Source organism: Lepisosteus oculatus, chromosome 1, assembly GCF_040954835.1.
Source record: "Lepisosteus oculatus isolate fLepOcu1 chromosome 1, fLepOcu1.hap2, whole genome shotgun sequence".
Taxonomy (NCBI): Eukaryota; Metazoa; Chordata; class Actinopteri; order Semionotiformes; family Lepisosteidae; genus Lepisosteus; species Lepisosteus oculatus.
The window spans coordinates 5,211,366-5,777,710 of record NC_090696.1 but is presented as its reverse complement, the minus strand read 5'-3'; the positions used below and the strand labels follow the sequence as shown (position 1 = coordinate 5,777,710).

Genomic DNA, 566,345 nt, shown 5'->3' with positions numbered 1-566,345 from the left:
CGTTTCTTGGAGGCTGTCATCGTTGTCAGTGTTCTTATTTGAAAACATTATTCACGACAGGGAGCTATTTTGTTGATTAATTCGCTTTGTAATATTAACCACAGCCTCACATGTTTTATTCCTGTTTAAGGGAGAAGAGATAGAAAGGCAAATTAAAGCCTCACGAACACTACCCTGGTAATTAGCTGTCTTCTGCTCTAATACTTGTTTTTGAGGTTGCTGAATCTGGGGAACAAAGGTCTGGTTCCACTGGTACTGTGGGTGATGTTTATAAACACTATGACCACGTCTGTAATGCAGCATCTCAGACATCATCTCCTGGGGACACAATTCAGTATTGAGTGGTGTCAGTTCAAGGGCACTAGATATAAATGGTAGGAATGTGGAACACGTTACTCAGTTCTCCTGATCTTGTAGATTTATTAAAATCCCTCTGACTTAAGAGGCTCTGGGATCAATTACTGTGTATAAACTTGACAGTCATTGATGGTAGGAACACAAAAAGGTCATTTATCCATGTTCTAATGATTAACTGTTTTCTTTCCTTAGTAAAATTGCTAATAATAAATATGTTTAATTTTGACATGTTTATATCAATATAAATTTGTTAACTGTGGTAGTAAATGTAGCATTATTTTAGTAGCAGCAGTTTTATTAATAATGTGAACAGTGAATTAATAATGTTAGTATCAGTATTAGTAGTTATTTCACACATTCTAATTGACCGAATGCCCAGGGAGACATTTACAGTACACATTCTCTCCTCAAACAAAACTATAATTGTCCCTTCAGGTAATGTTGCAGGCAGCTGTGGTGGTGTCTTGTGAAATCCCCTAGCAAAGTTAAAGGTAAATGAAATAGCTAAGGACATGGTGGTGGTAAGCTTTAAATCATTATTAAGATTTTAAATTAAAGATTTAATTTTTTGCATGTCACTTGTAATCTTAATACAATCAATGATCTTTGATTTTATTCTCTGCTTTACAGTGATTATTATTAAGAAGCTTTAAAAAATGGGTGCTTTACCAAATCAAAGAATGAATTGAATGAAATAAGGTTCATTAAAGTGATTTAATTTAAGAAATTCAGTAGTTCAGCTCTTGAACTCATTTCTGTTTTCAGAAATAAGCCTGTTTCTTAGACCTCCAAGTGCAAGGAAAACCATTGCCATTAATGAGGTTTCATATTGCTTCACCCCTGTGCACATAACCAGGGAAAATAATGCAATTGATCACTGAAAGAATTAAAAAGAAAAAAAACACTTTATAAACTTCTATTTAGGAGACAGATCCATTGCAAAAGAGTATAAAACAGACAGGACATGCTGTAAAATGTTAATGTTGTCTGATGACAGCCATGCTCCATGATAGAACAGGCAGATGCCCCTGACTTCGCTGTGGCTGCTGTCTAACTTTATAAGGCTTGAGGTAAGTCAGTAACAGCTCCTCGCAGTCTATTTTTGGTGTCTTCTGCACAGCGTAAAGCTGGCTGTTGAATTTGTTTGGTCTAAAACGTGTAAAAAATTGCTTGTGCAGCCAAGCCGGTCTCTTGTCAAACTGGGAAGCTCACCCCAGTGGGTTTAATGCTGTATAAATATGTTTGAACAATATGGTTTCCAAAACAGGGATTTCCCTTCTTCCCCTTCCCAAAGAATTCTAGTGGGCCCGCAGGGGTTGCCATTGGAGACCGGCCTACACTGCTTGAGACTGCAGCACCACAGTCTTCTCCCTCCAGATGAGCTGTTTCAATCAGAGCAGTTTTCCAGTACGGTTTCAATCAGGCTTCCACCCTACGAGTGTACAGGATTTCCGCTTCACGAAAGGGATGAAGAATACTTCCAGGTCAGCTGTTTCAGCTCGAAGGGCAGATTTGGGTCAGTTGCAGGATCACGCAGAGGTAGACTGGTTGATTTATTTTTCACTTAAAGGTTAAGTGTGAGTGCGTGAATAACGATAAAATAAATTCTCGTCTAATGCGTCTTGAACCAGATTTTGAAGCACACAAAATGTTACAGTACCTTGAAAAGGGCAGTAGGCTTTCTATGGGCACTGCAAATGACAGTGGCCTAAACTTACAGCCATCGGGATGAATCAAAACAGGCTCAAGGAAGTCAACCTGGATGACACTGACACTAGGAAGATTATATGAAATTGCGACTTTTGTGACTGCGCTATTTACTCCATGAGCCGAAGACGGGAAAGTGAGCACCGCAGGGATACCCTCATGTAGCCACAGCTAGCAAGAGGAACAGATGAAATGTTGGCCTCCTGCAGTTTTGTCTATAAAACCTCTTGTTTGCCTCTTTTTTTTTACCTGCAGCACATCAGAAAACTGTTAAAGACGGTATTTCTATCCATCAAGAAACATTTGTTATTTTCCACTACTGTTCAGGTCAGCCACAAGCTGCTGGGCCATCTATAATGTTTGTGTTCATATATACATTTCTTTGCATCTGTTTTAAACTGCTTTATCCCAGTCCTCATCACTCACACTTCAGGGGGTTATTTTCCAGCTGAGTGCACGATTACACGATCAAACCCTTCGTTGACTTGAGATTTATTTGAATTTTTTGTTCCCAGCTGTTAAACACGTTGGAGCTGTACACTGTAGTTTTTCGTAAGGGAATTAAAATCCCAATCTTGAAACGTCTTACATCTATGTTACCGAGGTAATTACGGTAAGGCCTGATTATTATGAAGGTGGCATGGAATGAAAGCCAGCAGGTGTGAGGGTAACTAGGACCAGGATTGGAAACCACTGCACTAAGGGGCTGTTGGGGTGCTGGAGCCTATCCAGACAAGCAACAAACATAAAGTGGGTACACCCTGGGCAGGACTTGGAACACACACTTGCATCAGGGTGGGTTTTCCAATTAACCTAGTTGCATGTCTTTGGACTGTGGGGAAGGCACCGCAGGAATTGAACCCAGGGCCCCAACACTACGAGGCAGTAATGCTAATTACTGCATCACCATGCCACACCATACACTTCTATTTGTATTCAAAAACGTATCAAATTGCTCGTCATCAGCTGACTACAGCATTCTCCAGCAGGAGAACAGCAATAGCTACTGAACAAGAGGTGTAAGGTGCAAACCTTTCTGCTTGTAAGAAAACTCAGTACCTGATAGTTACCAGCACTCTGCTCTAGATTGTCAGAGCCTCCTCCTCTCTCACACACCCGCAGCTGCCTGGGAATCTGTGACAGTTAAACTAAAGAAAACAGATCTAAAGCTCCCAATAGGTAATGCTCAGCGTGGTTAGTTTTCCTACATCACTCTGGATCTTCGCAGTTGACGTGTGTGAGACGCATATCCTGGCAGTGGAGGAAAACGCGCAGAAATCTCTGGAGCGGGAAAGTGGCAGGAGAGCCGTGTACTGTATCTAAACCGTCTGGCATTTAGAACCGTTTTAGATCTCCTGCCAGGTTTTTTTCCCTCTCTGTATGGGAAGAATGCAGCAATTATGTCAATGTTTCATTAGCTGTTGTTTAAATTCCTTTTCTGAGTTTTCAGTCCATCCTCCACAAAGACGTTCCTTTCCCTCTCTCGTCTCTCTCATCACTCATTTCTCTTTTTCTTCCCAAAAAGTCAGCTGTGGGTTCTTGTCTAAATGCACATATGCAGTCACTGGCGCGCTCCGAGGCATCTGTTGGAGTCGGACACTAACCCTCAATTCGTTGGCAGTAAAAATCCGTAAGTGTGTATGGCATTGCCACTCCTCCAGGGCAAAAGGTGTCAGTGTTTTTTGGTGTTTTTTTTCTTTGAGAGTTTGTGGCTTTTTGTACATTTCAATTGAAGCCTTTTTTCTCCAGTGCACAGCTCTGACTCTAGTGAAATGCCAGCCGGACACCTGCTGGAACAGGTGGCCCCTTCACTACCCCTGCAGCTGAGCAGCACAACTGCTCTGTCTTTGTGACTCCGCCCCTTCTGCCTGTCTCCGATCCTGCTGGCACAGGGTCTTCCTCCTCCTCCTTTCCCTCACAAGCTCCAGCTGGGCTTTGCTGGATGGTAGGAAGTTTTGCTGGAAACGTCTGGTGCCCTCACCTGAATTTTTACTGAACTCACGCAGCACAGAGCTCTGGACAGGGAGCTCTGGGCCAAGAGCACCACGAGCTCTATGCAGACAACACGACATAGGCAACACAGGCAATGCAGAATGATGTACTTAAAAAATCTTACAGCCACCCTTCCAACAAAACCTCAGACATCACGCTCTTCTTCTTTCGTCTCAATTTTTTTCATTTGCACGCTTGTTCCTTGTCACTTTATCAAAATGTGATCACTCTAGCAGTTTTAGAAATACGCAAAAGCCTGGTGGAACAGTGACAATGTAATGAAATGTCACAGCATGGACCTGCTGACAGTAAGCGTCACTGACTTGCAGTTTAATTAATTTGAAATTAAAAAGATGAACATAAAGCCCCCCTCTTCCTCTTTTATAATAATGCAAGCTTAATATGCAGTGTTAGGAACTTCATGTCTTGTGTGTTGTACTGTTGTATAGCCTACCTATTCAGTGGTAAATGAAAAAGAAAGAAAAAATTTCTTTATTACTGCTTGTCTTGTTATTTGTACAGTGCACTGCTTTATAACTGGTTGTTTTCTGGTTTTAAACTGCTTCACCCCCTGAAAAGCCCCCTTGAAAGCCAGTGCTGAGGGTCAAGGTCCGTGTCATTAGCAGAAATGTTTCAGTAAGCTGCCTTGCAGTGTAGCTATGGAGACATACTGTGCATATTCGCATATTGCTACTTCATACTAAAGCACTAAAGTGTGTTTCAGAATGAGAAAAAAGCAGGCAGGCAATATTTAAACAAATCACAAGCCTTTAACATAAGCAATTGAATTTAATATTTTAATTGAGGACTTCAAAATTCCTACAGTTAACCAAAAAAAGGCATAATTGGAAAAATTACCATTTGCAAAAGCCTATTGCATTTTTGAGGCCTCATTTAAACATAGAATGTTTGCACTATTGAGGGCAAATCTGGGTTTTCAAAATGAAAACCGTCTTTTCCCAGTATTTAGGGCTAAATGGATGCAATATGACCAGGTTTTGCATTGCCCAATTTCTTTACCTGTTTGTGTGGCACCCAGCAAGGAGCCCTGTTAGGGAGCTCTGGGCCACGAGCACAGAGTTCTACATAGGCAATACTGGATCAAAGATGTATCGTACACTGTGCGATTATGGCTCGTGTTAGGGCCATTTCCCTTGCAAATCAGCGTTTTCTGAGACCTGAGACATTGTTTCCCTGACAGCAGCATTGAAAGACAGATTTCAGGCTTTTGGAACAGTTGGTATCTCAATAGCACCAGGATATGTGCCTTGGCTGCTTGTTTCTCTTTGTGTAAAATGCATATTCACCTGGATGTGTGAATGATTTATTCCTGGCAGAGCCCTGCAGAGCAGATCTGTTTGACTGCCCAGCTCTCCCTGAGTATGATTTTAAAGTTATGTCTGTTATTTATTAATGCACAATGTAAATTGCACAAGAGAAATGGTTTGGGGAAAAAAAACCTTGACGTTGATGATCGAATGTATAAATCGTTTATTTAGGCTACTGCTGAGCATTTCCAATAACTATCGCAGCTGGTGCACATTCTGCTATTGTTCAAAATTTGTTTGACAACCTTGGAAATTATTGTTAAGAGTTTAAAAGCAACAAAAGGAGATAGTAAGAGCTGTAGTGGGCATGGCAACAGGCAGCACTGACGACAGCTAGAAACACAGCTAGAGATCTTTGTCAAAGTCCTGTCAAACCATGACCACTCAACCCAGGTTATGCAGGACTTGTGCTTTCATCTCTAGCTCCTCCAGTATAATGGCAAAATGGCACACGAGAATTAGGAGTGACGTAACATTGATCTGGTCCTGCTTTAATAACTGCTTCACCTGTGGGCACATTCATTTTCTCCCATGAGCCACCTGCAGTCGAGCCATTGTCTACCTATGTGTCTGGAGCAGGACCTGTAAAAATGAATTCTAATCTTAATAAATGAATGCTACTTTACTCTTGCAACTCAGGCAAAGTTCTTTGTATCTTACCTGGGATTCAAACCCACAGGCTTTTAGTTGCAATCCCTGAACTTCTCGTGACTGCTCCAAACATCACAGCTCTGTCCAAACAGGGTACTTACTGTACAGTAAATAGGGAAATTGACAGGCAAGTGTGGATGTGCCTTTTTAAGGGTATAAAAGCATCATCCGTTCACAATCAAATACAGTACCTGTGTATGTATTGTATGTACAATATCAAAACATGCATTTGTGCTGCAGAAGATTGGGGGTTAGTGCTGCTACTTCACAGCTCTTAGGGTCCTGGGTATGATTCCATAATCTGACTTTTAAATATTCTCATTATGTTTGTGTGGATTTTTCTAGGTGCTTTTATATCTTCCCACTTCCCAAAAACATGTTGACTTGTTGACCAGTGTCTAATTTGCCATGTGTACAGTATGTGCCTTGTCTTGCACTGTAAGCTCCTGGGATAGGCTCTGGGTTTTTGTGACCCATACTGGAACTGTACCAGGCTTTTTGATAATGGATTGTTGTTTAGATAATTAGCAATTAGCAATTCTGAAAGCAATCAACAGGGATCAGGTTTCAGTTTGTTCGTGAAATTACTGCTTGGACCACAGAGGGTAGAGGTTATGTGTATTAAACATTTTGTCATTTGTTTCTGATTTGGGAGAAAACCATTTTGAGACGTTTGTGTGTTATTTTAAAAAATGTTCTGTGTTTATTTCAGTCTGCCTCATTCAGGTGTGCCCATTTGTAGGAACACTGTTTAAATGGGGTTTCCTGAAACGTATGTCTGGACACTATCACAATCACATCCAACATATAAAAAGAGAACACGTACAGCAAGCAATTCTGGACAATGTCACCCAGCTTATATATAATTTCAAGGTGACCTTCTATATGTGCTATCTTTACATTCTTCAAGAATCGTTTGATCATCATTAGCTTTCCATACAGTATGATAAAAACTAACTCTTAACCATCCAGAAAAAAATATGTCCTAATATTAAACAGATGCAGCCAAAAGAGAGACCGCATAGGCAGCCCATAAATTGTGTTTTATGGTGCTTCCAGCAGAGTCTTTCGAAACAGCTAATAACAAACATTGAAAAGTGTTTATGTGTTTGTTAGCTCAACAGACACGAACTCTTTCACTGACATTTCATGGGCAGTTTCCTCATAATTCCACACACAGGAGTCAAGACAAAAAACATATTTTGAATGTCTGACTCATTGAGTAAAAATGACATTGAACTGGGGAGTCTTGTTATAAGCATGCTGAGGAAATTACCATTATTAGGAAAATACCATAATTAACATTAGGAAGTGCTCTTCCTAATTAATATCGGTGATCTAGATTCCGGTATTGTCAGTAAATTAGTCTTGTTTACAGACAGTACTAAAATACAGTAGGAGGATGTGCACACAGTGTAGAATTAGCAAATGAAATTCCAAATGTTTTGAGTAAAATTCAACACTTGGCTGATGACAGTTACATTAATGTAGAATATTAGATTTAAGTAGCAAACACATATTGTAAGTTACAGATACAAAATCAGAAACACTTAGGTGTTTAATACTTAGGAGTTTGCCTAGGCACATCACTTACATCTTCTAGACAATGTGTAACACAAGAACTGTGAGGCAATATCATTAAAAGTGGAACATTTCAACCTCAGGATCCTATGTTAAAACACTCACAATGCTCTATTAAGGCCTCTTTTAGAATATTGTATACAATTTAGGTCATGTTAAAATATGTCGATTGTAACCAAATACATTAATGAGGTTCACAGGAATGCCTTACACTGGAAAGCTAAAATAACTGAATCTTGTAAGTCTTGTTTGGAAAAGACTATGAGGAGACCTTATTCAAGGATATTTGAATAAGGTCAAAATTTTCTTTCTTTTTTTACCAGCTGCCATGTCACTCTACAACTCATTGAATACGGTGAAATGTTCAAGTCTTAACCTTTACTTTAATGTAAGTCCAACAGACTACAGAACAGCTTCTACCTCCAGGCAAGAAGACTGCTAAACAGCCAACCTGCAGCTCCATTAGCAAATCACCAGTAATGGCTTCATGGACACACAGGTTTCACTTTATTCAGCATACTGACCTACTTGGACATAATATATTGCATACACCCTGGACACATAGCAGCTCTATTCATATTGAGTTTTGTCTGAGTTAATTTTATTCAATTTCTATTGTACTATTATCTATTATTATGTAACCTTCTTGTGTAACTTTAATTTTGTGATTTTTACCCCCCGGTGAGCTCGTAGAAAAGACATTTCATTGCCAGCAACTACTGCTGCACACTGTAGTGTTGTGCATTTGATAAATGAACTTTGATTTGATTTGATTTGATTCAAGTGTATATGCTATTATATTCTCAATGGGCATGGATAAAAATGCCCCTAACATGAATTGGGCAGTATCTGATGGTTTATGGCAATGATTTGAAATTATTCTTACTGTTAAACAAAATAAATAAATGCAAACAGCTGACAGAAGGGTTCCAGGTTGGACTGGCTGTAGGTTTGGTATCAACTAATTTTGTCATTGTCAGTCACGATGGAGTTTTATTTTGAGCTATACTGAAATAAATATTGATTTATTTTTTTAAAGTAGTGTTTCTAATATTTGCAAAAAATATCAAAGGTGAAAAAAATATTGTTGCAAATCTTAAGAATTACAGTTTTGGCAATGCAAATTTTATACCATAAAAATACTATTTTATCATTCAAATATGTTAATTAACACTAATTGACAATGTGTGTATCATAGTTTTCTGGCAAGATTTGGTATAATGACATTAAGCCTTTATAAAGTTTTTTTGTCTCTGGAATGATGATGCACACCTAACATAAACTCTTTTCAGGACCGTTCTGTAATGGTTGTGTAACATGATGGTATCTGTTGTCGAGCCTGTTCCTGCTCATTTCTTTCATTCTGGGATTAAAAAGTTTTTACACGCTTATGAGCAGTGTGCAGTTTTCCATAAAAACATCTCTGCTTGTTTTTTTAAACAACAAAAAACTTAAATTGCCCCCCCTTGAGGATGAAAAGGGTATTTTGAATTGAATTGTATAAAGTGTACGATCTGTTACAAATTAAGTCTTGAAAAATATTTTGGCGTTTTTCGAGTTCTGTCTTTATGCGACTTCATGATTTGTCCATGGAAGGATATTCTTGAGATAAGTTGATAAATGAGTTAATAAGCAGTTAATGAAAAGCTGGGACTAATTCCTTGTGACATTATGTCAGGTTTATTATACACTATACCACATTCTCTAGGATTGCTGTTCCCATAAAGAGTTTTTCCCATACAAGCCCTTGGTGTTGAATGACATTGATGAGAGAATGAGAGGGTATAGATCTTTAGGTAGCAATTTTGTCTGGCCTCTCTTTTTATATTTTTGGGTCTCCAATGATCATATTAATCTATGAAATTCTACTTGAGGTTTTCAGAACATCTGCTTTTCACAAACCGAAAGACAGGAAAGTAACATTGATAAAAGATTTTCATTTCTCTTTTTCTCTGCCTGCGTCCTCATTAGAACCCAAACATGACTCAAAAGAAGCTCAGATACTGCAGTTGTTTCCCACAAGATTGAAGCAGTATGTTGTTGTTTCTTATTCTCAGACTTGTTTTTCTTTGAAATCTCAGACACTCAAACCTTGGCTTATTAAGGCTTATACATTTTAAACTCTGTCAAAGGAGGGCTGGTATGATATCTTTGTTTCTTACCTTTTCATTAAAATTGTGCTATACAGTATCAGAGCCAGAAACCTTGCTTTCAACTTTACAAAGCAGTGTTTGTAGCAATTTATATTCAATTAGCCATAGAAGTTTAAACTGATAGGTACTCTTCTGTTTGTGCCTTTTAATAAACACTGGGAATGTTTTATTCAGGGACAGTGGGCGTAGGAGTTTCAGTCAGTCTTATCATAGGGTACAAAACTGTATGCACCCAAGCGACACTTACTAAGTGCACTGCTCACCGATGAGATATAAAGAGTCAAAACAGAGCTTCATTGTAACGGACCTGAAAAGGCAAACTCCTTCTTGAAAGAAAAAGAAGCAATTAATCTCCACTGACTGTTTTGTGCAGCAATTCCTCCCTTTTCTGATAAGACACTTTGTGCAGCGCTGACAAGAGCATTGAGCAGCGTTGCAGCTTGACAGGAGGCCTCAGACAACTCTACGGCAGTGCTTGGCCAAAAAAGTCACTTCTCCTTTTCCACGAAGGGTAGCAGAAGCCAAATGGTGTTTACATTTTTGTTATGTGGGAATAATGGAGCCCATACAGATATGATCTGTTTCTGGGGGCTGTTGAAATTACGGCTTGGTAGCTCTGCAGCTGTCTTCACTGGCAGACCCGGGCCCTGGCAGGCAGTGGGGCTTGTCAAATCTAGTCAGTAACGACTTCTGGACTGCATTCAAGTCCTGAACCATCGCTCACTGCGATAAAGCCACCGGAGCACATGTTTAGGTTAACAATCAGTGTTTTATTGTGAAGTGGGGAAAATACATCCAACATTTTAATTGACAATTGAAATTGTAACAGTATCCTGTCCAATTAAGTGGATCCTGTGCCAGGCTGAGATAAGTGGTTTTCAATCAGTTGTCATTCAGTATTAACCGTACAAAGCGCTGTTCTGTTAATGCCATCCTCAGTGTTCTCCCAGCTGCCAAGCCAGAAAAACTTCCTGGGGGTATTCTAGTTTTCCCACCAAAGGCTAACAGGACTACTCCATTGTTGTTCAACAGCCCTGGGGCTGAATGAAGTAAATATTTGGAGCATTGTGCAAACCATTAGCCACAAAATAAAAAAGTAAGCTTACCCTTGTCAGGTATTGCACAAGAGTTACAATAAAGGTGCTTCTGTTTTCACAGGAAAGTTTACTTCATACCACTAGATGTATGAAATTCACACCACAATATGTATTGGCAAGCCATGAAATTGAATACTCCTGGCCCCAGGTAATTTTACATGCTACCTCAATAAGAAGTGATAAGCTTTGCACAAGGCAAAAGAACAAAGTGCTGCCTCAGCAGTAGGTGGGTGGCAGTTCGGTCTCGATGATGCTCAGTGGCAGAGAATCGCAGGAATTATTCCTTTATTACTCCCTTACCTTACTAAGCTCTGCACATGCTAAAGCACTATATCTCTTACCTACTTAAACGTGGTTTCAGCCACATTAGGAAGATCTGTTATCACAGAAGTTCTGAAACACCACCCCTGTTGTTGAATTAGTCCCCAAACAATCTTCCAGCATCATAATGTTAAAATATTAATGAGGGTATTTGGGTTCTAATACTGAGAATTCTATGTTCCATTATTCTAAATTCCCATATACTAAATGTTCCATTTTTTAAAAGCAGTGATCCAGGTTAATTCACAATTAACAGCTGGCTATTCCAAACTCAAAGTTTGCTTGAAAGTAATTATTGATTCTGAAATCTAATAAATATAGTGATGGTCAATAACAGTCACAATCTGTAGTGCACTACTATAGATGATAAATCAACAAAACAGTGTTCACCAATTACAAAGAGTGCATTGTTGTTTGAACAGATGCCATACCTTCTGTGAGGATTTTTGTGGGATATTCGATATGCTAGTCGAGTTGAAGTTCAAATCTATAACACAGCAAGCTAGATGAAACTAGATTGGTTTTCATGGCATTTAGCAAACTGGGGACCATCTGACTCCCCCCACCCTTCATGGGACACCAGTCAATCGCAGGGATTTATAAGACAGTTCATTACAGATATACAGAAACTAATTTCCTTCACTAATGTAAACAAAACAAGGAGAAAGTTACAAAATGTGCTGTTTTGATGTTACATTCTGTTGTCCTTTAAAATATTGAGATAATTAGGAATATACATTATGCTTTACTCTTCACAAATGCTGAACAGAGAATTGATCAAAATGTTTTTTTTATTGCTTTGCCATGCTCCATCAGAAGATCTAATGTTCAAATGTTCAGTGAAAAACACTAAGTCAAAAAAAGCATCCTGGAAATTGTTAGGTTCAGCAATTCAGCTGACTTTCAGTACTTTCTAGACATGTTTAATTTTCCATTTGCCTGAAGGTTTTGGAAAGACAGTGCACGTTCTGCTGATAAAATGAGAGTGCCCTTGATTATCAGGATACTGTCCATGATATCTGGGGTGGCAGACTTAGTGAACTGCAGAAAGTCCTCGCTGGAACCAAACACATCAAAGACAAGCCCTGTAAAATGATTTTCTCCCACAAACTCCCTGCCCCACCAATGACCTGGCTCCGTACAGACAGACACAAACTCATTATGTTGAAATCTAGAAAATGCTTTACATGTGAACAATTTTATTTTTGACTTACTTCATTCTTACAGCAGTTTGAAAGCTTCTTTCATAGTTTGCCAAGATGTCTGCCAGCCTCTGCCTCAGTAAAAATATGAGTGGCACTGCCTATTCTCTCACAGAGTAAACATGACCAGCCTTAGATTGGGGTCCTAGAGAGAGGCTCTTTGTTAATGTGAATGGGTATTGAGTGTCAGACAGGGTAAAAAATGTTTTGTTTTTATTAAAAAAGCTATTTCAAAACTATATACTTAAAAAGACAGAGCAAATCAATCTCATATGTACAGCCAAGTAAAACACGTCTTTCTGTATTTTCTGAAAGAATGGTTCTGTTGTGTAGCTTGGTTATGTGGTGGTTAGCAAGCCGGCTTCCCAGCTCGTATGCTCTGGCGTCTGTGCCTTCTGTGTGGAATTTGCATGTTCCCCCATGATCACATGGGCTTTCACTTGGGTGCTCCTAATTCCTCCAACTTTCCAGAGATGGGCCGGTCGGCACCGGTATCTTTAAATTGTGAGAACCTGGTGTTCGGTGTTCCGGAGAGTGGTCCTGCCTAGGGCCCTGTGCTTCCAGGATAGGAAGTTCAGGGAGTCAAATCCTCCACCAGGAATAAGATGCTTTCTTCTAATGGAGGGGTGGTTCTCTTCTTCTTCCCCCCACAGACAAATTCCAAACCCACATTTTGTTCCACATGTCATATGAACTTGAATTGCAACCTCTAGATACTGGGGGTTCATGTATCTTATTGCACTTCATAATGTCCCATGACATTTAGATATCATTTTTAAGAGATACACGAGGTACATTATAAACAGGTTATAGTGGGATAACAATTTTAAAAGCACTTTTCTGTAGTTTCCACTTGTGTTCTCTGGTTCTTCTTTTTAAAGACTTCCATAGGACTGTTTTTGTCAATCTGAAAAAAAGACAACCACAGCACAGTGATCTCTCTCTCCATAGTGTCTCATGGATTTGGTCTGTCCTGTTCAGAGTGCCCCCTACTGGTCCACCAGGTTTTCCTATCAAAATTGAGACACTAGGCTTCAGCTTAGTGTCTGTGATACGACTATATTTAGCTTCATAATGACTTTTGGAGATGTTGGCTAATCCACTGATTAATAAAGCAAATTAAAGGTACCAGCAGGTTAGAGCCCAGCTGGGGCAATTACTATGTGCTCTCTCAGGGCACTGCTCAGGAGGTATGACTGCAGATCAGCAACAAGATGATCTTCCATCTTTGGCCTTGGACAGACCTAAAGTAAGAGTCTCCTGGAACTGTCTGCCATGTAGAGCCAAGAGGAGCAGACAACCTTTTAAAGATTTGCAAATGAGAATGTGTACTCAGTAGACAGATCTAGCTAAACAAATATATTCAAATATTAAAAGTGTTCAAACTAAATATATATCTTGCTCTTTACACAGTGGACTTTTGTGGTCCAGATTACAGAGAAGGCCGGTCACAGGTGATCCCTGAGGAAAAGATTTATGTGATTTAATCAGGAGGGGGAGGAGGGCTGGAGGATTTGAGGGGGTTTATTGTCTCTGATTTTGATTAACACAAGAAATGACTTTCCTACTGACTTGCCAGGGGCTACAAGAGGCGAAAAGCAAACAAGGGGAATAAAGGATACGTACACTGCTCTGAAGCCAGAATGCAAGAGTACAGCAATCATATTTGCCATTAATGGCATTCTTATTGTTGTCATGTGAAGCTCGTGATATAAGGAAGGCAGAAAGCCTTTAAAAGAAAGCCTCCTGCATTTAATCTCATATTAGATATACAGTACTGCTGCTTTATGAGAGTCTCAATTTTCATTTTCTTTATACATCTGACACGGCTGAGTTTTCTTCAGTAATATAGTTTCAACACATGGTGTAGCAAAGGAGCTTATCCATGTTGAAGGGCAAACTTATCCTGTGTTTTTTTAAAAAACAATAACTCCACGTGTGTATTAATTTTCCTGGGGCATGTTATGGAAGAAATGTGGTGAGAGCCTTTGTGAGCTCAAAGTCAGGATTGGCACTTTTCTACTAAAAGACTAGAATTTTTGTCTTGTACATTCAAGCTCCTGGAGCTAGTTTGTTGTAATTGATTTAAATCTAATTTTCAAGCCATCGAATTTTTAAATTTATTTTCTCATATACTTTTATCCATGGTGACATACAGTAAGGCTGCAGAACAAAAGGATGGTATTTCAAGACAATTTTGAAAATTATTGCAGTTAAGAAATAAAGAAAATTATTTCTGTAAATGCTTGCTTTGTAGGCTTAAAAAACACATTCATAATAATAATAAAATAATTCCTTACACTTATTTAGTGTTTTTCTGGACACTCCACTCAAATCACTTCACAGGTAATGGGGATCCCCTCCACCACCAATGTGCAGACCCATCTGGATGATGCAACAACAGCCATAGTGCACCAGTACACTCACCACACATCAGCTATCAGTGGGGAGGAGAGCAGAGTAATGAAGCCAATTCATGACGGATGGGGACTATAAGGAGGCCATGATTGGTAAGGGCCAATGGGAAATTTTGGCCAGGACACCGGGGTTACACCCCTACTCTTTTCGAGAAACGCCCTGGGATTTTTAATGACCACAGAGAGTCAGGACCTCGGTTTTACGTCTCATCCGAAGGACGGAGCCTTTTTACAGTATAGTGTCCCCGACACTATACTGGGGCATTAGGACCCACACGGACTGCAGGGTGAGCGCCCCCTACTGGCCCCACTAACACCTCTTCCAGCAGCAACCTTAGTGTTTCCCAGGAGGTCTCCCATCCTGGTTCGACCAGGCTCACACCTGCTGACTTCAGTGGCTTGCCAGTTGTGAGTGGCAGGGTGAGGCAGCTGCTGGCTGGCCAAAACGCACAAGAATATCCTAGTAGCATGTAGTCAGCTGTCAGACATACTAAGAAATGGATACTGTTAGGGTTTGGACCTGGGTTACTGTTAGAGATAACATTAAGGTAAAGGTTAAGACTTGAACACTTGACCATATTCAGTTACATCCAATGAATAGAGATAGAATAGAGCTTCACCAATCAGCGTCATCAATGTCAGTAAGGAAAAACAGTCAGGTCTGAGGCCGGGCCCAAGAGCTCAGTAAGTACAATAAACGGGAGGCGGGGTGGTTCAGTGCAGAGGTGGCCTGCAATGATGATGAGTGACAGGAGGTCCTGTAAGCCAGCCAGCTAGTCGGAAGTGATTCACTTGATGCAGAGTTGCCTGTCGTAACCTCAGCACATTAAAGGATTAGAGAGTGTCCGAGCTGTGTAAAAGGAGCCACAGCGAAGAGTTTTTAGGCCCCTCTGACAGGGCTCGTTGAGAGCTAGACCGGTAATAAATCAGGTGCATGTGCCAGGCTGAGACTCCCATGAAATAATATCCCACAATGAATGATTCTCTCGGCTGGAGCCATGTGGATGCTCGTGAAACCAAAACTGCTGCATCATCGCTGAGGAAATCGGCAGATCCAGCCTAAGCTCGGCGGTCGTAAACAACAACTGTCACGATTATTGACTTAAGGCTGCGGCATGTGTGCAGTTCCTGTGCGGCTTCCCTCGGCAAAGCCTCTGAGCCCGCAGGCAGGCTGGGCGCCGCAATCCCTGCACCAGGGGTTCGAGCCGCCGGGTCCGTCACTGGGCCGACTGCTGGGGGTAGGGCTTAGGGAATAGCGCGCCGGGGCTCCCAGGGAGCAGGCGAACCCCTGACACCCCCCAGGTGCCTGCCACGCGCGTGGTGACGTCACGCTGGCGACAGCCCTCCTCCAGTGGGAGCTGAGCCCCCCGTGTGGTGCTGCACTCCTGGAGCTGGCCGGATGGGTCTCATCCACAGTCTCACCCACCCAGTACAGCCGCTGCTGCTGTGCACTTTGGCTTATAGCAAGATGCAGGAGCATCGCAGGCTATCATCACTGCCTCGTCCCTGCGCTAGATCCTGAGTAGCTCTGCACCTCCTGTCCAGGGCGTGATGCAGGCCACGTGATGCATGCCTAGATGTGGAGATGGTTCAGCAGAAAATCTCTTTCATGCTTACATCCGAGCCGTGAGCGCATACCACACAGCACATGCTGGTAGCACTCAGAGGGGGAAAAAATACATTAGAGTTATGCAGAGAGGAAGACAAAAGCAGATAATTTCAGGTAAATAAATCACTCCGTTTGCACATGGAGTATTGTTCATGTTCAGAGTGTTTTCAGAGTGTTCAGTTCAGAGTGTTTTCGGGAATGACATGAAGCAATGTTATGTAACGTATCATTCACTAAAATATCTGTGTTGTTTGTCTTGTTGTACATAACGCAAACTTTGGGTGCATAAATGTCTGACACAAATATCGTGTTTTTCCATTCTGACATAAAATGACACAAAGGCAGCCTGTGTTCCTCTGTTTTCTTCATTTTTACCTGCTCAATCTCCTTAAACTCTCATTTCTGTAACGTTTTATGCGGAAGCTAGTTTCTGTGGTGTAACGGAGCATATTTTCTATTTTTACTAGCAATAAGTACAACTGGAGAGGTTTCCTGTGTAAATCCCATGGGCAACTTCCTTCTTAGCTCTTAGTCCCTCTTTGGGAATGAAAGTCTCTTCTTTGAAAGAAAAACAAAGTAACTATATAATATAGTTTGTATTGAAAATAATTTTATTTGCAGTGCTTCCTTTACTGAATACTTGCACCACAACTCTTTTTGTCAACTTTTGTTTTTTTTGTCTCGCAACAAAAGTATGAAATTAACTTGAAGATTATACATAAATTCCCTATAATGCTGTTTTCATCATGACTGTGGACAATTAATTATTGCACAATTCTGTCCCCGTAATGACAAAATCATTCAAAGATGTGCCCCTGCCTCTGAGATGAAAAAATGCTCACTTTCTGTGCCACTGAACCTTCCAACTTCTGACATACTGCAAAGGGCTAGATAGAGTAAGTAAGTAATATAGACAGAAAACAAAAACTAAAAGCGCCCAGATGCTGTTCATGAGATTGATAACAGGAATTCTTAAAATGTATCACATTCAAAAGTGCTGTTTCCTTAATTCTTTCATGAGGCTAAGGTTTCATTAAGCTAGCAGAGCCAGCTAAACCCCCTGAGAAGACATGTGAGGCCATCACAGTATCATCACAGGCAATTCTACTACTAACACAAGGTACAGCATCGTTTTACTCCAAGGCAAGAATTTGCCCATTTGGGACAATCCTCTCCAACCAGGTGACAGAGTAAGATGAATTATCCAAATTATGCAGCTGGCTGCACCAGAGGTTTTAAGAAATGGGGTTGAACAGAGCTAAGAGAATTGTTTTTTTTTTTTTAGAAAAAAAGAAACTCTTGGCTGAGAACTAATGGTCAAATAATCTGTCACAGCTGTGTTTAATAAAACATGCAGCTGAAACCCTGCACTGATGATACATGACTAGGAATTTTTACAAACATCCTGCAGTTGGAGAAGGAGACATAATCCCACCAGAACTGATTGAATGCTTCCTGTTTTCAGTCCTCTGTAGAGGTGTAATGCAGGATTTCCTTATTCATAAATGATTTGCAAAGAATTCAAAGTAGGAGAGGAGTAATGCACTTTAGTGCTGTTTTCTAAAATGCAAATATATGTATAGCTTATCATACACTCATACACTGACCACATGCAACAGCAATTCAGTTACACTTTTGGCTTTTTTGCAGCAGTTGGTAGCATTACTGTTTGGAATATTTAAAACAATTGATACAGTATTTTGTAATCGATTCACTTGCTTAGAGATGATTTTACTTGCAGACCTGTGGTGCCCACAGCTTTGTGACCAATTGCATGTTCAGATCTGTACATGAGCAAACAGCTACATGTTTTCATGCCATGGCTTTGTTAATCTGGAAGTCAGCCACAGGATAGTAAGGCACAATAATGAAAAGATCAGTAGGAATTGTTCAAATAGGGGCTACTGGCATTTGTGTAAGAACATTACAAAAGTGTGTCACCAACAGACAATCTCCATGAGGCACAGGTCCTCAGTCGGGTCAGCATGGTCATCTTCCATCTCTCCACAGGAGTACCGCTGACCTGAAGATCACACCCAAGACTGAATTTGTATCGTGGCAAACAGAGATCCCACCTTCTTTACTATTGCATTCACAAACAGGATTCAGGCCTACCTGATATTTTGAGCAGGGCTGTAGTACAGTTCTTCCGGCTTCGTCAATACCTGCACTCCTTCCAAATTTACCATTTACTGAACAGGCTAAACGGACCAGACGGCCTCCTGACCATTCAGAACCAGAACCATTCCTCTATTCTGAGTGAGCAAAGCCACAGGCGATGAAGCAGCAGAGATCCCATTGCATTCCTGACCACTTGGTCATCTGATCTGACACTGATTGAACAACTTGAAAACAACACTGTCAGCCAGCACACTGCCTCCCACCTCAAGAAGAATCTGTTCTTGTCCTGGAGTGGAAATTCAATTTTCTTTTATCCAACACTCACTCAGTCACAGAAGTCACAGTCACAGAACCTGTATTGATGCATCACACATCAGTGATTTTTGCTGCCACCTGTGAACTAATGGCTGGCTTAAGCTGATCTGAGATGTCAAGAGGCTTTTGTTAGCACCCTAGTCTAAAGTTTCCCACAGTGAGAATCTTGATCTCTCAGTCATTTTCAGGAAGGCGCTTATCCCAGTGAGAGTTGTGGCCAGCCTGTGCCCACATGGATAAGGCCCAGGGTGAGAGCTTGTGAGTTTTTCCCCTGGAACAAGATGTCAAACCATCGCTGGCCCACAGAGGCTGATAAACTTCAGAGTCACCAGGCAAACGTAGGCAGCATGTCTTTGAGAAATGGGAAGGAAACCTGAGTACCTGAAGAAAATCCAAGCCAGCGTGAAACATTCAAACTTCACACAGACAGATACCCAAGGCCTGAATTCAGCCGCCAACCCTAGAGCTGAGAGGCTAACCACCACAATGCCCAAGAGGTTTAAGAATACACTATCATGTGTGAAACTTGTTTTCTGAAATGCAGATATACGTATAGTATAATATATTGTGTTGAACACTACTGGCATGAAATTAACAACAAATCATAATGCTGAATGAAATGTGTAATTGACCCTTTTTTCCAGTTTTCCAGTAGTTACAAAACATTATCTGAACCTATGTTAACTCTTCACAAGTTTTATGTGAAACCACTATGTGTGAAACAGAATGATAAAATCGGTGAAGTCTGTACTGGGATTTTCACTATGGACTCTATAAAAATAATCATGTCTAGGAAAAAACATGACAGACAAAGACATAAAAGAAAATCAGTTCAGTTCCACCCTCTTGGGGCATACAACCTCTTTATTGAGGAAGATCAAATTATTGGGGCAACTAGCTGACAGCTGTCTCTTGTTGGTCAGGAGTTTGTTATTGGTTAATGAGACACAAAAAAGAGATGTGAATGTCGTATCAGCCTGTCTCAATTTGACTTCAGTGTTTTAACTCCATATTTGAACTTCAAAATTACAATAAGAACTGTCTGTTAATAGAAACCTGGCCATTTTGAAGCTGAAAAAAGTAAAACTCAATCAGAACCATGACACAGAAACTGGGCAAAGATATCACAGATATGATTATCATCCACTAAGAAAAGAAGCAATAAATGACAGAAAAATTACAAGAGCTGTAAAGGAAGACCCTAAAACAACTGTCAGTGAAATCACCAACATCTTCCAGAGTACAGAGGTGAATATTTGAAAATCCACAGCAGAAGTATCAATGCTAGATGATCAACTAATCAACTAATCTCTCATAAGTACCAAGAGCAAAAAGGGTTAGAATTTGTGCTGAGGTGAGTCCAGGGTATTTTACAGAAAGTAAATGATGGAAAGGCTAATGTGTGGAGAAAGAAAGGAACATCAGATGCTCCAAACACCACCATATCATCTGGAAAGCCTAATGGAGGTAGAGTCATGGACTGGGCATGAATGACTGCCTCTGGAACTGGCTCACGCATCTGTATTGGTGATGTGACTAATGATGGTAGCAGCTGAATGACTTTATGAGTTTACAGAAACATTTTGTCTGATTGTATAAGAGAAAATGCTCCCATGCTTTTTGGGCAGTGCTTCACCATGCAACATAACAATGACTCAAAACATCAGGCCAGTTCAAGCAAGGAGATCATCGGGAGAAAAACCTCACTCAGATCACTAGGTTGAGCACAAATTCGGTTTTTTAACATGAGCACATGTTCTAACATGATACTATGGATGAATGTAATTATCCAAAAATAAAATTTACATTTTATTGTACTTATACGTATTCATCTCAGGAGCCCAAAAACAAATTACTCGACTTTAAACAAAGATAACAGCTTAACTTTGCTGTCCCAGTACGTTCTGAGTGCTCTGTAAATATTGTAAAGGAACAAGTAATGGGTTTATTCCATGCTGAAAAAAAGGGAGAAAGAAAACACAACATTTCGGCCATGGAGCCTTCTTCAGGTGTGAGAAAGACAAGGCAGTAAGCAAAGGTAATGGGGACATGCTGACGCAGCTACCCACCTGTAAATTGTTATAAGAAGAAGCCAAGCCAGAGATAAATTAAATCAATGAGGTCAAGGAAAATTAAATCGAGGTGCATAACGTTCGTAGAATGCACCAGAGTGCTTGTGCAATGATTAAAATGGTGGATTCTGTAATAAATCTGATAAACCTGTCTAAAAAGACAACGCTGTGGGTGTTGATGCAGTGCTATCATGCGAAAAGGATTATAGCTGAGCTATACTACGCTGTCCCTGATTAAAGTCACCAGCGCTGGACAGACACATCTGTTTCCAGTTACACCTTACCATAGGGGAGATGTCGTAAATGTTGTTAATTTATTATTTAATTGTCCAGCCAGCCAGTGTAGATGTGTGAATGTGTTGTGTGTAGGTATTTTTATGGCCTGTGGGGGAGGGTAACAATTCTAAGAGGTATAAAGTAATGAAGAGGGATACTGCAATTGTCAAGGGATGGATTTGGAATAATAGTGTGACAAGCTGCGAATACAAGGCTTGTGATGAAGTGTTACCTCTCATTGAACATTCCCCTGAAGACCTAGAGACACAGTACTTTAGGAAAACGATTACATTTTACTGCTAAAAGGTTGATTACTTAACTAAATCTACTATGTGCAAACATGCAATAATATTTAACATATTCCATATTACTATATAAACCCTCCCAAATTAACACACTTTTAAGATAAGTCCATTTTATTAGCCCTATACAATTTTTTGCATTAGGAATTTTTCTTTTCTCATACCCCAACTTGCTCTCCATGAGGCACACAGACAAGGAGAGAGAAGCTGGGGGTCAGAGTGGAGGGTCAGCCATTTAAATAGCACCCCTGGAGCAGTTGGGGTGAAGGGCCTTGCTCAGGGGCCCAACGGAGTAGGATTCCGCTGCCAGCTGCAGGATTTGAACCGGCAACCATCCAACGCCAGGCACAGATCCTGAGCCACAGAGCCACCACTCCACCCTAGCAAAGAGACTTAGACTTGTACTCCAGGTCACAGGGTAACCCTCACAATTTCATTATGTGAGGCTGGTTATTCTTCAGGTATCAGCCCACTTTTGCTCCACTGTAAATTAATCCCCACTTAAACATTTTGATCATGACCTCGACCCATCTGTCCTGAATTGTTCTTGTTCTTTAAAGGGATTTAGCCTTCATAAAATCCAGCTGCTGTGTTTACTTAGGAATTCAATGCATGAAAAAGACGCACTGTCCATTTTTTAGGGAACAGGGGGAGTCCAAGGGATAAAATCTGAATGAGTTGCTTGTTATTTGTTTCCTTGCATCTGTATTTTTTTTTTACTTATGTCTCATCTGCCTATCATTTTTCAGAATATTCAAGAAGGCCCAAAGTGCAAATGCACAGACAAAGCAAAAAATACTATATTGATTTTTGGTTAAATGCATTTTTCTACTGGTAGCTGGTATAATCACCAGACTTGCACAGAGAAGGCTGTCTGTACAACCAGGTATTATTGTGGAGGACATACTACAGTTGGTTTTGTATTACAAGGATATGGACTTTTTTTGGTGGAGGGAGTTAAAGGTGAATTTGATGGAAGTGTTGGTTGCTATGTCAACCTTGATCTTTATATCCAGTTTTCTGCCTCTACAACCCCTTTTCCAGATGTTTATTGTCATGAGCTGACAACTGAAGAATAACCAGCCTCACCTAATGAAATCGTGAGGGTTACCTTGTGACCGGGACTTTTTGTTGCCTCAATCTTCACCTTTTTCGTGTAACAGTTAGAAACGAACCCAGTGGTTTTCATTCGGCATTGTTTATCATTGCTCTATCTGGTTTGGCTATACGACTTCCTCCCTGGTGAAGGTATAAAATAAAGTATTTCCCCTAGCAAAGGTGAGCCTTATTGATAAGAACAAAAAATCTATTTTTCTTTATGATGCCAGTACATCTGAAAGAAGGAAAAGATCAGCGACAAGTCCAAAAACCAAAAACATGAATTGAGGAATATTGCTTCATCAGGAATAATATCAGGAATTTCTTCTTCAGTTATAAGAAAAATATTACTTATTACTTCCTCAGGTGTAGGAAGAATATTTTTTTCTCAACAGGATGTCCCTTGAGGCCTGAGGCATGATACTTAAAACCTTTCGTAACTTTAATGAAGATTTAAGACATAGCTGACAATTAGGCCCAGTGAAAACCAGCTGTAACTACCAGCAAGCAAAAATGGCCAACAGCATAAAAGGCAGGATCCCATAGTCTCATACGTATTTCAGCTTGTTAGCTCTAAGAATGTACAACTCCAGGCATCCTCTGGGGGTTTATGTCTCCAAATTGGCAAAGGAGACCAAGACAAACAATTGAAAATTTGGTTTTAGCTTTTTAGAAAACATTAGATCAGGGAAAATCTCTATCGCCATCTCCTAAGTTCTGTGACTGAAATCAACAATTAAAGACAGATAATTAACTAATACCAGTGACATGATTTATAATATACAATAACTATGTCTATGCAAAGCTCATGCCTGATATTCAGAGATGACACAAGTGAGAAATCATTTTGCCTGGAAGATGTAGCTCATGTCATGATGTTAATGAAGACTTCACAATAACATCTTCAAATGCAGTGCTACACACTGAACAATTCCTCGCTATTGTTCTCGTGAACATGTGGCATGAACATACACTCCCCATGGGAGCTGGGAGGTCTCAGCTCAATGAAGGACCCAATAGACAAGCAGCCAAACTGACAGCAGCTGACTAAAGCCAAGAGCAGCTGGTGAATTACAGCTCACAGTGGCGTCACAGCCCTGCGCATTGTTTTTCAGGGTCATATCCCAATCTCCATGAAATCAGGGGAAAGAGCTGAACTTCTGCTCCACGGTTCAGGCCAGACCTGCCGAGAAACAGGTTTTTCAGTTTCATCCATGCCCGTTTTTGAGACGTTTATATACTTCCTGACGTTTCTAAGTCAAGAGCTCTGCGCTGTTTTTCTTTAACATACAAATGTCTTAACGCCATATTTGTATACTGCGGATTTTTGCATCATTATCTTCAAATATTAAAACAGCCAGCTGACCTCTTTCTTCGACTCCAAACACACTTTGAATGGAATATCTATAACAGGGCGCAGAATCCACTGTTTCTTCTTCACTTGAATGCTTATGCCAACTAAACTGGAGCAGCCATTGCAACAGCGTCACTCCAAACAGGGCAAATTAACGACGAAAAGGACTTGGGCTGTTCATGGAATGACTGATCAACCTGCGTTTACCTGTCTGTTACACAAATGACAGGCTGCCGAAAATGACAACCATGATCCTACAGCTGTCAAGCAGCAGGGCTAATCGCCATGTCACCATACTGCCTCCATAGAATCAAAAAGTATTTTTTCACATGCCACTGCTTTAAATTAAGAATCCCCAACTGTTTTGTATTAGGTACACCCCAACTCGAAGCAAACAGCTGTGATCCCACCTGCCCTAACATTGTACTACCAGAAACATGGCTTCCTCAAAGACTTTTGACACCAGGCTGGACTCTGCTTTGTCATTTTAAACCTGGATTGAGACAAAAAAAATAGGTTACAAATCACAGCAGGCCATTCAGTCCCTCTTGCTTTTTGTACCCAATGGAGGTGACCTTATACAGATGTGTCTTGAAGTCTCCAACTGCATCAGCTTTGTGAATCACTCTTCTGTCATAATTCAAAACTATTCTGCATGTCTCAGCTTTCAGGCAATCCTCTTGATCAAGATTCATTGTTAAAACTCTACAAAGATTGATTTCTTGGTGGTCACCCATGATCTAGAACAGGAATATACCATAGAATATGACCATAGAATAATAAATGACACATTGCTGAGTTCATCCAAAGTCAGGTCACAAGCTACATAGAACCCACATGTAAAAAAGGAACAGAATATTTTTTAAGTTTTTTTTTCAATGTTTCTCAGCATGCAGGCTACAACGGAACAAGTAGAGATTAATTCCATGATGAAAAGCACCGCAAAAAAAAGTTTTGACAGTAGAACCGAAGTGCATTTTTTTCCTTCTTCTTTTTAGCATTGAATTAATCCCTACATAGTGGACTTTTGTTAAATTGTGGGGTGGACGGGCCAGTGCAGAAGTAAACTAATTCTATTACTTCATGAAGCCACACTAGGAAATTAAATGTGTCAATATGTTGTGTAAGAGGAAATGTGAACTCAAAGTTTACGATTGTTAGGACTGTACTGAGCAGCTGTGGGTTTTCGAGAATCTTGAAGGGCATTATTACAAGACATGAGGGAAATGTCTGCTCAACAAGTCTATAACAAACTCAGGCTTATAGAACTTAAAGTTTCCAACTTGTAAACTCCTGATGCTATTACTGACCATTTGCTCCTGGCCTGTGCAACTCCACTCATTTAAAGTAAAGTGTCACATCCAAGTTTCTCCAAAAGAAAAGACAAAGAAGGGCTTGCGAGACTAAGAAAATTAACGAGGCTACAGTTATGCTTAATTCTGCACCTGCCTGGGTCTAATGGTAGGGCTGTATTTTGTAAATGATGGCAGTCTCTCTTCCTGTGGCCTGACATAGTGGCAATAGCAATGAGGGATCAACGCAAAACAAAACCCTGTCTCCTAAATCAGTTGCCTGTTTCTTAGAAAGTGGTCACAATAGGTTCACAATGACCGCCATCACAACCTTGCACTTAACGTCCTGCGTGGAGCTTTTGTGAACGAACTTAAACTTAGACAAAGAGCCGAGCCAACGACATAAAACACTGGCTTCCAAACTGCAGAGTCTGTCCTTTGAGGCCAGGCAGTGACCACAGTCAGGTGGCAGCATTTAAACCACCCAGAATAATGGAGAATTGTTTCAAAATGCCGATCTGCTTCCAGCTCCCCTGACAGACAGATTAGAATCACAATGGAGTGGTTAATGATGTTTGTATCACGAAAGAATCAAACTCATTACAAAGCCATTACACTGGAAGGGAGAGACAGTTTGTAAAGTGATGACACATGAAGACTGCTCTTCATAATAGCTCCTGGCTGTCTAATTACTCGCCCACCCCCACCTCCAACACACACACACAGATTCTGCTACTCTGCTTTGGCGGAAAGACCGAGGAAGCTGATAAGGTATTCCATTGGCCTGTGCCTGGCGGATGGGTGTGTGTTTGTAGAAAAATAAGGGAACAGAACCCTAATTGTTAGAAAATAAACACTCTACCCCTCCACTTTGCAGTGAGTGACACCTCTGAAATAGACACTGAGCAGTAATGACCTTTCATCGTTTCCTTGATATACATGCAGCGGTAGGGCTCTTTGGTGGTTGAGGCTAACTGTGCTGCATCTGATAGACTTGCTCCTTTCAGCTGTCCATATTCAAGTTGGTATTATTACACATTTTTACGTCTCTGTTTTAGAGTTTAAGTGTTCCCCATGTTTTCAGTTTCATACCTCTCTGTAGTTAGTTTGGTACTTTATACATTTTACATATTGATATCAAAATGGTACCCTGTCCAGAGTATACCCTGCCTTGTACCCGTTGCTTGCCAGGATAGACTCTGGCTCTCCTGCAACCTCGAATTGGATAAAGCAGTTATAAATGTATGACAGTCTTTAAAACAGCTGCAGCTTGTTTGAAACAAGGGGAAAGTATCCAACAGTGATGAGAAGGCTACATGTTCCTGACGAGGACTGCTCTAACCCAGACCCCTCTCAGAAACCACAGGGCACTAGACAGAAACGCAACCCATGAGCTCTGAGACAGCAGCACTAACTTCACTGCTACCATAATGCCTGAGCAGAACATAATCACCCCTGTTTCGAATTTCAGATACAACTTGTGTACATTATAAAAACTGCATCACCCCATTTGTCAAGCACGAAACTCTCCTGAATATGAATATGTGAACATTTCTCCTACTTTAGCAGATTTTTGCTGTATAAACACACCAATTTCTATTTTTCATATAGCAGTCATCTTTCAAGTGATTTCATGGAGTTAGAATACTTGAAACGTCGGGTGATGTCAATGTTTATCAGTAATTTTCAGTCACAAGAGGAAGAGAAATCCTGCAGTCAAACAAAATGTACTTCATTTTAAGTGCAAATGCTTGGACGCATTTTTGTTATTAATACAGATAACTGTGCTGTATGAAATCTCTAAAATCAAAGCATTATATTAATAAATTATTAATAAGATGGTAAAAAAAGCAACCATACTAAATGACATATAGGTGGCCTAGATTTATTTTTTAATTGGGACATTCCAGCAGAAAATTTTAGGTTAGTCTGTTTTCTATTCATTAGTTAGTTCTTAATCCAAATACTTGATTACTTTAACTGACTACAGCCTACCGACTACAAGTTTAGAATATTTTAATATAAAACTTTATCAAAAGACCTGAAGAAGGTTGCATATCGCTACATGAAAGAACAAAACAAGACACTTCTATATTTAGATCATTTATGACTGTATGATAAAACAATATACAGGAGAGATACTGAGCATTCAGAAAACCTCAGACACTATAAAGAAACTATAAGCTCATTGTCTTAAATGAAAACCCAGAAATACTAAACGTTCTCGAGCCCCCTCTGTCTGCTACTGCCCAGGCCCATGTTTTGAGGTTTGTAGGTTGTAGGTTGTGTACTCATTCCAAGTGATCTTGGCCCACTTTTCCACTGACCATAGAAAACAAATTTGGGGATTTCCTTATACTCCATATTTATGTCATGAGCAGGAACAGGGACTGCTGGAGGAGCTGCAAGAGCTGCCTGAGCTATAGTGCTCAGGACACGTATCTGCAGAGCAGTGAATAACCCATCTTCACACCTTTGCTATGTAGATAAGATCACTTTATTGGCCATATACAATTTCTTGTATTAGGAATTTGTCTTTTTGCATACCCCAGTTGCTCTCCATGTGACACACAGACAGGGAGAGAAGCTGGGGGTCAGAGCTCAGGGTCACCTATTGTACAGCCCCCCTGGAGCAGTTGGGGTGAAGGGCCTTGCTCAGGGGCCCAAAGGAGTAGGATTCCTCTGCTGGCCGCGGGATACGAACCAGCAACCTCCCAGCCACAGACACCACACCGCCCCCTTAAATGTGTAAATTATACGGAAAGAATGCTGATGCAAATTGTTCAAGCAGGGAGGTGCGTCAGCATGCGTAGGCTGCAAAGGAACAAGGAAAGGTTTATTCCATGCTAAAAAGAGAAGAAAAGAAACATAAAAAATTGGCTGTGGAGCCTTCTTCGGTTTATGATGACGTAAATACCTGGCAAATCCCACTGATCTAGGAAACAGAACTATTTTAAGTAGATAATAAATAAATTCCCAATCGAGTTTAACTTTAAAAAATTATGATCTGTATAAAATACTCACAAGCACCAATAAAATCTCTCTAAAAAAGTATGACATGTTGAAATGGGGACCATCTACTGTACCTGTACCTGTACCTGTTCTGCAGCAGAGTAGTTATCAAATTGACAGGGACATCTAGGGGTTAGTTCTGGAATTACAGACAAGAGTATAAAAGAATTCTAACTTCCAGACCTCGTCAGAGTCTCTGTGTTCCCAGTTTCTTTGTATATAGATACCAATACGAATGCATATTAGTATTGGGTTTAGAGGTTTAGTGGTCACAAAATAATAATTTTCTGATTTAATGCATGCTGGAAGAATAGAAGAGTGGGAGCATTTCATTTCTAAAATCAAAAGATGTAGCATTTTTTCTTTAGACAGTTGCATTTTTTGGATAGTGTTAAGCGAATGAGTGAGGTATACTGTACAGAACAGTCCTGGTTAATTTGCATGAACTCTTTCTATTCCTCAGCTTTCCATTATTGTCAAATTAAGTTCTGAATCCAGGTCTAGACCACATGAAATGTGTAGAATGAACTGAAAAACTTTTAGAAGCAACAAGATGTGTTTGATCTTGGCAATGCGTTTTACTTCTTTTTACAGAAGTAAATATAAACTGCTCTGATGAAAAACGTTAAAAGCTGTCAAACAAAAGGAGTATAAACAAAATTAAAATAAATTCCTCAATTTCAGCTTAACAGAGTTTGGCAAGACGTCTGGAGGAGCACTACATTATAGAAATACTCCCGCCTGCTCTGTCAAAATGTTTGTTTAATTTATTAAATTGTTAGGGTCTATTTGGACCAGAACATTGTCTGAAATCTTTCATTTTGCCTAGTCTGGGTGATTTAAATCCTGATAATAAACTATAAGATTACATCAGTAAACATTTTGGCATCTTCTTTCGTTGGTGAGACAGAACATTTGTTGAACCAATTCAGCTTTCATTGGTTGTTTATTGAGATTATGGGACTGGTCTGGTAGCTTTTACCTCTTCAAACAAAGGTTACATCTTTCATTGGAATCTTGTGGATTGATAGTTTTACTGACATTAAATTATCTAAACACAGTGTGGCAGCCACACCACCTGGTGGTACTGCGAGGTACATAGATTTCGACTGAGTTTTGAGTCAGGATGGCACCGGGCTCTTCACTAGGGTGAAAGATAAGCAGGACACTGCTGTCAGTGGGGCTAGTCAATGTTACCACTTCTGGTGCAAGAGCCCCAATTTGTCCTTGGTGTCAGGGACCTGGAAGGCATTTAACACTGAACCCTCCCCTGAAATTGTGGAAATTTGCTACGCTGTTCCCTGCTTGTGCCTTCTTTTCTGGTGTAATAAGGAGCACACACCATGGTAGTGAATTCAGTGCTGAGGTCTTCATCACTCAGAGCCTCTCACTAGTGCTATTCAGCACTACAGGATAAAGCAAAATACTGCACTGTTGTGAACAGAACGTGCAATGACTTGGTGGCCAGCAGCCATATCACTCTGCAACTCACAACTAGCAGCCCACTGAAGCTCAGCAGGTGTGAGCCTGGTCAGTACCTGGATGGGAAACCTCCTAGGAAAAACTAAGGTTGCTGCTGGAAGATGTGTTAGTGGGGCCAGCAGGGGGCGCTCACCCTGCGGTCTGTGTGGGTCCCCTTTGCCTGTAAAGTGCTTAGAGTGGAGTGTTCAGAAAAGAGCTATATAAGTGTAAGCAATTATTATTCATAGTTATGGGTTTTTGGCGGGATGGCAGTGCAGTGGTCAACATGGCTGCCTTGCAGTGCTGGGTCTCTGGGGTCAGTTCCTGGGGTGCTATCTGTGTGGAGTTTGTACTTTCTCCCCAGGTTCATATGGGTTTCCTCGTGTGTGTGTTTCCCTCCACAGTCCAAGGACACACTGGTAGGTTCATCAGCTTCTGGAGACACTGGGCCTGCTGTGTCCGTGTGTGCCCTGCAATGAACTGGTGTCCCATCTAGTGTATCCTGTCTCCAGCTCCCCCTCGACCCTGTAGTGGATAAAGCAGTTAGAAAATGAACGGACGAATACTTCTGTGTTTTCATTTGATCTCGGGGCTTGATTGTAAACATCTCAGATGCCTTGGTTTAGCAGCATATCCTTAGGCTGTTAGGACAGATCTTGAATGTCAAAGGCAGCATAGAAAATCCACTCTGGGACGACATCTTTCCTAAGAGCACTTCAGATATTTCACACAGTCAAACAACGCGCCAGAAGAAAAGAAACAGACATAGTTGCAAGCCAACTTTGTTTATATCTCGAACCTTAAAAAAATATGTTTAGAAAGTGTGTGAGAGATCTGTGTTGACAGACGTGGAGTACAGATGGGAACTGTTTGCTTAAACACTGTGAGTTTGTCAAAGTCTGTCACACACAGCGCTGTGTGCTTTCAAGATCCACGTGGAGTGAAACTCGGCACTGAGATCGAAGGGAGTACATACAGGCCTTGGTTCTTAATTTAAGAGTAAAATGCAAACCACAAGTTAGTTTGTAAAGGATTGCATGACCATGTTTAGACTGGGCAGAGTCTGTGCACACACTAGTTTTAACTCGAAAATGAAATAAACGGATTGGAGATGTAGCATTTTTTAGCATTTTGTTTTTTCCAGAGAAAATCTTTTTCTATTAACAGAATATTGCCCATGAAAGCTCAGTATTTTCCCTCATCCAAAGGATGGCACCTTTTTTACAGTATAGGGTCCCTGTGTCTATACTACAGCATTGGGACACCCACAGACCACAGGGTAAGCGCCCCCTATTGGCCCCACTAACACCTCTTCCAGCAGCAGCCTTAGTTTTTCTTGGGAGGTCTCACTTCCACATACTGACCAAGCTCACACCTGCTGAGCTTCAGTGGGTTTTCAGTTGTGAGTTGCAGGTGAAATGGCTGCTGTCCATTATCAAAATATACAATAGACCTCTCTACATCAGCATTCAGCTCTTCCGAGGCATTCAGAATTTATTCCACCAGAGTTCAAAGTGAGAATGTGAACAAAATTAAATTATATAATATTATATAATAATATATATATTTCTCAGTAATCAGGGCTGGGAAACAACCTGCCATAGATTGTTTTTTCTCAATTTGGAAAAATGCATTATGACTGAATCTAATGTTCCTGAAATATGTCCAGTACCAAAATCAAACCTTTTACTGAAGTTGTAAGAAAGAAGGTAAATAAACCCTGAAATACAATTATTAACGCACACCACAGGTAAGAGGCAGAGCAAGAATATTTCATGCTGGATGAGATCCATACCATATATAAACTGAAGGTCTTGCCAAGCTGCGGAAGTGAATTGTAGGTATTGACTCCACTTGTTTCACTCTTACCCAGACTTGAGTGGTGTGAGTTTGATGTGAAATTAACACAGAAAATCAGTTAACCTTTCCATTTAATACTTTGTATTCAAAAGCCACTGATTTGTAGCTTCCTGGTGGAGGTGCACACAGATGTGAATTTATGGGTGGGCCTTTGGGTATTATATTTTTATGTTTATTATATTTTGTAATTTTTACTTTCTGCGTCTTATTTAAGAACATAAAAGAGGTGAAAAACAAGAGGAAGCCATTCAGCTCATCTAGCCCGTTTGGTCGTTAGTAGTTCATTAATATGAGGAACTCATCCAGCTGTTTCTTGAAAGAAACCACGGTGACAGATTCAACAACATGTTTGGGTAGCTTGTTCCAGTCTCCCATAATCCTTCGGGTAAAGAAGTGCCTCCTGTGCTCAGTGTTAAATTCTCTTCCATGTAGTTTCTTCTTGTGTCCTCTGGTTCATGTGTCTCTGTTCATTCTGAAGAGATCTGCTGGGTTGACTTTATCACCATCTTTGAGATGTGTCATACTTGGAACAGCCCTCCTGCACTCTTCTCTGTTCAAGACTAAAGAGGTTCAGTTCCTTCAGCCTGTCAGTGAAGGAGGGTCCCTGAAATCCCAGTATTCATCTGCTTTTCTCTTGACAAGTTCCAGAGCTCTTATAACTTCTCTAGAACATGGTAACCAAAACTGAACACAATATTCTAAATAAAACCCTCCTGGATCATTTAAACATACCAACTCTTGATTTAATGTCTGCTCTTTTAACTGCTGTAGTTATCCTCAAATTGTCTTTTTAATTGTTTCAGCACAGTGTCTACAAGATGTAAATGATGTGTAACATAAACACCTAAAAAGCTTTAGGCTCTTTGAAATATTTTTGTATTTTTTTACAAAATGTTTAATTGTTAATGTCCAGGTCCTGTGAAACACAAACTGCCAGATTATACAAACCAAGTTCAAACAAGTGAAACAGAAGAACTGTAGACAGAAACTCTAAACTCTTCCAGCCCACTTTACTGTACACTCTGGTCCTCCTTTTGTGGTACCGTCTTAATAACGTCTTAATTGTTCCAACAGCCCTAATTGCTCACACAAAGCATATTTACATTCAGTGTCTGAGTGGATATTGGCACACTTCCTGTAGCATAAGCCTGTTTGTGTCAAAAAGAAAAGTCTAAACAGGTTGTTTGTTTTGAAACTGAGCAATCTTTCCGTCCCACAGGAAGCAGGAACAGAGCCTGCAGGATGTGGGGTCTCATAAACATGTCATTCAATGTGCCTGGCATTTCTCCATATTGACAGCATATTACTTATTTCAAATATTCAAAGCACTAAATGTCTGTGTGATGGACGCATCATTCCACACTCTCCACAGACACAGCCCCCTCAGCCTTGCTGTTGTAAATGTTTGTGTATTTTGTTTTACACTGAAGTGTCACGGGATCTTTCATAGCCAACTAGTTAGGACTCAGTTTAGCTCCCGAACCGAAGGACGACAACACCCACAGCACAGTTTCCCTGGTCTCCACACATGGACATTGTATAAGGGATTCTGGTGCAGACGGACGAGCGCCACCTACTGGCCCACACACTCCACTCACAGCAGCAGCTGCTTTTCCTGGCGGTCTCTGCAGTAACTGACTCAGTTCACTGTACAGTTGTGGTGTAGTATTATCCAGTGGACTGGTTTAGTCCAGTACTGACCTGGCCAAGCTTTGACTAGCTCCTGAGATCGGACATGCTGCAAGGGCTCCCCTCATTATATCACACCCGGCAAGACCTCATCAAATTCAGTTTCGACATGAATAATGAAGCAGCATGTCAAAATCATGAAAAATTGCTGTTGTGTGTACTATATATTCACCATTCACCCATTTTCTAACCACTTTATCTAACACAGGCTTGCGGGGGAGCTGGACTATTCCGGCAAGCAACAGGTGGAAGGCAGGATACACCCTGGACAAAACAACAGTCCATGGCAGGGCACACAGAGACAGACATAGACTCACACCAGGGCCAATTTTAGACGAGCAAATTAAGTGTTTGTGGACTGAGGGAGGACACTGGAGCACCTGGAGAAAACCCACACGAACACGGAGAGAACATACAAACTCCACGAAGACAGAACCCCTGGAACTGAACCCAGGGCCCCAGACTGGCAGGGTAGCAATGCTGACCACTGTGTCCCTGTACCTCCCCTGTTCCCCACTAATTTTGTGGCATGGATGCTAGTTACAAATCTGGTATTTAATTAGAATACCTTAGGTGTTGTTTTCCCTCCCTTTCTGCTTGTGTAAGGGCTCAACAACTTTCTTGGGGTCATTTAACAGAGAGTAGATTCTGAGTAGTTGCATTAAAGGACTAAATAAAGTCACATATAGTGATTGACTGGGGCTTCATGGCTTTAAGGTACTGTACATACAGTAAAACAATGAACTTCGGCGCTTTTACCAGAATGCAGAATTTCATGTAGGACTTGATTAGCTTGAACTCCCATGGATCTGATTTCAATTAACGTGTCAAAGTCCTGAGCTGAAAAGAAAAGTTCTTTTTTTCCTCATCTGCTTCACCCCACAGTCCTCTTGGACCGAAAAGAACAGAAGGACGTCTTTTTTGCCTCTCTTTAGAAGTCAGCCTGAGATACACTCAGATACTTCACCGCTTTTGCATCCTGTCATCTTCAAACATTATCCCTCACAGCAGCCCGCAACCCTACAGCGAACCTTCAAAAAAGTTCAAAATCTGTCGATAATCCTTCTTACACTAAAATTGAGCACAGAGGAAAGGACCTGCACTGCCTTGATCTGTGAGCCTTTGTCGGCTCAATGACACTGACTGGCAGCGTAAGAGCCTGGAAAGGGGTTTAATGAAGACCGAGCTTCACCGCGTTGAACACAACCACAGCACCTTGGCAATAAATACATGGGTTTTGGAGCACAAGGCTGTAATTTACTACACGTCTGAAAGTACTTTATTGCTTATATTAGTAGTTTTACAGTATGGAAGTATAAAGCAATGCTTTTTTTTTCAAATTTTCTAAATGAGCTTGCGGGTGAACCCCACCCAGTGTACTTTGTTCATCTCCAGGTGTGGGTAAATGGGTTCATTGATACTTTTTGTACAATTGGAAAAACGCACCCTACTGTAGGCACAGAGACAATACAAATGGGGTGAAGCAAAAACAGAGAGGATAAAAAAATCATCTACAGTTGTCAGCTTGGCCTGGAGCACCAGGAGGTGGTTATTCATAAAAAGGGAAAATAAAAGTAAAGCTCTGAGAAAAGAGGAATGTTCAGTTATAAGAGGCGCGCTTGACTGAATATAGCCACGTTCTGCTGGTGACCTATTTTGCTTACAGTAGGTACTGTAGACGCATCAGCATGCGTAGGCTACAAAGGAACAGGTAAAGGTATATTAGGTGTATCCGGTGTCTCTTTTATTTTTGCTCTTCTTGACACCTTGGCTCCACTGCTGAAATGCGTCTCTTCTTTTCTTTTCAGCATGGAATAAACCTTTACCTCGGTCCTATTTTTCCCATGGAGATAAACTTCCTTCCTTCTACCAAAGACAAGTGAGCAGAAGTGCCTCTGAACAGCAGGTGTTTTCTTTACATAAGATAAGATCACTTTCTTGGCCCTGTACAAGTTCTTGGATTCGGCATTTGTCTTTTCACATACCCCAGCTTGCTCTCCATGAGACACAGACAGGGAGAGAAGCTGGGGGTCAGAGCACAGGGTCAGCCATTTAAAAGGTGCCCCTGGAGCAGTTGGGGTGAAGGGCCTTGCTCAGGGCCCAAGGGAGTAGGATTCCTCGGCCGGCCGCAAGATACGAACCGGCAACCTTCCAGCCAGAGATCCTTAGCCACAGAGCCACCACACCACCCCTGTTGGTTTGACATGAATTGATCCCCCACTTAAGCTCGAGTTGAGTAATTAGTGGACCATCACTTTCTAGCTGGTCATCATAATTATAAAACTGTAGCTGGAGCCAGTTTGAAGTGTCATTTAACAAGCTGTGTGGTTCAAAAGGAAAGTGTTCCCAGTAGGGAAAAGCAGACCCCAAACATTTGTTTAAAATTGATCTGGGAAATCCCCAGATTTTGTTCTTGTAATTCCAACCTTGAGCATTATGCCAATTATATTTAATGACCAGAGAAAATGGGGATATGTCATTCACATATGCCAATCATTTGCTGATCAATTCATTGATTATTTTCCCAAAGGGATTCTCTGCTATCCATGCATCTTCTAACTGCTGGAGCTTATCCAGGCAAGTGCCGGGCATGAGGCAGGATACAGCCGGGACAGGGTGCCAGTCCATTACAGGGCTCACACAGACAAACACACTCATACCTAGAGCCTGTAGCTGACAGCTTTTCCCTTTGATCTGTAGCTTGGCTCTCTGTCACTTCTCCCACTCAGTGCCTCGGAATCCATCTGCTACCTTATAGGCACAGCAAAGCTCGCTGAACGACCCAGGAACGTTGCTGAAGGCTGTTGCCAGAGTAGCATGGAGGGGCATCCAATACTGAATGAAAGACGTTTTTTTTTTTCATTTACATTAAGATTGAAATTAACTGTTTCCTGCAATAGCTGCACATCACTTCAAATGTGATAGCTATTTCAGGAGGCAAGGGGGTAGGGGGTAACTAATCTGTAGACTCATGTTCACTGAGCAATGAAACTGAATTCAGAATTTTGCACAGGATGAAGGTACTAGCCAACCCCTGCATTATAGAATTACAGTCAGACAGCAAGACTCCTTGTGCTCGGCGGACAATTACAGTTTAGACTTAAGTCCGTGGAAAAGTTCAATAAAATGAAACCACCAAATTAATTTGGTTAAACTGAATTTGAAGTGTTGTGGAAAGTTTTTCAGCACTGTGAGGAGATACTGATGCCAGTTCCCCCAGACTAAATTAAGCCCGCAATCCCATTGTATAGGTACAGATTTAAAGCTTGTCCGCACTGAAAATGCCAGGTCTTGTTTGGTTTCAATCCAGTATTCATCTGGTCACAGAAGGCTGTTCACATCAAACAATCAGCACCTCATCCATTATGTCTGTGACAGCTCTTTCTATGGGAAATAGGAAGTGTGGAGTGTACAGTTCAATTATTTCTTCATTCTCACACTGCACACATGGGATTTACCAAGTTTTACTACCACACACACAGTAACAGTTGTTGCTTGATTTTGAACTAGGAAACAACCCTTTTTGTCACGATAGTTCTGTATGCAGAAAATGAGCTTCAAATCCACAGGACTTTCCTATATATTGTTGTTGTTCTTAATACGCAACAGATAAAAAAATGCACTTAAGGCACTGTGACTGGCCCTTGCTAAGCACCTGTGTGCTCAGAAACTCCTAATGGTCACAAGACCTTGAACTCCCTGAAGATGAGTTACAGGTCACACACACCAAAAACAAAACCAGCCACCACCAGCCACTTGCACGCCCTGTACTTAATCAAACTGCTCCCATGTGAGAAGGTTCTACACCCTTTACCATGTATCAGAATTAAGTCAACCACCCGTAGTGATGCTATGCATGAGTAATTAGAGGTCGTATAGCGTACTCTAGTGGCAGAGCGGAAGCCCCCTCTTAAACTGGCAAGGGGGTTTTAGGAAATCTAAAAGTTTGGTCTCATTTCGGTTGCATTTCAAGGCATATCTGAAACTATGACGGAAAAACAAAATCACAATCACATAATATACCGGAACTTGTCATTGATCAACTTAAAACATTTAAATACGGACTCTTGTCAGGTCTACTTTATATATAATAAAACGGAGAAGAAAGTTAGGTGAACTTTTACTTTCACCACCTACCCACTTGATTTCATTTTCAGCTATTGTATTTACAATTGCAAAGAGCTTGTTTTTTGTTTTAAAAATGCTTAGTTCCACCGCTTCTCAGAAAGGACGCCGTGCTGTCTCGACAGGTAAGTCGTATGGCAGGTGGATAAAGACTGGTTTTAAATGTCAGAACCGGCCAGGCAGTGGAAATTGTGATTCTACCTTCATACCAGTACAAATACCAGGTTAATAATTTGGTCTTGCCTTCCTTTCTGTCCCGTATGAGCACATTTCTGAACTCTTATTTCTAAACAATTTTAACAGAAGTTGCACCCTCTGTCATGTCAATGACAATAAACCCTCTGTTTAACCTAACGTAGGGAACCAAAAACCTTTTCGTTCAAGGAGTGACAGGACGATATGTACATCTGAAGAACAAAGGAAGAAGCCTTTTTTCTACCTGAAAGGTATTTTGTGTAACACCTTTGCATTTTGAACAAGATAGCTGGTTGTGATGACTTGTCATCTACTGCCACCATGTGGCAAAAAAAATGTGCTTTCAGAATTCAAATCATATTATATATTATATATATATAATTACACCAGTAAACTACTTAACTTTGCACATGATACTAAATCAGATGGAGTCACACCCCCTCCATGGTAAAAGCAATGGGACTGTAAACATTTGACTGAAACATTGCTGTATTTCAACAAATCCTATTCTGATCAGTAGCCATTTATTCCTGTAAAGGTTGAATGTTGTGACTTATGAGTCCAGGATTGAAAGCATAAAGCACAAGCAAGACTACAACCAGCAGGAAACAACAGTCCATCACAAGACACACACAACCTATAATTTAATATAGTGCCCTAATTTGTTTTAGGTGACTCTAGAAACATTGTACACTAAACAACCAATGTCCCCTCACTCCTATGCAAATGACACTAAAGGAATATGCAAATATATATGGATAAACCCGGAGGGTACTACATATTGCCATTGACATCCCAAAGGCGGCAGGACAGAAGAGGACCCACTTCCTCCAACACCAAGGTGCAGCACCAGGGCCTACCTGAGCAACACAGCAGCTAATCTGCGCCAGCAGCCCTACCACACGGCTGTTGGAAAAGAGTAAACGCTTTGCCCGTGAAACCGAGGTGGGAAATTAGCCAGGAAAAGGGGTTTAGCTAGTAACCCTTGGATTCATCTGCTTCCAAAAAGTGTCATGGGATTTTTAATGACTATCAAGTCAAACCTTGATTTAACACAGGCTGCTGAACAGCAGGTCTCTTCCAATTTCCACCTTAGCAAGAATCATCTAACTGAATTTAGACAACCAAACAGAGTTCAATTAGGTAATGGGATGCTTAAGTTGCCCCACACAGTCCAAAAACATACTGGCAGATTAATTGGCTAAAACAGGGAAAATTGGCCCTGGATGTGGGCGTTTGTCTGCCCTGCGGAGGATGGGCATCCCGCCCAGGGCCTGCCCTGGCTTGAGCCTGTTGCTTGCCAGGGCTCCAGCTCCCCCACGCCCCTGAATTGGAAGAAGGGAACAGAAGACGGTAATACGACTGGACCTACACCCTCATGGTTTTATATTTAATCCACAGTAAGGCCTACAGGACAGCCCCCGCAGTCACTATACTGCAGCAGACATCTGCAAAATCTGGAAGAATATCACCTCACGGCCCTCCAGCACCTGCCTGCTTTTCCCTGGAGGTCTTCCACCCCTGTTCTGACCATAACCAGCCCTGCGTGGCTTCAGAGACGCAACAAGTTCAGGCTATAGAGGTGAAAAGCTGCAGCCTTTTTGGAAGTGTTCAAAATGGAAATGTCTAGTCTACATTGCAAAGGTTTTTCATAAGTCTCACAATTTTTTTTTTTCATTTAAGTGTTTCGATACAGAGGGTATCCGGCTGTCACCATTCTTCAGGTTGGCCAATATTAGCCTATTTTATATTGGGTCAAATGCCTACAACAGCCACTCAACTTTGAACCTTTTACTCTTTATTTTTAAGTTTGATGTGTGAAGCTCTGGACAGCATGTCTGCATCTACACAATGTTTAGTTATGGTACAATGCCTGAACACTTCAATGCACTTAATTTTACAAATATTTTGAGGGCTAGGGGGCTAAACCAGGTGCACATCACAATAGTACTATTACTTTCCTGGATAATATGACTAAGGATCTCTATTCAACGCCATACAGTATGTATTCCCTGCTTCAGAATAAAATGCAGTTTTTGACCCAAACCATCTGCCTCATATGGCTTGTCATTTATATACAGTGGAAATTCTTAAAGACAGCTCAAGTGTAAAAACACTTATTTCTCAGCATAGAAATTAACAGAATGGTCCTTTATTCTTTATCATTACTAATATTAACACAAGAAAGTCATTAGGCTCCAGAAAGACCACTGCAAAGTACATACTCAAGCCTCACCATATTGCACTGAAAACTTGTATAACACCCAACATTGCAGGGATAGTTTAGCTAGCCAAAGGTAAAAGCACAGGTGATAGACTGAGTGAATCTTATGTATACTAAGAACACATGGAAAAAAATTAAAAAGCAATCTGTTCATTGAAAACTGGTAGATGGGTGAGCACCAGCTGCCATTTGAAAATAAATTGACTATGAGCAAACTCATTCAGTCAGAGATAAAACAAGCCAATTACAAAAACAATTACTTAGGCCTGGAGTGTGGACAAAGGCTTCATTTTAGAATATTGGTAACAAAAAAAACAAATGTCAACGGGCCATATTAATCCTTTGCAAACATATGGAGAAGTGGAGGTAGTGACAGATTTTATTTTCTTGGGCTCAAGAACCTCGGCAGATGGCGATTGTAGTCATTAAATCAAAAGACGCTTGCTTCTAGGGAGGAAAGCTATGGCAAATCTGAATAACATACAGTATTAAAGTGCAAAGATATTACATTGTCAACAAAGTAAAACTAAATAGTGAAAGCTGTGGTCTTCCCTGTAGTAACTTTTGGATGTGAGAGTTGGACTATAAGGAAGGATGTGCGTCATAAAATCAATGCTTTTGAACTGTTGGAGAAATTTGAGAGATCCTTAGTCTAATCTAATCAAATCAGTCAATACTCAAGGAAATAAACAGACCGTTCATTGGAAGGATTGACAGTAAAACGAACTCATATACTTTGGCCATATAATGCAAAGACAGGATTCACTGGAGACGGTTGATGTTAGGAAAGACTGAAGGGAAAAGAAGGGACAGCAGAGGTTAAGAGGAAAGACAGTACTACTGGAGTAATGAATTTGAGTTTGCAAGAGCTCAGAGAAGCAGGTGTTGACAGACAGGCCTGGCACACTAAAGTCACAAAGAGTTGGACTCGAATGAACACAAACTTAAATGCACACAGAAAGCAAGAGAAAGTATTTCAAACCAAGAACAGAAGGCACTTCTTTAAACAAAGCGCAAATATGGAATAAGCAACTGTGCTGTCAAAACCTGTAACTGGCTTTCTTCAGGAAATGGCAAGATTAGATCTTTGGATCAAGTGCTTACTAGTAACCAAACTAGCTAGATGAATAACATTCTCTTGAATCTTTATGTTCTTACATGCAAAACGAAAGTAATTAGATGCAGGAAGAAAATGGAGGTTTAAAAAATTGCTTTAAATTACAGAGACCCACAGGTTTAATATCTGAGTAACACAACACTCATTAGCAGTAAGTCAGCGGATCCTGCATTGTTGCTTTATTTCTATGAACAAAGAATTATCTACAACATTTATAAAAACCAATAGATCAGACAAAGAAAACAGAACAAATAAATCATGTTAATAATCTCAGGTTTTTTGCACATTCACTATGAGTTCATCACAAAGCTTGGTGAGTTCCTCATTCTCTTTTTCCTGTGAAAGAAAAAATATACAATTGTAAATATTTTTAAAAGCAAACATGACTATTAATGCACACATGGGATATCCAGCACTAACTGGAGAATTCATTGGGAAGGATAGATTTATTAAGAGATAATATAAAGATTAATAAAACATTTAATATTGATATTTTTATTGGCACTAATCAGTTGCAAATTCTCAGATTGTCAAAGTGATTCTTCAAGCAAAAAGTCCTCATCTTTCCAGAAATGTCTAGTTCTTTATCTTACATTTTCCTAAGCTTCAAAAAGTCTTATAGAGGCGGTGACCACAGATACATCAAGCAACATTAGATCAGGGTCATAACATGTAATGCTAAAAGGTTTAAAACCGTGCATGAAGGTGAATGTGGCACTACTGCTTGTCAACCCATAGTGTGACAGACTTGGGAGGATAGGGATGAGTCCTACTACACAATCGGCGTCAAATCTAAATGATGTCTCATCAACCATGGCATTAAGGTACTATGTGGAGTGGGCAGGACAACACTGAGGCAGTTTGAGATCAAAAGCAGCTCCTGAAGCCAAGTGCACTTGGTTTCTGTTTACTCACATACTGGAACAAGTGATTGACCAGACAGTACACATTTCCATTTAGACAATACAACCTCTAATCTACACAACTGTCAACTAAATCAGTACCAAAACTCTCTCTGGGGCTATTTTGACAAGATATTGCTCTATAAATTTGGAAAAATGTTAAGTTTTTAGCAATTTAGCCAAGAAGGTCAGAGTATCCACTAAAACAACATGTACATCACACTCCTGCATCTCTGGTGAGAGACTGCCGGCATTGTCGCATCTTGGGTTCTGTCAACCTTTATGACACTAATCAATGTCAAGAAGTACTAGGAGATAACATTCAGATTAATTGGCATTCTCATTTTTGACAGATGTATAATAATCTCAATTCTTGCTAATTTTAAACACTGCAAATCAATATTTTTAAAGTACCCATGAAAAGAACTGAATGCCTTCAGCTGTTTAAAAAAAAAAGGTGTGGCTCATTGACTAGACATTAGGTTATAGAAAGTTTCTACTGCCCTCTCAATTAACAGCCCACTGAGACTCTTACAGTCCAAATAAGTCATGCACATCAAAACTCATTTGCCTCAATTAAGACTGAAGGTTTAACGCTAGTACAGGGATAAAAGATGATATCCACTTTCCCATGTTCCTGGTAACCTTGCTCTGAGCAGGTAGAAGTTCCAGACTAGTCAACTTCGATCGATGTACCTTTTGTTCGAGGCTTCTCTCCAACGACTGGATTTTCACCTGTTCCCGGCGCAGCTGTGCCTGCAAAGCTGCCGTTTCCGCCTTCAGCTTTAATCTCACTTGGGCAATCTCTTCATTGGCACTAAAACCAAGCAGAAACATCTGTTCGGGATACTTCTTCATTGAGCACATAAAACATTTATGGTGCATTACTACTTCATGAAATGTTTCATTTGGTTTCTAACCCCAGTGGTCTTTCTGCTGAACAGAAGGGTGGTGTTAGTTACTTTTGTCACAAAACTGCTAAATGAATGTCAAATTAAGACCACTCAACTCAAGGCTGATTAAGAGGGCCAGAATACCTATGAAGTGAGGAAGTTTACTGCAGTTTTGAAGCAATTTGTGTAAGAATCCCCATAGAATTAGAACCTAGGAACACTTACAGGCCTATCTTCTCCTCAGCATGTGCCTTGAGTGTCTGATATCTTTGCTCTTCCTTTTTGATTCTTGCCAAGTAGTCCTGAGCACATTTCTTCAGCGTTTCTTCATTCTGAAAGCATCAAGACATTTCAGATGTCATTAAATCCTTTTGTTCCATTTCCATTACTCATCAAAGACTATATTAAGAACAACCGTTGTGTATGCCGACTTGTATGCGGCAAATATTACATAAAAGCTGTCATTTTCTTGTGAGGAAGAACTGATACAAAACAAAATGGTCAGCACATACCAAATCAATCACAATCCGTAAATTACTAAAGTGATATTTAGGATGACTTCACAAGAAAATCCTTACGAGTTAAACACCAAGATTTCATAATACCTTAAACCACGAAGAACTGTTTATGAAGAAACCCCTCTTGTTTTTCCCCACTTATTTTATCAAGAAGGTTTCCAACTCACTTTTCTGTAGCCTTCAATCACTACTTTCTGCTTCTCAAACCTCTTAAAGAGGTCGGAGAAAGACTTTTCCATTGAGTTCAAGTCCAGAAGGACCTGCTGTTTCTCCTGAAGGGCCTTCTCGATTTCTAAACTAGCAGCTTCCTTCTGCTTCTGGCCTTCATCTGGAAACAAAACACAGAAATCAACACAGGTTATTCTTTGAAGTTACTCTTCAAATTAAGAAACATGTTCAACTGTTTCAAACAGTTGTTGGTAAAAGGTGTCTAAGCCTTGAACAGTTTATAGTGAACGCAAATTTCCAGTAGAGGGCAGTGTAGTACAGTTTATTCAATATATTCTAAAAACCCTTCAGCTGGTGGATCTTAATCAGCTTTTCACAAAAAACCACAGGCCAAATTAAATTCACTGAAGGGCCATGTTATGCACTCCTGCTTTAGAGTGTTAACTTTAAATAGTAAATAAAAAAACTGAACTTACCCATAATTTGAGCTACTGTTGCTTCAAAACCAGACACGATTTTCCTAAACAAAAACAAAAGACTTCAGTTTATGGAGGTTTTAAAATATTTACAACATTTAGTAATATTACAGAACATACATACCCCATTTCTTGGTAATCTATACGTAATTTTTCATATTTGTCCTGCCATTCTGCAATTTCACACTCTTTGTCCTTCACCTTAAAGAGAAAGTGGATATCCTTACTTTCATCCTTCTATGTAGCAGTCTATGTGGTTTCACTAAATTCATCCAAAACCAAACAAATGATGCTGGATTGGCAAGCTGGGTGCTGGTAAAGTAAATGAGACTTATCTGTGCAATACTCTAATGGCATAAAATTAAGCTTTGATACATTTCTTTACTTTAGGTAGAAATAAGAAAATAAAACAAGTGTCTGTATACAGAGTATATAAAATGCAAGAATTTTAGCTTGTGAATCAACTAAAAGGAAAAAACTAAAAGGTTAACTTCACACTAAAAAGTAAAAAAACAGCTTCACTAACATGTATTTTCAGCATGGAATTAACCTTTATCAATCCAGTATCTACAGATTCTAATTTATTCAAAAGACTTACTGAATAAGCCAGGCACAAACGCCCAGAAAACAAAAACACCTTTCAAAAAGGCACATGCTGATCGCAAGACTTTGTTGTGAAGCCAGCCTTATCACTACACGTAACTTGAAGAGAGATGAAAGGGCTTAAGTCCTGAACCAGAAAGATACAAAACCCACAAGCTACACCCATGTTAAAGTACTACATAAAATTAAATAAAAATATTGAATTTATAAATTCTGATGTATAAAAATTAGGTTACATTTTAAGGTGGGAGGGGAGTGGTGTTGTACTTGAGCTATTGCACAACAGCCCACTCAGGATTGAGTTACTTGGTTTAGTTGTGTCCATTTGGAGGAAGGCTCATTCTCCATTAGAAGAAATCTGCCGAGATGGGGCGTGACTTTTACATTTCAATGCGACCAAAAGACTTCTACCTCCAGGCGGACTCTCTCAATGGCAGCATCCATGTCTTTCTGGCTGTATTTCAGAACATCAAAAATGGCATCTTCACCAGCTCCTGGAAGAGGGAAATCGGGAACTAAAGAACCTAAGGCACTGGGGCCTGTGGGTGCCAGCAGATCTGCTTCCTAGAAAGAAAAACCATAGAACTAAATAAAAATCACCTTTATAACCAACACTGGTCAACTGCCAGAAAAGTTTCAAATCAAACAGAAGTGCCAACTGTCTGAAAACCATGACTAAAACGATCACATTGGTACAAAGGAACAAGTTTATTCCATGCTGAAAAGAGAAGGAAGAAAACACAATATTTTGGCCTTGGAGCCTTCTTCAGCAGGGAATAAACCTATTGCTTGTTCCTTTGCAGCCTACACATGCCGACGCAGCTCCCCACCTGAACTACATTGGTACAATTACCTTTCTTTCTAATGCACTCACTTTGCAGCATTGTTCAAGCTAAAAAAAAAAAAAATACATTTACAATCTACAACCTAAACTTCTACACTGAAGAACTAGGGCTTGCCATACCCATTGTCTTTAGACTTTAGACATTAAAAAAAAAACTTGTTACTGGCAGTTTAAGACCTCTAGTTACAGACATAACAGCAAGAACATGACTGTGTAGTAAGACTGAGTGCATTTTGTAAACCAGATACTTCAGACAGTTCAGTTACTGCAACTTTACTATGAGCACTTGCAGAAACATTTAGATTGCACAAGGCTGCTAGAGAGTCAGCCTTAGTGGGAGAAAACATTCACAACCTGAAGAGATCAGATAGTGTAAGATTCGTTCACAAGCTTGCCACTGACAAAGCTAAACTTTCACCAGATACTTGAAGCAGATGAGTTCTTACAGGTCTACACTCTGTCAAAAAAGTACTTTATGAGATCAGAACTCCCAAATTAAATAATGCAGATCACGAGCCAAGGAAACGATGTAACTGTGCTTCACACATGAATACACAGCCATACTGCAACATCACTGCTGTTCTTTTGCCAGAAAGGGTATTTAAGTACCCTACTGAAGCAGAAAAAAAACATGCAAGAAGCCACAAGTCAAGGCAGCCAAAATGTAATCACACTTTACGTTATCCACTAACTCAGGTTTTCCTGCAGCTTATTTCCCATAGCTCATTCTGGGACAGAACTAAATTTGTCCTAAGAAAGATGAGCATCTGAATGTTCAAGAACACTTACTGCTGTTGGGAAGCTTTCAAGAAAGCTGAGTCCTCCGTGCTTGTCTTCAGTCTTCTGCATGCTCTCAGCTCCAGCCTTAAGTGCCTCCATCCTGCAATCCAAACACTGCTTTAATCCACTGAGTAGGTGTAAAAGAATGCAAAGAATTCCTCAACAGCCTTGTTTTGGATCTTGACATTGAAGACATTTGAATAGAGACGAAAAGACTTTTGCTTGCTTATTGAGCACAGATCACCCATTTAAGCTGTTTGTGCTTCAAACAGGAAGATCCGTACCGAGACGCAAGAGGAAGTGGGAGTTGAACTCCGCTCATTTCTGCATATCGGGGAGCAGATTTCTGGGGGCTCTCTCTGAGCAAAGGGTCAAACTTCATGTACAGCGACTGCTTCCTCAAGGCTGATTCTTTGAACTGAATGGGGAAAAAAAAAATCACAATAAAATATTGATGCATATCACCACAGTCATTAACTAGTGTTTCAATTTTCAAACTTTTACCATTTCAGCACCTGAATTACCAGTGTAATGCAAGGCAAAAACCACAAAAGGTTTGTGCATTTAAAATATCCTGTCACTAGCGTATTAGAAAAAGCAAACAAAATTTGTTTTCAACACATTCCGATTCTGAGATTTTAGACCCGAGATGGAAAAAAACAAAAGTGGACTCTACAAAAAATAATAAGTTAATTGCACCCACTTTTCTGCATGTTCAAGTATTATAACTCGGCTAATTTGGGCACACCAAAAGGTTAATTCATGTAAAGTCCAATGTTGAAGTCTTTCCTTGATATGAACTTCAGTTTTGCAAGTAATGAAGGCAAGCCTTATAAACACTAATTGTGAGCACACTAAGAACAGTCTACCCACAATTTAAAATCTGTTCTCCAGTGAACATACTTACTGTAGATGACCCAAATTGCTCCAGATAATCAATTGGGTCATCAAATCCTCCAGAAAGAACTGGAAAAGAAAATGTTTTAATTAAGTATGGACCTTATAATATCCATGCAACGCCTGCATCATATTTCTATTATCTATATTAACAATATATTAGGCTGAAAATACAGCAAAACTGGGGTTTAAGCTTAACACATCACTAAATATTCAACTGCATCTTAATATAAAAATTAAAGTAAACAAATTATGGAACTAAATTATTTGCTAAATTCTGCAACTGTAGTTGGAATAGTCTTACAAATCCAATAAGAGTTATCTAAAAAAGTCTTACATTCTGTCCCCGACATAAATATCTCATTGCATGCCAACTCCGAATTTGACGTGATGGTATTTGTTGCATTCTGCGCCGATTCCGTCAGGCTTCTAGGACACTCTTCGGCCAGATTCTCAGAAATGGCTATAGGCTCTCTCTCTTTGGCACTGCCACCATTATCGCACAGTTCAAAAGTCTCGGTCTGGAAATAAAAAATATCCCTAAGAATCTAATCTTTCCACAACAAAATTCATTTTTGCAAGTTCTATAGGGTCCCCATTGTCTTCACTGCAGATACAACATTACATCAATAATACCTCTTTTACAACAGAACAAGCAACTAATTTAGTTTTGTGCAATGAATTACTAATAACTAAGAATTTCACACATGTTGGAACTGAAACTTAGGCATTTAAACTGAAACGGGCTTTAAAAATTGATCACGAGGGACCACTGCAAGGTCAAACACTTGAATTCAAGCAGTACACAATACACGGCTCATTCTGCAGCTCTCTGATCCCAAGAGCCAAGGAAGGTAGCAGAAAGTGTCGACGATTTGGTAGCATCAGGTCTTGAGCCTTATGTAGGCTATAATTTAAAGCAATGTACAGTCAATTTGCTAAGCACAGTAAGTTACAAAATACCCAATTCTTACTTTGTTTGTTGAAGAGTCCTGAATAACAGTAGATTTCACCTCAGTCCTAGGGGGGGAAAAATAAGGATAAAAAAACTGAAACTTTTCAATTCAAATCGGCTAGTTTCTATGTGAAATAATTACATTTATTCCATTGTTGGAATCTAGATAACATGCTTACCTGCCGATTTTTAAAACTAAATTGAGAACAATTCAATCCAAGCGATCACAACATAAGATGAGCATGTTTTGTATTGTTCTAAACAATTTAAGAACCTCAAATTAAAAAAAAACTCAAGTCAGTGTACTGTAATACTCCTGGCAGGAGTGACTTTTGTACTCTCAAGACAAATGACTGCTTTTACAAGATGAATCATCATGCACCACTGCTTTTCAACACTTAAATATAGGCATGCTAAAAAAAGGGTCTCAAAAATCGATATTTCTGCTCTGGAATTAGTTCAGAGAAGTACATATACTTAAATCTTTTAAGACAAGAAAAATGTGCTAAATGATCATGCATCAGATTTTTAAAGACCTCGACCTAATGACAAATTCAAATGCATTAACTGTTTAAACTAGGAATCACAAATGTCTGAATAGCAGTGTTAAGTTTGTTAAACAAGCCTGTACTACTGGACATATGGAAGCTAGATGCAAAGAGACTAACTTGTGTCCCAAATTAAAATACATAGCTTAATATTCATAACCCAAGGTTAAAGGGTCCAATCCAGTATAAGAGCTTAGGAAACGGATACATACAATGATAGAGTCCCTCTGGAACCACCAACTTCGTCTTCTCCAGGCTTTTCCTCCGGCACGGTCGGCTGGGAAACTGCAGCCTCGGAAGCAGTCTCTTGCACCATGCCAACCTCACAACTACTGTCCAACTTGGATGGACGTTCTGGAGAATTACCGATTTTTGAACCCATCCCAAAGGGGTTAAAACTGGGATCATCGAACGTATCGAAATCAAAGTTGTAGGATGCTTTAGGAATGGGAATGTCAGCTTCAGCAGGCTTGGTGTCTTCTGGTAAGGGTTTGGTCTGGGTGCGTTTTCCATCTGCTGCAACTGCGTTTTTCAGCACGGCCTTGGCACCAGCTGGCCTCTTCCCCAACTTCTTCGGAGGCGGCTTACACTTGGCCTGTCCGTCGTCAAAGTTAAACTCCAGCTTCACTGGTCCATCCTTCAGCTGTGGAGGAGCGTTAGCAGTTGGCTTGTCAGCATCACTTCTAGGAGGGTCATCCTTTATTAAAGAGGTTGTGGGGACGGTGGTGCTGACCTCAGGCCCAGGGGTTTCTTGCAATGGTGGCTTGGCACCTTCTTTACTGAACGAGTCTGGGATCAAACCCAACTCCAAGAGATCCTCAGCCAGTCCACACTTCAGAGGTTCTGCAGCAGACTGGTTCAAATCCAGCCTCTGAGGCACCTCTGTAGTAAGTGCGGAAGTGGTACTGGGCTGGCTCAATCCACAGACAGGAGAGTTTTGGAGCTTTGAGCCTCCAGTCTTGAAAGGATTGATGGAATCCAGACTATCGAAATCAACAGCATAGGAGCCTTTAGCTGGGAGTGGGGAGTTCTGTAGAGTCAGTGAAGATGAAAGAGGGGCAGTGCGGTCCAAGTTGTCCAGAATGTCATCTGCCTTGAGTACAATATCATCCGACTCATTTTTGGCATCTTCTGGTATATCAAAACTGGACGCATCCCTTGCTTTAATTACAACAGGGCTGTTAACCACTTCGGTCTTCAGTCCAGCATCCGAATTATCCATTGATAGAGAAATTGGAAGTGTGGTTGACATGGAGTCATCCGCAGAGGTGATCTCTGAAACACCCCTCTCTGGACTGACTGCCATCTGAGCTGGGGTTTCCACTGTATTCATAGCCTTAACTGGGGAATTCCCAACCTGACTTGAGCTTTTAAAAGGATTAATTGCATCAAGATGGTCAAAATCAATACTGTATTCTCCTTTGCTTTCAATTCTTATCCCATCATCGGGAAAATGAACATCAGTCATGTTGAATCCATTTCCATCTACATTGAAAAAGAAAAAAAAGGCAGAGAGATTAGAATTTAGAAGCATATTAAAAGGTGCTATATGAAATAAAGTTCATTGATGGCCAAAACAAAATGAGAAATTAAGGAAAACACAGTCTTTCCATAAAACTGTGATGTTTTCATATTACCTGACATGGGTTCATCAAATGAAGCCACTTCTTTGGATTCCAAACATGAAGCACTGTAAGCAAAAGAAATTGGGGGAAAAAATGCCATCAGCTGTTTGAAAAACCCTTGGTCATTTGCATTGCACATGGACAGCATTCAAGATCCAGCTGCTCAGTCTCCATGTGCTGATTCACTTATTAATTTGCTATTACTCTATTATTTTATATGATAACATTTTGCTTAGTGTTCTATTACAGTGGTTCTCAAAGTGTCTGTGGACCACTGGTGGTGGTCTGGGAACAGAATTAAGGATGCATGGCTCAACAAGGAAGGACAAAATTTCTCAAGACTGCCTCCAATAACCAATCTGAAGTTGTCCTGAAGGAAACAAAACTGATCTGAAAAAAAACTCAAGCAAGCCTCATATTACTTAACAATGGCTAATTTTACTCAGATTCAATTTCTATATGGAGATACTCACCGCCAGTAAACAGTGAAAAATACTCACTATCCAGAGCTCACACAACAAAGTATGTAGAAAACATTAAAAATGCCTGCTCATGAGATATCAGATGCGAATTTTAGACTAATTTTACCACCTCCAACAAAGGCCTCACTCCATAAAGCCCATGTCACACACCAAAACAGCAATTATTCTTATAACCAAGTTTACACAGGTCTCAACCTCTTGGAAAAATGTTTCATTTACTTCTAAACACACACTGTTGCTTCCTCAAGCAAAATGCTCACAACAAATCCTGGCCTTTCCTCAGCTCCTCCTCTGCCACAATCATCAGTTCTCCTTTTGTTACAGCCAGATGGATAAGCCTAGCAACTGGTCTTAAAAAATCATTAAAATGCTAATAGGTCAAATTCACCACTTCTGGTATATAAAGGTATTAAGGTATTGACATTCAAGAACACTGACCTAAATGTCATGCAGTTAAATAGGCATATCCAAACATGTAAAGTCTTAACCTTGAAAGACCTTGAAATTAAAGTGGTTTAAAACATACAACATTACAATTTTACCCAAGAAGTAAGATGCAATGCTGACTTTGTAATTTTTCTGCAAAATATTTCAGACTTCAAAACAAGCAGGAGACTCCTGCAAAGTAAGGCAAAAGGGAAAGGACTCCTGGTCCCAAAATCTTTGCTCAGAAAATAAACCTAAAAAGCACAGTAAAATGAAGAATTAAGACTGTAGAAGTTGTAGTCACTCTAAAATAAGTATTGAGAGCTCAAAAGAGTGTCCTATTTCAGTAGGCTTGGTCACAAAAAGTCCAGGTAAACTCAACATTTGCCAGACTCTTCCTTTGTGACCTCTCATACACAGTACTCTAGGGCACAGCTCTTGGGCAAGAACACCTTTGCCTATCCCTTCCTCTCCCCTCAGGAAGCACAGAAAAAAGAACAGTGGCAGCAGGTATAAAGAGTAAGAATACTGGTGGATTCCTGTTCTACCAAACGCAAACCCACATCAGCAGCTCACCCTGTGATGGCAGCAGGGTGGTTTTCCAGGGAAAGAGTTTCCATAGCCTTGGTGCAGTCATCCAGACCATCAGCACGCTCCACCTGGCTTCCCTTGTTTGACGAGACAATCTTGCGCGTCACGGGGTCTCGCAAGGGCGTCTGAAAACAGACCTGAAACAAAAGGGAGACGTGGCAACTGTACCCATCTTCTCCAACACAGGTGTTCAAGGGCTTAATTAAAAAGATCCAACGGAGCTCATTTGGAAAGAGGATTGCGTTTTACACAGTTCAGAAGTTCTATACCTTCACTCCCTTTGCCAAGCTTTTAGGAGGCATGTTTTCCTTTTGGGACTGGCGCAAGATGGAGGGTCTTCCTGTGGGCTGCAGGATATCGCAAGTCTCCAAACTGATGCAGCTTCGTGCAGGATCCACGCCAAAGTTTTCATCGTTCACGGCAACCACACTCATCCTGCGAGCAGACAGCCAGTGTGAGTGACAGGCCACGCCCAGAGTGCCAGCTCCACAGCTGGGCTGGCAGATAACAGTGGAGACCAATTTGGAAAAGCACACTCAGCATGACTCCACTGTCAATACCACTTCATATCCACTATATCACTCACCTTCAGCACAAATTCACTGTACCTTTAGTTACTACACAGTGGACATGATTCGGTCCACTCATTGCTTTCAGCCCTCATTAACTGGATTATGTACAGTATATGTTTGAATTTTAAAACAAAAACTACATACAAGTCAGGAGTAGAGTGCCGGGTGTCATTTTCCATACTGAATTAAGAATTTGGGATTTTTTAAAAAAGAATCACATGCAGTTTGACCTCACTAAATGTGTGACAGAGCAAAAAACAGTTTCCCAGATTTCTTGTGAAAAGATATAAATCCTTAAACCTCTTTGAAGGCAACCACTGCAGAACTAATCTAGTATGTACTAAACATTGTGTAAATGCTCAACTTATTTACTGATGTTTAGGAAACAGTGCATTCCATGACTATAAAACCACTGGCCACACACAGCAACACAGGCTGAAACACAGCAGCTTCCAGTCCTGTAGTCCAACCAAAACAATGAATTTCATTATGGCAGTGTCATCACAAGACCAGAACAAAAAACAAGACTCCCAAGCAGGGGCGGAATGACATGTTCCAGAAACCTTGAGATACAGCCCATGTGACCATACTGGAAAGCACTGATTTTTCACTTGGCTCTTTTATTGTAGGTGACAAAGAACGTGTCCCTATCGTGTCTGAAGATTTACCATTTTAAACACAAAGATGTTATCTTGCGGGAGGGGCTATCAGAAGCCAGAAACGATAAAAGTCCAACTCTAGGACCTGTGGTTGAATTCAAATAGCACAGGCATAAAACCCATTCACGACATAAAAAGAAAGACGAATTATCTCTCTCTCACCGACAGTCTGTACTTCGCAAGATTACGTCACCGCATAGAGAGGACCTCCCAGCCCCGTTTAAACATGTGAGGACAAGAAAGCAAGTTCCATGCACGTTTCCCGGAACTGAGCCGAAAGGATGCAGCGATCATCTGATTTTATTACATCCTCATCGATCATTAGCAAAGATGAGCAACAAAGACGTTATCGCCTGTACTGTGGGTTCAGGCGATAGACCGCGTCTTAAACTTGAAAAACGGGCTTCGACAGACTAAAGAGAGATTCACACGTAACTGGCAATTTCTAAAAACTCACCCAGGTGACAGCTTTCCTCCAAGAAGTCTGATTGTCACAAACAGGCCTGCAGTTCGGCGTTGCGTTCAGTGATTTAGCAACACTTAATGACACGATCATGACTTATCCAGCCATTGAAGCAGGCAGCCGCGAGTGAACACGGCCTCACACCCGCACACATGAACTGTCTTTCGGCTGACCCGCATCACAGCAACGCCGCAATTCATCCGTCCCATCACGAATAAAGCAGCTCGAAAGTGAAGACGTACTGCGGCTTACCCGGTGAAACCTGGCCGACAGATAATTTTCCGTTTTCCCTTACAGGCGCAAAATCCAAAACACAACTACCAAGAAAGCTGCGATTCTCCCCGTAACCCCGCTGTCTGCCCAGAGACGATTTCCATCAAAAATAAAAAGCGCCGAAACATGCAACAATTACTTCTAAAGCCCGGCACAAACTCATACGTACCTCGAACGACGAGTAAAACAGCATCAAACGCGAACAGCTTTCTTCACACTCAAGTCCGTACCTGACGTTCAAGCGCTGCAAACCGCCCAGTACATTTTAAATTTAAACCGAGGCCAGCAGCCAATCGGGAAAGGGAGCACGTCAGCAAATGGGTGTTTTTTTAAGACAAACCAGCCAATGGCGACTGAGGACAGACGGAGCTGCGAGATAAGGGTACGTCACCATGATTGATTGCCGAATAACCCAATAGGATGGAGAAACGACGAGCTCGAGCGCTGCGTTACTAGTTAAAGAGGAGGATTGTGTCAGCGGAAGCTGTGTTTTTCTGAGCTTGTTGATGACATATAATCAGTCTCTGAATTCGTTGTGCCATTGATTGACAGAAGTGTATATATGTCGACAGTGCAAATGTACGATGCACGTGTCCTGAGCAGCGCTAAAAGTTTTTTTTTTCCGTGAATGTGTGGTCAGCATTAGTGTTACTGCCACCAAACCGAGTTTCATCCCGGGAAAAGTGAAGCCGAATTATAAAACGAGGGCTGGTTTCATCTGATACATCTCCATGTCTCTGTGATCAGTAACACTTTTACACTGGCAGTGGTAGTTTCCTCTCCTCCGGCAAAAAAAAAAAAACAGAGGGTGTCTGGTCTACTGTAATGATACCAGCAGAACCTAAAACAAAACGGGAAAACGTGATTAGAACCACATCAAACAAAATTGTGGGCAAAGGATTTTGTGGTCACTCTCGTTTCAGTTTTAGTGCCTTTTGTGAATTTTTTTTAAACGATATTCTGTTAAACAGGACATATTAAAAATGGAAATCATAATAATTCCTTATACTTATATAGCGCTTTTCTGGACACTCCACTCAAAGTGCTTTACAGGTAATGGGGACTCTCCTCCACCACCAGTGTGCAGCCCCACCTGGATGATAGATAGATAATACTTTATTAATCCCGTAGGGAAATTGATGTGTTACAGCAGTCCAGCCTAAGACAAGCAAAAACAGACTTAAGAATAGTTATAAAACAAAAGACAACAAAATAAAAAATAAATACATAGGTGTGTGCAAAATGTGATGATCATAGTCACTGTAAAAGCAATAAAATATGTGCAAAATGTGCATAGGTTTATACAGACTGATTGATGGGATGATGCGACAGCAGCCCATACTGCACTCACAGTACACTCACCACACAGGAGCTCTTGTGGAAGAGAACAGAGATGAAGCCAGTTCATAGATGGGGGTTATTAGGAGGCCATGATTGGTACAGGCACTGGTTCATTTAACTTGGAACAATGCCATACATTAGAATTCACAGGTGAAGATTGCTGATCCGTGTGCCTAAGGAAGTATCCAAATATCCACAGAGCTCGGACTGTCTGTGTCCAACAAACCAACTAAGTTGGACTAAGTTAGGACTAGGCTTAGAGAAAAAATAAGCAATTTATATCACTTCTAGTTAAGATCACTACTGGAAAGGGATTTGATCACAGGGAGATGTAACTCTGGGCTTTACTCTCAGACATACTCTCAAAACTGTTTTTTTTTTTAAGTGGGATGATGAATTCGGAACTTAATTCTCAGGTGTAATCACTGAATTTCACACATGTAAAGCCGCCCTTGGCCTGTTGCAATACATTTCTTCAGCAGAAGCATTTAAACACAAAATAAAGTACAGAGGGGAGCTCAGGAGATCTCCATTAAATTTAACGTGAAAGAAAAGCACAAAGAGTGGTAGCAGCATGGAACAAACTAAAAGGACAGGTGGAACACTGCTGGATGAGATCCACTGATTAATGAGTTATACCAAGCCAGCACACAAGTGCCCTTTCATCTTCTACTAAAAACATCATTGTTAAATTCAGTGTGCTCATCTACTCATCAGGCATCGTTTTAGATCATCTTTGAGATAGTGTTACAAGACAGAGTATGAATAAATAAAATAGAAGTATATAAAAAGAACACCAGGACCTGACAACACCTTGCCTTGCAAACAGATTGTCAAAGGTAATGATTGTACACTGAGAGGGTCGATACCATGATCACATAGCTGATGGAGAAGTGCCTTTCTCTGTGGTGCTGTTGGCAACAAGCCGTAGTATTTTTCCCCAGAGCTTTAGAAAATGAAAGGTGTTGGAAGTCATAGGAATGCACTGTGCTTTGAGCTCCTGGATTGTCTTATTATGGACAACATGCAGTTCAGCAGACAAATACAGCAAAGAGAGCCGGGGTATGAACCACAGTTTCCAAAATGTATCCGTGCTCTCCCAGTCTAGGAGTGATAGATGAGAGTGGTAGATGGCCTCAATAATGCTCCATATATTTGTATGTAAATGTATTATGATGTCTCTATATTGTAAATGTCTGTAGATCTTATGTTGATTATATATGATGTGGCAACAGTGATTTTTTTATTGGTCATGCCAACAAAACTTCTTGAATTGAGTGGTGACATTGTGGCTAAGGATCTGCACCTGTGGCTGGAAGGTAAAATCCAGGGGCTGGCAGAGGAATCCTACCCCATTGGGCCCCAGCTGCTCCAGGGGTGCTGTACAATGGCTGACCCTGCTATCTAACCCCAAGCTTCTCCTCATGTCTGTGTCTCATGGAGAGCAAGCTGAGGTATGCAAAAAAGTTTTGGCAGGTGACTGTGTGTTGATTGGGGAACCATTAACCAGCATCTAATCAACGTCTAATCAATTGTCCTACTGAGATGGCAGGGGAGATACCTTGATCAGCCTGTAGGTGGAGTAGTTGGATTGTTTTCTTGTTTTGTGGGAGCAGTGTTTGTTTTGCAGTTTTTGAAATGGCAACCTTTGGATCCCGCAAGAATGCTGTACGTTTTGAGCTTTTGGATGACCTCTTCATGGATCGTGTGCAGTTCAGCAGAAAAGTGTTACAGAAGGAGCTCGGCTTTGAACCTCGGAACTTGGATTTCATCTTCGCTCTCCCAGGTCAGAAAGCATTTGAGGTTCTATTTGCTACCTATCCTCTGTTTGAACAATGCGTGGATGTGTTTGAGGCAAAAAGAGGGAAAGTTCCTGCACTTGAGAAGATCAACTTGCAGCCTCTGACACAGAGAGAGAGGAAAACGGTGCATGTTGTTATGTTCTCGGAACTGGCAAAGACGGAGGACATTCACACCTGGCTTAACCAGTACTGCACCGTCCACCATGGAACTGAGGTTAGAGATGTTGACGGTATAAAAACAGGAGCAGGGAAATTCGAAGTTCGCTTGCTACCGGACAGCGTAAATGGACGCTTAAGGCACCTGCCCTCTACAATCCGGCTGGGCGCCTGCAATGGCTATGTGTTTTATGTGGGACAACCAAAGGTGTGTCGGCGCTGTGGTGCTGTGGGACATCTGGCATCGTCCTGCACTGTGAAATGCTGCAAGACCTGTGGCAAACAGGGACATTTAGCCTCTGACTGTTCAATGCTGCCAAAGTGCAATTTATGTGGCTCGGAAGGACACGTTTTTAAGAACTGCCCTCACGCCTACGCCAATAAACTCAAAATGAGAAAGGATGAGGCAGTGCTTGTTTCAGCCAAACCGGCCCGAAAAGCCAAAGCAAACAACAAGTCAAACAAAGAACCCTTGTTGGACAAAGACTCTCAGCCTCCAGCCAGGATCAGTCCTGCTGTGGCTCCGGGGCTGGTGGAAGAGAAATCCACTACGCCCCCACAACCGCAGACTGCACCAGACAAGCACGAGGGTTTGAAAACCCCCGAGAACAGCGAGGACCCCTCCCCCACTCCTGCTCCTCAGAACGAGGGCCAGTGTGGGGCCCCCCGGTGGAGCGGGTCCAGCGAGGATACCCAGGATTCAGCGGAGCTGCTTTTCTCAGACTCTGCAAGTGCTACAGATGCCCTCCTCTCCTCCATCCAGTCCATCACGAAGGATCTGCGGCAGCTGGTGGGTGAGGGGGAAGAGGAGACCATCCTAATGAAGGCTCATTCAGAGGATGGCTGGCAGGAAATTGGTAAGAAGAAAAAGAAGAAGGTAACAGGTGAGACAGAAGAGAAATGTGTTTTGTAAAGACTGGTTCCACTTTCTTATGTAATATGGCTCTAAACATAATTTCTCTTAACACCAGAGGTATCAATGACAGAGTTAAATGCCAGTCTGTCTTTGATTACCTCCAGCAGAGAGAGGGAGATGTGTTGATGTTGCAGGAGTGTGCTTTAGCCTATCAAGAGAGGTATAAAAGCTTTGAAGATAGGTGGGATAAAGGGCCTTCTGTTTGGTCAGGGGACAATAACAACAGAGCCTCTGGCGTGGCCATTCTTTTCAAAGGATGGGCATTCAAATTGAAAAGTATTCAGAGGGTAATAGCTGGCAGGTTGCTGTGTGTGGATGTGGAATGGGGGACCGTTAACCTGCGGCTAATCAATGTGTATTGTCCTACTGAGGTGGGAGGAAGGGTGGAGCTACTCAAGGCACTCTCCCCTATTGTTATGTAGCACAGACGTGATAGTGGGAGGGGATTTTAATTGTATCTTAGAGCACACAGACAGGCAGTCTAGCTCTCCGATAAAATTGGATTCCAGCTCACTGGCCCTGCAAAACTTAGTTCAAGACTTTAAACTCTCAGACACATATAGATGTCTATATCCCACAACAGCAGGATATACATGGTCAGGGAGGAATAGCAGGTCCAGAATTGACTCTTGCTTTGTCTCAGAGAGAGTGAAAGTTGTTGGGGTCACTCTTCAGCCTGTCTTCTTCTCAGATCATCAGGCTTTAGGGTGTAGAGTGGAACTCCAGGGCGGGACTGTCTTTGGCCCAGGCCTCTGGAAACTCAACACAAAGCTGCTAGAGAACGAGGGGGTAGTATCCCGCTACAAGGAGAAACTATCACAGTGGCTGTCCTTGCAGTGTCTGTACGGGTCAGTAGGAGAGTGGTGGGAGGAGGTGAAGGTGAGGACAAAGGCCTTTTTCATGGCTGAGGGAAGGAAGGCTGCTGCCAGACGGCGAGGAGTGCTAGCCAGGAAACAGAGGCAGCTGCAGCGTCTCTACACGATGCTGCACAGTGGCTCCGATGTGCTCGAGGATATCACCCTTTTAAAAAAGGACCTACCCGATATTGCTACGAAGCTGCTGTGCATTTTCCTGGCCTCTGTGCTGAGAGGCTTTGCAACAGCGCCTGCAGCGCGTACCTGGACTTATTTTTCCAGGCTCTGGGTAGGTTTTACATAATATTCGATATTCGTTTTACAGCCGTTTTTTTTCATATGAGTCACACGCATGCCATTCAAAGGGCCACTTTAGCGATGAGCAGATTGATCCATGTTTCTTGTGCATCTGAAGGGATGTGAGGGAGCTTCTCTTTCTGAACTGGCATGCCTTAAAAATGGACGACCGTCGCGATACCGTTTGCCAGTCAGTGTTGCTGGATGAAACAAAAGTGGGAAGATTGTAATGTTTGGTCTTTTCGTGAGCACCCCGGGAAATAAATGTCCATAGTCGAGGGTTTTTCCTCCCAAAGCCTACGGCACCAGCGGCGACCCCTGCTGGCCGGGAGAGCAAAAGCTTACAGCACCTGGTATTCCCAGGCGGTCTCCCATCCAAGTACTAACCAGGCCCGACCCTGCTTAGCTTCCGAGATCAGACGAGATCGGGCGTGTTCAGGGTGGTGTGGCCGTAAGCGAAAGCAACGGCGCCTGACTCGCTACTTGAAGCTGTGTGTGGCGGGGGCTCCGGGCCCCCCGGGCGGGACTCAAGGATCGTTCGTGTGCAACTCTTTGGAAAGGAGCTGCTTTCCAAATCGCATTGCGTGCCTGGATGTTGGCGACTGTGCGACTGTGCTCCCGTGCTCCCTTCAGTTGCCTGGCCCTGCTCTTGCCCCGCACTGGAGCAGGACAAAGAAACTGCACGGAGGAGCACCAGGCAAGTCTTTTCCAGACAAAAACCTCCGGTGCACAGCACACTGCAAACATTTCGGGGCTGTCGCGTGTTTATTTCAGCACATCCATCAAGCGCCGCGGCTGAACGCGCGGCGCCTCCGCCCTCTTGTGGCCTTGCGGCGTCAGAGCAAGAGGCTCCTTCTCGCTGCCCTTCCGCTGTGTTGCAGGGCCCCGAGAGGGAACCCGGAGCGCGCACTGATGGGTGACACCGCCGTGACTCCTTCTCGAGAGAGACGCCCTGGGATTTGGAACGGCCAAGGAGGGTCAGGACACCTCGGTTTGACGCCTCCCCCCGAAGGACGGCGCCTGTTTGTGCAGCAGAGTGTCGCCATCAGGAGGCTGGGGCATAAGAGGGCCACACAGCCCGCAGGGTGAGCGCTCCCTACTGGTCCCAGTCACACCTCTTGCAGGAGCAGCAGCAACCGGAGCTTTCCCGGGGGCCGGCCAGGCTCACACCTGCTGGGCTGCCGGGGGTGAGCCCAGTCGAGAGTCGCAGGGCGAGACCTAGTCACCGGGGAGAAACGATACAAGTGAAGGATTGCTCGGCTCTCGGCACTTGAAAAGACCGACAAATGACTCGTTCCCGCCGGAGCTGATTGTACCCGCATGTGTGGTGTCGTCCTCTCCCCCCGCCCCGCTGTGTTTGCTGTATTGTCTCTGAAGCCGGCCCCCCCGAGACGAGACGGGCTGTTCCTGTGCCCCAATTAACACTTTACAGGTGCCATTCCCCGGCATTGTGGCCATTGTCGGTGCTCACACGCGATAAGATAAGGCGGAGGAGAGCGGGGCATGCCCAGCGCCAGACATTCAAGGAGGGGGCAGTGCGAGGTGAGGTGAGGTGAGGTGCGACACGACACGCCGGAGCCCCGACGCTGCTAACGCGGAGCACTTGTTGGACCGGCATCGAAAGGACGTGTGCGCACGGAGCGAGCCTTCCCTGCGGCGGAGCGCGGGAACTTTCTCCCCCCCGCCCCCGCTGCAGGAGTTGTGTGCGCTGCAGCGGTGCCGAGAGAAAAGCACAGAAGGCAGCAGGCTCTGGAGAGCAGGTAAGAGACGGAGCCTTGTGGGCAGGCGAGCAGGCTCGTTTTTTTGGAAATTGCTGAAAAGGTTTGTTCGGTGTGTGGCAGGCGCACGTCGCGAGCTTGCGTGGCGATCTGCCGGCCTGGTGATATGTAAATGAGGCCGAATTGCATCCCGGGACATGCTGCGGATGCGAAATGGCGACTGCAGATGTGTAGGAAACGACGCGCTCGTTTTCTCGCTTTGCCCTCGCTTTTGAGTGTTAGTGTGGCGTGTGAGTGTGCGAAAGAGTGGGCCCAGCAGGAGGCGGTGGCGTGCGGGGCGAGGAGCTGGCCTAGGCTGCGAGTACTGTGCTGTGAGTGCGGGCCGCTTGCAGGGGCCTGTCCAACTCATACTTACCTGGCAGGGGAGATACCTTGATCAAGAAGGAGGTTCACCCAGGGCGAGGCTCGGCCATTGCACTCCGGCTGTGCTGACCCCTGCGAATTCCCCAAATGTGGGAATCTCGACTGCATAATTTCTGGTAGTGGGGGACTGCGTTCGCGCTCTCCCCTGATGTGCTTGGTCCAAAATCAGATGCAACAGTGCGGGCGGCTTTGCCTTCTGCTGGGGAGCTGTGCCGGGTGCCCCTGAAGCGGCTTTCAGAGATGGGGGGTCACTGCAGAAACGCCCCGGGGTTTTTCGCGAGCACCGCCTGACAACGTGGTCCTCCTTTTCATGCCCGCTACAGCCATAACGCTATTTGTATAACCACAAAAAACAATCTTGTGCTTATACACGTTAAATGTTCACCTCGTGACAAGGTACTTCAATTGTGATCTTTCAGCTTGTCTGACCCTGGTGGTCTGGCTGACTTTTGCTTCTTCCGCTCTCTGTCCGGGGACAGTAATCCTTTATTGTTTCTCTCACACTCCATCAGTTTGACTTTGTAGTTCAGTCTGTTGCCCGTGTGTGTGTACCAGTTTGTAGTGCCATGTAACCTGACGTCCTGCACTCATAATATAGAGAGAGAGAGAGAGATAAATACTGTATATCTTAAGAACAAAATCCAACACCAAAAGCTCTTCATGAGTCGTTATACCCCAGCATTGAAACCGAGTTCTTACCGGCATGCAACACATTGCTAATCCAACCAGAAGATCAAGGTGTGATGGTCAACTTGAAGTGCATGAAGTAAGAGTAAAACGATGTACCCCGAAGCAGGACCACAATTCGAAAGGAGTGGATGCCACTATTTCTCGTATTTTCTTAGTTATAGGTCCATGGAAGCATTTCAAGCTAATTACACTACTCCTCCTGGACATGAATTCCCTTTTCAAAGCGAGTCTTTTTGCTGTAGTTTGCATGGTTTAGGATGCAGATCGAGGTTAGCCTTGATTTGGTCATGGGGGCCTCGGTACTGTATGCTAATGCTAAAGACAGTTCACCAGTTTTCTGATTGTTGGGTTCTGTATCAGTGCAGGAATGTCAAATAGTGAATGGCTGTACCTCTGTTGTATCCGTGCTCAATGAACGAAATCGGTTATAAATGAATGTATGTATATTTGTACGCAAAACGAGTTGTTTATTGACTGACCTTCAATTGCAGATTTAGAGGCAGCTTCGATATTCGTTTTACAGCCGTTTTTTTTCATATGAGTCACACGCATGCCATTCAAAGGGCCACTTTAGCGATGAGCAGATTGATCCATGTTTCTTGTGCATCTGAAGGGATGTGAGGGAGCTTCTCTTTCTGAACTGGCATGCCTTAAAAATGGACGACCGTCGCGATACCGTTTGCCAGTCAGTGTTGCTGGATGAAACAAAAGTGGGAAGATTGAAATGTTTGGTCTTTTCGTGAGCACCCCGGGAAATAAATGTCCATAGTCGAGGGTTTTTCCTCCCAAAGCCTACGGCACCAGCGGCGACCCCTGCTGGCCGGGAGAGCAAAAGCTTACAGCACCTGGTATTCCCAGGCGGTCTCCCATCCAAGTACTAACCAGGCCCGACCCTGCTTAGCTTCCGAGATCAGACGAGATCGGGCGTGTTCAGGGTGGTGTGGCCGTAAGCGAAAGCAACGGCGCCTGACTCGCTACTTGAAGCTGTGTGTGGCGGGGGCTCCGGGCCCCCCGGGCGGGACTCAAGGATCGTTCGTGTGCAACTCTTTGGAAAGGAGCTGCTTTCCAAATCGCATTGCGTGCCTGGATGTTGGCGACTGTGCGACTGTGCTCCCGTGCTCCCTTCAGTTGCCTGGCCCTGCTCTTGCCCCGCACTGGAGCAGGACAAAGAAACTGCACGGAGGAGCACCAGGCAAGTCTTTTCCAGACAAAAACCTCCGGTGCACAGCACACTGCAAACATTTCGGGGCTGTCGCGTGTTTATTTCAGCACATCCATCAAGCGCCGCGGCTGAACGCGCGGCGCCTCCGCCCTCTTGTGGCCTTGCGGCGTCAGAGCAAGAGGCTCCTTCTCGCTGCCCTTCCGCTGTGTTGCAGGGCCCCGAGAGGGAACCCGGAGCGCGCACTGATGGGTGACACCGCCGTGACTCCTTCTCGAGAGAGACGCCCTGGGATTTGGAACGGCCAAGGAGGGTCAGGACACCTCGGTTTGACGCCTCCCCCCGAAGGACGGCGCCTGTTTGTGCAGCAGAGTGTCGCCATCAGGAGGCTGGGGCATAAGAGGGCCACACAGCCCGCAGGGTGAGCGCTCCCTACTGGTCCCAGTCACACCTCTTGCAGGAGCAGCAGCAACCGGAGCTTTCCCGGGGGCCGGCCAGGCTCACACCTGCTGGGCTGCCGGGGGTGAGCCCAGTCGAGAGTCGCAGGGCGAGACCTAGTCACCGGGGAGAAACGATACAAGTGAAGGATTGCTCGGCTCTCGGCACTTGAAAAGACCGACAAATGACTCGTTCCCGCCGGAGCTGATTGTACCCGCATGTGTGGTGTCGTCCTCTCCCCCCGCCCCGCTGTGTTTGCTGTATTGTCTCTGAAGCCGGCCCCCCCGAGACGAGACGGGCTGTTCCTGTGCCCCAATTAACACTTTACAGGTGCCATTCCCCGGCATTGTGGCCATTGTCGGTGCTCACACGCGATAAGATAAGGCGGAGGAGAGCGGGGCATGCCCAGCGCCAGACATTCAAGGAGGGGGCAGTGCGAGGTGAGGTGAGGTGAGGTGCGACACGACACGCCGGAGCCCCGACGCTGCTAACGCGGAGCACTTGTTGGACCGGCATCGAAAGGACGTGTGCGCACGGAGCGAGCCTTCCCTGCGGCGGAGCGCGGGAACTTTCTCCCCCCCGCCCCCGCTGCAGGAGTTGTGTGCGCTGCAGCGGTGCCGAGAGAAAAGCACAGAAGGCAGCAGGCTCTGGAGAGCAGGTAAGAGACGGAGCCTTGTGGGCAGGCGAGCAGGCTCGTTTTTTTGGAAATTGCTGAAAAGGTTTGTTCGGTGTGTGGCAGGCGCACGTCGCGAGCTTGCGTGGCGATCTGCCGGCCTGGTGATATGTAAATGAGGCCGAATTGCATCCCGGGACATGCTGCGGATGCGAAATGGCGACTGCAGATGTGTAGGAAACGACGCGCTCGTTTTCTCGCTTTGCCCTCGCTTTTGAGTGTTAGTGTGGCGTGTGAGTGTGCGAAAGAGTGGGCCCAGCAGGAGGCGGTGGCGTGCGGGGCGAGGAGCTGGCCTAGGCTGCGAGTACTGTGCTGTGAGTGCGGGCCGCTTGCAGGGGCCTGTCCAACTCATACTTACCTGGCAGGGGAGATACCTTGATCAAGAAGGAGGTTCACCCAGGGCGAGGCTCGGCCATTGCACTCCGGCTGTGCTGACCCCTGCGAATTCCCCAAATGTGGGAATCTCGACTGCATAATTTCTGGTAGTGGGGGACTGCGTTCGCGCTCTCCCCTGATGTGCTTGGTCCAAAATCAGATGCAACAGTGCGGGCGGCTTTGCCTTCTGCTGGGGAGCTGTGCCGGGTGCCCCTGAAGCGGCTTTCAGAGATGGGGGGTCACTGCAGAAACGCCCCGGGGTTTTTCGCGAGCACCGCCTGACAACGTGGTCCTCCTTTTCATGCCCGCTACAGCCATAACGCTATTTGTATAACCACAAAAAACAATCTTGTGCTTATACACGTTAAATGTTCACCTCGTGACAAGGTACTTCAATTGTGATCTTTCAGCTTGTCTGACCCTGGTGGTCTGGCTGACTTTTGCTTCTTCCGCTCTCTGTCCGGGGACAGTAATCCTTTATTGTTTCTCTCACACTCCATCAGTTTGACTTTGTAGTTCAGTCTGTTGCCCGTGTGTGTGTACCAGTTTGTAGTGCCATGTAACCTGACGTCCTGCACTCATAATATAGAGAGAGAGAGAGAGAGATAAATACTGTATATCTTAAGAACAAAATCCAACACCAAAAGCTCTTCATGAGTCGTTATACCCCAGCATTGAAACCGAGTTCTTACCGGCATGCAACACATTGCTAATCCAACCAGAAGATCAAGGTGTGATGGTCAACTTGAAGTGCATGAAGTAAGAGTAAAACGATGTACCCCGAAGCAGGACCACAATTCGAAAGGAGTGGATGCCACTATTTCTCGTATTTTCTTAGTTATAGGTCCATGGAAGCATTTCAAGCTAATTACACTACTCCTCCTGGACATGAATTCCCTTTTCAAAGCGAGTCTTTTTGCTGTAGTTTGCATGGTTTAGGATGCAGATCGAGGTTAGCCTTGATTTGGTCATGGGGGCCTCGGTACTGTATGCTAATGCTAAAGACAGTTCACCAGTTTTCTGATTGTTGGGTTCTGTATCAGTGCAGGAATGTCAAATAGTGAATGGCTGTACCTCTGTTGTATCCGTGCTCAATGAACGAAATCGGTTATAAATGAATGTATGTATATTTGTACGCAAAACGAGTTGTTTATTGACTGACCTTCAATTGCAGATTTAGAGGCAGCTTCGATATTCGTTTTACAGCCGTTTTTTTTCATATGAGTCACACGCATGCCATTCAAAGGGCCACTTTAGCGATGAGCAGATTGATCCATGTTTCTTGTGCATCTGAAGGGATGTGAGGGAGCTTCTCTTTCTGAACTGGCATGCCTTAAAAATGGACGACCGTCGCGATACCGTTTGCCAGTCAGTGTTGCTGGATGAAACAAAAGTGGGAAGATTGTAATGTTTGGTCTTTTCGTGAGCACCCCGGGAAATAAATGTCCATAGTCGAGGGTTTTTCCTCCCAAAGCCTACGGCACCAGCGGCGACCCCTGCTGGCCGGGAGAGCAAAAGCTTACAGCACCTGGTATTCCCAGGCGGTCTCCCATCCAAGTACTAACCAGGCCCGACCCTGCTTAGCTTCCGAGATCAGACGAGATCGGGCGTGTTCAGGGTGGTGTGGCCGTAAGCGAAAGCAACGGCGCCTGACTCGCTACTTGAAGCTGTGTGTGGCGGGGGCTCCGGGCCCCCCGGGCGGGACTCAAGGATCGTTCGTGTGCAACTCTTTGGAAAGGAGCTGCTTTCCAAATCGCATTGCGTGCCTGGATGTTGGCGACTGTGCGACTGTGCTCCCGTGCTCCCTTCAGTTGCCTGGCCCTGCTCTTGCCCCGCACTGGAGCAGGACAAAGAAACTGCACGGAGGAGCACCAGGCAAGTCTTTTCCAGACAAAAACCTCCGGTGCACAGCACACTGCAAACATTTCGGGGCTGTCGCGTGTTTATTTCAGCACATCCATCAAGCGCCGCGGCTGAACGCGCGGCGCCTCCGCCCTCTTGTGGCCTTGCGGCGTCAGAGCAAGAGGCTCCTTCTCGCTGCCCTTCCGCTGTGTTGCAGGGCCCCGAGAGGGAACCCGGAGCGCGCACTGATGGGTGACACCGCCGTGACTCCTTCTCGAGAGAGACGCCCTGGGATTTGGAACGGCCAAGGAGGGTCAGGACACCTCGGTTTGACGCCTCCCCCCGAAGGACGGCGCCTGTTTGTGCAGCAGAGTGTCGCCATCAGGAGGCTGGGGCATAAGAGGGCCACACAGCCCGCAGGGTGAGCGCTCCCTACTGGTCCCAGTCACACCTCTTGCAGGAGCAGCAGCAACCGGAGCTTTCCCGGGGGCCGGCCAGGCTCACACCTGCTGGGCTGCCGGGGGTGAGCCCAGTCGAGAGTCGCAGGGCGAGACCTAGTCACCGGGGAGAAACGATACAAGTGAAGGATTGCTCGGCTCTCGGCACTTGAAAAGACCGACAAATGACTCGTTCCCGCCGGAGCTGATTGTACCCGCATGTGTGGTGTCGTCCTCTCCCCCCGCCCCGCTGTGTTTGCTGTATTGTCTCTGAAGCCGGCCCCCCCGAGACGAGACGGGCTGTTCCTGTGCCCCAATTAACACTTTACAGGTGCCATTCCCCGGCATTGTGGCCATTGTCGGTGCTCACACGCGATAAGATAAGGCGGAGGAGAGCGGGGCATGCCCAGCGCCAGACATTCAAGGAGGGGGCAGTGCGAGGTGAGGTGAGGTGAGGTGCGACACGACACGCCGGAGCCCCGACGCTGCTAACGCGGAGCACTTGTTGGACCGGCATCGAAAGGACGTGTGCGCACGGAGCGAGCCTTCCCTGCGGCGGAGCGCGGGAACTTTCTCCCCCCCGCCCCCGCTGCAGGAGTTGTGTGCGCTGCAGCGGTGCCGAGAGAAAAGCACAGAAGGCAGCAGGCTCTGGAGAGCAGGTAAGAGACGGAGCCTTGTGGGCAGGCGAGCAGGCTCGTTTTTTTGGAAATTGCTGAAAAGGTTTGTTCGGTGTGTGGCAGGCGCACGTCGCGAGCTTGCGTGGCGATCTGCCGGCCTGGTGATATGTAAATGAGGCCGAATTGCATCCCGGGACATGCTGCGGATGCGAAATGGCGACTGCAGATGTGTAGGAAACGACGCGCTCGTTTTCTCGCTTTGCCCTCGCTTTTGAGTGTTAGTGTGGCGTGTGAGTGTGCGAAAGAGTGGGCCCAGCAGGAGGCGGTGGCGTGCGGGGCGAGGAGCTGGCCTAGGCTGCGAGTACTGTGCTGTGAGTGCGGGCCGCTTGCAGGGGCCTGTCCAACTCATACTTACCTGGCAGGGGAGATACCTTGATCAAGAAGGAGGTTCACCCAGGGCGAGGCTCGGCCATTGCACTCCGGCTGTGCTGACCCCTGCGAATTCCCCAAATGTGGGAATCTCGACTGCATAATTTCTGGTAGTGGGGGACTGCGTTCGCGCTCTCCCCTGATGTGCTTGGTCCAAAATCAGATGCAACAGTGCGGGCGGCTTTGCCTTCTGCTGGGGAGCTGTGCCGGGTGCCCCTGAAGCGGCTTTCAGAGATGGGGGGTCACTGCAGAAACGCCCCGGGGTTTTTCGCGAGCACCGCCTGACAACGTGGTCCTCCTTTTCATGCCTGCTACAGCCATAACGCTATTTGTATAACCACAAAAAACAATCTTGTGCTTATACACGTTAAATGTTCACCTCGTGACAAGGTACTTCAATTGTGATCTTTCAGCTTGTCTGACCCTGGTGGTCTGGCTGACTTTTGCTTCTTCCGCTCTCTGTCCGGGGACAGTAATCCTTTATTGTTTCTCTCACACTCCATCAGTTTGACTTTGTAGTTCAGTCTGTTGCCCGTGTGTGTGTACCAGTTTGTAGTGCCATGTAACCTGACTACCTTACGTCCTGCACTCATAATATAGAGAGAGAGAGAGAGAGATAAATACTGTATATCTTAAGAACAAAATCCAACACCAAAAGCTCTTCATGAGTCGTTATACCCCAGCATTGAAACCGAGTTCTTACCGGCATGCAACACATTGCTAATCCAACCAGAAGATCAAGGTGTGATGGTCAACTTGAAGTGCATGAAGTAAGAGTAAAACGATGTACCCCGAAGCAGGACCACAATTCGAAAGGAGTGGATGCCACTATTTCTCGTATTTTCTTAGTTATAGGTCCATGGAAGCATTTCAAGCTAATTACACTACTCCTCCTGGACATGAATTCCCTTTTCAAAGCGAGTCTTTTTGCTGTAGTTTGCATGGTTTAGGATGCAGATCGAGGTTAGCCTTGATTTGGTCATGGGGGCCTCGGTACTGTATGCTAATGCTAAAGACAGTTCACCAGTTTTCTGATTGTTGGGTTCTGTATCAGTGCAGGAATGTCAAATAGTGAATGGCTGTACCTCTGTTGTATCCGTGCTCAATGAACGAAATCGGTTATAAATGAATGTATGTATATTTGTACGCAAAACGAGTTGTTTATTGACTGACCTTCAATTGCAGATTTAGAGGCAGCTTCGATATTCGTTTTACAGCCGTTTTTTTTCATATGAGTCACACGCATGCCATTCAAAGGGCCACTTTAGCGATGAGCAGATTGATCCATGTTTCTTGTGCATCTGAAGGGATGTGAGGGAGCTTCTCTTTCTGAACTGGCATGCCTTAAAAATGGACGACCGTCGCGATACCGTTTGCCAGTCAGTGTTGCTGGATGAAACAAAAGTGGGAAGATTGAAATGTTTGGTCTTTTCGTGAGCACCCCGGGAAATAAATGTCCATAGTCGAGGGTTTTTCCTCCCAAAGCCTACGGCACCAGCGGCGACCCCTGCTGGCCGGGAGAGCAAAAGCTTACAGCACCTGGTATTCCCAGGCGGTCTCCCATCCAAGTACTAACCAGGCCCGACCCTGCTTAGCTTCCGAGATCAGACGAGATCGGGCGTGTTCAGGGTGGTGTGGCCGTAAGCGAAAGCAACGGCGCCTGACTCGCTACTTGAAGCTGTGTGTGGCGGGGGCTCCGGGCCCCCCGGGCGGGACTCAAGGATCGTTCGTGTGCAACTCTTTGGAAAGGAGCTGCTTTCCAAATCGCATTGCGTGCCTGGATGTTGGCGACTGTGCGACTGTGCTCCCGTGCTCCCTTCAGTTGCCTGGCCCTGCTCTTGCCCCGCACTGGAGCAGGACAAAGAAACTGCACGGAGGAGCACCAGGCAAGTCTTTTCCAGACAAAAACCTCCGGTGCACAGCACACTGCAAACATTTCGGGGCTGTCGCGTGTTTATTTCAGCACATCCATCAAGCGCCGCGGCTGAACGCGCGGCGCCTCCGCCCTCTTGTGGCCTTGCGGCGTCAGAGCAAGAGGCTCCTTCTCGCTGCCCTTCCGCTGTGTTGCAGGGCCCCGAGAGGGAACCCGGAGCGCGCACTGATGGGTGACACCGCCGTGACTCCTTCTCGAGAGAGACGCCCTGGGATTTGGAACGGCCAAGGAGGGTCAGGACACCTCGGTTTGACGCCTCCCCCCGAAGGACGGCGCCTGTTTGTGCAGCAGAGTGTCGCCATCAGGAGGCTGGGGCATAAGAGGGCCACACAGCCCGCAGGGTGAGCGCTCCCTACTGGTCCCAGTCACACCTCTTGCAGGAGCAGCAGCAACCGGAGCTTTCCCGGGGGCCGGCCAGGCTCACACCTGCTGGGCTGCCGGGGGTGAGCCCAGTCGAGAGTCGCAGGGCGAGACCTAGTCACCGGGGAGAAACGATACAAGTGAAGGATTGCTCGGCTCTCGGCACTTGAAAAGACCGACAAATGACTCGTTCCCGCCGGAGCTGATTGTACCCGCATGTGTGGTGTCGTCCTCTCCCCCCGCCCCGCTGTGTTTGCTGTATTGTCTCTGAAGCCGGCCCCCCCGAGACGAGACGGGCTGTTCCTGTGCCCCAATTAACACTTTACAGGTGCCATTCCCCGGCATTGTGGCCATTGTCGGTGCTCACACGCGATAAGATAAGGCGGAGGAGAGCGGGGCATGCCCAGCGCCAGACATTCAAGGAGGGGGCAGTGCGAGGTGAGGTGAGGTGAGGTGCGACACGACACGCCGGAGCCCCGACGCTGCTAACGCGGAGCACTTGTTGGACCGGCATCGAAAGGACGTGTGCGCACGGAGCGAGCCTTCCCTGCGGCGGAGCGCGGGAACTTTCTCCCCCCCGCCCCCGCTGCAGGAGTTGTGTGCGCTGCAGCGGTGCCGAGAGAAAAGCACAGAAGGCAGCAGGCTCTGGAGAGCAGGTAAGAGACGGAGCCTTGTGGGCAGGCGAGCAGGCTCGTTTTTTTGGAAATTGCTGAAAAGGTTTGTTCGGTGTGTGGCAGGCGCACGTCGCGAGCTTGCGTGGCGATCTGCCGGCCTGGTGATATGTAAATGAGGCCGAATTGCATCCCGGGACATGCTGCGGATGCGAAATGGCGACTGCAGATGTGTAGGAAACGACGCGCTCGTTTTCTCGCTTTGCCCTCGCTTTTGAGTGTTAGTGTGGCGTGTGAGTGTGCGAAAGAGTGGGCCCAGCAGGAGGCGGTGGCGTGCGGGGCGAGGAGCTGGCCTAGGCTGCGAGTACTGTGCTGTGAGTGCGGGCCGCTTGCAGGGGCCTGTCCAACTCATACTTACCTGGCAGGGGAGATACCTTGATCAAGAAGGAGGTTCACCCAGGGCGAGGCTCGGCCATTGCACTCCGGCTGTGCTGACCCCTGCGAATTCCCCAAATGTGGGAATCTCGACTGCATAATTTCTGGTAGTGGGGGACTGCGTTCGCGCTCTCCCCTGATGTGCTTGGTCCAAAATCAGATGCAACAGTGCGGGCGGCTTTGCCTTCTGCTGGGGAGCTGTGCCGGGTGCCCCTGAAGCGGCTTTCAGAGATGGGGGGTCACTGCAGAAACGCCCCGGGGTTTTTCGCGAGCACCGCCTGACAACGTGGTCCTCCTTTTCATGCCCGCTACAGCCATAACGCTATTTGTATAACCACAAAAAACAATCTTGTGCTTATACACGTTAAATGTTCACCTCGTGACAAGGTACTTCAATTGTGATCTTTCAGCTTGTCTGACCCTGGTGGTCTGGCTGACTTTTGCTTCTTCCGCTCTCTGTCCGGGGACAGTAATCCTTTATTGTTTCTCTCACACTCCATCAGTTTGACTTTGTAGTTCAGTCTGTTGCCCGTGTGTGTGTACCAGTTTGTAGTGCCATGTAACCTGACGTCCTGCACTCATAATATAGAGAGAGAGAGAGAGAGATAAATACTGTATATCTTAAGAACAAAATCCAACACCAAAAGCTCTTCATGAGTCGTTATACCCCAGCATTGAAACCGAGTTCTTACCGGCATGCAACACATTGCTAATCCAACCAGAAGATCAAGGTGTGATGGTCAACTTGAAGTGCATGAAGTAAGAGTAAAACGATGTACCCCGAAGCAGGACCACAATTCGAAAGGAGTGGATGCCACTATTTCTCGTATTTTCTTAGTTATAGGTCCATGGAAGCATTTCAAGCTAATTACACTACTCCTCCTGGACATGAATTCCCTTTTCAAAGCGAGTCTTTTTGCTGTAGTTTGCATGGTTTAGGATGCAGATCGAGGTTAGCCTTGATTTGGTCATGGGGGCCTCGGTACTGTATGCTAATGCTAAAGACAGTTCACCAGTTTTCTGATTGTTGGGTTCTGTATCAGTGCAGGAATGTCAAATAGTGAATGGCTGTACCTCTGTTGTATCCGTGCTCAATGAACGAAATCGGTTATAAATGAATGTATGTATATTTGTACGCAAAACGAGTTGTTTATTGACTGACCTTCAATTGCAGATTTAGAGGCAGCTTCGATATTCGTTTTACAGCCGTTTTTTTTCATATGAGTCACACGCATGCCATTCAAAGGGCCACTTTAGCGATGAGCAGATTGATCCATGTTTCTTGTGCATCTGAAGGGATGTGAGGGAGCTTCTCTTTCTGAACTGGCATGCCTTAAAAATGGACGACCGTCGCGATACCGTTTGCCAGTCAGTGTTGCTGGATGAAACAAAAGTGGGAAGATTGTAATGTTTGGTCTTTTCGTGAGCACCCCGGGAAATAAATGTCCATAGTCGAGGGTTTTTCCTCCCAAAGCCTACGGCACCAGCGGCGACCCCTGCTGGCCGGGAGAGCAAAAGCTTACAGCACCTGGTATTCCCAGGCGGTCTCCCATCCAAGTACTAACCAGGCCCGACCCTGCTTAGCTTCCGAGATCAGACGAGATCGGGCGTGTTCAGGGTGGTGTGGCCGTAAGCGAAAGCAACGGCGCCTGACTCGCTACTTGAAGCTGTGTGTGGCGGGGGCTCCGGGCCCCCCGGGCGGGACTCAAGGATCGTTCGTGTGCAACTCTTTGGAAAGGAGCTGCTTTCCAAATCGCATTGCGTGCCTGGATGTTGGCGACTGTGCGACTGTGCTCCCGTGCTCCCTTCAGTTGCCTGGCCCTGCTCTTGCCCCGCACTGGAGCAGGACAAAGAAACTGCACGGAGGAGCACCAGGCAAGTCTTTTCCAGACAAAAACCTCCGGTGCACAGCACACTGCAAACATTTCGGGGCTGTCGCGTGTTTATTTCAGCACATCCATCAAGCGCCGCGGCTGAACGCGCGGCGCCTCCGCCCTCTTGTGGCCTTGCGGCGTCAGAGCAAGAGGCTCCTTCTCGCTGCCCTTCCGCTGTGTTGCAGGGCCCCGAGAGGGAACCCGGAGCGCGCACTGATGGGTGACACCGCCGTGACTCCTTCTCGAGAGAGACGCCCTGGGATTTGGAACGGCCAAGGAGGGTCAGGACACCTCGGTTTGACGCCTCCCCCCGAAGGACGGCGCCTGTTTGTGCAGCAGAGTGTCGCCATCAGGAGGCTGGGGCATAAGAGGGCCACACAGCCCGCAGGGTGAGCGCTCCCTACTGGTCCCAGTCACACCTCTTGCAGGAGCAGCAGCAACCGGAGCTTTCCCGGGGGCCGGCCAGGCTCACACCTGCTGGGCTGCCGGGGGTGAGCCCAGTCGAGAGTCGCAGGGCGAGACCTAGTCACCGGGGAGAAACGATACAAGTGAAGGATTGCTCGGCTCTCGGCACTTGAAAAGACCGACAAATGACTCGTTCCCGCCGGAGCTGATTGTACCCGCATGTGTGGTGTCGTCCTCTCCCCCCGCCCCGCTGTGTTTGCTGTATTGTCTCTGAAGCCGGCCCCCCCGAGACGAGACGGGCTGTTCCTGTGCCCCAATTAACACTTTACAGGTGCCATTCCCCGGCATTGTGGCCATTGTCGGTGCTCACACGCGATAAGATAAGGCGGAGGAGAGCGGGGCATGCCCAGCGCCAGACATTCAAGGAGGGGGCAGTGCGAGGTGAGGTGAGGTGAGGTGCGACACGACACGCCGGAGCCCCGACGCTGCTAACGCGGAGCACTTGTTGGACCGGCATCGAAAGGACGTGTGCGCACGGAGCGAGCCTTCCCTGCGGCGGAGCGCGGGAACTTTCTCCCCCCCGCCCCCGCTGCAGGAGTTGTGTGCGCTGCAGCGGTGCCGAGAGAAAAGCACAGAAGGCAGCAGGCTCTGGAGAGCAGGTAAGAGACGGAGCCTTGTGGGCAGGCGAGCAGGCTCGTTTTTTTGGAAATTGCTGAAAAGGTTTGTTCGGTGTGTGGCAGGCGCACGTCGCGAGCTTGCGTGGCGATCTGCCGGCCTGGTGATATGTAAATGAGGCCGAATTGCATCCCGGGACATGCTGCGGATGCGAAATGGCGACTGCAGATGTGTAGGAAACGACGCGCTCGTTTTCTCGCTTTGCCCTCGCTTTTGAGTGTTAGTGTGGCGTGTGAGTGTGCGAAAGAGTGGGCCCAGCAGGAGGCGGTGGCGTGCGGGGCGAGGAGCTGGCCTAGGCTGCGAGTACTGTGCTGTGAGTGCGGGCCGCTTGCAGGGGCCTGTCCAACTCATACTTACCTGGCAGGGGAGATACCTTGATCAAGAAGGAGGTTCACCCAGGGCGAGGCTCGGCCATTGCACTCCGGCTGTGCTGACCCCTGCGAATTCCCCAAATGTGGGAATCTCGACTGCATAATTTCTGGTAGTGGGGGACTGCGTTCGCGCTCTCCCCTGATGTGCTTGGTCCAAAATCAGATGCAACAGTGCGGGCGGCTTTGCCTTCTGCTGGGGAGCTGTGCCGGGTGCCCCTGAAGCGGCTTTCAGAGATGGGGGGTCACTGCAGAAACGCCCCGGGGTTTTTCGCGAGCACCGCCTGACAACGTGGTCCTCCTTTTCATGCCTGCTACAGCCATAACGCTATTTGTATAACCACAAAAAACAATCTTGTGCTTATACACGTTAAATGTTCACCTCGTGACAAGGTACTTCAATTGTGATCTTTCAGCTTGTCTGACCCTGGTGGTCTGGCTGACTTTTGCTTCTTCCGCTCTCTGTCCGGGGACAGTAATCCTTTATTGTTTCTCTCACACTCCATCAGTTTGACTTTGTAGTTCAGTCTGTTGCCCGTGTGTGTGTACCAGTTTGTAGTGCCATGTAACCTGACTACCTTACGTCCTGCACTCATAATATAGAGAGAGAGAGAGAGAGATAAATACTGTATATCTTAAGAACAAAATCCAACACCAAAAGCTCTTCATGAGTCGTTATACCCCAGCATTGAAACCGAGTTCTTACCGGCATGCAACACATTGCTAATCCAACCAGAAGATCAAGGTGTGATGGTCAACTTGAAGTGCATGAAGTAAGAGTAAAACGATGTACCCCGAAGCAGGACCACAATTCGAAAGGAGTGGATGCCACTATTTCTCGTATTTTCTTAGTTATAGGTCCATGGAAGCATTTCAAGCTAATTACACTACTCCTCCTGGACATGAATTCCCTTTTCAAAGCGAGTCTTTTTGCTGTAGTTTGCATGGTTTAGGATGCAGATCGAGGTTAGCCTTGATTTGGTCATGGGGGCCTCGGTACTGTATGCTAATGCTAAAGACAGTTCACCAGTTTTCTGATTGTTGGGTTCTGTATCAGTGCAGGAATGTCAAATAGTGAATGGCTGTACCTCTGTTGTATCCGTGCTCAATGAACGAAATCGGTTATAAATGAATGTATGTATATTTGTACGCAAAACGAGTTGTTTATTGACTGACCTTCAATTGCAGATTTAGAGGCAGCTTCGATATTCGTTTTACAGCCGTTTTTTTTCATATGAGTCACACGCATGCCATTCAAAGGGCCACTTTAGCGATGAGCAGATTGATCCATGTTTCTTGTGCATCTGAAGGGATGTGAGGGAGCTTCTCTTTCTGAACTGGCATGCCTTAAAAATGGACGACCGTCGCGATACCGTTTGCCAGTCAGTGTTGCTGGATGAAACAAAAGTGGGAAGATTGAAATGTTTGGTCTTTTCGTGAGCACCCCGGGAAATAAATGTCCATAGTCGAGGGTTTTTCCTCCCAAAGCCTACGGCACCAGCGGCGACCCCTGCTGGCCGGGAGAGCAAAAGCTTACAGCACCTGGTATTCCCAGGCGGTCTCCCATCCAAGTACTAACCAGGCCCGACCCTGCTTAGCTTCCGAGATCAGACGAGATCGGGCGTGTTCAGGGTGGTGTGGCCGTAAGCGAAAGCAACGGCGCCTGACTCGCTACTTGAAGCTGTGTGTGGCGGGGGCTCCGGGCCCCCCGGGCGGGACTCAAGGATCGTTCGTGTGCAACTCTTTGGAAAGGAGCTGCTTTCCAAATCGCATTGCGTGCCTGGATGTTGGCGACTGTGCGACTGTGCTCCCGTGCTCCCTTCAGTTGCCTGGCCCTGCTCTTGCCCCGCACTGGAGCAGGACAAAGAAACTGCACGGAGGAGCACCAGGCAAGTCTTTTCCAGACAAAAACCTCCGGTGCACAGCACACTGCAAACATTTCGGGGCTGTCGCGTGTTTATTTCAGCACATCCATCAAGCGCCGCGGCTGAACGCGCGGCGCCTCCGCCCTCTTGTGGCCTTGCGGCGTCAGAGCAAGAGGCTCCTTCTCGCTGCCCTTCCGCTGTGTTGCAGGGCCCCGAGAGGGAACCCGGAGCGCGCACTGATGGGTGACACCGCCGTGACTCCTTCTCGAGAGAGACGCCCTGGGATTTGGAACGGCCAAGGAGGGTCAGGACACCTCGGTTTGACGCCTCCCCCCGAAGGACGGCGCCTGTTTGTGCAGCAGAGTGTCGCCATCAGGAGGCTGGGGCATAAGAGGGCCACACAGCCCGCAGGGTGAGCGCTCCCTACTGGTCCCAGTCACACCTCTTGCAGGAGCAGCAGCAACCGGAGCTTTCCCGGGGGCCGGCCAGGCTCACACCTGCTGGGCTGCCGGGGGTGAGCCCAGTCGAGAGTCGCAGGGCGAGACCTAGTCACCGGGGAGAAACGATACAAGTGAAGGATTGCTCGGCTCTCGGCACTTGAAAAGACCGACAAATGACTCGTTCCCGCCGGAGCTGATTGTACCCGCATGTGTGGTGTCGTCCTCTCCCCCCGCCCCGCTGTGTTTGCTGTATTGTCTCTGAAGCCGGCCCCCCCGAGACGAGACGGGCTGTTCCTGTGCCCCAATTAACACTTTACAGGTGCCATTCCCCGGCATTGTGGCCATTGTCGGTGCTCACACGCGATAAGATAAGGCGGAGGAGAGCGGGGCATGCCCAGCGCCAGACATTCAAGGAGGGGGCAGTGCGAGGTGAGGTGAGGTGAGGTGCGACACGACACGCCGGAGCCCCGACGCTGCTAACGCGGAGCACTTGTTGGACCGGCATCGAAAGGACGTGTGCGCACGGAGCGAGCCTTCCCTGCGGCGGAGCGCGGGAACTTTCTCCCCCCCGCCCCCGCTGCAGGAGTTGTGTGCGCTGCAGCGGTGCCGAGAGAAAAGCACAGAAGGCAGCAGGCTCTGGAGAGCAGGTAAGAGACGGAGCCTTGTGGGCAGGCGAGCAGGCTCGTTTTTTTGGAAATTGCTGAAAAGGTTTGTTCGGTGTGTGGCAGGCGCACGTCGCGAGCTTGCGTGGCGATCTGCCGGCCTGGTGATATGTAAATGAGGCCGAATTGCATCCCGGGACATGCTGCGGATGCGAAATGGCGACTGCAGATGTGTAGGAAACGACGCGCTCGTTTTCTCGCTTTGCCCTCGCTTTTGAGTGTTAGTGTGGCGTGTGAGTGTGCGAAAGAGTGGGCCCAGCAGGAGGCGGTGGCGTGCGGGGCGAGGAGCTGGCCTAGGCTGCGAGTACTGTGCTGTGAGTGCGGGCCGCTTGCAGGGGCCTGTCCAACTCATACTTACCTGGCAGGGGAGATACCTTGATCAAGAAGGAGGTTCACCCAGGGCGAGGCTCGGCCATTGCACTCCGGCTGTGCTGACCCCTGCGAATTCCCCAAATGTGGGAATCTCGACTGCATAATTTCTGGTAGTGGGGGACTGCGTTCGCGCTCTCCCCTGATGTGCTTGGTCCAAAATCAGATGCAACAGTGCGGGCGGCTTTGCCTTCTGCTGGGGAGCTGTGCCGGGTGCCCCTGAAGCGGCTTTCAGAGATGGGGGGTCACTGCAGAAACGCCCCGGGGTTTTTCGCGAGCACCGCCTGACAACGTGGTCCTCCTTTTCATGCCTGCTACAGCCATAACGCTATTTGTATAACCACAAAAAACAATCTTGTGCTTATACACGTTAAATGTTCACCTCGTGACAAGGTACTTCAATTGTGATCTTTCAGCTTGTCTGACCCTGGTGGTCTGGCTGACTTTTGCTTCTTCCGCTCTCTGTCCGGGGACAGTAATCCTTTATTGTTTCTCTCACACTCCATCAGTTTGACTTTGTAGTTCAGTCTGTTGCCCGTGTGTGTGTACCAGTTTGTAGTGCCATGTAACCTGACTACCTTACGTCCTGCACTCATAATATAGAGAGAGAGAGAGAGATAAATACTGTATATCTTAAGAACAAAATCCAACACCAAAAGCTCTTCATGAGTCGTTATACCCCAGCATTGAAACCGAGTTCTTACCGGCATGCAACACATTGCTAATCCAACCAGAAGATCAAGGTGTGATGGTCAACTTGAAGTGCATGAAGTAAGAGTAAAACGATGTACCCCGAAGCAGGACCACAATTCGAAAGGAGTGGATGCCACTATTTCTCGTATTTTCTTAGTTATAGGTCCATGGAAGCATTTCAAGCTAATTACACTACTCCTCCTGGACATGAATTCCCTTTTCAAAGCGAGTCTTTTTGCTGTAGTTTGCATGGTTTAGGATGCAGATCGAGGTTAGCCTTGATTTGGTCATGGGGGCCTCGGTACTGTATGCTAATGCTAAAGACAGTTCACCAGTTTTCTGATTGTTGGGTTCTGTATCAGTGCAGGAATGTCAAATAGTGAATGGCTGTACCTCTGTTGTATCCGTGCTCAATGAACGAAATCGGTTATAAATGAATGTATGTATATTTGTACGCAAAACGAGTTGTTTATTGACTGACCTTCAATTGCAGATTTAGAGGCAGCTTCGATATTCGTTTTACAGCCGTTTTTTTTCATATGAGTCACACGCATGCCATTCAAAGGGCCACTTTAGCGATGAGCAGATTGATCCATGTTTCTTGTGCATCTGAAGGGATGTGAGGGAGCTTCTCTTTCTGAACTGGCATGCCTTAAAAATGGACGACCGTCGCGATACCGTTTGCCAGTCAGTGTTGCTGGATGAAACAAAAGTGGGAAGATTGAAATGTTTGGTCTTTTCGTGAGCACCCCGGGAAATAAATGTCCATAGTCGAGGGTTTTTCCTCCCAAAGCCTACGGCACCAGCGGCGACCCCTGCTGGCCGGGAGAGCAAAAGCTTACAGCACCTGGTATTCCCAGGCGGTCTCCCATCCAAGTACTAACCAGGCCCGACCCTGCTTAGCTTCCGAGATCAGACGAGATCGGGCGTGTTCAGGGTGGTGTGGCCGTAAGCGAAAGCAACGGCGCCTGACTCGCTACTTGAAGCTGTGTGTGGCGGGGGCTCCGGGCCCCCCGGGCGGGACTCAAGGATCGTTCGTGTGCAACTCTTTGGAAAGGAGCTGCTTTCCAAATCGCATTGCGTGCCTGGATGTTGGCGACTGTGCGACTGTGCTCCCGTGCTCCCTTCAGTTGCCTGGCCCTGCTCTTGCCCCGCACTGGAGCAGGACAAAGAAACTGCACGGAGGAGCACCAGGCAAGTCTTTTCCAGACAAAAACCTCCGGTGCACAGCACACTGCAAACATTTCGGGGCTGTCGCGTGTTTATTTCAGCACATCCATCAAGCGCCGCGGCTGAACGCGCGGCGCCTCCGCCCTCTTGTGGCCTTGCGGCGTCAGAGCAAGAGGCTCCTTCTCGCTGCCCTTCCGCTGTGTTGCAGGGCCCCGAGAGGGAACCCGGAGCGCGCACTGATGGGTGACACCGCCGTGACTCCTTCTCGAGAGAGACGCCCTGGGATTTGGAACGGCCAAGGAGGGTCAGGACACCTCGGTTTGACGCCTCCCCCCGAAGGACGGCGCCTGTTTGTGCAGCAGAGTGTCGCCATCAGGAGGCTGGGGCATAAGAGGGCCACACAGCCCGCAGGGTGAGCGCTCCCTACTGGTCCCAGTCACACCTCTTGCAGGAGCAGCAGCAACCGGAGCTTTCCCGGGGGCCGGCCAGGCTCACACCTGCTGGGCTGCCGGGGGTGAGCCCAGTCGAGAGTCGCAGGGCGAGACCTAGTCACCGGGGAGAAACGATACAAGTGAAGGATTGCTCGGCTCTCGGCACTTGAAAAGACCGACAAATGACTCGTTCCCGCCGGAGCTGATTGTACCCGCATGTGTGGTGTCGTCCTCTCCCCCCGCCCCGCTGTGTTTGCTGTATTGTCTCTGAAGCCGGCCCCCCCGAGACGAGACGGGCTGTTCCTGTGCCCCAATTAACACTTTACAGGTGCCATTCCCCGGCATTGTGGCCATTGTCGGTGCTCACACGCGATAAGATAAGGCGGAGGAGAGCGGGGCATGCCCAGCGCCAGACATTCAAGGAGGGGGCAGTGCGAGGTGAGGTGAGGTGAGGTGCGACACGACACGCCGGAGCCCCGACGCTGCTAACGCGGAGCACTTGTTGGACCGGCATCGAAAGGACGTGTGCGCACGGAGCGAGCCTTCCCTGCGGCGGAGCGCGGGAACTTTCTCCCCCCCGCCCCCGCTGCAGGAGTTGTGTGCGCTGCAGCGGTGCCGAGAGAAAAGCACAGAAGGCAGCAGGCTCTGGAGAGCAGGTAAGAGACGGAGCCTTGTGGGCAGGCGAGCAGGCTCGTTTTTTTGGAAATTGCTGAAAAGGTTTGTTCGGTGTGTGGCAGGCGCACGTCGCGAGCTTGCGTGGCGATCTGCCGGCCTGGTGATATGTAAATGAGGCCGAATTGCATCCCGGGACATGCTGCGGATGCGAAATGGCGACTGCAGATGTGTAGGAAACGACGCGCTCGTTTTCTCGCTTTGCCCTCGCTTTTGAGTGTTAGTGTGGCGTGTGAGTGTGCGAAAGAGTGGGCCCAGCAGGAGGCGGTGGCGTGCGGGGCGAGGAGCTGGCCTAGGCTGCGAGTACTGTGCTGTGAGTGCGGGCCGCTTGCAGGGGCCTGTCCAACTCATACTTACCTGGCAGGGGAGATACCTTGATCAGCCTGTAGGTGGAGTAGTTGGATTGTTTTTCTTTTGTTGGAAGCAGTGTTTTTGGAAGCGGTTTTTGAAATGGCAACCTTTGGATCCCGTAAGAATGCTGTACGTTTTGAGCTCTTGGATGACCTCTTCATGGATCGTATGCAGTTCAGCAGAAAAGTGTTACAGAAGGAACTTGGCTTTGAACCTCGGCACTTGGATTTCATCTTCGCTCTCCCAGGTCAGAAAGCATTTGAGGTTGTATTTGCTACTTATCCTCTGTTTGAACAATGCGTGGATGTGTTTGAGGCAAAAAGAGGCAAAGTTCCTGCACTTGAGAAGATCAACTTGCAGCCTCTGACACAGAGAGAGAGGAAAACGGTGCATGTTGTTATGTTCTCGGAACTGGCAAAGACGGAGGACATTCACACCTGGCTTAACCAGTACTGCACCGTCCACCATGGAACTGAGGTTAGAGATGTTGATGGTATAAAAACAGGAGCAAGGAAATTCGAGGTTCGCTTGCTACCGGACAGCGTAAATGGAGGCTTAAGGCACCTGCCCTCTACAATCCGGCTGGGCGCCTGCAATGGCTATGTGTTTTATGTGGGACAACCAAAGGTGTGTCGGCGCTGTGGTGCTGTGGGACACCTGGCATCGTCCTGCACTGTGAAATGCTGCAAGACCTGTGGCAAACAGGGACATTTAGCCTCTGACTGTTCAATGCTGCCAAAGTGCAATTTATGTGGCTCGGAAGGACACGTTTTTAAGAACTGCCCTCACGCCTACGCCAATAAACTCAAAATGAGAAAGGATGAGGCAGTGCTTGTTTCAGCCAAACCGGCCCGAAAATCCAAAGCAAACAACAAGTCAAACAAAGAACCCTTGTTGGACAAAGACTCTCAGCCTCCAGCCAGGATCAGTCCTGCTGTGGCTCCGGGGCTGGTGGAAGAGAAATCCACTACGCCCCCACAACCGCAGACTGCACCAGACAAGCACGAGGGTTTGAAAACCCCCGAGAACAGCGAGGACCCCTCCCCCACTCCTGCTCCTCAGAACGAGGGCCAGTGTGGGGCTCCCCGGTGGAGCGGGTCCAGCGAGGATACCCAGGATTCAGCGGAGCTGCTTTTCTCAGACTCTGCAAGTGCTACAGATGCCCTCCTCTCCTCCATCCAGTCCATCACGGAGGATCTGCAGCAGCTGGTGGGTGAGGGGGAAGAGGAGACTGGTGCATCGGCTGCACCCCTTTCCCCTCAGTGCTCCCAGGAGCTGGACTTGAGGAAAAGAAAAAATGACTCTGTTTTCTCCCCGAGCGAGGAGGAAGGAGAGCATGGCGATGGGGACAGCTGGAACCTCTCCACCCCTCCCTCTACCCCCTTCCTTGAAATGGACTCTGTGAACGCTTTTACTGCTGCCACCCTGATGAAGGCTCATTCAGAGGATGGCTGGCAGGAAATTGGTAAGAAGAAAAAGAAAAAGAAAAAGGTAACAGGTGAGACCGAAGAGAAATGTGTTTTGTAAAGACTGGTTCCACTTTCTTATGTAATATGGCTCTTAACATAATTTCTCTTAACACAAGAGGTATCAATGACAGAGTTAAATGCCAGTCTGTCTTTGATTACCTCCAGCAGAGAGAGGGAGATGTGTTGATGTTGCAGGAGTGTGCTTTAGCCTATCAAGAGAGGTATAAAAGTTTTGAAGATAGGTGGGATAAAGGGCCTTCTGTTTGGTCAGGGGACAATAACAACAGAGCCTCTGGCGTGGCCATTCTTTTCAAAGGATGGGCATTCAAATTGAAAAGTATTCAGAGGGTCATAGATGGCAGGTTGCTGTGTGTGGATGTGGAATGGGGGACCGTTAACCTGCGGCTAATCAATGTGTATTGCCCTACTGACGTAGGAGGAAGGGTGGAGCTACTCAAGGCACTCTCCCCCCTATTGTTATGCAGCACAGACGTGATAGTGGGAGGGGATTTTAATTGTATCTTAGAGCACACAGACAGGCAGTCTAGCTCGCCGATAAAATTGGATTCCAGCTCACTGGCCCTGCAAAACTTAGTTCAAGACTTTAAACTCTCAGACACATATAGATGTATATATCCCACAACAGCAGGATATACATGGTCAGGGAGGAATAGCAGCTCCAGAATTGACTATTGCTTTGTCTCAGAGAGAGTGAAAGTTGTTGGGGTCACTCTTCAGCCTGTCTTCTTCTCAGATCATCAGGCTTTAGGGTGTAGAGTGGAACTCCAGGGCGGGACTGTCTTTGGCCCAGGCCTCTGGAAACTCAACACAAAGCTGCTAGAGAACGAGGGGGTAGTTTCCCGCTACAAGGAGAAACTATCACAGTGGCTGTTCTTGCAGTGTCTGTACGGGTCAGTAGGAGAGTGGTGGGAGGAGGTGAAGGTGAGGACAAAGGCCTTTTTCATGGCTGAGGGAAGGAAGGCTGCTGCCAGACGGAGAGGGGTGCTAGCCAGGAAACAGAGGCAGCTGCAGCGTCTCTACACGATGCTGCACAGTGGCTTCGATGTGCTCGAGGATATCGCCCTTTTAAAAAAGGACATCCGGAGCATAGCCGAAGAAAGTAGTCGAGGAGTGCTGTTAAGAAGCAGAGTGCAGTTCTTGGAAGAAAATGAGAAGTGTACTCGCTTCTTTTTCAGGAAAGTGGTAGGCTCCAAGACTGTCATGGAAAGTGTAGTTGATGAGGAGGGACGAGAGAGAACAGAGCCGAGTGCTATCCTCTCCTGCACCGAGGCCTTCTACTCAAGACTGTACAGCTCTACAGAGGTAAAGGATGAAGATATTCATTTTTTTACCTCAAAGCTAGAAAACATTTTGAGTGAAGAAGATAGGGAAGTACTTGAGAGGGATTTGACAGTAGAAGAGCTGAGACAGGCTATGGAGAGCTTACAGAAGGGGAAAACTCCGGGTGCTGACGGGCTCCCTAAAGAATTTTATTGCACCTTTTGGGATCTGCTTCAGGATCCGCTACTGCTCCTATTCGAGGAAAGCTACAAGACAGAATTGCTGCCTGACTCCTTAAGAGAAGGCACTATCTCTCTCTTGTTTAAGAAAGGAGCAAAAAATGACATAAAGAACTGGAGACCCCTCAGCCTGTTAGGCGTGGACACTAAGATCCTGTCCAAAGCCCTTTTCCTGCGCCTACAAAATGTAGTGGCCTCACTGGTAGGGAAAGAACAGACTTGTGGGATAGCAGGACGCCTGATGAGCGACAACCTGGCCTTGTTGAGGGATGTCTGTCTGTACTCTGAGGATCGCTCCCTCCCTCTGTGCATTTTAGGTGTAGACCTAGAAAAGGCCTTTGACCGCCTAAACCGGCAGTACTTAACATCGGTACTTGAGCACATGAAGTTTGGCCCCATCATGAGAAAGTGGATTAACCTGCTGTACACAGGTAGCAACAGCAGAGTCATGGTTAATGGCAATAGATCACGCACCTTTGAAGTCTGTTCAGGGGTGAGGCAGGGCTGCCCATTATCCCCCTTGTTATTCGTTTTGGCTATGGAGCCCTTAGCCTGTGCCTTGCGCCAGGATCAGGCCATTAATGGGATACCAGTGCCTGGAAGTGGGGGAGGAGAGGTAAAGACATCTCTATACATGGATGACGTCACCCTGCTCCTCTCTGACAATGCCTCAATTAGCAGAGCTCTGCAGTGCTGTGATCGGTTCTCTTTGGCTTCCTCCGCAAAAATTAACACATCTAAGAGTGAGATTTTTTATCAGAACTGGAGGGAGCCAAAAGAAGGACATGATCTCAGGCTGCAAGAGAAGAGAATTAAGGTCCTGGGGGTGTATTTTGGAGAAGAGATGGGAACAGTAAATTGGCTGAACAAATTGCCAATCTTAAACAAAAAACTGATGCAATGGAAGGACCGAGACCTCACCATGACAGGGAAGGTGCTGGTCATCAAAGCCGAGCTCTTGCCTGTCTTGAATTTTCTGGCTTCTACCTTCCCAATCCCACACCGTGTTGCGGCGGTGCTGAGGAGATTGATGTTTCAATTTCTATGGGGTGGGAAGCAGGAAAGACTCAGAAGGGAAATAATGTACAGGCCGCTACCCTCAGGGGGGAAGTCTGTCCCAGATATTGCTACGAAGCTGCTGTGCATTTTCCTGGCCTCTGTGCTGAGAGGCTTTGCAACAGCACCTGCAGCGCGTACCTGGACTTATTTCTCCAGGCTCTGGGTAGGTAGGGAGGTGTTCAGAGTGTGGGGTGTCAGACCCAAGCTGGACGTCCCACTCTCTGACACATGCCCTGCAATTTATGGGACAGTTAAAAGTTTTCTAAGATCTCACCCAATTGGCCATATTCCCCTCCGAGATGTCAGCGTCCAAAAACTGGAAGATTTCGTAGCACCCCAGAACAATAGGCAGACCCCTGTGGGCATTTTAACATCAGCCCAAACAAGGAAGGTGTGGAAACACACATCCTCTAAATTTCTGTGCAACATTCACAGAGATTTAGCCTGGAGTGTCGTCCACCAGTGCTTACCGGTACGAACTTTCTTGTACCGTAGGGGCCTCACCCCCAGCCCTCGCTGCGTTAGGGTGGGCTGCGGCGAGGAGGAGACTGTGACCCATCTCCTGTGGTCCTGCTTTTTTGCTAAGGCCTTCTGGGCCCAGTTTGAAGATTGGTTGCAGGCTCTCTCGCCCCAATTTACCCTGACCGCTGCTTTCGTTAGATACGGCATCTCTCCTGTCAAGCTTCCTCCTGACGTGTTTGACAGGATCTGGGCCGTGGTGAACAGTGGGAAAGACGCCCTGTGGAGAGTGAGGAACATGGGGCTGTTCAAAGGCATCGAGGTCCCAGTCAAGGCAGCAGGTAGCCTGGCCCTGTTCATCACCCGAGAGAACTATTACCTCAGAGATCTGTGGAGAGAAGGGAGGGAGGAAGCAGAAAATCTGTGGGAAATAGAGAGCATAGGTCAACATCTCAAGAAACTGTGAAAAACATTATCATGTTTAAATAAAGAATGTGATTTGCACCAGAAAAAAAGAAAATTGTTGCCATGTAACTGTTACCGTGTCAAAATGTAATGAGATGTGATCATATATACTGTTTTAAGTATGTATATTAATGTAAAGCTTTCTGATTTGTGATTTCCTGTATTTTTTTGTGAAAAGAAAATAAAGTTCTTAAAAATCGAAATCGGTTCACCCAGGGCGAGGCTCGGCCATTGCACTCCGGCTGTGCTGACCCCTGCGAATTCCCCAAATGTGGGAATCTCGACTGCATAATTTCTGGTAGTGGGGGACTGCGTTCGCGCTCTCCCCTGATGTGCTTGGTCCAAAATCAGATGCAACAGTGCGGGCGGCTTTGCCTTCTGCTGGGGAGCTGTGCCGGGTGCCCCTGAAGCGGCTTTCAGAGATGGGGGGTCACTGCAGAAACGCCCCGGGGTTTTTCGCGAGCACCGCCTGACAACGTGGTCCTCCTTTTCATGCCCGCTACAGCCATAACGCTATTTGTATAACCACAAAAAACAATCTTGTGCTTATACACGTTAAATGTTCACCTCGTGACAAGGTACTTCAATTGTGATCTTTCAGCTTGTCTGACCCTGGTGGTCTGGCTGACTTTTGCTTCTTCCGCTCTCTGTCCGGGGACAGTAATCCTTTATTGTTTCTCTCACACTCCATCAGTTTGACTTTGTAGTTCAGTCTGTTGCCCGTGTGTGTGTACCAGTTTGTAGTGCCATGTAACCTGACGTCCTGCACTCATAATATAGAGAGAGAGAGAGAGAGAGAGATAAATACTGTATATCTTAAGAACAAAATCCAACACCAAAAGCTCTTCATGAGTCGTTATACCCCAGCATTGAAACCGAGTTCTTACCGGCATGCAACACATTGCTAATCCAACCAGAAGATCAAGGTGTGATGGTCAACTTGAAGTGCATGAAGTAAGAGTAAAACGATGTACCCCGAAGCAGGACCACAATTCGAAAGGAGTGGATGCCACTATTTCTCGTATTTTCTTAGTTATAGGTCCATGGAAGCATTTCAAGCTAATTACACTACTCCTCCTGGACATGAATTCCCTTTTCAAAGCGAGTCTTTTTGCTGTAGTTTGCATGGTTTAGGATGCAGATCGAGGTTAGCCTTGATTTGGTCATGGGGGCCTCGGTACTGTATGCTAATGCTAAAGACAGTTCACCAGTTTTCTGATTGTTGGGTTCTGTATCAGTGCAGGAATGTCAAATAGTGAATGGCTGTACCTCTGTTGTATCCGTGCTCAATGAACGAAATCGGTTATAAATGAATGTATGTATATTTGTACGCAAAACGAGTTGTTTATTGACTGACCTTCAATTGCAGATTTAGAGGCAGCTTCGATATTCGTTTTACAGCCGTTTTTTTTCATATGAGTCACACGCATGCCATTCAAAGGGCCACTTTAGCGATGAGCAGATTGATCCATGTTTCTTGTGCATCTGAAGGGATGTGAGGGAGCTTCTCTTTCTGAACTGGCATGCCTTAAAAATGGACGACCGTCGCGATACCGTTTGCCAGTCAGTGTTGCTGGATGAAACAAAAGTGGGAAGATTGTAATGTTTGGTCTTTTCGTGAGCACCCCGGGAAATAAATGTCCATAGTCGAGGGTTTTTCCTCCCAAAGCCTACGGCACCAGCGGCGACCCCTGCTGGCCGGGAGAGCAAAAGCTTACAGCACCTGGTATTCCCAGGCGGTCTCCCATCCAAGTACTAACCAGGCCCGACCCTGCTTAGCTTCCGAGATCAGACGAGATCGGGCGTGTTCAGGGTGGTGTGGCCGTAAGCGAAAGCAACGGCGCCTGACTCGCTACTTGAAGCTGTGTGTGGCGGGGGCTCCGGGCCCCCCGGGCGGGACTCAAGGATCGTTCGTGTGCAACTCTTTGGAAAGGAGCTGCTTTCCAAATCGCATTGCGTGCCTGGATGTTGGCGACTGTGCGACTGTGCTCCCGTGCTCCCTTCAGTTGCCTGGCCCTGCTCTTGCCCCGCACTGGAGCAGGACAAAGAAACTGCACGGAGGAGCACCAGGCAAGTCTTTTCCAGACAAAAACCTCCGGTGCACAGCACACTGCAAACATTTCGGGGCTGTCGCGTGTTTATTTCAGCACATCCATCAAGCGCCGCGGCTGAACGCGCGGCGCCTCCGCCCTCTTGTGGCCTTGCGGCGTCAGAGCAAGAGGCTCCTTCTCGCTGCCCTTCCGCTGTGTTGCAGGGCCCCGAGAGGGAACCCGGAGCGCGCACTGATGGGTGACACCGCCGTGACTCCTTCTCGAGAGAGACGCCCTGGGATTTGGAACGGCCAAGGAGGGTCAGGACACCTCGGTTTGACGCCTCCCCCCGAAGGACGGCGCCTGTTTGTGCAGCAGAGTGTCGCCATCAGGAGGCTGGGGCATAAGAGGGCCACACAGCCCGCAGGGTGAGCGCTCCCTACTGGTCCCAGTCACACCTCTTGCAGGAGCAGCAGCAACCGGAGCTTTCCCGGGGGCCGGCCAGGCTCACACCTGCTGGGCTGCCGGGGGTGAGCCCAGTCGAGAGTCGCAGGGCGAGACCTAGTCACCGGGGAGAAACGATACAAGTGAAGGATTGCTCGGCTCTCGGCACTTGAAAAGACCGACAAATGACTCGTTCCCGCCGGAGCTGATTGTACCCGCATGTGTGGTGTCGTCCTCTCCCCCCGCCCCGCTGTGTTTGCTGTATTGTCTCTGAAGCCGGCCCCCCCGAGACGAGACGGGCTGTTCCTGTGCCCCAATTAACACTTTACAGGTGCCATTCCCCGGCATTGTGGCCATTGTCGGTGCTCACACGCGATAAGATAAGGCGGAGGAGAGCGGGGCATGCCCAGCGCCAGACATTCAAGGAGGGGGCAGTGCGAGGTGAGGTGAGGTGAGGTGCGACACGACACGCCGGAGCCCCGACGCTGCTAACGCGGAGCACTTGTTGGACCGGCATCGAAAGGACGTGTGCGCACGGAGCGAGCCTTCCCTGCGGCGGAGCGCGGGAACTTTCTCCCCCCCGCCCCCGCTGCAGGAGTTGTGTGCGCTGCAGCGGTGCCGAGAGAAAAGCACAGAAGGCAGCAGGCTCTGGAGAGCAGGTAAGAGACGGAGCCTTGTGGGCAGGCGAGCAGGCTCGTTTTTTTGGAAATTGCTGAAAAGGTTTGTTCGGTGTGTGGCAGGCGCACGTCGCGAGCTTGCGTGGCGATCTGCCGGCCTGGTGATATGTAAATGAGGCCGAATTGCATCCCGGGACATGCTGCGGATGCGAAATGGCGACTGCAGATGTGTAGGAAACGACGCGCTCGTTTTCTCGCTTTGCCCTCGCTTTTGAGTGTTAGTGTGGCGTGTGAGTGTGCGAAAGAGTGGGCCCAGCAGGAGGCGGTGGCGTGCGGGGCGAGGAGCTGGCCTAGGCTGCGAGTACTGTGCTGTGAGTGCGGGCCGCTTGCAGGGGCCTGTCCAACTCATACTTACCTGGCAGGGGAGATACCTTGATCAAGAAGGAGGTTCACCCAGGGCGAGGCTCGGCCATTGCACTCCGGCTGTGCTGACCCCTGCGAATTCCCCAAATGTGGGAATCTCGACTGCATAATTTCTGGTAGTGGGGGACTGCGTTCGCGCTCTCCCCTGATGTGCTTGGTCCAAAATCAGATGCAACAGTGCGGGCGGCTTTGCCTTCTGCTGGGGAGCTGTGCCGGGTGCCCCTGAAGCGGCTTTCAGAGATGGGGGGTCACTGCAGAAACGCCCCGGGGTTTTTCGCGAGCACCGCCTGACAACGTGGTCCTCCTTTTCATGCCTGCTACAGCCATAACGCTATTTGTATAACCACAAAAAACAATCTTGTGCTTATACACGTTAAATGTTCACCTCGTGACAAGGTACTTCAATTGTGATCTTTCAGCTTGTCTGACCCTGGTGGTCTGGCTGACTTTTGCTTCTTCCGCTCTCTGTCCGGGGACAGTAATCCTTTATTGTTTCTCTCACACTCCATCAGTTTGACTTTGTAGTTCAGTCTGTTGCCCGTGTGTGTGTACCAGTTTGTAGTGCCATGTAACCTGACTACCTTACGTCCTGCACTCATAATATAGAGAGAGAGAGAGAGATAAATACTGTATATCTTAAGAACAAAATCCAACACCAAAAGCTCTTCATGAGTCGTTATACCCCAGCATTGAAACCGAGTTCTTACCGGCATGCAACACATTGCTAATCCAACCAGAAGATCAAGGTGTGATGGTCAACTTGAAGTGCATGAAGTAAGAGTAAAACGATGTACCCCGAAGCAGGACCACAATTCGAAAGGAGTGGATGCCACTATTTCTCGTATTTTCTTAGTTATAGGTCCATGGAAGCATTTCAAGCTAATTACACTACTCCTCCTGGACATGAATTCCCTTTTCAAAGCGAGTCTTTTTGCTGTAGTTTGCATGGTTTAGGATGCAGATCGAGGTTAGCCTTGATTTGGTCATGGGGGCCTCGGTACTGTATGCTAATGCTAAAGACAGTTCACCAGTTTTCTGATTGTTGGGTTCTGTATCAGTGCAGGAATGTCAAATAGTGAATGGCTGTACCTCTGTTGTATCCGTGCTCAATGAACGAAATCGGTTATAAATGAATGTATGTATATTTGTACGCAAAACGAGTTGTTTATTGACTGACCTTCAATTGCAGATTTAGAGGCAGCTTCGATATTCGTTTTACAGCCGTTTTTTTTCATATGAGTCACACGCATGCCATTCAAAGGGCCACTTTAGCGATGAGCAGATTGATCCATGTTTCTTGTGCATCTGAAGGGATGTGAGGGAGCTTCTCTTTCTGAACTGGCATGCCTTAAAAATGGACGACCGTCGCGATACCGTTTGCCAGTCAGTGTTGCTGGATGAAACAAAAGTGGGAAGATTGAAATGTTTGGTCTTTTCGTGAGCACCCCGGGAAATAAATGTCCATAGTCGAGGGTTTTTCCTCCCAAAGCCTACGGCACCAGCGGCGACCCCTGCTGGCCGGGAGAGCAAAAGCTTACAGCACCTGGTATTCCCAGGCGGTCTCCCATCCAAGTACTAACCAGGCCCGACCCTGCTTAGCTTCCGAGATCAGACGAGATCGGGCGTGTTCAGGGTGGTGTGGCCGTAAGCGAAAGCAACGGCGCCTGACTCGCTACTTGAAGCTGTGTGTGGCGGGGGCTCCGGGCCCCCCGGGCGGGACTCAAGGATCGTTCGTGTGCAACTCTTTGGAAAGGAGCTGCTTTCCAAATCGCATTGCGTGCCTGGATGTTGGCGACTGTGCGACTGTGCTCCCGTGCTCCCTTCAGTTGCCTGGCCCTGCTCTTGCCCCGCACTGGAGCAGGACAAAGAAACTGCACGGAGGAGCACCAGGCAAGTCTTTTCCAGACAAAAACCTCCGGTGCACAGCACACTGCAAACATTTCGGGGCTGTCGCGTGTTTATTTCAGCACATCCATCAAGCGCCGCGGCTGAACGCGCGGCGCCTCCGCCCTCTTGTGGCCTTGCGGCGTCAGAGCAAGAGGCTCCTTCTCGCTGCCCTTCCGCTGTGTTGCAGGGCCCCGAGAGGGAACCCGGAGCGCGCACTGATGGGTGACACCGCCGTGACTCCTTCTCGAGAGAGACGCCCTGGGATTTGGAACGGCCAAGGAGGGTCAGGACACCTCGGTTTGACGCCTCCCCCCGAAGGACGGCGCCTGTTTGTGCAGCAGAGTGTCGCCATCAGGAGGCTGGGGCATAAGAGGGCCACACAGCCCGCAGGGTGAGCGCTCCCTACTGGTCCCAGTCACACCTCTTGCAGGAGCAGCAGCAACCGGAGCTTTCCCGGGGGCCGGCCAGGCTCACACCTGCTGGGCTGCCGGGGGTGAGCCCAGTCGAGAGTCGCAGGGCGAGACCTAGTCACCGGGGAGAAACGATACAAGTGAAGGATTGCTCGGCTCTCGGCACTTGAAAAGACCGACAAATGACTCGTTCCCGCCGGAGCTGATTGTACCCGCATGTGTGGTGTCGTCCTCTCCCCCCGCCCCGCTGTGTTTGCTGTATTGTCTCTGAAGCCGGCCCCCCCGAGACGAGACGGGCTGTTCCTGTGCCCCAATTAACACTTTACAGGTGCCATTCCCCGGCATTGTGGCCATTGTCGGTGCTCACACGCGATAAGATAAGGCGGAGGAGAGCGGGGCATGCCCAGCGCCAGACATTCAAGGAGGGGGCAGTGCGAGGTGAGGTGAGGTGAGGTGCGACACGACACGCCGGAGCCCCGACGCTGCTAACGCGGAGCACTTGTTGGACCGGCATCGAAAGGACGTGTGCGCACGGAGCGAGCCTTCCCTGCGGCGGAGCGCGGGAACTTTCTCCCCCCCGCCCCCGCTGCAGGAGTTGTGTGCGCTGCAGCGGTGCCGAGAGAAAAGCACAGAAGGCAGCAGGCTCTGGAGAGCAGGTAAGAGACGGAGCCTTGTGGGCAGGCGAGCAGGCTCGTTTTTTTGGAAATTGCTGAAAAGGTTTGTTCGGTGTGTGGCAGGCGCACGTCGCGAGCTTGCGTGGCGATCTGCCGGCCTGGTGATATGTAAATGAGGCCGAATTGCATCCCGGGACATGCTGCGGATGCGAAATGGCGACTGCAGATGTGTAGGAAACGACGCGCTCGTTTTCTCGCTTTGCCCTCGCTTTTGAGTGTTAGTGTGGCGTGTGAGTGTGCGAAAGAGTGGGCCCAGCAGGAGGCGGTGGCGTGCGGGGCGAGGAGCTGGCCTAGGCTGCGAGTACTGTGCTGTGAGTGCGGGCCGCTTGCAGGGGCCTGTCCAACTCATACTTACCTGGCAGGGGAGATACCTTGATCAGCCTGTAGGTGGAGTAGTTGGATTGTTTTTCTTTTGTTGGAAGCAGTGTTTTTGGAAGCGGTTTTTGAAATGGCAACCTTTGGATCCCGTAAGAATGCTGTACGTTTTGAGCTCTTGGATGACCTCTTCATGGATCGTATGCAGTTCAGCAGAAAAGTGTTACAGAAGGAACTTGGCTTTGAACCTCGGCACTTGGATTTCATCTTCGCTCTCCCAGGTCAGAAAGCATTTGAGGTTGTATTTGCTACTTATCCTCTGTTTGAACAATGCGTGGATGTGTTTGAGGCAAAAAGAGGCAAAGTTCCTGCACTTGAGAAGATCAACTTGCAGCCTCTGACACAGAGAGAGAGGAAAACGGTGCATGTTGTTATGTTCTCGGAACTGGCAAAGACGGAGGACATTCACACCTGGCTTAACCAGTACTGCACCGTCCACCATGGAACTGAGGTTAGAGATGTTGATGGTATAAAAACAGGAGCAAGGAAATTCGAGGTTCGCTTGCTACCGGACAGCGTAAATGGAGGCTTAAGGCACCTGCCCTCTACAATCCGGCTGGGCGCCTGCAATGGCTATGTGTTTTATGTGGGACAACCAAAGGTGTGTCGGCGCTGTGGTGCTGTGGGACACCTGGCATCGTCCTGCACTGTGAAATGCTGCAAGACCTGTGGCAAACAGGGACATTTAGCCTCTGACTGTTCAATGCTGCCAAAGTGCAATTTATGTGGCTCGGAAGGACACGTTTTTAAGAACTGCCCTCACGCCTACGCCAATAAACTCAAAATGAGAAAGGATGAGGCAGTGCTTGTTTCAGCCAAACCGGCCCGAAAATCCAAAGCAAACAACAAGTCAAACAAAGAACCCTTGTTGGACAAAGACTCTCAGCCTCCAGCCAGGATCAGTCCTGCTGTGGCTCCGGGGCTGGTGGAAGAGAAATCCACTACGCCCCCACAACCGCAGACTGCACCAGACAAGCACGAGGGTTTGAAAACCCCCGAGAACAGCGAGGACCCCTCCCCCACTCCTGCTCCTCAGAACGAGGGCCAGTGTGGGGCTCCCCGGTGGAGCGGGTCCAGCGAGGATACCCAGGATTCAGCGGAGCTGCTTTTCTCAGACTCTGCAAGTGCTACAGATGCCCTCCTCTCCTCCATCCAGTCCATCACGGAGGATCTGCAGCAGCTGGTGGGTGAGGGGGAAGAGGAGACTGGTGCATCGGCTGCACCCCTTTCCCCTCAGTGCTCCCAGGAGCTGGACTTGAGGAAAAGAAAAAATGACTCTGTTTTCTCCCCGAGCGAGGAGGAAGGAGAGCATGGCGATGGGGACAGCTGGAACCTCTCCACCCCTCCCTCTACCCCCTTCCTTGAAATGGACTCTGTGAACGCTTTTACTGCTGCCACCCTGATGAAGGCTCATTCAGAGGATGGCTGGCAGGAAATTGGTAAGAAGAAAAAGAAAAAGAAAAAGGTAACAGGTGAGACCGAAGAGAAATGTGTTTTGTAAAGACTGGTTCCACTTTCTTATGTAATATGGCTCTTAACATAATTTCTCTTAACACAAGAGGTATCAATGACAGAGTTAAATGCCAGTCTGTCTTTGATTACCTCCAGCAGAGAGAGGGAGATGTGTTGATGTTGCAGGAGTGTGCTTTAGCCTATCAAGAGAGGTATAAAAGTTTTGAAGATAGGTGGGATAAAGGGCCTTCTGTTTGGTCAGGGGACAATAACAACAGAGCCTCTGGCGTGGCCATTCTTTTCAAAGGATGGGCATTCAAATTGAAAAGTATTCAGAGGGTCATAGATGGCAGGTTGCTGTGTGTGGATGTGGAATGGGGGACCGTTAACCTGCGGCTAATCAATGTGTATTGCCCTACTGACGTAGGAGGAAGGGTGGAGCTACTCAAGGCACTCTCCCCCCTATTGTTATGCAGCACAGACGTGATAGTGGGAGGGGATTTTAATTGTATCTTAGAGCACACAGACAGGCAGTCTAGCTCGCCGATAAAATTGGATTCCAGCTCACTGGCCCTGCAAAACTTAGTTCAAGACTTTAAACTCTCAGACACATATAGATGTATATATCCCACAACAGCAGGATATACATGGTCAGGGAGGAATAGCAGCTCCAGAATTGACTATTGCTTTGTCTCAGAGAGAGTGAAAGTTGTTGGGGTCACTCTTCAGCCTGTCTTCTTCTCAGATCATCAGGCTTTAGGGTGTAGAGTGGAACTCCAGGGCGGGACTGTCTTTGGCCCAGGCCTCTGGAAACTCAACACAAAGCTGCTAGAGAACGAGGGGGTAGTTTCCCGCTACAAGGAGAAACTATCACAGTGGCTGTTCTTGCAGTGTCTGTACGGGTCAGTAGGAGAGTGGTGGGAGGAGGTGAAGGTGAGGACAAAGGCCTTTTTCATGGCTGAGGGAAGGAAGGCTGCTGCCAGACGGAGAGGGGTGCTAGCCAGGAAACAGAGGCAGCTGCAGCGTCTCTACACGATGCTGCACAGTGGCTTCGATGTGCTCGAGGATATCGCCCTTTTAAAAAAGGACATCCGGAGCATAGCCGAAGAAAGTAGTCGAGGAGTGCTGTTAAGAAGCAGAGTGCAGTTCTTGGAAGAAAATGAGAAGTGTACTCGCTTCTTTTTCAGGAAAGTGGTAGGCTCCAAGACTGTCATGGAAAGTGTAGTTGATGAGGAGGGACGAGAGAGAACAGAGCCGAGTGCTATCCTCTCCTGCACCGAGGCCTTCTACTCAAGACTGTACAGCTCTACAGAGGTAAAGGATGAAGATATTCATTTTTTTACCTCAAAGCTAGAAAACATTTTGAGTGAAGAAGATAGGGAAGTACTTGAGAGGGATTTGACAGTAGAAGAGCTGAGACAGGCTATGGAGAGCTTACAGAAGGGGAAAACTCCGGGTGCTGACGGGCTCCCTAAAGAATTTTATTGCACCTTTTGGGATCTGCTTCAGGATCCGCTACTGCTCCTATTCGAGGAAAGCTACAAGACAGAATTGCTGCCTGACTCCTTAAGAGAAGGCACTATCTCTCTCTTGTTTAAGAAAGGAGCAAAAAATGACATAAAGAACTGGAGACCCCTCAGCCTGTTAGGCGTGGACACTAAGATCCTGTCCAAAGCCCTTTTCCTGCGCCTACAAAATGTAGTGGCCTCACTGGTAGGGAAAGAACAGACTTGTGGGATAGCAGGACGCCTGATGAGCGACAACCTGGCCTTGTTGAGGGATGTCTGTCTGTACTCTGAGGATCGCTCCCTCCCTCTGTGCATTTTAGGTGTAGACCTAGAAAAGGCCTTTGACCGCCTAAACCGGCAGTACTTAACATCGGTACTTGAGCACATGAAGTTTGGCCCCATCATGAGAAAGTGGATTAACCTGCTGTACACAGGTAGCAACAGCAGAGTCATGGTTAATGGCAATAGATCACGCACCTTTGAAGTCTGTTCAGGGGTGAGGCAGGGCTGCCCATTATCCCCCTTGTTATTCGTTTTGGCTATGGAGCCCTTAGCCTGTGCCTTGCGCCAGGATCAGGCCATTAATGGGATACCAGTGCCTGGAAGTGGGGGAGGAGAGGTAAAGACATCTCTATACATGGATGACGTCACCCTGCTCCTCTCTGACAATGCCTCAATTAGCAGAGCTCTGCAGTGCTGTGATCGGTTCTCTTTGGCTTCCTCCGCAAAAATTAACACATCTAAGAGTGAGATTTTTTATCAGAACTGGAGGGAGCCAAAAGAAGGACATGATCTCAGGCTGCAAGAGAAGAGAATTAAGGTCCTGGGGGTGTATTTTGGAGAAGAGATGGGAACAGTAAATTGGCTGAACAAATTGCCAATCTTAAACAAAAAACTGATGCAATGGAAGGACCGAGACCTCACCATGACAGGGAAGGTGCTGGTCATCAAAGCCGAGCTCTTGCCTGTCTTGAATTTTCTGGCTTCTACCTTCCCAATCCCACACCGTGTTGCGGCGGTGCTGAGGAGATTGATGTTTCAATTTCTATGGGGTGGGAAGCAGGAAAGACTCAGAAGGGAAATAATGTACAGGCCGCTACCCTCAGGGGGGAAGTCTGTCCCAGATATTGCTACGAAGCTGCTGTGCATTTTCCTGGCCTCTGTGCTGAGAGGCTTTGCAACAGCACCTGCAGCGCGTACCTGGACTTATTTCTCCAGGCTCTGGGTAGGTAGGGAGGTGTTCAGAGTGTGGGGTGTCAGACCCAAGCTGGACGTCCCACTCTCTGACACATGCCCTGCAATTTATGGGACAGTTAAAAGTTTTCTAAGATCTCACCCAATTGGCCATATTCCCCTCCGAGATGTCAGCGTCCAAAAACTGGAAGATTTCGTAGCACCCCAGAACAATAGGCAGACCCCTGTGGGCATTTTAACATCAGCCCAAACAAGGAAGGTGTGGAAACACACATCCTCTAAATTTCTGTGCAACATTCACAGAGATTTAGCCTGGAGTGTCGTCCACCAGTGCTTACCGGTACGAACTTTCTTGTACCGTAGGGGCCTCACCCCCAGCCCTCGCTGCGTTAGGGTGGGCTGCGGCGAGGAGGAGACTGTGACCCATCTCCTGTGGTCCTGCTTTTTTGCTAAGGCCTTCTGGGCCCAGTTTGAAGATTGGTTGCAGGCTCTCTCGCCCCAATTTACCCTGACCGCTGCTTTCGTTAGATACGGCATCTCTCCTGTCAAGCTTCCTCCTGACGTGTTTGACAGGATCTGGGCCGTGGTGAACAGTGGGAAAGACGCCCTGTGGAGAGTGAGGAACATGGGGCTGTTCAAAGGCATCGAGGTCCCAGTCAAGGCAGCAGGTAGCCTGGCCCTGTTCATCACCCGAGAGAACTATTACCTCAGAGATCTGTGGAGAGAAGGGAGGGAGGAAGCAGAAAATCTGTGGGAAATAGAGAGCATAGGTCAACATCTCAAGAAACTGTGAAAAACATTATCATGTTTAAATAAAGAATGTGATTTGCACCAGAAAAAAAGAAAATTGTTGCCATGTAACTGTTACCGTGTCAAAATGTAATGAGATGTGATCATATATACTGTTTTAAGTATGTATATTAATGTAAAGCTTTCTGATTTGTGATTTCCTGTATTTTTTTGTGAAAAGAAAATAAAGTTCTTAAAAATCGAAATCGGTTCACCCAGGGCGAGGCTCGGCCATTGCACTCCGGCTGTGCTGACCCCTGCGAATTCCCCAAATGTGGGAATCTCGACTGCATAATTTCTGGTAGTGGGGGACTGCGTTCGCGCTCTCCCCTGATGTGCTTGGTCCAAAATCAGATGCAACAGTGCGGGCGGCTTTGCCTTCTGCTGGGGAGCTGTGCCGGGTGCCCCTGAAGCGGCTTTCAGAGATGGGGGGTCACTGCAGAAACGCCCCGGGGTTTTTCGCGAGCACCGCCTGACAACGTGGTCCTCCTTTTCATGCCCGCTACAGCCATAACGCTATTTGTATAACCACAAAAAACAATCTTGTGCTTATACACGTTAAATGTTCACCTCGTGACAAGGTACTTCAATTGTGATCTTTCAGCTTGTCTGACCCTGGTGGTCTGGCTGACTTTTGCTTCTTCCGCTCTCTGTCCGGGGACAGTAATCCTTTATTGTTTCTCTCACACTCCATCAGTTTGACTTTGTAGTTCAGTCTGTTGCCCGTGTGTGTGTACCAGTTTGTAGTGCCATGTAACCTGACGTCCTGCACTCATAATATAGAGAGAGAGAGAGAGAGAGAGATAAATACTGTATATCTTAAGAACAAAATCCAACACCAAAAGCTCTTCATGAGTCGTTATACCCCAGCATTGAAACCGAGTTCTTACCGGCATGCAACACATTGCTAATCCAACCAGAAGATCAAGGTGTGATGGTCAACTTGAAGTGCATGAAGTAAGAGTAAAACGATGTACCCCGAAGCAGGACCACAATTCGAAAGGAGTGGATGCCACTATTTCTCGTATTTTCTTAGTTATAGGTCCATGGAAGCATTTCAAGCTAATTACACTACTCCTCCTGGACATGAATTCCCTTTTCAAAGCGAGTCTTTTTGCTGTAGTTTGCATGGTTTAGGATGCAGATCGAGGTTAGCCTTGATTTGGTCATGGGGGCCTCGGTACTGTATGCTAATGCTAAAGACAGTTCACCAGTTTTCTGATTGTTGGGTTCTGTATCAGTGCAGGAATGTCAAATAGTGAATGGCTGTACCTCTGTTGTATCCGTGCTCAATGAACGAAATCGGTTATAAATGAATGTATGTATATTTGTACGCAAAACGAGTTGTTTATTGACTGACCTTCAATTGCAGATTTAGAGGCAGCTTCGATATTCGTTTTACAGCCGTTTTTTTTCATATGAGTCACACGCATGCCATTCAAAGGGCCACTTTAGCGATGAGCAGATTGATCCATGTTTCTTGTGCATCTGAAGGGATGTGAGGGAGCTTCTCTTTCTGAACTGGCATGCCTTAAAAATGGACGACCGTCGCGATACCGTTTGCCAGTCAGTGTTGCTGGATGAAACAAAAGTGGGAAGATTGTAATGTTTGGTCTTTTCGTGAGCACCCCGGGAAATAAATGTCCATAGTCGAGGGTTTTTCCTCCCAAAGCCTACGGCACCAGCGGCGACCCCTGCTGGCCGGGAGAGCAAAAGCTTACAGCACCTGGTATTCCCAGGCGGTCTCCCATCCAAGTACTAACCAGGCCCGACCCTGCTTAGCTTCCGAGATCAGACGAGATCGGGCGTGTTCAGGGTGGTGTGGCCGTAAGCGAAAGCAACGGCGCCTGACTCGCTACTTGAAGCTGTGTGTGGCGGGGGCTCCGGGCCCCCCGGGCGGGACTCAAGGATCGTTCGTGTGCAACTCTTTGGAAAGGAGCTGCTTTCCAAATCGCATTGCGTGCCTGGATGTTGGCGACTGTGCGACTGTGCTCCCGTGCTCCCTTCAGTTGCCTGGCCCTGCTCTTGCCCCGCACTGGAGCAGGACAAAGAAACTGCACGGAGGAGCACCAGGCAAGTCTTTTCCAGACAAAAACCTCCGGTGCACAGCACACTGCAAACATTTCGGGGCTGTCGCGTGTTTATTTCAGCACATCCATCAAGCGCCGCGGCTGAACGCGCGGCGCCTCCGCCCTCTTGTGGCCTTGCGGCGTCAGAGCAAGAGGCTCCTTCTCGCTGCCCTTCCGCTGTGTTGCAGGGCCCCGAGAGGGAACCCGGAGCGCGCACTGATGGGTGACACCGCCGTGACTCCTTCTCGAGAGAGACGCCCTGGGATTTGGAACGGCCAAGGAGGGTCAGGACACCTCGGTTTGACGCCTCCCCCCGAAGGACGGCGCCTGTTTGTGCAGCAGAGTGTCGCCATCAGGAGGCTGGGGCATAAGAGGGCCACACAGCCCGCAGGGTGAGCGCTCCCTACTGGTCCCAGTCACACCTCTTGCAGGAGCAGCAGCAACCGGAGCTTTCCCGGGGGCCGGCCAGGCTCACACCTGCTGGGCTGCCGGGGGTGAGCCCAGTCGAGAGTCGCAGGGCGAGACCTAGTCACCGGGGAGAAACGATACAAGTGAAGGATTGCTCGGCTCTCGGCACTTGAAAAGACCGACAAATGACTCGTTCCCGCCGGAGCTGATTGTACCCGCATGTGTGGTGTCGTCCTCTCCCCCCGCCCCGCTGTGTTTGCTGTATTGTCTCTGAAGCCGGCCCCCCCGAGACGAGACGGGCTGTTCCTGTGCCCCAATTAACACTTTACAGGTGCCATTCCCCGGCATTGTGGCCATTGTCGGTGCTCACACGCGATAAGATAAGGCGGAGGAGAGCGGGGCATGCCCAGCGCCAGACATTCAAGGAGGGGGCAGTGCGAGGTGAGGTGAGGTGAGGTGCGACACGACACGCCGGAGCCCCGACGCTGCTAACGCGGAGCACTTGTTGGACCGGCATCGAAAGGACGTGTGCGCACGGAGCGAGCCTTCCCTGCGGCGGAGCGCGGGAACTTTCTCCCCCCCGCCCCCGCTGCAGGAGTTGTGTGCGCTGCAGCGGTGCCGAGAGAAAAGCACAGAAGGCAGCAGGCTCTGGAGAGCAGGTAAGAGACGGAGCCTTGTGGGCAGGCGAGCAGGCTCGTTTTTTTGGAAATTGCTGAAAAGGTTTGTTCGGTGTGTGGCAGGCGCACGTCGCGAGCTTGCGTGGCGATCTGCCGGCCTGGTGATATGTAAATGAGGCCGAATTGCATCCCGGGACATGCTGCGGATGCGAAATGGCGACTGCAGATGTGTAGGAAACGACGCGCTCGTTTTCTCGCTTTGCCCTCGCTTTTGAGTGTTAGTGTGGCGTGTGAGTGTGCGAAAGAGTGGGCCCAGCAGGAGGCGGTGGCGTGCGGGGCGAGGAGCTGGCCTAGGCTGCGAGTACTGTGCTGTGAGTGCGGGCCGCTTGCAGGGGCCTGTCCAACTCATACTTACCTGGCAGGGGAGATACCTTGATCAAGAAGGAGGTTCACCCAGGGCGAGGCTCGGCCATTGCACTCCGGCTGTGCTGACCCCTGCGAATTCCCCAAATGTGGGAATCTCGACTGCATAATTTCTGGTAGTGGGGGACTGCGTTCGCGCTCTCCCCTGATGTGCTTGGTCCAAAATCAGATGCAACAGTGCGGGCGGCTTTGCCTTCTGCTGGGGAGCTGTGCCGGGTGCCCCTGAAGCGGCTTTCAGAGATGGGGGGTCACTGCAGAAACGCCCCGGGGTTTTTCGCGAGCACCGCCTGACAACGTGGTCCTCCTTTTCATGCCTGCTACAGCCATAACGCTATTTGTATAACCACAAAAAACAATCTTGTGCTTATACACGTTAAATGTTCACCTCGTGACAAGGTACTTCAATTGTGATCTTTCAGCTTGTCTGACCCTGGTGGTCTGGCTGACTTTTGCTTCTTCCGCTCTCTGTCCGGGGACAGTAATCCTTTATTGTTTCTCTCACACTCCATCAGTTTGACTTTGTAGTTCAGTCTGTTGCCCGTGTGTGTGTACCAGTTTGTAGTGCCATGTAACCTGACTACCTTACGTCCTGCACTCATAATATAGAGAGAGAGAGAGAGATAAATACTGTATATCTTAAGAACAAAATCCAACACCAAAAGCTCTTCATGAGTCGTTATACCCCAGCATTGAAACCGAGTTCTTACCGGCATGCAACACATTGCTAATCCAACCAGAAGATCAAGGTGTGATGGTCAACTTGAAGTGCATGAAGTAAGAGTAAAACGATGTACCCCGAAGCAGGACCACAATTCGAAAGGAGTGGATGCCACTATTTCTCGTATTTTCTTAGTTATAGGTCCATGGAAGCATTTCAAGCTAATTACACTACTCCTCCTGGACATGAATTCCCTTTTCAAAGCGAGTCTTTTTGCTGTAGTTTGCATGGTTTAGGATGCAGATCGAGGTTAGCCTTGATTTGGTCATGGGGGCCTCGGTACTGTATGCTAATGCTAAAGACAGTTCACCAGTTTTCTGATTGTTGGGTTCTGTATCAGTGCAGGAATGTCAAATAGTGAATGGCTGTACCTCTGTTGTATCCGTGCTCAATGAACGAAATCGGTTATAAATGAATGTATGTATATTTGTACGCAAAACGAGTTGTTTATTGACTGACCTTCAATTGCAGATTTAGAGGCAGCTTCGATATTCGTTTTACAGCCGTTTTTTTTCATATGAGTCACACGCATGCCATTCAAAGGGCCACTTTAGCGATGAGCAGATTGATCCATGTTTCTTGTGCATCTGAAGGGATGTGAGGGAGCTTCTCTTTCTGAACTGGCATGCCTTAAAAATGGACGACCGTCGCGATACCGTTTGCCAGTCAGTGTTGCTGGATGAAACAAAAGTGGGAAGATTGAAATGTTTGGTCTTTTCGTGAGCACCCCGGGAAATAAATGTCCATAGTCGAGGGTTTTTCCTCCCAAAGCCTACGGCACCAGCGGCGACCCCTGCTGGCCGGGAGAGCAAAAGCTTACAGCACCTGGTATTCCCAGGCGGTCTCCCATCCAAGTACTAACCAGGCCCGACCCTGCTTAGCTTCCGAGATCAGACGAGATCGGGCGTGTTCAGGGTGGTGTGGCCGTAAGCGAAAGCAACGGCGCCTGACTCGCTACTTGAAGCTGTGTGTGGCGGGGGCTCCGGGCCCCCCGGGCGGGACTCAAGGATCGTTCGTGTGCAACTCTTTGGAAAGGAGCTGCTTTCCAAATCGCATTGCGTGCCTGGATGTTGGCGACTGTGCGACTGTGCTCCCGTGCTCCCTTCAGTTGCCTGGCCCTGCTCTTGCCCCGCACTGGAGCAGGACAAAGAAACTGCACGGAGGAGCACCAGGCAAGTCTTTTCCAGACAAAAACCTCCGGTGCACAGCACACTGCAAACATTTCGGGGCTGTCGCGTGTTTATTTCAGCACATCCATCAAGCGCCGCGGCTGAACGCGCGGCGCCTCCGCCCTCTTGTGGCCTTGCGGCGTCAGAGCAAGAGGCTCCTTCTCGCTGCCCTTCCGCTGTGTTGCAGGGCCCCGAGAGGGAACCCGGAGCGCGCACTGATGGGTGACACCGCCGTGACTCCTTCTCGAGAGAGACGCCCTGGGATTTGGAACGGCCAAGGAGGGTCAGGACACCTCGGTTTGACGCCTCCCCCCGAAGGACGGCGCCTGTTTGTGCAGCAGAGTGTCGCCATCAGGAGGCTGGGGCATAAGAGGGCCACACAGCCCGCAGGGTGAGCGCTCCCTACTGGTCCCAGTCACACCTCTTGCAGGAGCAGCAGCAACCGGAGCTTTCCCGGGGGCCGGCCAGGCTCACACCTGCTGGGCTGCCGGGGGTGAGCCCAGTCGAGAGTCGCAGGGCGAGACCTAGTCACCGGGGAGAAACGATACAAGTGAAGGATTGCTCGGCTCTCGGCACTTGAAAAGACCGACAAATGACTCGTTCCCGCCGGAGCTGATTGTACCCGCATGTGTGGTGTCGTCCTCTCCCCCCGCCCCGCTGTGTTTGCTGTATTGTCTCTGAAGCCGGCCCCCCCGAGACGAGACGGGCTGTTCCTGTGCCCCAATTAACACTTTACAGGTGCCATTCCCCGGCATTGTGGCCATTGTCGGTGCTCACACGCGATAAGATAAGGCGGAGGAGAGCGGGGCATGCCCAGCGCCAGACATTCAAGGAGGGGGCAGTGCGAGGTGAGGTGAGGTGAGGTGCGACACGACACGCCGGAGCCCCGACGCTGCTAACGCGGAGCACTTGTTGGACCGGCATCGAAAGGACGTGTGCGCACGGAGCGAGCCTTCCCTGCGGCGGAGCGCGGGAACTTTCTCCCCCCCGCCCCCGCTGCAGGAGTTGTGTGCGCTGCAGCGGTGCCGAGAGAAAAGCACAGAAGGCAGCAGGCTCTGGAGAGCAGGTAAGAGACGGAGCCTTGTGGGCAGGCGAGCAGGCTCGTTTTTTTGGAAATTGCTGAAAAGGTTTGTTCGGTGTGTGGCAGGCGCACGTCGCGAGCTTGCGTGGCGATCTGCCGGCCTGGTGATATGTAAATGAGGCCGAATTGCATCCCGGGACATGCTGCGGATGCGAAATGGCGACTGCAGATGTGTAGGAAACGACGCGCTCGTTTTCTCGCTTTGCCCTCGCTTTTGAGTGTTAGTGTGGCGTGTGAGTGTGCGAAAGAGTGGGCCCAGCAGGAGGCGGTGGCGTGCGGGGCGAGGAGCTGGCCTAGGCTGCGAGTACTGTGCTGTGAGTGCGGGCCGCTTGCAGGGGCCTGTCCAACTCATACTTACCTGGCAGGGGAGATACCTTGATCAAGAAGGAGGTTCACCCAGGGCGAGGCTCGGCCATTGCACTCCGGCTGTGCTGACCCCTGCGAATTCCCCAAATGTGGGAATCTCGACTGCATAATTTCTGGTAGTGGGGGACTGCGTTCGCGCTCTCCCCTGATGTGCTTGGTCCAAAATCAGATGCAACAGTGCGGGCGGCTTTGCCTTCTGCTGGGGAGCTGTGCCGGGTGCCCCTGAAGCGGCTTTCAGAGATGGGGGGTCACTGCAGAAACGCCCCGGGGTTTTTCGCGAGCACCGCCTGACAACGTGGTCCTCCTTTTCATGCCTGCTACAGCCATAACGCTATTTGTATAACCACAAAAAACAATCTTGTGCTTATACACGTTAAATGTTCACCTCGTGACAAGGTACTTCAATTGTGATCTTTCAGCTTGTCTGACCCTGGTGGTCTGGCTGACTTTTGCTTCTTCCGCTCTCTGTCCGGGGACAGTAATCCTTTATTGTTTCTCTCACACTCCATCAGTTTGACTTTGTAGTTCAGTCTGTTGCCCGTGTGTGTGTACCAGTTTGTAGTGCCATGTAACCTGACTACCTTACGTCCTGCACTCATAATATAGAGAGAGAGAGAGAGAGATAAATACTGTATATCTTAAGAACAAAATCCAACACCAAAAGCTCTTCATGAGTCGTTATACCCCAGCATTGAAACCGAGTTCTTACCGGCATGCAACACATTGCTAATCCAACCAGAAGATCAAGGTGTGATGGTCAACTTGAAGTGCATGAAGTAAGAGTAAAACGATGTACCCCGAAGCAGGACCACAATTCGAAAGGAGTGGATGCCACTATTTCTCGTATTTTCTTAGTTATAGGTCCATGGAAGCATTTCAAGCTAATTACACTACTCCTCCTGGACATGAATTCCCTTTTCAAAGCGAGTCTTTTTGCTGTAGTTTGCATGGTTTAGGATGCAGATCGAGGTTAGCCTTGATTTGGTCATGGGGGCCTCGGTACTGTATGCTAATGCTAAAGACAGTTCACCAGTTTTCTGATTGTTGGGTTCTGTATCAGTGCAGGAATGTCAAATAGTGAATGGCTGTACCTCTGTTGTATCCGTGCTCAATGAACGAAATCGGTTATAAATGAATGTATGTATATTTGTACGCAAAACGAGTTGTTTATTGACTGACCTTCAATTGCAGATTTAGAGGCAGCTTCGATATTCGTTTTACAGCCGTTTTTTTTCATATGAGTCACACGCATGCCATTCAAAGGGCCACTTTAGCGATGAGCAGATTGATCCATGTTTCTTGTGCATCTGAAGGGATGTGAGGGAGCTTCTCTTTCTGAACTGGCATGCCTTAAAAATGGACGACCGTCGCGATACCGTTTGCCAGTCAGTGTTGCTGGATGAAACAAAAGTGGGAAGATTGTAATGTTTGGTCTTTTCGTGAGCACCCCGGGAAATAAATGTCCATAGTCGAGGGTTTTTCCTCCCAAAGCCTACGGCACCAGCGGCGACCCCTGCTGGCCGGGAGAGCAAAAGCTTACAGCACCTGGTATTCCCAGGCGGTCTCCCATCCAAGTACTAACCAGGCCCGACCCTGCTTAGCTTCCGAGATCAGACGAGATCGGGCGTGTTCAGGGTGGTGTGGCCGTAAGCGAAAGCAACGGCGCCTGACTCGCTACTTGAAGCTGTGTGTGGCGGGGGCTCCGGGCCCCCCGGGCGGGACTCAAGGATCGTTCGTGTGCAACTCTTTGGAAAGGAGCTGCTTTCCAAATCGCATTGCGTGCCTGGATGTTGGCGACTGTGCGACTGTGCTCCCGTGCTCCCTTCAGTTGCCTGGCCCTGCTCTTGCCCCGCACTGGAGCAGGACAAAGAAACTGCACGGAGGAGCACCAGGCAAGTCTTTTCCAGACAAAAACCTCCGGTGCACAGCACACTGCAAACATTTCGGGGCTGTCGCGTGTTTATTTCAGCACATCCATCAAGCGCCGCGGCTGAACGCGCGGCGCCTCCGCCCTCTTGTGGCCTTGCGGCGTCAGAGCAAGAGGCTCCTTCTCGCTGCCCTTCCGCTGTGTTGCAGGGCCCCGAGAGGGAACCCGGAGCGCGCACTGATGGGTGACACCGCCGTGACTCCTTCTCGAGAGAGACGCCCTGGGATTTGGAACGGCCAAGGAGGGTCAGGACACCTCGGTTTGACGCCTCCCCCCGAAGGACGGCGCCTGTTTGTGCAGCAGAGTGTCGCCATCAGGAGGCTGGGGCATAAGAGGGCCACACAGCCCGCAGGGTGAGCGCTCCCTACTGGTCCCAGTCACACCTCTTGCAGGAGCAGCAGCAACCGGAGCTTTCCCGGGGGCCGGCCAGGCTCACACCTGCTGGGCTGCCGGGGGTGAGCCCAGTCGAGAGTCGCAGGGCGAGACCTAGTCACCGGGGAGAAACGATACAAGTGAAGGATTGCTCGGCTCTCGGCACTTGAAAAGACCGACAAATGACTCGTTCCCGCCGGAGCTGATTGTACCCGCATGTGTGGTGTCGTCCTCTCCCCCCGCCCCGCTGTGTTTGCTGTATTGTCTCTGAAGCCGGCCCCCCCGAGACGAGACGGGCTGTTCCTGTGCCCCAATTAACACTTTACAGGTGCCATTCCCCGGCATTGTGGCCATTGTCGGTGCTCACACGCGATAAGATAAGGCGGAGGAGAGCGGGGCATGCCCAGCGCCAGACATTCAAGGAGGGGGCAGTGCGAGGTGAGGTGAGGTGAGGTGCGACACGACACGCCGGAGCCCCGACGCTGCTAACGCGGAGCACTTGTTGGACCGGCATCGAAAGGACGTGTGCGCACGGAGCGAGCCTTCCCTGCGGCGGAGCGCGGGAACTTTCTCCCCCCCGCCCCCGCTGCAGGAGTTGTGTGCGCTGCAGCGGTGCCGAGAGAAAAGCACAGAAGGCAGCAGGCTCTGGAGAGCAGGTAAGAGACGGAGCCTTGTGGGCAGGCGAGCAGGCTCGTTTTTTTGGAAATTGCTGAAAAGGTTTGTTCGGTGTGTGGCAGGCGCACGTCGCGAGCTTGCGTGGCGATCTGCCGGCCTGGTGATATGTAAATGAGGCCGAATTGCATCCCGGGACATGCTGCGGATGCGAAATGGCGACTGCAGATGTGTAGGAAACGACGCGCTCGTTTTCTCGCTTTGCCCTCGCTTTTGAGTGTTAGTGTGGCGTGTGAGTGTGCGAAAGAGTGGGCCCAGCAGGAGGCGGTGGCGTGCGGGGCGAGGAGCTGGCCTAGGCTGCGAGTACTGTGCTGTGAGTGCGGGCCGCTTGCAGGGGCCTGTCCAACTCATACTTACCTGGCAGGGGAGATACCTTGATCAAGAAGGAGGTTCACCTTGATCAGCCTGTAGGTGGAGTAGTTGGATTGTTTTTCTTTTGTTGGAAGCAGTGTTCGATTTGCGGTTTTTGAAATGGCAACCTTTGGATCCCGTAAGAATGCTGTACGTTTTGAGCTCTTGGATGACCTCTTCATGGATCGTATGCAGTTCAGCAGAAAAGTGTTACAGAAGGAACTTGGCTTTGAACCTCGGCACTTGGATTTCATCTTCGCTCTCCCAGGTCAGAAAGCATTTGAGGTTGTATTTGCTACCTATCCTCTGTTTGAACAATGCGTGGATGTGTTTGAGGCAAAAAGAGGCAAAGTTCCTGCACTTGAGAAGATCAACTTGCAGCCTCTGACACAGAGAGAGAGGAAAACGGTGCATGTTGTTATGTTCTCGGAACTGGCAAAGACGGAGGACATTCACACCTGGCTTAACCAGTACTGCACCGTCCACCATGGAACTGAGGTTAGAGATGTTGATGGTATAAAAACAGGAGCAAGGAAATTCGAGGTTCGCTTGCTACCGGACAGCGTAAATGGAGGCTTAAGGCACCTGCCCTCTACAATCCGGCTGGGCGCCTGCAATGGCTATGTGTTTTATGTGGGACAACCAAAGGTGTGTCGGCGCTGTGGTGCTGTGGGACACCTGGCATCGTCCTGCACTGTGAAATGCTGCAAGACCTGTGGCAAACAGGGACATTTAGCCTCTGACTGTTCAATGCTGCCAAAGTGCAATTTATGTGGCTCGGAAGGACACGTTTTTAAGAACTGCCCTCACGCCTACGCCAATAAACTCAAAATGAGAAAGGATGAGGCAGTGCTTGTTTCAGCCAAACCGGCCCGAAAATCCAAAGCAAACAACAAGTCAAACAAAGTACCCTTGTTGGACAAAGACTCTCAGCCTCCAGCCAGGATCAGTCCTGCTGTGGCTCCGGGGCTGGTGGAAGAGAAATCCACTACGCCCCCACAACCGCAGACTGCACCAGACAAGCACGAGGGTTTGAAAACCCCCGAGAACAGCGAGGACCCCTCCCCCACTCCTGCTCCTGCTCCTCAGAACGAGGGCCAGTGTGGGGCCCCCCGGTGGAGCGGGTCCAGCGAGGATACCCAGGATTCAGCGGAGCTGCTTTTCTCAGACTCTGCAAGTGCTACAGATGCCCTCCTCTCCTCCATCCAGTCCATCACGGAGGATCTGCAGCAGCTGGTGGGTGAGGGGGAAGAGGAGACTGGTGCATCGGCTGCACCCCTTTCCCCTCAGTGCTCCCAGGAGCTGGACTTGAGGAAAAGAAAAAATGACTCTGTTTTCTCCCCGAGCGAGGAGGAAGGAGAGCATGGCGATGGGGACAGCTGGAACCTCTCCACCCCTCCCTCTACCCCCTTCCTTGAAATGGACTCTGTGAACGCTTTTACTGCTGCCACCCTGATGAAGGCTCATTCAGAGGATGGCTGGCAGGAAATTGGTAAGAAGAAAAAGAAAAAGAAAAAGGTAACAGGTGAGACCGAAGAGAAATGTGTTTTGTAAAGACCGGTTCCACTTTCTTATGTAATATGGCTCTTAACATAATTTCTCTTAACACAAGAGGTATCAATGACAGAGTTAAATGCCAGTCTGTCTTTGATTACCTCCAGCAGAGAGAGGGAGATGTGTTGATGTTGCAGGAGTGTGCTTTAGCCTATCAAGAGAGGTATAAAAGTTTTGAAGATAGGTGGGATAAAGGGCCTTCTGTTTGGTCAGGGGACAATAACAACAGAGCCTCTGGCGTGGCCATTCTTTTCAAAGGATGGGCATTCAAATTGAAAAGTATTCAGCGGGTCATAGATGGCAGGTTGCTGTGTGTGGATGTGGAATGGGGGACCGTTAACCTGCGGCTAATCAATGTGTATTGCCCTACTGACGTAGGAGGAAGGGTGGAGCTACTCAAGGCACTCTCCCCCCTATTGTTATGCAGCACAGACGTGATAGTGGGAGGGGATTTTAATTGTATCTTAGAGCACACAGACAGGCAGTCTAGCTCGCCGATAAAATTGGATTCCAGCTCACTGGCCCTGCAAAACTTAGTTCAAGACTTTAAACTCTCAGACACATATAGATGTATATATCCCACAACAGCAGGATATACATGGTCAGGGAGGAATAGCAGCTCCAGAATTGACTATTGCTTTGTCTCAGAGAGAGTGAAAGTTGTTGGGGTCACTCTTCAGCCTGTCTTCTTCTCAGATCATCAGGCTTTAGGGTGTAGAGTGGAACTCCAGGGCGGGACTGTCTTTGGCCCAGGCCTCTGGAAACTCAACACAAAGCTGCTAGAGAACGAGGGGGTAGTATCCCGCTACAAGGAGAAACTATCACAGTGGCTGTCCTTGCAGTGTCTGTACGGGTCAGTAGGAGAGTGGTGGGAGGAGGTGAAGGTGAGGACAAAGGCCTTTTTCATGGCTGAGGGAAGGAAGGCTGCTGCCAGACGGAGAGGAGTGCTAGCCAGGAAACAGAGGCAGCTGCAGCGTCTCTACACGATGCTGCACAGTGGCTTCGATGTGCTCGAGGATATCGCCCTTTTAAAAAAGGACATCCGGAGCATAGCCGAAGAAAGTAGTCGAGGAGTGCTGTTAAGAAGCAGAGTGCAGTTCTTGGAAGAAAATGAGAAGTGTACTCGCTTCTTTTTCAGGAAAGTGGTAGGCTCCAAGACTGTCATGGAAAGTGTAGTTGATGAGGAGGGACGAGAGAGAACAGAGCCGAGTGCTATCCTCTCCTGCACCGAGGCCTTCTACTCAAGACTGTACAGCTCTACAGAGGTAAAGGATGAAGATATTCATTTTTTTACCTCAAAGCTAGAAAACATTTTGAGTGAAGAAGATAGGGAAGTACTTGAGAGGGATTTGACAGTAGAAGAGCTGAGACAGGCTATGGAGAGCTTACAGAAGGGGAAAACTCCGGGTGCTGACGGGCTCCCTAAAGAATTTTATTGCACCTTTTGGGATCTGCTTCAGGATCCGCTACTGCTCCTATTCGAGGAAAGCTACAAGACAGAATTGCTGCCTGACTCCTTAAGAGAAGGCACTATCTCTCTCTTGTTTAAGAAAGGAGCAAAAAATGACATAAAGAACTGGAGACCCCTCAGCCTGTTAGGCGTGGACACTAAGATCCTGTCCAAAGCCCTTTTCCTGCGCCTACAAAATGTAGTGGCCTCACTGGTAGGGAAAGAACAGACATGTGGGATAGCAGGACGCCTGATGAGCGACAACCTGGCCTTGTTGAGGGATGTCTGTCTGTACTCTGAGGATCGCTCCCTCCCTCTGTGCATTTTAGGTGTAGACCTAGAAAAGGCCTTTGACCGCCTAAACCGGCAGTACTTAACATCGGTACTTGAGCACATGAAGTTTGGCCCCATCATGAGAAAGTGGATTAACCTGCTGTACACAGGTAGCAACAGCAGAGTCATGGTTAATGGCAATAGATCACGCACCTTTGAAGTCTGTTCAGGGGTGAGGCAGGGCTGCCCATTATCCCCCTTGTTATTCGTTTTGGCTATGGAGCCCTTAGCCTGTGCCTTGCGCCAGGATCAGGCCATTAATGGGATACCAGTGCCTGGAAGTGGGGGAGGAGAGGTAAAGACATCTCTATACATGGATGACGTCACCCTGCTCCTCTCTGACAATGCCTCAATTAGCAGAGCTCTGCAGTGCTGTGATCGGTTCTCTTTGGCTTCCTCCGCAAAAATTAACACATCTAAGAGTGAGATTTTTTATCAGAACTGGAGGGAGCCAAAAGAAGGACATGATCTCAGGCTGCAAGAGAAGAGAATTAAGGTCCTGGGGGTGTATTTTGGAGAAGAGATGGGAACAGTAAATTGGCAGAACAAATTGCCAATCTTAAACAAAAAACTGATGCAATGGAAGGACCGAGACCTCACCATGACAGGGAAGGTGCTGGTCATCAAAGCCGAGCTCTTGCCTGTCTTGAATTTTCTGGCTTCTACCTTCCCAATCCCACACCGTGTTGCGGCGGTGCTGAGGAGATTGATGTTTCAATTTCTATGGGGTGGGAAGCAGGAAAGACTCAGAAGGGAAATAATGTACAGGCCGCTACCCTCAGGGGGGAAGTCTGTCCCAGATATTGCTACGAAGCTGCTGTGCATTTTCCTGGCCTCTGTGCTGAGAGGCTTTGCAACAGCACCTGCAGCGCGTACCTGGACTTATTTTTCCAGGCTCTGGGTAGGTAGGGAGGTGTTCAGAGTGTGGGGTGTCAGACCCAAGCTGGACGTCCCACTCTCTGACACATGCCCTGCAATTTATGGGACAGTTAAAAGTTTTCTAAGATCTCACCCAATTGGCCATATTCCCCTCCGAGATGTCAGCGTCCAAAAACTGGAAGATTTCGTAGCACCCCAGAACAATAGGCAGACCCCTGTGGGCATTTTAACATCAGCCCAAACAAGGAAGGTGTGGAAACACACATCCTCTAAATTTCTGTGCAACATTCACAGAGATTTAGCCTGGAGTGTCGTCCACCAGTGCTTACCGGTACGAACTTTCTTGTACCGTAGGGGCCTCACCCCCAGCCCTCGCTGCGTTAGGGTGGGCTGCGGCGAGGAGGAGACTGTGACCCACCTCCTGTGGTCCTGCTTTTTTGCTAAGGCCTTCTGGGCACAGTTTGAAGATTGGTTGCAGGCTCTCTCGCCCCAATTTACCCTGACCGCTGCTTTCATCATATACGGCATCTCTCCTGTCAAGCTTCCTCCTGACGTGTTTGACAGGATCTGGGCCGTGGTGAACAGTGGGAAAGACGCCCTGTGGAGAGTGAGGAACATGGGGCTGTTCAAAGGCATCGAGGTCCCAGTCAAGGCAGCAGGTAGCCTGGCCCTGTTCATCACCCGAGAGAACTATTACCTCAGAGATCTGTGGAGAGAAGGGAGGGAGGAAGCAGAAAATCTGTGGGAAATAGAGGGCATTGGACAGTATCTCAAGAAACTGTGAAAAACATTATCATGTTTAAATAAAGAATGTGATTTGCACCAGAAAAAAAGAAAATTGTTGCTATGTAACTGGTTCCGTGTCAAAATGTAATGAGATGTGATCATATATACTGTTTTAAGTATGTATATTAATGTAAAGCTTTCTGATTTGTGATTTCCTGTATTTTTTTGTGAAAAGAAAATAAAGTTCTTAAAAATCGAAATCGGTTCACCCAGGGCGAGGCTCGGCCATTGCACTCCGGCTGTGCTGACCCCTGCGAATTCCCCAAATGTGGGAATCTCGACTGCATAATTTCTGGTAGTGGGGGACTGCGTTCGCGCTCTCCCCTGATGTGCTTGGTCCAAAATCAGATGCAACAGTGCGGGCGGCTTTGCCTTCTGCTGGGGAGCTGTGCCGGGTGCCCCTGAAGCGGCTTTCAGAGATGGGGGGTCACTGCAGAAACGCCCCGGGGTTTTTCGCGAGCACCGCCTGACAACGTGGTCCTCCTTTTCATGCCTGCTACAGCCATAACGCTATTTGTATAACCACAAAAAACAATCTTGTGCTTATACACGTTAAATGTTCACCTCGTGACAAGGTACTTCAATTGTGATCTTTCAGCTTGTCTGACCCTGGTGGTCTGGCTGACTTTTGCTTCTTCCGCTCTCTGTCCGGGGACAGTAATCCTTTATTGTTTCTCTCACACTCCATCAGTTTGACTTTGTAGTTCAGTCTGTTGCCCGTGTGTGTGTACCAGTTTGTAGTGCCATGTAACCTGACTACCTTACGTCCTGCACTCATAATATAGAGAGAGAGAGAGAGAGAGAGATAAATACTGTATATCTTAAGAACAAAATCCAACACCAAAAGCTCTTCATGAGTCGTTATACCCCAGCATTGAAACCGAGTTCTTACCGGCATGCAACACATTGCTAATCCAACCAGAAGATCAAGGTGTGATGGTCAACTTGAAGTGCATGAAGTAAGAGTAAAACGATGTACCCCGAAGCAGGACCACAATTCGAAAGGAGTGGATGCCACTATTTCTCGTATTTTCTTAGTTATAGGTCCATGGAAGCATTTCAAGCTAATTACACTACTCCTCCTGGACATGAATTCCCTTTTCAAAGCGAGTCTTTTTGCTGTAGTTTGCATGGTTTAGGATGCAGATCGAGGTTAGCCTTGATTTGGTCATGGGGGCCTCGGTACTGTATGCTAATGCTAAAGACAGTTCACCAGTTTTCTGATTGTTGGGTTCTGTATCAGTGCAGGAATGTCAAATAGTGAATGGCTGTACCTCTGTTGTATCCGTGCTCAATGAACGAAATCGGTTATAAATGAATGTATGTATATTTGTACGCAAAACGAGTTGTTTATTGACTGACCTTCAATTGCAGATTTAGAGGCAGCTTCGATATTCGTTTTACAGCCGTTTTTTTTCATATGAGTCACACGCATGCCATTCAAAGGGCCACTTTAGCGATGAGCAGATTGATCCATGTTTCTTGTGCATCTGAAGGGATGTGAGGGAGCTTCTCTTTCTGAACTGGCATGCCTTAAAAATGGACGACCGTCGCGATACCGTTTGCCAGTCAGTGTTGCTGGATGAAACAAAAGTGGGAAGATTGTAATGTTTGGTCTTTTCGTGAGCACCCCGGGAAATAAATGTCCATAGTCGAGGGTTTTTCCTCCCAAAGCCTACGGCACCAGCGGCGACCCCTGCTGGCCGGGAGAGCAAAAGCTTACAGCACCTGGTATTCCCAGGCGGTCTCCCATCCAAGTACTAACCAGGCCCGACCCTGCTTAGCTTCCGAGATCAGACGAGATCGGGCGTGTTCAGGGTGGTGTGGCCGTAAGCGAAAGCAACGGCGCCTGACTCGCTACTTGAAGCTGTGTGTGGCGGGGGCTCCGGGCCCCCCGGGCGGGACTCAAGGATCGTTCGTGTGCAACTCTTTGGAAAGGAGCTGCTTTCCAAATCGCATTGCGTGCCTGGATGTTGGCGACTGTGCGACTGTGCTCCCGTGCTCCCTTCAGTTGCCTGGCCCTGCTCTTGCCCCGCACTGGAGCAGGACAAAGAAACTGCACGGAGGAGCACCAGGCAAGTCTTTTCCAGACAAAAACCTCCGGTGCACAGCACACTGCAAACATTTCGGGGCTGTCGCGTGTTTATTTCAGCACATCCATCAAGCGCCGCGGCTGAACGCGCGGCGCCTCCGCCCTCTTGTGGCCTTGCGGCGTCAGAGCAAGAGGCTCCTTCTCGCTGCCCTTCCGCTGTGTTGCAGGGCCCCGAGAGGGAACCCGGAGCGCGCACTGATGGGTGACACCGCCGTGACTCCTTCTCGAGAGAGACGCCCTGGGATTTGGAACGGCCAAGGAGGGTCAGGACACCTCGGTTTGACGCCTCCCCCCGAAGGACGGCGCCTGTTTGTGCAGCAGAGTGTCGCCATCAGGAGGCTGGGGCATAAGAGGGCCACACAGCCCGCAGGGTGAGCGCTCCCTACTGGTCCCAGTCACACCTCTTGCAGGAGCAGCAGCAACCGGAGCTTTCCCGGGGGCCGGCCAGGCTCACACCTGCTGGGCTGCCGGGGGTGAGCCCAGTCGAGAGTCGCAGGGCGAGACCTAGTCACCGGGGAGAAACGATACAAGTGAAGGATTGCTCGGCTCTCGGCACTTGAAAAGACCGACAAATGACTCGTTCCCGCCGGAGCTGATTGTACCCGCATGTGTGGTGTCGTCCTCTCCCCCCGCCCCGCTGTGTTTGCTGTATTGTCTCTGAAGCCGGCCCCCCCGAGACGAGACGGGCTGTTCCTGTGCCCCAATTAACACTTTACAGGTGCCATTCCCCGGCATTGTGGCCATTGTCGGTGCTCACACGCGATAAGATAAGGCGGAGGAGAGCGGGGCATGCCCAGCGCCAGACATTCAAGGAGGGGGCAGTGCGAGGTGAGGTGAGGTGAGGTGCGACACGACACGCCGGAGCCCCGACGCTGCTAACGCGGAGCACTTGTTGGACCGGCATCGAAAGGACGTGTGCGCACGGAGCGAGCCTTCCCTGCGGCGGAGCGCGGGAACTTTCTCCCCCCCGCCCCCGCTGCAGGAGTTGTGTGCGCTGCAGCGGTGCCGAGAGAAAAGCACAGAAGGCAGCAGGCTCTGGAGAGCAGGTAAGAGACGGAGCCTTGTGGGCAGGCGAGCAGGCTCGTTTTTTTGGAAATTGCTGAAAAGGTTTGTTCGGTGTGTGGCAGGCGCACGTCGCGAGCTTGCGTGGCGATCTGCCGGCCTGGTGATATGTAAATGAGGCCGAATTGCATCCCGGGACATGCTGCGGATGCGAAATGGCGACTGCAGATGTGTAGGAAACGACGCGCTCGTTTTCTCGCTTTGCCCTCGCTTTTGAGTGTTAGTGTGGCGTGTGAGTGTGCGAAAGAGTGGGCCCAGCAGGAGGCGGTGGCGTGCGGGGCGAGGAGCTGGCCTAGGCTGCGAGTACTGTGCTGTGAGTGCGGGCCGCTTGCAGGGGCCTGTCCAACTCATACTTACCTGGCAGGGGAGATACCTTGATCAAGAAGGAGGTTCACCTTGATCAGCCTGTAGGTGGAGTAGTTGGATTGTTTTTCTTTTGTTGGAAGCAGTGTTCGATTTGCGGTTTTTGAAATGGCAACCTTTGGATCCCGTAAGAATGCTGTACGTTTTGAGCTCTTGGATGACCTCTTCATGGATCGTATGCAGTTCAGCAGAAAAGTGTTACAGAAGGAACTTGGCTTTGAACCTCGGCACTTGGATTTCATCTTCGCTCTCCCAGGTCAGAAAGCATTTGAGGTTGTATTTGCTACCTATCCTCTGTTTGAACAATGCGTGGATGTGTTTGAGGCAAAAAGAGGCAAAGTTCCTGCACTTGAGAAGATCAACTTGCAGCCTCTGACACAGAGAGAGAGGAAAACGGTGCATGTTGTTATGTTCTCGGAACTGGCAAAGACGGAGGACATTCACACCTGGCTTAACCAGTACTGCACCGTCCACCATGGAACTGAGGTTAGAGATGTTGATGGTATAAAAACAGGAGCAAGGAAATTCGAGGTTCGCTTGCTACCGGACAGCGTAAATGGAGGCTTAAGGCACCTGCCCTCTACAATCCGGCTGGGCGCCTGCAATGGCTATGTGTTTTATGTGGGACAACCAAAGGTGTGTCGGCGCTGTGGTGCTGTGGGACACCTGGCATCGTCCTGCACTGTGAAATGCTGCAAGACCTGTGGCAAACAGGGACATTTAGCCTCTGACTGTTCAATGCTGCCAAAGTGCAATTTATGTGGCTCGGAAGGACACGTTTTTAAGAACTGCCCTCACGCCTACGCCAATAAACTCAAAATGAGAAAGGATGAGGCAGTGCTTGTTTCAGCCAAACCGGCCCGAAAATCCAAAGCAAACAACAAGTCAAACAAAGTACCCTTGTTGGACAAAGACTCTCAGCCTCCAGCCAGGATCAGTCCTGCTGTGGCTCCGGGGCTGGTGGAAGAGAAATCCACTACGCCCCCACAACCGCAGACTGCACCAGACAAGCACGAGGGTTTGAAAACCCCCGAGAACAGCGAGGACCCCTCCCCCACTCCTGCTCCTCAGAACGAGGGCCAGTGTGGGGCCCCCCGGTGGAGCGGGTCCAGCGAGGATACCCAGGATTCAGCGGAGCTGCTTTTCTCAGACTCTGCAAGTGCTACAGATGCCCTCCTCTCCTCCATCCAGTCCATCACGGAGGATCTGCAGCAGCTGGTGGGTGAGGGGGAAGAGGAGACTGGTGCATCGGCTGCACCCCTTTCCCCTCAGTGCTCCCAGGAGCTGGACTTGAGGAAAAGAAAAAATGACTCTGTTTTCTCCCCGAGCGAGGAGGAAGGAGAGCATGGCGATGGGGACAGCTGGAACCTCTCCACCCCTCCCTCTACCCCCTTCCTTGAAATGGACTCTGTGAACGCTTTTACTGCTGCCACCCTGATGAAGGCTCATTCAGAGGATGGCTGGCAGGAAATTGGTAAGAAGAAAAAGAAAAAGAAAAAGGTAACAGGTGAGACCGAAGAGAAATGTGTTTTGTAAAGACCGGTTCCACTTTCTTATGTAATATGGCTCTTAACATAATTTCTCTTAACACAAGAGGTATCAATGACAGAGTTAAATGCCAGTCTGTCTTTGATTACCTCCAGCAGAGAGAGGGAGATGTGTTGATGTTGCAGGAGTGTGCTTTAGCCTATCAAGAGAGGTATAAAAGTTTTGAAGATAGGTGGGATAAAGGGCCTTCTGTTTGGTCAGGGGACAATAACAACAGAGCCTCTGGCGTGGCCATTCTTTTCAAAGGATGGGCATTCAAATTGAAAAGTATTCAGCGGGTCATAGATGGCAGGTTGCTGTGTGTGGATGTGGAATGGGGGACCGTTAACCTGCGGCTAATCAATGTGTATTGCCCTACTGACGTAGGAGGAAGGGTGGAGCTACTCAAGGCACTCTCCCCCCTATTGTTATGCAGCACAGACGTGATAGTGGGAGGGGATTTTAATTGTATCTTAGAGCACACAGACAGGCAGTCTAGCTCGCCGATAAAATTGGATTCCAGCTCACTGGCCCTGCAAAACTTAGTTCAAGACTTTAAACTCTCAGACACATATAGATGTATATATCCCACAACAGCAGGATATACATGGTCAGGGAGGAATAGCAGCTCCAGAATTGACTATTGCTTTGTCTCAGAGAGAGTGAAAGTTGTTGGGGTCACTCTTCAGCCTGTCTTCTTCTCAGATCATCAGGCTTTAGGGTGTAGAGTGGAACTCCAGGGCGGGACTGTCTTTGGCCCAGGCCTCTGGAAACTCAACACAAAGCTGCTAGAGAACGAGGGGGTAGTATCCCGCTACAAGGAGAAACTATCACAGTGGCTGTCCTTGCAGTGTCTGTACGGGTCAGTAGGAGAGTGGTGGGAGGAGGTGAAGGTGAGGACAAAGGCCTTTTTCATGGCTGAGGGAAGGAAGGCTGCTGCCAGACGGAGAGGAGTGCTAGCCAGGAAACAGAGGCAGCTGCAGCGTCTCTACACGATGCTGCACAGTGGCTTCGATGTGCTCGAGGATATCGCCCTTTTAAAAAAGGACATCCGGAGCATAGCCGAAGAAAGTAGTCGAGGAGTGCTGTTAAGAAGCAGAGTGCAGTTCTTGGAAGAAAATGAGAAGTGTACTCGCTTCTTTTTCAGGAAAGTGGTAGGCTCCAAGACTGTCATGGAAAGTGTAGTTGATGAGGAGGGACGAGAGAGAACAGAGCCGAGTGCTATCCTCTCCTGCACCGAGGCCTTCTACTCAAGACTGTACAGCTCTACAGAGGTAAAGGATGAAGATATTCATTTTTTTACCTCAAAGCTAGAAAACATTTTGAGTGAAGAAGATAGGGAAGTACTTGAGAGGGATTTGACAGTAGAAGAGCTGAGACAGGCTATGGAGAGCTTACAGAAGGGGAAAACTCCGGGTGCTGACGGGCTCCCTAAAGAATTTTATTGCACCTTTTGGGATCTGCTTCAGGATCCGCTACTGCTCCTATTCGAGGAAAGCTACAAGACAGAATTGCTGCCTGACTCCTTAAGAGAAGGCACTATCTCTCTCTTGTTTAAGAAAGGAGCAAAAAATGACATAAAGAACTGGAGACCCCTCAGCCTGTTAGGCGTGGACACTAAGATCCTGTCCAAAGCCCTTTTCCTGCGCCTACAAAATGTAGTGGCCTCACTGGTAGGGAAAGAACAGACATGTGGGATAGCAGGACGCCTGATGAGCGACAACCTGGCCTTGTTGAGGGATGTCTGTCTGTACTCTGAGGATCGCTCCCTCCCTCTGTGCATTTTAGGTGTAGACCTAGAAAAGGCCTTTGACCGCCTAAACCGGCAGTACTTAACATCGGTACTTGAGCACATGAAGTTTGGCCCCATCATGAGAAAGTGGATTAACCTGCTGTACACAGGTAGCAACAGCAGAGTCATGGTTAATGGCAATAGATCACGCACCTTTGAAGTCTGTTCAGGGGTGAGGCAGGGCTGCCCATTATCCCCCTTGTTATTCGTTTTGGCTATGGAGCCCTTAGCCTGTGCCTTGCGCCAGGATCAGGCCATTAATGGGATACCAGTGCCTGGAAGTGGGGGAGGAGAGGTAAAGACATCTCTATACATGGATGACGTCACCCTGCTCCTCTCTGACAATGCCTCAATTAGCAGAGCTCTGCAGTGCTGTGATCGGTTCTCTTTGGCTTCCTCCGCAAAAATTAACACATCTAAGAGTGAGATTTTTTATCAGAACTGGAGGGAGCCAAAAGAAGGACATGATCTCAGGCTGCAAGAGAAGAGAATTAAGGTCCTGGGGGTGTATTTTGGAGAAGAGATGGGAACAGTAAATTGGCAGAACAAATTGCCAATCTTAAACAAAAAACTGATGCAATGGAAGGACCGAGACCTCACCATGACAGGGAAGGTGCTGGTCATCAAAGCCGAGCTCTTGCCTGTCTTGAATTTTCTGGCTTCTACCTTCCCAATCCCACACCGTGTTGCGGCGGTGCTGAGGAGATTGATGTTTCAATTTCTATGGGGTGGGAAGCAGGAAAGACTCAGAAGGGAAATAATGTACAGGCCGCTACCCTCAGGGGGGAAGTCTGTCCCAGATATTGCTACGAAGCTGCTGTGCATTTTCCTGGCCTCTGTGCTGAGAGGCTTTGCAACAGCACCTGCAGCGCGTACCTGGACTTATTTTTCCAGGCTCTGGGTAGGTAGGGAGGTGTTCAGAGTGTGGGGTGTCAGACCCAAGCTGGACGTCCCACTCTCTGACACATGCCCTGCAATTTATGGGACAGTTAAAAGTTTTCTAAGATCTCACCCAATTGGCCATATTCCCCTCCGAGATGTCAGCGTCCAAAAACTGGAAGATTTCGTAGCACCCCAGAACAATAGGCAGACCCCTGTGGGCATTTTAACATCAGCCCAAACAAGGAAGGTGTGGAAACACACATCCTCTAAATTTCTGTGCAACATTCACAGAGATTTAGCCTGGAGTGTCGTCCACCAGTGCTTACCGGTACGAACTTTCTTGTACCGTAGGGGCCTCACCCCCAGCCCTCGCTGCGTTAGGGTGGGCTGCGGCGAGGAGGAGACTGTGACCCACCTCCTGTGGTCCTGCTTTTTTGCTAAGGCCTTCTGGGCACAGTTTGAAGATTGGTTGCAGGCTCTCTCGCCCCAATTTACCCTGACCGCTGCTTTCATCATATACGGCATCTCTCCTGTCAAGCTTCCTCCTGACGTGTTTGACAGGATCTGGGCCGTGGTGAACAGTGGGAAAGACGCCCTGTGGAGAGTGAGGAACATGGGGCTGTTCAAAGGCATCGAGGTCCCAGTCAAGGCAGCAGGTAGCCTGGCCCTGTTCATCACCCGAGAGAACTATTACCTCAGAGATCTGTGGAGAGAAGGGAGGGAGGAAGCAGAAAATCTGTGGGAAATAGAGGGCATTGGACAGTATCTCAAGAAACTGTGAAAAACATTATCATGTTTAAATAAAGAATGTGATTTGCACCAGAAAAAAAGAAAATTGTTGCTATGTAACTGGTTCCGTGTCAAAATGTAATGAGATGTGATCATATATACTGTTTTAAGTATGTATATTAATGTAAAGCTTTCTGATTTGTGATTTCCTGTATTTTTTTGTGAAAAGAAAATAAAGTTCTTAAAAATCGAAATCGGTTCACCCAGGGCGAGGCTCGGCCATTGCACTCCGGCTGTGCTGACCCCTGCGAATTCCCCAAATGTGGGAATCTCGACTGCATAATTTCTGGTAGTGGGGGACTGCGTTCGCGCTCTCCCCTGATGTGCTTGGTCCAAAATCAGATGCAACAGTGCGGGCGGCTTTGCCTTCTGCTGGGGAGCTGTGCCGGGTGCCCCTGAAGCGGCTTTCAGAGATGGGGGGTCACTGCAGAAACGCCCCGGGGTTTTTCGCGAGCACCGCCTGACAACGTGGTCCTCCTTTTCATGCCTGCTACAGCCATAACGCTATTTGTATAACCACAAAAAACAATCTTGTGCTTATACACGTTAAATGTTCACCTCGTGACAAGGTACTTCAATTGTGATCTTTCAGCTTGTCTGACCCTGGTGGTCTGGCTGACTTTTGCTTCTTCCGCTCTCTGTCCGGGGACAGTAATCCTTTATTGTTTCTCTCACACTCCATCAGTTTGACTTTGTAGTTCAGTCTGTTGCCCGTGTGTGTGTACCAGTTTGTAGTGCCATGTAACCTGACTACCTTACGTCCTGCACTCATAATATAGAGAGAGAGAGAGAGAGAGAGATAAATACTGTATATCTTAAGAACAAAATCCAACACCAAAAGCTCTTCATGAGTCGTTATACCCCAGCATTGAAACCGAGTTCTTACCGGCATGCAACACATTGCTAATCCAACCAGAAGATCAAGGTGTGATGGTCAACTTGAAGTGCATGAAGTAAGAGTAAAACGATGTACCCCGAAGCAGGACCACAATTCGAAAGGAGTGGATGCCACTATTTCTCGTATTTTCTTAGTTATAGGTCCATGGAAGCATTTCAAGCTAATTACACTACTCCTCCTGGACATGAATTCCCTTTTCAAAGCGAGTCTTTTTGCTGTAGTTTGCATGGTTTAGGATGCAGATCGAGGTTAGCCTTGATTTGGTCATGGGGGCCTCGGTACTGTATGCTAATGCTAAAGACAGTTCACCAGTTTTCTGATTGTTGGGTTCTGTATCAGTGCAGGAATGTCAAATAGTGAATGGCTGTACCTCTGTTGTATCCGTGCTCAATGAACGAAATCGGTTATAAATGAATGTATGTATATTTGTACGCAAAACGAGTTGTTTATTGACTGACCTTCAATTGCAGATTTAGAGGCAGCTTCGATATTCGTTTTACAGCCGTTTTTTTTCATATGAGTCACACGCATGCCATTCAAAGGGCCACTTTAGCGATGAGCAGATTGATCCATGTTTCTTGTGCATCTGAAGGGATGTGAGGGAGCTTCTCTTTCTGAACTGGCATGCCTTAAAAATGGACGACCGTCGCGATACCGTTTGCCAGTCAGTGTTGCTGGATGAAACAAAAGTGGGAAGATTGTAATGTTTGGTCTTTTCGTGAGCACCCCGGGAAATAAATGTCCATAGTCGAGGGTTTTTCCTCCCAAAGCCTACGGCACCAGCGGCGACCCCTGCTGGCCGGGAGAGCAAAAGCTTACAGCACCTGGTATTCCCAGGCGGTCTCCCATCCAAGTACTAACCAGGCCCGACCCTGCTTAGCTTCCGAGATCAGACGAGATCGGGCGTGTTCAGGGTGGTGTGGCCGTAAGCGAAAGCAACGGCGCCTGACTCGCTACTTGAAGCTGTGTGTGGCGGGGGCTCCGGGCCCCCCGGGCGGGACTCAAGGATCGTTCGTGTGCAACTCTTTGGAAAGGAGCTGCTTTCCAAATCGCATTGCGTGCCTGGATGTTGGCGACTGTGCGACTGTGCTCCCGTGCTCCCTTCAGTTGCCTGGCCCTGCTCTTGCCCCGCACTGGAGCAGGACAAAGAAACTGCACGGAGGAGCACCAGGCAAGTCTTTTCCAGACAAAAACCTCCGGTGCACAGCACACTGCAAACATTTCGGGGCTGTCGCGTGTTTATTTCAGCACATCCATCAAGCGCCGCGGCTGAACGCGCGGCGCCTCCGCCCTCTTGTGGCCTTGCGGCGTCAGAGCAAGAGGCTCCTTCTCGCTGCCCTTCCGCTGTGTTGCAGGGCCCCGAGAGGGAACCCGGAGCGCGCACTGATGGGTGACACCGCCGTGACTCCTTCTCGAGAGAGACGCCCTGGGATTTGGAACGGCCAAGGAGGGTCAGGACACCTCGGTTTGACGCCTCCCCCCGAAGGACGGCGCCTGTTTGTGCAGCAGAGTGTCGCCATCAGGAGGCTGGGGCATAAGAGGGCCACACAGCCCGCAGGGTGAGCGCTCCCTACTGGTCCCAGTCACACCTCTTGCAGGAGCAGCAGCAACCGGAGCTTTCCCGGGGGCCGGCCAGGCTCACACCTGCTGGGCTGCCGGGGGTGAGCCCAGTCGAGAGTCGCAGGGCGAGACCTAGTCACCGGGGAGAAACGATACAAGTGAAGGATTGCTCGGCTCTCGGCACTTGAAAAGACCGACAAATGACTCGTTCCCGCCGGAGCTGATTGTACCCGCATGTGTGGTGTCGTCCTCTCCCCCCGCCCCGCTGTGTTTGCTGTATTGTCTCTGAAGCCGGCCCCCCCGAGACGAGACGGGCTGTTCCTGTGCCCCAATTAACACTTTACAGGTGCCATTCCCCGGCATTGTGGCCATTGTCGGTGCTCACACGCGATAAGATAAGGCGGAGGAGAGCGGGGCATGCCCAGCGCCAGACATTCAAGGAGGGGGCAGTGCGAGGTGAGGTGAGGTGAGGTGCGACACGACACGCCGGAGCCCCGACGCTGCTAACGCGGAGCACTTGTTGGACCGGCATCGAAAGGACGTGTGCGCACGGAGCGAGCCTTCCCTGCGGCGGAGCGCGGGAACTTTCTCCCCCCCGCCCCCGCTGCAGGAGTTGTGTGCGCTGCAGCGGTGCCGAGAGAAAAGCACAGAAGGCAGCAGGCTCTGGAGAGCAGGTAAGAGACGGAGCCTTGTGGGCAGGCGAGCAGGCTCGTTTTTTTGGAAATTGCTGAAAAGGTTTGTTCGGTGTGTGGCAGGCGCACGTCGCGAGCTTGCGTGGCGATCTGCCGGCCTGGTGATATGTAAATGAGGCCGAATTGCATCCCGGGACATGCTGCGGATGCGAAATGGCGACTGCAGATGTGTAGGAAACGACGCGCTCGTTTTCTCGCTTTGCCCTCGCTTTTGAGTGTTAGTGTGGCGTGTGAGTGTGCGAAAGAGTGGGCCCAGCAGGAGGCGGTGGCGTGCGGGGCGAGGAGCTGGCCTAGGCTGCGAGTACTGTGCTGTGAGTGCGGGCCGCTTGCAGGGGCCTGTCCAACTCATACTTACCTGGCAGGGGAGATACCTTGATCAAGAAGGAGGTTCACCCAGGGCGAGGCTCGGCCATTGCACTCCGGCTGTGCTGACCCCTGCGAATTCCCCAAATGTGGGAATCTCGACTGCATAATTTCTGGTAGTGGGGGACTGCGTTCGCGCTCTCCCCTGATGTGCTTGGTCCAAAATCAGATGCAACAGTGCGGGCGGCTTTGCCTTCTGCTGGGGAGCTGTGCCGGGTGCCCCTGAAGCGGCTTTCAGAGATGGGGGGTCACTGCAGAAACGCCCCGGGGTTTTTCGCGAGCACCGCCTGACAACGTGGTCCTCCTTTTCATGCCTGCTACAGCCATAACGCTATTTGTATAACCACAAAAAACAATCTTGTGCTTATACACGTTAAATGTTCACCTCGTGACAAGGTACTTCAATTGTGATCTTTCAGCTTGTCTGACCCTGGTGGTCTGGCTGACTTTTGCTTCTTCCGCTCTCTGTCCGGGGACAGTAATCCTTTATTGTTTCTCTCACACTCCATCAGTTTGACTTTGTAGTTCAGTCTGTTGCCCGTGTGTGTGTACCAGTTTGTAGTGCCATGTAACCTGACTACCTTACGTCCTGCACTCATAATATAGAGAGAGAGAGAGAGAGATAAATACTGTATATCTTAAGAACAAAATCCAACACCAAAAGCTCTTCATGAGTCGTTATACCCCAGCATTGAAACCGAGTTCTTACCGGCATGCAACACATTGCTAATCCAACCAGAAGATCAAGGTGTGATGGTCAACTTGAAGTGCATGAAGTAAGAGTAAAACGATGTACCCCGAAGCAGGACCACAATTCGAAAGGAGTGGATGCCACTATTTCTCGTATTTTCTTAGTTATAGGTCCATGGAAGCATTTCAAGCTAATTACACTACTCCTCCTGGACATGAATTCCCTTTTCAAAGCGAGTCTTTTTGCTGTAGTTTGCATGGTTTAGGATGCAGATCGAGGTTAGCCTTGATTTGGTCATGGGGGCCTCGGTACTGTATGCTAATGCTAAAGACAGTTCACCAGTTTTCTGATTGTTGGGTTCTGTATCAGTGCAGGAATGTCAAATAGTGAATGGCTGTACCTCTGTTGTATCCGTGCTCAATGAACGAAATCGGTTATAAATGAATGTATGTATATTTGTACGCAAAACGAGTTGTTTATTGACTGACCTTCAATTGCAGATTTAGAGGCAGCTTCGATATTCGTTTTACAGCCGTTTTTTTTCATATGAGTCACACGCATGCCATTCAAAGGGCCACTTTAGCGATGAGCAGATTGATCCATGTTTCTTGTGCATCTGAAGGGATGTGAGGGAGCTTCTCTTTCTGAACTGGCATGCCTTAAAAATGGACGACCGTCGCGATACCGTTTGCCAGTCAGTGTTGCTGGATGAAACAAAAGTGGGAAGATTGAAATGTTTGGTCTTTTCGTGAGCACCCCGGGAAATAAATGTCCATAGTCGAGGGTTTTTCCTCCCAAAGCCTACGGCACCAGCGGCGACCCCTGCTGGCCGGGAGAGCAAAAGCTTACAGCACCTGGTATTCCCAGGCGGTCTCCCATCCAAGTACTAACCAGGCCCGACCCTGCTTAGCTTCCGAGATCAGACGAGATCGGGCGTGTTCAGGGTGGTGTGGCCGTAAGCGAAAGCAACGGCGCCTGACTCGCTACTTGAAGCTGTGTGTGGCGGGGGCTCCGGGCCCCCCGGGCGGGACTCAAGGATCGTTCGTGTGCAACTCTTTGGAAAGGAGCTGCTTTCCAAATCGCATTGCGTGCCTGGATGTTGGCGACTGTGCGACTGTGCTCCCGTGCTCCCTTCAGTTGCCTGGCCCTGCTCTTGCCCCGCACTGGAGCAGGACAAAGAAACTGCACGGAGGAGCACCAGGCAAGTCTTTTCCAGACAAAAACCTCCGGTGCACAGCACACTGCAAACATTTCGGGGCTGTCGCGTGTTTATTTCAGCACATCCATCAAGCGCCGCGGCTGAACGCGCGGCGCCTCCGCCCTCTTGTGGCCTTGCGGCGTCAGAGCAAGAGGCTCCTTCTCGCTGCCCTTCCGCTGTGTTGCAGGGCCCCGAGAGGGAACCCGGAGCGCGCACTGATGGGTGACACCGCCGTGACTCCTTCTCGAGAGAGACGCCCTGGGATTTGGAACGGCCAAGGAGGGTCAGGACACCTCGGTTTGACGCCTCCCCCCGAAGGACGGCGCCTGTTTGTGCAGCAGAGTGTCGCCATCAGGAGGCTGGGGCATAAGAGGGCCACACAGCCCGCAGGGTGAGCGCTCCCTACTGGTCCCAGTCACACCTCTTGCAGGAGCAGCAGCAACCGGAGCTTTCCCGGGGGCCGGCCAGGCTCACACCTGCTGGGCTGCCGGGGGTGAGCCCAGTCGAGAGTCGCAGGGCGAGACCTAGTCACCGGGGAGAAACGATACAAGTGAAGGATTGCTCGGCTCTCGGCACTTGAAAAGACCGACAAATGACTCGTTCCCGCCGGAGCTGATTGTACCCGCATGTGTGGTGTCGTCCTCTCCCCCCGCCCCGCTGTGTTTGCTGTATTGTCTCTGAAGCCGGCCCCCCCGAGACGAGACGGGCTGTTCCTGTGCCCCAATTAACACTTTACAGGTGCCATTCCCCGGCATTGTGGCCATTGTCGGTGCTCACACGCGATAAGATAAGGCGGAGGAGAGCGGGGCATGCCCAGCGCCAGACATTCAAGGAGGGGGCAGTGCGAGGTGAGGTGAGGTGAGGTGCGACACGACACGCCGGAGCCCCGACGCTGCTAACGCGGAGCACTTGTTGGACCGGCATCGAAAGGACGTGTGCGCACGGAGCGAGCCTTCCCTGCGGCGGAGCGCGGGAACTTTCTCCCCCCCGCCCCCGCTGCAGGAGTTGTGTGCGCTGCAGCGGTGCCGAGAGAAAAGCACAGAAGGCAGCAGGCTCTGGAGAGCAGGTAAGAGACGGAGCCTTGTGGGCAGGCGAGCAGGCTCGTTTTTTTGGAAATTGCTGAAAAGGTTTGTTCGGTGTGTGGCAGGCGCACGTCGCGAGCTTGCGTGGCGATCTGCCGGCCTGGTGATATGTAAATGAGGCCGAATTGCATCCCGGGACATGCTGCGGATGCGAAATGGCGACTGCAGATGTGTAGGAAACGACGCGCTCGTTTTCTCGCTTTGCCCTCGCTTTTGAGTGTTAGTGTGGCGTGTGAGTGTGCGAAAGAGTGGGCCCAGCAGGAGGCGGTGGCGTGCGGGGCGAGGAGCTGGCCTAGGCTGCGAGTACTGTGCTGTGAGTGCGGGCCGCTTGCAGGGGCCTGTCCAACTCATACTTACCTGGCAGGGGAGATACCTTGATCAAGAAGGAGGTTCACCCAGGGCGAGGCTCGGCCATTGCACTCCGGCTGTGCTGACCCCTGCGAATTCCCCAAATGTGGGAATCTCGACTGCATAATTTCTGGTAGTGGGGGACTGCGTTCGCGCTCTCCCCTGATGTGCTTGGTCCAAAATCAGATGCAACAGTGCGGGCGGCTTTGCCTTCTGCTGGGGAGCTGTGCCGGGTGCCCCTGAAGCGGCTTTCAGAGATGGGGGGTCACTGCAGAAACGCCCCGGGGTTTTTCGCGAGCACCGCCTGACAACGTGGTCCTCCTTTTCATGCCTGCTACAGCCATAACGCTATTTGTATAACCACAAAAAACAATCTTGTGCTTATACACGTTAAATGTTCACCTCGTGACAAGGTACTTCAATTGTGATCTTTCAGCTTGTCTGACCCTGGTGGTCTGGCTGACTTTTGCTTCTTCCGCTCTCTGTCCGGGGACAGTAATCCTTTATTGTTTCTCTCACACTCCATCAGTTTGACTTTGTAGTTCAGTCTGTTGCCCGTGTGTGTGTACCAGTTTGTAGTGCCATGTAACCTGACTACCTTACGTCCTGCACTCATAATATAGAGAGAGAGAGAGAGAGATAAATACTGTATATCTTAAGAACAAAATCCAACACCAAAAGCTCTTCATGAGTCGTTATACCCCAGCATTGAAACCGAGTTCTTACCGGCATGCAACACATTGCTAATCCAACCAGAAGATCAAGGTGTGATGGTCAACTTGAAGTGCATGAAGTAAGAGTAAAACGATGTACCCCGAAGCAGGACCACAATTCGAAAGGAGTGGATGCCACTATTTCTCGTATTTTCTTAGTTATAGGTCCATGGAAGCATTTCAAGCTAATTACACTACTCCTCCTGGACATGAATTCCCTTTTCAAAGCGAGTCTTTTTGCTGTAGTTTGCATGGTTTAGGATGCAGATCGAGGTTAGCCTTGATTTGGTCATGGGGGCCTCGGTACTGTATGCTAATGCTAAAGACAGTTCACCAGTTTTCTGATTGTTGGGTTCTGTATCAGTGCAGGAATGTCAAATAGTGAATGGCTGTACCTCTGTTGTATCCGTGCTCAATGAACGAAATCGGTTATAAATGAATGTATGTATATTTGTACGCAAAACGAGTTGTTTATTGACTGACCTTCAATTGCAGATTTAGAGGCAGCTTCGATATTCGTTTTACAGCCGTTTTTTTTCATATGAGTCACACGCATGCCATTCAAAGGGCCACTTTAGCGATGAGCAGATTGATCCATGTTTCTTGTGCATCTGAAGGGATGTGAGGGAGCTTCTCTTTCTGAACTGGCATGCCTTAAAAATGGACGACCGTCGCGATACCGTTTGCCAGTCAGTGTTGCTGGATGAAACAAAAGTGGGAAGATTGAAATGTTTGGTCTTTTCGTGAGCACCCCGGGAAATAAATGTCCATAGTCGAGGGTTTTTCCTCCCAAAGCCTACGGCACCAGCGGCGACCCCTGCTGGCCGGGAGAGCAAAAGCTTACAGCACCTGGTATTCCCAGGCGGTCTCCCATCCAAGTACTAACCAGGCCCGACCCTGCTTAGCTTCCGAGATCAGACGAGATCGGGCGTGTTCAGGGTGGTGTGGCCGTAAGCGAAAGCAACGGCGCCTGACTCGCTACTTGAAGCTGTGTGTGGCGGGGGCTCCGGGCCCCCCGGGCGGGACTCAAGGATCGTTCGTGTGCAACTCTTTGGAAAGGAGCTGCTTTCCAAATCGCATTGCGTGCCTGGATGTTGGCGACTGTGCGACTGTGCTCCCGTGCTCCCTTCAGTTGCCTGGCCCTGCTCTTGCCCCGCACTGGAGCAGGACAAAGAAACTGCACGGAGGAGCACCAGGCAAGTCTTTTCCAGACAAAAACCTCCGGTGCACAGCACACTGCAAACATTTCGGGGCTGTCGCGTGTTTATTTCAGCACATCCATCAAGCGCCGCGGCTGAACGCGCGGCGCCTCCGCCCTCTTGTGGCCTTGCGGCGTCAGAGCAAGAGGCTCCTTCTCGCTGCCCTTCCGCTGTGTTGCAGGGCCCCGAGAGGGAACCCGGAGCGCGCACTGATGGGTGACACCGCCGTGACTCCTTCTCGAGAGAGACGCCCTGGGATTTGGAACGGCCAAGGAGGGTCAGGACACCTCGGTTTGACGCCTCCCCCCGAAGGACGGCGCCTGTTTGTGCAGCAGAGTGTCGCCATCAGGAGGCTGGGGCATAAGAGGGCCACACAGCCCGCAGGGTGAGCGCTCCCTACTGGTCCCAGTCACACCTCTTGCAGGAGCAGCAGCAACCGGAGCTTTCCCGGGGGCCGGCCAGGCTCACACCTGCTGGGCTGCCGGGGGTGAGCCCAGTCGAGAGTCGCAGGGCGAGACCTAGTCACCGGGGAGAAACGATACAAGTGAAGGATTGCTCGGCTCTCGGCACTTGAAAAGACCGACAAATGACTCGTTCCCGCCGGAGCTGATTGTACCCGCATGTGTGGTGTCGTCCTCTCCCCCCGCCCCGCTGTGTTTGCTGTATTGTCTCTGAAGCCGGCCCCCCCGAGACGAGACGGGCTGTTCCTGTGCCCCAATTAACACTTTACAGGTGCCATTCCCCGGCATTGTGGCCATTGTCGGTGCTCACACGCGATAAGATAAGGCGGAGGAGAGCGGGGCATGCCCAGCGCCAGACATTCAAGGAGGGGGCAGTGCGAGGTGAGGTGAGGTGAGGTGCGACACGACACGCCGGAGCCCCGACGCTGCTAACGCGGAGCACTTGTTGGACCGGCATCGAAAGGACGTGTGCGCACGGAGCGAGCCTTCCCTGCGGCGGAGCGCGGGAACTTTCTCCCCCCCGCCCCCGCTGCAGGAGTTGTGTGCGCTGCAGCGGTGCCGAGAGAAAAGCACAGAAGGCAGCAGGCTCTGGAGAGCAGGTAAGAGACGGAGCCTTGTGGGCAGGCGAGCAGGCTCGTTTTTTTGGAAATTGCTGAAAAGGTTTGTTCGGTGTGTGGCAGGCGCACGTCGCGAGCTTGCGTGGCGATCTGCCGGCCTGGTGATATGTAAATGAGGCCGAATTGCATCCCGGGACATGCTGCGGATGCGAAATGGCGACTGCAGATGTGTAGGAAACGACGCGCTCGTTTTCTCGCTTTGCCCTCGCTTTTGAGTGTTAGTGTGGCGTGTGAGTGTGCGAAAGAGTGGGCCCAGCAGGAGGCGGTGGCGTGCGGGGCGAGGAGCTGGCCTAGGCTGCGAGTACTGTGCTGTGAGTGCGGGCCGCTTGCAGGGGCCTGTCCAACTCATACTTACCTGGCAGGGGAGATACCTTGATCAAGAAGGAGGTTCACCCAGGGCGAGGCTCGGCCATTGCACTCCGGCTGTGCTGACCCCTGCGAATTCCCCAAATGTGGGAATCTCGACTGCATAATTTCTGGTAGTGGGGGACTGCGTTCGCGCTCTCCCCTGATGTGCTTGGTCCAAAATCAGATGCAACAGTGCGGGCGGCTTTGCCTTCTGCTGGGGAGCTGTGCCGGGTGCCCCTGAAGCGGCTTTCAGAGATGGGGGGTCACTGCAGAAACGCCCCGGGGTTTTTCGCGAGCACCGCCTGACAACGTGGTCCTCCTTTTCATGCCCGCTACAGCCATAACGCTATTTGTATAACCACAAAAAACAATCTTGTGCTTATACACGTTAAATGTTCACCTCGTGACAAGGTACTTCAATTGTGATCTTTCAGCTTGTCTGACCCTGGTGGTCTGGCTGACTTTTGCCTCTTCCGCTCTCTGTCCGGGGACAGTAATCCTTTATTGTTTCTCTCACACTCCATCAGTTTGACTTTGTAGTTCAGTCTGTTGCCCGTGTGTGTGTACCAGTTTGTAGTGCCATGTAACCTGACTACCTTACGTCCTGCACTCATAATATAATATATATATAGAGAGAGAGAGAGAGATAAATACTGTATATCTTAAGAACAAAATCCAACACCAAAAGCTCTTCATGAGTCGTTATACCCCAGCATTGAAACCGAGTTCTTACCGGCATGCAACACATTGCTAATCCAACCAGAAGATCAAGGTGTGATGGTCAACTTGAAGTGCATGAAGTAAGAGTAAAACGATGTACCCCGAAGCAGGACCACAATTCGAAAGGAGTGGATGCCACTATTTCTCGTATTTTCTTAGTTATAGGTCCATGGAAGCATTTCAAGCTAATTACACTACTCCTCCTGGACATGAATTCCCTTTTCAAAGCGAGTCTTTTTGCTGTAGTTTGCATGGTTTAGGATGCAGATCGAGGTTAGCCTTGATTTGGTCATGGGGGCCTCGGTACTGTATGCTAATGCTAAAGACAGTTCACCAGTTTTCTGATTGTTGGGTTCTGTATCAGTGCAGGAATGTCAAATAGTGAATGGCTGTACCTCTGTTGTATCCGTGCTCAATGAACGAAATCGGTTATAAATGAATGTATGTATATTTGTACGCAAAACGAGTTGTTTATTGACTGACCTTCAATTGCAGATTTAGAGGCAGCTTCGATATTCGTTTTACAGCCGTTTTTTTTCATATGAGTCACACGCATGCCATTCAAAGGGCCACTTTAGCGATGAGCAGATTGATCCATGTTTCTTGTGCATCTGAAGGGATGTGAGGGAGCTTCTCTTTCTGAACTGGCATGCCTTAAAAATGGACGACCGTCGCGATACCGTTTGCCAGTCAGTGTTGCTGGATGAAACAAAAGTGGGAAGATTGTAATGTTTGGTCTTTTCGTGAGCACCCCGGGAAATAAATGTCCATAGTCGAGGGTTTTTCCTCCCAAAGCCTACGGCACCAGCGGCGACCCCTGCTGGCCGGGAGAGCAAAAGCTTACAGCACCTGGTATTCCCAGGCGGTCTCCCATCCAAGTACTAACCAGGCCCGACCCTGCTTAGCTTCCGAGATCAGACGAGATCGGGCGTGTTCAGGGTGGTGTGGCCGTAAGCGAAAGCAACGGCGCCTGACTCGCTACTTGAAGCTGTGTGTGGCGGGGGCTCCGGGCCCCCCGGGCGGGACTCAAGGATCGTTCGTGTGCAACTCTTTGGAAAGGAGCTGCTTTCCAAATCGCATTGCGTGCCTGGATGTTGGCGACTGTGCGACTGTGCTCCCGTGCTCCCTTCAGTTGCCTGGCCCTGCTCTTGCCCCGCACTGGAGCAGGACAAAGAAACTGCACGGAGGAGCACCAGGCAAGTCTTTTCCAGACAAAAACCTCCGGTGCACAGCACACTGCAAACATTTCGGGGCTGTCGCGTGTTTATTTCAGCACATCCATCAAGCGCCGCGGCTGAACGCGCGGCGCCTCCGCCCTCTTGTGGCCTTGCGGCGTCAGAGCAAGAGGCTCCTTCTCGCTGCCCTTCCGCTGTGTTGCAGGGCCCCGAGAGGGAACCCGGAGCGCGCACTGATGGGTGACACCGCCGTGACTCCTTCTCGAGAGAGACGCCCTGGGATTTGGAACGGCCAAGGAGGGTCAGGACACCTCGGTTTGACGCCTCCCCCCGAAGGACGGCGCCTGTTTGTGCAGCAGAGTGTCGCCATCAGGAGGCTGGGGCATAAGAGGGCCACACAGCCCGCAGGGTGAGCGCTCCCTACTGGTCCCAGTCACACCTCTTGCAGGAGCAGCAGCAACCGGAGCTTTCCCGGGGGCCGGCCAGGCTCACACCTGCTGGGCTGCCGGGGGTGAGCCCAGTCGAGAGTCGCAGGGCGAGACCTAGTCACCGGGGAGAAACGATACAAGTGAAGGATTGCTCGGCTCTCGGCACTTGAAAAGACCGACAAATGACTCGTTCCCGCCGGAGCTGATTGTACCCGCATGTGTGGTGTCGTCCTCTCCCCCCGCCCCGCTGTGTTTGCTGTATTGTCTCTGAAGCCGGCCCCCCCGAGACGAGACGGGCTGTTCCTGTGCCCCAATTAACACTTTACAGGTGCCATTCCCCGGCATTGTGGCCATTGTCGGTGCTCACACGCGATAAGATAAGGCGGAGGAGAGCGGGGCATGCCCAGCGCCAGACATTCAAGGAGGGGGCAGTGCGAGGTGAGGTGAGGTGAGGTGCGACACGACACGCCGGAGCCCCGACGCTGCTAACGCGGAGCACTTGTTGGACCGGCATCGAAAGGACGTGTGCGCACGGAGCGAGCCTTCCCTGCGGCGGAGCGCGGGAACTTTCTCCCCCCCGCCCCCGCTGCAGGAGTTGTGTGCGCTGCAGCGGTGCCGAGAGAAAAGCACAGAAGGCAGCAGGCTCTGGAGAGCAGGTAAGAGACGGAGCCTTGTGGGCAGGCGAGCAGGCTCGTTTTTTTGGAAATTGCTGAAAAGGTTTGTTCGGTGTGTGGCAGGCGCACGTCGCGAGCTTGCGTGGCGATCTGCCGGCCTGGTGATATGTAAATGAGGCCGAATTGCATCCCGGGACATGCTGCGGATGCGAAATGGCGACTGCAGATGTGTAGGAAACGACGCGCTCGTTTTCTCGCTTTGCCCTCGCTTTTGAGTGTTAGTGTGGCGTGTGAGTGTGCGAAAGAGTGGGCCCAGCAGGAGGCGGTGGCGTGCGGGGCGAGGAGCTGGCCTAGGCTGCGAGTACTGTGCTGTGAGTGCGGGCCGCTTGCAGGGGCCTGTCCAACTCATACTTACCTGGCAGGGGAGATACCTTGATCAGCCTGTAGGTGGAGTAGTTGGATTGTTTTTCTTTTGTTGGAAGCAGTGTTCGATTTGCGGTTTTTGAAATGGCAACCTTTGGATCCCGTAAGAATGCTGTACGTTTTGAGCTCTTGGATGACCTCTTCATGGATCGTATGCAGTTCAGCAGAAAAGTGTTACAGAAGGAACTTGGCTTTGAACCTCGGCACTTGGATTTCATCTTCGCTCTCCCAGGTCAGAAAGCATTTGAGGTTGTATTTGCTACCTATCCTCTGTTTGAACAATGCGTGGATGTGTTTGAGGCAAAAAGAGGCAAAGTTCCTGCACTTGAGAAGATCAACTTGCAGCCTCTGACACAGAGAGAGAGGAAAACGGTGCATGTTGTTATGTTCTCGGAACTGGCAAAGACGGAGGACATTCACACCTGGCTTAACCAGTACTGCACCGTCCACCATGGAACTGAGGTTAGAGATGTTGATGGTATAAAAACAGGAGCAAGGAAATTCGAGGTTCGCTTGCTACCGGACAGCGTAAATGGAGGCTTAAGGCACCTGCCCTCTACAATCCGGCTGGGCGCCTGCAATGGCTATGTGTTTTATGTGGGACAACCAAAGGTGTGTCGGCGCTGTGGTGCTGTGGGACACCTGGCATCGTCCTGCACTGTGAAATGCTGCAAGACCTGTGGCAAACAGGGACATTTAGCCTCTGACTGTTCAATGCTGCCAAAGTGCAATTTATGTGGCTCGGAAGGACACGTTTTTAAGAACTGCCCTCACGCCTACGCCAATAAACTCAAAATGAGAAAGGATGAGGCAGTGCTTGTTTCAGCCAAACCGGCCCGAAAATCCAAAGCAAACAACAAGTCAAACAAAGAACCCTTGTTGGACAAAGACTCTCAGCCTCCAGCCAGGATCAGTCCTGCTGTGGCTCCGGGGCTGGTGGAAGAGAAATCCACTACGCCCCCACAACCGCAGACTGCACCAGACAAGCACGAGGGTTTGAAAACCCCCGAGAACAGCGAGGACCCCTCCCCCACTCCTGCTCCTCAGAACGAGGGCCAGTGTGGGGCCCCCCGGTGGAGCGGGTCCAGCGAGGATACCCAGGATTCAGCGGAGCTGCTTTTCTCAGACTCTGCAAGTGCTACAGATGCCCTCCTCTCCTCCATCCAGTCCATCACGGAGGATCTGCAGCAGCTGGTGGGTGAGGGGGAAGAGGAGACTGGTGCATCGGCTGCACCCCTTTCCCCTCAGTGCTCCCAGGAGCTGGACTTGAGGAAAAGAAAAAATGACTCTGTTTTCTCCCCGAGCGAGGAGGAAGGAGAGCATGGCGATGGGGACAGCTGGAACCTCTCCACCCCTCCCTCTACCCCCTTCCTTGAAATGGACTCTGTGAACGCTTTTACTGCTGCCACCCTGATGAAGGCTCATTCAGAGGATGGCTGGCAGGAAATTGGTAAGAAGAAAAAGAAAAAGAAAAAGGTAACAGGTGAGACCGAAGAGAAATGTGTTTTGTAAAGACTGGTTCCACTTTCTTATGTAATATGGCTCTTAACATAATTTCTCTTAACACAAGAGGTATCAATGACAGAGTTAAATGCCAGTCTGTCTTTGATTACCTCCAGCAGAGAGAGGGAGATGTGTTGATGTTGCAGGAGTGTGCTTTAGCCTATCAAGAGAGGTATAAAAGTTTTGAAGATAGGTGGGATAAAGGGCCTTCTGTTTGGTCAGGGGACAATAACAACAGAGCCTCTGGCGTGGCCATTCTTTTCAAAGGATGGGCATTCAAATTGAAAAGTATTCAGAGGGTCATAGATGGCAGGTTGCTGTGTGTGGATGTGGAATGGGGGACCGTTAACCTGCGGCTAATCAATGTGTATTGCCCTACTGACGTAGGAGGAAGGGTGGAGCTACTCAAGGCACTCTCCCCCCTATTGTTATGCAGCACAGACGTGATAGTGGGAGGGGATTTTAATTGTATCTTAGAGCACACAGACAGGCAGTCTAGCTCGCCGATAAAATTGGATTCCAGCTCACTGGCCCTGCAAAACTTAGTTCAAGACTTTAAACTCTCAGACACATATAGATGTATATATCCCACAACAGCAGGATATACATGGTCAGGGAGGAATAGCAGCTCCAGAATTGACTATTGCTTTGTCTCAGAGAGAGTGAAAGTTGTTGGGGTCACTCTTCAGCCTGTCTTCTTCTCAGATCATCAGGCTTTAGGGTGTAGAGTGGAACTCCAGGGCGGGACTGTCTTTGGCCCAGGCCTCTGGAAACTCAACACAAAGCTGCTAGAGAACGAGGGGGTAGTATCCCGCTACAAGGAGAAACTATCACAGTGGCTGTCCTTGCAGTGTCTGTACGGGTCAGTAGGAGAGTGGTGGGAGGAGGTGAAGGTGAGGACAAAGGCCTTTTTCATGGCTGAGGGAAGGAAGGCTGCTGCCAGACGGAGAGGAGTGCTAGCCAGGAAACAGAGGCAGCTGCAGCGTCTCTACACGATGCTGCACAGTGGCTTCGATGTGCTCGAGGATATCGCCCTTTTAAAAAAGGACATCCGGAGCATAGCCGAAGAAAGTAGTCGAGGAGTGCTGTTAAGAAGCAGAGTGCAGTTCTTGGAAGAAAATGAGAAGTGTACTCGCTTCTTTTTCAGGAAAGTGGTAGGCTCCAAGACTGTCATGGAAAGTGTAGTTGATGAGGAGGGACGAGAGAGAACAGAGCCGAGTGCTATCCTCTCCTGCACCGAGGCCTTCTACTCAAGACTGTACAGCTCTACAGAGGTAAAGGATGAAGATATTCATTTTTTTACCTCAAAGCTAGAAAACATTTTGAGTGAAGAAGATAGGGAAGTACTTGAGAGGGATTTGACAGTAGAAGAGCTGAGACAGGCTATGGAGAGCTTACAGAAGGGGAAAACTCCGGGTGCTGACGGGCTCCCTAAAGAATTTTATTGCACCTTTTGGGATCTGCTTCAGGATCCGCTACTGCTCCTATTCGAGGAAAGCTACAAGACAGAATTGCTGCCTGACTCCTTAAGAGAAGGCACTATCTCTCTCTTGTTTAAGAAAGGAGCAAAAAATGACATAAAGAACTGGAGACCCCTCAGCCTGTTAGGCGTGGACACTAAGATCCTGTCCAAAGCCCTTTTCCTGCGCCTACAAAATGTAGTGGCCTCACTGGTAGGGAAAGAACAGACTTGTGGGATAGCAGGACGCCTGATGAGCGACAACCTGGCCTTGTTGAGGGATGTCTGTCTGTACTCTGAGGATCGCTCCCTCCCTCTGTGCATTTTAGGTGTAGACCTAGAAAAGGCCTTTGACCGCCTAAACCGGCAGTACTTAACATCGGTACTTGAGCACATGAAGTTTGGCCCCATCATGAGAAAGTGGATTAACCTGCTGTACACAGGTAGCAACAGCAGAGTCATGGTTAATGGCAATAGATCACGCACCTTTGAAGTCTGTTCAGGGGTGAGGCAGGGCTGCCCATTATCCCCCTTGTTATTCGTTTTGGCTATGGAGCCCTTAGCCTGTGCCTTGCGCCAGGATCAGGCCATTAATGGGATACCAGTGCCTGGAAGTGGGGGAGGAGAGGTAAAGACGTCTCTATACATGGATGACGTCACCCTGCTCCTCTCTGACAATGCCTCAATTAGCAGAGCTCTGCAGTGCTGTGATCGGTTCTCTTTGGCTTCCTCCGCAAAAATTAACACATCTAAGAGTGAGATTTTTTATCAGAACTGGAGGGAGCCAAAAGAAGGACATGATCTCAGGCTGCAAGAGAAGAGAATTAAGGTCCTGGGGGTGTATTTTGGAGAAGAGATGGGAACAGTAAATTGGCAGAACAAATTGCCAATCTTAAACAAAAAACTGATGCAATGGAAGGACCGAGACCTCACCATGACAGGGAAGGTGCTGGTCATCAAAGCCGAGCTCTTGCCTGTCTTGAATTTTCTGGCTTCTACCTTCCCAATCCCACACCGTGTTGCGGCGGTGCTGAGGAGATTGATGTTTCAATTTCTATGGGGTGGGAAGCAGGAAAGACTCAGAAGGGAAATAATGTACAGGCCGCTACCCTCAGGGGGGAAGTCTGTCCCAGATATTGCTACGAAGCTGCTGTGCATTTTCCTGGCCTCTGTGCTGAGAGGCTTTGCAACAGCACCTGCAGCGCGTACCTGGACTTATTTTTCCAGGCTCTGGGTAGGTAGGGAGGTGTTCAGAGTGTGGGGTGTCAGACCCAAGCTGGACGTCCCACTCTCTGACACATGCCCTGCAATTTATGGGACAGTTAAAAGTTTTCTAAGATCTCACCCAATTGGCCATATTCCCCTCCGAGATGTCAGCGTCCAAAAACTGGAAGATTTCGTAGCACCCCAGAACAATAGGCAGACCCCTGTGGGCATTTTAACATCAGCCCAGACAAGGAAGGTGTGGAAACACACATCCTCTAAATTTCTGTGCAACATTCACAGAGATTTAGCCTGGAGTGTCGTCCACCAGTGCTTACCGGTACGAACTTTCTTGTACCGTAGGGGCCTCACCCCCAGCCCTCGCTGCGTTAGGGTGGGCTGCGGCGAGGAGGAGACTGTGACCCATCTCCTGTGGTCCTGCTTTTTTGCTAAGGCCTTCTGGGCCCAGTTTGAAGATTGGTTGCAGGCTCTCTCGCCAAAATTTACCCTGACCGCTGCTTTCGTTAGATACGGCATCTCTCCTGTCAAGCTTCCTCCTGACGTGTTTGACAGGATCTGGGCCGTGGTGAACAGTGGGAAAGACGCCCTGTGGAGAGTGAGGAACATGGGGCTGTTCAAAGGCATCGAGGTCCCAGTCAAGGCAGCAGGTAGCCTGGCCCTGTTCATCACCCGAGAGAACTATTACCTCAGAGATCTGTGGAGAGAAGGGAGGGAGGAAGCAGAAAATCTGTGGGAAATAGAGAGCATAGGTCAACATCTCAAGAAACTGTGAAAAACATTATCATGTTTAAATAAAGAAAGTGATTTGCACCAGAAAAAAAAGAAAATTGTTGCTATGTAACTGTTACCGTGTCAAAATGTAATGTAAACATATATACTGTTTTAAGTATGTATATTAATGTAAAGCTTTCTGATTTGTGATTTCCTGTATTTTTTTGTGAAAAGAAAATAAAGTTCTTAAAAATCGAAATCGGTTCACCCAGGGCGAGGCTCGGCCATTGCACTCCGGCTGTGCTGACCCCTGCGAATTCCCCAAATGTGGGAATCTCGACTGCATAATTTCTGGTAGTGGGGGACTGCGTTCGCGCTCTCCCCTGATGTGCTTGGTCCAAAATCAGATGCAACAGTGCGGGCGGCTTTGCCTTCTGCTGGGGAGCTGTGCCGGGTGCCCCTGAAGCGGCTTTCAGAGATGGGGGGTCACTGCAGAAACGCCCCGGGGTTTTTCGCGAGCACCGCCTGACAACGTGGTCCTCCTTTTCATGCCTGCTACAGCCATAACGCTATTTGTATAACCACAAAAAACAATCTTGTGCTTATACACGTTAAATGTTCACCTCGTGACAAGGTACTTCAATTGTGATCTTTCAGCTTGTCTGACCCTGGTGGTCTGGCTGACTTTTGCTTCTTCCGCTCTCTGTCCGGGGACAGTAATCCTTTATTGTTTCTCTCACACTCCATCAGTTTGACTTTGTAGTTCAGTCTGTTGCCCGTGTGTGTGTACCAGTTTGTAGTGCCATGTAACCTGACTACCTTACGTCCTGCACTCATAATATAGAGAGAGAGAGAGAGAGAGAGATAAATACTGTATATCTTAAGAACAAAATCCAACACCAAAAGCTCTTCATGAGTCGTTATACCCCAGCATTGAAACCGAGTTCTTACCGGCATGCAACACATTGCTAATCCAACCAGAAGATCAAGGTGTGATGGTCAACTTGAAGTGCATGAAGTAAGAGTAAAACGATGTACCCCGAAGCAGGACCACAATTCGAAAGGAGTGGATGCCACTATTTCTCGTATTTTCTTAGTTATAGGTCCATGGAAGCATTTCAAGCTAATTACACTACTCCTCCTGGACATGAATTCCCTTTTCAAAGCGAGTCTTTTTGCTGTAGTTTGCATGGTTTAGGATGCAGATCGAGGTTAGCCTTGATTTGGTCATGGGGGCCTCGGTACTGTATGCTAATGCTAAAGACAGTTCACCAGTTTTCTGATTGTTGGGTTCTGTATCAGTGCAGGAATGTCAAATAGTGAATGGCTGTACCTCTGTTGTATCCGTGCTCAATGAACGAAATCGGTTATAAATGAATGTATGTATATTTGTACGCAAAACGAGTTGTTTATTGACTGACCTTCAATTGCAGATTTAGAGGCAGCTTCGATATTCGTTTTACAGCCGTTTTTTTTCATATGAGTCACACGCATGCCATTCAAAGGGCCACTTTAGCGATGAGCAGATTGATCCATGTTTCTTGTGCATCTGAAGGGATGTGAGGGAGCTTCTCTTTCTGAACTGGCATGCCTTAAAAATGGACGACCGTCGCGATACCGTTTGCCAGTCAGTGTTGCTGGATGAAACAAAAGTGGGAAGATTGAAATGTTTGGTCTTTTCGTGAGCACCCCGGGAAATAAATGTCCATAGTCGAGGGTTTTTCCTCCCAAAGCCTACGGCACCAGCGGCGACCCCTGCTGGCCGGGAGAGCAAAAGCTTACAGCACCTGGTATTCCCAGGCGGTCTCCCATCCAAGTACTAACCAGGCCCGACCCTGCTTAGCTTCCGAGATCAGACGAGATCGGGCGTGTTCAGGGTGGTGTGGCCGTAAGCGAAAGCAACGGCGCCTGACTCGCTACTTGAAGCTGTGTGTGGCGGGGGCTCCGGGCCCCCCGGGCGGGACTCAAGGATCGTTCGTGTGCAACTCTTTGGAAAGGAGCTGCTTTCCAAATCGCATTGCGTGCCTGGATGTTGGCGACTGTGCGACTGTGCTCCCGTGCTCCCTTCAGTTGCCTGGCCCTGCTCTTGCCCCGCACTGGAGCAGGACAAAGAAACTGCACGGAGGAGCACCAGGCAAGTCTTTTCCAGACAAAAACCTCCGGTGCACAGCACACTGCAAACATTTCGGGGCTGTCGCGTGTTTATTTCAGCACATCCATCAAGCGCCGCGGCTGAACGCGCGGCGCCTCCGCCCTCTTGTGGCCTTGCGGCGTCAGAGCAAGAGGCTCCTTCTCGCTGCCCTTCCGCTGTGTTGCAGGGCCCCGAGAGGGAACCCGGAGCGCGCACTGATGGGTGACACCGCCGTGACTCCTTCTCGAGAGAGACGCCCTGGGATTTGGAACGGCCAAGGAGGGTCAGGACACCTCGGTTTGACGCCTCCCCCCGAAGGACGGCGCCTGTTTGTGCAGCAGAGTGTCGCCATCAGGAGGCTGGGGCATAAGAGGGCCACACAGCCCGCAGGGTGAGCGCTCCCTACTGGTCCCAGTCACACGTCTTGCAGGAGCAGCAGCAACCGGAGCTTTCCCGGGGGCCGGCCAGGCTCACACCTGCTGGGCTGCCGGGGGTGAGCCCAGTCGAGAGTCGCAGGGCGAGACCTAGTCACCGGGGAGAAACGATACAAGTGAAGGATTGCTCGGCTCTCGGCACTTGAAAAGACCGACAAATGACTCGTTCCCGCCGGAGCTGATTGTACCCGCATGTGTGGTGTCGTCCTCTCCCCCCGCCCCGCTGTGTTTGCTGTATTGTCTCTGAAGCCGGCCCCCCCGAGACGAGACGGGCTGTTCCTGTGCCCCAATTAACACTTTACAGGTGCCATTCCCCGGCATTGTGGCCATTGTCGGTGCTCACACGCGATAAGATAAGGCGGAGGAGAGCGGGGCATGCCCAGCGCCAGACATTCAAGGAGGGGGCAGTGCGAGGTGAGGTGAGGTGAGGTGCGACACGACACGCCGGAGCCCCGACGCTGCTAACGCGGAGCACTTGTTGGACCGGCATCGAAAGGACGTGTGCGCACGGAGCGAGCCTTCCCTGCGGCGGAGCGCGGGAACTTTCTCCCCCCCGCCCCCGCTGCAGGAGTTGTGTGCGCTGCAGCGGTGCCGAGAGAAAAGCACAGAAGGCAGCAGGCTCTGGAGAGCAGGTAAGAGACGGAGCCTTGTGGGCAGGCGAGCAGGCTCGTTTTTTTGGAAATTGCTGAAAAGGTTTGTTCGGTGTGTGGCAGGCGCACGTCGCGAGCTTGCGTGGCGATCTGCCGGCCTGGTGATATGTAAATGAGGCCGAATTGCATCCCGGGACATGCTGCGGATGCGAAATGGCGACTGCAGATGTGTAGGAAACGACGCGCTCGTTTTCTCGCTTTGCCCTCGCTTTTGAGTGTTAGTGTGGCGTGTGAGTGTGCGAAAGAGTGGGCCCAGCAGGAGGCGGTGGCGTGCGGGGCGAGGAGCTGGCCTAGGCTGCGAGTACTGTGCTGTGAGTGCGGGCCGCTTGCAGGGGCCTGTCCAACTCATACTTACCTGGCAGGGGAGATACCTTGATCAAGAAGGAGGTTCACCCAGGGCGAGGCTCGGCCATTGCACTCCGGCTGTGCTGACCCCTGCGAATTCCCCAAATGTGGGAATCTCGACTGCATAATTTCTGGTAGTGGGGGACTGCGTTCGCGCTCTCCCCTGATGTGCTTGGTCCAAAATCAGATGCAACAGTGCGGGCGGCTTTGCCTTCTGCTGGGGAGCTGTGCCGGGTGCCCCTGAAGCGGCTTTCAGAGATGGGGGGTCACTGCAGAAACGCCCCGGGGTTTTTCGCGAGCACCGCCTGACAACGTGGTCCTCCTTTTCATGCCTGCTACAGCCATAACGCTATTTGTATAACCACAAAAAACAATCTTGTGCTTATACACGTTAAATGTTCACCTCGTGACAAGGTACTTCAATTGTGATCTTTCAGCTTGTCTGACCCTGGTGGTCTGGCTGACTTTTGCTTCTTCCGCTCTCTGTCCGGGGACAGTAATCCTTTATTGTTTCTCTCACACTCCATCAGTTTGACTTTGTAGTTCAGTCTGTTGCCCGTGTGTGTGTACCAGTTTGTAGTGCCATGTAACCTGACTACCTTACGTCCTGCACTCATAATATAGAGAGAGAGAGAGAGAGATAAATACTGTATATCTTAAGAACAAAATCCAACACCAAAAGCTCTTCATGAGTCGTTATACCCCAGCATTGAAACCGAGTTCTTACCGGCATGCAACACATTGCTAATCCAACCAGAAGATCAAGGTGTGATGGTCAACTTGAAGTGCATGAAGTAAGAGTAAAACGATGTACCCCGAAGCAGGACCACAATTCGAAAGGAGTGGATGCCACTATTTCTCGTATTTTCTTAGTTATAGGTCCATGGAAGCATTTCAAGCTAATTACACTACTCCTCCTGGACATGAATTCCCTTTTCAAAGCGAGTCTTTTTGCTGTAGTTTGCATGGTTTAGGATGCAGATCGAGGTTAGCCTTGATTTGGTCATGGGGGCCTCGGTACTGTATGCTAATGCTAAAGACAGTTCACCAGTTTTCTGATTGTTGGGTTCTGTATCAGTGCAGGAATGTCAAATAGTGAATGGCTGTACCTCTGTTGTATCCGTGCTCAATGAACGAAATCGGTTATAAATGAATGTATGTATATTTGTACGCAAAACGAGTTGTTTATTGACTGACCTTCAATTGCAGATTTAGAGGCAGCTTCGATATTCGTTTTACAGCCGTTTTTTTTCATATGAGTCACACGCATGCCATTCAAAGGGCCACTTTAGCGATGAGCAGATTGATCCATGTTTCTTGTGCATCTGAAGGGATGTGAGGGAGCTTCTCTTTCTGAACTGGCATGCCTTAAAAATGGACGACCGTCGCGATACCGTTTGCCAGTCAGTGTTGCTGGATGAAACAAAAGTGGGAAGATTGAAATGTTTGGTCTTTTCGTGAGCACCCCGGGAAATAAATGTCCATAGTCGAGGGTTTTTCCTCCCAAAGCCTACGGCACCAGCGGCGACCCCTGCTGGCCGGGAGAGCAAAAGCTTACAGCACCTGGTATTCCCAGGCGGTCTCCCATCCAAGTACTAACCAGGCCCGACCCTGCTTAGCTTCCGAGATCAGACGAGATCGGGCGTGTTCAGGGTGGTGTGGCCGTAAGCGAAAGCAACGGCGCCTGACTCGCTACTTGAAGCTGTGTGTGGCGGGGGCTCCGGGCCCCCCGGGCGGGACTCAAGGATCGTTCGTGTGCAACTCTTTGGAAAGGAGCTGCTTTCCAAATCGCATTGCGTGCCTGGATGTTGGCGACTGTGCGACTGTGCTCCCGTGCTCCCTTCAGTTGCCTGGCCCTGCTCTTGCCCCGCACTGGAGCAGGACAAAGAAACTGCACGGAGGAGCACCAGGCAAGTCTTTTCCAGACAAAAACCTCCGGTGCACAGCACACTGCAAACATTTCGGGGCTGTCGCGTGTTTATTTCAGCACATCCATCAAGCGCCGCGGCTGAACGCGCGGCGCCTCCGCCCTCTTGTGGCCTTGCGGCGTCAGAGCAAGAGGCTCCTTCTCGCTGCCCTTCCGCTGTGTTGCAGGGCCCCGAGAGGGAACCCGGAGCGCGCACTGATGGGTGACACCGCCGTGACTCCTTCTCGAGAGAGACGCCCTGGGATTTGGAACGGCCAAGGAGGGTCAGGACACCTCGGTTTGACGCCTCCCCCCGAAGGACGGCGCCTGTTTGTGCAGCAGAGTGTCGCCATCAGGAGGCTGGGGCATAAGAGGGCCACACAGCCCGCAGGGTGAGCGCTCCCTACTGGTCCCAGTCACACCTCTTGCAGGAGCAGCAGCAACCGGAGCTTTCCCGGGGGCCGGCCAGGCTCACACCTGCTGGGCTGCCGGGGGTGAGCCCAGTCGAGAGTCGCAGGGCGAGACCTAGTCACCGGGGAGAAACGATACAAGTGAAGGATTGCTCGGCTCTCGGCACTTGAAAAGACCGACAAATGACTCGTTCCCGCCGGAGCTGATTGTACCCGCATGTGTGGTGTCGTCCTCTCCCCCCGCCCCGCTGTGTTTGCTGTATTGTCTCTGAAGCCGGCCCCCCCGAGACGAGACGGGCTGTTCCTGTGCCCCAATTAACACTTTACAGGTGCCATTCCCCGGCATTGTGGCCATTGTCGGTGCTCACACGCGATAAGATAAGGCGGAGGAGAGCGGGGCATGCCCAGCGCCAGACATTCAAGGAGGGGGCAGTGCGAGGTGAGGTGAGGTGAGGTGCGACACGACACGCCGGAGCCCCGACGCTGCTAACGCGGAGCACTTGTTGGACCGGCATCGAAAGGACGTGTGCGCACGGAGCGAGCCTTCCCTGCGGCGGAGCGCGGGAACTTTCTCCCCCCCGCCCCCGCTGCAGGAGTTGTGTGCGCTGCAGCGGTGCCGAGAGAAAAGCACAGAAGGCAGCAGGCTCTGGAGAGCAGGTAAGAGACGGAGCCTTGTGGGCAGGCGAGCAGGCTCGTTTTTTTGGAAATTGCTGAAAAGGTTTGTTCGGTGTGTGGCAGGCGCACGTCGCGAGCTTGCGTGGCGATCTGCCGGCCTGGTGATATGTAAATGAGGCCGAATTGCATCCCGGGACATGCTGCGGATGCGAAATGGCGACTGCAGATGTGTAGGAAACGACGCGCTCGTTTTCTCGCTTTGCCCTCGCTTTTGAGTGTTAGTGTGGCGTGTGAGTGTGCGAAAGAGTGGGCCCAGCAGGAGGCGGTGGCGTGCGGGGCGAGGAGCTGGCCTAGGCTGCGAGTACTGTGCTGTGAGTGCGGGCCGCTTGCAGGGGCCTGTCCAACTCATACTTACCTGGCAGGGGAGATACCTTGATCAAGAAGGAGGTTCACCCAGGGCGAGGCTCGGCCATTGCACTCCGGCTGTGCTGACCCCTGCGAATTCCCCAAATGTGGGAATCTCGACTGCATAATTTCTGGTAGTGGGGGACTGCGTTCGCGCTCTCCCCTGATGTGCTTGGTCCAAAATCAGATGCAACAGTGCGGGCGGCTTTGCCTTCTGCTGGGGAGCTGTGCCGGGTGCCCCTGAAGCGGCTTTCAGAGATGGGGGGTCACTGCAGAAACGCCCCGGGGTTTTTCGCGAGCACCGCCTGACAACGTGGTCCTCCTTTTCATGCCCGCTACAGCCATAACGCTATTTGTATAACCACAAAAAACAATCTTGTGCTTATACACGTTAAATGTTCACCTCGTGACAAGGTACTTCAATTGTGATCTTTCAGCTTGTCTGACCCTGGTGGTCTGGCTGACTTTTGCCTCTTCCGCTCTCTGTCCGGGGACAGTAATCCTTTATTGTTTCTCTCACACTCCATCAGTTTGACTTTGTAGTTCAGTCTGTTGCCCGTGTGTGTGTACCAGTTTGTAGTGCCATGTAACCTGACTACCTTACGTCCTGCACTCATAATATAATATATATATAGAGAGAGAGAGAGAGATAAATACTGTATATCTTAAGAACAAAATCCAACACCAAAAGCTCTTCATGAGTCGTTATACCCCAGCATTGAAACCGAGTTCTTACCGGCATGCAACACATTGCTAATCCAACCAGAAGATCAAGGTGTGATGGTCAACTTGAAGTGCATGAAGTAAGAGTAAAACGATGTACCCCGAAGCAGGACCACAATTCGAAAGGAGTGGATGCCACTATTTCTCGTATTTTCTTAGTTATAGGTCCATGGAAGCATTTCAAGCTAATTACACTACTCCTCCTGGACATGAATTCCCTTTTCAAAGCGAGTCTTTTTGCTGTAGTTTGCATGGTTTAGGATGCAGATCGAGGTTAGCCTTGATTTGGTCATGGGGGCCTCGGTACTGTATGCTAATGCTAAAGACAGTTCACCAGTTTTCTGATTGTTGGGTTCTGTATCAGTGCAGGAATGTCAAATAGTGAATGGCTGTACCTCTGTTGTATCCGTGCTCAATGAACGAAATCGGTTATAAATGAATGTATGTATATTTGTACGCAAAACGAGTTGTTTATTGACTGACCTTCAATTGCAGATTTAGAGGCAGCTTCGATATTCGTTTTACAGCCGTTTTTTTTCATATGAGTCACACGCATGCCATTCAAAGGGCCACTTTAGCGATGAGCAGATTGATCCATGTTTCTTGTGCATCTGAAGGGATGTGAGGGAGCTTCTCTTTCTGAACTGGCATGCCTTAAAAATGGACGACCGTCGCGATACCGTTTGCCAGTCAGTGTTGCTGGATGAAACAAAAGTGGGAAGATTGTAATGTTTGGTCTTTTCGTGAGCACCCCGGGAAATAAATGTCCATAGTCGAGGGTTTTTCCTCCCAAAGCCTACGGCACCAGCGGCGACCCCTGCTGGCCGGGAGAGCAAAAGCTTACAGCACCTGGTATTCCCAGGCGGTCTCCCATCCAAGTACTAACCAGGCCCGACCCTGCTTAGCTTCCGAGATCAGACGAGATCGGGCGTGTTCAGGGTGGTGTGGCCGTAAGCGAAAGCAACGGCGCCTGACTCGCTACTTGAAGCTGTGTGTGGCGGGGGCTCCGGGCCCCCCGGGCGGGACTCAAGGATCGTTCGTGTGCAACTCTTTGGAAAGGAGCTGCTTTCCAAATCGCATTGCGTGCCTGGATGTTGGCGACTGTGCGACTGTGCTCCCGTGCTCCCTTCAGTTGCCTGGCCCTGCTCTTGCCCCGCACTGGAGCAGGACAAAGAAACTGCACGGAGGAGCACCAGGCAAGTCTTTTCCAGACAAAAACCTCCGGTGCACAGCACACTGCAAACATTTCGGGGCTGTCGCGTGTTTATTTCAGCACATCCATCAAGCGCCGCGGCTGAACGCGCGGCGCCTCCGCCCTCTTGTGGCCTTGCGGCGTCAGAGCAAGAGGCTCCTTCTCGCTGCCCTTCCGCTGTGTTGCAGGGCCCCGAGAGGGAACCCGGAGCGCGCACTGATGGGTGACACCGCCGTGACTCCTTCTCGAGAGAGACGCCCTGGGATTTGGAACGGCCAAGGAGGGTCAGGACACCTCGGTTTGACGCCTCCCCCCGAAGGACGGCGCCTGTTTGTGCAGCAGAGTGTCGCCATCAGGAGGCTGGGGCATAAGAGGGCCACACAGCCCGCAGGGTGAGCGCTCCCTACTGGTCCCAGTCACACCTCTTGCAGGAGCAGCAGCAACCGGAGCTTTCCCGGGGGCCGGCCAGGCTCACACCTGCTGGGCTGCCGGGGGTGAGCCCAGTCGAGAGTCGCAGGGCGAGACCTAGTCACCGGGGAGAAACGATACAAGTGAAGGATTGCTCGGCTCTCGGCACTTGAAAAGACCGACAAATGACTCGTTCCCGCCGGAGCTGATTGTACCCGCATGTGTGGTGTCGTCCTCTCCCCCCGCCCCGCTGTGTTTGCTGTATTGTCTCTGAAGCCGGCCCCCCCGAGACGAGACGGGCTGTTCCTGTGCCCCAATTAACACTTTACAGGTGCCATTCCCCGGCATTGTGGCCATTGTCGGTGCTCACACGCGATAAGATAAGGCGGAGGAGAGCGGGGCATGCCCAGCGCCAGACATTCAAGGAGGGGGCAGTGCGAGGTGAGGTGAGGTGAGGTGCGACACGACACGCCGGAGCCCCGACGCTGCTAACGCGGAGCACTTGTTGGACCGGCATCGAAAGGACGTGTGCGCACGGAGCGAGCCTTCCCTGCGGCGGAGCGCGGGAACTTTCTCCCCCCCGCCCCCGCTGCAGGAGTTGTGTGCGCTGCAGCGGTGCCGAGAGAAAAGCACAGAAGGCAGCAGGCTCTGGAGAGCAGGTAAGAGACGGAGCCTTGTGGGCAGGCGAGCAGGCTCGTTTTTTTGGAAATTGCTGAAAAGGTTTGTTCGGTGTGTGGCAGGCGCACGTCGCGAGCTTGCGTGGCGATCTGCCGGCCTGGTGATATGTAAATGAGGCCGAATTGCATCCCGGGACATGCTGCGGATGCGAAATGGCGACTGCAGATGTGTAGGAAACGACGCGCTCGTTTTCTCGCTTTGCCCTCGCTTTTGAGTGTTAGTGTGGCGTGTGAGTGTGCGAAAGAGTGGGCCCAGCAGGAGGCGGTGGCGTGCGGGGCGAGGAGCTGGCCTAGGCTGCGAGTACTGTGCTGTGAGTGCGGGCCGCTTGCAGGGGCCTGTCCAACTCATACTTACCTGGCAGGGGAGATACCTTGATCAGCCTGTAGGTGGAGTAGTTGGATTGTTTTTCTTTTGTTGGAAGCAGTGTTCGATTTGCGGTTTTTGAAATGGCAACCTTTGGATCCCGTAAGAATGCTGTACGTTTTGAGCTCTTGGATGACCTCTTCATGGATCGTATGCAGTTCAGCAGAAAAGTGTTACAGAAGGAACTTGGCTTTGAACCTCGGCACTTGGATTTCATCTTCGCTCTCCCAGGTCAGAAAGCATTTGAGGTTGTATTTGCTACCTATCCTCTGTTTGAACAATGCGTGGATGTGTTTGAGGCAAAAAGAGGCAAAGTTCCTGCACTTGAGAAGATCAACTTGCAGCCTCTGACACAGAGAGAGAGGAAAACGGTGCATGTTGTTATGTTCTCGGAACTGGCAAAGACGGAGGACATTCACACCTGGCTTAACCAGTACTGCACCGTCCACCATGGAACTGAGGTTAGAGATGTTGATGGTATAAAAACAGGAGCAAGGAAATTCGAGGTTCGCTTGCTACCGGACAGCGTAAATGGAGGCTTAAGGCACCTGCCCTCTACAATCCGGCTGGGCGCCTGCAATGGCTATGTGTTTTATGTGGGACAACCAAAGGTGTGTCGGCGCTGTGGTGCTGTGGGACACCTGGCATCGTCCTGCACTGTGAAATGCTGCAAGACCTGTGGCAAACAGGGACATTTAGCCTCTGACTGTTCAATGCTGCCAAAGTGCAATTTATGTGGCTCGGAAGGACACGTTTTTAAGAACTGCCCTCACGCCTACGCCAATAAACTCAAAATGAGAAAGGATGAGGCAGTGCTTGTTTCAGCCAAACCGGCCCGAAAATCCAAAGCAAACAACAAGTCAAACAAAGAACCCTTGTTGGACAAAGACTCTCAGCCTCCAGCCAGGATCAGTCCTGCTGTGGCTCCGGGGCTGGTGGAAGAGAAATCCACTACGCCCCCACAACCGCAGACTGCACCAGACAAGCACGAGGGTTTGAAAACCCCCGAGAACAGCGAGGACCCCTCCCCCACTCCTGCTCCTCAGAACGAGGGCCAGTGTGGGGCCCCCCGGTGGAGCGGGTCCAGCGAGGATACCCAGGATTCAGCGGAGCTGCTTTTCTCAGACTCTGCAAGTGCTACAGATGCCCTCCTCTCCTCCATCCAGTCCATCACGGAGGATCTGCAGCAGCTGGTGGGTGAGGGGGAAGAGGAGACTGGTGCATCGGCTGCACCCCTTTCCCCTCAGTGCTCCCAGGAGCTGGACTTGAGGAAAAGAAAAAATGACTCTGTTTTCTCCCCGAGCGAGGAGGAAGGAGAGCATGGCGATGGGGACAGCTGGAACCTCTCCACCCCTCCCTCTACCCCCTTCCTTGAAATGGACTCTGTGAACGCTTTTACTGCTGCCACCCTGATGAAGGCTCATTCAGAGGATGGCTGGCAGGAAATTGGTAAGAAGAAAAAGAAAAAGAAAAAGGTAACAGGTGAGACCGAAGAGAAATGTGTTTTGTAAAGACTGGTTCCACTTTCTTATGTAATATGGCTCTTAACATAATTTCTCTTAACACAAGAGGTATCAATGACAGAGTTAAATGCCAGTCTGTCTTTGATTACCTCCAGCAGAGAGAGGGAGATGTGTTGATGTTGCAGGAGTGTGCTTTAGCCTATCAAGAGAGGTATAAAAGTTTTGAAGATAGGTGGGATAAAGGGCCTTCTGTTTGGTCAGGGGACAATAACAACAGAGCCTCTGGCGTGGCCATTCTTTTCAAAGGATGGGCATTCAAATTGAAAAGTATTCAGAGGGTCATAGATGGCAGGTTGCTGTGTGTGGATGTGGAATGGGGGACCGTTAACCTGCGGCTAATCAATGTGTATTGCCCTACTGACGTAGGAGGAAGGGTGGAGCTACTCAAGGCACTCTCCCCCCTATTGTTATGCAGCACAGACGTGATAGTGGGAGGGGATTTTAATTGTATCTTAGAGCACACAGACAGGCAGTCTAGCTCGCCGATAAAATTGGATTCCAGCTCACTGGCCCTGCAAAACTTAGTTCAAGACTTTAAACTCTCAGACACATATAGATGTATATATCCCACAACAGCAGGATATACATGGTCAGGGAGGAATAGCAGCTCCAGAATTGACTATTGCTTTGTCTCAGAGAGAGTGAAAGTTGTTGGGGTCACTCTTCAGCCTGTCTTCTTCTCAGATCATCAGGCTTTAGGGTGTAGAGTGGAACTCCAGGGCGGGACTGTCTTTGGCCCAGGCCTCTGGAAACTCAACACAAAGCTGCTAGAGAACGAGGGGGTAGTATCCCGCTACAAGGAGAAACTATCACAGTGGCTGTCCTTGCAGTGTCTGTACGGGTCAGTAGGAGAGTGGTGGGAGGAGGTGAAGGTGAGGACAAAGGCCTTTTTCATGGCTGAGGGAAGGAAGGCTGCTGCCAGACGGAGAGGAGTGCTAGCCAGGAAACAGAGGCAGCTGCAGCGTCTCTACACGATGCTGCACAGTGGCTTCGATGTGCTCGAGGATATCGCCCTTTTAAAAAAGGACATCCGGAGCATAGCCGAAGAAAGTAGTCGAGGAGTGCTGTTAAGAAGCAGAGTGCAGTTCTTGGAAGAAAATGAGAAGTGTACTCGCTTCTTTTTCAGGAAAGTGGTAGGCTCCAAGACTGTCATGGAAAGTGTAGTTGATGAGGAGGGACGAGAGAGAACAGAGCCGAGTGCTATCCTCTCCTGCACCGAGGCCTTCTACTCAAGACTGTACAGCTCTACAGAGGTAAAGGATGAAGATATTCATTTTTTTACCTCAAAGCTAGAAAACATTTTGAGTGAAGAAGATAGGGAAGTACTTGAGAGGGATTTGACAGTAGAAGAGCTGAGACAGGCTATGGAGAGCTTACAGAAGGGGAAAACTCCGGGTGCTGACGGGCTCCCTAAAGAATTTTATTGCACCTTTTGGGATCTGCTTCAGGATCCGCTACTGCTCCTATTCGAGGAAAGCTACAAGACAGAATTGCTGCCTGACTCCTTAAGAGAAGGCACTATCTCTCTCTTGTTTAAGAAAGGAGCAAAAAATGACATAAAGAACTGGAGACCCCTCAGCCTGTTAGGCGTGGACACTAAGATCCTGTCCAAAGCCCTTTTCCTGCGCCTACAAAATGTAGTGGCCTCACTGGTAGGGAAAGAACAGACTTGTGGGATAGCAGGACGCCTGATGAGCGACAACCTGGCCTTGTTGAGGGATGTCTGTCTGTACTCTGAGGATCGCTCCCTCCCTCTGTGCATTTTAGGTGTAGACCTAGAAAAGGCCTTTGACCGCCTAAACCGGCAGTACTTAACATCGGTACTTGAGCACATGAAGTTTGGCCCCATCATGAGAAAGTGGATTAACCTGCTGTACACAGGTAGCAACAGCAGAGTCATGGTTAATGGCAATAGATCACGCACCTTTGAAGTCTGTTCAGGGGTGAGGCAGGGCTGCCCATTATCCCCCTTGTTATTCGTTTTGGCTATGGAGCCCTTAGCCTGTGCCTTGCGCCAGGATCAGGCCATTAATGGGATACCAGTGCCTGGAAGTGGGGGAGGAGAGGTAAAGACGTCTCTATACATGGATGACGTCACCCTGCTCCTCTCTGACAATGCCTCAATTAGCAGAGCTCTGCAGTGCTGTGATCGGTTCTCTTTGGCTTCCTCCGCAAAAATTAACACATCTAAGAGTGAGATTTTTTATCAGAACTGGAGGGAGCCAAAAGAAGGACATGATCTCAGGCTGCAAGAGAAGAGAATTAAGGTCCTGGGGGTGTATTTTGGAGAAGAGATGGGAACAGTAAATTGGCAGAACAAATTGCCAATCTTAAACAAAAAACTGATGCAATGGAAGGACCGAGACCTCACCATGACAGGGAAGGTGCTGGTCATCAAAGCCGAGCTCTTGCCTGTCTTGAATTTTCTGGCTTCTACCTTCCCAATCCCACACCGTGTTGCGGCGGTGCTGAGGAGATTGATGTTTCAATTTCTATGGGGTGGGAAGCAGGAAAGACTCAGAAGGGAAATAATGTACAGGCCGCTACCCTCAGGGGGGAAGTCTGTCCCAGATATTGCTACGAAGCTGCTGTGCATTTTCCTGGCCTCTGTGCTGAGAGGCTTTGCAACAGCACCTGCAGCGCGTACCTGGACTTATTTTTCCAGGCTCTGGGTAGGTAGGGAGGTGTTCAGAGTGTGGGGTGTCAGACCCAAGCTGGACGTCCCACTCTCTGACACATGCCCTGCAATTTATGGGACAGTTAAAAGTTTTCTAAGATCTCACCCAATTGGCCATATTCCCCTCCGAGATGTCAGCGTCCAAAAACTGGAAGATTTCGTAGCACCCCAGAACAATAGGCAGACCCCTGTGGGCATTTTAACATCAGCCCAGACAAGGAAGGTGTGGAAACACACATCCTCTAAATTTCTGTGCAACATTCACAGAGATTTAGCCTGGAGTGTCGTCCACCAGTGCTTACCGGTACGAACTTTCTTGTACCGTAGGGGCCTCACCCCCAGCCCTCGCTGCGTTAGGGTGGGCTGCGGCGAGGAGGAGACTGTGACCCATCTCCTGTGGTCCTGCTTTTTTGCTAAGGCCTTCTGGGCCCAGTTTGAAGATTGGTTGCAGGCTCTCTCGCCAAAATTTACCCTGACCGCTGCTTTCGTTAGATACGGCATCTCTCCTGTCAAGCTTCCTCCTGACGTGTTTGACAGGATCTGGGCCGTGGTGAACAGTGGGAAAGACGCCCTGTGGAGAGTGAGGAACATGGGGCTGTTCAAAGGCATCGAGGTCCCAGTCAAGGCAGCAGGTAGCCTGGCCCTGTTCATCACCCGAGAGAACTATTACCTCAGAGATCTGTGGAGAGAAGGGAGGGAGGAAGCAGAAAATCTGTGGGAAATAGAGAGCATAGGTCAACATCTCAAGAAACTGTGAAAAACATTATCATGTTTAAATAAAGAAAGTGATTTGCACCAGAAAAAAAAGAAAATTGTTGCTATGTAACTGTTACCGTGTCAAAATGTAATGTAAACATATATACTGTTTTAAGTATGTATATTAATGTAAAGCTTTCTGATTTGTGATTTCCTGTATTTTTTTGTGAAAAGAAAATAAAGTTCTTAAAAATCGAAATCGGTTCACCCAGGGCGAGGCTCGGCCATTGCACTCCGGCTGTGCTGACCCCTGCGAATTCCCCAAATGTGGGAATCTCGACTGCATAATTTCTGGTAGTGGGGGACTGCGTTCGCGCTCTCCCCTGATGTGCTTGGTCCAAAATCAGATGCAACAGTGCGGGCGGCTTTGCCTTCTGCTGGGGAGCTGTGCCGGGTGCCCCTGAAGCGGCTTTCAGAGATGGGGGGTCACTGCAGAAACGCCCCGGGGTTTTTCGCGAGCACCGCCTGACAACGTGGTCCTCCTTTTCATGCCTGCTACAGCCATAACGCTATTTGTATAACCACAAAAAACAATCTTGTGCTTATACACGTTAAATGTTCACCTCGTGACAAGGTACTTCAATTGTGATCTTTCAGCTTGTCTGACCCTGGTGGTCTGGCTGACTTTTGCTTCTTCCGCTCTCTGTCCGGGGACAGTAATCCTTTATTGTTTCTCTCACACTCCATCAGTTTGACTTTGTAGTTCAGTCTGTTGCCCGTGTGTGTGTACCAGTTTGTAGTGCCATGTAACCTGACTACCTTACGTCCTGCACTCATAATATAGAGAGAGAGAGAGAGAGAGAGATAAATACTGTATATCTTAAGAACAAAATCCAACACCAAAAGCTCTTCATGAGTCGTTATACCCCAGCATTGAAACCGAGTTCTTACCGGCATGCAACACATTGCTAATCCAACCAGAAGATCAAGGTGTGATGGTCAACTTGAAGTGCATGAAGTAAGAGTAAAACGATGTACCCCGAAGCAGGACCACAATTCGAAAGGAGTGGATGCCACTATTTCTCGTATTTTCTTAGTTATAGGTCCATGGAAGCATTTCAAGCTAATTACACTACTCCTCCTGGACATGAATTCCCTTTTCAAAGCGAGTCTTTTTGCTGTAGTTTGCATGGTTTAGGATGCAGATCGAGGTTAGCCTTGATTTGGTCATGGGGGCCTCGGTACTGTATGCTAATGCTAAAGACAGTTCACCAGTTTTCTGATTGTTGGGTTCTGTATCAGTGCAGGAATGTCAAATAGTGAATGGCTGTACCTCTGTTGTATCCGTGCTCAATGAACGAAATCGGTTATAAATGAATGTATGTATATTTGTACGCAAAACGAGTTGTTTATTGACTGACCTTCAATTGCAGATTTAGAGGCAGCTTCGATATTCGTTTTACAGCCGTTTTTTTTCATATGAGTCACACGCATGCCATTCAAAGGGCCACTTTAGCGATGAGCAGATTGATCCATGTTTCTTGTGCATCTGAAGGGATGTGAGGGAGCTTCTCTTTCTGAACTGGCATGCCTTAAAAATGGACGACCGTCGCGATACCGTTTGCCAGTCAGTGTTGCTGGATGAAACAAAAGTGGGAAGATTGTAATGTTTGGTCTTTTCGTGAGCACCCCGGGAAATAAATGTCCATAGTCGAGGGTTTTTCCTCCCAAAGCCTACGGCACCAGCGGCGACCCCTGCTGGCCGGGAGAGCAAAAGCTTACAGCACCTGGTATTCCCAGGCGGTCTCCCATCCAAGTACTAACCAGGCCCGACCCTGCTTAGCTTCCGAGATCAGACGAGATCGGGCGTGTTCAGGGTGGTGTGGCCGTAAGCGAAAGCAACGGCGCCTGACTCGCTACTTGAAGCTGTGTGTGGCGGGGGCTCCGGGCCCCCCGGGCGGGACTCAAGGATCGTTCGTGTGCAACTCTTTGGAAAGGAGCTGCTTTCCAAATCGCATTGCGTGCCTGGATGTTGGCGACTGTGCGACTGTGCTCCCGTGCTCCCTTCAGTTGCCTGGCCCTGCTCTTGCCCCGCACTGGAGCAGGACAAAGAAACTGCACGGAGGAGCACCAGGCAAGTCTTTTCCAGACAAAAACCTCCGGTGCACAGCACACTGCAAACATTTCGGGGCTGTCGCGTGTTTATTTCAGCACATCCATCAAGCGCCGCGGCTGAACGCGCGGCGCCTCCGCCCTCTTGTGGCCTTGCGGCGTCAGAGCAAGAGGCTCCTTCTCGCTGCCCTTCCGCTGTGTTGCAGGGCCCCGAGAGGGAACCCGGAGCGCGCACTGATGGGTGACACCGCCGTGACTCCTTCTCGAGAGAGACGCCCTGGGATTTGGAACGGCCAAGGAGGGTCAGGACACCTCGGTTTGACGCCTCCCCCCGAAGGACGGCGCCTGTTTGTGCAGCAGAGTGTCGCCATCAGGAGGCTGGGGCATAAGAGGGCCACACAGCCCGCAGGGTGAGCGCTCCCTACTGGTCCCAGTCACACCTCTTGCAGGAGCAGCAGCAACCGGAGCTTTCCCGGGGGCCGGCCAGGCTCACACCTGCTGGGCTGCCGGGGGTGAGCCCAGTCGAGAGTCGCAGGGCGAGACCTAGTCACCGGGGAGAAACGATACAAGTGAAGGATTGCTCGGCTCTCGGCACTTGAAAAGACCGACAAATGACTCGTTCCCGCCGGAGCTGATTGTACCCGCATGTGTGGTGTCGTCCTCTCCCCCCGCCCCGCTGTGTTTGCTGTATTGTCTCTGAAGCCGGCCCCCCCGAGACGAGACGGGCTGTTCCTGTGCCCCAATTAACACTTTACAGGTGCCATTCCCCGGCATTGTGGCCATTGTCGGTGCTCACACGCGATAAGATAAGGCGGAGGAGAGCGGGGCATGCCCAGCGCCAGACATTCAAGGAGGGGGCAGTGCGAGGTGAGGTGAGGTGAGGTGCGACACGACACGCCGGAGCCCCGACGCTGCTAACGCGGAGCACTTGTTGGACCGGCATCGAAAGGACGTGTGCGCACGGAGCGAGCCTTCCCTGCGGCGGAGCGCGGGAACTTTCTCCCCCCCGCCCCCGCTGCAGGAGTTGTGTGCGCTGCAGCGGTGCCGAGAGAAAAGCACAGAAGGCAGCAGGCTCTGGAGAGCAGGTAAGAGACGGAGCCTTGTGGGCAGGCGAGCAGGCTCGTTTTTTTGGAAATTGCTGAAAAGGTTTGTTCGGTGTGTGGCAGGCGCACGTCGCGAGCTTGCGTGGCGATCTGCCGGCCTGGTGATATGTAAATGAGGCCGAATTGCATCCCGGGACATGCTGCGGATGCGAAATGGCGACTGCAGATGTGTAGGAAACGACGCGCTCGTTTTCTCGCTTTGCCCTCGCTTTTGAGTGTTAGTGTGGCGTGTGAGTGTGCGAAAGAGTGGGCCCAGCAGGAGGCGGTGGCGTGCGGGGCGAGGAGCTGGCCTAGGCTGCGAGTACTGTGCTGTGAGTGCGGGCCGCTTGCAGGGGCCTGTCCAACTCATACTTACCTGGCAGGGGAGATACCTTGATCAGCCTGTAGGTGGAGTAGTTGGATTGTTTTTCTTTTGTTGGAAGCAGTGTTCGATTTGCGGTTTTTGAAATGGCAACCTTTGGATCCCGTAAGAATGCTGTACGTTTTGAGCTCTTGGATGACCTCTTCATGGATCGTATGCAGTTCAGCAGAAAAGTGTTACAGAAGGAACTTGGCTTTGAACCTCGGCACTTGGATTTCATCTTCGCTCTCCCAGGTCAGAAAGCATTTGAGGTTGTATTTGCTACCTATCCTCTGTTTGAACAATGCGTGGATGTGTTTGAGGCAAAAAGAGGCAAAGTTCCTGCACTTGAGAAGATCAACTTGCAGCCTCTGACACAGAGAGAGAGGAAAACGGTGCATGTTGTTATGTTCTCGGAACTGGCAAAGACGGAGGACATTCACACCTGGCTTAACCAGTACTGCACCGTCCACCATGGAACTGAGGTTAGAGATGTTGATGGTATAAAAACAGGAGCAAGGAAATTCGAGGTTCGCTTGCTACCGGACAGCGTAAATGGAGGCTTAAGGCACCTGCCCTCTACAATCCGGCTGGGCGCCTGCAATGGCTATGTGTTTTATGTGGGACAACCAAAGGTGTGTCGGCGCTGTGGTGCTGTGGGACACCTGGCATCGTCCTGCACTGTGAAATGCTGCAAGACCTGTGGCAAACAGGGACATTTAGCCTCTGACTGTTCAATGCTGCCAAAGTGCAATTTATGTGGCTCGGAAGGACACGTTTTTAAGAACTGCCCTCAAGCCTACGCCAATAAACTCAAAATGAGAAAGGATGAGGCAGTGCTTGTTTCAGCCAAACCGGCCCGAAAATCCAAAGCAAACAACAAGTCAAACAAAGAACCCTTGTTGGACAAAGACTCTCAGCCTCCAGCCAGGATCAGTCCTGCTGTGGCTCCGGGGCTGGTGGAAGAGAAATCCACTACGCCCCCACAACCGCAGACTGCACCAGACAAGCACGAGGGTTTGAAAACCCCCGAGAACAGCGAGGACCCCTCCCCCACTCCTGCTCCTCAGAACGAGGGCCAGTGTGGGGCCCCCCGGTGGAGCGGGTCCAGCGAGGATACCCAGGATTCAGCGGAGCTGCTTTTCTCAGACTCTGCAAGTGCTACAGATGCCCTCCTCTCCTCCATCCAGTCCATCACGGAGGATCTGCAGCAGCTGGTGGGTGAGGGGGAAGAGGAGACTGGTGCATCGGCTGCACCCCTTTCCCCTCAGTGCTCCCAGGAGCTGGACTTGAGGAAAAGAAAAAATGACTCTGTTTTCTCCCCGAGCGAGGAGGAAGGAGAGCATGGCGATGGGGACAGCTGGAACCTCTCCACCCCTCCCTCTACCCCCTTCCTTGAAATGGACTCTGTGAACGCTTTTACTGCTGCCACCCTGATGAAGGCTCATTCAGAGGATGGCTGGCAGGAAATTGGTAAGAAGAAAAAGAAAAAGAAAAAGGTAACAGGTGAGACCGAAGAGAAATGTGTTTTGTAAAGACTGGTTCCACTTTCTTATGTAATATGGCTCTTAACATAATTTCTCTTAACACAAGAGGTATCAATGACAGAGTTAAATGCCAGTCTGTCTTTGATTACCTCCAGCAGAGAGAGGGAGATGTGTTGATGTTGCAGGAGTGTGCTTTAGCCTATCAAGAGAGGTATAAAAGTTTTGAAGATAGGTGGGATAAAGGGCCTTCTGTTTGGTCAGGGGACAATAACAACAGAGCCTCTGGCGTGGCCATTCTTTTCAAAGGATGGGCATTCAAATTGAAAAGTATTCAGAGGGTCATAGATGGCAGGTTGCTGTGTGTGGATGTGGAATGGGGGACCGTTAACCTGCGGCTAATCAATGTGTATTGCCCTACTGACGTAGGAGGAAGGGTGGAGCTACTCAAGGCACTCTCCCCCCTATTGTTATGCAGCACAGACGTGATAGTGGGAGGGGATTTTAATTGTATCTTAGAGCACACAGACAGGCAGTCTAGCTCGCCGATAAAATTGGATTCCAGCTCACTGGCCCTGCAAAACTTAGTTCAAGACTTTAAACTCTCAGACACATATAGATGTATATATCCCACAACAGCAGGATATACATGGTCAGGGAGGAATAGCAGCTCCAGAATTGACTATTGCTTTGTCTCAGAGAGAGTGAAAGTTGTTGGGGTCACTCTTCAGCCTGTCTTCTTCTCAGATCATCAGGCTTTAGGGTGTAGAGTGGAACTCCAGGGCGGGACTGTCTTTGGCCCAGGCCTCTGGAAACTCAACACAAAGCTGCTAGAGAACGAGGGGGTAGTATCCCGCTACAAGGAGAAACTATCACAGTGGCTGTCCTTGCAGTGTCTGTACGGGTCAGTAGGAGAGTGGTGGGAGGAGGTGAAGGTGAGGACAAAGGCCTTTTTCATGGCTGAGGGAAGGAAGGCTGCTGCCAGACGGAGAGGAGTGCTAGCCAGGAAACAGAGGCAGCTGCAGCGTCTCTACACGATGCTGCACAGTGGCTTCGATGTGCTCGAGGATATCGCCCTTTTAAAAAAGGACATCCGGAGCATAGCCGAAGAAAGTAGTCGAGGAGTGCTGTTAAGAAGCAGAGTGCAGTTCTTGGAAGAAAATGAGAAGTGTACTCGCTTCTTTTTCAGGAAAGTGGTAGGCTCCAAGACTGTCATGGAAAGTGTAGTTGATGAGGAGGGACGAGAGAGAACAGAGCCGAGTGCTATCCTCTCCTGCACCGAGGCCTTCTACTCAAGACTGTACAGCTCTACAGAGGTAAAGGATGAAGATATTCATTTTTTTACCTCAAAGCTAGAAAACATTTTGAGTGAAGAAGATAGGGAAGTACTTGAGAGGGATTTGACAGTAGAAGAGCTGAGACAGGCTATGGAGAGCTTACAGAAGGGGAAAACTCCGGGTGCTGACGGGCTCCCTAAAGAATTTTATTGCACCTTTTGGGATCTGCTTCAGGATCCGCTACTGCTCCTATTCGAGGAAAGCTACAAGACAGAATTGCTGCCTGACTCCTTAAGAGAAGGCACTATCTCTCTCTTGTTTAAGAAAGGAGCAAAAAATGACATAAAGAACTGGAGACCCCTCAGCCTGTTAGGCGTGGACACTAAGATCCTGTCCAAAGCCCTTTTCCTGCGCCTACAAAATGTAGTGGCCTCACTGGTAGGGAAAGAACAGACTTGTGGGATAGCAGGACGCCTGATGAGCGACAACCTGGCCTTGTTGAGGGATGTCTGTCTGTACTCTGAGGATCGCTCCCTCCCTCTGTGCATTTTAGGTGTAGACCTAGAAAAGGCCTTTGACCGCCTAAACCGGCAGTACTTAACATCGGTACTTGAGCACATGAAGTTTGGCCCCATCATGAGAAAGTGGATTAACCTGCTGTACACAGGTAGCAACAGCAGAGTCATGGTTAATGGCAATAGATCACGCACCTTTGAAGTCTGTTCAGGGGTGAGGCAGGGCTGCCCATTATCCCCCTTGTTATTCGTTTTGGCTATGGAGCCCTTAGCCTGTGCCTTGCGCCAGGATCAGGCCATTAATGGGATACCAGTGCCTGGAAGTGGGGGAGGAGAGGTAAAGACATCTCTATACATGGATGACGTCACCCTGCTCCTCTCTGACAATGCCTCAATTAGCAGAGCTCTGCAGTGCTGTGATCGGTTCTCTTTGGCTTCCTCCGCAAAAATTAACACATCTAAGAGTGAGATTTTTTATCAGAACTGGAGGGAGCCAAAAGAAGGACATGATCTCAGGCTGCAAGAGAAGAGAATTAAGGTCCTGGGGGTGTATTTTGGAGAAGAGATGGGAACAGTAAATTGGCAGAACAAATTGCCAATCTTAAACAAAAAACTGATGCAATGGAAGGACCGAGACCTCACCATGACAGGGAAGGTGCTGGTCATCAAAGCCGAGCTCTTGCCTGTCTTGAATTTTCTGGCTTCTACCTTCCCAATCCCACACCGTGTTGCGGCGGTGCTGAGGAGATTGATGTTTCAATTTCTATGGGGTGGGAAGCAGGAAAGACTCAGAAGGGAAATAATGTACAGGCCGCTACCCTCAGGGGGGAAGTCTGTCCCAGATATTGCTACGAAGCTGCTGTGCATTTTCCTGGCCTCTGTGCTGAGAGGCTTTGCAACAGCACCTGCAGCGCGTACCTGGACTTATTTTTCCAGGCTCTGGGTAGGTAGGGAGGTGTTCAGAGTGTGGGGTGTCAGACCCAAGCTGGACGTCCCACTCTCTGACACATGCCCTGCAATTTATGGGACAGTTAAAAGTTTTCTAAGATCTCACCCAATTGGCCATATTCCCCTCCGAGATGTCAGCGTCCAAAAACTGGAAGATTTCGTAGCACCCCAGAACAATAGGCAGACCCCTGTGGGCATTTTAACATCAGCCCAGACAAGGAAGGTGTGGAAACACACATCCTCTAAATTTCTGTGCAACATTCACAGAGATTTAGCCTGGAGTGTCGTCCACCAGTGCTTACCGGTACGAACTTTCTTGTACCGTAGGGGCCTCACCCCCAGCCCTCGCTGCGTTAGGGTGGGCTGCGGCGAGGAGGAGACTGTGACCCATCTCCTGTGGTCCTGCTTTTTTGCTAAGGCCTTCTGGGCCCAGTTTGAAGATTGGTTGCAGGCTCTCTCGCCAAAATTTACCCTGACCGCTGCTTTCGTTAGATACGGCATCTCTCCTGTCAAGCTTCCTCCTGACGTGTTTGACAGGATCTGGGCCGTGGTGAACAGTGGGAAAGACGCCCTGTGGAGAGTGAGGAACATGGGGCTGTTCAAAGGCATCGAGGTCCCAGTCAAGGCAGCAGGTAGCCTGGCCCTGTTCATCACCCGAGAGAACTATTACCTCAGAGATCTGTGGAGAGAAGGGAGGGAGGAAGCAGAAAATCTGTGGGAAATAGAGAGCATAGGTCAACATCTCAAGAAACTGTGAAAAACATTATCATGTTTAAATAAAGAAAGTGATTTGCACCAGAAAAAAAAGAAAATTGTTGCTATGTAACTGTTACCGTGTCAAAATGTAATGTAAACATATATACTGTTTTAAGTATGTATATTAATGTAAAGCTTTCTGATTTGTGATTTCCTGTATTTTTTTGTGAAAAGAAAATAAAGTTCTTAAAAATCGAATCGGTTCACCCAGGGCGAGGCTCGGCCATTGCACTCCGGCTGTGCTGACCCCTGCGAATTCCCCAAATGTGGGAATCTCGACTGCATAATTTCTGGTAGTGGGGGACTGCGTTCGCGCTCTCCCCTGATGTGCTTGGTCCAAAATCAGATGCAACAGTGCGGGCGGCTTTGCCTTCTGCTGGGGAGCTGTGCCGGGTGCCCCTGAAGCGGCTTTCAGAGATGGGGGGTCACTGCAGAAACGCCCCGGGGTTTTTCGCGAGCACCGCCTGACAACGTGGTCCTCCTTTTCATGCCCGCTACAGCCATAACGCTATTTGTATAACCACAAAAAACAATCTTGTGCTTATACACGTTAAATGTTCACCTCGTGACAAGGTACTTCAATTGTGATCTTTCAGCTTGTCTGACCCTGGTGGTCTGGCTGACTTTTGCTTCTTCCGCTCTCTGTCCGGGGACAGTAATCCTTTATTGTTTCTCTCACACTCCATCAGTTTGACTTTGTAGTTCAGTCTGTTGCCCGTGTGTGTGTACCAGTTTGTAGTGCCATGTAACCTGACTACCTTACGTCCTGCACTCATAATATAGAGAGAGAGAGAGAGAGATAAATACTGTATATCTTAAGAACAAAATCCAACACCAAAAGCTCTTCATGAGTCGTTATACCCCAGCATTGAAACCGAGTTCTTACCGGCATGCAACACATTGCTAATCCAACCAGAAGATCAAGGTGTGATGGTCAACTTGAAGTGCATGAAGTAAGAGTAAAACGATGTACCCCGAAGCAGGACCACAATTCGAAAGGAGTGGATGCCACTATTTCTCGTATTTTCTTAGTTATAGGTCCATGGAAGCATTTCAAGCTAATTACACTACTCCTCCTGGACATGAATTCCCTTTTCAAAGCGAGTCTTTTTGCTGTAGTTTGCATGGTTTAGGATGCAGATCGAGGTTAGCCTTGATTTGGTCATGGGGGCCTCGGTACTGTATGCTAATGCTAAAGACAGTTCACCAGTTTTCTGATTGTTGGGTTCTGTATCAGTGCAGGAATGTCAAATAGTGAATGGCTGTACCTCTGTTGTATCCGTGCTCAATGAACGAAATCGGTTATAAATGAATGTATGTATATTTGTACGCAAAACGAGTTGTTTATTGACTGACCTTCAATTGCAGATTTAGAGGCAGCTTCGATATTCGTTTTACAGCCGTTTTTTTTCATATGAGTCACACGCATGCCATTCAAAGGGCCACTTTAGCGATGAGCAGATTGATCCATGTTTCTTGTGCATCTGAAGGGATGTGAGGGAGCTTCTCTTTCTGAACTGGCATGCCTTAAAAATGGACGACCGTCGCGATACCGTTTGCCAGTCAGTGTTGCTGGATGAAACAAAAGTGGGAAGATTGAAATGTTTGGTCTTTTCGTGAGCACCCCGGGAAATAAATGTCCATAGTCGAGGGTTTTTCCTCCCAAAGCCTACGGCACCAGCGGCGACCCCTGCTGGCCGGGAGAGCAAAAGCTTACAGCACCTGGTATTCCCAGGCGGTCTCCCATCCAAGTACTAACCAGGCCCGACCCTGCTTAGCTTCCGAGATCAGACGAGATCGGGCGTGTTCAGGGTGGTGTGGCCGTAAGCGAAAGCAACAGCGCCTGACTCGCTACTTGAAGCTGTGTGTGGCGGGGGCTCCGGGCCCCCCGGGCGGGACTCAAGGATCGTTCGTGTGCAACTCTTTGGAAAGGAGCTGCTTTCCAAATCGCATTGCGTGCCTGGATGTTGGCGACTGTGCGACTGTGCTCCCGTGCTCCCTTCAGTTGCCTGGCCCTGCTCTTGCCCCGCACTGGAGCAGGACAAAGAAACTGCACGGAGGAGCACCAGGCAAGTCTTTTCCAGACAAAAACCTCCGGTGCACAGCACACTGCAAACATTTCGGGGCTGTCGCGTGTTTATTTCAGCACATCCATCAAGCGCCGCGGCTGAACGCGCGGCGCCTCCGCCCTCTTGTGGCCTTGCGGCGTCAGAGCAAGAGGCTCCTTCTCGCTGCCCTTCCGCTGTGTTGCAGGGCCCCGAGAGGGAACCCGGAGCGCGCACTGATGGGTGACACCGCCGTGACTCCTTCTCGAGAGAGACGCCCTGGGATTTGGAACGGCCAAGGAGGGTCAGGACACCTCGGTTTGACGCCTCCCCCCGAAGGACGGCGCCTGTTTGTGCAGCAGAGTGTCGCCATCAGGAGGCTGGGGCATAAGAGGGCCACACAGCCCGCAGGGTGAGCGCTCCCTACTGGTCCCAGTCACACCTCTTGCAGGAGCAGCAGCAACCGGAGCTTTCCCGGGGGCCGGCCAGGCTCACACCTGCTGGGCTGCCGGGGGTGAGCCCAGTCGAGAGTCGCAGGGCGAGACCTAGTCACCGGGGAGAAACGATACAAGTGAAGGATTGCTCGGCTCTCGGCACTTGAAAAGACCGACAAATGACTCGTTCCCGCCGGAGCTGATTGTACCCGCATGTGTGGTGTCGTCCTCTCCCCCCGCCCCGCTGTGTTTGCTGTATTGTCTCTGAAGCCGGCCCCCCCGAGACGAGACGGGCTGTTCCTGTGCCCCAATTAACACTTTACAGGTGCCATTCCCCGGCATTGTGGCCATTGTCGGTGCTCACACGCGATAAGATAAGGCGGAGGAGAGCGGGGCATGCCCAGCGCCAGACATTCAAGGAGGGGGCAGTGCGAGGTGAGGTGAGGTGAGGTGCGACACGACACGCCGGAGCCCCGACGCTGCTAACGCGGAGCACTTGTTGGACCGGCATCGAAAGGACGTGTGCGCACGGAGCGAGCCTTCCCTGCGGCGGAGCGCGGGAACTTTCTCCCCCCCGCCCCCGCTGCAGGAGTTGTGTGCGCTGCAGCGGTGCCGAGAGAAAAGCACAGAAGGCAGCAGGCTCTGGAGAGCAGGTAAGAGACGGAGCCTTGTGGGCAGGCGAGCAGGCTCGTTTTTTTGGAAATTGCTGAAAAGGTTTGTTCGGTGTGTGGCAGGCGCACGTCGCGAGCTTGCGTGGCGATCTGCCGGCCTGGTGATATGTAAATGAGGCCGAATTGCATCCCGGGACATGCTGCGGATGCGAAATGGCGACTGCAGATGTGTAGGAAACGACGCGCTCGTTTTCTCGCTTTGCCCTCGCTTTTGAGTGTTAGTGTGGCGTGTGAGTGTGCGAAAGAGTGGGCCCAGCAGGAGGCGGTGGCGTGCGGGGCGAGGAGCTGGCCTAGGCTGCGAGTACTGTGCTGTGAGTGCGGGCCGCTTGCAGGGGCCTGTCCAACTCATACTTACCTGGCAGGGGAGATACCTTGATCAGCCTGTAGGTGGAGTAGTTGGATTGTTTTTCTTTTGTTGGAAGCAGTGTTTTTGGAAGCGGTTTTTGAAATGGCAACCTTTGGATCCCGTAAGAATGCTGTACGTTTTGAGCTCTTGGATGACCTCTTCATGGATCGTATGCAGTTCAGCAGAAAAGTGTTACAGAAGGAACTTGGCTTTGAACCTCGGCACTTGGATTTCATCTTCGCTCTCCCAGGTCAGAAAGCATTTGAGGTTGTATTTGCTACTTATCCTCTGTTTGAACAATGCGTGGATGTGTTTGAGGCAAAAAGAGGCAAAGTTCCTGCACTTGAGAAGATCAACTTGCAGCCTCTGACACAGAGAGAGAGGAAAACGGTGCATGTTGTTATGTTCTCGGAACTGGCAAAGACGGAGGACATTCACACCTGGCTTAACCAGTACTGCACCGTCCACCATGGAACTGAGGTTAGAGATGTTGATGGTATAAAAACAGGAGCAAGGAAATTCGAGGTTCGCTTGCTACCGGACAGCGTAAATGGAGGCTTAAGGCACCTGCCCTCTACAATCCGGCTGGGCGCCTGCAATGGCTATGTGTTTTATGTGGGACAACCAAAGGTGTGTCGGCGCTGTGGTGCTGTGGGACACCTGGCATCGTCCTGCACTGTGAAATGCTGCAAGACCTGTGGCAAACAGGGACATTTAGCCTCTGACTGTTCAATGCTGCCAAAGTGCAATTTATGTGGCTCGGAAGGACACGTTTTTAAGAACTGCCCTCACGCCTACGCCAATAAACTCAAAATGAGAAAGGATGAGGCAGTGCTTGTTTCAGCCAAACCGGCCCGAAAATCCAAAGCAAACAACAAGTCAAACAAAGAACCCTTGTTGGACAAAGACTCTCAGCCTCCAGCCAGGATCAGTCCTGCTGTGGCTCCGGGGCTGGTGGAAGAGAAATCCACTACGCCCCCACAACCGCAGACTGCACCAGACAAGCACGAGGGTTTGAAAACCCCCGAGAACAGCGAGGACCCCTCCCCCACTCCTGCTCCTCAGAACGAGGGCCAGTGTGGGGCTCCCCGGTGGAGCGGGTCCAGCGAGGATACCCAGGATTCAGCGGAGCTGCTTTTCTCAGACTCTGCAAGTGCTACAGATGCCCTCCTCTCCTCCATCCAGTCCATCACGGAGGATCTGCAGCAGCTGGTGGGTGAGGGGGAAGAGGAGACTGGTGCATCGGCTGCACCCCTTTCCCCTCAGTGCTCCCAGGAGCTGGACTTGAGGAAAAGAAAAAATGACTCTGTTTTCTCCCCGAGCGAGGAGGAAGGAGAGCATGGCGATGGGGACAGCTGGAACCTCTCCACCCCTCCCTCTACCCCCTTCCTTGAAATGGACTCTGTGAACGCTTTTACTGCTGCCACCCTGATGAAGGCTCATTCAGAGGATGGCTGGCAGGAAATTGGTAAGAAGAAAAAGAAAAAGAAAAAGGTAACAGGTGAGACCGAAGAGAAATGTGTTTTGTAAAGACTGGTTCCACTTTCTTATGTAATATGGCTCTTAACATAATTTCTCTTAACACAAGAGGTATCAATGACAGAGTTAAATGCCAGTCTGTCTTTGATTACCTCCAGCAGAGAGAGGGAGATGTGTTGATGTTGCAGGAGTGTGCTTTAGCCTATCAAGAGAGGTATAAAAGTTTTGAAGATAGGTGGGATAAAGGGCCTTCTGTTTGGTCAGGGGACAATAACAACAGAGCCTCTGGCGTGGCCATTCTTTTCAAAGGATGGGCATTCAAATTGAAAAGTATTCAGAGGGTCATAGATGGCAGGTTGCTGTGTGTGGATGTGGAATGGGGGACCGTTAACCTGCGGCTAATCAATGTGTATTGCCCTACTGACGTAGGAGGAAGGGTGGAGCTACTCAAGGCACTCTCCCCCCTATTGTTATGCAGCACAGACGTGATAGTGGGAGGGGATTTTAATTGTATCTTAGAGCACACAGACAGGCAGTCTAGCTCGCCGATAAAATTGGATTCCAGCTCACTGGCCCTGCAAAACTTAGTTCAAGACTTTAAACTCTCAGACACATATAGATGTATATATCCCACAACAGCAGGATATACATGGTCAGGGAGGAATAGCAGCTCCAGAATTGACTATTGCTTTGTCTCAGAGAGAGTGAAAGTTGTTGGGGTCACTCTTCAGCCTGTCTTCTTCTCAGATCATCAGGCTTTAGGGTGTAGAGTGGAACTCCAGGGCGGGACTGTCTTTGGCCCAGGCCTCTGGAAACTCAACACAAAGCTGCTAGAGAACGAGGGGGTAGTTTCCCGCTACAAGGAGAAACTATCACAGTGGCTGTTCTTGCAGTGTCTGTACGGGTCAGTAGGAGAGTGGTGGGAGGAGGTGAAGGTGAGGACAAAGGCCTTTTTCATGGCTGAGGGAAGGAAGGCTGCTGCCAGACGGAGAGGGGTGCTAGCCAGGAAACAGAGGCAGCTGCAGCGTCTCTACACGATGCTGCACAGTGGCTTCGATGTGCTCGAGGATATCGCCCTTTTAAAAAAGGACATCCGGAGCATAGCCGAAGAAAGTAGTCGAGGAGTGCTGTTAAGAAGCAGAGTGCAGTTCTTGGAAGAAAATGAGAAGTGTACTCGCTTCTTTTTCAGGAAAGTGGTAGGCTCCAAGACTGTCATGGAAAGTGTAGTTGATGAGGAGGGACGAGAGAGAACAGAGCCGAGTGCTATCCTCTCCTGCACCGAGGCCTTCTACTCAAGACTGTACAGCTCTACAGAGGTAAAGGATGAAGATATTCATTTTTTTACCTCAAAGCTAGAAAACATTTTGAGTGAAGAAGATAGGGAAGTACTTGAGAGGGATTTGACAGTAGAAGAGCTGAGACAGGCTATGGAGAGCTTACAGAAGGGGAAAACTCCGGGTGCTGACGGGCTCCCTAAAGAATTTTATTGCACCTTTTGGGATCTGCTTCAGGATCCGCTACTGCTCCTATTCGAGGAAAGCTACAAGACAGAATTGCTGCCTGACTCCTTAAGAGAAGGCACTATCTCTCTCTTGTTTAAGAAAGGAGCAAAAAATGACATAAAGAACTGGAGACCCCTCAGCCTGTTAGGCGTGGACACTAAGATCCTGTCCAAAGCCCTTTTCCTGCGCCTACAAAATGTAGTGGCCTCACTGGTAGGGAAAGAACAGACTTGTGGGATAGCAGGACGCCTGATGAGCGACAACCTGGCCTTGTTGAGGGATGTCTGTCTGTACTCTGAGGATCGCTCCCTCCCTCTGTGCATTTTAGGTGTAGACCTAGAAAAGGCCTTTGACCGCCTAAACCGGCAGTACTTAACATCGGTACTTGAGCACATGAAGTTTGGCCCCATCATGAGAAAGTGGATTAACCTGCTGTACACAGGTAGCAACAGCAGAGTCATGGTTAATGGCAATAGATCACGCACCTTTGAAGTCTGTTCAGGGGTGAGGCAGGGCTGCCCATTATCCCCCTTGTTATTCGTTTTGGCTATGGAGCCCTTAGCCTGTGCCTTGCGCCAGGATCAGGCCATTAATGGGATACCAGTGCCTGGAAGTGGGGGAGGAGAGGTAAAGACATCTCTATACATGGATGACGTCACCCTGCTCCTCTCTGACAATGCCTCAATTAGCAGAGCTCTGCAGTGCTGTGATCGGTTCTCTTTGGCTTCCTCCGCAAAAATTAACACATCTAAGAGTGAGATTTTTTATCAGAACTGGAGGGAGCCAAAAGAAGGACATGATCTCAGGCTGCAAGAGAAGAGAATTAAGGTCCTGGGGGTGTATTTTGGAGAAGAGATGGGAACAGTAAATTGGCTGAACAAATTGCCAATCTTAAACAAAAAACTGATGCAATGGAAGGACCGAGACCTCACCATGACAGGGAAGGTGCTGGTCATCAAAGCCGAGCTCTTGCCTGTCTTGAATTTTCTGGCTTCTACCTTCCCAATCCCACACCGTGTTGCGGCGGTGCTGAGGAGATTGATGTTTCAATTTCTATGGGGTGGGAAGCAGGAAAGACTCAGAAGGGAAATAATGTACAGGCCGCTACCCTCAGGGGGGAAGTCTGTCCCAGATATTGCTACGAAGCTGCTGTGCATTTTCCTGGCCTCTGTGCTGAGAGGCTTTGCAACAGCACCTGCAGCGCGTACCTGGACTTATTTCTCCAGGCTCTGGGTAGGTAGGGAGGTGTTCAGAGTGTGGGGTGTCAGACCCAAGCTGGACGTCCCACTCTCTGACACATGCCCTGCAATTTATGGGACAGTTAAAAGTTTTCTAAGATCTCACCCAATTGGCCATATTCCCCTCCGAGATGTCAGCGTCCAAAAACTGGAAGATTTCGTAGCACCCCAGAACAATAGGCAGACCCCTGTGGGCATTTTAACATCAGCCCAAACAAGGAAGGTGTGGAAACACACATCCTCTAAATTTCTGTGCAACATTCACAGAGATTTAGCCTGGAGTGTCGTCCACCAGTGCTTACCGGTACGAACTTTCTTGTACCGTAGGGGCCTCACCCCCAGCCCTCGCTGCGTTAGGGTGGGCTGCGGCGAGGAGGAGACTGTGACCCATCTCCTGTGGTCCTGCTTTTTTGCTAAGGCCTTCTGGGCCCAGTTTGAAGATTGGTTGCAGGCTCTCTCGCCCCAATTTACCCTGACCGCTGCTTTCGTTAGATACGGCATCTCTCCTGTCAAGCTTCCTCCTGACGTGTTTGACAGGATCTGGGCCGTGGTGAACAGTGGGAAAGACGCCCTGTGGAGAGTGAGGAACATGGGGCTGTTCAAAGGCATCGAGGTCCCAGTCAAGGCAGCAGGTAGCCTGGCCCTGTTCATCACCCGAGAGAACTATTACCTCAGAGATCTGTGGAGAGAAGGGAGGGAGGAAGCAGAAAATCTGTGGGAAATAGAGAGCATAGGTCAACATCTCAAGAAACTGTGAAAAACATTATCATGTTTAAATAAAGAATGTGATTTGCACCAGAAAAAAAGAAAATTGTTGCCATGTAACTGTTACCGTGTCAAAATGTAATGAGATGTGATCATATATACTGTTTTAAGTATGTATATTAATGTAAAGCTTTCTGATTTGTGATTTCCTGTATTTTTTTGTGAAAAGAAAATAAAGTTCTTAAAAATCGAAATCGGTTCACCCAGGGCGAGGCTCGGCCATTGCACTCCGGCTGTGCTGACCCCTGCGAATTCCCCAAATGTGGGAATCTCGACTGCATAATTTCTGGTAGTGGGGGACTGCGTTCGCGCTCTCCCCTGATGTGCTTGGTCCAAAATCAGATGCAACAGTGCGGGCGGCTTTGCCTTCTGCTGGGGAGCTGTGCCGGGTGCCCCTGAAGCGGCTTTCAGAGATGGGGGGTCACTGCAGAAACGCCCCGGGGTTTTTCGCGAGCACCGCCTGACAACGTGGTCCTCCTTTTCATGCCTGCTACAGCCATAACGCTATTTGTATAACCACAAAAAACAATCTTGTGCTTATACACGTTAAATGTTCACCTCGTGACAAGGTACTTCAATTGTGATCTTTCAGCTTGTCTGACCCTGGTGGTCTGGCTGACTTTTGCTTCTTCCGCTCTCTGTCCGGGGACAGTAATCCTTTATTGTTTCTCTCACACTCCATCAGTTTGACTTTGTAGTTCAGTCTGTTGCCCGTGTGTGTGTACCAGTTTGTAGTGCCATGTAACCTGACTACCTTACGTCCTGCACTCATAATATAGAGAGAGAGAGAGAGAGAGATAAATACTGTATATCTTAAGAACAAAATCCAACACCAAAAGCTCTTCATGAGTCGTTATACCCCAGCATTGAAACCGAGTTCTTACCGGCATGCAACACATTGCTAATCCAACCAGAAGATCAAGGTGTGATGGTCAACTTGAAGTGCATGAAGTAAGAGTAAAACGATGTACCCCGAAGCAGGACCACAATTCGAAAGGAGTGGATGCCACTATTTCTCGTATTTTCTTAGTTATAGGTCCATGGAAGCATTTCAAGCTAATTACACTACTCCTCCTGGACATGAATTCCCTTTTCAAAGCGAGTCTTTTTGCTGTAGTTTGCATGGTTTAGGATGCAGATCGAGGTTAGCCTTGATTTGGTCATGGGGGCCTCGGTACTGTATGCTAATGCTAAAGACAGTTCACCAGTTTTCTGATTGTTGGGTTCTGTATCAGTGCAGGAATGTCAAATAGTGAATGGCTGTACCTCTGTTGTATCCGTGCTCAATGAACGAAATCGGTTATAAATGAATGTATGTATATTTGTACGCAAAACGAGTTGTTTATTGACTGACCTTCAATTGCAGATTTAGAGGCAGCTTCGATATTCGTTTTACAGCCGTTTTTTTTCATATGAGTCACACGCATGCCATTCAAAGGGCCACTTTAGCGATGAGCAGATTGATCCATGTTTCTTGTGCATCTGAAGGGATGTGAGGGAGCTTCTCTTTCTGAACTGGCATGCCTTAAAAATGGACGACCGTCGCGATACCGTTTGCCAGTCAGTGTTGCTGGATGAAACAAAAGTGGGAAGATTGTAATGTTTGGTCTTTTCGTGAGCACCCCGGGAAATAAATGTCCATAGTCGAGGGTTTTTCCTCCCAAAGCCTACGGCACCAGCGGCGACCCCTGCTGGCCGGGAGAGCAAAAGCTTACAGCACCTGGTATTCCCAGGCGGTCTCCCATCCAAGTACTAACCAGGCCCGACCCTGCTTAGCTTCCGAGATCAGACGAGATCGGGCGTGTTCAGGGTGGTGTGGCCGTAAGCGAAAGCAACGGCGCCTGACTCGCTACTTGAAGCTGTGTGTGGCGGGGGCTCCGGGCCCCCCGGGCGGGACTCAAGGATCGTTCGTGTGCAACTCTTTGGAAAGGAGCTGCTTTCCAAATCGCATTGCGTGCCTGGATGTTGGCGACTGTGCGACTGTGCTCCCGTGCTCCCTTCAGTTGCCTGGCCCTGCTCTTGCCCCGCACTGGAGCAGGACAAAGAAACTGCACGGAGGAGCACCAGGCAAGTCTTTTCCAGACAAAAACCTCCGGTGCACAGCACACTGCAAACATTTCGGGGCTGTCGCGTGTTTATTTCAGCACATCCATCAAGCGCCGCGGCTGAACGCGCGGCGCCTCCGCCCTCTTGTGGCCTTGCGGCGTCAGAGCAAGAGGCTCCTTCTCGCTGCCCTTCCGCTGTGTTGCAGGGCCCCGAGAGGGAACCCGGAGCGCGCACTGATGGGTGACACCGCCGTGACTCCTTCTCGAGAGAGACGCCCTGGGATTTGGAACGGCCAAGGAGGGTCAGGACACCTCGGTTTGACGCCTCCCCCCGAAGGACGGCGCCTGTTTGTGCAGCAGAGTGTCGCCATCAGGAGGCTGGGGCATAAGAGGGCCACACAGCCCGCAGGGTGAGCGCTCCCTACTGGTCCCAGTCACACCTCTTGCAGGAGCAGCAGCAACCGGAGCTTTCCCGGGGGCCGGCCAGGCTCACACCTGCTGGGCTGCCGGGGGTGAGCCCAGTCGAGAGTCGCAGGGCGAGACCTAGTCACCGGGGAGAAACGATACAAGTGAAGGATTGCTCGGCTCTCGGCACTTGAAAAGACCGACAAATGACTCGTTCCCGCCGGAGCTGATTGTACCCGCATGTGTGGTGTCGTCCTCTCCCCCCGCCCCGCTGTGTTTGCTGTATTGTCTCTGAAGCCGGCCCCCCCGAGACGAGACGGGCTGTTCCTGTGCCCCAATTAACACTTTACAGGTGCCATTCCCCGGCATTGTGGCCATTGTCGGTGCTCACACGCGATAAGATAAGGCGGAGGAGAGCGGGGCATGCCCAGCGCCAGACATTCAAGGAGGGGGCAGTGCGAGGTGAGGTGAGGTGAGGTGCGACACGACACGCCGGAGCCCCGACGCTGCTAACGCGGAGCACTTGTTGGACCGGCATCGAAAGGACGTGTGCGCACGGAGCGAGCCTTCCCTGCGGCGGAGCGCGGGAACTTTCTCCCCCCCGCCCCCGCTGCAGGAGTTGTGTGCGCTGCAGCGGTGCCGAGAGAAAAGCACAGAAGGCAGCAGGCTCTGGAGAGCAGGTAAGAGACGGAGCCTTGTGGGCAGGCGAGCAGGCTCGTTTTTTTGGAAATTGCTGAAAAGGTTTGTTCGGTGTGTGGCAGGCGCACGTCGCGAGCTTGCGTGGCGATCTGCCGGCCTGGTGATATGTAAATGAGGCCGAATTGCATCCCGGGACATGCTGCGGATGCGAAATGGCGACTGCAGATGTGTAGGAAACGACGCGCTCGTTTTCTCGCTTTGCCCTCGCTTTTGAGTGTTAGTGTGGCGTGTGAGTGTGCGAAAGAGTGGGCCCAGCAGGAGGCGGTGGCGTGCGGGGCGAGGAGCTGGCCTAGGCTGCGAGTACTGTGCTGTGAGTGCGGGCCGCTTGCAGGGGCCTGTCCAACTCATACTTACCTGGCAGGGGAGATACCTTGATCAAGAAGGAGGTTCACCCAGGGCGAGGCTCGGCCATTGCACTCCGGCTGTGCTGACCCCTGCGAATTCCCCAAATGTGGGAATCTCGACTGCATAATTTCTGGTAGTGGGGGACTGCGTTCGCGCTCTCCCCTGATGTGCTTGGTCCAAAATCAGATGCAACAGTGCGGGCGGCTTTGCCTTCTGCTGGGGAGCTGTGCCGGGTGCCCCTGAAGCGGCTTTCAGAGATGGGGGGTCACTGCAGAAACGCCCCGGGGTTTTTCGCGAGCACCGCCTGACAACGTGGTCCTCCTTTTCATGCCTGCTACAGCCATAACGCTATTTGTATAACCACAAAAAACAATCTTGTGCTTATACACGTTAAATGTTCACCTCGTGACAAGGTACTTCAATTGTGATCTTTCAGCTTGTCTGACCCTGGTGGTCTGGCTGACTTTTGCTTCTTCCGCTCTCTGTCCGGGGACAGTAATCCTTTATTGTTTCTCTCACACTCCATCAGTTTGACTTTGTAGTTCAGTCTGTTGCCCGTGTGTGTGTACCAGTTTGTAGTGCCATGTAACCTGACTACCTTACGTCCTGCACTCATAATATAGAGAGAGAGAGAGAGATAAATACTGTATATCTTAAGAACAAAATCCAACACCAAAAGCTCTTCATGAGTCGTTATACCCCAGCATTGAAACCGAGTTCTTACCGGCATGCAACACATTGCTAATCCAACCAGAAGATCAAGGTGTGATGGTCAACTTGAAGTGCATGAAGTAAGAGTAAAACGATGTACCCCGAAGCAGGACCACAATTCGAAAGGAGTGGATGCCACTATTTCTCGTATTTTCTTAGTTATAGGTCCATGGAAGCATTTCAAGCTAATTACACTACTCCTCCTGGACATGAATTCCCTTTTCAAAGCGAGTCTTTTTGCTGTAGTTTGCATGGTTTAGGATGCAGATCGAGGTTAGCCTTGATTTGGTCATGGGGGCCTCGGTACTGTATGCTAATGCTAAAGACAGTTCACCAGTTTTCTGATTGTTGGGTTCTGTATCAGTGCAGGAATGTCAAATAGTGAATGGCTGTACCTCTGTTGTATCCGTGCTCAATGAACGAAATCGGTTATAAATGAATGTATGTATATTTGTACGCAAAACGAGTTGTTTATTGACTGACCTTCAATTGCAGATTTAGAGGCAGCTTCGATATTCGTTTTACAGCCGTTTTTTTTCATATGAGTCACACGCATGCCATTCAAAGGGCCACTTTAGCGATGAGCAGATTGATCCATGTTTCTTGTGCATCTGAAGGGATGTGAGGGAGCTTCTCTTTCTGAACTGGCATGCCTTAAAAATGGACGACCGTCGCGATACCGTTTGCCAGTCAGTGTTGCTGGATGAAACAAAAGTGGGAAGATTGTAATGTTTGGTCTTTTCGTGAGCACCCCGGGAAATAAATGTCCATAGTCGAGGGTTTTTCCTCCCAAAGCCTACGGCACCAGCGGCGACCCCTGCTGGCCGGGAGAGCAAAAGCTTACAGCACCTGGTATTCCCAGGCGGTCTCCCATCCAAGTACTAACCAGGCCCGACCCTGCTTAGCTTCCGAGATCAGACGAGATCGGGCGTGTTCAGGGTGGTGTGGCCGTAAGCGAAAGCAACGGCGCCTGACTCGCTACTTGAAGCTGTGTGTGGCGGGGGCTCCGGGCCCCCCGGGCGGGACTCAAGGATCGTTCGTGTGCAACTCTTTGGAAAGGAGCTGCTTTCCAAATCGCATTGCGTGCCTGGATGTTGGCGACTGTGCGACTGTGCTCCCGTGCTCCCTTCAGTTGCCTGGCCCTGCTCTTGCCCCGCACTGGAGCAGGACAAAGAAACTGCACGGAGGAGCACCAGGCAAGTCTTTTCCAGACAAAAACCTCCGGTGCACAGCACACTGCAAACATTTCGGGGCTGTCGCGTGTTTATTTCAGCACATCCATCAAGCGCCGCGGCTGAACGCGCGGCGCCTCCGCCCTCTTGTGGCCTTGCGGCGTCAGAGCAAGAGGCTCCTTCTCGCTGCCCTTCCGCTGTGTTGCAGGGCCCCGAGAGGGAACCCGGAGCGCGCACTGATGGGTGACACCGCCGTGACTCCTTCTCGAGAGAGACGCCCTGGGATTTGGAACGGCCAAGGAGGGTCAGGACACCTCGGTTTGACGCCTCCCCCCGAAGGACGGCGCCTGTTTGTGCAGCAGAGTGTCGCCATCAGGAGGCTGGGGCATAAGAGGGCCACACAGCCCGCAGGGTGAGCGCTCCCTACTGGTCCCAGTCACACCTCTTGCAGGAGCAGCAGCAACCGGAGCTTTCCCGGGGGCCGGCCAGGCTCACACCTGCTGGGCTGCCGGGGGTGAGCCCAGTCGAGAGTCGCAGGGCGAGACCTAGTCACCGGGGAGAAACGATACAAGTGAAGGATTGCTCGGCTCTCGGCACTTGAAAAGACCGACAAATGACTCGTTCCCGCCGGAGCTGATTGTACCCGCATGTGTGGTGTCGTCCTCTCCCCCCGCCCCGCTGTGTTTGCTGTATTGTCTCTGAAGCCGGCCCCCCCGAGACGAGACGGGCTGTTCCTGTGCCCCAATTAACACTTTACAGGTGCCATTCCCCGGCATTGTGGCCATTGTCGGTGCTCACACGCGATAAGATAAGGCGGAGGAGAGCGGGGCATGCCCAGCGCCAGACATTCAAGGAGGGGGCAGTGCGAGGTGAGGTGAGGTGAGGTGCGACACGACACGCCGGAGCCCCGACGCTGCTAACGCGGAGCACTTGTTGGACCGGCATCGAAAGGACGTGTGCGCACGGAGCGAGCCTTCCCTGCGGCGGAGCGCGGGAACTTTCTCCCCCCCGCCCCCGCTGCAGGAGTTGTGTGCGCTGCAGCGGTGCCGAGAGAAAAGCACAGAAGGCAGCAGGCTCTGGAGAGCAGGTAAGAGACGGAGCCTTGTGGGCAGGCGAGCAGGCTCGTTTTTTTGGAAATTGCTGAAAAGGTTTGTTCGGTGTGTGGCAGGCGCACGTCGCGAGCTTGCGTGGCGATCTGCCGGCCTGGTGATATGTAAATGAGGCCGAATTGCATCCCGGGACATGCTGCGGATGCGAAATGGCGACTGCAGATGTGTAGGAAACGACGCGCTCGTTTTCTCGCTTTGCCCTCGCTTTTGAGTGTTAGTGTGGCGTGTGAGTGTGCGAAAGAGTGGGCCCAGCAGGAGGCGGTGGCGTGCGGGGCGAGGAGCTGGCCTAGGCTGCGAGTACTGTGCTGTGAGTGCGGGCCGCTTGCAGGGGCCTGTCCAACTCATACTTACCTGGCAGGGGAGATACCTTGATCAAGAAGGAGGTTCACCCAGGGCGAGGCTCGGCCATTGCACTCCGGCTGTGCTGACCCCTGCGAATTCCCCAAATGTGGGAATCTCGACTGCATAATTTCTGGTAGTGGGGGACTGCGTTCGCGCTCTCCCCTGATGTGCTTGGTCCAAAATCAGATGCAACAGTGCGGGCGGCTTTGCCTTCTGCTGGGGAGCTGTGCCGGGTGCCCCTGAAGCGGCTTTCAGAGATGGGGGGTCACTGCAGAAACGCCCCGGGGTTTTTCGCGAGCACCGCCTGACAACGTGGTCCTCCTTTTCATGCCTGCTACAGCCATAACGCTATTTGTATAACCACAAAAAACAATCTTGTGCTTATACACGTTAAATGTTCACCTCGTGACAAGGTACTTCAATTGTGATCTTTCAGCTTGTCTGACCCTGGTGGTCTGGCTGACTTTTGCTTCTTCCGCTCTCTGTCCGGGGACAGTAATCCTTTATTGTTTCTCTCACACTCCATCAGTTTGACTTTGTAGTTCAGTCTGTTGCCCGTGTGTGTGTACCAGTTTGTAGTGCCATGTAACCTGACTACCTTACGTCCTGCACTCATAATATAGAGAGAGAGAGAGAGAGATAAATACTGTATATCTTAAGAACAAAATCCAACACCAAAAGCTCTTCATGAGTCGTTATACCCCAGCATTGAAACCGAGTTCTTACCGGCATGCAACACATTGCTAATCCAACCAGAAGATCAAGGTGTGATGGTCAACTTGAAGTGCATGAAGTAAGAGTAAAACGATGTACCCCGAAGCAGGACCACAATTCGAAAGGAGTGGATGCCACTATTTCTCGTATTTTCTTAGTTATAGGTCCATGGAAGCATTTCAAGCTAATTACACTACTCCTCCTGGACATGAATTCCCTTTTCAAAGCGAGTCTTTTTGCTGTAGTTTGCATGGTTTAGGATGCAGATCGAGGTTAGCCTTGATTTGGTCATGGGGGCCTCGGTACTGTATGCTAATGCTAAAGACAGTTCACCAGTTTTCTGATTGTTGGGTTCTGTATCAGTGCAGGAATGTCAAATAGTGAATGGCTGTACCTCTGTTGTATCCGTGCTCAATGAACGAAATCGGTTATAAATGAATGTATGTATATTTGTACGCAAAACGAGTTGTTTATTGACTGACCTTCAATTGCAGATTTAGAGGCAGCTTCGATATTCGTTTTACAGCCGTTTTTTTTCATATGAGTCACACGCATGCCATTCAAAGGGCCACTTTAGCGATGAGCAGATTGATCCATGTTTCTTGTGCATCTGAAGGGATGTGAGGGAGCTTCTCTTTCTGAACTGGCATGCCTTAAAAATGGACGACCGTCGCGATACCGTTTGCCAGTCAGTGTTGCTGGATGAAACAAAAGTGGGAAGATTGTAATGTTTGGTCTTTTCGTGAGCACCCCGGGAAATAAATGTCCATAGTCGAGGGTTTTTCCTCCCAAAGCCTACGGCACCAGCGGCGACCCCTGCTGGCCGGGAGAGCAAAAGCTTACAGCACCTGGTATTCCCAGGCGGTCTCCCATCCAAGTACTAACCAGGCCCGACCCTGCTTAGCTTCCGAGATCAGACGAGATCGGGCGTGTTCAGGGTGGTGTGGCCGTAAGCGAAAGCAACGGCGCCTGACTCGCTACTTGAAGCTGTGTGTGGCGGGGGCTCCGGGCCCCCCGGGCGGGACTCAAGGATCGTTCGTGTGCAACTCTTTGGAAAGGAGCTGCTTTCCAAATCGCATTGCGTGCCTGGATGTTGGCGACTGTGCGACTGTGCTCCCGTGCTCCCTTCAGTTGCCTGGCCCTGCTCTTGCCCCGCACTGGAGCAGGACAAAGAAACTGCACGGAGGAGCACCAGGCAAGTCTTTTCCAGACAAAAACCTCCGGTGCACAGCACACTGCAAACATTTCGGGGCTGTCGCGTGTTTATTTCAGCACATCCATCAAGCGCCGCGGCTGAACGCGCGGCGCCTCCGCCCTCTTGTGGCCTTGCGGCGTCAGAGCAAGAGGCTCCTTCTCGCTGCCCTTCCGCTGTGTTGCAGGGCCCCGAGAGGGAACCCGGAGCGCGCACTGATGGGTGACACCGCCGTGACTCCTTCTCGAGAGAGACGCCCTGGGATTTGGAACGGCCAAGGAGGGTCAGGACACCTCGGTTTGACGCCTCCCCCCGAAGGACGGCGCCTGTTTGTGCAGCAGAGTGTCGCCATCAGGAGGCTGGGGCATAAGAGGGCCACACAGCCCGCAGGGTGAGCGCTCCCTACTGGTCCCAGTCACACCTCTTGCAGGAGCAGCAGCAACCGGAGCTTTCCCGGGGGCCGGCCAGGCTCACACCTGCTGGGCTGCCGGGGGTGAGCCCAGTCGAGAGTCGCAGGGCGAGACCTAGTCACCGGGGAGAAACGATACAAGTGAAGGATTGCTCGGCTCTCGGCACTTGAAAAGACCGACAAATGACTCGTTCCCGCCGGAGCTGATTGTACCCGCATGTGTGGTGTCGTCCTCTCCCCCCGCCCCGCTGTGTTTGCTGTATTGTCTCTGAAGCCGGCCCCCCCGAGACGAGACGGGCTGTTCCTGTGCCCCAATTAACACTTTACAGGTGCCATTCCCCGGCATTGTGGCCATTGTCGGTGCTCACACGCGATAAGATAAGGCGGAGGAGAGCGGGGCATGCCCAGCGCCAGACATTCAAGGAGGGGGCAGTGCGAGGTGAGGTGAGGTGAGGTGCGACACGACACGCCGGAGCCCCGACGCTGCTAACGCGGAGCACTTGTTGGACCGGCATCGAAAGGACGTGTGCGCACGGAGCGAGCCTTCCCTGCGGCGGAGCGCGGGAACTTTCTCCCCCCCGCCCCCGCTGCAGGAGTTGTGTGCGCTGCAGCGGTGCCGAGAGAAAAGCACAGAAGGCAGCAGGCTCTGGAGAGCAGGTAAGAGACGGAGCCTTGTGGGCAGGCGAGCAGGCTCGTTTTTTTGGAAATTGCTGAAAAGGTTTGTTCGGTGTGTGGCAGGCGCACGTCGCGAGCTTGCGTGGCGATCTGCCGGCCTGGTGATATGTAAATGAGGCCGAATTGCATCCCGGGACATGCTGCGGATGCGAAATGGCGACTGCAGATGTGTAGGAAACGACGCGCTCGTTTTCTCGCTTTGCCCTCGCTTTTGAGTGTTAGTGTGGCGTGTGAGTGTGCGAAAGAGTGGGCCCAGCAGGAGGCGGTGGCGTGCGGGGCGAGGAGCTGGCCTAGGCTGCGAGTACTGTGCTGTGAGTGCGGGCCGCTTGCAGGGGCCTGTCCAACTCATACTTACCTGGCAGGGGAGATACCTTGATCAAGAAGGAGGTTCACCCAGGGCGAGGCTCGGCCATTGCACTCCGGCTGTGCTGACCCCTGCGAATTCCCCAAATGTGGGAATCTCGACTGCATAATTTCTGGTAGTGGGGGACTGCGTTCGCGCTCTCCCCTGATGTGCTTGGTCCAAAATCAGATGCAACAGTGCGGGCGGCTTTGCCTTCTGCTGGGGAGCTGTGCCGGGTGCCCCTGAAGCGGCTTTCAGAGATGGGGGGTCACTGCAGAAACGCCCCGGGGTTTTTCGCGAGCACCGCCTGACAACGTGGTCCTCCTTTTCATGCCTGCTACAGCCATAACGCTATTTGTATAACCACAAAAAACAATCTTGTGCTTATACACGTTAAATGTTCACCTCGTGACAAGGTACTTCAATTGTGATCTTTCAGCTTGTCTGACCCTGGTGGTCTGGCTGACTTTTGCTTCTTCCGCTCTCTGTCCGGGGACAGTAATCCTTTATTGTTTCTCTCACACTCCATCAGTTTGACTTTGTAGTTCAGTCTGTTGCCCGTGTGTGTGTACCAGTTTGTAGTGCCATGTAACCTGACTACCTTACGTCCTGCACTCATAATATAGAGAGAGAGAGAGAGATAAATACTGTATATCTTAAGAACAAAATCCAACACCAAAAGCTCTTCATGAGTCGTTATACCCCAGCATTGAAACCGAGTTCTTACCGGCATGCAACACATTGCTAATCCAACCAGAAGATCAAGGTGTGATGGTCAACTTGAAGTGCATGAAGTAAGAGTAAAACGATGTACCCCGAAGCAGGACCACAATTCGAAAGGAGTGGATGCCACTATTTCTCGTATTTTCTTAGTTATAGGTCCATGGAAGCATTTCAAGCTAATTACACTACTCCTCCTGGACATGAATTCCCTTTTCAAAGCGAGTCTTTTTGCTGTAGTTTGCATGGTTTAGGATGCAGATCGAGGTTAGCCTTGATTTGGTCATGGGGGCCTCGGTACTGTATGCTAATGCTAAAGACAGTTCACCAGTTTTCTGATTGTTGGGTTCTGTATCAGTGCAGGAATGTCAAATAGTGAATGGCTGTACCTCTGTTGTATCCGTGCTCAATGAACGAAATCGGTTATAAATGAATGTATGTATATTTGTACGCAAAACGAGTTGTTTATTGACTGACCTTCAATTGCAGATTTAGAGGCAGCTTCGATATTCGTTTTACAGCCGTTTTTTTTCATATGAGTCACACGCATGCCATTCAAAGGGCCACTTTAGCGATGAGCAGATTGATCCATGTTTCTTGTGCATCTGAAGGGATGTGAGGGAGCTTCTCTTTCTGAACTGGCATGCCTTAAAAATGGACGACCGTCGCGATACCGTTTGCCAGTCAGTGTTGCTGGATGAAACAAAAGTGGGAAGATTGTAATGTTTGGTCTTTTCGTGAGCACCCCGGGAAATAAATGTCCATAGTCGAGGGTTTTTCCTCCCAAAGCCTACGGCACCAGCGGCGACCCCTGCTGGCCGGGAGAGCAAAAGCTTACAGCACCTGGTATTCCCAGGCGGTCTCCCATCCAAGTACTAACCAGGCCCGACCCTGCTTAGCTTCCGAGATCAGACGAGATCGGGCGTGTTCAGGGTGGTGTGGCCGTAAGCGAAAGCAACGGCGCCTGACTCGCTACTTGAAGCTGTGTGTGGCGGGGGCTCCGGGCCCCCCGGGCGGGACTCAAGGATCGTTCGTGTGCAACTCTTTGGAAAGGAGCTGCTTTCCAAATCGCATTGCGTGCCTGGATGTTGGCGACTGTGCGACTGTGCTCCCGTGCTCCCTTCAGTTGCCTGGCCCTGCTCTTGCCCCGCACTGGAGCAGGACAAAGAAACTGCACGGAGGAGCACCAGGCAAGTCTTTTCCAGACAAAAACCTCCGGTGCACAGCACACTGCAAACATTTCGGGGCTGTCGCGTGTTTATTTCAGCACATCCATCAAGCGCCGCGGCTGAACGCGCGGCGCCTCCGCCCTCTTGTGGCCTTGCGGCGTCAGAGCAAGAGGCTCCTTCTCGCTGCCCTTCCGCTGTGTTGCAGGGCCCCGAGAGGGAACCCGGAGCGCGCACTGATGGGTGACACCGCCGTGACTCCTTCTCGAGAGAGACGCCCTGGGATTTGGAACGGCCAAGGAGGGTCAGGACACCTCGGTTTGACGCCTCCCCCCGAAGGACGGCGCCTGTTTGTGCAGCAGAGTGTCGCCATCAGGAGGCTGGGGCATAAGAGGGCCACACAGCCCGCAGGGTGAGCGCTCCCTACTGGTCCCAGTCACACCTCTTGCAGGAGCAGCAGCAACCGGAGCTTTCCCGGGGGCCGGCCAGGCTCACACCTGCTGGGCTGCCGGGGGTGAGCCCAGTCGAGAGTCGCAGGGCGAGACCTAGTCACCGGGGAGAAACGATACAAGTGAAGGATTGCTCGGCTCTCGGCACTTGAAAAGACCGACAAATGACTCGTTCCCGCCGGAGCTGATTGTACCCGCATGTGTGGTGTCGTCCTCTCCCCCCGCCCCGCTGTGTTTGCTGTATTGTCTCTGAAGCCGGCCCCCCCGAGACGAGACGGGCTGTTCCTGTGCCCCAATTAACACTTTACAGGTGCCATTCCCCGGCATTGTGGCCATTGTCGGTGCTCACACGCGATAAGATAAGGCGGAGGAGAGCGGGGCATGCCCAGCGCCAGACATTCAAGGAGGGGGCAGTGCGAGGTGAGGTGAGGTGAGGTGCGACACGACACGCCGGAGCCCCGACGCTGCTAACGCGGAGCACTTGTTGGACCGGCATCGAAAGGACGTGTGCGCACGGAGCGAGCCTTCCCTGCGGCGGAGCGCGGGAACTTTCTCCCCCCCGCCCCCGCTGCAGGAGTTGTGTGCGCTGCAGCGGTGCCGAGAGAAAAGCACAGAAGGCAGCAGGCTCTGGAGAGCAGGTAAGAGACGGAGCCTTGTGGGCAGGCGAGCAGGCTCGTTTTTTTGGAAATTGCTGAAAAGGTTTGTTCGGTGTGTGGCAGGCGCACGTCGCGAGCTTGCGTGGCGATCTGCCGGCCTGGTGATATGTAAATGAGGCCGAATTGCATCCCGGGACATGCTGCGGATGCGAAATGGCGACTGCAGATGTGTAGGAAACGACGCGCTCGTTTTCTCGCTTTGCCCTCGCTTTTGAGTGTTAGTGTGGCGTGTGAGTGTGCGAAAGAGTGGGCCCAGCAGGAGGCGGTGGCGTGCGGGGCGAGGAGCTGGCCTAGGCTGCGAGTACTGTGCTGTGAGTGCGGGCCGCTTGCAGGGGCCTGTCCAACTCATACTTACCTGGCAGGGGAGATACCTTGATCAAGAAGGAGGTTCACCCAGGGCGAGGCTCGGCCATTGCACTCCGGCTGTGCTGACCCCTGCGAATTCCCCAAATGTGGGAATCTCGACTGCATAATTTCTGGTAGTGGGGGACTGCGTTCGCGCTCTCCCCTGATGTGCTTGGTCCAAAATCAGATGCAACAGTGCGGGCGGCTTTGCCTTCTGCTGGGGAGCTGTGCCGGGTGCCCCTGAAGCGGCTTTCAGAGATGGGGGGTCACTGCAGAAACGCCCCGGGGTTTTTCGCGAGCACCGCCTGACAACGTGGTCCTCCTTTTCATGCCTGCTACAGCCATAACGCTATTTGTATAACCACAAAAAACAATCTTGTGCTTATACACGTTAAATGTTCACCTCGTGACAAGGTACTTCAATTGTGATCTTTCAGCTTGTCTGACCCTGGTGGTCTGGCTGACTTTTGCTTCTTCCGCTCTCTGTCCGGGGACAGTAATCCTTTATTGTTTCTCTCACACTCCATCAGTTTGACTTTGTAGTTCAGTCTGTTGCCCGTGTGTGTGTACCAGTTTGTAGTGCCATGTAACCTGACTACCTTACGTCCTGCACTCATAATATAGAGAGAGAGAGAGAGAGATAAATACTGTATATCTTAAGAACAAAATCCAACACCAAAAGCTCTTCATGAGTCGTTATACCCCAGCATTGAAACCGAGTTCTTACCGGCATGCAACACATTGCTAATCCAACCAGAAGATCAAGGTGTGATGGTCAACTTGAAGTGCATGAAGTAAGAGTAAAACGATGTACCCCGAAGCAGGACCACAATTCGAAAGGAGTGGATGCCACTATTTCTCGTATTTTCTTAGTTATAGGTCCATGGAAGCATTTCAAGCTAATTACACTACTCCTCCTGGACATGAATTCCCTTTTCAAAGCGAGTCTTTTTGCTGTAGTTTGCATGGTTTAGGATGCAGATCGAGGTTAGCCTTGATTTGGTCATGGGGGCCTCGGTACTGTATGCTAATGCTAAAGACAGTTCACCAGTTTTCTGATTGTTGGGTTCTGTATCAGTGCAGGAATGTCAAATAGTGAATGGCTGTACCTCTGTTGTATCCGTGCTCAATGAACGAAATCGGTTATAAATGAATGTATGTATATTTGTACGCAAAACGAGTTGTTTATTGACTGACCTTCAATTGCAGATTTAGAGGCAGCTTCGATATTCGTTTTACAGCCGTTTTTTTTCATATGAGTCACACGCATGCCATTCAAAGGGCCACTTTAGCGATGAGCAGATTGATCCATGTTTCTTGTGCATCTGAAGGGATGTGAGGGAGCTTCTCTTTCTGAACTGGCATGCCTTAAAAATGGACGACCGTCGCGATACCGTTTGCCAGTCAGTGTTGCTGGATGAAACAAAAGTGGGAAGATTGTAATGTTTGGTCTTTTCGTGAGCACCCCGGGAAATAAATGTCCATAGTCGAGGGTTTTTCCTCCCAAAGCCTACGGCACCAGCGGCGACCCCTGCTGGCCGGGAGAGCAAAAGCTTACAGCACCTGGTATTCCCAGGCGGTCTCCCATCCAAGTACTAACCAGGCCCGACCCTGCTTAGCTTCCGAGATCAGACGAGATCGGGCGTGTTCAGGGTGGTGTGGCCGTAAGCGAAAGCAACGGCGCCTGACTCGCTACTTGAAGCTGTGTGTGGCGGGGGCTCCGGGCCCCCCGGGCGGGACTCAAGGATCGTTCGTGTGCAACTCTTTGGAAAGGAGCTGCTTTCCAAATCGCATTGCGTGCCTGGATGTTGGCGACTGTGCGACTGTGCTCCCGTGCTCCCTTCAGTTGCCTGGCCCTGCTCTTGCCCCGCACTGGAGCAGGACAAAGAAACTGCACGGAGGAGCACCAGGCAAGTCTTTTCCAGACAAAAACCTCCGGTGCACAGCACACTGCAAACATTTCGGGGCTGTCGCGTGTTTATTTCAGCACATCCATCAAGCGCCGCGGCTGAACGCGCGGCGCCTCCGCCCTCTTGTGGCCTTGCGGCGTCAGAGCAAGAGGCTCCTTCTCGCTGCCCTTCCGCTGTGTTGCAGGGCCCCGAGAGGGAACCCGGAGCGCGCACTGATGGGTGACACCGCCGTGACTCCTTCTCGAGAGAGACGCCCTGGGATTTGGAACGGCCAAGGAGGGTCAGGACACCTCGGTTTGACGCCTCCCCCCGAAGGACGGCGCCTGTTTGTGCAGCAGAGTGTCGCCATCAGGAGGCTGGGGCATAAGAGGGCCACACAGCCCGCAGGGTGAGCGCTCCCTACTGGTCCCAGTCACACCTCTTGCAGGAGCAGCAGCAACCGGAGCTTTCCCGGGGGCCGGCCAGGCTCACACCTGCTGGGCTGCCGGGGGTGAGCCCAGTCGAGAGTCGCAGGGCGAGACCTAGTCACCGGGGAGAAACGATACAAGTGAAGGATTGCTCGGCTCTCGGCACTTGAAAAGACCGACAAATGACTCGTTCCCGCCGGAGCTGATTGTACCCGCATGTGTGGTGTCGTCCTCTCCCCCCGCCCCGCTGTGTTTGCTGTATTGTCTCTGAAGCCGGCCCCCCCGAGACGAGACGGGCTGTTCCTGTGCCCCAATTAACACTTTACAGGTGCCATTCCCCGGCATTGTGGCCATTGTCGGTGCTCACACGCGATAAGATAAGGCGGAGGAGAGCGGGGCATGCCCAGCGCCAGACATTCAAGGAGGGGGCAGTGCGAGGTGAGGTGAGGTGAGGTGCGACACGACACGCCGGAGCCCCGACGCTGCTAACGCGGAGCACTTGTTGGACCGGCATCGAAAGGACGTGTGCGCACGGAGCGAGCCTTCCCTGCGGCGGAGCGCGGGAACTTTCTCCCCCCCGCCCCCGCTGCAGGAGTTGTGTGCGCTGCAGCGGTGCCGAGAGAAAAGCACAGAAGGCAGCAGGCTCTGGAGAGCAGGTAAGAGACGGAGCCTTGTGGGCAGGCGAGCAGGCTCGTTTTTTTGGAAATTGCTGAAAAGGTTTGTTCGGTGTGTGGCAGGCGCACGTCGCGAGCTTGCGTGGCGATCTGCCGGCCTGGTGATATGTAAATGAGGCCGAATTGCATCCCGGGACATGCTGCGGATGCGAAATGGCGACTGCAGATGTGTAGGAAACGACGCGCTCGTTTTCTCGCTTTGCCCTCGCTTTTGAGTGTTAGTGTGGCGTGTGAGTGTGCGAAAGAGTGGGCCCAGCAGGAGGCGGTGGCGTGCGGGGCGAGGAGCTGGCCTAGGCTGCGAGTACTGTGCTGTGAGTGCGGGCCGCTTGCAGGGGCCTGTCCAACTCATACTTACCTGGCAGGGGAGATACCTTGATCAAGAAGGAGGTTCACCCAGGGCCAAAAGGACAACCAAAGGTGTGTCGGCGCTGTGGTGCTGTGAGACACCTGGCATCGTCCTGCACTGTGAAATGCTGCAAGACCTGTGGCAAACAGGGACATTTAGCCTCTGACTGTTCAATGCTGCCAAAGTGCAATTTATGTGGCTCGGAAGGACACGTTTTTAAGAACTGCCCTCACGCCTACGCCAATAAACTCAAAATGAGAAAGGATGAGGCAGTGCTTGTTTCAGCCAAACCGGCCCGAAAATCCAAAGCAAACAACAAGTCAAACAAAGAACCCTTGTTGGACAAAGACTCTCAGCCTCCAGCCAGGATCAGTCCTGCTGTGGCTCCGGGGCTGGTGGAAGAGAAATCCACTACGCCCCCACAACCGCAGACTGCACCAGACAAGCACGAGGGTTTGAAAACCCCCGAGAACAGCGAGGACCCCTCCCCCACTCCTGCTCCTCAGAACGAGGGCCAGTGTGGGGCCCCCCGGTGGAGCGGGTCCAGCGAGGATACCCAGGATTCAGCGGAGCTGCTTTTCTCAGACTCTGCAAGTGCTACAGATGCCCTCCTCTCCTCCATCCAGTCCATCACGGAGGATCTGCAGCAGCTGGTGGGTGAGGGGGAAGAGGAGACTGGTGCATCGGCTGCACCCCTTTCCCCTCAGTGCTCCCAGGAGCTGGACTTGAGGAAAAGAAAAAATGACTCTGTTTTCTCCCCGAGCGAGGAGGAAGGAGAGCATGGCGATGGGGACAGCTGGAACCTCTCCACCCCTCCCTCTACCCCCTTCCTTGAAATGGACTCTGTGAACGCTTTTACTGCTGCCACCCTGATGAAGGCTCATTCAGAGGATGGCTGGCAGGAAATTGGTAAGAAGAAAAAGAAAAAGAAAAAGGTAACAGGTGAGACCGAAGAGAAATGTGTTTTGTAAAGACTGGTTCCACTTTCTTATGTAATATGGCTCTTAACATAATTTCTCTTAACACAAGAGGTATCAATGACAGAGTTAAATGCCAGTCTGTCTTTGATTACCTCCAGCAGAGAGAGGGAGATGTGTTGATGTTGCAGGAGTGTGCTTTAGCCTATCAAGAGAGGTATAAAAGTTTTGAAGATAGGTGGGATAAAGGGCCTTCTGTTTGGTCAGGGGACAATAACAACAGAGCCTCTGGCGTGGCCATTCTTTTCAAAGGATGGGCATTCAAATTGAAAAGTATTCAGAGGGTCATAGATGGCAGGTTGCTGTGTGTGGATGTGGAATGGGGGACCGTTAACCTGCGGCTAATCAATGTGTATTGCCCTACTGACGTAGGAGGAAGGGTGGAGCTACTCAAGGCACTCTCCCCCCTATTGTTATGCAGCACAGACGTGATAGTGGGAGGGGATTTTAATTGTATCTTAGAGCACACAGACAGGCAGTCTAGCTCGCCGATAAAATTGGATTCCAGCTCACTGGCCCTGCAAAACTTAGTTCAAGACTTTAAACTCTCAGACACATATAGATGTATATATCCCACAACAGCAGGATATACATGGTCAGGGAGGAATAGCAGCTCCAGAATTGACTATTGCTTTGTCTCAGAGAGAGTGAAAGTTGTTGGGGTCACTCTTCAGCCTGTCTTCTTCTCAGATCATCAGGCTTTAGGGTGTAGAGTGGAACTCCAGGGCGGGACTGTCTTTGGCCCAGGCCTCTGGAAACTCAACACAAAGCTGCTAGAGAACGAGGGGGTAGTATCCCGCTACAAGGAGAAACTATCACAGTGGCTGTCCTTGCAGTGTCTGTACGGGTCAGTAGGAGAGTGGTGGGAGGAGGTGAAGGTGAGGACAAAGGCCTTTTTCATGGCTGAGGGAAGGAAGGCTGCTGCCAGACGGAGAGGAGTGCTAGCCAGGAAACAGAGGCAGCTGCAGCGTCTCTACACGATGCTGCACAGTGGCTTCGATGTGCTCGAGGATATCGCCCTTTTAAAAAAGGACATCCGGAGGATAGCCGAAGAAAGTAGTCGAGGAGTGCTGTTAAGAAGCAGTGTGCAGTTCTTGGAAGAAAATGAGAAGTGTACTCGCTTCTTTTTCAGGAAAGTGGTAGGCTCCAAGACTGTCATGGAAAGTGTAGTTGATGAGGAGGGACGAGAGAGAACAGAGCCGAGTGCTATCCTCTCCTGCACCGAGGCCTTCTACTCAAGACTGTACAGCTCTACAGAGGTAAAGGATGAAGATATTCATTTTTTTACCTCAAAGCTAGAAAACATTTTGAGTGAAGAAGATAGGGAAGTACTTGAGAGGGATTTGACAGTAGAAGAGCTGAGACAGGCTATGGAGAGCTTACAGAAGGGGAAAACTCCGGGTGCTGACGGGCTCCCTAAAGAATTTTATTGCACCTTTTGGGATCTGCTTCAGGATCCGCTACTGCTCCTATTCGAGGAAAGCTACAAGACAGAATTGCTGCCTGACTCCTTAAGAGAAGGCACTATCTCTCTCTTGTTTAAGAAAGGAGCAAAAAATGACATAAAGAACTGGAGACCCCTCAGCCTGTTAGGCGTGGACACTAAGATCCTGTCCAAAGCCCTTTTCCTGCGCCTACAAAATGTAGTGGCCTCACTGGTAGGGAAAGAACAGACTTGTGGGATAGCAGGACGCCTGATGAGCGACAACCTGGCCTTGTTGAGGGATGTCTGTCTGTACTCTGAGGATCGCTCCCTCCCTCTGTGCATTTTAGGTGTAGACCTAGAAAAGGCCTTTGACCGCCTAAACCGGCAGTACTTAACATCGGTACTTGAGCACATGAAGTTTGGCCCCATCATGAGAAAGTGGATTAACCTGCTGTACACAGGTAGCAACAGCAGAGTCATGGTTAATGGCAATAGATCACGCACCTTTGAAGTCTGTTCAGGGGTGAGGCAGGGCTGCCCATTATCCCCCTTGTTATTCGTTTTGGCTATGGAGCCCTTAGCCTGTGCCTTGCGCCAGGATCAGGCCATTAATGGGATACCAGTGCCTGGAAGTGGGGGAGGAGAGGTAAAGACGTCTCTATACATGGATGACGTCACCCTGCTCCTCTCTGACAATGCCTCAATTAGCAGAGCTCTGCAGTGCTGTGATCGGTTCTCTTTGGCTTCCTCCGCAAAAATTAACACATCTAAGAGTGAGATTTTTTATCAGAACTGGAGGGAGCCAAAAGAAGGACATGATCTCAGGCTGCAAGAGAAGAGAATTAAGGTCCTGGGGGTGTATTTTGGAGAAGAGATGGGAACAGTAAATTGGCAGAACAAATTGCCAATCTTAAACAAAAAACTGATGCAATGGAAGGACCGAGACCTCACCATGACAGGGAAGGTGCTGGTCATCAAAGCCGAGCTCTTGCCTGTCTTGAATTTTCTGGCTTCTACCTTCCCAATCCCACACCGTGTTGCGGCGGTGATGAGGAGATTGATGTTTCAATTTCTATGGGGTGGGAAGCAGGAAAGACTCAGAAGGGAAATAATGTACAGGCCGCTACCCTCAGGGGGGAAGTCTGTCCCAGATATTGCTACGAAGCTGCTGTGCATTTTCCTGGCCTCTGTGCTGAGAGGCTTTGCAACAGCACCTGCAGCGCATACCTGGACTTATTTTTCCAGGCTCTGGGTAGGTAGGGAGGTGTTCAGAGTGTGGGGTGTCAGACCCAAGCTGGACGTCCCACTCTCTGACACATGCCCTGCAATTTATGGGACAGTTAAAAGTTTTCTAAGATCTCACCCAATTGGCCATATTCCCCTCCGAGATGTCAGCGTCCAAAAACTGGAAGATTTCGTAGCACCCCAGAACAATAGGCAGACCCCTGTGGGCATTTTAACATCAGCCCAAACAAGGAAGGTGTGGAAACACACATCCTCTAAATTTCTGTGCAACATTCACAGAGATTTAGCCTGGAGTGTCGTCCACCAGTGCTTACCGGTACGAACTTTCTTGTACCGTAGGGGCCTCACCCCCAGCCCTCGCTGCGTTAGGGTGGGCTGCGGCGAGGAGGAGACTGTGACCCACCTCCTGTGGTCCTGCTTTTTTGCTAAGGCCTTCTGGGCACAGTTTGAAGATTGGTTGCAGGCTCTCTCGCCCCAATTTACCCTGACCGCTGCTTTCATCATATACGGCATCTCTCCTGTCAAGCTTCCTCCTGACGTGTTTGACAGGATCTGGGCCGTGGTGAACAGTGGGAAAGACGCCCTGTGGAGAGTGAGGAACATGGGGCTGTTCAAAGGCATCGAGGTCCCAGTCAAGGCAGCAGGTAGCCTGGCCCTGTTCATCACCCGAGAGAACTATTACCTCAGAGATCTGTGGAGAGAAGGGAGGGAGGAAGCAGAAAATCTGTGGGAAATAGAGGGCATTGGACAGTATCTCAAGAAACTGTGAAAAACATTATCATGTTTAAGTAAAGAATGTGATTTGCACCAGAAAAAAAGAAATTGTTGCTATGTAACTGGTTCCGTGTCAAAATGTAATGAGATGTGATCATATATACTGTTTTAAGTATGTATATTAATGTAAAGCTTTCTGATTTGTGATTTCCTGTATTTTTTTGTGAAAAGAAAATAAAGTTCTTAAAAATCGAAATCGGTTCACCCAGGGCGAGGCTCGGCCATTGCACTCCGGCTGTGCTGACCCCTGCGAATTCCCCAAATGTGGGAATCTCGACTGCATAATTTCTGGTAGTGGGGGACTGCGTTCGCGCTCTCCCCTGATGTGCTTGGTCCAAAATCAGATGCAACAGTGCGGGCGGCTTTGCCTTCTGCTGGGGAGCTGTGCCGGGTGCCCCTGAAGCGGCTTTCAGAGATGGGGGGTCACTGCAGAAACGCCCCGGGGTTTTTCGCGAGCACCGCCTGACAACGTGGTCCTCCTTTTCATGCCTGCTACAGCCATAACGCTATTTGTATAACCACAAAAAACAATCTTGTGCTTATACACGTTAAATGTTCACCTCGTGACAAGGTACTTCAATTGTGATCTTTCAGCTTGTCTGACCCTGGTGGTCTGGCTGACTTTTGCTTCTTCCGCTCTCTGTCCGGGGACAGTAATCCTTTATTGTTTCTCTCACACTCCATCAGTTTGACTTTGTAGTTCAGTCTGTTGCCCGTGTGTGTGTACCAGTTTGTAGTGCCATGTAACCTGACTACCTTACGTCCTGCACTCATAATATAGAGAGAGAGAGAGAGAGAGAGATAAATACTGTATATCTTAAGAACAAAATCCAACACCAAAAGCTCTTCATGAGTCGTTATACCCCAGCATTGAAACCGAGTTCTTACCGGCATGCAACACATTGCTAATCCAACCAGAAGATCAAGGTGTGATGGTCAACTTGAAGTGCATGAAGTAAGAGTAAAACGATGTACCCCGAAGCAGGACCACAATTCGAAAGGAGTGGATGCCACTATTTCTCGTATTTTCTTAGTTATAGGTCCATGGAAGCATTTCAAGCTAATTACACTACTCCTCCTGGACATGAATTCCCTTTTCAAAGCGAGTCTTTTTGCTGTAGTTTGCATGGTTTAGGATGCAGATCGAGGTTAGCCTTGATTTGGTCATGGGGGCCTCGGTACTGTATGCTAATGCTAAAGACAGTTCACCAGTTTTCTGATTGTTGGGTTCTGTATCAGTGCAGGAATGTCAAATAGTGAATGGCTGTACCTCTGTTGTATCCGTGCTCAATGAACGAAATCGGTTATAAATGAATGTATGTATATTTGTACGCAAAACGAGTTGTTTATTGACTGACCTTCAATTGCAGATTTAGAGGCAGCTTCGATATTCGTTTTACAGCCGTTTTTTTTCATATGAGTCACACGCATGCCATTCAAAGGGCCACTTTAGCGATGAGCAGATTGATCCATGTTTCTTGTGCATCTGAAGGGATGTGAGGGAGCTTCTCTTTCTGAACTGGCATGCCTTAAAAATGGACGACCGTCGCGATACCGTTTGCCAGTCAGTGTTGCTGGATGAAACAAAAGTGGGAAGATTGTAATGTTTGGTCTTTTCGTGAGCACCCCGGGAAATAAATGTCCATAGTCGAGGGTTTTTCCTCCCAAAGCCTACGGCACCAGCGGCGACCCCTGCTGGCCGGGAGAGCAAAAGCTTACAGCACCTGGTATTCCCAGGCGGTCTCCCATCCAAGTACTAACCAGGCCCGACCCTGCTTAGCTTCCGAGATCAGACGAGATCGGGCGTGTTCAGGGTGGTGTGGCCGTAAGCGAAAGCAACGGCGCCTGACTCGCTACTTGAAGCTGTGTGTGGCGGGGGCTCCGGGCCCCCCGGGCGGGACTCAAGGATCGTTCGTGTGCAACTCTTTGGAAAGGAGCTGCTTTCCAAATCGCATTGCGTGCCTGGATGTTGGCGACTGTGCGACTGTGCTCCCGTGCTCCCTTCAGTTGCCTGGCCCTGCTCTTGCCCCGCACTGGAGCAGGACAAAGAAACTGCACGGAGGAGCACCAGGCAAGTCTTTTCCAGACAAAAACCTCCGGTGCACAGCACACTGCAAACATTTCGGGGCTGTCGCGTGTTTATTTCAGCACATCCATCAAGCGCCGCGGCTGAACGCGCGGCGCCTCCGCCCTCTTGTGGCCTTGCGGCGTCAGAGCAAGAGGCTCCTTCTCGCTGCCCTTCCGCTGTGTTGCAGGGCCCCGAGAGGGAACCCGGAGCGCGCACTGATGGGTGACACCGCCGTGACTCCTTCTCGAGAGAGACGCCCTGGGATTTGGAACGGCCAAGGAGGGTCAGGACACCTCGGTTTGACGCCTCCCCCCGAAGGACGGCGCCTGTTTGTGCAGCAGAGTGTCGCCATCAGGAGGCTGGGGCATAAGAGGGCCACACAGCCCGCAGGGTGAGCGCTCCCTACTGGTCCCAGTCACACCTCTTGCAGGAGCAGCAGCAACCGGAGCTTTCCCGGGGGCCGGCCAGGCTCACACCTGCTGGGCTGCCGGGGGTGAGCCCAGTCGAGAGTCGCAGGGCGAGACCTAGTCACCGGGGAGAAACGATACAAGTGAAGGATTGCTCGGCTCTCGGCACTTGAAAAGACCGACAAATGACTCGTTCCCGCCGGAGCTGATTGTACCCGCATGTGTGGTGTCGTCCTCTCCCCCCGCCCCGCTGTGTTTGCTGTATTGTCTCTGAAGCCGGCCCCCCCGAGACGAGACGGGCTGTTCCTGTGCCCCAATTAACACTTTACAGGTGCCATTCCCCGGCATTGTGGCCATTGTCGGTGCTCACACGCGATAAGATAAGGCGGAGGAGAGCGGGGCATGCCCAGCGCCAGACATTCAAGGAGGGGGCAGTGCGAGGTGAGGTGAGGTGAGGTGCGACACGACACGCCGGAGCCCCGACGCTGCTAACGCGGAGCACTTGTTGGACCGGCATCGAAAGGACGTGTGCGCACGGAGCGAGCCTTCCCTGCGGCGGAGCGCGGGAACTTTCTCCCCCCCGCCCCCGCTGCAGGAGTTGTGTGCGCTGCAGCGGTGCCGAGAGAAAAGCACAGAAGGCAGCAGGCTCTGGAGAGCAGGTAAGAGACGGAGCCTTGTGGGCAGGCGAGCAGGCTCGTTTTTTTGGAAATTGCTGAAAAGGTTTGTTCGGTGTGTGGCAGGCGCACGTCGCGAGCTTGCGTGGCGATCTGCCGGCCTGGTGATATGTAAATGAGGCCGAATTGCATCCCGGGACATGCTGCGGATGCGAAATGGCGACTGCAGATGTGTAGGAAACGACGCGCTCGTTTTCTCGCTTTGCCCTCGCTTTTGAGTGTTAGTGTGGCGTGTGAGTGTGCGAAAGAGTGGGCCCAGCAGGAGGCGGTGGCGTGCGGGGCGAGGAGCTGGCCTAGGCTGCGAGTACTGTGCTGTGAGTGCGGGCCGCTTGCAGGGGCCTGTCCAACTCATACTTACCTGGCAGGGGAGATACCTTGATCAAGAAGGAGGTTACCTGGCAGGGGAGATACCTTGATCAGCCTGTAGGTGGAGTAGTTGGATTGTTTTTCTTTTGTTGGAAGCAGTGTTCGATTTGCGGTTTTTGAAATGGCAACCTTTGGATCCCGTAAGAATGCTGTACGTTTTGAGCTCTTGGATGACCTCTTCATGGATCGTATGCAGTTCAGCAGAAAAGTGTTACAGAAGGAACTTGGCTTTGAACCTCGGCACTTGGATTTCATCTTCGCTCTCCCAGGTCAGAAAGCATTTGAGGTTGTATTTGCTACCTATCCTCTGTTTGAACAATGCGTGGATGTGTTTGAGGCAAAAAGAGGGAAAGTTCCTGCACTTGAGAAGATCAACTTGCAGCCTCTGACACAGAGAGAGAGGAAAACGGTGCATGTTGTTATGTTCTCGGAACTGGCAAAGACGGAGGACATTCACACCTGGCTTAACCAGTACTGCACCGTCCACCATGGAACTGAGGTTAGAGATGTTGATGGTATAAAAACAGGAGCAAGGAAATTCGAGGTTCGCTTGCTACCGGACAGCGTAAATGGAGGCTTAAGGCACCTGCCCTCTACAATCCGGCTGGGCGCCTGCAATGGCTATGTGTTTTATGTGGGACAACCAAAGGTGTGTCGGCGCTGTGGTGCTGTGGGACACCTGGCATCGTCCTGCACTGTGAAATGCTGCAAGACCTGTGGCAAACAGGGACATTTAGCCTCTGACTGTTCAATGCTGCCAAAGTGCAATTTATGTGGCTCGGAAGGACACGTTTTTAAGAACTGCCCTCACGCCTACGCCAATAAACTCAAAATGAGAAAGGATGAGGCAGTGCTTGTTTCAGCCAAACCGGCCCGAAAATCCAAAGCAAACAACAAGTCAAACAAAGAACCCTTGTTGGACAAAGACTCTCAGCCTCCAGCCAGGATCAGTCCTGCTGTGGCTCCGGGGCTGGTGGAAGAGAAATCCACTACGCCCCCACAACCGCAGACTGCACCAGACAAGCACGAGGGTTTGAAAACCCCCGAGAACAGCGAGGACCCCTCCCCCACTCCTGCTCCTCAGAACGAGGGCCAGTGTGGGGCCCCCCGGTGGAGCGGGTCCAGCGAGGATACCCAGGATTCAGCGGAGCTGCTTTTCTCAGACTCTGCAAGTGCTACAGATGCCCTCCTCTCCTCCATCCAGTCCATCACGGAGGATCTGCAGCAGCTGGTGGGTGAGGGGGAAGAGGAGACTGGTGCATCGGCTGCACCCCTTTCCCCTCAGTGCTCCCAGGAGCTGGACTTGAGGAAAAGAAAAAATGACTCTGTTTTCTCCCCGAGCGAGGAGGAAGGAGAGCATGGCGATGGGGACAGCTGGAACCTCTCCACCCCTCCCTCTACCCCCTTCCTTGAAATGGACTCTGTGAACGCTTTTACTGCTGCCACCCTGATGAAGGCTCATTCAGAGGATGGCTGGCAGGAAATTGGTAAGAAGAAAAAGAAAAAGAAAAAGGTAACAGGATCTGGGCCGTGGTGAACAGTGGGAAAGACGCCCTGTGGAGAGTGAGGAACATGGGGCTGTTCAAAGGCATCGAGGTCCCAGTCAAGGCAGCAGGTAGCCTGGCCCTGTTCATCACCCGAGAGAACTATTACCTCAGAGACCTGTGGAGAGAAGGGAGGGAGGAAGCAGAAAATCTGTGGGAAATAGAGAGCATAGGTCAACATCTCAAGAAAATGTGAAAAACATTATCATGTTTAAATAAAGAATGTGATTTGCACCAGAAAAAAAGAAAATTGTTGCTATGTAACTGTTACCGTGTCAAAATGTAATGAGATGTGATCATATATACTGTTTTAAGTATGTATATTAATGTAAAGCTTTCTGATTTGTGATTTCCTGTATTTTTTTGTGAAAAGAAAATAAAGTTCTTAAAAATCGAAAAATCGGTTCACCCAGGGCGAGGCTCGGCCATTGCACTCCGGCTGTGCTGACCCCTGCGAATTCCCCAAATGTGGGAATCTCGACTGCATAATTTCTGGTAGTGGGGGACTGCGTTCGCGCTCTCCCCTGATGTGCTTGGTCCAAAATCAGATGCAACAGTGCGGGCGGCTTTGCCTTCTGCTGGGGAGCTGTGCCGGGTGCCCCTGAAGCGGCTTTCAGAGATGGGGGGTCACTGCAGAAACGCCCCGGGGTTTTTCGCGAGCACCGCCTGATAACGTGGTCCTCCTTTTCATGCCCGCTACAGCCATAACGCTATTTGTATAACCACAAAAAACAATCTTGTGCTTATACACGTTAAATGTTCACCTCGTGACAAGGTACTTCAATTGTGATCTTTCAGCTTGTCTGACCCTGGTGGTCTGGCTGACTTTTGCTTCTTCCGCTCTCTGTCCGGGGACAGTAATCCTTTATTGTTTCTCTCACACTCCATCAGTTTGACTTTGTAGTTCAGTCTGTTGCCCGTGTGTGTGTACCAGTTTGTAGTGCCATGTAACCTGACTACCTTACGTCCTGCACTCATAATATAGAGAGAGAGAGAGAGAGAGAGATAAATACTGTATATCTTAAGAACAAAATCCAACACCAAAAGCTCTTCATGAGTCGTTATACCCCAGCATTGAAACCGAGTTCTTACCGGCATGCAACACATTGCTAATCCAACCAGAAGATCAAGGTGTGATGGTCAACTTGAAGTGCATGAAGTAAGAGTAAAACGATGTACCCCGAAGCAGGACCACAATTCGAAAGGAGTGGATGCCACTATTTCTCGTATTTTCTTAGTTATAGGTCCATGGAAGCATTTCAAGCTAATTACACTACTCCTCCTGGACATGAATTCCCTTTTCAAAGCGAGTCTTTTTGCTGTAGTTTGCATGGTTTAGGATGCAGATCGAGGTTAGCCTTGATTTGGTCATGGGGGGCCTCGGTACTGTATGCTAATGCTAAAGACAGTTCACCAGTTTTCTGATTGTTGGGTTCTGTATCAGTGCAGGAATGTCAAATAGTGAATGGCTGTACCTCTGTTGTATCCGTGCTCAATGAACGAAATCGGTTATAAATGAATGTATGTATATTTGTACGCAAAACGAGTTGTTTATTGACTGACCTTCAATTGCAGATTTAGAGGCAGCTTCGATATTCGTTTTACAGCCGTTTTTTTTCATATGAGTCACACGCATGCCATTCAAAGGGCCACTTTAGCGATGAGCAGATTGATCCATGTTTCTTGTGCATCTGAAGGGATGTGAGGGAGCTTCTCTTTCTGAACTGGCATGCCTTAAAAATGGACGACCGTCGCGATACCGTTTGCCAGTCAGTGTTGCTGGATGAAACAAAAGTGGGAAGATTGAAATGTTTGGTCTTTTCGTGAGCACCCCGGGAAATAAATGTCCATAGTCGAGGGTTTTTCCTCCCAAAGCCTACGGCACCAGCGGCGACCCCTGCTGGCCGGGAGAGCAAAAGCTTACAGCACCTGGTATTCCCAGGCGGTCTCCCATCCAAGTACTAACCAGGCCCGACCCTGCTTAGCTTCCGAGATCAGACGAGATCGGGCGTGTTCAGGGTGGTGTGGCCGTAAGCGAAAGCAACGGCGCCTGACTCGCTACTTGAAGCTGTGTGTGGCGGGGGCTCCGGGCCCCCCGGGCGGGACTCAAGGATCGTTCGTGTGCAACTCTTTGGAAAGGAGCTGCTTTCCAAATCGCATTGCGTGCCTGGATGTTGGCGACTGTGCGACTGTGCTCCCGTGCTCCCTTCAGTTGCCTGGCCCTGCTCTTGCCCCGCACTGGAGCAGGACAAAGAAACTGCACGGAGGAGCACCAGGCAAGTCTTTTCCAGACAAAAACCTCCGGTGCACAGCACACTGCAAACATTTCGGGGCTGTCGCGTGTTTATTTCAGCACATCCATCAAGCGCCGCGGCTGAACGCGCGGCGCCTCCGCCCTCTTGTGGCCTTGCGGCGTCAGAGCAAGAGGCTCCTTCTCGCTGCCCTTCCGCTGTGTTGCAGGGCCCCGAGAGGGAACCCGGAGCGCGCACTGATGGGTGACACCGCCGTGACTCCTTCTCGAGAGAGACGCCCTGGGATTTGGAACGGCCAAGGAGGGTCAGGACACCTCGGTTTGACGCCTCCCCCCGAAGGACGGCGCCTGTTTGTGCAGCAGAGTGTCGCCATCAGGAGGCTGAGGCATAAGAGGGCCACACAGCCCGCAGGGTGAGCGCTCCCTACTGGTCCCAGTCACACCTCTTGCAGGAGCAGCAGCAACCGGAGCTTTCCCGGGGGCCGGCCAGGCTCACACCTGCTGGGCTGCCGGGGGTGAGCCCAGTCGAGAGTCGCAGGGCGAGACCTAGTCACCGGGGAGAAACGATACAAGTGAAGGATTGCTCGGCTCTCGGCACTTGAAAAGACCGACAAATGACTCGTTCCCGCCGGAGCTGATTGTACCCGCATGTGTGGTGTCGTCCTCTCCCCCCGCCCCGCTGTGTTTGCTGTATTGTCTCTGAAGCCGGCCCCCCCGAGACGAGACGGGCTGTTCCTGTGCCCCAATTAACACTTTACAGGTGCCATTCCCCGGCATTGTGGCCATTGTCGGTGCTCACACGCGATAAGATAAGGCGGAGGAGAGCGGGGCATGCCCAGCGCCAGACATTCAAGGAGGGGGCAGTGCGAGGTGAGGTGAGGTGAGGTGCGACACGACACGCCGGAGCCCCGACGCTGCTAACGCGGAGCACTTGTTGGACCGGCATCGAAAGGACGTGTGCGCACGGAGCGAGCCTTCCCTGCGGCGGAGCGCGGGAACTTTCTCCCCCCCGCCCCCGCTGCAGGAGTTGTGTGCGCTGCAGCGGTGCCGAGAGAAAAGCACAGAAGGCAGCAGGCTCTGGAGAGCAGGTAAGAGACGGAGCCTTGTGGGCAGGCGAGCAGGCTCGTTTTTTTGGAAATTGCTGAAAAGGTTTGTTCGGTGTGTGGCAGGCGCACGTCGCGAGCTTGCGTGGCGATCTGCCGGCCTGGTGATATGTAAATGAGGCCGAATTGCATCCCGGGACATGCTGCGGATGCGAAATGGCGACTGCAGATGTGTAGGAAACGACGCGCTCGTTTTCTCGCTTTGCCCTCGCTTTTGAGTGTTAGTGTGGCGTGTGAGTGTGCGAAAGAGTGGGCCCAGCAGGAGGCGGTGGCGTGCGGGGCGAGGAGCTGGCCTAGGCTGCGAGTACTGTGCTGTGAGTGCGGGCCGCTTGCAGGGGCCTGTCCAACTCATACTTACCTGGCAGGGGAGATACCTTGATCAAGAAGGAGGTTCACCCAGGGCGAGGCTCGGCTATTGCACTCCGGCTGTGCTGACCCCTGCGAATTCCCCAAATGTGGGAATCTCGACTGCATAATTTCTGGTAGTGGGGGACTGCGTTCGCGCTCTCCCCTGATGTGCTTGGTCCAAAATCAGATGCAACAGTGCGGGCGGCTTTGCCTTCTGCTGGGGAGCTGTGCCGGGTGCCCCTGAAGCGGCTTTCAGAGATGGGGGGTCACTGCAGAAACGCCCCGGGGTTTTTCGCGAGCACCGCCTGACAACGTGGTCCTCCTTTTCATGCCTGCTACAGCCATAACGCTATTTGTATAACCACAAAAAACAATCTTGTGCTTATACACGTTAAATGTTCACCTCGTGACAAGGTACTTCAATTGTGATCTTTCAGCTTGTCTGACCCTGGTGGTCTGGCTGACTTTTGCTTCTTCCGCTCTCTGTCCGGGGACAGTAATCCTTTATTGTTTCTCTCACACTCCATCAGTTTGACTTTGTAGTTCAGTCTGTTGCCCGTGTGTGTGTACCAGTTTGTAGTGCCATGTAACCTGACTACCTTACGTCCTGCACTCATAATATAGAGAGAGAGAGAGAGAGATAAATACTGTATATCTTAAGAACAAAATCCAACACCAAAAGCTCTTCATGAGTCGTTATACCCCAGCATTGAAACCGAGTTCTTACCGGCATGCAACACATTGCTAATCCAACCAGAAGATCAAGGTGTGATGGTCAACTTGAAGTGCATGAAGTAAGAGTAAAACGATGTACCCCGAAGCAGGACCACAATTCGAAAGGAGTGGATGCCACTATTTCTCGTATTTTCTTAGTTATAGGTCCATGGAAGCATTTCAAGCTAATTACACTACTCCTCCTGGACATGAATTCCCTTTTCAAAGCGAGTCTTTTTGCTGTAGTTTGCATGGTTTAGGATGCAGATCGAGGTTAGCCTTGATTTGGTCATGGGGGCCTCGGTACTGTATGCTAATGCTAAAGACAGTTCACCAGTTTTCTGATTGTTGGGTTCTGTATCAGTGCAGGAATGTCAAATAGTGAATGGCTGTACCTCTGTTGTATCCGTGCTCAATGAACGAAATCGGTTATAAATGAATGTATGTATATTTGTACGCAAAATGAGTTGTTTATTGACTGACCTTCAATTGCAGATTTAGAGGCAGCTTCGATATTCGTTTTACAGCCGTTTTTTTTCATATGAGTCACACGCATGCCATTCAAAGGGCCACTTTAGCGATGAGCAGATTGATCCATGTTTCTTGTGCATCTGAAGGGATGTGAGGGAGCTTCTCTTTCTGAACTGGCATGCCTTAAAAATGGACGACCGTCGCGATACCGTTTGCCAGTCAGTGTTGCTGGATGAAACAAAAGTGGGAAGATTGAAATGTTTGGTCTTTTCGTGAGCACCCCGGGAAATAAATGTCCATAGTCGAGGGTTTTTCCTCCCAAAGCCTACGGCACCAGCGGCGACCCCTGCTGGCCGGGAGAGCAAAAGCTTACAGCACCTGGTATTCCCAGGCGGTCTCCCATCCAAGTACTAACCAGGCCCGACCCTGCTTAGCTTCCGAGATCAGACGAGATCGGGCGTGTTCAGGGTGGTGTGGCCGTAAGCGAAAGCAACGGCGCCTGACTCGCTACTTGAAGCTGTGTGTGGCGGGGGCTCCGGGCCCCCCGGGCGGGACTCAAGGATCGTTCGTGTGCAACTCTTTGGAAAGGAGCTGCTTTCCAAATCGCATTGCGTGCCTGGATGTTGGCGACTGTGCGACTGTGCTCCCGTGCTCCCTTCAGTTGCCTGGCCCTGCTCTTGCCCCGCACTGGAGCAGGACAAAGAAACTGCACGGAGGAGCACCAGGCAAGTCTTTTCCAGACAAAAACCTCCGGTGCACAGCACACTGCAAACATTTCGGGGCTGTCGCGTGTTTATTTCAGCACATCCATCAAGCGCCGCGGCTGAACGCGCGGCGCCTCCGCCCTCTTGTGGCCTTGCGGCGTCAGAGCAAGAGGCTCCTTCTCGCTGCCCTTCCGCTGTGTTGCAGGGCCCCGAGAGGGAACCCGGAGCGCGCACTGATGGGTGACACCGCCGTGACTCCTTCTCGAGAGAGACGCCCTGGGATTTGGAACGGCCAAGGAGGGTCAGGACACCTCGGTTTGACGCCTCCCCCCGAAGGACGGCGCCTGTTTGTGCAGCAGAGTGTCGCCATCAGGAGGCTGGGGCATAAGAGGGCCACACAGCCCGCAGGGTGAGCGCTCCCTACTGGTCCCAGTCACACCTCTTGCAGGAGCAGCAGCAACCGGAGCTTTCCCGGGGGCCGGCCAGGCTCACACCTGCTGGGCTGCCGGGGGTGAGCCCAGTCGAGAGTCGCAGGGCGAGACCTAGTCACCGGGGAGAAACGATACAAGTGAAGGATTGCTCGGCTCTCGGCACTTGAAAAGACCGACAAATGACTCGTTCCCGCCGGAGCTGATTGTACCCGCATGTGTGGTGTCGTCCTCTCCCCCCGCCCCGCTGTGTTTGCTGTATTGTCTCTGAAGCCGGCCCCCCCGAGACGAGACGGGCTGTTCCTGTGCCCCAATTAACACTTTACAGGTGCCATTCCCCGGCATTGTGGCCATTGTCGGTGCTCACACGCGATAAGATAAGGCGGAGGAGAGCGGGGCATGCCCAGCGCCAGACATTCAAGGAGGGGGCAGTGCGAGGTGAGGTGAGGTGAGGTGCGACACGACACGCCGGAGCCCCGACGCTGCTAACGCGGAGCACTTGTTGGACCGGCATCGAAAGGACGTGTGCGCACGGAGCGAGCCTTCCCTGCGGCGGAGCGCGGGAACTTTCTCCCCCCCGCCCCCGCTGCAGGAGTTGTGTGCGCTGCAGCGGTGCCGAGAGAAAAGCACAGAAGGCAGCAGGCTCTGGAGAGCAGGTAAGAGACGGAGCCTTGTGGGCAGGCGAGCAGGCTCGTTTTTTTGGAAATTGCTGAAAAGGTTTGTTCGGTGTGTGGCAGGCGCACGTCGCGAGCTTGCGTGGCGATCTGCCGGCCTGGTGATATGTAAATGAGGCCGAATTGCATCCCGGGACATGCTGCGGATGCGAAATGGCGACTGCAGATGTGTAGGAAACGACGCGCTCGTTTTCTCGCTTTGCCCTCGCTTTTGAGTGTTAGTGTGGCGTGTGAGTGTGCGAAAGAGTGGGCCCAGCAGGAGGCGGTGGCGTGCGGGGCGAGGAGCTGGCCTAGGCTGCGAGTACTGTGCTGTGAGTGCGGGCCGCTTGCAGGGGCCTGTCCAACTCATACTTACCTGGCAGGGGAGATACCTTGATCAGTCTGTAGGTGGAGTAGTTGGATTGTTTTTCTTTTGTTGGAAGCAGTGTTCGATTTGCGGTTTTTGAAATGGCAACCTTTGGATCCCGTAAGAATGCTGTACGTTTTGAGCTCTTGGATGACCTCTTCATGGATCGTATGCAGTTCAGCAGAAAAGTGTTACAGAAGGAACTTGGCTTTGAACCTCGGCACTTGGATTTCATCTTCGCTCTCCCAGGTCAGAAAGCATTTGAGGTTGTATTTGCTACCTATCCTCTGTTTGAACAATGCGTGGATGTGTTTGAGGCAAAAAGAGGCAAAGTTCCTGCACTTGAGAAGATCAACTTGCAGCCTCTGACACAGAGAGAGAGGAAAACGGTGCATGTTGTTATGTTCTCGGAACTGGCAAAGACGGAGGACATTCACACCTGGCTTAACCAGTACTGCACCGTCCACCATGGAACTGAGGTTAGAGATGTTGATGGTATAAAAACAGGAGCAAGGAAATTCGAGGTTCGCTTGCTACCGGACAGCGTAAATGGAGGCTTAAGGCACCTGCCCTCTACAATCCGGCTGGGCGCCTGCAATGGCTATGTGTTTTATGTGGGACAACCAAAGGTGTGTCGGCGCTGTGGTGCTGTGGGACACCTGGCATCGTCCTGCACTGTGAAATGCTGCAAGACCTGTGGCAAACAGGGACATTTAGCCTCTGACTGTTCAATGCTGCCAAAGTGCAATTTATGTGGCTCGGAAGGACACGTTTTTAAGAACTGCCCTCACGCCTACGCCAATAAACTCAAAATGAGAAAGGATGAGGCAGTGCTTGTTTCAGCCAAACCGGCCCGAAAATCCAAAGCAAACAACAAGTCAAACAAAGAACCCTTGTTGGACAAAGACTCTCAGCCTCCAGCCAGGATCAGTCCTGCTGTGGCTCCGGGGCTGGTGGAAGAGAAATCCACTACGCCCCCACAACCGCAGACTGCACCAGACAAGCACGAGGGTTTGAAAACCCCCGAGAACAGCGAGGACCCCTCCCCCACTCCTGCTCCTCAGAACGAGGGCCAGTGTGGGGCCCCCCGGTGGAGCGGGTCCAGCGAGGATACCCAGGATTCAGCGGAGCTGCTTTTCTCAGACTCTGCAAGTGCTACAGATGCCCTCCTCTCCTCCATCCAGTCCATCACGGAGGATCTGCAGCAGCTGGTGGGTGAGGGGGAAGAGGAGACTGGTGCATCGGCTGCACCCCTTTCCCCTCAGTGCTCCCAGGAGCTGGACTTGAGGAAAAGAAAAAATGACTCTGTTTTCTCCCCGAGCGAGGAGGAAGGAGAGCATGGCGATGGGGACAGCTGGAACCTCTCCACCCCTCCCTCTACCCCCTTCCTTGAAATGGACTCTGTGAACGCTTTTACTGCTGCCACCCTGATGAAGGCTCATTCAGAGGATGGCTGGCAGGAAATTGGTAAGAAGAAAAAGAAAAAGAAAAAGATAACAGGTGAGACCGAAGAGAAATGTGTTTTGTAAAGACTGGTTCCACTTTCTTATGTAATATGGCTCTTAACATAATTTCTCTTAATACAAGAGGTATCAATGACAGAGTTAAATGCCAGTCTGTCTTTGATTACCTCCAGCAGAGAGAGGGAGATGTGTTGATGTTGCAGGAGTGTGCTTTAGCCTATCAAGAGAGGTATAAAAGTTTTGAAGATAGGTGGGATAAAGGGCCTTCTGTTTGGTCAGGGGACAATAACAACAGAGCCTCTGGCGTGGCCATTCTTTTCAAAGGATGGGCATTCAAATTGAAAAGTATTCAGAGGGTCATAGATGGCAGGTTGCTGTGTGTGGATGTGGAATGGGGGACCGTTAACCTGCGGCTAATCAATGTGTATTGCCCTACTGACGTAGGAGGAAGGGTGGAGCTACTCAAGGCACTCTCCCCCCTATTGTTATGCAGCACAGACGTGATAGTGGGAGGGGATTTTAATTGTATCTTAGAGCACACAGACAGGCAGTCTAGCTCGCCGATAAAATTGGATTCCAGCTCACTGGCCCTGCAAAACTTAGTTCAAGACTTTAAACTCTCAGACACATATAGATGTATATATCCCACAACAGCAGGATATACATGGTCAGGGAGGAATAGCAGCTCCAGAATTGACTATTGCTTTGTCTCAGAGAGAGTGAAAGTTGTTGGGGTCACTCTTCAGCCTGTCTTCTTCTCAGATCATCAGGCTTTAGGGTGTAGAGTGGAACTCCAGGGCGGGACTGTCTTTGGCCCAGGCCTCTGGAAACTCAACACAAAGCTGCTAGAGAACGAGGGGGTAGTATCCCGCTACAAGGAGAAACTATCACAGTGGCTGTCCTTGCAGTGTCTGTACGGGTCAGTAGGAGAGTGGTGGGAGGAGGTGAAGGTGAGGACAAAGGCCTTTTTCATGGCTGAGGGAAGGAAGGCTGCTGCCAGACGGAGAGGAGTGCTAGCCAGGAAACAGAGGCAGCTGCAGCGTCTCTACACGATGCTGCACAGTGGCTTCGATGTGCTCGAGGATATCGCCCTTTTAAAAAAGGACATCCGGAGGATAGCCGAAGAAAGTAGTCGAGGAGTGCTGTTAAGAAGCAGTGTGCAGTTCTTGGAAGAAAATGAGAAGTGTACTCGCTTCTTTTTCAGGAAAGTGGTAGGCTCCAAGACTGTCATGGAAAGTGTAGTTGATGAGGAGGGACGAGAGAGAACAGAGCCGAGTGCTATCCTCTCCTGCACCGAGGCCTTCTACTCAAGACTGTACAGCTCTACAGAGGTAAAGGATGAAGATATTCATTTTTTTACCTCAAAGCTAGAAAACATTTTGAGTGAAGAAGATAGGGAAGTACTTGAGAGGGATTTGACAGTAGAAGAGCTGAGACAGGCTATGGAGAGCTTACAGAAGGGGAAAACTCCGGGTGCTGACGGGCTCCCTAAAGAATTTTATTGCACCTTTTGGGATCTGCTTCAGGATCCGCTACTGCTCCTATTCGAGGAAAGCTACAAGACAGAATTGCTGCCTGACTCCTTAAGAGAAGGCACTATCTCTCTCTTGTTTAAGAAAGGAGCAAAAAATGACATAAAGAACTGGAGACCCCTCAGCCTGTTAGGCGTGGACACTAAGATCCTGTCCAAAGCCCTTTTCCTGCGCCTACAAAATGTAGTGGCCTCACTGGTAGGGAAAGAACAGACTTGTGGGATAGCAGGACGCCTGATGAGCGACAACCTGGCCTTGTTGAGGGATGTCTGTCTGTACTCTGAGGATCGCTCCCTCCCTCTGTGCATTTTAGGTGTAGACCTAGAAAAGGCCTTTGACCGCCTAAACCGGCAGTACTTAACATCGGTACTTGAGCACATGAAGTTTGGCCCCATCATGAGAAAGTGGATTAACCTGCTGTACACAGGTAGCAACAGCAGAGTCATGGTTAATGGCAATAGATCACGCACCTTTGAAGTCTGTTCAGGGGTGAGGCAGGGCTGCCCATTATCCCCCTTGTTATTCGTTTTGGCTATGGAGCCCTTAGCCTGTGCCTTGCGCCAGGATCAGGCCATTAATGGGATACCAGTGCCTGGAAGTGGGGGAGGAGAGGTAAAGACGTCTCTATACATGGATGACGTCACCCTGCTCCTCTCTGACAATGCCTCAATTAGCAGAGCTCTGCAGTGCTGTGATCGGTTCTCTTTGGCTTCCTCCGCAAAAATTAACACATCTAAGAGTGAGATTTTTTATCAGAACTGGAGGGAGCCAAAAGAAGGACATGATCTCAGGCTGCAAGAGAAGAGAATTAAGGTCCTGGGGGTGTATTTTGGAGAAGAGATGGGAACAGTAAATTGGCAGAACAAATTGCCAATCTTAAACAAAAAACTGATGCAATGGAAGGACCGAGACCTCACCATGACAGGGAAGGTGCTGGTCATCAAAGCCGAGCTCTTGCCTGTCTTGAATTTTCTGGCTTCTACCTTCCCAATCCCACACCGTGTTGCGGCGGTGATGAGGAGATTGATGTTTCAATTTCTATGGGGTGGGAAGCAGGAAAGACTCAGAAGGGAAATAATGTACAGGCCGCTACCCTCAGGGGGGAAGTCTGTCCCAGATATTGCTACGAAGCTGCTGTGCATTTTCCTGGCCTCTGTGCTGAGAGGCTTTGCAACAGCACCTGCAGCGCATACCTGGACTTATTTTTCCAGGCTCTGGGTAGGTAGGGAGGTGTTCAGAGTGTGGGGTGTCAGACCCAAGCTGGACGTCCCACTCTCTGACACATGCCCTGCAATTTATGGGACAGTTAAAAGTTTTCTAAGATCTCACCCAATTGGCCATATTCCCCTCCGAGATGTCAGCGTCCAAAAACTGGAAGATTTCGTAGCACCCCAGAACAATAGGCAGACCCCTGTGGGCATTTTAACATCAGCCCAAACAAGGAAGGTGTGGAAACACACATCCTCTAAATTTCTGTGCAACATTCACAGAGATTTAGCCTGGAGGGTCGTCCACCAGTGCTTACCGGTACGAACTTTCTTGTACCGTAGGGGCCTCACCCCCAGCCCTCGCTGCGTTAGGGTGGGCTGCGGCGAGGAGGAGACTGTGACCCACCTCCTGTGGTCCTGCTTTTTTGCTAAGGCCTTCTGGGCACAGTTTGAAGATTGGTTGCAGGCTCTCTCGCCCCAATTTACCCTGACCGCTGCTTTCATCATATACGGCATCTCTCCTGTCAAGCTTCCTCCTGACGTGTTTGACAGGATCTGGGCCGTGGTGAACAGTGGGAAAGACGCCCTGTGGAGAGTGAGGAACATGGGGCTGTTCAAAGGCATCGAGGTCCCAGTCAAGGCAGCAGGTAGCCTGGCCCTGTTCATCACCCGAGAGAACTATTACCTCAGAGATCTGTGGAGAGAAGGGAGGGAGGAAGCAGAAAATCTGTGGGAAATAGAGGGCATTGGACAGTATCTCAAGAAACTGTGAAAAACATTATCATGTTTAAGTAAAGAATGTGATTTGCACCAGAAAAAAAGAAATTGTTGCTATGTAACTGGTTCCGTGTCAAAATGTAATGAGATGTGATCATATATACTGTTTTAAGTATGTATATTAATGTAAAGCTTTCTGATTTGTGATTTCCTGTATTTTTTTGTGAAAAGAAAATAAAGTTCTTAAAAATCGAAATCGGTTCACCCAGGGCGAGGCTCGGCCATTGCACTCCGGCTGTGCTGACCCCTGCGAATTCCCCAAATGTGGGAATCTCGACTGCATAATTTCTGGTAGTGGGGGACTGCGTTCGCGCTCTCCCCTGATGTGCTTGGTCCAAAATCAGATGCAACAGTGCGGGCGGCTTTGCCTTCTGCTGGGGAGCTGTGCCGGGTGCCCCTGAAGCGGCTTTCAGAGATGGGGGGTCACTGCAGAAACGCCCCGGGGTTTTTCGCGAGCACCGCCTGACAACGTGGTCCTCCTTTTCATGCCTGCTACAGCCATAACGCTATTTGTATAACCACAAAAAACAATCTTGTGCTTATACACGTTAAATGTTCACCTCGTGACAAGGTACTTCAATTGTGATCTTTCAGCTTGTCTGACCCTGGTGGTCTGGCTGACTTTTGCTTCTTCCGCTCTCTGTCCGGGGACAGTAATCCTTTATTGTTTCTCTCACACTCCATCAGTTTGACTTTGTAGTTCAGTCTGTTGCCCGTGTGTGTGTACCAGTTTGTAGTGCCATGTAACCTGACTACCTTACGTCCTGCACTCATAATATAGAGAGAGAGAGAGAGAGATAAATACTGTATATCTTAAGAACAAAATCCAACACCAAAAGCTCTTCATGAGTCGTTATACCCCAGCATTGAAACCGAGTTCTTACCGGCATGCAACACATTGCTAATCCAACCAGAAGATCAAGGTGTGATGGTCAACTTGAAGTGCATGAAGTAAGAGTAAAACGATGTACCCCGAAGCAGGACCACAATTCGAAAGGAGTGGATGCCACTATTTCTCGTATTTTCTTAGTTATAGGTCCATGGAAGCATTTCAAGCTAATTACACTACTCCTCCTGGACATGAATTCCCTTTTCAAAGCGAGTCTTTTTGCTGTAGTTTGCATGGTTTAGGATGCAGATCGAGGTTAGCCTTGATTTGGTCATGGGGGCCTCGGTACTGTATGCTAATGCTAAAGACAGTTCACCAGTTTTCTGATTGTTGGGTTCTGTATCAGTGCAGGAATGTCAAATAGTGAATGGCTGTACCTCTGTTGTATCCGTGCTCAATGAACGAAATCGGTTATAAATGAATGTATGTATATTTGTACGCAAAACGAGTTGTTTATTGACTGACCTTCAATTGCAGATTTAGAGGCAGCTTCGATATTCGTTTTACAGCCGTTTTTTTTCATATGAGTCACACGCATGCCATTCAAAGGGCCACTTTAGCGATGAGCAGATTGATCCATGTTTCTTGTGCATCTGAAGGGATGTGAGGGAGCTTCTCTTTCTGAACTGGCATGCCTTAAAAATGGACGACCGTCGCGATACCGTTTGCCAGTCAGTGTTGCTGGATGAAACAAAAGTGGGAAGATTGAAATGTTTGGTCTTTTCGTGAGCACCCCGGGAAATAAATGTCCATAGTCGAGGGTTTTTCCTCCCAAAGCCTACGGCACCAGCGGCGACCCCTGCTGGCCGGGAGAGCAAAAGCTTACAGCACCTGGTATTCCCAGGCGGTCTCCCATCCAAGTACTAACCAGGCCCGACCCTGCTTAGCTTCCGAGATCAGACGAGATCGGGCGTGTTCAGGGTGGTGTGGCCGTAAGCGAAAGCAACGGCGCCTGACTCGCTACTTGAAGCTGTGTGTGGCGGGGGCTCCGGGCCCCCCGGGCGGGACTCAAGGATCGTTCGTGTGCAACTCTTTGGAAAGGAGCTGCTTTCCAAATCGCATTGCGTGCCTGGATGTTGGCGACTGTGCGACTGTGCTCCCGTGCTCCCTTCAGTTGCCTGGCCCTGCTCTTGCCCCGCACTGGAGCAGGACAAAGAAACTGCACGGAGGAGCACCAGGCAAGTCTTTTCCAGACAAAAACCTCCGGTGCACAGCACACTGCAAACATTTCGGGGCTGTCGCGTGTTTATTTCAGCACATCCATCAAGCGCCGCGGCTGAACGCGCGGCGCCTCCGCCCTCTTGTGGCCTTGCGGCGTCAGAGCAAGAGGCTCCTTCTCGCTGCCCTTCCGCTGTGTTGCAGGGCCCCGAGAGGGAACCCGGAGCGCGCACTGATGGGTGACACCGCCGTGACTCCTTCTCGAGAGAGACGCCCTGGGATTTGGAACGGCCAAGGAGGGTCAGGACACCTCGGTTTGACGCCTCCCCCCGAAGGACGGCGCCTGTTTGTGCAGCAGAGTGTCGCCATCAGGAGGCTGGGGCATAAGAGGGCCACACAGCCCGCAGGGTGAGCGCTCCCTACTGGTCCCAGTCACACCTCTTGCAGGAGCAGCAGCAACCGGAGCTTTCCCGGGGGCCGGCCAGGCTCACACCTGCTGGGCTGCCGGGGGTGAGCCCAGTCGAGAGTCGCAGGGCGAGACCTAGTCACCGGGGAGAAACGATACAAGTGAAGGATTGCTCGGCTCTCGGCACTTGAAAAGACCGACAAATGACTCGTTCCCGCCGGAGCTGATTGTACCCGCATGTGTGGTGTCGTCCTCTCCCCCCGCCCCGCTGTGTTTGCTGTATTGTCTCTGAAGCCGGCCCCCCCGAGACGAGACGGGCTGTTCCTGTGCCCCAATTAACACTTTACAGGTGCCATTCCCCGGCATTGTGGCCATTGTCGGTGCTCACACGCGATAAGATAAGGCGGAGGAGAGCGGGGCATGCCCAGCGCCAGACATTCAAGGAGGGGGCAGTGCGAGGTGAGGTGAGGTGAGGTGCGACACGACACGCCGGAGCCCCGACGCTGCTAACGCGGAGCACTTGTTGGACCGGCATCGAAAGGACGTGTGCGCACGGAGCGAGCCTTCCCTGCGGCGGAGCGCGGGAACTTTCTCCCCCCCGCCCCCGCTGCAGGAGTTGTGTGCGCTGCAGCGGTGCCGAGAGAAAAGCACAGAAGGCAGCAGGCTCTGGAGAGCAGGTAAGAGACGGAGCCTTGTGGGCAGGCGAGCAGGCTCGTTTTTTTGGAAATTGCTGAAAAGGTTTGTTCGGTGTGTGGCAGGCGCACGTCGCGAGCTTGCGTGGCGATCTGCCGGCCTGGTGATATGTAAATGAGGCCGAATTGCATCCCGGGACATGCTGCGGATGCGAAATGGCGACTGCAGATGTGTAGGAAACGACGCGCTCGTTTTCTCGCTTTGCCCTCGCTTTTGAGTGTTAGTGTGGCGTGTGAGTGTGCGAAAGAGTGGGCCCAGCAGGAGGCGGTGGCGTGCGGGGCGAGGAGCTGGCCTAGGCTGCGAGTACTGTGCTGTGAGTGCGGGCCGCTTGCAGGGGCCTGTCCAACTCATACTTACCTGGCAGGGGAGATACCTTGATCAGTCTGTAGGTGGAGTAGTTGGATTGTTTTTCTTTTGTTGGAAGCAGTGTTCGATTTGCGGTTTTTGAAATGGCAACCTTTGGATCCCGTAAGAATGCTGTACGTTTTGAGCTCTTGGATGACCTCTTCATGGATCGTATGCAGTTCAGCAGAAAAGTGTTACAGAAGGAACTTGGCTTTGAACCTCGGCACTTGGATTTCATCTTCGCTCTCCCAGGTCAGAAAGCATTTGAGGTTGTATTTGCTACCTATCCTCTGTTTGAACAATGCGTGGATGTGTTTGAGGCAAAAAGAGGCAAAGTTCCTGCACTTGAGAAGATCAACTTGCAGCCTCTGACACAGAGAGAGAGGAAAACGGTGCATGTTGTTATGTTCTCGGAACTGGCAAAGACGGAGGACATTCACACCTGGCTTAACCAGTACTGCACCGTCCACCATGGAACTGAGGTTAGAGATGTTGATGGTATAAAAACAGGAGCAAGGAAATTCGAGGTTCGCTTGCTACCGGACAGCGTAAATGGAGGCTTAAGGCACCTGCCCTCTACAATCCGGCTGGGCGCCTGCAATGGCTATGTGTTTTATGTGGGACAACCAAAGGTGTGTCGGCGCTGTGGTGCTGTGGGACACCTGGCATCGTCCTGCACTGTGAAATGCTGCAAGACCTGTGGCAAACAGGGACATTTAGCCTCTGACTGTTCAATGCTGCCAAAGTGCAATTTATGTGGCTCGGAAGGACACGTTTTTAAGAACTGCCCTCACGCCTACGCCAATAAACTCAAAATGAGAAAGGATGAGGCAGTGCTTGTTTCAGCCAAACCGGCCCGAAAATCCAAAGCAAACAACAAGTCAAACAAAGAACCCTTGTTGGACAAAGACTCTCAGCCTCCAGCCAGGATCAGTCCTGCTGTGGCTCCGGGGCTGGTGGAAGAGAAATCCACTACGCCCCCACAACCGCAGACTGCACCAGACAAGCACGAGGGTTTGAAAACCCCCGAGAACAGCGAGGACCCCTCCCCCACTCCTGCTCCTCAGAACGAGGGCCAGTGTGGGGCCCCCCGGTGGAGCGGGTCCAGCGAGGATACCCAGGATTCAGCGGAGCTGCTTTTCTCAGACTCTGCAAGTGCTACAGATGCCCTCCTCTCCTCCATCCAGTCCATCACGGAGGATCTGCAGCAGCTGGTGGGTGAGGGGGAAGAGGAGACTGGTGCATCGGCTGCACCCCTTTCCCCTCAGTGCTCCCAGGAGCTGGACTTGAGGAAAAGAAAAAATGACTCTGTTTTCTCCCCGAGCGAGGAGGAAGGAGAGCATGGCGATGGGGACAGCTGGAACCTCTCCACCCCTCCCTCTACCCCCTTCCTTGAAATGGACTCTGTGAACGCTTTTACTGCTGCCACCCTGATGAAGGCTCATTCAGAGGATGGCTGGCAGGAAATTGGTAAGAAGAAAAAGAAAAAGAAAAAGATAACAGGTGAGACCGAAGAGAAATGTGTTTTGTAAAGACTGGTTCCACTTTCTTATGTAATATGGCTCTTAACATAATTTCTCTTAATACAAGAGGTATCAATGACAGAGTTAAATGCCAGTCTGTCTTTGATTACCTCCAGCAGAGAGAGGGAGATGTGTTGATGTTGCAGGAGTGTGCTTTAGCCTATCAAGAGAGGTATAAAAGTTTTGAAGATAGGTGGGATAAAGGGCCTTCTGTTTGGTCAGGGGACAATAACAACAGAGCCTCTGGCGTGGCCATTCTTTTCAAAGGATGGGCATTCAAATTGAAAAGTATTCAGAGGGTCATAGATGGCAGGTTGCTGTGTGTGGATGTGGAATGGGGGACCGTTAACCTGCGGCTAATCAATGTGTATTGCCCTACTGACGTAGGAGGAAGGGTGGAGCTACTCAAGGCACTCTCCCCCCTATTGTTATGCAGCACAGACGTGATAGTGGGAGGGGATTTTAATTGTATCTTAGAGCACACAGACAGGCAGTCTAGCTCGCCGATAAAATTGGATTCCAGCTCACTGGCCCTGCAAAACTTAGTTCAAGACTTTAAACTCTCAGACACATATAGATGTATATATCCCACAACAGCAGGATATACATGGTCAGGGAGGAATAGCAGCTCCAGAATTGACTATTGCTTTGTCTCAGAGAGAGTGAAAGTTGTTGGGGTCACTCTTCAGCCTGTCTTCTTCTCAGATCATCAGGCTTTAGGGTGTAGAGTGGAACTCCAGGGCGGGACTGTCTTTGGCCCAGGCCTCTGGAAACTCAACACAAAGCTGCTAGAGAACGAGGGGGTAGTATCCCGCTACAAGGAGAAACTATCACAGTGGCTGTCCTTGCAGTGTCTGTACGGGTCAGTAGGAGAGTGGTGGGAGGAGGTGAAGGTGAGGACAAAGGCCTTTTTCATGGCTGAGGGAAGGAAGGCTGCTGCCAGACGGAGAGGAGTGCTAGCCAGGAAACAGAGGCAGCTGCAGCGTCTCTACACGATGCTGCACAGTGGCTTCGATGTGCTCGAGGATATCGCCCTTTTAAAAAAGGACATCCGGAGCATAGCCGAAGAAAGTAGTCGAGGAGTGCTGTTAAGAAGCAGAGTGCAGTTCTTGGAAGAAAATGAGAAGTGTACTCGCTTCTTTTTCAGGAAAGTGGTAGGCTCCAAGACTGTCATGGAAAGTGTAGTTGATGAGGAGGGACGAGAGAGAACAGAGCCGAGTGCTATCCTCTCCTGCACCGAGGCCTTCTACTCAAGACTGTACAGCTCTACAGAGGTAAAGGATGAAGATATTCATTTTTTTACCTCAAAGCTAGAAAACATTTTGAGTGAAGAAGATAGGGAAGTACTTGAGAGGGATTTGACAGTAGAAGAGCTGAGACAGGCTATGGAGAGCTTACAGAAGGGGAAAACTCCGGGTGCTGACGGGCTCCCTAAAGAATTTTATTGCACCTTTTGGGATCTGCTTCAGGATCCGCTACTGCTCCTATTCGAGGAAAGCTACAAGACAGAATTGCTGCCTGACTCCTTAAGAGAAGGCACTATCTCTCTCTTGTTTAAGAAAGGAGCAAAAAATGACATAAAGAACTGGAGACCCCTCAGCCTGTTAGGCGTGGACACTAAGATCCTGTCCAAAGCCCTTTTCCTGCGCCTACAAAATGTAGTGGCCTCACTGGTAGGGAAAGAACAGACTTGTGGGATAGCAGGACGCCTGATGAGCGACAACCTGGCCTTGTTGAGGGATGTCTGTCTGTACTCTGAGGATCGCTCCCTCCCTCTGTGCATTTTAGGTGTAGACCTAGAAAAGGCCTTTGACCGCCTAAACCGGCAGTACTTAACATCGGTACTTGAGCACATGAAGTTTGGCCCCATCATGAGAAAGTGGATTAACCTGCTGTACACAGGTAGCAACAGCAGAGTCATGGTTAATGGCAATAGATCACGCACCTTTGAAGTCTGTTCAGGGGTGAGGCAGGGCTGCCCATTATCCCCCTTGTTATTCGTTTTGGCTATGGAGCCCTTAGCCTGTGCCTTGCGCCAGGATCAGGCCATTAATGGGATACCAGTGCCTGGAAGTGGGGGAGGAGAGGTAAAGACGTCTCTATACATGGATGACGTCACCCTGCTCCTCTCTGACAATGCCTCAATTAGCAGAGCTCTGCAGTGCTGTGATCGGTTCTCTTTGGCTTCCTCCGCAAAAATTAACACATCTAAGAGTGAGATTTTTTATCAGAACTGGAGGGAGCCAAAAGAAGGACATGATCTCAGGCTGCAAGAGAAGAGAATTAAGGTCCTGGGGGTGTATTTTGGAGAAGAGATGGGAACAGTAAATTGGCAGAACAAATTGCCAATCTTAAACAAAAAACTGATGCAATGGAAGGACCGAGACCTCACCATGACAGGGAAGGTGCTGGTCATCAAAGCCGAGCTCTTGCCTGTCTTGAATTTTCTGGCTTCTACCTTCCCAATCCCACACCGTGTTGCGGCGGTGCTGAGGAGATTGATGTTTCAATTTCTATGGGGTGGGAAGCAGGAAAGACTCAGAAGGGAAATAATGTACAGGCCGCTACCCTCAGGGGGGAAGTCTGTCCCAGATATTGCTACGAAGCTGCTGTGCATTTTCCTGGCCTCTGTGCTGAGAGGCTTTGCAACAGCACCTGCAGCGCGTACCTGGACTTATTTTTCCAGGCTCTGGGTAGGTAGGGAGGTGTTCAGAGTGTGGGGTGTCAGACCCAAGCTGGACGTCCCACTCTCTGACACATGCCCTGCAATTTATGGGACAGTTAAAAGTTTTCTAAGATCTCACCCAATTGGCCATATTCCCCTCCGAGATGTCAGCGTCCAAAAACTGGAAGATTTCGTAGCACCCCAGAACAATAGGCAGACCCCTGTGGGCATTTTAACATCAGCCCAAACAAGGAAGGTGTGGAAACACACATCCTCTAAATTTCTGTGCAACATTCACAGAGATTTAGCCTGGAGTGTCGTCCACCAGTGCTTACCGGTACGAACTTTCTTGTACCGTAGGGGCCTCACCCCCAGCCCTCGCTGCGTTAGGGTGGGCTGCGGCGAGGAGGAGACTGTGACCCATCTCCTGTGGTCCTGCTTTTTTGCTAAGGCCTTCTGGGCACAGTTTGAAGATTGGTTGCAGGCTCTCTCGCCCCAATTTACCCTGACCGCTGCTTTCATCATATACGGCATCTCTCCTGTCAAACTTCCTCCTGACGTGTTTGACAGGATCTGGGCCGTGGTGAACAGTGGGAAAGACGCCCTGTGGAGAGTGAGGAACATGGGGCTGTTCAAAGGCATCGAGGTCCCAGTCAAGGCAGCAGGTAGCCTGGCGCTGTTCATCACCCGAGAGAACTATTACCTCAGAGATCTGTGGAGAGAAGGGAGGGAGGAAGCAGAAAATCTGTGGGAAATAGAGGGAATTGGACAGTATCTCAAGAAACTGTGAAAAACATTATCATGTTTAAATAAAGAATGTGATTTGCACCAGAAAAAAAGAAAATTGTTGCTATGTAACTGTTACCGTGTCAAAATGTAATGAGATGTGATCATATATACTGTTTTAAGTATGTATATTAATGTAAAGCTTTCTGATTTGTGATTTCCTGTATTTTTTTGTGAAAAGAAAATAAAGTTCTTAAAAATCGAATCGGTTCACCCAGGGAAGCAGGAAAGACTCAGAAGGGAAATAATGTACAGGCCGCTACCCTCAGGGGGGAAGTCTGTCCCAGATATTGCTACGAAGCTGCTGTGCATTTTCCTGGCCTCTGTGCTGAGAGGCTTTGCAACAGCACCTGCAGCGCGTACCTGGACTTATTTTTCCAGGCTCTGGGTAGGTAGGGAGGTGTTCAGAGTGTGGGGTGTCAGACCCAAGCTGGACGTCCCACTCTCTGACACATGCCCTGCAATTTATGGGACAGTTAAAAGTTTTCTAAGATCTCACCCAATTGGCCATATTCCCCTCCGAGATGTCAGCGTCCAAAAACTGGAAGATTTCGTAGCACCCCAGAACAATAGGCAGACCCCTGTGGGCATTTTAACATCAGCCCAAACAAGGAAGGTGTGGAAACACACATCCTCTAAATTTCTGTGCAACATTCACAGAGATTTAGCCTGGAGTGTCGTCCACCAGTGCTTACCGGTACGAACTTTCTTGTACCGTAGGGGCCTCACCCCCAGCCCTCGCTGCGTTAGGGTGGGCTGCGGCGAGGAGGAGACTGTGACCCATCTCCTGTGGTCCTGCTTTTTTGCTAAGGCCTTCTGGGCCCAGTTTGAAGATTGGTTGCAGGCTCTCTCGCCCCAATTTACCCTGACCGCTGCTTTCGTTAGATACGGCATCTCTCCTGTCAAGCTTCCTCCTGACGTGTTTGACAGGATCTGGGCCGTGGTGAACAGTGGGAAAGACGCCCTGTGGAGAGTGAGGAACATGGGGCTGTTCAAAGGCATCGAGGTCCCAGTCAAGGCAGCAGGTAGCCTGGCCCTGTTCATCACCCGAGAGAACTATTACCTCAGAGATCTGTGGAGAGAAGGGAGGGAGGAAGCAGAAAATCTGTGGGAAATAGAGGGAATTGGACAGTATCTCAAGAAACTGTGAAAAACATTATCATGTTTAAATAAAGAATGTGATTTGCACCAGAAAAAAAGAAAATTGTTGCTATGTAACTGTTACCGTGTCAAAATGTAATGAGATGTGATCATATATACTGTTTTAAGTATGTATATTAATGTAAAGCTTTCTGATTTGTGATTTCCTGTATTTTTTTGTGAAAAGAAAATAAAGTTCTTAAAAATCGAAATCGGTTCACCCAGGGCGAGGCTCGGCCATTGCACTCCGGCTGTGCTGACCCCTGCGAATTCCCCAAATGTGGGAATCTCGACTGCATAATTTCTGGTAGTGGGGGACTGCGTTCGCGCTCTCCCCTGATGTGCTTGGTCCAAAATCAGATGCAACAGTGCGGGCGGCTTTGCCTTCTGCTGGGGAGCTGTGCCGGGTGCCCCTGAAGCGGCTTTCAGAGATGGGGGGTCACTGCAGAAACGCCCCGGGGTTTTTCGCGAGCACCGCCTGACAACGTGGTCCTCCTTTTCATGCCTGCTACAGCCATAACGCTATTTGTATAACCACAAAAAACAATCTTGTGCTTATACACGTTAAATGTTCACCTCGTGACAAGGTACTTCAATTGTGATCTTTCAGCTTGTCTGACCCTGGTGGTCTGGCTGACTTTTGCTTCTTCCGCTCTCTGTCCGGGGACAGTAATCCTTTATTGTTTCTCTCACACTCCATCAGTTTGACTTTGTAGTTCAGTCTGTTGCCCGTGTGTGTGTACCAGTTTGTAGTGCCATGTAACCTGACTACCTTACGTCCTGCACTCATAATATAGAGAGAGAGAGAGAGAGAGATAAATACTGTATATCTTAAGAACAAAATCCAACACCAAAAGCTCTTCATGAGTCGTTATACCCCAGCATTGAAACCGAGTTCTTACCGGCATGCAACACATTGCTAATCCAACCAGAAGATCAAGGTGTGATGGTCAACTTGAAGTGCATGAAGTAAGAGTAAAACGATGTACCCCGAAGCAGGACCACAATTCGAAAGGAGTGGATGCCACTATTTCTCGTATTTTCTTAGTTATAGGTCCATGGAAGCATTTCAAGCTAATTACACTACTCCTCCTGGACATGAATTCCCTTTTCAAAGCGAGTCTTTTTGCTGTAGTTTGCATGGTTTAGGATGCAGATCGAGGTTAGCCTTGATTTGGTCATGGGGGCCTCGGTACTGTATGCTAATGCTAAAGACAGTTCACCAGTTTTCTGATTGTTGGGTTCTGTATCAGTGCAGGAATGTCAAATAGTGAATGGCTGTACCTCTGTTGTATCCGTGCTCAATGAACGAAATCGGTTATAAATGAATGTATGTATATTTGTACGCAAAACGAGTTGTTTATTGACTGACCTTCAATTGCAGATTTAGAGGCAGCTTCGATATTCGTTTTACAGCCGTTTTTTTTCATATGAGTCACACGCATGCCATTCAAAGGGCCACTTTAGCGATGAGCAGATTGATCCATGTTTCTTGTGCATCTGAAGGGATGTGAGGGAGCTTCTCTTTCTGAACTGGCATGCCTTAAAAATGGACGACCGTCGCGATACCGTTTGCCAGTCAGTGTTGCTGGATGAAACAAAAGTGGGAAGATTGTAATGTTTGGTCTTTTCGTGAGCACCCCGGGAAATAAATGTCCATAGTCGAGGGTTTTTCCTCCCAAAGCCTACGGCACCAGCGGCGACCCCTGCTGGCCGGGAGAGCAAAAGCTTGGTATTCCCATACTTATACTTACATACTTATACTTACACTCATACTTACCTGGCAGGGGAGATACCTTGATCAGCCTGTAGGTGGAGTAGTTGGATTGTTTTTCTTTTGTTGGAAGCAGTGTTCGATTTGCGGTTTTTGAAATGGCAACCTTTGGATCCCGTAAGAATGCTGTACGTTTTGAGCTCTTGGATGACCTCTTCATGGATCGTATGCAGTTCAGCAGAAAAGTGTTACAGAAGGAACTTGGCTTTGAACCTCGGCACTTGGATTTCATCTTCGCTCTCCCAGGTCAGAAAGCATTTGAGGTTGTATTTGCTACCTATCCTCTGTTTGAACAATGCGTGGATGTGTTTGAGGCAAAAAGAGGCAAAGTTCCTGCACTTGAGAAGATCAACTTGCAGCCTCTGACACAGAGAGAGAGGAAAACGGTGCATGTTGTTATGTTCTCGGAACTGGCAAAGACGGAGGACATTCACACCTGGCTTAACCAGTACTGCACCGTCCACCATGGAACTGAGGTTAGAGATGTTGATGGTATAAAAACAGGAGCAAGGAAATTCGAGGTTCGCTTGCTACCGGACAGCGTAAATGGAGGCTTAAGGCACCTGCCCTCTACAATCCGGCTGGGCGCCTGCAATGGCTATGTGTTTTATGTGGGACAACCAAAGGTGTGTCGGCGCTGTGGTGCTGTGGGACACCTGGCATCGTCCTGCACTGTGAAATGCTGCAAGACCTGTGGCAAACAGGGACATTTAGCCTCTGACTGTTCAATGCTGCCAAAGTGCAATTTATGTGGCTCGGAAGGACACGTTTTTAAGAACTGCCCTCAGGCCTACGCCAATAAACTCAAAATGAGAAAGGATGAGGCAGTGCTTGTTTCAGCCAAACCGGCCCGAAAATCCAAAGCAAACAACAAATCAAACAAAGAACCCTTGTTGGACAAAGACTCTCAGCCTCCAGCCAGGATCAGTCCTGCTGTGGCTCCGGGGCTGGTGGAAGAGAAATCCACTACGCCCCCACAACCGCAGACTGCACCAGACAAGCACGAGGGTTTGAAAACCCCCGAGAACAGCGAGGACCCCTCCCCCACTCCTGCTCCTCAGAACGAGGGCCAGTGTGGGGCCCCCCGGTGGAGCGGGTCCAGCGAGGATACCCAGGATTCAGCGGAGCTGCTTTTCTCAGACTCTGCAAGTGCTACAGATGCCCTCCTCTCCTCCATCCAGTCCATCACGGAGGATCTGCAGCAGCTGGTGGGTGAGGGGGAAGAGGAGACTGGTGCATCGGCTGCACCCCTTTCCCCTCAGTGCTCCCAGGAGCTGGACTTGAGGAAAAGAAAAAATGACTCTGTTTTCTCCCCGAGCGAGGAGGAAGGAGAGCATGGCGATGGGGACAGCTGGAACCTCTCCACCCCTCCCTCTACCCCCTTCCTTGAAATGGACTCTGTGAACGCTTTTACTGCTGCCACCCTGATGAAGGCTCATTCAGAGGATGGCTGGCAGGAAATTGGTAAGAAGAAAAAGAAAAAGAAAAAGGTAACAGGTGAGACCGAAGAGAAATGTGTTTTGTAAAGACTGGTTCCACTTTCTTATGTAATATGGCTCTTAACATAATTTCTCTTAACACAAGAGGTATCAATGACAGAGTTAAATGCCAGTCTGTCTTTGATTACCTCCAGCAGAGAGAGGGAGATGTGTTGATGTTGCAGGAGTGTGCTTTAGCCTATCAAGAGAGGTATAAAAGTTTTGAAGATAGGTGGGATAAAGGGCCTTCTGTTTGGTCAGGGGACAATAACAACAGAGCCTCTGGCGTGGCCATTCTTTTCAAAGGATGGGCATTCAAATTGAAAAGTATTCAGAGGGTCATAGATGGCAGGTTGCTGTGTGTGGATGTGGAATGGGGGACCGTTAACCTGCGGCTAATCAATGTGTATTGCCCTACTGACGTAGGAGGAAGGGTGGAGCTACTCAAGGCAATCTCCCCCCTATTGTTATGCAGCACAGACGTGATAGTGGGAGGGGATTTTAATTGTATCTTAGAGCACACAGACAGGCAGTCTAGCTCGCCGATAAAATTGGATTCCAGCTCACTGGCCCTGCAAAACTTAGTTCAAGACTTTAAACTCTCAGACACATATAGATGTATATATCCCACAACAGCAGGATATACATGGTCAGGGAGGAATAGCAGCTCCAGAATTGACTATTGCTTTGTCTCAGAGAGAGTGAAAGTTGTTGGGGTCACTCTTCAGCCTGTCTTCTTCTCAGATCATCAGGCTTTAGGGTGTAGAGTGGAACTCCAGGGCGGGACTGTCTTTGGCCCAGGCCTCTGGAAACTCAACACAAAGCTGCTAGAGAACGAGGGAGTAGTATCCCGCTACAAGGAGAAACTATCACAGTGGCTGTCCTTGCAGTGTCTGTACGGGTCAGTAGGAGAGTGGTGGGAGGAGGTGAAGGTGAGGACAAAGGCCTTTTTCATGGCTGAGGGAAGGAAGGCTGCTGCCAGACGGAGAGGAGTGCTAGCCAGGAAACAGAGGCAGCTGCAGCGTCTCTACACGATGCTGCACAGTGGCTTCGATGTGCTCGAGGATATCGCCCTTTTAAAAAAGGACATCCGGAGCATAGCCGAAGAAAGTAGTCGAGGAGTGCTGTTAAGAAGCAGAGTGCAGTTCTTGGAAGAAAATGAGAAGTGTACTCGCTTCTTTTTCAGGAAAGTGGTAGGCTCCAAGACTGTCATGGAAAGTGTAGTTGATGAGGAGGGACGAGAGAGAACAGAGCCGAGTGCTATCCTCTCCTGCACCGAGGCCTTCTACTCAAGACTGTACAGCTCTACAGAGGTAAAGGATGAAGATATTCATTTTTTTACCTCAAAGCTAGAAAACATTTTGAGTGAAGAAGATAGGGAAGTACTTGAGAGGGATTTGACAGTAGAAGAGCTGAGACAGGCTATGGAGAGCTTACAGAAGGGGAAAACTCCGGGTGCTGACGGGCTCCCTAAAGAATTTTATTGCACCTTTTGGGATCTGCTTCAGGATCCGCTACTGCTCCTATTCGAGGAAAGCTACAAGACAGAATTGCTGCCTGACTCCTTAAGAGAAGGCACTATCTCTCTCTTGTTTAAGAAAGGAGCAAAAAATGACATAAAGAACTGGAGACCCCTCAGCCTGTTAGGCGTGGACACTAAGATCCTGTCCAAAGCCCTTTTCCTGCGCCTACAAAATGTAGTGGCCTCACTGGTAGGGAAAGAACAGACTTGTGGGATAGCAGGACGCCTGATGAGCGACAACCTGGCCTTGTTGAGGGATGTCTGTCTGTACTCTGAGGATCGCTCCCTCCCTCTGTGCATTTTAGGTGTAGACCTAGAAAAGGCCTTTGACCGCCTAAACCGGCAGTACTTAACATCGGTACTTGAGCACATGAAGTTTGGCCCCATCATGAGAAAGTGGATTAACCTGCTGTACACAGGTAGCAACAGCAGAGTCATGGTTAATGGCAATAGATCACGCACCTTTGAAGTCTGTTCAGGGGTGAGGCAGGGCTGCCCATTATCCCCCTTGTTATTCGTTTTGGCTATGGAGCCCTTAGCCTGTGCCTTGCGCCAGGATCAGGCCATTAATGGGATACCAGTGCCTGGAAGTGGGGGAGGAGAGGTAAAGACATCTCTATACATGGATGACGTCACCCTGCTCCTCTCTGACAATGCCTCAATTAGCAGAGCTCTGCAGTGCTGTGATCGGTTCTCTTTGGCTTCCTCCGCAAAAATTAACACATCTAAGAGTGAGATTTTTTATCAGAACTGGAGGGAGCCAAAAGAAGGACATGATCTCAGGCTGCAAGAGAAGAGAATTAAGGTCCTGGGGGTGTATTTTGGAGAAGAGATGGGAACAGTAAATTGGCAGAACAAATTGCCAATCTTAAACAAAAAACTGATGCAATGGAAGGACCGAGACCTCACCATGACAGGGAAGGTGCTGGTCATCAAAGCCGAGCTCTTGCCTGTCTTGAATTTTCTGGCTTCTACCTTCCCAATCCCACACCGTGTTGCGGCGGTGCTGAGGAGATTGATGTTTCAATTTCTATGGGGTGGGAAGCAGGAAAGACTCAGAAGGGAAATAATGTACAGGCCGCTACCCTCAGGGGGGAAGTCTGTCCCAGATATTGCTACGAAGCTGCTGTGCATTTTCCTGGCCTCTGTGCTGAGAGGCTTTGCAACAGCACCTGCAGCGCGTACCTGGACTTATTTTTCCAGGCTCTGGGTAGGTAGGGAGGTGTTCAGAGTGTGGGGTGTCAGACCCAAGCTGGACGTCCCACTCTCTGACACATGCCCTGCAATTTATGGGACAGTTAAAAGTTTTCTAAGATCTCACCCAATTGGCCATATTCCCCTCCGAGATGTCAGCGTCCAAAAACTGGAAGATTTCGTAGCACCCCAGAACAATAGGCAGACCCCTGTGGGCATTTTAACATCAGCCCAAACAAGGAAGGTGTGGAAACACACATCCTCTAAATTTCTGTGCAACATTCACAGAGATTTAGCCTGGAGTGTCGTCCACCAGTGCTTACCGGTACGAACTTTCTTGTACCGTAGGGGCCTCACCCCCAGCCCTCGCTGCGTTAGGGTGGGCTGCGGCGAGGAGGAGACTGTGACCCATCTCCTGTGGTCCTGCTTTTTTGCTAAGGCCTTCTGGGCACAGTTTGAAGATTGGTTGCAGGCTCTCTCGCCCCAATTTACCCTGACCGCTGCTTTCGTCATATACGGCATCTCTCCTGTCAAACTTCCCCCTGACGTGTTTGACAGGATCTGGGCCGTGGTGAACAGTGGGAAAGATGCCCTGTGGAGAGTGAGGAACATGGGGCTGTTCAAAGGCATCGAGGTCCCAGTCAAGGCAGCAGGTAGCCTGGCCCTGTTCATCACCCGAGAGAACTATTACCTCAGAGATCTGTGGAGAGAAGGGAGGGAGGAAGCAGAAAATCTGTGGGAAATAGAGGGCATTGGACAGTATCTCAAGAAACTGTGAAAAACATTATCATGTTTAAATAAAGAATGTGATTTGCACCAGAAAAAAAGAAAATTGTTGCTATGTAACTGTTACCGTGTCAAAATGTAATGAGATGTGATCATATATACTGTTTTAAGTATGTATATTAATGTAAAGCTTTCTGATTTGTGATTTCCTGTATTTTTTTGTGAAAAGAAAATAAAGTTCTTAAAAATCGAAATCGGTTCACCCAGGGCGAGGCTCGGCCATTGCACTCCGGCTGTGCTGACCCCTGCGAATTCCCCAAATGTGGGAATCTCGACTGCATAATTTCTGGTAGTGGGGGACTGCGTTCGCGCTCTCCCCTGATGTGCTTGGTCCAAAATCAGATGCAACAGTGCGGGCGGCTTTGCCTTCTGCTGGGGAGCTGTGCCGGGTGCCCCTGAAGCGGCTTTCAGAGATGGGGGGTCACTGCAGAAACGCCCCGGGGTTTTTCGCGAGCACCGCCTGACAACGTGGTCCTCCTTTTCATGCCTGCTACAGCCATAACGCTATTTGTATAACCACAAAAAACAATCTTGTGCTTATACACGTTAAATGTTCACCTCGTGACAAGGTACTTCAATTGTGATCTTTCAGCTTGTCTGACCCTGGTGGTCTGGCTGACTTTTGCTTCTTCCGCTCTCTGTCCGGGGACAGTAATCCTTTATTGTTTCTCTCACACTCCATCAGTTTGACTTTGTAGTTCAGTCTGTTGCCCGTGTGTGTGTACCAGTTTGTAGTGCCATGTAACCTGACTACCTTACGTCCTGCACTCATAATATAGAGAGAGAGAGAGAGAGAGATAAATACTGTATATCTTAAGAACAAAATCCAACACCAAAAGCTCTTCATGAGTCGTTATACCCCAGCATTGAAACCGAGTTCTTACCGGCATGCAACACATTGCTAATCCAACCAGAAGATCAAGGTGTGATGGTCAACTTGAAGTGCATGAAGTAAGAGTAAAACGATGTACCCCGAAGCAGGACCACAATTCGAAAGGAGTGGATGCCACTATTTCTCGTATTTTCTTAGTTATAGGTGCATGGAAGCATTTCAAGCTAATTACACTACTCCTCCTGGACATGAATTCCCTTTTCAAAGCGAGTCTTTTTGCTGTAGTTTGCATGGTTTAGGATGCAGATCGAGGTTAGCCTTGATTTGGTCATGGGGGCCTCGGTACTGTATGCTAATGCTAAAGACAGTTCACCAGTTTTCTGATTGTTGGGTTCTGTATCAGTGCAGGAATGTCAAATAGTGAATGGCTGTACCTCTGTTGTATCCGTGCTCAATGAACGAAATCGGTTATAAATGAATGTATGTATATTTGTACGCAAAACGAGTTGTTTATTGACTGACCTTCAATTGCAGATTTAGAGGCAGCTTCGATATTCGTTTTACAGCCGTTTTTTTTCATATGAGTCACACGCATGCCATTCAAAGGGCCACTTTAGCGATGAGCAGATTGATCCATGTTTCTTGTGCATCTGAAGGGATGTGAGGGAGCTTCTCTTTCTGAACTGGCATGCCTTAAAAATGGACGACCGTCGCGATACCGTTTGCCAGTCAGTGTTGCTGGATGAAACAAAAGTGGGAAGATTGAAATGTTTGGTCTTTTCGTGAGCACCCCGGGAAATAAATGTCCATAGTCGAGGGTTTTTCCTCCCAAAGCCTACGGCACCAGCGGCGACCCCTGCTGGCCGGGAGAGCAAAAGCTTACAGCACCTGGTATTCCCAGGCGGTCTCCCATCCAAGTACTAACCAGGCCCGACCCTGCTTAGCTTCCGAGATCAGACGAGATCGGGTGTGTCCAGGGTGGTGTGGCCGTAAGCGAAAGCAACGGCGCCTGACTCGCTACTTGAAGCTGTGTGTGGCGGGGGCTCCGGGCCCCCCGGGCGGGACTCAAGGATCGTTCGTGTGCAACTCTTTGGAAAGGAGCTGCTTTCCAAATCGCATTGCGTGCCTGGATGTTGGCGACTGTGCGACTGTGCTCCCGTGCTCCCTTCAGTTGCCTGGCCCTGCTCTTGCCCCGCACTGGAGCAGGACAAAGAAACTGCATGGAGGAGCACCAGGCAAGTCTTTTCCAGACAAAAACCTCCGGTGCACAGCACACTGCAAACATTTCGGGGCTGTCGCGTGTTTATTTCAGCACATCCATCAAGCGCCGCGGCTGAACGCGCGGCGCCTCCGCCCTCTTGTGGCCTTGCGGCGTCAGAGCAAGAGGCTCCTTCTCGCTGCCCTTCCGCTGTGTTGCAGGGCCCCGAGAGGGAACCCGGAGCGCGCACTGATGGGTGACACCGCCGTGACTCCTTCTCGAGAGAGACGCCCTGGGATTTGGAACGGCCAAGGAGGGTCAGGACACCTCGGTTTGACGCCTCCCCCCGAAGGACGGCGCCTGTTTGTGCAGCAGAGTGTCGCCATCAGGAGGCTGGGGCATAAGAGGGCCACACAGCCCGCAGGGTGAGCGCTCCCTACTGGTCCCAGTCACACCTCTTGCAGGAGCAGCAGCAACCGGAGCTTTCCCGGGGGCCGGCCAGGCTCACACCTGCTGGGCTGCCGGGGGTGAGCCCAGTCGAGAGTCGCAGGGCGAGACCTAGTCACCGGGGAGAAACGATACAAGTGAAGGATTGCTCGGCTCTCGGCACTTGAAAAGACCGACAAATGACTCGTTCCCGCCGGAGCTGATTGTACCCGCATGTGTGGTGTCGTCCTCTCCCCCCGCCCCGCTGTGTTTGCTGTATTGTCTCTGAAGCCGGCCCCCCCGAGACGAGACGGGCTGTTCCTGTGCCCCAATTAACACTTTACAGGTGCCATTCCCCGGCATTGTGGCCATTGTCGGTGCTCACACGCGATAAGATAAGGCGGAGGAGAGCGGGGCATGCCCAGCGCCAGACATTCAAGGAGGGGGCAGTGCGAGGTGAGGTGAGGTGAGGTGCGACACGACACGCCGGAGCCCCGACGCTGCTAACGCGGAGCACTTGTTGGACCGGCATCGAAAGGACGTGTGCGCACGGAGCGAGCCTTCCCTGCGGCGGAGCGCGGGAACTTTCTCCCCCCCGCCCCCGCTGCAGGAGTTGTGTGCGCTGCAGCGGTGCCGAGAGAAAAGCACAGAAGGCAGCAGGCTCTGGAGAGCAGGTAAGAGACGGAGCCTTGTGGGCAGGCGAGCAGGCTCGTTTTTTTGGAAATTGCTGAAAAGGTTTGTTCGGTGTGTGGCAGGCGCACGTCGCGAGCTTGCGTGGCGATCTGCCGGCCTGGTGATATGTAAATGAGGCCGAATTGCATCCCGGGACATGCTGCGGATGCGAAATGGCGACTGCAGATGTGTAGGAAACGACGCGCTCGTTTTCTCGCTTTGCCCTCGCTTTTGAGTGTTAGTGTGGCGTGTGAGTGTGCGAAAGAGTGGGCCCAGCAGGAGGCGGTGGCGTGCGGGGCGAGGAGCTGGCCTAGGCTGCGAGTACTGTGCTGTGAGTGCGGGCCGCTTGCAGGGGCCTATCCAACTCATACTTACCTGGCAGGGGAGATACCTTGATCAGCCTGTAGGTGGAGTAGTTGGATTGTTTTTCTTTTGTTGGAAGCAGTGTTCGATTTGCGGTTTTTGAAATGGCAACCTTTGGATCCCGTAAGAATGCTGTACGTTTTGAGCTCTTGGATGACCTCTTCATGGATCGTATGCAGTTCAGCAGAAAAGTGTTACAGAAGGAACTTGGCTTTGAACCTCGGCACTTGGATTTCATCTTCGCTCTCCCAGGTCAGAAAGCATTTGAGGTTGTATTTGCTACCTATCCTCTGTTTGAACAATGCGTGGATGTGTTTGAGGCAAAAAGAGGCAAAGTTCCTGCACTTGAGAAGATCAACTTGCAGCCTCTGACACAGAGAGAGAGGAAAACGGTGCATGTTGTTATGTTCTCGGAACTGGCAAAGACGGAGGACATTCACACCTGGCTTAACCAGTACTGCACCGTCCACCATGGAACTGAGGTTAGAGATGTTGATGGTATAAAAACAGGAGCAAGGAAATTCGAGGTTCGCTTGCTACCGGACAGCGTAAATGGAGGCTTAAGGCACCTGCCCTCTACAATCCGGCTGGGCGCCTGCAATGGCTATGTGTTTTATGTGGGACAACCAAAGGTGTGTCGGCGCTGTGGTGCTGTGGGACACCTGGCATCGTCCTGCACTGTGAAATGCTGCAAGACCTGTGGCAAACAGGGACATTTAGCCTCTGACTGTTCAATGCTGCCAAAGTGCAATTTATGTGGCTCGGAAGGACACGTTTTTAAGAACTGCCCTCACGCCTACGCCAATAAACTCAAAATGAGAAAGGATGAGGCAGTGCTTGTTTCAGCCAAACCGGCCCGAAAATCCAAAGCAAACAACAAGTCAAACAAAGAACCCTTGTTGGACAAAGACTCTCAGCCTCCAGCCAGGATCAGTCCTGCTGTGGCTCCGGGGCTGGTGGAAGAGAAATCCACTACGCCCCCACAACTGCAGACTGCACCAGACAAGCACGAGGGTTTGAAAACCCCCGAGAACAGCGAGGACCCCTCCCCCACTCCTGCTCCTCAGAACGAGGGCCAGTGTGGGGCCCCCCGGTGGAGCGGGTCCAGCGAGGATACCCAGGATTCAGCGGAGCTGCTTTTCTCAGACTCTGCAAGTGCTACAGATGCCCTCCTCTCCTCCATCCAGTCCATCACGGAGGATCTGCAGCAGCTGGTGGGTGAGGGGGAAGAGGAGACTGGTGCATCGGCTGCACCCCTTTCCCCTCAGTGCTCCCAGGAGCTGGACTTGAGGAAAAGAAAAAATGACTCTGTTTTCTCCCCGAGCGAGGAGGAAGGAGAGCATGGCGATGGGGACAGCTGGAACCTCTCCACCCCTCCCTCTACCCCCTTCCTTGAAATGGACTCTGTGAACGCTTTTACTGCTGCCACCCTGATGAAGGCTCATTCAGAGGATGGCTGGCAGGAAATTGGTAAGAAGAAAAAGAAAAAGAAAAAGGTAACAGGTGAGACCGAAGAGAAATGTGTTTTGTAAAGACTGGTTCCACTTTCTTATGTAATATGGCTCTTAACATAATTTCTCTTAACACAAGAGGTATCAATGACAGAGTTAAATGCCAGTCTGTCTTTGATTACCTCCAGCAGAGAGAGGGAGATGTGTTGATGTTGCAGGAGTGTGCTTTAGCCTATCAAGAGAGGTATAAAAGTTTTGAAGATAGGTGGGATAAAGGGCCTTCTGTTTGGTCAGGGGACAATAACAACAGAGCCTCTGGCGTGGCCATTCTTTTCAAAGGATGGGCATTCAAATTGAAAAGTATTCAGAGGGTCATAGATGGCAGGTTGCTGTGTGTGGATGTGGAATGGGGGACCGTTAACCTGCGGCTAATCAATGTGTATTGCCCTACTGACGTAGGAGGAAGGGTGGAGCTACTCAAGGCACTCTCCCCCCTATTGTTATGCAGCACAGACGTGATAGTGGGAGGGGATTTTAATTGTATCTTAGAGCACACAGACAGGCAGTCTAGCTCGCCGATAAAATTGGATTCCAGCTCACTGGCCCTGCAAAACTTAGTTCAAGACTTTAAACTCTCAGACACATATAGATGTATATATCCCACAACAGCAGGATATACATGGTCAGGGAGGAATAGCAGCTCCAGAATTGACTATTGCTTTGTCTCAGAGAGAGTGAAAGTTGTTGGGGTCACTCTTCAGCCTGTCTTCTTCTCAGATCATCAGGCTTTAGGGTGTAGAGTGGAACTCCAGGGCGGGACTGTCTTTGGCCCAGGCCTCTGGAAACTCAACACAAAGCTGCTAGAGAACGAGGGGGTAGTATCCCGCTACAAGGAGAAACTATCACAGTGGCTGTCCTTGCAGTGTCTGTACGGGTCAGTAGGAGAGTGGTGGGAGGAGGTGAAGGTGAGGACAAAGGCCTTTTTCATGGCTGAGGGAAGGAAGGCTGCTGCCAGATGGAGAGGAGTGCTAGCCAGGAAACAGAGGCAGCTGCAGCGTCTCTACACGATGCTGCACAGTGGCTTCGATGTGCTCGAGGATATCGCCCTTTTAAAAAAGGACATCCGGAGCATAGCCGAAGAAAGTAGTCGAGGAGTGCTGTTAAGAAGCAGAGTGCAGTTCTTGGAAGAAAATGAGAAGTGTACTTGCTTCTTTTTCAGGAAAGTGGTAGGCTCCAAGACTGTCATGGAAAGTGTAGTTGATGAGGAGGGACGAGAGAGAACAGAGCCGAGTGCTATCCTCTCCTGCACCGAGGCCTTCTACTCAAGACTGTACAGCTCTACAGAGGTAAAGGATGAAGATATTCATTTTTTTACCTCAAAGCTAGAAAACATTTTGAGTGAAGAAGATAGGGAAGTACTTGAGAGGGATTTGACAGTAGAAGAGCTGAGACAGGCTATGGAGAGCTTACAGAAGGGGAAAACTCCGGGTGCTGACGGGCTCCCTAAAGAATTTTATTGCACCTTTTGGGATCTGCTTCAGGATCCGCTACTGCTCCTATTCGAGGAAAGCTACAAGACAGAATTGCTGCCTGACTCCTTAAGAGAAGGCACTATCTCTCTCTTGTTTAAGAAAGGAGCAAAAAATGACATAAAGAACTGGAGACCCCTCAGCCTGTTAGGCGTGGACACTAAGATCCTGTCCAAAGCCCTTTTCCTGCGCCTACAAAATGTAGTGGCCTCACTGGTAGGGAAAGAACAGACTTGTGGGATAGCAGGACGCCTGATGAGCGACAACCTGGCCTTGTTGAGGGATGTCTGTCTGTACTCTGAGGATCGCTCCCTCCCTCTGTGCATTTTAGGTGTAGACCTAGAAAAGGCCTTTGACCGCCTAAACCGGCAGTACTTAACATCGGTACTTGAGCACATGAAGTTTGGCCCCATCATGAGAAAGTGGATTAACCTGCTGTACACAGGTAGCAACAGCAGAGTCATGGTTAATGGCAATAGATCACGCACCTTTGAAGTCTGTTCAGGGGTGAGGCAGGGCTGCCCATTATCCCCCTTGTTATTCGTTTTGGCTATGGAGCCCTTAGCCTGTGCCTTGCGCCAGGATCAGGCCATTAATGGGATACCAGTGCCTGGAAGTGGGGGAGGAGAGGTAAAGACATCTCTATACATGGATGACGTCACCCTGCTCCTCTCTGACAATGCCTCAATTAGCAGAGCTCTGCAGTGCTGTGATCGGTTCTCTTTGGCTTCCTCCGCAAAAATTAACACATCTAAGAGTGAGATTTTTTATCAGAACTGGAGGGAGCCAAAAGAAGGACATGATCTCAGGCTGCAAGAGAAGAGAATTAAGGTCCTGGGGGTGTATTTTGGAGAAGAGATGGGAACAGTAAATTGGCAGAACAAATTGCCAATCTTAAACAAAAAACTGATGCAATGGAAGGACCGAGACCTCACCATGACAGGGAAGGTGCTGGTCATCAAAGCCGAGCTCTTGCCTGTCTTGAATTTTCTGGCTTCTACCTTCCCAATCCCACACCGTGTTGCGGCGGTGCTGAGGAGATTGATGTTTCAATTTCTATGGGGTGGGAAGCAGGAAAGACTCAGAAGGGAAATAATGTACAGGCCGCTACCCTCAGGGGGGAAGTCTGTCCCAGATATTGCTACGAAGCTGCTGTGCATTTTCCTGGCCTCTGTGCTGAGAGGCTTTGCAACAGCACCTGCAGCGCGTACCTGGACTTATTTTTCCAGGCTCTGGGTAGGTAGGGAGGTGTTCAGAGTGTGGGGTGTCAGACCCAAGCTGGACGTCCCACTCTCTGACACATGCCCTGCAATTTATGGGACAGTTAAAAGTTTTCTAAGATCTCACCCAATTGGCCATATTCCCCTCCGAGATGTCAGCGTCCAAAAACTGGAAGATTTCGTAGCACCCCAGAACAATAGGCAGACCCCTGTGGGCATTTTAACATCAGCCCAAACAAGGAAGGTGTGGAAACACACATCCTCTAAATTTCTGTGCAACATTCACAGAGATTTAGCCTGGAGTGTCGTCCACCAGTGCTTACCGGTACGAACTTTCTTGTACCGTAGGGGCCTCACCCCCAGCCCTCGCTGCGTTAGGGTGGGCTGCGGCGAGGAGGAGACTGTGACCCATCTCCTGTGGTCCTGCTTTTTTGCTAAGGCCTTCTGGGCCCAGTTTGAAGATTGGTTGCAGGCTCTCTCGCCCCAATTTACCCTGACCGCTGCTTTCGTTAGATACGGCATCTCTCCTGTCAAGCTTCCTCCTGACGTGTTTGACAGGATCTGGGCCGTGGTGAACAGTGGGAAAGACGCCCTGTGGAGAGTGAGGAACATGGGGCTGTTCAAAGGCATCGAGGTCCCAGTCAAGGCAGCAGGTAGCCTGGCCCTGTTCATCACCCGAGAGAACTATTACCTCAGAGATCTGTGGAGAGAAGGGAGGGAGGAAGCAGAAAATCTGTGGGAAACAGAGAGCATAGGTCAACATCTCAAGAAACTGTGAAAAACATTATCATGTTTAAATAAAGAATGTGATTTGCACCAGAAAAAAAGAAAATTGTTGCTATGTAACTGTTACCGTGTCAAAATGTAATGAGATGTGATCATATATACTGTTTTAAGTATGTATATTAATGTAAAGCTTTCTGATTTGTGATTTCCTGTATTTTTTTGTGAAAAGAAAATAAAGTTCTTAAAAATCGAAATCGGTTCACCCAGGGCGAGGCTCGGCCATTGCACTCCGGCTGTGCTGACCCCTGCGAATTCCCCAAATGTGGGAATCTCGACTGCATAATTTCTAGTAGTGGGGGACTGCGTTCGCGCTCTCCCCTGATGTGCTTGGTCCAAAATCAGATGCAACAGTGCGGGCGGCTTTGCCTTCTGCTGGGGAGCTGTGCCGGGTGCCCCTGAAGCGGCTTTCAGAGATGGGGGGTCACTGCAGAAACGCCCCGGGGTTTTTCGCGAGCACCGCCTGACAACGTGGTCCTCCTTTTCATGCCTGCTACAGCCATAACGCTATTTGTATAACCACAAAAAACAATCTTGTGCTTATACACGTTAAATGTTCACCTCGTGACAAGGTACTTCAATTGTGATCTTTCAGCTTGTCTGACCCTGGTGGTCTGGCTGACTTTTGCTTCTTCCGCTCTCTGTCCGGGGACAGTAATCCTTTATTGTTTCTCTCACACTCCATCAGTTTGACTTTGTAGTTCAGTCTGTTGCCCGTGTGTGTGTACCAGTTTGTAGTGCCATGTAACCTGACTACCTTACGTCCTGCACTCATAATATAGAGAGAGAGAGAGAGAGAGATAAATACTGTATATCTTAAGAACAAAATCCAACACCAAAAGCTCTTCATGAGTCGTTATACCCCAGCATTGAAACCGAGTTCTTACCGGCATGCAACACATTGCTAATCCAACCAGAAGATCAAGGTGTGATGGTCAACTTGAAGTGCATGAAGTAAGAGTAAAACGATGTACCCCGAAGCAGGACCACAATTCGAAAGGAGTGGATGCCACTATTTCTCGTATTTTCTTAGTTATAGGTCCATGGAAGCATTTCAAGCTAATTACACTACTCCTCCTGGACATGAATTCCCTTTTCAAAGCGAGTCTTTTTGCTGTAGTTTGCATGGTTTAGGATGCAGATCGAGGTTAGCCTTGATTTGGTCATGGGGGCCTCGGTACTGTATGCTAATGCTAAAGACAGTTCACCAGTTTTCTGATTGTTGGGTTCTGTATCAGTGCAGGAATGTCAAATAGTGAATGGCTGTACCTCTGTTGTATCCGTGCTCAATGAACGAAATCGGTTATAAATGAATGTATGTATATTTGTACGCAAAACGAGTTGTTTATTGACTGACCTTCAATTGCAGATTTAGAGGCAGCTTCGATATTCGTTTTACAGCCGTTTTTTTTCATATGAGTCACACGCATGCCATTCAAAGGGCCACTTTAGCGATGAGCAGATTGATCCATGTTTCTTGTGCATCTGAAGGGATGTGAGGGAGCTTCTCTTTCTGAACTGGCATGCCTTAAAAATGGACGACCGTCGCGATACCGTTTGCCAGTCAGTGTTGCTGGATGAAACAAAAGTGGGAAGATTGAAATGTTTGGTCTTTTCGTGAGCACCCCGGGAAATAAATGTCCATAGTCGAGGGTTTTTCCTCCCAAAGCCTACGGCACCAGCGGCGACCCCTGCTGGCCGGGAGAGCAAAAGCTTACAGCACCTGGTATTCCCAGGCGGTCTCCCATCCAAGTACTAACCAGGCCCGACCGTGCTTAGCTTCCGAGATCAGACGAGATCGGGCGTGTTCAGGGTGGTGTGGCCGTAAGCGAAAGCAACGGCGCCTGACTCGCTACTTGAAGCTGTGTGTGGCGGGGGCTCCGGGCCCCCCGGGCGGGACTCAAGGATCGTTCGTGTGCAACTCTTTGGAAAGGAGCTGCTTTCCAAATCGCATTGCGTGCCTGGATGTTGGCGACTGTGCAGTTTCTTTGTCCTGCTCCAGTGCGGGGCAAGAGCAGGGCCAGGCAACTGAAGGGAGCACGGGAGCACAGTCGCACAGTCGCCAACATCCAGGCACGCAATGCGATTTGGAAAGCAGCTCCTGCAGGAGCAGCAGCAACCGGAGCTTTCCCGGGGGCCGGCCAGGCTCACACCTGCTGGGCTGCCGGGGGTGAGCCCAGTCGAGAGTCGCAGGGCGAGACCTAGTCACCGGGGAGAAACGATACAAGTGAAGGATTGCTCGGCTCTCGGCACTTGAAAAGACCGACAAATGACTCGTTCCCGCCGGAGCTGATTGTACCCGCATGTGTGGTGTCGTCCTCTCCCCCCGCCCCGCTGTGTTTGCTGTATTGTCTCTGAAGCCGGCCCCCCCGAGACGAGACGGGCTGTTCCTGTGCCCCAATTAACACTTTACAGGTGCCATTCCCCGGCATTGTGGCCATTGTCGGTGCTCACACGCGATAAGATAAGGCGGAGGAGAGCGGGGCATGCCCAGCGCCAGACATTCAAGGAGGGGGCAGTGCGAGGTGAGGTGAGGTGAGGTGCGACACGACACGCCGGAGCCCCGACGCTGCTAACGCGGAGCACTTGTTGGACCGGCATCGAAAGGACGTGTGCGCACGGAGCGAGCCTTCCCTGCGGCGGAGCGCGGGAACTTTCTCCCCCCCGCCCCCGCTGCAGGAGTTGTGTGCGCTGCAGCGGTGCCGAGAGAAAAGCACAGAAGGCAGCAGGCTCTGGAGAGCAGGTAAGAGACGGAGCCTTGTGGGCAGGCGAGCAGGCTCGTTTTTTTGGAAATTGCTGAAAAGGTTTGTTCGGTGTGTGGCAGGCGCACGTCGCGAGCTTGCGTGGCGATCTGCCGGCCTGGTGATATGTAAATGAGGCCGAATTGCATCCCGGGACATGCTGCGGATGCGAAATGGCGACTGCAGATGTGTAGGAAACGACGCGCTCGTTTTCTCGCTTTGCCCTCGCTTTTGAGTGTTAGTGTGGCATGTGAGTGTGCGAAAGAGTGGGCCCAGCAGGAGGCGGTGGCGTGCGGGGCGAGGAGCTGGCCTAGGCTGCGAGTACTGTGCTGTGAGTGCGGGCCGCTTGCAGGGGCCTGTCCAACTCATACTTACCTGGCAGGGGAGATACCTTGATCAAGAAGGAGGTTCACCTGAGGTTCACCCATTTTGAAATGGCAACCTTTGGATCCCGTAAGAATGCTGTACGTTTTGAGCTCTTGGATGACCTCTTCATGGATCGTATGCAGTTCAGCAGAAAAGTGTTACAGAAGGAACTTGGCTTTGAACCTCGGCACTTGGATTTCATCTTTGCTCTCCCAGGTCAGAAAGCATTTGAGGTTGTATTTGCTACCTATCCTCTGTTTGAACAATGCGTGGATGTGTTTGAGGCAAAAAGAGGCAAAGTTCCTGCACTTGAGAAGATCAACTTGCAGCCTCTGACACAGAGAGAGAGGAAAACGGTGCATGTTGTTATGTTCTCGGAACTGGCAAAGATGGAGGACATTCACACCTGGCTTAACCAGTACTGCACCGTCCACCATGGAACTGAGGTTAGAGATGTTGATGGTATAAAAACAGGAGCAAGGAAATTCGAGGTTCGCTTGCTACCGGACAGCGTAAATGGAGGCTTAAGGCACCTGCCCTCTACAATCCGGCTGGGCGCCTGCAATGGCTATGTGTTTTATGTGGGACAACCAAAGGTGTGTCGGCGCTGTGGTGCTGTGGGACACCTGGCATCGTCCTGCACTGTGAAATGCTGCAAGACCTGTGGCAAACAGGGACATTTAGCCTCTGACTGTTCAATGCTGCCAAAGTGCAATTTATGTGGCTCGGAAGGACACGTTTTTAAGAACTGCCCTCACGCCTACGCCAATAAACTCAAAATGAGAAAGGATGAGGCAGTGCTTGTTTCAGCCAAACCGGCCCGAAAATCCAAAGCAAACAACAAGTCAAACAAAGAACCCTTGTTGGACAAAGACTCTCAGCCTCCAGCCAGGATCAGTCCTGCTGTGGCTCCGGGGCTGGTGGAAGAGAAATCCACTACGCCCCCACAAGCGCAGACTGCACCAGACAAGCACGAGGGTTTGAAAACCCCCGAGAACAGCGAGGACCCCTCCCCCACTCCTGCTCCTCAGAACGAGGGCCAGTGTGGGGCCCCCCGGTGGAGCGGGTCCAGCGAGGATACCCAGGATTCAGCGGAGCTGCTTTCCTCAGACTCTGCAAGTGCTACAGATGCCCTCCTCTCCTCCATCCAGTCCATCACGGAGGATCTGCAGCAGCTGGTGGGTGAGGGGGAAGAGGAGACTGGTGCATCGGCTGCACCCCTTTCCCCTCAGTGCTCCCAGGAGCTGGACTTGAGGAAAAGAAAAAATGACTCTGTTTTCTCCCCGAGCGAGGAGGAAGGAGAGCATGGCGATGGGGACAGCTGGAACCTCTCCACCCCTCCCTCTACCCCCTTCCTTGAAATGGACTCTGTGAACGCTTTTACTGCTGCCACCCTGATGAAGGCTCATTCAGAGGATGGCTGGCAGGAAATTGGTAAGAAGAAAAAGAAAAAGAAAAAGGTAACAGGTGAGAGCGAAGAGAAATGTGTTTTGTAAAGACTGGTTCCACTTTCTTATGTAATATGGCTCTTAACATAATTTCTCTTAACACAAGAGGTATCAATGACAGAGTTAAATGCCAGTCTGTCTTTGATTACCTCCAGCAGAGAGAGGGAGATGTGTTGATGTTGCAGGAGTGTGCTTTAGCCTATCAAGAGAGGTATAAAAGTTTTGAAGATAGGTGGGATAAAGGGCCTTCTGTTTGGTCAGGGGACAATAACAACAGAGCCTCTGGCGTGGCCATTCTTTTCAAAGGATGGGCATTCAAATTGAAAAGTATTCAGAGGGTCATAGATGGCAGGTTGCTGTGTGTGGATGTGGAATGGGGGACCGTTAACCTGCGGCTAATCAATGTGTATTGCCCTACTGACGTAGGAGGAAGGGTGGAGCTACTCAAGGCACTCTCCCCCCTATTGTTATGCAGCACAGACGTGATAGTGGGAGGGGATTTTAATTGTATCTTAGAGCACACAGACAGGCAGTCTAGCTCGCCGATAAAATTGGATTCCAGCTCACTGGCCCTGCAAAACTTAGTTCAAGACTTTAAACTCTCAGACACATATAGATGTATATATCCCACAACAGCAGGATATACATGGTCAGGGAGGAATAGCAGCTCCAGAATTGACTATTGCTTTGTCTCAGAGAGAGTGAAAGTTGTTGGGGTCACTCTTCAGCCTGTCTTCTTCTCAGATCATCAGGCTTTAGGGTGTAGAGTGGAACTCCAGGGCGGGACTGTCTTTGGCCCAGGCCTCTGGAAACTCAACACAAAGCTGCTAGAGAACGAGGGGGTAGTATCCCGCTACAAGGAGAAACTATCACAGTGGCTGTCCTTGCAGTGTCTGTACGGGTCAGTAGGAGAGTGGTGGGAGGAGGTGAAGGTGAGGACAAAGGCCTTTTTCATGGCTGAGGGAAGGAAGGCTGCTGCCAGACGGAGAGGAGTGCTAGCCAGGAAACAGAGGCAGCTGCAGCGTCTCTACACGATGCTGCACAGTGGCTTCGATGTGCTCGAGGATATCGCCCTTTTAAAAAAGGACATCCGGAGCATAGCCGAAGAAAGTAGTCGAGGAGTGCTGTTAAGAAGCAGTGTGCAGTTCTTGGAAGAAAATGAGAAGTGTACTCGCTTCTTTTTCAGGAAAGTGGTAGGCTCCAAGACTGTCATGGAAAGTGTAGTTGATGAGGAGGGACGAGAGAGAACAGAGCCGAGTGCTATCCTCTCCTGCACCGAGGCCTTCTACTCAAGACTGTACAGCTCTACAGAGGTAAAGGATGAAGATATTCTTTTTTTTACCTCAAAGCTAGAAAACATTTTGAGTGAAGAAGATAGGGAAGTACTTGAGAGGGATTTGACAGTAGAAGAGCTGAGACAGGCTATGGAGAGCTTACAGAAGGGGAAAACTCCGGGTGCTGACGGGCTCCCTAAAGAATTTTATTGCACCTTTTGGGATCTGCTTCAGGATCCGCTACTGCTCCTATTCGAGGAAAGCTACAAGACAGAATTGCTGCCTGACTCCTTAAGAGAAGGCACTATCTCTCTCTTGTTTAAGAAAGGAGCAAAAAATGACATAAAGAACTGGAGACCCCTCAGCCTGTTAGGCGTGGACACTAAGATCCTGTCCAAAGCCCTTTTCCTGCGCCTACAAAATGTAGTGGCCTCACTGGTAGGGAAAGAACAGACTTGTGGGATAGCAGGACGCCTGATGAGCGACAACCTGGCCTTGTTGAGGGATGTCTGTCTGTACTCTGAGGATCGCTCCCTCCCTCTGTGCATTTTAGGTGTAGACCTAGAAAAGGCCTTTGACCGCCTAAACCGGCAGTACTTAACATCGGTACTTGAGCACATGAAGTTTGGCCCCATCATGAGAAAGTGGATTAACCTGCTGTACACAGGTAGCAACAGCAGAGTCATGGTTAATGGCAATAGATCACGCACCTTTGAAGTCTGTTCAGGGGTGAGGCAGGGCTGCCCATTATCCCCCTTGTTATTCGTTTTGGCTATGGAGCCCTTAGCCTGTGCCTTGCGCCAGGATCAGGCCATTAATGGGATACCAGTGCCTGGAAGTGGGGGAGGAGAGGTAAAGACATCTCTATACATGGATGACGTCACCCTGCTCCTCTCTGACAATGCCTCAATTAGCAGAGCTCTGCAGTGCTGTGATCGGTTCTCTTTGGCTTCCTCCGCAAAAATTAACACATCTAAGAGTGAGATTTTTTTATCAGAACTGGAGGGAGCCAAAAGAAGGACATGATCTCAGGCTGCAAGAGAAGAGAATTAAGGTCCTGGGGGTGTATTTTGGAGAAGAGATGGGAACAGTAAATTGGCAGAACAAATTGCCAATCTTAAACAAAAAACTGATGCAATGGAAGGACCGAGACCTCACCATGACAGGGAAGGTGCTGGTCATCAAAGCCGAGCTCTTGCCTGTCTTGAATTTTCTGGCTTCTACCTTCCCAATCCCACACCGTGTTGCGGCGGTGCTGAGGAGATTGATGTTTCAATTTCTATGGGGTGGGAAGCAGGAAAGACTCAGAAGGGAAATAATGTACAGGCCGCTACCCTCAGGGGGGAAGTCTGTCCCAGATATTGCTACGAAGCTGCTGTGCATTTTCCTGGCCTCTGTGCTGAGAGGCTTTGCAACAGCACCTGCAGCGCGTACCTGGACTTATTTTTCCAGGCTCTGGGTAGGTAGGGAGGTGTTCAGAGTGTGGGGTGTCAGACCCAAGCTGGACGTCCCACTCTCTGACACATGCCCTGCAATTTATGGGACAGTTAAAAGTTTTCTAAGATCTCACCCAATTGGCCATATTCCCCTCCGAGATGTCAGCGTCCAAAAACTGGAAGATTTCGTAGCACCCCAGAACAATAGGCAGACCCCTGTGGGCATTTTAACATCAGCCCAAACAAGGAAGGTGTGGAAACACACATCCTCTAAATTTCTGTGCAACATTCACAGAGATTTAGCCTGGAGTGTCGTCCACCAGTGCTTACCGGTACGAACTTTCTTGTACCGTAGGGGCCTCACCCCCAGCCCTCGCTGCGTTAGGGTGGGCTGCGGCGAGGAGGAGACTGTGACCCATCTCCTGTGGTCCTGCTTTTTTGCTAAGGCCTTCTGGGCACAGTTTGAAGATTGGTTGCAGGCTCTCTCGCCCCAATTTACCCTGACCGCTGCTTTCATCATATACGGCATCTCTCCTGTCAAACTTCCCCCTGACGTGTTTGACAGGATCTGGGCTGTGGTGAACAGTGGGAAAGACGCCCTGTGGAGAGTGAGGAACATGGGGCTGTTCAAAGGCATCGAGGTCCCAGTCAAGGCAGCAGGTAGCCTGGCCCTGTTCATCACCCGAGAGAACTATTACCTCAGAGATCTGTGGAGAGAAGGGAGGGAGGAAGCAGAAAATCTGTGGGAAATAGAGAGCATAGGTCAATATCTCAAGAAACTGTGAAAAACATTATCATGTTTAAGTAAAGAATGTGATTTGCACCAGAAAAAAAGAAAATTGTTGCTATGTAACTGTTACCGTGTCAAAATGTAATGAGATGTGATCATATATACTGTTTTAAGTATGTATATTAATGTAAAGCTTTCTGATTTGTGATTTCCTGTATTTTTTTGTGAAAAGAAAATAAAGTTCTTAAAAATCGAAATCGGTTCACCCAGGGCGAGGCTCGGCCATTGCACTCCGGCTGTGCTGACCCCTGCGAATTCCCCAAATGTGGGAATCTCGACTGCATAATTTCTGGTAGTGGGGGACTGCGTTCGCGCTCTCCCCTGATGTGCTTGGTCCAAAATCAGATGCAACAGTGCGGGCGGCTTTGCCTTCTGCTGGGGAGCCGTGTTGGGTGCCGATGAAGCGGCTTCAGCGATGGGGGGTCACTGCAGAAACGCCCCGGGGTTTTTCGCGAGCACCGCCTGACAACGTGGTCCTCCTTTTCATGCCTGCTACAGCCATAACGCTATTTGTATAACCACAAAAAACAATCTTGTGCTTATACACGTTAAATGTTCACCTCGTGACAAGGTACTTCAATTGTGATCTTTCAGCTTGTCTGACCCTGGTGGTCTGGCTGACTTTTGCTTCTCCCGCTCTCTGTCCGGGGACAGTAATCCTTTATTGTTTCTCTCACACTCCATCAGTTTGACTTTGTAGTTCAGTCTGTTGCCCGTGTGTGTGTGTGTACCAGTTTGTAGTGCAATGTAACCTGACTACCTTACGTCCTGCACTCATAATCTAATATAGAGAGAGAGAGAGAGATAAATACTGTATATCTTAAGAACAAAATCCAACACCAAAAGCTCTTCATGAGTCATTATATGTTTCCATGTCCAACTGCACGGAGGAGCACCAGGCAAGTCTTCACCAGACAAAAACCTCCAGTGCACAGCACACTGTCACTGTTCTTATGTTTCGAAATTGTGCTTCAAGGAAGTTCTTACTAGCAGAAGGATTTCAAAACCTCTTGAAAAATCTTCATGCTAAATGGGATTATTAAATAGAATGCATTTTGGTAAAACTAATTTATAATGTTCTAAAAAGACATCACAAGGGCCACTTGTTGATGATTTTATACCACAATATCCTAACATCTGTTTTTAAGTGCAATTAATATTTTAAGATTCACATTGCACCGTCAGTTTCATCACCTGCAACTATATTTGCATAACAGACCACTTTGCATAAACCGCTCTTCTGTGAATTTTTCTTTTTCACCAGCTTTAAAAAAGAAGCCCTTTTCTACAAGCTCAGAAACCTCAGCCTGGAAACATGAAGACCCTTATTCAACTTGTCTTCATACTGGCTCTCTGGATTCAAGGAAATGGTATGATTACAGCTTTTAATTAATGTCTGATTGTCAACAGTGATAATTTAAATCCATAGTTATTTATATGTTTCCTTATGGCAAATTAGTACAGATTGAATACAGGTAATTATTAATGACAAATTATGTCTTGAAATGCCTTCAGCCCGATTTTTGTGGTTGCTTTGTTTTTCAGAATCCAGTGCCCAGATCTCCATAGATCAGTCCCCTGCCTCTGTGTCTGTCCACACAGGTGACACCATTACAGTGCAATGCAGAGCTTCAAAGTATATCGCCGATGACATGAGGTTTTATTTCTTTAAACCCAGACAGGCACCAAAACTTATCATGTATGAGCTGTACACTGCTAGTTTCGCTGGAACACGTTACAGTGGTAAATGGCAAAAAGATTCAAAGGATTTCACTTTTTTCATAAGCAATGTTGAAGTTCAAGATGCAGGGATGTACTATTGTGGACAATACAAGCGCAGCCCATCATCACAGTGATACAGAGCCGTACAAAAACCTTGCATGAATTCACACTGTAGTGAACACAGACAATCCACTACAGTGATTGTACTTACATTACGGTAAGTGATCTCATAATGTTATTTTATGTACTTTTGACTTTGTGTTTTTACTTAATATAATGTCTGGGAAACAAGATAGCTTAAATGCGCTGTTTTTGACCAAATGCTCTGTCATCTTATTTAATAAGCAATAAAAACAGAAGCAAACTCAAGAAACTAGAAGTTATTGATATTTTATTTTGGATTATTTTGTATGGTGTTTATATAAAAATGCTTATTATTTTTCAGGGTTATGTTAATGGTTACTTGGCAAAACGTTCCCATCGTTCTGAACATTTCTAGAGTTGTTGGTCACCAGTAACTTGAAAAGCCTAAGTTTATTTGCTGGATTGAGTTTGTATACTCTAGAGTAATAGCTCTGCCAACGTTTATATATCATCAGCAGGAACAGCTTGTGTTCTTTGTATTGTGAGCTACTGTGTATTGTGTCTTCACTGTGCTCTGTAAACAGATAAAACATGATTGGTGGGGAAACAGCGTCCACAGTAGTATTGTATATATTTTTAAATATATATATATAACAGTGCGCTCCAGTCTTTACATCTGAGGAAAAAAATGAAGACGTCATAACATAAGAGAAGTCCTCATTGGTTGCAAAAATGACCAATTTTAACGAAACATGAAATATAATTAAACAAGTTAAACAGTGTTATTTCTCACGGCCATAAAATCAGCCACACACACAAAAAAAACCTTTTCAAGCTACGCTGCGTGTAAGTTTAAATCATCTACCGGTAGTGCATGGAACAAACGAAAATGTGTAGGCCTATGTTTGTTTACACAGTCTGAGTAACGAGCAAAACAAAAATCCCGGACAATTTTTGGTATTTTATAAATCCCGATCAGACCGATATCTTAGGTTTGAAAAATAGGACGTCTGGTCATCACGTATTAGTCAATGTAGCTGACAAAATCGCTGGCTGTTCTCCATAGATATAGTGCCCTATTTAATATCCTTATTTAGTATTAGTAGAATTGAATTGAAATTGAATTTAGTGCTCGTGCAAGAGACCGGGGGCAGAGCGCGAACGCGGTCCCCCGCCCCCCCACAAAGTGCGCGCTCCGGGTTCCCTCTCGGGGCCCTGCAACACAGCGGAAGGGCAGCGAGAAGGAGCCTCTTGCTCTGACGCCGCAAGGCCACAAGAGGGCGGAGGCGCCGCGCGCTTGATGTGCTGAAATAAACACGCGACAGCCCCGAAATGTTTGCAGTGTGCTGTGCACCGGAGGTTTTTGTCTGGTGAAGACTTGCCTGGTGCTCCTCCGTGCAGTTTCTTTGTCCTGCTGCAGTGCGGGGCAAGAGCAGGGCCAGGCAACTGAAGGGAGCACGGGAGCACAGTCGCACAGTCGCCAACATCCAGGCACGCAATGCGATTTGGAAAGCAGCTCCTTTCCAAAGAGTTGCACACGAACGATCCTTGAGTCCCGCTCGGGGGGCCCGGAGCCCCCGCCACACACAGCTTCAAGTAGCGAGTCAGGCGCCGTTGCTTTCGCTTACGGCCACACCACCCTGAACACGCCCGATCTCGTCTGATCTCGGAAGCTAAGCAGGGTCGGGCCTGGTTAGTACTTGGATGGGAGACCGCCTGGGAATACCAGGTGCTGTAAGCTTTTGCTCTCTCGGCCAGCAGGGGTCGCCGTTGGTGCCGTAGGCTTTGGGAGGAAAAACCCTCGACTATGGACATTTATTTCCCGGGGTGCTCACGAAAAGACCAAACATTTCAATCTTCCCACTTTTGTTTCATCCAGCAACACTGACTGGCAAACGGTATCGCGACGGTCGTCCATTTTTAAGGCATGCCAGTTCAGAAAGAGAAGCTCCCTCACATCCCTTCAGATGCACAAGAAACATGGATCAATCTGCTCATCGCTAAAGTGGCCCTTTGAATGGCATGCGTGTGATTCATATGAAAAAAAACGGCTGTAAAACGAATATCGAAGCTGCCTCTAAATCTGCAATTGAAGGTCAGTCAATAAACAACTCGTTTTGCGTACAAATATACATTCATTTATAACCGATTTCGTTCATTGAGCACGGATACAACAGAGGTACAGCCATTCACTATTTGACATTCCTGCACTGATACAGAACCCAACAATCAGAAAACTGGTGAACTGTCTTTAGCATTAGCATACAGTACCAAGACCCAGAGCCCAAGGGAAAACTCTCTTTACAGAAGACAAGTCTAAGCTCTGAGAATTGGGTTACACAGCAGAAGACCCAAATTACAGGCTCAGAGGTTTTGATACAGAGCCACTCCTGTTGTTAGCTAAGGGTCTGATTCTGCAAGTCTCGTAGAACGGATCTCATGTACATCAGAAGCTACCTTTTCTTAGCCATTGGCTGAATACATAATGTGACAGATAACAGACAAGTCCTAAACATGGAGGGTTGTAAGAGCTTACACTTTGTCCAACTTAAAGCAGGAGGCTTTTCCCAGAAGAAATAATGTAGCTGGGTTAAGGAAGATAATTTGAAAATGAGAATGTGGTTTAATTGGAGCTTATCCAATATAGTACTGAGGCTCCCATTAGAAATAAAGGGTAACCTTGATAATAATCCCAAATAATTCAAACTATAGCAAAAAAGACTCACTTTGAAAAGGGAATTAATGTCCAGAAGGAGTAGTGTAATTAGCTTGAAATACTTATAATTAAAAAAAATACAGAAATAGTGTCATCGACTCCTTTCAAATTGTGGTCCTATCGAAACCACGTAATTTGCTGCTTCGGGGTACATTGTTTTACTCTTACTTCATGCACTTCAAGTTGAGCATGAAACATTGATCTTCTGGTTGGATTAGCAATGTGTTGTATGCTGGTAAGAACTCAGTTTCAATGCTGGGTTATAATGACTCATGAAGAGCTTTTAGTGTTGGATTTTGTTCTTAATATATACAGTATTTCTATATATATATATTATGAAGTAGTTTTACAAGATATTCCAGTTACACTGCTGGTTTTGTACCTTGGAAAAACTAAGGACAGGAATTTTTTTAACAAGTGCAGAGCGAAAGGTAGTCAGGTTACATTGCACTACAAACTGACACACACACACACACACACACACACACACACGGGCAACAGACAGCTGAAAGATCACATTTGAAGTACCTTGTCACGAGGTGAACATTTAACGTGTATAACCACAAGATTGTTTTTTGTAGGGTTTGTGCTGCTGTAGCTGTGAAACCCTCATGCTGGGTAGAAGTCTCTACTACTAAGTTGAGGAGGCTTAGGGGGTGAGAGCCAGTTGAACCGCCTCTACAACAGCTACAGCCAAACAGAAAAGCTGAAGGTTTTCCATATGGCTGTGTCCCGAGAGGTCCAGTCAGCACAACAGAACCTGAGTGCGAGGGGATCATGAGAAGAGAAGATAAAATATAGGCCCATTAAAACATACAACAATGTTTGTTTTAGTGGGTGAATCATGCTGACATTAAAACAACATTAACAGCACTATGTGAACTTCTAGTTACCTGGTCTGAGGACAGATCCATTAACATTCCGCTGTGGCATTTATACCATGCTTCAAAAGGCAGAAAACAACATCTAGAAACAAAGTGATACAGAAATGAACAAAGGGGGAAATATTCAGAACATGTCTGAAGGATCATTAATTTCTACTTCTCACAGATTCTTTGTTTATTTTTATTATAGTTCATAGACTTCACCACTCCTTTTCAAGATGTGTCAGAGTATTTAGCAAGATTTCTTACCGCTTCTTTCCTGCTGTTGCTGCGAGGAAAAACCTGCATCGACAAAAGATCTGTTAAGATGGGACTGTTGCTGAAACGGGAAAAATTCTGAGTAATGAAACATATTTAGCTGCCGGGAAAGGAAGAATCCCCAGAATTAAATCTGATGCTCCTAAAATGGTCCTACATTTTGAAATTGTCTTTAAGAATTGAAAACAAAGCCAGTAATCTTCCCTTTTTCCCTCTTGAATTCATTCCTTGAGTCCTGGACTCTGCCTGTCTTTTCTCATTTCCATTCCAAATCAAATGTGTTAGTTCAGCTACATTTTAAAACTACTGAAAATAAAATGTTGTTAGTCAGTTTTGAAGTAATAGAACAAGATTAGATATTGTTATGAAAAATGGTGGCTTGAGTTAAATCAGGACAGTAGGATTTCAGAGTGTTGACGCAGTCTGCACGACAGATGTCTGCAGATCATTCATTAAGAAGTGATAAACATTGAAGTGTTTAGTAAGCTATAAGGGACTCGCGATTTTAAACTAAACTGAAATAAGGTTCTGCTCCTTGAATTTCTGAAACTATCTGCTGAGTGCAGAAAACAATTAAAAACCAACCAATTTGCTCAATAAGTGTAAATGACAAAGAGCTTGCTTGGATTGGAAACTGGAAGACGCAGAGGTACTAAGCTTGGGAAATAATACTATCTGACAGCCGTGAGGACATGGAGCAGTGGGACTTTGTTGATTGATTGATTGATTGATTGATTGATTGATTGATTGTCAGTGTGCTGTATTGATTAACTGGCTAGCTGACAGGGGAGAGGACATGGATTTTTTGGGGGTTATTTTTCCTTAGCTACTAGACACCATTGTCTTTTCAGTCCTAGTAGAATCTTACCATGAACCTCTCAGAACCAGTATCATTTAATAATAAATATTTCACAGATCTAAAATTATAAGGAGTCTTTCCTATTATTACACTGTAGCTAAAAAAATTACCCGTTATTGACACGTGGTGGTCTAGAGGATGAATGCATTCTTCAAAACCATCCAAGGCCCTTTGTATCCAACAGAGGATATATTCTTGAAGAAAATGAGCAAGAATAGATTCTGAGTTAGCAGAACAAATGGGCAACAACTCACTTAAGATCTATTAAACATAGGGTATGTCTGTAAACACGGTGGGCATTAAAATGAGTACAATATTTTCTATGAAACTGATCACAATTGGCAGTAGAACTGAATAATTAAAATTATGGCACAAAAGAAATACTCTAAGATCAAATTAAGAAAATATAATAAATGTGATCCAAGAGTCAGATGATTCAGGATACATCACTATAATGAAAGTCTCATTGACAAATAAAAGTTCCTTTGAGATCTTTAATACGATCGAATATATTGAATTTCTAGTCAAAGTCTAATGCTTGAAGATTCAAGAGGATCATTTTACCAGTACTAATACACTATGTGGCCACTAAGGATGTTAATGAACAGATGTTTGGGTGGAGGTCAAATTCTAATCTAGCACTTCTATTGCCTGTGCAAAAAAGCTCACTGAGCACCATGCTGTACATTCTCTCTAGTACCCCTCCCTCCACCCTAGCATCACCCTCCCTGGATCGTACCTCATAAGCAAGGGGGGATGTGTCAACACTGATCTCTGGCCATCACGGTCATTTCCTCAGCCAGGAGAGTTAAAGCCAAAGTACTAAGTACTTCAGCTTGTTTTGTTCCAACAATTGTCTCCATGATGAACTTGAAAATTCCCTGTATTTTCTCAGTACGTTTCATTCCAAAGGATCCCACAGGGCTTCAAATGCACGAGGGGACTCACTTTTTTTCCCACCACAGAAGTGTAGCATCCAGCTAGGTAACATGCAGCAGTGATTACATGCCAGCTACCCAACTACTGCGATGATGTGATAAATTCGTTCACTGGTTGAATCAAGGAGGAACGTCAGATGTGAAGCCAAACATGGGGTTTAGCCATGAGACTTGAATCCAGTCAGAACCTCGTTCTGAAGGACGGTACCTCCTATAGCATGGTGATCCCTGTCACAGCACTGGGCTGCTGGACTAATAGCAGGTCATTTTTCAAATGAGATGTCAATCTGAGATCCTGAAGCACTTGGTCTTAATCCAATGTCCATGCTAAAGACTACTTTGAGCTTTTATGATCTGGCCTTTCTAAATTTTCCCCCATCATTCAAATGGTGAAGCACTTGCTTACTTAAGTAGCCGATCCAATGTGCAGTGGTGCCTGCTGCATGTCACCTAGGCAGATGCTGCACTAAACAGGTGAATGGCATTGTAACAATGTGCCACTGCAGGGACAAAGCCATTGCAAGAGGGGCTGACGATGTCCCTGTCATCTTGATTTACCCTGATGTGAATGAATTGAGTCCCCTTGTATGTTTATAGTGCTTTGGAATCCTTTGGGATGAATGGAGTTATGTAAATGTAAGGAATTATGATTGTCCTGTAAAGCCAGGCTAGCCATAGTTCCTTTGAATGTTAGTTGCAGAAAAGAGATGCTTAAATGTATTATCATTTTTCAAAGTCTAAATAGGATTTAGACTTCAGAGAGAATTGCCTCAATTATCATTAACAGTGGATTTAAATTTTCAATAAAAGTGGATTTGAATTAAACGCAAACGAGTGATTTATTAATGAAGTAACTTCACATTTAATTTGGGAATTAAATCCTTCCATGAATGATGTGTGACAAGTTTATAACAACTAATCACCCAACTGTTTTTTTGAACAGCAGAAGTCAGAAGTTTGAAAATATGTGAAAACTTCAACAAGAACATGTTGTAGTAGGTATGAAACCTCAGTTTTACACAATAGCGTGGCAAAAGTTGTGTGGCTTCTACATTTGTGCATGTAAACATATAATTTAATATGGTTTTTACCTGAGTCCTGAAACACGTCAAGCACCATGGGTTTGAGGAAGTCCATCGTTCTCTTAATAATCAAATCAAGTATGCATCCTGGAAAGATATTACACATAATGCCAATGAGTGTAATTACAATTTAGTGTTTCAAACATAAAAATTGACCTAGCATTTCTGGAAGTGCAAGGAAATCTTGTATGCACTCTCACTCACACAAAGAATGCATTGACTCAATTTCATGCACAAAAGAATCAATGAAACCTTCTTGGCATTACACAAACATCATCCTTATTTATCACAAAGCCACTGTGCTGGATAAGGATCTAACAGGGAGACAAAGCTGGAAACAGGGTAGACATCTACCCTTCGTGGGAGCTATGCCTTTGCCTATCAGGGCATGCACGCACACACGAGGACACAGACAAAATCTACAGACACCATTTAATGTAGCAAGAGTGCCTGGAGAAATCAAGAGGAAACCAGAGCACCTGGCAATACCCCCCCCACAAACACAGGAATAAAATACAACACAATAGTGCCACATGTACAGTAGCATGGAATGCCTCAGTAATAAAATGCAATGCACACTTCTGTGGCCAGAAAACTGCTTACCTGTAACCAAGTCAGTATTATCTGAGTCCTCCACTATGTCTGCTTCAAGCATACAGTCAGCCACTGCCTCTGTCAGCTGAGTAACCAGAAACTCTGTGGAAAATCATTCAATAGGCAGGAGGTCACAAAAACAAGAAAAGAGCGATCAATAAAGAGAAAAATGTACTACTTGCATGGCTTAAGATTCTTCCATTGCTTTTGAAGATTGTGGTTACAAATAAATGTATTTTAAAAAAAACAGTGTACAGTTGTGCTCTTTTCCTTTATCTGTGGATTTTCTATTCAAGCTTTTTTACATCATAATTCACTTGATTTTAACTGGATTATCATTGTATGTAACTCAACCATGGAAGAAGTTCAGATGTATCAAGATGGTAAATATTTCATCATTGGTTAGAATCCTGAAAGCATTGCTAATACTACACAGCAAGTTACAATTTCTATATCACAGATGATGTTTTAGGAGGTTGTGATAATACTGATAATATTTTGTTTTGTCTGGGAAAGTGGCTTTACTAAAGATTAAATGGAAAAGTAAGAAGGCATAAAGGGCTTTAGGGAATGTGTTACCTTTTATTTGGTATTCTTTGATAGCTAGTAAAATCCCGATGCCTAAAAAGAAAATCAAATGACATTGAAATTGCAGTAAGACACTATCCTTATATACCATACATGTATATAATACAAGATTGCAAAGGAACAAGTAAAGGTTTATTCCATGCTGAAAAGAGAAGAAAAGAAACACAACGTCTTCAGCATGGAATAAACCTTTACTTGTTCCTTTGCAAAAGGGCCTGACTTCAGCCCATAAAGACCTTATTACAGTAAATTCAGAACCAATTGGGAAAATGACTGGGAACGTTGCAGAAAAACACTTGCCACCCAGCTAGCAGCAGCCTTCTAGACAAGCTGGAGTTCATTCACTTTACTCTGAGACATGCAGTGCCAGCTAAAAGGAACCACTAAATCATGGATTCATTTATTTAAACTTGACATGCACTGACGCCTCTACAGCCTTCTTATAGGCAAAAGCTGCATTTATATGCAGTAGGAAAGAAAATGGTTGCAATTATCAGGATTATTCAGTGAAGTCATTCTTGATAAAACACATGTATGGTGTGCATATCGATTATATAAAAGTCAAAAGAGATCACCATCATCCTTTACATCCTCTGTTAACTCTGCTTTTATGCACTGCATGGCATTCTCTCTCCCCTCATTCCTGAAGCATTCTGCAAGAAATCAATGATGCTTTACTTGGAGAAAGTACAGGACAGAAGCATTGAAAACTCCAAAGCATTCTTCCCTGAGCAACAGGCTCCAGCACAGAGGACACAATTTTAAAAATCCAAATATTTTTATTCAGCGTATGATAGTGGTTCTTAATTTACAAAAACATGGATGCATTTATTCACTACTACATATATATTTAATTAAAAGAACATTTTTGATGTGCTTGATCTGCAAGGCCGTAATTCTGAATATTGATTCGTACCTTTATAAAATTCTGAATTCACTAGGTATTCAACTGCACAGTCCCAAAGGGTTTGTTTCCACTGAAGTTGTGTGCAAGCTACACAAAAAAAAACAAATGTGTTAATGTCCTCCTGGTTTCAGTTTAAATTAAATCCTTTATTCAAATAATGGGTGTTTCCTGATGGACACATTATAGAAATAATTTTAGACCGTTAAATTAACATACTTATGCTCAGTGTACACAATAATATTTTTATCGTATGCAAAATCATTGAGAATTGTAAATGAGTACAACAGTGGCTAACGCATAACAGATTAAATGCATAACTGGAATCAAATAATTTTACAGAATGATTTAAAAAGCTGAAAGCCAAAAAATCGTTTATTATATGAATTGTAACTCTTTGTATTTGACAATGTAGCATAAGATATCAGGAACCTTTCAAACAAAGCAGGTCACATTTAATAGCAGCAAGAACTACTGCTCTATGGCACAGATCTTTTCATTAAGTTGTTTGGTGTTTTTGTCTAGATTGACTCACGTTTGGACCTACATATTCACTTGGACAACTTCCTGGAGCAATCTGAGTAACATACCAGCGCTCAAAGTTATAACAGCAATGACACTTAAGATTTGAACCCATAACCTTCCCCTTGTGGGTGCAGAGCCCTACCAACTCCTTCACACTGCTTTCAGACTTACTCTCTACATCTAAGGTGATTCCCTGGTGTTTGTCATAGCAGTTTCCTGGAAATAAGATCAAGACAGAAATCACTGTGTGTTTTAAACCATTTAAGGAAAACATACAAAAACAACAACTTAGGCAACCTTCAGAAAGGATTTTGTTCCAGTAGCCCCAATTTAAAAGGCTAACAGTTTACCACTGGTCATGCTGAAGACTCCATACTGTGCTATTACTGTGCTAGTATTTCTATTACACATTCGAACAGCAATATTTCAGTACACCAAAGAGGCAGTGAGAAAGGATGTGTCATAGACAATGGGTTTCCCTTGGAACCTTAATCCACTAAAGTGTTAAACATTGATGTGTGATTTGAGAAATTTCTCAAGTAAATTTCGAAGTAAAAAATGGAACAGAAGACATAAATTGGACGAGAGGCAGATGTTCATACAAATTTAAATATTTATGTTTTATTATTAAAGTGGATTAAGACCGCTGTTGTTGTAGAACAGCTGGCACATAGTGGTATTAAGACAATTTTAGTAAATGGGCAGTAAGGTGAAAACCATCTGAGAGGATGTTGGAATGAGGGAGAGAGACTTTGATGAGCTTGAGAATAGAAAGAGCTCATCTACCCTGTGGACACAATAAATCTACCCTTTCGATCTCTTGCCTGTAACACAATGAGGCAATGGTACGTCCAGGTGTACCCTGCTTTGTGTGGACAGATGTGTGGTTTATATTTACATTAAAGATGTAAGTGGTAATAAGTTCTTAAAACTGAAGTTAGAATAATTTGTACAACTTTTCAAAGTCAGAGACAGTTGAAGAAAGGCCTGGTCTTGTCCGAGCAAATGGATTTCCCTTGGTACCTAGAGTATTGCACTGAGAGAGATGTGTGTGAGTTAGTAGTGTGACTGCTGTCTTCTGTTCGGGCTCTGACCCATGAACACTAGCAAACACTCAAAGACATCAAGGCGAGAGGCAACAGGAGACATACTGTACCTTAACAGCTCTGCATAGGTCTGATTGCAAAAAGGTGTATTTAAAAACAAAGTGCATGATGTAAGAAACATTGTAAGAATTATCAGGATATTCTGGCAACTTTCTAACCCTAATCTGGAAATAGTGCATAAATACTGCTGATCTACCATTTTCTAAATCATTACAGCCAGGAAAAGAGGAGTTAAAAAAAGCTTTACAGTTTCACCTGTCAGCAGTTCAGCACACTGGGCAGCATGCTCTGTTGCTTCATCCAGGAAACAGTCTGCAAGGAAAAAGGCAGAAACTCTGAGAGCCAAAAATAATTACAGATTAGCTACTGGGTCATGAACTAGTGGCAGCAGTCCACTAGCCTGGATTACAGCAACAGTCCTACAGTTTTTGCTAGTTTCTATGAATCCATTGTGTGCTTGCTCAAAGCCTCAAACTGATTTATTCAATTTCACAAGGACTAACGTGCCAAGCATCCAAGCATCAGGGGGTTTGCAAATGTTTATTGAGTATTTAAATATACAGTAATAAGTCCTGGCTTAACCTGCTTGGTTAAGAGGCTGCCTCCTGGCCATAGGACGAGGAGGGTCAAACACCCATTTAGAGAGAGGGGGTAACCAAGGTATGTCTGAGTTATACATAGCAAGTCAGTAAGAACCATGATTTAAAATAGCTGGGAAATTGGCTGTCATTAACCCTCAGTGATACTTCCTTCTCACCTCTAAAGATGGTTTATTTATTATTATTTCTTTTATCTATAGAAGAGCTTTAAAACAAAGATGAAGGTTATTCATACCTTTAAAATGTTCACTGTCCTCCAGAATTTCATTTCCACACATCAGTATTGCAGTATGGAGCTTACGCTGCAGGCAGACTAAACAAGAATATTGAATTCATGTTTGTGTCAACGACATGTCGTCCTCAGAATAAAGAAACCTAAAATATTAGAATCACTTTTCTTCAGTAAATCTCTCTTGGGAGAAACATATGTAATAATATGTTTAAGCTTTATTATCGTATGCAACTTCAATAAATTCTTTATATTTTGTGGCAAAATAATTTTAGTGTCACAAGTATGCACCAGTGGAGAAAATAAGTACGTGGTTGATAACTGTGCATTCTTAAAAAACAAATGAGAAAGTCGCTGACGTATGCTTTCAAAAGTGTGGAGAAATATATCATCTCACATTGACCTTTATAAAAGCATCATTTAAGGAAACAAACTGTTGTTTTACATCATGGGGTTTAACGACTTACGTCCAAAGAAAATGCTGATTCCCAAACTTTCTGCAAAACAGGACCCTAGAAATAAGTACAAGTAGTAGAGTCACTGTTTGTTGTTTCATATCACTTTGGTAAAGTGCAGAGGGAAAATTACTCAGAAGAAGGTTATAGAAATGAATACCGTTCATCAGAATCCCCACATTTAACAGCAAAGACCTTAAAGTTTAAGATTGTACCATATATCTCATTCACATCATCTCAACCCTAAGCAGCCCAAAGTCAGTGAAACAGGACAATGTGAATCTATGAGGTCTAAATAGAAATGAATATTCTTATGAATATCAGTAATGGCGCAAATCCGGGCCCATCATCCACTTGCACGGATTGAAAATGAACAATCACCCCCGTTCGGAAATGTTCTACTGCATGCGAAGTTCATACCTGGTTAGAATGTTTATTAATTTTGTAAGAATGTTTCTATTGTGAAATGTTGCTTTCGGAAATAAAGTATATTTTGATAGAAAAAAAATCCTTCAGTACTGCTCTATAACATTCAGGAGATCATGGGCATCTCTGTTTCTTTTAAGTGTGGAATTCATCACAATTTTAACAGTTATTTTGCGCAAAATGTTGTGCGCTGGGAGAATACATGTAAAATTTCACTTTCATCTTTATTTTTCCGCATCTCCAGGGAAAAAAGCAACGTTGTCACACATCTGGATTTAGTGTCTTACATTTCTACTTGTTTTAGTTTGTGCTTGACTAATTACTTTTTTCAACAAGCAATACTCATTCGTCACGTTGATTATTGATTGATTATTTCATAAACAAAAATCAGCCCCCCGTCTTTCCGGTTTCTGTCATTTGTCTGGGACATATCCCCGCTTCAAGCACAAACTGTTTGGAAGGTAATTCGTGTTAGAAAAGGGCATGTCGGGGCAGAAACTCTCTCGTCTCTTCTTGAAGCGATTGTGCCTAGAAAGCCAGGAGATTTTTTCCCTGGAGCGTCCCGCTCCCTTTAGGGGAGTAACGGACCCCTCGACATTGTGTTGTTCTTCCCCACTGCACCCTCTAAAAAGCAGACCCCCGTTACAGCCGTTTTCTGTGCACTACTTCACGGGAACCTTTCTCTCAATCTTCACTCTCTCCCTGGTGAAAAGCACGCCTCTGCTCGTAAAGGGGCAACAAACCTTCTGCCTTGGCGAAACTGCAGACCTGTTTCCTGCCGCCGTCCTCTCCCCCCACCCCTCCCGAACAGGGTTTAAGACGATTCCCCGCATTTACTTTCAAATCGAGACTTGTTTTTTGTTTTCTTCCGTGTTACCAGCAGGGGCCCGCACGTGGTTATTCAGGGCCTTGTACAGGTTTAACTACTGCAGTGCTCAGGCGAAGGAGCAGCCCGGCCCCGGAGTCAGGGTGTGTGTGTGTGTGTGTGTGGCACCCGGCTCACTCCGCACAGGCTGCAACCTGCTTCACCATCAGACTTGCTGCCCGACAGGCACGGAAGAGCTGCACGAACATCTCTGCCCAGTTCTTATACCAGACAGGTGTACTTGAAAATGAGAGCAATTTACTCATTTTCAGGATTTGTACTTGACTACGTATTATATATGTGTTTACACAGGCTGATTGGAAAGTAGCATTAACTACATCAGTGCACTATATCTTACCAACAACACAGCAATGGAACTGGAAATTGCATCCAACTGAAGGGAAGCAAGGCATTCAAACACTGGAGTTATCAATTACTGTCACTAGGGGGCACTACTATGACACACTTGGTCACTGTACTTCTTACTGGCCCAGGATTAAATACATTCAAACAACACCGGATAAAGAACATCATGGCAAGAACGTGTAAAAAATATAAGAATAGCAACAAAGAGTTCAGCCTGTTCATCTGTGGAGATATTGAAAAGAGATAACCAAATCTTCTTTGTGGTTTCCATTTTCCTTATTTACTATATACTGTAGAGAAGAAGAGAACGGATATTGATTTACTACTCCTACCTTCTGAAAATGACTAACGGGAGAGAGAATGTAAAAGTCACCTTTGTCCTTTGACACTTCAGCAGTCTGCATCTTCACACACTGCACAGCGTGCTCCTTAACGCCATGAACAAAACGCCCTGCAAGAAGAAAGACACGTCTTTACAGGGAACATGGGGCAGGAACATTAACCGTCGAAAATAACTACACTTGTGAAACAATCAAACTTAGTAAAGCCAATAGCTGCGGGTTATTCAGCATCCAAATAAGGGGCTCTATACAGCGATGGTCCTGCGGTTTTTGTTGGTTTTAATGAATCATCTCCTGTTTCAGCTGATGAAAGAAAAGTTTGAGTAGAATGAAAATCAGAATACATTTACCCAAAAATTCTATATCGCCCTCCTCTGCGTTTTGGGATATACCTTCCAGAAGGGCACTTTTCAGCTGAAGTTGAAAGCAGGCTAAAAGGAATATCAAACTCCCATTAGTGTCATGGATATGTCCACTTCAGACCTAAAACAGATCGTATTTAAGCCTTGTTCTTTCTTTCTAAAACGTTTTTTGAATGAAACCCATAGATTCCGAAGGCTGTCTAATAAGTGTACTTATTCCAGGAGCTTTAAGACATCAAAATGTTTTAAAAACACACATAAACTGCACAATGAAATATAAAATACCTGAAGTAGCTGAAACACTCCTTAATTTAAAAGCAGAGTACAGTATTGTTTTGTGCTACTGTGGTTTTTAAAATACTTACTTTCAACATCAATTGTAATCCCCTGGAATTCATCAAAGCAATTCCCTAAAAATAAAAAGCAATCACAACCTAAAGTTTTCTGACATTCAGGTAAAGCATACAGGGACAACTACATTGACAAAGTTTAATTAACAGTCTATGGTCACTGCACTCTCAATTGCAAAGGAAAACTATATATCCCTGGTTATCCTGAAGAAGTTATTATTCAGAAAAACTATTTCATAATGACTTGACAGAAAATAAAACACACAAAAGATGAAAGAATCTCGTAAAGCTCCTTTTTTTCTTCAAAAAGAGGGTAAGTGAAGAGTGAAAAAAGCAAAGGAGCTGTAGCTATCAGACCTTTCATTTTCATTCATTTGAAAAAGTAAAACAATAGGTGCCTAATCACATCGTGCCTCTACAATATGTGTTTAATCAATATCAGTGAGTTATTTATATAAAAGCAGATATTCTTCAGTATTTCTCAAGGATATCATAACAAGCCTTCAAAACTCCTGGAAGAGATGGCCGTGTTAACAAATACACATGTATTAGACCTAATGACTAGTGAATAGCTTTGTTGGAGTTACGTCACAGATTGAGGTGCTTTTCCCCATTAATTGCAGCTTGATATTCATTTTAAACCTCAAACCTCACCCAACAGAGATGAATTTTCAACAAGGAGAAGCAGAAATAGAGATGAACTTTCAACTGCAACAAAAGTTTACAAAATAAAGCTCCACTGCTAAAACTGTTCTGGAAATAGAAAGACATTCTTCCATAAATACCAGACCTAAGTCCAGAACTCCAGCTCCTCCCAGAATCAGGACAGCTTCAAATCCTACTGCTCTCTTATCACAGCCTGAGCCTCTTCAATAATATTTGTAAACGTGTTTGTCAATTCTTATCGCTTTGGCAAGACTGTAATTTATCTGTTGTGGCAATAAAATTCTTTGAATCTGAATTTGAATTGACTGAGGAAGAGAAAGGACAGTGACAGAAAGAGCAAAGTGAAGGAAATGCACAAATCAGAGTTTGAGTCTGGGAAATGCTGGTTGGTGCTTTATTTTGCAAACTCCTTTGTTGCCTAACCATCACAGTAAACCCAGAATTAGCACCTGAGCCTTGGGTTACATCCAGTGCTTCTTGTGTGCATGAATGGCTTTGAGCTGAGATCCTGAGAGCTCTCACAATCGTTACGAGAGCACTTGTCAAGTACAAGTTTTTGTGAAACAATTTTTTCATAAATTATAGGAAACCCTGATTTTGAAAATATCTGAACTTTACATAATTCATCTGCGTGGTTTACACGGGTGCAAGGGTGCCGGTCCATGATTCCTTGGACAGGTCCAGGGTTCGCGACGTAGCAGGGCACTAAGAGCAAAAATACTTACCGAGAAGCAAAACTAAGAAAATCACACCTCTCTCGAACATTTTTCCTTCCTCTAAAATACAAGGAGAAAGTGCTTTTAACATTGTCCTTAATTAATGGAGCACAAAACAAAGCTTTTGGAGGAGGATGAATCCTAATCTCCCCCACTTCAGGCTGCCATTGTCTTCATATCCTGCTTCTTGCTGATTCATTTGTGTTTTTTTTTTACCGTCCCTCACCTAAACCCCACTTTCTCCCTCGCAGCAGCTTCAGAACAATAAACAAGAGGTTGCTTCCTGAATAAAAGATTCCTTTTCGGTATTCATTTATACCTGTTTGGTGAATTGGTAACGCCAAGACTCCTTTCGCATTTTTCTCAGACAGAACTTAGCAGACGTTAACTATTCTTATTCTTTGGAAACATTTGCAAAATAAAACATTGGGAACATCATTTGTAAAAAAACATAGCACCGACTTAGGTTCCTTTATTTTTAAAACCTTAAGTTCATCGCTTACTGTCGCGGTCGGCATCCCTCCCCTAGTGTGTACTGTTAATTGACTAGCCTTTTAGACTTTATTGTTATCTGGTGTGTCTTGTTTTCGTACTGTTATTTAAACGCTGAGCCTCGGGTGTCTCGGGAGCATAGCGCTGGCAAGTCCGCAGGTTTAACGTGTCTGTGTTCTGCTTCTCTCCCTCCTGGGATTTGATTCTGTGTTTGTCCCGGACGGATTACCTGGCTTTTCGGGTCTTGGGCTACCTGTGTGGACTTGGCTGCTTTCCCCTGCGCACCGGATCGTAAGCTGTAGCAGCCCAATGCCTTCACAATAAACCTGTGTGGGGTCCTGTTTCCGGGGTCTAAACACCCCCCCCCCACTCCCACGGGAGAGCGACTCGGCTCTCCTAACACTTACTCAAAAATCGGTCAAATAAAAAATGAACAGTACCTTTGAGATCAGACAAGTTGTGAAGACAAGTTGATGGAAGTCTCAACTAAAGCTCATTTGTTCTCTACCTACTGGTGTTCACTTATTTTCACTTTCATTTTCTCCTTACGGTTGAATTCCCGTAAATTACCTCCTACTGTATCCGCTGTATTGGAGTTTCATCACTGGGAATCTCATCACTAAACTGGTTGCTAACTACGGGAAAACTTCCTCAAAGAAAGTTTGAAGTGCCAGGACAACATTTAACAAACACTTCTTGGAAGCTTCTGTGACACCGAACAATGACTACGTCCACGTTTGCCGTAATGTCCTTGGTACTGTTTTCTGGTAGGCTCGGTGTTTTTATGTATTTAAAGCAGAATTTTCTTTTGGTTAGCTTGTATAGCATTTTGAATACCTTTCATAGGTTAGGACGAATCATGGAACCATGTTTAAATTAAAATGCTTTTAAGAAAAAAAGTGAACATAAAACATGTTAAAGGCATTTGTCATTATATATTTATCTTTTTTCATTTATAAAAAGGATCTTTCTGTTATAGTTTGCTGGTCACTCTATCTAATGATTGTTAGTATTCTCGGTAAATGAAAGTTTTCAATTCCATTTGAAAAATTTATTTTTCATTTATACTTCCTGGCTGAAGAGATAGTCAATTCACAGTGCACAATTCCAAGAAAGTCGTGTTTGAAAGATGTTACAAAGTGTTCATTAATAGTGTTAATAGTTATAGGTAATAGTGTAACATTGGATAACATTGTCTTATATCTAGCTTTAGCTAAAAGCATGTCTGGACCTGAGACCAATATTTTTATTGTTTAAGTAAAGTTCCAGTCTGGGCACAAGGCTAAGAAAAGGTGTACCTGTATCTAGGGAATAAGAAAAAAAAGGTGACAGGGGTTTGTGTTTTTCATTTCTCAAAGCTTCCTAAAATCTTATCAAGTAAGATCTCATCTCTCTCTATAAATAGAAAATACAATAACATAATCACTGCTCTTCAGTATAATAAAGAGAAACCAAATAACTCCAATCAGTATTATCCATATTGTGTGGTGTTAGTGGTAAGAACAGTTGTGTTTAAGGATAAGGCATTGAAACAGAAATAAAGGAAAGGACACTTTTTTTGTGATAAATGGAGCTCCTGTTATCAAATGTGTTAACATGGTGCTAAGATGCATTCATTTTTTTTACAGGTATCCTGACTGGGCAATGCAGTAGTACAATACCAGTGAAAGAAATTATAGGTAATTATTGATCGGATTTTAGACTGTTACCCTTATCTAAAGATGACCTAACCGAAATAAAGAACAATTCTTCCTCCTCCAAAGACCGTATGTGCAGGACGGAAAACCGGATTGCTCGTCACAGGACAGCTCTCACGGCTGCCTGGGTGCGGAGTCCCCCTGGGATTTTCCTGTCACTCATCTCCTGCCTTGTTCCAGTTGTGCACCGCTGTGCACAATAATGCCAGTCGTTCTCCTGCACCATATTAGTTCAACACCCTGCACTCCCCCGTGGGGGAGGCTGCTGTTTATGCTGACATGTTGTGGCTTATTTAGCACTTCTCAGCGCCATGGCAACGGCGTTGCTGGCGCTTCCCACACCAGGGCGTGAATCCACACCAGCGCCTTCCACTGCCCCACCGCCCTCCCAGCTGCTGCCCTCTAGCTGCTTTACTTGGCTCCTGTCGGTCTTGGAATCGGATCGGCCAGGTTTGGGCCCCGCCTCAGAGGACGTTTTTGGGATTATATAATTTGAGTTTTATAAATCGCCACCAGTTCACTTTTAACCTCCTGCAGCGATCGCCCATGAGGGCAGAAGGCAGGGCAGGAGAGAGCAAAGCTTCTGCTAGCAGTGCAGGAGGTACAGAGGGAAGGAAAGGAAACCTCCCTCGTCATATATAAAGGGTGTAAAGGTCATAGGTGGAAGGTCAAAGAGTCCAACGCTGGGGGCGGAATGATAACGTCCCTTAAATTCTGTAGATTTAGCTATTTATCCTAACATTCTGCTTGCTTTTTCTACTCTATCCCCACATTGACTAGATGGTATACTGTAAATGATGTGCCAATATAAATACCTAACTCTTTTTCATGGATAACTTCTTCAAGCTTCATGTTTCCCAGCTTGTATTTATATGTCATATTTTTGCCAGGTGCATGTAGACCTCTGCAGATACTAACATTAAAGGCCATCTGCCAGGTGTTTGATCAGTCCTGATTTTTGTCCATTAATTAGTTCTCAGTCCACATACAGTACTTTGAATGCTTACCGCCTGCAGTTTAAGTATTAGACCTAACAATTTAGAAGTACTTGCATCCAACCTTTCCTATTTTTCAATATATACAGTATGCTCTGTTTGTAACTCCTACTACTCTTGCTTGTTGAACTAATTCTTAGCAAGATAGTTAAGCAAGGCCTACCTTTCCTAAATCCATGTTTATCCACTCGTCTGGTCTGACGTGATCCCCTGGGACAATCTGGCTGCAGACTGAAACTCAAGACAGTTGTAAGAGAACCAGCTTTACACATGAAGTGCATCTTATCTTGCAGCTTGCATGAAAAAAGAATGCAGTGAAGCCTCAAGACACTGTGGTCTGAATCATGGTAAGGAAGGCTACAGTCGAACTAGCAGTTTTGAGTAAAAATGTAACCCACTGAGATCTTTGTGTAATGAATAAAATAACACTACTGATTTCTTCTGAACCAAAGGCTGAACATGCTATGAACACATTAATTACATGCTATTTAAAGTACATCCGTAAAAAATCATTTGTAGCCTTTTTTAATCTTAATGCTACTGTATAACCTATAATAATATGTAAAATATATTATGGATTATATAATAATGTACAGTATAACCTTGAACTCCTCCTTTCTCCCTGCCAGGTGTATTACAGGATTAATAGCTGATATAAGTTTGGACTGGCATGATACCCTATATTAAATAAACAAACGTATTTTATTTTTTTCAGAATGCTATACAGAAGAATGCAATGATGGGATTAAAGTTTGTTTAATGTATGGATTTAATTTACTTTATGAAAATTCCAGTAAGTGAATTTACATTATTTTATTCTCACATTTCAGCATCGGCTTAGCACAAAATTAAAGAGTACCTCATGGCAAAAACTGCCTTTTAATATATTGCTTTTTTTTACTTGGCTATTCTCTTGTCAGTTCTGGGATGTTTTCAGGCTGAATATTAATCTGATCAGTAATCAGGCGAATGTGTACTACTGCGTGTTCCCTAAGGAAGACACTGATGTTGTGGCTCTGTTCTGAGCAGTCCTTGTACAGCAGAGATGGAAATGTAAGACACACGGAATAAATAAATAAACGGAATAAATCAACAGGATCTGAAGTTTTTTTCTCCGTTGATCTCCCAGATGGATTAGGTGGGCTAAATGGCATGTCCTCATTTGTAACTATTTTTATGTTCCAAAACAAACAAGCATGAAATATGAACTCGGATCTTTCAAGAGTCAAAACAGCAGCTGTACCCAGTAAGGGAAGAACTGCAAAAAGTGCCCAACAGCATACATAACAGGGACAAAGCAAAGCCAGGGAACTACAGACCCATCAATCATAACCCCTGTCATACATAAAGATATGTAGAATGAAAAGAATCTGGGGTGTAGAAAAGGCAGATCCTGTTGAACTCATTTGTTAGGTTACATTGCAACAACAGTGGCAGATGCGCACAGAATTTAAGAAGGCATAACGTGTTATTCCTGAAACTGAGAAATGTCGGTGTCAAAGGGAGTGTAAACACGTTGAGAAGTGGTCAAACCACAGAAAACCGCAGCACTATGGGTAGCTGTGTAATTAGAGAAGCACCAAAGAGAAAGAGGAGGCACATCTTTATACAAAGGGTTGTAGGAGTCTGGAAGAACATTCCCAGCCAATTTGTTGAAATTTATATCCTGGCTTCTTTAATTAAAACAGCTGGATGAGATCCTGGGAGCAACTAGCTACTAACTACCAAACAGGCTAAATTACCTATATTGCCTCATCTCTTTTGTAACTGTCCTTATGTTCTTAGAGATCTGTATTAGGTCTGCTGCTCTCTTCACTTTATAGGAATGACTTTGATTTTGGAATAGTTAATAGACTTTGGCACCAGGTCTTTGGATGGCAAACTATAAAAGGCATAAATGAAAAAAAATCACTCAGACTCTATTCATGACTGGATAGACACCTGGAAAATTAACTATAAAGAAACAATCAGGTAAAAAAAACGTATTCTGTACATATCAGATGGGTCATTGAAGTAGGGGAGTTCACTTACAGGTATAAAAGAAGCTAGGAATTATGTTCTTCTCTTTCCACTGGGTAGAAGTGAAAAAAAGACAACAAAAGGGCTATGTTTCAGAGGGAAAAGTAATATTAAGATTATACAAAGCACTATTTACTCCTCACTTCATAAACATGCTCTGTACCCTGTACCCCAGTGGAAAAAGGATTTTTCCAACTTGGAAAGATGTCATATATGGAGAGGTCAAAGAAACCGATTCTCCAGTCTCGAGAGGTGGATATTACAAGGGGATTCTTGATTCAGGCCAATCAAACTGCTTTTTTCATGCTCGGCTGCAACACAAGCTGTTGTGGAGACGACTGGAAGTGAACTGAGGAAAGGACACTCTCTTTAAGCAAAGTCTGGTGTGTGTCTGAATCCAGGTGCCCGTCCTGCAGGTGAAAACGCCAAGACATGACTGAGTGAGCTCCTCAGGTTAATAACATGCTTTAGTAACTTGAACAGTGTGTATGTTTTGTTCTCTGCCTTGCAGTTCTTTATACAACATACTTGCCATATAGAACATTGTTAGTTATGCTAGCAGCAGCAGAAACAAGAATAGTTCTAGTATTGGCACTTGTACCAGTTTGTTGATCTTTGTTTTGCTTTGAAGGTTACCACAGGAAGAAGGACTTCTCTGTGTACGGTAAAGTCTGATCTTTTGAACTAAATTGTTTTATTATAGTTTTTACAAATGAAGCAGAAGGAATCCAAACGAGCCATTTTAATGTGGAAAGACAATCCGCACCAAACCTGTGCAACAGAAACCAGGAGCCAATAAACTGCTGTGGTTTTTAACACGTTAGAGCATTAATGTCTAACCTGGTAGCTAAGGATCACCTTTTCCCAGAAAAGCCACCAGGCAATTGAACAGAATCTGCAGAACACACAGCAGGAGGGTCAGTGGACTGGGCCTGGGCCTAATAGTTTTTATCAGTAAAATCTGGAAGAGTGTCACTTAACAGCTCAGGCCTATCTTCCTAAAACCATATCTCTTGATTAATACTCAGAGACACCTACCACATGACCTACTTTCACTCTGTTGAGATGATGTTTTCCATTGTTTTCATTGTGATGTCATCACACATCAAAGCACTTTGAGAGGAGTGTCCAGAAAAGATCCGCATAAGTCTAAGGAATTAGAATAATGACATCATATGCGTGATGCCCGGGCCTTGCATACCAAGCCAGACAAACGCTCTTGACCAGCATTCATGTGTGAGAAATGCTTGTATAGGAAGAAAGGAGCTGCATCCCAGCTATTACACTGAATCCCATTTTGATCTTAATCTCATGAAATTCAGAGTAAAATATTGTCTTCATTTTACACTACACACCATTGGTTTCAGTCAGGTACACCAAATACACCTTAGTACCAGGATGTGTACGGGTATCTCTTTATATAAAAGGCCAAACCATTGAACCTATCCACTCTTTCACAGATCTGGTAGAATGTGCAATTGATCAGTGCCTTGATGGAGTTAAGGACGCTTCAAAACGTCTGAAGACAAATTCTATGCAGAATAAATCAGGTAAGGTTTTTTTCTTTTTTATCTTGAAACACTTATTATTGCTAATTATTTTGAGGCTTGATTATGTTGGGGTTTTTTTTCTTTTTAGGTGCTGCTGAGTCTTTCTATTCCTGCCTTAGATCCGTGAGAGAATGTGTTTATGCTCAAAACATAAAGGATGAGCTGTGAAAGGTACTGACGGCATTACAGCTTTGTCATTTTAACTCTTTGTAATTTGTAATTCTACGTTTTGATTCATTTCTTCTCTTATTTTAGAAAGAAATAATATGAGAAGTAGCTATTTTTTTTCTTACTTTTACGTCCTTTAATTAAACACGTTCGACCGCTACGGTATATACTGTATCGAATATTGTGCTATTTCATTGTTCTATGGTTTCCACAGGAATGAACGAAGTGAATCTTCTCAGGGTGGAGAAAGCCACACCGGGCTTCACAGGGAGACGACTCATTATTTTAGACTCTTAACTGTTACTGTCATACTCAGGTGTGCATTCTCATTTCACTTTATAATTTTAATAATTTATTGTTTCCTCTGAAGAGCATTCTGTTATTTGCTCCTTGTCTCTGACACAGGTGATTGCCAGTCTTAAACTATAATGGGATAGTTGGGAGAAATTCAGAAGCATGTACAATACTGTGTCATTTAAAAAGGTACTGATAATAATTACATGGGGTTTGGGTTTGAAGTATATTATTGCATTACATTACTACAGTTTGTTACTGTACTTATGTTCTGAAATAAGACATTGTGGGTGTTTTACTTAGCTGAAAAGTGCTGCAAAATAGTTCCCTGTTTTCCTTCTCAAAGCTAACACTATGTTATGTGCTGATGAACTGTTTTGTGAAAGTTTGTGATTTTATTTTACTGCGTTAAAAAATAAAAAGGAGTTATTAAATAACACAGACCTGGATGTATCTCCAGCACTGCCCCTGTTTCACCTCTGGGTCTCAGTGCCAGCAGGAATAGTAAACTGCCTCAGGCTTCTTGTGCTGTGAGCTCTTGACTACAGTATCTCACACTTTTCACTGAATTGAAGTGTCTGCTCTTGATGAAGGCAGAAACCTTCAGGCCTGTTTGTTTTTCTTTTTGTGATGTCAGTTAAATTCAGACAAATGCCCGGTTGACTCTATTGAGAGAAAAAAGTTTTGATTGACAAAACCCTGACAGGCTTGTCAGGTTCCGTATTAAAGCTTCTTAAAGAAAAAGACAGTGAAGGTGGGAAATTAATTTTTCACCAGTTTAAAAATTTAAATGGGGGGGGTGAAACACATTGTTTCTACAATATCAACAGGTTAACTTCATATGTCCCCAATGGTGAATAAGCATATGAAGACACCTGGGCGTTTTACTGAATCTAAGGAAGAATTACATATGTTACTTTACTCCAGTCACTCTGTAAGACAACTCCAGCAGGAAGTCTGTGTATTTGTGTCACAGTCCTCTGGCCCACACAGGAAAATCCTCAGAGACCAAAAATACCAGTTACACTTTTTGCTTTATAAAATGCAAAATTGACAATGGTGACATTTTCTGTTCGTATTGTTTTTCATCTTTGTCTAAGGCTGTGGTTAATGTCTAAATTGGATTAGACAGAAAGCTATTAGTTGGGATGACCATATTTTGGTTTTCAAAAAAGAGGATTGGGGGGATAATTGACACATGCCTCCAAAGTAATGAATCTTTATAACTTTTTCTAATAAAAAAAAAACAATTTAAACTCTCTAGTTTTTTTATTAAACTTCTTAGTAAACTTTTAAACAGTTGCAAGGTTGCTATATCTGTTCCATAATGGCAAACGAGGAAAAAACAAAAATATAGCCCATTTTAAACTTCGTTTTTTTTGTTTCATTTTAACACAACAAAAGTCTTAACATCTGAGGAAAAAAATGAAGACGTCATAACTTAGGAGAAGTCCTCATTGGTTGCAAAAATGACCAATTTTAACGAAACATTAAATATAATGAAACAAGTTAAACAGTGTTATTTCTCACGGCCATAAAATCAGCCACACACACAAAAAAAACCCTTTTCAAGCTACGCTGTGTGTAAGTTTAAAACATCTACCGGTAGTGCATGGAACAAACGAAAATGTGTAGGCCTATGTTTGTTTACACAGTCTGAGTAACGAGCAAAACAAAAATCCCGGACAATTTTTGGTATTTTATAAATCCCGATCAGACCGATATCTTAGGTTTGAAAAATAGGACGTCTGGTCATCACGTATTAGTCAATGTAGCTGACAAAATCGCTGGCTGTTCTCCATAGATATAGTGCCCTATTTAATATCCTTATTTAGTATTAGTAGAATTGAATTGAAATTGAATTTAGTGCTCGTGCAAGAGACCGGGGGCAGAGCGCGAACGCGGTCCCCCGCCCCCCCACAAAGTGCGCGCTCCGGGTTCCCTCTCGGGGCCCTGCAACACAGCGGAAGGGCAGCGAGAAGGAGCCTCTTGCTCTGACGCCGCAAGGCCACAAGAGGGCGGAGGCGCCGCGCGCTTGATGTGCTGAAATAAACACGCGACAGCCCCGAAATGTTTGCAGTGTGCTGTGCACCGGAGGTTTTTGTCTGGTGAAGACTTGCCTGGTGCTCCTCCGTGCAGTTTCTTTGTCCTGCTGCAGTGCGGGGCAAGAGCAGGGCCAGGCAACTGAAGGGAGCACAGTCGCACAGTCGCCAACATCCAGGCACGCAATGCGATTTGGAAAGCAGCTCCTTTCCAAAGAGTTGCACACGAACGATCCTTGAGTTGCACACGAACTGCTCTCTCGGCCAGCAGGGGTCGCCTATTATATACAGTGTATATATATGGTAGTTTATACAGTGTAATGCGTACGTGGTGTGAACTACTTTAATCACCATGTTTGTTGAACAAAAATACAAAACTTTAAAACAAATTATCTTTAATCATCAAAATTTTAAAATAAAAAAACATTCAAAAAAGTTACATTAAAACACATTATACAGTGAATTACATTATTTACAAAAATACATTACATTCATATATACGTTTGCTACATAATTTTACAATTAATTTTGCAATTCCTATCCTTAATCACACACAAAACACTGTTCAACCCTCCAAGTGCTCTTGAAAAATTTCCTACTTGTGAGTTAATTTATGAAGAGTACATTCAACACGGAGTCCTGATGAAATAATCGATAACTTTAAAAATTACTACAACATCACTAGTAAAAGTTTATTTTTTCCTATTCTTATGACCACTTTTGCCAGACCGAACAGGAAATCTGTTTTATTCTTGCAATATTTCACCCCGAAGATAAATACAGTTTCATTGACTAGAACGCCCAACCCGGAGAAAATGTCACGGGACAGAGAAGCTCGAAAGACAGGGCAGCCAGTTCCTGACAGAGCCGTCAATGTACACCGGATTGCCTGACTTGCTGGTGTGATCGTCGCGGTTCCGTCCCCCAACACCTGGGGCGCGAACCCGGGTCCCTGCTACGCGCAGTGAGGGCACTGACGTCACCGTATCCGAACGAGCTCGGCTACACTGGGTGAATTGAGAAAGTGAGGACATTGCTCGTGGCAGAGAGGGCCTGTTGGTGTTTGTGAAGGGCATTATGTCCATGAGAATGCCTTGTTTGTGATAGCACTGTACTGTCAACACTGATGGGGGTCTAAACCTTAATCCCATGGAACACCTTGGGAACTGCAGGGGGGAATCATATGACTGGCAACACCAGCACCCTCAAACATTGTGTTCCACAGCTGCTTCTGCCCAGCTGTTCGTCGAAGGGCCAGCGGGTACTCGACCCCAACTCCCAACAGGTCCTCAAAGCACTACACAGTGTCCAACGTCTTGGCTTTACAGCTAACTCCAGGTCTCTGTTTGTTCAAGTCGGGGAGAACTGTTAGTTGATGGAATGGATCTGTCGCATTCCCAGAAAGCTGGACATTAGCCGATGCATTCTGTGATTTGTGCTTGATTTCCTGTACCATGTCTACTGTATATGCTGTCAGTTGTTACCTTCTGTAGATAAATATATTTTGATTATAGAGTCTCATCTGAAGGACATTACCTCTTTACAGTAGAGTATCCTCATCACTGTACTGGGGCATTAGAACCCACACAGACTGCAGGGTGAGCACCCCCTCCTGGCCCCACTAACACCTCTTCCAGCAGCAACCTTAGCTTGCTGGAATGGTCTAAGAACATCGAGGCCATCTATAAGAAGGGACAGAGCCGACTTTACTTCTTGAGGAGGCTCAGGTCCTTTAATGTATGTAGTAAGATACTTCATATGTTCTATCAGTCGGTGGTAGCGAGCGCCATTTTCTACGCAGTGGTGTGCTGGGGCCCTGGGATTAGAGCAGTGGATTCTAAAAGGCTGAACAAGCTCATCAGGAGAGCAAGCTCTGTCATTGGGTCTGACCTGGACCCCTTGGAGGTAGTGGCTGAGAGGAGAATGGTGTCCAAACTAGAGGCCATCATGGACAACTTCTCCCATCCCCTCTATGACAGGCTTGCAGGAATGAAGAGCACGTTCAGCAATGGACTGATCCATCCATGGTGCGACAGGGAGCGCTACAGGAGGTCATTCTTGCCGTCTGCCATAAGACTGTACAACGCCTCCACCTTGCGTCTGGGCAGAGGCAACATTGACAGTGACCTGTTTCTGGACTGAACGAATCTACACATCTCCTGCTACATCTGTTCTCTTTCTTTTCTTTTCTCGTTTACAACCGTTTTTTGTGCAATATATGCCAGGGACCCGTGCAATACATTTATATTTATATCTATATCTATACTTACATCTATATTTATTTTCATATGTGTGATACGATTTTTCTGCGTACTGTCCTGTTCTAGTTTGTTCTTTGTGTGTCCGGACTGTGAGTAACTCTTTTAGTGCACCCCTCACTGTACTGATTGTATTGTACTATTATTATTGTTGTATCATTCGTTACACTGTGGCTGTGTTGTGTGTGTTAAGCTGCTGTTGCACTGCAATTTCCCTCACGGGATCAATAAAGTATCTATCTGTCTTTCCCAGGAGTCTCCCATCCAGGTACCGACCAGGCTCACACCTGCTGAGCTTCAGTGGTGGGACAGTTGTGAGTGGGAGGGCGACATGGCTGCTGGCAATATTTGTAGAACTGTGCTCCTTGAATCCAGTCCACACTTGCTCTCCATCACAGAAATGTGGACTTGGAGGAAGGGCTCAGCGTGCAGGTGTGAGAGTTGGGACATGGTCTTAGTCTGCCATGGATTGCTATATATGAGACATTATCAGATGTTTCCTAGAAATCTACATATACAGTATCATATTCTCCATCAAGATTTTTTGCTGTTCAAAGAAATCTAGCAAGTTCATTAAGGAAGATTTGCACTTTCTTAACACATGCTAATTATACCCAATATTGCCGTCGTATGTATAATCTTGTCTGGCTGTAGTTTTTGTAGCTTCCTGGTTCGGCTTTTTCTGCCTTTTTAGCGAATGATTTTCCAAACAGTAGAAACAGCTATCTCAGGTGCCTAATCCAAAGACAGGAGGATAAACTGGCGAATGAGAAGAGACCAGCCCTGCTTGGTCATTTGTTAGCTGGTAGAAAACCGGTTCCAGATTTTCCTGAAACTTTTCCAGAGAGTCACTTTCAGCGTGGCTGGGTCACCTTTTCTACGTTACCTCGCTCTTTTTGTGAAGTGCTTCCTATGCCGTGTTGCTAGCCATTATTTCACTGCTGAGCTCCAAGACAGCCTGTTGCCTTGTGCGTTTTCGTTCACTCATCTTTTCGAGATACCTTTTCTTTTGCGCCACTACCCCGCGATTCAAACTGAAAAGAAAAGAAATAACCACGAAGCCCCACAACTCAGGGGCGTATACTGGTCTCTTTAAACTAGTCCTGGTTAAATGTGCGCTTCTGGTCCTCATGAATAAATCCTGGCACGGGTGCTGGAGCACTGAGAATTAAAGGTCACCTTGTGGGGGTTTATGGCCCGATTCTCGTGGGGGGTCGGCTCCTTGTTTTCTTACCTTGCACCTTGCAACTTATTTGTCTCTTCGAGGTTCTCGAGAACCGTAATACTTTTACAGAGCTAAACATTTTGTTCGCAGCCGCCGGAAACTTTCCAGGAAGGTTACATTTGCTTGTCCTTAACCTCGAGGCTCGCAACAACTTTTGACCGACAGCAGTCTGCTCCACTCCCACGCCTCAGCCAGACGGCAGGAGCGCTGGGCGGGGCAAGAGAGCGCCGCGGCTCGGGCACGGGCAAAGTCACGGCTCCGGGCGTCTGCCAGCATCAGGCGAGCAAGTCTTCGCGTTGCTCTTCGGCTCTTGTAAGGTAGGAGATCATGAACAAAACGCGACTTCATTCATATTGTCTTTTAATGCTGCCGGACGCACATTTTCGAAAATGATTTCCGCAGTTAATTTCAGTTTATGTAGTTGACAGTGTGTTTTTTCCCCACCGAGTACGTCGGGACCGGCTGTGCGTTTTCTTACTGTCAAACTGTAAAGTATATTGTTTTTCTCTATTTGCGAATTTCAACAGTTTTAAGTTGGGCGGTTACAAGGGCATTACGGGCGCCCGACATTTCGGGAGACAAGGTGGCAGTGATTTAATTCCGATATGCTGGCGTTAATAATTAAAAATAATCTAATAGGACCTTAGAAACCTACGATATTCTAAAGGTTTATGAAACAAGTTTCGATATCATTGTACGGAAAGGAAAACGCTAACATTTAGCTGTGAGTAGTAATGTTCGCTAAAGTCGCCACCAATATAAAATATACTTGTTTATATAGCAAACTGCAGTTTTACTTAGTTCTGTAGGCTATTAAGTAGCGGGTTCCAAGTGTATCAGATTAGATCCCATACTTACTGTACATAGCAGAGAGTACAGCAGTAGATTCTCCCAAAAGAAACTACTGAATCAGTTTTCATGTTCCTTATTTCCCCTGAAGTTTCTTTCTTCAAAATTAATATTAGACAGCTCCGCAAACAGTCGATTTCACGAGAGAAGGCCACTTGTCTGTGCAAAGAGAGAACTCTTAGCTGAGGAATTATTTTGAGGTGCTGTAAAAATAAATACGCAGTTGAGCTTTGAACTTGAACTTTTTTTTTCTCAGGGCCAGGTCGTCATTTTAACACGCTTCAATGCCAAGAGCTGGTATACGGTAGCAATATTTTTACAGCTTCGTAAGACTCAGGTAAAGAAACACTGGTATTGACAGTGCGCAAGTAGCTCAAAAGAGGGAGAGGGAGAGGGAAGATGTGGGGGGAAGATGACTACAATGACGGATGGAGCGCCTATTGTTCATCTGTTGCGCCAATGAAAAGAAACTCTTGACATTCCCTGATCTTATTTTTGACGAGAGCAGGCAATTTGTTGTACAGTATATTAGGACATTTGCATAGTTGCTCGAGGAGAAAAAATGTAATGCAGTTCAAATTAAATGAAGCCCTGATAATGTGGCACACAACGTTATTTTTTTTCCTGGTGCGTTCAGAATTCAGATTAATGTTTAAGACTGCCAGGGGGTTTTAGAATTCAGCCGCTAGTCAGGTTGGTCCTGTTCGCTTTATTGCAAATGTTATTGTTTCGACAGCAATAAAGCTTACTGCACCGTGGTGCTCATTCAACTTATGGAATCATTCCAGCCTGCTACCGTTTTTAAGAATATAAGCTTCCATGACCACCCAGAAATGTCAGAATTTTAATAAGCAGTTTACAGTACCGTTGCATTTGTTCTAACCTTGAATCAGTTGTTTCCTCTTGAAATCCTCACTGATCCTCGGTTTCTGTTCCTTGCGAACACCGGTGTTTTCGTATGTCAGTGCTTCTTGCATGACCAAGCATGTTTCTCTCTGTTGCTTCTGTGCCTTGAATATCACAGACTGTTTTAGCTTTTTGTGGCATCTTAATCCCTGACCGTATTAGGTGAGCAATGAAAGAACCTCTTTCAAAGAGTCGGTCACAATATTTTTATATTGCTAAAGTTTGTGGAATAATAGTTGATAAATTAAAGGGTAATCTCTGCACCACACATAGGCATAGTGATTAGCACATCTGCCTTTAACAGTATCTCTGGGGTCCTGGGTTAAATTTGGGGATACCATATTTTTGTAGTTTGCATATTCCACTTGTGTTCCTGTGGAATTTTCCTAGGTATTCCAGTTTACTGCCACCTTCCAAAGGAATACAGGTTGGGTTTCACAAGTTATTCCGAACTGTTTTCCTGGCATTTGCTTCCCAATGCCTGTTAGCTGACTGTATTTGTTGTGCTCTGGTCACAGATGCAGAGTGGAAGACTACCAGTGTTTATCAAAACAATATTCCACACCTATCACTGTGTGTGAGTCAATTAAAAGCACATAATTGAGATTTCTCCTGGTGTCTCTTGCTCTTTGCAACAGTAAGCCTCAACAGATATTTTATTCAAGTGTCATCTGCACACATCCAGACTTTATCTTCAGAACCCTTTGGCTCAGAAATATGGAGAATGGTGAAGTACAGCAAACTGAGACCTGCCCTGCCCTGTGGTTGAAATAACTGAATGAACCAAGTCCGTTCTCGTAGCACTGTTGTTAGCAACACATCTTTTTTTTTCAGCTCTTATCATTTCTGTTCGTGACATTGAAAGTAATTCAGACAGAGTGTTTTTAAGTGTCAGAGTGGCTCGAACGCTGTGTGTTTGTGTTGTAGAATTCTTTTCAGTTAGTGGTTAATTTTCTAACACAGGAAAATGGAATGAAATAGCTGGATGGATTCCAGCTTTCTTAATGCACTCTTGCTTGGGTTAAAAAAAAACCTGAGTATGTGTTTCCATTCAGAGTTGCTTTCATAGTACTAGTCCGTCCCCAGTCCCTTTTTGTAAGTTTAGTGAGAATAAAGCCACAAAACTTTATCTGCAGTACAAAGTAAATTCTGAACTATGTGCATGGTATATACAGTATATGCTCAATTTAGTTGAGTATAGGGTGTGGGGTTGCTGTGCCTGTGGCTGGCAGGTTGCTGGTTTGTATCCCACGGCCAGCAGAGGACTCCTACTCCATTGGGCCCCTGGGCAAGGGCCTTCACCCCAAATGCTCCAAGGGTGCTGTATAAATGGCTGACCCTGTGCTCCGACCCCAAGCTTCTCTCCCTGTCTGTGTGTTTTATAGAGAGAAATTCTATATAATTCTGTGATTATATACAATACCTATATGAAATATATGTAACAATTGTTTTAATTAACCTTTATGATCATTTATTTGGGGGGCTGAGAGTGAACCTTTGGAAAGAAGGAGTTAAGCTTTGCTGTAGTTTGTTACAGCAGTGAACCAGCACATCCTCAGAGCAGAGCTACAGTAGCGAGCATGACTGTGGGAGAGCTCTCTCTGTCTCTCTGTTACCTGCTCCTCGATGAGCTGAGATCACGAACACGTACTAACAGGATCTCAGTTTCCTATGTTGAGAAACGTGAAATGTTGTTTCCAGCCACATGTCTATGCACCTCTGGGATCTGCCTGCAGAATGCGGGCTTGCCTTAGAGGTGACCACCTTATTTAATTTGAGGCACACAAAAACACAGCATTCAGGTGTAATGACATTTCGGAAACTTTTTTTTGCCCACATTTTGTTTCATTGTAAAGATATGGAATGGAAAGGGCTATCTAAAATAAAAATTATACTGTATCACCCCGCAACTCACAACTGGCAAACCTCTGAAGCTCAGCAGGTGTGAGTCTGGTCAGTAGCTCGGAAAGCTCAGGTTGCTGCTGGAAGATGTGTTAGTGAGGCCAGTAGGGGGTGCTCACCCTGCGGTCTGTGTGGGTCCTAATGCCTCAGTGTAGTAAAGGGACTCTATACTGTAGACAGGGGACCTGCCTTCGGATGAGACGTAAAACTGAGGTCCTGACTCTCTGTGGTCATTAAAAATCCCAGGGCGTTTCTCGGAAAGGGTAGAGGTGTAACCCCGGTGTCCTGGCCAGATTTTCCCCTGGCCTTTACTTTCATGGTAAATCCTAATAATACCCATCTATGAACTGGCTTCATCACTCTCCTCCCCACTGAGAGCTGCCGTGTGGTGAGTGTACTGTGAGCGCAGTATGGGCTGCTGTCGCATCATCCAGATGGGGCTGCACACCGGTGGTGGTGGTGGAAGGGAGTCCCCATGACCTGTAAAGCGCTTTGAATGAAGTGTAGAGAAAAGTGCTATCTTAAGTGTAAGGATGTGATTTTTTTTACTTGTTTGATAGGTTGCTCCGTGAACGGACTGCAATTATGAAGGATCTGCCACTAGAGGCCACCAAAAACACGCATGTAGTAAAAGTTCACATCCTGAGAATTATTCTGTAATTCTATAAATACATAATAGTTTGGAAAACTGCGTTCACGTGGGTTCTTTATTGGTTTGTTTGTATATGTAAGTAAGTGTCACTGGGGGCTGTAGGTAATGGCAGTCACTCTGTTCTAAAGGTTTTTGTTTGTTGAAAAGTCTTTTGTCAGAATAGGTGGGATCTTCCACAGCTGCCTTGAACAACACAACAGTCGGCTACACACTCACCCTGATATCTCCACAGTCTTACGGCAAGTCTGCAAATATCAGAACAGCATTCATCAGTGCACACCAAACTTCAATACTGTCTTGGCAGCAGATGTTCACATGGCCTCTGGCCCACTGAAGATGGCACCTTTCTCTTGTCCAGAGGGAGCAGAAGGCCTCCTGCCGATGTGTGTGTTTTCTTTCCAGGGATTTCTTGTGCTGCTGTAGAGCCACTGATGTCAGAATAGGATCCTTTGCCAGTGGAGTGACAGACTGCCCTCCAGGCTGTGGCCTGTCCCTTACATGCTGATGACCAGCTACAGTTTACTATTAATTACTGTGCTTGCATTAATTAAAATCACCTTTTCGAATAGCTGTTGAAATGCATACTCGTTACCATTTAGTCAGTTTTAACTTGACTCCAGTATCACACATGAAGCACATAGCATTGCTCTGAAATCATATGACTTGGGCTACGTATTTTTTCTCCTGGACGCATAAACTAACAGGCTCACACTTCACTTTAAAATGAAATTTAAATGACATTTGTATGTTTTCCATTTCCATTGTACACCGCTATTGTTTTAAATTCTTTTTTTACTGAGTTTTCAGAGTTCATGTTAAAGGTTTTGAATCTTTTGCTTGACATTTAAGTTTTAGTTAGAGGGCGCGCAGCTGCCCTGTGGTAAATGATGAACGACATGGAAAACAAGTCCTTTAATAGGATATATTTCTATTACTTGGCAGAGCTTATCTCTTCGGAGCATTCCGAGGGCATGAATTGTTCCCCTTGGCACTAAATATTAAACAGTGTGTTCCAGAGTGAAATGAATGCGGTCTTGAACATGGCCTGTGGATATTGTTTAACATTGTGTATTTTGGAAAACTGTAGGATGCAAAAAGTAACACAATCCCATAATGCTTTCGAGCGTCATTCCTCTTCTGAGCAGCCCGTTGGTACAGTGGGTTAGATGATGGGGGTTCTGTCTAGGTGATCTGAGTTCAATAGCCAGTTCGGGCACAATTTTTTTGGGGGGGCGGAGCAGTGGCTCTGTGGCCAGTTCAAATCCCTTGGCCGGCACAGGAATCCTACTCCATGGGCCCCTGAGCAAGGCCCTTAACCCCAACTGCTCCAGGGGTGCTGTATAAATGGCTGACCCTGCGCTCTGACCCCCAGCTGCTCTCTCCCTGTCTGTGTCTGTGTGTCTCATGGAGAGCAAGCTGGGGTATGCGAAAAAATGAATGCCTAATGCAAGAAACTGTATGTGGCCAATAATGTGATCTTATGTTATCTAACTGGAGCGGTGTTAGGGACACCAGTGTAAAATACCACGCCCCTCCACAGAAACTCACTCTTGTCCCGTCTGGAGACGGCCTGTCACAAGCACAGGGAGACAAGAACCTGGCCGTCATGAAGGAGAGGAAGAGATAAGAAGGAATGGCCTGTGGTATTTATCACTGTTCGTGATGTAGTTCTAGATGACATCACAAGTTCACGCAGCAGAAGGGATCTGAAAATACCGACACTATTTGAAAAAAGTTTTCTGTTTTTCCAGTAGTGCGTTCAGTTTTAGGCGGGTGGTTGTTAATGGAAGCACACAACAGCAGTTCTGTATTGTATCACAGGACAACCTGTGCAAAAATGTCAGCATCAGCAATCGTCAATGAAGTCCGAATAATCACATTAGTATTGATGCAAACTTCCAGACTCGAACTGTGTCTAGAAGAAACCTGTCTAGAACTGTGTCCAGGTTGGGGGTCACATGCTCTCTAGTTCTTTATTGCTATGGAAACCAGGATGAGCTCTGGTCTGAGCTGAGCTGTAATGGCTCTGTTATGGACTTTCACCTTTTTGCTTGTAAATATCTTAACAATCAGACTGATTAAGACAGTGATTAGATTTCAAACTCCCATTTAAGGTTAAAACTGAAAACCTGGCATTTGTACTGAAAAGTGAAAAGATATCACAGATCTCTGGGAACCGAGTGACAGACTCCTGGTCCTAGTCTGAAAGAATGTAAATTATTGCAAACATGTAACAAGTCTTAAAGACAACAGTTTTTAGGACCACACTCTTTTCTTAGGAAATAATTATGCACAAGGTTAAGTTAGTCATTCAGATGTTTAGTATTGTATGTGTTCTGTAGTATGCACTTTGCTTTCTGGGTCTTGTTTTATATCTCATGTAATACTGTATAAGAGGTTCTTTTAAAAAAGGCAAAAGTCTTTCAGCAGGTCTGGTTCAGCACTGCTCTTAGTGTCTTGGCCTGAGATCTGAACTTCTGATTTAAATCAGAGGTCAAAGCCTGATTTGAATGTTTTTTGGAACATGATTAAAATGATAAACACATTTATTATTTCCTTTGGAAAATAAAAACAGTTTTATAAAGATCCCCAAGAATGGGTAAAAATTAGAAAGCACACAATTTCACTGGCTTTCCTAAACGCAGATTATCCATATGAGTGACACAGAGTTAATTTGCTTGAATCTTGCTCAGACCTCTTTAATATGTGCACTCCTTTGTCATTTTCACACATGTAGCCATTCTTTTACAGCTTTATCTCTTTCCATGATATATGGGTTCTATTTTAGAGACTGAAGGGTTTTCAACTTATTTTCCATAGAGGACAAAAAAGCAAAAGTAATTGACTTTTGTACATAATGAGTTGATAACAGTTTTGCTTTAGCAGTAAAGTTGTTTTGTGTTCTGTTTTAGGAAAATAACAAATCTTGCAGAGAAAATGAACTTTCGAATCATATCTGAACTCACCCACAAGCACTGGCTGTGTGGTCAAATGTGTATCCACAGAATTTTATGTATTATTAAATCTCTTGTATTTTTCTTTCAAAAGTCAGAACATATCTAGAAACTACTGCAAAGAGTAGACATCCAGCTAAGGTTTTTAGATAACTGTTCTGTAAGAATGCTTTGTGAACACCCAGTAGACTTTTACATCTTGAATGCCATTGATATAAAAAAACCTAATCTAAGATATATGATAAAATAAAATAAATTACTTCAAGAAAAGTAAAAGTATAGATTTCAATTGGGGTGCAACAGCCCTGAAAATTCAATGGTCTGCACAGAATATGATCATCATTATGATAAATACTTGACAGATAAGAATAGCCAACAGTCAATATTGTCTAAAATGATTGACAGACTCCTGAATTGATCTGTATTACTTCTGAGTATTCTGAGGAATTTCATCATTCCTATTTCTTGTGAAAGTGAAAGTGCAACTTTAAAAAAAGGTGAAAACACAGTGCTTTGTCAGCTTCTCCTGAAAGGGATTTCCCACTTTCATGGTGAAGCGGGCCAGACTTCCTCTTGATGGAAACCCCCATTAATCTGTACTGTCATTCTTATGAACTGTAACATAGACTGCAGTAGCGAGAGTGGTGTGCTGTGCCTGCCCACACTTATAAATCACTGTGAAATCACTCTGCAGCTGGCAGTAAGAGACACATAATGCTGTGAGTCATCTCTGATTGTCCTATCGACTGCTTCAGACTATAAATGCATATTGCTGAGACTTGTGAACAGTCAACAGGATCCATTACAACTGAAAATTACTTTTATTGTTTTTCCAGGAACAGTATAACGTGTCTGCACAATATAAAAACAACTTGACTTACAGGTAAGAGTACAGTAGTTTTTGACAGATTTATGTTGTTTATTTTTATCTGATATAGATGTTTAATGACATCCTAGAGATTATTTGCACAAATCATTATAGCTTTTGTTTCCTTGTTCCATAGTGCTATAGTTACCTGTTAGGATGCAGATCACAAATGTTAAAATGTAGAAATGAATGAATTGATAGAATAGTAGGTGTGTCTCCTTTATCAGATGACATAATTGGTGTTTGGGGGAAATGTGACAATTCCGCCAATGTTATGTTTTTTTCTCCAAGAATATTTTGTGCAGGAACCTGAAATTCAGTATTCTTCTGCAACAAGAAATATCAGTAAATGGAAAATCACTTTTATTTGAACACATACACTAAGGAATGCACTTTAATAGATTCTGGGGAAGTCCATTGTTCATGTCTGTGGATAGTACTGAGCTGATTTTTTTTGTGCTTTCTGATTTGTGAGGTTCCCTTGGTGTCACCGGCTCACAGGCAACACCTGAAATAAATGTGAGGCTTATTGTTGTGCATGAAACTAAATCACCTTTACGTCCGTTTAGCTGCTACTTCTTGATCTTCATCACTCTGCATTGGTTCAAATCTGATATCTGCCTTTTGTGTTCACTGGATCTGATGTATGGAGGGAGGTTTGCTAGTTACTCATTGGGAGTAAAAAGCACCACTTGTGAAAACGAATCATCTTTGGATGATGAATTGGCAATTACATGGTCATTCAACTTTGTGTGATTTTTTTAGGTAATTCAGAATGACTTTGGCAAGCGATAAGCTATACAATGACTACCTGCGGAGGAATATGGCGCGGTTTGTGTCCAAAGTCAAAGTGATGAACATCCTGCCTCATCTGTCCTGTCTCACTGACTCCGACAAGGTGAGTTTTTCTTCATGTAATATGGTAACATTGATCGTATGGACTTTTGTCAGCAGATTGTTATTAATATTTCAGATTTTATTGAGAGCTATACAGTATTTATTCATCTACTGTAATGTATAAGGTGCTGTTTAGATTTTAGATGGGGGAATAGATATCTTTGCTCTGTGCAATGGCAATGATAGCATTCTGCAAATAAAGTCAAGAAAAGAAATTGTAAAAAGAAAAGAAATCATGCACTCTCAATTTATTAATTCATTTTTGCATGGCAAAAAATATTGCCATGCAAAGGGAAATTAATAAATTCTGGAAGACCTTGTAGAGTTTTCAATTGCATTTTTGTTGAATTTAATTTATTTAGATTACTTGCACTTTTACAGATATGCAGATTGTGCATGACTCTTTCTTTTGCATGTTATGAACATTAACTCTGCTTGCTGACCTTTTCTAGTCTGACATTTTTTAGGTGTGACCTCAGTTGTATTTTAAAACCAGAGTCAGTGATATAATCTAGCTGTGTTTTTGAGACCTATTTTCATTTATGTAAATAATATAAAACAGATCTTCAGTTTAAGACTAAATAAATAAGAACTGGAGTCTTAGACCTGCTGAGGTAGCTCTGACATATGTAATGATAAGAAGTCATTGGAACTGTGTCCAAAACACACATTAATAAAAAATGTTTAATATTGTTTAATACCAGAAAACTGTGAGCCTTCACTGGGTGTCATAATATCCTGCTCTTGCATGAAGGATAACTTGTAATTTTCAACATTCATCAACATCACCTTCTGCACATCCCAGTTCACCAAACACAGCGATGCCAGATAGTGACTCAGAAAGACTGCAGGCCATCATTTCAAAATGAACTGAAGAAATTATTAACCCGAAGCAAAGGAGATACTCTGGGCCCAGTGGGTCAGCACACATAAACAAACTTGGAAGTTCTTTCTTCAACTAAGAGTTAATCTTTTCCCTTGCCTGCATGTTTAATTTTTGTTGGTCAGCAAATATCCAGCTAGGCTGTAAGAAAATGCTCAGAAACCCCCTTATACCTTTTTACTTAGGGAGTTCTGACCCAGTCCGAAAGCTGAAAGAGTGTGAAGAGCACTGTATTGGAAACTAACCCAAATCATCTATAACTATCAGTGTCAGCAATGCACCTATAAGGAACATTAATATTCACGTTGGTGCAGGGTTATTGTAGCGAATTCGGGTTCTTGGGCTCGTGCCCTCACCGATCCTGCCCCAGCTCGTCCCTCACTGCATGGGCGCAAACCCGGGTCTCCGGCATCGCAGGGGGTCTTGCCGGCTGAGCTAAAGAAGACCCTCCTCAGCCTGGGAGGCCAAGGTCCCTGTTATGCGCGGGGGTGTATTCGTTACATTGTGGTTTCTGTTTTATGAACTGTCTGATTCTAAGATGATCATTTCTTGTACTAAGAAGTGCTAAAATAGGCCTGTGTTATACACCTATGTCTGAAGGAGGAAATCACAGCCAAGAGGGAGAGCGCTGGTAATTATATTGCCATGCAGTTGCTTGTGGATTGCCTCAGGAGAAGAGAAGACTGGCATGTTTTTTTCATTAATGCTCTTGAAGAGGATAACCACCCAAGTCTCGCTAAAGAGCTCAGGGATGAGTATGAGTCTCTTCAGGCCTCCAACTGTAAGTATATTTAGCCTAATATTTACTTAGATTTACATTGAAGAGATATATGTATGCTGTAGTTAAATCCTGTCATCTGCGATTCGCCACTTTAAATAAATGAAGTGTAGCTTGTTTTTTGGCCGCTAATGATTAGAGGAGTTAAGACGCGTAACTCCCAGTTCTGTGACTTGAGATAGACGTGGCACATGAAAGCTCCAGTCTTTATTCGTGTTTTTCTTCAACAAGGCAACACGAAACAAAATGTCTGCTCCAAATACAAGTCTACCCAGACGTTCCCGAAACACCAACGCACAAGTCTAGCTCCTTCAGCCTGTCGGTGCAGGACATTCCTTGACAGTGCGAAACACATCTGGCTGCTGTTCTCCCGACTGATTCGAGAGCAGCCATGTCTTTTTTGTGTAATAGAAACCAAAACACAGCCTTCTAAATTTTAGTTGCCTGTTGCATTTTTGTGCGATGGGTGCTGCAGAACAACTATAAGCAGCCCCCTCCCCCCGTTGGTTGTGTGCTAAAACAATAAAATTATTTATGAAATCTACAACACCAGGAGTCTGAAAAAAGCCACCAAAATTATGTCTGACCCCACACACCCCAGTCATAACTTGTTTGTCTTAACTTGGTTCCGGACGCTCCAGTCGCACACAACTAGACTCCAAATTAGCTTCTTCCCAAGAGCCATCAAGCTGGTGATGCCCCCACTCCCTCCCATCATACTATGATCTCTCCTCACATCTTCCTGTACCCACAGTGACTGTACTCCTACACCACTACATACACGACAACTGAATGTATGCCGAAATCATACTTAAAACTGTACTAGTTGTACTGTTTATTAATCGCCGTATTACTTTTGCGGTCCTGTTTATATACTTTTCTCTGTTTGTGTGTTTGCACAGTTTTTGACCATTTTGCACTGGCACCATACTGTTGTTTTCACTGTTATTGTTATTATGATTTTCTGTCTATTGTCTTGTCTGCTGTTCTACAGTACATACTGTATATACTGCACCTGAGAGACTAATGAGAAACACTTTTCGCTAAACTGTGCACCAGTGTAAGTATAATGACAAATAAAGTTGAATTGAATGACGACCAAATCTAACCCGAAGGTGGGACTGCCCCCTCTCCCGCCCTGCAGGTGGCGGGGTTGCTCCTCCCCCTCAGTGCTCAGCTGCCACTGTCCCGGAGGACACCAGCCAGGCCTCGGCCGCACACAGCGACACACCTGCCCTCGTGGACCGGCCCTCTGTCCCTTCCCGTCCTCTCCCTGTCCCTGTCCAGCTGCCGGCTTCCCTCTCGGAGGAGCCCAGCCTGCCCTCGGCGCCTGCGGAAGTGCGGCCCCCCGTCAAAGACAGTCTCTCTCCTGGGCCGGAGATGGGCACTCCTGCGAGGAGCTCCAGTGCGGTGAGCCAGGTTCAGTCTCCCTTCTCTCTGCCCTCGGCTCGAGCTGCTCTCGCATGGCTTCGCATCGTTCGGTCGTATGGAACGAGTTGCTCAGTCTTGTTGAGATGCCGAGAAGAACGTGCGAACTGTTGCAATCGAGAGGAGGAGATCTGATCCACCTGGCCTCCAGACTGGCCAGCGCTTGTCGTTAATAGATTAAGCTGCCCACTCAGGCGTCAAGAAGACGGCTGGGAAGCTTTTCCAGACTCCCCCCACCCTTTGAGGAAAGAAGTGCCTCCTGTTCTTGGTTGCACCAACACATATTTTCTGCTTGTGTCTGGTTCACGCTACCCTTGGATCAATGAGCTATTAATTAACAAAATGATCAATTAGCCTCTACCCAAGGGGCCAGATGAGCAGAATTGTCTCCTTGTTTGTAACTTTCCTTATGTTCTTATTGTTCTAGTAAACAAAATAGGATGTAAATTCATATGCATTGAAATTAAACATCAAAAGATGCAATGGCATTTTTACTAACATGACCAAATTTCAACTTTCATTAAACGAAGGCAGGCTCAGTGAGAGATTAAGACAACACAAATGTGTTCTCCTTGACATATTATGTCCTGTCAAATCCTCGACTCCTTTTGACACGGTCAGTTGAGTCCACACAGGCAGCAGGGAACCGATACGCGAAACAGCCCTTCCTAAAGGTGCTCGTCCTGAGTCAGGACCCATGTTGGGCAGCACGTTAAAGACACCCTACCAGACTGCACACTAATTCAGCAGTCAGCTCTGAGCCAGTCGTGGAACACCTCCTGGCAACAGCTCGTGAGTAGGCACAGCCTGTATTTGAACCAGCAACCACTTAGCTGTAGGACGTTTCCTGCAGTTGCAAATCATCATCCACATCAAAGCTGCTGTCATTACTGTGCCTTTCGTGTCCTGACTCTTCCCGATGAGGGTTTATGTGGGTTCTTGCCCTGGTGTGATGTAATTTGCTTAGCACTGTCATTCGAGGACTGAAAGTCAGAAGTTGCCATTCTTGCTTCAAAGTTTATCACGTCATGTTTGCTTTTAACCTGTTAAGATCTGCTCCCCCATTTGATAACATCCCTAGAGAGCAGGTGCTTGTCTGTGTTAGTGTCAAACCCTGACGCAAGTAGCTGTAATGATATTTTATAAAGCACCTTTCCACCACCCGGCTGTTTTGTATCATCCAACACACCTCACAGTAACTCCACACTTTAAATTTAGTGAGTGTTTTCCGTGACACAATTTTAGGGTTAAACACAAAAATAATTATTGCACAAAATGTGAGTTTTAGTATGTGGATTCTGCTGTCGGCATTCATTATGATAATATTGTTGAACTGACTTGTAAGCTAATAATTGAATCTGTTGTGTCTAATCCTGTGTCGCAACTCTTTAAGGCCGAGATGTACGAAGTCCATACAAACCTGACCCAGGGCACCCCAGGTCTGGTGATCCCTCAAGTGAAGACAAGACCAGCTGCCATCGATGCCACTACCATTCCCCTCTTCCCATCAAGCACTGGGGCTTCGGCCAACCCATACGATGGCGAGTTCCTCAGTAAACCTGGGACACTGCATTCATTTGTTCATGCACAGGTTCTTCATGCTGCAAACGACCAGGTGGATCATCCTCCAATCCCAGAGGAGCCCTTTTCTGTTCCTTCTCATCATCTCGAGAGGAGTTCAGGCCACATCTCCTGCTCTGATTGTAACCAGTCTGCTGGTGCCCCTGGAAATGTCTCCATTAAGGAGCCTTCTCACAACGAGCCTGAAGAGAATCACTTCTCGTCCTTTGGGGATAAGAACTTCACCATAAATCCGCAAGTCATCCAGGGTGGAGTTCCACCTCTTTGTATGCCTCAGGAACCTGAGGTTCCAGGGAAGAACGGGAGTGAAAATGCGTTATGGCTGGATAATGACCTGGAGGAACGTTCGCCTGTCTCTGATGTCAGGGAGAATGAAATGCATCTCTCTCAAGTCACCTTTGGCGACAATTATGCGGGACACATCTCCCACACGTCTCTGGAGAGATCTCCAGAATCTCTCAGGGGCACCTCAGAGTCTCAGGAGCCAGAGAAGTCGGTATCCCCTCAGAGACAGGCTCTTGAAAGCCACCTGGGAGACTGGGGTCATAGTGCCCATGACCTGCTCGGAAACTACTATGTTCAAGCAGCGGGGGTTGCTGCTCTGTCTACCCTGGTGGTGTGGGGATTCATGAGAAAGTAATGGTATTTTGAATAAGAAAATAACAACACAGGGGGAACCTGAAACAAGAGGGTGCTGCTCAATTGGAAGAGATGATTGCAAATTGTAGCATTTAAACTAGCTTTCAGACTGCTAAATCTGTGAATTTTCAGGCATTTTAATTTGAGAAAAGTACCAGAGGCTATTTGTTTGTAGCACTAGGATATGGGGACAGAAATCAAATTGTGAAAGACCCTTGTAGCTACTGCACAGTCTGCACGGTCTGAGTTATAGAGCCATAGAGAATATTCTGTTGTGCTGTTGACCTTTGTAGGCCACACCTATGTCTTACTAATGTTAATTTGAAATAGCTCTCTAATGACCATAAGAACATATGAAATGGTTACAAAAAAGAGGAGGCCATTCAGCCCAGTTAGCCCACTTTAATTTGTAATTGGACCTCATTCAGCTTTTTCTTGAAAGGAGTAGGGATTGGCTTCAACACGTTCCACACTGCCTTCACCCTTTGGACAGTGATGTGCTTCCTGATAAGAACAGGTGGAACAATGACCAGGAATCTGTAACTGAACACTTGGCCTTCTTACAGACTGTAACTTACAACACAAAACAGATTTTTTTGAAGAAGGATCACACCTGTTTTTTTCAGAATTTCAGAGGAAAAGCGAAGCTACGCACCAGTTCAAACGCTCTCCCAGTTTTCACTTTCTGGATATGATGGGTCAGAGATTGCAGACTATGTGCAGGACCAAGAGAAGGTGGTTCATCACATTGACTGGATCAACAGGATTTAACAGACAAACAAAATTGAGAAATAATCCCGCAACACAAGATGTGCGTTTCTCTGGGTGACTACTGTATGGTTCAGCATAGGACACTCTTAAATTAATATAATTTGGGTTGCTCAGCATATTTTTTTATTCCTGTGCAAATCCAGTAAATTACTTCACACAATTCTGAATACTGATTTTATGATGAATCTGCACAACTTGGCAAGTAGAATCTGTTGTAAATATAAAATGGAGTATTTTATTTTCTCTGAATAACAGTGACTTGCAGATCTTTAATAAAACAAAATCCTTCTAATCAATTTATCATTTACACTGGTGTACGGAACATACCAGTTAAAATATTTTTTGCTACAGATTTTCATAAAATAAATATACCCTCCTCTGAAAGATACTGAAATATAAAAAATGTACATATATTATTTATAAACTTTTAACAAACTCTTTCTAAAGTCCTGAGGAATTTTTTAAGAAATCACAAAATTTGAGATGAAAGATCTTTTTAGGCTTTTTATTCTTGGTGATGTTTATTTGACTGGATGGTGTTGTGTTTCTATTCTTCTGAATCCATTTACTTCAGAATAACTCAGTTCTGAATAGCACACAGGCCTTTTAGACTCTGCTGTTGAACTTCGACTGAGCCCCGTTTTGCCCGGCTGTATCCATGGGGACCAGCACTATTGGGGGTCACGCTTGTGAGGTGTCAGTGTCTTCTGAGAGGAGGGTCACAAGCTCTCGGTGCACTCTGCAGGGTGACCTGATATGACCTTCACCTCTTTACGTCACTGCGTGTCTTCCACTCTCACGCAGCGCTGCTGGGTCCTGACTTCTGTGGATCTTACATTCGCGAAGTCGCTTTCTTGCCATTCAGTCTGGCTGACGTTGTCTTCGACGGAAGAGCACGGAGCAGAGCGGGATGCATCCGAGCCGAAGGTCGGTTAAGCGCAGCTTTCAAATCCGCAGTGCAACAGGCCGGGATAGTGAGACGAGGCTGGCTGGGGAGTGAGCCTCCCCCTGCCCCCTGCCCTCTGCCCAGCCTCCGCGTCTCAGCGCGGTCTGGTTTGCGTGTTGTAACCAACGCTTCTGGTCTGTGTCTGTGGTGTGGGGAATGACAGGCCCAGTGGATGGATTCAAGTTGATTAAATTAATTGATAATTATAAGATTGTGATTGCTGTTGTTTTAGTTGATTCATATTATTTAACTTAACATAAAGCCAAAGCATTAGTACTTTAATTATCATTGTAGTACATTAAGTGACGGTATAGCGGTGTATCTATTATTAAACGCAAATCACTAATTAAAAAAAACGTGGCAATTGTGTCCACTTATACTCGGTTTAAAAAAAATTCTGCACTTTACATTTGTTTATTGCATACAGTAGGTCTCTTTGTACAGTATGATCATGCCCTGTTCCATTCTTTTAACTCATGCAGTTGTGCTGTATTATTTGCACTAATAAGGGTTTTAAATAAAAGTTTTATTTTGATTAGGTATTGTTTATCTCGAAAGAACAAAGCCGGTGTATTTGAAAATTAAAAAATAAATATCTGAATAAATAAATGTTGTATCGTGTCAGTCTCTTGAGGATCATGCTGTAAGCATCCACATATGAAATGGCAGCAGGTGTTTCACTGGCAGCCCACTGAAGCTTAGCAGGTGTGAGCCTGGTCAGTACCTGGGAAAGCTAAGGCTACTGCTGGAAGAGGTGTTAGTGTGGCCAGCAGGGGGCGCTCACTGGCGCCCCAGTCTACAGGAGCAATGGGGACACTATAGAGACGTACAGAGACCTTTTGGTGGGCAGTGGCTCAAAAGGGGAGAAGAGGCGCTTTCTGGGGCAGGATTTGTTACACTAGAGTATCCTGGACACAAATCGGTCCCCGCCTGGATTTCCGTGTTTTTTTTAATCTTACAGGAAGTTTGGATTTGACTTCAGAGGCATTATAATATTCACAACCTTGGCAAAACAAATGGTTGTTCATAATTGCTGATTATGTTTATTTAACAAACAAGATATTACACCCCCTCTACTGCACATATACTTTATTTTCCTGATATAACACATCTTAGCAAGAGGACAGAGCAAATAAAAGAATTACCATCTAATTACATGCAATACCAAATGCAATCTCTTCCCATCTGAAGAGCAAGAGTTCACATGATAGCACATCACATCAAAGACTTTTTTTCCCCCAAAAAGTGTCTATTGTGGGACAAATATTCAGAAAGCCGCTAGAAATTATCATCTGCCATCTTAAAAAGATACAGATAATTTACTTGTCTTATAAAGCATTATATCTCTATTATTATTATTATTATTATTATTATTTTATTATTATGTACTTGATATCTCTTGAAATGTCTGAGTATACACTACTAAAAGTTTAAACATTATTTTATCCATCAACATCAATTTTTATAATTACATTTTGAGATATAAATTGAATTCCAATAGAATTATTTATTGGTTGTGTCCTAAAAAAAAAACGATGAGATATGAGATACGAGGCCACAAGACAGCCAGAGCTCTGCAACAACCCCAGAGCCCTGTACAAGGAGGTGAGGGGACAGCTGGTCGTCGACAAAAGGCTGCGACTTCCCAGACAAGTCTTGGGATTGGGCAACAAGCTGAAGAATCTCAGCTGCATGGCCGTACACAAGAGGCTGGTGACCAGAGAGGTCTTCTACAGACACTCACTCACCAGGAACCCGCACTGCCCCCGGGACACGTGTTTTGTCGAGGAGACTCAGGAGCGTGTGTTCTGGAGCTGCCCCTTCGCCGAAGCGGTGTGGGGCAGAATGGACAACATCATGCGACTCCTGGGAGCAGGAGCGGTGCTCAGTCACCAGCACATCCTGCTGGGGCTGGCACCCACCGGAGTGGACAAGGGGACGCAGTTCCTGCTGTGGCTGCTGCTGTCCCTGACAAAGCAAGGCCTGTGGGACGCGAGGAGCACTCTCACCCGGGACAGCGCAGACTGGGGAGCGAGGGAGCTGGAGGAGAGGATCCTGGCGGACCTCAGGAGGAGGATGAAGCGCGACGTCGCCAAATGGGGTTTCCCCATGGCGAGGGGGTGCTGGAGAGGACTGTGGGCCCTGTACAGGGACTAATGGACAAAAGCAAGTGGCTGGGAGGGACTCTTTAAGTGTGCAAATCCAGCCCCATCATCCACCTGCACAGATTGATAATGGACAATCACCGCCGTCCGGAAAGTTTTTATTGCTTGTTAGTTTCGTACCTTGCTAGAATGTTTACTGATTGGGAGAATGTTTTCAATCGTGAGATGTTGGTTTGGAAATAAAGAAAAAAAAAGTAATTATTTTTATTATGACATCTGTGGTTTCTGAACGGTCACAAAAACAGGCTAGTCTTCAGCAACCGACAGGCACAAGTTATTCCCTTATACTCTGAGTCCACAGTGCGTTTTAATCCTATCAGTTTTTGGAACTTGCAAATAAAGAGATTTTACGGTACCGCAAAAAGTGTTTAATGCGGCACTCACGAACCATAAATACAAGTCAATAGTATAACAAATAATAACCGAAGGTCACTGTTTTTTTTATAATAACCATTAAAGTTAACACCGCCCTTCCATTGCGGCCATAAAAAAGTCAGACTACAGACGAAAACCTAGTTTCGTCTTACAGCAGTTTCCATTTTTTGCGTGCGGCATGATGTATTTTGACGTAAAGACGCTCTTCCACTGTGGGGCCGACGCTGCAGAAGCAGCCAGTAAGATTCATGGGTGGGATTTGTGCTTAAAACGCGAGAAGGAAGCGGTTTACGGACAACAAGAGGGTGAGGAATTATTGTTTTTTAGCTTCGTTTCTCTGGGTACAAAATGATAAATGCCCATTCGGGTACTCATGAGTCGAACGCTTTAAAACATGCATCTGAGCACACGGAACAGGCAATCAAGCAAGTTTAGTCACAGCAAATTTTGTGCATGACCTTTTTCTGTATGTGGCTCTTTTGAAGTCCCGTTTCCTGCTCCAAATATTTTTGGTGGGGATTTCCCCCCCCCGTATAATCCAGTTGCAAGAACGTAGCGGTTACGTGCGAGACCAAGAGTATTAACTTAAACTTACAAAACATTTTGCATATGAAATACCTCAACGATGGAAGAAATCCATTTTATTACTTCCGTGCTGCAGGAGAAGTGTACCCCTGCCATTCTGCCCCGCTTGGAGTGAGGCGGGGAGACAACACGAGTCTGACAGGTCAGGACAGTAAGGTGGCAGACCTGATGTGTGACCTGATGTGTCCCGTCATTGCGGTCGAAAAGCGCCGCGTCTTAAACGTTTATGACGCTGGCAAGTTTAAAATCGCTGGTAGTAATTCATCGAGATGTCCGCCAGCTTCCTCCCTGCTTTATCACTATCATGCGGTATTTGTTCCTTAGACCACAAAAGCGTTAAAAAGCCTGCTTGACATAAAATGACTGAGTGTTAACGTGAATAGACAAGTTCTGCTCAGAAACCGATAGATACACGGGGAAGCACAGAGATAAAAAGCCTACGGCCGGCCTGATCATTTGAAAACACAGTAAAGCTGTTTCTTCTCGGTATTTTGGCAGAGGTACCCAGGTCACTCTAGAAGCATGACAAAGATAGTGGACCAGTAGGCAGGTCCCCCGGACATTCAGACCAATCCTTAAGTGGGGTGATAGTGGATACTGCTGTTGGAGGTTCTGTCTGTGCGGTGCGCTTTTAAAGTAGGATCCTGAATACCCATGTTACTGAAAGAGCGCTATCGCTAACCTAAATATCTGGGCTGAATTTATGACCCAGGCTTTATCGTCAGCCCTGGGGTACCTGCTTTTCCCCGGTAGGTCAACATGTCCTCACTGCAGCAGGCTGTTAGTGATCTACTGCTGCGAAATGGCAGCTGTGCTACATCTCAGGGAATTCTGCACTTCGTGGGAGATCGAGTGAGACCCCTTCCACTTCAGAGCTCCTTGGGCTTCAACAAGCTGATCAAATTACTTTTAATAGAAATGATTTATCCTTCTTTTCCTTCTCTGTCTAACTAACGTCTTGGCCCAGTCAGGTGTTGCTGGTCCTATGATTTTGTCCAGGTAAAGAAACCCGCTCCAGGGCTGCACATCAGTATAGGAAGGTCAGTTGAGGAAATAATTTAGAGTGCTCTCATTTCCTTAATTGTAATCTAATATTATCCGATTGTTTATTATTAAACATAATCAGTATGCAGAACTGAGATTTCTGCACACTTTTAACTTTACATCTTTTTACACTTCCTCTGTTAAAAAAGAAAGTCTAGCCTGCCCTTCAATTATCAGATGATATAAAACCTAACATGAGAGCCTTTGTAATGAGGGTTCAGACTAGTTAGGGTTACTAATTATTCGCTAATGACTGATGACAAATGACTATTTTTATCCATTCTTGTCCTGTTGGACTTGAGTTCTGCCTTTGACTCTGTTGATCATAGATTAGAGAGGATTTTTGGTATTGTCAGATCTGCTTTGTTGTTCTTTTAAATCATAACTATAAAAAATGTGTTTGTTCCTTTATAATTTATATAATTTTAATATATCTACATGTTAACTTTGAGTCATATTTTGGTGTCAGTCCAGGTACTCAGGTGAGGAATCGTGGGTTGCTTTTTGAAACCTATATTTGCACTGTTGTCCGAGTTGATTTTGTGCAGTTTTATAAATATTTTAAAGTCTTGTAATATTTTGTGCATCCATACTATCTTTCCCAGTCTCATGCTGAAAAACGAATGCATGCTTTTGTCTTTTGCTGGCTGGATTAAAATAATGCAGATCTTGTGGGTGTTTCCACATATGTTTTTTAACAAGTTGCAGCTTGTTCAGCTGCTCACATTTTAATTTAAATTCAAAAGCATGAGCATTTATATCACCTGCCTTAATTTCCTTGCACAGTAGATTTCAGAATAAGATTCACAATCCCGCTGCTCACCTAGAAGGTCTTGAACAGTCTGTCTCCTGACTGCAGCAGTGAGCCGAACCCCCTCCACAGCTGCACACTCCAGTTCCCCACACGAGGCTCCGGGCACTGGGAGACCAGAGCTTGCTCTCCTGCTGCTGCAAGACTGAATGATCTCCCAGCCCATGTTAGATCTTGCAAGTCAGTCTCCACTTTCAAATCCCATCTTCAGGCTCACTTTTATCCTCTAAGTTTTAATTTGTTGACATCTATTTCTGTTGTCACCCAGCAACTCACAACTGCCAATCCACTGAAGCTCAGTGTCACGCCCTCTGCAGCCAGAGGGCTCTCCTTCTCTGTCCTGTCCCAAGTTCCGGTCTGCTGTCCTTCCGGTCCCTCTCTTTTCCTTGGGCTATATATTTCCGGGTCTTGCACTCTGTCCTCACTCAGCATTGATGTTCGGATGTCCTGAGACCCGCCTAGCACCAGGGCGCCCCACGTCCGCTCCCTGAGGGCATAGGTTTCTATACGGCATTCCTGAACTCTTTGCACTATGAGCCCGGGCCTTTTTCCCGTCTCGCCGCTACGCATATGGGTCTTTTTCCGCTCTCCTGCTCCCCACGGTTAGTCCCTTTGGACGTCCGTGACACTCAGCAGGTGTGAGCCTGGTCATAGGGGCGGAGTGGTGGCTCTGTGGCTAAGGATCTGCGCCTGTGACTGGAAGGTTGCCGGTTCAAATCCCGCGGCCGGCAGAGGAATCCTACTCTGTTGGGCCCCTGAGCAAGGCCCTTAACACCAACTGCTCCAGGGGCGCCGTACAATGGCAGACCCTGCGCTCTGACCCCAAGCTCCTCTCCCTGTCTGTGTCTCCATGGAGAAAAGCTGGGGTATGCGAAAAGATGAATTCCTAATGCAAGAAATTGTATAGGGCTAATAAAGAAACATTATACATTATTATCAGTACCTGGATGCGAGACCTAAGAAAACTAAGGTTGCTGCTGGAAGAGGTGTTAGTGGGGCCAGCAGGGGGCGCTCACCCTGCGGTCTGTGTGGGTCCTAATGCCCCAGTATAGTGAGGAGGACACCGTGCTGTAAAAAGGCACAGTAAAGGTCCTGACTCTCTGTGGTCATTAAAAATCCCAGGGTATTTCTTGAAAAGAGTAGTGGTGTAACCCTGGCAATCTGGCCAAATTTCCCAGTGGGCCTTCTAACAATCCCCATCAAAGAACGGGCGTCATCACACTGTCCTCCTCCCCACTGAGAGTGAGTGTACCTGTGGTGAGTGTACTGTGAGCACAGTATGGGCTGCTGTTGCAATATCAGGTGGGGCTGCACAGAGGTTGTGGTGGAGGGGAGTCCCCATTACCTATAAATGCCTTTTTGCGTTTTTGGGGTGTCCAGAAAAGTGCTATATAAGTGTAAGGAATTATTATTATTATTATTAATATTTATTATTTTGTTTGATGGTTTTATTGTACACTGCCTTGAAATGATGGACTGTGAAAGGCACTTGGAAAATTAAAGGTTATTCATTGTAGAATGTTATTTATGGGAAAAGTTGTGTTCGATTGGTTATCAGAATGATTTACTGTTACTAAGCAATCTGTCATATTTTCCTTCAGGCTGTGTTATTTTAGGTAACTCAAGATGACATTTGTAAGTGACAAATTGTACAAAGAGTACCTTCGGCTCAACATGGAGCCGTTTGTGTCTAAAGTCAAGCCGATGGAGATCCTGCCTTTTCTTTACTGCCTTACTGAGTCAGATAAGGTAAGTTTTCAATTGTATATCGTATTTATTTAAAAAAAAAACTGAGTTACCATTTGTAGTTCAGGTGGGCAGCTGCGTCAGCATGCGTAGGCTGCAAAGGAACAAGTAACAGGTTTATTCCACGCTGAAAAAAAGAAGAAAGAGAACACAACGTTTCGGCCGTGGAGCCTTCTTCAGGTGTCTTCAGGTTGACACCTGAAGAAGGCTCCACGGCCGAAACGTTGTGTTCTCTTTCTTCTTTTTTTCAGCATGGAATAAACCTATTATGAGTTACCATTTGTTTCATTTAATTATCTGTTGATTCATTAGTCATTAATTACTTAATATTCATTTCATGGCTGCAGAGCGTTTTTCCTCACAGTGAAGACTTACTGCAGTTGACAAAATCAACATCAAAGATTAAGGTTTATTTATATCACTGCTTTGCATAAACAGACCAGGGCCTCTGTAGTTGAGCTGCATCAGCCGAAAGTCCAGAATAACAAGTTCGGCTGAAATGTTTTTCAACCAACAAAAAACAGAACATAAACATAAAGCTATGAAACAATTGACATTTTAAAAAGTAATTAACATGAGAATGTTTTTACATTTGCAGAAAAATCATTTTAAATACTGTATTCACAGTGTATGACGATTACATTTCACTTTCAGCGATTTCAGCACCTTGTTTTGATCAGTTTAACTTCCATGGAACTGGTCGTTGGGTCTTTTGCTCTTCGGTCATTTATATCTCATCTAATGCAATATACTGTAGAATCCAAAAGCCCAAGTAATGCCTTTGTTTATTTTAAGGAAGAAATTGTGGCCAAAAAAGATAGCTCAGGCGATCGCGTCGCCATGCAGCATCTACTAGATTGTCTGAGACGCCGGGAGAATTGGCCACCCATTTTAATTCATGCACTGGAGGGAACTGAGCAAAGCATCCTCGCTCAGGGGCTGAAAGACAAATATGAGTCACTTCTAGCTCGATACAGTAAGTACTGTAAGTATAGTATAAGTAATATACACCAGTAATTACAGCTGCTTTAACTGCATAATTTCTTGCTTAACAGGTAGTGCGGGCATTCATAGTTTTAATAAATTAAGAACCTAGGACTTGCTCTGATAGCCTCTACTGGCTAGAAGTGCAGAAAAGATGAAAAATATTTGGCGTCCTGGCCAAATTTCCCATTGGCCCTTACCACTCGTGGCCTCCTAATAACCCCCCTCTATGAATTGGCTTCATTACTCTGCTCTCCTACCCACTGAGAGCTGGTGTGTGGGGAGCGTACTGGTGCACTATGGCTGCCGTCGCATCATCCAGGTGGGGCTGCACATTGGTGGTGGAGGGGAGTCCCCATTACCTGTAAAGCACTTTAAGTGGAGTGTCCAGAAAAGTGCTGTATAAGTGTAAGCAATTATTAATTATTATTATTATTTTTTCATTCAAGCAATAACCAGTAAGGCATCCGTTAACAATGGGCTTCAGTTAATAAACGGATCGAAATAAGACAGTGGCACATTTTACCGAATTGGTCAAATTAAAAAAAAAATCTTTATAGGACTTTAAAATAATTTGAAAATGCTGAAGCCCCCGACTTTATTTTTAGAACTGTTATGAAAAGGAAAAAAAGAAAATGTGAAAATCTGAAGCCCCAGGGTAGGACACACACAGAGATAAAGACCCACAGAGGTGGACACAGAAACGCACAGAGACGGACATACAGATAGATGGAAACAGGGGCAGGTATGCAGTCAAACAATAATTCAAAAGCAGTTAAGGTTTTTAACAAATTTCTTTACGTCCAGAAGAATGCAGTTGCTTTGTGGCTTTGTCTTTTGCAAAGTATTTTGGGATTAAAATATTGCTATAGCAGTTAATTTCCTGATCAACAAACGTTTTAGTCTTCATTATTTAATTAATTGAATTTCTCCCATTCCTGCCTGGAAGTGTAACGGTATCTCCTCCCCTGTACGGTATAGCTCCTCGTCAGCCACGTCCGCCCGCTGCTGCAGCTGGGAGCCCTCCCCCTCCTCCCCAGCACCCCAGTCCGCCCACTGGAGACCCCGGTCCGTTCCCAGCGGCGCCCCCGGCTGAAACTCCCACCGGCGGTGCTCCGCCTCCTCGCCGCGCCCCTCCGCCTGCTCCAGCAGCTGCTCTCTCGGCACCCCAACAAGAGGTCCACCCTTCAGTCGCCTCTCCCCCTCTCCCTGTCCAGTCACCGGTTTCCACAGCTGAGACCTCCCTGCCCCTCCCCTCGGGACCCCCCCTGCCCCCTGCTGCTGCGGCTCCCTCTGGCTCGGTGGCGCCCCCTGTCTGTCGGGATCAGTCAGCGGCGAAGTCCTCCAATCAAGAAACTGCCTCTCCGGCTGCTGCAGCACACGAGACGGTCACTCCTGCGAAGAATGTCACTGACGGAGGAAAGGTGGTAGGTTTCACTCGTGTGTTGTTCTTTTCACCGTTTTCCTGCATAGTTTCAGCTGCACTGATTGTCTTGAATCTGATCTTTGTCGTGTTTCCTGATTCATTGAGACAGAGGTGTCCTCTGGGATGTGTAGTTTTCTTTATTGATCATACAGTGAGAATAAAGACATTCACCACGCAAGTTAAGACCAGTTGCGGGTATTGCTGCAAGACAGTTATTTTAAAATCGCTGTGTTAGTGTCATGAATATTTACACAGTGCCATGAAGGAGTACTGCTGCAAGACAGTTATTTTAAAATCGCTGTGTTAGTGTCATGAATATTTACACAGTGCCATGCAGGAGTATTCACCCCTTACCGAAAAATGTTCCCAGGGGAAAATTGATGGACAGTAATCGTTAAGCCTTACTGAAATCAAGACAGGATGGCTATGTCCTTGTGTGTGAGGTCTTGCCTTAGAGAAATGTGACATTTTGACCCAGTTTTAGATTCTTGAGCATCTCAAGCAGGTTTTCCTTTAGGATTCATCTGTACTTTGCATCATTTATTTTTTCCTCATTCCTGACAAGCTTTCCACAACGTGATGATCATAAGCGTTAGAGACCAACGAAAGGTGGGGAACCTATGTTCAGGAGACTGTAACCCAGTGGTTCCCAATCCTTGTCCTGGTGACCCACACAGCTGTTGGTTTGTGTTGTAGCCGAGCCCTTGGATACACAGTCAGACCCTTCATTGATTTAATAATAAGAACGATTTGGACTGTTTGTTCCCGGGTCTTAAAAATGTTGCAGCTTTAACTGTTAAAGTGAAATAAAATCCCCAAAATGTGACTAGAAATAAAATGCAAATATTAAATTGCAGCAACGTCTTTGGTCAAATAAGGCTTCAGTGAATGAATGAAGGTGGGATGGGATGAAATCCCACGGAGTGTGGGTCACCCGGTCCAGAACTGGGAACCACTGCCGTAACCCAAAATCTCCCGACACAATGGCGTAGAGCCATGTTATCTTCAGGAACGGACTTTCAGCCTTCAGTGAACTTCACTGGTTGCTGAGGAAAATTCAGTTCTCTCTCAGTATAGCCTTTGTTTTCTCTCCATATAACTAGTGCTGGGCGATAATTCGATAACGATAATTATCACAATATAATTTTCCTCTATATAATTTTAACAAAGGTTCGATAAATGTTCGATATATATGTTTATGCTTTGCGCATGATATACGCATGGGCACAAAATACTGCGCGAGTGCGCGTGCGTGTCGCAGACCGGACAGCTAACGTGGCGTTGTTTACCCACATGGTGGTGGCTGACAGGACTGTAGTTAGAGTGGAGAAATGAGCGACACTGAAGCAAATGTAGTGCTACTAACGACCAGCTCAAAGAGTTGTTTAATTTACCAATTAACTGTCTGGTTTCTTCAACTTTCACTCAGGAGAACAAATCTGCCTTTAAACTTGAAAGAAATAATGATTTGACATTTATCGTGATAATTATCAATATCGACTGATATGAAAATTTTTATCGTGATAATGTTTTTGGCCATATCGCCCAGCCCTACATATAACCCTTCTGGCGTTATTGCTATCTGTATTTCTCCTCATGAGGAAGTGTCTCGGTAGCTGGGGTGAGACTGGTGTTACTTTCCCCAGGCTGTCTTACAGGAGCTGTCCCTTAACTCGGCTCTGGTTTGTTTCTGGACTGGTCCTTGTCTACCGCCTCTCTTAAAACCAGCAAACGTGTGCGATGCAGGGTTCCTTGGTGACCTCCAGCCTTTTAACCAGCAGATGTACACCCCACAAGAATCCCTAGAAGTCAGGTCTTTTATAACGAGCCCAGGGGGGTCTTCCACCCCCAACACACAAACCTCTTCTTGGATTCTACCAAATGCAACTGCCCCCTTTCAGGGGAGATAAACATCTGCCCTGGTCTCCTCTCTACTTCATTCTTATTTAACCTGTCGTGACCTTAACTTGCCTGACTCATCCTGTTTGGCCAGGGATGCTTCTCAGTCACCACCTTCTCAATAACCAGTAGCAGCCAGGTTTTCCATTGCCTTCAACTCTCCTCACTGTACTTGGTTTCCCTTATTACTTATTTTCCAGGAACGGACCGTTCCTTATAAAGCTCTGGGAACATCCTAGCCCTCCTAACTGAGCAGTGTTCCTTGGGAGAGCGAACTGTGCTTCCTTTCCAAGGAGCAAACCGTTACCGTAAATACTAACCAGGATGGAAAGAGTATTCTTAAACGGCTGTGTTGACTAGCGAGCACCTATCCTTCTGCCACTGACTTTTATTTCCCCCAATAACTGGTCCTAACAGAGGATTGATCTAACCATGTTCTCGCCAAGAGACTCCTTCTTTAATTAGTTCCTCTCCCATTTAAACAGTGGTCATTGATAACAGCTCTGTTGCTGCCTTGTGTGCATACATGACCTTCACCCGTGTGCAAATACCCTTTCATATTCTCTTTAAAGAATCAAAATACTTTAAATTGAAATTAAAGCACTTGAAATTTCTCCAGTACTCTATATATGCATGTGTATTAAAGAGCTTCCACTTTGTCCTAGTTTAGCCCATGTCTTTTCCCACACCAGAACACACATAGCAAAGAAGAATGGAGACTGTCCTTTCCCTGTGTGACAGCCAGGGTTCTAAAGCTTCTGAAGCACATAGCCTACAAATTTCACCTTTTATAGGTTGAAGTGCTTTCAGCTTCTGTTTTAAAAGCCCACTCAGAGTGGACTCGTCTTGTTAAGTTCCTAAAAGCATGTTCTGATACTTTTCTTATAAAAAGGTAGGCCTGCACTGGCCTCATGTGTTTAAGAGCACTTTTTTAACAAAATGTTTTTTTCAAGGAGCCCTTACTTTACTGATTTGGAAGAACGTTTGACGAACAACAGAACAAGCCAACAGAATTGATATTACTGTATGTTTGTATCGTAAGTCACAATAAGGCGATTCTTTGAGCTTTCTGGAGATGTAATTTTAGATTAGTCGAAGAACTGTTACACAAAATGTGAGTATCAGTGTTTTGACAGCGTTGCTTCATGATTGATAATGTGTTATAAATTGAAATGATTATCCATGCATATGTCTAATCCTGAGTCTCTTGTCTTTAAGGCGGGGACAAACAGTCAACCAGCCCAGGGCATCACAAGTCAGCAGACACCTCAAGTGAAGACAAGACCAGCTGCCATCGATCCCACTACCATTCCCCTCTTCCCATCAAGCACTGGGGCTTCGGCCAACCCATACGATGGCGAGTTCCTCAGTAAACCTGGGACACTGCATTCTTTTGCTCATGCACAGGTTCTTCACGCTGCAAACTACCAGGTGGATCATCCTCCAATCCCAGAGGAGCTGTATTCTGGTGATTCTGCTCGTCTTCAGATTAGCTCAAGCTATACCTCCTGCTCTGATTGTAACCGGTCTGCTGGAGCCTCTGGACAGGAGCCTCATCACAATGAGCCTGAAGAGAATCACTTCTCATCCTTTGAGAACACTGTCTCCTCTCCTGTTCAGAGTGCCCTGGCCAACACTTCTTTTGCTGGTGCTGCAAGGATGCCAATGGAAAGATCTGCACCCAGTACAGCAAGCTGGCCAACACAAAACTATACCAGAAGTGCGGAAGAAAACCCCAACTTAACAACAGACGTGCCAGCTGTTTTCAATGAGTTTCCAGAGACCAATAGAAGTACAAATGTTTATAGAACAAATAATGAATTGCACTCTCTGTCTCTCTCTGATGTAAGGGAGAACGTAGTGCGTCTCTTTCAGCCCTCCTTTGCTGACAATTATGCAGGGCAAATCCGCACGTCTCTGGAGAGCTCTCCCGACAGGCTCAGGGGACCCTCCGAGTCTCGGGAGCCAGAAAGCGGAGGCTGGGGGGGAAGAGCCCGTGATCTGCTCGGAAACCACTATGTCCAAGCCATCGGAATCGTTGCTGTATCTTTCCTGCTTTGGAGATACATGAGGAAGTGGAAGTCTTCAAATTAAAAACAAAGCAAAACATGGGTTTGTAGATGAAAGGAAGAAATGCCGTTAAAGTTAAGGTACTTTTTTTTTTTTTTTGACGCTGCCACTGTGTTCAGTCTGGGAGTCCCAGAATGTTTTATGCAGATGAAAATGCACATATGCATGTTTTAGGCACATACAATTGCTGGTATTTATCACTGAAGCAAAAAGAAAAATAAATTGTAAAAGAACCTTCCAGCTAGCACTTAAGTGTTTTAATTGAAATTTTGATTTGGGCTTCTTCAACATCCACATTTTCCAGGGTGGTTTTGTTTTTTAACTAGGGGGCTTACAGAAACAATTTAATTGTATGAACACGTGGCTTTCAATTCAAACTTGACAAGCTACCCCACAGATGCTGCCGGTAACAGTATAAATCTAAAAGTTAAACAATATTTAAAGTTCTCTTGCAATAGTCACTCCTGGGTGCCATGTGCCGTTAGTGCTTGAAAGTTTGTGTTCTGTATGTGCATACATCACCACTATGGTTGGTAGGAGGCCTTTTGCCCTATCTGGCCCATTTCATAGTTAATATTCCATTGATCTAAAAATCTCAACTAGCTGGTTCTTGAAAGAAGCCAGGGCATCGGCTTCAACAACACGGCAGGGTAGTTTGTTCCATACTGCTGAAACTCTCTGGGTAAAAAAAGTGCTTCCTGTTCTTGCTTTCCAGTACATTTCTACATAGTTTCTACTTGTGTCTTCTGCTTTGTGTTTTTCTTGTGATTCTGAAGAAATTCACTAGGTTGACTTTGTTAGTGTCTTTTTGTTTAACGGATTGTCTTTTTTGTACAGCTGTGCTATTTACATGGCTTTCTTTCAGTTTTTGAAGTTATATTAAGTCAATCAGATCTGCATACTTGTAATCGCAAAATACCAAGCTCAATTATAAACATTAGAATTATACTATATAAGTCGTTGATATTGTTATTGATTTTGTACAACTGCGGCTGAATTGTTGTTGTACAGTGGAAATCAAACGTCTACACACCCTTATTGAAGTTTCAGGTTTTGTTGATGTAAAGGCTGAAATCAATACAAATCATGTCAGACCTTTTTTCACCTTTAATAAGATCTTGTAACCAACAATATTTGAGTAAAAAACCAATGGATCATGTTTAGGAAGAATAATTAACAAAAAAAAGTTTCAATGCCTTGGTTGCATAAGTGTTCATACCCTTTATAAAGGGGGTTGTAACTGTGTTCAGATTTAACCAATCACATTCCAAATCATGTACAAAGGTCATTTGCTTTCACCTGACATGAACTGAAGTGACTGTAATTGCCCTAAATAAAATCAGCTGTTACTGTAGTATTTCCTTGAAGGTTTCTTGGTTGCTTAGTGCAGAGATAACCATGGTCCACGAGGAGCTAACAGAAGATTTATGGGATCTTATTGTTGAAAGGTACAGATCATGAGAGGGACATAAAAGATTTTTGAAGGCGTGACATATATCATGGGACACTGTGAAGACCATCATTAAGAAGTGGAGGAAATATGGCACCATCAGGACATTGCAAAGATCAGGGCATCCTTCCAACAATTGATGACCGGGCAAGGAGAAAGCTCATCAGGGAGGCTACCAAGAGGCTCTTAGAGGAGCTGCAGGAATTTATGGCAGTACTGGCCACTCCCTGCTTATTACAACCATTCCGTGTGTTCTTCACAAGTCTGAGCGGGGGGGTGGGGTGGCAAGACAGAAGGCGTTTCTCACACAAAAGAACATCCAAACCTGTAAAGATTTTGCAAGAACACACATTCAGTCTCCCAGAACCATGTAAGATGACGATGATGAGACCAAAGTACAACTTTTTTGCCCTTAATTCCAAAAGATATGATTGGCGCAAAGCCAACGCAGCTCAGCACCCAAAAAACACAGGACCTACCGGACAGTCAAGAATGGTGGTGGCTGGTTCTCTTCAGTGGGGACAGGGACTCTGGTCAGGACACGGGGGAAATTGACCAGCTCCAAATATCAAGAGATTCTGGTGCAAAACCTGCTGTCCTCTGGCAGAAAATTGAAGTTAAAAAAGAATTTGACCTTTCAACATGACAATGGTCCGAAGCACACAGTCAACCCAACCATCGAATGGAATGGCCCTGTCAGAGCCTGGACCTCAATCCTATACAAAACCTGTGGACTGAGCTAAAGAGGGCTGTGCACAAGAGAGCCCCCTGCAATTTGACTGAGCTTCCGCAAAGAAGAGTGGGATAAAATGGCAAAATCCAGGTGCTGACTTGATAGAGACCTATCCAAACAGACTTGCTGCTGTAATCACATCAAAAGGTGTTTCCACAAAGCATTAGATAAAGGTGTGCACAATTACACAACCAAGACATTGGAAGTTTTTTTTTGTTTTCATTTTTCCTCAATTTGTTTTTCACTTATTGTACATATTGTTGGTTACAACATGTTATTTAAGGTGGAAAAAAAGTCTGGCATGATTTGTCTTGTTTTCGGCCTTAACATCAACAAAAACTGAACTTTCCATAAGGTTGTGTAGACCTGATATCCACTGTACATTAAAAACACAATTGAGTGTCATAATGGATAATGTCACATTTTGAAATGAGAATTATGAATAATGAAATAATTTCTTGGCTTATTGCATTGTATTGCATTGCAGTTATAAGACAGCTCAAAATGTATTTAACACTGTATTTTGATTTATGTTTCAGGATTAAAATGCTATAAAATTACTGTATAGAATGTCTCAGGAGTATGTGATTTATCATTCCTAATTGAAATGGAAGCCCAGAAACGTACACAGGGTATGGACTGCACAGAATTCTTGGCCCCTAGTAAAGCCCTTGTCAGTTTTACCCTATATTTTGTCACACATTAAATCGGCTTCAACAACATGGCTGGGAAGCTTGTTCCCTTCTCCCACAACCTTTTGCATAAGGACGGTCCTCCTGTTTTAGGTTTTACACACATTTCTCTGGTTTACGCTTCACAGCTGCTCATGAAGTCCACTTTGAGGCTTTTGAGTAGTTGAATTGGGCCGCCTCATAGTCTCTGTTCAGAGATATTCCTGAGCAGCAATATCTTTTTTTATAACATTAACTCAACATAAACTCTGTACACTACCATCAAATGAGGCCAATATAACCTCTTTGGTACAGTAGTGAAGAGTTAATTGACACCAGGATCTCCCTTTGAGATTAAAGTGCAGTGTGATGGTAGAACTCCATTTCAATTTCTTCTCTTGTAATTATTACAAATTATTATTTGTTATTATCATTATTAATTATTAATAAAGCGTTGTAATAGTAAAGCTGTACCAGTTTGTAGGGAAGAAACATGATGCCTGGGTCCCAGCTGAAAACAAGAGGTCGGCTTCATCCAATATTATCACGTTCTTGAGCTTTATGTGTTCCATGTTCATTAACAAAACCATAACCTGCCTAAAACGAAATTTGTAGAATGAGAAGCACATATTGCCATGTTTAAACTTTTATTATTTTATTGTTGAATAGAATTGAAAGAGGACCATGGAACAAAAGGTATTTATAGGTTAGACAAGTCATGCTGTGATAAATGTTTTATCCATCTAATGTACTATTGAGGTATTCAGTCAGGATAAATATTATTCACACCTTTGGCTTCTACCTTTTGTCCCCCTAGACACTGTTACTGTACATCAGTGTTTGCTGCTGCCCTCATCCTGGTCAGTAATAGGGGGAACCTCTGTGTGGGTTTTCTTTTAGGAGTTGTTAATCATCCCTGTGATAAGATCACTTTATTAGCCCTATACAATTTCTTGTATTAGGAATTTGTCTTTTTGCATACCCCAGCTTGCTCTCTATGAGACACACAGACAGGGAGAGAGAAGCTTGGGGTCAGTGCGCAGGGTCAGCCATTTATATGGCACCCCTGGAGCAGTTGGGGTTAAGGGCCTTGCTGGGGCCCAGCAGAGTAGGATTCCTCTACCAGCTGCGGGATTTGAACCAGCAACCTTCCAGCCACAGACACAGTACCTTAGCCACAGAGCCTGCACTCCACCCAATCTCTTCAAAGGCCAGACTGCACAAGCCCAGAGTCGACTCTAACAAGGACACTAGGGTGAGCACCTCTGCTCTTTCGAAAGGTGCCACTGGCTTTCAAAGATCAAGGAGACAGTACCCAGGTTTAATGTGCCATTGGAAGGACGGCACCACTAGTCATTACACTGATAAACTGGTATGGTAAATCTGGACCAGGTAAATGGCACCACCTACTGGTCCACCAAAACCACTAACTGCAGCAACTAGAATGCTTTTCCTCAGACATCTCATCCTTGTACTGACTAAGCCCTGTTGAAATAATAATAATAATAATAGCTTACACTTATATAGCGCTTTTCTGGACACTCCACTCAAAGCGCTTTACAGGTAATGGGGACTCCCCTCCACCACCAATGTGCAGCCCCACCTGGATGATGCGACAGCAGCCATAGTGCGCCAGTACACTCACCACACATCAGCTCTCAGTGGGGAGGAGAGCAGAGTAATGAAGCCAATTCATAGAGGGGGATTGTTAGGAGGCCATGATTGATAAAGGCCGATGGGAAATTTGGCACACCCCTACTCTTTTTGAGAAACGCCCTGGGATTTTTAATGACCACAGAGAGTCAGGACCTCGGTTTTACGTCTCATCCGAAGGACGGCGCTTGTTTACAGTATAGTGTCACCGTCACTATCCTGGGGCATTAGGACCCACATGAGCCGCAGGGTGAGCGCCCCCTACTGGCCCCACTAACACCCCTTGAAAATCAAAATATTTTACTAAAGCAAACCTAAAAAAAATGGTCCCTTCATGTAAAAAAAAAAAAAACCAATGTAATTGCCAGCTCCATATACAACTCAGCAGAATTCTAGATGAGTGTGATTTATTTCAAAACGGGGCCCTGGGTTCAATTTTTGGGGTGCTCTCTACATGGAGTCAATGTTCCCCGTGTATTTGCATGGGTTTCCTCCCACAGACCAGTCATAATGGCAGGTTAATCGACCTTGGTATGAGTGTGTGCGTGTCTGGGAGTGTCCTGTGATGGACTGGCGTACCCCGTTTTGCGCCCATTGCTTGCCCGGATAAGCTCCGCGTCCGCCGTGACCCTGTATCGGATGAAGCGGTTAGAAAATGGATGGATGGATAATTCTACTCCTTTTCGCATTGCCAGTACAATGACAGGACTACCTGACATGCTTAAACCCGCCTTTGGAGGAGAGGGGAGGGAGAAAGAAATAATTGGTCCAAAAAAAAATTACCGACGCCTAATTTTGACGCTGATTGGTTCTACTTGTCTTCAATCCAACTGCAGCTGCATCACCACAGCGCCCTTACCGTATCGGCGCTTTCACTTCGCACCAGCCATGTAAACAGCCCTTGCGTGGAAAAGCAGAAGTGTCTGGCGTGAAAGATTGTGTTTCGTAAGGGCTGAGCCTGTGTGTCTTGCTGTTTGGCGTGTCTCGGTTCTTCGCGATTGTTTCGGCATGGAGCTGAATGGCTATCACTGTGAAGACGAAGCAGCCGCAGAGGAAGGGGAGGAGGAGGAGGGGGAGACGGCGGTGGGGAAGGAGTGTCGGCCGCCAAGGACGGAGCCAGCGGGCGGCGTGAGAGCGGAGGGCGGCCCGGAGAGCGCGGTGCCCGCGGCCGGAGCAGCAGCCTCCAGGCAGCGGCTGCCGTCGAACTCCAGGTCCAGGCAAAGGCTCGACTCCCTGAAAAAGAACAGGCCTCGTAGGTTTAGAGATTGCTCTTTCTCTTCTAACGTGGAAAACCGTGAGAACGGGAACCAGGGACGCCGTTTCCTCGCATAACAGCAGTGGGACCTGACAGGGCTGGACTGTATGAGACCGCGGTAGCCGCATAGCCCCTTTTCTTTCTCCCTTCAATTCAGAATTAACCATACATGTCGAAATAGGCAACGCAGTTGTCTAAATAGACACGGGGGTGCTGTGTAATTGAATTGGCCGTTTAATCAAGAGCATGTCATTAAATGTAATTGTTTAGGATGCATTTATATGTACCAAAAAAAAAAACAGGCGCCGTAAGGCAGACGCTAAAATCTTAGCTAACGTGTTCTCGTTGATTGTACACATTGGTAGGATTTCTTTGGAAAGAAGGTGTGTCGCAGATTACATCACTGGCTTTGGAGAACAGTACAGTAAACTAATTGGGGGGGGTAGAGACGGCTATGCATAATTCATAGTGCACATGCTTTTGCCAGAGGTGGCGCTTTGTCATGCTGCTCCTGTGATCCAGTGGAAAGACCGCTCGGGAATCTGAGCCTGTTGTGTAGGCAGGTGTAGACTGTCACCGAGGCGCCTTTGACATCGGGGCTCTTTCCGATTAGTCCTGATGTATACATGCTTTGGAGGATTAGTGGGACAAAGCGTGTGGAAAATGTGGGTGTTGAGCATCCATCCGTTTTGTAACTGCTTTAGCCAGTTTAGGGTCGTGGGGGCGCTGGAGCCTCTCCTGGCAGGCAGCGGGCACAAGGCAGGATACACCCTGCTCGGGACACCAGCTCATCTCAGGGCACACACACTCGCACCAATTTGGGCCATTTTCCCCCAGAAACCAGTTAACCTACCAGTTTGCCTTTGGGCTGTGGGTGGAAAGCCATGCGAACACAGGGGCACACGCAGGGAATGGAACCCAGGGCCCCGGACAGCAGTGCTGAGCACTGCGCCGCCGGGCGCCTGGTATTAGACACCAGTGCGTTAGATTCTTCAAGGGTGCAAAGTGTGAACTTCCGTGAATGCAAACCCCACGTTCCCCTTGTCAGAACGGCCCCAAGCTGGTGATGTCATGGTACACGCCGCGGTGTGCACGTGATTTCCCTTCCACCTGTGCCAGCCTCCCCTCTCGTTGGCAGTGCCCGTGTGGCAGATGGTGTCAAATGCCTCTCTCTGTGCAGCGTTCCCGTGGTTCGGCATGGACATCGGAGGAACCCTGGTCAAGCTGGTGTACTTCGAGCCCAAGGACATCACGGCGGAGGAGGAGGAAGAGGAGGTGGAGAACCTGAAGAGCATCCGCAGGTACCTCACGTCCAACGTGGCCTACGGCTCCACGGGCATCCGGGACGTCCACCTGGAGCTCGAGGACCTCACCCTGTGCGGGCGGAAGGGCAGCCTGCACTTCATCCGGTTCCCCACCCAAGACATGCCCGCCTTCCTCCAGATGGGCAGAGACAAGCACTTCTCCAGCCTGCACACCACGCTCTGTGCCACTGGAGGGGGGGCGTACAAATTCGAGGCCGACTTCCGCACAGTAGGTGCTCCCCCGTGTCTTTTTAACAAATTCTGTTAATAAAAGGAACGTTCCCCTCGGTGCTCCTGACTCCTGTTTTTTTTCCCCCCATCTGCTTTCTTCCAGATGGCTGACCTCCAGCTGCATAAGCTGGACGAACTGGACTGCCTCATCAAAGGGGTGCTGTATGTCGATTCACTCGGTGGACACTCGGAGTGCTACTATTTTGAAAACCCCACAGATCCTGACCTGTGTCATCAAAAGCCTTACAATCTGGAGAACCCTTTCCCCTTGCTGCTGGTCAACATCGGCTCTGGGGTGAGCATTCTGGCTGTCTATTCCAAAGACCATTACAAACGGGTCACTGGGACCAGGTGAGATTTTACTGGCTTTTTTCATTTGCATTTGTAGGATGTATTTTCAGGGCGTTTAGTTGAAATGAACGTAATGATAATCTCCATGGTATAAAAGCGTGACGCATAAAAAGCATGGATCACTGGCAAAAAAAAGATGGTAAACTGCTGCATAAAAAAAAATAAGCAAGCTGTCAATAGACATATCTTTATCTATTATGAATAGAATCCTATTAGTGCTTTAATATCCTGACTTTAAAGGAATCCCCTAAGAAACCATAAGAGCACATTAAAGGCCTTTGCAAGGAATGGACTCATTCATTGTCTTAAGAATGAGGAGCTGTGATTCTGTATCTTTGGCAAAATGTAAACAGAAATATTTAAAAAATGCACAATTCCATTCATTAATGGTGAGCATCTGCGTGGTAAAGTTCTGCCCTACAGTAGAGTTATGACTTTGTAGTCTGCAGTTGTTATATTTGGGAAAGTAAGCGAGGCAGGGTTTTAGTGAGTGTTGGAGAGGGTGCCTTCCTACGAGTAGCAGGTCGCTGCTGCAGGTGGTATTGCTTGACCAGTAGGTGGAGCTCTTCCCACTGGACAAGCATTTTCAATCTAGTGCCTCTTAAGCTGACAGGGCCGTAGTGCCGTACTTTGGGATGAGGCGTTAAAGTTGAACTGTAGTGCCAATTCCTCAGACCGAGATTTCAAAAACGGTAATGAAATAAATTAACTGACGGTATAGAAGCATTTGATGAGTTCTGAATTGAGCACAGCATTGTGAACTTTGTGAAAGTACTGTACGTTACCTTGTCACAAACCCCTGGTCCTGCCATCGGCAAGAGCGAGAGCTCGCGCAAAGTGCAACGTGATGGAGCCCTTCCTGCTCACTAGTCCTCGTGAAGACTAGTGTAATGTGATGTACAGAAATGTTCTAATGTTTTCTGCATGCGGAGTCAACAAGTAAGTAGTATTTGTCGGCAAAACCATCTTGGAAGTCGAAAGCACTATTTCTGTTGGATTAACAGAGATGTGTTCACAAGCCTGCTTGTTTACAATGTACAAAGGATGCTTCACATCACTGGATGTTTTGTTGTCTTATTCTGAATTGCAGAACATGGTGCTGCATATCTGTTTCCTCTATTTTGTGATGTAAGCTGGAGCTTTTACTGTGTAGATGTTACTTTTATTGTGATTTAAACTTTGCTCATCAAAGCTGATTCTTTCTAACCCCGAAACATAAAAATAACGTTGCAGTTCCCTTGTAAATTTATATCTACTCACTACTTCACTACTTGGTAATTGTGGTAGTTTTCCAAAGAGTAGGGGGGTTAAACCATTTGTCCTGGCTAAATGCCACTTGTTCCAGTCTGTCTATACTAATTGGGTCTTCTGTAAATGCCCTCTTAATTCAACTGAAGTCATTTCTCAGAATGTTTCCACCTCATCTGCTTTGTAGTGGAGCTGGTGTGTGTCACCCTCAGTGGAAGGTGATAGTTCTTCCTGTATGTAATGTGCTCTGGGTTCCTTAGGCAGGAAAAAAGCCGTGTAGTATAGGAATTATTACATCAAAGGCACTTTGTAAAGAGCTGCATAATGCTGTTGACCTTGAAACATCACTCCATAAAATGTCGGAGAAGTGCAGAAGAATAAATTTCAGCATCTGAAAAAATTAAGGATTGCTTTGTTAAAAAAAACTTATAATAATTCAGTTGTTTTGCTACACATAGCACTGTTTTGAAATTGCAAATGACTTTCCAGTAAAAAACAACACATTAGTCAAAGAACTTAATTTTTCTTTACTTGCTATAATACTTAAAAGGCAAATTGCTAGTTGTCCTAAGATATTATTTAGGTTTGTCATGCTACAGTAAATTATTCTCTGGTCTGTAGTATTTGCATAGTCAGCTGCTCTCAAAATATAGAAATTCCATAAATGCCATAGTCAGTTATGACTGCCATAGTCATTCATTCCTGTTATCAGATGTTCTGTTTGTAGAATTATGAAGGTGTGTCTTAAGTGTAATAAAGGACTGTATTACAACAGTGGACTGTGGACTTCTGACTCAAGGGTCAGTGGTTCATATCTCTTCTGGGTACACTGTAGCTGCTATACTTGAACAATGTGTTGGATTGTGTTGCATCCCAGCTTTCCTTTGCAAGCACAGCTCTTTAAAAGGCTGCCAACATTTTTCTGTAAAAACAAATTACACCCTGTGTAGTGTTCTGGACGAAAGTCTCAAACCATTGTTAAAGAACGTTACTTGGTCGTCACTAGAGGGCAGCAGTGTTCTGTGGTGGTAAGAAAAGTGAACTGCAGTGTGTATACAGCTAATGTAATGATGTGCTTCCTTCAAAATGAAAGAAGCAAAGGTCAGACTGATTTTTATAGTGAATACAACCACTTTCAGTTGGACTGAGGGTTTGAAGTCTATCCCATTTAACAATTAAAAAAATCATCAGTCATTGAAACACCAATACATGTGAGACATGTTACAGTAAACACATGAAACTAACGATTTCACAGAATCCCTAAATCCTTATGTAAAAACCCTTTCTTACTTTACCATGCTTGCATACACAGTGATCTCCAGATTAAAACATCAGAATGATCCATGGATCGTGCCTCTTGCCGTAAAAATTATAATACATTTTTAGATTTTTTTAAGCATCACACAGAGCAAAGTTATACTTGTCACGAACATGAAGGCCAAAAAAAAAACATGAGTCACATTTATTCACACCTCTTTTAAAATGCTGCAAAAATCTGAAATAACCTTCTGAAACCCTCCTGCCCTTTGGATTTGCAGTGGAAACCTCTGGAACCATCTAGAGGTTTCTGACAGTTTCCCTGGGGGTATAAAAGGAGGTTACACATGGAAGACGTTTAGTAGTAGCATATGTGATGATGCTTAAGAACGACTGGTATAGTGGGAAATCTGCCAGGAAAAGGACACAAGTGTATCTTGCTGTCGTGGGCTGTGAGACCAGGGATTCAGAAGGCATCTGTAAAGATTAATGTTGACAACTTCCTACACGGGCCTTCCCATGTGAATCGGCCAGTCATGGCCAGGTGGGGAGGAAAACCTGCTCCAGGGCAAACCAGAACAACAGGCCATAGTGTGTCTGAATGACAGCAGGGGCCGTGTCTACTGGTCAGATGATTAGCGTTGTATGTATACGTATGCATAAAAAAGGTGAAGCTTATGTTGAGGAAAACATGTCCACTGTGAATTATAGCTGGAAACATGTTTTGGGATAGTTTTGTATCCCTGACCCATATTACAATGGGGAAAATCTTGAACTCCAACATGCAGGAAGACACTTTGGCCAGACTCCTGGTTCCTTAATCCAAGATGTTCTGGTTACGCTGAAAAACAGTAATGATCTAAAGCATGCGTGCAAGTTGACATAACTGACTGCTGCAGGAGATGTCGTGTCAGTGTAATCCCTGGCAGAGGAGGATTTACGAAATAGTAACTACGGGTGTGTGAATGAATTGCTTTCTGGATTTGAAATTTTTATGGCAAATGTGATTGCCCTGTTTAATGCTGTTATAATGACCTTATAACATATTTAGTGTTCAGACAAAACACTGTCTTTTCACATAACGGAAAGATCAATAGTGTGATTTTCATGTATATATTGAGCCTCAAAAGACTTAACATTATGAATGTTTTAGAAACATGACATATATGCCTATAGATATTGTTATAATGGTTTTGGTGTAATTTTGATTAAAATATCATTTATGACTACACAAACCATCTTTCTTGAATTAGCAGTTAATTGCTTTGTTAATGAGAGCACGGGTGATTTATCCTGCTGCAAATCAAGAAGGACACCTTTAGGAAGCTGTATGCCCCACTAACCTAGAGAACAGAGCTTTCACGCCATCACTACATTGTAGACCATTAAATCAGCCAATGGTTACTTACAATTAGGGTGTTCACAGTCACCAGTTCTAACCTGGCAAGATGTTACAGCCCAATGCAGTGTTAGACTGATTCATGGTTTCTCTCAATAATGCTGCTTTGCCCCAATATGAGGACTTTCCCATCTGTGATGTTCTGGGAAAGATTGTGTATTTGCTGCAGAACTTTACTAGGAAATGTTTGACTGCGTGGTGCTACTTTGATTCAAGTCCTGGCGCCTCACTTGCCTTCTTTCATAGTGCCAACCTTCCAGGAGTACAACTTACATCCTCGTGTGACAACAGCTTTTTTTTTTTTTTTGAGATGGGAGTGTGACAGTATTGCTCTTTGGACCAAGCGTGAGCTCCATTGAACATTTGTAGAACAAGCTGGGATGACGTGTGGTTTGACATCTAGGACTCAGAAACCAAAAGGGAGGCCCATACTTGACCCCGATTTACAAGAGAAATGGGCAATCCCACAAAACTGCATCTCAACCTGGTATAAAATGAATAGTCGCAGTTCTTTCAGCCTGTGTTCCAGCCAGAGCTGGCTTCATGCTGCTAGCCAACGCCTTTCACAGGAGCAGTCTCTTTCATCAGTCCTCTTGAGGACCAGTGCCAATCCACATAGTGAATGTATCCATATCTGCAAAAAAAGACGTAATCCCCCCCCCCCCCCACTAGGTTTATGAATTTGTGGCAGTCATAAGCGATTTTTCTTTTGATGCTTGGTGTACATATATTTAATACAAGTGCAGCCAGAGTTTCCAGCACAGCATTTGCATGATCCGTGATCACAAGGTATATAATCAAAGCTTTCCTGTTGGAGCTACAGTTGAGTTTTATTGGAGCTGAAAAGAGTTTTCCTCCACACTGCACTGGCAGACCATGTGTTTTTGTATAGGTGTTTTCCACAGTGATTTTATATAGTCTTAAGTGCCTGATGCCCTGTAGCACTATAGGCAGTTGGTGTTGGCAGAAGGTCCACCAACAGGCATATATAAAGGCTGAGGAGACGTGTGATGATGTTTGGTACATGGGTAGGACACTTTTCTTCAGGTGTTTAGAGCCCATATAATGTATAATGGATAAGGAAAAGGTTTCTTCCATGCCGGAAGGAAAAGAGGCGCAACGTTTCGGCTGTGGAACCTTCTTCAGGTGTCCACATGCTATGTCTCTTTTCTTTTCCTCTCGGCATGGAATAAACCTTTACCTGTTCCTTTGCAGGCTACGCCCGCTGACTCAGCTTCCTGCCTGAACTTCGTAATGTGTGATGACTGTGAGGATGTACACTACAATAGTAAGCAGAGAGCAAACGCCTTATAAGGAGCAAGGGGTGATACTGTTTGTTTTGATTGCGGCGTAGCCCCTGTGTGTCACTTTCACTCATCTTCGATAAAAAATTGCAACTTTTGCACTCATTATCCATTGATCTGTAGGCGTGCTGCCCGGGTTTTCCACAACCTCACCGAAGAGGGCGACTTGTAAGCATCTGTGTTGTTTGGGGTGCCATACGCGTTAACGCTGTGTCTGCAGTCTCGGAGGTGGGACCTTTCTGGGCCTGTGCTGCCTGTTGACCGGCTGCTCGACGTTCGAGGAGGCGCTGGAGATGGCCCTGTGCGGGGACAGCACCAAGGTGGACAAGCTGGTGCGCGATATCTACGGGGGGGACTACGAGAGGTTTGGGCTCCCAGGCTGGGCTGTGGCATCAAGGTAAGTAAGACCCATGCTGGCGTGCTCTTCTTTTTAAAGTATTTCACAGCCTTTTAGAACTGTAACTTCCAAAATTAATTTTCTGCTTGCTCCCATGGTGCTGCCAGGCCATGGTGCGATGTAATGTTCGTTTGGAAGTTTGTAGTCTTTTGCTGATGGTTTGTTTTTTTATTGCTTTAGAAACACAATCCTTTTTTCTCCCCAAATTAAAAAAAAATCCAATCGGAAAAACAGAAACGGTACGTTAAGACGTTGTTCAAAGATGTATTTGCAGACTGGGCCGCCAGGTTGAAGTTGTGCTTTAGAGTGTTAATGAAATGCAGTGAAAGCAGAGAACTAGAAGTGTAAAGACATTTTTGGCAGCTTTTGAATGAAGTAATTACTGAATTGACCAATAACTACTTTATTAACCCAAATGCTGAAGGTAACTTTGCTAATTAGGGACTAACTGGGGCAAAGATTCGTAAGGCAATGGTAGGGTATCGCCCCTGGCACAGGGGTCAGAGAAACATCCCCAGTGCTGTGGAGAAAAAAGCAGACCTTCAGGACTAACTACAAACTGCAGCTGCAGTGAGGATATCAGCTGTAATACAGTGTGCAAACTGTGAATCACTGCAGCAATCACAGCTTTTGGAAACCTGATAGTAACTGCGACCTCAAGTAGGGAGCTGTAGTTTGCATGTTAGCCTGAAGGAATCCCTGCCGAGCAGCACATTCCTTTCATATTAAGTGAATTAATACTGTTTAGATGAGGAAATGAAGGCTTGAGCTATGTTTTGTTTCAGGATGAATTAAATGATATATTCTGTGGAGTTCATGGGAGCACAATTAGGCACAGAAATTCCAAATTGTGCCAAGTTGAGGTATTTAAAGGAACAATAGATGTGGTAGGGCAAAAACATCGATGAAATATGAATTTAAGTATTTTATAGTAATAAAGCTTAAAAAGAAATATTTAAGATCTTTAGTAGTTCAGGTGGGGAGCTGCGTCAGCATGCGTAGTCTGCAAAAGGAGCAAGTAATAGGTTTATTCCATGCTGAAAAGAGAAGAAAAAAACACAACGTTTCGGCTGTGAAGCCTTCTTCAGGTGTGAGAAGGACAGGGCGGACAGCAAAGATTAAATAGCCCCGAAGGACAAAAGCTGGGAGAGGGGAGGAGGCAGAGAGGCCACTCAGGAGGTGCGAAGTGGAGAGGGGTGAAGGGAGGTGTGAGGTCAGAACCGGCATGAGAACAGAGACGATTACACGAAAATGTCGGTAATTGAGAGAAGGGAGATTTAAGGTTTTTATGCTGGGTATAGATTTACAGGATATGAAGAATACATACTGTAAAAGACGCGTACAGTGGGTTTTTTCACCCGAACCGACAAACTGTAATCCTGGTTTTATTTTTTCTTTAGCTTTGGGAACATGGTGTGCAAGGAGAAGCGGGAATCTGTTTCTAAAGAGGACCTGGCCAGAGCAACATTGGTCACCATTACCAATAACATTGGTTCGATAACAAGGATGTGCGCACTGAATGAGGTTAGCATTCCCTCTGCAGCACTGCATATTGAACCAAGAGTCCAGCTGAATTGGCCAGTGTTTTAACTCCATGGCATGTCAGAGGTGATGCAACTGATGGTTTCTCGTGAATAGAAATTCGTGTTTTCAATGCATTATTTCAGGAATTTGTTTGCTTTGAAAAACATCTAGGACACGTGGGATGCTTTTGAAGGGAAGGTGTTGCTCTTGTGGGTGAATGAGAATTCCCTGGCTACAGTGCAAGTGTGGCGTTTCAAAAGAAGTGTTCCGGCCGGAGAGACAGAGGGACACTTGGCAGTGGCTCAGGAAATGCAGCAAAAAATAATCTGAAGAGGCTCTGCAAGCGTTGATGTATTTGCTCGGTTCGCTCTAAGGGAGGCAGAGTGGCTAGGGCTGCTGGCTGCTGTCACAGCTCTTGGGTGCTGGGATGGATTCTGGAAGGGGTACCTTCTGTGTGGAGTCTGTATGTTCTTGGGTTTACCAGCTTCCAGAGGCATTCTGGCTCGGGCAGTTGTTGCTCTGAGTGTGTGTGTGTGTGTGTGTGTGTGTGTGTCCTCCAGTGATCTGGTGTCCCACCTACCTGGAGAGGTTTCAGGTTGCAGCCCTTACCAGGCATGAACTTCTTCAAATGGAGGGGTGATTTGCTCTTTGCTTTCAGCTTCTTTACAGTGCTGCCTTGTAGAATCCTTATCAAGCAGCATTGTACAGGGCTATGACAGCACAGAGACCTGCTTCAAAATGGCATTACCAGCTGATATCCCATTGACTTCCACAGTACATACAGGACAGTCATTTATTCTGTACTCATTAACTGAAGTACTTCTGCGAAGTATTTACACAGGTATTTAAGTGTTGATAAGCTTTTATAGTCTTCATCCCACTGTTTTTTTTAAATATTTTTCTAATAAAGCAGTTTGCATAAAATATGTAATTCTTACGTTGATTTTGATTATATGCTTTAATGAAAAAATATTGCATGAAACTGAAACATTTGAAATGTCCTGTTTCTGTAGGGGGTGAGGAATTCACATACTTTTGTGTGTGTGGTTTTGATATACAGTACGTATAGATGTAAAACTTTTACGAAATGTAAAAAGCTGTGTAAGTTTAGCTGCCCTAATGTGTAGCTGTAGCTGTAGCTGAATGTTGTGCATTGACTCTAGTAACATTCATTTTTATTCGTTGTGAAGAACATTGACAGAGTGGTGTTTGTGGGTAACTTCCTGAGGATAAATACCCTCTCCATGAAGCTCCTGGCGTATGCATTGGACTATTGGTCAAAAGGACAGTTAAAAGCACTTTTCCTGAAGCATGAGGTAAGATTTCGGAGAGGTTTTTTTGCGTGATGTGGTATTAGTAGTGTAAACTGCAGTAAGTGTCTGATCTCTTCAGACATTGCTTATTGTGTTTTGTGTTCGTAAAATGTTTCGTCTTTCTTGGGACTTTAAAGGAAATGCATGTTGCCATAGAGCTGCCCTTATGTTTGCTTCTCGCACTTTATTTCAATCTTTCTATGTATCCTGTGTGGAATTTTACTTTCACTGTTACTTAGAGAGTTTTGGAGATCAGATCTGCTTTCACACCTCGTGTTGATGCTTTAAGACTGTGGTTTGTTTTTTTTCTTGTAGGGCTATTTTGGAGCAGTGGGTGCCCTTCTGGAGCTGCTGAAACCATCATAAGCAAAGAAATGAAACGTGACTTCAGATGTTATGGAGGAACGTCCACTTTCTATTTCTGTGAAAAATGGCATTATGTGCACAATTCCACTGTGTCCCTAATTATAATAGTGTGCTCCTTCCCCAGCAGGCAGTGTGGGGTTAACAGAAGCTGGAATATGGGATGCAGTTCAGTACAGTGCCCTGAACTTGGTGAACTGCACAATTTTAACTGGGCTTTGTGGATGTTGTCCTTCTGTTTGTTTTCTGTTTAAAAACGATTCTTTTTAAAACTTGAAAGCCCCAAATTTTAGCCTGAGGAGTATGTAGATACTATATTTCAAACAGGAAGGGGAAATCTGTTCAGCTGTTTGGTTTATGGGGCAGTTTGTTATAAATCTTGAAATTGCTGTAGTTCAGTTTCCGCCTTTCTGATCATTGCTGAATCTGCAGGTCTAGTAGGTGCTGTACAGCTATGTTTGAATAAGCACTACATCTACTCTCCCTAAGACGAAGTTGCTGGAGTATTTATATTTCTTGTCTTGCAGATATGTGTTAGTCTGGTGTTTCTACTCAGTATGCCAGACACTTCTGTTGATGTGACATGGCTGTACACCCTCATTGTGATGCTGTGTTTTGTAAATACGCCTCCAGGCTAATGTACCGAGTGCTGAGTACAGGGCTTTGTATCTGATGCAGCTCATACATTCTTCTCGTAAAAGGCTGAGCTACTGAACCAGGTTTTCACTGCAGATTAGTTGTGGCGCTTGGCTTTAAGCAACTGCTGTGCACAAGAGATTTTTTAATCAAACGTTTATTCAGTTATTGTGGCTTTCTGTATGTAACAGCGGTTTTAAGGGGAAATTGGTAAAAAAATATTCTCTCTCCTCCTTTTTTATTATTTTCTAAATGAGAGTATTTTTCTTAGTTTATTATTTTCTATGTAAATTGAGGTGATCTTTTTAAAAACCAGGTACGGCGTACAATTATTTACATATTACATCAAGCCAAGGAATGCAATGATATTGTAATCCAGTTTTAAACAAGTAGATGGAAGTAACTTAAAGAGAAGCTTGTAAAGGAAAAGCCATCCACGACTACGCAGCTTTTGGTCCATTTCTGGGAACATATCCACATTTTCTGTGCCACACCTAGTCCCTCAGGTGTTAGAAGGCAATAAAAAATATACAAATGCTAAGGCTGTATAAAAAAAAGTAAAATGCCCTTAAAGGATGTTATTGTTTCCCTTTCCATTCTCTTTGAAATATGTTTCCAAACCTATAAACCTGTCATTAAAACACTGATGTTGCCTTGTATCTCTGTCAGATTGCACATTACAGTACCTCATGTTCAGTTTTATGTAAGTTAGTACTAATCTCCATTTTAATTGACATTTGTCTAAATAGAGGTATACTTCCTTACCTCTCAATGATTTGCAAATTTGATGATAGCAACATTATAATTTGGATTATAGTAATTATACTAAGAATCCTTGTTTTTTAAACAACTTACTGTACCTGCCTTTTAACAGGTATTTAAGGCTGTGTCTGTTCTTGAACATAAGAAACCTGTTCATTATAGTTGCGTTCACGTGTTATCCTTTATGGCTTGAATGAGCCCATTGTCCAGTCTTTACCATACCCCTTTATTTTGAAATGTGTTTTATTTATTTAACACATGGGGAGTCTCTACACAGTTCTAATGTGACCAGGCAAGTGTTACAGAGTGTAAAAGGGTCACATTTATTTTTTCTTTACGGAAGTACACTGCGTTCCCTCTTTTGGGGGGGAAAAAAATGCCGGCGTGTCAACTATTTGTGTTATACCCACCTGATTTGGTTTGGCCGTCGATGTGTTCTCTGTGTCTCGGCTCACGGCTGCAAACCCTGTGTCCGCACACAGGGAGAGTGTGGAAGTGTAGGCAGGGGCTCCTCTCTCCCGCGCGTCACAGGGGCCACAGCCCACGTAGTGGCGTTCAGCGCCATTTGGAGGAGAGGCGGGTCCTTCCCTGACGCACATGCTGCCTCCTGGGGGGGCCGCAGGGGTTCCTGTGTCCCAGAGCCCTCCACTTGGGGAATCCTGCTCACAGTTGGGCAGTGCCATGACTCGGGCTCGAACCCGAGGTCCTGGTGCTCGCTTTCACTCTTATTAGGTGGTGTTAAGTTGGGAAATATGGGTGTCCAGCAATAAGAAGCAGCAATGAAGTGTCCTAATTATTTTTCACTTTGTCTGTTGTTCTGTCTGTGAAAAGTGAAAGTCCAAAATCTGAACGGTCCATTTTGCAGTTTAGGCTTTAATTCAATGGAGATTGCATGATTAGGGGGATTGTAATGCTCTGAAAGAGTATTCCTTTCAACCAAACACCCACCTTGCATGGACCACATCTGTCTTTTGTTGTAATTCTGAGGTTGCAGACGCAATACTAAGAACTAGATCCTTTGTACTGTAAGAGCGTTGTTGTGGGTGTACACAATAGAGTCGGCCTTGTTCAAATGATAATTACTTCCATAACAGTTTCTGAAATGTGTGGACGGTGTGCTTGTGGATTACCGTTCCAGAGGTCATGTGATGTGCTGTTCGTGTTGCACAGCTTCTGGAATTGCTCTTTTCTGTACCTAAGGTTATGAATTGAATTTCTATATGAAAAGTAAGATGTGACTGGTAATCGCATTTTAAATCTTGATTTAATGTGAATAACATTGTTTCTGGGGTTGTGTTCTCAGGGAGTATTTATCTGAAACTTTTTTTTAATCAAATATGTTAGATCCGATACTTTGTTTGGTAATGTCGCTCATTAAAACATTAGGGGAAGAAAAGATCTTTGTTTTAAACTTTTAAAAACATCTTTGTTTCAAAATTTTAAAAACATGTCTTTCTCTGGACTTTTTCGAAGTATAGTACACCACTAGTCCTTTGAAATGTTTTCTTCTGCTGCATAACGAAAAATAACTTGTGTTGGCAAATCTTGAGATATGTTGTAGAATAATTGTTTGAAGGGCATCTTATCCTCATAATTTTGTCAGTTGCTTGAACTATTAAAAACTTCAATTCAGATTCTCAGCTTTAAGGAAAAAAGTACTGTTCGAAGTGTTTATTTACTCTAGGCTTGGAATGTGTATTATCTGTCAAAAGCAATATCTCCCCTGGGCCTGGAGAACCACAAGGACCTGGGAGCCTTGTGCTTTTTCCACCTAATCTTTAAATGACTAAACAGCCATTTACAGATCTCTTATGTGATGAAACATTGAGGGTTTTGAATTCTTTTATAGCTTCAAGGCTGTAGCTCTAATGAGTATGTACAGCTGGTCTGCAGTCTGTAAAAAAAAAAAGTATTTTTGTAAAATACATTTTTTCCAAAGATGTTATTGCAATGGAAAATTAAATTAGTCATGTCCGGTTGGATAAACATCTTCAGATCTGTTTTTGGCCGTTGTGAAACACTAGTTGTATAGCCTTTTCCACGTAGCATTTTATGTTCTATGTTCTGAAATAGCAATAATGTATTTGAACCTGTCTGGGCAAGAAAATACACACTTTAGAAATCGATAATGCATTTCTTTCAAGTGAGATTTATCAGATTATGGAAGGAAGTGTTGTGGTTCATTTGAAGACTTTTTTTTTGTCATTTTGAGATCGTCATATACTTATTTCATTGGATAAATCTGTTGTGTGAAGTCCTGATGTTGAGAGAGAACCATTTTTGAAACATTCCAGAATATGATTTAAATTAAGCTTTCAGTGATAACCTTAATGGTAGTATTGCATTAGTTTTCCCTTGTCTCGAAAGATAAAATGAAACAAAGTGCCTAAAAATTAAGATAATGGGGAGAAATATAAAATGTTTGCTTACGAGGTATATTCTGCAACTGAATGAAAATGCTTGAAAATGTTATTCTGTGGGAATGACAGCTACATCTTAATATGGAACATGCATGTCTGTGATGCATCAATCGTGTCTTTTTTTAATTAAAAGCTTTTTTTCCCCCCTACAGCTCCCTTTGTTTTTCTTAAACTTTATTACCGTGCCACAAAAAGAATGTAAGCAGTTAAGATCTAAAAGTTAAATTTTGCAATGGAGATTTCAGTTCCAAGCTTTACATTTTGGGAAGACGTACTGTAATTCATCAAGTGGCCTCAGTGTAACTGTAGCTGGAATTTAGTTGTGAACCAGCAGAGGCGCTCTTCACGTGAAACGGTGTCTTCGCCTCGCAGAAATACAGCTTGCGATGAGGTCAACCATGTCTCGCAGAGACAAGAGGATACTTCACCAGAATACAAGCTTCCTAAAACTTAATCTACATTAAATACTGTACATCTCCAATAGTCCAACACTCTGATGAAGACACGGTAGTTTAGGTGTCTCGCCCTTTAACCTCGCCCGACAAATTCTCCATTGGCTATAGTTACGCATTAAGTTTTAAAACATTTGGACGGCAACGCGTTCTTCAAAGAGCAGTCCTGCTTCCATCCCGCTTTGAGTGTTTCCGCAGAAGGTCTTTGGTGGCCTTCCAGGGAAGCGCGTCTCCTCACGCAGTGGAGCAGGCGTTCAGAATGAATGATGTGCTCTCCAGCGGTCGCGCAGCGACGTCCTTCGAGACGATGAAAGAGGTGGTGTTTCTCCGCTCGGCCCGCCCCTTTATAAATCGTGCTGAGATCCACGAGTCGGCCCACCGGAGACTCCGAACACCCCGGCTGAGCGAGCGCACCCCCCTCCGCAGACTTCAGAAGCGCAGCCTGCAGCCTGAGAGGACAACACTGTATTGCGCTCGGATGCTCAACTCGGCAAAGCCTTCTCCACTTTAGAGCGAGGGTGGGGGGGGGACATGTTACGGTTTTATTTATTTCATCTTTAAAAGTTTTTTTGCACGACATCTCCACCCCTGTGTGAAGTGCTGCTTCGTTGGAAGGTGAAAGCGATCTTACCGGACAGAATTCAGCTGGGTTGGTATGTATGGCTTCATGCCCGTATTTGTTTCAATCGGAAAGATGTTGGGGAAAACGCCGGTTCTGGTCGGTGGCTTTTTAAAATTACTGGCGTGAAAATCCTAATTTTCTTTCGGAGTGGGAAGAAGAATCATTCGGACCCTATGCAGCAACAGGGGAAAACGATTTTAGGTTTCTTGTTCAGAATGACGCTATGTGAACTTCACCTATTGTCAAGGGACAGCTGAACGTCTGAGGACTTGTAAATAAACTGTCTTGTAGACATCGGTCATTTGGTTTATTATCAGCGAACTGATGGTAAACGAGGCATTAAGTTGTGGACACGTTGGCCACATCTGCAGTAGTGTCATCGTGCTACGGTAATATGAAGCATTAGCCCGACCTTTTAGGACCTATCCTGCGAGGTGATGCATAGCAAAACACCAGCAGTTCACCTTTACTGAGAATATAACGTCTTTTTACGGGAGAACAAACATTACTGTGGTCAAGGGGATCATTATTGATCGATTCTGAGAAGGTTTATTTTTTTTTTTTGCACGTGAATGCTCTATCGTCTGCAGGTAGTTCGCGTTGAGGAAATCGAGCTGAAACTTGCTGAAGTTTCATCTGGGCAGCAGAAAGATATGAAGTAGACAGGGAACAGCAGTCACATCTGGGGGCTGGGATGGACTATCCAAGACGTGTTATTATCCCTTTTCCATACTGTCTCATTAATCCGAGGTTTTGGGAATGAATGAGTAGTGACGTCTCCTTGCTCATATCCTTCCTAAAGATGCCTACAATGTATATTATAGATGTATTGATCTTAGGGTTTGTTGAGGGTGAAAGCCCGTTTTAAATGGTCCTGTGCTCATTTCAACACAGCCACTTAACGACTCTAGTCAAAGAGGATGACAAATGTATGTGACTCACTGAAGTCATCTGGAGGGGGAGAGAGAGAGAGAAGTGAAGAGAGAACAGTTTGTAAGTTTGTTTTTCCACATAAAGCAAATGGATTTGAAATTAGTTTAAGGCTGCAAGAAGCAGTCCCAATGGATCACATTCTAGATCCAAGACACATCTTGTGCCAGACGGAGTAGCAGAATTCTTCAGAATTTTTGTAAGTTTTAAAATCCTTACTGGGATTTTGTTTGGAAGTGAATTGGTGTGTCACTTGCCCTAAAGTAGTGAAACTATTCATGCGAATGGACTGTAACAGATGAACATCTAATGTTTGAGAACTATTAAATTAGCTTAATTATTGCCATCACTTAATGAACAATATAATATACTTGGTTCATAGAGGATTACAGTAGTTTTTTGTTTTTTTTGGGGGGAAGAATTCCTCTGTATGATTTAATCCATTAAAATGTTCTTACATTTTTGACATTTTAAGCAAAGCTTTGCGCTTTTCTAAACATCTGATAAAAGAACCAGGTTCTTCTGCTGCTGTTGTCTGTGATCCCCAGCTTGGAGAGATTAAGAAGGGTGTGGGACAGAAATGTCTTCATCCAGGTTTATTGATGGGGAAATCCAAGAACAGTGAATAACATGACTTTCGACTGCACAGTCGGTGATAAATTTCTTCTCAGTGGTATTCTTGTTAGTAGTTCAGGTGGGGAGCTGCATCAGCATGCATAGGCTGTAAAGGAACAAGTAATAGGTTTATTCTATGGTGAAAACAGAAGAAAAAAACACAATGTTTCAGCTGTGAAGCCTTCTTCAGGTGAGAGCTCACCAAAACATTTGGTTTTCTTTCTTCTCTTTTCAGCGTGGAATAAACCTATTACTTGTTTCTTAACTTGAGAAATATTTAGGCTAAGCAGTTTTAAAAAAGCAGTAAATGCTCTGGCTACATTTAATAAATACAGAGCATGAAAGTATTATTTGTGTATGATTTGAAGTTCGTAATGAAATGATCATTCTTCAGTTACTTGTGCGATTTCATTGGCTCAGTGTGTTGCTCCTCCTCGTTGTTATTAGGATGATAAGATTTTAACATTTCCTGAATGGGGATTGAGTCGAGAAATCCCTTTCTTCCTTTTCCAGTGACTCTGTCCATGTCATTTGTGGTGGCTGAGAGCTCAAGTCTGCAGCCTTGAATCATTTTCTTGACTTCTATCTTCTTGTCTTTATTCTTCTGGCAGTTTGGTTTCCCTAATAATCTTCCAAAGAAATCCCCTCACAGCTCCAGGAGTGAGAAGTATCCTAAAAAGGCTTGTTACAACCAATAGAGGAGAAATGAATGCATTTATCACCACTCTATTTCAAACACGAGTCCTCTTTTGTTTCATATCTTAATAGAATGATTGTGGATCAATAGTGACATAAAACAAATACAGTACCAAGTCTACAGTATGTGCAGAGCCCTGCAATATGCAACCATACATTAAATGCATTACATTTTTTAGCTGAGTAGTGTTTTCATCTTAGCGTTTTAACATCGGATCACAAGATTGAGTTTATGCCGATGAGCTGCAGGCTTTTTAATTTACAGTTTGACAAACCACCTATCGCTTTGATTTTTGGTGAGAGATAAATGAGTGATTTGTAGCATCAAATTCATTCATTCATATGTTATGCTTGTGTCCTGTTTTTCTGTGAGATCTTTAAGTGTCCCATTTCTAACACCTACCCCATGTTCTCTACTGTTTAAATGCAGTGACGGTGGCACATCGGTCCTTCTGAGGATCAGATTGATCAGATCTCTTACTGCTTGCTGCCATTTCTCTGGTTTTAATCTCTTTCTAAGGTCTGGGGCACTGGTGAACCCATGGCTCATGGCCAGACACCAGATGAAAGACAAACTTCTGCATCAGTGAAGTGGAACAGCTCTTCACTGGGTTCCTGCCTCTGTACAGCAGTACACTTTCAGGGCACCCATGTGGCAGAAACCTTTTATAAACAGTTCCTAGGCAACGGTTTCACTGCTTCTGATTTAAAATGAATTCTTTTCCAGGTTCAGCAACCTTGCTTTTGGCAATATGACGTTATCGCAATTTCCACAGAACAGGGTTGTTTCTGGAGTGACATGAGGTCTCTTCCAGGGGTCATCCAGACCTGGAGACATGTTCAGTCATCTTTGCCATCACTGCTCTCCTTCGCCCACCACATCACTGTGGAATAATGGGAGGCAGCTTCCTGTACAGTAGTAGTTCAGGTGGGCAGCTGCGTCAGCATGCGTAGGCTGCAAAGGAACAAGTAAGAGGTTTATTCCCTGCTGAAAAAAAGAAGGAAGAAAACCCAACGTTTCGGCCGTGGAGCCTTCTTCAGGTGTTGACTAGCACTAGACATCCATACATCGTGAGAAGCAATTAGGCAGATATACTGTATTAAGTATACAGTACTTAACTGTATGGTTAGTTGGTTAACTGTGCCAAACAAACATTTTTTAAGTCTGTGGGATGAAAAATGTTTTGTACGTCCTTCACGCAGTGCAAGAACATAACATAACATCACTTTATGAGCCCTATACAATTTCTTGCATTAGGAATTTGTCTTTTCGCAGACCCCAGCTTGCTCTCCATGAGACACACAGACAGGGGAAGAAGCTTGGGGTCAGAGCACAGGGTCCGTCATTTATACATTTATGGAGCAGTTGGGGTGAAGGGCCTTGCTCAGGGGCCCAACAGAGTAGGATTCCTCTGCCAGCTATGGGATTTCAACTGGTAACCTTCCAGCCACAGGCACAGATCCTTAGCCACAGAGCCACTGCTCCGCCTGGAAGTGTTTGCTCTGTTGTTATGCAGTGCTCTACCATTACGACCCTCAGAGAAATCCGGCATGCTTTTTCGGTACAGTGAACTGCTTAATGTTTTTTGCAGATGCATTCCTTGGTTCATTTGTTATGCCTGTGTCCTGTGAAGTTTAGATATCCGTGCAAACCACCATGTGTGTCTTCCTTTGAACAACGTAAGACTTTGTCGAAGTGATTGGGGTTTCACCTCCGACATAGGGAGTTAGCAAAAAAAACTTGGAAATGCTTCCAAATCTTATGTGACAACATGTGAAAGACAGGCCAGCCCTTTAAAAAAAGGGCCAACACACAAGTCATGAGCCTTTTAATGAGAAATTGTTCCCAGGTTGACCGTACCTGGAGAAACAAAGGCATAAAGACAAGTTTATTATTAGAGCCAGCACTGATTTGCAGGCTGAATGGTGGGTGAAATGCATATAGAGAATCTCCTGATTTTACAACATCATAATTCAGGCTCCATTGCAGTAGTACAGATGATAAAAACGAGCATGGTGAGATAACGCAAGCTGCAGAGCCACACTGTAAGTTGTCATTCCACGATGAGGTCAACAAGCTGCTCCTGACCGAGGAGGCCGGCTGGGTCCTGTGGATTTCCTGTCTGTCCTCATGTCTGTGCTATGTGATTTTGTGATGACGCCTGCACACTGCTCCTGCCAAGTGTTTCTAGTGCAGTTGAGAATCCCAGTGCTGCATCAGGACAGAACTGTTTTGTTGAAGCGTGTGTGTCAAAGGTTCTTTTTTTTCTGAGGGAATCTACAGGTCCTGATAAAGAAAATAACCACTGATGCAAAGTGGTGAAGCTGCAAAACAGTGACGATGACAAGGCAAATTATTTGGTTGACTTGATCTTGTCATACATTTTGGGCCATGAACATTCAGTATTAGAATGCAATTCACCCAATGTTTGAACATAGTGTAACCATAATGAGTTGAACAATAGCCTATATTTTTGGATCTGGTGTAGCTATATATTTTTTTTTTAAAAATTAAAATAAATCATTATTGCGGAACCCATTCTTTGCCCGTAGTATAAATCTTCCACTTTTCGAAATTTTAGCGAAGGTCTGTTGGTATTTGTTTACAGAGGGCTATCTATCAGATGACCGGTGAATGAACTGACCGCTAACTGCTCAGTGGTACTTTTACACCCTCTCTGTTAATAAAAGCAAAAAGGCCGTGACCTGTTTTTCAGGTGCCATAAAGAAAAAGGTCAGCGTTCGAATGCCTTTTTAAAATCAGGAGCAGATTGGCTACAAAATGTCTTCCAGGCCCCTTGCTGGTGTCACAGGCCTGTGAATTACATTTTGTGGAATAGGGAGCTACTCTCCTGACCAAGCCCGCACTACATTCTAGTTCTGTGTTCTACAGACGAGAAACAAGGGAATCTATTTCTCTTAATAATAACAATAACAACAATAATACTAATGAACAACAATAAGAGATAAAAGAGTTCCTGAAATAAAAACAACGGGGGTTTCGAGTTTGGCAGAAGAGCACAGGGGCAGACATTAATTAAACGCCTTTCAGAAGAAGAAGGTTTGGAGTCTGGGTTTGAAAGCACTCGGGGACAGTGATTCTCTGATATCACGGGGAATTAATTCCAGAGCTCTTGGTGTTCTCACTGACAAGGTAACCAGTAATTTCAACACTTGAAATGAATTGTCACTCCTGCTGATTTTTGTGCATGTGGGGGGTTGACTTTGATTTGTTAGACTTTTAGACAGGGCTTTAAAACAAAAAAAAAAAGACCCAATTCTGGGATATTTTGCAGTAGGCCTTGTTTTTGGGACTCATTTCGGTTGTTAAATATGCATTGGGTAAGATACTTTTACTGGTCTGAAGATCCTATAAATATGATTGGCTTTGTCATGTAGTTTTACCTCAGTTCATGCAAAGCTGGGTTTTCTTTCTGGTTACTAATCCTAAACTCAACTGTCTCATCAGTGTGCACAGACTGAGCATTATAGCTCCTGACAAGTTAGGGGGACTAGAAGGAGGTGTTATTTCTAGCAATACAGGATGATGTGTAGCAGATGTGGTTTTCAATTCTTTCAAAATGCTCGTTTTCTATTCTGACTTCCAACAGTCTCTCTTATTCTGACTCAGTCTCACTCTGCTGCTAACATTCCCCTGTAACAACCAGGAATGTGTCTGAAATTCCACTGTCTCTGGCACACGGTGCCAAAAGCGGAAATGAGTTCAGCGTGTTGGCAAAATCTCTCGAATGTGGTTGGGGAAAAGTAATCTCCTTCCAGCCCTCCATCTTTCTCCTGGAGTCTTATTTTTACAAAGATCTAAATAAACTTTTCTTTGTTAAGAAATAAACATGGGGTAACCGTTATGAACAGAATCCTGTCTAAATAGCACAAAGGAAAACCTTCAAGACAGCTTCAGATGTTTTCGGTTTCCTGTGAAATACAGTGCTTTAATTATCATTTAGGAGCACCACGTTCTGGTCTCTTAAGTTATATATCAGGATTCTTCAGAAATTGTCTTCATTGATGTTGATGCAAATAGTGGTGTGTTAGAATGATAAAATAGGAGATATCAATAGAATATAATGAATATACAAATTCTGACATCAACTTGCTATTGAAGCAAATTAAAATAAAATTATACCTCCTATATTTAGGAAATACTGAGTGTTACCTGGCAGTTGTGTTCTTGGCTTCTCAGATACCGCTTATTAATGCAGTTAATAGCTAGACAACAATCTTAATAAGAAAAATAATTACTGCATCAATTTATACAAATACAACACACTACTATATAAAGATAACTGCAAGCCCTGGATTATGTGAGCTTTGCCCTTTAGAGACATAGAAAGAATAGAATTCTAGCTGAAACTGAGTTGCAAAACATCTTAAAAGTGTAAACTGCCCAGTGTTAAATCGCCCTCTTAAACAAATGCTAAACAAACAGAAATTTCAAAAAATTCCGAACAATGCGTCTCTAAATAAGGAGAGACTTCTTTAGTCTGCATATTCCACAAATAGGAAATCATTATTTCCATAAATATGAGACAACCATTCCCTTTGCTTGAGAGTACAGTACTCTTCCTGTGCTCAGATGTCCTGTAGAACTTCTGATCTATTGATCTGTATATGAAGGGGGTGTCTCTCATGGCCCAGATACTTCTCCTCAAGTCTTCCTCTTTTCTTTCTCCCTCTAGCTCTTTTCTGTTTATTGTGTGCCTTCATTTTTCTGACTTGAGACCTACTTTGTCCCATGTACAGTATGTCCCCATGAAGACTGTCTTAATGACCTCCCTCTGAAGGATCTGGTCACAATTTAAAATTCGTGTTCTGTGGTGACTGACGTAAGGATCAGATTAACACTTATTACCATTTGCTTTGCTCACCTAGATCTTTGGTATCATTTGAGAAGATCATATAAAGGGACAGTTTATGCAGTTACTTAAGAATGGAATGTATTTGGGGGTGAAAATGACCACATCCCCAAACCGAAATGACATCCACTTATCTATTAAAAATATTGAAATTATTTATTTGACATCTTTTTAATAATTTGAAGTATTTTCACAGTGTCAGTGTTTTTGAAAGGATTTGTTTTTTATCTGAGCACTATTCCAACTACTGGAACACTTTTTCAAAATCTGAAGCCACGTGATGTTTGAAATGTTTTAAATGTCTTGTGTAGCCCTGTCCTAATGATTCACTTGCAACGCTGTCTGCGTTTTACAGATCTCACATACACGCAAAAGTTTATTTAATAAATATCACACAACCACAATATGAGTCAAGTAACACTTATTAGTTATTTACTGTTGATGAGACTCCTCACTTGAATGTAATTACATTTCTAAATATACATAAGAATGATACACCAGTGACATAACTTGAAATATTTTCAATATAATTATGGACATAAACGCCCAAATACCCTCAGTCAACTAGTGGGTTGGGCACCTGAATTAATACAATTTGACATATTTGTGTAGAATTTTTACATGTATACAGTAAAAGTCACTTTTAAATTTTTGGTTAATATTTATACATTTCATGTAAAATGAGTAGGGAAGAGTGTTGTTGGGAGTGAGCTGTGAACAGTGTGGGAAATGTCATGTGGAGTCATGCCCACAGACACATCTAAACTGCTCAGCTGTCTTCTGTTCATTGAGGCCCAGTCAGCCTTTCCAATTCAAAGTCACGTAACTGGATACATCTTTTTCCTTATTTAGGTTTTTAGCTGATTAGCACTTGTAGTTCGCTTTATTTAATGGTTCTGTTTGTTGAACATTAAGGCAACAGTTTTGTTTTTTTGTTGTTTTGGACTTTAAATTAACAATGCTTCTTTTTCTCTTGTGTTTTTTCACACAGCAGCTTGCTTTGTTTTAGGGTTTTTGTTGATTTTCTGCAATATAAACATACTGTAAGACACAGACTCAGACCAGCATTTTACAGATTTATTTGTAAACCTTAGATAATGGGAGATGAATGGTGGCCTGTTTGTAGCCCCAAGAGACACTATTCGGCCACAAGTGGCTACACATGGCATTTGTTGTCTCAAACACTCCATCAAGCTGTCTGTTGCTGGCCACACCCAAGTATGTTAAAGTAAGGACTAGTAGAATCCTAAATTAAAGATGTGGTATGATGTGGTTTTAGGTGCATTAACGCAAAAATGTGCAAATCAGGAATGACCTGTACTGCAGTTGTGCTTGTGCTGAGATCTTTTAAGTTAAATAATGGAGTCTTATGCTCACTGGTAGTTACATCATTGTAGGATTATATTTAGCAACGTTTTCTTAAATAGAACTGTGGAAGAACAGGGTCACAGATAACTTTCGGAGCGTGCATTAGCTTTTCGCCAGTTCCTCCTCTAATTATCCTTTCTATAGTGTGTACAGTATATACAGTATGTATAGATGTGTAGCCACAACTGTTGTTTTAAAGCTTGGATAGCAATACAAGCTTCTTGCTGTAGTGATTTTTGACTTTGGTTCAATTAAGCGGAGCGCACCTGACCATTCAGGGTTGGTACTTGTTGGTTCTTTTCTTTTGTTTTCAGCATGGAATAAACGTTAATTTGCTCCCATAAATATCAGGAAGCCTATTTGAAAGAACTGTATTTCATGATGAAGTCCTGTGTGTGAATTTGTCAGTAGGATATACAGTACTCACTATGAAAGTTTGCAGTAGGTATGTTTGCAGAGTTGAAAGCCCTCTTCAGTCATTTTCACAATCAACACTCGTCTGAATGCACTGGACAGTGCCGTCTTGAGTGACTGCTGTTGTCTGGGGTTCTGGGATATTTCATGAAAAAAATCAGCCCTCGTAAAATTATGCATGAGAAACTTGTGAGTGGGCTGGGGCTGTTTCTCTTCTGTCCCCCAAATCTAAACAGTAAATATAATATGCACACTTATTGGAAAATCGATTTTCATAGTATTATTCCAGTCTGAAGTGATGTTTTCAGCTGTGATGGAACTTGGCACAGTTTAACTGTTTGATGAAGAGATTATGCCTGTTGCTGTTCAAGTATTAATCAGATGGAGAAACTGAGACATTGGTTTGCACTGCCAGTAAGTGGAGCTGAAGTTTTTTTCATAGCCCTCACAGACTTCAAATGATTGATCAATTGACTGTGCTTCCTTGAAAATCACTCGACGAAGTCTTATACTCCCCATCTGGTCCTATGGCTGCACCAAGGCTCTGCATGACCTCTTTCTAAATCACCTGCTTCCTCACTGAGTAATCAACCACTGGTCTCGCTTTATGGTTTTAATTACTGTCGGTTTCCTTTGCTTTGTCTCAATGGCGTGTTTAACAATTATAACACAAAAGCTTTACAATTGTTCCATGAACTGATTTTTCTCCCATAAACAAATCACTATACAGGATGTATTAAACGGTTGGATGTAACTGTTTGGTGCTCATGTTTCAGTATAAATTTGGTTGCATTAGAACGTACAGCATAAGAAAATATTTCCATTCCAAGGTGTGTCATTTTTAATTGCATACAGTATCAGCGTGCAATTCTGAAACTGTTAGAATTAATGCAGTTTCTGTGGACTTGTGTTTAAACATGAAATATGAGCTTTATAAATATAGAACTATTTTGTTCTAAATTAAACAATATAATAAAAATCAAAATCTTGTAAATACACAATATTGTATTTATAGGTTTATGTTATGAGACAAAAACTCATTATTTCTTGGGGCATCATTTTGTTTTGCAGTTACCCTTCAGTACTTGTCTAAGAATTTTTCATTGAAACCATCTGTAAAGTAGGTGGACCTACAAAAGTTATCTGGATATAAGTCACAGTTTTTTATTCTTATAATAAGAACAATTATATTACCAAGGTGGTTTTAAAAATGTTATTAGTCATTGTTTCTGTGGGGGGCATTGTAATGTTAGAACTCTTTTTTTATAATTTTAGAGTATTGCCTTCCTAGTATAGCCAAGAATCCACACTTGATCGTTCCTTATGCTGTGACTCACTTGTGTTTGTGGCTGGGGAATTGTTTCTGTAACCAGTGTTAAGACACTTCAGAATGAGCAAGCTCTGCCCAGAGAAATCTCAATCCATTATAATAAGTTTCACTCTGTTTTGAGGGGAAAAAAACGAACTCCAGATGATAAGAGAATATAACTGTAGAGTTTTCCACATACAGAATGTAAAAAGTAAAGCCACTTTCTTTTCCAATGATGAAAATCATCTGGGACTGATATGGCCTGTTCTGTCGAGGGCTTTCATGAAGGCAGGGGTAGGGTGGGGAGGGGTCAGTCCTGCATAACTGATGGAATGATGTCAATGACCCTGCTGTGAGTTTAAATAACTATTCAAGGAATGTTTGACCTGGGCTGTATCACCTCATACTTTCACTGCGAATGGACAGGATGAAATTCTACCTTAGCAAAGCGTAGTCAGTGGTGTTGAGACGGCAGAACATAACCTTGCTTGATTTTTCCCGGAACATTTTACAGTATGGTTCTGCAGCTAGAACACATGATAATTTAACACATTTCCCACGATTGAATATGAGCATACTCATAGTATGGATATGACTACACTCAATAGTAATTTAATAGTTGGTGTTAATGGAGATATTTTCCCTTCCATCAAGTATTATAAAGCTAATGCACTATGAATAAATAGACGTACAGTCTGTATGTACTACATTTAATTAGTATTGTCATTTTTGCAAATTTAGAGAATTGCAGTCCAAAGCATTTTTTGTCATCCATGTTATGTGAAAAATACGATCAGTCTTTGTATAAACACTACAAGAGAAAAGATTTCCGTACCGAAATCACACACTGAGCTATTTTAAAAGGTGGAAACTTAGCACGTTACATGTAACCCTGTGAAGAACTCCTCCGATTGCACTTGAAATCGCACCTCTTAAATAACGGGGTGGTGAGGAAGTGGAAAAAGGATTTCAAAGCCAATGTTTTCATCATCTTTTCCGTGCCTCTGATTGTTTGTTAGCTTGATCAGATGTGTGAATCCTCACCAGGGCCATGTAGGATTGGCCTTAGACAGTGCTAGCTAGCGTTGCACAGCCGCCTTTTCTGTGATTCCGTGACTTTCCTTCCACCTCTGTCATCCTGGGGTTGGTGTTCTTCCCTTCTTCCCCTTTGTGGCGCGAGACTTTGCCTTGTCCATGCTTGGTCCAGCTGGGATGGAGGCTTCATCTTCCTTGTTGTGCAGACCTGTTTCCTGGGGATGTCCCCTAAATACAGTAGTCAATCATAAGACCAGTACATCGCCAGCAGAAATATAAGTCTCCTATTTAAAGATTTAGAATAGATGATTTCACAATGACTAAGCTTATATAAATACTTAGAAGATTCACATTCACCATAGTTGTCTTGTTTCAAGTTCAATAATAATAGAGGAGTAGCAAATTAGCCGATGAGTAAAGTTCCATTTAAAATCCTTCGGCTTGAATGAAACTGCAGCATGATGTGCTTCATGTGGAAGCAGTGTAGTATACTGATTAGGACCTTGGACTTGTAACTAGAAGGTTATAGGTTCAAACCTCTAGTGGACATTGCAGTTGTGCTCTACTTTGCTCAGGCTGCTTTGGGCAGATGCCCTGTAATAGAAATGTATGTAACTTTTCTAATGGCCACTGTGTAATCTGGAGTACATCAGCAGACCAAGGGTCATGAGATGGACCAGCGAAGGAAACACGGGAGAACAGCAGCAGGGAACTGTAGCAAGCGGGCAGGGGAAGCAGGCAAAGCACAGTTCAGATTCGTTGTAGTAGCAGGCAGGGTTCAAAGCTGGGATACATGTAACAAAAGCACAAACGGGGGTTGAGACAAGCCAGCAAAGTGCATTAATCACAGTTTAAAAGCACAAAGTGCATGTCTGGGAGATGAGATAACTTTGAAGCAAGTCAAGAGTCCAGGCAAAACACAAGACGGAGGACTTGGGAACATAGAAGGCTCCAAGCAAACACTACTGTATCACAGAGCCCAGAGCACTGCCTGAGGAGACCTTAAGTAGCCTGTTCCACCTGAGATGGGGAAGGTTGTAATTGCACACAGGTGAAACAGGCTTCTTGTCTGATTTTGTAGCCATGGCAGCTGGCACTGACTGACAGGTGAGTAGAGATGTGGTCAGCTGCTGTGGTAACGCTCCACGGCACTCCAGCAGGGGCATGCATGGCAGCTTTGGTTGAAAGTATCAGCCGAATGTGTTGACATTATATGAATGCTTCTCGACATTTTCAGCTGCGATATAACCATCTTTGGGCTGCACCTTATTCTGTTTGAGCCGTGGTAGCTCAGACGGCAAGGGCATCTAGCTCCTGACTGGAAGGGCCCTGGTTCAATCCCACGTTGGGGCAAGCAATGTTGCTCGCTCTCGTTCCTTCCAGATGGCTCCCAGGTCCACAGCCGGCTTTCCCAATGAGTACCAGGGTTTAATCCTTCTGGGGGTAATAGGCCAGCTGGAGTGTGATGCTGACCACATCACCTCCACCTCCAGTGTCGGATGGTCAAGAAAAAAATGGTGGCCCTTGCCCCCCATTCCCCATGGGCCTTGATGGCCTGAAAAGGGACCTACTTACCTTATTCTGTTAGATGTACAATAGAGCAACATTTGCTGCCTTTTGTTGAGCGTGGTTACGGTCATGTGTTTTGGGTTTAGTCCAAGTGCTGACCCTAAATTGTTCTGTGTCTTGGCTACAGGCAAGCTGTGATCTTGCGATGAAGATGGCAGCGCTGTACCAACAGTGGGGGGTCCTGGCCATGCTCGTGAGTGTCTTGCTGCCCTGCTGTTTATCCCAGCAGACCACTCCCTCCCCGCAGCAGAGCAGCAAGCTCAAGTTCCGCCTGGCCGGATACCCCCGCAAGCACAACGAGGGCCGCATCGAGGTCTTCTTCAAGGGCGAGTGGGGGACCATCTGCGATGACGACTTCTCCCTGGAGAACGCCCAAGTGCTCTGCAAGCAGCTGGGCTTCATCTCGGCCACAGGGTGGGCGCATAGTGCCAAGTACGGAAAAGGAACAGGTGAGCCATGTGTGTCGAATGGAATCTGGCTGCAGCTTGAGAAGAAACCTTCAAGCCGTCCACAGGATCATTACTCAAGCCTTAATTTCCTTCCTTTATTCCATGGCTCTTGGGCACAGTCTGGTACCTTTTTTGTAAATAACGAATGAAAAGGCAACATTGTGTATCTTAGGAGGTAGTATATTTTGGGTACTGCTTTACTGAAAGACATCGTCCAACCTTACCCAGCCATAGTCATGGAGTGTTTAAATTGTGTTTTCGGGTGGATCCTAATCTCTCACACCTAAGATTGTGTATACACCTAAGTATCTAAGATTCACACCCAGATGTCCTTGGCTCGTGTATATCTCTGAACCCCCCCCCAAGCTTCTGTCTTCACCCATGCAGCAAACCCTCTAGCCCAATCTGCACAGTAGTAAGAGGGGGTTTGGGCAGCCTGTTCTCATGGCTGGACTGTCATTCCCTCAGCTAGGTGAGTTACGCTAAAAACGTTTCATCCCACTATCACGTTCATTAGGATCTATCCAAACTACTGAAAAGGTCGGAAGAGTGCTGCAAAGACTATTGCTCTGTTTTCAGAGCAAGGGGAGTGGCATGCTTTGTTTTGTTAGCCTGACTTTGCCGACTGGGGCTGAGGTGGGAGGGTGGCCGTCTTGTTGCCTGAGTCCCCTGTTTCCTGGCTGTGGCTGCAGGGAAGATCTGGCTGGACAACGTGCAGTGCAGCGGCAGCGAGAACAGTATCGGCGACTGCAAGTCCCGCGGCTGGGGGAACAGCGACTGCACCCACGATGAGGACGCGGGGGTCGTCTGCAAAGACGAGAGGCTGCCGGGGTTCGTGGAGTCCAACGTCATTGAAGTAGGTCCCGTCCGCATGCCCCAGGGAAAAGCAAGATCAAGTCTCTTGCCTGTTTTGCTTTTTCCCTCTGTTTCTTAAAAATCCGCTGAGGGTGTGTTGCAGGACTCACAACTGGCAACCCACTGAAGCTCAGCAGGTGTGAGCCTGGTCAGTACCTGGATGGGAGACCTCCCGGTAAAAACTAAGGTTGCTGCTGGAAGAGGGGTTAGTGGGGCCAGCAGGGGGCGCTCACCCTGCAGTCCAGGTGGGTCCTAATGCCCCAGTATAGTGACGGGGACACTATACTGTAAATAAGTGCCGTCCTTCGGATGAGACGTAAAACCGAGGTCCTGACTCTCTGTGGTCAATAAAATCGTGAAAAGAGTAGGGGTGTAACCCCGCCGTCCTGCCCAAATTTCCCATGCCTCCTAATAATCCCCCTCTAGGAATTGGCTTCATTACTTTGTTCTCCTCCCCGCCCCCCCATTCCGACGGCAGGCGGAGCGATGCGCCGGTTGGAGTATTTCTCGGTCGCAGTTAATGGCAACGTCAGCTCAAAGATTTGGTTCAAACCACCAAATGGAGATGGGCGTGCCGACAAGCGGACCCTGCTGATGCGGGATTAACGCTAGGAAAGAGAGAGAGAGAGTGTGTTGCAGGAATGCGCACAGAATGGGATGAAAATGAAATGAAAGGTTATTAAGAGCAGCTTTCAAATGAACAACATAACAGGCTAGGATTGCGAGAGCAAGCCTGTCCTTGCCGGCTGTCCAAGTACCCGCTACCCAGAGTCCGCATCTGAAGATGGTCTTGTTGTTGGATTTTAACTAACACTCCTGATTCTGTGTCTGCCGGAATAACCGGCTGGAGGCAACTTTATCTTCTTGCATGGTGACAGTCTTCTTGCCCTTTTCATTACAGTGGCGCAGGCTGATCAAAATGCAGGGAAATAGCTGGTAAAGTGCAGGCATCTGCTGGACGCAGAGGAGGGATTCACGTTGTTTATTTTAGCTGATTATTAGAAGTTTGTGATTACTGTTGTTTGTTTTAGTTGATCAATGTTATTTTAATCAGCTTAAAGCCAATGTATATGTACTTTAATGATCATATAGGGAGGGTTACTTAAGTCTTTTAACTGTACTTAAATGGTTATGGTTTAACAATACATATATCATGCAACTATACCATTGCATAATGTTCTACGGTATATATACATATATAGTATAATAATAAATTATCTCTGATATCTTTAGGGGTGGAATTCCACAGTTTTGGGGTCCAGAGTGTAGTCGGGCTTGGGGGACAGACAGGAGACCAGAAATAGATGAGCAAAAGTTGTGAGGTGGGATGATTGTAACTTAGACTGTACGATTCTGTGCTGTGTGTTTGTATTCCTCCTCACTGTTGTGCAAGTCTCTTCAGCAGCTGCAGGAAACGTTTGGTGGAGGTTGTTGCTGCTAAAGGAGGTTCTACCAGTGACTAAATACAAGGGCTCACATACTTTTTCCAACCTAGACTGTGAATGTTTAATCACTGTGTTCAGTACTGACAAGAAGAAGTACAATTGTTTGTGTGTTATTAGTTTAAGAAGATTGTATTTGCCTATTATTGTGACTTAGCTGAAGATCAGACTGCATTTTTATGAGTAATTAATGCAAAAATCCAGCTAATTCCATAGGGTTCACAAACTTTTTCTTGCAACTGTACCTATACTATACCTATAGTACATATATATACTATACCTGTATAGTACACTATGCCTATACTATACATATTATACCATACTAACATTAACCTAATACTTATCGAATCTATAGGTGCGTTTTGGTCATTCACATTGTTTAAAACCTGAACTTATAACAAATGATAGCTTAATAAAATAGGTTAAAGGGTGGCATGGTGGCGCAGGGGTGAGCATTGCTCCTTGCAGTGCTGGGGCCCTGGGTCCAATTCCAGCAGTGCCGTCTGTGTGGAGTTTGAGTGTTCGTGTGGGTATTCTCTGGGTCCCTTTTCTCCACAGCTCAGAGACAGGCTGGTGGGATGATTAGCTTCTGGGAATAGTGGCCCTGCTGGGAGTGTGTCTGTGTCCGCGTGAGCCCTGTCGTGAATTGGCGTCCCACATAGGGTGCATCTTGGCCTGTGCCCGTTTTTTGCTGGGAAGGGCTCTGACTCCCCCTCGACCCTGAAGTGAATAAAGGAGTTAGAATGTGGAAGGGTGGATGGAAAACATGTAAAACTTTAATTCATACAGCTTGTGAAGCATGATCATAATTACACTTAAATAACACCAGCAAAAACAAATTTACAATGAAAAAATTCCCTTAGTAAAGGGAATCAGTGGATTGGGACTGATGCATCACATGGCTCCTGCTTAAAACAATTTCTTAGCTTGTTGATTGATCTTTCTGAAGCTTTTTTGGATGGCTATCAATGAGTGCATGGGATTCAAGCCAGTTGTTCTGGATAATAGTAAGAATATTTTACAGATTTTGTGGAGAGAGACATTCCATCTTAATTCCTTGCATGTGTTTGTGCACGGTACATCATGTGCAGTTCTTTTCTTTGGCATTGGAAGCATTTAAATAGGCATCTGTTGAGCATGTGAGAAGCCGTATCTTTTGTTTAAAAATGTGCATTGTTCTACTTTTGTCTCTTCCTTCTTTATGCAGAAACACCAATTTGTGTTAATCTGCTGAAATGTTGTTCAAAACAAGCAATTAATCCTGCCTGATCTGTATCATTTAGGAAAAAAGTAGCCTACTACTTTTACAGACAAGTAGAGGAAAGAGTATAATACAGTATACCCCAATTCTAGTGGATTATAGTATACCATACTAAGGTATAAAACACTAATCAAAGCCCTGAGCAAATAGTTAACACTTGTATCATCCATATTCTATATTGTAACTCCTGGTTATGTCAGATATATAATTTTTCACAGCAGGGTGTATAATCTATGCAACAGAACAGCATTGTGCTATGAAACACCATCCCTTCATTCAGCACGCTATTTTAAATGTAATGTATCTGTTACAATAGGGACGTGTGATTATCATATGCCTGCAAGACCCCACAGGTGAAGTCCTGAATGGAATTAGAAGAGAAATAAGAGAGATACAGTACATGTGCTGAGGCAGCAGTTTGCTCACAGTGACCTGTGGAACTGCACCCTTGTGGCACATTCTTATACTGTGTTGACCTCCTAAGTACAGCTGATTTGTTTGATACCGATGGTGCTTTGCTCTCACACAGTATTTCGTTTTCCATTGTACGCAAATGAAAATATTACACCATTACTGACAATTTGAATATAAAAACCTCAGGCTTACTGTTGGGTGAGACCAAACAGAATACATGCAGCTGGAGTTGGGTTCGAATGACAGATTTCTGCACAGGATAACACCCCAAAAGATGCTCTCAGGCGTTATTTTGCATGTTTTAGGTTTTTAAAACAAGGACAGATTCATATTTGTTGGAATACTGAAATAAGCTGAAAGAAAAAATCTCCCTAACACCTGAACAAGGTAGTGTAATATATTTTATTCTCTTTGGAATTAATATGGCCCAGATTGGACACAGCAACCAGCCTTTCTCTGTGAGAATGCAGTCATATCCTTGAAAGAAATGATGAAATACAGTTGCCATAAGGCTCCTGGCTCCACAAAAGGATCATAGTTCATCCTGTCAGGAGGCTGGGCTACATCTGCTGCCTTACTGCCTAAAGACAAATAGCATGCTGGTGCTAGACCAGCCACATTAGTTTGCAGCTAGAGTTTCCCAGTTTGATGTCTGTCTGAGGACTATATCTTAAAGGTGTTTGAGTTCAAAGCATTACTGGACAATTCTTTAGAAATGAACGTACAGCATGGTGCTTTTCTGCCTTAGAATGATCCTTTTCCATGCTGGGCATGTGCAGTTTTTAAACACATACTGTTTCTGGCTGAGTTGCGAACTCTCGAAGCTTTCCTGCCCTTTATCAAAGGAGCCTGTTCAAAGAAAGCCGCTGGTAGGAAGTAAGGATGGAAAGTCAGCTGAGGAATTCCTTCCATTTGGCCTCCGGGGATAACGTCTTCTCTTCCGGTGCTGTCTCCGTGTTGGCCCGGAGCCGGAGCTCTGAGACACTGGAATGAAGCAGGTTTGTTCAGGGATGCACTCAGATGGCCAGATGTCAGACACTTCTCTGTGAAGCATCGTGTTAACCGTTAGGTAAACAGTCTAGCAGTATGAATCAGCCTTTTGCTGCACTGGGGTAGGTGTGTCCCCTGTGGTTAGACATTTTCTAGTCTGAGGTTACAAAGACTTTTTTATATATATTTGTACTGGCGTGTAAGCGTTCACGTTGTACTGTATGGCACAGCATTTTATTTAAATCATCACTCCCTGTATTTTTAAAACTTGTCTCTGTGGCATCTCATGCTCAATAAAATACCTTTTAAAGAAGCACTGGAATTAATCTGTTAATCAAAGGTATTTCTTATAAAAAATATTATTTCAGATCTTTATGAGTGTGAATGTATTTCTGTGTGACTGACAGACATAATGTCTGTTTCATAAACTAGCATGATGTTCATCGTTAACCCCAATTCTAGTGGATTATACATGTATGCATACTTCTAAAATTAAAAGAAAAGGCAGGGTAGCAAATTAAAGGATTTTCAAGAGGAGCAGGAATTATTCAAATCTAGAATTTTTTTACTGATATTGATTGTTATTGAAGTGTGATGTGAAGTTTTCTGACAATTGTAATCCTAATTATAATTATGAGGAATTTCACAAGAACCCCTTGTTTTACACCCAGCTGTACCCTTAACAGCTAGCACTTAAGGAGTGGTGTTTAGGCCTCTGGATTTGAAATTCAAAGGTTGTGGGTCCACGTACCAGTTGTTTACTTTCACCGAGATTGCTTTAGTGAAACACCCAGCTGTATAAATGACAAGTCGTATTGGATAAAAGAATAAAAGTGTTCACCAAATAGGGTTTTAATAATTGCAGCCACCTCAAAGGAATGAGGAAGATTCTACTCCAGATTCTAAGTTCTACTAGAGCTTAGCCTCATCTCGTGGAGGACCTGGGGGGGTCCAATGGTTCGGACTGTGCCGTCTTGGCTGAGCGTGAATTCTCCGCCCTTTAGCAAGTGGAGGAGAACCGCGTGGAGGAGGTCAGGCTGAGGCCAGTGGTGTCCTACGCCCGGAAGAGAATGCCCATCACGGAGGGCATCGTGGAGGTCAAGCACAAGGACGGATGGGCCCAGATCTGCGATGTCGGCTGGACCTCCAGGAACTCCCGGGTCATCTGTGGCATGATGGGGTTCCCCCACGAGCGGAAGGCCAACAAGAACTTCTACAAGTAAGCTTCGGCCAGGGCCGATGGTGATGAGCCAGCGCGGGGGCGGATTGGGCAGTGCACAGTAGCTTGTGTTTTTTTGGCACGCTATCGTTCATGTCACCGGTCGCTCATTAGGGTGCAGCTTTTAAATAAACCCTCCAGCCTTCGCTAGATGCCTGAAGGAGGACCGTTAACTCCCTGCGAATCGGCAACAACAGCTCGGAGATAGTGGCCTTTCTGGTCGGTAGAACTCAGCTACCAGTTCCTCCCCACTGAGAGCTGGTGTGTGGTGAGCGTACTGGTGCACTATGGCTGCCGTCGCATCATCCAGGTGGGGCTGCACACTGGTGGTGGTGGAGGGGATCCCCATTACCTGTAAAGAGCTTTGAGTGGAGTGTCCAGAAAAACGCTATATAAGTGTAAGGAGCTATTATTATTATTATTATTATTATTATTATTATTATTATTATTATTATGCCTGACTTTTCCCAGTTCTCGCTTGCTGTTTTTTTTATTTGACTTGCTTTGCAGCTGAATCACTTTCTTTTTCACTATAGCCGAACATATGCCTTATACTGTATGTACATATAAGATGTAAGAGATTTCAACGAAATATTGTTTAAAGGGTTTCACAAATATCGCTCAAAAAGGAGATACTTCAGAATTAAAATTTTTCATGGCTCTGATTTTCACTTTTTTGCAAACAGGACTGGGAATTTTGTGAGCTTTTCATCAGCTAATTAGGATTTAACTATCTGTTTTCTTCCAGGGGGAGTGAGATGTACTGTGTATCTTATTAAACTATTTTTCATTATTTTTATCCTTTGAATATGTACCCTTGTAGTGTAGAATGTGAGGAATCCTAATTTCACCATGTGTCAGTTATCCCTGCTGCTGGCTGGGCGTCTGATGCCAGGTGTTGTGAGATAGGTGTGTCACCCGGTCTCTCCTTGCCACCAGGAATGTGCTGCTTGCTTCTGTGCTGACAGTGCAAGAAGAGCAAGATGGCATGGTGAAGCACATCTCAGACTACCTCTGTCCACGCAGTCACCTGTTCCAAAGGGCAGGAGCTAAAGCACTAAGTCAAGTTAACAATGGCTGGGTGTTCGAATTTAAAAGATGGTAGAGCACCCCTGTCATTATATTTTTAATATGGTACAGTCACAGCTGTGTTCTTACTGAATTTAAAAGCCTGGGTTTATATAAGTTCTTAAGTATTATGCAGCATGGGATATTAAGGTCTTCAAGTCAAGAATTAAAATAAATAATTCTATAGAATACACATTATGTAACATATAATAATACAATGTATGCAAATGTCCCTTTTTATATGATTATTTCATTGGAGGAAAATACTAAAAAAAATGAAAGATAATTTACATGTACAGTAATAAGAATATTATGTTTACACTTCAGATTTGCTGTTACAAATAGGTTGATATTTGGATCTTGTTCTTAAATTTATTTTCTAGTCTTACAAAGCTTGAGTTTACCTTTCCAAGGCTTTTTAATGTTCCTCCTTACTCCTGAGGTCTAGGGAGCCTAGTTAGAGTCCCTGAGGTTGTGTGGTGATCCTGTGGCATAATAAACCAAGTCAAAATAATCCTTATTGGCAGGTTAGCATTCCTTACCTCATCTGTGGCTTGTTACTAGTTGTTGCTGTGCAATGTTATCGTGAAGCTGAAGCTGCACACTCCCTTTTCTAACCCATTATTGAGATCCTGAGTGTTGGATAAAAATTTTAGGCCTAAATATTCCGTAACCTGCTAGCCCTGTTTGAGATGCCTACAGCAGTCAATATAGTCTCCTGCCTTAAATTACTCTGCCTTGGTTAGGAATGTTAGGATATCTTTTCTTTGTGCAGTACATTAAAGTGCTACAGAGGTTAAATCTGATTCATTCTTCGGGTGACATGAACCTTATGTTATTTTATATATATACCGTATGAGTGCTTGCTGCTAGTGAGCACTCGCTGGGGTCGAGCAAAACAAAAACCGACTCTGAGAATGGAATGTAGTGCTGTTTACCAGGTACAATATGTATAAGACCTTCAATATTAGCATTACCACCTTGTACCCTGATCTTATCAGATCTCGGAAGCTAAGCAGGGCTATGGCTGGTCAGTGCTGGGTTGAGAGACCTCAGGAAAGTCAGGTTGATACTTGTTGAAGATCCCATGGCAACTGTCCAGTAGAACAGGGGTGTCAACCCCTGTATCCAGCTTAAATTGCACCTAATGAATTAAATTGCAATTAATGAATTGAATCACCTGGTCTTCTGTGTACTGGGGTTCCTGGAAAAAGTGGCCGCTGGGCCCCACTCAGCTCACCCACTACTCACCCTCAGAGGCAGATGAAGAGGGAGCCCTCCTGAATGTAAAGCACTTTTGGAATGAGAAATTATAGGAACAAACAGTAAGAAAGCTTACTAATGAGAGCAGGACATTTGGAACAGCTAGCGTGTATGACTGACAGTAGCTCATTAGTCCAAGGATCCCATCCTGCCCCCTCTTGGAAAAAGCCTGAATATTGGCTGCAACAGCATGGCTGGACTCTTGTTTTAGACACAACCCTTGATGTACTTCTTTTCTCAGTATTAAATGCACATCTTTTGGCTTGTGTTTACACATCTACTGGTTCTGAAGAAGTGCAGTGGGTCATCTGTGCCTTTGAAGATTTTGAATTCTTGATCCAGCTCTAGTGGCGCAATCGGTCAGCACGCAGTACTTATACAGCAGTGCACAGGGGAGTCATGCCGAGTTTGTGAGTTCACGCCTCACCTGGAGCAGTGTCATTTAGGGCGGAGTGGTGGCTCTGTGGCTAAGAATCTGCGCCTGTGGCTGGAAGGTTGCCTGTTCAAATCCTGTGGCAGAGGAATCCTACTCCGTTGGGCCCCTGAGCAAGGCCCTTAACCCCAACTGCTCCAGGGGTGCTGTGTAAATGGCGGACCCTGTGCTCTGACCCCAGGCTTATCTCCCTGTCTGTGTGTCTCATGGAGAGCAAGTTGGGGTGTGTGAAAAGACAAATTCCTAATGCAAGAAATTGTATATGGCCAATAAAGTGATCTTGTAGTTGTCTCTATTAAAGGGTGAAAAATCCAGTTCTTTTTCCTGTCAATGGACACCCCTTTTTCTAAGGGTGGGGGGTTACAGATCCTTTAGTTTTCTGAATAGGAGGATAAGCAAACTAGAATAATAACTGTCATAATGTGAATTTTCACTAAAAATGGTTAAACTGGGTAAAATAATGTGTAATATTTTAGTTAGAATCTTATTTTCTTAAATGTGTGCATTACCAAATGAAAAGTACAATTTAGAAGGCAAAACATAATGTTACTACAGCTTAAGAAAACACCACCTTAATGGTATATAGTGGTTATTTCTCTATAGTGGCAAAAATTGTTTCATAACTGTTCTTACGCAAGCCAGCTCGATGACGTTATGCAACTTAGCTTCTTGTGTAACTATACTGTGGCGGGGTTTATACCAATAGAGGCATTATACCAATTTTATACCTTATGAATGCTAAGTTGTTTTTTTTTTACTAAAAAAACACAGAACCAAAAGTATAACTTTGTATAAAATACAGGTAAGTTTGAGGACTGGAATTGAAATCCCACGTTTTCCACTGTATATATTATTATGTCTGTGCAGAAGAGACAACTATTCCCTGTTACTGGAGTCAGTATTTTTTCCATATGGATTATCTGGTTAAAAGCCAAGAGAAAGAAATGGGAAACAGATTAGATTTGCCCGTAGAAAAAGTAAATTAAACTTTAATACTGTATATAACTTTTGCCTGTTTATGATGGCAATGCCAATTTCGTAACTTAATGTGCTTTTCATATGCAGGTACTGTATGGTTTTTGTGGTTGATTTTTGTATAAGCTTTAGTTTGGACAGAGATGCAGTCTAGGAGCAATAAAGGAAATAAGTTTTATGAGGGAACTATATTCCTAAGGTGGCAAAAAATGCCATAGTGATCCATTAAATCAAACTGTTTCACTTTTGTGTCCAATTGAATAACCAGAGTTACATTAATAAAATATTAATCACTGTGTTTGGTTAATCAATAGTTATTACAGATTTAGATCTACATTGCAAATTGCTATCTTACACTTTTACAGGTGAAAAAGCTATACAATGAAATAAAGCTAAATTTAAAAAGTACTGTACAACGTTCATATTCAATCTAAGGTAGGACAGCCTACGATGCTATGCAGCTTTATTGAATTAATAATTGTTGACAAAAATGTTATTGACTAATAATTACGGCATTGTTTTAAAACAGTATTGTTGCTGTAGGATGCATCGTTCCATTGGTAAACAGAACACAAAAAATAATAATGTTTTAAAATAATGCCTTCAATCCAAAACCACAATACACCCAAATCATTGGATAAATTAGTTTCTAGTGACCAAACTGCCTATATGGACTGATTGGCCTAGTTTAGGTCCCATACTGTATGACTCATCGTACTCACTGGGTTACTAGTGGCTTGTTGATCTGGGGATGTTATCTCCCATTTCTTGAGTGATGCCAGGACATCAGCTCCAGCAGAATGGCTGGACAGACCACAAGAATCCTTGTGTCAGACGTTCCTTGGTTTCAGTCCTATAAGTACACCCTTATAATTTTACGTATTTGCTTCACTGTTGGTCCTGAAATAGAAACTAATGTAAAAAAAAAACCTTCAGGGCTGTGGTTCAGCAGAACAAGAGTTCACCACCACCACCAGACTGGTGTCTGTGCTTTGTTTGAATCCAACAAACTGTAACAGACTAAAGACCCCAAAAAACATAAGTTTGTCAAATAAAACCCAACTGTTGCCAAAGGGTGAAAGTTTATAGTTAGAGAAGATAAATGTATAGTGGCGACAAGCCTATAATAAAGTTCTTGGAAAATGTTGCACAACTTGAATTGAAACTTTCGCAGATTTCTTCAAAACCCAAACCTGATTTACTCCTCGCTAGCTGCTGCAATCATATTTATGTTCGCAAGGGTGGACGTCAAATTGTTTGTATACAGTATGTGTCCTGAACCACAAACTTCCACTGTACCAAAATGTTTGGGTAATTAACTTCATAGGTGTTATTCTATAGCTAAAATATGACAAAGTAATTCATACACAAACCAAACTGACTGGCTTGTCTCCATGGTATTTTTCAAGATTCAAAGTGGTTCTGGTCACCAACACTTCAGGTATTTCAATCAAAATGTTACAGACGTAATTCCTGGCAACATCAGGTTTCAGGTTTTCAAAAACTGCAACCTTTAAAACTAATCAGAATGTGATATAAACTGCTGCTGTTCATCAACTGTTTCATAAAATGCATGTTAAACAAGGCCAGTTCATTATGTTTGTAAAACTAATGAATCCCTTTGGAAATCTGTTTCCCTTGCACTGAGGAACATTATGGTGTCATAAATGAAATAACCATATTCTTTTGTTAGTATTTTTCACTCTGGGTACAGGAGATATTAAACAGCAAAGAGGGAGTTGAACCTTCCCATTACCTTTCCACATGCAGTGCTGTGCTAACACATTGCACATGGTTATATTTCAAAAGAGCAGTTAAATGGGAAATTTATGTACTCTGGTCTAGTAGGGGCGAAAAAAGCAGTCATTGAGGTTTCACAAGCATATGTGAAAGGAAGGTGTCCTGACATTTCAGGTCATGCTTTGTGAACAAGGTTTACATTAAAACAACCACCAGAAGCTATACCCTGAGACTTGTCTGGACATTTGGATCAAGTTAGTCGGTCTGCTGACTTACAATAGATAACTTGAGCAGTGAACCACCATAAAATGCAGCTATGGTCAGATGAACAGAGAGATTAAGCTTCAGATGGAGCTTCCTCTATTTTATGTTCAGATACTTCATTCAGTTTTTAACAAAGAACAGAATAACTAATCAATTACAAGTTTTGGTTGCAAAATGTGCAACATTTAGACCTGCTGTCAGGAACCCATTTAAAAGCAGTGGCATGGTTATTGTAGCCATCGAGAAATGTCATTCTTAAATGTTTCAAAGCGCCTCCTGTTCTCAGTTTTAAGTGCACTCAGTGGTAAATTTCTGTTATTTACAGTAATTGTATTTAGTTTGAAGAATTCCTATGGATTCTAAAATTAATTATAGCAAAGGATATCAGATGCCTTTAGTGTCAGAGTACAAGTGTCGTAAAGTATACCACAGATTAATTTCTGATTCAAAATATAGAGAAAAGAAAGTAAAGTCGCATTCTTTCATGAGCACAGGAACTCTCTGTGCAGAGTCAGTGGGAGCATCAAGCCACTTTTTTTTGCCTAATAAGAGCAGAATAAATGTCCAGCGTCTGAATCAAATTGTCTCTTTAAGCTCTTTCCTTGTTTGTAGTGGATGGAAAGGTCCCAAAATAAGTTCTCACAGTTATAATTTGAGTTTAGAGTCAAACATTTGTTCAGAGAGTCACTGACCAGTGACCTGGACCCACAGTATAAAGAGCTGACCTGACATAATCTAGCTTTACTGTGGATGTGTTTTTGCTTTATTATTATTTGCTGTCACCACACTTACACACACAGTTGTGCTGTATATATTGAAAACCAAGAGAATGCTATTCTTTCCAGACATTAAAGTAGTTATGAAAGCATGAAACTGTTTACAGCATATTGTCTTGTTGCCAGGGAATATATGTGGATCAGCTCTGAAGGGTTTTTACACTCACAGCTAATCACTTCAGCTGAGTTGAAAAACAAGTACAGCTAACTCTTAGAAGAGTTCCTTCTTGGCAAAAGGGAGCTCAATTAGACTTTCTGCAGAAGGTTTTATACGTTTTTTTGGTGGCCTCTTATGGCAATGTATATAAAGATACTGTCATACTTGCCATAAAAAACCCGCATTTAACATTGTGAGTTTTTCATGCATCAGAAGTGATAGCAGATGGAGAAATGTTGTTTCAAATCGTCTTTGATTTTTTTTTAAAGCAATGAGGACTGTTATACAGTAAGCACTCTTCTTATGAACCACTTTGATATTAATCTTTTTACACAGTGCCAAAAGGCAATGATTCTTGACAAAACGAGAGATTGTGTGCTCTTGTTAGTATCATTAAGGATTTTTTTTCTCCCATCTGAAATGCAGTAGTATATTTATTTTTCCTTGGGGAGAAGCCTGGTATAGATGTCTCTACTAGAATTTGTAGTTTAAACAAAGCTGAGTAGGCCTGCGCTCACCAGTGTTGTAGGCTTTAGCAAGAATGATTGAGTCTCTCAAGTACAAAAAGGGTGTTCTTCTCCTGGTTGGACTATAGGGAGCTGGCATTGCTCTTGTCGGGTGGGAGGTTTTATGACTCTCGTGCCACAGGTTAGCACCCGTGTGAGAAGAAACGCGTTCGCGGAGGCCTGGCGTCTCAGTAAATCACCAGTGATGGATGACGGTGTGGGGTCTGGGGGGAGCAGCAGACACATCTTGAAACGGCCCCAGCTGGTGGGCGGCAGCACTGCCAAGAGGGACTCGGAGGTCAAGCGCTGCCCACGTTTACCTAGACTGCGAGCTCAGGAGAACCAAGGAACGATCTGAAGAGCTTCGGGGGCTTCTGAGTCACACGAGCCTTCCTCTGAAGTCATCGCACCTCCACCTCGGCAATTTAAAGTCATATATTTATTTTTACAGAAACCCAATATTGGGATTTTTCTTTGCAGTTCCCCAAGGAAAAGAAAAACAGCTGCAGTGTAGATGCTGAAACCCAGGGCAGAATGAATTAATTCCAGATCTGGACGTTACGACCGCACCGAAGGGCTAACAGCATGCTGTCGCGATGATAGAGGAGCAGCTTGTTTCTTTAACTAAGAGCCAATTATTTGCGGCCCTTTGAATTAAAAATCTAGCTCATTAAATACAGATAAATTCTGAAATAGACCACAAATGTTTCAGAGACACATACTACACTGATTTATAAATGTGAATTATATCTCGCGTTGTGCATAACTGTAATACCGCAATCCGGACTGTGCAGTGGTATTCAACACAACAATAATTCAATGTGATGTAGTCATTACAAAATATACCTGTATTTTACCTGTAAGACTAAAATTTAGTCTCTAATGAAACCAAACTGTAATGATAAACTTCCTGTTATGTAGAGCCTTTCACAATGCATTGTCTTAGGGTTCTGTGCAATAAAACAACCAAACAAAAGAGGTTGTGTACAGCTTACTATATATTTAAAACACCTTACATGGCGTATAGAGAGATATATCACGTTACTGTAGATCAGTGTAGAGCATAGTACTTTACCAAATGTTTTCTGATAAAATACAGTAGGGTTTCCCAACCTAGTCCCGGGTTTCTTAAAATATAGAATCATTACATTACATTAAAGATAATTTAGGACCAAGTACACTTCAACTAATGGCCCATCATTTTTTAATTAAACCTTTTACTTGATTGATCACTGTTGCCTGTTTTTAGGAACAGGTGATGTATAAGGCTAATTGGATTGGAGCTCTCCAGGGCCAGGGCTGGAGACCCCTTAATGTAGGGTAATACAGAATTAAAGCTAAAATACAGTAGATGATCAAGTGCAGGGCTGAAAACCTTGTTGTGCTACAGTAGGCTCAAGATTAGCTGGACAGGATTGGAAAGTACAGCACCACAGCCTGATAACAATGCTAAACACCAGCTGTGCTCACAAGTGCACACATAGTAAACGACCAATTATATCTTTAATAACTATATAAAACAGTGATATTTATTACTTGCAGATCCACATTTGTTTTTTTCCGTTTACCAGTGTAAGTATTTAACAAGAATTTATCTCTGTCTCATCTGATGTAGTATCCAGCTCTCTTTAGATTTTGAAGAGCTTAAGAGGACTATAAAAGCCGCAGAACCTGAGAATGGTTCTCCTGTAACCAAACCTATTTTTCATTAAAACTGAAACATCAAAAGATCATTCACAGCTTTCCTCTGTGAGACATCAGTCCATGATTGATCCTCTCTAAACAGCCGGAGAGCATCTTCGGCACCTGCGCTGCAGATGGGGGTGAGGTTTACCTGGAAAGTTCATGATGAAGTGTTCCGAACTTTCCTTTCCAGAAAAAAAAAACAATTAGTCTTCTTCAGTGTCAGTTCTGAGAAGCACGTGAAAAGATAAAGTGTAATTTGGGGCCAGCAAATGTTTATGTCTGCTGTTTATTTTGGGGAGGTAATGATATATTTTTCTACTGTAAGTATGGAGTGTTATTGCAGAAGAAAGTTACCTTTAGGAACAGTGTACAGTATACAGTATGAATAAAAACATAAGAAGGGTTATAAATGAAAGGATGCTGTTCATCCCATCCCAACCTAGAGTTTCAGATTCAACAGTTTGGCTGGGTAGATTGTTCTGTGCCTTAACCTTTTGTGTTTCATCTCTGTTTTGAATGCACTTATGTATAGTTTCCATTTGTAATGTCTGGTTTGTGTTTTAGCAGTGTTCTGAAGACGTTCTTAGGGGTACCTCTGTCAATACATTAGAATGTTTACCTCATCTGTACCCTCTGGTCCTCAGTCCTTGCACACTTGAAAGCTTGCTGCCTGCAACTTGAGAATTAAATCTTTCGTGAGGAACCTTACCAACCTTTTTCTGATTGAACATGTTCAGAATCTATTATCTAAGATCGCATGACTATCCCCAAGGACTAAAGCTCCACTGACTAATATATTGATAAATGTGAAAAATGGCAAAATGATGGAAAAACATTATGCCTGTCTGTTCAAGGAAGAAAGCACATTTGCTGGAATAGCACCATTCATGATCATATTGATCGGATTATTGACTGATATTATTAATTGACCAGAGGATCTCATCCAGTCGTTTCTTGGAAGAAGCCGGGGTACCGGCTTCAACAACATGGCAGGGTAGCTTGTTCCACTCTCCCACAACCAAATGATAATATTGTGGCAGTTGCCTTTTTCTGTCATTTCCTTTGGGCTCAGTGTTCTCTGTAAGTAGTTAAGGGTATTCAATTTTTGTCCTAGTGTGTTCACATTTCCAGTAACCTCACGGTGGCTCTGTGGCTCAGGATCTGTGCCTGTGGCTGGAAGGTTGCTGGTTCAAATCCCTTGGCTGGCAGAGGAATCCTACTCTGTTGGGCCCCTGAGCAAGGCCCTTAACCCCAACTGCTCCAGGGATGCTGTACAATGGCTGACCCAGTGCTCTGACCCCAAGCTTCTCTACCTGTCTGTGTGTCTCATGGAGAGCAAGCTGGGGTATGCGAAAAGACAGATTCCTAATGCAAGGAATTATATATGACTGATAAAGTGATCTTATCTTATCTATAATATTTAACTTAGTATATGAATAATGGTGCAGAATGCAAGTATAATGTAAATAGTGTACTTTCAATTGAGTATTCCTTCCAATAATACATTGTAACCTATAGTAACCGTCTCTGCATTCCTGGCTACACATAGTTGTTTATTCAGTTCCAGGACAGATTCCAGAAGAGAACAGAAAAGTATACGTTTCCAAATGCTTTTCACCAGAGTGCATCTAAATACTCTGACATCTTTGAATACAAATATTCATCATGAGGTAGTGGGTCTCTTAGTCTGTAAATTTATCATGATATAATCCCAGCATTGTCAAATAATGGGCAATTACCTTATAATTTTAAGAAATACTGAACTGTGAAGAGTGCAATCAAGAGGAGGGCACTGGGCCCATCTAATTGATTTGAGGATCTCATCCCACAGTTTTGTCTAAGAAGCCAGGATATGGGCTCTCTTTGTTACTCAAGGGGCTGGATATTTAGGCAGGCAGTCAATAGTCATTAGAGTTTTGAATTAAAAAAATTGCACTTTAAAAAAATGCATACAAGTACCTTATTTCATCAGAATAATGACATTAGTGATTGGTGGTGAATACATTTGCAAGTCACTGTATATACTGTAGAAAGTGCTCTGCATCTCTGCATCTGCTTGCATGTGTTTCCCATTTTGTACACTGGTGTCTGTAAAGGACCTAGCGACTCTATCATAAGCTGCCAGGACCGCATAAGATCTAAGACAGATGAAGATTTTCTTTTTGCATTGTTCGGGAATGGAATATGTTGCCACAAAACAATGGATTAAATTTGGGTCCGCTGAAACACTTTAGAAACTCAGTATACAGTATGATGTCCTTTTCTGATGTGGTTTCTAAAAATGGTTTTCTGACTGGTGGTCACTACTATTGTTGAGAAGATACAGTATGTGCAGTACAAAAATGCCTAGCTGTTTATGTGGGTACAGATATAATGCATGTTGGATAAAAATGTTATTTTTTTATAATTGATCATAGTAAAATCTGTTGAAATAACAAATTCAAAAGTCGAGTGTGGTACGGATCCCTTGGTGTATTCATATGAGATACCCCTGTATAGGTGACTCATGCCTGGTGTGTGCACTGCTGATTAAAAGATGGCACACAAGCTTGGTCACACAAGCTTGGTCTCCCTCTCATTCCATAAAGGAAACATGAGTCCAGTAGCATTGACTTCTGATGCTTAACTGGGTTAGGTTCTGGCAGTACAGTGGGACCTACAGTGGGACATACAGTCTTCCCGAAGAAGAAAGATTTGAGACATGGTTACCAGGTGGCATGAGCTATCATAATGAAAGACTATGGCACAACATCAATCTTGGCATTGCTGTGACAATTGGTAGAACTTGGGTCTCACAGTGTTGTCAACATAAAACTGTGTGGTTTGATCCCACCTAAAGTTGGCGTGCATAGCTCGTGGCATTGGAGTCCAGCAACATTGAACAGATGGAGGTGGTTATTTAGTTTAAGCAGAAGAGACAACCCCACCCCACAGAACAAGAAAAACGTTCAGATGTTCTATGTGTCTGAGATGTGGGTTGGTTCCTGGCTGGTTTCTTGTTGACTTTATGGATTTGCAGGTATCATGGGATGCCTGAGACATCCCATGCAAGAATTAAAACAAGACTTCAGCCCACCTGTCAGTTGTAAATCGTAAGCCCAGTTGTTGAGGGTAGGCTTCAGCTGGACAGACACAAAAACTTGTGTTAGACAACCTGGCCACCATCCTCTGCTGGGTTTGTGATTTGCAGATGGCATGTAGGCCTGAGTGTTGTTATCCATATTCTCCATTCATGAGCTGCAAGTCTTCCTGAACTTTTGACACTACTGCTATGGCTTCTGTGTGCTGCGTCGATTGACAAGGTTTTTACCTCTTCACTGTTGCAGACGAATTAAAAAGAGGGCTGCTAAGGCAAAACCAAAGATTGTTGGGCCCAAACTCAGGTAATTTGGTGAGGGAAAATCCGTTACCGTATTTTCCCACTAGAAAACTCTGTGTTGCCTTGTTTTGTGGAGTCTGTGTTTAGATAACACAGGCGAAGTATGTCACAACTCCAGCATGTTGGACCGAGAGACTTTTTCTTCGTCATTTGAACCTCATGTTGGAAACTCAATTTGTACGAGAAAGGTGTTTTGTGAAAACGTTAAGTGACGTGAAAGGTCACACAGGTAAACTAATTCCTCAGAAAAATAATGTTTTAGGGTACTGTACTTGTTTGGTTGTTTAAAAGTTATTCATTTTCAAAAGTTACATTTATCTAATTTTACAGTTCAATAACCAGAAATTAAATTACATTCTTAACTTTACTCACTTAAAATTATTTTGATTTAATTTAAAGCCATCTGTAATTTAAAATTAGATTTCTTCCAATAAGCACGAAGCACTATGAAGATCAATATTACCTACTCATAGAGAATGAATCAATTTTTCAGTGTGTTCCCTTTATCAATCATTTATTTTAGTTCTGTGCAAATGTTAAAAATATTGATTTGGGTGCTGCTGATTAAATTAAACTTCCAGGCTTTTCTAGTTTCCCCATTAAAATATGTGGGCTGGTTAACAGGTTAAGTCCAGGCACATAAAACCATTTCCACCAGATGGGCCTTCACAGATCAGAAACCCCATTGCTTGATGGCCGATTGCATCTGGATCGAAAGGAGATCCCAGCTGCAAATCAAACCCCAGTGTCGACAGGTCTTTGTGGGATTGACGCGATCAGCTTGGCCAGTGGTCAGAGATTGAGATTCAATCCGGTGAACGCTTAAGCTTCTGTGGAGAGGGTTGTCATCTCCAGGGCTCTTGGAAAAAAATCCAATAATTACGTCATCAGGACATTTGACAGAGTGAAAACAGATCAGTCCTGGAAACAAAAGGATTTCTTCTTCATTTGCTACCCATACGGGTTCAAAATGGGCATAGAAAATCTCAGCTGCATTCTCCCATCAACAATGAGGCAGCTGCAGAGAGAATGATCTGCCAGTGGAGTTTTTTAAATGACCTTTATATAAGAGGCTCTAGACAACTTGCACAACATACTGGAAAAGCTTGAATCAACTATGCCCTCGTACCATTGAGTTTCCTCGTAAGGTTCAATCTGATTGTAATATTTTGAGAGTCTCTTTGGGATGGGGCAAGAATAATCCATGCTCTTTCTTAGTTCTGTGTTGTGCCGCATTCTGCCAAATTGAACTTGTTTTGGTACGGCCCCTAAAAGAGGAATGCCAAACTCGAAACATGATGATGAAGCCGGTCTGAATCCCCTCAAAAATAATCACTAAAAAGTTATAAGTGAAGGAGCACTGTCGATTTATTGTTGCCCCGTATAGTGTAATATGTATTGACAGAGTGCATTAACTCTGTCATAAACATTAACAACGTCTCTGGTGATGTTTCTTATAACCATACTTTAGCGTTATGTTACAAAAGAATGGAGTTTGCTTGCTTGCATGGTTGTTAAAAGGAAACTACATTTAAATCTCACAATACTGTCTTGAAACTCAACAGCTAGATGTTTGGTGAGCACAATTAAAATATTTGAATAAAAGTAAAATACCTTGGAAACCTGGAACAAGTCTAACAAATGCATTTGGCTTAGGTGTTCTTGTAAAGCTTTTGTGAAATGTTTGGAAGTTAAACAAACTGGCCAAAAAAGATGTTTAATTGTACATTTCCTTTTAACTTTTTGAGGCTGCCTTGACTGGAGTATGGAACTTTGGTACAACCTCTCACAGAAAAGAAAGTTTTGGGAGATTATTGTTTTGTTACAAAACTGGCTGTATCGCCTGTTTTCCCAATTATTAGAAACTATGAGACATACAGAAATTTGAAATCCCTTTGGATTTTTGTTTGGGCTTGATTAAAAACAACGAGGGAGATGAAGAATGGTAAGTGCTGTTCCATTTATCCAGCCTAGGGTGCTGTCTCTGGCTGCAGAGCATGCTGAGGTCTGTTGCCCTGATAGAACCTGTTAGATTGGGACAAAGATCACCTCAATGTAGTGTATAAGCATTGACTGTCCAATTCCATCTGTAACTTTGCGGATGAAGAAATTCTAAAATGCTTAAAACCTATCAGGAGAATTGTTGCAAAATGTAATGTAATCCCACTGGAACTAAGGCGTAAAAAGTAATACTGAGTGATGTTTTGCATGCATGTTTTCTGTTGGTGCATGTGTGTTCACATAATGTGATATCATCTCTGACAAAGTGGGCAGTGCTGTAAGCATGTTGCAAGAGCTCATTGTGTTCCAGTTACATACTCTGTTTTCCTTCATGATTATTGGGACTGCTTCACAGTATGTTGTCTTTTGTTTAAAAGTGTAATCATTCTAAGAACATGAATATGAACATATGAATAATCAGCATGTAAAGGGAAAACCTGCTGTTTAAGGTCAATATGTGATTTTCCAGCTGTTCAGATGTTACTGTGCTCTCATGTGTATGTTCAGGGATTCCTAATGAACTTTTGCTTTACAGGCAGAAACCCAAACCCAAACCTAAAGCTAAATCTAAACAGAATGAGGACTCAAGGTAATCAGGGGGAAAAGTCTTGCCAGTCATTTTCCCTGAATGTCCGAGACCGAACGACTGATGCTGCTTGAAGAGCTCTGCTTTTTTTTGGATAATCTTGATTAACCCCTTCCCTGCCTTCCTTGCGGTTGTGCCAGGGGTGTCCAGCTTGTTCACAGCAAAGGGCAAAATTATACTGTACATGTGTCTAGAGCACCAAATCCTGGAATGTCCTACATATTTTGGAAAAGTAGGAAATGTGTCTCAATATCAACAGTAATAAATATATTAGGATTGTACATTACAGCAGTGGTATGTCTATTTGCTGTCAGAAGAGCAGGAATCAAATAAATTACATTGTTGGTGTTAATAGTCTCTCTCAGAACCACAGGAGCCACAGCCCTCACCTACCACACGCTGGACACCCCTGTCATGTGTGTTGAGACCGCAAGTCCCAGCGTTCTGTAGATATAGATACAGTACCAGCAAAATGCTGTTCTTCGGCATTCTGCTTACATCAACCATCTTTAAGAACATGATCAGTCAACACGCTACTGATCTTATTTTTAAAGATGACTAAATGAATTAGACTAGAAACTGACATGCTTGAAGATGTCAGGTTTACCTTACTGTGTGTGTATTGCTTTGTTTTCTTTTTTTAACTAAGATGATTATTTCGGAAACTCGTCATTTCATAGTGCACTGTCCACGTGGGCATGTTGCAAATGCAAATGTTTGTGCCATCTGAGGTGCATTTATTGTTGTAGCTGACAATGAACCCTTTCACTAATGAGTATGAATTTATTGTTTTTATCAGTGTTGATGCCAGTTTTGTCACAGTTGGTCTAAGTGCATTTTATGGAAAAAATGCAGTGGCTTTAGGAGTCCTGAAAATTGCTCATTTTGCTTAAAGTCTCCTTTTATGTTTCATGTTTTTCTCACATCTGTTATTCCTGATGTGCTCTATTTAGGCATGAGCCTTTTGTGTTTTTTTATGGAAAAAAATCTTGTTTAAAGAAACTGATTGAGACAGCCTCTGTATTTTTTTAAAGCAATGTTTCCAAAGGCTTCAAAAGGTATGTAGATCACTGGTCCTTCACAAGATAATGATAGTAGAGCAGAAATTAATGACATTTATAGGCAGGCAATAGTGTATTATAGCATTCTTTGATTAATATATTTACTCAGACTTCCTTAACAGAATTAATCATATTCTGAGAGATACTAAAAATGCAACATAAAATTGCTTCCAGTGTCTTCCCAGAAGTTTCTATTTGCAAATCCTTGTGGAGGGAGTGTAGTATTTTTTATGTGATGTATGTGACTGTCATGTCAATGATGTGTTCGTGCGATGTCAATGTCTGTAGATGTTGTCGATTGTATTGTCCAAGCTGTCATTCATCAGTCAGCCAATAAAGCTGGTTGAAATTGAAGAGCAACAGTAGAGCCGCCACTAGGGGCCAGCAAAGGCCTGAAGCTCTTGTCTGTCGCCTTGCCTGATGTCTATTAATTATTGTAATACTGCGTTAGGGTGCACATTCTCACATGGGAATAATTAGTGGTTATTAAAGTATAAAAAGGCTTGCACTGTGTTAGTGGTGTTTGGGTTAGGATGTAGTGAGGTTTGGCTGCTTGGAGTATTCAGTTGTGTGAAAGAGGTAGGTTTTCCTTGAGTCTTTGTTTGCGAGGTGTCCTGGGAAATCCCAGATACAGCCTCCTGCACCTGAAGTTAAGTCCTTAAGATTTTCTTTTGTGTGCACAAGGCGATTGGAGCTACCTAACTACAAGGAGACTACAACCTAATTATAAGGAAATGATTCTGTGGAAATCATTTCGTTGATTTAAGTCGTTTTGGAGCCATCAGTCAACCGAATATAAAAGTTGCCTCTCCATCACTTGGTTATTTGTAACATATTCCTGTAGTTCTTTACTAAGTTTTGAGGGAACCGACTCCTGTAAATATTCTACTGGCTAAAAAACTACTTCTAGATGTTTTATGTTATGTTTTCCTTAAAGACTTACAGTGCTTTGGTCTTCCGCCTGTATTTTGTCTTCACAGGCAGCAGCTTGTGTCCTAGTTCAGCTTATACAGTACATTTAAGAAAACAGGAATATTACAAATCTTGGGTGCAGTCAACATCAATAATGTGATGTTTTTAGTCGCGTCTCAGTTCAAAAACAAAGAAAAAAGCAATATAACTACCAGAATGTGCTGTTCTTTTTTAAACCCTGTTTTTTTAATGTATGTAATAGTTTTTTTTAAGGAAGCAGGTTGTTGAGAGACTGAAAGAGGCCGAAAATGGGATCAGGTCTGTAAGACCCACTGCTTGCTGTCCAGTGTCTTGTACTGACCAGGCGATGACTGTAAACTCTCTTCACCCAGGCTGTATGCAGAGAGACAGCAGAACCACTACCTGGTTCACTCAGTGGCTTGCACCGGCCACGAGGTCCACCTGTCAGTGTGCCCCCTGCAGTTCAACGAGGGTAATGCCACGGCCAGCTGTGAGGGAGGCATGCCTGCTGTGGTCAGCTGCGCTCCAGGCCCCCAGTACGCTGTGGGCAGCAGCCAGAAAAAGAAACAGAAGACAACGGTAATGTGTGGGAGTCTTTCAGGAGCTTCAGATTAGAAGAATTTGTCATTCTGTCCGTACAGGGAAAACCCCCTGCTCTGCAACGCATCCAAGTCGGACTAAAACATGAACTTCGACAACAGCCCAGTGTTGCTGGCTGGTTGCCCTTTGCTTGCGGCTGCTGGGGGTAATATCTTGAAAATGTTATGAGAGTTTTTCCGCCCTTGGTGCTTTACCGTTTTCCTTTTTAAAATGATATCTCACAAATATGAAGAAAATAACATTTAGATCTTGTATTGAGTAGCATATGGGGAATTTAGAAAAGTCTTACAAAACCACACATGACATTATAAAACCACCATATGTTTTTGACTAAACCAATATGCTTTCCCTGGCGTATATTCTCAAAAGGGTTTCAGCAGTCTTGAGTTTTTAAGCAAAGGACAAACAGCTCATCTTTCAAAGGCTTTTTAAAAAAACGTATTCAGGTCACTTTTTGTTTTAAAAAACTGGATGACACCTGGAAATGATCAAGCGTATGTACCTGAAATTGCCTTGGGAAGCTCATCGGCCTGCCGACCTAAACGGCTCCCTGACATGTCAATCCTGCAGTACCAGGTGCGGCTGAAGGGCGGCGCCAAGACCGGCGAGGGGCGCGTGGAGGTCCTGAAGAACAACGAGTGGGGCACGGTGTGTGATGACCGCTGGAGCCTGCAAGCCGCTAGCGTAGTCTGCAGGGAGCTGGGCTTCGGCAGCGCCAAAGAGGCTCTCACAGGGGCTAGGATGGGCCAAGGTGAGGGAGCACGACGAAGTGTGACCGTCGCGGTTCTGCCGGTTCGTCCCCCAACACCTGGGCGTCACGCAACAGAGAACCGGCCGGCTGAGCTGAAGGAGACCTCCCTCAGCCCAGGCGGCTGGGCTCCCTGTGATGCGCAGGGAGGGTGGTGACGTCACTGCGCTGCAACCAGCTCCGCTACGAAAGCTAGGACCTCACGGGTCTTCAGAGAGATATAACTGTGCACATGATAGAGAGGCAGAGTGGCGTTGTGGTTAGCATTGCTGCCTCTCGGTACTCAGGCCCTGAGTTCAATTCCGGACCTGGGGTCCTAATGGAGTATCTCCTTGGAGTTTGTATGTTCTCCCCGCGTTTGTGTGGGTTTCCTCTAGGATCCTCTAGGATATAGCCAGCAGCCATATCACCCTGCAACTCACAACTGGCAACCCACTGAAGCTAAGCAGGTGTGAGCCTGGTCAGTACCTGGATGGGAGACCTCCTGGGAAAAACTAAGGTTGCTGCTGGAAGAGGCATTAGTGGGGCCAGCAGGGGGCGCTCACCCTGCGGCTCATGTGGGTCCTAATGCCCCAGTGTAGTGACGGGGACACTATACTGTAAAAAACAGGTGCCGTCCTTCGGATGAGACGTAAAACCGAGGTCCTGACTCTCTGTGGTCATTAAAAATCCCAGGGTGTTTCTCGAAAAGAGTAGGGGTGTAACCCCGGCGTACTGGCCAAATTTCCCCATCGGCTGTTATCAATCATCCTAACAATCCCCCTCTATGAATTGGCTTCATTACTCTGCTCTCCTCCCCACTGATAGCTGATGTGTGGTGAGCGTTCTGGCGCACTATGGCTGCCGTTGCATCATCCAGGTGGGGCTGCACATTGGTGGTGGTGGAGGGGATCCCCATTACCTGTAAAAGCGCTTTGAGTGGAGTGTCCAGAAAAAGCGCTATATAAGTGTAAGCAATTATTATTATTATTATCCCTGTTTCCTCCCACGATCCAAAGACTGCTGGCAGGTTAATTGGCTTCTGGGAAAATTGGCCCTGATGTGTCTCTGTGTGTAGTGACGTAACAAGGGTGCGAGGCTGATCTGAAGCCAGAGTCAAGGCAAAGCAGGGTCAAGGCCAGAACAAAATGTAAACTAAGCTGGGGAACAGAGCAGTGGCTTAGTGCTAAACTCAGTAACGGAGCCCAGTGCACTGCTCGGTCGTCACAAACGGATCAGGGAATGGTTCATTTCATGCACACTGGTAAAGAAAAGCAACACAGTGTTTCGGCTGTGGAGCCTTCTTCAGGTGTGAGGAGAAGAGGGGAAGTAGCAGGTAAAGCACAGAAGAACACAAGACAGAGTGGGTAAGAAGGGGTGGGGAGCAGGAATGAAATGGGCATGAAGCAGGTGAGAATGAGTGTCCAAGCACAGGAAAGCTGAAATCTGCAAATTAATAGGGAGGATTTCGAAGGAGATGAGTCTGTCGATTAGGGAAGGGGGAAGGTGTGATCCAAGTTTCAGGATAATTTTGGTTTTGGATGTCTTTCTGCAATAGGAGTTCTGAAAACCATCTGTGAGGATGCCGGCAGAGAGATGAGAAATATCATGTCTGTTAGTGATGGAGTGGGGAACTAGTGGTTTGGAGACATCTTTGATTCTCGCAGCTCTGAAATGTTCCCTGAAACAGTCTGCAAGTCTTCTTCCTGCCTCACCGATGTAAATGGCTGGGCATTTTCTGCATGAGAGGATAAATGAGGTTGCTAGAAATACATGATGTCATCTGGTTGATCCACACATTAAATGTGTGTGGTATTGGATATATATTTGCAGGCCGTGCGGTGCAGGGAAAAGTGTCTAGTGTGGATGATTGCTGTCAGCCGTTAAGAGAGCTGTGAACAAAAAGATTGCGTAGGTTAGGTGGTCAGGGATATCGGATGATGTGTTGGTCAGAAAAGAAGATACTAGTGGAAGGGTCATCCTGTAAGATGGGGAAGTTGTCATTAATAGTAGTGGGAATTAAAAGGGTGTTTTAATGGATTGGATGGATGATCCGAGGAAATGATGTTCAATTGTAGGTCTTGGTTATGGAAGTCCGTGTCATCACTACATAGCAGTCAGAGACTGAGAGACTTTGAAAAAGAGTTGAGTTTTTAGTATGTGTGGGGTGGAAGGAGCTGTGCAGGAGACAGCTGTGTGAATCAGTGTTTGTAATAGACGGGAGTATAGAGTCATGGATGGGTAATGGAGAGGTTCATGTGCAGAAATGGAAGAGCGGTGAAAGATATGTGAATTGTACAATTACGGATGGGTAGAAGTTGGTAAAATGATAAAGGAAATGCTGTGGCTGGTTGTTAGAAAATGTGGCGGTACCGCTGTAGTCATGAATTTGTCACTTGTAGAGTTCAGGGACACATCCAGTATAGGAAGCAAAAAAGCTTTCTTCTGCCCTCCTGTCAAAATGATTTGCATAGCAGGGTCCCATCCTGGAACCCGTGGCAGTTCCACTGACATGCTGGCGAAAGTGGTGATGGACAGAAAAAGCGTTCTTTGTGAGGACCGATTCTGCGAAACATACAAGAGTATGGGCTGGTGGATCAGGCACTGTGTGTTTGCTCAGTGTTTGCTTGAGGGCCGCAAGACCATCACTGTGGGGAGTAATGGTATATAAGGACTTTTTGTAGTTTGCTTCACCAGGAGGGAGGGGATGACGTGATTGCTCACAGGTGAAGCCAACTTCCTGTCTAATTGGGTTTCCACGACAGCCAGCTTGACTGACAGGTGGAAGGGGCATGACCAGCTGCCACAGTAGAACAAGCCTCCTCCACAGCGCCCCCATGAGGACGGGCGCGACATGGAGTGAGCAAGTCGAAAGCTAAACAATGGCTTTCCAAATCAGATCAGATCTGATCACTTTATTGGCCCTATACAATTTCTTGATTTAGGAATTTGTCTTTTCACATTCCCCAACTTGCTCTTCATGAGACACACAGACAGGGAGAGAAGCTGGGGGTCAGAGCGCAGGGTCAGCTATTTACTGTATACTGCGCCCCTGGAGCAGCTGGGGTTAAGGGCCTTGCTCAGGGGCCCAACGGAGTAGGATTCCTCTGCTGGCCGCGGGATACGAACTGGCAGCCTTCCAGCCACAGGCGCAGATCCTGAGCCACAGAGGCACCGCTCCGCCCCGGAAATCAATTAGGAAAATATGAGGGGAAATAAACTGCTTTGTTTAATGATTCAAAAGAATCCAGATGAAGAAAATAAGCACAAAGAATTGCAAACATGGAAAAAAGGGATAGAAAGGTTGAGAGGAGAGGAAAATTGTATTGCAATGCAGCCTTAAATAAATAGGAAAAAAAGTCTGTCAGTACAACAAAAGAACCATTAAATAGAGAATAGTAAATTTGAAATGAAATAAAAATATTAATTTAAAACACTGTAATGCCTTTTTTTAACTGTTATAAGTTTTATATATACTTATATACTTTTCTGCTCTCATGCACTTTTATTTTTGAAGACGTGTTCTCCGTTTCCATGAAAGCTGGGCAAACATTTGTTCGCAAATATGCTACCCTTAAATTCCCATCATGTTTCTGAAAAAGGTACAGTAGCACCTATTTTCAACTATTTTTTTCCTATTTCATGATGCTTTCTTCAGTGGTTTACTGGTTACTGGAACTTTCAGCCAACAGTATTTTGGATTCGCTCCTCAACCACATTTTCCTGCAGTTACTCTTATATAAAATCTCCCCCATCCGCTTGACAGAGATACAAAGGAAACAGTTTTGTTCAGTATATTAATGTGCAAACCAGGGTGCCGAAAATAAACATGCAGATTTGCACGACAGGGTGAGCAGCCCTCCAACATCACAAGATCAAACTGATAATGTGGAGAGAGAAAAGACAGGGTCGAATAATTAATAAATCGCAAACCTACATAAAATGTTTTTGTTGAAAGTGAGATTCTTATCCCCCTCAAAATTTCCCTTCTTTATAGTATCAACATTTTAAAATCTGAGCAGAGCCATTTTATCATCTCCGATGGGTTTTTTTTGCCAGAAAAACAGTAGCCATCACTTGAAATGTAAAGTGCAACATAATGATGAAAAGTTTACAAAAATGTACAAAAATGACATTTTAAAATGCCCAGAACTTTCCTTGGGTGACCCGACAAAGGAAGGGAGAAAATGTTAACATACAGTACAGTATATTCATTAACATCCTAGCACAGTTTTATAAAACTCAACATCCTCTTATTACATCATGTATCCAGCTACAGATAAATGGGTGAATAACGGATTTGTTGAATCCTTCTGATCGTTAGGCTCTCAGGAAGACGTCTGCTCCTATTAGGAGGCAGAGAGTACAGCTGGCAGGCTGAAAAGACACATTTTTCTGGCCAGCTCCTGGATGAACTCACGGGCACACACAGTTGACTCATCATTATTATTGCCTCTTATAGGACAACCATCGCTTTTGAAGTCCTACCTTAAAAGCTAAATACTAATATTTTGTAATTCTACAGTGAAAAGAGAATGTAACAATAGTAATTTATGACAGAAAAAAGCATATTGAACTACAATGGCCTGGATTGCAGCTAATCAGTATTATGTACAACTCAATGAAAAAGTGGCTTGTTTCAAATGAAAGCCTGCCCTGTTTCTGTGCTGCTGTATCCCAGTGGTCCTGTTTGTCAGATGCTTATAGTTTTATTCTAATAGCTTCAAACGGAATGTTAATGAAAATGTCCTCCATGTTAGTGGCACATAGGATTTTCCCCTTAGCGTTGGCACGTTTCTTGCAAAAATGTTCTTCTTTGCTGAAGCCACAGGTATTCCAGTTCCTCTAGGGTGAGATCCGGTCCTTGCAATGAACAAGGGTCCTGTTCTGAGGTCGGCTAGTGCAGACAGAAAGGGATTGTTTCAGGAATGGTGCCAGCAACTGGAAAATCCATAGAAGATGAATTTGTTCTATGTAAGCAAATATCAGTCAGCCGAAGACTTCCAGAACCTTTTTCAATATCCCAAAATGCAGAAAAGAAGCAATTTGTGAAGATGTTTGTCCATGCATGTATACTAAAAAATACTCAAAATACTTTTTGACTCCAAGTGAATATTCCTTATTCTACTTTTCATTCAGTTTATCATTATATGGGCTGTATTGGATAATAAAATAAAGGGCATGAAAAGTACTTAATTCCATAATTATTCACAAGATGCAATAAAGCATTTTAGTTCTCAGTTTCATGGGATCATCAGATCAGAGATCTTGGACTGGCTAAATTGCAAATTAATATATACAAATGTAAAGGTTTTTGTTGATTTCATCAGGGTGCAGATTCTAAACGTCTGATGATCTTCAGAACATGCCAAAGGATTCTAACATCCTTTTAAGAGGGTATTTTATTAATTACATAAGTCTCCAATAACTATGATAACCTTTATTTTACAGTGTGTACTTTAGTCTGTTTCTCTAAAACTTTGCTGTTACTTTATATGAGCTTTCAGATGCATGGTGAACCTAATTACCAATTTATACAGTACAAGTAGGTATCGGCAGTTTTAAATTTGCACACATTAATACAGCTGGGTATTTCACTGGAGCCACTGTGAGATGCGGTATCTTGCTCAGGGGTACAGCAACAGTGTCTAACCTAGTGTCTGAACTCACGGGTTTCAAGTTACAAGCCCAGAACCCTACCTACTGCTCCAGACTGCTGCCCTGAGCCTGGTATAGGCTTAATCTCATAAATGTAACAGGATCGTTAGGCACGGCTTGGGAGAAACCTGAAGGGCCTGAGGCTGCACCCTGGTTAGTGCAGCTTCTAAGGAGGCTGAGCTGTACTGCCTAAAACCAAGCCAGGCATTGGTCCATAAATCTGGAAGAGAAAGCAAATCAGTATTGAGACACATTTTAAGTTTGCAAATAACACTGAGATGAGAATCAATCTCTGCCACCAAGCTGGTGTCTGTCTGGGTGCACCTCCAGCACCTCTTTAGTGGCAATGTAAGAGGTGGAATTGCTGTCAGCAAGGACTGGGGCTCCAGGGACAGAGAGCCATGCCTGGTACAAGCGCAGTGTAGGTGAACCTCTGTTGATGACAACACTAAGAGCTGTCAGGCCCCCTGTTTGAAAGCTGTCCTGTTTTTCTTTGTGTTCTGGGAAGGGATGGGTCCCATCCACATGAATGAGGTTCAGTGCAGTGGTCACGAGAAGTCGATCTGGGACTGCCAGTTCAAGAACATCACAGCTGAAGACTGCCAGCACCAGGAGGATGCCTCTGTCAAGTGCAACGTCCCCTACATGGCCTATGAAACCACGGTCAGATCCTGCTCTTTCATGCATTTCAAACGTTTTAGTCTCAGTTCTGCAGGGAAGGAATACATTAGCACCTGGTAATTTAACTGCAGGTAGAATCCAAAATACTGAATCGCATCCCCACAGATTTACACAACACAGAGTGAAATGGTACAGTCGGAATTCTAAAAGGAATTACAGACTTGCTTGTTCAGCTCTGTTGTGTTTTTTTTTAAGCAGGATGCACAGTGACACAGAAGAATAGAGCCATTTAAAAAAAACAACATCTGACATAAGTGGAGTTTTACTTCTAAGTGTGCCTAAAGGGGAACTGCAGTAACAAAATAAATGCATTGATGTTATAGAATTTTTTTTAATAATTGGGCACAAAATCATGAACTTTGTGACAGAACTGTAAGTTACCATGTTGTAGCAAACAGCTGGTCTTGCCACAGGTGATGGCGAGACTTGTGCAAATTTTGACGTGCTGCAGCCCTTCCTGCTCACTAGTCACTGTAATGACTAATGTAATGCGTATACGAACAAATTAAGTACAGGTTGTGCAGACATTTCACTGCAGAAATGTTCCAATGTGATCTGCATGCAGAGTTAACAAGTAAGTAGTATTTGTCAAAATCAAAAGCAATGTTTCTATTGGATTAAAGAGACGCATTCACAGACCTGCTTGTTTACAATGTCACAGGGGTGCACACGTCACCAGACGTTTTGTTGCCTTGTTCTGAATCGCAGAACATGGTGCTGCACATGCCTGGAAAATGTATCTTGTGATGGAAATTGGAGGTTTTAAAAGTTACTGTGTCCATTTTACCGTTATTGTGGTTTGAAATGCACTCATCAATGCTGATTCTTCTATCCCCGACATGTGAAAATAGAGCTGCAGTTTCCCTTTAACCACAATGATCACAAGCTGATAACTGAATAGAAAACTATACTCCTAACCAAGATGATTAGAAAAGCAAATGCTAAAATGTATATTTTTACCGTCACTCTTTTATTTATTTGAAGGATTCTATCTACCCAGTCACACTGCTGCTCTAGTAAAGTACTCAGGAAGGAGAATGTTAAAAAAATCTTTTCTTAGGTATTTTATACAACAATTTAATGATTGCTTTAGAGATACTTTTGGGCATTGTAAAAAAAATCATAGACTTGTTTCGTTGACGGTTGGAGATGAAATTTGCAAAACATCTTGATTTCATTATATTTATGTCGTTAGTTTGACTGTGAGTCAAGTGATCAGTATGTGCCTCTTATAGAGCAATAAATTCACTTCAGCAGTTCACTGTGCATCTGTGAGCCCTGTTGCTTAAAATGAGGGGAAATACTGTATGTGATAAACTCTTAAATAGCTAATTTGATCAGAAGAATAGTTTTGGATGAAAACAATGTTTTTTGCCAGCAAAGCATAACAGGCAAACATCATTAGGAAATTAAATTGGTATATGAAATACTATGAATGTTTTAAAAAATTTTGATTATCCTTTTTTGTTACTATAAGAATATATACATGCAGTATATGCAGTATAAGAGTTAGGGTCACTGCGGTATTGTATAATTAACAAAACATCAAACTCAAACTGGTTGCACAACAAAATTGGTACAGTTCACTATTCCTCTAGGTTATTAAACAATAATTCTGTCTATTCATTTAATGAACACAGTTCACCATTAACTATGTGAGACTTGTTTGTTCTTTCCGAAGAAATGTTTCATTTTCAGAACCTGAAACCTGCTTTGCATAAATGCAGATCATGTGCTCTTCTGATAATTATACCAGAACTGTAAGGCCTGATGCACTAACACATTTTTTTTTTTAAAAGGTTGCTTCTAGATTTTTAATGCAGTAACGATTTACTTCTTGCAGCACAATGAATCATTTTGGTCAATTATCTGTGGCCCTCTAGTCCTGCTTTAAGCAATGCCAGTGCCTCAGATATTGAGTCAAAGGTTCATTTCCATTTTGCAATAAAGCTGGAAGTCATTACATTCTCCATTGGCCACAATATATGTTGTTCAGGCATCGCTGAAGCAGACTGGACGCTGTTAAACCTAAATATTTAAATATAATTCATGTTAACTATTTACAATGCATGGATCATTTAAACACGTAGAATTGTATAACACCAATATTTAAAGTATTGGTTAACACAGGCCTGTGTTTTCTGAGCAAAATCTGAAATGCTTGTAGAGCAGAAACCAACTGTTACATGTGCAGTTTTGATCGGTGTGGGTATTAAAAGTGGCTTCTTCCAAAATGGAGAGAATCATGAAGCACATGATGTCCCGAAAAAGGTCGAGCTTTCAAGTAACATCTTGTCAAAAGTAAAAAAAAAAAGCACATGTAACAAACATTTCTGTAGAGCTTACATTGGATTGTAAACACGCTTGGTGGACACTCGGATATCTCTGACACAGACCCCTGGGTTCCATTATTTTCTTCAGATGACCAGTTTCCCAGACTGGTGCGTAATACACCCTTTTAAAGAAGAAAATGGTACATTGATCATTGTGGAAACAGTAGCCCCACAAAAGATCTTTGTTAACCAAAGATCTTTGGGTAGACTAAAAGATCTAGTCTATTTTTCCATTTAAAAGATAAAGAAATCACGAGACACCCAGATGTGCTGTGTCTTGCTTTGGGATCAGGCGTGTTGAACCCTTGAGGGAGGCAGCGGGCAGCGCCGAGTGTCCGCCGCAGCCGCGCGTGTTTCGATCTGGAGCCGCTCTCCGAGCGCTAACCCGCTGTCCCGGCGGCGCGCAGATCCGGCTGTCTGGCGGGCGGACGCGCTACGAGGGCAGAGTGGAGGTGGTGACGGTGGACGGCAATGGCACGGAGAGCTGGGGGCTCGTTTGCGGAGAAGGCTGGGGTACCCGAGAGGCCATGGTGGCCTGCCGCCAGCTGGGGCTGGGATTCGCTAACCACGGCTTGCAAGTAGGTACTGGCTGGAGACGCCTGGCTTCCCGCACCCCGTCTCGTCCTGCCGAGCTGCTCGCATGACACGGCAGAAGCGAGGGGGGCTGCGTCAGTCCCCTGCAGAACATCCCTTCTGAAGAAGGGGGCTTACCGAAGGGATGCCTTTTCTCGAAAAAGAAAAGAAACCTCAAGGCTACAAATTCTTTTAGTTACCAGTCTCCTACTGTCGGGCGTCAGGCAAACTGGCACTCGGGAAATGGTAAATAAAAGAATTGCGCCAACAGGAGCGTCGCTTTGGTCGCTGCGGTGTAATGGCAGCGGAGGAGTTTGCGATCCAGGCTGGAGGAGGCCGGCGCCTTTGCGTGCTGACACCCCTCAGGGCTCTTCCACAGATCCGGCTGGTTGGCGGACGGTCTGCCTACGAGGGCCGAGTGGAGGTTAAGAGGGGGTCGAAGTGGGGAACTATTTGCAGTGATGGCTGGACAACCAGAGAGGCAATGGTAGCGTGCCGCCAGCTAGGGCTGGGGTACTCCCTGCATGCCGTCACAGTAAGTAAGACGCGGCGTGGTTAGTGTGTACTGAAGAGGGCGGTGGGCTGTGCAATCCATCCACTGGTGCGCCTATCATTTGCAAATTAAGCGACACTCCTAAATAATAATAATAATAATAATAATAATCCTTACATATTCTGTATATAACGCTTTCCATCCCCAAACCATTGAAGTGCAGCTCCCTCCTGGGTGCTGAAGCAGAAGAAGCATCTCAATTTAACTGCTCTGTAGTATCAGTTGTGGTTGGGGAAAAAAAGAATTTTAGCAGCATTAGTCTGAGGCAATCAAAGATGAACTATGAAATAAAAAATAAAAAAGGTTTACCTAGTGCAAGATGGGAGCAGTGCATGATCGTGTGTGTCTGTTAACTAGGATGCAACCACATGATTTTCAAATCGTGATCTTACTGTAAGAGAATAACCGAAAAAAACATTCATTCTAAGATGTTGCAACTTCCTTTATTTGAGAGTATGTGGTTACGAATCTGGGCTGATTATACGCTATATTACAATGTAATACAGAGGGTCCCTGTTTGATGTGCTTAATGTGGACATAAACCATATACATGTGGAAATATTTCCCTTATGAAATGATGGAGATAGGAGTTAATGAGACTAGGAGGAAGTAATTATTACCTTAGGAGAAAGTTCAACATATTTCCCCTTCAAGAATCAAAATATTTCAACAGTAATAGAGACCAGGACATGACGTTAAGTCTACAGTAGTGTACATTCATGTCATTTTCTCTGTATAAACAGAACGATGGCTGTTGGTGAGCCACTAAGTTGAGCACTAAAATGTTATTTAATCAAAACACCCCGAAGAAAGCAACGCACAGCAAACTACTGTAGCGGTCCTCCCTGAACCCGGGAGACCGGAGCTGCAGCTCACTGTCTTGGGGAGGCTAGCCTCAGCTAGGGGCTTGGCGCCTACCAGAGGAGTAGGGGTCCCCCACTTACAACAGAGAGGAAACGGGAAAGCGAGTCTGGTCAGGTACTCAGCTAGGGGGGTCAGGTACTCAGGTTAACGCTACAATACTTTTAACATCTGCTTTTATGTACATTTTATTACTGAATAAAATTACATTAAATGCTTTACATATGATAAATAAGGATGTCTAATATAATGCATCTAATATAATTATATCTAATATAATGTCCCTTCTCGAAGATTCTCCCAACCTCTTTGTTAGGGCTCATCCTAAACACATAAAACTATAAAATAATACAGTAATATATCCTAGCGCTCTGGGGTTCACCTGGGTATGCACCCTCCCCGCTGCCACCTCAGGTCAGCCCCCCACCACTGGGGACTCGAACCCGGGCCTCAGGCGTCACTCAACAGGGACCCAGCCAGCTGAGCTAAAGGGAGATCTCCCGTCAGCCCGGCGGCTGAGGTCCCTGCTATCCACAGGGAAGGGTGGTGACGTCACCATGCTGGCAAGCCAGCTCGCACAACCTGTCATGTCGGCCGTATGCATTACAATATATAATAATAATAATATAATAATAATAATAATTGCTTACACTTATATAGCACTTTTCTGGACACTCCACTCAAAGCGCTTTACAGGTAATGGGGACTCCCCTCCACCACCACCAATGTGCAGCCCCACCTGGATGATGGGACGGCAGCCATAGTGCACCAGAATGCTCACCACACATCAGCTATCAGTGGGGAGGAGAGCAGAGTAATGAAGCCAATTCATAGATGGGGATTATTAGGAGGCCATGATTGGTAAGGGCCGATGGGAAATTTGGCCAGGACACCGGGGTTACACCCCTACTCTTTTCGAGAAACGCCCTGGGATTTTTAATGACCACAGAGAGTCAGGACCTCAGTTTTACATCTCATCCGAAGGACGGCGCCTGTTTCCAGTATAGTGTCCCCGTCACTATACCGGGGCATTAGCACCCACATGGACCGCAGGGTGAGCGCCCCCTACTGGCCCCACTAACACCTCTTCCAGCAGCAACCTTAGTTTTTCCCAGGAGGTCTCTTATCCAGGTACTGACCAGGCTCACACCTGCTGAACTTGAGTATGAGTTTTCTATAATACAAAGAAATTCTGCAACAATTTTATTAAAAACTTTTATTTTTTGGGCTCCGGACACCTTTTTAAAATGGAATTTACTTTCTTTACATTGGAGAATTTTTACTTCCGGGGTCGCAAAAAATCAATGGCATAAAAGCAGAGAGCCGTAAAGAGGGGACAATCTGTATTATATGTAATAAAAAACATTTTCACAACAGAGAATGCTTAATTAGTATGTTGCGTCGTCACTTTTTAATTTTGGAAGTTTGTTCCTCTGATTAAGGTTCTGAAGTTTAAATTGATACATTTGTTTATTTTCTGATGCGATGAGGCGAAAATCACACTACTCAGTTGTGCAGAAATGTATTGTTTGCCCACCTGTGTCCTTGAAAAAAATATCCTCTTCTCCCATAGAAGCTTCTGCATTATACTGCCACCGACTGTAAAATCTGAGCTGCAGAAAATCAGCATATACCAGTATTTCTGTAGGATTGTGTAGGATAATGGCCTTCTTTAAATAATGCATGTATTTGGTAAACTAATAACACATTACACACACGACTGCAGACACAATACAGTAGATGCATTAGACGCAAACATCGTAAATGCTCTAGTTTTGTAATGAGCCCACACTTTTTTCCAATATGTCACATTTTCTCACATTGCGTTTACATAATTTGAATATATGGCAGCCCACGCATAAAGACCAGTTTTAGGTTCTTCGTGGTGCACAGGTCAGTTACATGATGGGCCTACAGACGCTGAACCAGAGCTTTTCTGTCTTTACAAAAGGAGAGAAAGATTCGTCTGACAGTTGCCAGAGTGACGTTTGCCCTTTTTTTCTTCTAGAGCTTTTTTTTAATGAAGTGCACTTCCTGGTACAACTTTTGTACAAAATATAGCCTTTTGGAAGGCGAATTAACAAACATCACTGTTGACCTCGGAGTCCTAACACTTGTTAATTTCACGATAAAGCCTTAGCCAATAGTGTTGAAAACTGATTGGAAATATATCTCTATTTCCTTTTTTCGTATTTATGCACAAATTTGATTTAAATCACTTTAAGTCTCCCAAGAATTCTGCCTTATGGAGTATTGTGCTGCAACTTTTTTTTTGTCTCCTTTGAGTAAACATTAGTAACATTTAGTAAACTACTTCAATTCTGTCCTAAAATTGCAAACGCTGTGTTGAAACCCAATGTTGTGGAAGAGTTGAGTATCGGATGTTAGGGTGTGTTACTGTTTTGGTTTTTTTTTGTTTTCCTGTTTTTCATCCAGAAATGCTTAACACTTTTTTTAACTTTCAGAAACCCATATTAAATAAACCCACAAATAGTCAAAACATTCTTAGAAAAGAAATTATTGCCTAGAGTTTTGATGTTAAGGACACTTGTTTCTGAGGTGATATGAGATCACATTGTCCTGAGACCCCAGCTAAAAGGTGGAGTGGAAAATCATTTCAAGCCTTGTGCACTAGAGGATGCAAAGGCACTAACGTAAACCTGCCTCGGAAGACTTGATGTTTAACCAGTAAAACAAAGTTAAAGTACATGTCAGGTGTAAATAAATAAATGGTAGACAAGTGGGATGGGCCTGTGGGATTGACTGAGCAGTTTGTTTGATATAATTTGATATTTAATGACATATTATGAATGATATGATGTAAACATTCGTATGATAATATTTTTAGCACGAGACAGTATTTCTCCCTCACTGCCACGGCCAAATGAAAAGTAATTTCTATTCCGGGCCCCCCCGGGCGGCTGCTGCCACCACGCCTAACCGCCCTCTCTGTGTGTCCCCGTCGCCAAGGAGACGTGGTACTGGGACAGCAGCAACGTGACGGAGATGGTGACGAGCGGGGTGAGGTGCACGGGCGACGAGATGGCGCTCAGCCACTGCCAGGCCCACGCCGCCTTCCAGTGCCAGAAGGCCAGCCCGCGCTTCGCCGCCGGCGTCATCTGCTCCGAGAGTGAGTGGGAGGGGAGGGGAGGCCGTCCCGCTGGGGCCCTTGGAGATGGGTGACGGCACGTCGCTTCCTGGGCTTCCTCTGGTTTTTCAACAAAGTCGGCATGATCTGAGGTTATTGTGGACGGGTGGGAATGGCAATAATGATCATTGTTTCTTTCCTCACATCGAGTTAAGTATCTGTCTCGGGTGGATTGTGACGGAGGGTGTTTGTTGTGGTTCCTTACTGCCTTACCGCACTGCAGCCTGATCTCTTTGGCTCTCGGGAGCTGAGCAAGGTTGGGCCTGCTCAGTTCTAGGGTGGGGGACCTTCCAGGGGGAAAACAAAAACAAAACCAGGTTGCCGCCGCCAGTGGTGTTGGTGCACCCGCAGGTGGAGATCTGCCCTCTGGAACAGAGTTTCCAAACCAGTGCCCGTCTGGTGACGCTGGAGGTGCTGTAGGAGGTGTCACCCTTTGGATGAGGTGTTGAGCTAGCACCCTGATTACTTGGTCATCAAAGATCCCATGACACCCACCCTGGGACTGCACAAACTGCCCTCTTCTAACGTTCCCCCTTAGTTTCGTTTCTCACCTCTCCACCTCGTCTGCTGTGTCTTGGCAAGCCATGGCTGCCGAGCATCAGCCAGGTGGCTGCTGGTCATCTCCCAAATCAAAAGGAGACACTGTGCCTTCACAGGACTTCTGAGAAGATTTATTTAACTGTTCGTTCTTCCCTCACTGTTGTACCCCGGCGTAATGTGTTTCAGTCAGATTGCTCTAGTAAAATGCTGCTGTATAAACAAGCCTCCAGGTCATTATTTGTCAATGAGACTTTGTTCTCAAATGACTTACCTGGTAAAATAGGAAATAAAAATGATATATTTGCTCTGCCAGCATCTTTGTCTGAGTGAGTGTGTTATAGGAGGCTTATTATATTAAATACTTCATATGTAGGATTTGGCGCAGGGGTTAGCATTACTGGGTTGAATTCCTGGCATGTTATCGGTGTGTAGTTTGCATGTTCTCCCTGTGTTCATGTGGATTTGCCCTGGCTGCTCCAGTTTCTTCCTGCAGTCCAAAGACATGATGGTTGTCCATTGTGTCCGACGATGACAATTGTACTTTGTGCAGCTCATTGGTTTGGAAGATGAGCTGCACGAAGAAACCTGTGTGGGTGAGCTTTTTGAAGTGGGAAAGCCGTTGCCCTGGGGCAGTCCCACTCTCGCGACCTCAGAAGCCTGGGTCCAGCGCTACGAGTAGTCGTCACGACTGGAGACTCCCTTGGTTGCAGTGGATGGCCGTGACGCCTTTCTGTGCCTTGTCATGCCCTTCACTTTCTAGGGAGCGTTGCGACAGTTTAGTGTCCCATCGCTATACTGGGGTATTTGAACCCACACAGACCACAGGGTGAGCGCCCCCTACTGGCCGCACTAACACTAACACCTCTTCAAGCAGCAACCTTAGCTTTCCCCAGGAGGTCTCCCATCTAGTTACTGACCAGGCTCACACCTGCTGAGCTGCAGTGGGCTGCTAGTTGTGAGCTGCAGGATGATATGGCTGCTGGCTTCCAAAGACATACTGGAAGATTGACTGGCTTCTGGGAGAATTCGCTCTCATTAGGATGAATCTTGCATCTTGCCTTGTGCCTGTTGCTTGCCAGGATAGGCTCTGGCTCCCCCGCAACCCTGTACTGGATAAAGAGGTTAGAAGAGGGATGAATGGATGGGTGGGAATCCACACACACTTGTCATGCGTTTGTCTTCTGCCTTACTCTCTATCGCTCATACCTGGCCCTGAGCGGTTCTGCTTGCTATCTCTGCCTTTGCCGTCCCAGCTGCCTCGGACCTCATCCTGAACGCCCCCCTGGTGCAGCAGACCGTCTACATCGAGGACCGGCCCCTCCACATGCTCTACTGTGCCGCCGAGGAGGACTGCCTGGCCAAGTCGGCTGCCAAGGCCAACTGGCCGTACGGGCACCGCCGCCTGCTGCGCTTCTCCTCGCAGATCCACAACATCGGGCGCGCCGACTTCCGCCCAAAGGCGGGCCGCCATTCCTGGGTGTGGCATGAGTGCCATAGGTAAATGGGGGGCCCATCATGGCTTGTGGGTGTCTGCTAACCTGTGTGTCCCGCAGCATGTTCGAGAGGCTCGGTGTAACTCATCAGCATGGACCCCTGCAGCAGGGGTCTCCCACTCCCTTCCTGGGGGGCCTTGTTCCAACCTGAGCAGCTGCATTAATCTCACTGCCTCATTGTTTTCTAAATTCGACAACAGGATAGGATGCTTCCAGGTCTTTTACAGCTGGTTACACAACAGCTTCACTTGACTAAAGCTGCAGGTTAGAAGTTGTACAATTTTGCATCTGATTAAATAATCAGACCAACTCAGCTAATTATTGTATGTTTATATTGTACAGTACAGTATATAAATATCGTTCTTCTCCTCCTCCTCCTTCAACTTCTTCCCCTTCCCCTTCTCCTCCTTTTCCTTCTTCTTCTTGCAACTGAGAGGGTGGTGGGAACACAAACCCGAAGGCACTACAGGCCCCCCAAGAACTGGGTTAGAGGCTCCAGCACCTCAGCATGATCCTAGTGTGGCACACGCCCCTGTCTCGCGCGGTTGACTTACTGTCCAGTGTTTTCACTCTGCTGTTGTCTGCTCTGTGGCAGAAGATCGTTTCTGTGTTGCAGGTGCAGGTGCACTGGTGAACTTTATATCTTGTGAGGCATGGCCATGAGCTAATTTTGTTCAAATACTGGCAGCTGTCCAGTCATGTTTTTTGTCACGTTTGAATGTCTGTGAGTTTTTTGCGAAGAAGATTTAACTCATCCTGTCCCTCATCTAACAAGTAATATTTAGTGTATATTTTGTTCTGTTTTCTGTAATATTGGATCTCATAATTTTGAATCATGCATAAACGTTTTCCACATTTAAAATGACGCTATAATGTTTTATAAATGGTACTTAAAAAAATTCAAAAGAACATGTGAACTGTGAAAGAAATTGATTTTCTTCTCACAAATTTCTAAATTCTTTCTACAAAGGATATTGCCTTGTGCAGTCCAGTCAAATTAATTTTTAAACTTCTTAACTAATAAAATCACTATACTGTTATTATATTGCTCAAAGATAAGAAACTTTACATTCTTTGAATTATCGTAACTGCTTAAAAATATTTGTGGTTGGGTCATTCCGCTACTAGGTAGAGGACTAGGCCACAAAGTTTATTTTATGATCATGCAGGAGTATCTCAGTATTTTTAGTAATAATTATCATTGCTGCTGCTGAATTATGTTGAAAGCCTTTTACGGGACATTTCAGGTTTGTTGCTCCAAGTCATAGTGTGCCCTGTATTTGCTCCATGGATTCTATCCACAACCAGTTTTATAATCCATCATCCATATCCCATTTTTCCTGGTTAGGTGGAGGAGTCCCAGACCTTTGGCTCTGTTAAGAAACAGATGGACAAAATTTTAGATTCACCCGGTCACTAATTTATCAATTGAGCTAGATGAGCCACAAAGATTTCTTATGTTTTTATAATCCATGGGATTGAGTCGTTTTGGGGAGTCAGAAGTGTGATCCAAGAAAAAAAACTTGTTGACTGAGGGGCTGTTGGGCAGTTCTGTTATATAGAAACGGCTCAGTGTTGCAGTAAGTAGATGTTAGTGCTCTGGACTCATAACTGGGAGGCTATGTGTTCAAAACGTGAGTGGAGTCAAGGCACTTTGCTTTGGTTTGTTCGATAAAGGTAGTTAAAATGGGTACACTTATAATTCACTGTGCAAGTGAGCCACCGTGATTGTGGAATGTTGCTCTGGAAAGGGAAGAGCAACTAGACACATTCTAGCATGTTTAAGGAAATGTGCTCCACAGACAGACTGAAGGAATTGAACCTTGTTTAGAGTCTGGAAGAGGGGAGACTGAGGGGAAATTATACAAATATTCAAAATCCCGAAAGGCATTGAAAAGTCAGTAGGAGTATAGTTCAAGGCACCCAGCTATGTTGTTGAAGCCAGTACCCTGGCTTCTTTCAAGAAACAGCTAGGTGAGATCTGTGGATTAATTAATTTATTAAATACCGATAAGGCGAGATGGGGAAATGGCCTCCTGTCATTTGTAGTCTTGTGTTCCAGTACTGCCTGTTGAATGGTAATGTGGACAGGGGCCCCGGCATTTTCCATTTGAAAGCCTTAAGTTTCTGTGCTTGACTCTTCAGGCATTATCACAGCATGGACATCTTCACTCATTATGACCTCCTGTCAGTGAACGGCTCAAAGGTGGCAGATGGACACAAGGCCAGCTTCTGCCTTGAAGACACAGAATGTCAAGAAGGTAGGAACCTGAGGTTTAGAAAGAACAACAGTTAAAATGAACTCATTTGAACCCAAAAGCTAAAGTAGGAATCACATGTATTATAATGACACTTTAATTATCATGTTTCCATAAGCGTGGTTTATTCCATGCTGAGAAGAAAAGAGAGACAACTTTTCGGCTGTGGGGGCTACTTCATGATTTTCATGAATTTCATGATTGACACTGCCCAGGACTGGGTTATCGTCCAGTGTATCAGATCATAGAGAAAGTAGATTACTGTAACAGTGCAGCAGTGGGAGCAGCCACAGCGAGCACTGGTCAAAGACGACGCCCCATCTGAGGGGTCAGCGACAACCCAAAAAAAAGGAAGAAGAAAAAACGGACACTGCTTTGCACAGTGGCGTCCAGACTGGACTGTCCCTCTTCAGCAGGGTCCAGCCCGGGGGAAAAGGAGCGAGGCCAAAACAAAAGAAATCGTCACAGCCGGACAGGAGAAAGGAAAAATAAAATAAAAAGAAACGGAAAAGAAGGCCTTACGCGCTCCCCGCTGTCCCCTCCGGGACTGTCTCTGGAAGGTTCTCCCCTTGCGGGGTCAGTTCATCACCCGGGGGGGGTGCTCAGTGTGTCTTAAAGGGCCCCCACAGCTGCGGCTCATCCAAAATCAGCTAAGGCAACAAGTCGCCCTTAATCCAGGGCTCCACCTCCACACTGGACACACCCCTGCGTAATGCCACAATACGTTTACTTTATGAAATTACAACAAAGTTCTAATACAACTTTGTGAGGAAGGGCAGATCCTAACCCCACACCCTTCTGCTCACCTCAATATCTAGCATTCTTGTAGCGAATCTCTGCTCGGGTGTTGCTGAGACACCTACCTTACCTTCATCGAGCTGTTCCTCGAGTGGACTCCCTCTTGCCTCTTCAGCCCCACTCTTCTGCTTGTCACTAAAGACAGCGGCTGTGTGCCTCCATACCGTCTGAAATCATTCTGTCTGGCACCTGAGGCTTCCCGTAGCACACCTGTCTCATACCTCTCCTGCCTCCCCATCCACTCCCCTGCAGAATCTCCTGGCTCACTCATCGCAATGCACAGGAGGGGTCTGGGCAGCCTCGCCATTCCAGAGCTAGCTGAGCTACGCAAAATATACTCTCCACCTCTCGTCATTTTTCAGGATCCAATCAAAATACTGAAATCGTTAATTCATTCATTCATCATTCACCCCAGCTGTACATGGTATAGATGTCCTTTACATATTGTATTAACCTGTTCATTTAACTCAGTGGAATGTTTTTTATTAAGAGTTTGATTTGTTCTCCAAACTAAGTGTGCAAGCCAGATGTTGCATCATTTTGTCTTTTCGGAATATGCTTTGGGATTTGGGATTTCAGCGGTGTCCAACGCCAACAGCTGATTCCCTTTTCCCTCTTGCTTTTCACGTTTGCTTCCAAGGGGTTTCTAAACGGTATGAGTGCGCAAACTTTGGCGAGCAGGGCATCACAGTGGGCTGCTGGGATTTGTATCGCCATGATATTGACTGCCAGTGGATTGACATGACTGATGTCAAGCCAGGGAACTACATCTTACAGGTAACTATGGAAGACAGAAGAATAGAATCAATATGTACAGTAAAAGGTGTCTCTCAAGCACAGTGAGAGCCCGGAATAAGGTTTAGTGCAGGCTGTGGAAAGAAAACACTAGGATATTCTCCAATGTTATAGTGCTAAGGATTGCCTGCTTCTTGACCTGGCTTTTAGTTCACGCTTTGTGTGTTTTCTTTGCGAATCGCAGGTTGTTATAAACCCAAACTATGAAGTGGCCGAGAGTGACTTCACCAACAACGCCATGAAATGCAATTGCAAATACGACGGCCATCGGATCTGGTTGCACAACTGCCACATTGGTAAGATGTGACGGGCAAAAGGGAGTCATCTATTCTAATGGCATGTTCTTCGACTTTGTATAGCGTGTCCAATGCGCAGTGGGACAGGAGGTGGCACTATAAGTCATATATGCACCTGAGATCTTTTGAATTAACTGTTTAAATGAAAATGGTAGCATGGAGCCCCAACAGAGTAATGAAATAATTAATTGGACATTTTAGCAAATGATTGTTCCTAACTCTTGTCTCCAGGGGATGCTTTCAGTGAAGAGGCAGAGAGGAGGTTCGAACAGTATCCTGGACAGCTCAACAACCAAATCTCCTAACTCTGCAGGGTGTCCAACACATGGACTTCAAAGATGCAGACAAGCATTTGGGCAGGGGGATTCATGACACCAAATCTGCATTTGTGTCTATTGACCCAACACTTCCAAACCATCATTGAGTGCTTGTCCATCCGATACTTCTAATGAATGTGATGATGAAGTGATGATCAATCTTGGGGCATCAAGACTTACCGTATTTTTGGTATTATAGCTAAACCTAAGACTTACGAGAGGACTATGTGATAGCTTTATACAGTTGTCAGTACAGTATATACTTGAATATGTAGTGACTCTTTCTTATTGAAAATGACTTTATTTCTTCATTATGTAAAACAGGCAGCTTTGTATATGCATCAAAGCTAAAAATATTTAGGACTTTAAGCTACCTTGTGTTACTTTTTATTTTCTGAATAATTATTTTTGGTGTCTGCACAGCTAATATGAATTGTGTTTTACTTCTGATCAACTTTTAACACAAGATTTGGAACTGGTGGATTTTCAGTTTAAAAAGCAAAAAAGGATACTACTCACCTGTAATGCCATTTAAATTCTGGAGATTAAAAAGGTCATAATTTGATAAGTCAGTGGGATAAATGCCATTGATGGAGGTAAACAAATGTATGTTAAATACCCTTTTAACATGTTCAACGTAAGAAATGGAAGCTTCTAAGCGAACTCTGTCAGGACATTGAAATATTCAGCTCTTTGGCACTGCTCATATTTGGTGTTTATACCAAAAATGTTTGAACATGTTCTATGGTAATTTGAGTATCTTCTATGGTAAATGAGAAGTGTGTCTCTTTTTAATATATTGTTAAATGCTGAAGGGAGTAATATGACTTAAAAATATTTCAAATAGTGGCATGTCAGGACAGTACATACAATATAATTACTATAAATAATTGCTTTATGCAGGAGATACATCTTTGCATAGATTCAACTTAACCCTTTTAATATGGGTTGAAAGGTGTTGCATCCAAACTGTCATCTAAGAAAATAATACTTGACCTCCACCGTAACTGTGCAGCCTAAAAGAAAAGGGATGGACAGTTACAGAGTGCAGCTGTTTTAATATCATACCTGGGTAAGAACCAGTAGAAACACGTTAGGAAATAAGTGTTCAAACCACCTTCATTCCCCTGTGTGGCTGGAAAGTGATCAGACACCTTGACAATCTCACAATGAGAGCTTCCTGACAGGAGAACAGTCTATTAAATCAGCTATAGGAAACTCACTCCAACAACACAGTAGCCTAATTAGCTGGAGTAAAATTTTAACTGATAGATCCCCCCTCTGATTAAAAAAAAAACATGGTTGGTTCACTGTCAAATACCCGCATTGAGGTTTGTAGAAACATCGAAGACTTTTTCCAGTTTTCAGCGGCAGGCCATGCTGGTTTGGTTCAGTATGCGGTTCTGTCCCTTTGCCCATGTGTCAGCCTGCACTGAAGAGCCTTTGTAGCTTTTAAGAAACGACGACTGTTTTTTTAATGGACGTGGAGGTTATCAGTTTGTCAGCAGCAATCGTAGCAGAAGAGGAATTGTATGTTGTGCTTGGTGCCAGGAAATGATTCTAACACAATTTAAAATATAAAAGCAAGTGTTGCTGCCTTTTTTTTGCTTTACTTTGGACCTTCGTCTGCCACTTTGGAGCCTCGTATATCCTTTATTTTCATGTCAAACATTTCTTTTTTTGGATAGGGATATGGGAGGGGAGCTACTACAGGAACCTCCACTTTCATGTACACAGACTCCTTATTGACTTTGTATTGCACTATTTATTGTCTATTTTAAAGGTGCTCAAAATGTGCAGTACAACTCTAAAATCGACTATATATTATGGTTGTTGTTCATAGGTGCTATTTATGCCAAAGGAAGAGAGTATCATATTGTACATCTGTACGCAGCTCAAAATGAAGAAAAATAAAATCAGGAACCATCTGAAATTGCTTCATGATTCCCATTTACTTTCATTCTGGACATCTATGAGCCTTACAGTAAGAGGGGAAATGAGGCTTTTATGGAAAAAAACATGGCATGGTATCACCATGTGTGGCATCATAAAAGTCAAAACCTTTAAGAAACATCTTGGAAAGATGCAAAGGAACAGGTAGTGCCTCGTTTCATGCTGTGAGGTAAAGAAAAGAAACACAATGTTTGAGCTGTGGAGTCTTCAGGTATGAAGCTTAGAACAAAAATGACCCACAGATATTAAGCCCAGCTGTTTTGAGTGTGTTCTTATAACCTGAAGAAGACTCCATAACTAAAACGTACTGTAGTCCTTCTTTACTTGACCTTTCAGCTCGGGATAAACGTTCACCAGTTCCTTTGCAGCCTACACATGCTGACGCAGCTCCCTGCTCAAACATCTTGGGAAGACGACATCGTGGACATGAACTTGATGTAGATTTCTGTATGTTTTATGTTCTCTTTCAAATCTTATTGCTAGATAAGTTGAAACCTCATGGCACGTTTTTTGAAAACTAACCCAAAAGGAATGTCAGTTATCATGTTAAATGTGTTAGGTCATTAAAACTGACAGCATGTTGTTATTTTGTGTAATACTATAGGACCCATTACCGCCTTGATGCTTTTAATAAGGTGAGACAGGTTACAAAAACCCAGGAGGAACATCACACTTCTTGAGTTGCTAATTGAAAGTCTCATCCAGTTATGTCTTCAGTGTTCCTGGGGAATCAGCTTCAACAGTATGGCTTGGAAACTAGCTCAAGACACCCATCACCTGAATTGTTTGAGGAAAATCACGCAGCTCTTTACTCTATACAGGACAATATTTTTTCTACTTATCTATAATTCAAATTTCTTGACAAATGTTGAATTATTTGTGACCTATTGCTGTATTCAGTGGTATATTCAGATACAAACCTGTGTTATGTTTAGGAATGCAGGTACAAGGTAAATTCCAGACCAGAACCACAGCTGGTCACCAGGTGGACCTAGAGAGCAAGTATAGGAATATGTAAAGATCTGACCTAATACTTGGAAAATCCACAGACCATATTGTTGAAGCTAAATATAATTATTAACTAAGTTTCACTGTGAGTGAGCAATCTATAGATAGGAGCCATCCTCTGGAGACAGTCAAGATGAAACTGAGTGTAGGTAGGAAACGTAGGAAAGCAGGAATTAGGGAAAGGCATTTGATTTTCTCATTTCGGAAACTTTACCAAGGAGTGTTTGTGTTTTCCTTTTTAGCCAGAGCTGTGTAAAAAAAAATCTTCCCTGAGTCTTGGGCTTCAAAGAGTCCTTGTAAAGTAACTGACTTGTACACTTTAACTCAACTCTATAAAACACCAAGTGGGGATTCAGATATTACAGGTAATGAAAAGCTTTTCAGAATTGAACATAATCCCCAACTGCTGTAGTTACTGGGCCCAAGGTCTTGCTGGAGTGTCGTCTGAAACGTGTCTTTGTGAGCTCTGCCTTGAGTTATAAAACTGAGTTGGTTTGTTTTACTGCTGGGGTGTGAATTACACTCTTGTTCAGAGCTTTACCTTCCTGCTTCACCAGCAGTTAATGTGCAATGGCCATTTATATATACAGTATATACATGCTTGTATATATAAAGACATACATTTACTAAAGGGATACCCATTTTCCCAGCAGGAATGGTATTACTTTCAGCACATTCAAACAAGCCTGAGGTTGTTTAATACTTCCAACCAAATGCATGAAATATTAACAGTTAGGCTGTACAATCTTAGCTCAGTTTGTACTCTGGACATTTAGATGGAGTTCCTTAGAACATTTGGAGACTGAACATTCACATTTAATTCATTAATGCATAAACACTATCAAAAATGGAACATGACCCAGAGGACACAAGTGGAAATTGTCATACTCATGCTTGCTGGAGATCCAGCAATCCCCACACCAGAATCGCCACTAACAGCACTCATTCAGTCAATCAATTAATAACCGTGATAATGCACTAGGGTGTACAATCAGTGCCACCTTTTAGACTGTACCTTCCTTTGCAATTTAAAACCCGTTTCCATTCTCTGGTTACTAGTCTTACCTCTGGTTAGTAGTCTTATAAATTTCTTACCTTCTGTGACGTGACCGTGTTCATTTTGACTTTGCTTTCCTGGATGTCCCCTAAGCTGAACATTATTGTTTGTTTCTGGCTCTGACCCCAGCTTGTTTTTTCAGCTTCCATTCTGTATTTGCCTGTGGTGCTTTACTCCCCACCTCTTCCTGGATTTGACTTAAGCCTGTCCCTGGTTTAGGACATCGGATGGCATTTGCGCCTGACTGCTTGCCTGCTACTTCTCCACTTGAATCTAGTCTCCAGTTTTCCACATCTCCGCAACTGTGAGGACAGAGGTACTACAGAAACTTTCATTTGCCAAACCATTTTATACCACACGGTGTCACGGGAAGCCGGAGCCTACCGGGCAAGCAGCGAGCGCAAGGCAGGGTACACCCTGGAGGGGGCGCCAGTCCATCGCAGGCCAAGTGCAAGCCAGTCATACAGGGGGACAATCTGGTAAAGGGCAGGGGGGGAATTTGGCCCGGACTCTGAGATAACTCCCTACTCTTATAGAGAAATGCCCACTGAGAGTCAGGACCTCGATTTAACATCTCATCCAAATGACTGGACTGGACAATCTTAAATATTTGTTGTGCCAAATCATCAGCCTACATTTTCTCATGGCGTTTATTGTGACATGGACTCTGATAATTGGATTCACACTGTCCGTACATCTGATTCCTGACCTCCCTATTGCCTGTGCATACTACACTGTTCTTACCTGATTCCTGATCTCCCTATCACCTGTGCACACTAGAGTGTCCACACCTCTGATTCCTGACCTCTCTATCGCCTGTGCACACTACACTGTCCATACCTCTGATTCCTGACCTCTCTATCGCCTGTGCACACTACACTGTCCATACCTCTGATTCCTGACCTCCCTATCGCCTGTGCACACTAGAGTGTCCACACCTCTGATTCCTGACCTCCCTATCGCCTGTGCACACTGCAGTCCACACCTCTGATTCCTGACCTCCCTATCGCCTGTGCACACTGCAGTCCACACCTCTGATTCCTGACCTCCCTATCGTCTGTGCACACTACACTGTCCATACCTCCGATTCCTGACCTCTCTATCGCCTGTGCACACTAGAGTGTCCATACCTCTGATTCCTGACCTCTCTATCGCCTGTGCACACTACACTGTCCATACCTCTGATTCCTGACCTCCTCATAGCCTGTGCACACTACACTGTCCACACCTCTGATTCCTGACCTCCCTATCGCCTGTGCACACTACACTGTCCATACCTCTGATTCCTGACCTCCCTATCGCCTGTGCACACTACACTGTCCACACCTCTGATTCCTGACCTCTCTATCGCCTGTGCACACTACACTGTCCATACCTCTGATTCCTGACCTCCCTATCGCCTGTGCACACTACACTGTCCATACCTCCGATTCCTGACCTCCTCATAGCCTGTGCACACTAGAGTGTCCACACCTCTGATTCCTGACCTCCCTATCGCCTGTGCACACTACACTGTCCATACCTCTGATTCCTGACCTCCTCATAGCCTGTGCACACTACACTGTCCATACCTCTGATTCCTGACCTCCCTATCGCCTGTGCACACTACACTGTCCATACCTCTGATTCCTGACCTCCCTATCGCCTGTGCACACTAGAGTGTCCACACCTCTGATTCCTGACCTCTCTATCGCCTGTGCACACTAGAGTGTCCACACCTCTGATTCCTGACCTCCCTATCGCCTGTGCACACTGCTGTCCATACAGTGAGTGAATTTTGCTCCTGCGTGTCATGGGGCTTGTCTGTCTTCTGTAAGGACTTGAGAAAGGGGGGACACACTTAGCTCAGGCAATTTGTGGTGTCCACACCCCTCTTGCAGCTGCATCTCACAGTCATCTCTGTCTCTCTGGTCCGATTGCTCCAGCTGCCCTGCTCGTGGCTGCACACAGTCGACCTGGAGGGCGTGCCAGCTAGTTCCTGCAATGGCTAAATCTGCACCGCGGTGGGGGTTCAGGCAGAGTTCACTAATGAGCTCTTCCGGATATCTCCATCCAAAAAGCCCCTCACTCAGCAGACGACAAAATGCAACAGGCTCATATTACTAATTCTTCCTGCCTTTTTATTAAAACCCCCATATAACATCAATTTCTTAAAAATAATTAATCCTGCCAATAATAGGCAAATAATACATAAAAGCTAGAAATATAATAACCTAAATAAAAAATAGAAATACTAAAAATGAAATCCACCCTTATTTTGAACAATACATTTGAAATCAGAGATCAGCTATTTTTGTAGAACTGTTAGTTCTTGTAAACTATTTTTAATAATGTATAAAACTGTTAGTTTTTGTATATTACTCTAAAGTATGTATTTTTGTAAAGGGATTGCTGGGCAGTCAAATACAAGCACTTGACGTTACATTAATCAATGTGACTATTGATTGATAATCAGCGCTGCTGGTTAAAATATTAACATTTTAGCTGAGGTGATAAACAATGCCAAAACCGGGTGTGTTTAGTTACTAGACAGCACTCCTCCATGTCTCGGCTGCATGCAGATGAGGTGCCAGCCATCAAAACCACACAGAAAATATAGGAGACAGGACTAAACAGAAATAAATACTCTGAAGTTATGTTCGACCACTGCAGAACACTTTACTCCCAAGGTTAAGAATATCAGGTGTCTTTCCAGTGATCTGGAGCACTGCACCTGATCTCAAGTAAAAATTGCAGTTGTTACTTTTTAAAAATAAATAGAAAGTGATAAAATTGTTACAGAAGTACTATCTTGTAAATACTTTCTGCAGAACAATTCCAGAACCACATTTTGAAATGAACAATTACAGATTTGAACAGGACAATTTGAGGAAGTCATCACAAAGTTTTAAGGTTCCTGTGTTCAGGATTGTATAGCCTTTCTTATGCTCATATATGTCCGTTTAAGGGGTGAAAGCTCAAAACTGGAGTAACAACTAAGTTTACCACAAGCATTTTCATTAAGACCACTAGTGTATTTAATTCATATCAATGATGTATATACCAAAACAGATGTATCTGAAAAAATGGCAAGGGCATTTAATTAATGTTTAGTGACAGCAGAAGTCTAGCCAAATACATGCCATGCAGGTTGCAAAAACTAGCTGTATAAGATATGAACAAAAATACTTAATATGGAGAAGTTACCTGTGGTGGATCTAAGGTGATGTATAGTTAAATGTGTACAATTTAAATTTAAGGGATGTTTTGTTAAAAAAGTACAATCTATTGTTGCTACTTTATCAATAAGTTTCCTCACTTAAAGGTTTGAGGAAATTCCTACACTTTCAGATTCACATAACTGAATCATTTTAGTATTGAAGAGAAAAAACGCGATTCAAATATTCCAAAACATCAAAGGCACTGACAGATTTAACCCTTTCAGAACCTACAGTGAAACTTCAGCCTGAAGGCCAGAAGTTGAAACTATGGGGAAGTGCTTTTAAACTCAGAACAGAAGTTGTTTTTTTCTACCCAGAGGGCGGTGGGAGTACGGAACGAGCTACTCAGCCGTGTTGTTGAAGCCGATACACCGGCTTCTTTCAAGAAATGACTGATGAGAGCCTCAGATCAATTAGCAACTAGCAACCAAATTGCCTACAAAACCACTTGTCAGTCACGTGACAAAAATATTGAGTCAAAACCAAATACATTTATTTTTTCTTACTGTCCAATCATTTAAGTTATTTAGGCAAATGAGAATATTTATCATGGTGAATATTTTCAACACTGTGGGTCTCACAGAAAACATACAATTCTATTACGCATGAGACAGTGGGAAGACATGGTTTCTAATCTTAATCATATTCATTAAGGCTAAAGCAAGTCCACATTCATAAAATGTGTCTCCAATCCATCTCCAGTTCCAGAGCAAAAGATATGAAGGTAATTAAAAAATAAGTCCTTTTCAGGCTTTTTTGAACACAAACATTCTGAAATAACATCCACCAAGTGTTCTTGCTACTTGATGAAGTGTCCTGCCGAGCTCATGAGGTTTATTCTGTGACCTCAGGAGTCATGTGCAGAATAAGCAGGTCGTCTTGTCTTTTCACGACCATGTTAATGCTGTCAGAGGTGCGCACTGCGTTGTAGATTTCTTCCGCTGTCTTCACCTGCTTGCCGTTGATCTCCAGCACTACATCGCCTGGTTTCACACCAGCCCTGGGAGACAGCGACAGGAAGAGGGATAAACTCATGATGATCTATATGACGGATTACAGCAGAAATGGATCGGGAAGAACATCTAAAACCCAATATCGGTATGGTTGCGAGATATGATGGCTGGGAGACTTCTCCACTTTCCAAAACATCCAGCTGGCAGCGAGCAGGGACACATGGCCGGAGTCGCCGCTCCTGTCTCACAGACTCACCTGTACGCCGGCGAACCCATGATGACCCTGTGAATCAAGACCCCATGGGTCACGTCTGGGAAAGTGGGGTCGCGGAGCTTCAGTTCGGCGATGATGCTGGGAAAGAGACAGCAGAAGGCAGTGCGGACCTCTTTATTTTCTAGCACATCACCCCTAACTACTCCCCCTGTCAGCAAAGGAAACACCGCACCAGGCGGCTTGTGAACCCGGTAACACTGGGCGATTCTGCTCATGACAGCATGTGGCGTGTCACAGGACGATTGAGCTATTTTCGATCTCACTCCCCCAAAACAATTACAGGGCAGTACTACGGGCCTTGTGGGAAGGGGTGGCGATTGTAGGCTTTTTCTGCTTAGCCTGTTACTTGCATTGCCAGTCGGTGACACTAACATTTGACCTACAAGCAGGACTGACTGCATGAGAAGGCTCCCAGCGGAGTTAGCAAAGCCCTGTGCACTCGAGCTTGCTCAGTACTGTCTCCCCCCATCACAGTGGCTGAGTCTGCTGCGGCAGGACACTCATGACAGCCCAGCAGAAACGAGAAGGAATGACCAGTTAAAATGCTTCTAAAAAAAATAAGAACAGCAAGTTTCGCTCAAGTGACTGGCACCAGTCAAAATGAAATCCAGCTTTCCTTATCTTCAGGCTCGTCTGAGGATTTTTAAAAATGAAGGGTTATTATGTGCCTTTAAAATTGTTTAAGGGTACCGTACAGCACTCGCAAAAGCTCTCAAAAAGGGAACAGACACTGCACAACTGTTTGGTGGAAATTTAACTGAAGTTAACTAAGAAGAAAGAGTTTTTTTTAAGCCAGCACTTACACTGTCAAACAATGGGTAATGGAAAAACCTTAATCAATTCCTACATGCGAGATATATTTATTGGGTATCAAAGAAGGGGAAATCTAACAGATGAAAACGACACTCAAAATGAAAACCACTTTCGTCGTCCCACTTTCATTCTGACAAGACTGAGGCAATATTTAGATTTTTTTCTTAACTAATATCGCATATGTAATCGGAAAAAAAGGAGGAAAAAGGTACAACAAGAAATATAGCGCCATAATTTCACAACATAAAGCAAGGAACAAATACCTGTGATCGCTTTGTCAGATTATGGGAATCTGGATTGACAGCTCAGAAGCTGCTCTCAGGTGCAACCATTAGTATCGCATACAGAGAGATGGGTCTAATACTGTATCATCACGATCAGTACTGAAATTTGTGGGAAAGAGCTAAATAAAATGTAAAAAATGCACAGAAACATACCTGCAAGTTTGTACATTCTTCACTGATACACTGATAAAGACAGTAATTGACAATATCTGCCAGGTTCTATATTTAGTACTAATGTATTGCACAATTACTCTGATTTTTATTAATGACTTGTAATTCAATTTGTGTGCTTAAAGTATGCCATTTAGTTTCTATTTTAAATAATTTCATTAGATGTTTAAAACACACATTATTTGCAATACAGGCTATGGCAATATTTTGTTTGCTATATTTAAGGCTGTGTTCTTCGTATACATATGTACCATTTTAAAAACAGTTTGGCATCATAAGTACAAAAGTGGAAAATACCAATTTGATTTAGTAAAAGATATAAAAATATCTCTATGTGGAAAAACAAAGATAGATCTATGAGAGGTATGAGCATGGTATTAATAACTGAGAGTAAGGATTTGCCTTTATAAATAGAAAAAAAATGATTGTGTTGGCAATCGACGTTAAAATGTTGCAGAAAATATTATCACTTTTACATGGAAGTGTTTTTTTTTTAAAAAGATCTTCTACCTGGGAGTTAATGTCAGCATCATCACACCCACATAGCGACGCTTTGCTTCTGATTCACCAAACCAAGATTCTGGAGGAAAACCACAATAAAATAAAATTAAAATCCTTAACATGTCACAGAAGCACCCAGCGCAGAACAGAAGAGATGAAATAGAAGTATGTAACAGTTTACAGTCACAACATTCCTGTCAGATCCTGTTAAGGACTTCTCTCTAACACAGACCAGTAACAATACCGCTGCAGAATAAAAGCACGGAACACACCACGCAGGACAAACACCAGCGTACACAGTTTTTGGCTGGATGTTACCGAGTTGGACTCCTGCAGTCCGATGACATGTTTTCCCAAGTTAACTGGGAATGTTGTCCCCATATGCTTGACCGAGTATGTGCACTGTAAGCTTGTGCCCTGTAATGGACTGGCAGCCAAACCTGGTGCCTGTGCCTGCCAGGCTAATCTCTGGTTTTAAGGACCGTAATTACTAAAAACAGGTAGATGGATGTTCTCAGAGGTCAGAACCTGTGAATACTGTATCATATCTAATTAACACCAGGGACCAAACCTTATGTTTCAACCCCTAAAACACTTACATTTCCAGCCAGGTCAAAGCTATGAGTTTAATTACCACTGCTTTACTGAGGAACCACAAGTGGGCGTAGTTTTACAGTATTTTGCCCAGACCTCCCCTTTCTTCAGCTTTTAGGAACAGTACATTTAGAGCTCAGCACTACACTTGTTGTTGCAGTTCTGTGCGGTTCTTCTTACCCTCTGATAGTTAATTTCAGGTTTATCGAGGAACATGGTCTCCATTTCATATTTGTTTCATGGCTGGTTTCACTTAGTAAGACCTGGCGCTGAAAAGATCATGTCCCTCAAAAAAAAAAGAGTTCTAACTTAAAGGTTTCTGTGAAATTTGGGGAGGAGGTATTTTAGCTCTTGGGAATATGTCAGAGCTCAACACGAAGGGTGAACCGAGATGAAAGAAATACTGGTATGTCCTGTCCTAGTGACTGTGCCGTTTACCAAACCCCCAACTTCACTGTAACCTCTCATTCTTCCCAAAGCCTTGCTCAGACTGCGCCGAGAGAGAACAGGCTGGACCGAAGGACTTACTCTTCCTTTCCTCTGTGCTGTTGAGGAAATACTTCACGTGGTCTGAAGGAATGGCAAAGGAAATGCCTGCCGTCACTTTCATGGTGTTGATACCAATCACCTCCCCATCCTGGAGGCAAAATCAGAGGCAGTCAGAGTGGCTGTAGTGTCATTATAACTGTAGCTCCAGAAGGCCCCACTAAAGCAAGCGTGGACACACTCGGCTGTCTTTCATATTGACCTCCAAACTTCCTACCACCAGGACTAACCCTCTCAGTTGGGCGAGCTACTTTGTCTTCGGTAACACATAATTAAAACTGGGACCAGATTCACTAAAGTTCAGGATTAAAATAACTCGTAGTGAGAAGGACTCAAATGTATTACAATAGGCTACGGCCTGGTTAAAAAAGCTTGTCCTCTGCAGTTTTTTTTTCCCCCTCATTTGCACTAGCTTGGAAAATCAAGAAAGGACAAGATGACTACAGAATGACATCCCAACAGCGCCAACTTAACTAGTTCATGTCATGCCAAATACAACAGAAAGCTTCAAGACAACTGAAGTAGGCCATATAACGTACAGTAAAAATTTGACATTAATACTGACAGTTTTCTTTAACTTTGTGTGGGAATCATATTAGAAAACATTTAGTACAAGATCTAGTATAGGCAGCACAGTGGCAATGCTGCCTCACAGGCTCCTGGGATTCACGGTGGCCTGCGGTGCCTTCTGTGTGGAGTACGCATGCTCTCCCCATAGTGACATGGGTTTTTCCAGTTTCCTCCCACTTAACTGGCATCTTTAAATTCCCCCCTAGAATTAAAGTGTATGTGCCCTGCAATCGGCTGGCATCCTGCCCTGGATATGTCCTGCCTTCAGCACGTTCTGAGCCGTGACCTCACGTTGACCCGAGCCTTTCATGATCTAAAAACTGGGTCGAGGGCTGGTTTTCAGGTAGATGTCATAAGGTGGACGGATGGTTTTATGAGCAAGCCAATGAAAAAACTAAGCAAAAAATTTAAAGCATCATGATTTGCATTCCAGTTACTCGAACCATTTTGTTACCTTGTGCCTGTTTACATATCAAGGAGGTGTGATCCACATAGCCCCAGGGTTCCCACAATTTCACATTCTTGAGTCACAGAAATAAAGTAGTATGGTGACCCTTTAACTCCCATTCGTTTCCCTTCTTAGCTTTGTTTCTTTTGTTTTCCACAGTTATATTCCTGGGAATAACTATTTCTGTCACATGTCTCTGTGTTAATTACACATGGAAAAAAACTAAAAATAACCTAAAGGTATAGCACCTTGAGATTTGTGGGATCGACTGTACTATATATAAGTATAGGAACAAGTAATAGGTTTATTCCATGCTGAAAAAAAGAAGAAAGAGAACACAACGTTTCGGCCGTGGAGCCTTCTTCAGGTGTGTCAGAAGAAGAAGGCTCCATGGCCGAAACGTTGTGTTCTCTTTCTTCTTTTTTTCAGCATGGAATAAACCTATTACTTGTTCCTTTGCAGCCTACGCATGCTGACGCAGCTACCCACCTGAACTATATATAAGTATATCCTACTTAAAACCTACTTAATTGCTGGGAGTTATACAGGATTTCTTGGAAAGACTTGAATTCTTCATCACGCTACTGAGTAAGAATGGAGGGGCCTAGTGCTATGCACTTAGAAACAAAAAAATCTGCAAAAATGATAAAAGTAAATTATTTTTCTGTGTTTTAATCCAAAAGTAACAAATGAACATTTTTCCCTGTGACCTTAAGATGTGATTATTTAAAAAAATTAATATAACTCATTATCATGTCCTTTCAGTAAAATGCGATGGCTGGCTGGGTTTTTTTTCCCCCAAGATTGTGTTTCTTTTCTTTGCATTATGACTTTGCAATTAACTTACAACAACATACTGGAGCATTTATAACAAGGTTTTAACCGGCAAGCTCTGGAAAAAAAAGTTTTAAAAAAACATCATACACCGTTTTCTGAAAGGGACTTTTGCGTTGTTCATTGTCTCTGAAAGACAAGCTTAGGCAAATCCGGAACAACATCACTAGTGTGAAGGCTGTGAAGTTTTGGGACTTACCAGATTGATGAGTGGCCCGCCAGAGTTTCCAAACTGCAAGACAGTACAACAAAACATGTTTTTCAAAAACGGCAACAAAACAAAAACAAGCACAAGCCTAGATTTAAAAGATAAACGATGCATTAAGTTTGCGAGTCAATAAAAACATGAACTATACAATTCGTAAGTGTGAAACAAAAACGTAAAAGAAACGATAAATACCTCTCACTGTACAATAAACAGTAGCTATGTAAACACTTCAAGAATTGATTTAAAAAGAGAGAGAGTCTTTATTATCCCCGAGGGTGAAAGTTGTTTTACTGCAGCAGTGTTCGTGTACAGACAAACAGAAAAAAACAACGACAACAACAATGATACACATACATAGAAAGTCAAGTGTTAATTAACGATATGGCTACAGATATGAATGATTAAGTCTATTGGGTTTGGAGTTGGGGAGGCGGTATCTGCGTTCTGATGGGAGTAACTGGAAGGTATTAAACAAGGGGTGTGAAGGATCGTCACAGATGGATTTTGCTTTCCGTAAAACACGTGTTTGACAGATGGAGCAGAGGGCTGGAAGATCAGTCCCAGTGACCTCCTGACATATTTTCACCAGGCTGCCCAGTTTGTTCTTGCCTCTCAGATTCAGGCAGCCAAATCAGCAGATCAGGGTAAAAGTCAGAACAGATTCAAGGTGAAAACTAACCCATTGTGAGCTAACACCGAGGACATGAATGTGAGGTGTGAGGAATAAATGAAAACAAAGAGCAGGAAAGTTGAGCAGGCTATGAAAGGAAAGGGCCCCAATATCAACCCACGCTCCTGAGCCACAGTCGGGGTTGTTTAGCGACACGTGCTTTCTGTAGAATTCCCCGTGTTATTTGCCGTTGTGAAAACCTTCCGAGTCTGGGCAGAGGGCTCCAGACGGCTGCACGGCGCAGGACCTACGTCGATGGCAGCGTCGGTCTGGATGTAGTCCATGTTGGTGTTGGAAAGGCCCAGCTCCCGGCTGCCTCTCTGCACTGAGCTCACGATCCCGGACGTGATGGTGTTGCGCAGAGCGAAGGGGCTTCCCATTGCGACCACAAACTCCCCCTGCCGCACCTCCGCAGACACACCCAGGGGCAGAGTCGGGAGGGGGTGCTGCAGAGGGGGGAGACACCCATTACACACCAGCGGACAGAAAGGGTGGGCGATTTGACAGGAGTCTCCCTCAGCCACTTGAAGGGATGACATCTGATCGACCAGCGGTGAAAGAATAATAAAGCAAAACTATTTCATACTGCCGACGCTCTTCAAAATTCGCCTCTGCACAACCAGAGCAACACAGGGCAGTAATTCTGAATATAAGGGTGCTCTCCCTTACCGTACTGTATCCAAAAGATTCAGTTCATATTTCAGGTCAGCACAGGAAGGTGACAGAAGCAATTATATTTCATTTTGGAATCTTTAAAATTTTGCAATATTGCTGCTTTGCGGTCTGACACTCATTTCTTTATACAAACAAGATCTTTTCCATTCTAGTGTTGCTAGTGTTATCCTAGGGGTGGCACAGTGGTGTAGTAGTTAGCGTCGCTCCCTTGCAGTGTCAGGGACCTGGGCCCAACTGGGGTGCTGTCTGGGTGGAGTTTGAATGTTCTCCCATGGTTACATGGGTTTCCCCCAGGGGCCTACTGGTACAGGTACATCCTGGCATTTCCCTTCTGATGTTGACTAAAATATAACGTTCTCTAAGCAGGCTCCTCACACTGCTCTGCAACATCTGTTCATGGATTCAAACCAAAGGAATCTCCTATTTGTCAGAACGGAGCTTCAGACTTTTATTGTTTAAACCATGTCATCATGACGTTGTACTTTTCACGCCAAACAGATATCGCTACTTTAGAAAAGGCAAATTCTTCCATTACAGCACTAAAGGCAGGCTACACATTGCACCATGCATGTAAACGTTGTGTGTTGGTAAAAATGTATACACCCCAAAAAACACCTTGTTTTTCCACCAAAGCAAAGAGAATTAAATCATGCAAGAAGAGAGCCATTAAATAATGGGGAAAGATCTTTGAACCCCATATTGTCTGTCTGCGAGTTATTCTTCTGGGACGCTTAAAGTGTGCTTCCTGCTGGGAACTTTCACAAAACCTGCCCATTCAGGAAAACCAGCTGACTATAAAGCTGGAAACACAGATCTGTGCCTTAGCTGTGAACACAGATTGGCAATACCATAGACATTCATAAAATAGTTTTTCAAGTCATGAAAATTTCTGTGTACATATAAAATTGACCAGATCAGACCCCGTTCCCTTGCCTACCTTTGCATTTATCTTGATAGTGGCGACATCTGCTACCTGGTCCACATCCTGCACGACCGCGTTGTACGTCTCACCGTTAGCCAGCTTGACTCTCACTCCTCGCTTGTTGGCCACCACATGAGCATTCGTTACTATCAGCCCATCCTGGCTGATGATGAATCCCGAACCGTTGGAGATCGGAATCTCTCTGCGTGTATATGGGTGCCTAACACAGAATAAACACATGCAACATGCAAGCAGCAACTGTCACAAGCCTTAAAGAAGCCTCATCTTTGACTATAACGGTTTCTGACCTCTGCTGACCACAGAGCACAATCCAGTCCAAGCAGACATAGAGAAGGGCAACATAAGAGGTGGTCTCAGGGGCTGGAATGATCCTGTAGAATCACTGCTGAGTGACTGCTCTAGCAAACCATTTATCTGTGACACACAGAGTTCAGCAGAAACCCTGCAGCAGGCTGCATGAAGGTAAACACCACGCTTTAAAAAAAAAACAGCACAACCTCGTTAGAATGTCTCACTCATCCTAATCAGGGAACAAATGACGTGACCGGAGAAAACCATCAATCAAATTACTCACAGGTGTTTAGGCTGTGACATTCACAAGAAAAGCGGTGTTTCATGTGCAGTGTGCTCACACGGTAAAACATTGTTTTTGTTACGTTTTTAAAATTGCACTCCCTTGTGTTACGAGTTTACAACAGTAAAAGACGACTAATTAAAACTGGGAGTTATATTATTCGGCTCGGGGTAACACTACAAAACACACACAGAATGCTAATGAAAACTTTTAGAAAACCTGTAAAGACTTAGACTGAGATTTTTTGAAGACAGTTCTTAATTTGAAACTCGTGATTTACAATCACAGACCGAACAGCTGATCCGTCTTGCACATCTAAAAACATACAATTGAACTTCTTACCTTCCAACAATCTCAATGTAAACAACTGCAGGCGCCGACTTTTCCACGACATCTGCGATGAAGTTGTACGTATACCGGGGACTATCCGGTTTGACCGGGGTAGCACACCGCGCTACTGGCAGCAGATTATGGAGGGAGGCGCCGGTAAAACGGATCCCCAAAGGACTCGTCCCAGGTGATGACTGATCCTCTGAATCTGCCCTGGAATACAGCAGAGCAGCCCCTCCGATCCCCAGACCAATAACCCAGGCTGTCCTGTACCGACCAGTCCGATGACAGCCATTGCTCCAGTTGTTAGTTTTCTCCCGTCCTTGATCTCCGGGAGTGTGCCCCAGCGCTCGTAGAGGAAGACGGGAATCCTGCAGGCAATTCCTGAACAGCCGAAGCAGGCGACTGGAAGCCGCCATGTTGGCAATTAATTCTGTGACTTCACGTCAGAAAAATCTGTTTACGATAGTTCTCGTGCATTGCATTTTGGGAGATGTATTGAAGAATGTTCCACTGATCTGTTTGATCTGGCCTGGGGGAGGCCGCTATAAAACTACATACCCCAGGAACCGCCGAAGTTTAGGTAAAAACGTTTGATCTTATGCAAGTAAGGACACACGTGAAGTAGCAGTCGTACGGAAGAGGTGAAATAAAGTAAGGGGAGCATTAAAATCGATTGGTTTTAAGTTATACTTATTGTAGTACTTAATTTATTTTAAGGTACCATTGAAAAATACGTGAAGGGCGATATTACGTTTGAAACGTGTGTAACTTTGCTGCATAGTTATAGTTATGAGATTTTTAATAAGCTGTGCACTTTACATGATCTAAGAGACATTACCAATTTATTTAAATGGACGGCAATGGCGGTATTTGAAGAGTGCAACTGTTCCTTATGAAGTTAACTTTGTATAGATGTATACTGTAGTCTGCTAACTTGTAACAGTGTAGAAGCTTATAAATGCACTGCCGTACAACCTAATGAATTGTGTTGCAGAAAAATGCACAAGTCGATCCCGCGTTTCAGTATATTTTGGAGCTCACTGTGTGAAAAACGAAAGGCGAGATTCTTACTTCCTTATATTTTGGATGTCGGCCTAGTTTAATTCCTCCTTTTGTATTTGACCCCGAGTTTCCGCAGCAGGCACCCAGAGACCGAAGATGTCGAGTTTATCAGCAGCAAGCTGCGATTCCACTAAGGATGCGACGGAGCCACAGGAAAAGAAGCCCCTGAAACCGTGCTGTGCGTGTCCAGAGACCAAGAAGGCCCGGGACGCCTGGTGAGGACCCTGCCCTTCCTTCTCAATCTCCCTTCAAGCCCTTCAATGATTGTGGGTTCTACAGGGTTGTAGTTTTTCTGAAGTGTGCTGAAGTATTAAGAATCAAAACCTTTTTTTTCCCAGATGAACGTTTTACTTAAACTGCTTTTTTATTTTCTGATGGAATCTGCTATTTTCGCCGCACTGGCATGGAAGTGTTGGGTTTAAAGAAAACAAGCTGTTTTTTTTTAAATATGTTTTTGTGGACCTGGAAGAAACCTGGAACACGTTGCCTAAAGATGCCCATGGATATCGACACAAAAATATATTAGCTGAGCTTGATGAATGACTCGAAAAATGTTTTTCCTGAACTTTGTTGTTACGGGAAAGTGGTTTATGCATGGTTTAGTTCTGCCTGAGTGACGGACTGGAATTAATTGAGTTTGGCCTTCATAACATGACGTCAGCTGGAAGCTCATCAGTTGAGTGCTCCCCCAGGCAATTTATCCAAAACAACGCAAACCTTCCTTTGTTCTCTAGTCCGTCTCATGCAGGACTATGCATTTGGTTGCCAGACATCTCGTGTTATGCTTTTACTGACCACTCTTGGTCTTCCACATTTCCTGTAACACAGTTTTTGTATTTTGGGGTTAGAAATAATCAGCACTGATAAGTGCATTTCAAACCAAATAAAAGGAAAATGTGCACAGTAACTTGTAAAACCTCCAATTTCCAGCACAGACTTTCCAGGTATGCGCAGCGCCATATTCTGTGATTCAGAATAAGGCAACACAGCTTCTGGTGATTTGTGTGACCCTATGACAATATAAACAAGAAGGCTCGTGACTACATCTCTTCTAATCTGGTAGAAATATTGCTCTAGATTTTAAGACGGTTTTGCAGACAAATACTGCTTATTAACTCTGGCTGCAGATCACCCTGGAACATTTCTGCGGTGAACTATCTGCTGCACAACCTGTAATTATTCCATTGTACATCACACGAATTAGTCAGTACAGTGACTAGCGAGCAGGAAGGGTCACTTCACGTCACAATTCAGGTGAGCTCTCGCCCATGGTGGGACCGGGGCAACTTACAGGAATTTCACCAAGTTTTCGATTTTGTGCTTAATTTGAAGTTTGCCTTTTGTTTTCTATACTGTCAGTGAATTTATTTTGTTAATGAGATTTAATGACCGGTCTGAGAAATTGGGACTACAGTTGCCCTTTAAGAGCGGTTGTTGAAAGACAGTGGTTGTCCAGACAGCGTGCTTCAAGTGTTTCTGCAGTTTGTGTAATAATGAAAGGCAGTAGGAGGCTGATAAGGGTTTTTCTCATGCTGGTGTTCCTGTGTGCTTTTTCAGCATCATGGAGAAGGGTGAAGAAGGCTGCAAAGATCTGATTGAGGCTCACAAAGACTGCATGAGGGCACTTGGATTTAAAATCTAATTACGTTTTTCAGGGAGGTGCGTGACTGAGTGTTTGTGGTAAGTTTTGATCTGAAATACTGGGCCAGATCCCTCAGTCTTGTTAATAAAGCCTTGCTTGCCTATATTTAATGCAAACTCTTATATTAACACACAGTGTGCCATTGCTCAATAGTAATAATGAATGTATTTATGTGCATTTCATCCCAAAATATCCCCAAGTGTTTAACACAAAAGAGGGGGAGCGTTTTATTCACCACTCAAGTGGATCACCCATCTGGGGGGTGTGCAGTTATCATATTCGCTTTAGGTGGGCTAGATAGTGCACGTCCGGAGTGGAAGTTAGCCGGGACACTGGGGTTAACAAGGAAGAACCTGAGTTTAACGTGTCATCTGGTGGTCAGCGCCTCCTACAGCACAGCTTCTACCGACGTGGAAATTGGATGCCTGGAAAGTCAGGTCGAGGGGGATGAGCACCACTTACTGGTCCTTGGAGGTCTTCCACCCCTGTACTGACCAGGCCCTGCCATGCTTAGCTTCAGAAGTCTGGCACTGCTGTTGCTACATAGATCACTTGTCAAAAGTAACATTTTTCTAAATGACGCCTGTTACCACAGAATCTGAATTCCAAGACAAATCAGAATCTGGTTTTAAAGTTGACGAATAATAACCTTTGTTCCATTTTAAAAATGATTAATGGTTAATTGTGCTCATGCGTACAGTGCCTGTTGAAAGGTTTCACATTTTGTGGCCCAACAGCCTGAAATCAAAACACATTAACAATTAATTTTACCTTTATTTGCACACTGTAGCTCACAACCCCAAATGCAAAAGGGTATGAGCCAGCAGCCATATCACTCTGCAACTCACAACTGGCAACCTACTGAAGCTCAGCAGGTGTGAGCCTGGTCAGTACCTGGATAGGAGACCTCCTGGGAAAAACTAAGGTTGCTGCTGGAAGAGGTGTTACTGAGGCCAGCAGGGGGCGCTCACCATGTGGGTCCTAATGCCCCAGTATAGTGACGGGGACACTATACTGTAAACGGGCGGGTCCTTCGGATGAGACGTAAAACCGAGGTCCTGACTTTCTGTGGTCATTAAAAATCCCAGGGTGTTTCTTGAAAAGAGTAGGGGTGTAACCCTATCATCAGCTCTCAGTGGGGAGGAGAGCAGAGTAATGAAGCCAATTCATAGATAGGGATTATTAGGAGGCCATGATTGGTAAGGGCCAATGGGAAATTTGGCCAGGACGGCAGGGTTACACCTGTACTCTTTTCGAGAAACGCCCTGGGATTTTTAATGACCACAGAGAGTCAGGACCTCGGTTTTACATCTCATCCGAAGGACGGCGCCTGTTTACAGTATCGTGTCCTCATCGCCATACTGGGGCATTAGGACCCATATAGACTGCAGGGTGAGCGCCCCCTACTGGCCCCACTAACACCCTTTCCAGCAGCAACCTTAGTTTTTCCCAGGAGGTCTCCCATCCAGGTACTGACCAGGCTCACACCTGCTGAGTTCCAGTTGGCTGCCAGTTGTGAGTTGCAGGGTGATATGGCTGCTGGCAATAAAGACTGATATAAATGCCTGCAGGTCCTTCAGAGTTGCCATTGAATTCTTGGGAGGCCTCTCTGACCAGCCTCCTCCTCCTCCTTGCTCGGTCATCCATTTTGGAAGAATGACCAAATCTAGGCATGGTCTTGGTGGTGCCATGTGTCTTTGGCTACTTGACCATGCTCAAAGGGATATTTAGAGCCTTCAAAATATTTCCATATTCATCTCCTATTCTGTGACTTTCTGCAACTTTATCCTGGAGGCCTTTTGATAGCCCCTTGTTCCCCATAGTTGACTCTTTGAGATGCCCCAGACAGAAGAGGAGAGCTACAGGAAGAACTGATTTTACTCTGAATGAATCTTCACAATCTCTACAGTTGAACATACTGTTGGTGTGGAGCTTAATTAGATTATTGGGTGATTTAGAAAGCAATTAAACCAGAGCTAATTTACCTTTGCTGGTACTAAGGATGTGTATACGTATCCGACCATTTTTCTGGGTTTTTCCATTTGTACTTGCCAGAATGTTTGTAATGCACGACCTCCCAAGTGAAAAACAAAAGTGCAATGTATTAATAAAGGATACATTTTTATTCTGATCTGATGTTTTGATTTCAGCTTTGTAGGCCACAAAGTGTTATTTTGGAAAGGGTGAGCTGTCTTTTTGTATGCACTGTAGATGTGGAGCTTGATTACTATAACATGGGTGTTGATCTGCTGTTGAATCAGTCCTAATCTGTGGTTAATTTTTTTTTCTGCCTCCTTAGTGTGTTCTTGCTGGCTGGTGTCGCTGAGCTGCTATGGGAAGGATCTTCTGAGCTTTATTTATTTCTTCACTGGAACAGAAGATGGTGTGAACTATAGAGGGTGTTCTTTTCTGAATGCAAATATTCTTTCTTTTGATAAAGTGTTTCTTTTCAAAATGCTTGATTTTAATTAAAAAAAACAATGGTTTCTGATTTTCCGCTTGTTCGACCTTTTAATTATTTCACTTGAAGAAGGTTTTGCTGTTTAGAAATGAGTAAGGGTTTATTGCTTTTTGTTGTAGTTTTACGTTGCATCTGTTGGCTTACTGTTCAATTTGTACATGTAACCATTTGAACTAAAGTAGTACTGTTCCGTACATGTGGGATGGACTATACAAAAACTTTAAACTATTTTAATTAAAAAAAACTTGCCATACTGGTGTGAAAAGGGGAATTTGTACATTTAGTGATTTTGTGCTCTAGGAAACCATATTCAACTACTGAATTCAGTATCTGTAAAGTTAGAGAGTTGAGCCAGTGTGCAGATTTCTGGCTCTACTCGTGTCACGCAATAAACGAGGATAAATGAAGTATGAATACTCATTACTATTTAGGAACTCCCTCTACTATCACTTCCATAATAAAATATTAGGAATGTTGTTTAAGGGATCCAAATGGAATCTTAATGTATATCTTCGCGTACAGAAACCGTAGTCCTTTATTGCTGGCACTCTAAGGATATAGCAAATGATTTCAGAAATTGTATGCCGGAATCTGGATGGCAACAGCTGCTTCTGTAGACATGATGTGCTGCTTTAAATAGAACAACAGGCATTCTAAATCAGCACTTCAACTGCTCTGAACCCTTATCATAGCAAGATCCTGCTCTCTTAAGAGGAACAATCCTTGATATATAGTTAAGAAATTACATTGTACTTCTTGATAATGGTATACCTGTAACGTTGAAGTAGTTCAGGTGGGGAGCTGCATCAGCATGTGTAGGCTGCAAAGGAATAAGTAAAGGTTTAGTCCATGCTGAAAAGAGAAGAAAGAAAACCCGTTTCAGCCGTGAAGCCTTCTTCGGGTGACCTCACCTGTAACATTCCTTCTTTGCAATGAATAACTATGCTAATGATATTCTTGTGCATAATTTGAGAGTAGGTGTTCATAGACACTTTAAACTGTATATAAGTACTGCACAAGAAAAACATTAAATTATTCAGCATGAAATTATTCAAATACATTATGAACATTTCAGTTATTTATAAGTATTTGCAATTGTTGCAAGCTGGCAAGTTTCAGCATCAGGATTGATCTTAAACACCAAAAGGTTATTCTTTTTAGCAATTATAAATTCATTAGAAATCTTTAGAGGAACTGAAATTTTGCAACGCAAAGAAAATCAAGTCGGAATGGCTTGCAAGCCAGAAAAATAAATCTGGAGGAAACTATAAGAATAATTGTCAAATCGGTTGTGGTGAAGAGTCTTCCAGAGCTCCTAATCTTTTAGACATTCAACAGCAGTGCCTCCCCTCCAGGACCTTGTATGGACAGTACAATTCATATCGAGAGGATCGCACTTCAGAAAGAACACAAGTGCTTAACCTTTACATCGTATCTCATGTGGCAGGCTGAACAGCAATGTGCCTGACCTCTTGATCTCTTTCACCTTCAGACAACTTCCTTTCCAGGCAACAGAATCTGTCAGCGGGTCGATGGTGAAGCATGTGTTGCAGAACAGTGGAATCAAGGCTATTGATTTTGAGAGTGCCCCAGCTTCCTGAAAGGATCTCCTCTGTTGCCCAGTGGTATGATTGTCTATGACATGGGTCTCCTAATCTCACGTCATTATTGAATTTGATGTATTGTTTGGTTGTGCGGTTGAGGTGAAAGTTTATTTCCACCTTCTTTCTATTCCTCTATTGTATATTATATTTTGGATTTTTTTATCCAGAAGTTTAATTCTATAAAAGGCTGTAGTTACTGTACTAGTTATATTCGGTTAAACTCCCTTTGTTGAGTAATATCCAGGGTATTATGTCACTTAAGAAAAACATAGCAGCCAAATGATGATGATCATTTAACAATGCAGTTTTAGAAGAGGGATTAGTTTGCAAAAAGCTAGAAGAAGTAGGTAGTTTAATATGATAGAAAATGTTTCCCAATAAAAAACAGTACAATTTCATCAGCAATTATTAACTGATTTGGAGCTGATAAGTTATCAGTGGTTGGAAGAAGCAAATGTTTTAATACAAACGGCAGCTTCTCATTTCTCCTATCACAGATAATATTCAGATATCAGTCACAACCACATAAAACACTGCCACAGCAACCAAAACACCCAAGAAAAAGAGAAATAGTGATTGTGAAAGACTCAGATTTCAGGAACACTGAAAGTGAGATACTGTATACTTGAAAGATAAGATCACCTGACTGGCCCTATACAATCTCTTGTATTAGGAATTTGTCTTTTCACATACCCCTAACTTGCTGTCCATGAGACACACAGACAGGGAGAGAAGCTGGGGGTCAGACTGCAGGGTCAGCCATTGTACAGCGCCCCTGGAGCAGTTGGGGTGAAGGGCCTTGCTCAGGGGCCCAACAGAGTAGGATTCCTCTGCTGGCCGCGGGATTCGAACTGGCAACCTTCCAGCCACAGGCGCAGATTCTTAGCCACAGAGCCGCCACACAGCCCTGCAGTGAGAAGGAGCCTGAGTCATCGGCAGGCTGCTGTTTCCCTGGAGCTGAACTGGCTGACACTGTGGAAAGAATAAACAGGCTTCTACCAAATCGGGGTGAGGACCCCATAGTTGTTTGTTTCATATTGCAACAAACATAACTGGCATAACAGCACTCTTTCTGTATTAAATTCAAAGACCTTGAAAAACACTGAAGAGCTGGACTAAATCAGGGTTGTTTGCAGGAATATTGCCTAATGATGAACAGCTGGAAATATTAATAAATAGGATATGGCGTGCTGAAGAGGAGGCCACTGGAAGACTTTCTGATGCACAGACGTGATCTGCTTGCCCTAGGTGTCAGTAGGCGTGGAGTTAGAATCTACAGAGAAATTCTGAAACTGGACTGGAAGGAAGGAGTATCTGAAGAAAAAAGCAGTGACAAAAAGAGCATGTTGAAGGAAATGATAATAAAAATAATGCTTACACTTATAAACTGCTTTTCTGGACACTCCGCTCAAGTCCGCTCACTTTACAGGTCATGGGGACTCCCCTCCACCACCACCAGTGTGCAGCCCCACCTGGATGATGTAATGGCAGCCTGTACTGCGCTCACAGTACACTCACCACACGGCAGCTACCAGTGAGGAGCAGAACATCGTGTGTCGTGTTCTTGTCCCTGTACTGGGGCATTAGGAACCACACAAACCGCAGGCCGAGCGCCCCTTACTGGCCTCACTAACACCTCTTCCAGCAGCAACCTGAGCTTTCCCAGCTATTGGCCAGGCTCACACCTGCTGCCAGTTGTGCGTTGCAGGGTGATACTAGCTGCTGGCATGCTGCGTGGTTGGGTGCTCAAGCATTGCTATATTTATACACAGGTGATTGAAACTGTTTGAGATTAGTTGGACATCCTCCTGATCTGTCACTTCAAAGGATGTCACTCACTGGCTGTTAATATCATTCAAAACAGCAGTAACACCAGGAAACGTCATGTAGCACCCATCTATAATAAAAGTGACAAAGTGAACCAAATAATTACAAACTGACAATCTTTGCTTTTCAGCTAACCTTAGTCATGTAAGGTTATGAGACAATTACAATTAGAACTAAACTAGAGACATACTTATGACAAGAAAATTCTAGGGTATAATGAATATGCATTTAGAGAAGATGAGTCCTACCTGACTAACTTTAAGTTAAGGTAACATATAAGAGGAGACCATTCAGTGAATCTAGCCCATTAGGAAGTGGTAGCTCGTTGATGCGAGGATATCATCCAGCCGTTTCTTGAAAGAAGCACAAGAGTGTGTTTTGCTCTTTGGCCTGATTCCAGAGCAGCAACATTGTTTTCAACATTATGTCCAACATTATATGCAATATTCTAACAAAGGTTTTTCTAGTGCACAATTATAATATTGACCAGCTTAAGTTCTATCTATTTAGCTATAGACCGTAAAATTCTAAGTGAGGCCAGCTTTCTAGAATTCCAGGTTGACCCAGGGGTATAACAGGTATAAGCCACTTTCTGACAACAGATTGGTGGATTTCATGCTAAAATTGTAAAATGCTCTAATAAGATAATTGAGAATATTGTGTATAATTTTTGATTACCACAATATGAAAAAAAAGATATTCCTGCTTTGGATTTTATTTTATTTTTCAGTTTCAGACAGAGAATGCTGTAAGGGCACGTTATTCAAGTATCCAGAATCAAACAGGAACTAGAGGACACAAATGGAAACCAAGGGAATGTGCTTTTAAAGCAGAAAAGGACAGATACTATTTTGCACAAAGAGTGTTGGGAGACTGGAACAAGCTACCCAGTCATGCTGTTCAATCCCCTTCTATTAAAAAATGGCTGGATAAAATCCTGTGATCAATTAACAAATAACGAGGAATGAAGCTGAAGGGGCCAAATGGCTTCCTTTCCTTTATACAATTTTTCTATGTTCTTACAGTATGTTGGGTGTATTTCCTTCACTTTGCACCTGGATTCCTACAGCTATTCAAGTGTTCAGTGGGAAAAAAAATCTCACAGTGCAAACATAGTGCAAAATGAAAACAATTTTGAATTGTAACATGAAATGTTTAAATACTTGATCCCCTTTACTCTTTGAACTACTTTTGCTCTCAAGATATAACCATTATTAAACCAATTACTGTAGCTCTTAATGATTGTACTACAAAGATTATTAATCCCAGTGCAATCCACTGAAAATGTCCTTTTTACAGAGTGTCCCACTTTCACAGTTATTTTTGTCCATGACAGGCTTTACAGTGTTGGACTTAATTGAATTCTTTTATTTTCATATTACATGCTTTTTTAATTGTCTTTTCTTATGTGACAAGAATAGTAAGATCGGTAATCACATTTTATTGTTGCCATTTGATACAGAAAATATAATTTGCAATATATATCAGTAGAATGCATAGCATTTTTAAATGGTTGTAAATCTTAAGTACTAAACAACCCATTACTTTATGAATCAGAGAAATCAAACCATACTGCTTAAAGGATGCTAGCAGGAATGGGATATTGGGAGTAGTCAAAGAGAAAGATTGAGTCATTTGCAGCAATCTTACTAATTAAGCAGTTATCTTCAAATGCAAAATACTTTATGTACAGGAGATGTTTTCTAACAGAGAAAAACATAATGTTTTGCACATTGTGTTGCAAGTGCTCTTGTGTTAAAAATTATTTATGGGGCAAATTGTTGAAAATAGAGCCTTTGCGGCACATGAACAGAGAGAATACAGGACGTGGAATTTTAATGGTTCAATCATAAAAACTGCACAGGAGCTGTCGTTCTGGAAAACAGTTGTCTTCTTCCCCATTCTGGCTTGGTGACTTTTCCCCGGGTCATGACTACTTTCTTTGACCGACGCTGTTATTTAAATCAGTTTACAGTGGCGCCAATTCGCACAGCTGCTTATTTTACACAGTGGGTGAATTATTCAAGGTAAACATGTGTCACACCTGGGATTTGGGGCTCACAGACTTCCAGGTACAAGTCCATAACTCTAACCACGGCCCTCCAGTGTACTGCTATTTCTTTGTCATTTCTATTTCGCTCCCTACTGCTGCCCCAGTGAAGCTCTTTGCTTTTCTCTGATACATTTGTAGCAGTAAGTAAGGCCCTGTACCTGTAGAAGCCCATAAAGGCCAGGAAACAATGGAAACACGCTGTCAAGTTTGTTGTGGTGGATTAGTGCCTCACAAGATGTCCGTCATGTGACGTTCTGCGCGGGCCTGCCGGAGGGACAGCTGTCTGCCGCCGCCAGCTCTGCTCAAGTATGAAGATGGATTGAATGGCAATCGAATTCGGCTGGGGCAGCTCCTCGCCGCATGCCTCCCTCGAACTCATGGCTCCACCTTTAACAGAGAGTGACGAGCAGGAGCTGGCATGCAAACCACGGGCCGGGGGTCAGAGCTGAAATCCGAGCCGCCGTGCCGTTCCACCTATTTAAACGTCTAAAAAAGAAAAGTCCCACCCGAACACGCCGGAACCATTTCGAAGCGCTGGTCGGGCAGTTGTCTGTCCGCTTCAGGGGACCACATCAGAAATCCAGAGCAGGTTCACAAACAGGACGAAGCGAAAGCTGAGCTGATGACAGGGAAGCAGGGCTCTCTGCCACTTCTTATCACCTCAGCCGGGCAGCGTTATGTTAAGTGCCCCATCTGCTTTCCATCCATGGCTCTTTGCTCCTTGGGTTTCAATTCCAAACATGGTTATCCTTCTGGGGTCTCTCTCTGCGCTCCCTGTTGCCAAGGGACGTACATTCCAGATGAAACACTCGGCGAAGAACCAGAGGGAGAGGGAGGGAGAGGGAGGGAGCAGCAGGCAGGCAGAGAGAGGGGCTGGAAAGAGTGTAAGAAAACAGAAGGGAGAAATCGATGCAGGTTCCGAACCAGGCTAGTGGAGAAATGAAATCAGGGACTGCTTTTGTCCGGCACAGGACTTGATCTATCCAAGTAATACATCAGGGAGCAAATTTTACTTTAGACACTTGTTTATTTTCTTGTTTCTTATTCCTTGTTCCTGGAGAAGTGTATTTTAGTGTACTTTTTTCTAAAGGCCTTTCCAGTCATTTGTTTCACCTTTTTTTGAACTTGGATCCTGAAGGTGCGGCAGACAGACATGTGGAAGGAAAACTCAACCCTGTTTGCCACCATGTTTTATGGGCACCCTCAGTGTGAGGAGTGGAGCAGCGGCACAGAGGGGGCTGTATACCAGCTGGGCAACATCCTGTTTATCTTAGGGTATATGGGGGGCAGTGGTGTTTTCGGCACGATCTACATCTTCAGCCTCCTGGCCCCGGGCTTTCTCTGCTACGCTCTGTGGGGCTGGCTGGACGCGTGCGGTGCCGATATTGTCTTCTGGAGCATTCTGCTGCTGCTTCTCTGTCTCCTGCAGCTGGCTCACCTCATCTACCGCCTCCGCAAGGACAGCTTCGAGGAGGAGCTCGACATCCTCTACAAGGGCATCTACCTGCCACTGGAGGTGCCCGTGCCCATCTTCAAGGAGATCGTCGCCGCCGGCGAGAACCAGGTCGTCTCTCTGGACAAGGACCAGAACTACGCCCTGGAGGGTAAGACCCCCATCGACAGGCTGTCCTTCCTGCTGTCGGGGAGGTAAGTAGCCGGCCATTGAGAAAAATAAAACCTTCCTGCAGGCCCCCGTCATCTGAAACACATGCTGTATCTCTTTCCGAGGCCGATGCTGACAGATTAGAATCTCGCTGAACAGGACTGGGAGTTGAGAGAAATAAAAAACAACCGCCACTACTTTAATCAACACCAGCTCGGAAATACCTGGACGAGAGTTAAAAAGGAAAATCATGAGGTTGCTTGATTCTTGAGAAGAAGAATTGTTGCCATGAAGTAGAAAGAGCATCAGCTGTGCAGAAAAGAGGAACTGTTTCCCCTTTGACTGGGGACATTTAAAAACTAAACCAGATATTATTGATAAATCTAACCAATATGTTTTAATTTCACCTTATCCGAATAAGTGATATATAATGCTGAGCCTATCATTACAACATAGGAAAAGATTTTTTAGAATTGTTTCATTCTAAAGTCTGAAGGAGATGTCAGTATCGTGAGTTATGAGTTGGCTTACAGAAGCTTCTATGAAACAACAGCTGTTTTGTGCTTTAACAGTGAAAAAGATCTCCATGTAGAAGCCAAATAGGCTTAAAATATAGCAGGATTTTTATCTTTTGGACAAGCAGAAATGTAAGTGATTCAACCCAAAAGTTTCACCACACTTTATTTTCTTCTCAGTTACAATGTATTGAGTAAAAGTGAAACTTTCTCATAGTATCAGCAATTTATGTAATGTGCACATTGCTTTTCCAAGTGAAATCTTACAGCATCAAACATTTTATTGATTTCCTGTGAGAATTTATTCTTGGAATGGAGAATGTTGATTCTTTTAGATTATACTATTTTGCTGTTTTCCTGTTACTGATAACTAAGATTGATGTTTTTTGAACAAGGGTATCTGAAAAAGCCAAAAACTCTTTATAGAAGGAAGCAACAGTATCAGCTTCATCACGATGGTTGGGCAGCATGTTCCACACTCCTTCAACCCTTTGTAAAAAAAGACATGCCTCCTGATCATGCAATGCATTCATGCATACAATGCATTGCATTCATGCATGCAGTGCAATGCAAGAGAATCAGCATAGATGCCTGGTTGTGAATGAGTAAAACCACGTGTAGCCAAAGTCTCTAGCTCACAATATGTTTCTGAATTCATATGCTAGTCTCTGCAGCAGGGACAGTTTTCTCTCTTGCTATATGACTGCATTTTAACTTAATCCACCTGCTGCTCTCTCTATGACTGTCCTTATTTACATGATCAACCTCCTTTCCTCTCCAATCTGTCACTCTAGCAATACTGAAAAGCTACTGCTTCCTAGCCTCCAGTCTTCTGATATGTTTCCCACATTTTAGCTAGCCTATGAATCTTCCCGAAAACTCAATTGAATGACCCATCAAGCCAGCGTGCCTGCACTGTTGTAAAGCCAACATGAACACAAAAATGATTCAGTTCAAGACTAACTGTTCTGAAAATGACTTAATGATACTTTATGGTTACCAATTTCAAATTTCAAATTTAAGTAAAATTAAATCTGCAATGCATTTGCAATATTTATGCAAAAAAATGTTTCCTGTTGATGTTCAACGACTAGAGCGAAATTTGATTTGCATTCTTTAACTTGTTCTCCTAAATGTTTAGTAAGTAATCTTTCTTTTCCTCCATGATTATGTGGTGGGAATGAGGTTCTTGTTTTGTTTTTTCAGTACTGTAGGATACAATTGCCGTAAGGGGATTGCTGCTTGTTTAATTAAAGAGATATTGGTTTATGAAACAGATGAGACAAAGATGTCAGGGGAACCTATGTGTTGAAAAAAAGGGTTTGAAGCTGACTTTCAAGGTGATATCTAGTTAAATAAGGAAATAATGTGGGTTATTAAGGGTTAAACACTTGGTGTAAGGCAAGCTTTGGCGAAACAGTTTCATTCAGTGTCTCAGTGACTTTGAATTTAAAAAATCTTGGCAGTGGCTTCACATCAGAAGCCCGAGTGAACTGCACTCCCCAGTGAGACAGGATCTCATCTACTATCACTGCAACATGCTTTCAAACAAACGAAAGGCTTTTTCTATTTTTGGATGGTGAAGGAAACATTTACAAATTACAGAGGCCAAAATCAAACATGGTACTTGTTACTTGCACAGGGGTAGCTGTTAGACATTTGGAAATTGAGAAGTCTGTGTGTTATGATATAATGTTCCATAATTCTCCATAAATCATGGATATGAGTTATTAAGTATATTTTAAGTAGCTTTCTAAGTATATTTTTGAAACACTGCATTATTTTAAAAAACCTTGAATTTAGGACACAATACAATAAAGAATTTCTGCAATTGAAAAGGTCATTACTGTGCCAATCCGTTCTTGTGGGCTGACTAAGGAAATTTATTTTCACATTGAGTGACTACTATTGGAATATGTAAACTCTTCTGAAATTACAACTATAAGTACTCATACAAAAATAATACAGCAGATTACTAAAGGGATCAAGGAGAATGAAAGTCCACAGATGAGCGAAGTCTCATCTACGGGGAATGGGCTGTGTGGTTCTGAGGAACTTCATTTTTAGTCTCGGCAAAAGACGTCTGAAAAGTGACTTTACTGAAGTCTGCAAAGTCTTAGAGGAAATAAATAAGCTTGATCCCAAAATTTACTCATGATAAGCTCGGTTACATAACTGGGAAAGACGATTTCACACTGATACTAGAAAAAAAATCCACAGAATTCTGTCAGCGCATGGGATAGATTATTGGAGACAGAGATGATTTCATGTCTAGGCTTAGAATTTGTATGGTTTTAAAGGAGTTTTTTTTATGACGAGGAGCTTGATCCAAGAATAGCAAATGCATAAGTAAACTGTCTTTATCATACTGTGAAAAACAATCTTTAGGATGATCCATGTGCTCTATATCATGATTAAATAGGTATGTGGTGAGGTGCAATAATACAAGTAATTTGGAAAATGTCTACTCTAACACACCGCAAATCAGAGTTTGCTTTAGCTCAGCTACTTGACACTTGTAGCACTGTGCAGGTTTTCATTTAAAAAACCCCAACAGAAATTAGTTTGCAAAACATATTTTCACATTTCTCAGGTGAGAAACCGAAGAATCCCTTAAGGCAATTTATTTGTTCTTAATTTATTTGGTTTTGCAACCCCTGGAGTTATTCAGTCTGTAGAACACGGTAAACATAATGCAAGACTGCTTTAGTATATAAATACAACCCAGGAGATCTTGCACAGATATCTGTCCTCCTGCACTGGACAACCTCATTGAAATGTCTCACTAATAACGTGGTGTTGCTGTTTCTCTAAGGATTCGCGTCTCTCTGGAAGGCCAGTTTCTTCACTATATTTTCCCATATCAGTTCCTCGACTCTCCGGAGTGGGAGTCTTTGAGGCCCACGGAAGAAGGAAAGTTTCAGGTAAACACCATCTTAAGGGAAATTAATCACATTGTGGAAGACTAAAAGGAATTTGAGATTGTGTATTAAATTATACTTAATATTTACAAACTAAGGGGCTTCACTCATGGCACATATAATTCATTAATATTCCCATGTGGATGATATGGGTTTATATTTTCAGGCTTGAAGGACAGCCCTACCATGACTGGTTAATAGAAAATAATTATTTTAGTCTTGAACAAACAGATGTATCTATTAGGGCACCTGATTCAACCATTCAAAATCAAAGGCACTGAGGAAAAGTCCAGCCAGGACTTCTTTGGAATCATCAGTGAAACTCTAACCAGAGGACGGAAGTGAAAACATTAGGAAAGTGTATTTTAAACCATGAGCAGGAGGCATATCTTTACACAAAGGGTTGTGGGAGTCTGGAACAACTAACCCATCATGCTGTCAAAGCTGTTACGCTGGATAAAACTTGGTTCTAGCACCCATACAAGTTAGATGGACCGAATACCCTACTCTCATTTCAAACCTTTCTTATGTTTAAATGTTTAGTAAATCATTGTTAAATCTCAATGTGTCTAATACATACTGTAGTAACTTCCATTTCCACATCTAGAATGTCAGAAAAGGTTATGACTTAATGGGTTAAAGTAAGATGAGTGTTGTACAATATTCACCATTACTGCAAGATATTCAATTTGTAATCATTTAGAATATAACTTTCTGTTTTTATCCTGTGTCTCTGAGTATTATGTGGATGTACACAGTAACATTAGCCAGGAGTAATTTTCTGAGAACACTAGTGACTTCCAAAAAAACAACTTTTCCAAAAGTACAGAACAGGACTTGAAGGCAATTATCTGTGAATGCATTTTTTTCTGAACACAGTTCAAGTGGTAACCTAGATGTTAGGAGCGGTTGGCAAAGATATTAACAGTAATCTGAAAATTGTATCACTCTTTGCGAAGAAAGAACTGCGTGATGTCATCAAGGTACTCAAAGTGAGCGCTGAAAAAATCTCAACGTTTTACTGTCATTAAAAACACTAAAGATTTAACAGGCAGCCTTATTAGAACTCTGTCTATGTAGGTTTAACTTTCTCGATGCCTTGCAATAAAAATAAGATCAATTTTCCAGCTGCAGTCTTTATTTTTGTTAATTTACTCGCAGTTTATCTGAGCTTTTAAAATAAAGAGGAATGTAACACCACTGTTGCCATCATCTCTCCACGTGTTGTATCTGCCCTTATTTTTCTCACGCAGTGTTTATCAGAGAGTGACTAGACTGCAGCAATCGATTCAATTTGTTTTGTCATTCAAAACATACCGCACAAGCATGTTAACTCACTTAAAAGCCCTACTTTCAAAGTGATTGTTTATGAAGGCAAAAATAGAAGCAGTGAACTAATGATCAATGAAACCCATTTAAAGTCCTCTTAAAGACTTTCAAAGATAAAAGATCAGATACCATTACTTACATCCCAGTGCCTCGATACAGGTGTCGCATTTCTACGTTTGGTATCCTCAATTGCTCAGTCCTGAACAACATCCGGAACAAGGACAGCTCTAAATCTTTGTTTTCTATATGATCGTCATGATCCTGTACTCACAAGCAAATAAAAATGTTACAAACTAAAAAAAATCCATTCGGTGCATCTTGCTTGTTTGGTTTCTAGTAGGTGATTGCTTTAAGGATTTCAACCAACCGTTTCTTTAAGGAAGTCAAAGTATCGCCTTCAACGCCGAGGCTGGGCAGCTTGTTCCACACTCCCACAGCCCTTGTGTAATGAAGCACATTCCATTCTCAGCCTTCAACGAAATTCTATTCACTTGTGTTATAGAGTCCCGAGATGGGAGACCTCCAGGGAAAGTTATGGTGTTGGTGTTAATGGAACAGTAGGTGGTACTCTACCATTGAAACCAAATTCCCCAACCAAAGCCCTGTTATGGATAGCAGGGACACTGTGCTGTAGACAGAGCTGTGCTTTGGAGGAGATGTCAGACTGGGGTTCTGTGTGGTTCATTATGGATCTCATGGCACAGAAGCTGAAGGGTTAACCTACATGTCCTGGCTAGCACACTCCGAACATCCTAACGTTCCCCTTGAGTTCAGTTGGTGAATCGGTTTGTCAGTTCCACACCTGACCCACAGTGACTGCAACAGGTCACACAGATGAGTGCTGCTTCTCATGGTGCAGTGGCTCTCCTCCAATTTGGGTCTGAAAAGATTGTTATACACTACATCAAGTCATATGAGTAGAGGAGGGTTTGGCCATATGTAACCGTGCATTGGAATTCTTATTCGCACTGATCTCCCAAGATATCGACACAGTACAGCAGACCACACCACACAGTGTAGACCGTACATTACGAACGGAATAAATAATAACAACAGGAGCAATAAATATGTAGTAGTGAAAAAAAACATGGTAGACCATGCAAAACGTGCATAGTGCAGATGTAAATTGAGTCTGAGGAACTGCAGTTAGCTGTTGAGGATGCGTACTGCAGTTGGGTAGAAATGTTATCCGTCAGAACAAAAAAAAAAAGACATAAAACTTAAAGAAAATGAGTGGAAGTTATTATGTTGTGTGAGAAGAAAGCCAAAAGACCTTATCAGTTATCCAAAGGTGTTTTAGATGTTGAGTACTGTAATGTAAAACAGTGATGAATTCCCCCAGAGTAATATAATTTAATGTATTAATGAGCTACATAATGTGAAGGAAAGGGTATATGCATCTGAATGTCCTTCCAGGCTTTGACCTCTGACCTTTGACCCTTTCGCCAGGTGACTCTGACCGCAGAGACAGACTGCCGCTACATCACCTGGAGGAGAAAGAAACTCTACCTCTTGCTGTCCAGAGAGCGCTACATTGCCCGTCTCTTCTCGGTCATGCTGGGGAATGACATCACCGACAAGCTCTACTCCCTCAACGACAAGCTCTTTGCCAAGAGCGGCGTGCGTCTGGACATTCGCCTGCCCAGTCTCTACCACGTCCTGGCACCCTCCACCAGCGAGGCCGACAGCGAGCACGCAGGGGGTTTCGCGCCCGCTAACCAGAAGACCCCACCGCAGCCGGGCCCAAGGAAGAGCGCCGAGCCTGGTGTCAGCAACCCTCACTTTGGGCCTCAGCCCACTGACACAGAGCTGCCCGGTGAGGATTCGACCAGTCTGATAGTGGAGGACTTTGCAGATTTGACGGGATCCTTTATGGAATATGGCAGTGAAAGAGATTATTTGAAATAGAGAATGGGTATGAGGTCTAATACACTGGCCAGTTCTTAAGTCACATGTAAGTACACTGTCGGCTCTGACTTAAAAAAAATAGATCTGGGATTTGAGCTGCACTTTTACTAACACGGCTTTAAAAAGGAATCACGCTTATACTAACAGAACAGAAAAAAATAATCAAATAAAATAGCGGATTAATCATAGCCATCCCGATTTTGTTGTTTGGAGGGTTTAATTACCACTTGTAATATGCTTAAAAAAGTCTTGCCTATATACTGATTCACTATGAAGAAGTAACTCTTTTACATCAGTAACTCACTGGGTTGCTCACTGCTGGTCCTTGGGATAACGAAATGCTGAAGCCCAGTCAAGTGATTTCATACAAATGCCAGGTGTTCTGTCAATGCTATTTGAAATGAGCTAAAATTCCCAAATTGAGGGGTTCAAGAATCTGTAAATATAAATATAAATCTCCACAGAAACATGAGAATATAAGAAAGAGTTATGAACAAGAGAAGGTCATTTGGCCCATCTACTTCATATAGTAGTGAGTACATAACTACTTAATTAGTAGCTAAATCCATTCAAAAAGACATGATTTCAAATAACACAAGAAAAATAGATAAAATATGATCTCCCCAGCTTGAGCAATGAAAGTTGGCAGGCTGTTGTGTGACAGAAGCTGCCAGGAGAATGAGCTGTTCTTTTTCAGGAATCAGAGAGTGGAGGAATCGCCTTTTCCGCAAGAAAGCTTTGGGCACAGATGGATGAGAACCGTAGTGACACATTGAAAAAGTCCTTTAGCCAGCTGATTTTCTATTAGTAGCATCTGGAAAGGCCAATTACCAGGAGGCCAAAGATCAGACGGTGGTAGAATTATGTTGGCATGACTTCAAGGCAACATAGATAAAGGCTTTTCTTGGTCAGCCATTTCACCTGACGTGCATTCAGCTGAATGTCTGTGGTACTAACATACCACAGTCATTAAAGGAGACATCCTCGGACAAACCTTTGTCTGCTGGCTGTAGTTGTACAGGCAGAGTGATGGAATATCCCACAGCAGTCTGTCCAGAGGCTGATCAGGTCTAGGTGTCAAAACTGTCAGAATTAAGTTTACACTCATACCGGCATCTCCTATATCATCTCTGCAATATTGCCCTTCATCACTCTGAAAATGTATTGTGTATTGTTATCTGTGATTTTGGTTTATAGCTGCAGTATGTTTACACTATTGATAAATTCACTCGTATTGCACTTTTCTTGTGCATCAGTATAGATACACAAGCTAATTGCCTTTGCTGTTTGCTTCTCCTTCAAAAGAGAACTTTCTTTGTGTTCCTTTTGCAACACATCTTTGCTGCATTATAGGTCAGAGGTCACAATGTATGTATAAAAATATAGCCCATGAGCAAGAACCCAGAAGTACCAGAAGTAATAATATTATCTGCATTATTCCAGATATTAGATGGGAAATAGCACTTTACAGTACATACTTCGACTTCATCTCACATCATACATAGATGTACATGTACAATTTCAGAAAAAGCAAGATCGTGGAAAACATCTACTAAAGCAAGTGTTAAAAGGCACTTGTGAAGCTATATTATGGAATATATTCATTTTAATATGGGGGTTCACAAGACATGTAGTGATCTGCACCACTAGAGCTGTGTCTAAGCCTTGGACCACTATATATTTTATGAGAACTCCTTTCTGGTGGTGTTTTCTGACTCTCCTCACCTTCCAACACTGGGTGTCTTCATAAGAATGCCAACTGGGATATGCTGAGTGGACGAAGCTCTGCACATATCCCAGCCCAGGCTGGCTAAATGAGTAGCATGCTACATCAACAATTTTAGCATTTATTTCCCTACACAAATAGGCAAAAGTGCATTTTCATTTCGTCAGCAAGTTTCTAAATCTGTGGTCAGAGGGTGCTTTTCCTTTAGTGCCAGTTGAGAGCTGGAAGGTTTGGGGATAGCCACTAGAACCTGTTTTAATCCTGGAAGTTGCTCTGAAGGTATTTTAGGACCCTGTGCAGATTGTGTTTCGGGTGCGGTTTTAGATTCTAGGGCTGTCTGGATGGAGCAGCTGCTGAGGATTCCACTGTCGTGTTAAAGTGCCGACCTTCAGATACTGTTTTCTAATGGGAGGCGTGGAGTGGGGGGTCGGACATCAGCTGGGTGAAAGAAGAGATTGCGTGGCTTGGAGTGAACTGCAACATTTGCCTCTGTGCATGTGCATGTGCCTGTGCCTGTGAGAGCTACAACCAGATAATAATGTAAAACATGGTTTTCTCTCTACTCTCTCTGGACAGCAGAAGCCTCATAGATGGATAGCTTACTCAACTTAAGCAGTTTAAGAAAGGATTCGTTTGTTACTGTTTGGCAGTGGCACAGCATAGTTTTAGGTATGTGTGAACAATGCACAGAACATTAAGTTAACCTGTTTTTCAGTGGTAAAAGGAATATCAAGTATTCCAGAGTGGCTTCACACTGAGCTCTGAAGTTCAGATCTGTTGTCAACAGCTCGTCATGCTATTAACACACTAGGGCTCAGACTTGGGAAATGCCAGTGTATGAAGTTGACCAGAGTCTGGCTTTGGGTGAACAGCACCTCCTATAAAACCCAGAGAGGCTGTAAACTTTCAGTGACATCAGACAGAGATGCACTTGTGCTCTGGTCGGCGCTAGCCCTCCTTTCAGCCACTGTGCAGCTTGCAGGGTGTCGGAAAATGAAAGGTCTGATGTGTGGGTGAGATCAGGACTGAGCTTGCCTTTCTCATGGCCCTGAGCCACACAGCTGCTGCTACTGTCAGCTGAAGTGTGAAGGAACAATCTGAGATTCGCATTTACAGTAGGTGGACATACAGTGTTAAAAACAACAGAAGTGTCAAAAAAAAAGGATTGCTGCGAGGAGGGCTGGAGGGTCGGTTCATTAGGACACCCGTTCCTTGTCAGGCTGGACAACACATTCATCGTGACCCCAGCTCCAGAGTCCGTTTTGATGCCGGTGGCATCGGAAAGATGTGTTGGGTGGGACTTTTTTCAAAGTCAAAAAGTTCCTGTCACGCTCCTTTCAGTGCCGCTGCTGAATAATTTCATGCACCACTCTTCTATCTTGAGCTAACAAACTAGAAAGGCTAGAAGTTTCCTGCTTTTACTACACCTTCAAGGCATTTTGTCTGTATTACTTTCCCTGTGGTGATGTACTGGAAACATAACAGATGAGATTTATTTGAAGTGAGAACTAGCCTTTCACTGTAGCGTGGCTTAGTTAGGTTTTATTTTTAGTTTGATTTAGATATTAGCTGTGAAACAGGCATAACTAAAATATTCATATCTAATATGAATACAAAAACTCTCCAGTTTTATCACATGCCTGAATTGAAGGACCTTCTCTTTCCAAAGACTGGAATTTTTACTCATGAAACATTGAAAGCACACCAGGGTTCAGTCCAGAGAAACATGTAATGGTACTAAGTTTCTTTTTGATTCTAAGATTCCGTTTCCTTGTTGCGAAAGAATTACTCTGAACTGTTTTTGACATCAATCCCTTTGGTTTTCCTTTTAAAGACATACACATTGACAGGATAAACCAATAACCTTCCTTTTGATATTGCCTTTGAAATAGATTCACATAGTCGTATTTGGTTTTGAGTGAGACATTTCATCATTTCAGTCATGTGCACAGAAGGAAATAAAGAGCAAGTGGAACTAGGAAAAAAAGGTTGCTAACAATACCTGACATTTTGGATCTTTTTAAATGACAAACGCAGTGCAGAGTATACTTCTTTGCAAGAAGCATTACCAGCCCATACTGTGAACTTGTCAGATCACGGTAGCCAAACAAGGCTGGGCCTGTTCAGTATGGGGATGGGAGAGCTCTAGACCATGTGTTAGGAAAAAGAAGTGGTAAGTGTTGCTGGAGAACCAATAGGTGGTGCTCTTTCCTACAGACAGAATGTGCACAAAGCAATGTGTCATTATGCTAACCAGGGACAGTGGCTTTGTTTGTAAAAGTACAGATGTTAACCCCCCATATCCAGGATAAAGTCCACACTGGGCTTTGACAATTTGGCCTGTCTAATCTCTCCTGTAAACTGAAGGAAGTGCTCATTCCACCACCCTGTGATGTGCCACCTTAAGCTAAAGCATTCTGGGATCCTTTGGGATAATGGAATGATCCAAAATTAATATATATCCTCTTTCCACACTAATTATTTAAAAATCAGTTCAAGATGGCACATTTAGCTCATTTTCCTTGCAACAATATCTTCACGGGAATGACGTAGTGTTCAACACATTGTAAACCAAGTGATTAAAAAATAATCAACTGAACAAAGATGGCCAAAAGGGAATTTAAGTCATTTTTAATACCTTATCTTTTCATTAGCCAAATAATTGCACTGAGACCAGATTCACCTTTGCAATGAGGAGAGTTCCCACTTATACAGCATTTATTGGAGCCATTCCAGTGAAGTACCCTTGGTCAACAGCAGCATCCAACCCACAGTCTGAATCCACGACCCTCTGAAACTCAGAACCCATGCAGCTGCCCCATGGCAGGTCATACTCCCTGTCTTGTTCAAAAATGAAAACCTCTCAGGTGTCTGTTGCTTGTGCCTGCAATTGGTGCATAACTGCTAACAATAGAGAAGGAACTGACTTGACTCACCCTGCCTTACTAGTACAGATTTTTTAAAATAAAAGTTATCTGTGAATTACGTTATGAAAAATTGCATTTGAGAGAGAGGGTGAGAGGGAACACCCTATGTTGTCAATTTCAGAGAGGAGAAAATAAAAGCTTAATTGTTTGTGTTTTGCCTGCTGCAGGGGACAGGCGGCCTGGAAGTCTTTCAAACCTTTTTCAAAGAGGAAGAGCCCCACTGGCTCCTACAGAAACCCCCGAGCTCTGAAACGGGCCCGGCGCTCAGAGAAACGGATTTTAAGGCGGAAATTCCGATTCACAGAATTCTGCTTTCACGAAGAGACAGAACAGGAGCAACGCCCTGCACATCTCTTTTCTGGGGCACTTGCATGACCGCATCAACGCAGAAAACCCACCTGGACTTTCCACTCACCAAAAGACGAATGTTTTTTCATTGTGACTTATTGTGAAGCACAGTGACTGCTCAGTATTACTGACAGCCTTATGTTACCATCTAAAGTTTGGGGTCATTATGTTTCCCAGGGTCTATTGCTGAATCTTCACAAAATGTCAATTTTGATACTTGAATAGCACCAGCCAAATAATATCCGAAGCGCTGTGGGTGTTGGAAAGTGGAGCCATATGCCTTAGGGAAGATTAGGATGCAACTAGTTTACAACTAAAAAGAACAGAAGAAGATGGGCAAAATCCCTGGCGCTCTCCAAATCCTGCATGGGCCAAGCTTTTCAGGGTTCAGACTGAATGATTTTCACTGGAAACACCACAAACTACATGTATTCTTCAGATTGCACAAATCACACAGTTTGACAAGTGTACTTGGGTATAATGATGAACAGAGTGAAGCAACTGCCATCACTTCCAAAGCATACTGCCACATTTAAGATTTTAGTGAACACACTGTAAATGTGTGGGCTACAGCACTCATAAAGTCATTTAATAGAATCTGATATCTGAAAGATTTAAGTCTAAAAGGAGCAAATTAACACTAATGTTCCTGGATGTTTAATGAAATGGTAAAGAGGCTGATTCTGAGGTTTATTTTCCTTTTTAGAGCACTGCCACAGATGACACATTGGATTAAATGTTTTTCTAAACCCCTGTATGTTTGTGCTATGTATATTTAAAATATACAGTCCAAATAAAGACCTGTATACAAGGACACGATACTGGAAATGTTTTATAACACAACAAATATATTTGTACCAAAAATAATTAAAATGAAGTGACCGATATATACCGTTATCTTCTTTCAACATTGTACACAAGGATAAAAAAATTACAAAAATAAAACAATTAGACTCTGCATTTCACTTTGCAGTAACTGAAACAAAAGCATTACAGCTAGGGCACAGAAATTGGAATAATGAACCAGAAGAGGAATATTTTTTTTAATTACTTTCAATAATTAAAATGATGTTTCCTTGTTTCTCAATGTCATTCAGTCTCTGTCTATAACATTGTCGTTAACGTTTTGGCAGTCTGCTGCTGAATGCTAGAAACTAACTTATACAAACCAAGAGTTAATGTTACAGATTTAACGTTATTGTAGCTATATTTGTTTGAGAGCTAGGAAATGGTTATGGACAAGGTGAAATATTTATCCAGATAGCGTGAAGATCAAAAACAGTTTACTGTACATAAAACTTACTGAGCATCTAAACCAACCACTGTATGCATGCTTGTTTTAAGAAAAATAAAGTGTATACATTTTGCATATAGAATTGTTTTGGTGTCATTTTGATTAATTGATCACTCACGACTGGTGATGCACCCTAGAAATTTGGACACGAATAAGTACTGAAATCACTTCAGGTACAGGTGACGAGGTCATTTACCCTGGTGAATATCAAGGCTGGTGAAAATTTAAAAAGAACAAAAATGAACCAACATGGTTCACTTGCCCAATGAAAAAAGCTTTTGTGTCATCGGTGTGTTGAGGGCAACACCTCAGACGGACTCGCCAGCAGTGGAGCAAACCTCTCTTTCGCGATGATCGTGGTTTCGTGTAGCCTGCTGGACATCAGGCAGCATGGTGTGTCCAGTGCAGGACGATGCTCCATGTGACGGGGAGGCCCAAGGAGCACCCCTCCACCCGTAGTCATTCGGGGGAACCTGACTGCATGGTCAAGCCCCGAGACCTCCCGATTCCCGACACTCCAGGAAGACGATGCACATCCTCGCGCTGCTCGTGTCGTGGCGTGCTGTCAGAGGCGGTCTTCAGATGGGAGAACGGGACAGCAGGCTGCTCTTTTCACCAGGCCTGAGCCCTGCTGAACACCTCCGGGATGAGGTGCAGCAGTAGGGGTCAGAGACCAGTCAACAGGCACAAGTTTGTCCACGGTCTACAAAAGGAACGGGACAGAATCCTACATCTGCAAAGAACATGTTGCAGATGTGCAGCGTGTACTGCTTTCAATGGTGGCCTCATATACAACTAGCCTGCTACTTTGACTGTAGGCATTCTTTTAATCCACCCAGTTAACGACAAACGTTAATCAGTGTCATGAATCAGCACATGACTGTTCATGGGACACGTTTCTTTTGCTGCTCAGAACATACATATCTACAACTGTATTAGGCTCCAGCTTTACTCTATATGAGGGGGACATGCAAGTCATTCTACGTGACATTACTCCTGCTCCATACAAGACATCTTCTGAACACTCTACCTCCCAAAAGCCAACCAAACTGCAATGAAAAAACAAACACTAAAATCTGCTGATTGTACAGCTGTTAACCACCTTCACTTTGCCAAGCCTAAATGAATTCCCGTGCAAAATTAGCTTGACGAAGGTGACAGGCCAGCAGGCTCAGAGATGGCAGTCCTGGTTGGAACAAGTGTGGGGAAGGACCTGCTGCCCCCCCTAAACCTGGCCAAAGTAGTCAAAGGCGACATTTAAGACCTTTTAAAACCAGGAAGCTGCTGCTGGTTAAAACAGGAGGCATCACCTTCTGCAAGCGAGGGAGTAAGTGGGGCCTCCGTTCTAAACTTCTCCAGAGGGAGAAGAAAGCAGCTGCCTGACGATGCAAGTGTTTTGAAGAGTCGCATGAAAGAAAGCCCACCCCAACTACTTTAAAATAATCATGAGATGGATGCATCTGGCCATAAACACCATCATCCTTCCACATGGGATGCCAGCAGTAAGGGAACTCTCGTCTATGTAAGATTACGGTTCAGCCGAAAACGTTTGTCCTGATGAAAGCTTGTGTTTGCCGAGAGGCTGACAAGAATTAAACTGTTTTGCAGTAGAAAGAACATAGGCCTAAATTGATTCTGTGATTGCCATTAAGGTCTTGAAATTGTCAGGACAATACAGGGCTCTGTCGTGGTTGCTCAACCGGTTATGGTGCAAAGGTACAGCTATGCACAAAGATCTGTGGGTATGCAAATGTTAACTCAACTTTTTTACAAAATACAATCACATTTTGACCATGTGATCGTATGAGGATAGGTAATATTGAAATTATAAATACTGGCCACTTTCTCCTTTTTATGACTGTATTCAAGAATAGAAAAATGTTATATTACTGAATGTGATTTTTTTCTCCAAAATGAACAGGCTTAATTTCTCTGTAGCTATTCATACCATTCATTTCCAGATAGCACTGTAACAGTTACTGTGTTTCATTCTAACGCACATATATTTATTCATTTACTTCCAGTCCTGGGTCTGAAAAGCCACATTGTTACATGTCTCATCCGCATGTGCTCAGCTGAACCAAAAGTTTAACTCGTCTACACCAATATGACCTTTAGCCAATCACCAATCTGAAGGTCTGAAACTCCCCCGGATCAGGGTTAAAACCACAATATTGTTTGCTTTTGTAAGCATGGGTAGTCAATACAGAAGTACATCAATATCACAGAATCATAGTTAACTACTCACAGTTTGTATATCATCAGTCATTAAAGGACAACCCTGACAATCTGTGTGTATTGTTGGCTATCGGTATAACAAATTCCTTAAAAATGCTTTAAGGAATAATTTACATTTTCGAACCACTTTCCTGAAGTTAGTTCTACTGACAATGACGGTTGTACATCTGTTTGGAAGATGAGCTGCACGAAGAAACCTGTGTGGGAGAGCTTTTTGAAGTGGGAAAGCCGTTACACTGGGGCAGTCCCACTCTCTCGACCTCAGAAGCCTGGGTCCAGCGCTACGAGTAGTCGTCATGACCGGAGACTCACTTGGTTGCAGTTGGTGGCCATGACACCTTTCTGTGCCTTGTCATGCCCTTTACTTTCTACGGAGCGTTGCAAGAGTACAGTGTCCCATCACTGTACTGGGGTATTAGGACCCACACAGACCGCAGGGTGAGCGCCCCCTGCTGGCCCCACTAACACTTCTTCCAGCATCAACCTTAGCTTTCCCAGGAGGTCTCCCATCCAGGTACTGACCAGGCTCACACCTGCTGAGCTGCAGTGAGTTGCCAGTTGGGAGCTGCAGGGTGATACGGCCGCCAGTTAGTCCTACTAGTTCCTAGTTTAAAGGTCAAGTACCTTCAAAAACACGTATCACCTTGAAATCCCAATTTCCAATAAACCAAACAAAGGTTCAATGGAGTGTAAAAACTGAAGAGTTCCCCTGGACCACACTAGTGAAAGGAGCCCCCTGCCCTGCTGGGGGTGGTAGAGAACCTCAGGCTCTCTCTTCAGCACCACTGCTCGACGTCATTCCTACCCAACCTTCGACTACTAGCATTGTATGAAACAGTCATGCAAACTTTTACTTGGAAACAGAACTGATTAAAGGCAAAGGGCACGGTAAAAATAAAAAGAGGAACAGACGTACTGTAAGTCTACATAAGAAATCTGGGGGATGACGTGAATGCAACTGATGCACCTGGTGAAGGGAAGAAAACAAATAATCTATTAAGGATCCTCACGCTTTCTTTTTATTTGTTCCTCCGAAATGAAACACAGAGCTATCAAAACAGTCATTTGCACTCGATTGCATAATTTAAATAAGCTGAAGACTAAGACTAGCAAACCTACAGTAGTACCAAGAAATGAACACCTAGGATAAATATGTAATTCAAATTTAAGATGAAATAAAACAGATAGCTGTTAAGCAGCTGAGATACAGAAGCCTCTGGACTCGTCTCAATTGAAGTGCTTTACACACACCATTAATACCAGATTTCATACACTACCTAATGAATAGTGCACTTAACTGTAAAATAAAGGTTTGAAGAGATCATACAGAGATTGGGGTCAAGTAACAAACTTATGTTTATGGTATTACTAACGATTTAAGACACTTGGTGCATCAAAGTTTAATTATTAAACAGCTCACAGGTTGGACATATGTCAACAATGCCAATAGTACATAATGGCACTGAAGGTACATTTTTAGACCGATAATGCTCACTCACTTAAGATGTGGTCAAGGTTATTTGATAGAAAATTAAACTCTTCTACACCGATAGAACTCCTTGGGAGAAATAAATCGGCCTTCAACAATGGGTAAAACGGCACAGTTCAGGCAAGCACAAGTCAGGAAAATATTACAGATGCCAATGTTTAACTGACAAATTAACAAAAGTATAAATCTGCCTTAAAATCCAGTACCATTTCTGCAAAGAAAAAATGCTGACCACATTTTTTCTTGCTCCCAGCATATCACTGGACAATTCATTTTCATCTCAATTGAAGTAGGTGACTCAAAGCAATTTATACTGAAGAAATGTACTCAATAACTTGTTGAAATGTGAAAATCAGATTAAATTTGTGCATACATTGCCTATGCAATGGATCATGATTATCCCCAGGCCTCAGAAATAATTTACTCTGGACTTGACAGGAAACACCTGATACTCTGAGTAATCGTCGGTACTGAAAATTACACTGCCTCTATAAACCAAGTCATGCACCACAGCACAGCTATTATTCAGTTAAGGTACAGAACTTGTAAAAATATACTTTTTGCCATTAGAATAATTGTTAATATATGGGCCATAACGTAGCTTTGCACTACACAGATCAGCTAAATTCAGTGTATGGGGCCAATGAAACGGGGAACCTGGAGAGTAACTTCTTTCTGGTGGTACTTAAACACTGTGACACATGAAAAACACATTACACAGGATTACCTTCTTGCTTTCTTGAATGGCAGGATTTATTTAAAAGCCGATACCGTATGTTATTGCAATATTCGTATAACTGTAATGTAAGGAACCTACAGAAGTCTCAACCTTTCAAATTAAATAAGATGAATTCTGCTTTTACGATCTGCGAATCACTTTTAAACTTGTACAAAGTAATAAAAGATGCATCACTGTAACTGGATCTTAATACAAACTTTTACCAAAATAATTTTTCTTTGTAAAGAGAAATAATTAGAAAGAAGGTACATGCATGATTGCCGTGCAAAAGGTTTAAAAAACCTTCCATTTAAGTCTTTGAAAGTAAATCTTCTCCACACACCTGTTCCTGTAATATACATGAGTGTTTGCAGACACCAAGGCCCCTTGCCTGAGTTCAATACAATTTTGATAATAATGGCTGTTTCATCTGTTCCTTCTTCCCCATGCAGCATCAGTGGGCTTTATCGGTGTCTTGATTCAGTCCATGCTTCTCAATGTAACGTCTAGTAAAAAACAAATGAAAACCTGATTAAGGACTGCGTTCTAGGTTTTCAAATCATTTTATTTCAGTACTCAGCCACTGCAATTAAAAGTCGCCCAAAGGAAGTAGAAAGGATCCCAAGGAGGAGGAGAGGTGACGTTTCGCAGATGGTTGCAATTATGGACAGATGACTGATAGTTTAAAACGGCGAGAAGGTAACAGCATCTGATTCAAACAATGTCAGGTTTTTGCAAGGAAATTATATTTCTAAAAAAAAAAAGTCTTATGTGAAGTGCGCAGTCGAACTTAATGATTTAATCTCAACTAAGATGGCAGATTCCTAACCATCCATCCATTTTCTTTATAACTGCTTTATCCAACTCAGGGTCGTGGCACAGCTGGAGTCTATCCCAGCAAGCGAGTGGTGCAAGTGGGGATACACCCTGGACGCGACCCCTGTCCACTGCAGGGCACACAGACACTTTCCCAGAAGCCTATTAACCTGCCAGTATACTGTATGTGAACACAACGGTTTCTGAAGAGGTAACTGAACTGTACCCCTACTACTGGCTCAGACTGACATTGATTTTTCTCACACTGTTTGTCTGAATTTTTTTTTTTATTGTCTTATTTAACTTATTGCTGCTGCCGTTCTGTGTTTGTTTTTGATGATGCCTTTAATTTCATTGCAGTTGAGCACATGACAAAACTGAACTGAACAAGGAGAACATACAGACTCCACACAGCTGGCACCCCAGGAATTGAACTCGGGGATCTGGGGCTGCAAGGCAGGAATGCTACCCATTGTGCCACCATACTCCCAAACATTATAGAGAAATAAAAGCGGCACATTAGTGTCCTATAAAACACAGAGGTCGTGATGAAGACTGCTCAGGCTTGAATTTCCAGCCTTCATGCCTCAGACAAGGACGTCTGGTCTGCTTACATGCAGGTTAGAAATTCCAGAGTTACTGATGCTTATCAGTCCTGCGTGCATTTCAGGCCAGATGAGCAAACTCTTCAGTCAGGAACCAGAGCCAAGCTGATCATTTATTCTTTGATTCTACAACTTGCAAACGGTTCCCCCAACCAGAGAAAGCGCAGGCCCCCTCCATCTAGTGAAAGGCATGTCTAAAAAGGGTAGTCTAAATTTACCTTTCCTGTGCTTAAATCCATATCCTATTTTTATCCGGGCCAGAGTCTCTCCGTATTACACCCAATAAAGTTATATAAAACGAACCGGGGTGCATTTGATCAGATGGCTGAGAAAAATCTGCTGTTGAAGAAGCATAACTGTGAAGCAAAAAAGGACTTTCCAGCACTTGCTTAAAATGAAACTCAAGGTGATCTCTACAAACAACTGTTTTGCACCTTGATTACTGTTTTACTGGCTCTATACAGGTGAAACCACCAATATCAGTAAATGACCATTTGGCAGTTAAAATGAATTCATCTCCCATTTTTTAGTCTAGTCTTCCATTTTTACCCGTCTGGCGCAGCCTTTTAAATGTACCTTCTGGCGTAGTCATAGAGGGCCTCTTTTCGTTCCTGCAGAGACATGTGTCTGTCAGCTGGAGATTTCCCAAATGTTTTAGAAGTGGGCTGTCGGAAAATGCAAACAAGCATTAAATGAGAAACCGTGATTAATAATAAAACCTGATGTGTCATACTACAGGCCTAGCTGCAGCACTTTTCTCAAATGTTTCTTATCAGTTAGATGAGATTTTCTTTAAAAAAACCTTTACGAATGTCACCGCATGAAGCTTGTGAACCTCCAACACTATGAATTCCAGCTCATCCCTTGGTATTGAAAGCACAACTCTATACTGTGGGCTCTGCTTATAATAACACTCGGACGACTAACAAAAAAAAAACCGTCCAGACCTGCTGTAAACCAGTCAAGCCCTTCTGTTTCCCAAATATGCCCCACAAAAGGAAAAAAAGGAGCCATTTGAATTAGGAATATTAGGAACTAAACCATCGATTCCTCCTCACCTTCACAGGCGGCCTGGGAGCTGTGATGCCAGAGACGGGACTCCGGGCGGGCACAGAGCCTGACCCCCCCGCAGAATCTAGAACTAGCTCCTCCGCTCCCTCGAGCAGATTGGTGATCGTGGTGTCCACGCAGTTTGTCCGCCCTGACGGAGCACAGGGAAGCACATTGCAAGAGCACACCACACAGGCAGAATCCATGGTTTGAGCAGGAAGCAATTACAAGACATGAGTTCTAAACAACTGGTATCCAAGGAACAAGGTAAAGTTATCGATAATCAACGCAGCTGGTCAATCCAATCGGTGAAATTCAGGCGTTTTACACATTATTGCCTTGAAAAGATTTTTTTTTTTTAATACTGAGCTTTACTGTTTTTATTTTGAATGCCTATTTCAAGCATCTATTAACAGGGCGATCAGTCACTGCTTCTTTGTAAACTAGTAGAGATCTTCCACCGGTGTGCAAAATGTATTTTAACACCTCATGATCCATCATAGTGGAGTTTCCCCACACAAGATACTCATATTGCATGTGCCTCTACAGCATACTTAAGGAAAGTCAAATGTTCCGCTATATACATAAGTTCCATGCACTAAAGAGGGGGAGGAATAGGGACACACCTAGGTCTCTCTTGATGATGCTGAATGGGACATCCGGAAGCACTTCTTTCACCTGCTGAATCATCTGGGCCATCCTCACATCCTCCACCCCTGAGTTAGGAGCCATGAAGCTCACGGGACTGGCTCTGGGTCTAGCACCTACAGACTGATCTGTGGAGAACGAGCAGCGTGAGAAGCAGTATGTCTTACACAAACTACCAAGACCGGCGGGATCATGTCTCACTACTTGTGCTTGCCCTTACCCTCAATATGGCAGCACAGTTACACATAAAAGCAGACTGCCACCCACAGCTGAATTGACTCTTAATTGACAATTTGCATACTCCAACCATGCGGTATCCCTTTGGGGACATTAGCACCGGCACCAAATGTCAGAGCTAGTCTTGCATTAAAAAGGCAAGGCCCACAAGCAGATTCCAGATTCTCTCAAAGTGGCCTAATCCCACAGTACATCTTATCGACGTGCTATATACAACTTCTGGATACTTACTTGAATTTGTAGTTTGAGGCGCAACATGCCTTTTCCTCTTAATGAGCTCTGCTTTATCTGACCGTGTGATCTGCGTCGAGGCAACACCTAGCTCCTTAGATAACATCTAGGAAAGAAAAGCACATGTTTTTATTAGTTTAAAGAATCTGTTAGTCATTATGCTGCTGTGTACTTTATTTGCTGCAGCACAGTGCACAGGCATTTTACCACTGCAGCGGTCAGCATCTCACAAGGCTGTGAGTTGAAATGTGTTTATTCTATGAACACAGACAGCTTTTGAAATAATTTTATGTCCCTACACCGGCCTTTGTGTGATACCAATACCACAGTTGTGTAAAACATTCATCACAACTAAGTCCAAAACTTCCAAAACTAAATGCTTCTCTGCATTTTGTGTAGGCACTTTTTATAGGCAAATTTATCTGACAAGTGTAGGCGTTGCTTTTAAAGACTACTTAGAAAATGGAGGGGTTTTCCAAAAAAATTAGTAATTGAAGCAGTGAAGCGTATCCCCAGATCTTACTTAAATGAAGAAATTTGGAATCTGTTCTAACACAAATGTATAGATTTTAAATATAGTCAATCAAAACCTATCTCTGGACCGAATCCCGGAATGTGTTAATAGCTGATCAGCATTACAACTTCAATACTGAAAATGCATGTTATGTTAAAATCTATTATAAAAACTTAGATTGGCTATTATAGCATTCTAATCCACTCTGCTTGCTTGAATATTTTCATGAATATATTATTTTCATCATTATATTATTTTCTTCCATTGCTCTATTTCCTGTTCCACAGCGAAGAGAATATTGGTCAGAATTAGTGCTGAGCTGCAGTTACCTCCTGGACCTTATTAGCAAACTCTTGGTTCGTGTCGCTATCCTGTCGTGGCACCACTGGAAGCCACCTGTGGAAACAGGGGAAAAAAAGCACCAAAAGCGCTGTCAGTTTTATTGTTCTGATGAGTGCACCTACTGCAATTATTATAAAGTGCCATTTTTACTCACTGGCAAGATGCTTCACTACAAATAATCTTTAAACTGGTTAGTTTATTGAAAAGATGTTTGTGCTAGATATGTTCTACTGATTCATTCCAGTTTGGCTGTGTGAATTGTAGGAAATGTCAATGTGTTAAAAGCAATTTAATGTTATGAAACAGAGCTCTATTGTGTGTTTTATCTACTGACAATACTTTGGTGTAAGTCTAAACCACTCCTCAGTAAATGTATAAACAACTCATTTTTAATTTCTAATAGGAATTGAATTCCTATATATAATATAGGAATCATATAACTATTTCTCAATTACTACAGCAACATCAAGGAACAATAAAGGTTTAATTCTAAAAACATTTTTCAAATTGCTGTATGAGAAGTTAGGACTTTTTACACACTTGAAAAGCAGTATTTTAATTACAAGCATTAAGTAATCACATAAACACTACTTGCTGCCAAACAAGGACATGTTAGGTGTACCAATTTATTTAATTGCCCACTACGCGTCACCCCACCAGCAAGAGACAGTAATAGATACTACCTTACTTGATACACTGTAAACGGGATGAAGAGCGTCCATAACAGCTCAAGAATCCAAGAGGACTCCTCAGTATTCTGCAGATCAATAAAGGTATCAAACTGTGTTAGCACATCACTGTATTTTGTAACCCTGTGCTAAAACATCTATTTTTACTACACACCCCAACCTCCACCCCCACTCTTAATCTTTATCTTAATCACACTGCAGTGTTAGCATCTAAACATTAATTTGAAAACTCAAGATGAGGAGGTAAATGCATCAAAGCTCTGAAGAAGAGAAACCACTAATTTAAATAAAGACAGAAATATTAGCACCATGTCTCACAACAAAGAAGAAGAAGGAAAACAACTGCATTTACTGCCTCACATACAACAGGATCACAAATTCTAACCTAGACAATCCTGACTACAACGGGATAAAAAGAAACCATATGAATGTGCGGAACAAGAGCACAGAACAGAACAATCTCCGAATTCACAGAGGACATCAGAATGGGTCTTAGGTCCTTGTCTATTAGACGTTAATAATCTGGAGTTCTTCAAGATCATAAAAATAAGCATTTACAGAATGAGTTAAAATTACCGCTGGTATGAACGGCCTCTTCACAATCAAAGCCACAGGCTGGACAGAATCTGTAACAGCGAAAGGCCAGGAGCTGAAAGAAGAGATGCCAAATGCTGACTCAATTGAAGATTTTCACACTAAAAAATGCACTTCAATAAGGTAAAAGTAACTTTTTAAATATTGTCAAACATCCTCAGCAACATCTTAAACATGGAGATTTTTTTTTACAAAATTTACCTCAAGCACTTGGTAAATGTAACCATCTACATTGGGTCTGGGTGCACTGAAAGGGTAACACTTGGGAGCACTGCTTTAATATTAATGCTCTAAGCATTAATGCTAAATATTAATGCTCGGAGCGGTGGCTCTGTGGCTAAGAATCTGCGCCTGTGGCTGGAAGGTTGCCAGTTCGAATCCCGCGGCCAGCAGAGGAATCCTACTCCGTTGGGCCCCTGAGCAAGGCCCTTCACCCCAACTGCTCCAGGGGCGCTGTACAATGGCTGACCCTGCAGTCTGACCCCCAGCTTCTCTCTCCCTGTCTGTGCGTCTCATGGAGAGCAAGCTGGGGTATGCGAAAAGACAAATGCCTAATACAAGAGATTGTATATGGCCAATAAAGTGATCTTAATCTTACCAGATGATTCACCATCAACAGGAAGGGACATTCACCTGAATTTGAGGAGGCCTGTCCGGCCGTTGGTAGTTTCCTCCTCGGGGAACAGCAGCAGGGGCAGGTTGCCCTCAGTAGTACAGTACTGCTTCAGGCACTCGGCCATTTCTGACCTGCTAGACATCATCCCCAGCTCCATGAACCCACGCGCCCAGCACACGAAACCAGGAGAGCCATCCAACATGGGCTGAACAACCAAAGAAACCAGAATGTTACAATACCTCTGTTTCGATTACCCATGCATACGAGGGTGTGAACAAGTCATTTCAAAAGACGCTGGGGAGAGAATAAAATTATTCATTCTTCTTTATCATAAGGTCATAACACAGTAATATCTTTGCTTCCATAAATAGATAACCACTTTCAGCAAGTGTGACCCAAACGGTCTTACTTTAAGGAGGAAACTGGAACATCTAAGGATGGATTCCCTGTTTCCTGCCTGATGTATAAGCATACTTGTGTATTAAATATACAGAAAAAAAGAGCAGACTTAATTATCATAAAAAACCCAAAGTTTAACTGTCATCTAATGTTACTCTTTAATTGCTCATTTAAATTGGTTATCTACCCAATATCTGGGCACTAAAAAAAAATGTTTTCAACCACTTAAAAAGTAAAAGCAGAGGTCACGTTAACGTTTATCTGCTCGTCTTTAAAACGCAAAAACGAAACCTTTTGCGCCCCCAACCATTAGAATTTGCATACAAGTCTAAAGCAATAACTCTTTGAGAAAGGTCAAATAGTACAATGTGCTGGATTTTGGTTATTTCATGTTTGACTCCAAATTGTTCTCATTTGAATAAGATTTATTTTTAGTTACAGCAATGCTAAGAATTATTTTCTATATTAAAAGGGTGCAATTTACTTGTACTTGCTTATGCTATTGAAAGTAAAATACCCGGCACTAAGTCCCATATAAATTATATAGATTCATTAACATTACTATAAAATCTCTATACATGTAGTCACATTAATGTATAGTATTTTTAAGCACACATTTCTAATATAAAATTTCAATGGTTACCTAAATACAGTGCACCCAGAAGCAAGCATATTAATAAGCAAACATTAACTATTAACTGAAGAAAAGAGCATATAATTGTTTATCCAAAGTATGCCATGTGAACTCTTTCACACAAATTACTTTTATGGTTTATCTGAACACCCTTTTCTGGATTTCAGCCTTTAATACGCAAAAAAGGCAACACCCACACAGTTTCAAATAAAAGGTTGGTTTCCGTTTTGGTTTCTAAATAATTAGGAGTGTTATTTCCAAAACACCAAAGCGGAGGTGCTCCTTCCTTTTGGAGATGTGCTTCCAATGCACTGCAATAACACTGTTAACACTGACAGCTCGGTCACTTTCAAACGTTTTCTCCACAATCGTTTCATATCTGATTTTTTATTTTTACTACAGCTTTGTCATCTAGTTCTTGTAGCAGTGCATTTCTTGTATGGTGTTCTGGCAACTGTCTCGTGTAATTAACATTTCGAATAAAAACAAACTTGATGATATGTCCATTAAAAATAAATCACATATTACTTTTACATTAAAAATACCAACTAATCAAACTGCGTGATGTTTATGATTCTGAAGTTAAAAAACACTCATCCATCTTCACATTTATTAAAGGCTTGCTTGCATTTTAGACTGCAGGTGTTCATTAAGTCTAGTGGCATATTTGCGTAACGTTAATGGTAATTTAACAGTATTTAAAGAGCATCAATAAATTTCCATAATGCATCTCTGATCGAGGGTACACTGCTGGGGTTTTTGCGAGTAAGCATTCTTTCCTTTCACAATTAATGCTGCAGGTTCATGCATCCTGCCAATCTGACCTCAGTGCAACTCAGCTTGAGCTGGGATACTGGGGGAAGTTTTCAATGTCCTCGGCACACAATGATATACAAAGCAGCAAGTCTTTAAAACTGCACAAGGAAAGGTTTCCCCACCAAATTATCCCTTTTTGGTGTTTATTGGATAAATGTACACCTATTCTATTTAGAAATTCTTCAGGGATGTTTCCGTTTAAAAAATGAAAATCAAAAGCCCTCATGCCATTCAAAATTAAAAACAAGCCCGAAACGTTACATTTAACACCAGCTATGCCTTTTCTTCTTCTCTGGATTTTAAATTCAAATATACAAAACAAGCGCTCATTCAAATTTAAAACCTGCGCCAGCCGTGAATACTTCAGTATTCAGTCCTGATGCAAGAAGCTAGCATGATGGGGGGTATGTTTGTAAGAGTTAAAAACCAATGCAAAATTACTGCACGATCTGTCACCAGAAGCAGAGATCGACGTGGCAGATCTCCCTCACGAGGATAATCGACCGCACTTGCTTGCTTCCCAACAAACCCTCCTCAATTCTGTCACTTTCAACAGCGGCAAAAAAACGTCCTTGTGCTCATGTTACAGAACAGGTTTGCTGCAGCAGGATCACGAATGGAGATCGAAGGGGAACTGCAACGCCATTTTTGTATTTCAGGATTAGAAAAAAAAATCAGCAATTTAAACGATAATATTGAATTCTGGCAAACTAAATCTATTCTGGAACTGAAACAGTTTAGTTTCTCTCTTCTTTATTAGTACAACAGACATCAATAAAACACAAAGGTGCTGCACGAGACAGGAGTCAACATCACGGAGAAGCCTGGATAAAGGCTTCAGCCAAGCAAAGAACACAAGGCTCTAACGGCGTTCAGCTTAGAACCGAAAACTTGGTTGTACTTATTTTAAAAGGACAGAATGCACTATTCACAACCAGAATTACAACATAATTAAGATGAAGATAAATTAAATATAACATAGTAGGCACTTAAGTTACTTCTGCACTTCAACAGATTAAACGGTGAAAGGAAGCACGCCCACGTGTGTAGTGGATACAGTGAATCTAAACCTCCAATCTTTTTTTGTACCCTGGTAGCTGTAAGTGACATTTCTTCAGTGAGACCTCAGCAACATGTTTAGCATTACAGTATCCCAGATCCCTATTATTAAACCTCAACAGGAAATATTTTAAGAAAAAACTCACAGTGCACCATTTAACAAAGAGGTCTTTGCCCTAATATCAAAAGACATCATAAATTATACTTAATAAAAGGTCTAGTTCATCTTCTTAGGCAGTTTACTGCCTAACTACTGAAGATGATGATGAAATTTGAGTCATTTTGATTCAAAATGTCATCTGGAAAATGTGCCTAACATTCAGACTTCCGTTCTTGGTTAGATCTGGTGATTGCATCGTTGACTGCTGGCCAATGAAAGAGACGTTACTTTATTTTTCCAACGTTAAAATGTCAAAGGAGGACAAACGGTCAACCAGCAAAGGCTGAAAGCAGGTTGAGCCCCACAGTCCAGACTCTGCCTTCAAAACCCCAGAGACTCGATCAGCCACTCAGGTTGTGAGCAGCAAAGTCACATTTCATTCCAGATTTTTTATTCTAGTCAATATTAACCAAACACAAGCCCTTTCATACAAATTACAATTTAGAAACTATCTATAAACCTTCGTATGCTTTGCTGTTGTTGCTTGTTATGGGGCATACGTCCCTTTTAGGATTTTTAATCTGTTTTAGCGGCTAGACAGGAGGTTCAGGGTTTAAGTGGCCAATCTGAAATGAAATCGGGACAGAAGCCAGCGTGCAAGTTGTGCGCATGTATTTGCTTGTGGGAGCGACTGTACTCAGCTGCACCTGCTGGTGCTTAAAGTTTCCTTTTCAATACGCTGAAGGAGACACCTGATGTATGGGGGAGATCTCCCAGGGACGACTGGCAGTAGAGATAAGAGCAGTCTCTCGGTTGAGAAGGCCGGAAGAGACTGGTTGCAACCAGTTTAGTTAGGCAAGAGGGGTGAGGGGAGATGCATGGTAAAGTTCTCCTGTGGGTATTTTCTAGTCACCATCAGAGAAACACACTCTGAGATATTGGATAAATTTTTCAGCTTCCCCTTAAAAGACAGTCAGGAGCCCATCTCGGGAGTTAAAAGAAGTATTTATCCATGTGCATGGGAGCGAAAAAACATGGAGATGCTCTGTGTATTTTTCTCAATGTGCTTAAACTAGAAAAGTCATTTTATACTTTGTGTTATCTATCATGCTTCCCCCTGCTTAGCAGATTAGTAGCATTCCAGGATCACACTCATCTTCCTATTTGCGAACTTCTTTTCACACAACTGGCTATGTAGTTGCCTAGCACATGTCTCTATAATACACAGCCTGGAATAACATTACAGCCCTCGTGTCCCAGCACTCTTCCACTCCAGTTCAAACCAGTTCTGCATGGCCATCCTAAAAAATACTGCAGCGTCAGCAGAAAAATATGTAGATAGCTCACAAAGACCCTCTCAACAGAGAAGATGTGATCCATATGGTTATGGAAAGGAAGGAGTATGGTTCACTGGGTGAACTCCACAGGAGAAAGGTTCTGGGTCTTGGCCTAATGGTTAACATGGCGTTGTGCTGGCTGCTGCCAGGTTGGGTGGTCAGGAACTCCCATCAGCCACTTGAACAGAGTGGGAGAAGAGCAGAGCAGCAAGCCAGACTGGGGAAAGAGACTGTGTAACAGTAAATCATCCCTGGAGAAAGTGGGATCAGCCAGGAAGGGCTGTCTACAGATGAGGATAATCAGTTTCAAGGGCTGCTGGTTTAAGAAGAAGCAGGGAGAGAAGAGAGGAAGCACAGGAGTTTCAAGGTCGGGTTCGTGGGACTTTCAGACCCAGAGGGAGACTACCGGCGTGGTGCAATTGTGCTAAATGTGACAGAGGCAGCCACAAGGGATCTCTTCAGCATAAGTAAATGCATCAGAAATGTCATTTCTACACAACGGTTGAACGCCTTCACCCTCCATGTGTCATACAATAAAGCAGAAGAAGCATCGCTACACTTACCGTGTTGCAGGATGTTAGGAGGTTGATGATGTTGTGGTCAAACTGTGTCACATGATTAGAGATGTACAATTTCACATTTCTGTCCCTCAGACGAGGGTTGCTCTGTTTCACACACATACCCAGAACTGAGCACATGACACGCACAATAAATCTGAAAAAGAATCATTCAATAAGACTGATTAAGAAGTGATATGAAAAAAAATGCAACAGACAGAGCAAACACATTTTTGCACAACTGAAGTGTATCCACAAAATCTAACTCACAGTCTAGCACATACAAACAGTGGACTTGTTTTGGTGTTTAATTAAGAACACTTGTGTGCTGTTGAGTCACTCCTAGGACAGTCTGTCTGCAGCACTTTCCCCTTACAGAGTGGGCAAAAAAGCTGGCTTGCCATTTTCATTTTACTGAAGCTTTGATATTTTAAACAGCCAATATGGCTGGGAGATCTGTTGAATCAGTAGAAGCATTTCTATCTTTGATTAACATGAAAAAAACAACTAAACACGACATTTGTAATGTCGATAAAATCTACTACTTATCCTCTGGATGCAAAACCAACTAGATTTTTTGAGTGCTGTGTTCAGCAGTCTGTGCAATGATGGACATCTCAAGTTTACAATTAAATCGAGAGGTTATTCTAATTGGCTCACAGCAACAACTAAAAAACTGACAAAGCTAGACTTGATCTCAGCTGTTAAATCCAAAGTGACAAATCTGGAAGTCATCTTTGCTTCTGAACAATGCTTTGAATTTCACATTAAATATCACGAAAGTTTCTATCATCTGCACAATTTTGCTAATAATAGGTGATTTTACGGTATTGAAAAAATTTAGTTTCAAGCTATTCCATGTAGCCAATACAGAATGCAGAGGCTAGACTGGTAGTATTTGTTATTGATACACAGTTGACAAACAATTTTATAATTCTCTTGCTAGTACAGTTGAATGCCTTGGTTCCTAATTAAATGCAATTCTTGATTTTATCAGACCAAATGTACTTGAAGATCTATTTATCTTATTTATTTTGTATTCTAAGGATAAATCACATCAGGAAGAGAGATGCCACCTTTCGTTAGAATTAGCCTAGACAGTGAAACTCTTTAATCCCTTTCTTCAGAGCTTCAACAAATCATGTCTGCAAATATTTTTTATGCTACAGCCATTTTGTACTGAATGATTTGAAGACAGCAGTGAGGACCAGTAAGGCAGCAATGTGGAGTAGCATTTAGGGATCTGGTCTTGTCACTGGTAGGATGTGGGCTGAAATTCTAGGAGAGACACTGCTATTACACCTTTGAGAAAGGTACTTCAATCCAAATCCAAATTAAGTAACTCTAAAGTTTTATTTGATTTTCAATTGTTGTCTAAATTTTCTGTTTTATTACACTTTTTCTACATTAATTTACAGTGATTATTGTTTGAAGATGCATTTAAGAAACTCAAATCTTAAAAAAATAAAATTAAAATCTTACAATCATTAAATTAAATACATTTAATTTCAATTAATTAGTACATTTAGTATAACTTAAACTGACTTGATATTTATATTGTTAAAAAAAGTAGTCTTGGACTCTCTTAGATATGGAGCTGTAACACACTACACAAACAGTAGGAACAGGTCACACATCAAAAGATCCTATCATTTTTTGCATCTTTCTTTACCACACTGCCTGCATTATTTCACAAGTGAGTGATAAAGAGGTGAAAGAAAGCTGTAAACACAGCAATTAAGTTTGGACATACTGAGCAATTCAATGTTACACAACACAGTCAGGTCTGAGATGTCAGAATGTGAGAAAGTGTTGTATTGATTAAATCTTCCTGAAAGAGATGTGGAATCACCATCTATTAGAAAAAAGATGTACTGCTTTAAAAGAAAGATTAAAACCAGTAGGTTGTTAAGGACAATGTTAACTCTACTGAGTGATACAGGTATAAAAAATAATAAATCAGAATTTCTTTACAGTGAAGTCTGATATAAAAATTTGCCACTTTTACTTTTTTGAGAACCGGTCATGAATTATTAATAAAAAACTCTCCCCTCTTTCAATAAAAACACTCATTGCAAATTAATGTCTTAGTCCATATTAAATGTAATATGTTAGTAATGTAAGTGAATTTGTCTGATCAAAGATGGAACAGTTACAGTAAAGTGAAACTGAAGTCACTATGATATGGAGAGGGAAATTTGACAAAAACAAATAAACCCTTGAACAGAAAAGTAAAATCACACGAGACACTGTGACGTCAGTTCAACCTTGCTTATCGAATCTTCAGTTAAGATTTGGATGATTCATCCTTGAAATAATACTAGCTAAAGCCAAGAATGTAAATTAAAAAAGCTTTATTAAACCAAAAAGAACTTAAGTTAATAATAAAACCCTCAGAAAGCACAGAAAAAGGAAACTTAAAGAACCTGGCAAAAGCTTTTTATCCACTCATTTCAGATGACAATCGAGAAATTCCTTTGAGTGAAAAAACTGACTGTCACAAAATTGAGCAACTACTATGCAAGAGTCTTATATCTGTTAGCTTAAAAAAATTACTTCAAGCCTCCACTAATGCTTTCTTCAACTGTGACTGTCATTAGTTCGGATGAGAAGGAAATGAGCTTGACATTCAGCAGTGGTCAATTCACACTGATCAGAAATTTTATATGTGTGATCACAACCCAAAGTAAACTAAATGAATTCAAGAGCTTCAGTGGAGAGGAAACAGGTAGAGAATAACATACCAACAAAGAACTCAGTCCACCCACAAATGACAGATTACAAATCTAACTATCAGTAACATCTCTGCATGAGAAATAAGCAGTCACTGAAAGTAGCGGGTGTCCAGAGACTGAATTTAATTGGGACTGTGGACTGGCTATCAGCAGTGCAGAACCGAAACCTGGTTGTTTCCAGCCAGGGAGCTATAGGATGTCTTTTCGCCAAACTGCACTCCTGTTCTGTTTCTTTCTTCTGGGTTGGCAAGGTCAACGAAAGGCAGCCATCTGCTATGAATTTAGGTAAATAACTGAAGGAATGCAAAAGACAGAGCTACGCTTTGGAAACAAAAATAATGAAAACAGCCCTTAAAAGTTCAGTTCATACAATGCACAGAGCACCAAAGAAAAGCTTTCTCCCTCAAAATATAGGACCCATAAAATACAATGACAAAGTATTATGGCACTAGCACCTACAGAATAAAATGTATCTATCTCGGCCAAAGATACGTAGGCCAAGACTGTCATTCTTGAATAATCTCACTCAAGTATTTTGTGCCCCACACACAATTTAGTTCCCACAGAAGGCAGATTGTCCCTGATAAGAAAAATGAGCTGATCCTGTACTGAAGGGCCTTGGGGGGAGGGGTTTGTTATTAAAACCAGTAAACTGAAACTACTTGTAGAAAGCAATACTAACTGATGAAACCTGCTGATGTAAATTGTGGGTGATGCTAAGCAGAAATAGGCCATTTTTCCCCAAAGAGATCCTAAGTAATTTTAAAATGAAGCTAACTGGTTATATCATTATTACAGTTTTCATCAGTGCTATCACAGTAATGAACAATTTGTTCTGGGGAAATTTGTCATTACAAAGCAGCTCATGCACTGCACCGACTTAAATCACAAAATGCAAATCTCCTGGCTTCCCTCTATAATCACATACAGGAGAACTTCAATCAACCAGAGATCCTGTCAACCACAGCCTGTCATGTGGTTTTCCTACTCTAAATGAAGGCATTATTGTACATTCCTAAATTCTAGTAAGCTTCCCTGGTATATTAAATCCTGTGGATGAGATGCATTTCAAACACTGTGTCTGTCTACATTTATCACTTTTCATACATTTACAGATACTAAAAAATGCTCATGGATGTTAGCCGCGACTTACCACTGATTACAAATGTACTGTATATCATCTTAGATAATCTCGGTTCCAAAATAAACCTGTTTTGCTCTGCATCAGAAAACATTCAAAATCGCCCATTCATATCTTCGTCTTCATATTCACACGCTTCGTCTTGCGTGTGGGTGCACCGTGGGTTTGTACAATAGAAGGGTTTGTACAAAGAAATTCAGATGTCTAGGTGTTCAGCATCAATCTGTACTTACCTTCTGACTAGGCTGTCCGGCAGGGCACAACTCACTAAAAACACGTGCACACCGATAAATATTCTGAGCAGCAGCAAGCACAATCCTACTGGGGCGTACAAAAGAAAAACGAAGAGAAGCAGTCCATCGCGTGGCCACCTGTGTATTGAAATTATTGAAAGATAGAAGTGGTTAGAAGAAAGTTTGAAGCCATTATAATATCACGCGTATAAAATCATCTCCTCTTCGCGAATTAGATTATTTCACTTACGCATGGTCCGACGGTAAACATAAATAGTATTATTTTGTTGCGATTAGACAACACGCTACATTATTTTTAATGAAAACACAACCTCACTCCCATAAATAATTAAGACTCGGTTCCTCATATGCATTGACTCGGTTCTTTGCCTCCGAAATTAGCACAGGCATTACGTCAGTTAAGCCTTATAAAGTAATGTTTCTGGAACATTTCCAAATCGTATGTTCCTATACTGCTGGCACGTAAAGTCACCTCTAATTTAAGAAATAAGACGAGCTTAAGCAAATTCAACTTGACCACACGTTCGGCTTGCTTTGGTATTCCAAAATAAAAGTCGCATTACCTCTGGAAGTCAAACAGCTGTTCAATCCCTGGCGTTGCCATTATTTAATATTTCTGTAAACTGAATCCAGTGATGAAAGTCTAATTCCCCGCATGCTATTTTTATATTTTGTTTAACCTGCTGCTTTACTCTCAAAAGCCATCACCCCCCCTGCTAAAACGAGAGCCATGTTGAAAAAACGTGGCACGTTGTCATTGGTTGAAGGGACGTCACGTGAGGGCATGTACGAGTCGCAGTACAGGACAAACAGTATTTCATCTGAGACGCACCTTCTAACGAGACGCGTAACGACACCAGCCAATCTCTTTTCTGCAGAAAGGATGAGTAATTCTTCAGTGCGTTCATTTTTATGTTTATGGACATACAGAAAATATACAATTTGGTACTCAAATTAGAGAAGCAGGAGAGCAAAGCATTTGATACTTCAGTGAAAGCATAATTATTAACATGATTTTTAAACTAGAGGGGACCTTGTTTTGTGGTTCAATTCAATTCAATTCGAGTGTTATTGTCCCCTAGGGGAAATTTGTTTTACGGCACAGTCAAACACAACACAATGACAATACACATTATCAACAGGGGAGAGAACACAGCAGTGTTACAGGAGAAAGAAATAAGAGACAAGGTAGTTACTTTGCATTGTTTAACACTGTGATTGCAGTGGGGATGAAAGATTTCCTGAGTCTGTTGGTTTTATACCTGTGGGCACAGGTGAATTGTGAATTCACAATGGAGGGGGTGAGACACACACTCCCTGGTGCTTTTGGCTTTCTTAGCCACCCTCTGTTTGTAAAGGATGCTCAAGTTGATTTGATTATTCCCGATTATTTTGCCACTCATATTCACTGATTTGCCAGTCTACTACAGTTATCAGTACTTCTGTTGACAAACCCACAAGTGAAGCAGCATGTTAAGACACTTTCAATGAATGATTTGTAGGAAAGTGTAAGAATAGTTTTATCCACCTTAAAGTACCTGAGTTTCCTAAGAAAGAAGAGTCTCTGTTGGCCTTTTTTATAGATCGTGTCACAACATTTGTCCCATTTTAGGTTTTTGTCAATGACCAGTCCCAAGTACTTATAGTCATTGACAATTTCAACAGGCTGACCATCAATTGTAGTGGGTTGAGGGTGTGTGGTCTTTTTCCTAAAATCAATAACCAGTTCCTTTGTTTTTGAAACATTTAACTTTTGGGAGAACTTGTTGCACCAGTTAGAAAAATCATTTAGAATGGGCCCATGCTGGTATTCTGTGCTCTTTAATAAACAGACCAGAGCTGTGTCACCAGCAAACTTAATGAGATGTCTATCTGTGACTTTGCTTATGCAATCATTTGTGTACGAAATTAACAATGCAGCCTGGGTTTATTCAGCCTTAGATGCCTTTTGGGTGGAGTTTGAATGTTCTCTATGCTTCCGTGTGGTTTCCGTGTCCATTTCCCAAAGATACACTGACTAGGATAACTGGTGCCTGTAAACCAGAGCTGGTCCCATCCTGATCCCGGAGTCTAGTGTGTCTGTAGGGTTTTATTCAAACTGATCTAAATCAGATCATTATTGACTGAACTGGACCAACGCAATTCCTTATTTCTGATGACTAGGCGCCCTGTTCCGAGCCTTTAGGCTGCTACGGCTCCCCATTCGAAGGAATAACCGATTTTCCGATAAAGGACTTCAGTCCTGCAATTGTCTACACAACAGACGCAACGAAGCCCCACAAAATAAAACAGTAGACAAGAGATTAAATACAAGAAAATTCTATTTTTATTTAAACCACGTTTTAGAAATCTTCCTCAAACTTTAAGTGAGGTGCGGGAGTATCCCAAAATGTGCAAATGAAAGCAGAAGTAATTAATTCTACAGGACCGATCGCTTTTCTACTTTTCAGCCGAGCAAGCGGCGACATAAAAGCGGGACTTTATCTTCCATCCAACACCCACAACATCTGGGATAACCTGCGACGGAACAAGTAAAGGTTTATTCCCTGCTGAAAGGAGAAGAAAAACACAACGTTTCGGCTGTGGAGCCATCTTCGGTGATAGCGGGTTCTCTGGGATAACCTGCTGCACTGTCGACCAGTGTTGCACCGACCGCGGGAGAAGGGTGAGGGACCTTAATCTGCTTCCAGAGGGTTAATTTTAGATTATGATATTTTCAATGCTGATGTGAAGAACTACCAAGTAACGGTTAATCGGTCGATTCATTTCAATACCGAGTAACACTAACAGGAATTTAAGAACGTGCCGATAGTAAATTATTTCTAAACATAAAACCTCACTAGCCCACCCCCACTCTACTTCACTCTCTCCGTGCAATGGGTGAAAATCTGGATTTGTACCACCCTGTTTCTGAATCTTTCAGGTGCTTGCAGGCATTTGAAACGTTTTACAGTAAGTGCAAATGAATTCTGAAACGTCATAAACCACCACTATTCTGTTTTTCAGGAAATTAACATCTCGAAAAAACTGTAAAAACTCAAGTACCAGAGGAAAAAAAAAACGAACAGCTTATCTCACGTACAAAATTGAATATTTTATTATATTTAAAAACCTTAAAATCTCATGAGATTCTATCAGGTTTACTGCGAAGAGGACGTTGTTTTAAGGCTTACGTTTTCTAAGAAAATTAAGTTTGGTCCACCGTTGTTTAATATAGATCAAAATGCTCACATTAAAGAGAAAGAAAGGGTGCGCTAAACAGACCTAAACTCATTAAAAAAGATCAATTTGAAAAACCTAACTATACACGAACACACACATACTGTATACACTTAAACAGATGCGTTTTTTGACAGATTGAAATAAAACAAGGTATGCATAATCGTGAGACCACAGCAAGAGAACAGTGTGTTAAACTCCTTTCCGTGAGTGACCAGAGGTACTGCTTATCCTTGAAAGGTCAGAGTTAAATCTCATCATTGGAGCTCATTATTAATCACTGTACACTGTATTCCACGTGGGTGGGGGTACTGTTAACATGTATGAGTACTGCCTTAGGAAGTCAAGAAGGCAGGAAGTTCGTGATCTTCCAACTACGCAACAAAACAAATTACACGGTATTTTGTAATGAGTAACAATTAAGACAATGGGATTATTCAAGGAAATTAAAGGATGAACGAGAAAAGGACTGAATCATTCAAGCACTGCCACCTTTTGAGTCATGGCACTCAGTAACACGGTGCTTTTCTCGCTAATTCGACTCTTACTTTTCAGCCACTCGTAACGTTCACACGAACTGCCGTGGGTTTAGAATTTCGTACGGCATTACAGTGCTAAGCAAACAGTATGATGTATTGTGTATTCAATTATCTGTAGGTCTATGCTCTGCTTTTTACTTGCAATAGGAGTCTCAAGCCCCGTTTCTATTGTAAGGCTCTTCTATTTCATTGATTACATAATTGCAATATTTCTAAACAGGTTCAGATGTATTTTGGTGGTAACTGTACCTTTAATGGACCGCAAAGTTTGAGTAAGCAAATGCACACAAGAAAAAAACGTGTTTGAAAAGAGAATATGAAAAATGTAAAAAAAATGCTATGGTTTCCAGAACTGATTTGTTGCATTTTTAATAATTAAAAAAAAATCCAAATCTGTTATTGTTTTAAAAAGGAGACAACAGAAAGAAGATAATTAGTTGTTTAACAGACTGTAAAGGTTGTCATGAACACCAAAAAACATTGCGTCCTCCAAGAACTGAGTTCAGAAGCCCCTGAATTCAGCTGCAATATATACACATCGGAGCCGTGGAGAGGGGAAATGTTATTAATAATATTTAATCCAAAACGTTTTATACAACAGCTTCAGCAGTTCTGCAATACTGTCCTCACTGTAGCACAGTCCTTTTTACAACTCTGCCTTCCTTATCAATCGCAAAATTATAATTCTTCGGATTGTCGAGGGCTTCTTCAATTTGCTGGTCTAAATTCTCTAACGTGATGAAGTTCTTTGCTTCCTCCTGTGTTAAAAGTAAAAAAAACAGCACTTTAGTCAAAACAGTAAAAGCTATGATCTCTAAAATAATAAGACCAATGTTAGCCTTTGTATGTTTTATTAGTGATCACACCATTTCACTATTTGAGATTTTTTGCAGATACAGTAACAATTCTACAGTATTTTGTAGTAAAGCAACAAATTACAGTAGTCAAATATCCACAGAAGGGTTTAAAGCTCTTTTTCAGGCTGTGGTGTAAACCCCTGTGTTATTAATTATTTTACAAACAGAAAACCGAATGCTCATCTGAAGAACACAGAGGTGCTGTGCAGCAAAAAACCCCAAAGCAAACAGTAGAAAGAACCAGGTGCATATATGAACCTTAGTCCAGAACAGTTTATTCAGCAATGTTTAACGCTGGATTTGTACAAATTGCTGATTGTATTTATGGCCAGGGGGATCTATTTCTCTGACAATTATCATATTAAAAGGAGGCTTCCCTTTCTGTGGAAGGCCAGTGGTTAGGGACTACTTGTCTACATAAGATCTCTGCTTTGCCCAAAATGTCTGTCCTGATAAAGGCTCACTTTGGTGAAAACATGCCAATATATCAACAGGTTAACTGTTAATAACTTGTCTCGAACTAAAGAAAGCGTGCGCCCGGTTTATAACTTTTTTTTTTATACCTGTAGCTTTAGAACCTCCTGTTCTTTTTCTTTGACAAAAGTTTCCATTTGGTTCTCTCTTGAGATAGCTGCCTCGGCTCTCCTCAGTTCTTTCTGCTCCAGTTCCTTCTGGATCCGCGCCTCGCTGTTTCACATGAAAGGAAAAAAAAACAGTGACCAAGACCAGGACTACTCCCTGACAAGTATGGAAGTTGGTGAGACAGTCGTTTAAAGGAACCAAGCAATTAGTCCAACCAATAATCAATCTAATTATTTTCTCTGTAAACTGCCCCGGTGAAACAGCTGCACCCAGTGGGTGTCACCATTGCGCTGTTCATTCAGAGAGCTGCGTGCAAGGCAGGAATACTGCAGTACACGGGCTTCGGCGTTTTAACACCTATTTCCCCATTTTCGTCTTCTGCTCTAACCAAGACTGACTGATAAAAAAAAACACACAGTGACTTTCGGCTACAGACATTTATCTAACAGGGACGAACATTTCAATCTAATGCTGTGGTTCACCACATGCCAAGAAATGCTGTAGAGCACTTTGAGAAGATTCTAAGGCGTGGGTATGAGAAAGAGCTGTGAACTTTGATTTGGCAGAACTAACCTCTCAGGGAGCATCAAGTCTGCGTACTTAGTAAAAAAAAGTCCAATTGTGAGGGGCCTTTCTTTTGAGCCACATGGGCCCGTGCTACATGTTACAGACAGGTCACTTGTCACGCAATAACACGTCACTGTTCGCCGACAGGTGCCTGCCGTTACCGTAGTTTGCGCAATCTCTGGTTCTCGGCGTCATTCCAAGCCATGAGAGCCTGGTGCTCCTCAGCTTCCTGCTTGGCTCTTTCCTCTGCCAGGGTGCCCACCTCCTCCTGGTACCTCCGCCACAGCAACTCCTCCTTGAACTCTGCCCTGTGCCAACAAACAACATCCCCTTGTGAGTGCATGGCAGGCTACAAATACCCCTCTGCTCCGTACAGTTTCCACCTTGCTGAAACACTTTGTCCATCACATATTGAGAAGATATCGAATCGGTGCCCCAGTTGGCAGGCTTTAACTTAAAAGAAAAACAGCATTTTCTCCAGTAAGCATCTAAACAGCATTTTCTTTCAGTCTGATTCATTCCAACTCGCTGCGTGTCATTAACACTTCATGTTGCATTTTGTTTTGTTCCTTTATCAAAATTTAATACAATTTATCTTGTACAATAAATAAAATTGATGACATCTGACTGTAAAGAGACAGTAATAACCAAACAAAAAAAAACAGGAGGAGGAACTGATTTACACTAAGGGTTGTGGGAGTCTGGAACAAGCTATCCATCAAAGCTGATGTCTTGGCTTCTTTCAGGAAATGGATGAGATCAAGCTCAAGAGAGTCAGACAGGCTGAAAGGCCTACTCTTGTTTGCAGTCTTCTTTATGTTTCTTTATAATCCGTAGTCTAGAAGGCACGTTTATCCAAAGAAACTCATAGTTGAAGGCAAGTTTCTCCAGCCTTGGTCCTGGAAAATCCCAATCCGACAGGTTTCAGAGGTAGCCTTTTAATCAGGTACTGATTGCCTGAAGCAATTTTCTGAAGCAATTTTCATCTGTGATCAACTAAACAAGCCGTGGGTTCAATTAAATTTAGAGATGAGCTGGAACAAAAAGCAGAATTTCCTTCTGGTTCCCTTCTCTCCGACTTCTTGACTCACCATCCCTCAATAAACTAGTTACACACATGAAACCCACCACATCTATTTTAGATCCCATTCCCACCACTTTATTTCAGTCCTGTTTCTCTTCTCTCTGTCCCATTATCCTCAATATTGTAAATGATTCCTTGAGCACTGGCATTGTACCAACGATCCTCAAAACTGCTGCCATTACCCCTCTGCCAAAAAAGCCTATCATGGGCTCTCGAAAATCTAAACAATTTTCACCCCATCTCCAACTTACTGTCACATTTCAGTTACATAACCACTTCATGGCAAACAACCTCTTCGAACCCCTCCAATCTGGCTTCCGTCAACTTCACAGCACAGAAACTGCCCTGGTCAAAGTCACTAACGATCTTATAATAGCTTCTGATTCTGATTCTCTTTCTATATTCATTCTAAACGTGACAAGACTGAACTCATGTTTATTAGCACCCCCCATCAGCTTTGTAAAGCCAATCCTGTAACCATTTCTGTAGATGGTTCTGTACTTGAGCTTCATTCTAAATTGAAAAACCTTGGGGTGATATTTGATTCAGGCTTAACATTCGACCCACATTTGCAGCATATTGTCAAAACATCATTCACCTCAGAAATATTGCTCGACTACGCCCTATGTTATCACTAACTACGGCTGAAAAGCTGATCAACACATTTGTGTTTCCCCAAATTGACTACTGTAATGCTCCACTCTCTGGGGTATCTAAATCTACATTGAACAAACTGCAGTATATCCGAAATTTGGCAGCCAGAATCCTGACCAGGTCTAGTGCAAGTGATCACATGTCTCCTATCCTGGAGTCCTTGCACTGGCTTCCTGTCAAATTCTGTATATACTTTCATATCCTCACGCTATAAGGCTCTGCATGGCTTGGCACCTCAGTACCTGTCTGAACTATTATCGCCGTGCTCCCCTCCTCACAACCTTCGCTCTTCTAATTCTGGTCTCCTGACTGTCCCCCAGGTCCATCTACATTGTATGGGTGACAGGGCCTTCTCCTGTTATGCCCCCAAGCTCTGGAACTCTCTCCCCAAGGATATCAGAGAGTCACCTTCTCTAAACTCCTTCAAATCCAGACTCAAAACCTTCTTCTTTAGAAGAGCCTTTACTGAATTGGTTCCATTCTTCACCCCTCTGCTCCTACTGTACTTAGTACCACCATCCACGGTCTCCTCTGTGTATTGTAATAGTGTTTATTGATTGTTGTTGTCATTCTGTAAAGCACTTTGAGAAGCCACCTTTAATGGTGCTATATAAAATAAATTTATTATCATTATCATCCTTCAATTCCTCAATAACCAGTGTTCCCCTCATTAACACATTATTTGCTTATTTGATCAATTGCTTAACAAACAGCTCCTGATCCTTGAATAACAGGTAATTAGGGTGATCTGCAACCAGATTTGGATTTTAAGGACCAGAGCCGGAGACCCCCTGTCTAGGGACTGCCACAATTCAAACAGTATCCCAAGTCACCTGTTTCTAAATACGGAGAAAACCTGTAATTGAGCCAGTAATCTGTTCAATTAAGACAAATTGAAAAAACAAATGAGACAAAATGAGACAATTTTAGACAAAATGAGTCTAAGGTACTCAGATTTTGGTTCCAAATGATCAAGTAAAGTAAACAATTCACTTGTTTAATCAGAATAAAATTCTCCCAGGTTTACAGAAGTTGGTGGCATAACAGAGACAGTACAAAACCAGCTGGGATGCAGCCATCAGGGACGAGGGCTAGAGACTCCCTGTCCAGGCAGTGAGTTATTCATCCACAGCTCCCGCTGAGTCACTTACTGTAACCAGAGACTCCCAAATGTTGGCTTTTGGAATCCAAAATCCAGCAAGGTTTCCTGTGTCTCTTTACATTGTCACCAGTTTGAGCACTTTGCCACAGTTGTTAGGACTGTTGCTTCGTAGCACTGCGGCCCTGGGCTACAGGGGGTGCTATCTGTGTGGAGTCTGTATGTTCTCCCCATGCTTGTGTGAATTTTCTCCCAGTCTAAAGACATATTTGTAGGTTGACTGGCTTCTGGGAAAATTGGTACTGGTGTGAGTGTGTGTGGGTGTTGTCTGTCTGCCCTCTGATGGACTGATGAAAGATGTCCTGTCCTGGGTGTATTCCACCTTGTGCCAGTTGCTTGCTGGGATAAACTCCAGCTCCCCTGCAACCCTGTACTGGATGAAGCGGTTTAGAAAATGGATAGGTGGATGGAAGAGGCAGATACACTGTGCCATTTAAAGCTTAACTGGCACAGATGAAGGGCTGTTCAAAATTTAAAGAGACGGAAAACACCTTCTAGATTCCAAACCCAGAAGACCATAGCTGGATACTCCAGCTCCACGCCATTACCCTTACACAGGGATCACCCCCAATCCTGAAACTGGAGTATGTCCTCAGGTTTTCCAGATGGGCTCGTCGTGAACTGAACCAGCTTGTTATTGTCCCAACTTGGCCAGTTTAACAGCTTCTCCTGGCTCTTCAGGTGCTGCTGCCTCTTCACAGAAACCCTGCAGACACAGCGGCTCTCAAGGCCCTGTGGCTTTCTGGCTGCTCTAGAGCCTCAGAACAAACCCTGGGCAAGTCCCTCGCCTGAGCCAAGCCACAGGCCTCCTAAGAGCTGCTTCACCTTTGCAATAATGTGCCTCACTGTATGTGAGAGGAAATACAAAATGTCCTTGAAACTTAGAATAACCCCAAAACAGCTGTCTGTATCATTCAAATCCAGTTGTGTATTATACCGTTTCTATAGAAAGTCTACACCTCCCTTTGGACTTGTTCACATTTTATTGTGTTACAGCATGGAGCCATGATGGATTTAACTGAGAGTTTTTGCCACTCATCAACACAAAGTACTCTATAATGTCAAAGTAAAAAAACATCCAGACATTTTACTAAATTAATTTAAAATAAAGAACAGAAAATAATAGAATGCATATGTATTCACCCCCTTGCTTTGACACACCTAAATTACCTCTGAAGTAACCACCTCTCTTCTCCAAGTCTTATAATTACTTGACTGGAGTCCACCTGTGTGCAGTTGAGGTGGTTCACATGATTTCAGAATAAATACACCCGTGTCTGGGAGCTTCCCCACTTAGTGCAAGGAAACACTACCCCATGAAGACCAAGGAACATACCAAGCAGATCCGAGACAAGATTCTTGAAAAATACCAGTCAGGGCAAGGATATAAGAACATTTCCAAGGCACTGAATATACCTTGAAGCACAGTGAAGTCCATCATTAAAAAGGTGAGAATATATGGAACAATTGTGAATCTGCCCAGAACTGGACTGCCAGTTGTCCGGGCAAGAAGTGCCGTAGTAAGAGAGGTCACCAAGAGGCCTACGGCTTACCGTCCTCCATGACAGAGATGGGAGAAACTGTGCATGAGACAACAATAGCACGCACACTTCATAAATCTGGCTTGTATGGAAGGGTGGCAAGAAGAAAGCCTTTGAAAAAAACTCATATCACATCTTGGCTGGAGTTTGCCCAAAGGTGCATGAGAGACTCAACAATTTGGAGGAAGATTCTATGGTCTGATGAGACTGGCAACTGGCAGCCCACTGAAGCTCAGCAGGTGTGAGCCTGGTCAGTACCTGGATGGGAGACCTCCTGGGAAAAACTAAGGTTGCTGCTGGAAAAGCTGTTAGTGGGGCCAGCAGGGGGCGCTCACCCTGCGGTCCATGTGGGTCCTAATGCCTCAGTATAGTGACGAGGACACGATAGCGTAAAATGTTGCCGTCCTTCAGATGAGATGTAAAACCGAGGTCCTGACTCTCTGTGGTCATTAAAAATCCCAGGGCGTTTCTCGAAAAGAGTAGGGGTGTAACCCCCGCGTCTTGGCCAAATTTCCCATCGGCCTTTATCAATCATGGCCTCCTAACAATCCCCCTCTATGAATTGGCTTCATTACTCTGCTCTCCTCCCCACTGATAGCTGGTGTGTGGTGAGCGTTCTGGCGCACTATGGCTGCCATCGCATCATCTAGGTGGGGCTGCACACTGGTGGTGGTGGAGGGGAGTCCCCATTATCTGTAAAGCACTTTGAGTGGAGTGTCCAGAAAAGCGCTATATAATTGTAAGCAATTATTATTATTATTATTATTATTATTAAAATTGAACTTTTTGTTTGGCACAAACCTAACACAGCACATCGCACTGAGAGCACCATCCCCACAGTGAAGCATGGTGGTGGCAGCATCATGCTTTGAAGACGCTTCTCTGCGGCAGGGACTGGAAAACTCTTAAGGATAGAAGGAAAAATGGATGCAATCCGCAAGGGCACTGGGACTCGGAAGATGATTCACCTTCCAGCGGGACAATGACCCAAAACATACAGCAAAAGCCACACTGGAGAGGCTTAAAACCGAAAAGGTTAATGTCCTGGAGTGGCCCAGTCAAAGCCCAGACCTCAGTCCAATTGAGCATCTGTGGAAGGACTTAAAAACTGCTGTTCACAAACAGTCCCCATCCAACCTGATGGAGCTTGAGCAATTTTGCCAAGAAGAATGGGCAAAAATTCCAGTGTCAAGATGTGCAACACTGATAGAGACTTATCCAAAGAGACTCACAGCTGTAATTGCTGCCAAAGTTGGTCTTACCAAGTATTAACTCTGGGGGCATGAATGCTTATGCATTCAATTATTTTCTGTTTTTTATTTTAAATCAATTTAGTAAAATGTCTGGGTTTTTTTCCACTTTGACATTATAGAGTGCTTTGTGTTGATGAGTGGCAAAAAGTCTCAGTTAAATACATCATGGTTCCATGCTGTAGCACAATAAAATGTGAATAATTCCAAGGGGGGTGTAGACTTTCTATAGGTATTGTATCAGGCATCTTTTCAAATCAAGTAAAGGTTATCAAAGATCATCATTAACCCACCAGAAGCTAAACACTGGGAAGAAACAGTGAACCATTAAGTACTGGGTTTGTTAATGATTTAGGGATCATTTGGGTCCAAACTCTGTTTAACTTGTAAGGGGTATTCTGAGCCAACAATGACCAGAGTTCGTAATTGAACAGATGTACTTAACCAATGAAATAAGGTAAAGGTATTCCCAATCTTTAGAAATAGTGAGTTGAAAAAGACTAAGGGGACACACTGAAAATAACGCATCACCTATCTTCTGTTCTGTAAGCTGTCAAGCAGGGAGAAAACTATACAGAACAGAAGATACTCCAACATTCAAAAAAGCAGCCTTTTTAGGATTCAAGGAAATTCCTTCCAAGACTGCACGCTAGTGTACAGACACTCCGCTTCTAGACGCTTCTAGTCTGTGCGCGGCACCCCTTCAGTTTTCATATTGACCTCCTTATTTTAAAGTAACATATTCTGAAAATCGTCTGTTAATTAACATAACTATCACGTTGGTCTTTAAAGTCATAATGATGGAAACTACATCAAAAGAAGATATGCAACTGAATACGTTCTTGGAACAGGACGGCGATGGGGGAGAGGAGACCCACAACAGCCGCCTCTAGCACTCAACTTGAAAATGAATGGCAATTTAACGACACCCTGTACCTGGCAAAACATATCGAGCAGAGGAGAACATTTGGGGTTTTATATTGTTTGAACCAATGGAGACGAGTATTTATTTTATACAACAATTAACAGTGACCCTGATGCTTAACCCACTGTTTTGTTTCAGCGCTTTTTGGTAACGATGAAGTATTCGATCATCTCAGTGATTAATACTTGATTTGCAGAAACGTCTTTTTACTGACCGCAGTGCTCTCATGATAAGGTCATACTGCGTGAATCTCTCCTTGAGCACAAGCATCTCCACGGGGTCGACGGGCGGAGGCACCTTGATCCTGCCGGCCTTGGATTTCGCCTTGGGGTCGCTGCGGGACTTTCTTCCTCTCACGGCCTCGACCAGCACTCGGTTCCGGGGAATGAGGAGGCGAGACACCGCCGCCACATTTCCACGAACAGCGTGAAACATATTAATTTTTTTTTACTCCTCTCCTCCTTCCCCCACCCCAAAAAAAAAATGTATCAAAGTCCCGAGCACAAGACCGCCGACAAAGACTAAAGCTTTCCACTTGCTTGACCCCACATGTAGCGCCACACGTCGCTCTTGCGCAAGTGTAACCCGGAAGAGCTTTTCGCCTACCGCCGGGAGTTATGGGAAATGTGGTTCGCTGTTTTCCACTGACCGCATGGAAGAAACGGACTGATGGATATATTTTTGTTTTTCGACGGAAAATATCAGTAGCAGTCAGTATGGTGTAATAGACTTTTGAGTGGTTTTGGTGGAAACGCTTATACAAGGGACATTTTCACAACGGAAGACTTAATGGAGGGTAAGAACCTGTTTTCTTACCTAATACTAATACCAATACCTGTTTTTTTTCAACGTAATAGTTTCGAGATGTTTTGAAAAATACCAAAAAACAAAATGTACAATACCGATACATTGCATATTATATTTACTTATTGTATATATTGTAAATATCATCCCATAGAAACAAATAAGTCATCAGTTATTTAGACGAAAATGGTTATAAAATGTCAGATGACTGGTCTTTTACGGCAGCGAGTTTAACCACTGTTGTCGAAAGACTTTGGGGTTGATGTCACTGATAGAACCAGGTTTGTACTTCGAAAGCTGTAGTCCTCTTACGCGTGGTCATTAAACTTTAAAGAAAAAAATCATAAAGGTATTCATTAGCATGAGCTTGAAGTTTATCTCTTTGTTTTGTTTTTTCCTCTTCTCTGTAACGGTAATAGTATTACATTTATTTGAATAAAGCTTGTACTGACACACCCTCCAAGTACGTGCCTGGAAAACACACCTGTGGCCTATATTCCCACTTAAACATTGGGGCCCCAGTGGCACAGAAAGATGTGAAGCCTGTCGACCAGTTCTCTAGGAGTTGATTAAGACTGAACTGACGAGAGGTGTTAATGTCCGGGCAGCAGGAGGGCTCAGCCCACTGAGCCAGTTACGGGGGTGACGTCACTCTCCTCCGAAGTCTAGACCTTGCGCAACTCCGCTGTGCCAGGGGACGCGCACGGCGGGAACGCGCTGTGCGCTAACAGCCCACGAGTAACGGGGATGGCTACAAAAGCTCCCTTGACACAGCTCAACTAACATGCTTGATGTTGGAACATGTACTCGTTGCTTGCATATGAAGAGGGCAGATATTTTCTCTAAAACACAATGAAGTCCATATGTGAATCATGTAATAACAAGGATTGGCAAATCATCATTGATTAGATTGGTTTTAATAATAATAATTGCTTACACTTATATAGCGCTTTTTCTGGACACTCCACTCAAAGCGCTTTACAGGTAATGGGGACTCCCCTCCGCCACCACCAATGTGCAGCATCCACCTGGATGATGCGACGGCAGCCATAGTGCGCCAGAACGCTCACCACACATCAGCTATCAGTGGGGAGGAGAGCAGAGTAATGAAGCCAATTCACAGAGGGGGATTGTTAGGAGGCCATGATTGATAACAGCCGATGGGGAAATTTGGCCAGGATGCCGGGGTTACACCCCTACTCTTTTCGAGAAACACCCTGGGATTTTTAATGACCACAGAGAGTCAGGACCTCGGTTTTACGTCTCATCCGAAGGACGGCGCCTGTTTACAGTATAGTGTCCTCGTCACTACACTGGGGCATTAGGACCCACATGAGCCGCAGGGTGAGCGCCCCCTGCTGGCCCCACTAACACCTCTTCCAGCAGCAACCTTATTTTTTCCCAGGAGGTCTCCCATCCAGGTACTGACCAGGCTCACACCTGCTTAGCTTCAGTGGGTTGCCAGTTGTGAGTTGCAGGGTGATATTAGAAAGGTTTGTTCATTAGATGTGATTGTATCATCAGATGGTAGGCTACTGTGCAACTAGTGTGGGCCTGTCAGAGAAATTTTAGGGTCCAAAATAAAATGTAAGTGGCTTTAGTGGCGCGCTTTACCTGGAACGATTATCCCGGATTTAGACCTAATACTGAGCCTAAGTTACGACTCTATGGCCATAAACAAGCTGGACCCTATGCGGCGCGAGTTACAATCCGAGCAGGCAAACAAGTCCCAGAGGCGTAATCCGAAAGGGCAGAACCCAAAGGTCGAAGGGAGAGGTCTAAATCCGGGATAATCGTTCCAGGTAAAGCGCATGGTGAGAGTTACCCAAGCAAGCAGCAAACTGACAAGCCAGTGACTCAAATACCGAGCGAGGAAGTGTGGGGGAACTAGGAGTTTAAATAGTGTTGGGAATGGACGTGATTGGAAAATGAGGTAACGAGTGCAATAAATGTGGACAAATGTTTCCCACTTAAACATTGGGGCCCCAGTGGCACAGAAAGATATGAAGCCTGTCGGCCTGTTCTCTAGGAGTTGATTAAGACTGAACTGGCGAGAGGTGTTAATGTCCGGGCAGCAGGAGGGCTCAGCCCACTGAGCCAGTTACGGTGCGTGGTCGTAACACTTACAGACAAGCATCACCCACACCAACTACAAATACATCACTTGATTACCGGGAACCTTACCTAAATGCACTTCTCCACTTTCATTAACCTCGTCTCCAGCACTTGTCACAAGCAAAACCTCAACCCTTTACCCTAACGCCTACCTCCGAGATCGTCACTTTCTCTCGTGTCATGTCGTCTCTATCTGGGCTGAAGCAGGTTAGGTCTGCAGCTCCTGCGTGCCTGCCATAGGTCAGGCACCAGAGCAGCAGGGCAGCACTGAGCTGCACTGACGAGCCCAGGGAGTGGTGATCCCCAAGAGAGCCAGTTTCCTTTGTTTCCATAAGAGGAGTGGTTTGGGAAATGAAATTGAAAAGAAATTAAAATAAGTTGCAGTATTTATTTAATGGTAAAGGCTGATGATGCGTGGTACACAAAAGTAGAAATCTTTCCTCTTGTTTAAAATAAGGGGAAAAAATAAGCAGTGTTATAGATACAAGGTGTGAAGCAATATGGATGGATATTGTCAAACAAAATTTGACTAATTTGAAATTTGAATAATCACATCTCCTGTCATTGCCTTAATAGTAATCTTGGCCTTGTACGGTGTGTAAGGCAGATTTAGAGATTAAACATTTCATGTTGGCATCATCTTACTGTAAGAAGAGAATTTCCGATTACAAATTCTGAGCATGTGTATTTACCACTTCACCATTGGATGGGTTTTGTGTTGGTTTCTCTGAAATATGTTTTTCACATTACCTCATCGGTGAAACCCCCTTGTTCTTCAGTCTTCTTTTACAAAACACGATGCTAAACAAAAAGCTTGAAACCTGTAATCCCCTTCAATTACTATGCAAATGTTCCATTAAATAACCATATTTACAATTGAAAAAAAATACCCTAAGAGAATTGCTTTATTCTAGATATTGCACTGTACCACATTTTATGATGACGTTTAAAGTCACAGTTTAAGAATGCTAAAACTCCTGAATGTTTGTATAGGCAGTGGTAATGTTAAAATAATTGGTATACTCATACTTCCTAGACTACATGTCTGTATCTGTTGTATCTGAATCTGTTATGTAAAAGTATGGTATATAAATTAACTTTTAGTTTAGTTTTAGATAACTATTCTGTGGAAAGATGGTAAGTGACATAGCATTTGTGGAATCTGAAGTCTCTCGGCTTAGCAGAATTTTTTAATGTAAAACCCTGTGAACATTATATTTAGTTATATTTTGACAGGTACTGAAATGTATTTCTAAAGAAGCAGTCTTAATTTAAAGTCTTTGGTGCTGAAGTTTTTAGTAGTGAGTTCTTGGAACTAGGGGGTAGAAGCTTTTTTAATGATTGACTGTGATGCAATCTAGTATAATACAACCTATTTCCATTTTTACCCTCCTACACCTTGTTATTTTATACAGTAATCAAGGCCGTGTAATTAATGGCAGAGAAGAGCCTTAAATATTTAATATGTATTTCCTGTGGAGGCGTTTAATGTAAGAAGACCCTGGTGTCACAGAATGCAGTGTTAATATAATCACACACAATATTAAGAAAATAACTCCCTTGTATGAACTAGTGATAAGACTCACCATCTTTAGTTTTTTTAATACATTGAGTTATATATATTATTAACCTGTGACAACAAGAGCATGTATATGCCTCTCCATGTATATGCTATACTAAATGTTGCATAAATACATAAAATGACACTGTGATATAATTATCCTTTATTGTAAAAATAAAAAAAGTAAATCCCAGTTTTTGGAAATTTATTTTTAACACACAGCAGCAGGACACTTCATATATAGTTCTAGTGCAAAATGGGTATTTTAAAATCATAAGAGGGTATTAGACCCTTTTGTCAGACTTGACAGGTTTCTGTATTTAGATGAATCAAATTTGTACTTTCAAAGTTCTGATATACATTCTGCCTTTACCACTGAATATGACATAATTAAACTGTTTCATAAACATCAGATAGACACTGGAGTGCACGACCCTCAGAGATGTGTAATTTGTTCATGATTAGTATTACAAGGCTGAATCAGCCTGGAGGAGGCCAGGTAGCATTTTCGCTACTCTGCACCTCTTCCAGAAGCTCTGTGCATTGATCGTCCTTCCTGCTGTGCCTGCATCTCTCAAGACAAACCGAGAGATACTAAAAACACATCCCGGTCAAAAAGAAATCCCATACAGCAGGGTTTCAGACTCACTTCCTAGAGGACCTGATGCCTTCTCTGTTCTTCCTTGTTCCCCCTGAGCTCTCAGTTACAGAGCAGGACTCATTAGTTAATTTGCTATGGAAATTGAAATATTTCTAAACAGGATCCAAGGTGGGCCCCAGGTAAATATTTTGAATATGCCCAGGATGGAACAAAACCCAGAAGGCACAGGGCCCTCCAGGAGTGGAGTCTGACCCCCCTGTTACATTGTATCGTGAACAAGCAATGGTCATGGTAATGGTCATTCATGTACCACCATATCAGCCTGCTTATAACAGTTATATTATACATAGAAAACAATTATAACAGTATAATTCACTCGTACTGTCATTTTGTTTTATTTGTTTCTGCATATACATTATGTAGAAATTCTTGAATTTTCATCATTATTTTAGATTTTTGTACTGTACATCGCTGAAAATCTCTAGCATTGTGGTAAGACTTTTGTGTTTTGTTGGGGCTGCTTTGATATCAGGTTGAATTTTAAAATAGCCCTGAAACACATTAATGTCAACTTTAAACTAAACTAAATGAATTAGTATATACAGTATAAAACCTATGCTTTCTTATTAACAAAAAACTAGTCACTGTATAATGTCATCAATTGTATTAATAAATGAAAAAAGCAACAAAATGGTTTAAAATACAAATCATTAAAATAAAATATACTTCATGTAATTCAATAATATAATTACACTTTTTATTTTAATAAAGTCCTCTATGTTTGTCAATCTAGCAGAAGTGTAGTGTTTGGTTTAAAAGTTAATGTACTTTAATCTGTTTCTGTTTTAAAATCATATCCTCTTTCCCAGTGGAAAGGTGTCTAATGGTCAACTTACTCAATCTGTCCAGCCACAGAGAAGGGGTCTGAGGAATACCGAGGGACGAAGTGAGAGCAGGAAGGGAAGTGAAAGATAACAGTTATCTGGCTGAAAAATACTAGGTTGGAGTCATTGTAATTGTCATTAAATGAAAGAGTGTAACTGGATTTATTGAGTCTGAGATGTAGAGAATACAAAACCTCCTAGGATAGATGGGATAGCATTGAATTTTCCATGGCAGGAGGGTTGGCTTTTTGGCATAGGGCAATTCCACTGTTTGAGGAAGCACAGTGATGTAGACGAGAATGGCAACACAAATGGTTCCTGCCAGGGTCCTGGACTTTGATTGAGTACAAGATTATTGATATTAAAAAGCAAAATGAGCCTCTCCCTATCCCAGAAACCTAAACTTAAGTCAAGGGAGGTGCTCTTATTACATATCTCGTTAGAGATTGGTAGCCAGTGAGACATTTTTGGTGTTTCTTTGTTAAAAAGTGTGAGGGGGGTGGTCTTCCTGTGTTGTCCTCTCAATGTGATTTCATGGGTCCTTTGCTCAAAAACCGACACAGTGTGTGGGTTTCCCAGAGGGTGATCCCAGTCTCTCTACAAGATCCGGTCCGTAATCCCCCCATTCCCTTTTCTGTTTTGGATCTTTAACGTGGGGTGATGGGTCGTGTGCTACACTGGCGGGGGCAGAGCTGCACACTACGACGCACCTGCAACGAGTGTAAACAAACAGCAATCTGATAGTGTGCTTGATATCCCTCTCAAACTCCTACAGTTGTCATTTAGTTACACTAGCTTGTGAGCCTATTATGTAATGTGTCATGGACCACTGGGAAACTTTAAATTATTTAACAGCCCCTAGATCCTATGACATGTTTATAAACAGGACAGATATTAAGGTTTCTGGTACATGTATTAGTTGGACTATTCCTCCTGGGGAATTCCTACCAGCATATTGTAAGTATTTTAAAAGCATTTAGTTCATTTTTTCCCCATCTACAGGTACTTTTGTGAGCCGGAAGGAAAAAAGAGATGAAACCACAAATTTTAAAGTGAGATAAAGAAGTGAGAAGGAGATTGCAGAGCCAGTGGGACTTTGTGTATCATTGTACACAAATACTGAAACTGTACAGTAAAGGCAGGTGACATTACTTCGTTTTATACTCTCGTACAATTACATGTGGGACATTTATCTACTTGTTTTTGCAACATTTGCAAATAAGCTTCCCACTTAACCCTGCTGCCCTTTAAAGTTTAAATACAAAAGAAATGGCAGAGAGGTGAAGCTTCAAAGGGAAGATGTGTCTGGCCTTCTGTCTTGCTTGATTTTCCTCTGTGATGTTCGGTTCTCTCCCCTGCCACGTGCTGGTTATTGTATGTAATGTACATTATCACACTGGAAATGTGAGCCTAGTTGCAGACTGATATGTTGTGTTCGATCCAAAATGCTTCTTAAACAGAGTCACGTAAAACAATGCCAAAATGTAATTGTCATAAATGCCAAAATCCCTTAATATTACATTTGAAGTAAAATAGCAGATTTGTAAGGAATTATATGACATACTTAATAAAGCTTTTCTTTAGCTTGTACAGTACTTACAGTAGGTGTTTACATATAGTTCCTTTTTTCTATGAATAAAAGTAATAACATTCCTCAAATCATCGTCTTCAATAATAATGATCAGATAATTCAGTAAATGCTGCAGGCAGTTTAATTAAGCCTGTGATGTAGTTGTCCAGGGCCCTCAGCCATATGTGTAGATGAATAAGAAAGGTGGAGTCTGTGGAGGACTCTGCTGTAACAGAGTGTGCTGAAGAAGCACGATGCCCCAGGGACTCTTGTGTTTGGGAGTGTTGTGGATGGAGCCTTGAGTGAGTTTTAGTCACATGTGAAAAGCTGTCTGCAACTGTTTTTTTAAATAACCGCATAAAAAAAAAGAAAGCAAAAAGTGAACAAAATGTATACCGTATTGAAGAGTCACACCATCTGAATTGGCACATTTACTAGTTAATGAAGAACACTTGGGGCTCTTAGACTTAATTTGATGAAAGATGCATCCTGCCAAGGGTGAGATTTCCTTCCGTGAACCTGGGACACCACGAGTGAGTGAGTTTATCAGTTAGAATGGCACAGGCTTTTGAAATGGAGCTGTTTTTAAATCTGTTGTTCCCTTGATTTATGAACTAAACATGGTATTGCAATATAACAACATTAGTGATTATTTACGCACGACGCGCCGGTTGGAGTATTTCTCGGTCGCATTTAATGGCAACGTCAGATCAAAGATTTGGTTCAAACCACCAAATGGAGAGGGGCGTGCTGACAAGCGGACCCTGCTGATGGGGGATTAACACTAGGATGAGAGGGAGAGTGATTATTTACACAAGCAAAATTAAACTAGAATTATAAAAATAAATCACAAATAAAAATAAAAATCACATATTTTCACTAATTTTTCCTGAATCTCTTCATAGATATATGTTTTGAAAAACAGTAGTGCTTTTGCAAAAAAAAAAAAGAACTTGAGATGGGGTGACTTTTAATTCCCTTCCTTTTATTTATCTGTTATCAGTAAGACAGTTATTCTTGTTAAGTCTTGTTTAGTCCAGGCCAGAGACTAACTTAGAAACACCGGGCAAAATGTGGAACAATTTAATTCAGTTCTGTTTCAGTTAAACAGAAGATTTGGTAAATTATGTGATTTATAAAATGTTTGTAACCAAACTCTTTAGCTCTCAAAGATAAGGTTTCCTTCTAATGAAAAAAAAAAAGTCCAGTGACTAGCTTTCAAGAGATACGGATCTGTTGTAACAGGAGATTTAGGAGACCTATATTCAGTGATATAGGTGATTCATTTCTTTTCAGTGGTATTCTTAACTTGTAAGTAGTTCAGGTGGGCAGCTGCATCAGCATGCGTAGGCTGCAAAGGAACAAGTAATAGGTTTATTCCCTGCTGAAAGGAGAAGGAAGAAAACACAACGTTTCTGCCGTGGAGCCTTCTTCAGGTTCCTCACACCTGAAGAAGGTGCCACACCTGAAGAAGGCTCCATGGCCGAAACGTTGTGTTTCCTTTCTTCTCTTTTCAGCAGGGAATAAACATCTCACTTACTTGTTCTTGTGTGACTTGTGACTTGTACCATGATGTCACTCCCATGGGTTTTCCAAATTTCTCATCTCCCCGCATTCAGAGTTGTGCCTTAGGTGACAGTTTTATTCCAAACACGTGTGCAGCTGAACCGGTGATTTTCTTGAGGCCCTCCTATACAGCAGCAGGTCTACATGCACATTTGTTCCAGGTTTTCATTTCCCATTGCTTGTCAAAATGTCTGAGTGTGCTGCATTTGTTTTTCATCGGGAGTTTGTGTGTCAGTGTGTAAATGAAGGTAAAATAAATTCTGATTTCAAGTGTCTAGATTTCAGGTTGTTAGGCCACAAAGTGTGTTAATTTGGAGAGGGAGTGGAGACTTCCCATTGGCACTGTACTGTATGTACTGTATATCTTTCAGTCTGATTGTTATTCCTGTAAAACTACAGTGTAGTGAGGGTTCATGGTTCTAGCTGATTTAAGTCTTCTGTTTGGTTATTTAATTACTATTTTAGGTAAGAGCTCCTGTGGAGAAGTGAGGCATGGTCCATCATTACTAATATTAATAGTTGAATTAATAATTAACTGAAAGTGGCTTGAAGTTCATGACTAAATATGAAATCCCATTTCTGGCATCACAGAAAGCATGAAATATACGGAATAAAAATTAGCATGAAATAATATGTAATAGGCGAAAATTGAGGTGCATTTCCTTTGCACTTTAACATTTATTTTCTATAAACAAAATGAGGTCGCAATAAATCAGTACAGACACATTTACCACCAATATTTAATAATGAAAATATATACAGAAATGTATTTTACCCTCTAATTTAGGTTGTCAAAATTCAAAGTTATTTCAAATGCTTCTTTATTTTAATTTAAGCTACTTTCATCTTTTTTTTCTTTTCATTAGTGCTTTTCAACCGTTGAACAACAGTTTGTGGTAATTATTTCGGCATCACGCAAGAAATTCCCAATAACAGAAACTTATTTTTGGGGAAAAATCTGGAGCAGAAGAAAACTTACCAACAGTACTTGAATAAACCATCTTAGAAATTTATGGGTTTTAAAAAAAAACATGAATCTGTTAAACCCTTTTGAGAAAGTGTTTGTAGTAACATCTTTTAAAAAAGTATTGTTTAATGTCAGTAACATTAAACAATAGATTCAGGTTAAAGGAGGATAAAACAGGATTTCTTGAGTGATAATCTTATTGATGACCTTAAATCTAACCATAGAGTTGAAAGAATCCAATTTGAACCAGAGTATTACATTAAAGACCGATTATTTTAGAGCTTCTGTTACATTGTACATTATTTGAGCACCGTCTACATACAAGGTAATTTCTCTTTCTGTCCTCTGCTAGACGTTTTTCCAAAAAAGAAAAAAGAAATCTAAACAGCTACGAAGACATGATACCTCTGACAGCCCTTTACTTTAGTGATGTTTTGTTAGTACCAATGAGGTTCGGGGTGGTGGGCGCTGGGGTTTCATTAGCTGGAAGTTGAAAAGATTTCTTGTAATCAGACCAGTGGTTAGTGTAATTAAAAACTGGTGGGTGTTGAGTCTTCAATTCTAATAAATCGGACAAAGACTGATTGCGTAGGCTAAATTCAGCAGTGTCATCTGGCCCGGGGCTCAGTAAACAGGTTTGTCTTATAAGTGCTGAAAGTGCTTGTGTTTGATTGAAAAACACTGGTCATCAGTGTAGTAGATGTTCTTTATTGGTTGCACTGCTAGTTTGTAATAAAGAAAAAGATCGTTACTGGGTATTTGCAATTCGCAAGCCTGTGCAATTTTACAAAAAATATTTTTGGTGTCAGTATTTAAAAACAAAGAGACTGCTAGAGGTATACAAATGAATATTGCATTTAGAAAATAATTTCTGTTACTATCACTTTATTTGATAAAATACCTAGCGCAAGAACATCCAGGGAGGGCAAAAATTATAATAAAGAATCCAGTATGAAAACAGACACAAGAATTTTTGTTTTAAGTTTTTTTTTATGTGGCATATGATTTAATCACTTACCTTCATTTTTTAAATGCCTCTGTTTTGCTTCTTACTTGCTTGTTACACCAGTGATTCCCAGGTGATGTGCTGTCAAATATTGATTGGCATGCTGTGGACTTTTAGAAAGAACACAGAAAAAAGTAATTAAATTTTCAGGTGTTAGGAACCTGTCAGAGTTTTCACACATCCACGCACTCGCTGCCACATTCCAGAGCACTCTCTTCACTGCAGTTAACCTGTTATCCAACCATTTTTCCCCTTTTGTTCTACTTAAACCTTTCTACCTCTCCTCTCCATGCTCACTATTGAGTTCTACTCGCCTGAGCTATGCCTTTCGCCGCCTGTTTGTCTCGCTACTTTCTGGATAACGGATACTGCCACCGACTACCGACCTGCCTTACGAATTGGACTTGGAAATCTCTCCCGAGTCTTGGTTAACGGATTTTGCGTTCCCACTGTCTATGGCTCTCCTTCCTGACCACGGTACTGGTTTACGATTTGGATTTCCGTAACGGAACGCGCACTCTCTCTTGCTCCTGCCCCGCACAGGGTCCGAATCAGCCCTACTGGTTCGTCACAGAATAGTGAGCCACAAACATGGACCCAGCGGGCCAGAATGACCCCTTCTCCATCCTCCAGCAACACTCCCAGACACTGGGCAAACTGACCGGGGCCGTTCAACAGTTGGTTGACCACATTACTCATCTACCACCCTCTCAGCCAGTAGCGCCCATGCCAGCCCAGCCATGCACTGCACACACCTCTCCTCTCCCCCTCCCTGCTCCAGAAAAATTTGATGGAGATTCAGTGAAGTGTGAGGGCTTTTTGACGGAATGTTGGATGGCCTGCCACCTACGTCCGGATTGCTTTCCCACTGACAGGGAGAAGGTAGCTTACATGGTTTCTTACCTTACTGGACGAGCCCTGGATTGGGCAACCAACCCTGTCACCCGGGACCTTCCTGTGACCAGTGATGTCAACTCTTTGCGGCTGCTCTACAATCCGTCTTTGGTCGGTTTTAATTCTCCCCACCTGGCCGTCTCGCAACTCACTTCCCTCACTCAAGGAGCCCATCCTTTTCAGGAATATGTGTCCGACATCCATTCCCTGGCCTCCCAAGTTTCCTGGAATCAAGAAGTTCTTATCCACCAGTTCCGCCGCAGATTATCCAACGAACTAAAGGATCACATCACACACCTGCCACTTGATTTTCCTTCTTTGGAAGCCTTTCATCTCGCGTATCTTTGAACGCTAGTCTGAATATCACCCCCCTGTCCCCCTTTCCACCCCCGTTCAGGCTCCTTCCCGCACCAGTTTGTCTTCTGAGGAAAGGAATCGCTGTCTCTGTGAGGGGCACCGCCTCTACTGCGGGACCTCCGACCACCTCAGAGCTTCCTGCCCTGTCCAACCTACTTGCCCTTTTCCATCTACGGTTAAGGTTAATGTCATTCCTACCTCCCCTCCGGGCTCTTTCTCCCAACGATCATTACCTGGGACAAGGGTCAGGAGTCTCTTTCTGCTTTTGTTGATTCAGGCACAGAGGAAAAAGTCTTAGATTCTGGACTCGCCACTTCCTGGAACATCCCATGTCTGCCCGTCTCCCCTCTCATTCATTGACTCACCCTAGATGGCTCCCCTTTGTCTCCTGGCCTAGTTGAATGGAAGACTATACCCCTCGCTTTCCACGTCATGCACCACCCACCTGGAATCATTCAATGCCTACTCATCCAATCACCTTCACACCCATTAGTTCTTGGTTACCCCTGTTTACAGAAGCATAATCCACACATTTCCAGGTCTAAGAACGAAATCACTGCTTGGGGATCTCGCTGCCTCGCTCGTTGTTGCCAGTCCCCCCGCAGACTCACAGTTGCTTCAATTTCTCAAGACGACTTCTCGGCAATTCCCCCCCCATACTCCAATCTTCATCTCGGGTTTAGCAAGCAGAAGGCTCTCTCCCTCCTTCCACATCGCCCTTACGATTGTGCCATCGACTTGATCCCTGGAGCTCTACCCTCCAGAGGACGCATCTACCCCCTTTCTTTACAGGAATCCAAAACTTTGGAGACTTACATTCAGGACTCCCTAAAGCCTGGCTTTATTTGTCCCTCCTCTTCGCCTGCCTGTGCCAGATTTTTATCTGTGGCTAAGAAGGACGGTTCCTTGAGGCCGTGTGTCGACTTCAGCTGTCCCAATGAATTTACTATAAAAACCACTACCCCCCTCTGCTAATTCCCACTTCTCTTGAATCTGTCCGGGGCGCCACTATTTTATTGAAATAAGACCACCGTGGCGCCTATAATTTGGCCAACATTCACGAGGGTGACGAATGGAAAATGGCTTTTATTACCACACACAACACTATGAATATCAGGTTATGCCTTTTGGTCTCGTCAAAACGTTTTTCAGAATTTTATTAATTACATTTTCAGAGACGTTTTACATAAGTTTGTTCTGGTTTACCTGGATGACATTTTGATTTTCTCTCGCAACCCTCAAGAACTCATCACTCATGTTCGTGAAGTTTTTCATCGTCTCGTCCAGAACAAACTTTATGCTAAATTAGAAAAATGCTTCAACGCTTCTTGGGCTTTGCTAACTTCTACTGATGGTTCATCAGAAACTTCAGCTCTGTGGTCACCCCTATAACTGCCCTCACGCGCAAGGGTCCTGGCCCAGGGAAATGGAACCCCGCGGCGGACGTGGCTTTCCTCCGTCTCAAACAGCTCTTTACCACAGCCGCCATTCTCCGTCATTCAGACCCGTCCCTCCCTTTCGTACTTGAAGTAGATGCATCCGGACACGGGGTTGGCGCTGTCCTGTCTCAACGCCATGGGGATAAGGGTATCCTATGCCCGTGTGCTTTTTTTTCTAGAAGAATGTCCCCTGCTGAAATTAATTATGACGTTGGGGACAGGGAGCCTCTTGCCATCAAGCTTGCCCTGGAAGAATGGAGGGACTGGCTGGAGGGAGCAATACATCCTTTCACCATTCACACTGACCACAAGGACCTCACGTATATTCAGTCGACCAAACGACTTAATCCTTGCCAAGCCCGCTGGTCTTTGTTTTTCGCCAGATTCCATTTCTTCATCACCTACACCCCGGGTTCCAAGAATGTCAAGGCTGACGCTCTCTCGTGTCTCCATGACCCACCCGAGTCTTACTACCCCCCTGAGCCCGTTATCCCACCTGACAGGATCATCGCAGCCATCCGTTTGGATATTGAGGGTCAGGTTAGGCATGCCTTGAAAGACCAGCCTGTACCCCCCCAGTGTCCTCCAGACAAGCTTTTTGTGACCCATCCCCTCCCTTCTGCAGTCTTACAGTGGGGTCATGATTCTCGCTTTGCTGGACACCCTGGCATTAATCGTTCCCTTGAATTTATCTCCAGGGACTTTTGGTGGCCTTCCCTAAAGGCCAATGTCACGCAATATGTTAGGGCCTGTCCTATATGCACCAGGATCAAGTCTCCTCGTTTTAAGAAGGAAGGCCTCCTCCAACCTCTCTTTGTCCCCGAACATCCCTGGTCCCACCTCTCTGTGGACCTCCTCACCGACCTTCCCAGAAGTCAGGGCAACACTGTCATTATGGTTGTAACTGATCATTTTTTTTTCAAATCTGCCCATTTCATCCCGCTCCCCGCCCTACCTTCTGCCCGGGAGATGGCTGACCTCTTCGTTCCTCATGTCTTCAGGCTGCATGGCATTCCTAGGGATGTGGTATCCGACCAAGGCCCTCAGTTTATTTCCAGGTTTTGGAGGGCCTTTTGCAAAGCCCCTGGAGCTGGAGGACTCAGGTCGGGGTATCACCCAAAAGCCAATGGCCAGGCAGAGAGGATGAATCAGGATCTCCTGACATTCCTGAGAGCCTACATCTCCGTGTCCAAGGGCGACTGGGTTTCACTACTTCCCTGGGCAGAATACGCACCCAATTCCCTCTCCACGTCCTCCACAGGTATGATGCCCTTTTATTGCTCTCTAGGCTACCAGCCGTCACTAATCCTGGTCACCCCTCCCAACTCTGATGTTCCTTCCGTACTGCAATACATCTCCACTCTGCAGATTTGGAGACACACTAGGATCACCCTCTTGAAGACTTCTCACTGACATAAGACCCTGGCTGACAGCTGCCAACGACCCTTCCCCAGGCTGTGGAAAGTAGTTAGTCTGGCTTTCCACAAAGAACCTCCCTCTATGGCAACCCTCCCTCAAGTTTGGGCCTCGATTTATTGGCCCATTCTGGATCCTCTCCCGGATTACTCCCATCACATATTGTCTCTCTCTATCTCCAACTCTCAGAATCCACCCCACCTTTCACATTTCCCTCCTATAACCTTACCAAAGATCACTTCTTTCCATGCGGCAGCTGCCTCTTCCTCCCCCTCGGCTCATTGATGGTATACCTCCTTTCGTGGTTCACAAGATCCTGGACGCTCGCTGCCTCAGAGGCTCTTGGCAATTCCTTGTGGACTGGCAGGGATGCAGCCCAGAGGAGAGGTCTCGGGTTTCCGAAAAGGACATTTTGGACCGTGATCTCATTGATGACTTTCGTGGCACCTCTCCTGAGCATCCTATTTGGGTGTCAGGAGCCGCCCCTGAAGGGGGGTTACTGTCAGAGTTTCCATGCATCCACGCACTCGCTGCCACATTCCAACGTGTTCTCTTCACTGCAGTTAACCTATTATCCAACCACTTTTCCCCTTTTGTTCTACATAAACCTTTCTACCTCACCTCTCCATGCTCACTATTGAGTTCTACTCACCTGAGCTATGCCTTTCGCCGCCTGTTTGTCGCGCTACTTTTTGGATAACGGATACTGCCACCAACTACCGACCTGCCTTACAAATTGGACTTGGAAATATCTCCCGACTTTTGGTTAATGGATTTTGCCTCCCCATCGACTACAGACCCGCCTCACTGATCAGATTCGGTTTTTCGGACTCTGCTCTCTGGATTACGGATCTCGACCCTTCTTCCTGACCACGGTACTGCTTTATGATTTGGACTTCGGTAACGGAACATGCACTCTCTTTCACACTCCTGCCCAGCACAGGGTCCGAATCAGCCCTACTGGTTCGTGACAGAACCATTATGACTGATGCCAAGACCCAGGGGTCTCTGACCATGGTTCTGGAAAGCATCAGTCCAGCGGGACTTTACATCATTGATTTCAAATGACCTGTAACAGTTTCACAATGAGTAAAAGTTAGACTCCCCTTTCTCAAACAGATTTCCAGTTTATTAACGTGATGAATGCTCCTAACTTGTAAATAACAGATCATAGAGGCTGATGTAATTTGGGCTCTAAAGGATCAGGATCAGGGAAACCTGCTGTAGTCATACCGTTTGTAGGTTTTTTTGTTTGAAGTCCCCCATCTTAAGATTAGCACAACCTCCTCACCCCCTTTAACCATGTGGAATAATTATGGTTTTTAAGTAGTATTTAGTGGGAGCTGTTGTGCGTTACGAGGCAACAGAGAGGCTAGGTCCTGTGAAAAAAACATATGGCTGAGCTGAAGTTTACCACAAAATCTTCTGCAAAGATTGAAACCCCGACCATTTCCTACAGTACATGCCTCATCTGCTTCTAGTTATTTTCCAAAAAAAGGACAAGTAGCAGAAAAACAGATATTAAACTTCTATTTTTTTTCCTTTGATGAGGGTTACATCCACTGGAAATATGCTGTCCATTAACTTAAGCAGACACTAAGATGTTTTCTAAATAATTGTAGAAATGGTCATTATACTGTAGGTATTTGCTTCTCTCAGTAACGCACTCAAGCATTGGGACTGGGAAAAATCAGTACATCTTTCCCTATAATGGGAAAACAAAAAAATATTTGGTATGTTTCAGCTTTGCAAAACAAACAAAATTTGTTGTTATGATGTCAGATCATAGGCTACACAGTTTTAATCCGCATATTAAAACAGAAGGAAGGTGGGAAACTCCCTGGCATGTTCCCTGCCCTGCAGGCCAATTCAGAAGATCAGCCCAGAACGAGGCAGCGGGAAGAGAAGAATGCATCCCCAGCGGCTGTGAAAGCTGTGAAACGGGAGGATATATAATGAACCTGTATTGCTGCTCCTTCTCTGTGCTGATCACTCACCCTCCTTCCGGTTGCTGTGTTTCATGGAAACCAGGGGGACAGATGGTGAGATGTGTTGAAATGTTGCAGAATGTGACTCCATCAATAAGCACAGGGCCAGAGCCAAGCACCTCGGCGTGGACACTCTGTCTCGGCAGCCCTGTGCTTCCAGGGACTGTAGTCCCACATTAGAACAGTGTGAGGAGACACTGAGCAGGGCTGCCCAGGATGGCACCCTGCCATCAGGGGGTGGACCCAGGAGCCCTCCCAGATGGCTCAGACACTGTCATGGCCTCTGCAGCCAGAGGGCGCTCCTTCTCTCTCCTGTCTCTCATTTCCGGTTCTTTGCTCTCCTCCCGGTGTTTCTCTCTCTCTGGGGCTATATATTTCTGGGTCTTTCATTCTGCCTTCGCTCAGCATTGACGTTAGGATGTCCTGAGACCCCCCCTAGCACCAGGTCGCCCCACGTCCGCTACCTGAGGGCATTGGTTTCTATACGGCATTCCCTGAACAGCTGAGCCCGGGCTAACCCCTGTCCCTCCGCTACACATAGGGTCTTCTCGCCCTCCTGCCATTCCACGGTTCGATCTTCCGACATCCGTGACAAAGCATCTCATTTTTTTAAGTAGTTTCAGATGTTTTAATTAGCATACACACACATCAAAACAGAAATCTAGACAGAAGGATTTATACCAAATGCTAATGTTTATTGGAAAGGTGGAGATATCATATGATATGTCCCGTCCTTCGGATGAGACGTAAAACCGGGGTCCTGACTCTCTGTGATCATTAAAAATCCCAGGGCGTTTCTCGAAAAGAGTAGGGGTGTAACCCCAGCGTCCTGGCCGAATTTCCCATTGGCCCTTACCAATCATGGCCTCCTAATAATTCCCATCTCTGAACTGGCTTCATTACTCTGCTCTCCTCCCCACTGAGAGCTGATGTGTGGGGAGAGGACTGGTGCACTATGGCTGCTGTCGCATCATCCAGGTGGGGCTGCACATTGGTGGTGGTGGAGGGGATCCCCATTACCTGTAAAGCACTTTGAGTGGAGTGTCCAGAAAAGTGCTATATAAGTGTAAGCAATTATTATTATTATTATTATTATTATTATTATTATTATTATTATTATTATATAGACATAATATATAAGAGCCTTTGAAAGTTCTTCATGGACAATATGCAATAGCAAACTATTTTTTAAAGTAATAACAAAGAATGATTATTAGATGATAATGTTATCTTAATACATGAAAACCTTATTATGATACTGGACACTAATGTTTTAAAAAACTTAAGGCATTGCATATGTAGCATATGCAGCAAATAAAATTGCTTGAAATGAACAAAATGTTATCCTTTCATTTTCGTGCGAGTACCAGTGCTATTACTCATTTCTAATCTTAGACATTTGGCCGTTGTTCCCTTTATGCTGGTTTTGAAAGTAAACGGAAAAACACGGTGCGAATCAGCTTGTCAGTGACTGATGTACACGGCAGGCACACAGCAGCAGTACAAGGGGAAGAACTTGCACCAACATTTGATTTAAAAAGACGCAGTTTGCACAATTGTTCTCGCCTTGAACAGCCAAAATCGCGTCAAGCAGATGCCGGCTTAGGAAATGCATGCCATTTTCTGCGTGCCAGGACAAAAGCCTTTTTTTTTTCTCTTCTAAGTTGATGAATCTTAGCTGGTTTCCTTTATTAGTTGAACATCAGCTGTGTACCAGATTCTGATCACTCACGTCACGTGTTAGTGCAGTGAAGCAGGATGCACCTGTGCATGCAGAACGTGCGAATTTGAAAACAGAAGATGGACTTGACACCGAGTGAAAACATGAGCAATCCAGTTTTGATAACAGAATAAGGGGAAAAGGACAACTTAAGTTATTAACCTGATTATATAGGAAAGCAAGTGCAAGAAGAAACGAAGGAGGCTATCTGACTCCCTGTTCAGCATAAGCGCGCAGTAGGCTCCCCTCACCCCATGTCGATGCTCTGGTGTCTTTCAAGAATCGAGTGGCTCAGATTTTCGGGTGAAATAGATTCTGAAAACCCAATAAACTAAAGGAAACGAGTTGCCGGCCGTCGTGTGAAACGTGTGTTGTGAAACATGCGTCTGTAACGCAGGCAGGACAGGTGGGAGCAGACCCAGTGAGCAGTTCCCAGGCGAGGCAGGGCGTTTGGCCGCGGGTCTGAAGCGCGAGCGAGTGTCCCGGGACACAGCGGACCGCGAACGAATTCTCGCGCTTTAAGACAAAACACGCAGCTGGAAACAAAACACACGCAGTACCTAATCGGATTGATCAAAGCATTGGAGAAATTTATATTGCATGTCCTGGCCCTCCCTGAACAGGAAAGTACAGTACAGAAAAATGTACTTGCATGTTTGTGTTTAGCTGCACCTCTGTGGCCGTCCGGCAGGGTGTACTTGTTCGACTGCTTTTGGTTAATATTTCTAAAGCCCCATCTGCTCTTGTGATGTTATTTTATACTCAAAAAGAAACTGAGAAGTGAGCCCCCTTTAAACCTCCCAGTTACGCTTTTTTTTTTGCTAGTGTAAAGATGTAAAAATAAAGGTTATTTTCTTTCAGATTTGCTTTCTTTAGATTACAGATGTCTGGCGTTGTGCGTTGTGACTGATTCTGAGGTAGTCCGTTTCACAAGGGACTAAAATTTGCCAATGGTTTTGAATGTTACACTAACATTGGTCAAAGTGAGTACATTTTTGTCAAGGACCTAACTGGATTTGTTGATAATCCGCTAGACATCATTTTAAAAACTCATTTCTTGTTTAATCACGCAGTAAGGTTTTGGATGAAAAAAAACAGCAAAGTTTAAGGACGACGTCGTTCTGAACTGCCGCAAAAGCGGGCTTCAGTCCTCTATTGCTTTTGAAATGTACGTAGCAGAGAAATTGCAGTTGTAAAGGGACATTGTTCTGCCTGTGCGCTTTGAACAGTTCAGTCACAGCTACCGCTGCGAGACTCGTTTTATCGATTAGCCGGCGGCGTCAGTCTGTAATAAATTATTGAACTGTTTCGCCGGAAGAGTGAGATTGCAAGCTGTACATCTAACATCCAAGTAGCCTAGTCGTATTTGTGAATATGGTCTCCAAGATGTCGCTGCGTGTAGGCTTGTATCTCGGAAGTGGTGTACAGTGTGCGACTGTGGGTAAAAAGGAAAAGAGCGTGTTTCTGGTCGATGGGTCGTGGGGTTGTGCAGTGCGCAGTGTGTGGAAAAGTGGAACTATGTCCAATTTACAGGTTCTGGTGTGGCTGCGTGGACGGATTCCTATAGGAATCTATGCATGGGTTGATGTCTTTTATTGAAGATAAGATTTTATTTGTCCCTTGGGGAATTTTTTATAGACACACAGCCACTCCTGTACATTTAAATAGAATGCAAACAAAAAAAAAAGAAGAAAAAAAACATTGCACATTATTCTATTACAAAAAATAAGAAAAACATTGCAGATTTTTGCACATGTATAAAGCATAACAACATGTCACATTTATAACACATATGTAATGTTACAGTATATACTGTATGTCTAATTGGAAATATCATGTCCATCAGAAAGAAAGTAATTTAGCTACACTTAATCATAACACAATCAAGGCAGATACACCAAATATTCCATATTTCTAACAGTTCACTGAATGTAGAGATCTCTTGGTTAAGAGGCTATCTCGCATTGGATATTTGCTTTTAATATCCATCCTTACATTTTCGAGACACCTGTCCATCGCAGGACACACACTCACACCAAAGGCAGAGTTTCCCCCAGACACGTTAACCTGCCCGTTTGTCTGCGGGCTGTGGGAGGGAACTGGAGCACCCAGACAAAACCCACCTGAACATGGGGAGGAAATACAGACTCCAGCCCGACTCACCCCAGCAGTTGAGCCTGGAGCCCCCAGCCTGCCAGGCAGCGCTGTTGACCTCTGCGTCACCACGCCGCCCTCACGCCTGCTGACACCATCGTGAGCAAGAACATCCAAAGATTCTAGAGATCTACAGTTTACACTGCAGTTTTGTTGTATTTACACTTTGTTACATTTAGAATGTTACACAAGTCGGAATAATTGTCGTCCTTTTTGTTTTCGATCAGCCGTTTAACGACTCCTGCAGTTCTCTCAAGGTGATGTAGTTTAGTGGTACTGACTGGATGACAAGCCAGATTTTGTTCAAACGTCAAACAGTCCTGTAATAAAGTCCTGTCTATAGCAGGTTACTGTCTTACAAGAAGAACCACAGTCGTTCATCTGTGGAGCCTTCTTCTGCCGTCCCTTTCTCCTTTATTTTTACTCCTCAGGCTGGAGCTCACTTTTACTTGTTCCTTTACTGCAGTGGTTCCCAAACCTGATCCTGGTGACTCACATACCTGCTGCTTGCTGTTCCAGTCGAGACCTCAGATACACAATCAAACCCTTCGTTGACCTCATAACGATAAGATTAATTGGAACTGTTTGTTCCCAGCTCTTAAACATGTTGGGGATGGAACTGTTGTGTTTTGCAAGTGAAATGAAATCCCAAACTTGGGACTACAAACACAATGAAGATTTTCAATTGAAGTAACTTCTAAGATCAGTTAAGGCTTCAGTTATCTACTGAAAGTAAGAGGGAATGAAAACCAGCAGGAGTGAGGGTCACCAGGATAAGAAAACACTGCTCATGAATGTCTTAACATCGTCTGTGAATCTTTGCCTGGTTCTGCTTTTGGGTTGCAGTTTTCTTCCCCTCAAATCGTTTGTTTCTCGATCAGGTGTTGCTGTAGTAAAGCAGTGGGGCTTTTCATTGTAGTGATAACTATGGCCTTGATGGAACAATATTTTTTTGTCACCTGAAGAAGGCTCCACGGCCGAAACGTTGTGTTCTCTTTCTTCTTTTTTTCAGCATGGAATAAACCTATTACTTGTTCCTTTGCAGCCTACGCTGGCTGACGCAGCTACCCACCTGAACTAATATTTTTTTGTTTCTTTTTTGTATTTGTGACAAAGTTATTCAATGACAAAGAACTTTTAAAACTAGTGAGGTGATGTAGAATTCTCTCTAGCAATGACCTTCAGAGTTTATTTTTTAGAACCGGTAAGAGTTTTGGTAATATTCTATACAGTGGTTGGGGACTGGATGGACAAACCAAGGACATGAAAAGATATAAAGGATTTTTGGAGACAGCTTTTCTTTGTCTACTGAGACAGTGGCTCGCCATCTTGAGAACTGAGTTTTGTCTCTAGAAGTCTCTGAAATAAAAGTATTATGCCGGGATAGACTCCAACTCCCCTGCAATCCTGTATAGGATAAAGCAGTCAGACAATGAATCAGTTCGGGTACAGTTCACCTCTTCTTTAGAAAAAGAGTAATTGTTCCAAAGTGGATAACACTGTGAAGGTCCTCTTCATATCCAATAACAGGACAGTATTTTAAAATCTAAAAGAATCTATGTTGGTAGTTGTACTGAATTTTTATTATCATATACAGATTACAGATTCAGAATCTTATAAATGTTGTAATATGCACTATATACTGTACTTATTAATATTGCCTTTGTTCATTAATACCTAAAGTGGTCAAATATCAGTACCTCTGGTGCAGATTTATTTTTTAATGCAAATGATTCCATCTACTGTGTACAGTCATCAGAGGACACATATATATTCATGACCTCAAAACTTTCAGGCAAATTAAACAGTTCATGCCTTTGAACTCCCATGGTTTCTTGACCTGATATTGGTGGGAACAGTATAGTTATTACTAGTATTAATACAGTACTAACATTAGCAATAATTCTGTGATTAGACAATTGTGTGAGTGCTTGAATCAAAAATCATTCTGTTAATTCTAACACTCAAATAAATAAACAACTATTTTAAACAACAGGAAACCACATAATTTTTAGTTCTCCATTAGTCATACTGAGTTTTATTAAGTGGTTTACATTGTTCTGACCATCACACTTCTTAAAGTAGTTTATTTTGCAATCAAGATGACACCAATTTCAAATACCACATAGTTTCTGTGTTATTGCTGTGCAGTGACACTCAAAATGACATTTGGAACTCAACAGTCTTTATCAGATTATGTTCAAGATTATGTTGCTTCAAAACAAAATCAAAAGCTCAGCAAAACTGGAATCTCCCAAAATAGATACATTGTTTCTATGTGCAAATGTCAGTGACCGCAAATCATTTTCATTTATTAGTTTGAACAAGAAGTTAAAAGATCACATTATAATAAGAAATCAGTGTGTTGTATCATAGGGCAGTAATGCTTATTTGAAATTGCTTCTCTAGTTTTTACAAATGCAGTTACAATGACTGCAATGTGGGAGACATTTTTGACAAATTTCACCTGCTAATTCACTTGTAGAAACTACAGCAGCAAATTGCGAAACTTTCTTTTCATGCCTCAGATTGTGTAAGTTATCTAAGTCATAATAGGGGCGGAGCGGTGGCTCTCTGGATAAGGATCTGCGCCTGTGGCTGGGAGGTTGCCGGTTCGTATCCCGCAGCCGGCAGAGGAATCCTACTTCATTGGGCCCCTGAGCAAGGCCCTTAACCCCAACTGCTCCAGGGGTGCTGTACAATGGCTGACCCTGTGCTCTGACCCCAAGCTTCTCTCCCTGTCTGTGTGTCTCATGGAGAGCAAGCTGGGGTATGCAAAAAGACAAATTCCTAATACAAGAAATTGTATATGGCCAATAAAGTGATCTTATCTCATCCTCTGTCAATTGTAAGAAATGCCAATAAATGCACAAATTGACTTATAACTAAAAGTTTTGAATCAACAAATGAAAAATTGCAGAATACATATTGAAATGCACAGAGTAGTAGATTCTTCTTCTTCTTCTTCTTCTTCTTTACCTAATAATAGGTGTTTACACCACAGACATAGCTAGGGATACTTCTTGCTTAGTAATTTCTAGGTGTTTGTGGGGAGGGAGGTGGGGGGCACAGTTTAAGCACGGTGTTTGTTTTTAAACTACATGTTGGTCTACAGACTTTAACCTTATCCTTTTACTCAATATAGAAATGGTTTTATCTCAGAAATTGACAAATATTAAATATTTGAATTATAAAAGCATACAACATACCTAATTAGTATATGACGTTGTACTTCTAAACCACGGTATAACGACCTCTGATAAAATATTCTAAGGCACACATTGGCATGTAGTATTCTGTTTTAAAAAGTTGTTACTGTGCTGTTAGTGTGTCTTCTACTGAAAGGCGTAGGCTAAAGACTGTAATGTGAAACTTAATGATGTTTTATCCTTAAAACTCACACTCTGAAGATTAAACTAACCACTGTGGAAGACTTCAGTCAACCTTTTTATTTCTGACATGTGTATCACAAACAGACACATTGTACAGCCAAATCATCCATCACAATCTGACAAGACAGGATAAAATGATACAAACATGTGTGTGCTCATATTGTGGGGTTGAGTAAAAATATAAGACAAAACAGGTTTTGTGAAACAAAAGCTGTGTTTTTTTATGTGGAAGAAATTAGGAAGGGGTTAAAAAATACAGCAATGAAGAAAACGAAAGAGCACAAACAGTCATGCCTTATCACATCAGCTCATCTCATGTTTTCATCTTTTCTTGTCTCATCCCACTTCAAACTGTCTTTTAGCTTATTTTAATGCAGGCAGGACGAGTACAAGCAACTCTACAAAAAATGTTAATGTTACATGTTAATGTTAAATATAGCTACAGGTGAAATCCCTGCATGGCACATAAAAGGTCCTACCCACAGAATACAGTACATCCAATTTGAGATGAAATTCATTAGAAAGCTACAAACAAGATTTCATCGACCAAAATTTGTTTGATTAGTTGCTAGTAGCTAAGTAATATGAGCATCTGACTGAGCCATTTATTGGAAGAATCCAGGGTAGCTGCTTCAACAAAATAGACAGAGAGTTTCATCCAAATTCCTATGGCTTTGCTTGAAAAGCACCCGTGCTCTCAATTTTAAATGCATTTGCCTACAATATCACTAAAGTAAAAATTGTTTTATTTTTGCTTGCCATTTTAAAAACTTCTTATGTAATAGTTAAAGTAAGGTAAGACATGATATAAGATAAAATGTATATTCATATTAATGAAATATAACTTTCATTAGGTTATTATTAGGAAAATGGCAATCTTTTTGCTGTGGGTGCACTGATATTTAATTGAAGAGGCATGACGAAGAGAAATTCATTATGCAGACAAACAGTGGATCTACTGCAAGTTACAGGCTAATAGCATGTGTGGCCATTGTTAAAAGCCAAATCAGCTACAGTATAAACCTGCAACACATTGTTTGCTCCAGGTTGCAGATGCTGTTCTGTGGTTTTCTGTGCATTAACTTACCTCTAATCTCTAGATACTGTACCACATGTCATCCCAGCTCATCCCACAAATCAATTTTATTCTCATATAACATATTTCAATACAGAGCATTCTTAAGGCACTTTCAATGTCAGAATAAAAACAATATGGTATACTGAATGTACAATAAAACATGATATATTTAAGAAATAATTAAATTACATTGAAAAAATAAGTTTGAAAAGATTTTAAAACATCAACAGAAGCTGTCCTTTTTATGGTCAGAAAGTATTCCAAAGACAAGGGGCTATGACAACTCCAACGTACTACTTGAAGTCCTGGGAACACTGAGGAGCCAAGAGCCCGCTGAGTACGCGAGCACTGGACAAATGTTTGATGGGGCTCATGTTGGGCAAGTAAAGTAGTTTTATCTGTGTCCCATTCTCGTCTTGCAGGAAACCCGGAGTTCTGGAGTGACAACAAACTCCCACCCGGGCCATCTCATCTGGACCCGTTTGTCTTGGCCACACATGCTGACATCTCTCAGGGTGGTCTACACAAAATCCTGATTCATTTCTAACTCAACTCCGCTGGTGCCGAATCTACCGGACATGACTCATTTCAGCCCGCTTCATAGCGATGTCACAATCACAAAAGGTTGAGTTTCACCAGCCTCCAAACACCTAGTAAAGCCCAGTAGCCAACTCAGCTTCTCCTCACTGTTTTATATTTCTATGACCACTTAAAGTGTACGTTTAGATTTTCAGAATAAGTTCCTTGTGAAAGCTTAATTCTCAAATTGCAGGAGGTAAGAATTCAGGGAAACGTGTCTGGATTAAGAATTGATTATCAAATAGAAAAGAAAGAGGATACAGAAAAGGGGTGAATACTCAGATTGGGGCAATGCAATTAGTGGTGTACCACAGGGATCTGTACTAGGGCTATAACGTTTTTTTGTTAAAAACTCTATACAATAAACGTTTATTCTTGGTGTTTAATTAAAACATCTAAATCTTATAGACTGCATAGAACAAAAAGATTCCTTGTTAAGTGTTAATAAGACTTGATGGGTACTGTAATAACATTAACTTACATCCGGAAGATGCATCTGTCTCCTTAGGGGTAATAGTAATCAGCTCGGAATATGTTTCATTCCCTCTGCCATCTCATTCATATCGCAAAATAACTCTCTTTACAGTATCCCCTGTAACACTGTGGTACCGTATTCTTTATTGGTGATGTTAGTGCTGTTTGTCTGTTTTTGTTATATTTGTCGTGTTGAACTCTAGCTAAAATAAATTTTCCCGATGGGATAATAAAGCTCAAGTTGAATTTAATCATGGTACGCACATTAAAATGAAGTCTTAAAATGATACTTTAAAAAAATCTATTTATTTTCATTGTATTATTTAGAAAAGAACACATTATATATGGTGCCTATACAAAAGGGACTCCCCCATCGCCTCTCTCTCTCTTGCCACAAGTCGTACTACTGGAGACTGCGGTCGCCCTCTGCTCTCTATTCCCCCCCCCTCTCGCACGCCCACTGTAAACTAAAGGGCAATAAACTCCCTTTTGCTGGAACCGAGCTCCTGCCCCAGCCGCTGTCCAGCTGCCGAGCCACAGAATAGGGCCGCTTGCTGCACCGGTGTGCGGCGGGGATAAACCCAGCCTCCCTCACCCGGTGCCAGCGTGGAAAACTCCGGAAGGCAGCAAGGAGAGAGCCAGGACTCCCCTTCGGGGCTGGAGCCCAGAAGAAGAGGAGCGTGGCTGCCCGTACACCGGGCTTTGGTCAGCAGCTTCCCCCGCGCGGACAGAGAAGGCGGGGCTCGTCGAAGGACAGTCCGGAGGCTGACCCGCAGCTCCAACTGGCCCGACACTGGGTGCGAAAGGGAACCCTAACTCTGGGCGGAGATGACGGGACGCCTCCGGTGACGCACAGCCCCAAGCGCCGCTTCCTTCTGCGCTGCGGTCCGAGATCCTCGCAGCCCACCGCGTACCACCAGGGGTCGGCCAGTTTGGGGTGACCAAGACCCTCCACTTTCTCTGTCAGGCCTTTTAGTGGGGGGGACTTTTGCCGTCGCTGAGATACCTGCACCCCCCCCAAGTCAAGGGGCCGGCGGGTCCAGACCCCTGGGTCTGGGTCTGGGCTAACGGGCTGCACCGGGTCAGAGCGGGCCGGAGCTCGGGGCCAAGCGGATGGGGCCATGCACGTCTCAGATCCTCGATGCTCCAAGAGGTGGAGAAGACCGCCAGTCCACCCCTGGGACTTCGAAGTCTTCCTCGGGGGCGAAGTATCGTTCCGCCGCGCCTGGTGTTAGACCGCATCTCTGCGATCTCAACCTTGACCCTGTCTGCTTTCTCTGCCTTACACTTTACAGGGGGCTCCCCCATCTCCTCTTTCGCCACAAGTCCTGTTACGGGAGACTGCAGTCGCCCTTCTGTCTCTCTCCCCTGGTGACTAGCTCGCCCACTGCAAACTAAAGGTCATTAAAACCCCTGCTCTTTGGACTGAACTCCTGTTTCCAGCCGAACAAGAGACTAGTTGTTCACTGCAGTATTATTACTAAATAATAACAACAATAATAATAGTAATTGTGCCTATTTCTAAAAAAAAAGCTCAATCTTAAACTGCATTCCAGTTGTTTCCAAAGATTTTGACAGAATGAGCAGGTGTATAAGAATAAATAAGCAGTATAATATTTTTCTTTTAAAAAGTACAACGATTAAAGGTACTTTTGCTTTCCCACGGGAGAATAAAATTTTTCGAAGTTGTTTGAGCACATTCGCACACGAAGCACGCGCCCCTGGCTCACCAACACTGCGGGAAAACCATCGATATCCTGAAAAACTGGTCGGTTTGAGCGCTGCAGTTGAAACGAAAGATGCTACCCTTAATACTCAATACTACAATTGTGTTTGGTTTTTTTTTTCGTTTCGTTTTCCCTTTTCATTTCGTCATAACGTAATCATTAAAAAGACAGTTGATCGGGAGTGGCTGTTTTTTTACTAGCGCACCGAAAGTTGAATAATATTTGAAGTGATGTGTCACGCGATTATCTGTTCAGCGATCCATTGTAAAGTAACCGGTCATTTTTTCTATTTTGAATGAGTTTGTATAAGACCCTAAAAAAAAAAAGAAATTACGTTAGGTCTTGTTTCTGCAGTCTCACCACTAATGATCCGTTAGAAGAGTCTGTGAGTCCTGTTTGTGTCGGAGTCAAAGCTAACAAGTTCAGTCGATGAAGCTATAAGCTCAATATTGAATCAGTTAAAATTCTGTTTAATTTAACTTAATTTCTACAGATAATTTTAAAATTACGATTAAATTGAAATTCAAATTAAGATTTTAATTTAATCTCCACGCAAAATGTTGCATTTGCTATTCAAAACGAGTATTATACTGAAAATAACTGCTTTTTATAAAACCTGTTAGGATCTGAAAGTCATACATAAATCACCATAAACCAAACCTTAAAAAATAAAATTAAAACTAAAAGCTGATTACAAATATAAATAAGATTCACTACGTGTCAAACGATGATTAAAACAGAAATCCGTAATGGATTTATCCCATTATTATACTGTATATAAATTATATATCGATAAAAAGATAATTATGTAGAACTGTCTTTCCCTCAGTCTTGACTGAAACACCAAGCATATCAGTTTCTATTTGGCTCAGTCCTGGGTGTATAGTACAAAAACAGGCTATAAAAAATCACCTCGCAGAACAGTAAGCATTCTTAGCAATACTTATGCTGTTGCTTATGCAAAATGAACAAACACTATTATTCCTTTTAAGTGTCTCTAAAAGTCTACTTAATAGAAAAACACAAAAGTAAACCTATACCTCTGTCAGCAGAACCGCAAGAAGAGAGGAGAAAACACTTGGGTTATTCACTGTAGCTTGTTTGTTAGTAGTTAACTGAGAAGGGGATCTCATTCGGCCATTTCTTGAAAGAAGCCAGGGTATCGATTTCAACAACATGGCTGGGTTGTTTGTTCCACCCTCCCACAGCCCTTTGGATAAAGCAGGGTTTCTCTCTATTCTTATTCTCAGGTTTAAAGGCACTTCCATGCAGTTTGCACTTGTGCGTTCTGGTTCATCTTTCAAAAAGCTTACAGCACCTGGTATTCCCAGGCGGTCTCCCATCCAAGTACTAACCAGGCCCGACCCTGCTTAGCTTCCGAGCTCAGACGAGATCGGGCGTGTTCAGGGTGGTGTGGCCGTAAGCCCAGGACTACTGCCTGTCATTCGGACTCTGCCAGGACTCTCTAAAGCTCTGACCCATCACCTGACTGTCATGCTAATAGATACTCGGACTACTGATTATAACGTGCATAGATCAATTGATTGAAATTAACGTGATTGTACTTTACAACTGTCCTGTTGCCCTTGTGAGCCATATATCCAGTACTGCAGGATTGGGAGTTATGGTATCATTAGGGGGATTTTTGGCAATACTGCTGTCTCACAGGTCTTATGTCCTAGGTTTGATTCCAGCCCAGACCATGCCCTTCATGGGTTTTTCAGTTTTGTCCCATATACTCACTCGGTTAGTTTATGGCTCTAGGTTGTCCCTGTGCTCTGCTTTGAGCTGACATTCCACTCAGGGAATAGTCTCACCTTGTGTCATATGCTTTTGAGACTTTAGGCTTCTGTAACCCTTACCAAAAATAAGCAACTTTGGACGGATGAGTTAGAATTTGAAGCCAGCTTGTATTTGATTTTGTTTGATACTGAAGAGGATGTGATTGCTGATAGATGACTTGGGTGCAGTTACCTGTGCATATTGTAAACTTATACAAAATTATATTTCCTCATCTGTGGATTGTATGCTTGTTGGACGTAAGTGCCAGCAATATGACCAATTGGCCAAAGCTTGCAAGAGTCTTTAGTGTTTGCAGTAAAATCGTGCCATGATGTGCTTGCATTTTCATTCTTGATTTTGCAAATCTGCCACATTTGAGTCACAGTCACATTTCTGCTGGTTCCACCATAGGTAGAACTGACCACTTCCTGACAGAGAAATGTCTATTAAGAATATATTTTGTCTATGATCTAAATGAGTGATGGGTGTATCCAGTCTCCAAAACCAGAATTCTGCATGTTTCACAGAAGAATTAGTCTTCTAAGTAATAAGTGCAGCTGATTAAGTCTTAGAAAAGCAGCTGGATGAATGTCTTGTCTAAATAATTAGATTATGCATAAATGGACATTTCAGTCAGATGTCATGGTAGATGCTTGTAAAGAAGGGAACTGAAAAATCAACATTTGAGCTTTGCGGTCCTCAGTGAGCGATTATTTGCATTGATGACTCTGTAATGAAGAGTACCACTGTAGTGTTTGTTTTCTGAAGTTTGCAATGTTCTGTAGCCTTTCTTGGGGCTCCTTTAGTATCCCAGTAGTATATTACCTTATTATTAGATAACAGGAACATTCCACACACTCTTGGTAATCGTAACTTTATCAAAATAAAACCTAGAACTTGTCTATAATTATACTGTTATCGCTATGTGAGTAGAAAAAAGGATTTCATATTGGGCAAAACATCTGATACCATTCTTAAACTAAGAACCAAATATACTAACTTGTATTAATAAGACCCCCAAAACCCAGCAATTCTGCAAGGTCTTGTTTCCGCATTCTCACCACAAAACATTTGTGTTCAAGTCAGAGCTGACACATTCTCCTGATTACGATTCATATACTGTAGTTCAGGTGATAAAGCTACAAGCTAAAAGTTTTATTAGTTCAAAAGTATTTTTAGAACTATTAAAGCTTTAATTTTAAATCCATGCAAAACGTTAAGATTTGTGTTTCAAAATGAGTATTGTCACTTCAGTTCAGTTTATTTGTCATACGGTATGCAAAAGTGCAATGAAATGCTTATTTGCAGGTATGGTCTGATACAAAGACATTTAGGAATCACCAAAACAGAAACACAGAACAGCAGCAACAACATCAAGTTAAATAACTTACAACTTACAAAATGTACCAAAAAAAGTCAGAAATGCAGTGTGAGGAGAGATAAAAATCATCGGAAGGGGTAGAGTTCAGTAATCTGACAGTTTGAGGGAGGAAAGTGTCTCTGTATCTGGACATTCTTGCCTTTATGCTCCTATAACGCTGAGCAGAAGGAAGGGAAGAGAAAAGTGAGAAACCAGGATGATTGTCATCCTTAGCAATACTTCCAGACATAAAATAAGAAGCAAAGACAATACAGAACTAGTTTTCACAACATCAATAATGCCAGCTTCGAAGCATTTGCTTTTCACTGCATATATGGACAAACAAGACCATAAAATAATTCCATGTGCTGGACCCACCCTTGTGGGAAAACCCTAGTTGTGTTCCTGTCGTATCACAGTAGTACACAACTGTACCAGGTACCAGGATCATTCCACACAAAGTCAAACAGCTTTGTCCTGCTTTTCACTAATGGCTTCAGTATGTTTTACTCCTTTTTAAAGTTCCCATGCTGTAGGTACTCTGACCTAAGTGTAATAAGGAAAAGGCCTGTTAACAGCTGACAAGAGAAACTGGTTGTGACCATCAGGTATCAAGTCCAGAAGGTATGAAGAGAGAATAAGCAGACAATATCAGCTGACATATTTTCCCAGATGCTTTCCAATCAGCACATTTAAGAATACATAACATAAAGTAATGATATTCCACTGTATTCATATTCCAGAATATGAGCTGTATGCAGATTTTCAACTGCTTCATTTGTAAGAGTCCATCTAAAGCACATTGTCCAGAATGTGCATTTTAACATTGATGAGGATGATGGTACAATTCAAGAGTAACCTAGAGCAGCTACCCTTTATTTAATGAAACACTTCACCATTTCAGTGCTAAATACAATCCTTTTTAGTTTCTGCTTGAGCCCTCAGATTCTAGTTTTACTCCTGGTCCTGAGGTCATTCCAGGTTGACGTCTTCAGTATCTTTCAGGATTTGACATGGAAAGATCCAAAGTACCAAGGACCCATAAAACATGAAATCAGATGGGGGGTATGTATGTTCAGATCATGTAACCGTAAGACAGTCATTCCAAATGTTTGCAGTGTGTGTACCCTTTTAATTTTCTCAATATTTTACAGATCCAAAACATGCTGCTAGTTTAATTTTTGCTCTCCATTACTGGTGGAAATCTGAAGTAATAAAGACCTGCCCTCAGTATACACGTGTAAAGCACTCCTTACATTAGGAGTTTCTCATTCATTGCCTGAACAAATATACAGTATTTCAAAAGCAGTGCATGTGCGTAAATGCTTATACATCGAGTAATGTAATTAATCAGATTGCTGGTAGTGTTTTGCTAACTTCAAAGACAGGATGTCAGGTTGGTGATGTTTTAGTTTTGAATCAGATTCCAGACTATTTTTTTCTCCCACAGCCCCCCTGCAGTAACTGCAGTTCTGACTCATGTGCAGTGTAACTCCAGTCTTTTTTATTCAGTACTGAACATATTAATAGCTTTCAGTAAATCAGGCTCGGCCATTCTTGTAAGTCTGACAGAGTAGCTTCTTCTCTCCAAAATGATTCCAAATGTGGTGACCAGGAGTTGCAGTTAAGAAGTCCGTACAACAGTAGATGAGAAGGGGTGCTTTCTCACATGAGCTGGAATTGACTCCGCGGAGAAAGTACTGGAATGACAGTTTAAATTGCGGAAAGATCTGTCACAATCAGAACGGCTTCTGATCCTACTGGGGCAGGGGAGAGGGAACTCAATAGAGCTGCAGCCCAGCATGTGATCTGCTGTCACAGCCTGAGGAACAGACAGTCTCCCAGTCTGTCTCCCAGTTATTGTTTATGAGATGTACAGTATGTGAATGTCCAATACTATGTTTGTATTGATAGCATTTCCAAGGTGGTGTCCTGTCAAGGGTGTATCTCACCTTGTGCCCGTTGCTTGCCAGGATAGACTCAGGCTCCCTGTGACCCTGATTTGGATGAAGTGGTTAGAAATGGATGGATTTGTACTGTAAATGTTGTGTTCATTGTATCTGCTTCGGCAACAATGAAGTTAATCTGTCATGCCAAGAAAGATCTTTGAACTTGAACATAGTTAATCTTAAACATAGGCAAATCTGATTTCCTGATATCTTTTTATGGGGCGAAACCCTGTTCACAAATCTGATTGCAGATTTGATAGAACAATCAGGCTGTGGAATTCTGTCATGTAGGCTAATTGAATTTGAACAGATGTATGTTTATGTATGTAAACATAGTTACAAATTATGTGGGCCCTCCCTGTCACACATTAACCTAATAATAATCTTATTTAGGTCATCAAAAGCTGAGTTGAGATGAAACCCTGCAAACATCAGCCAACCAGAACCAGGAGTGCCTTAAATCTCTTTCATACTGCCAACAAAATAGTGAACTCAACTCATGTGATTTGATAAAAACACTGGGTTCTCATTGTACATTATTTTCAGCTACATTAAAATAACTAAAAACAGCTGAAGGGAAGAAAGGACCATATCCTAGCTGAGTATTGAAGATTTCCTAGTTGCTGAGAAGATGCCCAGAGAATTGGATCTTCTGTTTCAACACTTGGTAGACTCCGTGAAAGGCAAGACACATCTTGGAAGTCAGGCAATCATAACCCAGCTATAACAAAGAGAGGTTTCTCAGACAATAAAATGTGCTACACATTTTAATTCTCCTGCATAATGTACAAGCGCTTTGTACAAGAGCTTGGATACGTTGTGTAATGGGAAACAACTTCTCAGAGGTTTTTAGGTGTTGTTTTGAAGAGATTTGGAAAGTCTCTTCACGCTCCACCCCCAGGACTAGAATTGCCCATCCAGAGGTTAGTGTTCTGGACTGGTTGTTGCTTGAAATCCTAGTTGCAACAGTGCTGTTGTACCCTTGAGCACTATATCTCACAAGTGCCATGTAATGTGAGATAAATGCATTAGTCAAATTAACAGTAGATGTGAAATGGTTGTATGATACTGTTAATCATTAAACTGTAAGCAAACCACGCTTGTTGCTATTTAACATGTAAATAACATAAATTAAGATGCTAATGAGGGATCACTTGAGAGTGTTGAGTTTTCATCACTCAATATGACCCCAATCAAATGCTTTTGGCTGCCCCTTGGACGTTCAGCAGCATCATCCTCTCCCAGAAGTCATTGCAGGGAGGCTGCAGGCCTTGCCTCTCTCTAACCAGCTCTTACAGAGTGCTTTGTAGTCATGTACTCTTTCGTGCATACAGACGTTGCGGCCATTGTTAGGCATCAGTGACCCCTGTGTGTTTTCGTGGCATCCGTTGCCAAATCAATTTCCATTGTGTATTACTGTACGTATATAAACTGAACCAGACAATATACTTGCCCCATGAGCCTTCATAAAATGGTTACACTGCCTGGAATTGTCTTTTTTGCCTCTCAGTTTGCACTCTAAACAATATTTTTCCTTGCTTCCAAAATGAGCTTTGTAGTAAATTGTCATGAAAAGGACCATACTGCCTTCTGCTCTGAGCGAAGGATATTAAAAAGGCAGTTCCACAGTTAACATGAAGTCCAGTTTGTCAATTTTACTCCTTGCATAGAGTAAGAGTTGAAAGGTTTGACATAGTTTGTCTGTTCATTCTCAATAATTTAGTTTATGTGAAAGTCCTTTATGTAGATACATATAACTGCTGATAGCTAATTACTTTTGACTCATCTCAGTTAGCCTATAAGTTCATGTGTGTGTGCTGATTTGATTTTCCTGAAACATCAAAACACATTCAAAAAGACCCTACACAAATATAAGCCAAAATCATCTCAGCACAAGACTGTTATTTCCAGTCTGAGAAGCACATAATTTAACACATATGTATTATTCTAAGCTCCTTATATTATTATTTTTTTCATGAAATATTGACATATTTAATTGTGCTGAACACCGTTTTATCTATCTTTAAAGCAGTTTTTTAGATGTTTTAGTTAAAAGCGCTCAGGCAATTTTATGTTGTCTGATCATGGTCATTTATCAACGGCATAGTTTTACAACCCCAATTTCAGAGAAACGCACATGATTTGGTCTTGTTAGAGGTGTTTTTCCATGTGTGAACACTTGTAACAGAAATCATGTCGGTGCAGATTCAGACATTGCACAACCTTGCACACGCCTAACTTGGAGCTCTCTCACATTTCCTACTCCCACATTGAATTTTTATTGTGTACTGTAGTTTGACATTTGAGGGAGCATATTATTCTCTGCAGGAAAATAACATGTAAATTCAATTCAACTCAATTTATTTTTATATAGCACCTTTCACAACAAGATTACCCCAAGGCACTTAACAAAGCTGTGTGACAGTACATGGCATTACAATACAGAAAAAGAAAAAGCCTGAACACAATGGAGGAGAGGAACCAAAAACTCCTCTGTAAGGAGAAAAAAACCTCTAGGGGTCCAAGGTCAACTGGCTGCCCAACCCCGCTGGGCATGCTGACATCATACAATTCTAAAAAAGTACTAAAGGTGTAGTATTTAGTTTTCCATCATGTATGTATGCGCGCCAGTACTCCATGCAGTTCTCTGAAGACCAGAAAATCCTCCTAAACGATAGCTGTATTCATGGTGTCCTTTTGGATCCATGGCAGTGATACAGCATCCAACTCAGATGGGGCCCAGCTTGGGCACCATCCGGACATGTGGGGAGGAGAATAGGATAGTTTGGTCAGAACAGATGTATCTACCTGGTGGACCAACACAGAGACACACAATGGCATGGACAGCAGCACCAGCAGCCAGGGCTGCAACAGGCTATGATGTAAGGTGTGAGTAGACTAGGCTGAAGTTGTCACGATTGTAAAGCCCTTCTCTTAAGGACGCTCCAGCCCTTCCTTGTTTATTCGTTATCTTCTGCACCTGCCTCCGGTTCCTGCCCCCATCCTATAAAAGCCTCTCCGGATTGTGCTGTCTGCATAGGTTCCTGAAAAAACACTTTGTGTCAGAAGTAATAGGTTTTCTGTCTGGATTTCAATCCTGAGACTGACTCGGCATCCCGTACTTTGGCTGGCAGACTGTTCCATAAACTAGGGGCCCTGTAGCTAGGGGCTATACCACCAGCTGTTTTTTATTAATATGTGGAAGAAGAAGATCTGCATTCTGTGATTTAAGTGAGAGACTTGGATTACATTAATCAGCTCCATTTAATAGACAGGTACCTTATAAGAGAACCTTATAAGTAAGTAAAAGAATTTTGAAGTCTGCCCTGTACCTGATAGGAAGCCAATGGACAGAGCTAATGTGGTCATACTTTCTACTCCTGGTAACAATTCTAGCTGCTGCTTTTTGAATTTGCTGTAAGGTGTTCGATAGGTGTTCAATAGGTGCTCCCTGATAGTAGGGCATGACAGTCATCTAATCTGCTGTATACAAAAGCATGTATTAGTTTCTCTGTGTCTTGATTGGAGAGAAATTACCTTAGTTTTGCAATATTTCTTAACTGTAGGGAGCATGCCTTTGGTACTGCATTAACATGAGAGTTAAATGAGAGCCTTATGTCTAAGATTATGCCTAAGTTACATGATGAATCTTTGAGGTAAAATTTTAAACCCTCAGAGTTGAGTGCTGAGGTTATAGCAGTCCTATCCGCACTGTTGCTTCCAAACAACAGAACCTCAGTTTTATCAGAGTTGAGTGACAAAAATTTTTCACACATCCAAGACTTCATTAATGCAATTAGCTAAAGTGACAACTGACAAGCTGTAAAAAGGTGTAAATGAAATGTATATTTGAGTGTCATAAGCATGGGAATGAAAGTTTATATTATGCTTTAGTATTATCCTACCTAGCAGCAACATGTACAGAGAGAACAAAACTGGTCCAAGTCCTGATCCCTGTGGTACCCCAAATTTGACTGGTGACAGTGACGAAGCAGTACAAATATTAGATATTTGAACTTAGTGAAATTGCTTAGTTAAAAAGGAGGTAAACCACTTAAGGGCCGTTCCACATAGGCCAACCTCTGACTTTTTTGTCGGAATGGTCAACTGTGTCAAAGGCAGCACTGAGATCTAGGAGCACAAGCACTGTTGCATTCCGTGCGTCAGTTGCTATCAGAAAATCATTTATAACTCTTGTTAGTGCAGTTTCAGTGCTGTGGCCTGGGTGGAAATCAGATTGGAATTTTTTCAAGTATATTATTTGAATCCAGATTAGACTGAAGTTGGACCGCAACTATTCTCTCAAAAGGTTTAGATAAAAATGGAACATTTGAGATAGGTCTGTAGTTGTTGTGAACTTGTGGATCCAAACTTGGTTTCTTAAGCAGCGGTCTAACAACCACTACTGTTACGCCCTCTACAGCTAGAGGGCGCTCCTGTCCCTAGTTTCCTGTGCTTTGCTTCTCCTTCCGGTGTGTCTCTGTCTGGGGCTATATATTTCTGGGTCACGCTTTCCTCCTTGCTCAGCATTGAGGTCTGGATGTCCTGAGACCCACCTGGCACCAGGTCAACCCACGTGAGTGGCCTGAGGGCATAGGTTTCTATACGGCATTTCCTGAACAGCTGAGCCTGGGCTAACCCCTGTTAAATTGGTCAGGTACAACGCCTGATGCAAGGGACATGTTCAACATACTAATTATAGGCCCTGCCAGGGAATCTTTGATGAGTTGTGTGGGGATGGCATAGCGGACAGGTGGTTGATTTTGTCTTAATAATTAAATTCTTTAGTTCATGTTCATTAACTAATTGAAAAACACTGAAAAGGTGCGCACATTGTTTTTGTACTAGACTCATTTGCTGCCTGTTTGATTGTGTCTGAAGTCTGATGTAAATTTTATTGTTAATGAAATCCATGAAAATGGCACTACTAAAGTTAGCTGGTACTGTTATATCAGCCTTATTTGTTAGATTAGCTATTGTCCTAAACAGGTAGTGAGGGTTATTTTTATTGCTTTCTATACAGTAAGTTCAGAGTAGTAAGCTGAACGAGCTCTATATAGGGCTTTCTTATATTGTTGCAGGCTATCAGTCCATGCCAACTGGAATCTAGTTTGCAGCACTCCTGTTTAAGAGATCGTGTGTGATCATTAAACCATGGAGAGTGTCTAGTGGTTTTGACTACCTTAGTTTTTAACAGGGCTATTCAATTGAGGGCCTGTCTGACCACTGAATTATAGTTGTGTGTGATTTCATCAACATTAGTACTGGAGGTGAAGCCTGATTCATCGTGTTCATAAATTTTAAAGAAGTACCCCTATTGATGTGCCGTGTCATAATAATCTTCTCTTTGGCAACTACAGAGGGTAGTCGAATCTCTAAAGTAATTAAAAAGTGGTAAGAAAATGAGTTATCCCTGGGATGGACTAATATATGATTAATATCAGCTCTATAAGTGAAAATTAAGTCTAGTGTATGATTGTACACATGTGTTGATCCTGTTATATGCTGACTACACCCTACAGAGTCAAAGAGGGACAAGAAGTTTTTATTGAAAGCATCTGTCTCTATGTCGATATGTATGTTAAAGTCACCTAATATTACAACTTTGTCTAAATTAATAACTAAGTCAGAGAGCAGTTCACCAAATTCAGCTAGAAATTATGCATATGGTCCTGGGGGTCTGTGTACTAAAGAAGATCTGTGGATGAATGTATGTGTAAACGCTAATAGGTGCAACACTGACAGTATGGCTTGGCAAAAATGTTGCATGTCAGTTAAATGACAGATTTGTTTGCACTGTGGGAATCAGCAGTTCATGCAGACTTACGGTTCTTCAGTGTGATTTTAGCTCTTGTCAATTCAGAACCCAATTGTAAAGTCAGTTAAAGTAAACAGCTATTTTTCAAAATCTGCTTTGAACTGAAAGTGGTTATTTTGATATTTCCTGGTAAAACGTACATCATAGCTGTATTCAGTGAAATTTGGTTTCTGCAACGAATTCGGATTTACTCTACTTAACACACAATTATATATTATAATATTAATGCATATATATTAAGTTCCTTGCATTCTTAAAACATATCAGGCAATCCTTTTAATTTAATTGTCAAAATAAATGCAGATTCATAGTATAAGTATAAACAATTACAGCGTATCTTCATTACCATTATACAGTGTGAATTTGTAAGAATATAAGAAATGTTGCAAGAGGAAGTGATGTGATCCATTTGGTAGAACTATACATGCATTGCTTGTTTAAAGCTAAGGTGAATTTTCATTGAATGTGTCGTAACATTCACTGCGGTAGCCTAGTTTGGAAACCTTAATACACACAATAAAAACACACTGAGCAGGATTGTGAAGGTAGCTGGCACAGTTACTGGTGCAGAACACTTACTTTCAGGCATCAGGCAAATAGTGGAAGGCCAATGCAATTATTGACCACCCCTTGAACTGTGAATTTGATCTCCTTCCATCTGGGCGTCAATTAGGCTACCAAGATTCAAATGCAATAGAACTACGTCATCTTTTATTCCCACAGCTATCAACCTGCTCAGTTTGGACAATTGATTGTATATTTTACTTTACACATATATTTATATATTTTCCATCTCATCATGCATGTACAGTACAGTACTGTATGTCTTCTTTGTTAATAGGTTCATGTTGTGTTATTTTAAATGTATTTTGTATTGTGTTGTGTCTTTACCTGCCTGCAAAGCCAAGATCCCGTCTGGGACAATAAAGTGAAGCAAGTAAGTAGTATATTAATTTTGTGAAAATTAAAGATTATTAAACCACTCTTTGTATTGCCGTGGAGTTGTGAGTTGCAATTAAATTTTGTCTGCCGCAAGCAGGAAGCCTGTTACTTTGCTATAGCTAAAGAAACCATCTGATAATCTGAAGATTAGACTCAATTGAAATGAAAAGTCGGAATACTCACATTTCATATGTATAAAATAACTTAAGCACATGCTTTCTGCTATGCTAAGCTTAATTTTCCTAATGAGACACTACAGCATTTTTTTCCACATGAAGTGTCAACATTTAAAAATTAAAGTCAGTTGTTTTGCAGTGAAGGTCTTTGTAAGTTCTGTGGTTTGCTTTACAGTATCTCTCTTAAATGAGTGCAGACAACTTTGGGCCAAATACAGTATATAGTAGCACTTGAATGTCTGTATGTGTACTGGAAGTGGTAATTATTAGAAGAATTATTAGAAGCACCACAACATACTTTTCAATATGTCTAGCTACTTTTTTAAAAAAAATGCCAACATACTGTAAACATACGTTTGGAATAGATAAATACTCACAATGTTAAAAAATACCAAAAGGGAGATGTGGTACAAAATCACAATCCTGCAAAATATCTGCTTGAGAGATTTACAGAGTGTGAGATGTCGAATTATGCAGTATATTCACCACGCTTATTGTGGGGAGGTATGTAGTAACATACAGTATATAAACTGTGTATCTTCACACATTGGTGGAGTAAAACACTCGTGCAGTATTATGTGAGTATTCTAAAATTTAACCTATTATATCAGTTTCTGTCCTGGGAAAGATTAGCCTAGGGCTGTAAGAGACAAGGTTGAAATTTATCCTAATGAAATAAAAAGTTGAAATAATTTAAAATGCAGCTTTTCAATCTCCTACATTTTTCCTTTATCTCTCATTATGATTGTGTCAAGTTGTTAATTTTAATTTTCTCCAGGCTTAAGCCTTTATTATTTTCTGTTTTGAATTGCATTATATTACATATTGTACTGTATTGTTCCCCTTAGCAGTATACTGTTCAGTACTGTACAGTATTCTGATGTACATTGCTCTACTGTATATCTTCATATTGCACTGCACAGTATTGTAGATATTGTATCTCTCAGTATCATTCTGTATTGTACTGTAATGCAATATATTTTGTATACTGCTAATTTTTGGTGCTACTAGCATTTAGTGCACTGGACTGAATGGTTTGCGTTCACTTTTAGCTTAGCCTATAATACTGTACTTTTGCACAAATGCTTTGGCAGTAAGTCAGTAGGTGTAATGTCATGCCAACAAGCCTCATTTGTATTACTTTCATTTTCTTTCCATATCCTAGTTCTTTAAGTATTGAATAAATACAATTTGAATGTACTTTTTACTTAAGAAAATGTGTCTACCATTGTTGTACAGTTGTTTGTATATCATTAGTTGAAAGAATTGTAGTATAAGCTTTTGTTTGTATTTTTGGAATTATTGCTTTCATTTAGTTCTTGTGTTTGTGTGCAGCGTGTGTTCACTAAATGTATATGTACAGTACTTTTATATATATCATCTTATTTGCTTGAATGACAAACCATATCCTGTTAAAAAGCACCGAAGACAATGAGGAAGTTGTGCTGTAAGCTCAGCCTTTCCTCCCTTTTCTAGAAAAGCTAAACATCTGTGAATCGCATGTGTGTTATTTGTTAAATTAGTTCAACGCTTTTGGGCGATTAAGTCTTTTCTCTGAATGGACGCACGATTCCATTTTTTAAACAAGCAAATAATATTCCATATTTTGTTAATTTAATTAAGATATTTTGGTGTCCCCCCCCCATTGTAAGTGACTTGGCAGAATGTTATCTTTGTATTATCATTTAGTAAGTTTGTTTCAGGGCGCAACATTTCCTGGGGAACCCCATACGACAGCAAACAGTTTACAATTATAAATTTTCTAGGGCGGAAGAGTAACTTAATAGCTAACTAATAATATTTCTCTTCTCTTTAAACTGGCAGGAACGTTTTCATGAAGCTATAAAACAATAGACACAGGTCCCTCTTTCTTTACATGTCAAGCATTTAAATGACTCTTTGTTTCTGTTTAAAATCAGTGTGTTACCATGCATGAATAATGTAACAGCATCTACAGATCCCCTCTGTCCTGAGGAAGATTAGACTCCATTTACTAAGTACTCTTTGGCTAGGGTTGTAAGTGACGAGGTTGAAATGTGCCCTAATTGTTCTTTGTTGAGCTGTGCTGCTCCTCACCTCTTGCAGGGATCCTGCCCGTGTCTGGTTAGTGTCTCCCTGCTGATTCTGTCTTTGCAGCCTCCCTGGTCTTCTCACCCCATGCTGGAGAGCTGTAGTGAGGACTGGGCAGGGGTACAGAGAGATGCCGAAAGCCTGGAGCAGATGAGAGCCGAGCTGACGGGGGCTGCGTTTTGTTTTTTAGGACCAGGAACACCACCAGTGTCGATTTCTACAGGTGTCCATTTTGATTCTGGTCCTCTGCTGGAAGCTGGTGAGCCTGAGGAGAATGAGGGCATCATTGCTGTGGGGAATTTGTATTGCTGCTCCAAGCACCCTGAGCTGATCTCCAGTCTCCTACAGGTCCAATGGCCAAAACGCAGAAGACTGCACTTCTGCATGAAAGCCAAGAGTAACAGGGGCTTCTGCTGGTCACCATGGTGACAAGAGGGCCAGAGGATTCCTAGAAGGTGCCAGAGTCCATGACAGCCTGTCTCAGATCTGCCAATCAAAAGATATGAGATGAGAGGAGGCAACTTTGTTATGGAAGATCATCCTCTAAGACATGCCAGGTGAATTTCGAAGGTGTGGTCTGGATGAATGGATTGGAAACAGAAGAGAAATCAAATCACCATGAAACTGAAGGTGTCTCAAATCAAAGCAGTTAGTTCTGACCATCACAGAGGACAGTCACCACCGTGGGCATGAGCTCTTCACCCCACTGCCCTCAGGCAAGAGATATAAGAGCATACGGACACTTACCACCAGACTCTTCAAAAGTTTCTAACCACAAGCGGTGCGGTTGGCGAACACATTTGGCCGTGCCCCTCGGACCACACCTACACCATCTACCTCATTGTAATATTATTTATTGCACATCTACAGTCATTGTTTACATGTCTGCATTGTTAACATTCGAACTGTTTACTTGTACATTGTCTACTGTTTGTTGGTATATTGTCTTGATGCACTGTCTGACAATCGAGAGACTTTCTGTAAGAAAGAATTCCATTGTACCAGTACATGTACCGGTTACATATGGCAATAAAGTTCAAGTTCAAGTTCAGGGAGCTCCGCAGGAGAGCTCTGGAGAAAGCATCCGAACCAGCTGGAGGACCGAGCCGCAGAACCAGAATCCCGAGGGGCTCTAGAGTGATTGCAGAGTCAAACGACCTCTCCCAGCCAGCCAAGGAAGCAGCTGAGTGGCCAAAGAGGGCAGTACTTTTACATGCATGTTTTACATATACACTGTGCACAGTCTTCTCGGTTAACTGGGACCTTGTGCTTAGTCTACACCGCCTCTGGCTCTTGTCCATTTACTGCCTGGCCTGTAACAACTACATTACTGCAGCTTTTATTTATTTTTTTACCCTTACTTTTATTGAAATGTGTGAAACTGAAATTTGTGAATTTACTAACGCTGTTTGTTTTTGTTCAATAAATCTAAAAAACACAAACAAACATGCTGTGATGAAGTAAGCTTTATAGAAAACAATCCCCATACCATATCTGTATGATAATGCAGAGAGCACGCGATGTGAGCAGTTTCAGTCTTAGAAATGAGTGCGGCAGAGTCTGCTCAGCCCCGCCTCTCCGACATGTGGCCATTCGTTTTTTCTGTTGTCACTTGTCATACCCCCAGGGCTGGAGATCTGATAAGTGGGAGGAGAATAGTGACACAGAGCGGCTCCTCCAGAAGCTCTCATTCATTGTCAAGGCTGACACCTAATGAGATCAGCCCACTTGCTTTTCTGTTGTTCTTCCAGACAGGAAAAGGTATCTGAGTAAACACAGAAATGGACCTCAAATCATTAATAGCTTTGCTGCTGTTGAGTCTCCTGCAAGAAACAAGAGGTAGGTTACATTTTCTATCATATTTTGCTTAATCCTCTCTGTGTAATAAATCATGCAGGTAGAATTCAGGTTTTGGTCAGACAACTGACTCTAGACGGGTTTTTTAACATCAGCTACAGTATTGTGAAATGAGAATACTTTGGAACTACAACTTCAAGTTACTGTTCACCCTGGGCACTCGAAAGACTGCAGCAAACTGCAGCCCTGAGTAACTCCCAGCCAGACAGACAGAAGCAGAGAGAGAAAGGAAACAAAAAGCACTTTGAAAGAAATTACACATAAAAGTGTGTCTCCTTTATTAATATACGTAGAGCTGATGAGACTTTTATTTTATTTTAAATTTGATTAAAGATCTCAGCGTGTTCTCCACCTGGATATTTGAAGGGACACATATGTGCAGTTTGATTTTCATGATTAAATAGAGGGCTCAGGCTGCTTCTTAACGACTGGGGAATACATTTGCAACGGCCTCTGCCTTTTACTTTTACTGGTTTCAGGTTTTGCTGCAAAAAAAACAATACGCAAATGTGTACTGACTTGTGGTCTTGTAGAAGCTTTCAAGGCCTTTGGATACAGAGCACATGGAAACAGCACCATGCAACTGTTTTTTGTGTCACGGCTTGGTGTTGAATTTGTGTCACGGCATTGTAGCTTTTGATAATCAATTTACATTGGGCATCACTGAAAATGTCACAATGATCATCATGTATTTTTCATGTATCACAAGTAAAAGTGTGAGTAAATGTATGTAGATGTAATGTAATTAGAACAAAAGCTTTAAGTTCATTTTTGTCTGTGTTTTTGCTCCATGACTGTAAAGTTATAGTTTATCAATAGGGAGTAGTGAAAAATTATTTTAATTTTATAAACAAAATATTAAATGATTGCACACATTAGAAATTGACTTTTTATTACTTTGAGCCTTTTGATTTATGTCAATATTGTTCTTCAATAGAAAAAAGAACACTTCCCTAAATGTGCTTGGTGTTCAGAATACTGCGATGTTCAATTTTTTCAGGTGAAGACTCCATCGAGGACAGCAGCTCACTGTATGGTATTAGAGGAGGCTCAGTTCTGATTCCCGGGGCTGAGATGGAACAGCCACAACATTTTGTACAGTGGGAATTCAAGAGACGCACAAACACATCCAAAGCTACCTCTGTTGTGCACTACTACATAGGATCTGATCCTGATGTCTACGAACCTTATGTGGAACGAATTACCTTTGTTAAACAAAACATGTCATTTGTTTTACACCACTTGAAGAAGAGTGATGAAGGCATATACACTATGGAGTGGGATCACAAAAACAAGAGGAAAGTCACTTTGCATGTGATTGGTAAGATTTAACAAGTTCCAGTTATCTTATATAAACTTATGTTTTCATGTATTCATGTCATTTAATGTCAGAACATGTGTGCCAATGTAAACATTATTAAAAGAGACACTCCTAATTAACTGTCTTTTTTTAACATCAACATGAGATTCTAATGGATACTCTTCTGTGGATGAAAATCTACATTTCTTCCTTTTGAACTTCTTAAGCACATGAAACTATATCACGAGCCAGCCTTCAACAAAGGTAAAAAATTGTCTCCATGCTCAATAAAGAAGAACTTGACTTTTCATTTTTTTTTCTTTTTAGATCCAGTACAGAAACCTGTAATCCAGACTGATTTTGGATACAATGCGTCTGTCAACGTGAGTATGTCTTGTCAAGGACAGGAAGGAGTCTTTTACACCTGGACAAAAGACGGGGGGACAGTTTCACCAGAGAGTGTGAGAGACCAAGTCCTGGTACTTTCTGGGGACAGAACCAGCATATGTGGAAAATATACATGCACCGTGAAAAACCAGCTCAGCAGCAGCCAAGAGGAGTACCACCTTTTGCTTTTTGGTAAGAGCTCATTTTCAAAACTTTAGTATCACTGAAATGTAAATGCAAGCTTACAGTCAAACTGAAAATGAGAATAGTGTTTCAATTTCCAGGAAAGAAAACAGGGTCTTCATAAAGGCGCAGTCGGGTTTGTCCACACTAACGGATATTTATTCTGAGAGACATTACAAGCCAACAGGGGACTATTGGAACAAACGGGGGGTGTTGTATCTTTAATTGCTCTCCATATTCATCTTCCAAGACTCTTCCTGTTTCAGATAGGTCAGTTGTGTGTGCATGACAATAAATAATTGTACTAATGCAACATGTATATTTCCCATAATACCCCAGTAGAGCAGGTTTGAGCAAAATTACAGAATCTACTGATTTGTTTCAGTTTCATAAGCAAATATGAAAGCTGCCTCCTTCTCAGCTTCTGCCCTGGAACTGGGCAATAATAATTAAAATAATAATAAAATAATAATAATAATAATTATGGTCTGATACTGTTATATGATGCTAGTTTCTTTAATCTACTGTTTGATAGTGCACAAATACACTTGCTACACTTATACTGCTTTGGGGTTGTATTTGTAAAGTTTTTAATTTTGAAGTTTTACCATCTCGGAATTTCATCAGAACTCATATGCTAAGCTTGGCTGGACGTGGACTAGAGTGGGAAAATTCTACAGCTTCAGAAACAGTTTCCTTTTTCAAATAGAGTAGGTAGACCAGTAGGTGGCACTCTTTCCTCTGTACAGGCATACAGGTGCCTGGAGACACTGTGCTGCAGCACGTTCAGGTGAAATCTCCTTCAGGTGAAATGTCAAACTGAGCTCCTGACTGAGTGTCCTATTGCACTGTCCGTAAGAGTAGGCCTGTCAGTCTTGGAGTTCTGCCTCAAGTATTTCTTACTGTGCTACCTTATCTGTTGGGTCGTGGGGATGGTTGTGCATAATGGATGAAGTGGATGAAATGGGTCTCCTCCTATATTTAAAGTATTTTGGGATCCTTTCAGTTGAAAAGTGTTATATAAATGCAATTATGTTTTTTCAGTTATTAGTGTTTCTTGTACAAACTCCTTCATAACACCACAATTCTCAAAGGTAAAGTGAGCCTTATGAACTTCTTCAGAATCAACAGTAAAACATGAAGTCTCTTACTTACTGAACACATAAACAATTTAGAAAACAAAATGCCCCCCTCTCATTTCTAACTATTAATATGTTCATAACATGACAGTGGTAATCACTCAGAGGCTGACCTTAGTTTGTTTTTGCTGGTTAACCTTAGAAAATATTGTAATTGTACAGGGAATTTATTTCTGTGTCTTTAATATTGCTGACAGCGTCATAACTTACAACAGGAAAAATGCAACTGAAAACACGAAATACATACTCAGTACAATACTTCTCTCTCAGACACTGATTGTGAGCTAGTTTTTATTTTCTGCATCCCGTGTTATGTGGTGCTATGGTTCAGAATGCACAGTATTTTTTTGTTGTTGAGAAAAACACCCTATTGGCACCTCTAAAACTGTTCAAGAAAAGGGATACAACTTTCTGTGATAATTTATGGCAGCCAAGCAGTGTTCCTCTGTATCTGCCCATAACACCTAGGAGACCTACTGTACCAGTTTTTAATCCAGCTCTTAGAAACTGACAGCTGCCAATGTTACCTTTAGCAGTTGCTAAAACTGTGGCTTTAGAACCTGTAAAAAAAGCATCAATGTCTGAGTGTCTCACTGGTATCATTTATTATCTGGACATGCTACACTAGAGGGACTGGAAGCCAAAGCAGAGTTTTTGGAGGTACAGTATGGGACCTTTTTGTGTCATTTTTTTACTAACCCATTGTTGGGTTATCTGTTGTTAGTTTTTATTTTCTTTTGTAAAGCCAACACTGGAGTTTGACTGTTTCATTGGATGAAGCAGTGTAGAAAGTGTACAGCTGCTACGATGCATTATTGTTTTTCTTTTAACATGCAAAACCAGTGCTTCTGCAGCAGTTTGGGTCCATTCACTCTCACATCATCATTCTCAACCGCAGAAGCACAAAGCTGTATCCAAAAGTGTTTTATGCTGTCCAATCTACTGCTGTGCTATAAAGATGTGATATAGATTTCTCTATATCTGATTATAAAATGCTTTAAATCAATAGATGTGTATTTACTTTAATGTTTTCATAATTTATTTCTTATCCACGAGATAGAATATTTCAGTCTTTTTCTCCTTTAAAATACAACATGGTCCTGATGATGAGTCCAAAGAGATAAAATTACTTGTATGTGAAAGAAAATAGAAAAAAAGAAAAGCAGAAGATTTCTTAAGTGAGCTGAGTCTACATCATTTCTTCAATCTTCATTTGAGGTCATAGACCGTACATTATTAATTGTTCAGTTGAAAACAATATCTGTTTATGTTTCTTGTACTGTATTGTGCTGTATGTACTGTACAGTACATGATTTCCCTTGTTCTAGATGAAGTGTTTAAAAAAAACAACTAATGATACTGTGGTCCTCCCTTGAGTCAAGTCTGAGTGTGAAAGTCATTTGAACGATTAAGAATGTGTACAACAGTTGTTTATAAAGGGCAATCAATAGATGGTACTACATATTGGAAGAAATGTATAATATTAAGGCGATGCTTTTGGAGCAAAAACATTTCTCAGTCTCAAGCTGATTGTGGTAAAAGACTTTACTATTGTTTTATTTTAAGGATTCTACTGGCAAGATTTTGCTGGTATTTTATGTGGGTACACTGCCCTGGTTACTGAAGGTCTGGTAATACTTCGACTCCTCCAGGGTGTGTTCTTTAAGCAAAGTAAGTTATATGAATATTTTGCTTCTTGAAACAATGTCTGAGCAGTGTTCAGTCAAGTTCCCCATGTGTTTATTTTGTAAGGTTTTATAGGATATATTTTACTTTCATAAAATATTTTTTACTCTCGCCCAATTTTAATTTTCTCACCCCACTTCCTCAATACAAATTTAATATATTTATTATACCACTTATACTTATGTTCTTTACTGTTTCATGTAAAATGCCATGAATATTATTGAAGCCTCTATCCTTTGAAGTCCACAGAATATGTTAGCGATTATTTTGTGTGTGAAAAGACCTGTACATATCAAACAATGTAATTTAGAGAAATGCTGTCAAAGTGCATAGTTTAACATTTTTAAAAAATGTAAAGATGTGCTTCATTTATTGTTTTTTTATTTGTTTCTGTTTTTTTCCTCACTCCCTTCAGAGTCAAAGTGTTTGGGCTGGATCAGTGATAAATGCAGCAAAGTTGCATTGATCATTGTGCTCTTTGGATCCCTTGTCGAGTTGCAGACCTCTGGTATTTCCTGTTTTCCTTTTGTATTTATTTAAGATTGTATTCTTGTTGTAGATTTTCAGTCGCTTTTCATCCATTTCTGCAATATTTTTTGGACTAGGGGATTAATTCTCATATAATTCTATAGACTCAGATAGAAAGTACTGTCTGCATTGTTTTAGAGCACAGTTTAAAGTGGAAATACACACCTAAATTACAGAAAAGCTGACTAAGAAACTTCTGTGCTTTTTCTTTACCAGACATGGCATGAACTATCAGTATGATTGTTGCTTCCCATAAATTGATAGACAATTATCAAGATAAATGTGAGTAACACATTTTAATAGTGTTAACCTTGGATGCCACGTAAATAGACAAATATAAATTTTGAGTTTTAATTAAAACACTCAAGGAATAGGTTAGGTTAATTGAGGTTAAATTTCGATTATGTAAATTCAACAGGAAGTGTATTTTTATTTTGTCTGTTTGATCAAATAACCAACTTTACCGAATGCTGCTGGAGAGGTTGTGGTTTAGTTGTGTCAGACACATTTTTAAGCACTCTTTTCACAGGCCAAAGAAGAGCTATAATTTGTTTTTTCTAGAAACTGAGACTTGATGCTGTAGCCACATTCAAAATTTTAAGTCTTGTATCCTGTGTGGGTTTTAGAATACACTGCTAGGAGATGTTTTATACATGCTAAGCATTATACACAATATATAATTATATAAAACAGTATGCAGTACTTAGCATTGTATATGCTAAACAAGAGACTTAATCCTCCACCAGAGCTGTCCAGTTCTGATCCTGCAGGGCCGGTACAACTGCAGCTTTTCATTCCAACTCCACTCTTAAAGAGCTAAAGCAGCTGGCTATTGGATTACCTGGATCTATTGAACAGCGTCTCCCAGCTCTTGAGGTGCTTCTACTGTAAAGAGAGCTTTAAAGCCTGCAGATGCACAGGCCCTCCTAGACTAGAACTAGGCTCCCTGTCAGGAGCCTGCAACAGGGCTGCTACGGCACCTGTAACAGGAGCCTATGCAGGAAGAGAGCCGAGGTGGACGAATAGGGCAAACAAATCCATCCAGGGAGAGACTAGTAATGAGGTCGAGAAGCAGCAAGTCAAAGGTCAGCGGCCTGTTGTTAGATCAAAGTTAGGGAAACTGCCGAGGAGGCAGTGAGCTCGCAGAATGGAGAGCCCCCTAAGACCAAGCGTGAGGTGACTGAGGGTTTAAGTAGTGAGGGGAGAGAGACGTGATTGGATAACAGGGTGATGAGAGTAATTAGTAGTTGCAGGGGTTGTGAATGGTCGGAACATGAGCCCTGTGGCAGGATCATGCTCATGTTAGATTTTGTTTGTGAGAACATAGTAAAGCATGTTTCAACAGCAACCCCAGGAGCCAAGAAAATGAATTTGGCTTTTGGCTCAATTATTTGTCAGGTTTGTCACGATGCTGCCACAGTGTTATTGGGTTAGCTGGGTCTCAGTGCGTGTTTTGTGCCCTGTGCCAGATTTAATTTTGTGTCTCTCATTTCAGATCATGCAGCATTTGCAATTCCTATGGCAGTGCTTTTGAGTATCATTCTAAGTGTGAGAGTGCTGCTGTTTCTTTGTACAGTGAAGCAGAGGAAACGGACAAATAGAGATGAGCAGAAAACAAACAAGTGTATGTATCGCAATAACAGGATGGTTATAAGCTCTGATTAGAGGATAATACATTTTCAGTTCCTTATTTTAAAATGGCTTTGGAGGTATTCCCTGTTTTCGCAACACATTTGCTGTAGTGCCAGCACAAGGTTGTCAAACAGTTTTTCTTTCAGCCATCTGTTCTGCTGCTTAAAGCAACTACAATGAATGTGAATCTGATCTGTACAGTCTGGTGCCTAATTTTGTGTTTTAACCTTTGCCGTGAACGTTCAGTGACACGAGGAGGAAATAAAAGCCTTGAACGCGCAGGTGGGAGACTAGTCAGGTTAAGAGTGAAGAGGTAGTGTATCGTGTATCAGCAGTATATTTATGAATAACTTGATGCATAATAACAATACAATTGCTGATACATGTGAACTTTACTTGGAAATCCCCTTTTCTGTATCATTGCTATTTGTCTTAAAGTTCAAGTTAAAGAATGGAAAGTTTCCAGGATTGCTTAATACATAGTCATGTCAAGCCAAACTAACGGAATGGTGCCATTCTCATAATTTTCCACAACTACAAATTTGTCTAAAAATGAAAATGATTATGTCATTCTCTTTTCCTAGAGAGCTTACTTGTGCGACTGTATAGGTTGCTCAGGAGAGAAATGTAAAAGTAAAGTATGAGTCTATTTATTTCTGAATTGTACAAATTCCACCTTTAGGTGATTATTTTCCTCATTAGGAAGCTAGCCTAAAAGAGAGTCAATATTAGATTTTGTTTCTGTAACATGACTAGTTTATATACCGTAACTGTTTAGCCTTAATAGTTCAATTTAATTGGTCATATCCTGTCTCCTTAAAACTGTATAATAATGCTTTTTTTTCTTGTTGCTAGGGAGGGCTGGCTGGAAAAGTGTCAGCTGGATTGTTGTGATATGTTCTTCAGCTAGACTGACTGTTATTTATGGAAAGACTTGTAAGTACTTAATAGTAATAATTCATTAATTTCTATACACTAATTGATCCATATAGTTACTATCATTGGCAGCAAAAAATACTATTGTTACTGATGTTTATAACAAGTCTTTCCACACATATCCATACACTCAGAATTGAACAATAATAGAATAGGGGCACCTGATTGTGCTCCAGAGCTGCAGATCTTTCTCGTTTATTGTTCCCTGTCTGGTCCATTTACCTATTTTTATTATTTTTAAAATATGCTGTAATATATTGTAACATATATCTTATGCTTCTAAATAATAGTAAAACAGAAGCACCAGTGCACTAAAAGCCTCACACAGCCTGCTGCTACAAGTTTCTGTTTTTTCAAAGAAATGTCTTCAGAAACAAATCTCTTTATACAGAGTGACTAATTTATACACTGTTGTGCTAGAGTCTTAAGACATCTGAAATGTAATCAGGATTGCAATATATGTATATTATGGGCATCACCAATTTACTCAAAGTCACCACTAGTTTCTCCTACTATTATAACAGCATTGACTGTTGGTAACAGATGAGTAAGAACTCCAATCCAAACGTGTCATTTAGCAGTCATTATCAATGATTTATGATAATTGATAATGACCGCTAAAAGAGCAGGCAGTGTGAGATGCAGTAGCTGATTCATCAGATCAAATTGATTCATTTTCAGGTGTTCCTTGTTATAAACCTCATTTGTTTCTTTCTATACATCTACACAGCAAAAAGGCTGACTTTTCTGTTACAAAATGCAGATAATTCAGGATTAATTGTTAACATGCAAACAAAACAGCCAAAATTGCTGAAGTTTCAGCAGAAGATCTTGATAGAATTGTGTCTCTGCATGAAAAATGAAAAGCACAAAGCAGAGCACTATGTGCACAGCTGTGCATGTAGAGTATTTATAGTTTGTTGCTGCTTAGTTTTCTTTACTTCCCTTGTGTCTTTCAGACTGGATTTGCGGAGAAGGAAGTCACCTCATCTGGTGTGTGTTTGGTAGTCCATTTATTGTGATTGCAGTCATGCTCCTCATCTTTCACTGTAAGCATAGCTTTTAGTTTTACAAATTTTTACAATAACCACAACTCAGTGGAATGAGTGTGTTTCCCTGGTGACATCCTGGGCCATTGGTTTGGACCAGAATTCCCAGAAAACCAGTGCCCCAGTGTAGTGACTGGGGACACTGTGCTGTAAAAGTGCTGCTCTTAAAATGAGACTTTTAACTCATGTCCTGGCTACTTAGTGGTTAAAGATCTCATGGCAGTGTTAATAGCAGCAGGGGTCGTTAACCCTGGTGCCCTAGCTATGCTCCACTCTGGGATACTGTATCTTGAAGCCTAGTTCAGGTATACAAGGTACAAAGGTTAACAGTGCTTGGTCTGTGGTGCTTGACCAGAGGATAGGATGTCCCTATAGTGTGGCCATCCTCACGGCAGCATGTTTTCCTCAGTGTTGAATTCTAAAGAATCTAGCTTTAATACTGCTTTCTACAGCAGTCCCTGTTCATTTACTGAGCCCTTCTACTCTAGAGTAAGATGTTACGATTTACCATTTCATTTTATCGGTAGCACAACATGACGTAGCAAAATGCATACCCGTTGTGTAGTCCATCACAACCATTTGTGCACCTGACATCACAAGCACGCAATCTCTTCAAATGGTTCCTAACAAGACACCAAGACACACAACGTTTCAGGCAGAGTGAAAACGATGGAAGAGACTGAGAAAGACTTTCTGCAGATGCAGTTCAGTAACAGGGATGCTGGTCTGTTTGTGTGTAACTTTATTGTGCTGTATGGTTTTCATGCTGTTATGATGCGATCTGGCCTGGTGTTCAGAAGGGAGTTAGGAACCCCATTGAGTAAAGCATAGCCCTTTTCTCTAACAGCTGTGCAGCAGTACTACGTTTTATAACGAAATCTCAGGAGGGATGACAGCAGAATAATTTGCTGTCACCTCAGCGGCGCTGACTCATAATCATTCTAAGTATCATTTCTTAAATTAAAAAATACTGTTTTTGCTTACCTTACCATATATAACCTACCATATTTGCATAACCAGCCATATATAATGGGCTGTGGGAGGAAACTGGAGTACCTACTGTAAGTCCTTTTAAACTTCACACTCTTCTGAATCCCTCCTACACCCTGCCTCCACCTTTCCACCTACTTCCTGGTTCACTTCTCCCCTTTAAGGGAGTCTCAGTTCTCACCATGATGAAACACTTAATAAATATTTTCAATACCTAGAATTCTTGGGTGTTTGTATTCCTCAGGAAATGAGCAGTTGCCCCAGTAATACTGATGTCTCATCATCGAGAGTTAAAATCTTCAGTGTCAGCAATGAACCCTGTGTTTCCTCTGCTGCAGGCTTATCAAGAAAGGCTGTGGAGGTGGAGGCTCAGGGTGAAGAAACCATGTCAGCCCAGAATCAGAGTGAGAGACCGGGGGATTTGGGAGACTGAAAGAGATTGGGGGGTGCCCTCTTCCCTCTGCCCTTACGAATTACAGAAAAATGAAGGGGTGCTGTGCATTAGGAGAGTGGAGGGGGGTGCAGGGATCTCTAGTAATACCTCTAACACCCCAGAAAGGTACAGCCATAGTGGGAATATGGGTTATGGTAAAGAACACAAGGAAAATGAAGTGCTACAGTTTTTGCTCTGGCAACAGGAAAAAATGCAGTTTTCTAGGAAAACAAATTCTCCACCTGTCCGGCCCAGTCAGTGACAGTGAGAGTGTCAGTGGACATATCAGAGGACTTAGTCATCATGGGTTTCATTCTGTGAGAGCCTGAGAAGTAGAGCTGCCATATCCTCACTTTTTAGTCCAGTCTAAGTGCACAGGGTAGAGCAGGAGACACAATCACACTTGATACAGATACAACCATTTTTGCAAGGAGGACCAGCCAGTTTGCTCAAACCTGTGAGAGAAGAAGCACTGTTTAAATCAGGCTGTAACATGTAAGACCTATTTTCTTACAGAATTTATAATTTTTTCAGATCATTTTGGTTGAACTTGAATAACTTGTTCATTATTATTATTTACATGGGTATTGATGACTTCAATAGTCAACAGTCCATTTTTGTAAAGTTGTACCTGTGTCAGGTTACAAAGATATTTGTATTCATTAAACTATTCTCACCTTAATGACCTCTCTGTGTGCTTTTTATAAAGACAAGGCGAGAGATGAATTTATGGTTTCTTCTATGTATTTCTGGTTATTTGAATAGCAGTTTCACAGGTGGATTATACTCTGTCTACATTTTCAGTAATTAAAGGTAACATTTGCTCTACACATGTTGTTAGCTATAAAAGACTCAAAGGTTTGCATAGGTTATATGTTGACATGGGGTATGTTAATACTGCGAGTGATTCTATTCAAAGAAAGCACATTTTAAATGTAGATCAAAAAGGTTTTATTAATTTTCTTCAGGTGTAATAAAGATCATTATTACTTTTATTTACAATAGATTTAATTGTGTATTTATATCTACTGAAAATCTTTTTGCAAACAGCCTCACCTTCTAGTTCTCTTTTCACCTCATACACCCTCTACCAGCTTCTATATTAATATATGTATAACTATTTAGAACACACCTGTCCATAGACTTCTCAGACAAGACTCCTCTTTGCCACATTTTTCTGCCAGTCAGCATTAAAAACTGAATGTTATTTATAAAACAACCACTCTGACACTCAAAAGATCTTTGTTAACTTTGACTTAATAAAAGTAGAGGTCACGCTTCCTCAGACTCCAATGGGTTAGGAAAGTGTGTGTGTGCAGGAGGTCCAGAGAGGCGACGTGATCCTGCTCTACAGGGCAGACAGACAGAAGCCCAGACACTATGTGACCACATGCAGCTGTGAGAGGATTGCCCTCAGGGCAGGCACTGTGACAGTGGCATCTGCACACTCTGGGTGATGAATTCAGGGCTTCCGCAGGCACTTGACAGGAAACCCACTAGATCTAGCTTACTGAGGCCTGGGTGGAGTTGTAGGTGTGGTCTCTGGCAGTAAACTGGCACACATGGTAGGATAAGCATTAACACTTTTCCTTGTCATCTACCCTTGGCCAAACCTATGACGAAAATTGTGACCATACGTTTCCTGTCTTATCCGTCCTGCATCGTACTGCATCGTACTACAGCGTACTGCATCTTATTAACGCCAGCAGCCATATCACCCTGCAACTCACAACTGGCAGCCCACTGAAGCTCAGCAGGTGTGAGCCTGGTCAGTACCTGGATGGGAGACTCCTGGGAAAAACTAAGGCTGCTGCTGGAAGAAGCGTTAGTGGGGCCAGCAGGGGGCGCTCACCCTGTGGCTCATGTGGGTCCTAATGCCCCAGTGTAGTGACGGGGACACTATACTGTAAACAGGCGCCGTCCTTCGGATGAGACGTAAAACCGAGGTCCTGACTCTCTGTGGTTATTAAAAATCCCAGGGTGTTTCTCGAAAAGAGTAGGGGTGTACCCCGGCGTCCTGGCCAAATTTCCCATTGGCCTTTATCAATCATGGCCTCCTAACAATCCCCCTCTATAAATTGGCTTCATTACTCTGCTCTCATCCCCACTGAGAGCTGGTGTGTGGTGAGCGTTCTGGCGCACTATGGCTGCTGTCACATCATCCAGGTGGGGCTGCACACTGGTGGTGGTGGAGGGGAGTCCCTATTACCTGTAAAGCACTTTGAGTGGGGTGTCCAGAAAAGCGCTATATAAATGTAAGCAATTATTATTATTATTATTATTATTATCGTACCAACTTTCCAAACAGATGGCTATGGGCCCACTGCTTTCTGGAGTGTCCCAGCCATGTAAGTATTTTGGAGCTTGGCTTGTGTTCAGTATCTTCGGTGGGGAACTTGATTGCCATTTTTAGGGTGTCGATTTAGAGTGTTGAGATGCCCTGATTCCCCTGTAGCTCACTGTATGTCCTGGGCAGCCACTGATAAGCTCATGTGCAGTCTGCTATCCCTGCGATGGACTGGTATCCCCTTCAGGATGTACAGTATTCTGCTTTCTGCCCATAGCTTCCTGGCATAGGCTATAGGTAGGCATATGTCTCCACTGCAACCCTGTTTTGCATGATGTAAAAATGGAAGTATGGAAGTTACAATACATTTGAAATATTTCTTTCAGATTTTTTCTTACGTGCTACGTTTTATGTAAGACTTTGCGTGTATTACATTGTTTCTCTTTGACATCTGTCGGTACAACATGTGAAGTCCCTGCAGTGCACACTTGTTTTATTTTAATGAAAACATGATAATAAACAAGCTTATTTAATATTTTATCTTAGATTTTTTCTCAGTAGGGTTATAATTATAATTATATCAGTAATTATATTGTATGTGAATGAGAGCTATGCACTTCTTTTAAAATGGAGCTTCACTTTTAAATGCCGCGGAACATTGTTTGCTGAAGCAGGTTCTCTGAAAGACTTCAGGATTGCCTGCTTTATGCAACATGGTTTTAACTACCTTTTGAAATGTTTCAGTCGGTGAAAGGAATCTGTCTAGCAAGGTCTTAATTGGCATTCTAACAACAGAATAAAACTTTGAAATGCTGTCGTGTTTATTACTTCTACGCAGGGTAAACGTGACGGTAAAAGGTATCACCGTGTTTTTGGTACTGTAGGTCTTGAAGAAATTCACTGGTGGAGCTGCAGGCTGAGTGCCAGTGATGCTCCGTGGTAAAAGCGCTGCGTCAAAACCACAACGCCTGCAGCTAGTTCCGAAATACAAAAAAAAACACACAACATGTTCAGACATGCCTCTGCTCTGTTCTCTCGCCATTCCTGACTTGCTTCACAGCGAAATGCCACCTTCCTTCTGAAATATAAAATACTTTAGATCTTTAGTACACACGCTGCATTTTTTTCTGATTTTCCGGTGCTTTCTCCTTACAGTCTAAGCCTAGTAAGAATCGAAAGGAAGATATGAATAGTGGACTCCAGTAGTCGAAGCTGACACTAAAAGAAAGAAACGCTTTCCTCTGACAAAACCCATCCGCCCGGTCGAGCGGTCTGCTGGAAATGCGATGTGCGTTTCTGTGAACTGGCAGAGCAGTGAACCTTTCGTCAATTCTACTTTCATAAATCCAGCTTCACACAAAGTAAGCGATAGACATCGGCAGTTTATGCGCCAACATTAAAACTACGGAGCGACGGAAAGCAGTCCGCGAGTGGTTTCACAGATATCTCGACCACAATAGACCAGACACACCAATCTTAAAACTATTGGATGTTAACTTCGCCAACAACGACCTTGAATTCAAACAACAACAACAAAAACCATCATTTTTGGAAATGAAAGGACACCACAACATACAAGGGCACCAATTTCAAAGACAGGTAAACCAGACATCAGAGCTTATTTCAAAGACACTGACACACGTCCTGCTACACAAGAACAACTTACTTTCAAATGACAACTCTTACCTTTTCACAAAATCTGAACACAACAGGATTTTGATAAAGCCAGAAATACACTAAATCGAAACACTGCATTCTAGAGATACAGAAGGAAATTTCTCAAAAATGTGACATGAAAAGTTTTAAACAGGAAAAATTCTGAGAACAGAAACACAATACCCCTTGTCACAACATACTGTATTCACAACTCAGCATAACAGGAAAGCAAAACTTAAAATCTACATTTGCCACCACAGTGCAAAACGCAGAAGTATTAAAGGAACGTAAAACCATTCCTGCATATAAAAAGAACAAAACCCCCCGAGATCACACAGTCAAAAGCAAACTTGAGGCCTTTGTGAAACAGAACAGGGATCACTATCCTAGCCCTAACTGAGAACTTACAAATTACAAAAATCCTAAACTGCACACTTCAATCCACCATGACTCAGTCAGTCTGAGAATATCTCACGTTAACAGTGTGAGATGGACAGGGCGGTGGCTCTGTGGCTCAGGATCTGTGTCTGTGGCTGGGAGGCTGCCGGTTTGTATCCCATGGATGGCAGAGGAATCCTACTCCGTTGGGCCCCTGAGCAAGGCCCTTCACCCCAACTGCTCCTGGAGCGCTTTATAAAAAGGCAGACCCTGCGCTCTGACCCCAGGCTTCTCTCCCTGTCTGTGCGTCTCATGGAGAGCAAGCTGGGACATGCAAAAAGACAAATTCCTAATGCAAGAAATTGTATAGGGCTAATAACGTGATCTCTCTTTTCTCTCCCTTAGCTGCCCTCCCTCAGATGGTGTCCCCAAGTGTAGAGCTCTGCTGCACCCCACTATAGACAATTCATTTCTTAAACATGATGGAAGAAACCTTTTGTGTTTTTTAGTTCAAACATGAATCTCAGGGCAGAGAAAACCGTACAGAAGTGCAGGAAACTGGTGGCAGAGGGTTATGGTAGGGTGGAACAAGCAACATGGTCATGTTGTCTGGTTTCTCTCAAAGAACAGCCTTGCATCAGTTCACTACTAGCTACCCTACAGGCAGGAAGGGCTCCTCTCATTAATAACCTTTTTGTTCTTGAAACTATCTTCCTTTCCTCACCACATTTTGGTTTCTTATATACTTAACACACCACATGATCACAAAGATTATGCATGGCATGGGAATTTAATATTTTCCTTCCTTTAAGCTTTTTTTTGTGGTCAGAGGTTTCTGCCATGTCTACTTGAAATGCCACTGAAGCCCAACATTCTCCTCCCACTTCAGCTGAAAGCTGTAGTCTATAAATTAAATTAAATGTCAATGTCAAACCACAACTGTGCAGGGAGTGGATATGTAGCAAGTGCAAAATGAAACAGAAGTAAAGAAAATCTCTTATACCCAGTGGTGTGCAGTAAGCACCCTTTAACCCTTCTGTGAAGGGATGGCAAAGAAGGAAAAAGAAAAAAATACTATTCAATAAAAAATATCTCACAATGTTACTGTATCAAACAGATGACAGTAAAATCGTCTGATCAGATTTGAAATTTTATGACTTGGAGAAGGGGTTGTACTTGTTTACATCAAAATCAGGCTCAAGCTCGTTCTGTGGGTTTTCGTTTATGTCCATTTACATTATGTGGGTCCTGCCAGTATTCCCTCTTAAAAGTGAAAATGGTGATGGATGGTAGAAATACGGATGATACTGTGGCGATGTTAGGAGCAGTTGGTCACAACAAAAAAGAGATCGGACCCTAGGCTGTGCCAGCCGAAGATTGAGGAGAGAGAACGAAGATTAAGTGGAGAAGAAGACAGGTTTACTTAGCCAAGTCGTGCAGTCAATATTCGTGGTCGAGAGCGAGCGTGGGACAAGTAGCCAGATGCACAAGACGATGGGTTTCTTAGACGTAGGAGTGAAAGAGAAGGTACTGTTGCTAAATGAGGGTTAACTCAATAGTGAGTATGGGAGTGCAGGTGAGTTGCCCTTAAGAAGTGGTTGTCAGCGGTGCAGGGCGAGGGACGTGGTTGGATAATTAGGTTGTGCGTCGGCGTTTGTGGGAAAAAGTCTGGACTTGTGTCTGATTAGTGAGATCTGTAACGGGCGAGCTTGATTGCAAAGCCTTTTTCACGCCTATCATTCAATGATAAATTCCGTCTTGTTCAGTGGTTCGACCAACGTCAACCCTTACTATTAGCAAGGCAGGGACATCCTTTGTATGGCAGTTCAGCCAGACAAACCACCAACGCCCACAATAGAAAATTGTTGGTGCTGCTTGCTTTTTGGCGCGGGTTTTGGAGCATGGAATCACAAGGGTTTGATCATTTAAGCTGTTTGACGAAGGCAGCTAAATTGCACCACGATACACCAGGAAATATACTCAAGTGAAATATTTGTAAGGGCCACGGCAGGTTAGCTTTGAGGAGGGGGTGAGCACGTAGTTGAAGAGTGCACTAAAAGTGCAATGGACACCACTGCTTATATCTGAAATTTTAGCTTGTAGAATAACCATTAGGAAGTAAGCCACAGGCTATTAATTATTTGCCATGATAAGTTCTAATTAATGACCAGTGAGCTGCTGTATCCAAGGGATCAAGAATTGTCATTTTTAATGAGCCTACAAGTTTGGGAATTAGCAGATTTACCAACATGCTGGAGAACATCTGGTGATACAGTTGGACATACTGTACGGTTTCCAGGATAAATTCTCTATTGTAAAGCTAATTTACATGGGGCATCATCATAAGGCACTACAATAACACATACAAAAGCAAGAGTTGGATTAAGCAGAAATTAAAATAACTATAGAAATTAGTTTTAAGACAGCATTTGAAAGTGGTGACTGACTTGGCTATCTAATGTATAAAATGGCCTGGAAAATAATTTTGCAGTCTTGGATCAACAGAACAGAGAGCACAGTCTCCCAGTGTTTGAAGTCTTGTACTAGGAACTTAATGGTCAGGCTGGCTGAAAAACAGATTACCGATGACCTTCAGGTCAACCATTGTCAAGTAAACTTGAATTACAAATCCTACAGTGGTACAGTGGATTAACAAACTGCTGAACCATGAATTGCCCAATTCTGTGAGCAACAACAATCTGGAGTTAAGATTAGTTGATATAACAGTTAATTAATATAACATTGCAAAATACTTTTGCATATTTAAAATACTTAAATATGACATTATATGCTATAATATGCAAATTAAAATTTATGGCATAAAAAGATACTTTATAACTGGATTTATATTAGTTTAAAATTAATCCCATTTCCTCTCCTTGAACTGTTTAACATACTGTACGGTACACACTATAAAGGTTGTTTACTTCAAAATGTGTGTATTTGATTTTTTCTACTTATAAACAAATAATGCATGTTAAATCTCACAGATTCTTCAATCTGTGAATGAGTCAGAAATGTTTTGCACCAAAGAAAATGCAATATTGAACACCAATACTAGTTTAAAATTATTTTACTATATTTGAATATGCACGCAAGCTGACAGATGGCAATGGAGGCCAGCAGTTGACAGTTTGCATAAACATGAGTTATAACCGTTGCATACAAGCACTAGTGAGCAATTTTAGGAAGCAATGACCAAAGTCTGACACTAGGTGGGAGAATACATATTGGCCTATTATATTTGCATATGCATGTGACATGACAGCTAGCAGCCTGAGCCTCCTACCTGGACAATAAATTGTTCTGTGCTATGAATGAAAGAAGCAACTTGCATAGAAATTCCAAAATGCCAGCAAGGTACAAAAATGACCAAGAAAACTTTACTGCAATTGGCCTCGTACGTCAAACCTGTGGTGGGCGTAAGAGTCCTCAATGCCACATTTCTCCCTAAATGTAAACATATATGATTTCATAATAGGAACTTTTAAAGACCTAACTGTAGTAATTGTGCTATTAAAGTCAGAAAGCTTTCAGTTTTAATGGAAAGTGTAGTGATTACTTTTGTCAAGTTGGTCACGTGTAGTGATTACCGTTACGATCGTCATCCCTCCTCTAAAGTACGCTCCGAGCCTTTTGTGTTAAATTCATCATCACGTTCCCCTGCCCCCTGTTCCGTCCTTTATTTAAACCCGGTGCTCTGCAGTGGAAGATGGAGGCCCGGAGGCCTGGAGACCCAGAGGCCCCCCTAGCATCAAGTCGCCCTACGTCTGCGGCTTGATGGCTTAGGCTCCCGATCGGCATCCTGACCTGCTGAGCCCGGGCCTCGGAGCGCCTGGCCTCGTCAGACTGTTTTAACCTCCTGTCCTGTTCAGGATTCCGCTCCTGATTTTTAACCTTGCTTGTCTTGTCTTGGATGGATCACCCGGCTTTGGATTTTGGGCTGCGCCTGGATTTCCCGATTGGACGTCCCTGGACTTGTTTGCCTGCGCTCCCGCCTTGCACCTGACCACTGTCGGCACCACCCACTGTTCGCCATTCCTTCCTTTCCTAACTGTGTTTTCCTGTAGCCCTTTTCCAGTCACTTCCGGATTATGCCGCCTGCACAGGGTCCTAAACTACGCCCCGTTACAATTACTTAAAGGAGAATTCATTGTAATGCTAATTGCCTGCTGATGGAATAGTAAAGATTGTTGTCAGTAGCTTCATTACTGAAGTAACGCATTCCACTCTCATGTCTTTTCATGATTGTAAGGTTCCAGTTTCCCTTCAAGACATGAAAATGTTGGGTTTTTTTTGGCCATTAGTTGCAATTAGCAGAAAGTCGATCGTCTCAGACATGATCACAGCCTGAATAAACTATTTTCTATTTTCTAACTATTATCTAACTATTTTGGTTGAGATGGCCCAGATTGAAAAGGTTTGCTAGTTTTTTTCTCAGAACACTTTTATCCTGCTAGCTAGCAGTTTCTATGACTGGCACAACCACTTGGCTTAGTGACTAATACAAAAGATTATGAATGGTGTATTAAATGGTGTTCTTCACACCAGGCAAGAAGTGCATACTATCTAGTAAACATGCTGAGCTGAGAGGAAGCAGGCAAATTGATATCTGTTTATACTGGCAACACAAGAGTTATGTACATACTGTAAAGCCAAGCCTTTTCTTTGGGGTCTGAACAAGCAGACACGGGTGAATTTGAACTGTTTTTCTCTTTTCATGGCTCATGAGAAACTACAGCCAGAACCTCTAGAACTTCCAAACTTCACTCACACAGAATGCACATCTGCACAAGGACATGCAAACACACGCATGCACACACACAAACAACAGCATGCTGCAGTTCTCTACAGTACATCATTTCAAGTGCTGTGTCTTCCTCGTTGAAATGAAGAAATGTAGATTTTTTAATACCTGAAGATTTGCAGGTTTTCCTGACAGCTAGAAAAGCTAGAATAACTCTAGAAGAAAAAGAAAAGTGATTGCCCTGGTAAATTTACCTTTTGGTGCATAACTTTAACTACTTCCTGTCAAGTTTCAGCTCCTTGTCGAAATATGCAAAACACGTGCAGATTTTACACATTAGTAACAACCTAAGTGTTAACACTCTCACACATAAAGTATGAAACACAGACAACCACTAATTGCTCTGATGCACAAGGTATAAAAAGAGACCTTACTGGTAATATCTATTTCTGCTAGAATGTGAGTTTCCATAATGTAAATTGGCTATAACACAATTGACTTATTAGGGAACTCTTTTATCACAAATCTGTGAGAAGGTCAGATCCTAATCTCACCCAGTTCGGCATCCTACACGTATGTCTATCTCACCTCCCGAACTTCTCCTTGCACATCTCTTTTGCAACACTTCTGCACCCCTGCAGCAGCTCCCGGGCTCATTCCTTGCAAACATAAGGAGGATTCAGTCATCCTAACAAGGCAATTTTTGTTTTTAAAGTTTAGCGTTGTAGCCAACTACATCACCAAGCAATTGTAAGGGTGCCAGGACCCGTATCCCCTTGTGCAACAAGTTCTTTGTATCTCCCAAACTCACCAGTGCACCCATGGACCAGACAAGATATTGGTGATGTATAATTATCCTATTTACTATTTCTACCCATTTTCCATCCCATTTACCTCAATCTACCATCACAGAGGACCCATGACATACCTGGCACACAGATCACATAACACAACGTTTCCACATAAGGTACTTACTGAGAGAACAGTACAAGAATCCCATGGACCCCAGTTCCTCAAAAAACATTTTTCCCAAAGGAAAACTCCAGTATTATTATTTGACAAAACCAGCTCTAGTTGAGCTGATGTGCCTCATTCTGCCACGTCCAGAAAAGAGGTGAAACTTTGTGTAGTTCTTGGGCTTTCTTAGGCTTCCTCTTCAATCCAGACCATCTGGAACAACGTGCCCTGTTTTCTCCAAGTCCAGCTTTGAGCAGAGGGGGAGGAAGACAAAGAGGAAGACAATTCTGGGGTCTTCCTCCTCTGCTCACAGCAGAGTCCCTGGTTTCAATCCCTGAGTTTTCTCCTGGTTCCAGTGCTTCAATCTGTGTCCCCCTCAGTTCTTCTCTCTCAAGATCCCCTTGAGTCTTCCTGATGGAGATGCCCCTTTATTGAGGACTCAGAACTCGTTTTGGGTGGAGGGGAAGTGTCCCTTCTGGGTGTGGGCAGAACGCACTGCTTGGGGCTCGTTGACCAACTGTCTGTATGCAGATGGACAGATGTAACGATGCATTGTGTTCTCTTCCATTGTGAAGTGCCCCAGTTTAGCGATGGGGTTGCTATACTTTAAAAGAGGCGCCGGCCTTCAGAGGAGACATAAAACTGAGGTCCTGACTCTCTCTGCTCATTAATATTCCAGGCCATTTCTCGAAAAGAGTAGGGGTGTAACCCTGGCCTCCTAGCCAACTTTCCCATTGGACTTTACTAATTGTGGCCTCCTAATAATCCCCATATAAGAATTGGCTTCATCACCATGTTCTGCTCTCCACTGATAGCTGCCGTGGGGTGAGTGTACTGTGAGCGCACTATGGCTGCTGTCGCATCATCTAGGTGGGGCTGCACACTGGTGGTGGTGGAGGGGAGTCCCCATTATCTGTAAGCTTTAAGTGGAGTGTCCAGAAAAAGAGCTACTGTATATGTGATAAGGATTATTTATTTACTCATATCCTATTCTTCAGGATGCCTCTTTTCAGCCTGAGGCCTAGTTAGATGTCACCTCTGCACAGTGTGAAAATTAACAAATGTCTGTGCGTGGTGGACCTTTGATCAACGGGAAGCTCAAGAACAAGGAATGACAAATCCGCCACCCTCATTGAGACACTGTGATTTTTTCACACTGTGAAGGCGGTACTTCTTTTTCCCTTCTTTAATTGAACTTCTTCAAAGTCTTTACATTGTAAGTACTGTATACTGGCTGTGATCAGGAAATATAACAAATCTGTGGACAGCCTTTGACTTGTCATACTTAAATAGCTTGTAAAAGGAGAATTTCATTCGTACTGAATTTCAGATGTTAATTTAATAAAACACACTGACAGATTTAGATTTTCAATCAACCAATCAATCAATGTTTATTAATCAAATACACAACAATACAGCATGCAGCAGTAATTGCTGGCAATGAAAGGTCTTTTCTGTAAGCTCACTGGGGGGAATAAAAATCACAAAATTAAAAGTTACAGAATAAAGTTACATAAAAATAGTGCAACAAAAACTCAATGACAAAAACTCAATATGAAGAGAACTGCTACATATCCAGGGTATATGCAATACATTATGTCCAAACAGTGCAATATGCAGTGTGCCAAATACAATGAAAACTGTATGTCCAGGTAGCCTGACCATTTAACAGAGACCATTAGGGTGGTTGCTGAAGGTGACTGCACCTTGGCTGTTTATCAGTCTTATTGCCTGGAGGTAGAAGCTGTTCTGTAATCTGTTGGACTTTGACCGAATGCTTCGGTACCGTTTACCGGACGGTAGGAGGGAAAACAGTTTGTGACTGGGATGACTGGGGTCCTTGAGAATGGACCTGGCCTTCTTCAGACATCTAGCTGAGTAGATCTCCTGGATGTTTGGTAGCTCACAGCCGGTAATGAGCTGCGCTGACTTCACCACCCTCTGCAGTAGTTTGTGATCCAAGGTGGAGCAGCTCCCAAACCACGCAGTGAAGCTCCATCCATTTTCTAACTATGTATCCACTTCAGAGTGGCAGGGGAGCTGGAGCCTAACCTGGCAAGTGCACAAGGAGGGGTACACCAGTCCATCGCAGGGCACACTCTCACACGAACTCACTCCAGGGCCAATTTTCTCACACGTAAATTTACCTACCCGTGTGTCTTTTGGCTGTGGGAGGAAACCAGAGGAAAGCCATGAGTACATGGGGAGATCATACAAACTCCATGCAGACAGCAGCCCAGGTCCAGAATTGAACCCAGGGCCCCAGTGCTGCAGGCAGCAATACTAAGCACTGCTTCAGCATCCAGCTGAGATACACACTTCTTTGTTTTTAATTACTAACTACCAAATGCCCTAGACTGGCTTAATGGCCTCCCACCCAACAGATGGAAGTTTTTTCAAAATGACAGTGATTGAAATACTGTATGCACATCAGAACTCAAAACTGAAGACAACAATAAGCTCCAAAATGACTGGTAGGGCCCCCGCTAGCTCTGTCATGGTTTTTAACCACATCAATGAATAACGGACATCCTGGTATTCTGCAATCACACTTACTTAAGAATAGAATGGGTGACCACTTTTGAAATTTGTGGTCACCAATGTTATTGTTACAGGAGAGTCAAAAGGTACCTTTCATTTGTAGGTTCTGTTCTACTCACAAAAAATCAACCTGCCGCATCCCTGTGCTCCTGCAAAAGCATCAGTATAAAAGAGTTTTAAGACATTTTGAATGTTATTTTCCTTCATTGTTGAGATTTACAGTTAAGGGGGAAACAAGCTTTTTTGTGAAGGACTGACATTAGAGCTTCGAAAGTAGGAGTCCATATGGGACTGAGAATCCAATTGCAGACGAAACTTCATATGTGCCTGCTTGTGCTTCTGATATGATTGTGGTGCGTTTACTAAAATAGTTTTCTTAGTGGTTCTTGAATCGTCTGTTTGCAACTACTGCCTTTATTCATAGAAATGTTCACGAGGGAAGAAATATATTAATTCTTGCATTTTTTTAACCACTTTATCAAATAGAGGGTTTCAGAGAAGCCATAGCCTGTCCCATCAAGCAACGGGCACTCAAACACACTCACAACACGACCAGTTTTCCCAGAAGACAATTAAACTACCAGTATGTCTTTGGGCTGTGGGAAGAAAGCAGAGCACCTGGGGGAAACATACAAACTTTATACAGACAGCACCCTGGGATTTGAACCTTAACCTAGGGCCCAGCGCTGTGAGGGAGCAGTACTAGCCAGTGAACCACACAACACATTATAAAGCAACTATAAACATGCTTATCATAGAAGAAATAGAAGAAGAAGGTAATTGTTTTTATTTCTTAAAATGAGGTAAACCTAAAAAAAAGTACTCTAATATTTGTCATGTGAACAGTGACGTTTAAAAAGAAATAAAGCTAATGATGTAATTTTGTTCACTTTCTGAGTACCGTAACAGAGTACTTTATTCTATGATATGATACCTCAGACTGAAACTCATGCACTCACATACTGTTAAGCATAATTAAAGTGTGTTTGCCGATAATGTGAGTAAGCCTTAACTAACCCCAAAGACAAATATTGAATATGTGAAAAAAGCTCTTTTTCAAAATGAATATTGGAAGCTGTGTATTCTGTGTAATTTTTTTTTTATTCATGAGAACACTAGTTTAACTTCTGTGACCTATTTAAATAGGTCAATAAAAATACAATTTTTAAAGTCATTTCTGTTATTATCAAGCACCACGTGCCATGCTGCTCTGTTCTTCTGGGAAGAACGTATGAAGAGTGACTCATTTTCTAACGAATCAAAGCTGATATTTCCAGAAACCATTTCTTGTGCTTCACTCACAATCACGTGTGACAAAAGTGCACCTGTACTGTCATGTTTCTGGGAAAGCAGGTAGTTTGTTTCGAGTGAAAGTTGATGTTACAGAGCTTCTCTTGTCAAGGAGCTATTTATCACAAGAGCACAAGGCCACAAGAACATAAGAACAGAAGAAAGCAAGGACACAAGAAAACAAGTAGTCCAGGTGGGTAGCTGCATCAGCATGCGTAGGCTGCATAGAAACAAGTGAAAGGTTTATTCCGTGCTGAAAAGAGAAGAAAGGAAACACAGTGTTTTGGCTGTGGAGCCTTCTTCGGGTGTTTCCACAGCAAAAACATTATGTTTCCTTTCTTCTCTTTTTAGCATGGAACAAACCTATTACTTGTTCCTGTCACAGATGTCGGAAAGGGCAAGGCCTATAGTGGAATGACTAGGTGAGCAGTAGAGACCCTATGCGTAGGGGTAAAAGGGGCAACACGGAGGTTAGCCCAGGCTCAGGGGGTCAGACGATGTTGGTTTAGAAACCTGTGCCCTCAGGCCACGGATGTGGGGCGACCTGGTGCTAGGCGGGTCTCAGGACATCCGTACCCTCAATGCTGAGCGAGGAGCAGAGCAGACACAGGAAGTAAATAGGCTCCACAAGAAGACACACCGGAAAGACATGAACAATCACAGGGAACTAGGAACAGGACAGAATAGTAGCACCTTCTAGGTGCACAGGGCATGACAAGGACGGCTCCTGACACCCAAAAAAGAGCTGCACAGCACTGGGAGGGGAGGAAAAACCTCATTTAATTGAAAGGAAACCTCTGGGAGTCCATGGCTGAGAGCTACCCCCTCCACCGGGGTAAAAAAGCTTTATTGAGTAGAGGAATGGAGGACCGGACTGGGCTTCAGAGGAGCGAGACAAAAAAACAGACCAAACTAGACCAGTCTGAACAGTTAAGTGTCCAGAGAAAATCCCGTACAAACACACCTGTGGTTTGTAGAGAAATCTCCAGTTCTGACACCGATTTATTTCACTTCCTGTCTGGAACACAAAGCCAGCAGGGGCTCCCTGTCAAATATTGCTGGTGAGAGATTGCTAAAGGTTTTTTATTTCAAGAAGCAGGGTTAACAAACTTAAACTTAACATGCAAAGCAATGAAAGGGAATTTTTTTGCCTGGTGTAAAATTTAAAATATCTGCTTGTTGCACATTTGGTATATTTTTAAATTTAACTTGTTAAATAGTGTTCAAAAAGGCTGCTTCCCCAAATTCTCAGTGTTTTATTTATCATGAAAGTGCATTTGATTACATCGACTCAAACAAGAAACATGCAACTTCATTTTGCATTTCCAAAAAGTATCATTAATGTTCCTGAAGCTGTATCTCTGTCTATATTCATGCTCTTACATTCATGTTCTATGTGCTCTTGAAGCACATCTGAGCAAATTTAATTTGTCTTAAGGTGTAACGAGAGTGATGTTCCTACTCAGTGTTTGAATTACATGAATGCACAATGTTAGAAATCCCTTTACTATTTTCAGTGGATATTCCTATTATGAATTGTTGCTTCCTCTTTGATATTTTCTTGTATTATTTTCAGCAGAAGTGAACCTTCCAAATTTTTTGCAAAACAAGTTTACATATGTAATTATTTTTCTCAGACTATCTCTATTTTGAGTATCCAATAGTATACTAAACTACTAAATCAAAGTACTACAATTTAAAAAAGTTACAGAATTAATGAAGAAGTGAGTGGGGCCCTTTTCTCCTCCTATTCATTGTCCAAAAACTAGATTTTGTTTTCCACATGAAAAGATCATGTTCCATTACCTGAAGAACTAAAGAAAAGACAGCAAAAAAAGTTAAAATATTCAGAAACACTTATTTTTACTGGAAAATGTCTCTGCAAAGCTAAAATAATCAATGATTTCTAGGATTGCATTCTAAAGCATGATACACGCCACATTTGCTGAAAACACCTGAAATATATTGAATGTGCATATCCTGTAAGTCAGAAAGCCAGCTAATTTCTGCAAAGTCCCAGATGAAAACCCCAGTTTCTCATTTGCAGCAAGGTGACACATTGGTTACAAACTCGCATACTGTACGTTCCAAAAAGGAATTCTTCTAGAAGGCTGAGAAGTGCTTACATAGAATATCTGCTGTTCAGCTGGAAAACCCCTCTGCTCTCACAGGTCTGTCAGAGTGCCTGTATCAGAACTCACTCAGAAACAGGACCAGAGACTTTCTCTACCAAGAAATACAAACCTCTTTAACAACGTTTTCATTTCATTTGATAGCAGAGTGACCTACAGTATAGTGGATACTGTATATTTAACAATAGGGGCGGAGCGGTGGCTCTGAGGCTGTGGCTGGCAGAGGAATCTAATCTGTTGGGCCCCTGAGCAAGGCCCTTCAACCCAACTGCTCCAGAGGCGCCATATAAATGGCTGACCCTGTGCTCTGACCCCCAGCTTCTCTCCCTGTCTGTGTGTCTCATGGAGAGCAAGCTGTGGTATGCAAAAAGACAAATTCCTAATATAAGAAATTGTATGTGGCCAATAAAGTGATCTTAATTAGTTAACTTAATTAAGTTAACTAATTAATTCGTTTTAAAGCTAGTTTTAAAGAGTTGTCTGACTAACGACATGTTAGGCGAAAAACCCCGCGCATCACCACAAGAACCTCATATCAGCTGTCAAGCACGGTGATGGAGGGGTGATGATATTGGGCTTGCTTTGCAGCACAGGACCTGGATGCCTCACAGCCATTGAGCCCACCATGAATCCCTCTCTATACCAGTGCATTGTAGAGGACAATGCGAGACCATCTGTCCAACAGCTGTCCTACGGGTGAAAATCCGTAAGGCTGCAGGGCCTGATGGGATACCACCTCGCGTCCTGAGGACATGTGCAGCCCAGCTGACCACAGTGTTTACAGACATCTTTAACTCCTCCCTGTCACAGTCCATGGTCCCCACCTGCTTTAAAAAAACCACTATTGTTCCAACCCCCAAAAAGACAAAAGTGACATGCCTGAATGATTACCGCCCAGTAGCATTAACATCTGTGGTGATGAAATGCCTGGAGAAGCTGGTGTTGTCACACATCAACTCCACCATCACAGAGTCCCTGGACCCCCTGCAGTTCGCCTACCAGAACAACAGATCAGTGGATGATGCTGTCTCCCTGGCTCTGCATACAGCCTTGGAACACCTGGACACTAAGAACTCGTATGTGAGAATGCTGTTTGTGGACTACAGTTCAGCATTCAATTCCATCATACCCTGTCAACTGGTGACAAAGCTCAGGGGATTAGGTCTGTGCAACTCTGTCTGCAACTGGCTGCTGGACTTTCTTATCGAGAGACCACAGGTGGTGCGGATAGGCAATAAAACATCAACACCACTCACCCTGAGCACTGGAACCCCACAAGGCTGCTGTCTGAGTCCAAGGTTGTACTCCCTATTTACTCACGACTGCACAGCAAGACACAGCAATAACCGCATCATCAAGTTTGCCGATGACACCACTATAATAGGACTGATCAGTGATGATGACGAGTCCACTTACAGGGATGAAGTTGTACAGCTGCTTAGGTGGTGTCATAGCAATAACCTGGACTTGAACATAAAGAAAACGAAAGAGCTAATAGTGGACTTTCGGAGACACAGGCCACACACTCACAGCCCACTCAGTATTGATGGAACGGAAGTGGAAACAGTCACCAGCTTTAGGTTTTTGGGAATTCACATCTCTAAAGATCTAACCTGGACTGTGAACACTGACTCTATCATGAAGAAGGCTCAGCAGCGCCTTTATTTCTTGAGGTGCCTCAAGCGATGGGGGATGCCAATACATGTGTTGGTGAACTTCTACCGCTGCACTATCGAGAGCGTCCTCACCAACGGGATCACCGTGTGGTATGGCAACACCTCTTCGCGAGAAAGAAAGGCACTGCAGAGAATGGTCAATATGGCCCAGAAGATCATCGGCTGCGGTCTCACCGAGATTAAACAGCTCTATGAGGACCGCTGCCGTGGTAGAATTCTGGCCATCACAGAGGACAGTCACCACCCAGGGCATGAGCTCTTCACCCCACTGCCCTCAGGCAAGAGATATAAGAGCATACGGACACTTACCACTAGATTCTTCAATAGCTTCTATCCACAAGCAGTGAGACTGGCGAACACATTTAGCCATCCCCCTCGGACCACACCTACACCATCACCATCTACCTCATTGTAATTTATTTATTGTACGTCTCCAGTCATTGTTTACACGTCTGTATTGTTTACATTCAAACTGTCTGCATGTTTACTTGCACATTGTCTATTGTTTGTTTGTACATTGTCTTGATGCACTGTTTGCACTTTGTTTTGTTTTTTACACTTGTTTTACAATCGAGAGACTTTCTGTAAGTAAGAATTCCATTGTACCAGTACCGGTTACATATGGCAATAAAGTTCAAGTTCAAGTTCAAGTTAAAGCTTAGCCGAAAGTGGATCGTGCAACAGGACAATGATCCAAGACCCACCAGTAAAGCTGCAACTGAATGGCTGAAAAAGAAAAGAATCAGTATTTTGCAATGGCCAAGTCAAAGTCCAGACCGCAGCCCCATTGAGACCCCATTTCTGTGGTGGGACCTAAAGAGAAGTGTGCACAAATGAATGCCCTCAAACTTCACTGAGCTAAAGCAGTTTAGTTAGGAGGAGAGGGACAGAATTCCTCCCAGGCGATGTGAGAGACTGATAAACTCTTACAGAAAACATTTACTTCAAGTTATTGCTGCTAAAGGGGGTTCCACATATGACTGAATTGAGGGGCACACTTACGTTTTCACAGAAGGCCATTAGATGTTGGCTTTTGTGTTTTACAAAATTATGACAAAGTAAAATGTATGTGTGTTATCTGTCACATAAGGTTAGAGTTATCTACTCTTAGGACTTGGTGATGACTAGATAAAGGTCAGATATATAAATATGTAAGATATGTCTTAATATGTAAAACTATAGAATGGTAAAGAGATATACTTTCTTTTTCACATCACTGTAGTTACGATGGGAGCTCTGTTTTGGGAAAAGAATAAATGTATTTCTTTATTTAAATCTAGTCCTGGTTAGGATCTGTTTTATGTATTAGGACAATGGTTCTCTATTTGGCTAATTAAGATTTTGTTGTCTTCAGATTATAAGGTTAGAATTCTACCCTTTCTTTGTCTAAAGAAGACAGGTCTCTGATATTAATTCACTTATTATCTGTAAATAGTAATGAAATGTGTGTACAGACTTTATGTTATTTATCTTAATAAATATTATCCCGTCTACATTTGGGCCTGGCTATTACTCTATTATCAGACTGTGCTGGAGTATAAAAGACAAAGTGCTGTGAAACACTAATTCTTGTCTTTAGGGGGTGACATTATTAATCTTTATTATTTGCTTGCATATCTGAGTAGTTGAGTAACCTCCCTATTTTGTAATTTTATCACCACCCCAATCTGTAACAATAAAATGTAATATAATCAAAGTCTGCATTGTTTTTCTCTTAATTTTACACTTCATAATATATTAAGGCAAATGTAATCTAAAGATAGGCTGTTATCTTTTATAAGAAAATACATTGTGCAACTATAAAAGTGGAATACTATACTGTACTGCAGAGTAAAAGGAAATCGTACTGTACATCCACAAATCTACTGTACCCTCATTTCTAGTTTTACAACTGATAATTATTTTTAGTGACTAAAAACGTCTACAGTTCTTTCCATCCCTTCCCAAATACTTAGTCAAAGGATTGCTCTTGTTTCCAAAGAGCCAACCAGTACATAACAGTGATAACTGGAGTACCAGTTCAGCAGGCTCTTATTTATAAAAGTTTCAAAGTCAGCGCAAAAACTTAGTTTTTTTATTTTAGTGTGTTTGAAGCTATATTGAATTAAATATCTTAATTACTTGCCTCCATTTCTTCAGTCATCCAAATACACACACACACATCAGTTGACATCACTCCTTCTAATAAATGTAATACTGTTTTTATATATTAAAGTCTCCATACCCTATTTAAAATCTTCTAAATCCTTTATAAACACTTTGCAAAAGGATGTGCGTGACCGTAACTATTTAGGATGAGTGATATAGAAATTATGACATAATGTAACGTAAAATCATTTCCCACACAACATGATGCTGTCACAGAGGAACATGAGACACATTGTTGCAGCATTGCATAATCTCAGATCTGGTATCATAGATAACATTACAGTAATCATACTATAGAACCTAAAAAAAGAACCAGAACAAGAAAAAAAGGCCAGAGAACATTCATTTGTGTCACAACCTCTCCTCACACAGTCAGACAGAATGGTATGCTCTGCAAAACAAAGCAAAGGAAATAAAAAATATGCTTTTACTTATTCTGTCACTATTATCCAAAGCATTACATTTAAAATGATTATTTTTTACTGGGGCAATTCTGGTTACAGTACCTTGATCAAAGGTACTGTACAACCACACTGTCTTACTTGAATAGCAACTATTTCTACAGTGTGGCTTTATTGTCTATGTTCCTTTCACAATTTGTTAAAAATAAGTTAATACAGGAAACTGCTGAAGCAAACTCTCCACTTGCATAAAAGAAACTATTTTAGTGCAATGTTTAATGTTATTTTAGTGCAACAACAAAGCACTGCCATCTTACAATAGTGCTGTACCTTAGATAATAATGATCCAAACAGGGTCATCCACATCTGACCTCAGATTAGATATATATTTGTAAACCTCTACATTGCCCCATAAACAAGTAGAGATATCTGACCAGTAATCTGCTTCTTATGCCTTCTGCTTGTAATCCACTCTAACCACTGTAATCTGCTTGATTCATCATATCAGTTACACCACTGATGTGCTCAATGCCTGACATGGGAATTTGTTCAAAGTCTTTCCTGAGACTGTACAATACATCAACAAGTATGAACACAAGTGGTTTCTTTGCACTATGCACAATACAGTATGTACTGTACGTTTTTCAAAGTTGTACACTTTTTCAGAAAGGATTTGTCATGACTTGGACAGCAGTATTGCTGGCATAAACGCTGTGCAAAATATTTTGATTTTGATTGAGTTCTGATTTTGCTACTTTTTTAAACATTAAGCAATAGTTAAAAAACAAACACCTGTGGTGAGATACCTTGTATTACTGGAAAGGAGTCACAGGAAACCACTAACACAAAACAAAACCTCATCACTCACAAAGCCAGCTGCTTCTTATCACCTTTAGTTTACAGACTTAAAGAGGCTCTTTTTGCATCCTTTGTTTTTAATAAAAATGAAAGCATGACATTTTGAAGAGAGAGTTTTCAAAAGCTGGCTTGCTGCGCTTCGGATTGATGGCAAATGTGCCACAAAGTTTGTTCCAATGCAAGAAAGAAATAAGTAGTTTTTAGTCACACCCTTCAAATTCCCCTTTTCCTAATGAAAAAGTAATACTGTATACTGCATGGCTTTATGATACAGATATTGTTCACCCTTTTGCAGGTACATTTTGTGTTTCCCAAAATTTCCCCAAGGGGTTTTAAGTGACAAAAGTCATATTAATCAGCAACACCGCCAATCTGCTACCCCCTATGATCTGCTTAGTAAAGGGGTTAATTTTTATCTGCTTTGTATTGTGGGGTGGGTGGTTAGGTTTCACTTTAATTTAGTGCAGGGATATACTGTAATTGACTAATTCTCTGAGATCCATGGATAATCCCCTACCAGACGAAGAAGCATTGTAAGGTCATTTCGTTTTTCTTATTTATCATATGTATGTTATAATATATTACATATAATAATGGAATGTAATATAAGAGTCACATTCTGAGATGTAAAATGTGAAAAGTGTTCAAAATTAGGGATGAGGCCTACCTTGGAACTATTCTTTCATTACACTTCTATGCTACCATTGTCAAATTAGTGCTTATTCATATATACAGTACATCTGACTTTTTCATGTTTGCAGTGATTCACATACTGTAGATAAGAAAATAAGAATGTATGAACATGATAAAGGTGAACAAATGATAGGAGGCCATTCAGCCTGTCTAGCCCATGTAGTGGCTGGTAGCTAACTGATGCACGGATCTCATCTAGATGTTTTTTGAAAGAAGACAGGGCATGGGCTTCAATCACATGGCTGGTTATCGTGTTCCACTCTCTCACAACACTGAGCATTAATAAAAGCCCCCTGTTCTGAGTTTAAAATGCATGTAATGAGGTTTCCACACAGTGGGGTCATACTAGTGCATTGAACAATTTTTACATAACATTACTCGATTTAAAATGTATGCTTTTAACAGCATTTCATTTGCTTTTATTTTGCTTGCCCACATTGGCTAGAAAATGTACAGTACATATCTTTCAACATAAACACCTGTCTTCTTTTCATTATTAGCCTCTTTAACCTCACTGTTTCCCAGTCTGTATCTATAGCCTAATGTTTTGCTGCCTCCATATCATATCCTAACCTTGTCAATCAAAGTTTATTTATCAAGTGCACAACAATACAGCATGCAGCAGTAGTTGCTGGCAAGGAAACGTCTTTTGCTGGCAATGAATTGTCTACATTAAAAGTCACTGTGACAGGCAGCCAACTGAAATCACTGCTGGGAGGAGACAAACGTTTGGTCCTTACAATCAGGACATCTGACAGCTGGGCTCCTCTTATTTAAACGTGTTCCCCTCCAGCAGGTGTGAGCCAGCCAGGGAGAAGGCAGTAACCCTGCTCACCAGGGAGCTGTGGGAGAGAAAGAGTCTGACAAATCTTGACAGTGCGAGAAGAACGAGCCACAGAAGGATTTTCTATTTTTCCTACTGAAAGGAAAAAAATTGTACTGAAGCTCCCTTTGATTTTGAACTTCATGCTGACACTTTTTTACCCAGCCTGTCACAGTTATCTGATAAATGTTTGCCCAAGGTTGAATTTTATGTAAATATTTTTTAATGTTTTTTTTTTCCATTTGCTGCGTCTACACTGACATTAAACCCACTTTTGATATCACCAAGTTATTTCCTGCTGGGAGAAGTGGGACATGGTTACCATAAAGAGGTTCTTCTTGCTGGTTCCAGCCCTGTCTTTTCCCCTGAACGTACGTGCCAACACTACTTATCGGCAGCTGCACCTTCCTGTGCTCTTTCCTTTGGAAGAAGGGCCGAGGTTTTACAGCGAGTGGCTTGAGCTAAACGGTCATGTTTTAGAAGATGATACCCCTGGATTCTTTCACAAAACAGCTGGAAATCCTCCTCTATTCAGGACAGCAGGCACTTCTTTGCACAAAGTGATGTGAAAGCCTGGAAAATTCCACCCATCCACATTACTGAAACCGATGCCCTAACATCCTTCAAGAAATCGCTGGGTGATCAATTAGCTACTACACACCAACTACTACTAATGAGCTAGATTGGCAAAAGTTAATATTAATAATAATAATAATTGCTTACACTTATATAGCGCTTTTCTGGACACTCCACTCCATTATTATTAATATTATTATGTCCAACACCCTGGAACAGGAAACCACACTAAAGAATGTGAGCACTGTCTTACTTTATCAGATCAAAAATGTGCAGTCTTGACATTAGGAAGTGTGACACAATCCCAGATAACAAACAGAACGGACACAACCACAAACTCGAGTAACCTGGCCTTGTAAGTAATCGTACATCTTGATTCAATTGTGCATTTGACGGTACTTGTTTCAGTAACGCTGGCCTCTATACTGAATGTTTATATCACCTGAGGAAGGACTTTTATTTAAGTTAATTCTTCATTTAAGCGGTTATTTCACTGTCTCTGCAGTCCAATGGAAAGTCTGTATTCCTGGGGCAGAAGCACAGTTAATCCACCCAATTTCCACACAAATTGCAATTTAAATAGGACTGCATATTGTCTGAATGTCCTGCGGGTCTCACAAGAACAAAAGTGGCATCTCATGTCTGTTAGTGCTCTGACTGGCAGGATGGGTGAACACAGAAGTTTGACATGTGGGTGTCCGCGTGGTGATGGAAGAGTGGCCTGACGTCACTGACACAGACGTAAGCCCCTCCTCTTAAGGACCCACCAGTCCTTCCTCGTTAACTTTTGATTTTCTGCACCTACCTCCAGTTCCAGCCTTCCCTTTAAAAGTCCGACACTCCCACCATTCCGGGCTCAGCTTTGGAAGATGGACGCCAGGAAGCCCAACCAGCGAGTCCAGGAGAGGCTCGACGGCAAAGGCTTCGGAACGGCGTCCTGACAATCTGTGTCCGGGGCTGGGAGCGCCGGGCCCCGTTAACCCTTTTTATTCTCCCCTGGTCCTTCGCCGGATCCCGCTCCGGCTGTTAACTTTGTCTTGTCTTCGTCACGGATGGACCACCCGGCTCTGGACATGTGCCTTCCCATGGATTTCCTTACAGACTCCCTGGACACGCCCCCTTGAGCCCCAGCGCACCTTGGACACGCCCCCCTGCCCTTCTTCCAGCCCCTATCCAAGTTTTTTTCCTGGTTTTCGTCTCACTCCCCTCCGGATTCTGCCATCTGCATCGGGTCCTGAAAAACACCTCGTGACAGTCACTGGAGCTGCCTGCCTTCAGTCGGGCAGGGTATCCAGTTACCTGCCTCCCATCGCCTGTGGGAGTTCCAGGTCTAGATTTACCCTGGATTTAGAAACCTGTGGAACGTTGAGGAAACACTCTTTGTATTTTCAAAAGTCTAAAAAAGCATTGCATTGCATTCACAGGCCTAAAACACTTTGCACCCTCGTTTCAAAAAGGAAACTTAAAAAATACATGTAATCTATTGATACTGCATTCAAGTAAATAATTTCCATGGCAATTCAACTGCTTTCATTAACATATTATTTCATGTGTATAGGACATGTAATTAAAATATGTTGAAGAATCATTTTCAAACAATCTGTCCTTTGTTAAACAGTCATTATAGAAGGATGTATTTCCTCAAAAGAAAGACCAAGTTAAACTGATTGGTAACTTAAACTGTGATATTGTATCTATATCACTAGCCAATAAGAAAATAATTAGTATCAATAGCATGTTGATATATCCTTTCAGTCAGTGCTAGCTCATAGAAATCTATCGTGTGCTTTTGCCCTAATAAAAAGTTAAATGAGGGCATGTTTCACCTTGGATGCACAGAATGAATTTCTGCTAGCTAGCTATGGAAGAGACATCAAAGAACAGAGGTCATTGGAGCCTTACAAGAGCCCCCATGCTGAATGCCACCTGTTATTCATGAGTAACATCTTCTCTTGCTTTCCTTTCTTAAAAACACCAAGACAGTGTCATTGAACAGCTTTTGAAAAACAAAAGCACCATAAGACGTTTGATATTAGTCAGGCCAGCTCACCAATCTGGTTGATTTATTCACCTCCATAAAAAAAACTCCCCTCTGACTTTCAACACATCATTCTATTCCTAGCAATCGCAAAGAAGTTCAGAAAGGGTTAAGGCTCTCTCAATTTCCACACACTCATCCCTGTGCAACCCTTGTGATGATAATGATAACAGTAATAATCTTTTCTATCAGTTGTTGATCACTTGTGATTTATGCGGAATAATGATATTCTAAAATGTTTCAGCCTTACAAAATGAGAAATCAAAGCTGATTAATTTATGATAACGGGCATATTTAAAAAAGACATATTAAAATCTGTTGCTAACAGATCCCCATCCCTATCAAAATACATCCAACATAAACAGGACGAGAGGAGTGTCAGATGTCAAATGAGACAGCCAGTATTTGGCATACCTACATTTCTTCCTTTTATGTAAGCTTTTGAGAAACTCTTCTAAGGATGATTGTGAGAAGTCATATTTTCAGACAAAGCATTGTATGTAGAAAGTTACCCAGCCATGTTCCAAAAACTCATAAGTGAAACCAACTTCTTTCAAGAATCAGCTGGATGAGACCCTTGAATCAGGTTGCTACAAAAACAAGCGTCCATTTCTTATTTTATCTGGTCTCATATTTGAATGAAAACAGTGAAGCAGAAGACCGGGGGTTTCAAAATGATATTCAAAAACCTAAAACACTCACAAACAATTTCAACGTAAGCTCCCGATAAGAAATTGGAAGAAGGGGACAGTATACTCTGAAGGAAAGTACATAATCAAAAGTGTCATCCTCTTTATTTTATCTAGTGCAGAGTGTCAGACCCAGCTCCAGGAATGAGTGCTGTCCTCTGGTTTCTCTTCCACAAAAGCCCTCAAATAGTGGGTCTAGTTATTCAATTAGCAGCACAACTTTAACATTCCTAATCAAGCTCCAATTAGTTTTATAAGTTACTAATTAAAAGAATGTTTCGTTATTAACTGTAAAATGACCTTGAGAAAAATCCTATGCATAAGAAAATGTTTAGATTATTTGATATGATTATAAAACAAGTAAGAAACTATCAGAAACAGAAAAAGGCAAAAAAAAAACAACAGTGAAAACAGATCAGACAGTAAAGCCTAATTTTACTTTTACAGGAAATGGGAATGTGAAATTATTGGAGTTAAAAATTGTGGACTGGAGGTGAAACTAAACATCTTACTGCATCGCCCTGTCTTTCTGAAGCAAAACACTCAAATTCAGCATTATGCGACTACTCTCGTTCACGTGCATCACTGTCGCTTCCGTCGACAGTCTGTATGCAAAGTACAAGGAAATCCCGAGAGAAAGGAAAAAGGACACGCTTTTAAAAATCTGGATTCAGCTGTTCCAAGGATCACAGCCTTTTCGTGCTCCTTTCCGTGACATTCGGGCTGGAGACACACGATTTCAAGGCTTTGCACTCTGTTTACAGCCGATACAGGTGTAACACATTCTGCGCGTACAGCCCCGTGCCTGAATTAAATTATACGGCTGAAACGTAAGGTGCTCAAGTGTTTATCCGGGGCGGGTGGAGGTTCTCACCAACTATGCAGTGTCTTCCGTTTTCATGAAAGAGTTTACGAATCCTGCCTTTTGTCAGAACGCCGTGACGGGTTTCTGATTTCCTGCCCTCACGCTGGGGCTGACGCTGAACAGTAGTGAAGTTGCAAGAGCACATCCTTCAGCTCATCACTCGGTCCGACAGAATTATAAAGTGCCTTCTGTTTTATACAGAATGCACCGGAAATAGACATGGTTATAATTGGTGCTCTTTCTCGGCTGTTATTGTGTGTGATGTGAGGGACTGGAGTGGGGCTTGAACACATGTAGTGTTGAATCCCAGATACATGTCTTAGGTCAGCGACTGTATTTCTCCACAGTGCAAGCTCCATTGATTTCATTTCGTCAATTACTGTATGTTTTGCATTCTAAAAAAGAACGCTACATACACTGTATACCACTTAACAGCATTTTATTATAATCATATGCATAGCAGGTCATTAATTACTTGGATTTAAGATTATTTGGATGTGATGTAAATACATGTAGAGTACTGTAACTACTGTAAATTAATATACTGTAAACTGTTGAATTCCTGTCATTCAAAGAATCATCCGCTCCAGAGTTCATGTAACCGTGTACTTTTACTGAAGTCAAGACTGCTCTCTTTTGCTGTGGCCTCTTTTCTGCAGCAGGTCAGTGATTATCCGACGCCCTAGTAGGTAAGGAAAGGGGATCGTCGGATTTTCCCGTTAACGTTTTTCTCGAAGCTTGTTTTTGTACATTCTTTTGTGGTACCGTGAATGTCTTTACTGTGTGAAAGTGTTAAAAGCAAAGCCTGAAGTACACAAAAACACACGAACAGATTACAAGTCTTTGAGTACTGGGGGTGGCGCGTACTCGACCTGGTAGCTCTTTGATCTGCCGGATCAACCGCAGGGCATCGGCTAGAGCTTTTTGGTAACGTGTTGACGACTGACCCACAGAATACTCTAAATGAGTCAGATGAATATTCCTCATAAACATTACAATAGGTGTAAAAATAGGTTTTATTCTGAGAAGTGCGGAATTTCCGAAGCCCGCACTACCACAGCTACAAAAGCCAGTGGAATGCAGAGGGGGACGCCTTCCGCAAAGTGAAGAAAGACATGTCAGAAGTACGATTCGACAATTCATTGTGTTGCTGTGAAACGTAATAAAGGGATTCGCTGTGGTATTTGGTGCGTATTTGGTGCGCTGTGGTATGCTGCGCAGTCTTCCGACCGGCGTGTAGTTTCACTGACTACAGATTTTCACGTCGCTAAAAAGTTTAAAACCAACCGCGAGAAAGTCTTGTCACGCCTGTTCTGTGTGTAGCAGGAGCCGTACTTGGTGCAAAAGGAAATGCCCGAATACGGCGTGGCGATGCCTGGAGACAGCTCCCGTCTGTCTCGCAGCATCGAGTAGCGTTGGTAAAAATTCGCTGCTGCTCTTTGAATAACATTTTTATTCAAAGAGAAAAAAAAATAGCATTCGAACTCTTGTTTGTTTTGCTTCGTCCTTCTCCACATTAAGATGATTATTGTACGTTACTAATTGGCGCACCGGCGCGGTGAATTGGTGTAGTCGAACCTTTTGCAATTTGGTTTTACTGTAGGGTAGTCGTGTGAATGTTTCAAAACACCCTTTTTTAAGTCTGTCTCTTCACACGTCTACTCCCTTGATTTGCAACCGCAGTTCAGGAAATCAAGATGATCTGTTTCTAGGGGCGATATCTCCCTAGCAGCGTGCGGATTTTCTATGGTTCTCGCAGAGTGCTCACAAAGTGCGCTTTGTTTTTACAGAACAGGACAGCTGTGCACCGGGGCGATTCTGTTTTTTGACTTATTTCCGCATTGAGTCATGCTGCATCATAACCTGTCTCGCTCGCAGTTTGACAGCGCATTCCTGAACATCAAAAAAGAATTCAAATCATGAATTGTGTGCGACACTCGTGACTCTGCACAGGAAGGCAGTAACGATAAACTACTGCGTGGTCTATATGGACTACCGAATAATGTTTATTCTGTTTTGTTTTGCTGCTATCCTCATCCAAAGTAGGTATTTTATTTTTTATGCATTTGTAATCTTGCATTTCTCTGTGGTTGGACATGCAACTCATCTCGGCGAGCTGCTCGCTTTCATGGTGCAGGCATTTGAGGCAAAGCTACAACAAAGAAAATCGCTTTCTTATTTAAAGTCGCATATTTAAGACGGAACAAGTAAAGGTTTATTCCGCGTTGAAATTTACTTGTTCCTTTGCAGCCTACGCATGCTGACGCTACCTACTTGAATTTATTAATTTAATTAAGATTGTAGATCGATTTATTTTCTCTAGATTGTTTGGACACAATCTAGATTCTATTAACCTGTTTTTTATTAGCAGTCTGTATTAAAGTATGTTTACTTTGTTGCAGAAAGTACAGTATGTCCAATTTGTACTGCCTGCGCTGTTATTCTAGGTTTCCGATGTTCAAGCAGACGGCATTAAAACAAGTCCGCGGCACTTTGCAAAACCGATAGTTGACCTTTTATAATACGTTTTTTTATTGTGGATTGTTTCGGTTAATTAAAGACTCTTCAGTTTAAAGTTCGCCACAGTTGTTTCGAGAGTCCATGTTGTTCACACTTCATCCGAGGCGCAACACAAGATATCCACTCTGGGAACTCCTAACGGAGAACTCCGTTAGACAACATGAGGACATTCTTCGAAGCGCTTAAGGTATATTGAATTGTACTTGAGGCAATGTGAGGCGAGAGAACGACTGGCCAAATTTTTCCAGTGTCAAAAATTTAAATGAGGTCTGTTAAACGCTACTTCGTGTTAACATCATTTAAGGCTATTTTATACAGGTGCTCTCCGTCGCCGTCGTTCAAAAACCAATGTGCACAGTCAACTTTTAAATAACATAAATCGCACTGTACCTTTAAGAAGAGTGAAAATCTGTTTACCCGTGAAGTCTTTACTTTTATTTTTAGGAGTAGCTAGGGAGGAAATGGTAAGCGTTCACCTTTCGAAAACGTCACACTTCACCGAGCCTGAGAATAATATGTAAAGTCACAATAACGGAGCACGCGTTACAGAACCCGCAGTACAAGCTAGCAGAGCAAGCAGCTACAAATACGCCGTTTTAATTAAGTGATTATGAGGAGCGTTCTCACTTCTTTAAGAAATGCAGCTCGTAAAAAAAGGCCGGCTTACCTGACTGGCAAGATCATACAGTTGTAAGGCACGACTTATATCGCAAGCGGTTATTGTTGTTATAAATTAGGACCTTGTAATTTGCTGCCCTCGCGTGACCCGTCTGGGCACAGCTACAGTGTGCATTTTTCTCCGTGTAAGCTTTTTTTTTTTACACGACCACATTCTTCTTTAAAAATAAAGATCTCAGGAGTTTTATAAGTATATTGTCGCAGTCCGCATCCCCCCGGCGTCGAACCGTCCCAACGATCAGTCCCTTTTTCACGCCAGCTTCGCCCTGGCCTCGCCGTTGCAAACCGAAGAGCGATCCCGGCGCGCTCTTTCCCTCTTTCCCGTCTGCGTGCAGAGGACGCTTCCTTTCTCTCTGCCTTCCTGGGGTTTCCTGCTCCGTGACCAGCGCGCCCCACGGGCACGAACAGGGCAATAAAACCGTCAGAGAGCTTGCGGGCGGTCGGGTGCCACCGCCGGCCGAAAAGGCGCCGTTCGCTGCAATAGTTTTCGAAGGGGGCAGCCCCTACTGTTACCAGAGAACGATTTTACATTTTAAAATTGAAGTGCATACCGTAGGAACATCAAGGTTACAAACAGCAGCCAGTTTGGGCCCTCTATATTTGACACGTTGCTAGTGGCTATTTGACCCATATCTTGTAACAACAGTGTACCATCTTCCACACCATGGCTGTCCTATACTCCCACCATCCTTTTTACAAAGAATTTGTCCCCTGTTCTCGGCTTTAAAAGCACTCTCATGTGTCTTCCACTTGTGTCTCTGCCTCACCTTTTACTCATTGAAAAAGGTACCATGTTTATATATAGTAACGACTTGAACATAACAGGATTTGAGAAAGGTTACACATTGAAGACGGTGAGGCCTTTTCAACATTTCTTCTAGAAGTTCTTTGTTTCCCCCAGAGCCAGTAGTGCGCCCACAGACCAGCACAAGATAGCAGAACTTCATACTTGCCCTTGTTATCACACTAACACTCCAAATACATCACTGTCTGACTAGAGAAAGAACACAAGGACAGAAAAGCACCCACAAGGGATGCATACCCAAAAATAAATGAGGTCCATAGTCACCATAACCCGAAATGTACTGTATCTCCCGGAAAGGAAAATGCAGTAGCTTTCCACCACACTGGAGGAAGAGATGAAACCCTGCCTATTCCTTCAGGTCTACCGCTCCCAAACAGTACGTCCCATTGTGCTCCATCCACCTGTTCCCTCTGCAGCAGATACAGGCTAGGAGAGGGGGAGAAGGTTTCTGGGGTCTTCTGCTGCTTTTTCTTTGAGTCCTTTTTCTTTGAGTCCAGTGGTGCAATGTCCATGTCTCAAATCCTTTATTTTTCCAGTCCTCTACTGGGGAAAATTTGTATGGACACACAGCACTCCTGTACAGTTCAATAGAATGCAAACAAAAAAAAAAGAAGAAAAGAAAAACATTGCACATCACTCTATTGCACATGTACAGTATAACACATAGCAACATGTAACATTTATAACACATCACAAAACATATTGCACTCAAGTGGGTTGTAAGAGTCAAAATTGTGTTTATCCTTGACATTTGCATTGACAGCTTTAATGGATAGTGGAACAAAAGAAGGTTTGTATCTGACTTACATTTGGGAACCCTAAAACGTTTGCCAGAAGGAAGAAGTTGGTATTCAGAGTTGAGGTTGTGGGAGGGATCTGATATAATTTTTCCTGCCTGTTTGATTAGGGATTTTTCGAAGATTGTCTGCAGGGAGGGGTGCTGTTTCACTCCCTTGACCTTCAGAGCTGTCTGGATGAGGCGGGTAATTTGTGATTTTAAATGAACTGATAGATTACCAAACCACACTGTAATCCCATATACATAATGCTCTCAATTACAGCACGGTAAAAGAGTAGCATTGCTTCCTGTCGAACCCCAAACACTCTTAGCCTTCGCAGGAAATATAAGCTCTGCTGAACTTTGGAGCAAACACTCTCAACACTCTCACTGTCTATGTGTACTCCTAAGTACTTATAAGAATCAACCTGAGTGATAAGTTTGTTGTGGATTACTACAGGATTACTACCTCCATGCATTAAGCCAAGCACAGCTGTATCATCTGAGAATTTGAAAATGGAGTTGCTTTGACTACTGCTTGTACAATCATTTTTATAAAGTGTGAACAGAACTGGAGAGCTCACACAGCCCCGAGGGGCACCTGTGCTAATAGATCGTGACTCGGAAAGAGTTTTGTTGACCCTGACATACTGTGTACGATGTGTTAAAAATGAATGGTACCATCTGATAATGTTATGGTTAACAGACACTTGCTTCAACTTGCTTATCAATAGACGAGGCTGCAGTGTATTAAATGCAGAGCTGAAGTCCACAAGCAGCATCCGAGCATGGGCATTGGGGTCCTCTAGGTGTTTTAGAACGAGATGCATAATGCTGTTAATTGCATCTTTGTTCTGGTTTTCTGGTGATCGCTAGGGCTGGGGGGTATCAAGTGCAAGGCGCTGACAGTGTGCAGTTGAGCTGGGGCCTTCTCCCTGTCCTCGGGGCCCAGCCTGTCTCACACGTCACCATCAACTGCGTGGTAACTGAATGGCGTCCAAGGCAAATGGTGTGTCAATGCCCAGCTGTCCCCAGAAAGGCCTGGAGAACCTGATTAAAAGAGAAGGGAAGCAGACGTAAGGAAAGAGAAGCACACCAAATCTGGCCGTTACACAGTATGTGTACTCTAAAGGAACAAGTAATAGGTTTATTCCATGCTGAAAAAAAGAAGAAAGAGAACACAACGTTTCGGCCGTGGAGCCTTCTTCAGGTGTGAGAGAGACAGGGCAGTAGGCAAAGGTAAAGTAGCGGGAGAACAAAGGTTGGGAGGGAGGAGGAGTGAGAGGTGGGAGCAGGGGACAGAAAGAGAGGCCAATCAAGAGGTGTGAAGTCAGAATGGGTGCAGAGAGGTGTGAAATGAAACTTCCAATGAATGGAGAAAATTTAAAAGAACAGTAATCTGTCGTTAAGGGAAGGGAGAATGTGTGATCCTAGCTGCAGAATAATTTTAGTTTCGGTGGTCTTTCTGATGTATGAGTTCGGAAAACTGTCTTTGAGAACACAGACGGAGAGATTAGAGTGGTCGTGGCCGTCAGAGGTGAAATGAGAAACAATGGGCTTGGAGAGATCTTTAATCTTCACAGCCCTGACGTGTTCTCTGAAGCGGTCTCCGAGTCTCCTTCCTGTTTCTCCAATGTAGATGGCTGGGCATTTACTGCAAGAGATACAGTAAATAAGGTTGCTGGAGGTACAAGATGCTGTCTGGGTGATCCGGAATTGTCCTGAGGGGCCTTGAATGAGTGTGGTGGTGGCTGTGTACTTGCAGGTGATACAGCGAGCTCTGTTGCAAGGGAAAGTGCCTGGTGTGGATGGTTGTCGAGGGCGGTCAAGGGAGCTGTGAACAAGGAGGTTACGCAGATTATGTATACTCTAAGTCAATCTAGCCCTCAAGCGACTGCCCTACCCACAGTGGTTGTGACAGAAACAGTTTAATATATGGAGTAGGATAGACCATGGAATTTGTTCATGTGTTTTTCTGTCTTGACAGGTACAAATGAGCAACTTGAGACAGCTCAGGAGCTGCAGGGAACCCTGGGAGGTTCGATTTCAATGCCTGCCCTTCTGGACGAGGACGAGCTCGCGGGATTAATAGAATGGAATTACATAGGCAGGGATGGACAAAAAGCCCCCATTGTGACATTGTACACTACTTCTCCAAACGAACCCTTGATGTATGGCAACTACAGCAAGCGCACGTCAGCCTTTCTGAACGGCTCCATCATACTCAGAAACCTGGAGATGAGTGACGAAGGAATTTATGAAAGACTGACTACGGGTAAACGAAGCACCAGCGAATACTTTCGGCTGAACATGACAGGTAACAACACAATGAAAAAAGAAGAGGTTTCAGCCGTGATGAACAGAATTATTTTCGGAACGTAAAATATCAGATGTATTTCTATGAATACATTTTCTAGAAAGCTTCATTTACCACGTGTTTGTGACATGATGCATGGTAGACTTTTATAATATAAAAAGCAATAATGAGACACATTGGTAATACGCAACAGAGCACAATATTTCACCATTTCAGACTCAGAGTGCCAGACTCTTTATTCGCTGATTTTGTTTCTCACCCTATTTATTTGCTAAAATGACTTTAAATCTGTTGCGTGCTGTATGCACAATCTCTTTACGATTAGGAACAAATACAGTATGTTTCAATGCTGGCTCAACCATGGACTGCAGGTCATTTGTTTGACTACACTACCACTTTTTAATATAATCATATTTGAAGAACAGAGAGAAACCATTTATGTTTAGTCATATTTTTCATATTTTTGTATGATTTCAGAAACAATGATCATGTGTCCTTCAGTTCTTCTAAAGGAATTATTTTGCAACTGCCTTTTCATTTATATGGTTTGTGCATTTTACAGTTATTTAACACAATAACCCCCGATATTGCTTGCATGGTTCGGCATGAGTTAAAGTTACTTCAGCCATGAAGTGCAGTCAGATATACAGGCACAGGCAGTGTGTCTAAATCAGACCTGCAAGCTTCACACTCTGTTCAGAAGATGACAGTGTTACCTGGCTGTTTCACTGTTTTAGGTCATCTTCCTGGCCCTTCGTCAATCTCAAACAATATTTCGGGGCATTACTGTAATAACACTGATGATCTGGTACGGAAAAATCTCATGTGTGAAACATACAAGTGCCTCGAGCCCACTTACAAGTCCGGGAATAATTTCCAGGGCGGAGAAGCAGAATTCAGTGAGATCAGTAAGTATTTCCTAACGTCTTTTTGATGTTTTTTTAGGACTTCATTTTCATCCTTGTTTTCATTTCAGAAAAAAAAATTTTCTGTCTGATTTACAATACCTGCATAACAGAGAGTCGATGCTCAACCTGTCTGTAGTAATTATTATGACTACCGCTATTGTAATACAGTTATTGGGTTATTTATTGAGACACGAAACATGAATTATTCAATTCTGCAGCTTGTGCGTTAATGAAAACTTCTCTGCCTCAGTGTCTAACTTCTTTCCTGTGCAAGTTGACTTGGCTCCTCGTGAATTTTAGGCTGGATTTTAAGCTTCTCCTACTAGCAGATAAGGCACTGAGCAGTCTAGCTCCACATTGCCTTTCGACCTTTTTCCATGAGAACAGATCTGCTGGTTCAGGCCGTCTTAATGTGCTGCAGACAAGTCTCCACACAGTGGCCAACAGCACCTTCCCTTATGCCACAACGATTCTGTAGAATTCATTGCCCAAATCCATTATAGACTCTGCGATTGTTATAAAACTTTCATAAAAGCTCATTTTTTCAACTGAAACGGCTTTGTTTGTTCAGTTTGATTTTTTATTCCTCCACTGTTGTATACACGCGCAATTGTACAGCTCTTGCGCTGTTCAGTTGTTCTCCTGATGTGGTTTGGGTTCTCAGGTGTCTGACCCCCCGATACGCTACCATCTAGGGGAGACCTGTCACAGGATCCTCACTCATTCAGGTGGAAGAATCCGGTGAATGTGCCCACTCAGGGAGGGCCACGGAAAAGTGCTTAGGAGCCGGCCAGGGCTCTGAAGGAAAGTGCCTGGAGGGACTCTGGAGGGGGGGATTGTAATGTCTTCCAAGTCAGCTGAATGCTATCCATGATCCAGTGTGCTGGACGATGCTGAAGGAGTTGTCTCTGAGGGTGACGAATAGGGAGTCACAGGGGCTAGGCGGCCCTTGAACTGGGGATTGAACCTGTTTTCTCCTCACTGGGCAGTTGTGGCTGGGTCTGTTTAAGAGGACGTCGGGGGTGAATAACTATAATAAGAATAATAGTTCCTTACACTTATACAGTATAGCGCTTTTCTGGACACTCCACTCAAAGCGCTTTACAGGTAATGGGGACTCCCCTCCACTACCAATGTGCAGGATCCACCTGGATGATAACTGTGGGTGATAGCTCTGGTGAGTGTGGGTGATCCACCCAATAACTGTGGGTGATAACTCTAGTGAGGAGGACAGCAGCCTCCGACATGCATACAGTAGACAACTTTACAAAATGATCAGGGGTGATCGTCTGCAGATGTTTCCACATTAAGAAAGCATTTTTAATGCCTGCTCCTTCACCTAGCATCTTAACACAACAAAAATAAAATATTTCATTTTCTTAATGAAAGGCTGGTTTTCTGAATTTTTACTGTAATTTACACATTTGTGAAACATACTGTGTGGCTCCTGTTAGATTTACTCGTTGGTGTGGCTGTACTGCGATCTGCACGGACACTTTTTCAGACCAAATGGCAGCTGCGTATGATGAACTAATAAGTTGTGAAAAAATAAATGATAAGAACATAAAGACGGTTACGGCACGGTTACAAATAAAGGGAGGTCATTTGGCAATAACTGACCCAAGGATCTCATCCAGCCATTTATTTTTAAGAAACCATGGTATCGGCATCAACAACAGTTTTGAATTCACTTCTGCCTCGTTTCCACTTATGTCCTGTGGTTTGTGTTTCACTGTTGACTTTGTCAGTGCCAAATCAAGAGAGAGAGAAGATCACTTTATTAGCCATATAGAATTTCTTGCATTAGGAATTTGTCTTTTCGCATACCCCAACTTGCTCTCCTGAGCAGAAGTTAGGGGTCAGAGCACAGGGTCAGCCTTTTATACAGCACCCCTGGAGCAGCTGGGGTGAAGGGCCTTGCTCAGGGGCCCAGCGGAGTAGGATTCCTCTGCTGGCCGCAGGATTTAAACCAGCAACCTTCCAGCCACAGGCGCAGATCCTTAGCCACAGAGCCACCGCTCCGTCCTAGCTGCATGTACTGTATTTAACTAACAGTCATATAAGTTGACTACAGTATGGAGTTCGAGTAGGTAGCTGCGTCAGCATGTGTAGGCTGCAAAGGAAGAAGGAAAAGTTTATTCGATGCTGAAAAGAGAAGAAAAGAAACACAACATTTTGGCTGTGGAGCCTTCTGCGGGTGTACAGCAATTTTCAATTTTCACAGATTAATCTTTCCGACAACAACATCAAAGAAGCTAAGGAATTGTTATAGCTAACAGCTCCACATCATCTTCCCTTTATAACTAACCCCATCAGATCCCTCAACTCCAGACTTTACCCCTTCCTCACTGCAGAGAAGGATAAAAAACGAAATCATCTTTTACAGAAAAAAAAAACGTCAACACTCCCACTACCTCCACTAATCCTTATCTCGCACCCAAAGAAGGCTCCACGGCCGAAACATTGTGTTTCTTTTCTTCTCTTTTCAGCAGGGAAAGTAAACGTGTGTTCACTCCAGCTGTAATAAGAATATTCTTGAGCACCTGGCGCTGGTGACTATGGTGATGTGGACCCTGCTGCTGTTAGGTGCTTTTTGGACAGTGGTGTCCTGAGGAGGTGGTAAGACGCAGAGCCCTGCACCTGGTGATGACTGGAGGGCGGCTGGTGGGTTTTCTAAAGCTAGTTGTGACTGCAGGGGTGGTCAATGAGAAACACATGACACTGGCAGTGGGCTTTGGGATTCCGGGTTGCAGGGGGGCAAATGTCATGAAGGCCTCTTCCTACACAGTCTCCTACACCGTCGTCTCGGGTCTCGCGTCCTAGAGAGCAGAGAGATGACTGCAGGCAGCGTGTCGCACCATGCCTTCTCGGAAATCATGACAAAAAAAAATACTTCTAGCATTTGAAGCTGTGGGAATAGTGTGAAAAATAAAGGGAGAAAATGAGTCAGGCCATCCAACCAGCCGGGCAGAGGCGATGAAATCTAGCTCTAAGTAGGATTAGGTTGCGACTGTGCCAATACTCCATATCTCCCTGTAACTCAACTTGCAGCTCACTGAACCTCAGCAGGTGTGATCCTGGGGAAAACTAAGGTTGCTGCTGGAAGAGGTGTTAGTGGGGCCAGCAGGGGGCGCTCACCCTGCCGTCCATGTTGGTCCTTATGCCCCAGTATAGTGAAGGGAACACTATACTGTAAACAGGCGCCGTCCTACGGATGAGATGTAAAACCGAGGTCCTGACTCTCGGTGGTCATTAAAAATCCCAGGGCGTTTCTCGAAAAGAGTAGGAGTGTTACCCCCAGCGTCCTGGCCAAATTTCCAGCTGGCCTTTACCAATCATGGCCTCCTAATGACCCCCATCTATGAATTGGCTTCATCATCATGTTCTGCTCCCCACTGAGAGCTGCCGTGTGGTGAGTGTACTGTGAGTATAGTATGGGCTGCTGTCACATCATCCAGGTGGGGCTGCACAGTGGTGGTGGTGGAGGGGAGAAACCATTACCTGTAAAGCGCTTTGAGTGGAGTGTCTAGAAAAGCGCTATATAAATTTAAAGAGTTATAAGGAAAGTACAATAAGAATGCAGATCCAAAGGTGAGTCTCATTAGCGCCAAGCTGTCCTGTCATCCCACCATCAGGAGGAGAAAAAGCCTCTAGATGACTTGGCTGGGTCCTCTTTGTATCTGGTAATTAGGTACAAGGTCTCAGTATGACCTCAGTGACAAGACACTTTCCCATCGGTCACAACAAGGGAACTTTTGGGTTCACTAGCTCTGATAGATTCAGAAGGTATTTACCTAAAAATTGATTGAATGCTCTATAGCATCATAAAATAAAACTGATGACAACTTGTTTAATAATGAATTAACCATGTTTTTGTGTGCTGTATGATGAATACGTTTTTGAAAATTTTAATTGAACTCAATTTTAATTTTATTGCAGTTAGAGATGCTTTCCTTTTTGAATTGGAAGAAAACATGTTACAATTTAAAGACAGGAACGAAACCAGTTTCAGTATTTTCCATATCGTTTTGTATGTGTTTCGAAGTTTGTGTGTATGTTGTCAATATTTTCTTTTTTTTCAGATATACATATGGCCTGGAAAGTCGGCTTTCCTCTGTGTGCTGCGTTTTTGTTTGTTCTCCTCTCATTTCTGTCCTGGGTTGCGCTGTATTGCAGATCTGAATGGCAAAGTAAGCAGTACTTGTTTGTGGAAGCACATTTAAAACTGAGCACAGGAGGTGCTTCTTTACCCAAAGAGCTGCGGGAGTGTGGAACGAGCTACCCAGCCATGTTGATGAGGCCATTAGCCTGGCTTCCTTCAAGAAACATCTGGATGATATCTTGGGATCAATTAGTCTCTAGCTACCAAATGGGCTGAATGGTCCCCTCATGTTTGTAAACAGTCTCATGCTCTTGTGTTTTTTATTGGTCTGGATCAGTGTAGTAAATCAGCAAAACATAAATGAATTAACTTAATATTGCCATCATTCCTGTAAAGACACAGATAACATGCAAGAAATATCCTGCAGCTTTATGTATAGTAACTTTTATTTTTATTTTTTTCAGTTTTACATGTTTTTCTTGCTACCACAGATGTTGTGTCCCCGATATTAACTATTATTGGAGTAGGCTTCTGGATAACTGAAGGTAATACCTTGGTTACACCACTTTACTGGGAATGAATATTTATAGCATAAGGTAGCTTAAATTAAATTTATATTTTGAGTCATATACACTTACACTGACAGGTGGGAATGAGGTAGATTTCTTAATGTTTTATGATATTTGTAGTCAGTAATAGCTTTAACTCATTTTTTTAAGAAAAAAACCTAGTGCAATTTATAATGACAATACTGAGAAAAAAATCAATTTTTATACAAACCACACCTCCATGTAGGTGAACTCTGTCTGCAGACTGAGGTAAAGACACTAATGTAGGAAGCAGGAAAATCTGTATTGCAAATACTGCCTTATAAAAACACTTAAGCGCATGTTAAAAGTCAGCTGACATCACTGTCCAACTGAATACAAAATTCTGGAAGTATATGTGTGGAATGTGGCTGGAGGATAAGTGTGTGGTGTGTTTTAACGATCTTTATCTTTTCTTCCACAGTAACTTCAGATGGTTCTCTGGCTTGTCTCTCAGTTATATTGGCAGCAGTTGCTCTCAGCCTGCTGATAAATCTGAGACATATCAAATCGGGTATGTCTGATGCATTTCATGAAAGCGATTCACATGAAAAACAGCATGGAAAATAAGAAAATCTGAACCTTGTTTTGAATTGGGGAGCTATACAGCAGTAATATAGAACATTAAAGTAAAGGTAGTAATTATTAATTCACTTGGCAGGTGGTTTTAACCACAGATCACAATGACCTAATGTGGTGGTACCCCTGTATACAGCCTGGTACCATTCACACACTCTGATGAAGTGATGTCATTGCTTGTGGGATTTGAGCCCATTATTCTCTCGTCAAGAGTCTACTGCCTTAATCTCTGCTCTTCATTGCCACCTGAAGGTGGAAGCAAGCTACTGTCTCCCTGGAAGGACATTGGAAACATATTTGTCGTAGTAGCTGTCCACAGTGCTGCTACAAATATTGTAGTAGCAGCAGTCCACTGTGCTACTACTAATATTTTAATTATTCTTCATTTTCTGATTCATTTGCTGTTTACATTTCTTGCTCATCCTTCTAATAAGCATAAACCATTCGATGTAAAAAAACACTGTAGACACACAACACATTTTCACCCATAATCATGTCTGAATAACTTGTTTGAATATGCTGTAATGAGAGGCTGTGATATACCTGTAGAAAATAGCTCTTGCTTTACACTGTAAGTGTAATGTTCTTGCACAAGTACCCTGAGAGTGTGCAAATCCTACATTTGTCTTGTCTGTCAGTTTGGGTGAATGGAAGACAAAATAATACTCATCTCTATGTGGTTTGGGTCATTCCATTTAATAGCAGTCTTTCTATGTAACGTTGGATGAATTGAATCTGAAGATTGACTGGATATGTGCACTGACACTGCCAGTCTATGTCTGGCAGTTTGCAGGGTTCTGTGCAAGCGAAGAGTAGACACGCTAGGAACTCATCACTTAGACGGGTTACCTGACTTGAGTTCAATATGGGGCCCAGACTCACTCTGTCTTTATGTTTGTAGATTCAACAATGATCACAGCTAGACCCAGCCCTGATCTTGAGGAGCCGTGATCCCACAGGTCTTATAGGTCACTCTTAACCCATCAGTTTGTGAAGAGTTAGAACGCCTGTCGGTTGTGTTTTGGTCAGTTCATCGGGTCAGTAAAGTCAGGAATGGCCAGCTTTGGCCTTTTAAATGCCGCACGGTGGATTTCATGTACAATGAGAGCTGAACTCCTGTGTGTGATTGAACACTTCACTGCCCCAACCCTACCCTCAGCAGCTCCACCACTTAGGCAATCCCAGTCAGCTGGAGATGTGTCCATGGGTCAAACCCGCAACTCCTGGATCACAATGCTCAACCTGCACGTGCTGGCACCCATACCAGTGGAGCCACTTGGGAGGCTTTCTGATGCTACAGTGTATCTTCTTTCACTCAGACTTCAACAAGCCACCTTAATGAATGACCTCTTTGCGAATGTACTGTGTGATCACTGGGGTAAATAGGAAGTTAGGCAAGGAAGGAACCAAAACTGAATAAAAAAAAGAAGAGGAAATATTAATTTTGCTGCTCTATGTAAACAGAAGGGTATACAAACTGAATTTTCTCAGCATCACTGGCATGGGAACTGCTGCACAAAACAGGAAGCTGTGCCATTTCATGTGACTGTCCTTGTAACTTTGCGTCTAACTCTTGATTTTATTTATTTTAACCACACAGGGTCAAGTGCATGGTGTTGCAAGCCACATTATTGCTATATCCTGAGGGTGTTACACTATCTCTCCACAGCTTCTGGGTTTATCTTTTTTCACTTGAACAGTAAGTAACAGAACTGTCTGTCTGCATTTTATGAACATATACGATTATAACACAGGTTTATGTGCACAATGTGTGGTTACGCTCACCTTCTGCTACAGGAGTTATTCCATAAGGTAAACAACTTGTTCAAATCTTTTAGGATGGTGTGCTTAGGAAACTGAAGGAGTTTTCATTTCAGGATGCTGTGGTATCTGTATTTTCCCTTTCTTAGCACAGCGTCCACTCTTTAGCTGATCCATCTCTATGCTTCTTAGACTGACTGTGGAAGTCTTGTTTCTAATATTCAGCAGCTCCTCTATGAGAAAAGATATGCTTGATTAACTTAAATCTGCCCTGCAATCTCAGTAGTTTCAAATGCTGGTCTTGTTTTAGGGCTGTCTGTGTGCTGTCCTTTGCCGCCTTTGTGTTTGAGTGGTAATTCCTGGAAAATGCTGCATTGTTTCTTCATCCTTTGTAAGAAATGTTCAGTTTCTTTGCTATGGGCATTATCACAGAGATGGTTCCAGAATTCGTACATGCATTCCCTTGACATGTCTTTGATGTTATTCAGCATTGGTTTGGGGTTTAAATTAATGCAATGCAACACCAATTAATAAATTGATTTCTTAAGACGTAATTTACTAGTTTGATAATTTTGTACTTTTTGTACAGAAATTAAAACAGTAGATAGTGTTATAAACACTGCTACAGAGATTTTACTACAGCTATTTAGAATTACTTTGCCTTCTTGTGAATATAAAATAACTTGAGGATACAGTGACAGCATTGCAGTGCATCCTATATATTTGTGTATATATTGACATATTGCATTGAAATATATACACGTGTGCTCAATTTGATTTATTCTTACAGATGAAAAATGCTGGAAATCTCTGAAAGACATTTACATCTACTCCTGTGTGCTACCAATGTCACTATTCATGCATTTTCTCATAATCTGGATCTTGAAAAGTAAGTAATCTATATACTTTGAGTTTTAGCAGAGCAGAAATGAGAAAGAAATCTCTTAACAAAGATCAACTAATTTTTTACAAAACAGGTGAACTGTGGAACTGTTAATTGTAGCCCCCACTGTCCAAAATTGTCAAAAAGAGACAACTGAATTTATTTAAATAAGAATGTACAATTGCCATGGGAGATTTTAGTTAGACATTCAATTGGTTCAAAATTAAAATGTTGTTGTAGAAAGGTGACTTCAGATGAAGGTTATAAACAATAGCACAGAAGCATTGGAGAACTTTGGAGAACTTCAGATTTACACCAAAGATTGGACCTGTAAGTGGTTTTTTTTATAATTTTGGATTAAACATAGTAAAGCGCATTTCACTACTTGTTTGAGGGCTGCTTTGTCTTTTTAGAGGAAAAAGAAATGTGGTAGAAATGCTCAGGAAATTACTCACTTTATAGGAATTAAACCTGGAAAATCAGTGCATTTCAGAAGAAGAATCCATTCATCCATTAAATCTGTATCTGCGATGTCTTCATATGCAGCCCCAGCTTCCTCACACTTAATCTGTCTACGTAGTCCTCTCTCTTGCTTGAATCATATTGCCAAATATATTATGTGCATAATAAATATAGAACTAAGTATAGAATATAAGTCTGCAAACGAGAGGAATCTGTAAGGTGCTCTTTAGCAGTTAAGTGAATCTTAAATTTCAGAAATTGCCAAAGAAGCCGAGAATTCAGGCTTCAACCTGTCTGTCCCAGGCATCGACTGCTGTTTGCGTAGAGAACCAGTTCTGCTTCTGCATCCTTAAATGAATTCCCTTTTGGCTTCCAAGAGTGACCCTGTGTCCGTGTTTATTGACTCTGTAATGGTCATGGAAGAATAAGAAGGTATGCAAATGAAAGAAAGCCATTTGGCACATTTAGCTTGTTTGGATTTTTGTACCTAATTGATCCAGGGATCTCATCCAGTCATTTCATGAAATAAATCAGGCTGTTACTTCATCCTATAATCTGTATATATCTTTGATTTTCTCAGTCTCTTAATTTGCAGATAAACCTTTTATAAAGTATCTCATCCAAAACGTTTTGGAAGTCTAAATACTGTATATCATGTTGTACTGTATTTTTTAGTGTCATCAACTGTCCAACTACTTGTTCAATTAATGCAACTGAGTTAGTTAAATAATATTCTCCTTTCCTAAATCCTTTCTGCCAAGTCTTAAAATGGCATTGTTTTTCAAGTACAGTATTATTTTGGTTTAGGTCTATCATTTCCATAACTTTGCCAGTAAGAAATGGAAGACTGGTTGAGTGGCTCCTGATTCAGTTTATGTGAATTTGTGTTACATCTTCAGTTCTCCAGTAGCTGCCATCTTACATGAGAGTGCAAGTATCCGAACTCTGGGTCTACAAATAACTTCCCTCATTTCCTTCAGAAAATTCAGCCCGTGGTGATTTATTAAGTTAATCTGGTCCCTGTAGGAATCCAGTAACAAAATACCAATAAAGTTCTGTAACATAGGACGTTAATAACATATTCTATTTTAGAAACCTGTTTAAATGATGTTTACCATTTCTTTTTCATGTTCTGTTACTAATTACATTATCTTTTGAACTATCTACTTCTGATTTTATAATTTTTTTATCATGTTCATAGATTTGTGTTGTCTTTTCTCTTGACAAAAAGACAAAAAACGTCTTTTTGTCTTGAGCTGCAGAAATTTTACTGAGTCTTTTTTTGTCTTTAACGAAGAAGACTACGAGCAGACCTGATACATGTCTTCCTGGTGCAATGACATTGACTAAGTCAGTTTGGAGGATGGCTTCAGAACCAACACTGCCACACTAGCCAGGGTCCACAAGCGGCAACTTTAGGGAAGTGAAAACTGAGGACAGGAGGCACTGCTTTGGGCCAAGTGTGGGAGTATGGAACAAGATATCGGTTCTGAGTCCCGTGACGTGTGTTGTTAAAGACCCTATGCGTGATGGTATAATCCGGAAGAGTCTGGAGAAGGACATCAGGGGAAGACACAGCAGGGTCCGGACAGGTTGGCAGACAGGGGGCAGTGACTGTAGTGAGCCGGTGCTCGGGGGAAAAGCAGAAGCAACCAAGTTCAGGGAGGTCCAAAAGGGTTGTCAGGGCACAGTCCATATTCCATAAACCGGGAGATCCATCTGGGACAAAGACAGTTTAAATCACCAAGAAGGGAATCACTTACAAGACACACCAGGGAATCATGGAACTGAATCAATATGAGAAATGGGTAGGAGCGCCCTCTAGAGGAGGAATGTGGAATGTAACAATATCCAGCTATATTGCTGTAGCTGGTACTCTTGTTTCTGTGATGGAGCAAGCTGAGGCTAGTTAAATTGGAACTGTAACTCTATTTTTATTTATATGTGGCGGTTAGAAAGAATCGGCATTGATGAGTGCATTTCAAACCGGATGGAAAGTAAAATGTGCACAGTAACGTGTAAAACCTCCACTTTACATCACAAAATAGCAAAAATGTCCAGGTACACACAGCGCCGTATTCTGCAACTCAGAATAAGGCAACAAAACTTCCAATGACATGAAAAGGCCCAGTTACATTGTAAACAAGCAGGCTTGTCAATACATCTCTTTTAATCCCATAGAAATATTGCTCTAGACGTTGAGGCGATTTTACAGCCAAATACTACTTGCTAACTGCATGCAGATAATTTCTGCTGCACAGCTTTTACTTATTCGCTTGTACTGTAGCTCATATCACATTCATCATCACGGAGTCGGTGAGCAGGAAGGGCCACATCACATCGCATTTTGCAGAAACTCTTGCTCTTTCCTGTGGTGAGACCAGCAGTTCATGCCAAAATGGAGACCATACAGTGCTTTCACAAAGTTCAGGATGTTGTGTTTAATTTGACATTTGTAAAAGCTTGCGATACTCTCAATTAATTTGTTTTGTAACCGAGAGTTAATAACCTCTGTGAAATTGGGACGGCAGTTCCCCTTTAAAGCCTTTTCCTTCTTGGGAGTAAATTGGACACACCTGCCTTGATCGACTAATTGGACTCCTGTGGAAACAGAATGGAATTCCACAGGCAGAAAAGCATCTGATTGTCCGTGTGCTTAATGGGACTTTTGTCAGGAGTAGCAGGAGTCTTTATAACGGGAGTCAGCCTCTACCCTTGAGTCCTGTCGTGTCTAAGCTCCTACAGTTCAGAGTGCATGTGAGGCAAAGAATGAACTGTAGGGAGTTTAGTTCAAGTAAAGGAGTCACCAACTTTTGTTCTAATATCAGCAGATAACTGAGTGTGCCAGGAGTCCCAGAGTAGGGACGAGACAGGTTTCCTCCTGGTAAAGGGAAGACTTATTGTGTATGGGTGTGCCCGGTGGAGTACTAGGGGTTCCAGGGCATGAAAGAAAAGAGGTATAGTTTGCAAGGAAGAGAGATGGAGAAAGTAGAGGATTTTGACAGGAATACAGTCCTACAAGGGACTGAAGAGTTGTTCCACAGAAGAAGAACTGAAAATCTTTTACTGACTAATACCTCTGTGATGGACTGTTTTTCTGGGACTGAGCAGGCTTCTCTGAAAAGAAAACCACAATACATCTTAGGAGCCCGAAGGGGTTCTGCAAGCCAACAGTGACAGATCACAGAAACGCGCCCTTATAAACTGTAGATAAACTGTAGTCCCGAACCAGCATGTGTCTTGGGGGGGTTGGCATTCACTGCAGTTTCTTACAGTCATTGACTGGATGAGATTCCTTGATCAATTTACTCTTAACTACCACATGGGTTAAATAGGCCGAATGGCCTCCTCTCTGCCCTGAAGGCCCCTTTCTTCCCTGCTCCTCCTGTATTCACTTCTATCAGACAAGTGATCTAGTTCTGAAATGCTACATTTGTGTTACACTAGAGGTCAAAAAGCTGTGTCTGAGGTTCTGAGATCTTGAGCTCAAAGTGCTCAAGCTGCTGACCGAGTCACAGATGAGCTCTCCCTGGACATCTCCTTCCAGACAGCCGAGCATACCGCAGACCACCCACTGCAATGGCCTCACACCACGTTTATTTTCCCGGTTTATTAAATACCCTTTAAAACTGCACAACAAAGGTTCCAAAAACAATGATTAAGTATTAAATGAATTTACTGCGCTTCAACAAATGTCATTTCTACAGCTTCAAATATGATAGTTACAAGAATAAAAGATTTTAAAAACAGTATTTGCTGAATGCTGTAGGAAAACATCTACATAAAGCACAACTAAATAAAAAATAGTCTACAGAAAAACAGAAGAGAATGTTATATATTTTAATTTTGTTGTATGTAATTTATAAACCTAATGACTTGTTTTATTGTTGTTATGTGTACCTCATGATAGTAAGATAGGGTTTAAGAATCTGCTATGTGAACGGTTATAAAATTAACTTTCTCTTACAAATGGGATCAGGTTTTCATTTTCGTGACAGTTCAGAAACAGGTATATCTGATGGAACATCCACAGAGGTCTAACAGGGGAATCAGTGCAACCACTTAGATGGGTTAGCCGTTCATCTGTGGCTGAACTATCTGAAGTGATGTGGTCTAGCAGTTCAGCTCTTATCTTTGCTCTCTCAGCTGGTGGGTGAAGTGTAGGAAAATAAAGGCATTAGGACTCAATCTGAGGTTCAGCCACGCTTCATTGGTGTGCTTGTGAGAGACATTTTGTAACGAAAAGCTTTGAAAATTACTGTGATCATTGTGAACTGAAAATTGTCTTCACCTTTAATGCCCTGAAATTAGGAGTTCAAAACCAAAGAGCTCCGAAGCCTGTGGCAGCTCTCCCTTTCGTACATAATGAGAAGATGTTTTCTTCGCAAAGGGAAATCGAGACGAGAAGAAGAGCCGGCTGCGGCGGACGAGGAGAACAACTATGGAAGGCGTGAAATCGACCGACTGCAGGAAGATTCGAGTGACTCACAAGACCAGAAAACCACCCCATTATGAGTGTCTTGTGGTTCTTGCTGTGTTCGCTTTGTAAAAATAAACGTCAAGCACACTGCTGCTGGTTACTGCTGGTTTCGTTGAAGAAATTATTTTATTTTTCCTAGTCCACTGATGTCTGGACCATAGAGCACACACTGCACTCCAGATGAGCCATTTGGTGGGGTGAAGACATGCTCAGAAGAGTGATGTGAACTCCGTGAGAGTGTACTTTTGAAAGGCATGTGAACAATCACAATACCGTCAACTGAGGTATAATGCTTTTGTGGTCAATATTTTGATTTCTTTAACTGTGATCCTTGCAATCTTATCTTTAAATATGTTACAGCTGGAACACCTGTCAGTGGGTCTTAAGGTGTCAGAGCCTCAGAATTTCTAAGAAGAGAAACAACTCTTTATGATCAAAAAAACATAATGGTTCACACACAGGGCCCCCCATCACACTGTACAGTATTTACAAGATCGTGGGCAAACAAAAAAAGCACAAGACGGGAGATTTCTGTCAAGATCTGGAGACCAACACCTTCACAGAGAGAGACACCGCCTTCATTTCCAAGAAGAATTGCACCAAAATCTATTTTTGCTCTATACTCAAGCAATTTGGATTTAAGATGAAAAGATGAATACGAATGTATTTCTCGGTACTTCTGTGCATATATGCTTTGTGGTTACAAAATATTGCCACTTTTTGTGTTCCATCCCCCACACCAGATGAGCAGCAAGTATTGTTGCAAATTAACTTTAGGTAAATAAAGTTAATTCATTAACAAACCAGCAGCCATATCACTCTGCAACTCACAACTGGCTGCCCACTGAAACTCAGCAGGTGTGAGCCTGGTCAGTAAATGGATGGGAGTCCTCTGGGGAAAAACTAAGGTTGCTGCTGGAAAAGCTGTTAGTGGGGCCAGCAGGAGGTGCTCACCCTGTGGTCCATGTAGGTCCTAATGCCCCAGTATAGTGACAGGGACACTATACTGTAAACAGGTGCTGTCCTTTGGATGAGATGTAAAACCGAGGTCCTGACTCTCTGTGCTCATTAAAAATCCCAGGGTGTTTCTTGAAAAGAGTAGGGGTGTAACCTTGGCGTCTTGACCAAATTTGCCATTGGCCCTTACCAGTCATGGCCTCCTAATAATCCCCATCTATGAATTGGCTTCATTACTCTGCTCTCCTCCCCACTGATAGCTGATGTGTGGTGAGCGTTCTGGCGCACTATGGCTGCCGTTGCATCATCCAGATGGGGCTGCACATTGGTGGTGGTGGAGGGGAGTCCCCATTACCTGTGAAGTGCTTTGAGTGGAGTGTCCAGAAAAGCGCTATAGAAGTGTAAGGAATTATTATTATTATTAAATTGTATTTAATTACAATAAGTTGTATGAATGTAATGAAGTACTGTAGTAAAAAAATAAAACTTGGTATTTCGTTGCAAATCCTTTGCACACAATAACTGCATCAAGCCTGCCAACCCATTGACATCACCTGGGACCCATGACATATCACTGCATTTTGAAACCTTTCAGTGGGACTCATTCTGTACATTCTGTTATTAATGCATTTATTAACCCTTTATTTAACCAGCTAGCTTTAGCTAAGACAGTTAATGGGTAGCAGGTGGCGCAGTCGTTAGCTGCCCCACAGTGGCCCTGGGCTCAATTCCCGGGGTGCTGTCTGTGTGGAGTTTGCATGATCTCCCCATGTTTGCTTGGGTTTCCTCTGGGTGCTCCAGTTTCCACCAACAGTCCGAAAACGTACTGTTTTTTCCTAGCAAAATAAACTTTATTTCAAAGAAAACGTCTCACAATAATTACACATCCTAGGAGTACGTAACACGTTAATCAAGTAAAAACGTTCTCAATCGGGTGATTGTCCGTTATCAATCACTCCATCAACCAGCGCAAGTGGAGTTGCACAACGAAACAAAAAACATAGTGGCAGGATAATTGGCCCTGGTGCGAGTGTGTGCATGTTTGTGCCTGTGTATGTCCTGTGATGGACTGGCTTCCCACCCAGGGTGTGCCCTGCTTTGTTCCCCCTTCCTTGGCTTTACTCTCATTCATAGGCTCCAACTCCCCTGCAACCCTGTGCAGGATATCCCAGTTAGAAAATGGACGGACCAGGCAATGGAGTAATTGTCATTAACAATGACAAACTGGAAACCCATGTGGACTGCAGTACATTTCTTACAGCGATTTGAAAGTCGCTCAGGAGAACAACAGCTGGTTTGATGCTGAAGTGACCACATGGCAACAGATCCCGTCCTCAGAGCTCATCAATATTTCAACAGGACAATGAACATCCTCATCCTGCTCGTGCAAAAACAATGCTCTTGTGAGGTGAGGGTATGATGTCCTGTGGATCCCCTACTTTCCAGATCTGAGCCCCTCTGAGCATCTGTGGGCTGAAATGTGACAGCATGACACCAACGAGAACAGGCACATGCTTGTCCACACTCGATGAGAGAACTGGGATAGAAGTCTACAAGTCGGCATTAGAACCCTGGTCCAGTGCCCGTGTCAGCTGTGTTACAACTTGCATTGCCTCTAGCATTGGCTACTGTAATGGAAATTTTCTGAGAAAAAAGTGTATTTTCCTAAAAAGGTTGTTTACGGACAGAGCTGTGCTGCAGAAGCAGCTGGATACTTAGAACAAAGTGTGATAGCACCCAGCTCATCAAGGGCACGGGATGTTTTAATAATGTTTATCTCTGCTGCTTGAAAAAGGGAGTATGAGAAACTATTTGAATAACTGCTCTTCTTTGCTTAAAGCAAAAACCTATAAGGAATGGAAAATTACTGCTTCGCCTGATTTTGAGGTGTTGCATCAGCTTAAAAAATATAAAACAAGGGGATCTCCTTGCTTGCCTTTGAATTGGCATTCACTTCTCTGCACAGACCAGTGATTGCTCTTTCCCATATTGCAATATGAATAAAGACCTTACTGACTGTATGAGAACACCTCTCCTGGCTCTTCTTTGATAAAAGTCCACAACACTACACACACTACTGCCATTTGACTTTGAGCCAAATGCAATAAATGACAAATTCTAACCAGTAAAATGAATTTATCTACTGCATGTCATACTTGTACAACACAATTTCAGTGACTGTGCTGCAAAAAAGATTGTCATTTTCCTGATAGCAACCTTGCATATTTGCTGCAGTTGTATGTAAGTGCCTGTTGATGTTCAGTATACAGACATTACAGTCTAAAAATGTTGCGATTCCAGGTTGCAGAGGATGTGAAACTGGATTTATATCCAGTTTGGACATAAATGCATTTCTAAAACAATAAATGTCATCAATAAATTAATAGGACCAGTGATGGAAGATTTATTCCTGTTTACTTCCGGGTTTAAGAGACACAGAGGAGGCTGTGATGAGGCCGTTTTGGCGCAGCCTTCAGAATTATTCAGAACAGCACAGTATCAAACCACGACGTCTGAACTGTTAATCAGTCACCAACAAGTCCTTTAATACCGACACACAAAACAGATGCTGTGAAATTTGTGTTAAATGAGAAAACATTTATATAAACTTCTGGTGATCTCACAGACTAAAATACTATATTATATATGTAAAATAAACAGAGAGAAAAACACAAAGGATTTAACTGCCAAGAGCAGTGAAAGACACTTCAAATCATTGTTTCCCTAAAATGTTTGGCCAGAGGAATGCCCTGTTTTGATATTCATCATGACTCATTAATAGTGTTATTTATAATACATTAGTAACAATGAAGTTGTTGATATGAAATTGATATTAAACTGCAGTCCATTTAAATTAGTTTCTGTGTAACATATTTTTTAAGGTCATTAGACTTTCAAAATCAACCTGATTGAACTAGCTCAAACCAACTGTAACCACAGCTCGCTTCTCTTTTTCTTTTTAATTGCCATAACAGATACAAAGAACTAACGAATATAGCCTGTGGTTTTTCCTCTTAACTCAAAGAAAGTGAGAAAAACACCAGATAATTTACACCCACAGAAAAAACTTTATCAGTGCAAAAATCAGTCTTGGGTAAACAATCAAAAGCGTGCACAGAGTGTTGCAGGTTTAAAATACACTGGCATCACAGATATTCAGAATGCACTCAAAGTCTTAATTTCGAATGTTAACAGCAGGACAGATCATTTATAACTGGTACAGCTTCGTAAAGCCTGCATGTATTGATAAACTGCTATGCCCCCTGACATGGTGCAGACTTACTGTAGCTTCTGAAGTGAGCCTGTTCCATTTGTCACCAAACTGGATACAAAATATGATTGTAGAAAGTATCTGTGTTTATTAATAGAGAGACAGATCTTCTAAAATCTAAAATCTTTTTGAGATCTTTCATCTTCACTGAGAGATTTTCATTGGGAAGACATGAACCCTTGAGGAAATGAAGTCCTCTGTTAATGCTCCTTGCCCCTAAAATGCCTATACTATAGGTTATCCCTAATGCTAAATAACAGCTTTAGTCTAAGCTCATTTAATGTGCCTAGTGGAAGTTTAAGAGCTATTTTGCCTTTTATTTAGAAACAGAATGCTGGAGAACAGACTTCAGGCTCCTCAAACCTACCTACTGTTCCTGTATTTATTATATTGACTTGAGAAAGGCAATGAATTCAAACATCACAAGTTGGAAAGAAGCTTTCCAAGTTTTCTCACTGCAGATTATTTTCTGACACATCTGCACTGGACCACAGAGGTTGCAGAGAGTGCTTACTTGCCATTCTCAAGTTCAAAGGTGGTTTTGTTAAATCTCAGTCTCTTGACCAACCTGTGACATGTTTAGCTATTTGCCTTGAAAGGAAACCCCCTAGAATTTGCTCAGTGTGAATACTAGGAATTTGAATGCACACCGTTTCTTGAAAACAAATTGTTTGGCTACACCACAAATACGAATTCTTGTAACATCTGCTTAGAAAAGCACAGAGTCTGAGGTCAACCGAACTAGGTGTTTAAATTTATCACCCTATTTTTGGTAATGTTAGAAAGCTTATTTGATCACAGCTTTTCTGCAAATATTCCTGTAATATTAATCATGTAATCGATGTTTCTAACATTGATTGCTAAACTTTATCAACTACAGAAGGAAAGCAAATGTCTATAATTGGGCATAAAACTGTAATCTAGTTTCTAGTCAAATTCACAAATAATGTGTGGGACAATGAAACGCCCACATTAGCAGTAGCAAAGTGGTCTGCTGACCTCACACATGGGCACGAGCCCCTTGAAAAATGAGTACGCTAATTATAGCAAATGTCTGCATTTACGACTGATAAAATGACTGCAAAAGTCTGCATTTTTGCATGGCTGTGTTTCAGTGCTCCTTTATGGCAGATGAGAAGAGGCCATTTGGCCTACCTGACCCAATTGAATTGTGATTGTAAGATGTTAATTGATCAGAGGACCTCATCCAGCTATTTCTTAAAAGAAGCCAGGGTATTGGCTTCAACAACATAGCTAGGTAGTTTGTTCCATGCTTTCACCACCCTATGGGTAAAGAATTGTATTTTTGTGTTTCAGTGATCCTTAGGCAACATTTGGATAACCCAAAGGTCTGTGCAAGATGGGTGGCCCCCAAACTTTAGCTCTGAAGATTAGTACAAATAGAACTAATCCACTCAGCTCCTAGAAAAGACTGGCAAGCATCCAAACTCAGTGACTTGCAGGAGTTGACACAAGAGTTTGGTTAGAAGTCCAAAGATCACGGTTCAAAGGGTGTCCTACTCGCTTGACTGTATTTAACTCAGAACTGCAGTGCTGTGGGAGTGTCAGGCCAGTCTGATCAAACAAAGTGAGGCAAAGTGGAAGGCAGTAGAGGAGAGAATCATGGTAAAACATGTGCTACTGCTTCATGATCATAAAGCTATAAATGTGACTGAGTTTATACATTACACATCCCACACTGCACACCAACCGCGGCAGAGAATACTGTCTGTAGTATATCTGGAGACACACCCTTTGAGCACAGCCTTTGGTATGAGGCTTCAGAATGATAAGAGTCTGAAAATATCCAGCAGGACCTGACTAGAGGACTCCCACATGCTGGTACAGTATGAAGGGTCACTAGGCGAAAGTGTATTCAATTCTGAGGTTACTATACTGCAAAATGTGATACAGAAGCCTTGTGAGTAAACCTACTTCAAATTCCTTGTACAAAGCCCTTATTGGAGAGGTTCCAGCGGGGAGCTACGTCTGATTGCATGTGGCTGTAAAGGAACAAGTAAAGATTACTTCCACACTGAAAAGTAGAAGAAAGAAACACAATCTTTCAGCTGCTGAGCCTTCTTCAGGTGACCTGTGTATTAATTCTTCAGTTTTGTCAGCTCTGGAGCGGTTGTATGTGATTATCGTGACATACTGTCACTTGTTCAGCAGATACTTTTATCGGAGGCAGCTTGTAAAAAATATACAGTACAACAATTAATAAGGTAAATACAACAAAACTCAATTAAAGAGGAAAAATACAAATGACAAGGAAGGCAGGCACTAGCTACAGTAACTAGTTAGAAGCACAGTACAAAGGTAAATTGAGTGAAAAACGATGTCTGTTTAAAAAATAATTAATGCTTCAAGATTGACCTGTTTTTAAAACTGTGTGAAGCTGGTATGAAAATGCTGATGTATTTGGTTTGGATCCAGTGATTTCTTCCTGTGACTGATTGGTTTGCTTGTGTGAATCACCACTATATTTCAGGGAGGTTTTGATTGCTTACACTGTGTCTTTAAGACATTTTGTTGAGCAATGTTTCATCACACAGTTCACTAAGATGAAGTACATATGTGTTATTACTTAAGATTTTTGAGCTACCTATACTAGAAACATATACAGTATAAAGCAACATATGGTGCTCACTAAAGCATCTAAAAATTTCATTGGTAGCTTGTTGCTACCTAATGTGATTCATAACCCATAAATTAATATTTTAACCTTTTATGATTTATAAGCAATTCAGGATTCTGCCGATTCAACTGATGTTGAGAAAATGAAGGCAATATTTCCCAATAAGATATTTGGTATGTCAATACCTATTTTTGTAGCAGGTTAAGACGTGTTTCATCTGGGCTTCATAATAAACAATGCATTTTAAAGCTTTTCAAGCTATATCAAAAAACAAAAATATATTTGCTCTAATTTGCGTTCAGTAAACATATTGAGCAAGAATTACTAGAGAGAATTCTAATTTTTCGAAGATGTCTTGGTCATGATTTAGAAAATATGTTAAAATATATGATTCCCACTTGATAAAACTATGTTTAATAAGTCTTAAAAACATATTTTTTCCACACCTGTGTTGCGTTCTGTTAATGCTGACTATTTTACGATTTACAAATACTTTTTAAAAGTCAGGACTATATAGTGTTTTGCAGTAGAAAATCTTTTAAAAAACACTGGAGTTTAAAACACTTTCATTTTGTGTGAGGTAATATTGTTGTCCGAATTATTCACATATAGCAGCAGTAACAGTAAGGCTTGTTAACTATTGAGCTCAGTGTCTTTCCGGTTTACTTTAACCTGGAGTGTGAAAGACTGTATGACTCTATATGAGGTCTCACACTCCTGTTTTTTTGTGAGTAAAGGGTGGTTCACTCCCTAGATGTGAAATCCCGTCCACAAAATGTATTTTAAGCGTTATGTTATTAAAATCCCAGGTCGGACAGAAATCCCCGATGAGTATTAAGTGCAGAAGAGGTCTAACGTGCATATCAGAAACAAAAGCAAAAGTGAAAATTATTTTCCGTTCTTCAAGACCTATTTAAGTCCTCATTTATAAAATCTGAAGCCAAATATAGCCTACTTAGAGAAAAAAGGTATTTTTCCTTGTGCCCATTCTCAGGTTCATAATTTCCCAGATAACAGTCAAGAGTGTGGAACTTCTCATTTCTAATAAATGCATAAGTATTTGGAAGGGAATATCTACTTAACCCCTAATTGTTGTGTTTCATTTCCAGCTAACTAGGTTAACAGTACCAGGGTAGACATTATTAGCCGTTAGTTCTCTATACCTTCCATAAAGTGTTTTCTGCCTTCCAT

At 44.9% G+C, this 566,345-nt stretch overlaps 12 protein-coding genes, 3 long non-coding RNA genes, 68 other non-coding genes and 1 pseudogene across 105 annotated transcripts; 44 read left to right on the top strand and 40 right to left on the bottom strand.

Moving 5' to 3' along the window:
• Positions 1–41,084: 41,084 nt before the first annotated feature.
• On the bottom strand, positions 41,085–53,881 carry tacc3 (transforming, acidic coiled-coil containing protein 3). Its single transcript, XM_015344370.2, has 17 exons — positions 53,773–53,881; positions 51,906–52,071; positions 51,622–51,773; positions 50,150–50,202; positions 48,725–49,997; positions 47,984–48,029; positions 47,347–47,530; positions 47,020–47,078; positions 46,397–46,530; positions 46,122–46,212; positions 44,900–45,052; positions 44,010–44,086; positions 43,886–43,929; positions 43,409–43,569; positions 42,949–43,055; positions 42,527–42,647; positions 41,085–41,264 (listed from the first exon to the last, which is right to left on the bottom strand). The coding sequence occupies exons 2-17, from the start codon at positions 52,068–52,070 to the stop codon at positions 41,199–41,201; spliced, it is 2,886 nt and encodes a 961-aa protein (XP_015199856.2). The 5' UTR covers position 52,071; positions 53,773–53,881; the 3' UTR covers positions 41,085–41,198.
• Positions 53,882–59,307: 5,426 nt separating this feature from the next.
• On the bottom strand, positions 59,308–59,426 carry LOC138241754 (5S ribosomal RNA). Its single transcript, XR_011191023.1, has one exon. It is a non-coding gene; the product is annotated as a 5S ribosomal RNA (ribosomal RNA).
• Positions 59,427–61,094: 1,668 nt separating this feature from the next.
• Positions 61,095–61,258, top strand: LOC138241403 (U1 spliceosomal RNA). Its single transcript, XR_011190632.1, has one exon. It is a non-coding gene; the product is annotated as a U1 spliceosomal RNA (small nuclear RNA).
• A 1,375-nt stretch (positions 61,259–62,633) lies between these two features.
• Positions 62,634–62,752, bottom strand: LOC138241753 (5S ribosomal RNA). Its single transcript, XR_011191022.1, has one exon. It is a non-coding gene; the product is annotated as a 5S ribosomal RNA (ribosomal RNA).
• A 1,668-nt stretch (positions 62,753–64,420) lies between these two features.
• On the top strand, positions 64,421–64,584 carry LOC138241402 (U1 spliceosomal RNA). Its single transcript, XR_011190631.1, has one exon. It is a non-coding gene; the product is annotated as a U1 spliceosomal RNA (small nuclear RNA).
• Positions 64,585–65,961: 1,377 nt separating this feature from the next.
• LOC138241752 (5S ribosomal RNA) lies at positions 65,962–66,080 on the bottom strand. Its single transcript, XR_011191021.1, has one exon. It is a non-coding gene; the product is annotated as a 5S ribosomal RNA (ribosomal RNA).
• Positions 66,081–67,748: 1,668 nt separating this feature from the next.
• LOC138241401 (U1 spliceosomal RNA) lies at positions 67,749–67,912 on the top strand. The gene has a single exon (XR_011190629.1). It is a non-coding gene; the product is annotated as a U1 spliceosomal RNA (small nuclear RNA).
• Positions 67,913–69,297: 1,385 nt separating this feature from the next.
• LOC138241750 (5S ribosomal RNA) lies at positions 69,298–69,416 on the bottom strand. The gene has a single exon (XR_011191020.1). It is a non-coding gene; the product is annotated as a 5S ribosomal RNA (ribosomal RNA).
• A 1,668-nt stretch (positions 69,417–71,084) lies between these two features.
• Positions 71,085–71,248, top strand: LOC138241399 (U1 spliceosomal RNA). Its single transcript, XR_011190626.1, has one exon. It is a non-coding gene; the product is annotated as a U1 spliceosomal RNA (small nuclear RNA).
• A 1,377-nt stretch (positions 71,249–72,625) lies between these two features.
• LOC138241749 (5S ribosomal RNA) lies at positions 72,626–72,744 on the bottom strand. The gene has a single exon (XR_011191018.1). It is a non-coding gene; the product is annotated as a 5S ribosomal RNA (ribosomal RNA).
• Positions 72,745–74,412: 1,668 nt separating this feature from the next.
• On the top strand, positions 74,413–74,576 carry LOC138241398 (U1 spliceosomal RNA). Its single transcript, XR_011190624.1, has one exon. It is a non-coding gene; the product is annotated as a U1 spliceosomal RNA (small nuclear RNA).
• Positions 74,577–75,961: 1,385 nt separating this feature from the next.
• Positions 75,962–76,080, bottom strand: LOC138241748 (5S ribosomal RNA). Its single transcript, XR_011191017.1, has one exon. It is a non-coding gene; the product is annotated as a 5S ribosomal RNA (ribosomal RNA).
• Positions 76,081–77,748: 1,668 nt separating this feature from the next.
• On the top strand, positions 77,749–77,912 carry LOC138241397 (U1 spliceosomal RNA). Its single transcript, XR_011190623.1, has one exon. It is a non-coding gene; the product is annotated as a U1 spliceosomal RNA (small nuclear RNA).
• Positions 77,913–79,295: 1,383 nt separating this feature from the next.
• Positions 79,296–79,414, bottom strand: LOC138241747 (5S ribosomal RNA). The gene has a single exon (XR_011191016.1). It is a non-coding gene; the product is annotated as a 5S ribosomal RNA (ribosomal RNA).
• Positions 79,415–86,216: 6,802 nt separating this feature from the next.
• LOC138241445 (U1 spliceosomal RNA) lies at positions 86,217–86,386 on the top strand. Its single transcript, XR_011190676.1, has one exon. It is a non-coding gene; the product is annotated as a U1 spliceosomal RNA (small nuclear RNA).
• Positions 86,387–87,767: 1,381 nt separating this feature from the next.
• On the bottom strand, positions 87,768–87,886 carry LOC138241746 (5S ribosomal RNA). Its single transcript, XR_011191014.1, has one exon. It is a non-coding gene; the product is annotated as a 5S ribosomal RNA (ribosomal RNA).
• Positions 87,887–89,554: 1,668 nt separating this feature from the next.
• LOC138241395 (U1 spliceosomal RNA) lies at positions 89,555–89,718 on the top strand. Its single transcript, XR_011190622.1, has one exon. It is a non-coding gene; the product is annotated as a U1 spliceosomal RNA (small nuclear RNA).
• Positions 89,719–91,101: 1,383 nt separating this feature from the next.
• On the bottom strand, positions 91,102–91,220 carry LOC138241744 (5S ribosomal RNA). The gene has a single exon (XR_011191010.1). It is a non-coding gene; the product is annotated as a 5S ribosomal RNA (ribosomal RNA).
• Positions 91,221–98,022: 6,802 nt separating this feature from the next.
• Positions 98,023–98,192, top strand: LOC138241444 (U1 spliceosomal RNA). Its single transcript, XR_011190675.1, has one exon. It is a non-coding gene; the product is annotated as a U1 spliceosomal RNA (small nuclear RNA).
• A 1,381-nt stretch (positions 98,193–99,573) lies between these two features.
• LOC138241743 (5S ribosomal RNA) lies at positions 99,574–99,692 on the bottom strand. The gene has a single exon (XR_011191009.1). It is a non-coding gene; the product is annotated as a 5S ribosomal RNA (ribosomal RNA).
• Positions 99,693–101,360: 1,668 nt separating this feature from the next.
• Positions 101,361–101,524, top strand: LOC138241394 (U1 spliceosomal RNA). The gene has a single exon (XR_011190621.1). It is a non-coding gene; the product is annotated as a U1 spliceosomal RNA (small nuclear RNA).
• Positions 101,525–102,907: 1,383 nt separating this feature from the next.
• Positions 102,908–103,026, bottom strand: LOC138241742 (5S ribosomal RNA). The gene has a single exon (XR_011191008.1). It is a non-coding gene; the product is annotated as a 5S ribosomal RNA (ribosomal RNA).
• Positions 103,027–104,694: 1,668 nt separating this feature from the next.
• Positions 104,695–104,858, top strand: LOC138241393 (U1 spliceosomal RNA). Its single transcript, XR_011190620.1, has one exon. It is a non-coding gene; the product is annotated as a U1 spliceosomal RNA (small nuclear RNA).
• Positions 104,859–106,243: 1,385 nt separating this feature from the next.
• Positions 106,244–106,362, bottom strand: LOC138241740 (5S ribosomal RNA). Its single transcript, XR_011191006.1, has one exon. It is a non-coding gene; the product is annotated as a 5S ribosomal RNA (ribosomal RNA).
• A 6,829-nt stretch (positions 106,363–113,191) lies between these two features.
• Positions 113,192–113,361, top strand: LOC138241443 (U1 spliceosomal RNA). Its single transcript, XR_011190674.1, has one exon. It is a non-coding gene; the product is annotated as a U1 spliceosomal RNA (small nuclear RNA).
• Positions 113,362–114,750: 1,389 nt separating this feature from the next.
• LOC138241738 (5S ribosomal RNA) lies at positions 114,751–114,869 on the bottom strand. Its single transcript, XR_011191005.1, has one exon. It is a non-coding gene; the product is annotated as a 5S ribosomal RNA (ribosomal RNA).
• A 6,823-nt stretch (positions 114,870–121,692) lies between these two features.
• LOC138241442 (U1 spliceosomal RNA) lies at positions 121,693–121,862 on the top strand. The gene has a single exon (XR_011190672.1). It is a non-coding gene; the product is annotated as a U1 spliceosomal RNA (small nuclear RNA).
• A 1,389-nt stretch (positions 121,863–123,251) lies between these two features.
• LOC138241737 (5S ribosomal RNA) lies at positions 123,252–123,370 on the bottom strand. Its single transcript, XR_011191001.1, has one exon. It is a non-coding gene; the product is annotated as a 5S ribosomal RNA (ribosomal RNA).
• A 1,668-nt stretch (positions 123,371–125,038) lies between these two features.
• On the top strand, positions 125,039–125,202 carry LOC138241392 (U1 spliceosomal RNA). The gene has a single exon (XR_011190619.1). It is a non-coding gene; the product is annotated as a U1 spliceosomal RNA (small nuclear RNA).
• A 1,385-nt stretch (positions 125,203–126,587) lies between these two features.
• On the bottom strand, positions 126,588–126,706 carry LOC138241736 (5S ribosomal RNA). Its single transcript, XR_011191000.1, has one exon. It is a non-coding gene; the product is annotated as a 5S ribosomal RNA (ribosomal RNA).
• A 1,668-nt stretch (positions 126,707–128,374) lies between these two features.
• Positions 128,375–128,538, top strand: LOC138241391 (U1 spliceosomal RNA). Its single transcript, XR_011190618.1, has one exon. It is a non-coding gene; the product is annotated as a U1 spliceosomal RNA (small nuclear RNA).
• Positions 128,539–129,923: 1,385 nt separating this feature from the next.
• LOC138241734 (5S ribosomal RNA) lies at positions 129,924–130,042 on the bottom strand. Its single transcript, XR_011190998.1, has one exon. It is a non-coding gene; the product is annotated as a 5S ribosomal RNA (ribosomal RNA).
• A 1,668-nt stretch (positions 130,043–131,710) lies between these two features.
• Positions 131,711–131,874, top strand: LOC138241390 (U1 spliceosomal RNA). The gene has a single exon (XR_011190617.1). It is a non-coding gene; the product is annotated as a U1 spliceosomal RNA (small nuclear RNA).
• A 1,394-nt stretch (positions 131,875–133,268) lies between these two features.
• LOC138241733 (5S ribosomal RNA) lies at positions 133,269–133,387 on the bottom strand. Its single transcript, XR_011190997.1, has one exon. It is a non-coding gene; the product is annotated as a 5S ribosomal RNA (ribosomal RNA).
• A 6,797-nt stretch (positions 133,388–140,184) lies between these two features.
• On the top strand, positions 140,185–140,354 carry LOC138241441 (U1 spliceosomal RNA). Its single transcript, XR_011190670.1, has one exon. It is a non-coding gene; the product is annotated as a U1 spliceosomal RNA (small nuclear RNA).
• A 1,389-nt stretch (positions 140,355–141,743) lies between these two features.
• LOC138241732 (5S ribosomal RNA) lies at positions 141,744–141,862 on the bottom strand. Its single transcript, XR_011190996.1, has one exon. It is a non-coding gene; the product is annotated as a 5S ribosomal RNA (ribosomal RNA).
• Positions 141,863–143,530: 1,668 nt separating this feature from the next.
• LOC138241389 (U1 spliceosomal RNA) lies at positions 143,531–143,694 on the top strand. The gene has a single exon (XR_011190616.1). It is a non-coding gene; the product is annotated as a U1 spliceosomal RNA (small nuclear RNA).
• Positions 143,695–145,079: 1,385 nt separating this feature from the next.
• On the bottom strand, positions 145,080–145,198 carry LOC138241730 (5S ribosomal RNA). The gene has a single exon (XR_011190994.1). It is a non-coding gene; the product is annotated as a 5S ribosomal RNA (ribosomal RNA).
• Positions 145,199–146,866: 1,668 nt separating this feature from the next.
• LOC138241388 (U1 spliceosomal RNA) lies at positions 146,867–147,030 on the top strand. The gene has a single exon (XR_011190614.1). It is a non-coding gene; the product is annotated as a U1 spliceosomal RNA (small nuclear RNA).
• A 1,394-nt stretch (positions 147,031–148,424) lies between these two features.
• On the bottom strand, positions 148,425–148,543 carry LOC138241729 (5S ribosomal RNA). Its single transcript, XR_011190993.1, has one exon. It is a non-coding gene; the product is annotated as a 5S ribosomal RNA (ribosomal RNA).
• Positions 148,544–155,340: 6,797 nt separating this feature from the next.
• LOC138241439 (U1 spliceosomal RNA) lies at positions 155,341–155,510 on the top strand. Its single transcript, XR_011190664.1, has one exon. It is a non-coding gene; the product is annotated as a U1 spliceosomal RNA (small nuclear RNA).
• A 1,389-nt stretch (positions 155,511–156,899) lies between these two features.
• On the bottom strand, positions 156,900–157,018 carry LOC138241728 (5S ribosomal RNA). Its single transcript, XR_011190992.1, has one exon. It is a non-coding gene; the product is annotated as a 5S ribosomal RNA (ribosomal RNA).
• A 6,830-nt stretch (positions 157,019–163,848) lies between these two features.
• Positions 163,849–163,984, top strand: LOC138241415 (U1 spliceosomal RNA; annotated as a pseudogene).
• A 1,385-nt stretch (positions 163,985–165,369) lies between these two features.
• LOC138241726 (5S ribosomal RNA) lies at positions 165,370–165,488 on the bottom strand. The gene has a single exon (XR_011190991.1). It is a non-coding gene; the product is annotated as a 5S ribosomal RNA (ribosomal RNA).
• Positions 165,489–172,290: 6,802 nt separating this feature from the next.
• Positions 172,291–172,460, top strand: LOC138241438 (U1 spliceosomal RNA). Its single transcript, XR_011190663.1, has one exon. It is a non-coding gene; the product is annotated as a U1 spliceosomal RNA (small nuclear RNA).
• Positions 172,461–173,847: 1,387 nt separating this feature from the next.
• LOC138241684 (5S ribosomal RNA) lies at positions 173,848–173,966 on the bottom strand. Its single transcript, XR_011190941.1, has one exon. It is a non-coding gene; the product is annotated as a 5S ribosomal RNA (ribosomal RNA).
• A 1,668-nt stretch (positions 173,967–175,634) lies between these two features.
• LOC138241387 (U1 spliceosomal RNA) lies at positions 175,635–175,798 on the top strand. The gene has a single exon (XR_011190613.1). It is a non-coding gene; the product is annotated as a U1 spliceosomal RNA (small nuclear RNA).
• Positions 175,799–177,181: 1,383 nt separating this feature from the next.
• LOC138241510 (5S ribosomal RNA) lies at positions 177,182–177,300 on the bottom strand. The gene has a single exon (XR_011190738.1). It is a non-coding gene; the product is annotated as a 5S ribosomal RNA (ribosomal RNA).
• Positions 177,301–178,968: 1,668 nt separating this feature from the next.
• LOC138241384 (U1 spliceosomal RNA) lies at positions 178,969–179,132 on the top strand. Its single transcript, XR_011190611.1, has one exon. It is a non-coding gene; the product is annotated as a U1 spliceosomal RNA (small nuclear RNA).
• A 1,385-nt stretch (positions 179,133–180,517) lies between these two features.
• LOC138241385 (5S ribosomal RNA) lies at positions 180,518–180,636 on the bottom strand. The gene has a single exon (XR_011190612.1). It is a non-coding gene; the product is annotated as a 5S ribosomal RNA (ribosomal RNA).
• Positions 180,637–182,304: 1,668 nt separating this feature from the next.
• LOC138241383 (U1 spliceosomal RNA) lies at positions 182,305–182,468 on the top strand. The gene has a single exon (XR_011190610.1). It is a non-coding gene; the product is annotated as a U1 spliceosomal RNA (small nuclear RNA).
• A 1,383-nt stretch (positions 182,469–183,851) lies between these two features.
• Positions 183,852–183,970, bottom strand: LOC138241377 (5S ribosomal RNA). Its single transcript, XR_011190604.1, has one exon. It is a non-coding gene; the product is annotated as a 5S ribosomal RNA (ribosomal RNA).
• A 1,668-nt stretch (positions 183,971–185,638) lies between these two features.
• On the top strand, positions 185,639–185,802 carry LOC138241382 (U1 spliceosomal RNA). The gene has a single exon (XR_011190609.1). It is a non-coding gene; the product is annotated as a U1 spliceosomal RNA (small nuclear RNA).
• A 1,385-nt stretch (positions 185,803–187,187) lies between these two features.
• LOC138241376 (5S ribosomal RNA) lies at positions 187,188–187,306 on the bottom strand. Its single transcript, XR_011190601.1, has one exon. It is a non-coding gene; the product is annotated as a 5S ribosomal RNA (ribosomal RNA).
• Positions 187,307–193,548: 6,242 nt separating this feature from the next.
• Positions 193,549–193,718, top strand: LOC138241437 (U1 spliceosomal RNA). Its single transcript, XR_011190662.1, has one exon. It is a non-coding gene; the product is annotated as a U1 spliceosomal RNA (small nuclear RNA).
• A 1,389-nt stretch (positions 193,719–195,107) lies between these two features.
• LOC138241375 (5S ribosomal RNA) lies at positions 195,108–195,226 on the bottom strand. Its single transcript, XR_011190599.1, has one exon. It is a non-coding gene; the product is annotated as a 5S ribosomal RNA (ribosomal RNA).
• A 3,583-nt stretch (positions 195,227–198,809) lies between these two features.
• LOC138241447 (U1 spliceosomal RNA) lies at positions 198,810–198,981 on the top strand. Its single transcript, XR_011190677.1, has one exon. It is a non-coding gene; the product is annotated as a U1 spliceosomal RNA (small nuclear RNA).
• A 1,390-nt stretch (positions 198,982–200,371) lies between these two features.
• On the bottom strand, positions 200,372–200,490 carry LOC138241774 (5S ribosomal RNA). Its single transcript, XR_011191052.1, has one exon. It is a non-coding gene; the product is annotated as a 5S ribosomal RNA (ribosomal RNA).
• A 1,668-nt stretch (positions 200,491–202,158) lies between these two features.
• On the top strand, positions 202,159–202,322 carry LOC138241409 (U1 spliceosomal RNA). The gene has a single exon (XR_011190638.1). It is a non-coding gene; the product is annotated as a U1 spliceosomal RNA (small nuclear RNA).
• Positions 202,323–203,707: 1,385 nt separating this feature from the next.
• Positions 203,708–203,826, bottom strand: LOC138241757 (5S ribosomal RNA). The gene has a single exon (XR_011191028.1). It is a non-coding gene; the product is annotated as a 5S ribosomal RNA (ribosomal RNA).
• Positions 203,827–210,626: 6,800 nt separating this feature from the next.
• LOC138241435 (U1 spliceosomal RNA) lies at positions 210,627–210,796 on the top strand. Its single transcript, XR_011190660.1, has one exon. It is a non-coding gene; the product is annotated as a U1 spliceosomal RNA (small nuclear RNA).
• Positions 210,797–212,181: 1,385 nt separating this feature from the next.
• LOC138241745 (5S ribosomal RNA) lies at positions 212,182–212,300 on the bottom strand. Its single transcript, XR_011191011.1, has one exon. It is a non-coding gene; the product is annotated as a 5S ribosomal RNA (ribosomal RNA).
• Positions 212,301–220,247: 7,947 nt separating this feature from the next.
• On the top strand, positions 220,248–220,417 carry LOC138241433 (U1 spliceosomal RNA). The gene has a single exon (XR_011190659.1). It is a non-coding gene; the product is annotated as a U1 spliceosomal RNA (small nuclear RNA).
• Positions 220,418–226,983: 6,566 nt separating this feature from the next.
• LOC138241432 (U1 spliceosomal RNA) lies at positions 226,984–227,153 on the top strand. Its single transcript, XR_011190656.1, has one exon. It is a non-coding gene; the product is annotated as a U1 spliceosomal RNA (small nuclear RNA).
• A 1,387-nt stretch (positions 227,154–228,540) lies between these two features.
• Positions 228,541–228,659, bottom strand: LOC138241374 (5S ribosomal RNA). Its single transcript, XR_011190597.1, has one exon. It is a non-coding gene; the product is annotated as a 5S ribosomal RNA (ribosomal RNA).
• A 6,801-nt stretch (positions 228,660–235,460) lies between these two features.
• On the top strand, positions 235,461–235,630 carry LOC138241450 (U1 spliceosomal RNA). Its single transcript, XR_011190680.1, has one exon. It is a non-coding gene; the product is annotated as a U1 spliceosomal RNA (small nuclear RNA).
• A 1,387-nt stretch (positions 235,631–237,017) lies between these two features.
• LOC138241775 (5S ribosomal RNA) lies at positions 237,018–237,136 on the bottom strand. Its single transcript, XR_011191054.1, has one exon. It is a non-coding gene; the product is annotated as a 5S ribosomal RNA (ribosomal RNA).
• A 6,379-nt stretch (positions 237,137–243,515) lies between these two features.
• LOC138241431 (U1 spliceosomal RNA) lies at positions 243,516–243,685 on the top strand. Its single transcript, XR_011190655.1, has one exon. It is a non-coding gene; the product is annotated as a U1 spliceosomal RNA (small nuclear RNA).
• A 3,104-nt stretch (positions 243,686–246,789) lies between these two features.
• LOC138241731 (5S ribosomal RNA) lies at positions 246,790–246,908 on the top strand. The gene has a single exon (XR_011190995.1). It is a non-coding gene; the product is annotated as a 5S ribosomal RNA (ribosomal RNA).
• A 374-nt stretch (positions 246,909–247,282) lies between these two features.
• Positions 247,283–264,476, bottom strand: LOC107076987 (uncharacterized). 4 transcript variants are annotated; one of them, XM_015343881.2, is made up of 18 exons: positions 264,344–264,476; positions 261,006–261,056; positions 259,630–259,674; positions 259,253–259,333; positions 258,935–259,012; positions 256,917–256,961; positions 256,456–256,533; positions 255,877–255,933; positions 254,687–254,731; positions 254,003–254,080; positions 253,662–253,739; positions 253,078–253,119; positions 252,508–252,600; positions 251,914–251,991; positions 249,995–250,078; positions 249,017–249,049; positions 248,777–248,849; positions 247,283–248,643 (listed from the first exon to the last, which is right to left on the bottom strand). In XM_015343881.2, exons 1-17 carry the CDS (start codon positions 264,459–264,461, stop codon positions 248,797–248,799), a joined length of 1,137 nt encoding a protein of 378 aa, XP_015199367.1. In that variant the 5' UTR covers positions 264,462–264,476; the 3' UTR covers positions 247,283–248,643; positions 248,777–248,796. The 4 variants fall into 4 exon arrangements, with proteins under 4 accessions (XP_015199367.1, XP_015199368.1, XP_015199370.1 ...); XM_015343882.2 differs by lacking the exon at positions 264,344–264,476 and adding an exon at positions 261,929–262,019; XM_015343884.2 differs by lacking the exon at positions 264,344–264,476 and adding an exon at positions 261,718–261,792.
• LOC107076988 (uncharacterized) lies at positions 262,169–268,648 on the top strand. Its single transcript, XR_001478109.2, has 8 exons — positions 262,169–262,255; positions 263,117–263,167; positions 264,474–264,527; positions 264,896–264,973; positions 266,831–266,863; positions 267,660–267,749; positions 267,838–267,920; positions 268,132–268,648. It is a non-coding gene; the product is annotated as an uncharacterized lncRNA (long non-coding RNA).
• Positions 268,649–273,345: 4,697 nt separating this feature from the next.
• Positions 273,346–290,399, top strand: LOC107076971 (mitochondrial antiviral-signaling protein-like). 2 transcript variants are annotated; one of them, XM_015343798.2, is made up of 7 exons: positions 273,346–274,053; positions 274,842–274,922; positions 281,836–281,882; positions 282,633–282,765; positions 284,248–284,428; positions 285,570–285,835; positions 287,247–290,399. In XM_015343798.2, exons 4-7 carry the CDS (start codon positions 282,643–282,645, stop codon positions 288,072–288,074), a joined length of 1,398 nt encoding a protein of 465 aa, XP_015199284.2. In that variant the 5' UTR covers positions 273,346–274,053; positions 274,842–274,922; positions 281,836–281,882; positions 282,633–282,642; the 3' UTR covers positions 288,075–290,399. The 2 variants fall into 2 exon arrangements, with proteins under 2 accessions (XP_015199284.2, XP_015199282.2); XM_015343796.2 differs by lacking the exon at positions 274,842–274,922.
• A 2,073-nt stretch (positions 290,400–292,472) lies between these two features.
• On the top strand, positions 292,473–305,023 carry LOC107076972 (mitochondrial antiviral-signaling protein-like). 5 transcript variants are annotated; one of them, XM_069189680.1, is made up of 5 exons: positions 292,473–292,635; positions 296,372–296,519; positions 297,316–297,501; positions 298,482–298,927; positions 302,044–305,023. In XM_069189680.1, exons 3-5 carry the CDS (start codon positions 297,357–297,359, stop codon positions 302,917–302,919), a joined length of 1,467 nt encoding a protein of 488 aa, XP_069045781.1. In that variant the 5' UTR covers positions 292,473–292,635; positions 296,372–296,519; positions 297,316–297,356; the 3' UTR covers positions 302,920–305,023. The 5 variants fall into 5 exon arrangements, with proteins under 5 accessions (XP_069045781.1, XP_069045770.1, XP_069045779.1 ...); XM_069189669.1 differs by having other exon boundaries at positions 292,474–292,635; positions 297,312–297,501; XM_069189678.1 differs by having other exon boundaries at positions 292,476–292,635; positions 297,312–297,492.
• A 3,187-nt stretch (positions 305,024–308,210) lies between these two features.
• On the top strand, positions 308,211–323,315 carry pank2 (pantothenate kinase 2). Of its 2 annotated transcripts, none has more exons than XM_006629106.3 (7): positions 308,211–308,654; positions 309,838–310,190; positions 310,296–310,543; positions 315,972–316,148; positions 317,549–317,672; positions 318,863–318,988; positions 319,301–323,315. In XM_006629106.3, exons 1-7 carry the CDS (start codon positions 308,411–308,413, stop codon positions 319,349–319,351), a joined length of 1,323 nt encoding a protein of 440 aa, XP_006629169.2. In that variant the 5' UTR covers positions 308,211–308,410; the 3' UTR covers positions 319,352–323,315. The 2 variants fall into 2 exon arrangements, with proteins under 2 accessions (XP_006629169.2, XP_015199334.1); XM_015343848.2 differs by having other exon boundaries at positions 308,523–308,613.
• A 665-nt stretch (positions 323,316–323,980) lies between these two features.
• Positions 323,981–384,072, top strand: loxl3b (lysyl oxidase-like 3b). Of its 5 annotated transcripts, XM_015343833.2 has the most exons (17): positions 323,981–324,271; positions 337,178–337,499; positions 338,192–338,355; positions 343,466–343,680; positions 355,875–355,931; positions 358,464–358,517; positions 360,880–361,087; positions 361,679–361,859; positions 368,002–368,156; positions 370,915–371,085; positions 371,460–371,615; positions 375,465–375,624; positions 377,436–377,679; positions 379,821–379,936; positions 381,372–381,508; positions 381,711–381,822; positions 382,054–384,072. In XM_015343833.2, exons 2-17 carry the CDS (start codon positions 337,196–337,198, stop codon positions 382,125–382,127), a joined length of 2,508 nt encoding a protein of 835 aa, XP_015199319.2. In that variant the 5' UTR covers positions 323,981–324,271; positions 337,178–337,195; the 3' UTR covers positions 382,128–384,072. The 5 variants fall into 5 exon arrangements, with proteins under 5 accessions (XP_015199319.2, XP_015199316.2, XP_015199315.2 ...); XM_015343830.2 differs by lacking the exon at positions 370,915–371,085; XM_015343829.2 differs by lacking the exon at positions 371,460–371,615 and having other exon boundaries at positions 323,985–324,271.
• A 5,756-nt stretch (positions 384,073–389,828) lies between these two features.
• LOC102688355 (serine protease HTRA2, mitochondrial) lies at positions 389,829–399,274 on the bottom strand. The gene is made up of 8 exons (XM_006629143.3): positions 398,758–399,274; positions 397,836–398,040; positions 396,475–396,669; positions 395,545–395,577; positions 393,476–393,584; positions 392,363–392,432; positions 390,567–390,662; positions 389,829–390,357 (listed from the first exon to the last, which is right to left on the bottom strand). The coding sequence occupies exons 1-8, from the start codon at positions 399,162–399,164 to the stop codon at positions 390,192–390,194; spliced, it is 1,281 nt and encodes a 426-aa protein (XP_006629206.2). The 5' UTR covers positions 399,165–399,274; the 3' UTR covers positions 389,829–390,191.
• A 36-nt stretch (positions 399,275–399,310) lies between these two features.
• cox17 (cytochrome c oxidase copper chaperone COX17) lies at positions 399,311–403,947 on the top strand. Its single transcript, XM_015343834.2, has 4 exons — positions 399,311–399,399; positions 399,878–400,025; positions 401,368–401,490; positions 403,752–403,947. The coding sequence occupies exons 2-3, from the start codon at positions 399,907–399,909 to the stop codon at positions 401,450–401,452; spliced, it is 204 nt and encodes a 67-aa protein (XP_015199320.1). The 5' UTR covers positions 399,311–399,399; positions 399,878–399,906; the 3' UTR covers positions 401,453–401,490; positions 403,752–403,947.
• A 6,255-nt stretch (positions 403,948–410,202) lies between these two features.
• popdc2 (popeye domain cAMP effector 2) lies at positions 410,203–424,050 on the top strand. 2 transcript variants are annotated; one of them, XM_015343795.2, is made up of 4 exons: positions 410,203–411,044; positions 414,331–414,439; positions 417,215–417,581; positions 422,494–424,050. In XM_015343795.2, the coding sequence occupies exons 1-4, from the start codon at positions 410,551–410,553 to the stop codon at positions 422,574–422,576; spliced, it is 1,053 nt and encodes a 350-aa protein (XP_015199281.1). In that variant the 5' UTR covers positions 410,203–410,550; the 3' UTR covers positions 422,577–424,050. The 2 variants fall into 2 exon arrangements, with proteins under 2 accessions (XP_015199281.1, XP_006629205.1); XM_006629142.3 differs by having other exon boundaries at positions 417,215–417,719; positions 422,494–422,584.
• A 3,152-nt stretch (positions 424,051–427,202) lies between these two features.
• On the bottom strand, positions 427,203–444,539 carry aup1 (AUP1 lipid droplet regulating VLDL assembly factor). The gene is made up of 12 exons (XM_006629141.3): positions 444,351–444,539; positions 443,767–443,904; positions 439,664–439,814; positions 434,773–434,960; positions 434,122–434,194; positions 433,540–433,613; positions 432,844–432,910; positions 432,001–432,106; positions 431,511–431,660; positions 430,893–431,035; positions 430,411–430,499; positions 427,203–428,919 (listed from the first exon to the last, which is right to left on the bottom strand). The coding sequence occupies exons 1-12, from the start codon at positions 444,389–444,391 to the stop codon at positions 428,868–428,870; spliced, it is 1,272 nt and encodes a 423-aa protein (XP_006629204.2). The 5' UTR covers positions 444,392–444,539; the 3' UTR covers positions 427,203–428,867.
• Positions 444,540–448,105: 3,566 nt separating this feature from the next.
• Positions 448,106–456,714, bottom strand: mrps26 (mitochondrial ribosomal protein S26). The gene is made up of 4 exons (XM_006629140.3): positions 456,379–456,714; positions 449,713–449,859; positions 448,966–449,089; positions 448,106–448,303 (listed from the first exon to the last, which is right to left on the bottom strand). Exons 1-4 carry the CDS (start codon positions 456,597–456,599, stop codon positions 448,172–448,174), a joined length of 624 nt encoding a protein of 207 aa, XP_006629203.1. The 5' UTR covers positions 456,600–456,714; the 3' UTR covers positions 448,106–448,171.
• Positions 456,715–485,762: 29,048 nt separating this feature from the next.
• LOC138241773 (5S ribosomal RNA) lies at positions 485,763–485,881 on the bottom strand. The gene has a single exon (XR_011191050.1). It is a non-coding gene; the product is annotated as a 5S ribosomal RNA (ribosomal RNA).
• A 14,139-nt stretch (positions 485,882–500,020) lies between these two features.
• Positions 500,021–511,335, top strand: LOC107076985 (uncharacterized). Its single transcript, XR_011189454.1, has 9 exons — positions 500,021–500,392; positions 501,411–501,731; positions 502,038–502,289; positions 504,986–505,090; positions 505,521–505,613; positions 507,129–507,257; positions 508,121–508,201; positions 509,161–509,250; positions 510,579–511,335. It is a non-coding gene; the product is annotated as an uncharacterized lncRNA (long non-coding RNA).
• A 10,728-nt stretch (positions 511,336–522,063) lies between these two features.
• Positions 522,064–541,021, bottom strand: LOC107076986 (uncharacterized). The gene is made up of 3 exons (XR_001478107.2): positions 540,616–541,021; positions 534,642–535,070; positions 522,064–522,864 (listed from the first exon to the last, which is right to left on the bottom strand). It is a non-coding gene; the product is annotated as an uncharacterized lncRNA (long non-coding RNA).
• LOC107076984 (uncharacterized) lies at positions 538,832–558,394 on the top strand. 9 transcript variants are annotated; one of them, XM_069189050.1, is made up of 12 exons: positions 541,932–543,448; positions 544,197–544,526; positions 545,264–545,434; positions 549,517–549,624; positions 550,001–550,081; positions 550,548–550,637; positions 552,303–552,401; positions 553,254–553,352; positions 553,587–553,676; positions 554,112–554,240; positions 555,106–555,400; positions 558,199–558,394. In XM_069189050.1, the coding sequence occupies exons 1-9, from the start codon at positions 543,364–543,366 to the stop codon at positions 553,592–553,594; spliced, it is 1,071 nt and encodes a 356-aa protein (XP_069045151.1). In that variant the 5' UTR covers positions 541,932–543,363; the 3' UTR covers positions 553,595–553,676; positions 554,112–554,240; positions 555,106–555,400; positions 558,199–558,394. The 9 variants fall into 9 exon arrangements, with proteins under 9 accessions (XP_015199354.1, XP_015199356.1, XP_069045151.1 ...); XM_069189020.1 differs by lacking the exons at positions 554,112–554,240; positions 555,106–555,400; XM_069189002.1 differs by lacking the exons at positions 554,112–554,240; positions 555,106–555,400 and having other exon boundaries at positions 558,120–558,394.
• Positions 558,395–566,345: the final 7,951 nt, after the last annotated feature.

Excerpts from the sequence above, each read along its gene's own strand:
- tacc3 (XM_015344370.2), bottom strand. The coding sequence starts at position 52,070 with ATGAGTGTGGTTGCCGTGAACGATGAAAACTTTGGCGTGGATCCTGCA. Across the intron at positions 51,774-51,905 it reads GCTTGGCAAAGGGAGTGAAG|GTCTGTTTTCAGACGCCCTT; the intron begins GTATAGAACTTC and ends CTTTTGTTTCAG. Across the intron at positions 45,053-46,121 it reads TTGAAAGCTTCCCAACAGCA|GAAGCAGATCTGCTGGCACC; the intron begins GTAAGTGTTCTT and ends TTTTCTTTCTAG.
- LOC107076987 (XM_015343881.2), bottom strand. The coding sequence starts at position 264,461 with ATGCACTTCATGTGTAAAGCTGGTTCTCTTACAACTGTCTTGAGTTTC. Across the intron at positions 259,675-261,005 it reads TTTCTTAGTTTTGCTTCTCG|GGAATTGCTTTGATGAATTC; the intron begins GTAAGTATTTTT and ends TTTTATTTTTAG. Across the intron at positions 256,534-256,916 it reads AATCAGCATTTTCTTTGGAC|TCTGCCTGCAGCGTAAGCTC; the intron begins GTAAGTCGTTAA and ends ATTCTTGTTTAG.
- LOC107076971 (XM_015343796.2), top strand. The coding sequence starts at position 282,643 with ATGACTTTGGCAAGCGATAAGCTATACAATGACTACCTGCGGAGGAAT. Across the intron at positions 284,429-285,569 it reads GTCTCTTCAGGCCTCCAACT|GTGGCGGGGTTGCTCCTCCC; the intron begins GTAAGTATATTT and ends CCCGCCCTGCAG. Across the intron at positions 285,836-287,246 it reads CTGCGAGGAGCTCCAGTGCG|GCCGAGATGTACGAAGTCCA; the intron begins GTGAGCCAGGTT and ends CAACTCTTTAAG.
- LOC107076972 (XM_069189669.1), top strand. The coding sequence starts at position 296,397 with ATGACATTTGTAAGTGACAAATTGTACAAAGAGTACCTTCGGCTCAAC. Across the intron at positions 297,502-298,481 it reads AGCTCGATACAGTAAGTACT|CTCCTCGTCAGCCACGTCCG; the intron begins GTAAGTATAGTA and ends TGTACGGTATAG. Across the intron at positions 298,928-302,043 it reads TCACTGACGGAGGAAAGGTG|GCGGGGACAAACAGTCAACC; the intron begins GTAGGTTTCACT and ends CTTGTCTTTAAG.
- pank2 (XM_006629106.3), top strand. The coding sequence starts at position 308,411 with ATGGAGCTGAATGGCTATCACTGTGAAGACGAAGCAGCCGCAGAGGAA. Across the intron at positions 310,191-310,295 it reads TCGAGGCCGACTTCCGCACA|ATGGCTGACCTCCAGCTGCA; the intron begins GTAGGTGCTCCC and ends GCTTTCTTCCAG. Across the intron at positions 318,989-319,300 it reads CACTTTTCCTGAAGCATGAG|GGCTATTTTGGAGCAGTGGG; the intron begins GTAAGATTTCGG and ends TTTTTCTTGTAG.
- loxl3b (XM_015343833.2), top strand. The coding sequence starts at position 337,196 with ATGAAGATGGCAGCGCTGTACCAACAGTGGGGGGTCCTGGCCATGCTC. Across the intron at positions 337,500-338,191 it reads CAAGTACGGAAAAGGAACAG|GGAAGATCTGGCTGGACAAC; the intron begins GTGAGCCATGTG and ends CTGTGGCTGCAG. Across the intron at positions 338,356-343,465 it reads TGGAGTCCAACGTCATTGAA|CAAGTGGAGGAGAACCGCGT; the intron begins GTAGGTCCCGTC and ends TCCGCCCTTTAG.
- LOC102688355 (XM_006629143.3), bottom strand. The coding sequence starts at position 399,164 with ATGGCGGCTTCCAGTCGCCTGCTTCGGCTGTTCAGGAATTGCCTGCAG. Across the intron at positions 395,578-396,474 it reads AGACCGACGCTGCCATCGAC|TTTGGAAACTCTGGCGGGCC; the intron begins GTAGGTCCTGCG and ends ACTGTCTTGCAG. Across the intron at positions 393,585-395,544 it reads GCGGGCCACTCATCAATCTG|GATGGGGAGGTGATTGGTAT; the intron begins GTAAGTCCCAAA and ends TTTTGCCTCCAG.
- cox17 (XM_015343834.2), top strand. The coding sequence starts at position 399,907 with ATGTCGAGTTTATCAGCAGCAAGCTGCGATTCCACTAAGGATGCGACG. Across the intron at positions 400,026-401,367 it reads AAGAAGGCCCGGGACGCCTG|CATCATGGAGAAGGGTGAAG; the intron begins GTGAGGACCCTG and ends GTGCTTTTTCAG.
- popdc2 (XM_006629142.3), top strand. The coding sequence starts at position 410,551 with ATGTGGAAGGAAAACTCAACCCTGTTTGCCACCATGTTTTATGGGCAC. Across the intron at positions 411,045-414,330 it reads TCCTTCCTGCTGTCGGGGAG|GATTCGCGTCTCTCTGGAAG; the intron begins GTAAGTAGCCGG and ends TGTTTCTCTAAG. Across the intron at positions 414,440-417,214 it reads CGGAAGAAGGAAAGTTTCAG|GTGACTCTGACCGCAGAGAC; the intron begins GTAAACACCATC and ends CCCTTTCGCCAG.
- aup1 (XM_006629141.3), bottom strand. The coding sequence starts at position 444,391 with ATGGCAACGCCAGGGATTGAACAGCTGTTTGACTTCCAGAG. Across the intron at positions 432,911-433,539 it reads TTTACAGTGTATCAAGTAAG|GTGGCTTCCAGTGGTGCCAC; the intron begins GTAGTATCTATT and ends CTGTTTCCACAG. Across the intron at positions 428,920-430,410 it reads CTCTATGACTACGCCAGAAG|ACGTTACATTGAGAAGCATG; the intron begins GTACATTTAAAA and ends GTTTTTTACTAG.
- mrps26 (XM_006629140.3), bottom strand. The coding sequence starts at position 456,599 with ATGTTTCACGCTGTTCGTGGAAATGTGGCGGCGGTGTCTCGCCTCCTC. Across the intron at positions 449,860-456,378 it reads CTTATCATGAGAGCACTGCG|GGCAGAGTTCAAGGAGGAGT; the intron begins GTCAGTAAAAAG and ends TTGTTGGCACAG. Across the intron at positions 449,090-449,712 it reads CAGAGATTGCGCAAACTACG|CGAGGCGCGGATCCAGAAGG; the intron begins GTAACGGCAGGC and ends CATGTGAAACAG.
- LOC107076984 (XM_069188924.1), top strand. The coding sequence starts at position 543,364 with ATGCTGAAAAAAAGAAGAAAGAGAACACAACGTTTCGGCCGTGGAGCC. Across the intron at positions 545,435-549,516 it reads AGCAGAATTCAGTGAGATCA|ATATACATATGGCCTGGAAA; the intron begins GTAAGTATTTCC and ends CTTTTTTTTCAG. Across the intron at positions 550,638-552,302 it reads TCTGAGACATATCAAATCGG|GGTCAAGTGCATGGTGTTGC; the intron begins GTATGTCTGATG and ends TTAACCACACAG.